Genomic DNA, 508,495 nt, shown 5'->3' with positions numbered 1-508,495 from the left:
CCAAAACTCAGCACTGTGCCTCTCATATTACACATGCTCAATAAATGTTGGGTATACTTACCTGTTTCCTTATCCCTTCAGTTTCCGTACCTATAAAGTAGGAATAATAGTTCTTATCTACTTACATGGAGGCTGTGAAAACACATGAGGTCACTTCTGTACAATATTTCATTTTATCCTTTGTACAGACCTGCAACCCTATGTTGGTTCCATCCTGGATCCTCTTTGGCAGCTTTAATGATGAAGTTAGCTAAGTAAATAATACCTGTGAATTGTTCTTGGCTCTGGCACAGAGAACATGGCAAGCTAAAGGTCAACACGAATCATTCAGAATTTGAAAACTAGGAACAAAGAAAATAGAAAAACAGTCAGCGACCTTCAATTATATTGAAATGTGGTCAATTTTCTTTGCCTTCCTGATGTTCCAATCCTTTACAAGAAGTCAATATTGACTAGTAACTGTCACTGAGAAACAATGTTCTCAAAAAGAATAAGTACTGGCTTTTAATGTGTAGCATTTTCTGGGATTTTTTTTTTCCCTTGGCTTATTTGTTTTTAAGCTAACACTGCACTTTAAAGGTGTATAATGATAACACAGAACATATTCTTTGTTGACTTGCTAAATAATAAGCATCTTTTTCTCTCTTACTGAAATTCAATTTCTAGCCAATGGTTGAGTCCATTTTTCACTAATCTCTGCAAAACCATAAGGATAAAAGCTGTGGCCTAAAAAGCATTGCAAGTTAACGTATCTAAAGTGGAGCCTGTGGAAGTGAAATAAAAATATATTCACCAAGTGCATTTCAAAAAAGAACCCATTTAAACCCCTTACTGGAAATAATAGAAATTCTTAGCTAACTGGCAATTTGTGAACACCAGTGGAGTTTGACATTCATTATTTCAAAAGCTACACACAGTATTTTAGAACTTATATACTTAGTGATAAAATGCACGTAGGAAACACAACCTTCCGAGACTGAACCAGGAAGAAATAGAAAATATAACCAGACCGATCACAAGCACTGAAATTGAAACTGTGCTTAAAAATGTTCCAACAAACAAAAGCCCAGGACCAGATGGCTTCCCAGGCAAATTCTATCAAACATTTAGAGAAGAGCTAACACCTATCCTTCTCAAACTCCTCCAAAATATAGCAGAGGGAGAGACACTCCCAAACTCATTCTACAAGGCCACCATCACCCTGATACCAAAATCAAAGATGTCACAAAAAAAGAAAACTATAGGCCAATGTCTCTGACAAACATAGATGCAAAAATCCTCAACAAAATACTAGCAAACAGAATCCAACAGCACATTAAAAGGATCATACACCATGATCAAGTGGGGTTTATTCCAGGAATGCAAGGATTCGTCAATATATGCAAATCAATCAATGTATGCAAATCAATCAATCAATATATGCAAATCAATCAATCAATATGCAAATCAATCAACACCATATTAACAAACTGAAGGAGAAAAACCATATGATCATCTCAATAGATGCAGAAAAAGCTTTTGACAAAATTCAACACCCGTTTATGATAAAAACTCTCCAGAAAGTAGGCATAGAGGGAACCTACCTCAACATAATAAAGGCCATATGTGACAAACCCATGGCCAACATCATTCTCAATGGTGAAAAACAAACCATTGCCACTAACATCAGGAACAAGACAAGGTTGCCCACTCTCACCACTATTATTCAACATAGCTTTGGAAGTTTTAGCCCCAGCAATCAGAGAAGAAAAAGAAATAAAAGGAGTCCAAATCGGAAAATAAGAAGTAAAACTGTCACTGTTTCCAGATGACATGATACTATACATAGAGAATCCTAAAGATGTTACCAGAAAACTAGTAGAGCTAATCAATGAATTAGGTAGAGTAGCAGGATACAAAATTAATGCACAGAAATCTCTTGCATTCCTATACACTAAAGATGAAAAATCTGAAAGAGAAATGAAGGAAACACTCCCATTTACCATTGCAACAAAAAGAATAAAATACCTAGGAATAAACCTACCTAAGGAGACAAAAGACCTGTATGCAGAAAAGTATAAGACACTGATGAAAGAAATTAAAGAAGATACAAACAGATGGAGAGATATACCATGTTCTTGGATTGGAAGAATCAACATTGTGAAAATGACTCTACTACCCAAAGCAATCTACAGATTCAGTGCAATCCCAATCAAGCTACCAATGGCATTTTTCACAGAAGTAGAACAAAAAATTTCACAAGTTGTATGGAAACACAAAAGACCCCGAATAGCCAAAACAATCTTGACAAAGAAAATGGAGCTGAAGGAATCAGGCTCCTGGGCTTCAGACTATACTACAAAGCTACAGTAATCAAGACAGTATGGTACTGGCACAAAAACAGAAATATAGATCAATGGAACAGGATAGAAAGGCCAGAGATAAACCCACACACATATGGTCACCTTATCTTTGATAAAGGAGGCAAGAGTATACAATGGAGAAAAGACAGCCTCTTCAATAAGTGGTGCTGGGAAAACTGGACAGCTACATGTAAAAGAATGAAATTAGAACACTCCTAACACCATACACAAAAATAAACTCCAGGGGTCTCCCTGGTGGCGCAGTGGTTGAGAGTCCGCCTGCCGATGCAGGGGACACAGGTTCGTGTCCCGGTCCAGGAAGATCCCACATGCTGCAGAGTGGCTGGGCACGTGAGCCGTGGCCGCTGAGCCTGTGTGTCTGGAGCCTGTGCTCCGCAATGGGAGAGGCCACAACAGTGAGAGGCCCGCGTACCGCAAAAAAACAAACAAACAAAAACTCCAAATGGATTAAAGACCTAAATGTAAGGCCAGACACTAAAATTCTAAGAGGAAAACATAGGCAGAACACCCTATGACATAAATCACAGCAAGATCCTTTTTGACCCACCTCCTAGAGAAATGGAAATAAAAATAAATAAATGGGACCTAATGAAACTTAAAAGCTTTTGCACAGCAAAGGAAACCATTAAAAAGACAAACCTCAGAATGAGAGAAAATATTTGCAAATGAAGCAACTGACAAAGGATTAACCTCCAAAATATACAAGCAGCTCATGCAGCTCAATATCAAAAAAACAACCCAATCCAAAAATGGGCAGAAGGCCTAAATAGACATTTCTCCAAAGAAGCTATACAGATTGCCAACAAACACATGAAAAGATGCTCAACATCACTAATCATTTGAGAAATGCAAATGAAAACTACAATGTATCACCTCACACTGGTCAGAATGGGCATCATCAGGAAATTTACAAACAATAAATGCTGGAGAGGGTGTGGAGAAAAGGGAACCCTCTTGCACTGTTGGTGGGAATATAATTGATGCAGCCACTATGGAGAACAGTATAGAGTTTCCTTAAAAAACTTAAAATAGAACTACCATATGACCCAGCAATCCCACTACTGGGCATATACCCTGAGAAAACCATAATTCAAAAAGAGTCACGTACCACAATGTTCATTGCAGCACTGTTTACAATAGCCAGGACATGGAAGCAAGCTAAGTGTCCATGGACAGATGAATGGATAAAGAAGGTGTGGCATATATATACAATGGGATATTACTCAGCCATAAAAAGAAAGGAAATTGAGTTATTTGTAGTGAGGTGGATGGAGCTAGAATCTGTCATACAGAGTGAAGTAAGTCAGAAAGAGAAAAATAAATACCATATGCTAACACAGATATATGGAATCTAAAAAAAATGATTCTTATGAACCTAGGGTCAGGACAGGAGTAAAGACACAGACATAGAGAATGGACTTGACATGGGGAGGGGGAACGGTAAACTGGGATGAAGTGAGAGAGTGGCATGGACATATATACACTACCAAATGTAAAATAGATAGCTAGTGGGAAGCAGCTGCATGGCACAGGGAGATCAGCTTGGTGCTTTGCAACCACTTAGAGGGGTGGGATAGGGAGGGTGGGAGGGAGACGCAAGAGGGAGGGGATATGGGGATATACGTATGCATATAGCTGATTCACTTTGTTGTACAGCAGAAACTAACACCACACTGTAAAGCAATTATACCCCAATAAAGATGTTTAAAAAAAATGCATATAGGAGTTAAACGTGAGACTTTGGTGTGTTATACAAGAAAAACACTGGTGGAAAGCATTAAGGAGAATAGGGATAAGGACTTTTAAAGACTATGGAAGAGATTTTAGATGCATTAAGCCCCTTAAAAATGGTAGGAAATAAGAGCCGTTTATAAAATGCCCTTTAATTGGATAAGCGTTTGTTTGCACAGCCTTGCAGCTTATGTAAATATGTATGCTCACCTGGTGTTCTCATTACTTGCTTGCGTGGATGAATCAGGAAATAGGGAGGGGTTGGAGCCCTGGTTAGAATCAGGAAGTAGGGAGGGGTTGGAGCCCTGGTTAGAATCATATGGATTCACACACCTAAAGGAGAGTCTCCACTTTAATATTATGGCTGAGAAATTGTCCCAGGAGGCTGCGACCAGCTGTGTGAGACTGACCGATAGCAGCAGGTCCTAAATGACTTGAATTCTTTAGTATGACAGATCTAATTACTCCTAAAACTCTAGTGTAGAATTTGGGAGTGGTGATTTTGTCATTCTTCAAATTGCTTTTCCTGTTATTTGAGAATGTATGGAATTTACAAGAACATTTTTCTTCCTGAGAACTCAGTCTTGCAAACGTTAAATAAATGAAGACAGTACTTATTCTACATTTACAACCAAAGAGTACTTCATGAAAAAGGTACTCGGTGAATGTTGTGGCCTGACTCCATTATTGGCTCTCTGACTGAGGTTTCTAAATTCCAAGAAAGAGAATGGGAAATTTGAATGATTCACTGCCCCCAGAGATGTCCCCGGGGCTTTTTCCGCCTCTCAGTCAGAGTTGAGATCTTCCACAATGCTTCAGCTTTAGATTATTATCTCGCTTCTGTCAGTGGCACCAGCACCAGCTCTCTCAGGCAAGAAGGTTTTTCTCCCACGGCATGTTTAAGGTTGATCTCACCCTTGTGCTTGTGTCTCTCATTCTGTAGCCATTTTTCATGTACTTCATGTATCAGAAACAACTCCAAGTCACATGGCTCTTCACAAGCAAGTGCATCTTGCCTCTGGCCCCTCTCCTAAGTCCACATTTTGTACTACCAATTTAGTTTCTACTTCACGTGTTAGTCTGGCCACAAGGTTTTAAGTCAGTACCATTCAACAACATTCTGCACAGCTTGCATTGGTAGCTTAATGGTGACTCTGAGCCAGCTCTGCTGCTTATTAGCCATGTTATCATATGCAAATTACACTTTTTGTGCCTTCATTTCCTTATTTGTAAAATGGGAATAATAGTACCTACCCCTGCATTTTTTAGGAGGATTTAACTGTTTAATTGTTGTAATACCTTCATTATCGGGGTGTGGTGAAGATGTTAAGATGATGTGTGTAAAATATTTAGCACAGTTTGAAAGAGCTCAATAAATAATAGCTATTGATATTCTCATTATTATGCAGTAGAAAATTTGCCATTTTCAGAGTAGGATTCAAGGGTGCAAATGAACTATTCTTAGTCCACGGCTGAAGATTAATGGACTTTGTAATTTTAAAAAAATTTTATTTTATATTGGAGTATAGTTGATTTACAATGTTGTGTTAGCTTCAGGTGTACAGCAAAGTGATTCAGTTATACATACACACGTATCTATTCTTTTTCAGATTCTTTTCCATTATAGGTTATTACAGAGTATTGAGTAGAGTTCCGTGTGCTATACTGTAGGTCCTTGTTGATTATGTATTTTATTTATAGTAGTGTGTATATGTTAATCTCAAACTCCTAATTTATCCCTCACCTCCATCTTTCCTCTTTGGTAACCATAAGTTTGTTTTCTAACGGACTCTATTATTATTTATAGAACTAGTTCTTGAACAAATATCTTCAGAGCTTTCCTATCCCATCTTTGGGGGCTTAAACTCAATTTTAGCACCCTCTTTGGGGTCCCAGGGCACTGCATTCTAATGTCTAATTTTTTTCTGGTTTTTCTCCATGTCCCCTCACGTCACTTCCCTTTCCTTCCTATTCCTTCTCTTCATCTGACATGGATGTGTGTGTGTCTCTCTCTCTCTCACACACACACACACACACACACACACACACACAAACACACATTTGTTTTGTGCCCACTGCTGAGCATTGAACTTCAAATCACATGACTTGAGTTCTCGACCTGGATCTGCCATTTACCATTCTATGCACGTCAGTTTCTCTAAGACTCAGTTTTTCATTTTGTTTTGTTTTTTCATTCCATATGGCCAACAGAGATAGGCTGAAGTTCTAGCTGTGGAATCACATTAGTGGTCAGTGGTTAAGAAGGAGCAAATAACTTGCAAATAATTTAATTATGCAAAACTGCCGGCTTATTGTTGGTAGATAGTGATAGCAACCAAAATACAGGAATCAGGATTTTGACAACCTGTTTGTTTGATCCGACAACCTCATAACCAGTTTATAATTAAACCAAGTCTTAGGCCAGTTTCTGTCATACAGACATTTGTTAAACATTTGTTTAGCAAGCAGAGACAAGTTAACATATACCACCTGTTCTGTGAGTCTGATGAAATGCCAGGTCTTGGTCCTTTTGGATTCTGTAATCATGACCTTGCATGAAAGATTCACTGGGGGCATATGAACAATATTCCAGAGCCAGGATTCTATCATCCTTTTAGTAAGCATCAAGGAATCCCTTCATCCCCCACACCATTTCTAATGGTCCAGCTTTTTACAACTTGTTCATGCCAGGGTGGGAGTACCTCTAAAATATTTTAGCTAGTCCGTATATCTTGGAAATCACAAATTCTATCAATGAGAGACTATTTCTAACATTCATTATGATGACTAACCATTAATTTCAACAATGAAAATTCATTTTTGACATTTGTTATATTAAATAAAATGATCTTTGATGTTAATAGAGATAAGATGGAGAAATACTTGTAGTACCCACCTCTACAGGGAGTCTCCCTGATGAGATCTCTGGCTGCCATCCAGGAGTGGGGATTCGTGATGGGGCAGCTGACTGCACCTCAAGTGCAATTTAACCTAATCCATTCATGATATCATACTGCCTATGGTAAAGAATTTTAGATATACAGGCAGACATCATTATGATAATATTTACAAAGGATATATATATAGTACGCCAGGTACATGCCCCTGCCCTGACCACATGAGAATTATTATCCTTGTTTTACTGATGTAGAACATGAAGTTCAGAGAGGTTATATCACTTTGCACAGGTCAAAAGCAGGGAAATGGTACAGTCAAGATTTGGATATAAGTCCAGACCATTTCTACCATATTAGGATGACCCTAAATTCTGGTTTGCCTGTGACAGTCTTGAGTTACAATATTATCCTATCCGATTAGTGCCCCCTTTCATTATCAAAACTGTCCCAGTTTAAATAATAACATATAATCATCCAAACTATATTACATGGCCTTCAAAATCTAGGGATCTCCATTCCCCAACTATATCAGATTCTCTCAGATGTATGAACACACCAAGCAAGTGCTCCTGGCCTGGCTTTTTCTTGCCCCATCAGGCTATTTTGAATAAAAGGGAGAAAAAACAGTATAATTAGGTGGCACAAATTCAGGAAAAGAAAATCCTGCTAACAGGAAATATAAGTCTCCTCCTTTATTAAGAAAGATGTAATAATGAGTCACCAAGAAATTGGACAGACTGAAGTAACTGATTAAAAATGCGATGAAAATTATGGGAAAAAGAATAAGACCATTATTGAAGTTAAGCTATATTTTCAACCGTGTTTGCCCAAGAACATTCATATTGATTAAATTCGGTGTCTGTTTTGTCTGTTTCCATTTATCCTTACTAAAAGAGAAAAAAATTGCACCCAATTTTTACCACCTTAGGTATAATATAAAAATCATACCTTTGGTTACAAACTTTCAATTATAAAATCAATGTCATGGGGATGTAATGTACAACATGACTGTAGTTAATAATACTGTAATCCATATTTGAAAGTTGCTAAGGGAGTGATCTTAAAAGTTCTCATCACAAGGAAAAATTTTGTAACTGTGGTGACAGATGTTAACTAGACTTATTGTGGTGGTCATTTTGCAATATATACAAATGTTGAAGCATTACATTGTCACTTGAAACTAATGCTATGTGTCAGTTATACCTCAAAACACACACGCACACACACACACGCGTGCGCACGCGCACGCGCATCTTCGGTATAGAATTAGATTTACCTCCGTTGTGGGAACTAGAAAGCACTTCTCTAGGATTCCTTGAAAATTGTCTCAGAGCATTCCTTCTCTAAGCAATACTAAAATTCCTTACCCTGCCATGACCTTTTCTTACAAGATAAATACAGCCATCTGTGGATGTATATGGGTTGAGAAATGCTGGCCTTTGCTCATCAGTGGGTTCCCCATGGCAGAGACACATCACCACGTGATCCCATAGTGAGCGGGCCTCCAGAACTGAGAAGCGCTCTTGTGTGAGGCAAAGGCAGCCCTCTGTCACTCATCATCCCATGACTGGGTTGACTATCAGAGGCTATTGTTTCAGTGTTTCTAATGGTCCCCTCTCTGAAGTGTACTATTCTTTGTAGCTTCTGCACTAAGGTTAAGCTGCAGCCACACCCTCTTCCCACCTCTGATATTGCCTGAAGTCTTGCCAACAGTGGGCTGGCAGCAATGGCAGATTGAGAACATTCTAGAAGGCCAACAAGACCAACTAGACAACTTGGGATTCACTGATTAATTCTTTGCATTGTGCCCTTGGTTAGATCCAGCCTCTTTCTTTAAATTCTAGGAAGCTTTTTGGGGTAAAGGGTGGGGAAGATGGGAGAAGGGAAGGGAACAACCACACAGTAAAATCTGTTACCTTGGTCTTGGAGGGGAAATGAGTCTTTTTTTTGAGTCTTTGAGTAGGGAATGCTAAAAAGGATAGAACATGGTTTGTGTGGAATTTACACCTATTTGATTGATAATAAAATGTGTTTCAACTCTTACCTACATCTTAAAAATACCCACTAGGCATTTGTGGTGTCATGGTCAAGGCGGAGGTCCTGGGAGTGTTTCGAGCTTGGAAGATAGGACAGATCTTGTCTATATCATATTTCCAAAGAAGAAAATCTCATTCTTTCCTAATCTAATAACGTGATCGTGATCCCCCCCTTTCTTCTTGTTGGGATTGTAAGAAAATGATGGCTAGTGTCGAATGAATTTGAACACCATTCTGTGTGCATTGTGTGTATACATTATTTTTTGTCCTTTTAACAATTCTGTGAAGTAAGTACTATTATGATTCTCATTTTCCAGATGAGGAAAGTGAGACACCAAGAGGCCCTCAGCCTCCCAGCCACTGAATGGCAAAGCCAGGTTTCAAAGGCACGCAGTCTGGCCCTGGAGGCGGCGTTCAACCAGCCAATTCCTTGCTTCATGACAAACTTTCTAAAATGGGTTAGCATGTTCCCCGCTGCCTTAAAGTACTAAAACAAACATCTGTTACTTGCTTAATTGTTCCACATGCAGCTGTCATATTGGAAAACATGACAAACTTTATAACACCAATTGTAACACAATTTCCTTGACTTATAGGACATTTGATATTATCTTTAAATGGGTTTTTGACATTGAAAAACATTCATTGACTCAATATTTTCTGTTCGCCTTCCAGATATAAGACACAAAATTGGGTAAGCACAGAGTCTTTGGGCAGAGCGGTGCCGGGGGGGCCTGTCTAAGAGAGATAAGAGATGCCCACAAAGCATTATAAAATGAAACAGAAAATAAGTGCTATCAGAGAAGGGCAAATAAAGAGCTAAGGGAGTTCAGGGAGGCAAAGCTGCCCAATCTAATGATCTTAAACTCCAAAGAGTGTCCCATTTCCTTGAGTATCCATTATCATAGCTGCTATGTGCAAACTATGATGAAATCTGTGAAAGTATCATAATAAGGACCTAAAGAAGCTGTTAGTAATTTAGCATTTCTTGGTCATGAGGTAAGATTAATTGGATTTAAGTAAATAATATTTATCTCATTTGAAATACTGAGATTACTGTTTTCTGACAAACCATACTCCTCATTTCCTTGAAAATATTGTTAAAGTCTAATCCTTAATGAAGTCAGTGCCTCGCCCTAATAGGTGCTTAATAAATACATATTCATTTGGTTGAAGACTTTGCTTAATTAAGCCAGCCTTTAACACTCATTTGTACAGCTGAACATAAGTCTCATTATATCATGCTCAATAGTTATCCTCTGTTGTCTTCATCATACTTGATCCATATTTCCATTCTTTTAGTCATTTGACAAACTCTTTTTCAGAGGTAGTAATCAGGGTTGATGCTTTTATTTCTTTACAACTTGAGCAATTTATTGGATGGTGGTGCCACTCACCAAAATGGAAACCATAGGATGGGGGCAATTGGGGAGAGAGTGACAGATGGTAAGTTCAAATGGGACATGCTGAGTTTGAGTTTAAGGTACCTATTTGACATCCAAGTGAAGGAATGCATTAAGAAGCTGGATGTCTGGGTCTGGAGGGAGCCCATCTAAATATAAAAGATTTGAGAGTCATCAAGCACCATTGGTAGTAGTTCAAGCCATGGAAAAGTAGTTCTTCACCTGAGGGGTAAGGACCCACAGGGAGTCACCAGGTGCTTCAGGATGTCCATGTAATCCTAAAATTATATGCAACAAGCCCTCCCCACAGGACGTATGTCATCACATTCTCCAAGGAATTTGTGACTCCAAAAAGACTAAGAATGAAGGGTGAAAAGAAAAGGTTCAGGAAGAAACAGCAGTGATCTCCAACATTTAAGAAGTGGAAGAACAGCAAAGAAAAGATCATAAAATTTGGAAAGAGTCACAGAAGTCAAAGGATGAGAAAGTTTCATGGAGGGAGTGGTCAATAGTGTCCCATGTGGCAGAAAGGTCAAATGAGATAAGGACAGAAAGGTCCTTATCTTTCTTGCCAATTCCCTCAGGAGTGTTCTGTACGCAGTGGATACTCAGTAAATGTTGACAGAAAAATTATATCCATTAAATCATTTGAGAGGGGTGAAAGAAAAATTAATAGAGTGATATGCCAATGGCAGGTTTAATTAGGTTTGCTGTCACATTAACACATGAAACATATAAGAACTTAGACAGTTAAGACCTTATGAGGCCACTTTATAAAGTCTCTTTTAAGTGGTGAACTGAATCAATCTCCCAAATAACTAGAGCCAGCTCCAGTTGGCTGTAAAGCTGTTTAGTAAACAGCCCCTTCTATGAAGTGAATGAAAAGACAATGTCTCTGTATACTTCATTGTCCCTCCTGCTATACTACAGTGCCTGAAAAACTGATTATTTTGGAAGCAAGTGCATGTCGACTGGATTATGTCACCTGGGAGGTGGGCTACAAACATTAGCTGGTTAAAATGTTTGCAGAAGTACCATAAACCCACTACTATTGTGGATTGTTAGCTTGAGATTAACATCCTGACTTTTTATTTGCAACCCTTTTAAGTTTATAAAGATTTCATAAACACTGTATAGTATCATTTAATACTAAGAGTCGCCCACCACTCCCCTAAGCAAGTAGTCATAGAAGCCTTTCTTATAAGAAAAAAAAAAAGTCCCTATGTCTTTTGAGGATGTAGTCTCATATAGTATAAAGATGGTTAAAAATAATAGACAAGGGGGCTTCCCTGGTGGCGCAGTGGTTGAGAGTCCGCCTGCCAATGCAGGGGACGCGGGTTCGTGCCCCGGTCCGGGAAGATCCCACATGCCGCGGAGCGGCTGCGCCTGTGAGCCATGGCCGCTGAGCCTGCGCGTCCGGAGCCTGTGCTCCGCGACGGGAGAGGCCACAGCGGTGAGAGGCCCGCGTACCGCAAAAAAAAAAAATAAAAAAATAATAATAATAGACAAGGGCTTCCCTGGTGGCACAGTGTTTAAGAATCTGCCTGCCAATGCAGGGAACACAGGTTCGAGCCCTGGTCCGGGAAGATCCCACATGCCGCGGAACAACCAAGCCTGTGCGCCACAACTACTGAGCCTGCGCTCTAGAGCCCACGAGCCACAACTACTGTAGCTCGCGCACCTAAAGCCCGTGCTCCACAACAAGAGAAGCCACCGCAGTGAGAAGCCCGCGCACCACAAAGAAGAGTAGCCCCCGCTCGCCGCAACTAGAGTAAACCCGTACGCAGGAACAAAGACCCAACAAAGCCAAAAATGAATAAATTAAATAAATTAATTTAAAAATAGACAAAAGTTTTGAACATAGTTCAAATGATAGTGGTACTGATGGTAAACCCTTTTATTAATTATGATATAAGCCAAGGGACTGCAAGAAAGAGATGCCAGATACAGTGATTTACACAAGATAGAAAGTTGTTTCTCTCCCAGGTAATATTCAGAAGCAGATGCGTGATTCAAGCCTGATAGACAATTCTACTCCACGAAGTCATTCAGGAACTCAGGATGCTATTCTGTCCCCTGGTAGGCATCTCAACAGTAGAAACTGGTTCACCAGCATCATATAAACCTTCCAGCTCCCCTGAAGGGAAAGAGAGAGAGGAGGGCAAGCAGTTTCCTTCATAAAGGAATGTGACCAGGAAGGTGCACACACCACCTAGGCTCACATCTCATCGGAAAGGAGTTATTCAATTGGTCACACAGAGCTGCAAGGAAGGCTGAGATTTTTAGCCTCTAACTGAGCAGCTATGTGCCAAGCTTAAACTCAGGCGATTCTGTTACTGGACAGGAGAAGAGGATAACAAATATTGGGAGACACTTGGCAGTCTGTGCCAAACTCTTGCTTTGGTGTTCTTACAGTCATGATTATACTTACAGATGCAGGTATGAGGTTTTTGTTTGTTTGTTTTTGCGGTACGCGGGCCTCTCACTGCTGTGTCCTCTCCTGTTGAGGAGCACAGGCTCCGGACGCGCAGGCTCAGCGGCCATGGCTCACGGGCCCAGCCGCTCCGCGGCATGTGGGATCTTCCCGGACCGGGGCACGAACCCGTGTCCCCTGCATCGGCAGGCGGACTCTCAACCACCAGGGAAGCCCCAAGTATGAGTTTTTTAGATTAAAAACTAAAATAGGATAACTCTGGAAAATCCTGTTTTACTTTTAATTTTGCTTATTATATATAGTTTATCTGTCAAATCCCCAAATACTGTAAATAAATAATAGAGTCTCCTGGGAGAGGTGTTAAAAAACATTATTTTGACTGAACCTTGGAGAAAGTTTGGTTACAGAGGTAGCCCAGCTTATCTTTATGACTTTCCTTATCCTGTCTCATGTGTATAAGATGCATAGAGACGGTGTGTTACTAGAAATACTGCGAGACAGCTTCCCTTGAGAGTACTTAAATCCCGTGGGGAGAAGAGACAGCTAGTAAACAGTAAAAGCTATATTATCAGTAATTGCAGTCGCTCCTGGAATAAAAGAATTAAATATAGTAGGATTAACATAAAAGTACTAGAGGGCTATTATTTACTGATTCACTTTTGGAGGGTGGATCCTGTTGGAAGTTGATAAGAAAACTTAGTGGTTTGCCAAGTTATTTACTTTACTTAATATTAGGTTTTCGTAAGAAAGCGGGGAAATTATGAGAATAGTCACCCAAGTAAGTGTGAATCAGAAGTGTTTTCCCAACACTTGCATTCTTCCAGTATTCCAGGAAACCTAGATTTTAGAACCATTTTTATGCATTTATGAAGTTTTTTCCAACTCCCAGAAATCTGATTTGTGATTTCATTAACAGCAAATTCAAGAACTGTGCTGTTCAACATGGTAGCCAGTAGCCACGTGTGGCTGTCGAGCACTTGAAATGTGGTTAGTCCATAAATGTAAATATCTACTGGATTTCAAAGACCTGTTGTGAAAGAATAATGTAGACTATCTATGATTTTTTAATATCAATTCCATGTTTAAGTAATACTATTTTAAATACATCAGGTTAAATCAAATATATTATGAACACTAATTTGATCTGTTTCTTTGCACTTTTTTAATGTGACTACTAGAAGAATCTTAATTATATTATGATTTCATACCATATTTCTATTGAACAGGGCTGATTTAGAAGCTACATCAGGGAGAGGATAGACAATCTCTTTTTCCAGGCTTGAACTGATCTAGTCTAGGGCACATTGTCTTCATTCAAAGGTTATAGAGTTTTAAACCAACAGCCTCTCCACCCTATACTCTCTCATTCCCCAAATCAACGGAAGGACACTGATAATGTACCCCAGAGTCATTGGCCTTGGGTTGAAAAATTTCTAATGGTGGCTGCTTTACTATTCTGCATGATGATCCTTTCCGTTGATGGACAATTCTATCAGAAACCCTTTCTTCACAGTGGGAAGAAGATTGGCTCTCTGTAATTTCAACTTCTTCTAAGACTTTCTCCTTTCGCATAATTAAAATAAATCTTATCCTTCTTGTCATATGAGTCTTACCATTTGATTTAGCTTAAAAAGTGTGAGGTACTGTATAAGTAACTGTAAACAGTATCATGCCCCCTTCATCTGCCCCAGCTCAAGTTGACTCCACCCCAGAGCAAACAGAGCAATTCCTGTTCCCTTTACTTGTTTGACACATTCTCATTTGTTAATGGAAGTTCTTTTATCAAGAATATTCAAGCTCTATAGATACAACTTTGTGGAGAAAAGCAAGAGTCGTTATAAGATAAAAATATTCACTAATGAACTGACCTCTAAAAATGTTAGCCTGCACTAACTTCAGTTTAACACTGGTGTCTCTAGGACCCAATAGTTTCTTCCAAAAGGAGTGATTTAAATACCAAAGGATTGAGAAGCACCAGAGGAAAACTGATGAAGCCCTTTCAAAGAATGATTTTTTATGCTGGTGTAGCAAAATTCATATGATGTGAATTGTCTCTCATACAATCAAACAGTTTTTTTGTCAGGAAAATTTTTTTACAAACAAAAAACAGTATCATAGTTGTGTGATAGGTTGAAAAACATGGCCCAAATGTTAGATTAATTAATGAATTAGTAAATATCTAGGAATGTAAATTTTATATCCTGGAAAATAGGATACTGTATTTTCTTGAAATTCTACTACATTTTCTTCCTCCATTCTGCATCCTTTATTTTTGAGAAGAAAAATACCACATCATTACCCTTTCATCCCTTCCCTTTTGCCACCCTCTTGATGTTTTTAAGTACCATATGGTACCTTATAAGGTCTTTGTAGTGGTATGAATGGTGGCCCCCAAGAGATATGTTCATATCCTCACCCCTGCAACCTGTGAATGTGAGCTTATTTGGATAAAAGGGTCTTTGCAGATGTAATTAAATTAAGGATCTGTGGATTATCTTTGGTGGGTCCTACAGCCAATGATAAGCATCCTTAAAAGAAACAGAGGAGAAGACACAGAGGAGAAGGCCAGGTAAAAACTGAAGCAGAGATTGGAGTTGGGTGGTCACAAGCCAAAGAACACCTGGAGCCACCAGAAGCTGGAAGAGGCAAGGGAGGCTCTGCCCCTAGAGCCTTCAGAGGGGGCACTGCCTTGCGGACACCTTGATTTCCAACTTCTGGCTTCCAGAACTGTGAGAAAATAAGTTTCTTTTGCTTTAAGCCACCAAGTTTGTGGAAACCGTGATGGCAGCCCTAGGACACTAGTATAGCCTTGCTTGTGATAAAAAGCCTTAACTTGTAAACTAGCTGAGGAGGGGGGAAGGAAATAGTCAACTTTCAACCTTCACTTTTGGCCCAGGTAGCCATTATACTTTTATTGGTATCAAGGTTGGATTGAAGGTATAACATGTCAAATTACTCAGCCCTAATCATACTAATTACTGAATAATAATCATTACTCATAATCCCTACTCTGCCATTATCTTGATAATTTAAGCAAGTTTTTTATTTTTTTATTTTTTGTGGTAGGCGGGCTTCTCACTGTTGTGGCCTCTCCCGTTGCAGAGCACAGGCTCCGGACACATAGGCTCCGGATGCGCAGGCTCATCGGCCATGGCTCACGGGCCCAGCCGCTCTGCGGCATGTGGGATCCTCCCAGACCGGGGCACGAACCCATGTCCCCTGCATCAGCAGGCGGACTCTCAACCACTGCGCCACCAGGGAAGCCCCTAAGCAAGTTATTTTATCTCTTTAGGTCTATGTTTGCCTCTCCCTAAAATTCAAGGAGTAAGTTAGATCAGAACATCCCAAACTGCTATCTTGAGGAATTCTCTTTTGAAGGATATAAACGGGTATACCCCACAATACCCTTACCCAGAGCCAGGGACTGGGGGTGGGTAGTGTTCTGTGTTCAAATAAATATAGGAAGCTCTGGGCCAGATGTCTGCTATGTCACCTTACCCCTTGGCTATCGCTGATTTCGATACTACGGCAACTAAGCAAACTGGGCCCAGAAATTATAGTCTTTGCTGGTTCCTAGAAATGTGGATAAATAAACTCAGGGGCCATTAGTTAGTCACAGTCCTACCTATGTACAGAAAAGTGGAGAAAGCTACTCTGCAGATAGATGATAATGGAACAGATGAGCAGAGAGGCAAAAATGGGAGATCAGGTAGCCTCAGATATGGGAAAAATGGAGAAATTATCTCCTGATGGATTTGGGATACTTTAGTTCCAGCGAGATACTTCTATAACCATAAAATCAACTCTCTTCATTTTTCCTACATAATTTGAGTAGGATTTTGTTACTTGCATCCAAAATAGCATTTACTGAGACAGGAAGGTTAGCATTTGGTAACTAACATCTTATTGGTGCATCTAAAATACTACAGAGAGAAAAAGTACTGCAAAACGAATCCTAGCTGAAGGCCTAGGGATGGGAATTAAAGTTCCAAATAAAGAGAAGAAAGGAAATTTTGCATACTTCACAATTAACTTTATCACTTACATTTTAGCACTAATTTAGTTAGCAAAAGTTCTAGCATAAAATTTAATGCATAATCCCTGTTCTCGGGGATTTTACTATAATGCTACTGATTCCAAACTAATATTAATCCCAATAGTCTCAGGTACAGCTGTGTGTAATTGATAAAGGGTCACCAGTTTTAATTAAGTGGAATAAGGTTACTGCTTCCATGATAGCCATTGTATAACTAGAAGTGAAAAAAATATTTCATTTAAAGGAGTGTCCCTACAAATTTTATAGGTTTACTAAATTTTAAAGAGATTATCTTTTTCATGTAGAAGTATTTAAAATGCTTTGTGTCCTGAAGTAACTGGGGGCAAGACGGGAATAAAGACACAGACCTGGGCTTCCCTGGTGGCACAGTGGTTGAGGGTCCGCCTGCCGGTGCAGGGGATATGGGTTTGTGCCCCGGTCCGGGAGGATCCCACATGCCACGGAGCGGCTGGGCCCGTGGGCCATGGCCGCTGGGCCTGTGCGTCCGGGCCCTGTGCGTCCGGAGCATGTGCTCCGCAACGGGAGAGGCCACAGCAGTGAGAGGCCTGCGTACCGCAAAAAAAAAAAAAAAAAGACACAGACCTACAAGAGCATGGACTTGAGGATATGGGGAGGGGGAAGGGTAAGCTGTGACAGTCAGAGAGTGGCATGGACATATATACACTACCAAACGTAAAATAGATAGCTAGTGAGAAGTAGCCGCATAGCACAGGGAGATCAGCTAGGTGCTTTGTGACCGCCTGGACGGGTGGGATAGGGAGGGTGGGAGGGAGGGAGACGCAAGAGGGAAGAGATATGGGAATATATGTATATGTATAACTGATTCACTTTGTTATAAAGCAGAAACTAACACACCATTGTAAAGCAATCATACTCCAATAAAGATGTTAAAAAAAATGCTTTGTGTCCATGTGTTTAATGTCATCCCTTTAATGGAGTCTAGCAACTTTATCTTCAGGCATTTTTTACCCACTGAGGGAGAGTTTCCATCTGTGGTTTTGATCTAGAAACCCTTATTTTTCAAAGAATCAGAAAGGACACGGTTATACACCAAAGGATATTCGGATGAAAAATTTAAAACTCAGCAATTTTTTCAGACTTCAAGTGACCATATGTTGTGTTTTTCATAGCATGTCACATTGTGCTTTAATGAGTGTGACCTCTTCCGTATTTGCAATTCCTTAAGGCATAACAAGCAAGCGGTAATGGGCTTAAATAAATTGTCTTTCATGTAAAACCTCTTGGGGGATCCCTCAGTAATACATGGCTAAAAATAGAACCTAGGAGGTCCTAACTTCCCACGGGACAGTCTGTCAGATCTTGCACGCCGAGGCGCCTGGCTCTTCATGGTGGGAAGAAAGTGCTGGCAAGGTGGTCTGGCAGATGCCGGGGCATCACCTTAGGGATCCTGATGAAGAAACTTTGCATCAAGATCAGAACTTCAGGGCTTCCCTGGTGGCGCATTGGTTGAGAGTCCGCCTGCCGATGCAGGGGACGCGGGTTCGTGCCCCGGTCCAGGAAGATCCCACATGCCACGGAGCGGCTGGGCCCGTGAGCCATGGCCGCTGAGCCTGCGCGTCCAGAGCCTGTGCTTTGCAACGGGAGAGGCCACAACAGTGAGAGGCCCGCGTACAGCAAAAAAAAAAAAAAAAAATGAGAACTTCAAAAGAAGCAGCGGAGCCCTTCAGAACAGTACTCATCAAATGGTTATTGTGAGGCCAATTTTAACTTGGCAAAGGTTTCCAGTGACTATCTCCCTTTTGCTGATATATCATTCCCAGTTATGGGAGTCAACGGGCTTAAGACTAGAAGTAAATGCACCCAAAGAATCCCTTAATTTATGGGATTCTAGGAAAACAGGACATTTTTGCTGAATTTAAATTCAAATTTCAGATATTTTGAAACATTCATGTTTTTCTGATTTTTGACAGTAAGACATCTTCATTTTGGAACATGGAAGGGGAGAAGGGAGGCGGCTGCAAAAGACAATAAGAACCATTTAAAATCTCGCCAGCCCAAGCCACTGTTTCCATTTCAGCAAATTTTCTTCCAGGCTCTTTTGACTATACATATATATTTAACTTCCTTGTGATTTTTTTATTTTAAACTCAAAACCATGGCTAAGCCTCTCCTACATTGTTGCAAACTCTTTATAAATGACTCTTTTCAAGGATGGTACACCTAGATATATTGAAAATAAAATAGCTCAGCAGAAAGATTTAAATGGTTCTTCTCGGTGTTCTGAAGTTCAATGCAGCTATGAGTTTGGAAACCTATAGGTGAAGACAGTTCTTTCTCCTCTCTCTTCTTCCTGCAGTTTAAATGGAGACTCGGAATCCATTTTATTAGAAGAGTGATGTAGGCTGTACCTTGTTGTAGAGCTTCTTGCCAAGGATGAGGACATTCACCTCCTACACGTGCTCATGGTGTGGAAGTCATTGCCAGGCACACGTCACGTTTCTCCATGATGGTCTAAGCCACCGTATCCATGATGTAGTCTGAGCTCATGTTAGTAAGGTTCTGGTTGTAAGCATAATTTTTAATGATTGTTCTAGCACTCGAGGTTCTTGGTTGCAAACCACACTCTAGCTAATTAAATTAATTAATTTAAAGTTTAAATCAATGTAAATATGTTAATCTCTTGGAGGGCCCAAGAACTGGCTTGAGGAATATACAGCTCAAATTAGAGCACCAGGATGCTTCAGGAATTTAACTGCACCACTGACTTTGGAGTTCGAACGCTGTTGCTAGCCCCTCTGTCACTGCCCCTCTGAGAGCTGGATATCTCTCTGCTAAAACCTACCACCCTCAGCAGAATGGATCGTTTTCATGGACACCTCTTTTTTCTTACCACTGTTTTGAATTGAAGTTTTGAAAGAGTGAATCTGACTAGAGGAACATACAACACATAACCATGCCCTAGCTGCGAGGAAAAGTGGAAAAACAAGTTGGTGACTTCAAAGTTAGGAACAGAGAAATTTTGCCCATATGTAAAGGCTCTTCATAAGCTACTGGGCAGAGAAAAAGTATAACAAAACTCAAAACAACTGTGTAACGCTTTATTGTATAAATGTTTCATAATATATTTAATAATTACTTTATTGTTGAAAACTTGGGCCACTTAAAACATATTTTTAGTCATGTTTATTGATGTATAATTTACATAATACTAAAATCTGCCCTTTTCAGTACACAGTTTTGTGAGTATTGATAAATGCATAAAGCCATGGAGCAACCACTGTAATCAAGATATAGAATAGTTCCATCACCCTCCAAAATCCCCTCACATGCCACTTCATAGTCAGTCCCTCCCACGACCCCACCTGCAGGTAACCGATAACCTATTTTTATCCCTATAGTTTTTCCTGTCCCAGATTGTAATACAAAAGGAATCATACAGAATGTATCCTTTTTTTACTCTGCCTAATTATTTTGAGACTCATCCATGTTATTGTAATATGTCAGCAGAGCATTCGTTTTCATTGCTGAGTAGTAGTCTTATATGCATGTACCAGTTTATTCATTCATTCACCAGCTGAAGAACATTTGGGTTTTCCAGTTTTTGACAATTATTAATACAGCAACTATAGACATCGGCATACAGGTTTTTGTGTGAACAAGAGTTTTTATTTCTCTTCAGTAAACACCTAGGAATGGAATTACTGGGTCATATTGTAAGGGTATGTTTAACTTTTTTTTTTTTTTTTTTTTGCGGTACGCGGGCCTCTCACTGTTGTGGCCTCTCCCGTTGCGGAGCACAGGCTCCGGACGCACAGGCTCCGGACGCACAGGCTCAGCGCCCATGGCTCACAGGCCCAGCCGCTCTGCAGCATGTGGGATCTTCCCGGACCGGGGCACGAACCCGCGTCCCCTGCATCGGCAGGCGGACTCTCAACCACTGTGCCACCAGGGAAGCCCCAGGGTATGTTTAACTTTGCAAGAACCTGCCGAACTGTTTTCTAAAGTGGACATCTCTCTCTTTTTTGCATTCCCTCCAGCAGTGTATGAGAGTTCTAGCTGCATCCTTCCCGGCACTCAGCCTTGTTTTCATTTTAGCTATGCTAATATGTGTTAAAAATAATACTGATGCTAATCTTTGATGAAATTCCAGGACAGAAAATAAATACAACATGGGAACCCCAGTGAAAAGTCATTCTCTTTTCCTTCCCTTGCTCCCCTTTGCTCCCCATTAACTTTTCTTATAAAATTTCGTCTCCTTGGGGACAGAAAGGGAAATATGAAGTAGACACCAGTAGAGTTAGGTGAATTAGTAGTAGCTGGTTACCTGGCCAACCCAAAAAATGTTTCACATGAGAGAAGCTACTTAGGAAAGAGCCAGAAGGCCTGTCTTGTACCATATTTTTATTTATCAAAAACCCTTAGAATTTTAAAGGACAGACACCCTTGCACGTGGAAGAGAAAAAATAAAAGCCACCTGGAAGTCCAAAAATCAGTGTCTATATATGAACTTTCCCCCTTGAGCCTGTTATAACTTTAGATATTCTTTTAATTTCTCTAGCTTCTAGATTTGTCCTTTGTATTGAATCTGCTCATCTAGGTTGTGATTTGGCTCAGTTCCTGGCTTCTGCCCCATTATTTATCCACTGCCCTTACCCCCTTGAACAACCCCTAGTACCACAATCACTAACTCCCCTGGCTTCAGACCTGCTAGTGTCAGCATTTAGACACTTGTTATTGGCTTCAGACCCAGCCATTATCTTTCAGTGTCCACCCAGCCCTTGCCTGAATGCTTGGGACTTGACATTATTGATAACTTGGATGGAAACACCAAAATAAATCAAAAGTTATGGATGCCATAATGCCAGGAGGATAGCTAATATGTTGGATGACAGAATTAGGACAAAGAATATTTCATTGTTTGGAATAAAGAACTGAAACTAATAAGGTGAATTGTAGCTGAATGAGGTTCTGAACTTAGTTTTAAAACTCAGCTGCACAAGCATGAGATGGGAAGTCATGAATTAGTTCTGCCACATATGGAAATAACATAAGGTTTAAGCAGACTACTTTCATGTGAGTCACTGGAGTGCTGAAGTAAGTGGGACTGCCAAAAATAACTGAGTGTGGGCTGAAGCTTCATTACCAGACACAGAGTGAATTGGTCAAAGTGGACATGATCTCACTTTATGCCACCAGTCAGACCATGCTTGGAATATCAGGTTCAGTTTTGGGTCACACACTCTAAGACAGTAAGACAGACAAAGACAAACTGAAATGCATCCACCTTCACCTCCCATCACAGTCTGGTTTCTGTCTTACCGAGGCACTGGTGAATTTTTCGTGAGCCAGTGGACACATTTCATGCCTTATCCTATTTGACCTCGCTGCAGTATTTGACACATGGACCACTCCTTCCTCCCTCAAGTTGTCTTCTCCTCTGGTTGCTTGTCATTATACCCTTTTACTTTTTTTTTTTTTTGCGGTACGCGGGCCTCTCACTGTTGTGGCCTCTCCTGCCGCGGAGCACAGGCTCCGGACGCGCAGGCTCAGCAGCCATGGCTCATGGGCCCAGCCGCTCCGCGGCATGTGGGATCTTCCCGGCCCGGGGCACGAACCTGTGTCCCCTGCATCGGCAGGCGGACTCTCAACCACTGCGCCACCACTGCACCACCAGGGAAGCCCCCTTTTACTTTTTTTTACCACTTATCTGACCGTTACATTTTCTCCTTCCGCTCTACAAATATGGAAGTTCCCTAAGTTTCCTAGCCCACTTTTCTTCTATAAATTCTCCAAGGGAGATCCTATCATTTCTGTAGCTTCAATTACCAAATATATGCCACTGACTAATTCTGGGGACTATTTCCCCAGATCCCTATTTCTAGCCCTGATTTTTTTTGAACTCTTGTTCTATATATCCTCTTTTTTTTTTTTTTGGTGAAAAATTTTGATCAGTAAATGCCCAGAAGTCAACAAAAGGTCTCTAAGGAGAAAGATAAAATGTTAAAAGGAGATAGACTTCCAAAAGTAGGACAAATCTAGTGGAGACTATTTGCAATCTGGGACCCCTTCTAGATATTTAACCACTGAGGTACTTGCTTCGCCTGATTCACGTTCTGGGCAGAGATGCTTCTTGCAGGAATGGGTTCATTACGGCCTTCTCTAAGCTGCGGTCAGAAGTGGAGTGGGAACGTGGACGAGCCCCACCTTTAGAAATAAGTAGTGGGCTGACAATTAACCAGTCTTCCTTTTACCTTCTCAAAAGGACTCAAAAATGGTGGACCTGGGAACTTAAATCTACGGACTTAACTTTTTTGTAATTTTTAGCGTTTTTATTTTTATTTCATGTATCTTCCCACAGTGCTTGAAAGCAAACACTTTACCATAAAAAAATGCTCTTTGCTTCCCTTTGAAGATAACAAGGAAGGGAGGAAGTGACAAAATTGTGCCTTACTGGACTGGGCTAGGGGAGAGAACATTTTCGAGAGAAGGCGTTTTGGCTATGAGGTGGAGGCTATTGAGGGAGAAGGGAGTTTTGAGAAGCCAGCTTCAAAGAAGAAAGGAAAACACAAAGAACTAGTTTGTAATTGAGCTGTAAAAAGACTCAACAAAGGAAGTCAAAGCCGTGATTACATAAAAAGAGACAAATTGGGGGATATTTAGTCTGCAAAAGGGATCTCAGTTGTTTGGAGATGTTTGAAATCTGTCAGGAGGAAAAGAGCTTAGATCGCTGTGTATTTCCCTGATGGACAAAATCGGACCCATGGGATGGAAATTATAGTTAAGGACGGTGGCAGAGGAGGAGCAGAGCATGACAGTAACATTTCTGCTCTCCAAACATCAGAGCTGTCTGAAAACAAAATGATCTCCTTTGGGAGATAGTGAGTTCCCCATCCCTAGAGGATGACCAACTAGCAGGAGGTTTTTTAAAGGGTAAATGCAAGCACTGTGGAAGCATTTGCCCTCGATGAACATTAGGGTATCTTCCAACCTTGAGAGTCTATGATTTTATGAATATATTGAATATCTAGGCATGCAGGGAAAACTCCCTCTCTTCTAAAAGTTATGAGTCAAAACATATTAGAAATCATTAAAAATTTCTTGGTGATACATGATGAAGTGCCAAAAGTTGTCAGCATAAAAGCTGAAGGAATTCTGAGAAAAAAGGCTTGAAATGATGCAGGGAGCAGAATGTGAGTCCTGATGCAGTCCTTGGTGCTGGACAGACAAGAAAAGACATTCTTGGTGAGATGGCATACTACAAGATGTAAAGGAAAATTATTGTAAGCCCCCAAACCTTTTATTCAGCTTTCATTACAATTTTAAAAGAAACCATGGGTCACTACGTACAATATTCTAGCAAGAAAGCTGGAAGTGCAAAATCTGATACAAGTGCTTTTAAAATGTTATATCCTGGGGATCATATTTAAACAGGAAAAGGAGAGGGATTAGGAATATTTACAAATCAGTTACCTTAGAGTTACAAAGAATATAGAATACTAACGAGGTAGGATAAACTTTTAAGTAAGATTTATCCTTACTTAACTGTTTTGTGGCAGGAAATAAGAGTTTCTAGCTTGTTTAAAATTTGGGTTTACTTTTGTTTTATTTTCCTTTTGAGAAGGGAAAAGAACTTTCCTTCAGAAGTGGGTGTGTGTTTATAATTATCCCCCAAGGACTGTAACCTTTCCTGAAGACTACCATTATTTGCTATAGAAAACTGCATCTATTATGGGCATGTTTGTTGTAGAGAATGGTGCTTGTTTATACGAAGTTATATACTGTTTGTCACCAGTCAAATTTTCTCACTCTCCTGAGATAATTAACATGTTGATCATGACCAGTGACCTTGTTATAATTAATCTAAGCAATATATAAAGTATATATTGCTAAGATGGGGGGATCTCTTTTAGACCTTTCTTCTTACAAGGTTTGTAAGTTTAAAAAATACTTTTAAATAGAAGACTCATTTTCCAAACCAATGCAAAAATCAAGATTCTTTGACAGATCAACGGATTAAGGTTGAGAATGATTGTGTTTTGTTCACCTAACGGAGAGTGGGGCTATAGCAGCACACAGACATTGGGGAAGGATGTGAGAGGGACCAACGTTCTGTGTGAGTGTTCATAGTTAGTATCCTACGGAGGCAAGAGTACCGTTTTAGAATCAAACAGAAGTCATCTGAATCCTGGTGAGGCAGGCTGACTGCACTGATGCCCCAGTTAATGGCTGCCCTGAACTCTTGCCCAAGGCAGTGTGTGACTTTGCAGCTCTTCCATCCCTGAATCTCGCCCAGCCTTGTGACTTCTTTTGGCCAATAGAATATGGCAGAAGTGATGTTGCACCAGTTCTGAGCCCAGGTCTCAAGCAGCTTTTTGCCTCTCTCTCTCTCTTTCCTTCTCTCCCTCTCTTTTCCTGGCTTCTGCAACAGGAATGCGCCTGAACCAGCCTGCTGAAAGATGAGAGACCACACGGAGTAGAGCCCAGTTGCCCAGCAATGGATAGGCTCCACCAACATACAGCCAGTCACCTCCCACACATGTTGAGAGAGCCAGCCAGGATGAGAAGAGCCGTCTACCTGGTGTTTGACCCATAGACTTCTGAGCAATAATGAATGCTCACTGCTTTAATCCACTGAGTTTTGGAGTGGTTTCACTTTGTAGAGATTGCTAAATTATACACCTGGTTCAACTAGTTACTAGCTGTGTAACCTTCAGAAGTTGCTTAACTTCTTTGAGGCTCCTTTTATTCATTGTGCTTAAATGCACATTATCTCTTTTAATCCTGACAATAACCTTGTGATTGGGTGCTATTATTCCCATTTCACAAACAAACTAATCCTTATAAAGGTTACGTGGGTAGCCCAAGTTCACACAATACGTTGACAGCCATACAATTTTCTCATAAAGGACTTCAAAGCAAGTAAACCAAGTTTATAAGCAAACTTCGTGAAGAATTCTAAATTGTGATCTGAAAGGCAGAAAGGCTCATGAATATTGAGTATTTCCTTACATGGAATAACTGAAAATCTCAGTGCAGAAAAGACAACCCTCAAACTGAAGGTAGTGCTGGCAGGGGCTGATTGTTTTGTTCCCAGGGCCTGGCAGAGTCCATGGCACATTAGCAGATATCGATAAATATTATTTGAAAAAAATTAATCCATGAATGAATCCTGACAGTACAGGGAAAACATCATTTACTCTAAAATCTGAATCAAAAATTTAAGGTTCAAAACTTGAAGCGTCCAGCAGACAGAAATGAAAATACCTTCATTTTCCCTCACATGATCCCTCTCAAACTGTGCAGAAAAAACTGTCCCCCACACGATTCAGGCAGGAGCACAAAGGAGGGTGAGGCAGGGAGTGGAGGTGTTGAAGTCTTACTAGGAGACGTCAGCTCTTAGCTTCAAAATCACCCCAATGCCTTGTAGAAATTCTCCAACACATAAACCCACTTTCCTACCCCAACAGTTACACTTGGAATTGCTAATACAAAGAGAGCTCTCACTACCACATATGCATACCCCTTGTGTAGAGACCAGAGGGGGAAAAACACAACTGGATCTGCAGAAGGTCTGGAAGAGCTTCCACAGAGGACTCAAGGTTCCTGGGAAAAGTGTGTAGAGACTAGTAGATAGCAATCTCGATAAAAATTTTCTTCAGGGTATCTGTAGGCAGCTGGATTTTGGATTTTAGCTCATGACAGAGAAGAAATAAAAGAGGCAAGAAACAAAGGGCAAACGTTAATAGGTTCAACAATCAAACCTGCAGTTTCTTGAGTAGAGTCCTCAGTTGCCACTTCTGCTGCCAGAACCCTTCTTCCTCTTCTTGCAGAACCACCATTTTCTTCCCAGATTTCCCAGCTGGACTGAATTCCCCCAAACCAGGGACCACATCTTCTTCCCTGCTCCTTGACCATCCTCAAGAAGAGGGCTTGCTAGAAGGAAGATGCTGTCCATTAATTCTCAGGCATTTGCTCATGCTTCACAGATTTGGGTGCCATTCAATGGTAAACTTCTTAAACTTTTTGCATTGTTGACCTCATAGGGACCTCAGGAAAACCCAGTGGAGGCTACTTTCCTGAAAACTAGGAGGTGGTTCATAGTAGCTAGCTTGATTTGGGGGCAACTTGGCTCTGATGCTCCCTCACAAGAGGGATGGGTGTGCAAAAACCCATGATCAAGTCCCATCACTAAAACAGAACTATCTAAGTAGACTGAGGGTGGGTAAACTTCCCAGCATCACAGATCCTTATTATGTGCTAAGGGATCACCAGCTATATCTCCACTTGTCTCTTACATCTGGGATTGGGGATATTTATTCATTTATTCAACACTTCTTGAGCACTTGCTATATGCAGGGACCTATGCTGTGCTAACGATTCAAAGGCTAAAGGCAGGGTCCCTGCCCCAAGGCACAGGACAGGTATATGGCTGCAGCAGTGAGAGGAGATGAGCAGAAGTGAGCAAGTACACTTGGCTGAGGGCTCAGCAAAGTGTTATTGGGGGTGGGAGTGGGATGGGGAAACTGGCCTGACTTGTACTGACTCTTCCAGGAGAAGTAGTGGGAATTGGCCGGGTGGGGAAGGGAGGGACAGATATTCTTGACAAAGGGGAGGCTGTGGCAGAGGTTGAGAGGTGTTCAACCAGGAGGGGCTCGAAGCTTGTGAGGAGAGAAAAGCTGTAGTCGACCTTTCCCGGGACCTCCGTCAGTTCCATCCTAGCCACACCAGATAAACATAAAAGAAAAAACATGCAGGGCTTCCCTGGTGGCGCAGTGGTTGAGAGTCCGCCTGCCGATGCAGGGGACGTGGGTTCGTGCCCCGGGCCGGGAGGATCCCACATGCCGCGGAGCGGCTGGGCCCCGTGAGCCATGGCCGCTGAGCCTGCGCGTCCGGAGCCTGTGCTCCGCAACGGGAGAGGCCACAACAGTGAGAGGCCCGCGTACCGCAAAAAACAAACAAACAAACAAAAAACATGCAAAAGTGCTTTCAAATTCCCCCCCCCCCCCCGCCCCAATTCCAATCTGATTATCGGCCCTAAATAGAAGTTCTGGAGGAGCCGCCCTGAGACTGATGCTTGCGCACCGGAATCTGGGTATGGACGGAGGAGTGGGAGTGGTGAAGCTTGTGCTACACAGTGTCCCCATCACCACCAGACATGATTTCTCCAGTTCTTCTTCCTCTCTTGCCTGAAGCTGTTGGTGTAGATAAAGTTAAAGCTGAGATCACAGACAACGCTTATGCCAGATAAGGAAGCAACCACCCACTCTGAGCTCTCCCTGGCCGTGTCCACCCTGAGAATTCGAGGTTACTGATACAGGGATCATGTCCACCGTGCTCACCTCTGTTTCTCCAGCACTCACTAGAGCGCCTGCAGACACAATCATTGTTTTTTGGATGAATGAATTTATGGATGAATGAGCAACTGTGGATATTGGTGAGTAAATATTGTTTTAATTATAAATATAGAAAGAATAAATATTTTGCTCAGTGTTGCCCATTGAAAACAAATTTGTTTGAACAGCAGTTCAATTACATCAAGAATAATTGCCCATTGCTGTATTATAGACGTAGTCCAATTCCTAGAGAAATTAGCACATGCATTTTAAAAGCATAATTACAACTGACATTAAGTGACTTCCCTGTGGCTTCTTTCCTGATGACAGAAAAGTAAAAAGTTCCATAATACAGCAACAGTGACTCACCTTTCTGTCTCTGAGGACTCTTCCTCCCAGCTCAAGTATGACATATGCTTAAAACACGAAACCAGCCCCATTCCAAATAAATATGACATTGGACACTTCTTCAAGGACAAACATTTTATTGCAATATAGGCACTTGGCAGGGTAAATATGTCGTTACAAAGTGTTTTAAGTTTATATGCTTTCTACAGTGACCAGAAAAATCAATCCACAGTGTAGATTTCTTTGCTGAGGTTGCAGACTTCAGAAGGCAAATCGTAAAACCCATTTGTTTATGGTAAAGTAAGAAGCCAACTCCATGTAGCCAACTTTTTTACCTGGTGAAATTGTATTATTTAGTCAGTGATGTTCTTCTCTTCCCCAAATTAAAATTGCTATGTAGCATATATCACTTATCGTTTTTTATAAAGAAATAAAATCACTTGTCTGAGAGAACTGTGGAACCCTTTGAAATCACTGGCTCCAATCTGAGGGTTACAAAACCAGACTTGAGAATCTCTGTAATAAAATGTAGAAGATCGAGCCTGAAGACCTGTAGTTCTTCACACTCAGCCTCTTTATAAAGCTTTTGGACAAACTGGAATCTTATCCTTGTGGTCTCTAAAATACATTTTTTTTTTTTGAAAAGAGAGTTTACTCTGCATAATGCAAAGCACTACTGTCTTTAAGCTGCGAAGGAAAAAAATGACAAGCTAATTATTTTTCAAGGAAAATCTTCTTTGTGAAAAGTCAATAGTAACATAACTAAAGTCATGGAATTTTTGCTGAAGACCATGTCTTGAGGTTTTATGCATTTCAAATGATTTGCCCATAAGAGAGATCCCCAGAGCAGCCTGCAGAGGCTTTTCGAGCTGCTCATTTAAATCACAATAACCTTGCTCCAACCTGGAAAGCACTGAAGCCATACAGATAAATCTGTATTAAAAGCAAGACAAACTCATGGTAATATGAAGCTATTCCACTCAACATGTTAAAACAGATAAGGAAATTTTAATGCACTTCAATTTCCTGTTCCATCTTCAAATGGAACAATCATCGGACTTAATCTAGTGGACTTGTCTTTTGCGAAATATGTACAGAAAAATTCCTTGTGTTCTCAGCTACATCCTTCCACTTGGTGTCTGGTCGCCTCTGGTCTACGGATGGGTAAAGGGAGGGCACTGATTGATGTTCATCCATCCAATGAAGTGACAGGTACTCTCATTTAGGGTTGGAAAAATCTCTTAGCTTTCCAAGGTGTTCCAAAAGCCCTGAAGCGAGCACAGGGAGGAAGCTGGGAAGCTCCGGTGTGGGCTCAGCCTGGGCCCTGACCTCCGCTTCCTTGTCACAATTCTCCCGGAGAGAAGGGCAGTCCTGGGCGAGGCTGGGTACTGCTCCTTTGGCTCCTGGCCTTAATGGGCAGCACATCGGACCATCTGGCCACCTGCCCCTTGGGCTTCGGACTTGATTTAAGAGAAGACTCCCCAAGGGCAGAAAGCCCAAGTAAAAACATCTCCTTGCCTGACAGCAAGCCCCAAATAGCCCCGGCACAGCGGTGTGGTGGGTGATCAGTCCTCACATTTCCTGAGCTCCGGGACACAAGCAGTTCCTTGTTAGGCACTAGGGATATTCAAGTGACTTGAGAAGGCAGGGAGCCATTATTCAAGGCTGTGTGTGCAGGAAGTACACAGGATGACTAAACCCTAGTGTCTGTCCTTGAAGGAAGGAGCCCCTGGAGAGACAGGAAGTAAACGTAATTGTAATATTCTAAGCCAAACGCAAGGACATGAGTGAGCACGGGCACTGCGGGGACCAGGGGAGGAGTGACCGCCACCTTCTTTACCTACAATGAGATCCTTCACAAACGTGGGGATCTAAACACTGTAAAAGGAGTTGAAACAATTCAATATGAGAGTATCCTGATTATTCTTCATCCCTTATGACCTAGAAATCCAAGCAATTCTTCGTGGAGAGGTGGAGAGGGAGACATTTTAATTCCTGGTTAAATGGTCAAACTATGGGACAAATTCTTTAAAAAACTGATATAAACTACTTGCTGATGATGACCAAAACAAGCTCTTAGGAGAGTATGTTGGGATCTAATATTAAAATTTGTGGAAGGAAACTTCAAGATGTGGAACGGGGACTAAAGCTTTCAGGAAGTAATCTGGTACTTTTCTGAAGGACAAGAGGACACATCTTTTTAATCTTTTACAAGTAAGTCCATTCCACCTTTAACATTAACAGGTAAAGGTCAAGATCCATTTAGAGGACGTATTTCCGTCTATTTCCATTAAAGTGTAAGCTCTGGGGGAAAGGAGCAGAGTCATTTTCACCACAGTATCCCAGCACCTGGGACATAACAACTTGCTGAACAACTGAACAAATAATTTCCATTTCTGGTAACATCTTTGGAACTTAATGATCTATAGCTTGGTTTTTCTCTCCCTCTCTCTCTTCCTTTCTCGTTCCCTTTTCTTTCCCTCTTTTCTTCTTTCTTTCTTTTTTAATTCACTGTATTCACTTCATTCCCTCCTGAGAATAAACCAGGACTGTTTCAATGGAAAGACAGAAAGTTGTCATATTTTTTCTTTTAGATTAAGTTCCTTTGGGCCTTTTAATTTATACTAGACAAGCACCTTATCTTTTCATCTTTTTCTTTCTTTCTTGCGTCCTTTTGTTGTTGTTGTTGTGACTGTGCCTAACACAGCATGTGGCCTAGAATAGCTGTTCAAATGATGTCTGTTTAATTGGTAGGCTTTATGCTCGATAATTCAGCTAAGCTCTTTCTCTGCACAGTCTAAGGCTAATTTGGAACGCTTTCAGGCGTAAACATGCCCAGGAAATTTCCTTGTCTCATCTGATTTTCTCCAAAAAGTGATTAATTTATAAGAATTAACAAGATTAATTAGTAAGAAATTGATAGCACAATTAGGAAGAGGCCCAGACAGCTGCACAGACCACAACCTTCCTCCGTTTCTGCTCCCCATCTCAGCTTCCCCTGAGATGTCTCAGGCTCTGTGGGGCTGCACACAGCAGGGGGGACTGACGGTCACCACCTCCCTTTCTTGCAGCCTGAATGTGTACTAATGCTGAGTCCTTAAGAGACCGTGAGGCTGGTATAGTAAGTAGACGGCGAAGCTGCGTTTACGGTATGCCTTTGCATTCTTACAAAACATTTAGAAGCCTTGAAGTGCATTAGAGGAGAATGTGCAGAGCGCTCCGACTGTCTTCTCCACAGCGACCTCCCTCCCGGGACACCCTCAGCTGCCTCTCACCCCACACACTCCGTTACCTTTGTTATTCCTGTCAAAATGCTAAAGCAGTAATTCATGGCAGAACAGTGCCACCGCACAAAGGGTTGCCTCAGCGCTCATGCTCTACGCGCATTCCCTCTAGCTTCGTTACACAAATTAAGGAAGTACTTCATAATTTTTTTTCTTTCTGTTCTGGTAACAACTTGCAGGCAACCCCGAAGTGTATCCTTGAGCTGTAGCCTTTCGGCTGAGTTTGTTCAAAGAAAGACTTTTGGCAAATTGTCCCTTTCACTCCTCCGAAGGCCGCTCTGGGGGATCTTCTCTCTGTGAATCTAGGCTATAGGTGTCTGCGTCACTCTCAACCACCCACTGACACTCGTGAACGCGGGTGGCCTTACTCTTCTTTGCCTCCACGCTGGCGGTAGCCTGGGCTGTGCTGTGACTCCCTCCCACCGCCTCTTCCTGCAGAGAAACCTGGCTCTCACTGGGGCTGACGGGGTCACAACTTAACTTGCAACCTTCTTGGGGCATAGCCTCAGCCTCCACAGCGCACCTGGGCCCTCCTCCCTCAAGGGCGTCCAGTCCGGAGGACCCGGCCGTGAGCTCCCTCTCCGTGGGCTCCCCGGCCTCCGCTGGCTCCTCTAAGGGGCCTGGGCCCCTGGCGCCCTCCCTGAGCCCCCCGCAGGCTGGCTGAGCCTCTGGAGACGCCCCCAACTCTACCCCACCGGCCTCAGCCTCGGGAGAGGGAGGATGGACCTCCCTCTCACTGACTTCACTTTCTTCGCTGTTGACCTGACTAGAGGCAGCTGCTTGATCGGTCTCTGTGTAGATTTGGGTCATTTCCTCTTCTTTTTCAATTTCTTGGGGAACAAGGGTCTCCTTACTTGTATCTTTTTCAATCTCAGGCGCGGCAGATTCCCCTGGTACTTCAGTGGTCACCATCAACAAATTTCTGAGCTCTTTCAAGGAGCCCAAGGCGGAGGCGGGCTCTGGCTTTTCCTGAGTGGGTTCTTGGCCCTCATGAGTCTCTCCAAACTCCAGCTCTGACGCGTGTTTGCCCAGGGCTCCTGTTGTGTCTTCTGCAGCTACCGGATTCACAACAGGGTCATCTGTGCTTGAAATGATGACCTGCCCGTCCCCATCTGGGGGCGGGCTGGGCATAGGGACCCCCGGCTGTTTTTCTTCCCCTGACTCCTGGAATACCTCGTTACTCAGGATCTCACTATCTGGAACTTCCGGCAGAATGGCCGAGGCTCTCCTGGCGGGGCTGGCCTGGTTTGACCCTGCAGGAGTTTTTAGATCAGTTAAGCTGGACACGCTTTCACTGGGCAAGTCCATGTTGTCTTCAAATAAATTGTGTTTCTTCAGGATAGCAGCTTCCTTTATCACTGAGGGATACCAGAAAACAAAACATAAGGTTAATACTCTGCCCTGGCCAACCTGGATTTTCTGATTTTTATCCAGAAGCCAAACTCCCCTCTCAGCTTTTCTGGCCATCAAAATTTCCCAATTTCAAGTTCCAGCTTACATCCACCCTCTTCCAGGTAGTCTCCCCTGATGACCAGAGCCTACAAACGCGTGCCAAACCCTGAACCTCTGTAATGTTCATTCATTCATTCCTTCACTCATTTACCTCTTCAGACAGCACACATTGACTGGACATCAACTATGGGACAGACTCTGAGAATCCAAGGATGAATAAAGTATGGCCTTGGCTTTCAAGGAGCTCAAGTCTATAACAGCATGATCTGTATCACCCATGGAGGCCCCCAGCACATTTCATTAGCTGCTAGTATGTGGGGCTCCAGTTTGCCTAGTTTGACTGAACTCCTTTAGGGCAGAACAGGCCTTAGCTTTCTCTGCTTTTACTCAAAGTCCAGTCCTGAAAGTGTAACGGGTCCTCAGTACTGAGCATGCAGAGAGAGCTCTGTTGACCTGCAGTGTCCAAACTGAAGGCCTATGTACCTCTAACTCAGCCCTAGAGGCCTTGAGAGGAGTAAAATCAACAGTAACAACCAGCAGCTGACATTTCTGACAACCAGCCTCCACCTCTGGCTGTGCAGTGATCTCACTCACACCCAAGGGGATGCCATTCACATCAGGGACAGCATAGATGTGGGTATTCAGCGTAGTAATTTTCCAGCGGGCAGCAGTAGCATGTCCTGCTTGAACCAAATCAGTATGTCATGACAATTTTTTGACAGAGAGCAGTCAGGTGTCTGGAGGAAGGGAGCCTTTTTCTAATTTGCCCAAAGGTGCTATGGTGGGCTACCCGTGGCCTTGACTGAGCCCTTCCTTTGTGCAGATACCGTGCTGACGTCTTTTTTTTTTTTTTTTTTGCGGCACGCGGGCCTCTCACTGTTGTGGCCCCTCCCGCTGCGGAGCACAGGCTCTGGACGTGCAGGCTCAGCGGCCATGGCTCACGGGCCCAGCCGCTCCGCGGCATGTGGGATCTTCCCGGCCCGGGGCACGAACCCGCGTCCCCTGCATCGGCAGGCGGACTCTCAACCACTGCGCCACCAGGGAAGCCCTGTGCTGACATCGTTATACTCCTGGATATCTCACTGGATGAGCTACTTGGACCTGGGGCTTGTGCTTGGTCAGCTTTCTTTGTGGAGGGGTTTTGGTGATGCTCTTTGTGGAGACCAGATATGCTTCAGGCCTATAGTTTTAGGGATGGCCCTCTCCAGCCTATTTATATCCAAGTTTTCCTATCTACACTCCTATCCCAAACAAGGACTGATTCCATGGGACACTGGGTGCGAGAGTCTTAACAAGACTCACAGAGGACGGAGTCATCGCCCAGTGTCTTTCTATCCAGCTGAGTGGAGGTGAGGAATGTGCTGAGAGAGCAGAGCAGCTGGGAAGCCCTGCTACTGAATCACCCCGTCCAGGCTCGGGAGGGGTTGTGAGCCTGTGGCTAAGAAGAGCCCCTTTTCCTCTGTTCTGTCTGCAACAGCTGGAGGAAGATAGCTGTTCAGGAGACACCCTGGGTTTAATGTCTCTAAGCCTTAGTTTTCTCATCTGAAAAATGAAGCTTAAAAATCTCCTCTCGGGCTTCCCTGGTGGCGCAGTGGTTGAGAGTCCACCTGCCAGTGCAGGGGACACGGGTTCGTGCCCCGGTCCGGGAAGATCCCACATGCCGCGGAGCGGCTGGGCCCGTGAGCCATGGCCGCTGAGCCTGCGCGTCCGGAGCCTGTGCTCCGCAATGGGAGAACGGAAGAGGCCACAACAGTGAGAGGCCCGCGTACTGCAAAAAAAAAAAAAAAAAAAATCTCCTCTCACAGAGTCCTTATCTGGATTGAAAGAGAAATAATATCTAATGGGCCAGTGGAGTATGAGTCGAATCATATGACTGCTCAGGGGACGTCCCTTCTGTCCCTGTTCTCTGTCTCCCCAGCTCCTCCTGTCCATTTCCTCTTCCCCTTTCATTCCTATTGATAAAACCTAGCTGGCCTCCCAGGGTCCACTCAGGGGTACCCCCCTCTATCTAGAGCTCTCTCCAGCACCAGGGAAACCTTCCTTACCTTTCAGAGTTTCATCAAGGAGGATCTGATGTAAAATCTCCTCGTAGACGTTTTCAACATGGATCATATTGGTGTGATCTGCGAAGATGAACTGCTCGTATTTCTGAAGCTCCTGTAGAGGAAGAGATAAGAAGGCAAAGGGGACAAAGCATGAGATGCCAGTTCTCAGAGGAGCCATGGAAAGGACGGCTGTCACTTGTGATGCCCCCTTGGAGTGTGATGCCTTGGTCATTCCCCTTCCCTTTCCGCAGGCACCATTCCCTGTACTGGGGACATGCTCTATGCCCTTCGAGGGGGCAGACACCAGAGATTCTGATCATCTCAAGGCCTTGTCAGTGGGTCTGGGGCCCTCCTTGTTTTCATCATAACCAAAACATTTCCTCCCTCTTCTGCTTCTGCTATTTTTTTAAATGCCAAAAGTACTTTACTAAGGTATAAGTTATACTCAGAAAAATGCACACATTTTAAAAGTACAGCTCAATGATTTTAAATGTATAAATATACTCATGTAACCATAACCCAGATCAAGACAGAAAACACTTCCATCACCCTCATACCCTTTTCTAGTCCACACTCCTCCCACCCCAAGAGATAAGCACTGATCTTGTGTCTATCACAATAGATTAGTTTTTCTTGTTCTTTAAAATTATATAAATGGAATCCTGTATTCTTTTTTTGTGTGTTTTTTTGAGATTCATCCATGTTTCCACATGTGGCAGTAGCTCATTCCTTTTTATTGATAAATGGCACTCATATGGGTAAACTAAAATTGTTTATCTATACTCCTATTGATGGATATTGACTGTTATGAACATAACTGCTGTGAATATTCTTGTGCATGATTTTGTGGATTTAGGACTTATTTATCTTGAGTGTACACCTAGAAGTGAGATTGCTGGGTCCTAGAGTAGAGGTATGTTTAGCTCTCTTAGGATGGGACCCCTTTTCAGGTGTGGAGAATCTCTAGTCAAAGACTCTTCAGAAATGTTCTCCTCTTTCCCTCCAACGGGCCCTGGAACTCACTGATTCCATCTAAGGCAATCCAGGCATCATGCAAAATCCTTTAACACTTCCTGCTTTCCAAGAGTTTCCACATGGCTTGCCTGTTATTGGTATGAGGTCAAGTCGTGGATCAAAATGAACTAAATCATATCCTAGTGATTAACTCAGTAATCCTTGCACCTGATGGTGCTGGAGGAGGGCTCCTGACATCTGGTTCTCAGAGAGCCAGGGACTTAGCAGTGGGATTCAATGCCTTTTGCCTGGAGGGAGAAGATTTACAGCAGGTGATCAGAAGCCACCACATTCAGACAACTCTCAGTGCTAGGACTTGGGGTTCTGTAGCCCAGGACCAGATCACAGTGGGTAATAATGGGACCCCTTTATACCCGCCCTAGGGAAAGCCACAGGACTGAAGAGACATGAGCTTCCATGATCTCAAGAGGGTCTGTGGGACAGGACAGACACACAGAAAAGTGCCACATGGGAAGAGCATTGCCCAGGAACTGGACACTGCCCTGGACTAGCTGTGGGACCCTAGGTAAGCCAGGTCACTGCTCTGCACCTCTCTCTACCTCTGCAAAATGAGGGGCACAGGCTCATGTCTGCAACACCTTTCATCTCCCCATGTGGTCTTCCGCTCCTTAGTCCCCTGACTGTTATTCATCCCTCAGGACTGGGCGAAAACACGACTCTGGGAAGTCCTCTCTGTCCCCATAGGCAGAGTTGGGCACCCTCCTCTGAACTCTGCGATCACTCTTCCCCACAAGGCTTCTGCTGTGCTCATCACAAAGTCCACCGTGTACCTGTCTCTGTCTCCGGCCTCTAGGCTGTGAACCCCAGGACAGCAGGGACACTGTCCTGGCACAGCGCCTGGATCGTATTGGATACATATTTTATATATGTTTGCTGAATAAATAAACAGTAGACCTTTAAACTTTCAACCAGCTAAATAATCCTGCAGAGAGGAATCATTTCTAGGGGAACTTATTGTGATGCGTACAACTTTACAAAACAGGTCTTCTATACTGAATTGATCAAACTGTGACATATATTGAATTCCCTGGATCCACTAAATTGGAATCCCTGAGGGTGGGTCTGGGAGAATCAGAATTTAAAAAAGAATCTCCCCAGGCAATTCTAAGGTGCAGCTTGGGTTGAGTACCGCAGATCTTGGAAGCTGTGACTTAAAGAACCGAGGGAAACACACTTCAGTTAAATAAAGAATCCTTCTCTGAAGCAGATGCTCCCCTAATTTATTTATTCTGTAAATCCAGATGTTTTTAAATGTCTTGACCCTGATACAATAGCCTTCATTACTGAAAACGCTGGGCCTTTCTCTTGAAACCAGTCTCTCTTGATTAAAAATCACAAGAGCCTCTTACAGATTGGGTACAACTCTGCAGATTCCTGGAAAAAGGGGAGCAGACTGGAAGGGGGACTTTCCTTGCTCTTCTGCCCTCATGGGAGGATGTGGCTCCAGGCCCCCAGATTGCCTTTGGAATTGGAAAAGAAAACTCAGCAGAACATCTGCGTGCAGACATGTCCAAGGTGCACTGAGTCATCCTTTGGATGGCTGGACTGTTCTATCCACATCAGGCAAGAGTCAATCATATAGACAGATTCTTTACTGCCCTGATTTGATCAGATCCTTTTCTATGAAAGAAATATACCCTCAGAAAGGAGTGCCAGGTACTAGAAATGCCCATGGTTTTCTGAAGAAAAACAGCATTTACAGAATATAAAAATGACCAACGAAATTTCCGCAGTAAAATAACTCACGCAAAGGATTTTAATGTTCCAATGCTTGGAGACTCTCTAAGTTGCCAAAAAGCCCTTTTTAAATTCTAAAAAGCTCTTTATCGTTTGTGCCAAGAGGGAGCCGGCCTTGCAAATGTCCCAGCTCATAGATCATGTAGCAGTAGTAGAGGCAGTAGTAAATACCATTTTCTGAGTACATACCATGTTATCAGTGAGTGGGATCTAGGTTCACACTCTGGCGGTTCCCAGCTCTGTGACTTTGGGCCCATTCCTTAGCCCCTCAGGCTTCCTCATTTGTGCAATGAGGATATAAATAGTACCTCCCCATAGGGTTGTCATGAGTGTCGTGGAGACAACCCATACAAAGTGCCAAGCACATGCAAGCACTTATCAAATGTTCACTGTATCACCCTAGCCTTCTCAGTCTTAAGAAGGACACTGCAAAGTATTATAATCTCCATTGTCTTGACGAAATCTAGGCCAAGAGAGAGGAAAAGTGATCTGCCCGAGGCCCCAGAGCTCATACACAGAGGAGCTGGGACTTGAACCCAGGTCTTGACCCAGCCTTCACAGTTGGCTCATCCACGACCCTGCTCTACAGACTAAGTCACATCTTCACAATCATGGCTGTCACTGGTTGCCTAGTGTCCGTGGCAGCTTTAAATGGTTTCAGTTTCATTGATTTCAGTAAGCATACGTTACTGGATTTAACAGAACAGATAGCCTTCTGTAATCGTGTTACTTAAGGTCTCTTCATGGATGTAGAGGTCAAGTTTCAGAGGACACGTGAGTCACACCATAATAGTGTGGAGTCACACCATAACGAGGAAGCCCTGGTATCCTCAGGCATTCTATGGCAACCCTTAACGTGGCTCAAACTCTGATCATTACCCTTTGAGATTCTGTCTTGTCCAAGGGTCAGCAAATTCAGCCAGCTGCTTGTTTTTGTAAATAAAGTATTATAGGAACACAGACTGCCCGTTTGTTTATGTATCACCTATGGCTGCTTCGGTGCTACAACAGCAGAACTGAGTGATTGCAACAGAAACAGTATGGCCGGGAAGCCTAAAATATTTACTATCTGACTATTTATTGGAAAAGTTTGTTGACCCCTCCCTGGTCAAATACTGTGTGTAAGCACATCATGACCAAAAAAAATTGCTTGAACTTCATAGGCAACGACAGCAGGCTCTGGAGTAACCCATCCCCTTACTGGTTTGCACACGGACGCCAGTGCCTTCTGCACGGTGGGAAGTGTGATTTGAACCAGCGCCTCTTGAAATATCCTCTTCCGGATGGTGCTGCTGTCATAATCATATTGCTGTCAATACAGAGATAGAAACATAGGCTAAATAGCAACATTACAATCTGTTCACTTTTGCTTCAACAAAAAACTCAGCTACTCACTTCGTCTCCCTTTCCCCCCCTAATTCCTGAGGACCCTAGTGGTGTTCCAAGGTTTCAGAGATCTTTCTGTGCAATTCTCTCACACTCTAAGGAAAGGTTATGACTGCTAATGACCCATCTTACCCTCCCCTCTCACACATGTGGAAACTGAAGTAAGATAAAAAAAAAAAAACAGAGTGACTTCTGTGTTAGAAAGTTGAAGACAGAACTGGGGGATGAGTTATTATTTCACCACCCCTGTCCTGAGTTGGTCCATGGGAGTCATGATCATCTCCTTCCTTCACTCTACATCCTGAAAGCAGGATTGGTAGGTTGTAACGATTTCCACAAGGAAAGAGAGCATCTAGCTCACAGCTACATTAACACCATGGCATGTTAACCAAAGAGTGCAGTATCTGGAACTGGCAAGAGGATGATTCACTCTGTTCTACATGGAACATCCATACCTAGAGACCAGGGTTTGGTTTTATGTGTTGCTTTAAAGTGGGGAAGGCACAGACAAACTGGAGCATAGTCACAGGCATGTAAGCAGAATGGTCAGGCCAAATAAAGAATGGTTAGGGCTTCCCTGGTGGTGCAGTGCTTGAGAGTCCGCCTGCCGATGCAGGGGACACGGGTTCGTGCCCCGGTCCGGGAGGATCCCACATGCCACGGAGCGGCTGGGCCCGTGAGCCATGGCCGCTGAGCCTGTGCGTCCGGAGCCTGTGCTCCGCAACGGGAGAGGCCACAACAGTGAGAGGCCCGCGTACCGCAAAAAAAAAACAAAACAAAGAAGGGTTAAAGAGATTTATACTGGAGATAATAACTTGGGGCAAAATCATAGCTCTATTCAAACAACCAAAGGCTACCATGTGGAAGAAGGACACGAGCAAAGAGGGTAGAACTAGAATTACCAGTGGTGAGAACTTTGGCTTAGCATTAGGAAGTATGTTCTTGTAGATAAAAGTGTCCAGGAAAGAGATGGACTGTCCTGAGAGGTAAAAATTGTGTTGATGTGGCAGGTGGCATTGACATTGGGACTATCTTTTCTTTCTCAATGGCAGGTTCATTATTTTGTGTGTTACCGTGACAAATATTGCTTTTAATCTCAATGATTTGGTTGCCAGAGTTTCCTACTGCCTGTGAGGCATTAAGATCAGGTCTGAAATTCAGGGACCACCTCCTAGGCTCTGTGAGACTTTGATCTTCTGTTCCAAAGCCCTGCTTAGGGAAAGCAGGTAATAAAAAATTAGTGGACTAGGCTTAGGGATAGTTTTAGCTCTAAGCTCACCACGGACTAGCCTGTTGAGCTTACGTAAGTCATGTGATATCTTAGGAGGTCAGTTTCCTTATCTCTACAATGGAGACATATTCCAGTGATCTCACAAGTTCTTGTGAGGATCAAATGAAACAGGTTTTTTAAAAAAATTATCTTGGCTGTGTTGGGTCTTTGTTGTTGCACGCGGGCTTTCTCTAGTTGCAGCGAACGGGGCTACTCTTCATTGTGGTGCGTGGGCTTCTCATTGCAGTGACTTCTCTTGTTACAGAGCACGGGCTCTAGGTGCACGGGCTTCAGCAGTTGTGGCACGTGGGCTCAGTAGTTATGGCTCATGGGCTCTAGAGCACAGGCTCAGTAGTTGCGGTGCAGGGGTTTAGTTGCTCCGCAGCACGTGGGATCTTCCTGCGCCAGGGATCAAACCTGTGTCCCCCGCGTTGGATTCTTAACCACTGTGCCACCCGGGAAGTCCGGGTTGTTTTTAAAAAAGCTTAAAGATATGACCTATATATGTAAGTTCCTATTATTACAGCCATTTTAATATACACTTATGCATGAAGCACATTTAAAACAATTTCATAAAGCAGGTATCGTGATGGTTAATTTAAATAGGTTTTACTATACTGTAAACTCCTCGAAGAAAGAGGGTGTGCCTTGCCTATTTTTATATTCCATGCAATACCTATCACAATCCTTTGCTTATAGTGGATAGCCAATAAATATCAAGTCCACTTGCTATGCAAGTAAGCCTGGACACGTCACTTCTGGCTGAGGAAGTGACAATGATGCTGAGGACCTGTGGTCCCTAAAGTAGCCACTAGATGGCAGAATAGGCATGAAAGTCGTGGGGGAACTGCTGCTAGGTGATAGTCACGGGTGTCTCAGGGAGGAAAGAGAAGGGGAAAGATTTTTAAAAGGCGAGGCAAGTGAAACAGAGAACTTGGTATTTTCCACTTAACAAAACAAATGGGTCACATTCTTGCTTCATGCTTCCCACAAACGAGAGAACAATTTTACCTTTAAGACTCGGAGCTTAACCTTCTCAATGGCGACTGTGGTTTTGGAGGCCTCTCCTTGGAGATGTGGGGAAAGCAACTGCTCAAAAGTGAATACCGCATTCTCCATTAGCTAGAAACCAAAACCAACACAGAAACAGACCGCAGTTACAGGCTGGGATCACTACCCTCTCCAAGTCTACATCAACTTGGAGAGAAGGAGACGATGGCCACCAAAGATGGTCACTACCCTGTGGACGACCCAGGGCAACAGGTCCTCATCCCACTACATGGATTGTGAAATGCATAGGCCCATGGCCACAGTGGCATCAGTAAGAGGCTGGGAAGCTCACACACACATACCTATGCATGTATGTACACATGTATGTATCTTTTCTTCTCATCTCTTCTCCTTCCCCCCTTAACTGGGAAACCCAAGACCGTGGGGTTGAGGATATCATCATTTTCTGTGGTCATCCCCCTCCTATGTTCTCTGGTGCCTGTGGTCAGGGCTTAATGAAATGAGGTGGCCCTTTAGTTCTGCACCTCCACTTTCAGATGGATGTAAACCATGCCAGCACACCTCTCGCTCCATTTTCCAGCCTCCCACCCTACTTCTCTTCCTTTCTCTGCCAGGCTGGGAAGGGAGGCAGGGTCAGAGCTCAGTGGAGACCGTGGCTGACATGCTCGTGGGTTAGGGAACGGAAGTAGTTCAGATTTCTTATTCTCTGCACTTGTGCCTGTACCTGTTTCACCAGGGTCCGGCACTATCAAAGGGACTTCAGTCAAACCATTGACCAATTTTGTTCCTTGTCTGTCTTTAATCCCTCACAACTCAGAGGTTAGATAATAAAGTGTGCCACTTAATCCTGCCTATAACTTTTAAGAAGAAAAATCTCCTTTCTTCCCCAAGCCTGTGATCCGAAAGCATCCAACACAATACCTTTCTCTCAGCACTTTCAACGCTGTAGTGAATTTACCTAAGAATCTGTCTCACTATCAGCTCCCCAGAGTGGAATCTGTCACAGTGTCCAACCCACAGGAAGCTCCCTTTGAACATTTGTGAAGTAGAATTGTGCTCTTAACGGCTTCAATGATCACACCCTTCCTTCATTTAGAAAGTATTAGAATATGGAACGAGTTTGAGCTATCCACTCCTGCCCTGGAGAAAAAGTTCCTTGTGGGAAAAAAAGGAACCTATCAAGGAGACCCAAGAAATCCAAATTTAAAGCTCTGATTGACTGATTGATTGATTTACTTTTAACTAGGTTAGGGAATTGATTCAAGCCACTGGTTCTCCACCCTGGTTGCATATTAAAAGCAGTAGGGATGGGAGTGGAAGAAATTTTTTTTTAATTACCAAAAAGATAATATCAAAATCACTAGGAGTGTGGCCTAGACATCAGTATTTCTTAAAAGCTCCCAGATGATTCTAATCTGCAGCCAACATTAATAGCACTGATTTGACAAATCAAGTAATTATCGATTAATGCTACTTTATTTCCCTGAGATATCTCTTCTTTCTGATGCTCATCAACATGGAAGAAAGATGAGCCAGCTGGAAGAGCACAAAATATGTCCTCAGTCAACATGGTGACTAAAGAAATGGGCCTCATTTCCCTGAGCTACACTAGTACACCTGTCTCATTTGCTGCACTTGTTTCTCTGCTCCCCCATCCTCATCCACGTGGATGACCTCACCGCCCCTACCTCTTGCATGTAGTTCTGCGTCCTCTGGACCACCAGATCGATGTGGGGGAATCTGAAGCGGCTCTTGAGATCCTGCAGGTGCTCCTGAAGCAGGTTGACTTTACTATAACAAGGTTCCATCTTCACGGAATCCAATGGAAGATTCATAAGCCGGTCTAGATGCTGCATTTCGGTGAAGGGAAAAATTACACACCTTCAGACTTAGGAACTATATTACACGACTATTACATATTACATAAGTTCTAAACAATCACACATGTTATTAGACTGAATCACTTCTCAGATCACTGTATCTGTGACATCTTCATTGTCTTATGTCCGTTCTTGGATGGGTTCCTAGGGCAGCTCTATTGCTACGATAGAGATTGGTAGAAGAACCAACTGGACGATGGAAGCTCCCAGGGCTGCGTTCAGTGGGGCTCAGTCTTGGCAAGCTCTTGATGGACTCCAAGTACCCACTACCAGAGCTCAAGAGTTCAGGAAGGCTCTTTGGCACATGGAACTGCTGTGGGCTCACAAGCCTCCACAGCCTTCTTTAATGAGTGACCTCCCTCTCAGAAAATCCCAGGGAGTTCAGGATGCCCCCTGGACTCTAAGAGTAAAGCCAGAGTCCTCACAGTTCTCTGAGGCTCTGTCAGTGCCCAAGGGCTTCCTTCTGCTAGTGGATGGGAAGGTGGGTGAGATAGGAAGAGGCCTAGGCTAGAAGAGGTATCCAGTTTTAAAACCTGAGGTCCCCCCTCCTCTAGTTTGTACACGTGATAACTTGATCGATGAGGCCATACGACTTCCAGCAAGAGGAGAGCAACTGACCTCATCCACTAAGGACCTCAAGTATTATCAACATAGTCTTACACTATGAGTGTTTTTGCCAACAGAATGCATCTTATTTTCCAAGCTTATTTAAAAGTAATTTAAAAAATTGAATGTTGGAGATCTAGAATAAACAGGAGAGTGGGTGGAGAAAGAGAAGACAGAAAGAAAGGTGCTGAAAATGGAGGCCTACGGAGAACTGGGGAGTAACACAGTAACAGGGTGATTGTGAATAATACAGGATGTGCTGTCTGAGTTTCAGGTCACAGAAAAGAGATAAATCTAGAGTTCTAGATTTCTCTAAACAAGAATTTAACAAGGGGACTTCCCTGGTGGCTCAGTGGTTAAAAATACGCCTGCCAATGCAGGGGACACGCCACGACTACTAAGCCTGCGTTCTACAGCCTGCGCTCCACAACTACTGAGCTTGCATGCCACAACTACTGAAGCCCATGCGCCTAAAGCCCGTGCTCTGCAACGAAGAGTAGCCCCTGCTCACCGCAACTAGAGAAAGCCCACGTGCAGCAACGAAGACCCAACACAGCCAAAATTAAATATCAATTAATTAATTAATTAAAAAAGATACAGAAACTTGGTTATTTATAAGAAAAAAAAAGAATTTAACAAGGGCCCACTTTCATTGTGCTTGTAAAAGGAAAATATTACTCCCTTTAAGAAGTGAGTTCTGGGGCTTCCCTGGTGGCGCAGTGGTTGGGAGTCTGCCTGCCGATGCAGGGGACACAGGTTTGTGGCCCGGTCCGGGAAGATCCCACATGCCGCGGAGCGGCTGAGCCCGTGAGCCATGGCCGCTGGGCCTGTGCGTCCGGAGCCTGTGCTCCGTGACAGGGGAGGCCACAACAGTGAGAGGCCCGCATACCGCAAAAAAAAAAAAAAAAAGTGAGTTCTGGAGAACCTCACTGAAGTAGAATTAATGACCAAAAGCATGCTGTCAAACTTGCCCCTTGACATATAATTTGTAATGTGTCTATTTTTTTAAATATCATTAAACAGACAGGAGAGGAAAAATCAATCGGTTACCACTTTGCTCCTGTAAGATTGGCAGAAGTTAAACAAGTGATTCCCTAATGCTGACGGGAATATAAAGGAGAAAGTCCTCTGCCATGTACAATTGGTAGAATTGTAAAATTTTAATTCTTTTTTTGGGAAGCAAATGGAAACATCAGTTAACATGAGAAATATTCCTACCTTTCAACCTAGCAATCCTGTCCTAGGCATCTATTCCATAGAAATAAAAGCATCAAAGTAAATGAATATATATACCAAGATTATTTATTGCAGCTTTGTTCATGGTGCTAGCAACATTTGGATGATTGACTAAATCATGGTGTATTCATACATGAAATATTATGCGGTTATTACAAAAAATGATTTAGAGCTAGAACAGTTAACTTAAAAATTGTTTCATGAGGTATTTTTAAATGAGAAAACTGAAAAGCAGAGCAGTACATATAATATAATCCCATTTTTCTAAGAGCAAACTACCTAAAAAAACATAGCCTACAAAATGTGTGTGTTTTATAGGCTATATGAGCATGGAGAAAAGCACAGAATAGCATATGCTAAGCTGTTAACACTAGTTGCTTGAGTGGAAGGAGGGGATATGGGGGGAGGTGGGAGAGTAAAGTTAAGTTCAAAAAAAGGTTACAATAAGAAACCTCAAAATATTTACAAATGATCTTGTTTATATACAATTTTGTGTATGTATGCATTAAAAAAGAAAAGAAAGGGAAAGAAACAGAGGTGTCTGGTTTTATCCACTGACTTGTAGGGATGTCTATCGTGATATGGCAAGTGTAAAACAAAGCTGCCCAGTTATGTCTGTCAGTGATTCTCAAATTTTAGGATACATCAGGTCCTCTGGAGGTCTTGTTAAAACAGACTGCTGGGCCCTACCCCAGAGTTTCTGATCTGGTAAATCATCAGTGGGGCAGCCATATGATGATGATGATGCTGGTCCAAGGACCATACTCTGAGAAACACTGGTTTTTATCATGAGTCCATACTTTTGGAAGCAGACAAACCAACAAACAGAATTTATATAAATGAGGATATACGTGTATATATTTGTATGAACAGGGGAGAAGCAGGTGAAAACACATACTAAGCTATTTATATTAGTTAATTCAGGGAGTTGGAAGTGGAGAGGGCTTAGGAGTTGGGGGTGGACTAAAATTAGGTGGGTATGGGTGATGGTGATTCATTTTGCCTTTATATAAGTATTTTTGTATACTGTTTACCTTATACAAGCATGTTATTATTTTTGCAACTTGAAAACCATTAATAAAGGAAAGCAGGTAGATAGATGGATGAATGAATAATGTGTTTGAATGAATCGCAGAAAGGCTAGATGAATAGATGGAAGGGGAGCTGAATGGAAGGAAGGAAAGAAGGAAGGAAGGGAGAGAGGGAGGGAGGGAGAGAGGGAGGAAAGAATGAATGAATGCAGATAAAGACCCACAAAAAGGCAGTCCCAGGCAGACAATTCACACTCCACTCCCTGGCTTCGTATCCTACCTCCTTTAGCTGGGCACTGTCTTTGGTGGTCTGAAAGTTCTGGTTAAGTTCATCCACTTCTTTTTCAAAGAGTGAGCGTACTTCACTGAATCCTGAGCTCACCGGTCCCATGAGCTCCTCCAGAATGGATGCCAGGAATGGTTGCACACTCTCTGCACAACTTCTCTCTGCTGGCTGAGCCACCATCGCTGAGGTAGGAAATAGTCAGAAAACTGTGAGTGATGGCAAAATTGGATTCAGAGGCACTGGAGCGGGGCCGGGCTGGACAGTGCCCCACAGAGCCCTTTAACAGCCAAGGCAAGCTCAAATGGGCAAGACAGACCAACACAGCGAGTCCTATGCCAGCACTCACTAGAATGGAAAACCATCAAAGAGAATCTCTCTTCGAGAATTGGAACAAGGAGAATCTCTCCCCTCCCCAAGATTACCTCTCCCCTGGGATGAAATGCATTTTTCTGCTTGGTCCCTATGAATATATAATGCCTATTACAAAAAAAAGAAGATGCCAATGACCCATGTATTTCCTATCAATCATCATCATTATAAATTCATAGTTTGTCTTCTAAAAACACAATTTATTAGGTTTTAATTCATTTTTCTAAGCGTTAACCAGTCGATATAATTCAATTCCCCTCCCTGCTTCTCCAGGGCCTTTTTAAAAGCTCAAGTACCATCTTTTTGTGGGGCAAATGGAAACAAATTCTAACTGGTTTGCCACCCCGCCTCCCATCCCCACCCCCAATTTTAAAACACACGCTATTTTTTCTGATAATCAAGGATGACATGCTTAGTGACAGAAACATAAAGAGTACAGAAAATCATAAAGAGGGATTAAAAAAAAAATGTAACCATACTCTTACTTCCCAGAGGAAATACTGCCGTTTGATTGATTGACTTATTTATTTATTTATTTTTTTCAACATCTTTATTGGAGTATAATTGCTTTACAATGGTGTTTCTGCTTTATAACAAAGTGAATCAGTTATGCATATACGTATGTTCCCATATCTCTTCCCTCCTGCGTCTCCCTCCCTCCCACCTTCCCTATCCCACCCCTCTAGGTGGTCACAAAGCACGGAACTGATCTCCCTGTGCTATGCACTGCTTCCTACTAGCTATCTACCTTACGTTTGGTAGTGTATATATGTCCATGCCACTCTCTCACTTTGTCACAGCTTACCCTTCCCCCTCCCCATATCCTCAAGTCCATTCTCTAGTAGGTCTGTGTCTTTATTCCCATCTTGTCTCTAGGTTCTTCAAGACATTTTTTTTTCTTAGATTCCATATATATGTGTTAGCATACGGTATTTGTCTTTCTCTTTCTGACTTACTTCATTCTGTATGACAGACTCTAGGTCCATCCACCTCACTGCAAATAACTCAATTTCCTTTCTTTTTATGGCTGAGTAATATTCCATTGTATATATGTGCCACATCTTCTTTATCCATTCATCTGTTGATGGACACTTAGCTTGCTTCCATGTCCTGGCTATTGTAAATAGAGCTGCAATGAACATTGTGGTACATGACTCTTTTTGAATTATGGTTTTCTCAGGGTATATGCCCAGTAGTGGGATTGCTGGGTGGTATGGTAGTTCTATTTTTAGTTTTTTAAGGAACCTCCATACTGTTCTCCATAGTGGCTGTACCAATTCACATTCCCAGCAGCAGTGCAAGAGTGTTCCCTTTTCTCCACACCCTCTCCAGCATTTATTCTTTGTAGATTTTTTGATGATGGCCATTCTGACTGGTGTGAGATGATATTTCATTGCAGTTTTGATTTGCATTTCTCTAATGATTAATGATGTTGAGCATCCTTTCATGTGTTTGTTGGCAGTCTGTATATCTTCTTTGGAGAAATGTCTATTTAGGTCTTCTGCCCATTTTTGGATTGGGTTGTTTGTTTTTTTTGTTATTGCACTGCATGAGCTGCTTGTAAATTTTGGAAATTAACCCTTTGTCAGTTGCTTCATTTGCAAATATTTTCTCCCATTCTGAGGGTTGTCTTTTGGTCTTGTTTATGGTTTCCTTTGCTGTGCAAAAGCTTTGAAGTTTCATTAGGTCCCATTTGTTTATTTTTGTTTTTATTTCCATTTCTCTAGAAGGTGGGTCAAAAAGAGAAGCGTAGTAAAGATCCCGATTCAGTAAGTCTGGATACGACATGGAAATCTGCATTTATTTTTAAGTGCTAAGGTGATTCTCACGATTAACCAGGTTTAGAAGCAGCAATGCAGTAAAGGAAGTTTGAGTTGGAAGAGGCTTGAGCTCACTCTGTGGATGGAAGTCTAGCTTTGCGGAACTCTTTAAGTCACCTAACCTCATACAGGATCAAAGAAGTACAAACTCATCTCAGTGTCCAGGCCCTCATTTTACAGATGTGAAAAAGGGGGCCTGGAGATGTTAGCTGATTCAACCAAGGTCACACCCTAATTTTCAGATCCAGAATTATAATTCAAATATATTTGTTTATTTTTATTGGCAAATAACTTGCTTATCGTGAGACAAATGGCCACATTCTTATTTCAATTTGCAGAAATATTTCACACAGTTACAGAGGGTCAGACTGCCTCTTACTCTGAGAATCTGAGATGACCAATACTATTGATACTATGAGTAACTCACAAATATTTGAGATATAAAATATTAACCAGGTCATACAATTACTAGGGAAAAACCCCTTTCTATTGTATGATTCAAATATGAAACAATCTATGACTCCTAAAAATAACTTACTTGATACCAAAATGCAAAATCGTTTGCCAGGAAGATAAATGAATTATTTATAAATTAACTCTGAGAGAAGAACTATTTGAAAAGTGTCTAATTGAAATTTCAGAATAATCACGAACATGGGTAATATACATAAAAGATTTAGCAACTGGCTGATGTCCGCTGCTGCATGGGGGCAGAGAGAGGCACAGGGAGGGGTCGTGGAAGGCCATGCTCCTCTCTGCTTGATCCCCCCTTGCCTATGTACCACCATGTGCTCCAGCCCCCTCTCTGTGCCTTTATTCAGTGTTCCTTTCACCTGTGCCTTCCTTCCTCCACCTCTGCTTGTAAACATCCTACTCACCTCTTCAAGGCCAAGTTTTTTTTGTTTTTTTTTTTGCCGGTACGCAGGCCTCTCACTGTTGTGGCCTCTCCCGTTGTGGAGCACAGGCTCCGGATGCGCAGGCCCAGCGGCCATGGCTCACGGGCCCAGCCGCTCTGCGGCATGTGGGATCCTCCTGGACCAGGGCACGAACCCGTGTCCCCTGCATCGGCAGGCGGACTCTCAACCACTGTGCCACCAGGGAAGCCCTCAAGGCCAAGTTTAAATTTCACCTACTCAGGACAGCCTAATGCCCGGAACCACCACCCAGCTTCCTGAACTATGGTCTGCTGGTGTTTCCTTAATGATCAAATAAATTTTACATCCCACACAGGTATGCTCTGCTATTTTTCAAGGATGCAGAGATGCTGCTGTAATGATTCATGTATGATTCATTCATGATTCTGTAATGATTCATGTATGATTCAAGAGCTATACATTAATTCAGTTGAGCAGAGTGATTAAGAGAGAAAATGCTGGGGCTGGGGGCTGGGTTTGTTCTGACTGTCACACTCTACCTTTGGAATCTCAGGCAAATTACTTAATCTCTACCTCAGTTTTCTCATCTGTAAAATGGGGATCATGAGAGTAATTACTCTGAGGGTTATGGTGAGGATTAAATGAGTTCACTGTGTTCAAAGTGCTCAGAACCCTATGTGACCCTCTGGAAGTACTCAGTAACTGTTAGCTTTTACTATACCTGTTAGCATTACCATTCTTTCCCATCAACTGACACTAAAACAGTACTCTCATTGTGAGGAGCCCACATGGTTTTTTGAAGTCAAAATGGTTCCTGCTTAGGAACCGCTGTGCTCTCTGTTCTTGTCTCTTTCATGGCATTTATAATATTTTTCCTTCTCTTTCAGTATCTGTGACATGCTTTTTATCCTCTTCTACTTGTAAAATCATGTCGTCTTCTTTGACTCTTCAAAGACCTTGTATTCAGCAGGAGCAGAATAAATGCTTATTAAATGAGTCGGTATTTGTGGGGCAGAACTTAAGCCAGTTGCTTCACTCTCAAGAGTCATACGGGAAGAAATGGAGAGATTGCTACTTTAATACTCCCAAAGTTTTTTTCTTGAAATCCAAAGTCCTTTATCAATGCAGGCTGATGTGCAGTTTCTTGTTTTAAAGGGAGAGAACCAGAGGCCTGGTTACAATGTGTTTCTGATATTCCGTTTTAAAAAGACCTGATCACGATTTCCTTTCAAGGCTTCCTTTAGGAAACAAACACTAGTCCAGGGCAGAATATTTTTCCATTTTATGTGAAATATACTGGAGCCATAGAGATTTAGGCAAGAGAGAAAGAGAGACCGGTTTAATTCAGGCCATGAGAATGGCCACTGTTAGGCTCAGCTCAGCTCCAGACAAACAGAATGTATCCGGGCACAGGAGTTGGGTGTTGGCAGTTTTAAGCTGTATAAAGCATTTCAATATACAGTCAACTTAATTTATATCTGGCTTTTGAAGGCATCACCTGAACGGATAAACAACAGATTCAGACACACACTCCTTTGCTCTAGTTATGCCTCCTCCAACCTCCTCTCAGGAGGACCTGTTAGAAGAGCCTGGAGCGAGCTGGGCTGCAGTATGAACAGGGCCTGAAGTGCAGAGGATAACCCACCAAGCAGAAAATCCCATTAGGTTCTAAGTCTCTTGAGCACAGGAACTGGGTCTTCCCTGTTCACTGCTAAAGCTCCATCGCCTTGCTCAGAAAGCACTTAGTGACTATATTTTGAATGAACGAGTGAGTGAATAATTTGAAAGCTGACTATCTAAGAAGATTGCTGATAAACCATCGCAGATGAGCCGGCGTGCTTCCCCTCTGAAATGATGTTCAGTGTGGTGTGCTTTTTGGGATGTAGGAATGCAGAACCATAGAATTTTATCCTGTAGGATTCCTCAGAGGTCATCTAAGCTCTCTTGTGTGGAAACACGCACACTTCTTTCTTTCAAGGGCCAGATACTGCACGTTTTCAGCTTTGCCGTCCCTAAGGTCTCAGTTCCAACGACTCAACGGTGCCTTTGTAGCATGAAAGCAGCCTCAGCCAATACACAAACGAGTGGGCACAGCTGTCTTCCAAGAAAATGCTATTTACAAAAATAGGCGGCAGGCCAGCTTTGGCCCAAGGGCCAGTTGGCTGACCCCAATCTCATAGGCCCTCCCATGTGATTTCAGAGGAGGATGCTGAGGCACATAGAAGTCGAGGGACCTCCCTGAGCACACAGGACCATCTACCATTAGAGCTGGGACTATAGACGGTTCCCTACTTAGGATGGTTTGACTTACCGATTTTTCAAGTTTACAGTGGTGTGAAAGCAATAGGCGTTCAGCAGGAACTGTACCTCACATTTTGAATTTTGATCTTTTCTGGGGCTAGTGATAAGCAGTAAGATTCTCTCTCATGATGCTGGGCCGTGTCAGCAGCCGCAATTCCCCATCAGCCACCGCATCACGAGGGTAAACAACCGATACACTGACAACCATTCTGTACCCAGACAACCTTCTGTTTTTCATCTTTGGTACAGTATTCAATAAATTAAGCGAGATATTCAATACTTAATTATAAAAGAGACTTTGTGTTAGATGATTTTTCCCAACTGTAGGCTAATATAAGTGTTCTGAGCATGTTTAAGGTAACTATGCTAAGCTATGGTATTTGGTAGGTTAGATGTACTAACGCATTTTCAACTTACGATAGGTTTATTGGCATGTAACCCCATCATAAGTGGAGGAAGATCTGTAGGATCCAGATTTATTGACTCTAACCCCAAGGTTTTTTTCTTGTTAAAGGAAAATCCATTATTCACTGATTCATATTCACTGTGAGTCTGCATATACCAGCCATGGTACTAGGCACTGGGAATACCTGAGTGAACCAGGGCAGCATGGCCCTGCTCTTCGAGAGCTTACAGCAGGGAGAGGGCAGGAGCAGAGCCATTACAATTTGGTATGAGAAGTGCTACAACGGGAGAGGTGCAGGATCAGGATACACAGGCACCACTACAAGGCAAGCAGCAACGTTTCCTCCACCCTGTGTCCTTGACGTTTCCATGCGGAGGCCCTTCAGAGCACCATCAGTACGCTCCTATTTCAAGTGTTATCATCTCCTTCCAAGTCCCTCCTGTAATTCTCCTCTAAAACTAGGAATTCTCACTATGTGATGGAGCCTTAGATACACAGTTTATCTAGTTTGTAGGAGCATGGATTATCTCCACTGACCTTTGATCTTTCCAATTAAAAAGTTCTTTGAGTTCACAATCTGATCCATGTCTGAACGGATGGTGCCTTCCAGGCCTTTTGTCAGAGCCCTGCATTCCTCCTTCAGTGCACTTAACCCTTCTGAAACTTGATGCCGAACCAGGTTGTAGGCCTCTTCGAGGAGCTGCAACAGAGAACAACACAGAAATTGGGGCTCTGTCGTGCGTCAGCACCTGAGGGAGTCAAGTAGAGGCGGGTGGGTTAATCGCAGACAATCGCAACATAAACAAAACTGCACACACATTCTAATTTGTCTTTCAAAGTTTGAGTCTGTTTGGGTTAGTCCTCGTGTAAGTGAGACTGAGCAGACTGGGCAGTTCTCCACCCAGGGAAGGAATTACGTATTTAAAAAAAAACTAAAAAGAGAAGGGAAAGGCATGTTCATTTTGAGTAGCACAGCTGCAGGGCAAAATCATCGCTTACACCGAACCAGGCCCTCTTTCTGTCGTTCTTCTTCCCCTTCATTTTAGGCAGGATGTCTGTCTGAAGGGTTGGCATGAGCTCCTCCATCACCAGGTTACTCAGGATCTGTCAAGAGGAGGAGAGCCTCAGAGCTGGTTTAGTCGGTGACGCCTAAATCTCAGCATCAGGCTAACTGAAGGTGTCATGACCGGCCAACCCCGTCCTGGCTACATAAGATTGTCCTGCGCTACGTGATATCTGTTAGGTTAATAGTTTAACTCTGGGTCTGAGGCCACAGAAATCTCTAGGAAGACAATCCTAGACGGTAAACGTTCTTAAATATCTGCAAGGAACAGTCACGCCTGTTGACATTTTCCCATTGGAAAGGACAAATTCCTCAATTCAAACTTCTACTAGTCAAACTAGAAGAATCTAGCCCGTTTAGGATAAGAGGGGGAACTTCCATTATAGATAAGGGTATCCTTAGCAAAATTGTGAAGGGGGTTAGGCTTGGTTTTGGTGGCTTGAGTTCTTGTCTGTATCCCCTGAGACCGTCGTTTCCCCTGGAGCTTTCTTGGGATCTAAGTGTCTTCATGCTCTTTGTCTCTACTGCACCCTGAATCCCACCTCCATCTTCTTTAAAGTTTAGAAAAAGAAGGGGATAACAAATACTTTGGAACAACTGGACATTGGTGGGATGAGTAGAATATGGGGGAGGCTTGTCTACAGTTTTCAGGGTGTTTTTAAAAAAATATTGCTCCCAAGTCTTTCCTAAAATGCTGAGGTGAAGCAGCATTTTTGAGGAGTTTAAGAGGAACTTGACATGTGCAAACTCCATAGAAATCAGCAAGTCCAAACATTAGGTTCAAGTACATCATCAATAATTCATGACCCTCATCTTGCCCAGTGGAGCAAATTCTTGTTTGGAACACATCTGCCCAAGAGTGATGGAAGTGTTGGCATGGGGAGAGTGAGCTGAGAGAGTAAGGACACTGAAGCCAGAACTTCAAATCAATGGGAAATATTGTCTTAGTTTAAAAGTATTAAATTCAATAATCATAATAATTGTCCAAATTTATCCTTTTGCAGAGATTGGCTTGAATCTGATCATGAGTGTGAAAGGGATTTGAAAGATGAAAATGTTATACCGTCCAAAGAAAAAGAACATTCCATCTGGGTGGGCTTATAGTTTTCTTTTAGTGTTTCCCATACAATGCTCCAAGAAATTTGGTTCTATTTTATAACTTAAGGGATTGGAAAGGAAATATGTCTGGAAAAAAAAGGAGGGGGATGGGAGTGCGTTGAAAGCAGGGGGAGGGGGTTGGTGATGAGGGAATAGCTCTGGGGCAGGCAGAGGCCAACTCTGTCTCATCCCAACAGCTCTTCTTCCTGTAAACGTCAGCCCCACCACATCCTGACCTTGTGAGGATCCTCACCTGCCCAGGATCTGCTCTGAGATTCCTTACCTTGGTCAGCCCTCCATGAGCAGGGTCCAAAACCCTGGGGCTATCAGAAAGAAAGTAGCTAATCTCATAAAACCAATCATACTAATGAAGGAGTTTCCCCAACCTTCCCTCTTCAGAATAGAATCCACTGAGTTTTACCATAAGGAACCTAAAGATATCTCTCGTGCTTTAAAAACGGGGGTGGGGGGTGGGGGGTGTAAATTTAATTGCTGGGATTTAACTGGGAGATTTTAAAATTCCACCACACATGTACGAAACCAAACCCGGCATTAGGTTGATCGAAACCAAGAAACGCAGGCCCGCTCCCTGAAGGCCATACCACCTGTTACCTTCCAGATGCTGCAGCTGCGAGGAAGGTGTGAGGCCCAGAGAGACTGCCCTCCTTCCTGAGGCTGGCCCCATGGTCTGATCAGGCTGTTGGCCTTGTGCCCTTTGTGTTACTCAGCAACCATGGGTGAAAGAATCCATTTAAATGGGTCACATTCAAGGTCATTAGACAAAAGACAACCTGTGGACAAGGCCTAAAAAAATGTGGATAGTCTTCTGGTCTTGAAACCACCCTGATCTGTGGGAATTTTGAACTGTTCTCTTGGCCCATCTGGTTAATTTAAAGGCAAATAATAAGTATACCACATAGCTTGTACTTACATTTTACAAAATGCTTTCCCTCATGACTTCATTTGATACATTTTTTATTAAGCAGAAAATATATTGATGCTTTTACTGGTGTACAAATATTTTCACCTTAATAGTCTGTCAGGCAAGTTATTCTAAGATATTTGCTTTGCCTAGACACTTGCCTAAAATAACCATCACCACGAGGGCATGCCATACTAGCTGTGTGAGTCATTACTATGAAGATAATACTGTAACAATGCTGAAAATCTTCTGAATACAGTCCCCTAGGATAGAAGGGGTTAGGACAATGTTATGATTAAGTTCTTAGCAGACATGAAAAAAATGCAAATAAATTCAGTGCTTTAAACAAAAGATGTCATATTCCCAAACTCAGTTATGCTATGCCCTTTTCTTTAACTACTTGGTAGCTTCCTTGGGGCGCTGACCTCTTTTTTCTGTGGGTCGTAGGACAGACACTGCTTCAGCTCCATGTGCAAGTGGTTACAGTGAAGCTTACCCTCACCAGGCCCCACACAGTAAAGTCTTGAAAGTTATTTCCTTTTACCAGCTTCTTAAAGGATCACCTGACATGGCTCTGTCAGGTGCGTATCTGTCACAGACTGGCTTTGTGACTTGGGCCAACTTCTCTGAATGTTCTTTCTCTCACCTGGAGGGTACTGAACAAATTATCCTGAAATGCCTTTCCAGTGCTCACACCTGATGAGTCTGTGATTTCACCAAAGAAACTTAGATTCCTGGGGAAGCAAAACTTCATATTGGGTCACTTGATAACCCCAGATTTTACTGATTTCTTCTCTGGTTTTTGTTTTGTTTTGTTTTCCCCTTTAAGGTATTTTTTTTATACAGCAAAATTAACACCTTCCTGTGACTGCTTTGTGCTAATGCTTTATGATGTCCATATATGAACAGACCCACATATGTACCCACACACACTGCTAAGGCTGCCTTGTTCTCTGGATGTTTCTAGGTATGTCTTGCCTCACCACGATGGCAAGGGATGAGTCATTTCATTGTTTTACACTTTAGAGCAATTCACACCTATCAGCCCAAACTAAAGAGCAGAAAGTCAACAAAAGAAAACAAACTCAATACCTAACTCCCAGAAAGGACTTAGTACCTGCTTTCAATGCAATCGTGAAGGAATGTGAGCTGATGTGAGATTTCAAATGAAAGAAAAAATCAAGTACCCTGGCTAAACTCAAGGAGCTAAATAACTGTTTAACTTGGTATAGTCCCATGGTTGATGTTGATCTTTCACTGGACCAGAAGTCGGAAGCCATCATTTGCTTTGCCATTTATCCACTTAGCATGTGACCAAAACAATCAGCTCCACAAGGCAAGGACCATGCTGCCTTGTCCATCTCTGGTTCACTAGCACCCAGCATAGTGCCTGGAATATAGCAGCTCAATAAATAATTGTTGAATGAATAAAACTGAGCAAGTCACTTAATCGCTCTATTCTTCCCTCAGTTTTCTCATTTACAAAATGGAAATAATAACTGCTGTACATATCTCATGAGATTGACAAAACGAACAGAGTTAGGATTTGAACATAAAAAGTACCATACAATGGCATTTTAATACTGGTATATCTATTAAATATGCATGTTTATATAACAGGCCAATCAATGGCAAGTGGTTCAGCCTCCCCTATGCTTTCGTTTTTCTTTTTGGCATAAGTATGGCTAGTCCTTAATCCTCTCAGATGTATAAATGGATGTGCTTCCTCCAAATATCAGAAACCAAGAATTGATTAAAGTTCTTGAGTAAGTCTCAGGATGGGAAATAAATGAGTTTAGAATCCACCAAAAAAAAAAAAGAAAGAAAAAGAAAATAAACAAACGGGACCTAATGAAACTTAAAAGCTTTTGCACAGCAAAGGAAACCATAAACAAGACCAAAAGACAACCCTCAGAATGGGAGAAAATATTTGCAAACAAAGCAACTGACAAAGGATTAATCTCCAAAATTTACAAGCAGCTCATGCAGTTCAGTATCAAAAAAACAAACAACCCAATCCAAAAATGGGCAGAAGACTTAAATAGACATTTCTCCAAAGAAGATATACAGATTGCCGACAAACATATGAAAGGATGCTCAACATCACTAATCATTAGAGAAATGCAAATCAAAACAATGAGGTATCATCTCACACCGATCAGAATGGCCATGATCAAAATATCTACAAATAAATGCTGGAGAGTGTGTGGAGAAAAGGGAATCCTCTTGCACTGCTGGTGGGAAATGTAAATTGATACAGCCGCTATGGAGAACAGTATGGAGGTTCCTTAAAAAACTAAAAATAGAACTACCATATAACCCAGCAATCCCACTACTGGGCATATACCCTGAGAAAACCATAATTCAAAAAGAGTCACGTACCACAATGTTCATTGCAGCTCTATTTACAATAGCCAGGACATGGAAGCAAGCTAAGTGTCCATCGACAGATGAATGGATAAAGAAGATGTGGCACATATATACAACGGAATATTACTCAGCCATAAAAAGAAATGGAATTGAGTTATTTGCAGTGAGGTGGATGGACCTAGAGTCTGTCATACAGAGTCAAGTAAGTCAGAAAGAGAAAAACAAATACCGTATGCTAACACATATATATGGAATCTAAAAAAAAAAAAAAAAAAAAAAGGTTCTGAAGAACCTAGAGGCAGGATGGGAATAAAGATGCAGACCTACTAGAGAATGGACTTGAGGACATGGGGAGGGGGAAGGGTAAGCTGGGACGAAGTGAGAGAGTGGTATGGACATATATACACTACCAAACGTAAAGTAGACAGCTAGTGGGAAGCAGCCGCATAGCACAGGGAGATCAGCTCAGTGCTTTGTGACCACCTAGAGGGGTGGGATAGGGAGGGTGGGAGGGAGATGCAAGAGGGAGGAGATATGGGGACATATGTATATGTATAACTGATTCACTTTGTTATAAAGTAGAAACTAACACACCATTGTAGAGCAGTTATACTCCAATAAAGATGTTAAAAAAAGAAAAAGAAAAAGGAAGAAGAAGGGGGAGAAGGAGGAGGAGAAGACTCTGAGTCATATGGTAAAACAGTAAAGAACAGCCCACTACCATGAGAAAATGATTTTGGCTTTAGATGTTTAATGACCATACAAAGGCAAGACACCATCTGGCATCTTCCAAATATTGTTCCCTAATAACAAATTTCACACTTGCTATTCTGGGATATGAGGGGAAATTAAAGAATAGCATTCTTGGACCCTGTATGCCTTTAATTAAATAATGCCCATACCCAGCCTCCTCTTCCTGGCTGAATCAGCTGTGTGATTGCTGTCCTTATGGAGGATGAGGTCACATCATGAAATACAGTCTCCTTGGAGATTGTAACAGTGTCTGGTACCAAACCAACCAAGACACTTAGCCTATAACTGACATTTAATCAGGGTCTTGGGAAATTATACTGGACCACAGGGAATAGAGTACCAGAAAAGGTAAATGAAACATATAGAAAACTACCTAATGCTTTCAAAATTTGTTTCCTTTAATTACTTCCTTTATAAATCATTCCATAGATAAAGACAGCTATTTGCCAAATACTTTTCCAACAACATCTCATTTAATTCTCACAACCCTGCAAAACAAACACTGTCATTCCTATTTTTTTCAGAGGAGTAACCTGAGACTAAAAGCGGTTAAATAAGGTTGGCAGGCTTTAACCCAAGTCTTCTGACCTAAAGCCCCACCACACACCTTGCACTATGCCACACTGCTCACATTTGCTTCTAGTCTGGAAGCATGAGGTCATTTGAGAGAATATGCATTTTCCAGAAAGAAACTGGAAGTAGCTCTTCCATTGCAGTTGCAGTATTTTGGGCTGCGCTATTTAGTGTCTGGTCTGGAGGTCTTTAGAGAAGGTGTCCAATAGTTTGCTGACCAAATGCTTCTAGACAATGAGAGAAATGGCCTTTGGAACCACATCCTCCATGCTTGCAACTTTTTAAATTTGCTTATTTATTATGACCCTGACCTCCTACCACTCAGATGGAGAATAGGATCCAAAAGTCTGAGCCCCATGTTACCTGGACTTCATCCCCAGTGATCATTTCCCACGAGCCATAGTGTCCCTTCTCCTGTCGGAAGAATTGCACAGCTTCTAAAAAGGCTTGGACTTCAAATGTCGTCTGCTTCATGTAATCTAAAAGAAAGAGGCAAGGGCATTTAGCAAACAAAACCACTTTATTTTACATTTTTCCATGGTTCAGAGACCCAGCATTACCTGAATATTAGAAGGGATAGAATTATGAGACACAAAAAAGTTAAGCAAGTACTGAATTCCAGATTCATTTGCAGGTGTATATCACATGACTTGCTCACTCTACCAGCTGATTAATTCTATCAGTTACTAGATATGCTGGTTATGACCAGAGCAAATCTATCCCCCTTTATCTCTCTTGTATTTCCCTCAGACACCCAGGCACTTAGTGGCTTTATGCCACCAACTATAACACCTCAGTAAGGCAGACTATTCCTCAAAGTGCCTCATGTACCCAAGGTATCCCCTCCCAGTTTCCCAAATAAAACTCCAATTTCTCTGTGACCTGATATCAACTTTCTGTCAAAAGGACATCAATATAATAGGCTGATTTATACAAATGAAGGATAATAATTGCTAACACATATAGCAAGATAGTGTTCTTCTAAGCATGTTACATACTTCATTGAAACCTCACAGAAACCTCTGAGGTGAGTATTATCATCTCCAGCTTGTAGATGAGGAGACTATAGCACAGGAAGCACAGAAAGGTGAATTAATTGCCAAAGGTCATATACCAATAAGGGTATGAACTCAGATAGTTTGACCCAAGAGCCTGCTTCTAAGCACTACACTATACTACCTCACATACTGGTTTTTCGATTTGCCTTTCCAAACATATTGGATTTTAAAAGGTGTTGTATCTGAGAGGTAATATCCTACCACAAAGGAATGGATACCTAATGGTATAGGATTTTTTTTTTTTTTTGCGGTACGCGGGCCTCTCACTGTCGTGGTCCCTCCCGTTGCGGAGCACAGGCTCCGGACGCGCAGGCTCAGCGGCCATGGCTCACGGGCCCAGCCGCTCCACGGCATGTGGGATCTTCCTGGACCGGGGAAAGAACCCACGTCCCCTGCATCGGCAGGCAGACTCTCAACCACTGCGCCACCAGGGAAGCCCGGTATAGGATTTTTAAGTGTGCTAAATGGCCTTCCTGGAATTCCACAAATCATACCGTGCATGCAAATATCTTCATTTCTGCAATGGACTGAATGCTTGTGTCTCCTAAAATTCATATGTTGAAACCCTAATCCCCAATGTAATGATATTTGGAGATGGAGGCTTTGGGAGGTAATTAGGTCATGAAGGTACAGCCCTCACGTTGGACTTAAGCCCTTATAAGAAAAGGCTCGCTCTCTTGCTCTCTCTCTCTCCTCTCTCTCTGTCTCTGTCCAGACACTGGATCTGCCACTGCCTTGATCTTGGACTTCCAAGACTATGGTATTTTTGTTAGAGCAGCCCAAACTGACCAAGAGAATTTTCATCACATAAAAGTCGCTCATGGAGGATACAGTGATAACCGAATTATAGAAATATTAGCAGGAAAGTGAATTTTAGAAATAATCTAATCTAACAATAAAGAAATCAAATCTTAGAAAATGGAAATAAAGTAGGCAAAGTGAAATGACTGAAAGGGTCAAGTCTCCTGCCTCCTGCTTCTCCCCCAGTAGGACACAAAGTTCTCTTGCTAATAGCATATGATCTGTATTAATAGGGCATATTAGATAGGTCAGTTGAAGGCAGCTGATTCACTGAGGGGGGGACCTTCAGAGCTTTAAGCCAGTGGGATTGCTCAGTCAAGGACTCAATGGTTGATTCGGGGACTGAGCAGAACTAAAAGAGGATCAATCTGCTCTAAAAGCGGACAATCAATTCATGGATTGTAGATGACTCTTTTGAGATTGGCTTACTAGGTCATAAACCTCAGGAACTTGCAAAACAGAAAATACAAGGAATAGCCTCTATATGAGTACAAGCAGGGCTTCCCTGGTGGCGCAGTGGTTGAGAGTCCGCCTGCTGATGCAGGGGACACGGGTTCGTGCCCTGGTCCGGGAATATCCCACATGCCGCGGAGCGGCTGGGCCCGTGAGCCGTGGCCGCTGGGCCTGCGCGTCCGGTGCCTGCGCGTCCGGAGCCTGTGCTCCGCAACGGGAGAGGTCGCGGCAGTGAGAGGCCCGCGTACCGCAAAAAAAAAAAATCTGAATCAGAAAAAGGGCATGTCCCAAGAATCAGGTTTTCAAATTGAAGTGTTTTCTTCCTTGCCATTTATTTATTTATTTATTTGGTTTGGCAATTGATTTAGTGTTTAATCTTAGAGGTTTGGAAAACACAAGTTAAGGTCTTGGTATAAAATTGACAACAAGGGGGCTGTGATACGGGGCTCAGTACACTGGGAGGAACTATACCAACTGAGATGGAAACTGTAATTACTACATTGAGATTCAAAACTGACTCATGTGCTCTTATTTTTAACAGCTGTTTTCATTTCCAGCCTAAGGAAACAAAGAGATGGAAGAAAATGTGGGACTTAGATGGAGTGAGTATTGCCAGACCCATGAGCCTGGGAATGAGGTTTAAGTTCTTCAAGTCCTTACAAGAAGCATCAATTTACTTCTTTCTCCCCTAGCTGACCTCAGTAACCGGAGGAGGTATCTGAAATCATGGCCATACCATCTATATCTATATACATATATATGTAAAGAAAACTATGACACTCCCCCTGATGGCTGCTTTTTCAAAGACCTTTGGAGAAAATAACTGAAGAAATGAGATTTGGAGGCAATGATGTGGGAGCCAGAGAGAAGTCAAGGAAGAAGTGGAAGAGCTAGAATGCAGCAGTGGTGCAGGATGAGGCATGTTAATATAGGCAGAGAAGAAAAGTATTAGCAATCAAATGGACCACAAAGGAAATTATAGTCATTGAACAGCAGTAATGAAGTTTAAAAAAATAAGGGCATGAATCTCCATTCTGGACTCTACCATTAAGCCAGACTTACACTGGATTTTAACTACTCTTTTTCCTTATGGTAAAAAGGACCTAATCACTGATTTCATCATTAGATTTTTAGATTATAAACGGATTAAAGTAATTTATATAAAACTTTTAGAACACTATCTGTCACGTAATAAGTTGCTTTATGGATATTGGTTTTCATAATTATAAACAAAGTCCAATAGAAACTGCCAGACCATTAAGGAAATAAAGATAAAGGTTTGCTTTGTAAAGGACAGAACTACAATGCAGTGCTCATATGATCTTCACTTCTTCTAAGTTGTTTGCCAAGGCATTGCTGAACTCAGCCAGAATGTACAGGTGTTTGAAAGAAACCAGATTTTCAGTTATTTAATCTACTTCCTGCCACAGATCCCATGGGAACAAATTCTGGGCTCATAATCACCCATGCTCCTGCCAACAAGAACTTGAGAGTTAGTTCCATGGCCCCCAGAATCAACAATGGGTTTTGGTCTTTCGGCCCTCTCCTGCAAGCTGACTTAGAAAAATTGCAGGCATCAGCTCAGACTCTACTTTTCCAACGTGCTGTAGTCATGAGGATGCTCAAGGAGACAGACGTGCTGGGGAGAACTCAGGCATCATTAAATCCAGCTCCTTCAATTTACGGATGAGGAAACTGGAAGAAGAAATGGTTAATTTCTTAGCTGAAGGTCACACAGCTGGTCAGAATCAGAGCCAAGAGTTGAAAAAGTGGCTCTGGCATGTCATAAGCAGCCTTGGCATTCATGCTTACTTAAATCATAGACTATGAGAGTTAGAACTGATCTCAAAGGTCACCCACCCCAAGCTCTTTTCAATGCTGGGAGACTTCAGAATCCCTGAGACACTCGTCCAGCCTTAGCTTGAATATTTCCAGTGACAGGAGGCTCACAATTTAATGAAATAGTCTTTTTTGTCACTGAACTGCTGTAATTATTTGAAAAATTTTCCTTCTGTTGAGCCAAAATCTGTTTCCATGAACTCTCATTAATCCTGCTTCTGCCTTTCAGAGCAAAATAGACAAGTTTACTCTTCTTCCATATGGTAACTAAAAGATAGCTGAGTCTCCTTATCTTCCTGCAATCATTCTTTAAACAATATAGTTTGGGGATTTTTAAAAACTTGGCCCTCCTCTTTCCTTCCTTCCCTTAGTGACCAATTTGAATCTGTCAATATCTTTCTTAAATTTGGACCTAGACTGAATACAACACAAAGAGTATTGTCTAACTAGTGCAAATAATGTAAAGTAGAAAGATGAGTTTCCTTTTTCTGGTCCCTAACCTCTTTTTTAATCAACCATAGCAACCTGTTGGCTCATACATTTCCTGTAGTCCAATAAAATCCCTACAACTTTTTCATAAAAAAACCCTTGTCAATCTAAGCCTTTTCTAACCTATACTTCTGCTTTTGATTTTGAAGTGCAGGCTTTAACATTACCCCTGTTAAAGTACAACTTACCGTGATCAGTTGAGTGCCCTAGAGCCTGCCAAAATCATTAAAAAATTGTAATTCTGTCCCCAGACTCCCTTTTTTACCCCGGTATCATACGAAAATTTGGTGGGCTTAACCTTCTGTGTTTCTATCCAACTCACTGACAAAAACATTCATCAGATCAAAGGTGAGGACAGAGCCCTGGGAAACTCTAAACATTTTAGGAGACATGTGGGAGACACATCTTGGCCATTCACTCAACAATCACATCCTCGGGACCAAGACATGTCTATTTTCCTTAGTCCCTCCCTAGTTCTCATCTGTGCAGCTGCATGGAAAACTCATATTTGGGAGACATGATTAAGGACTTTTGCAAGGGAAAGAAAGCTTCTCTAGGCCCCTTGGGGACAATTATTCAGGGGGCCAGCCAGAGAAAAATCGTTTTTGTTTTTTTCCCACTTATACGGATTTACTGCATGTCTGAGTCAACTGAAACGCCAAAGCTCCAAGGCCTATGTAGTCATCCTGGATTTTAACTCTGGCTGCTGTGTCGGGACTCCCTGACTCGGGCTGGGTTTGGAAGCTGCCTTGTTATTTTATTTTATTGGTAAACGGTGCCAAGCCATGTTAGCTGATCTGCCTGGTGATTTGTGAAAGTTATGTAACAGCATTACTCACTACACTGCTATGGGGTTCATCTCACTAATGTATGCTTCCAAACTGTCTTCAGCTTCAGGTCATATGTCGTCTTTTTTTTAGGAGACCTGCAGCAAGGCTGTTTGTCCTAGTTTCTCTTCCAGAGCACAGAAGCAGCCCTGGGGAAAGTAACCAACACTTACTGAATACTATCATGGAGTATGAACCATAAGAGATGTTTATACACACTATCTCATATAATCCTTCCAATAATCCCATTAGGTAGGAATTCATATTCCCACTTTAAGGCTGACAAAGAAACTGAGTTTCAGAAAGGTTAACTAATCCGTTTAAGCTAGTATATGGACAAGCAAGGCCTATTTGCTTCCAATGTCCTGTTATGACACTCTATGGTTTTATTTTTTTAACTTTATTTTGAGATAATCGTAGATTCACATTTTTATAAGAAATAATACAGAGATATCCAATATATCCTCACCCAGTTTTCCCTAATGGAAATATCTTGCAAAAGCTATAGTACAATATCACAAGCAGGAAATTGACACTGATTCAATCTAGCCACCTTATTCAGATTTCATCAGTTTTACATGCACAGGTGTGGTGTGTGTGTGTGTGTGTGTGTGTGTGTGTGTGTGTGTTGTGGTTTAACTTTAAAATTATTTTATTTTATTTTTTTATATCTTTATTGGAATATAACTGCTTTACAATGTGGTGTTAGTTTCTGCTGCACAACAAAGTGAATCAGCTATAGGTATACATATATCTCCATATCCCTCCCTCTTGAGCCTCCCTCCCACCCTCCCTATCCCACCCCTCTAGGTCGTCACAAAGCACCGAGCTGATCTCCCTGTGCTATGCAGCAGCTTCCCACTAGCCATCCATTTTATAAAGTTATTTTAAATTTTATTTCCTTCTCAAAGTTTAGAATCATATAATTCTCGAATTTGACTATATCACAGGGATCATTTAGTCCAAACCACTCATTTAATTAGTGAGCAGACTGAGGGCAAGATAGAATGTGATATGCATTATTAAAAACAAAACAAAAGAAAAAACCCTCTCATTGGAATTAAAAATGAATGATGTCTGTTCTAATGAAATGGTAATAAAAGTTTTTATTTTTATTAAAAACTTATTTATTCATGACCAACTTAAGCAAATATTTATTACCAAATTGTAAATAATAACTCTTATGAGAACTATCCCCAGGTTTACTTAGAAGTCCCTGAATAGTATTCTGTAAACTGCCAGACGAAAATATTCATCTACTGGCCAAACCATGTCTGTGTTAGTGAGCACAGACCTACCAGGAAGAGAAGAGGAATAAGCCAAGAAAGAATGTGCACCTCCTGAAGATCCAGGGACCCCAGAATGAATTATAATGGTGTTACTCTAGTTGAACATACAAAGATACGAGAACTCACTCTGAGGATATAAAAGACTTCTTAAATAAATGCAAAAAGTGTGTTTCTATTGTTTTGATAGAATGTTTTAACCACGCAGAAAAACTGTATGCCTCATATAGCTAAAAGTGGTATATCTCACGAATTTTTGACTTGTCAATAAATATGAAAAGGCTGTTTGTTAACACAGAAAATGAAGTGGGAATTACTAAAACAAGTGAAGACAAACTAACCTCATTTCCTTTAAATAAATTACATTGGTAGGGCTTCCCTGGTGGTGCAGTGGTTGGGAGTCCGCCTGCCGACGCAGGGGACACGGGTTCGTGCCCCGGTCCGGGAAGATCCCACATGCCGCGGAGCGGCTGGGCCCGTGAGCCATGGCCGCTGAGCCTGCGCGTCCGGAGCCTGTGCTCCGCAACGGGAGAGGCCACAGCAGTGAGAGGCCCGCATACCGCAAAACAAAACAAAACAAAACAAACAAAAAACGAATTACATTGGTAGAATAGCTACCATTGACTTTGGAGACATCCTGTATCTAGATTTTAGCAAGACAAATATTAGAGTTGTGCATAATTTTGACTGACACACTGAAGAAATTTAGATTAGTTGATAATGCAAACAAACATAATGAAGTAGGTAAACAGCCTAAATGATGGGTGCTGGTTAAAGGGCTAATGTTACTGACATCTTAGAGGAAAACATTTTCAATTACTTGGAAAAGGTAATACATAGACAGACAGACAGATAGAGATAGATAGGTAACCAGGGTTTCACTTAACTGTGAGCTCAGTACAAGTCAGCGGTGTGATACAGTCGTACATAAAGCAGGTGAGGTTGGACCACAGGAATGTGGAATATACCAAAGACAATGATGGTTATAGATAGATTCTGAGATACACCACTCTGAGCTTATCATTATATACTTCCAGCTCATGCTGAGCAACAGAATATTTTACAAAAAGTTTAAAAATAAAGAAAAAAAGGTGGAGTATTCTGAAGAAGACCAAGTAAATGAGGAATCTCACAGCCTTGGAAAGAAAAAACCTAGAGGGAAGAATTCTTTATCTGTGTGAAGATCTGCAATGTAAAAGAGGACTGGATTTGTTCCTTGTAGATTCCAGATACTAGAGTCAGGATAGCATGGTCCAAAGTAGAGTGTGGCAGATTTTGACTCAATATTTTCACTCAAAATTTCTAACATTTAGATTTATCTTAGAGTGAAATAGGCTCCAATAAGTTGTCAAAAGTTCCCCTGCAAGAGGAAGTGCTCCATCAGGGCTGAGTTACCTTGTAGAAGGTGTACGGACTTGCTTAAATCTCTCTATTATACACTATCATGACATTGTATACCTCCTCACCATAGTACTTAGAACAATTATAATTTCATAGTTGTTAGTATAATCATTTTAATACGCCTTTTCCCTAGACTGTAAGCTCTAGGAAGACAGGAGACTGCTGTTCGCACTCATCACTGCATCCTCAATCCCTGGTCTAGTGTCTGGCACATAAGATAGAAAGAGAAAGAGGGAAAAGACATGAGGGAAGGAAGGAGGAAAGAAAGAGAGGAAGGGAGAAAGGGAGGAAGGGAGGGATTCAAATACTAGAGAGAGGGCTGGATTAAATCTCCTTATAAATTTCCTTCTAAACTGAGATTAACAAAACCCAGGCATGGCGAATGAATCACATTCTCTTCATGAGTCTTCTCCCTACTGTTGTAAAGAATTTCTGAAGGAAATGGATGTCCTCCTCCCAATGCTTCTCAGACTTTGGCGAGCATCAGAATCCCCTGCAGGGCTTGCTGAAGCAGACTGTTGGGCCCCACCCCAGCGTCTCTGATTCAGCAGGTCTGAACTAGGGCCCAAGAATGTGCATTTCTAACAAGCTCTCCAAGTGATTCTGCTGCAGGTGGTTTACAGACCAGATTTTGAGAAAACAAATTACAGAGAAGAAAGAGATACAGTAGAAGACCGTGGCTCTTGAATGCTTAGGGCCTTAATGAGGGCTTTCCCTCATTATCAGGTTAAGAAATGTCCCCTCTGCCAACTGCTCACCTATTTAACACAAATGAACCCTTCTACTTACTCAAAGTGATGTATAAAAATAGTACTATGACGAAGATCTATCAGCGGTATGTGGATAAGGAGCCACTTTAGGCAGGTTCAAAAGGACATCATCTCATGCAACTAGAACTCTACCCATGGAAGGGAACTCCCACTCACTTCAGAGGCAATCATCATTGTCTGGACATAAATCCTCAGATGCAACCCTAGTTAAACCTCATTTTCCCTTTTTTGGTAGTCAATGGATATGTGGACTATATCTTCTGTGGCAGCCTTCTTTTCTTCAGCATATATTATCTCACTTTCTTTATCTTAATTTTTTTCAAAGTCTCAAAGAGATAGAAATGACCTATGTTCTCATCTCTTCCAAAGGTAAGGATGGTGTAATCGAACTCCTGGTAAGGAAGGAGGAAATAGTTTATTCTTTCCAAATATCGTGAAGATACTCTGTGCCCTGAAGCTAGGTTCATTGAATATGTCTTCCGTGGCCCTGAAAGAATTTGTCTATCACCCTATGTATCTAAGATACCTGGGCAGAGTCAGGCCAAGAGAACAATGACACAATCAGTCATTTCCTATCTGCCCAGGACAAACATATATGGCTTTACATGGGTGAGATTTATATTCTAAGACAGTGAGCGCAGAACTGTTTCCCAATCCTCTAATAACTATTTGTGGAGATGATGCTGAAATGCCTCAGGAGGAAAAAGTAATTACACCCAAAAACCTGAGCAAAACAAATGAAGACTATCTAATTTACTCTTTAAAATGTGAAGTTTTAAAGACTTCCCTATGTAATGTTTATAGGTCGTTGTGGCAGTGCCCACACTCGGGTAATCTTTCAGCTCAGACCATGGAAACTGGGTCAGGTGCCTCCCACTGAAATTGTGGGGAGTTGTGTGGCTTACTCCCTGCAGGCAAAAACTTAACCACACAACCTGGACACAATTTAAAGCAAGCCTGAGTGTTCAAATGCATAGGGAAGATGCTCCTCTAGCCACAGACTTGTCTTCCATTTTTGATGACACTGTCTCTTATTCCTGGAAATAACTTTACACATGGGTCTTGGTATAATTTGTCACTGCAGAACACAAAAATATTAGGGAAATTCTTCCTGGCTGATTCTCTGGATGACCTTAATATTGTGAGTTCAGAACACCTTGCCTAGTCTGTGGAAGCATGCTTCCACAAGTAAAGGAAGAGGTTTACATTAGGGAACAAGTCACTGGTGCTAACTGGCATCACTTCACCATATCCTAGCCTGACACACCCACAGAGTGTCCTGCTGTCTGATGATGGATCTGGGGATTTCTCACTCATCATCATCATTTATCATCACCAGTGATTAATAATAGCATTCGCCTTGCACTTGTCAGAAGATTTTACAGTTTACATCTCATTTGATTCTCACAGCAATCTCATGATACAGGTAAGCCAGATGTAATCATTCCCAGGTAGAAAATGGAAAGAAGTGAAAATCAAAGAAGTTTAAGTCATTGCCCAAGGTCAGATGAATACATAACTCCTTTTATCAGGTCATCAAATGAAAGTTAAAATAATCGGCAGAAAGAAAATTTCTACTCCCATACAGACTCAATATCAGAAAGGACCTAACCTTACTTAAAACTTCTAACTACAACAGAAGTTGTAACTACTTTTATCTAGGATAAAATATCTTAGTTCCCTATATTATTTATAACAGCTTTCCAAAGACCTAAAAAATTAAGTTGACCCATGCTCCATTCCCTTCCTAAGTAGGTACGGCAGCCACAGACTCCTGGAACCCATTATCCTGCCGTGATTAAGAAAGTGAGCCTAGTTAATCCACGGCCTCCTCCTTAGGTTTGGGGGGGTCACTATATAGTTTAGTCCTCAGATTCTTAGGGACCAGATCACTTTATAAAAAGTAGGAACTTCACGGGCTTCCCTGGTGGCGCAGTGGTTGAGAGTCCGCCTGCCGATGCAGGGGACACGGGTTTGTGCCCCGGTCCGGGAAGATCCCACAGGCCGCGGAGCGGCTGGGCCCGTGAGCCATGGCCGCTGAACCTGCGCGTCCCGAGCCTGTGCTCCTTAAAGGGAGAGGCCACAGCAGTGAGAGGCCCGCGTACCGCAAAAACCAAACAAACAAACTAGGAACTTCAGCAGTCAGTCATGTACCAATAAAAACAGTGTCCACATTCCTGACCTATTACAAGAAGGGGCAGTGCTGCCAACAGAGTTCTTTTAAATTTCTGGGTTAGCTGAGCCTATTATATGTACCAATTTTGCAAAGTTGTTTTAAGCCAAAAGACACTTTGAAAGCATCTTGCTATTGGGGAGGTTGAAGGCCTATGACTCTACAGCAGCATACACTGTGCCACTGAATGATCCATTGAATGTGCTTTATAGGGTAAGTATGTGTTTTATCATGAAAACTCTTAAGCATTCACAATGATTTTCAGTAAATTCCAAGGAGCATCTTGTTTAATAAGTTGGTTAACAACAAGTTTAAGCAAAACATGATCGGATTACTGAACAGAATATTATGCAGTCACTAAAATAACAATTATGATGACTTAGACAAACTGTGGAAAAGCAGTTTGGGGAAATTTTTCATTGCAAAATCCAGGTTATAAAAATTACACATACATCCTGATTAAACAATGTAAAATATGTACCCATAGGAGCCTTGACTGGGAGGGAATGCATAGGAAATGGGAAATGAGTTATGGGGACTTTGTATTTGTGACTCAAACTTTATGAAATGTATTATGATCCTTAGGAAGATTCGTGATGACCTAATGACTTGTTTTGTTTTGTTTTGTTTTCTTTTCTTTTACCAATCCTCTCATGACCATGAACAATATTTGCCCCTCCAGAGTCAAAACAGTCCCGTGGCGGTTTGTCTCTTAAATCCTCAGAGCACCAGCAGATGCCAAATCGTGGCACGTTCCATGATCCCAAACATTCAGGGTCCATAGTGAAGGGTTTGTCAATTAACTGATGTGAGTGGAACAGCCTTTCTCTCCCTCAGGACAGGTGGGACCCAAGCCTGGTTCCCCATGCAGTCCATCAAGCAGTTTCCAGTGTGATTTCAGCTGAAGAGGTCATGCGTTTTGTCCTCTCCTTAACCATATTGTTTAGTGTGGTTCACTCAGAATAGGTCTCTGCTGACTCCTTCAAGTGTTTCTCTTCACAAATGGAGGGCAAACCCTTACATCTTGGAGCCCTTTGAGCTTGTCACAAATATCCTTTGAAGTATTCCTATCCTCAGCTTACCATGAAAATTGAACAGGGTCACAGGATGACATAATATCCTTGAGGACGAGGATGGTCGTATTCATCACTGTATCCTAAGGCCATAGCACAGTGCCTGGCACCAAATGTTCTTCTGAATAGACCAATGAACAAAGAAATGAATGACTCAATAATTCAGAGGCAGCGTAGAATAGTGCGGACAACCGTCTACAGGGAATAAAAACTGGGTGCTATTTCTACTTCTGCCACTTTGGCTGTGGGACTTGAGGTGAGTTACTTTGCTACTTTGGGCCTAATTCATCTCACTTGAAATGAGAGGCTGTCAGGTCTCCGTTTTCGGCTATGAAATAGTGTAATCCTATGATAAACTGCAAGTACAGTTAGTTTATCAACACCTGGCTAGTACTTTCCATGACAGTGTTCCAACTTGGGGATATAAAGTTCCACCTGCAGGACCACTTCATCCTTTACTTCACACTAAACTTTCTCTCTCTCTCGCAAATAATGTGTCTTTCTCTGAGCTGCAGAAAGTAATCAGTGTGGCTATTAGAAAATATTAACTTACAGATGTGGCTTTCATTACATATTCTATTGGCTAGCGCTGATCTAAATTTCTTGGCCCTCCCCTTTCCCCTTTCATTAACCTAAAAAACAGTTCAGTTTGTGGTTATTATCACTGGGCTCCCCACCTGGGCTATTTAATTAATTATGCTAATAAAATGGTGAAAATACTTGTTTGCCATTTCATGGTCTATGACAAGATTATAGTAAAACTGATTTGTCTTATGTAGAATATTAAATCATTGACTTAAGTCATATGGGCTTGGTCTCTACAATACCCTTATTTTTTCTTGAAAAAGTAGAATCTGCCTGATATCTTAACTTTTAACAAAAGCATCTTGATTTACAAAATCTTCCAGTTCTCCAGGAACACCATCATATTAGTTTGGATGTTTATTTAAGCGTAAACTATAAGATCATTAAAAGACTCTAACTCAGCCAAAAACTTCTCTTTTATAAAATGCTGCAGAATAGAACATATTATATCCTTTATCCAAATCAGGACTATCAGGTGGGATATAGGTCGGTTCTTAATTATCTTTGTTGACTAAGGAAAGCGATGACAATGATAATTCTTTAAACTTTGTTTGCTTCTTTTTTTTTTTTTTTTTTTTTTGCGGTACACGGGCCCCTCTCACTGTTGTGGCCTCTCCCGTTGCGGAGCACAGGCTCCGGATGCGCAGGCTCAGCGGCCATGGCTCACGGGCCCAGCCGCTCCGCGGCATGTGCGATCTTCCCGGATCGGGGCACGAACCCGTGTCCCCTACACCGGCGGGCGGACTCTCAACCACTGCACCACCAGGGAAGCCCTGCTTCTGTATTTTGTGTCTACATTTTAATTCAGAAGAGTCTGATGTCCCAGTGATTCACCCTCTATTAAAACAAAGAACAAAGTTGCCTGATGGGGAACTAATTTGTGCTCGGCTCTTCCTCCTTCCTTACTTTTAAGTGATGGCGTCTGAGACCGATGCTGGTTGAAACTACTCCCTTCCTTTTCCTTCTCTTTTTTGCTCCTTCTCCAGCTCCACCACCCCTACATGTGTACTCACATGTATGCACACATGTGTACACACACCCAGAAACAAATCTTTCCCTGGGCTGCACGAAGTAATCAATACTGGCTCTAAAGGCTTCCCCCAGGATAACAGAAGGGAAAGTGGGAGGGCAGACTCTAGACCAGCGCTGCCCGGTAGAAATATAATGAAAGCCACATACGCGATTTTAAATTTTATAGTAGCCACATCATAATAGTAAAAAGAAAGTTAAGATTAATAATATATTTTATTTAAACCAATATATCCAAAATATGTAAGCAATATAAAAATTATTAATGAGATAGTTTACATTCTTTCTTTTTTTTTTTACTAAGTTTTCGAAATCTGGTGAGTGTTTTACACTTTCAGCACATTTCATCTCGGACTATCCACGTTTCAAGTGATCAGTAGCCACAGGCGGCCAGTGGCCACCATGTTAGACTGCACAGCTCTGAATGTTCATGGTTTAAGTTCTATTGTTTATCTGAGTGGGGGCAGAGGAAGGAGACAATAAAAGAGGGCACGCCACTGCACGCCTGAACGGTATTCAAGCAGCATGATTGCGAAGGAGATGTATTCAGATGTATTCCTACTCTAAATCAATAAACAAGGAAGAAACCTGACTTTATCTCTAATTCATTGTTACACACATAGCACAGTTCATCTACTAGAATAACCCTAGGAGTACAATAATGCACGAAAATAAGAAAGAAGATGACTTGCAACAAGTCCTTATATGGATTAAGGTTAGAGTTGAAGACCCTTGACAATTACATCTCACTCATAAGCCCTGCCCCATGGGCAGTGAGGAATCCTTACGGCTTCAACTTTGAGGGCTCTCTAACAACAATGCCGTATCATAATAGTTCTGCTTAGTGTGGCTAACCACCAACGGACATGTTAGATGAGATCATTTCCAAACAGGATACAGCCTTACAACAATCTGCTATATTTGTAGCAGCAAATTGTTCACCCCTCTCTTATGTTCCACCGAAAAGAAAAAAAACAGCTAAAATGCTTGATGGATTTAGGTGCCTCCTGTTCCTACTGTAGACAATCTCAGTAGTTGCTATAGACTTGAAATACATGATGTAATCAACTCATTCCATGGAACTGTTTGGAAGAATTGGCCTGATGATCTAATTCTCTTATGGTAAAACAGAGAAAGAGGAAATAAAAAGAAAACCTCAATTCCTGTGTTGGAAGTATCAAAGCTTCTGAATGCATGAGAGAAAGAGAGAGAGAGAACGTGCACGCACATCTCTTACCTTGATGTGTTAGTTATAAGCAAATACCTCTTGAGTATTCACAGCTCTTAATGGTATTTTTACCACTAAGGAAGACATGATGGAATCATAGAACTAGAATGGACTTTTAATGTCTAGTTCATTTCTCTACGAGTAGGGTAGCATTTATTTATTGAATAACTGAAATACCACATAAATTATTCCAGACCTATGATCATTATTCATAATAGTAAAAGCTAATACTTATTAAGTAGTACATTCCATGTGTGGGTTTACAAATCAAAATTAATCAAGTTTAAGTCATTCAGAAGACATTCTCTCAGTCTTTCCATACATCAAATTTTAGAACACAAGAGTTCTCGTTCTCAGGCAGTTCTCCCTTGTGGGGGACCTACATTTCTCATGTTACAATTGAGAACATTTCTGCAAGTAGCATCTTCAATGGAGTTAGAAACACCATTGGAAAATCATTATTGTGTCTTCCCAGACCTTTTCTTTCAAGCTGTGTAATACAAGTATCTCTAAGATTCCTTACAGTTTTTATTTTTCAACCCCGTACTTGCAGTTTTGAATCTCCTCTGATAGCACTCTACAACTCCACATTTCTTAAGTTTTAGGCTGGACGTAGTTCTTCCTATTTAACTTAATATTAACATAACCTTATTTAATATAACCTTATTATATTTAATATAACCTTATTTTATACTGCAGCCTGCCCTGACCCCTTCACTTCCAGCACCCTTAAACCCCCTTAATCTCCCCTACTATTTTTCCATAGTACTTATTACCTTTTATCATATTTCATAATTTGCTCATTTACTATATTTATGGTTTATTTGCTGTCTCCCCCATCGGCCCCTAACTAGAATATAAGTGCACAAGAACAGGGATCTTTGTTTTGCTCATTGCTGTACCCTGAGTTCCTAGAATAGTCCCTGGCATGTAGTATATGCTCAATAAATATAGACCTGATCAATGTAAATTCACACAGTTTCTAATTAAGTTAATGTATAAGTATTCATCTAGACATGTTTCTAGCTGAATCGTAAGTATATCGGGCAAGACAATTAAATGTCTAAATTTAAAATAAATGTTTATTTTATTTCAATAGAGAAGAAAACTGGGTTATACTAGAAGTATTCATTCTTTAAAAAGTTTGTTACTCTTCAGTAGCAAGGATTGGGAGCATTGATTATTTCTGTTTTATTCCCATATTTTTCTAATTATGAACACTAAGTCCACAAATCTAGAATATTCAGAGTTATGTTCACTCACTTCTCAATTTAAATATAGGTATCAAATATTAAATCTATTTTAGGCTCCTAACACCTTTACCTGTATTATAAGTTAGACCTCATAATTTTAGATTAAAAAATATTGTGCCTACATGCTATCTGGAGAAAACAGATCCAACTTCCATCTTTTTTTTTTTTTTTTTTTTTTTTCCGGTACGCAGGCCTCGCACCACTGTGGCCTCTCCCGTTGCGGAGCACAGGCTCCGGACGCGCAGGCTCAGCGGCCATGGCCCACGTGCCCAGCCGCTCCGCGGCATGTGGGATCTTCCCGGACGGGGGCACGAACCCGCGTCCCCTGCATCGGCAGGCGGACTCTCAACCACTGTGCCACCAGGGAAGCCCCCAACTTCCATCTTTTAAACAGCAATTTTATGGGTTTATTTTTGATCCCCATTTTATCCCCAATGCTTATTATGGTGCCTAAAATATAGTAGGGGGAAATCTTAAATTATTATTATTTTTTTTAAAAAATGAAAAATAATTCTGGCAAACTAGGAAAAATTTGACGAAAGACATTTGGGGGAAAAGCAACAAATACGGTGTATTCTAAAAAATTTTAAAGTAGGGAAAAAGTGATAACTGATTGATGTAGAACTGAGAAAAATCATATTTCAGCCAGAATCATTGCACCTATGGCCTAATCCCTATCGTATATTCACTCACTCACCAAACACCGGTTGAGCATGTTCTATGTATGAGTCACTGTGAAGAATTCTCTGAATAGAAGGGAAAAAGATTTGGTTCATAGGCATGAAGTTTAGTGTAGGAAATAACGATAAATCCACCATCTCTTCACCATTGTATCCCCAGCACCCCAAACAACCACAGGGCAGATGTTCAATTTGGTAAAAGTGGTACAAAGAATGGCTAATTATCCATAAGACAATAAAGGGTGTAATAAATGCTATCAGAGAGAGCAAAGGGCCACGGGAGTTAAGAAGGGAAAGGAGTCTCTGGTTTGGGATGGGAACGTTTTCCTGGAACAGGGAGCTAAGTGGACAAGGATAGGTTGAATTGCGGCAGGTTGTGGGTATTCAAGGCAAACGGAGGGGCATGATCCAAAGCAAAAAGGCAAACCACACAGAGCACACATGAGCTGTCCTCACCAAACAGCATTTCCTGTTTTCAAATATCTGAGCTACGAAATCTTCAAACCTACCTGCAGAAAGGGTTTTTAATTTATATTAAGTGCAGATATAAAATTATGTGTATGAGGCACCGTGCAAAGGACTGAGGACAGAGACTGGCACTTGTGGCTTCTCTACAGCTGCTAGTAGCTTTCCTTCCTCTCCTTCACTCAGTGTCCTAACTGCAGCCTTGAGCTTACTTGGCAGGAAAAGCGCACATTACAGGCATACCTTGGAGATACTGCAGTTCGGTTCCAGACCGCTACAATAAAGCAAATATCCCAATAAAGGGAGTCCCATGAATTTTTTGGTTTCCCAGTGCATATAAAAGTTATGTTTACATTATACTGTAGTCTATTAAGTGTGCAGTAACATTATGTCTAAAAAACAATGTATATACCTTGATTAAAAAATATCTTATTGCTAAGAAATCCTAACCATCATCTGAGCCTTCAGTGAGTCATAATCTTTTTGCAATAGTAACAACAAAGATCACTGATCACAGATCACCATAACAATAATAATAATTAAAAAGCTTGAAATATTGCAAGACTTGCCCAAATGTGACACAGAGACATGAAGTGAGCAAATGCTGCTGGAAAAATGGCGCCAACAGACTTGCTTGATGAGAAATAGCCACAAGCCTTCTATGTGTAAAAAATGCAGTATGTGCAAAGTGCAATAAAGCAAAAGCACAACCAAACAAGGTTTGGCTGTACAACACTCTAGTGTATCCCCATTAGTGTGAGTCTGGTCTTTAAAGAGTTTTTATAATCCTCCACTGAATATGACATGTAATAAGTTAATACTTTCTAAAGTAATTTATAAATTAATGCAATTGCAATTGGAATTCCAGCAGGCATTAGGGGATACTTAGCTACAATGAGTGTGAATTCATAAAAAAGACTATATGCCTAAAGTAGTCAAGAAAAGTATAACATGAATGAATTGTAAGGGGAAACTTCTCTTATCAGATATAAGAACATACAACAAAAATCTACTGTAATAGAATCAAAATCACATTAACATGGGAATAAATAGATCAACGAAAAATAAGAGAGAATATTTGGATAACCTAAAGATTATATATATAATGTTATATGGCAAAGATAGTAGCTTATTCAGTTATTCAGTGGGGAAGGTTAGATTTAATAAATGGTGCTGGCACAACTGGTTATCCACTAATATGCATATATACAAGTGATTTTCAGGAAGACTAGAGATTTAAATATTAAAAATAAAGCCATACAAAAACTTCAAGAAAAATCAAGGGGGCTTCCCTGGTGGCGCAGTGGTGGGGAGTCCGCCTGCCGACGCAGGGGACACGGGTTCGTGCCCCGGTCCGGGAGGATCCCACGTGCCGCGGAGCGGCTGGGCCCGTGAGCCATGGCCGCTGAGCCTGCGCGTCCGGAGCCTGTGCTCCGCAGCGGGAGAGGCCACAGCAGTGAGAGGCCCGCGTACCGCAAAAACAAAAACGAAAACAAAACAAAACAAAAAAAAAAGAAAAATCAAGGGAAATTACATAATAAGCTAGGGGTAGGGGAAAGATTAACAAAGGCAGAAAATCCAAAAGCCATAAAACAAAAGATAGACACATCTGACTGTATAAAAATGAGACATCTTTGCATGGCAAAATATATCATAATTAAAGGTTAATGACAATATGATTAAATTGCTCCCAAATTCCTATATAGGTCCTTGATGTATTACATCTAATCTGAAAATATCTTGTTTACATTTATTTCACAGTTTTTCCTTCTTTAAAACTTGTAACTCCTTTGAGAGAATGTGGGTGACAAAATATCAGTGCTAATAAATTAGATTTTTTCACTTTTCTCTGGATTATCTGGGGGTGGGGTGTTCCATTCCAGACACATGTGTGTCTCCTATTGTAATCATAGTTTGTAACTGTAAACTGACATGTTCTTTTTGGTGTCTGTAATCCTGGTTCATTTAAGAACGATTACTATTAAAAAAAAAAGAAAAGAAAGATTACTATTACAGAAAGTGTAAAATTTTCTCAAAAACTTTCCCTATGCCTCTGTAGAGAAAAATATCTTTAAATAAATGTGAAATATTCTCATTTTTGAAATATGGGTGGCAAAAACCCCAATATGATTGGCTAATGACAACAGATAAATCATGAATTTGAGAAAAATGTTTTTAATGAAGAGATAGAAAAGAGTTACTATCTGCAGATGAATGGATAAAGAAGATGTGGCACATATATACAATGGAATATTACTCGGCCATAAAAAGGAACGAAACTGAGTTATTTGTAGTGAGGTGGATGGACCTAGAGACTGTCATTCAGAGTGAAGTAAGTCAGAAAGAGAAAAACAAATACTGTATGCTAACACATATATATGGAATCTAAAAAAAATAATAATAAAACAAATGGTCATGAAGAACCTAGGGGCAGGACAGGAATAAATATGCAGATGTAGAGAATGGACTTGAGGATACGGGGAGGGGGAAGGGTTAGCTGGGATGAAGTGAGAGAGTGGCATGGACATATATACACAACCAAATGTAAAATAGGTAGCTAGTGGGAAGCAGCCGCATAGCACAGTGAGATCAGCTCGGTGCTTTGTGACCACCTAGAGGGGTGGGATAGGGAGGGTGGGAGGCAGGGAGACGCAAGAGGGAAGAGATATGGGAACATATGTATATGTATAACTGATTCACTTTGTTATAAAGCAGAAACTAACACACCATTGTAAAGCAATTATACTCCAATAAAGATGTTAAAAAAATGGTTATTATCTGAATTTTCACAGAGCTCTTAAAAGAAAATAACCAAAATAGGGAGTGGGGGTAGAGAACAAAAGAATGAATGAATGAATGAAAATGGTCAAAGAACATCGATGGACAATTCACATAAAAGTAAATTCACAAGGCCAATAAATACTGGATAAGATGCTTAGACTCACTGGTAGTCAAAGAAAGGGCACTCTAAGTATCAAGGAGATTCACTCCCCCCACCCTCATCAGCTTGTCACAGCAGAAAAAAGAGCAAAAAGGCCTATTAGTGACAGGAATGCAGAAACAAGAGTGCTCTCATATGCTGTAGAAATGTGAAATTTTACAATTCATCAGAAAATTAATCTGGCAACATCTACTAAATTAAAAATACATTTACCATTAAATTTAGTAATTCTACTTCCTTTTCACTGCTTCAGAGGAAAAAGAACATGAGGATACATGCACAAGGATATCTATTTCATCATGAATTGTAGTGGTAAAGCAGGAAGCAAAGTTAAGGCTGTCAATAAGAGAAATGGTTGAATAATGTAGGACACAAACCATGAAATATTATTATATGGCCACTAACTAATGAGTCATAACTATGCCAATTGACTTGGATAGATTTCCATGAGGCCCTATTGAGTAAGAAAAACAAAAATGCAGAAAAGTACGTATCACATACTTTTAATACAGTCTTATTAAAAAAAAAGTGACCACAAAAACCCCTATAATGTATGTATGTATATGGAGAAAAATATGGAAAGATACATATAGGGTTTTTAATATTGTTTACAGAGAAATGAAGAGAATAGGAAGAAGAGAGCAAACAAAAAAGCCTAGAATTTATGATATCCAATTTATGCATTCATATAAACTTATATATGTCTTTTATATATATATAGATGGATAGATAGACGAGAGAATTTTAAATAAAATAAAACAAAAAGGAGGAAACATTTGTCTCAAAAAAATCACGTAGTTCACTAAAGCCCTCTGCTGCCTGCAAATTGGTCCTCCTCCCACCCACGTTTATCAATGCTGCTTTTCCTCCATGTGATCCTGGGTAAGGCACCCAGCCTCCCTGTGTCCTTATCTATCAAATGATGGCGGTGGAGCACATGATTTCAAGGTTCTCTCCAGCTTTGGCATCATCATCTGATGCCTCTGGAAACACAAGTCTATGTTTGTATTTCCCAGGTAACCATGTAGCCTACAGAAAGGGTCAGAAAGCAGAAGCAGACTATACCCCACTACCTGGTTTCTGTTTTAACCGTTCTCTTTTTAAAAATTTGTCTTGACTAGGTAATCAGGCCAATGCTTATTTTCATGTTGCTGTGAAACCATCACCACGGTGTGCAAGCAGGCTCACTTGCTGTACACTGCTGATGTGCTTTGCCGTGTTCACTGAATTTCTGTTGGATGACTTCTGGCCACCAAATAGGCATTTTCAGGGAAGCGCTGGGTGCCAGTTTCATGAACAGCATGGTGAGAACTCCATCGCTCAGCAGGGAACTGAGGCCTGGAACTGGAGGAGGGACAGCTGAGCAGAGTGCGTGCGAGGCAGTCAGCTTTCACTGTTGTCACCCCAACACCTCACGGTTCTTCAGATGATAATCAATCAGCACCCATGTGCTCGGCACATCAGAGTCACAGGAAACTGGAACCAAAGCTGGAAATGTAGGGCAGAATGGGCTAGGGTGAGATGGCGGTGGGAGGAGTGGACATCAGAACAGGGACTATAGACAACAAATAGAGAGAGAGAGAGAGAGAGAGAGAGAGAGAGAGAGAGAGAGAGAGAGAGAGAGACAATAAGAAAAGTTTACAAGAATTGGCCCTCTCTTGAGTAGCTGAAAATAAACCCAAGAACTGTTGTGTTGGGAGGGGTTGGACTTAAAGCTACAGGGTTAATACAGGCTGGAGTTGTAGACTGAGGAAGCAGTAAGGAGGAAGACATGCCTCGATGGGCATTCACAGATACGCAAAGCTGCAGGCAGTTGGGAATACGCAGTGAAGTTCAGTAAGAAGCACACGCCCCCTAAACATAGCACTGGGAGAGGGAGATGTGGCAAAACCCTCAAATTTCCAGAGTTTAAAAAAAATTTAATTTTGTGAACATGCTAAAAGTTTCAAAATATTATAATGTCAATTTCAATCATTGCAAAATTGTGACTTAGATGTCACCTCTTTTATTTATCCTCAGACATCATGAAAAAAATGTGTTTATTAGAATAGAAAATAAAAGAAAAACTGTGAATACTGTTTATGGGATGACATTACAAACACTGACGTGTCATTTTATGAAAATGTTTTTGTATCTTAAAAATAATTATAATGTATGATATGTATTCAGCATTTACTGTATGTCAGTCATTGTACTAAGTACTCTTTTGCATTATTATCTCATGGAATTTTCACAGTAACTACATGAGGTCAGCACTATAAGTACTTCTCTCTTACTGATGAGAAAAGCAAAGAGTAATAAGGGTAAATAACACAGCACATAAGTGAAGCTCCTAAGTGGTAAAGCCAGTATTTGAATTCAAAATAATCTGATTCCATGTAAAGCTCACATCACCATGCCATAACACTCTCCACAAATAGAAAATCCACTTGAATTATGCAATGTCAAGTTTCAGAGAAAGCTTTTTTGCTTAAAGCCTACTTCATGAAGAGACATATGCCATCACGTCCAAAAAAAAAAATGGTGTCCACAAACATTTCAGTCATGCAAAGTCTATGGCCCACATTGTCTGAAAAGGCATGGGTCAAACTAAATATCATAGCTCTTATTTTCAAGTATTTTCTAGACCAGGGGTCAACAAACTTTTTCTGTAAAAGGCAAATTAGTAAATGTTTTAGGCTTTGAAGGCCGTATCGTCTCGGTCATAACTACTCCATAACTACTCCATATGCATAACTACTCCATATGCTAATGCTACCATAGTATTGCGAAAGCAGCCACAGGATACCTAGGTGAACAGTGTGGCTGTGTTTTACACAAAAACAGGTGGCGGCCAAATCTGTCCTATAGACCATAGTTTGCCAACTCTTGCTTTAGACCACACGTTCTTCAAGGCTAATTTGCCATGTTACTCCTTCAGAGAATCTTTCCCTTGAACCAACCTAAATCAAGCCCTCTATTAAAATGTCTGGGTGCATCTTTTACACACACATCTCGATTTGTAATTCTTTTCTTTATTATTACTAGTTTGTAACCTCTAAGAAGGCGGGGGTCATATCTGTTCTGTATACCATTGGATTCCCAGAACCTAGCAAGTGCTCAAAATAAAAAAGGTGCTCAGTGAGTATCTGTTGGCAGAAGGAAGGGAGGGAGAAAGAGGGAAGGAGGAAGGAAGGGAGGGAGGGAGGAAGGACGATGGCAGCTTCTCATACTTAACGTGCTTCTGCGTTCTGGAGTGGAATGAGTGTGCTTCAGAAAGCCACTTTCCCCTGCACCACTCTGACTAGCACTGTGCAGTCTTTTTTTTTTTTTTGCCGTACGCGGGCCTCTCACTGTTGTGGCCCCTCCCGTTGCCGAGCACAGGCTCCGGACGCGCATGCTCAGCGGCCATGGCTCACGGGCCTAGCCGCTCCGCGGCATGTGGGATCCCCCCAGACCGGGGCACGAACCCGTGCCCTCCACATCAGCAGGCGGACTCTCAACCTCTGCGCCACCAGGGAAGCCCCTGATCCTTCTTCTTTGTGACAGAAGATAGTTGAAGATTTTTTTCCTCTCCTCAATCATTGTGAGGCCACATACCCAGTTTTCTCATCACACAACCTGGTTTCCTGACCTCGTACTATTCATCACTTCTCTGAACACACTCCAATACGTTGCAGCAGCAAGAACACAGATCTATGCATGAATCAGGCTGAGCTATTTAATAATCTTGTGACCTTAAACAAATTTCTTTGTTTTCCATGAGTCTCAGTTTCTTCATCTGCAAAATGGGGCTAAAAATGAAGTCTCCTTAGTATTGTCATGGGGACTGAAAGACCATATATCAAGCACCCAGTACATTGTCTGGCCTGGCTGACATTATTCCACTAAAGCTTTATGGAGAGGATAGGGGTTCAGAAACCACTTCAATGTGAGAGAAAAGTCTGTGCAGGTGAAGAAATGTTCTTTGTGTTCTTCTTTTGTTAAGTTACTTATTCAAAAGTGACTCTACCAATTACAATTACCAATGTAACTGTAAAGGATTATATGTAAAATGACCACCAATGTACAAAAATAATTTTTTTAAACAAAAAGAAGGAATATTTAATGGGGCACAACCAGCAAAACAATTAATTTAATAGCACAGTGCAACAAATTTCACTTTGCTTGGCCAGTCTTAGTAGTCAAGTAAGATAGATTTTCATGAATTACCCAAATAATAAGCTAAAAGTACTATTCTATACCAAGAAAAAAGACTAAACAGGAATCACAGGAAGTGATAAGGAACATGAGGAAAAGTTGCAAAGCTGATGCACCTTTGGAGAAATGGAAAATAATCAGATGATTCATAGTCAAGTGGATAGTCAAGGAAGAAAGCTGAGTCTTCCAAGGAAATTGCCTTTGCTGTTAACACAAATAAAATGTACCTTCCTCCCAACACTCTGGATAGCTTTAATAGCTACTTATCATTTTCAGACACTTCTTCAAATAATGACCTCCTCCTTAAGGTCATTCATTCAGTTAAAAAAAAAAAAAGAAAATGTGTGCATGATTATTATACCCCAGGCCTGGGGCTAGCGCTGAAATGCAATAGTAGATGGGCACTGGCCCAGCCTCCAGGAGCTTCTAATTTTGGGTAAGTAAGGCAAGTAAGCAGTCAGTGATGATATAATGTAGTTAGTACTGGGAGGAAAGAAAGATGGACAGACTGGAAGAAGGGCTTTCATCTAGCCCTTATAAATTAAGGAAGGCTTTCCAGGGGAAATAGCACATAAGCTCAGGCCTTCAGAAAATGAAACTAAGGAATCCCAAGTGAGCTACTAGCCCAGGATTTATTCCTTAGGCAGAAAGAAGCAAAGGCAGTGAAAATAGTGTTGTAATTCTAGGATATATTCTTTGGAGGAAAATTAAGAAGACAAGAAATATAATTTCAAGATTATAATGTGTAACAGTCCATTTATTTCCAATTGCTAGCTCCCTATTATAATATTTCAATTTCAAATCTGCTCCTTTCTCTTCAGTTATGAAATTCACACTTCTAGGAACATCTTAATTAGACCATAAGTGACTTAGATTCCTAACCTGGTAAAAGGAAAATTGTTTGAATAGTGTAGTACCATGTTCAGTTAAAATCACCAAATATGGAATTAGAAATCAGAAGAGGAACCAGAAATGGAGAAACTTTAGACCACCTTCTCTATCCAATGGCAACTTACTCATCTATGCTGGGAATTTCCCTATACTTCATCATGACCAAAGCCAACTATAAATGTCAATCAACCTATCACAAAATTAATGATATTCAAGATATTTAGAACTTTCTGGCAGTCCTAAGAAGGTTTTGTTTGCAAGGTAGCTATAGAAGAAATAATGGAAGTTTTGCACTTGTTTCAGCCAACAAGAATTCAATTTCTTTTCCATCTTACTGTTGCTCATTGACCAGCACAAATGCAGGTAAACTGATTTATTTTAAAGTCAAACACTAAATATGATGACCTGCATCTGCACAAAAGATACACAGTGCAGCACCTGTACTAAGGCTGCGACATCAGTGAGGCCAACCAGAAAGCTGGGAGGTAGCCCCCATTACACACGGCACACACACACACACACACACACACACACACACACACACACACACACACACACACACACACACACACACACACACACACACACACACACACAGACTACACATATCAAAAGTGGCCCAGCTGTAATACTGAATGCGCTTAATGAATGGCCTTGTTGCAAAATGTTGTGGTTTCTGACTAGGGTACATAGTGCCAGGAAGTACGGCTCACTCTGTCTATGTTAAGCTTCTGCTGACAAGAAGTGCTAGACGGATGCAAACTACCTATGTTCTCGGCAAGAGTGACTCATTACAATTGCCAAAAGGAGTCTACAACTTTGTGGAAAGGCTTTTGGTGCTCAAAACTTGAAAATATCTAATTTGATGTCTTAATGAGTGGAGAAAAACAGAAGAGGGGAGACCTTCAGCTACCATCCTCCTCACAAGGAAGTGAAGAAGGAAAGGACAATGGCTTAGATGTCTTACAGAAGCGCATTTGGGCTGATTCGCCATGTTCTCGGGAACCGAACCACTTCAAGTTGGGCAGGAGTGGCCTTGAAATGAGATGGAATGAGGTAAAATGATGTTCCTGGTCGACTTTCCAATTCTGTTATTCCACCTGTCCTTGACAGTCAGAAGAAAATAATTCCAAAACTCTCCACTATTGATTGAATGGGCTAGCCTTACAATGGAGCCTTGCTTATAAGCAGCAGCTGTATGTTTTTGGTTTGTTTCCTCCCACCAGCATCTAAGACAATGTTCTGGATATGGTAGGCACTTAATAAGGTTTTTTGTTCCAATTTTTGCCTACCTCGTCACTTAAGGTGTCCTTTATCCCTGGCATATATGCACAAAACTAGAAGAAAATTGGTTACACCAGTCCAGGCATTTGGGCAGTCCTCTACCTTGTATGGAAAGCTAGGGAAGGAACTGAGAAGTACAAATGAAGAGAAGTCTCAGTTCTTTTCTTAGTTGGTACTTGCATAGCTCATGCCCTGATCTCCCACAGGAAAGGGAACTTGGTAGGGAGTGGCTTGGTCAAAACTGCTCCTCCCTGACTTCCTTCTCTTTCACTCCCTTTCTAAGCCCCTTAAAATAGGAATGTCCCACTAACAGGCAGATGGTGGTCACTTGAAGCATAATTTGTGGTCTCCAAAAGAAAACACTAAAAACATATCAGGTCAAGTCAGGACTTCCCTTCAGCAAAAGCCAATATAGGAATCCAGCCGGCACAAGAAAATGCTGAAAGGAAAAAAATATATAAAGGCTAAGTACTTAAAACATAAGGAGATGGTAACACAGAAGTACCATGAATTTTCATTTTCACCCCTGCACTATACCCCACAAAATTATTCTCAGCTGTATATTTGCATAAGCCAAGAAAATCCTGACTTTGGAAGAGCATTTTTATAGTACACAGTTTACCACGGGAACACCCATCTGGGTTAGGACACAACTTCACGCTTAAAAGCAGAGAAAAGACTGAACTTCTGTATCTCAGTTGCCACCTGAATTTCAACAGATGGACAGAAGCTCACTTCCCTCTTGGATAGATATTAGGAAATTAACCACGCTAGTATGGTGCAGTGAGAAGTGACTAACCTCAAATCATCTGGGCCTGAATAAGGAACTGGACTAGATCTTTAAAATAGCAGCTAGTCAAATAAAGAGCACACAGTAGGTGCTTAATAAGTACGTGCTCACTGAGAAGCCACAATGGTACAGAGAGATAGAGCGTGGACTTTGGAGTCAGACTGCCTGGGTTTAAAATCTTGTACTAATTACTAGCTGTCTTCCTGGCTGCCTCAGATCCTCATCTATAAAATAGAGATGCGATGATGATGGTGTCTACCTTACAGGACTCTTGTGAGGGTTAAATGAGTTAATACAGTGGTTTTCCAAGTCTGGTCACCACACCAGGAATATCAGCGATACCCGAGAACATGGTAGAAATGCAAATTCTTAGGACCTGAATTCTTAGGACCTAAGAATTTGCAAATTCTTAGGACCCAATTCTTAGACCTACTGATTCATGAACTTTGGAGGTGGGGCCCAGCAATCCGGGCTTTAACAGGCCTTCCAGGGGATTCTGATGCCACCAAAGTTGGAGAATCACTGAATTTATGCCTGTAAGCAAACAGCACAGTTCCCTTTGTTCCCAAGCTCACGGGAGCATTCAGGGAGCCCTCAAGACCATTAACATTTAAAGGCAACAACGAGGCTAACTCAAGTTTTCAAAACCCAAGGTTCCTCTCCTCTGGTGAGAGGTGCCTTCCCTCTACCCGGAGGAAGGAACTTCCTTATCCCCAAAACAGGGGGACACCAAGAAGAATCTGAACAAACAGACCATGCTAAGGTTCCCCCAGTTTACTGAACTTAGCTCATATCTTTTCATGACTTTCCACTCTTCATCACACTTAAAAACACTCAGGTTTAACCGTTTCTTCAGGTCTTCATTTCTTTATGAAGGTTCCCATGTCATCTAAAACTTATATTAAATAAATCTATAAGCTTTTCTCCTGTTAATCTGTCTTTGCCAGTCTAATATTCAGAGCAAGCCAGGGACCCTAAGAGGGTGGAGAAAAGCTTTTTCTCCCATACAGTAGTTAGAAGAAGAAGACACAGGCAGAAGGGGAAAGAGTCCATCTTTTAAAGGAGATCGTCCATACACACACACTCAAGGTACAACTTGGCAGAGGGAGCTTTCATGTAAAATTGGATAATTCAGTAGAAAAGAAAAAGGCTCACACTGGAAATGTAAAACTCAGTAAGTAAATAAAATACATCCCAGTTTTACTTGCTGTTAGATTTAAGATAATTCTCAAAAAGGAAATTCTATGAAGTTGTAGTACCCTAACTGAAATATTATAAATGGTTCAATTTTATCACATAATTGCTAAGCACATTGTGGCCCTTCTCTGCTTTTTAACTATTAATTGAATGTCACTTCAAACACTGATTTCATATTATAAAAATCCTAACTATCAGGAATGTAATTTAAGAAAAACAAAAATTAAGTTGCTTAAAGCAAAATATCTCACATTTTAGAGGAGACCCTAGGCAGTAACCATCCTCTAACTTTGAAGTGATGCTGGTTTAGAATACAGATTTCTGGGCTCCACTCCTCAGAGATTCTCATTTAGTAGGTGTGGGGTCAAGCCAGGGAATCTGAAATTTTAAGTATCTTCACCTCCACCCTGATCCCACACCAGGTCATTCAGGGACAAGTGGTTCACAGACCACATTTTGAAAAACATGGCTAAAAATCCTTGTCTACAGATAACCCTAAACAAATAAGAGCTTCAGATTAAGCAAAGTTTTCAGAGCTGAGACTTAACCCTTTATACACAGGAAAGGTTTGAATTATTTTTAATGGAAAGCTTTGTAAGATGTAGTCCACATTTTTCTATCATCTTACCCATAGCATATAGGGTATAATTTAATCTTGATGACAGAAGACTTTATGATTATTGTCATGGCTGACATATGCTACAGTTGCAGACAGCATTCAACAGAGTGGACCAAAACACTGATTCCTAAAGTGGCCCTAGAACTTGAAAATGTTCTATATGTCAGCTTTAGCTTTTAAGTCTTTTCCCCAAGGGCAAGGAGGCAAATGTACAGCTGCAGAACCTCAAGAGCAATACAACACGGTTGCAAAATGAATGGGGGCTTACAAGATGGAAGTGGCCTTTGTAAAACTGCTATTAGTGGCAATTAACTTTTGAACACTGTTCAAATTTTATCTGTTGGTATCCAACAATATGGTAGGCTCTCCACGTTAACCAATCCTCTAACTGAAAATAAAAATATGTTGGATAAATTACACTGTAAGTAATATTTTTAAATGCCTCAATGAGCTGGCAATAAAGTAAGTCATCTGTTATGGGTTGCATTGTGTTCCCCCAAAATTCATATGTTGAAGGTCTGACCTCCAATATTTTAAAAAGTGACCTTGTTTAGAAAGAAGGTCCTTGTAGAAGAAATTAGTTAAGACGAAGCCATTCTGGGGTTGGTTGAGCCCTAATACAATGACGTCCTTATAAAAAGGGGAAATGTGGACACAGACATGCACATAGGGAGAATGCTTTGTGACGATAAAGGCAGAGATAGAAGGGATGCTTCTATAAGCCAGGGAGAGAAGCCTGGAATGGATCCTTCCCTCACAACCCTCAGAAGGAACCAACCTTTCCAACATATTCTTGCCTCCAGAATGATGAGACAATAAATTTTTGGTGTTTTAAGCCACTTAGTCAGTGGTACTCTGTTACATCAGCCTTAGCAAACTGATACAAAACCCAAAAACAGTCCTAGGAAACTAATATAAAACACCAAAATGTAAGCCAAGCCTTGAAGCCACTTTTAGAAAAGTAAAGGCATTATTAGACCTAATGCCGTTACTATCTTTAAGCTAATAACCTTTAGCTACTCTTTTCATAGCCTCCCAGGATGCTGAGGACCACAAACAAAGTCCCAATCTGTCACCGGCAAAACCTACTGGGGTCCCCAGGAAACTAAGATGGAATCTAAGTGATACGGCCTAACCTCTTCCTTTGTGCTTAGTCTAGTTTCACTTGCCTATAGGGGGCCAGGTGCGGACGCCTCGTGCCTAACACATCGGGTTAGAGCTCCCGGTGAAGCCCTGCACGCCACACTGCAATTCAAGACGGTGGTGGCAGGCCGTGGGTAGAGGTGCTCTGCCTGGAACTTCAGTCTGGCACACCACGTGCAACACGCCTGTGCTGCCAACTGGCAAGAACTCTGCCCCCTCCCTCCACAGACAGGACCCTCTAAAGCAACCCCGCCAAGGGCCTGCCCAGGAAAGCGTGAGTTGTAGAGCACGAGTGTCTCCATTCTTTGATCAAAGAATAAAGCTTTCCTTTGCTTCTGAACCGAAATCAATCTCATTCTATTGGCACAAGCGACACCAAGCAGGAGGACCCTTGTCGGGGCCCAACTCAAGAGGGTTGGCAACAAATCCATATAAGGTACTAAATTAAACTGCAGAAACCACCTGCATACAAATGGTCTTAGACCATGACACGGAAAATTACCTGTCTCGAAACCTTGGCACTGAGTGAAGGAGATAAATATTTCTCATGAGAACGCATATTCATAAGCCTGTGCCCACAGGCTTTATGGCCTAAAATCACATGAGATGAGTGGTCCAAATATCTAGCAGTGCCCTCAAGCATCTGGTAAGAGGTAACACAAATCCTCTCTAGAGGAATTCACCTTCAATTGGCCTCAGTGTGATATGAGCTTATCATAAAAAATCACAAAGTACACAAGTTAATAAGGTGCCATGAGCAAGAATGAAGAGAAATAAGAGACAGCAGAATACAGCCCATAAAGATCTCAGACGTTGGAATTAGCAACCACAGGATACAAAATATATCAAGTTTAACATGTTTAAAAATAAAAGAAGGAATTGAAAATGTGAGTGAACAGAAAGAGACAATTTTAAGGGGATTCAGGTTAGAAAAAAAAATCAAACTAGAAATAAAAAATATAAAAATTAAAACTCAATAGATGTGTTTAAAAGCAGATTAAATACAGTTGAGAATAGAGATCTGTAGAAACTGTTTAGGAAAAAATAATATGGAAAATCTTAAATAAAAGGTTAAGGGAATAAGAACATATAATATATATCTAATCAGACTCCCCAAAGGAGAAGAGACAGAGAATGAGGGAGAAGAAGAGATAATGGCTAAGAGTTTTCCAAAATTGATTAAATAATAACCCACAGATAACCTCAAGCAGTATAAATAAATAGGAAATCACAGCTAAGACACATTCTTGTGAATTTGCAGAATACCAAAGACAAAGAGATGTTTAAAAAAAAATAAGAGAGAGGCTTCCCTGGTGACGCAGTGGTTGAGAATCTGCCTGCTAATGCAGGGGACACAGGTTCGAGCCCTGGTCTGGGAGGATCCCACATGCCGTGGAGCAACTAGGCCCGTGAGCCACAACTACTGAGCCTGCGCATCTGGAGCCTGTACTCCACAACAAGAGAGGCCGCGATAGTGAGAGGCCCACGCACCGCAATTAAGAGTGGCCCCCGCTTGCCACAACTAGAGAAAGCCCTCGCATAGAAACGAAGACCCACACAGCAAAAAATAAAAATAAAATAAATTAATAAACTCCTACCCCCAAAATCTTTTTTTTAACATCTTTATTGGATTATAATTGCTTTACAATGGTGTGTTAGTTTCTGCTTTATAACAAAGTGAATCAGTTATACATATACATATGTTCCCATATCTCTTCCCTCTTGCATCTCCCTCCCTCCCACCCTCCCTATCCCACCCTTCTACGTGGTCACAAAGCACCCAGCTGATCTCCCTGTGCTATGCGGCTGCTTCCCACTAGCTATCTACCTTACGTTTGGTAGTGTATATATGTCCATGCCACTCTCTCACTTTGTCACAGCTTACCCTTCCCTCTCCCCATATCCTCAAGTCCATTCTCTAGTAGGTCTGTGTCTTTATTCCTGTCTTACCCCTAGGTTCTTCATGACATTTTTTTTTCTTAAATTCCATATATATGTTAGCATACAGTATTTGTCTTTCTCTTTCTGACTCTGTATGACAGACTCTAGGTCCATCCACCTCATTACAAATAGCTCAATTTCATTTCTTTTTATGGCTGAGTAATATTCCATTGTATATATGTGCCACATCTTCTTTATCCATTCATCCAATGATGGACACTTAGGTTGTTTCCATCTCCGGGCTATTGTAAATAGTGCTGCAATGAACATTTTGGTACATGGCTCTTTTTGAATTTTGGTTTTCTCAGGGTATATGCCCAGTAGTGGGATTGCTGGGTCATATGGTAGTTCCATTTGTAGTTTTTTAAGGAACCTCCATACTGTTCTCCATAGTGGCTGTACCAATTCACATTCCCACCAGCAGTGCAAGAGCGTTCCCTTTTCTCCACACCCTCTCCAGCATTTATTGTTTCTAGATTTTTTGATGATGGCCATTCTGACTGGTGTGAGATGATATCTCATTGTAGTTTTGATTTGCATTTCTCTAATGATTAATGATGTTGAACATCCTGTCATGTGTTAGTTGGCAATCTGTATATCTTCTTTGGAGAAAAGTCTATTTAGGTCTTCTGCCCATTTTTGGATTGGGTTGTTTTTTTCTTATTGAGCTTCATGAGCTGCTTGTAAATTTTGGAGAGAAAGCCATTGCACAGAAACGAAGACCCAACACAGCAAAAAATAAAAATAAAATAAAATAAATTAATAAACTCCTACCCCCAACATCTTAAAAAATATAAAAATAAAAAATAAGAGAGAAAGGGATCAAATTACTCTCGAAAGAACAGCAATTAAGCTGATAGCAAATTTCTCGACTTAAGTGACAGAAGCCAGAAGACAGTGGAATGAAATATTCGATGTGGTGATAGAAACATAACTGCCACCCGAGAATTTCATATGTAGTGAAAATATCTTTTAAGAATAAGGATGAGATAAAGACATTTTCTGATAAACAAAATCTAAGAACGTGTGATCCTAAAGTAAAGAAAATTCTACAGGATATACTTGAGGAAGAAAGAAAATGCTCCCAGATGGAAGGTCTGAGATGTAAGAAGGAATCATGAACAAAGAGTGGTAAAGCTGTGGCAAACATTAAAAGTGTATAACGCAGTAACAGTAATACACTGCAAGGTTAAGATAAAAAGATACAATTAAAATTCAAGCCAACAATAGCCTGCCTATCAGTGGGGGGCAGGGAGGTTTAGTGTTAATGGAGTTAAAATGTTTTAAGTTCTCTGTATTTTTTGAGAGAAAATTAAGGATACTGGTTAATTTTTGACTTTGAGAAGTTAAGTTATGCAGGCTAACAAAATATAAGTGGAATATACACATATCTATTGTAGAGCGATAATAATCCAGAAGAAGGCAAGAATGTAGAGAAAAGGCAATGGGGGATGTATAGAAAATACAAAATAAGATGGTAGGTCTATGTGAATAATTATAGTAGATGTAAATGGACTGAATGCTCCATTTAAAAGATTGCTGTTTTTACTAACTAGATATTCCATGCGAGCCCTAAAGAAAAAGAAAGTTAGTGTAGCTGCATCAATATCAGACAAAATAAACTTGAAGGCAAAAAGCATGATGGTAAAATGGGTCATTTCATAATGATAAAAGGTTCAATTCACTAGGAAGATAAAACAATGTCAAATATGTATTCATCTAGTTATATATATATATGTTACAAAATATGTAACAAAATATAATTCAACTGTTAATAGAAATGAAAAGAATCTACCATCATAGTGGCAAATTTTAACATACCTCTCCTAGTACCTGATAAACTTAGCATAATAAAAGATAATTAGTAAAAATACAGAAGATTTGAATGACACAATTGACACACTTTAGCTAACGGGTGTATGCAACTGTTGAATATATATTCTTTTCAATTACCTATGGAGCTTTTATAAAAATCGACCACATACAGGGCCATAAAGTAAGGTGCAACAAATTTTAAAGGATTATATCATATAGACTATATTTTCTGTTCAAAATGCAGTTAAACTAGAAATCAATAACAAATATACAATATATATTTGGAAATTATGAAACATAATTCTAAGTAACTCATAAGTCAAAGAAGAAGAAATAATGGAAATCAGAAAATATTTAAATCTTAACGATAATGAAAAATACTGCCTATCCAAATTTGTGGGATTTAGTTAAAACAATATGTAGAGGGAAATTTATAGCATTTAAATGCTTATGTCAGGGTAGAAGGGCTGGTGATTAATGAATATACTATAATAGTTTCTACTGTTGCAAGACGAATTACACCAAAAGCTAATGGTGTAGAACAACAATAAATATCTATCCTCTCTCATAGTTTTTGTGGGTCAGGATTTCAAAAGCATGGCTATGTGGTTCTGGCTTGAGGTGTCTCGTGAGGTTGCAGTCACATCATCTGAGGGCTTGAATGAAACAGAAGCATCCACTTCCAAGGTTGTTAGCTGGCAAGCGGGTGCTGGTTGTTGGCAGGGAGGCCTCAGTTTCTCTCCACGTGGCCCTTCACAGAGGGCTGCTTGTGTGTTCTCACTAGATGGTGGCTAGGTTCTCCCAAGTGGGTGATCCAAAAGAGAAAAAGCCAGGCAGAAGCTGTTCTTTTTGTGACCTATTCTTAGAAGCCACATACCATCATTTTTGCCACATTCTATTTGTGAGAAGTGAGTCACTAAGTCTTGTTCACAAGAGGAGGAAAATCAGGTCCTTTTTTTGTTTTTTAAGGAAAGGGTGTCAAAGCATTTTAAAACAATCACAATGAGCTGAGCACCTATTCATTGTAGAGGTGAGAAAAAAACTCTAGCAAAATAAGCCCAAGGAAACAGAAAAAAGGCAATTTTAAATGACAACATTAGAAATTAACAAAATAGAAAACAGATACACAATAATCTGCAAAGTCCAAAATTGGTTTTTTGAAAAAGTTGACAAAACTGACAAACTTCTAGTGAGACTGAACAAGAAAAAAAGAGAGGAGGTACAAATAAACAACATGAGAAATAAGGAAGGAACAAGTACAGATGCTACAGAGAATAACGGGGGCACTGTGAGTATATTCTTTAAAAACAAGAGGATGTTATACATAACTTTATGCCACTAATTTTTTAAAATCATAAACAAAATGGATACATTTCTAGAAAACTGTAACCTACTACAACAGACTTAAGAAACAGAAAAACTGAATAATCCTATAACAATTTAAAAATCTGTCAGTAGTTTAAAATCTTCCCTCAAAAAGCATGCTAAATTAAGAAGGTCTTACAGGCAAGCTCTACCAAATGGAAAAATACACTAGTAATTCTAGTCTTAAACAAACTATTCCAGATTATATAAAAGGGAAAAGAAGAGGTAGGAACACTCTCTAACTCCTTTTCCGAAGCAAGAATAACCTTGATAGCAAAATCTAAAAATGTCATTGCAAAATAGGAAAATTACAGGTCAAACACACGATGTGAACATTCCTTAAGACGTTACAAATCAAATCAAAAGTAAATTTCTATAAACAAGCAGCAAACAGAAAGTGTTCACAGCAGCACCGCTAATAATAAATAATGGAAACAGCCCAAACGCCTATCAACAGTAAAATAGATACTAGGAATTATAGCATATTAACATGATGGAATGTATTCAGCAATGAAAATCAATGAAATACAGCTACAAGCAATAACACGGGTGAATCACTGGAATATAATATTGAAGAACAGAAGCCATGAAAGAAGATGTCATAAAATTCCATAGGATTAAGTCTAAGAACATGCAAAATGATTAAACACATGTGATAAAACTACAAAATCCAGGATGGTGCTCTCTCAAAGGGAAAAGAAGTTAATAGGATCAGGGAGAGGCACATAAGAAATAACAGAGGTAACAGTAATGTTCTTTATATCTTCTGTAAGCTTCATAAGCTTTCTTTTATAGCGACTCAATATTTAATTTAAAAACCTCAAAACAACTAACAGAATGAACAATAGCTCCTAGTATGGTCTCTTCCATCTCACATGCTCTAAATTTCTTTACAGCATAGGAAGGAGTACTGTAGCTCACCATTCTATAACAATAGGTGAGAATTTTCTCCAAGCTCTCCTGAATGTTGATTTTTAAAAGAAATTTAGAATACATGCCAAACAGAACTCTTTCATAATGTTGATTATCTAGCCACATATTAAAACAACCATACCATTTGCTCTGTCATCTTAATAAGTGTGTTTCAGTCTTAACCATATTCCAGCTACAAGTAAAAAAACTGGAAAGCTATTCAAGCTTTCAGTCATAATAATGTCAAAAACTGTCCTGTGGTTTTTGAATTCACCCAATCCAAATGGCACAGACAAAAAATTTTTGCTTGAATTCACTTTAACTCTCTGGCTGTTTAATCTTTTCTATTATTGTTCCAATTTGTCACCCTTAACTACCATAATAACACAATTTTTAGACCTTCATACCAAAATAACTACTTGATTCCTTGAAAGTGGAGGGGGAAGATGGGCAGGAATCCATGGTTTCACTGAAACTATAGTGTGTGTTTGACAGGCCAAAAGAAATATTCAAGAGTAGTTCGTTCCATGGCAACATAACTTTAGACAACAAATGAACCAAAGACTATATATGAACTGGTGGTGATAAATGCTAAATGGCTGAGAGGAGCAGTTCTATTTTTTCTGGTCTCTGATGGAGACCTGTTCTTTCAGGTCCAACTCTTAGACTGTTTTGAGAGCTTCAAGTAATTTAAGTAAATCCAAAAGTATAAACACTATGAATAAAACATGTTTAGATCTATTATTTCAGCTTTATTGAGGTATAATTGACATAAAATTACAAGACGTTTAAAATGTACATCGTGGTGATTTCATCTATGCGTACATTGTAAAAGGATTCCACCCATCTCGTTAATTAACACATCCATCACCTTACGTATTTATCCTTTTTGGGGGGAGGTAAGAACATTTAAGTTCCACTTTTTCAGCAAATTTCAATTATACAATACAGTGTTATCACTACAGTCGCCATGTTTTTCGTTAGATCCTCAGACCTTATTCATCTTATAGCTGAAACTCTGTACCCTGTTACCAACCTCTCCTTATTTCCCCCACCCCCCGCCCTGGCAACCACTTTTCTGCTCTGTTTCTAGCCTTCGAACTTTTTTTTTTTTTAAGATTTCACATATAAGTGATTCTATGCATTATTTGTCTTCCTCTGCCTGGCTTATTTTAGATTAATTACATTTAAATAGTATTCCAACCCATGTCCTCAAAAGCTGTATAATCTTCCTTTACAAATCAGAGTTTTTATTTAAATTGTATAAAAACCATATATGGTTGGCATTTTTTTTTCTTATTAGTCATCCATTTTATACACATCAGTGTATACATGTCAATCCCAATCTCCCAATTCATCACACTACAAGCCCCCCCACTGCTTACCCGTCTTGGTGTCCATACGTTTGTTCTCTACATCTGTGTTTCAATTTCTGCCTTGCAAACTGGTTCATCTGTACCATTTTTCTAGGTTCCACATATATGTGTTAATATACGATATTTGTTTTTCTCTTTCTGACTTACTTCACTCTGTATGACAGTCTCTAGATCCATCCAAGTCTCAACAAATGACCCAATTTTGTTCCTTTTTATGGATGACTAATATTCCATTGTATATATGTACCACATCTTCTTTAACCATTCGTCTGTTGATGGGCATTTAGGTTGCTTCCATGGCCTGGCTATTGTAAATAGTACTGCAATGAACACTGGGGTGCATGTGTCTTTTTGAATTATGGTTTTCTCTGGGTATATGCCCAGTAGTGGGATTGCTGGGTCATATGGTAATTCTATTTTTAGATTTTTAAGTAACCTCCATACTGTTCTCCATGGTGGCTGTATCAATTTACATTCCCACCAACAGTGGAAGAGGGTTCCCTTTTCGCCACACCCTCTTCAGCATCTGCTGTTTGTAGATTTTCTGATGATGCCCATTCTTACTGGTGTGAGGTGATACCTCACTGTAGTTTTGATTTGCATTTCTCTAATGATTAGTGATGTTGAGCATCCTTTCAAGCGTTTGTTGGCAATCTGTATATCTTCTTTGGAGAAATGTCTATTTAGGTCTTCTGCCCATTTTTGGACTGGGTTGTTTGTTTTTTTAATATTGAGCTGCATGAGCTGTTTATATATTTTGGAGATTAATCCTTTGTCTGCTGATTCGTTTACAAATATTTTCTCCCATTCTGAGGGTTGTCTTTTCATCTTGTTTATGGTTTCCTTTGCTGTGCAAAAGCTTTGAAGTGTCATTAAGTCCCATTTGTTTATTTTTGTTTTTATTTCCATTACTCTAGGAGGTGGGTCAAAAAATATCTTGCTGTGATTTATGTCATAGAATGTTTTTCCTACGTTTCCCTCTAAGAGTTTTATAGTGTTCAGTCTAACGTTTAGGTCTCTAATCCATTTTGAGTTTACTTCTGTGTATGGTGTTAGGGAATGTTCTAATTTCATTCTTTTACATGGAGCCATCCAGTTTTCCCAGCACCACTTATTGAAGAGACTGTCTTTTCTCCATTGTACATCCTTGCCTCCTTTGTCATAGATTAGTTGATGATAGCTGAGTGGGTTTATCTCTAGGCTTTCTATCTTGTTCCATTGATCTATATTTCTGCTTTTGTGCCCATACCATATTGTCTAGATTACTGTAGCTTTGTAGTATAGTCTGAAGTCAGGGAGTCTGATTACTCCAGCTCTGTTTTTTTCCCTCAAGACGGCTTTGGCTATTCAGGGTCTTCTGTGTCTCCATACAAATTTTAAGATTTTTCATTCTAGTTCTGTAAAAAATGCCATTGGTAATTTGATAGGGATTGCATTAAATCTGTAGATTGCTTTGGGTAGTAGAGTCATTTTCACAATGTTGATTCTTCCAATCCAAGAACATGGTATATCTCTCCATTTGTTGGTATCATCTTTAATTTCTTTCATCAGTGTCTTATAGTTTTCTGCATTCAGGTTTTTGTCTCCCTAGGTAGATTTATTCCGAGGTATTTTATTATTTTTGTTGCAGTGGTAAACGGGAGTGTTTCCTTAATTTCTGTTTCACATTTTTCATCATTAGCGTATAGGAATGCAAGAGATTTCTGTGCACTAATTTTGTATCCTGCAACTTTACCAAATTCATTGATTAGCTCTAGTAGTTTTCTGGTGGCATCTTTAGGATTCTCTATGTATAGTATCATGTCATCTGCAAACAGTGACAGTTTTACTTCTTCTTTTCCAGTTTGTATTCTTTTATTTCTTTTTCTTCTCTTATTGCTGTGGCTAGGACTTCCAAAACTATGTTGAATAATAGTGGTGAAAGTGGACATCCTTGTCTTGTTCCTGATCTTAGAGGAAATGCTTTCTGTTTTTCACCATTGAGAATGATGTTTGCTGTGGGTCTGTCATATATGGCCTTTATTATGTTGAGGTAGGTTCCATCTATGCCCACTCTCTGGAGAGTTTTTATCATAAATGGGTGTTGAATTTTGTCAAAAGCTTTTTCTGCATCTATTGATATGATCATATGATTTTTCTTCTTCAATTTGTTAATATGGTGTACCACATTGATTGATTTGCATATATTGAAGAATCCTTGAATACCTGGGATAAATCCCTCTTGATCATGGTGTATGATTCTTTTAATGTGTTGTTGGATTCTGTTTGCTAGTATTTTGTGGAGGATTTTTGCATCTATATTCATCAGTGATATTGGTCTGTAATTTTCTTTTTTTGTAGTATCTTTGTCTGGTTTTGGTATCAGGGTGATGGTGGCCTCATAGAATGAGTTTGGGAGTGTTCCTTCCTCTGCAATTTTTTGGAAGAGTTTGAGAAGTATGTGTGTTAGCTCTTCTTTAAATGTTTCACACAATACAGCTGTGAAGCCATATGGTCCTGGACTTTTGTTTGTTGGAACATTTTTAATCACAGTTTCAATTTCATTACTTGTGATTGGTCTGTTCATATTTTCTATTTCTTCCTGGTTCAGCCTTGGAAGGTTATACCTTTCTAAAAATTTGTCCATTTCTTCCAGGTTGTCCATTTTATTGGCCTAGAGTTGCTTGCAGTAATCTCTTAGGATGCTTTGTATTTCTGCAGTGTCTGTTGTAACTTCTCCTTTTTCATTTCTAATTTTATTGATTTGAGTCCTCTCCCTCTTTTTCTTCATGAGTCTGGCTAATGGTTTATCAATTTTGTTTACCTTCTCAAAGAATCAGCTTTTAGTTTTACTGATCTTTGCTATTGTTTTCTTTGTTTCTATTTCATTTATTTCTGCTCTGATCTTTATGATTTCTTTCCTTCTGCTAACTTTGGGTTTTGTTTGTTCTTCTTTCTCTAGTTCCTTTAGGTGTAAGGTTAATTTGTTTATTTGAGATTTTTCTTGTTTCTCGAGGTAGGCTTGTATAGCTATAAACTTCCCTCTTAGAACTGCTTTTGCTGCATCCCACAGGTTTTGGATCATCATGTTCTCATTGTCATTTGTCTCTAGGTAGTTTTTGATTTCCTCTTTGATTTCTTCAGTGATCTCTTGGTTATTTAGTAACATAGTGTTTAGCCTCCATTCGTTTGTGTTTTTTACGTTTTTTTCCCTGTAATTGATTTCTTATCTCATAGCGTTGTGGTCAGAAAAGATGCTGGATATGATGTCAATTTTCTTAAATTTACTGAGGCTTTATTTGTGACCCAAGATGTGATCTATCCTGGAGAATGTTCCATGCGCACTTGAGAAGAAAGTGTAATCTGCTGTTTTTGGATGGAATGTCCTATAAATATCAATTAAATCTATCTGGTCTATTGTGTCATTTAAAGCTTCTGTTTCCTTATTTATTTTCATTTTGGATTATCTGTCCATTGGTGTAAGTGAGGTGTTAAAGTCCCCCACTATTACTGTGTTACTGTCAATTTCCTCCTTTATAGCTGTTAGCAGTTGCCTTATGTATTGAGGTGCTCCTATGTTGGGTGCATATATATTTATAATTGTTATATCTTTTTCCTGGATTGATCCTTTGATCATTAGTGTCCTTCCTTGTCTCTTGTAACATTCTTTATTTTAAAGTCTATTTTATCTGATATGAGTATTGCTACTCCAGCTTTCTTTTGATTTCCAATTGCATGGAATATCTTTTTCCATCCCCTCACTTTCAGTCTGTATGTGTCCCTAGGTCTGAAGTGGGTGTCTTGTAGACAGCATACATATGGGTCTTGTTTTTGTATCCATTCAGCAAGCCTGTGTTTTTTGGTTGGAGCATTTAATCCATTCACGTTTAAGGTAATTATCGATATGTATGTTCCTATGGCCATTTTCTTAATTGTTTTGGGTTTGTTTTTGTAGGTCCTTTTCTTCTCTTCTGTTTCCCACTTAGAGAAGTTCCTTTAGCATTTGTTGTAGGGCTGATTTGGTGGTGCAGAATTCTCTTAGCTTTTGCTTGTCTGTAAAGCTTTTGATTTCTCCATGGAATCTGAATGAGATCTTTGCCGGATAGAGTAATCTTGGTTGTAGGTTCTTCCCTTTCATCACTTTAAGTATATCATGCCACTTCCTTCTGGCTTGTAGAGTTTCTGCTGAGAAATCAGCTGTTAACCTTATGGGAGTTCCCTTGTACATTATTTGTTGTTTTTCCCTTGTTGCTTTCAATAATTTATCTTTGTCTTTAATTTTTGCCAATTTGATTATTATGTGTCTCGGTGTGTTTCTCCGTGGGTTTATCCTGTATGGGACGCTCTGCGCTTCCTGGACTTGGGTGGCTATTTCCTTTCCCATGTTAAGGAAGTTTTCAACTATAACCTCTTCAAATATTTTCTCGGGTCCCTTCTCTCTCTCTTCTCCTTCTGGGACCCCTATAATGTGAATGTTGTTGCGTTTAATATTATCCCAGAGGTCCCTTAGGCTGTCTTCATTTCTTTTCATCCTTTTTTCTTCATTCTGTTCTGCAGCAGTGAATTCGACCATTCTGTCTTCCAGGTCACTTATCCGTTCTCCTGCCCCAGTTATTCTGCTATTGATTCCTTCTAGTGTAGTTTCATTTCAGTTATTGTATTGTTCATATCTTTTTGTTCTTTAATTCTTCTAGGTCTTTGTTAAACGTTTCTTGCATCTTCTTGATCTTTGCCTCCATTCTTTTTCTGAGGTCTTCGATCATCTTCACTATCATTATTCTGAATTCTTTTGCTGGAAGATTGCCTATCTCCACTTCATTTAGTTGCTTTTCTGGGGTTTTATCTTGTTCCTTCCTCTGGTACGTAGCCCTCTGCCTTTTCATCTTGTCTATCTTTCTGTGAATGTGGTTTTTGTTCCACAGGCTGCAGGACTGTAGTTCTTCTTGCTTCTGCTGTCTGTCCTCTGGTGGATGAGGCTATCTAAGAGGCTTGCCCAAGTTTCCTGATGGGAGGGACTGGTGGTGGGTACAGCTGGCTGTTGCTCTGGTTGGCAGAGCTCAGTAAAATTTTAATCCTCTTGACTGCTAATGGGTGGGGCTGGGTTCCCTCCCTGTTGGTTTTTTGGCCTGAGGCAACCCAACACTGGAGACTACCTGGGCTCTTTGGTGGGGCTAATGGTGGACTCTGGGAGGGCTCACGCCAAGGAGTACTTCCCAGAACTTCTGCTGCCAGTGTCCTTGTCCCCATGGTGAGCCACAGCCACCCCCACCTCTGCAGGAGACCCTCCAACACTAGCAGGTAGGTCTGGTTCAGTCTCCCCTGAGGTCACTGCTCCTTCCCTTGGGTCCTGATGCACACACTAGTTTGTGTGTGCCCTCCAAGAGTGGAGTCTCTTTTTTCCCCAGTCCTGTTGAAGTCCTGCAATCAAATCCCACTAGGCTTCAAAGTCTGATTCTCTAGGAATTCCTCCTCCCATTGCCAGACCCCCAGGTTGGGAAGCCTGACATGGGGCTCATAAACTTCACTCCAGTGGGTGGACTTCTGTGTTATAAGTGTTCTCCAGTCTGTGAGTCACCCACCCAGCAGTTATGGGATTTGATTTTACTGTGATTGTGCCCCTCCTACTGTCTCACTGTGGCTTCTCCTTTGTCTTTGGATGTGGGGTATGTTTTTTGGTGAGTTCCAGTGTCTTACTGTCGATGACTGTCCAGCAGCTAGCTGTTATTCTGGTGTTCTCACAAGAGGGAGTGAGAGCACGTCCTTCTACTCTGCCATCTTGGTTCAGGCCCTATATGATGGTTTGCATTTTATACTACACAAAATTAAACCATTAAACAGCTACATTACCAAATATTTTTTTCCCTGAACATATCTGAACTAAAAAATATAGTCATGTTTAGCCGGTGGACAAAATACCAAGTTATCAGATGTTGCTACTTATGAAAAAAGCAGACATATCCCAGGTCTCAGATGACCTCCAATGAATAGTACAGGTTTGCTTCACTTTAGATCATGCAAACATATCACAAGAGTAACTTGATTTAATAGTAATGTGCTTTAATTGACCAAAAGATGAAAAATTCTTTTAAGAAGTAATGTGGAAAAGACAACATGGTAATGTATAACTGAAACAGAAGTCAAGGACTAGGTGTCAGGACAACTGGTCCTCTACCACTGACTAGCTGGGACCTTGGGCAAGTAAGTTACTATCTGAGCCTTATCATAAATAAACTCTGAGGAGATAGAGTAGGCAATCACTAAGATCTCTTCCAAATTTAGAGTTTTATGAACAGTAGAAAAGGGTCAGAAAGGGGAAAATGATAACTTCCTAAGAAAAAACGGCATATTCATATACGTCACATATTTATAATGTGTCGAGTATTACCTATGTGAGGCAAAGAGTATACACTAAACTCAAAGAGAGACTAATCTCCAAGCAGAGAGAATCCTTTTAAAAATGTTTGTTTGGGACAGTTTATGAAAACTAGAAATTGGTATCTAGTTATTTATTAAACAGTAATTAGCAAACATTTTTGTTTACAATGCATAGAGGTTTTAATGCACTGAAACAAACGTACACTATGAAATACCTTTTATAAGTAAAAGCATTCAAATAGATATTTACAAAAATTGTATTTGTTTATCTATGTCCAGTCAAACATTATTCATTTGCAGTAAAGTGTACAAAAGAGCCCAAGTACTGTTAGCATTTTGTAATTCATAGATATGTGTGTGTATATAAATATAAGTATGTGCCATAAATTCAGAAATATGTTTTCATATATTACAAAAGAAAATTCATTGAATATTTTCAGTTAAAATTTATTGATGCCCATGTCAGACACTTAGTCCCTCAAGTAATAAACTTGTTTCATGAATGGTAATGGGTGTTCAAATAAACACACCAAAAAGGATTTGCTCTAGCTAATTTGAATCATACAACTCTTTTCTGTGTTTTTTTTTTTTTTTTTACTTCATTTATTTATTTATTTTTTGGCTGCGTTGGGTCTTTGTTGCTGAGTGTGGGCTTTCTCTAGTTGTGGCGAGTGGGGGCTACTCTTCGTTGTGGTGCGTGGGCTTCTCATTGCGGTGTTTCTCTTGTTGTGGAGCACGGGCTCTAGGCACGCAGGCTTCAGTAGTTGTGGCACGCGGGCTCAGTAGTTGTGGCACACAGGCTTCAGCAGTGGTGGCACATGGGCTTAGCTACTCTGCGGCATGTGGAATCTTCCCAGACCAGGGCTCGAACCCGTGTCCCCTGCATTGACAGGTAGATTCTTAACCACTGTGACACCAGGGAAGTCTGACACTTTTCTGTTTTAAAATTCAATTTAGGGGCTTCCCTGCTGGCGCAGTGGTTAAGAATCTGCCTGTCAGTTCAGGGGACACGGGTTCAAGCGCTGATCCGGGAAGATCCCACATGCCGCAGAGCAACTATGCCCGTGTGCCACAACTACTGAGCCTGAGCTCTAGAGCCCATGTGCCACAACTACTGAAGCCTGCACGCCTAGAGTCCGTGCTCCGCAACAAGAGAAGCCACCAAAATGAGAAGCCTGCGCATTGCAACGAAGAGTAGCCCCGCTCACCACAACCAGAGAAAAGCCCGTGTGCAGCAACGAAAACCCAACACAGCCAAAGATAAAATAAATTTATTTATTTAAAAATAAATAAAATTCTATTAAATTCAGCATCATTAATTGAACACCTAAAACATGTAAGTGTCAAAATCCAATCTAATAAAGGTATTTGATTTGACATGGGATTTCTGGGATAAGAGCTCAAGGCATACAACCCTGACAGCAACCAATTCCAAAGTTTAACCGTCTATTATAGCTCCACATTCAGCCTAACGCACTCCATCACATGCACCCTTGAATAACATAAATGTCATAGGTGACTGAACTAGTCCAAGTTAAAGCAGAAGTTTGCAAAGTGTCTTTACATGATTGTGTTCTCTTCATCAAGAAAGATGTGGTTTTTTTTAATAGTATCTTTTCCAGTGCACGTGCCCTTATGCTTCCCAGATGTTCTACTGTGCCCTATTTCTTAGTGTTCATGATGATGGGAACCACTGGCATTTGTTCAGTGGCAGTCCTGACTGTCCTTCAAGCTAGCACAGTACTGCTGAACAAAACATGCCATCATTCCACCTTCCTTCCAGAATCACCTTCTTCTGATGATGGCTGCCTGACATGTGATTCCCTTATTCCTCAAATACTTTATGCTTTGTATTGACAATTCTTTCACTTACTCATGCCAGTGTGTTTATGAATTAGGCCAAACCACATTTGTAACTGTCATCTCTAAAATCACACTTCAATTCTGAAATCAGCTTTACTTTGGTACTAAGTTAGTAATTCATTAGTGTCTTTGAACCATTTTATGAAACACAAGATATATATATGTCTGAGCACTACAAAGGGACACAAAAGATGATACAAGATTCTCCTTCAGGAATTTGCAATAGAGTTGGAGAAATAGGACGACTAGACATGAAAATGAATAATGTAAGGCAGATTGTGGTGAGCATCCAATCAGTGGAACAGATAATAGGCACTAGTGAAGTTAGCCCTGTGGCCTTCATGGCAGGGGTCAGACTGAAGCTTGTTCTTAAGGAAATAAGAGAGAATTCGAATAGGTGAGGAGTGGGTGTTTCAGGTGTATGAGAAGGCCAAAAATGTCTAGGTAAAACTTTCATTAAAAGCAGGTGGGTGGAGCTTCCCTGGTGGCGCAGTGGTTGAGAGTCCGCCTGCCGATGCAGGGGACGCGGGTTCGTGCCCTGGTCCGGGAAGATCCCACATGCCGCGGAGCGGCTGGGGCCATGAGCCATGGCCGCTGAGCCTGCGCATCCGGAGCCTGTGCTCCACAACGGGAGAGGCCACAACAGTGAGAGGCCCGCGTACCGCAAAAAAAAAAAAAAAAAAACAGGTGGGTGGGGTAGGGTAGCAAGGTTGGGGGAGAGGAGGCTTGTACTTGAGAATAGTAGGAAATCAGGCACACAATAGCCAGTCTCTTTGGAATTTTCATCTTTTTGAAAATGGCAGTGCCACTGAAGGATTTTAATCAAAAATTGTGTTTAAATATGATTTATCTGACTGTCACACATGGAAGAAGGTGGCAGTAACTGGGAAAAGTAAGATCAACTAAAAGCCTCTGGGAATGTTTTTTATGAGTCCCAAAACAGATTGGTAGCAATGAACTTGAAATAAAATACAGAAGAGACACTGGCATTTGAGTATTATCTCTATGAAGAGGGTGAGTCAGAGACCCTGATTTACTGAATTTCACAGACTTTGTATTCCTAAGCAACATGTTGTTTAGATACTCAACAGTAAAATCATAGGCCCATGTCGTGAGTGAAGTTAGTATTTAACACAAAGTCACCAACCTATTTTATATTAATGCTTACAGATTTTGGATACAAACATCTTTAATCTACTTCAACACACATGCCCCATGCTTCTCCCACGTGGGCATATTTGCAACTATACATGAGGATGGAGGGTGGACATGTTTACAGAGCCTGTACCAGATGCCAGACCCTCAGCCAACTCCATGAGCATAGACAGGCTGCTGACTTCCCATCTGTCTCTACTCTAGATTGTGCTCCAGCTCTCCAGCCTCGTCCAGGCATCTGTCTATGAGACGCGCTCGCCTGGATGTCCCTAGACTTCTCCAGCTCAACATCTGCAACACTGAACACGTCGTTTCCTTTCCCTGGAGGCTGCTCCTCTCCACACAAGGTTCCCATCTCAAAGAATGGCAGAAACCTGGGGCTCTTCCTTGGGTTCTCCCACTGCCTCACTCCACACATGATCTATCCTTAAGTTCTATTGATTCTACTTCCTGGATATCTCTCTTATTCAGCCACCTCTTGCCATTTCCATTGTCACCTCTTTGGTGCAAGCTACCACCATCTGTAGCCTGCCAAAGCTTCCTAAGTGGCCTCCTGGCATCCCAGCGGCTACCCTCCCATCCACTGCCCACACAGCAGCCAGTACGTGTGACCTTTCTAAAATGAAAATATGTTTGAGTTGCTTATCTGCTTAAAGCCCTTTAATGGTTTCTTATTGATGCTAGAGTAAAGTGCAAACTCCCTAATATGCTCCACAAAGCCCTTTACAGTCTGGCTCCTGCCCATCTCTCCATGCTTGCTTGGCACCTCTCTCCTCTCTAAGCACCGGCTACATGAAATTCGTTCAGTTCCTCTAATAGTCCATGCTCTGACTCTCTTCCTGGCCCCAACATATCCTATTTTCCCTGCCAGGAACACTTTTTCCCCTTCCTGAAAATTCTTATGCCAAGAAATGATTATCCTGAGCTGGAAGGACAGATTCACATTGATAATGATCATTATTCCACATTGCATGTATACAGTCTTCTATATGTGTTAATAGTTTTAGCTATATCCCTGTAACTACAAGAACCATATTTTGCAAACTACAGTTCTGAATAGGACTGGATTTTGGACAATAGGACTGTCTTAGAACATTTTGGCTTTATATAAGTCCCATTTTTTGTAGAAGTGGACATTCCAGAACCCTGGACTTCTCCCATCAGGGACAAGGGGCTGCAGTAAGATTCCAAAAGGACAGAAGACAGCAGCTGCTCTAGGTACATGTCACTTGATGGGGTTGAGGGCAGGCTGCCCCAAGTTGTGCTACTCTAGCATGAGGATTATTTTGAGCTGAAAACAATCAAAGCCCAAAAGACTCAGGAAGAGCCTCTGAACTTCCCCTTTACTGCCTAAAAGAATTTAAGGTAGGAGGACTGTCCCAGGAAGAAGCTATCACCATAGATAACCGTAGACAGGGAGGAGCCTAAGCAAAGCTGTTTGATCAGAGTCCCACTGTCTTTGGATGGCCCAGCAAACATTAACTCTTCCTATCTTCCTGTGAATTATCTTACTTTCCCTCAAGGAAAAAAAAGCCTCAGACCCCCAGCTCTTTCTCCTTAGTCCAGAATATATATAAACCTCATCTTGCCTTGCTGTCTTTGAAATTCTTCATACTTAAGTGAATTCCCCATCTGCATGTAAAAAATTTGATTTTTCTCCGTTAACCTGCCTTGTGTCATTTTAATTGCCAGCCCAAAGAACCAAGGTGGGGAAGGGGAAATTTCCCCTCTCCCTCACACAGTGGGCTTGATATTTAGTCCAGTATGTTGCTGAAGATTAATCTTGTGGAGTTTTCTTATGCCTGCTCAGTGAAGGGGTGCCCAAAACAACACACACACACATACACACACACACACACACACACACACGCACCCCTCTATGGCCCTTATGAGTGTAAATCATCTTTGAGGCACCCAGAGGAAGATCTGTCACTTGAAGGAAGGAGGAGCAGAGAGCCCTCTACTTGCCCTTACCTACCTCAGGATATAGCCTTATTGTCCAAGAGCAGGGTGTAATTAAGCCCTTTGTCAGGGTTAAATAGGAAAAAAACCATTTCATAAGGAGGAACAGGAGAAGTGGTTCCAGGTTCAGAATGAATGGACATGGGTACCTAGACCGATTTGAACCCAGAACTCCCGGGGCAAGTGGCCTGGGCTGTGTGGTGGGATTTGAGCACCTGGGAACCCCAAGTAACAGAAATCGTTGGCAGAACTTACCATGAAGGCAACGAGATGATCTTCCCTGAAAGATCCCTTCAGGGCATTATGCTAAGTGAACTAAGTCAGACAGAGAAAAACAAATACTGTATGATCTCACTTATATGTGGAATCGTAAAACAACAGGACTCACAGAAACAGAGAACAGATTGGTCGTTGCCAGAGGAGGTGGGGGGAGGATGGGTTAAAGGGGTCAAACTTCCAGTTATAGGATAAATTAAGTCACAGGTTGTAATGTACAGCATGGTGACTATCGTTAACAATACTGTACTGTATATGAAAAGTTGCTAAGAGAGTAGAGCTTAAAAGATCTCATCGCAAGAAAAACTTTTGTTAACTACGTGAGGTGATAGGTGTTAACTAAACTTATTGTGCTGTTCACTTTGCAATGATCATACATTAAATCATTATGTTGTACACCTTAAACTAATACAATGTCATATGTCAATGATATCTTAATAAAAGTGGGAAAAAAAGATCCTGAGGACTTGTGAATGGACAGATCAATAGCGGCCCAGCATCAGCTGCTAGAATATCTTGGACCTAGTTGTCCACGGCGGCGCATGCTGGCCTGAGAGCCAATGGGGCAATGACAAAGGCATACAGCCCTGGTTCTGGTCGCCTGGGGATGGAACTCAGCAGCCTCTCCAAAGCCCCCTCAGGGTTTCTGGCCCTTATCACAGCACTCATTTTATACCTATTTCTAAACTCTTTTGGTTATTATGGAAACAATAATGGTTAACTGGGAGTTTGTGAAATCTCTTACTGGTTTAGTCAAGATCCCACAATGAGTAACAGGCAGAGATTGAAACCAAAAAGAAAAAAAAAAAAAGTGACACAGTGAAGACGGGTGGTACATTGTGCCGTCAAAAACAAAGAAATAGAGGCGAGAAGGGAGAGACCCATGAGCTCATTGGCCCATGACAGTCAAAGACAGTTCCCTACAATGTTTTGATGGTCTCTGGTTCTGACTGGAGCCACTGGAAGCTATGCCAAATCACATTAAGTCTGTATAAAGTGAGGTTTCTGGACAGAGGAATGTGACACAGAACAAGGGCAATGTGACTAGACCCCATTATCTCAGTGCCTTTGATAACATACTGGAAGGCAGAGTGGGGTTGTGAATCGACTGAAATCTTCCATAAATGGACTCTAAATACAGGCTACATAACTTCCAAAAACTCCCCAGAGAAACTCCTATTATGGACACGGAAGGGGGAATGAAGCCAGTCCCATCTGGCTGGGTGGAGAACATTCTCTGCTTAGTGAAACTTCATGGTTCTTGTGCTTAGTGCCAAATGCATATTCATACTAGACCAAGGCCCTGCACACAGAGGTGTAAGTGTACTGGTTAGACGGTGCAGGCAGTGCTGGGGAATTCTTTGTCTCTAAAACATCAAAACCACAAGGTAAGATATTAATAAGGTTATCATTTTTGTAAAGTCCCTAATGAGTTATGAGCCAATATTATGATGAACGTTGGTCAGGGTTTTGCTAGAGCAAAATAGAGTGACATTATCTTTTTCCATTAGCCTTCTATCATTACACAAGCTAAAATCAAGAACAGACTGAGATGCATCACTAGTGACTTTTGCTCCGTGGCACTGACCCTCTCAGGGAAACCTCAGAACTTTAAAGTAAATGTACAATGAAATTCTTAGGAAATACAGTAAAGGCACAGATGGATGAGGTGACTCAACTCAAATGTCACCTGCCCAGAAAGCCCTCCCCTGACAAGCCTTCTCCCTTCTTCCCTACATAGTAACCTCTTGTTACTCTGTAACACATAACTTTGATAACTATCAAGTTATCTTGTGAATTTGTACGTCTGTTTGCCCCTCTTTCCTGTTTGAATGTAGACCCCAAAGAGGGGAACTTTGCATGGTTCATTACTCTGTTCCTAATACCTTTATAGGTTGGCACAGAGTAAATCCTCCATAACATTTGACTGGTTACCTTTCCAACTGCCAAGTAACAAAGAGCTCAATTATCTGTACCTGAAGGTTTTGCAGAGTCCAGAAAAACCTGCATTCATATCAATTTATCAAAAACATCACACACTGGAAAGAGAAATCTTTTTTATTATGGACCCAGTAGTAATGAAATCGATACGTAGAGGCAACAGGGTCTGAAGCAATGCAACTCCAAGTGTGGTCCACGGACTAACATCATCAGCATCCCTTGGCAGTTTGTTAGAAAACCAAAATCAGGGCCCCAGTATCAGTATATCCGAAGGTGGATTCAAAAAGAAAATCTGTTTAGCAAGTTTTCCAGGCGATTCTTATGTACCCTAAAGTTTTGAGTAACTTCTTCAGAAATAAAGGTGAAAACAATAAGAAATGTCAAAAGGACTAGGATTTTGCCAGGGACAATTGGTACATTCTTGCTGTCACTGAGATTTTTAAAAATCAGGAAGAAGGAAGGGGAGGAATTATGCTCAAACTTATATGCATGAATACGGTGCTCTGTCTACATGTGCCATCAGATACCTACTTCCACGTCCTGTTGCGCTGAGGCTTCCCTGCCCTGACTAAACAACCAGCAAGCTGGCCTCGCTCTTTGTGTACAAAACCCTCACTTCGTTCGATTTCCCTCTCCTTCCAGAGGCAGCACCGTCCGCGGCTCTTTCTTGGAATCATTCTAACAGATGACTGACCAGACCAACTGAGAAAAGGCAGCCTAACTGGGGACCAGAGGGCAGCCGTGCATACCGTGATTCAGATGTCTGATGCAGTCACTCAGGAGAGCACTGAACTTCCTCTGGTCAGCGGCATCCTGGAAGCAGAAGTAGCCATGTCTGAGGAATGGCTGCCACAGGTACACCGGGAATTCCTTGGGCAGGACCACAAAGGGCTGCGTGTTCTCCTTCTCACTGGACGCTGAGGAAACATGGAAAACACAAAGATGTTTTAAAACATGTATCTCTCACTTAAAATATTTATTTCAGGCTGTGAAGGTTTATTTCCGGCTGGGGGGCAGCCAATACGATGGAAAGGTGGTGTGAGATGTCTTCACAGGGTGGGGGAAAAGAAGAGTTCAGCTTCACCTGTCTCACTCTAGCAGGTGGCCTCACCTCCTATCCACAGGGACAACCAAGGTCATCAGACATAATCTATCTCAACTTCCTCACCAGGAATGAGTCACAAAAAGAGCTCACTCCTCCCTACCGGTCCTCGGCAGTTGATGTGTCTACCTGTCAGGCACTCACCCTACTCTCCCCCAGGCTCCCATCCCACCAGGTCTGCTCTCTGCCCTGCACTCTCTCCCGCCTCCTTGTCACTGCTACACTAGCATTTGCTGCTTTGATGCCATCAACCCCTATTCTCACCCTAGTCTTGTTCCTGCTCCACCAGTCCCAAAACCAAATTGCCTGTTACTAATGTCATCCTGACTGCCAGCCTATGGCTTCTTCATTACCCACCCTTTCAACCCGATTGGAAACATCTGTTGCTGTCAATTACCCCTTCTTTTGAAAACATTCTCTTGACTCCCAGGGGCACCTCTCTCCTCAGTGTCCTTCATGCTTTTTAAAAATTGTTTCCCCTTTTCAGCTTTATTGGTTCCTCTGCCCCTTCTCTCCATCTCCCTCTTTAAGTGTTGGTATTTACCCTGTTCTGTGCTGGTTTCTGCTCCATTCTCATCTCTACTCTCCTGAGGTGTCATCATTCTTCCCATGACTTTGCATATTGCTTCTGCAATTCATATTTCCTTTTCCTCCTTCCTTTCCACCATGCTTTTGCATAGAAAACTCTCATTCGTCCTTCAAAAGTCAGTTCAAAAGCCACCTCCTCTGGGGTGCCTTTGTTGGCACCAGAGACAGAGTTGGGTGCGCCCTACCTTGTTCTCCCAAAATAATGTAATGATCTGTTTTCGTGTCTGGTACCCACATTCAGAGTGAGAGACATAAAGTGAGATAAGCCTCCCCAGCCAAATAATTTTCCCTGGGAAGCAGAACCACTGCCCCGGAGCTCCTAGAGGATGGAGGCTTCATCTTACTTATCTTTGTATGCTCAGCCCATAGCAGAGCCATGGGACTTAGTAGATGTTCTACTACGGTTTGTTGAATGAATAAATGTGCTGTGTTGTCCTAGGAAATTTTAAAAGCCTTAAACAATGGGACTTTCACCTCTTCCCTCAAAATCAATTCCAAGAAACTGACGTTAACCCCTTATCATTCAGATCCCCTGTCTAAACTTTATTCCCCTCCGTGCATTCCAATTCTATGATAGTGCACTAGGATAAATGAGCCCCAGCTTATTTCCAGGGTCACGGAAAACAAGCAGAAGAAAAAATTAGTTCTGTGCTCTCAGCCTACATAATGGGCACAATCTCAAGGAAAGCAAGGGAAGAGGGACCCAGTAAGAGGCAACTGAAAGCACTGGGCATAGCAAGAAATGGATCATAACCCTAAGGAAGGCTCCGGAACTGAGTCTTGCTACTGGCAAATGAATAAATCAAGATTGGCTTAGATAAAGAATAGATTTCCTGGGGCATACATTGGAATTCTGTTTCTGAAGGTAACAGAGTCAAATGCACTGGGAGCACAAACTTCGGCCCACCAGTCCCTAGCAAAATGCCTGGCACATGATAACATAAGAACGAATCAACACATGAAAGACAACAAATGAATAAATGATTGAATGCTGTAGTGGAGACCTCTTAGTTGTAACACATCTCTATTCTCTCCTCTTTCTCAGTAATAAAACCCCTGATTTTTAGTTTAGCAAGTGCCTGCATACAATAAAGACTACATTTCCAGCCTCCATTGCAGTTTCGTGTGTCACAGCCACTAAGTTTTGGCCAATGAAATGTAAGTGGCAGTGAGACTTCCTAGAAGCATCCTTAAGGAGAGGGAATGTGCCGGCCTCCTCACCTTTTCTCCTTCCTCCTGTCTGGAATGAGAAAGCCATGGCTGGAGTTCCAGCAGCCACCTTGGACTATGTAAATCTGGGCCACAACCCAGAGATAAAGGGGCAGAAAGCTAATAAGAGTCCCTGACCTTTATGGAACTGCCACACCAGCCTGTACTGGTAATATCCAAATATTTTTAGCAAGAAAATAAAAACATATGTATTTAATTTGAGATTTTTGTTGTGTGTAACAAAAGTAGATTCTAGCTAATAAAATGCCAAACAAGTGAATCATTTTAGCAAAACATGGGACCATTTTTGAACATCATCTTAGCACACTACTGTGTAAAGAAGACCTATATTGATAAACCTCCAGTGTTTTACCTCTAGTGAGGTTAATTTCTCCCATCTTTATTGTGCCTTTATTTTTTCCAATAAAATTAGAATCATACTGCTGTTAACAGTGTGATTCCTGTTAACATAGTTTTGTGAAAATACTCTCCTTGCCCTTTCCAAGATGTCACAATTTTGTACAAACAATTAAAAGCAACATTCACCACTTACATTTAAAAAAGCCTTAGGAAGCCCCATAAAATTCATTCCTATTAGCCTCTTGTTATCATTCATTTAACATTTTACAACAATTTTCCAGATACCGTTAGTCTGCATTTTTTCTGAGTTGAGTATAAGGATAACACAAATGATCTACTGTAGAATATTCTATTTTTAAAACTGAGAAGGGCAAAACATACAATTTAAAAAGTCTTTGAAATGTCCAGTCTGAAGCCCTGGGCCAAATGGCACTAGTCACACAGGCCTTGTGTTTTTTATTCCTTTTCATTCCTTCTGATATATTTCATCAATAAATCAATAAACGTATTGTCAGTTCTGACTGATTTCATTGGAAAGTTCTTTTGAAGTGGTTCTAAAGAGTCAATGTATTGGCATCCCCATTTCTAAGTGGCAGCTCCAAAGCCAAGATAACATGTAAGTAGATGTTAAAATATAATAATATGTATAGTGTACATAAAGTGTTGTTTTAGCTTGAATTACTTAGTAAGAGTTTGTTAATCTAGGTTTATGGTTCATGTACTAATCCTATAACAGTGTCATTAAAAACACTAAGCATTCTGCACTGAAATAACAATTGATAAAATAATTTTATATTTTCCCCATAAATTCCAGTGAAATGATTACACCTATTAATAAGAACCAGGGCTCTCTTCAAGAAACTAAGTAATTACTGTGCAGTGTGATTTACACAAAGCCAGATGGTGTTATTACATTATCCACAGTTCATGAATCTCTATGAAACGCTCTATTTCGTCTGAATATTATCCATCACACTCTCTACATGGAAAAAGTGAAATGAATGAGAATCAAAGTATGTTAGAGCTGGTAATATCCTTCTAGATGTTCAATTTCAAGGCCCTAGAACTGGGAGAAACAGAAATCAGAGAGGTTCAGCAACAGCTAGGGAAAATGCTTGATAAGCGTCACAGATAGAACTAGATAAAAATCCAGCCTTCAAATTCTCAGTTCAATGCTCTTTCCACGGCAGCATTCAGCTATTATTAAAGATATGCTAATTAATGCAATGCTTTTTTACACAGTAGCTATGAGTTACTGTAATGCTTGTTAAAACCATTTTGTTGATTTAGGATATTTTATTGCATAGCATCCTAAAATTAGAAAAATAATATTCTCTGACAGGTCTTACTGAAAGATGGGATTATACGTTTCACAGACTGGGCCCTACATATTTATTTCTGCTGTCTTGTGTAAAGCTTGCAAGATATTCCAAAGCTTCAAGATGCCTGACCAATGGTATATTTTCCATGTGCTAGGAGCACAGTGACTGACTTGTGTATTACCAAATATGATTTAAAGTAACAGAATTGTTACAATGTTTACCTGAATTAGAGAAATTATATCTTCCATTTGCCTATGGAGAATGTGTGTCTAGCCCAGGGTTTCTCAACCTTGGCAACTACTGATATTTAATGCCAGATAATTCTTCATTGTCAGGGGTTGTTTAGCGAGCATCACTGGCCTCTACCCACTAAATGCCTGTAGCACGATCCTCCCAAGTTGTGACAACCAAAAATGTCTCCAGACACAGCCAACTGTCCCTGGAGAGTGAAATCATCACCCCTCCCCTTGAGAAGCACTGATCTAGCTAAACAAAACATGTTTAGGAATTTTGTCTTGGGAAGGAATGTTCAGCAACTCACCAATGGGGTCTGGGAAATGCCGATCAGATAATAAACCGTATTCATCTTCTGAGGTTAACACCTTGCCACCAGCTGGAAGAATTCGGCTTTTAGGGGGAGCTCCTCTCTGATAGGCCTGGGAAAGGAAAGGCATAAGTGAGTGGATTTTTTCCTCATTTGGATTTTTGGAAAATATCAGGAATATTAGAAATAGACAAATATACTCAGAGATAGAAATTCCCACACTATGTCAACGAGTAAGAGCCATTTATTCAAAAAATATGTTTTGCACTGGAAGCCTCTGTCAGAGACAGCATCAGGACTTGCTCCAGGACCAAAAGGAAGAAAGGCTATTACACTTTCCACTGGCTATGTTATAGCTGCAGTGATTGTGTCAGGGAAGGTCACATGACCTCATGTCCAATCAGAGTGAGAGTTAGGGTTTGTCCCAGGGCCAGCGAGAAAAGCTCTTATAGATTCCACTGGCTATACCCTGGCTGCAGTGATTGGGTCAGGGTCAGTCACATGACCTGATTCAATCCAATCAGAGTGAGCTTCAGGCCTTGCAAGAGGGGCTGACAGGAAAGCCTCAGCTCTGCAAGGAGGTGAGGACAGGACACCACCACCATCTTGGTACTGTGGAGGACTGTGAAGGAGCCTGACAGTGGAGATTGTGGCCTGTTAGGGAAGTCAAGCTGAGTGAAGGCAAAGATCTGAGATGGAAGAAAGAACAAACTGAGTTCTGATATCACTGGAGCTGTGGATCCAAATGTGCCTGAAACCGGACCTGTGCTGTGGAGATTTAAAGTCAGGAGCCACCAATCCGAGCCCCTTTTTCTTTTTTTTATCTTAAGAAAAATTTTTTTTTATTGAAGTATAGTTGATTTACAACGTTGTGCTAGTTTCAGATGTACAGCAAAGTGATTCAGTTACATATATATATATATTCTTTTTCAGATTCTTTTCCATCATAGGTTATTATAAGATACTGAATACAGTTCCCTGTACTATACAGTAGGTCCTCGTTGATTATCTATTTTATGTATAGTAGTGTGTATCTGTTAATCTCAAACTCCTAATTTATCCGTCCCTTCCCCTTTCCCCCTTTGGTAACCATAAGTTTGTTTTCTATGTCTGTGAGTCTATTTCTGTTTTGTAAATATGTTCATTTGTATCATTGTTTTTAGATTCCTCATAAGTGATACTGTATATTTATCTTTCTTTAACTTACTTCACTGAGTATGATAATCTCTAGGTCCATCCATGTTGCTGCAAATGGCATTACCTCATTCTTTTTTATGGCTGAGTAATATTCCATTGTATATATACACCACATCTTCTTTATCCATTCATGTCATGGACATTTAGGTTGCTTTCGTGTCCTGGCTATTTAAATAGTGCTGCTATGAACACTGGGGTGCATGTATCTTTTCAAATTAGAGATTCTCTGGATATGTGCCCAGGAGTGGGATTGCTGGATCATATGGTAACTTTATTTTTAGTTTTGTAAGGAACCTCCATACTGTTCTCCATAGTGGCTGCACCAATTTACATTCCCACCAACAGCACAAGAGGGTTCCCTTTTCTCCACACCCTCTGCAGCATTTATAATTTATAGACTTTTTGATGATGGCCATTCTGACTGGTGTGAGGTGATACCTCATTGTAGATTTGATTTGCATTTCTCTAATAATCAGCAATGCTGAGAATCTTTTCATGTGCCTTTTGGCCACCTGCATGTCTTCTTTGGAGAAATGTCTATTTAGATATTTTGCCCATATTTTGATTGGGTTTTTTTTTTTCTTTTTTTGATATTGAGCTATATGAGCTGTTTGTATATTTTGGAAATTAATCCCTTGTCAGTTGCATCATTTGCAAATATTTTCTCCCACTCTACAGGTTGGTTTTTCGTTTTGCTTATGGTTTCCTTTGCTGTGCAAAAGCTTATAAATTTGATTCAGTCCCACTTGTTTATTTTTGCTTTTGTTTCTATTGCCTTGAGAGACTGACCTAAGAAAACATTGGTATGATCTATGTCAGAGAATGTTTTGCCTATTTTCTCTTCTAGGAGTTTTACGGTGTTAAGTCTTATAATTAAGTCTTTAAGCCATTTTGAGTTTATTTTTATATGTGGTGTGAGGGTGTGTTCTAACTTCATTGATTTAAATGCAGCTATCCAATTTCCCCATTACCACTTGCTGAAGAGAATAACTTTTCTCCATTGTATATTCTTGCCTCCTTTGTCGAAGATTAATTGACTGTAGGTGTGTGGGTTTATTTCTGGGCTCTCTATTCTATTCCATTGATCCATATGTCTGTTTTTGTGCCAATATCACGCTGTTTTGATTAATGTAGCTTTTTTTTTTTCTGGCTGTGATCATGCGACCAGCTCTAGACTAGACCAATCACTTCAGTCAGGGTAGAGCTTTACTTGACCCTATGTGGGTCACAGCCCCTCCTGGCCCCAAGGGTGAAGAAAATGTTTTGCGTCCTTGCTACTTGTGGGTAGTACTTTAATACTTTTGTGTGACGGTCACAAGATGGTAAGTCAGAGTCCCTAATCTCAGGGAGATTCACTGTAGATATGTTTCTCAAAGGGGGTGAAACATAATCTCAGTAACTTCAGAAATTCTGCACCACACTTATCGTTTCAGATGCTAGCGCCTGAATCATTCTAATAACCAAAAGGCTGATGACGCATACAGACATTTACCACACAAAATGCTTGGAGACTAATGACAAATGAGACTGTGGGACATGTAACTTCAATTATGGTTGCCAAGGATTTTTACCAGAAACATAAAAATGTAACCATGATAAAATATACCACCACTTTGCCCTCAGGCGTGAGACTGTTTTGCAGTAAAATGATCTGGGATGGAAGTGTAATACCATGACATGACATCAGAACAAATTCCGGCCAGCACACAAAAAGCTCTGCTGTTTGAGAAATGTAAAAGGGGTACAGAGCATCGCTAAAGCAGTGAAGCAGTTGGTTAAACAGATATACTCACATGGACATGCAGATAAGATAAAATGTAAGTATGTGCATCTGATGGGAGGGCATAAGTCAAGGGAAAATTTTGAGACTAACAAGCTAAAAGCAAGTTGAGAACTGAAACCACGAAACTGTGGGACCCAAAATCTGTAGTGTACTCGCGAATAACTAAAATAATGTTGATCAGGGCCATAAAATCAGAGTAAATGCACATTCTGCAAGTAGCAAGCCTCATTCTGCATGAATAAGATAGTGACTGAAGAAACCCAAACAAAACAAACTCTTGTATACCTAAGAAGGTTGTTTTCATTCTTGTAAGAACTACTAATCAAGTGCCCAAGCACATCAGGACCCAGAGCAGAAGAGAGAAGAATCCAAAATGGTGTGATTTTGAGAAAGTCTAGGAACAGGTTGATTCAGATTGGCCTCAAATGTGAATTGTGTTATCTGTGAAAACAGGCCTAATCTAGGCTTTAATAAACATTATATATTATATTATTTAATCCTCAAAACAGCATTGTGGGGCTTCCCTGGTGGCGCAGTGGTTGAGAGTCCGCCTGCCGATGCAGGGGACATGGGTTCGTGCCCCGGTCCGGGAGGATCCCACGTGCCGTGGAGTGGCTGGGCCCGTGAGCCAGGGCCGCTGAGTCTGCGCGTCCGGAGCCTGTGCTCCGCAACGGGAGAGGCCACAGCAGTGAGAGGCCCGTGTACCGCAAAAAAAAAACCCCAAAAAACCCAGCATTGTGAATCAGACATTATCTCCATTTTATAAACGAGAAAAATGAAGCTCAGAGAGGTTAAATAACTTGCCAATGACCCAGTGGTGAGTAGGTGACAAATCCAGGATTCATACCTGGGTTTGTCCAGCCCCAGCGCAAGTGTATAGGAAGTAGGAAGTGAGAATGAGAATGCTCATTTTTTTCCTCCTCAATTACCAGCCAAAACTGGATTCTCAATAAAAGAATAGGCAGTTTATAGATAGAAACTTAATGTATAACTCTTAGGTATAATTTTTTTAAAAAACCTTCTGTAATTAAAAAGCAGGATATCATTAAAACTTTAAGGAATTATGGCACACTGCATGGGCATTTTTCTTCCAAGTTTAAAAAGAAAATTGGTTATTACCAAATTCAGTGACTATATCTTAACAATCGGAACAAGTTCACCTGAAAATGATGAGCAAAGTAAAGAAAGCAATATAGCCCATAAATTGCAAGTTGAGGGAGCAAGCGTAAAAAAATGAAAAGGGAAAAAAAACCACCAAAATTTGATTTAAAATGAAACTTCCGTTAGTGCCGAATGTGGTGAAAACCTTAATAAGTACAAGAGTGAGTTCTATGAGTGTTTCCTCCACATTAGTTAGTTGTCATGCTGACAACTGCTCTATATTGGGCTCTGCCAGCACTTGGCCATATGCGAATGGGTTCAATGCATTCATGTCTTTAATCCTCACAACAACATTGTGATGAAGGAATCATGCTCACCATTTTACAGATGAGAAAACTGAGGCTCAAGGAGATTTATAACTTATGCAAGGACACACATCTGGTAACTGGTAAAGGTGTGATTCAAAGTGCATCATATTAACCATTAGGCTATACTGCCTCTTCTCAAGCTTCCCTGAGAGGACAGTATAACGGGCCGTATGAAATCTAAAGTGATTTGTTATTATTATCATTATTTGTACTGTATTGATCATTTGCTTCAGAGAGCAAATCAAATGTTGACTAAAATCCTAAAATAGATAAAGCAGAGAAGATACTGACTTAACAAATGTTGAAAAGAATAAGAATACCCAAGAAAGCACTCGAGTACTGCCTGGTAGGTGGTATAATAAGTTTGTATTATATTTTATTTCTATTTTCCATCAAAAATTGGAAGGAGACACATTATCTGTCAGCCTGAAGCCTCTTCCTAAAGGTTTAGCATCAGGGGTAATTACTCAGAGTATCTGCAGAGGATGTCCTGACTAGTTTTGAACTTAGAGTGAAGAGTGCAGAGTTTTAAATATGTTACTAACTTTAACCCATAAATAGTAACTATTCATTTCAAAGGGAGCTTGAGAATCTATGTAGACTGAATATGTGTACAGTATGAGATCTGGAAGGAATCAGTGGGATCATTCAGCCTCACACTCTAGTTTAATGGAGGCCTGACCTCAACTTTAGTTTTCCAAATTCTCTGTCCAATGTTCTTTCATTTACACCACATTACCTCCCTTGATGGGGAAAGAAATGGGAACCAATAAAAACTAAGGTCCTCTCAGGTGCTAGGCACTGTACATATGCTATCTCATCGCTCCACATTTTACAGACAAGGGAAAAAATGAGATAACCAGGAAAAAGCTAGTGAAAAAAATTCATACGTAGAAGTGAAATAAAGTAAGTGAAAAGTTCTGAATTTTTAGGAACCCATGCAAATCCAGTCACAATCTTAATAAATAATTCCTCTGCCACAGAGGAGGCTTAAGAGTGGGAAGACATGGAGACACAGAGCAGAGAGGGAGAGATATCAGGGAGGTGACTAAGACAGGCCTCGAGGCCCAGTGATCATAGGAAAGGCTCCCGCACTGGCCACTCAGTATAACCTTCTATCTTTACACTCACTTGCAATTACTTGTTCAAAGTCTACGTTGCCCACTAGACTGCAAGCACCTGTCTAATCTACAGTGATATGCCTAGAACCTACTATAACCCACAATAAATATCTGTTGACTGAAATGAATACCTGAATCTGTTAGTGCTCACTGAATCAGTCAGTCTCAAAGGAGAGGGCTTGTCAGTCAACCCAGCCAACATTTAAGAAAATTGCAAGAATCAGTGGTAACAAGGAAATGTCTTACCTCTTTGTTCTCATAGCTTTCCACAGCAAAGTCATTTTTAACCACAACATATCTCTCCTTCCATTTCTTTATGTCCTCAGCAAACTGTGATAGCTCTGCTTCATACAAAACAGTTCCAGGCTCCAATGGTGGCTTAAAGAAGATGAATGCAATTAACTGTCACAACAAAAGATAGCATATCATGCTACCACTAAGTCTATTCACAGTATTTCAAGGAATATTTTCAGAAACTATCTTGTGCTGAGATCCTGGGGAAATTGTTGCTTCCCCCCACCTCCCTACACATTTCCCTTTCCTACTTCTCCTGACCAAATGTAAATATTTGTCTTATTGATATTTTTGTGATTTGCATTCCCTTCATTATCCTACAAGAACAGAAGCATATGCTAGAAGGGATTATAGTAGCAAGGTTATGCCTTGCATACCTGTGGCACTTAATAAATCCTTGGTAAACTCTGTGGAAGAGAGGGAGTGAGGCAGTTAACTGTAAGTTGTGGACATCTATCCCAACACCCTGAATATACCTCAGGGTTAATTAAAACAGGGGAGTTAACAGGCTGTTCCCCTCTTTGTCAACCTTCAGGGGCTGCCTCAAGAGTCAGTGTTCAGTGGTTTCCCCAGATCCAAAGGTCTGGGAACCAAGGCTAAAAACACTTAACCCACCTTTGTGCTCTTCAAGGAGACTCTGTTTACTCTCTAATTAAAGAACAAGCAGGCAAGCCAGCAAACCTTCATTCTACCTCTTCCACTTAAAGGTCTAGGGATTTCTCGTTCATAACCCCAGCTAAAAGCCAAGTCATCACTGATTTCTCTCTTCTATTATTTGTGCTGTAGGGACGTCTCTGTTAGATACCTAGTTAGGTCTTCTGTTGGGCTAACCGTGTAAGGGGTAATTCCCATCCTACCTCATGTATTATCTCAAAATATAGGAATGGGCCTCCTGTCTTTCACGTGTCACTGACTTTACACTGATGTTATTCAAACACTATAGTGCCTTTAAAACAATATTGTAAACCAACTATACTTCAATAAAAAAAAAAACATAGTCCCTTTAGAAACTCATGCCTCCCCTTTCAAGCAAAATTTACATGAACCATACAGAGAAGAGTGATATGCTAATCTTTTTAAGAATCTGCTAAGGGTTGAAATAAATAGCCTTATAAATTCCAGGGCTTAATATTGAGGCAGATAATGAGGCACTCTCCTATATGGACTCATTAACACGTAAAAGAGGACCTCACCCTCCTCTTAAAATGAGACTGCAACCATATATAAGCTGAACTTTATAGTTCTTAGGTACAGCATTTCTTAAACCTGGGCCACTTTTTTTCTTTTATTTATTTATTTATGTATTTTTATTTATTTATTTATTTATTTATGGCTACATTGGGTCTTCATTGCTGTGCACGGGCTTTCTCTAGTTGCGGCGAGCAGGGGGGGCAAGCGGGGACTACTCTTCGTTGCAGTGTGTGGGCTTCTCACTGCGGGGCACGGGCTCTAGGTGCACAGGCGTCAGTAGTTGTGGAATGCGGGCTTCCGTAGTTGTGGCTGACGGGCTCTAGAGCACAGGCTCAGTAGTTGTGGCGCACGGGCTTAGTTGCTCCGCGGCATGTGGGATGTTCCCGGACCAGGGCTCAAATCCATGTCCCCTGCATTGGCAGGCAGATTCTCAACCACTGCGCCACCAGGGAAGCCCAAACCTGGGCCACTTAGATCAACTGATACGCTTGTTAAAAATGCCGCCTCAATCGCTTCTCGGCCTTTTGGCTAAGATCAAGTGTAAAAATGCCGCCTCACCAACCATCCAGATAGTGGAGACTTGGTCAAACTGTGTCCCTGAGCAAGGACCCTGTGGAGCAGAGCAGCCCTCTGCAATCTACGCAGTGGACACGTAGGGCATGTAATATGAGGGAAAAACAAACTACTGTTTTTAAGCCAGTGAGATTTTGCTGTTGTCTTTTTACCATACCATTTATTACTGTATCCTGATCGGTTTAATCTTATTAATTTAAGTCCTTCATTATATTGAGTATTTTTTATTGTGGTAAAATACACATGAACACAGGATGCTTTTCCATTTATTTATGTGTTGCTTAATTTCTTTCAGCAACATTTTGTTTTCAGTGTACAGTTCTTTCATCTACATGGTTAAGTGTATCCCTAAGTATTGTATTCTTTTTTCCTTATGTTATTTTTTATTGTGGTAAAATAAATACACATGGCACAAAGTTTACCGTTTTAACCATTTTTAAGTGTACAGTTCAGTGGCATTAATTATATTCACATTGTTGTGCAACCATCACCACTATCTATCTCCAGACCTTTTTATCACCACAAACTGAAATTCTGTGCCAATTAAATAACAACCCTCTATTTCCCTCACCCCCACTCCCTTGTTACTACTATTCTACTTTTTGTCTATATGAATTTGACTACTCTGGGAAATTCATGTAAGGAGTCGTACAATATTTGTCAAAAAAAATGCAGCCTCACCCTAGACTTATATACTATATACTATACTATACTGATACTATATCAGAATCTCTGGGGGTACAGACCAGAGGTTGCATTTTTATCAAACTCCCCAAATTTTGTCAATCACTGTTTTATGGGGATGACAATTAGTTATCCCTACAAAGCCACGCTGCTGCACCTATTGGTCAACTTTCAGCAATACCTGACCTACTTATCACTCCCTCTTTCTTGAAACCCCTTCTTTACTTGACTCTGACACATTGCACTTTCCTGATTTTTTTTTTCCTACTCCACAGGCTATTTTTCTGTCAGTCCATCTTGCTGAATCTTTCTCCTTTTTCTGATCTCCAAATGTTGGAGGGGCCAGGACTTGGTCACGGAAGCTCTCCTTTTCTCTGTTTATACTTTCCCTTGATTATGTCCCATGACTTTAATACCAGTTATGAGCTAAGAACTCCCAAATTTCTATTCCCTAGCCTCAACCTCTCCACTGAGCTCCAAATCAGAGCATTCAACGACCTAGTCAGTATTTCCATGGGTGTATGTGAAATAAGTATCTTAAACATAATGTGGCCAAAAGTGAAATGATTCCCATCCACCTCTGACTCTTCTGAGTAAAAGACAAGTCCATCTGCTTATTTGCTCAAGCTAAAAGCCAAGTCATCACTGATTTCTCCCTTCTTCTATTATCTCATACCCAACCCATCAACAAGTTCTGTCAGCTCGGACTTGGACTCTTCTCACAACTGTTTCCATCACCACCCTAGTCCAATTGGCCATCATCCTTCTCTTGGACTGCTACAGTGTCTTCCTTGCCAGTTTCCAGTTTCTTCTCATGTCCCTCCCCATAGTCTATTCTCTATAGAAAGGCCAGAAAGATCACTTAAAATTATAAGTCACTCTGTATTCAATACCCTCCAATAACTTCCCATCACACTTAAAAACCTTTATTGTGGTCTATGGGCCTACATGATCTGGTCCCTATTTGTCACTCTGCATTCCTTTTTCAGCTCTCCTCCCTTGCTTATATGGCTCTCAGCACGCTAGCCTTCCTGCTATGCTTCTGACTGCTGCAAGGTCTTTGCACTTCTGTTCCATGTGCCTGGAACACTCTTCCCACAGATATTCACACAGCCTACCCTCTTATTTCACTCTAGTTTCTTCTCAGATGTCATCTCCACAGAAGGCTTCACTGACCACCTTCTCTGAAATGAGACTCCTGCTTTATTTTACTTTGTAGCATTTCTTATAACCTGATGTTCATTTGTTTATTGTCTGTCTTCTATTTGAATATTAACAGGAAAGCAGAGAATTTGTCGTGTTCTCAAGTTCTTAGACTAGGGCCTGGCACATAGTGTCAATAAATATTTTTTTAGGTTGTGGATAATTATTATAATGGAGCAAAGGAGAGAGAATAAGTTACAGGTTTAGAAGATAAAATCACATTTGATCAATGACCAAAATAAAAACACCCATAGTATGAGGCACTGAAATTATGACTTTTTTTTTACTGTACTTCACCACAGCAAGTCAGATTTCTGACGTCAAAGCATCAATGTGGGAAAAACATAGTAAAACTGAAATCATGTTCGTTTTCTTTTTATGTGGATTACACCATCAACAAGAAATCATATGTTCTAACTTCCAGGCAAATAGTTTTTTGAGCATGAAATGACTGGAGAACAGATTTTTTAAACTGTCATTCAAATTATTGCTTATTTCAGAAATATTATGGGTTATAAACCATTCTTCAGTGGGAGAAATATGGAAACCAAATTCCATGGGTTACCTTGGTCTTCAAAAATTGTGATGTTAAATCTCTTTGCTGTTCTACTTCACTGCGTACATAATTGCAGAAAGCCACAGAGTACTGGCGACTGTAGTAGGGACTGAAGTTTTTGATAGCAGCCTCAGTTTTCCCTGGAAAAATATGAAAATGAGAATTTACAAATGTAGCATCTGTCTCCATAATTCTATATATACCCCTCTAGGCTCCCCAACACCTCTGCTTCCTAGGGATTTGTTATTAGCCCACATGCCCTGAGGACTTTGATACCTGCTGCCGTGACTTCCTCCCCCTCTGGCATCGTCCTGAGAGACTTGGAGGTCCTTAAGGACCATCTATTCAGTAACCAACTTTCTTCATTTTACATTAACAACCCATTGCCATGACCATAAACTCAACCATCCTCCTAGTTCTTCTACAACCACCATTCTACCTCACCCTGTTCTCCACTTCAACTTGCTCTTCATTATCTTCTACCTCCAGTCATTCAACTTCTCCTACACAGCAATACAACAATAATCCCAGGGTTCACCATTTCAACTCTGCACACACATCATTCCATCTGTCTTCAGATCCTAAGGCTCCACTTCTAGTCCTGCTGATCCACAGCCCTGGATAAAATCAACAAACTGTTTCTTCTAGTTCTGCTCCTACGTTTCTGGTTTAAAAATTTTTTTGTTTTATTTTATTTATTTATATATTTTTTGGCTGGGTTGGGTCTTGTTGCTGCATGCGGGCTTTCTCTAGTTGTGGCAAGCTGGGGCTACTCTTCGGTACGGTGCGTGGGCTTCTCATTGCAGTGGCTTCCATTGTTGCAGAGCATGGGCTCTAGGTGCACAAGCTTCAGTAGTTGTGGCACGAGGGCTCAGTAGTTGTGGCTTGCGAGCTCTAGAGCACAGGCTAAGTAGTTGTGGCGCACAGGCTTAGTTGCTCCACAGCATGTGGGATCTTCCTGGACCAGGGCTCAAACCTGTGTCCCCTGCAATGGCAGGCGGATTCTTAACCACTGCACCACCAGGGAAGTCCCTAAAATTTTTTATGATACAGAGAATGACATAACTACTATGGGGTAGAGGTAAAAACTTTGGATTAAGAGTCTCAAGACCTAAATTCTGGTCCCAATTCTAGAAGACAGAGAAGTGAACCAGCTGTATGACCTCAGTTGTCACTCATCCTCTCTAGGCTCCAGCATCCTAACTGTAAAGGAAGATGCTCACTAGTCCACACTTTTCTTGGAATCTACGTGACAGTGAAATATAACCATGCAAGTACAGCTGCCTCACAACTGTGACCAGCAACTACAATATGACCTCTTAGCACCAGAAGAAAATAAATCTGAGGAATAATCATGTGGGAGGAGCTTGAGGACTCGAGATGGAGGGAGAGGGAGAGTCAGGCACTGGAATACTCTTGAGCTTTTCCAACCTATGCTTAACTTTAGAAAGTAGGGAAATTGCAAAGGCAGGAAAGGAGAAGGAGAAATAGGGGAGAAAGGGCAAACGGGCATTCTGAAGCAGATGAGAAATTCGCACAATATTTCAAGGACTTGCCACAGAGTATACAAATAAATACAGGTCACACTGACTGTGCTTACAAGCTGTTAGTCCTTGGAATAAGATATTAGTTTGAGAAAAAATAAACCTGATATAACATTCCAAAATATTTTAAAATACTCTCATGTGAACTTGGCATAATTTTTGTTTTCAAATTTGATATTATAGTCAACAGAGAAATATTAAAATATAAGGACATAGCTACTTATAGCTCTGTATGGTTTTTTTTTTTTTTTCGCGGTACGTGGGCCTCTCACTGTTGTGGCCTCTCCCATTGCGGAGCACAAGCTCCGGACGCGCAGGCTCAGCAGCCATGGCTCACGGGCCCAGCCGCTCCGCGGCATGTGGGATCTTCCCAGACTGGGGCACAAACCCGCGTCCCCTGCATCGGCAGGCAGACTCTCAACCAGTGCGCCACCAGGGAAGCCCTGTATGTTATATTTTATACTTATATTTATTTATAGCTGTTTAGAGCTATTACACATGTAAAATTTCAAAAATAAGTGAAGGGTTCTAACCACATAGATCAAGATACTCAATATGAGAAACTTGAATCCATAGCTGCCAACTTCTACGCCTATGGAATCATTGCCCCAAACACCCACAGTGTATAAATACTCTCTCTATAAGGAAAATCCTTCTCTAGTTTAGGCATTTAGATCTCATCATACATATGAGGTAAAGGGGAATTCTTGCTTATTCCCTCAATAAAATGACATTTTCTGGTTGCATTTATGAGCTTTAATAATTATTACTTGTAAGGTGCTTTGATACCCACTAATAATAGGTTCTGTAGAAATGCAAATAAAAGTTCCTATAATTTGAATCAGGTATACTTTTGCTAGCTTTGTGAGTTTATGGTATTACTATCAATCAGTATTTGCATAATACTTTAATATACTCAGGCTTTATGTGTCTAATTGGTTATTATTTTTTTAGCTTTTATACAGTGCATAAGGAATAAAATTCTATATACTTGTCTATAATTTTCTTGTATAGGCGTGGGACATCTTTGAGAATCCCCACAATGAGAATGGTCTCACCTCACTGAAACATATAAATGATTAACAAAATTTGCCCTTAAGATCCAAGTAACCACTATTTAGTCTAGCAGGAGAGCAGCCAGTTAATTTCTGATTAATTTTTGCACTCTTGCAAGCAATTGGATTTAAATAAAAGGAGGTGGGTGTCATTTTATGATGAGCTCTACAAAGCCTTGAAACCTGACATCCTGCCACATCACCAAGCCCCCTCAAGGATGCCCTGCTTATACTGAGATGCTACAATGCCACCACCCCCTCCCAATGTATGAGAAAAATGTTTCTGTGATTTGAATATCTGCATATACTATCAGCACAGCATCCACCAGGGAGCGTTTATAAAAAAGAGATTACAGCTTCCTAAGGGAATTAACCTAAAGACTGGTTCAAAATGTAAATAAAACAGCTAACAACATCACAAGTTCTAAGAGGAAAAGAACCTAAAGCAATTCCCAAAATGTATCTAGATTTTAGATCAAGCTGATCTAAACCCAAATAAAGGAATGCCCAGTGTAGGGATCTTGACAATTTGAGAAAACCCTGGTGTTGGGGCAAAATACCACTGTAGTTAGGAGGACGGACTCTGGAGTCAGACAGACATGGGCTGACTCTAAAGAGTCCCATCTCTGCTACTTACTAGTAGAGGGACTTCACACCAGTTACTTTCCCTCATATAAAATGAAGCCAACAAGAGTAGCAATCTCATGGATTAAGATGTTATATCATTCAATCGTAAAAAAGAAAGAAATACTGCCAATAGCAGCAACGTGGCTGGAACTGGAGAGTATTATTCTTAGTGAAATGTCAGGCTGGCAAATACTGTATGATATCACTTATATGTGGAATCTAAAAAGTAATACAAATGAATGTATATGCAAAACAGAAAGACTCACAGATATAGAAAACAAACTTGTGGTTACCAAAGGGGAGAGGGAAGGGGGAAGGACAAATTAGGGGTATGGTAATAACAGATACAAACTACTATATATACAATAGATAAGCAACAAGGATATACTGTACAGAAGAGGGAATTATACCCATTATCTTATAATAACCTATAATGGAATATAATCTGCAAAAATATTGAATCACTTTGCTGTACACCTAAAACTAACACAATATTGTAAATCAACTATACTTCAATTAGAAAAAAAGAGTAGCAATCTCATAGTGCTGTCTTTTTTTTTTTTTGCGGTACGCGGGCCTCTCACTGTTGTGGCCTCTCCTGTTGCGGAGCACAGGCTCCGTCCAGATGCGCAGGTTCAGCGGCCGTGGCTCACAGGCCCAGCCGTTCCGCGGCATGTGGGAAATTCCCGGACTGTGGCACGAACCCATGTCCCCTGCATCGGCAGGCGGACTCTCAACCACTGCGCCACCAGGGGAGCCCTCATAGTGCTGTCTTAATTACATGAAACAACACAGTAAAATAAAAGTGCTCAGCACTGCATTTGGCACATAGAAAGTTTTTGGTAATCCCTAGTAATTAAATTGATGATGAAACACCCAGGCCAACCACCCAGGGAAGGTCCTTAAACTAAACTGAGGAATCAAGGAGAAGCCAAAAGCAAGTTGTCTATTGTAACTCTTTAACTGGGGCCATCCTGCCCTGCTGCATACAGAACAGCCGTCCTACTCACTGCAAGCTCAAGACAAACATAACCTACATTTTCACAGATGTTTTAGGAACGCTTACCAGCACGTAAGAGGCCCTCAGTGCAACCTGACTTAAAACCGACTAAATCAAACATTAGCCTTAATGAGTCAAAGTGAAAAGCGAGTTAGTAGCTGTGTTACATTGAGCTCCTCTCTCCGAGCCTCAATTTTTTTATACTGAAGTATAGTTGATTTATAGTGTTGTGTTAATTACTGCTGTACAGCAAAGTGATTCAGTTATACATATATATACATTCTTTTTTTTATATTTTCCATTATGGTTTATCATAAGAGATTGAACATAGTTCTCTGTGCCATACAGTAAGAACTTGCTGCTTAATCATTCCACATATAAAAGCCTACATCTGCTAACCCCAACCTCCCACTCCATCCCTCCCCTAATCCCCTCCCCCTTGGTAACCATCAGCCTGTTCTCTATGTCTGTGATTCTCTTTCTGTTTCACAGATAAGTTCATTTGTGCCATATTTTAGATTCCACCTGTAAGTGATATCTGTGGTATTTGTCTTTCTCCGTCTGACTTATTTCACTTAGTATGATAATCTCTAGTTGCACCATGTTGCTGTTGCTGCAAATAGCATTATTTCATTCTTTTTTATGGCTGAGTAATATTCCACTGTCTATATGTACCACATCTTCTTTATCCATTCATCTGTCAATGGACATTTAGGTTGTTTCCATGTCTTGGCTATTGTGAATAGTGCTGCTATGAACATAAGGGTGCATGCATCTTTCTGAATTATAGTTTTGTCCAGATATATGCCCAGGAGTGGGATTGCTGGATCATATGGTAATTCCATTGTTAGTCTTCTGAGGAGCCTCCACACCGTTTTCCACAGCGGCTGCACCAACTTACATTCCCACCAACAGTGTAGAGGGTCCCCTTTTCTCCACACCCTCTCCAGCATTTGTTAATTGTAGACTTTTTGATGATGGCCATTCTGACTGGTGTGAAGTGATACCTCATTGTAGTTTTGATTGCATTTCTCTAATAATTAGTGGTGTTGAGCATCTTTTCATGTGCCTATTGGCCATCTGTATGTCTTCTTTGGAGAAATGTCTATTTAGATCTTCTGCCCATTTTTGGATAGGGTTGCTTCTTTTTTTGTTGTTGAGTTGTATGAGCTGTTTGTATATTTTGGAAATTAATCCCTTGTCAGTTGCATCATTTGCTAATATTTTCTCCCATTCTGTAGGTTGTCTTTTTGTTTTGTTTATGGTTTCCTTTGCTGTGCAAAAGCTTGTAAGTTTGATTAGGTCCCATTTGTTTATTTTTGGTTTTATTTCTATTGCCTTTGGAGACTGACCTAAGAAAACATTGGTACTATTTATGTCAGGGAATGTTTTGTCTATGTTCTCTTCTAGGAGTTTTATGGTGTCATGTCTTATGTTTAAGTCTCTAAGTCATTTTGAGTTTATATTTGTTTATAGTGAGGAGAGGGTGTGTTCTAACTTCACTGATTTAAATGTGGCTGCCCAATTTTCCCAACACCACTTGCTGAGGAGATGGTCTTTTCTCCATTGTATATTCTTGCCTCCTTTGTCGAAGAATAATTGACCATAGGTGTGTGGGTTTATTTCTGGGCTCTCTATACTGTCCCATTGATCTGTATGTCTGTTTTTGTGCCAGTACCATGCTGTTTTGATTACTGCAGCTTTGTAGTATTGTCTGAAGTTTGGGAGGGTTATGCCTCCTGCTTTGTTCTTTTTTTTTCAGGATTGCTTTGGCGATTACAGGTCTTTTATGGTTTCACATGGATTTTAGGATTATCTGTTCTAGCTCTGTGAAAAATGTCTGAGCCTTAATTTTGTCACCTGTAAAATGGGGATTATAAGACACCCATTTTCATAGCATTTTGCAAAGATTCAATAAGATATTCTACAGGTTAAAAAGTACCTATAGCAGTGTCAGACACTTTAGTTACTCAATAAATTTTGACTATTATTACTATTATTTAATATTCCACCATGACAGCATTCAAATAAGTGGACCATCCCACAGGCACCACACAAAATAACTTCAGCTTAAACCAGCTTGTTTCCACAGTTTCCAAGATGCTTGAGTATTGAATTGCCACTATTTAGTATAATATTCCCTTTCCTAAATTGTCTGTAAAACACAGTGCCAGGTCTTTCTCTAAAAGGAAGTTACTCAATAATATAAAGACTAGAGCCACAAAGAGCTTCTTCTGCATTTTCTTACCCAAGCATTTTTGGCACAGGCATATTTCTTCTAATCCTACTCAATTACTGCAGCATACTATGCTGGGTGTGGTGCTGCTACCATTTACTTGACCAGGCTGCACTCAACACCCTTCAGGGTGATCATCACTAATGTTAAAAGAAGCCTCCATGACAGGTCTGTCTGCAACACTTAGCTTCAGTTCAACTCTGTAAAAATAAGAAAAGTATCTTCTGGACCTCTTAAAACCATTTGAATTCATACAGACTCCAAAACTCAGCACTATTATTTGATTCCTTTTCCCTTGCTCCCATATTCAGTCATCAGGTATTGTCACTTCTACAATATTTCTTGAATCCATCTTCTTTTCCCCATTCCAACCCCCATGCCTTCAATCAAGTCTTTATTATCTTGAAACAACACTGTGAAAGTCTCTTAATCTGCCCTATCTCAGAAACACAGCTGAGCAACTATGCAAAACAAAACATAGCAAACAAACCAGAAAAACCTTTCTAGCTCTCAGTTCTAAAAGAGGAACAAAAAAGTCAAAGCCAGAGTGGGAGGGGGCAGTGCCACTGCTGATACATAAATCCTGGAGGATTATGGGAGAAAGACAAAGCTTGGTCTGTGTTGCAAAGGCAGATTCTAGGAAGTGGCCAGAGCGAGTCCAGAGTTGATGGAGCAGAACAGGAAAGGCTGAATCCACCATGGTTCCACTCAAGAGAAAGCTGACACGAATTATCAAGGCCCAGATGTTAGACTGGGGAACTGGCCTTCAGAACCAAGTCTTGCCATTAATGCTCCCAGGAAACTCTTTTGAAAGCCTTAAGAGACATACCTCATAGTCGTAGAACCATAATCCTCTGCATCCCGGCCTGACAAGTTTCATTTGACATGTTGTTGCAAGATCACATTAATTCCTTTGTAAAAACCTTCAACGTTCCCCACTGCCTAGAAAAGTAACCACTTAGCCTGACACCAAAGGCCCTGTGATCTGGCTCCCACTATCTTTTATTTCTCACCTCTCTACTCAGACTAACCCTCCTCGTCCCCTGTACATGGCCATGATTTCTCCCTCCTTTAAAGTCCAGGTGGCAATTCCAACCCAAGAAAAAGACTTTTGGGCTCTCCCCAGCTGGAAACACTCAGCTTCTTTCGTATTCTCCCAAAACTGCACCACTTTTGCTACAGCTGTTTAAATATAGCTTATCTCTCCTCCAGGGGTATAGTGTATTTAGGTACTCAGCAAATATTTGTTGAATGAATGAGAGAATGGCTAAGTAAATATTTAAGAGTAAAGCAAAGTACAGTGCATCACAATCATGAAACCCATGCTAGTACCCCAAGAAAGGAGAAAGGTCCAGTTCTCAGCCTGACTATTTATTAGTAAAACTATGCACTCTCACAGCACAATTCTTTTGTTTAAAAAAAATATCTGACTCTCACAGGTTAACTCCGTTTAAGCTTTTAGATGAATTTTGTCCCTGAAATGATAGGTGGGGAATTATTTACAAACAAAAGCTTTTCTTGGTTTGTTTGTTTTTCTTGACCAGTTTGTAGACATGGGAAATATATAAGGGCCTAGGTAAAACTTATATAAAGTCTGAAGAACCTGACAGATTTGTATATTTTCTCATTCTAGAAGGTTGTTTGTCAATATTCCAGTCCTTCAGTAAAGTATCTCAATTCTACACTTTATCAATAGTTTTCTTCCTTGAAAGATACTGTTTCTAGTGGATTATTCCTAGTTCCTTCATTATTCCCAGGGTCAAAACAATTATGGTATATTAAAAAATCTTCTCCAAAATATTCAGATTCTATGCTGTTTCAATCACTTTTAGAAATGTAGCTCATAAGTACAGCAAGATATAAAAAATCCAAGCACTATTTTTGCTATATATCCTTATCTTTTTTCAATTATTTTTTAAATAGTTGAGATTATTACATTTTGTATCCAGTTTTATTTACTTCACACTTCACCTTTGGTTTTTCCTATGATACTACAAAAAACAAAAAAATTACATTTTTCAGATGTTACATTTCTATTGTTACTATGAAGGAGAAAAATACAGAAATTAAAAAAAAAATAGGTTCCTTTTAACGAAGTGGCTGTTTCCTGAAAACTGAGGCAAATTCACACATGAGAAGAGGGTTAACTAGGCCTTTGGCACACTATCCTTTTTTTTTTTTTTAACATCTTAATTGGAGTATAATTGCTTTACGATGTTGTGTTAGTTTCTGCTTTATAACCAAGTGAATCAGCTATACATATACATATATCCCCATAACTCCTCCCTCTTGCATCTCCCTCCCACCCTCCCTATCCCACCCCTCTAGGCGGTCACAAAGCACCGAGCTGATCTCCCTGTGCTAGGTGACTGCTTCCCACTAGCTAGCTATTTTACGTTTGGTAGTGTATATATGTCCATGCCACTCTCTCACTTCGTCCCAGCTTACCCTTGCCCCTCCCCGTGTCCTCAAGTCCATTCTCTACATCTGCATCTTTATTCCTGTCCTGCCCCTAGGTTCATCAGAACCACTTTTTTTTAGATTCCATATATATGCATTAGCATACGGTACTTGTCTTTCTCTTTCTGACTTACTTCACTCTGTACGACAGACTCTAGGTCCATCCTGGCACAGTATCTTAAAACCTTTCTAGGTTTCAGGTGAAGATTAATTTGGGAGAATGACAGAAGTAGCTCTGAAAATAAAATATTTTTAATATTTATAAAAGTATAATAATATCCACTATTGTTTATTTTCCCCAGAGTTTCTCAGATTATAAAAGTTTAAAAGTCCTGATGAGTTATAACATCAGCTTTAGTTTCAGGTTTCTAAGCACCATCACTTTGCACCTTAGGGTGGAGATATCAGAAATCCCAATTCACAATACAAAGGTGCAAAAATCTAATTACACAAAATACTGCCCAAGGGCTCTCTCTTTCTTCTAGTAAATGCCTTAGAGAATGGGGATAAATTGGATTCTCCATAATTGAACTAAATGATGTTTTATTTTTTAAAGCGCATTTATTATTGGTGCTTGAGTGACAGGTTTTCTTAACAGACTTTACTACAAAAATTCTTCATGGGCAGCACTGATGCCAGCAGGTCCCTGTATCCTAGCTGGCAGAAACTCCACTTTGAGTTAAAAATGAGACATATAAACCAACTAAAGTTCTCTATGATTTACTTCAGATATTAATCCACAGAAGAGAAGCACACACTTATGCTCCCAAGAGCTTCTATTTAATATATCAGAGTCATGCCAGGACCCTCCCCGGACTCAGAAAGCATCTGCATAGAAAGCAGATATACTTAGGAACAAACAATAAAACAGTTTCCTTGTTTCCAAAACTTACACTCATAGAAATCCTAAACTCTGAGTGTACTTGCCCTTGGACTGTTAGAGACCCTCATTTTTTTCCAATCCCTATTCTAAAAGCAGGCGCATTATCTTTAATATAGCCACAAAGCTTAGCCCATTAAGGCATTCAGGGAGTCCACATGTACTTACAGGTGCTACGTAAGGGGCCAGGCACCAGCTCCAGTTGGTGAGGCAGAAGCAAAAATGGTGTTTTCTACAAATGATCACAGCCACTGAAATGAACGAAGGTTCCCATCTGCACTACATATTTAGTAGAACAATACTTTGACAGGTTAATATAAGAGAAATGGGAGGAGCTATCTATGGGGGGAAAAACACACTACCATATTATATTACAATCCTCACTACGTTGACTCTAAGGAAAAATAAAAATCCTACTGTGGTCAGCTATTCAAGAGAACAGATTTTTAGAACTTGTAGGACCTTAAGTCTGGTTTCCTCTTTTTTAGGGGAAGAAACCAACTGCAGTGTTAGAAAAATACATATGCCTGTACTTTTATGCACACATTTTTCTTTAGCCATAATTAGATGGAAGCTAACTTTAAATTTTCTTCCATTTCATTTGGGAAAAGTGCTTGGAAATTTTCAAGATTATTTTGCCATTACTTCACAGCATGCCTCCAATTTCCTCATGACACATTTGATGAGAATAAATCATGTTTATTTTGCTACTTCTCTAAATTGTCTAATTTCCCCTAAGGAAGTTGCTGATTGGCTGTCTTTTTTTATTTTTAAAAAAAGGAGAGGGAAGAGTGTGAAAAAGAAAATTAAACCAATCTGATACAGCTACTTTTTCAGAAAGCATCGCAAGAACTATGAATTTAGGAAGAATACTAATATTTTGCCCATTAAACAATCTTTTTTGGTTTTGAAGAAAATATAAAACTGAAATGCAGAAACTGAAAAAATGAAATCTGCTTTGCTCTTTTTGAGTCTAATTAGGGTTATTAAAGTTTTTGCACATATTTCATCAGAGGCTCTCAGGTTATTCCAAAATCCTGAAGATAATCTTTGCTTTGAGATTGCAGCCATGCAAATGAATACAACATGCACATTAATAGAAGTCAGGCCATACTTAAATGAAGCAACAAGCTTAGGAATGTTACTAAGTGATTCCGTTTCCAACATAATAGGTTCTCTGGTGTCTCCTTCAGATTCTCTTTTATTTTCCTAACTATGCCCTTTCTTTTTTCTTATTTTATTCCACTTTTCTTCTTTCTGCACAGAAGTATGTTTGTCTGAAATGCTTTCTGTTACAGTTTTTACTTCTTCTCTTCAAGAATTTATGCTATTGGGCTTCCCTGGTGGCGCAGTGGTTGAGAGTCCGCCTGCCGATGAAGGGGACACAGGTTCGTGCCCCGGTCCGGGAAGATCCCACATGCCGCGCAGCGGCTGGGCCCGTGAGCCATGGCCGCTGAGCTTACACTCCGCAACGGGAGAGGCCACAACAGTGAGAGGCCCACGTACGGCAAAAAAAAAAAAAAAAAAAAAAAAGAATTTATGCTATTAATGCAAAAAAAAAAAAGGAAAAATTCAAGAAAACTATGTTTGGGACCCAGATACGCTTGTGCTTTGTTAGTCTGGGGAGACAGGTAACAATAAGAAGGAGTGGACTTTCCTATAAAATGAAAGGTGGCATTGCTAGGTTTGGGAAAGTCCAGGAAAACTTCATGAACTAGTCAACATTTCTGCAGGCCAGCTAACTTTCTGAAACCATTTACAAGGTAGATAAAGTACTCATTAGGGAAAATTATTTTAGCATGATCTAACTTATCCTCACACAAATTTCAGAACTGCCAAAATGGTTCTGACCCCTGTCCACTTGATTCAGTCAGGCACTGAGTCCTCTGAATACAATTTTCTTGATGATAACTCAAACACCTTCAACTTTGCTTTTTTTGACAACCTAATGACAGCCAGCCAGTATATCAGTTAATCACTAAATTTAAAAATTCTTGAGTAATGTACGCTAGTGAAAAATTAACTAAAAGCTATTGTATGTGATGCTCTAAAAACAGAAACAGAAAAACCCCACCAAAAATCCCAACAGTACTATCTAAATAGTACCAGGTTATTTAAAGTCACACATTTTTACTGTGGGAATTGCTCTTCCATAAAGTGAATTCGCATGGCGCTTAATAAATGTGCTAGGACCTCGTACGATTAGCTCTGCTTGGAGTCCAAGCCTCACAGGTAATTCACTTACTCTAAACTAGCATTATATGCACCAAGGGGGTTAAATATGAAGTAGAACTGTAAATAACTGAGACTACCTTCCACAATAGCCGTACAAAAGCAACTTGAGTCCATCTGGACAGTAGCACAGACATGCCAATGTCAGTCACATTCCAACTTCCATATATTGATGAAAAGACCAAAGATTACAGACTTCTAGAGCTGGATGGGATCATAAGGGTCATTTCCAACCTTTTCCTATTTTCAGAACAAGAAATTAATTGGCCCATGGTCACAAAACTAGTTAGTAATAGAACATTTATGAAAAATTTTAAAGATCATTGTCAATGTTTTTAACAAAGTTTTTCTCTCTACTAAGACTAACTGATTTTTATGGAGGAATTCAAGCATTCCCTTTTTATTAATGGAGGAATGTAAGTACTCTTTTGCAATACAAACCACATTGTCAAGAAGCCTTGTGAAATTATCTTAAATTTAGGTAGAAAGATGTTGTTATGTTTAATCTTATGTGTCCACTTTAGTGGGCCATGAGATGCCCAGATATATGCTCAAACATTATTCAGGAGGGTGTCTTTGAGGGTGTTTCTGGATGAGGTTAGTATCTGAATAGGTAAACTGAGTAATGAATATTGTCCTCCCCAATGTGGGTGGACCTTATCCAATCAGTTAAAGGCCTAAATAGAACAAAAAGGCTGCGTAAGAGGGAATTTCCTCCTGCCTGACGTTTGAGCTGGGACATTTGTCTTTGCTGGCCCCTGGACTTAGACTGAAACAGCTCCTCCTGGATCTCTAGGCTGCCAGCTTTCAAACTGGAGCTACAACATCAGCTCTTCTGGGCGTCCACTTTGCTGCCCTCAGATCTTGGGACTCATTAGTCTCCAGAATTGTGTGAGTCGATTCCTTATTTAAAACATCTCTCCTGTCTCTCTCTCTCTCTCTCACCCTAATACAGATATAATCAATTGAAATACATTATTGAATCCTCACAAAAGTCTCAATTTATTTCATTAAATGTATATTAAATTGTTGGGTCAACAAGTTAAAAGTAATGAAAATGTCTAGGGCTTCAATGTAATGAGCTCTAAATTTTTCAGTAGCATCTGCAAGCCAGTGTGTTTCAGAATACTCTCTGAAACACATGGAATCTGTATTTAAAACATTCCACTAAGTGATTTATGAAGGACAGTAAAAGCATTTGGCTCAGCTTCATCCAATTGGCAGAGGTTGCCAGCAAGCAGGCAGAGACCCAGCAAAGCTCTGGGTACAGGGGGAACAAGCTGACCTTATCTGAGTACCCCTTAATCTCATTCAGGTGTTCCAATTAAGTGGTATCACTGTCTCAATTAAAGCTGCAGTCTCTATTGGCTAATGCCATAAAACTCCCTGGGAAATACACTAATTAGGTAGATTTTCTTATCTGCTGATTAAGAATCTGTTTTGCACCAAATCAAGGTTGAAACTTACTATGGACCAACCCCATCATCTGTAGGATATTCAAAATGTCTTTAACAAAGTTCCTCTCATCTCTTCTCTATATTCTACTTTATCTGAGACAAGAGATGAGGTATGTTGAATCACAGACCACTAATAACAAGGGTTTTGTATATGTGTATATTTCAATTATGAACCATTTCAACATAATGAACAATAAAGTGAGTAACATATATTCCCACTATCCATCTAAATAAATTTTACCATTACACCATATTTACCTCAAAAAATTTTTAAACAAAACACTACAGCTAGAGCAAAACAAATGCCGTATGCTAAGACATATATGTGCAATCTAAAGAAAAAAGTTCTGATGAACCTAGTGGCAGGGCAGGGACAAAGATGCAGACATAGAGGATGGACTTGAGGACATGGGGGTTGGGGGGGAGGGTAAACTGGGACGAAGTGAGAGAGTAGCACTGACATATATACGCTACCGAATGTAAAATAGCTAGTGGGAAGCAGCCACATAGCGCAGGGAGATCAGTTCGGTGCTTTGTGACCACCTAGAGGCGTGGGATAGGGAGGGTGGGAGGGAGGCTCAAGAGAGAGGGGATAAGGGGACATATGTATACATATAGCTGATTCACTTTGTTATACAGCAGAAACTAACACACCATTATAAAGCAATTATACTCCAATAAAGATGTAAAATAAAAAGAGCATCAAGGATTGCCAGCAGCCACCAGAAGCTACAAAAAGGCAAGGAAGGATTCTTCCCCAGAGCCTTCAAAGATCATAGCCCTATTGACACCTTGACTTTGGACTTCTAGCCTTCAAAACTGTAAGAGAATAAATTTCTGCTGTTGTATGACAAAAAAAAAAAAAAAAAGGAAGAAGAAAGAAAAGGCAGGAGAGTCATAAAGTGCTTCCAGTAAAAGTAGAACATATGTCCAAGTACCTTATTAATTAACTGGAGTAGAGAAATTGGGTATTATTGATAGAGGGATATAAAATGAAGTGAAGGCATTTCTTTCTAACTCTTAAGACAGGGCATATTTGACCATATTTCCATGTTGATGAGAAAGATCCACAATGAGGAATGCTTGCAAATACATCCTTGCAACAGTAGTACACATTTTTCACAGTCTATGAAACATATATTTCACTGTGTCTTCAATGAAATAAATGAAAAAAATTTAAGAGGTAAAAAGGGGTATGCTGGGCTTCCCTGGTGGGGCAGTGGTTGAGAGTCCGCCTGCCGATGCAGGGGACACGGGTTCGTGCCCCGGTCAGGGAAGATCCCACATGCCGCGAAGCCCATGGCCACTGAGCCTGCGCGTCCGGAGCCTGTGCTCCGCAACGGGAGAGGCCACAGCAGTGAGAAAGAGGCCCGCGTACCGCACAAAAAAAAAAAAAAAAAAAAAAAAAAAAAGGGGTATGCTAATGACCTTACTTTGTAATTACTTCATTTCCCATGCATCTGAAAATATATGTAGATCTTTTAGCCATTTACTTTATCTCAAATTATCTGAGTCCTTTGATTTACACAGTAGGATCAGAGAATTTTTACTCCTGATTTTGATTGCAGTCTTTCAAACAAAGAATTGGCGTTTTTTAACAAAGTGGCTCTTTGCCTTTTCGTCATTTTATGTATGTATAGATGTACTTGAGGAGAAATAAGAGTGTATATAATTTTGTGTGGTCAAATTTATAAATCAGTCATACTGTGTTCTCTCAAAAAAATACTAGGATCAGGGATTTATAAACTGAATTTTAATTGAATACCTAATACACAGTAAATGCTATAATGAATACACTTGATAATTTAAGCAACTTTACCTATGGTTTTTATTTATCTTTTTGAAATTTGGTACAGTTGTCAAAATATTACATCTTGAAATAAACCAGTAACCCTGAAAAACAAACAAACAAACAAAGACTACAGCTACATTTTTAGCCCCCTTTACCCTGCCTCACAACACTACTAGGCACCACTATACTCAAAGTGATGTTGATTCCTTTAAGGCATTTTAGACTCTTACAAACATGCGTAGGTATCCATATGAAACTAATAGCATTGTTATGCATATTTTCAAACTTGATTCTACCTGTCATTCTGCAGCTTGTTTTCTTCACCCATATTATGGCAGATAGGTAGACGTCATATGTCATATACATATACATAAGGTATTTAATTCTAGCTTATTCATTTTAACTGCTATCTATACTTCTAACGTATACTACAATGTATCTCCTTGTTGATGGACCTCTCACTTGTTTCCTCTTGCTTTGCTCTTATAATCAATGCTGGTGTGAATATTTACGGTGCAAATACACAAGAGTTTCTCTAGCGTTGAGTGTAGAATTCTGGAGCAAAATGTGAGCATTTTTACCTGACTTGGTATTGCCAAATTTCTCTCCAAAGTGACTGTGGAATTCATATCCCACCAGCTGAGTACAAGAGTTTCCTCCTCGCACGTCATTAGAAACTCTAGGTATTGTCCCACTACACATCTTTGTCTATTTTGATATGTGAAAAAATGGTGCTTTAATTTACATTTATCAGATTACTAGTGAGTTGAGCATCTTTTCATACATTTATTGGTCATTCAGGTTTCTTATTCTGTGAATTCACACCCTCTCTCCATATGTATTCTTACTGATGTGCAGGCATTGTTTATCAATTTTAGGTGTGAATCCTTCTCAGATATAAACGTTTCAGTTGTTTTTTCCCAGTCTGTGGCTTGCCTTTTCCCATTGATTATAGTGTTGAACAAAAGTTTTAAAGTTTAATGAAGTCAAATTTAACTATCCTATCCTCTCTGGTTTGTAATTTTAGGGTCTGGTTTAAGAAATCCTTCCTTACTATTTTCTTTGTAAGGATGTTTTCCTATATTTTCTTCTAAAAGTGCTTTAGCATTAAGCTTTTACAACCTGGAATTAATTTTTGTGTAGAATATGATTTAGGAATCCATACTTTTTCCTATAGATAACTAATTATTCCAGCACTATTTATTGAATAGTCCACATTTCTCCCAATATGTATAACCACAAATGATATGTATCAAGCTCCCATACATATCATGGGCTGTTTTTGCACCCTCTACTCTGATCCATTTGTCTATTGTCTATCCCTGTATCATTAGGCTAAAGAGTAATTGCATTTTACACTTGCAATTGCCTTTCCAATTCAATCCGATAAATAATTAGCTCCTTTTATGCTTAAGGTTCTTCCCAGGTACTACAACTGTTAAAGCCAAGTAAGAGTCCATGAGGTCAAGGAGCAGACAGCCTAGAAAAGAGAAATAAGTTGTATTCAAGTGACTATGACATAAGGAAGACTATGAGAAGCATTAAAAGAAAAGCATCAAAAACATGGTTTCTGCCTTCATAAAGGAGGGATGTTTGACTGGACCATTTAAGTTTTTAGGTTTTTGGTGAGTGGAGTGGAGATGATGAGATTATCAGCTATGAACTTTGCACTCCCTTTGACATTATATGGAGTTCTAGGGCTTCTACTGTTGTACAACTAGATATCTCCTGAAATGAGATCCTTGAGCCTGGAGTGCCCCATAGAAGGGATCCTTGTTCTACCCTCCTAAGTGCAGAATGTATGACAGCCAGGTGCTTATGAGAGTGTGTAGGAAGAGCTAAAATAATGTTCAAAGAAGTATACGAGCGCTAAGAAAATAATAATAGTTAGCATCCTAAACCCTTTATGTTATTAACTTATCTAATATACCTATTTTACAGATGAGAACATTAAAGCAGAGAAGAAATGCTTATAGTTTGGGCAAAAGTAGAAATTGAATTGTTTTGAATCTTGCACATCTCAGAAATAGCAGAATTCTGAGGATCAAAGGAACAATTCATGTGGAACCTGGCAAAGTGCCTGGTACATTATAAGCCCTCAATAATTAGTAGCAAATATTTGAAAAAGTGCCATTAAAAAAATTGTGAAATGGCCCTTCTAGTCCCTATTGAGAATCACTGACCTTGAATGATTTCTTTTTTATCTTTCATTCATTTTATTTTTAATTGTGTTTATTTTATTACATAGGTAATATTCATACAGTTCAAAAATAAAATATAAAAAGATATACTTTGAGATATCTTCCTCCCACCCCATCCTTGTCTATTCCATTTCCACCTGTCTCTTAAATGCAATCACTTTTATTAGTTTCTTATATATCTTTCCTGTGTGTGTGTGTGTGTGTGTGTGTATATTCTGATTTTTACCTATGCATTATGCAAAGGTTAGCATATTTATACACTGCTTTGAAACTTGCTTTTTCATTTAACAGCATATCCTGAAGACTTTTCAATATCAATACACAGAAAGTGTCCTCATTCCTTTTTTTAACTTTTGCATGGTATCCCATTATATGGATAAAGCAGTTATTTAATTTGATGATTTCTTGAAGTGTGGGCCCTACACCAGCCTCATCAACATCACTTAGAAACTTGTTAGACATGCAAATTCTCAGGCCCAGCCCCAGACCTACTGAATCAGAAACTCAAGGAGTGAGGCCCAGCAAACTGTGTTTTAGCAAGTCCTACAAGTGATTCTGATACACAGTGAAGTTTAGAACCATCGGTCTATTCAGTCCTCTACTGATGGATACTTGGACAGTTTCCTCTGTCTAGTGTAAGCAATGTGGTAATGAATCATCTTATATGTGTCTTTTGTACCTGTGCAAGAATGTACATTAAAATGTACACTGTACAGTCTCACAAAAGAAGAGTGGTAAATGGTAGGTATATGTAACTAACACTGTTTTTATACTTCCTTATAACAATTTAGGTGCATCCATTTCTTTTCTATACATTGCAGATTCTTGTAGGCCAGCCTGGAAACCAAACAGTTATAAGTTGTTTCTACAGGAAAAGGCCTTCTTAAATCCAAATCACTGACTTATAATTGAAACATTTGGAGTACATGAAGGACTATCTAGATATGAGAAGAGAAGCTGTTACTTCCACTTTGCAAAAGGGAAACACTTTAAAAGGAGGTTCTCTCTTGAACAAGATGAACTTCTGTGGTTGACTGAATGTAGATCAGAGGTGGACGCCTCCTGTGGATGCAAACTTGACTTACTGTGTAATCAGATCAGTGGCTGTCATCTGTCCGCAGTCCCCCAAATAGGTCACCATTTGAGGTTAACACCAAGCACTCAGAGGGCTCATTTGGTTTCAGAACTAAGGCCCTAAATGAGAGACTTCTGGGGTTTCAGATACAGCTGAAGAAAGCTGGCTCAGTCTCAGCACTGAGCAGATCCTCAAGCCTTTCCCTTGGGCGGATTCTCCTGAACAAGGCTGGACTTACAGTGGCCAAAAATTCTGTTTCAGAGAGGTGTGCATCCAAATACCCATTAAGATGGTTCCACCACTTATTCATTATATGACCATAGGCAAGTTACTTTATCTCTAGGGCAGTGTCATTTAATAGAAATTTCTGCTACGATGAAGATGTCCTACATCTGTTCTACGTAGTATGGTAGCTACTAGTCACATGAGACTACTGATTATTTGAAATGTGGCTAGTGTGACTGAGAAACTGAGTAATATTTCAGTTACCTATAGTTACCTTTAATTTGAATAACCATGGCTAGTGGCTACCAAGAGTACTGCAGCTCTAGAAAATCTTCATGTCTTCATTTCAAAATGGGGATTAAAAACCACCCATCTCAGTGTTTTCCTTCATCTTTCTGCTCATAAGATTCTCCTAGGCTGCCTGATTAAAACAACAACAAACAAACAGAAAATTCCATTTCCTACATCAGACCTACTGAATTGGAATGTACTCAAGAAAGGCTAGAGATCCTGTACCTTCAATATCTTCTTCCAGTTGATTCTTATGATCAGACGAGTTTGGTATTTAATAATAGCATTATAATGAAGAGTAGATATGGATGCCTGCACAGTACACATCCCAGAGAGAGAAGAATCTGGTTCTGGAGAAGTCAGTTTGTTGTATAAACACATGTGCTCACTAATATCTAAAGTACTGAAGGGGATCAGAATATGCAACAAAAAAATATGCTACTTTGACATAAGGATTATTTTGAGCTGAAAGCAGTTAAGAAGCAGCAAACACAGAAAGAGCTCTTTTCCCTTCCCCTATCCATCTAAAAGCAGGACATAAATTTCCCTTTGTGAATGTGTTCCCCTTCGCATCTCCCAAGAGGGAGAAAACAACCATTAACACTGGAGAAAGAAAGTTAGCACCAAAATGGGTCTGTACAAACAAACCTTACTAAGATAAACCTTGGGACTTCCCTGGTGGCGCAGTGGTTAAGAATCTGCCTGCCAATGCAGGGAACACGGGTTCAAGCCCTGGTCCGGGAAGATCCCACATGCCGTGGAGCAACCAAGCCCATGCACCACAACTACTGAGCCTGCGCTCTAGGGCCCACATGGCTCAACTATTGAAGCTGGCGCACCGCAACGAAGAGGGCAATGAGAAGCCCGCGCACTGCAACGAAGAGTAGCCCCTGCTCGCTGCAACTAGAGAAAACCTGTGTCCAGCAACAAAGATCCAACGTAGCCAAAGAGAAAAAAATTTATAAAAAATAAAATAAACCTTAACTTTCATTATTTTCCCCCATATATTTACCTTCCCACAATTTACTGCCCTAGAAGCCCAAATCCCTTTTCCTTTGTCTTGTCACTTCTCCACAAATTTATCACCCTTTGTTAAGGTGGTATAAAAGCCCCAAATTCTAACTACCCATCTGATACTCAATACTGAGTTGAATATATGTGAATTGCACACTTAAATAAACTATTTTTTCTCCTGTTATTGTCTCTTGTCAGTTTAAATCATAGGCCCCAGCCACTGAATTTAAGAGGGTAGAGGAAAGTTGCTGCTTTTTTCTTCCTCCCCTACGGCACCCAATTCAAAGCTCTCTGACATATGGTAAGACAGTGTAGTACTTCTGGGGGTGGGGGATATTCCAGAAGGCTGAGGGCACTTTATCAGTTTTCCTTTGTTTGTTGTAATGGAAAGGAATAGAATAATATAAGCAATGAATCTCTTAATGGTAGCTTTAAGGCTGGATGATCTTGACGCTATTGGATGGGGTAAATTATTTTGGAAATTTGGTGAAGGAAGTTGGAATGGGGAGGTAAGAGAAAACTAATATGTAATTATACCACCAAGATAATTTGAAAAACAGATGTAAAAGAGGGATGGGGATAGAGAAAAGTTGAAAGAAAAATCTTTTATAGCAAAAAGTCTCTTTAATGTCAAAGTTGTTAACTTTATGAAATAGAAAAAAGAAGGATCTCAGTAGGATTAAAGGATGGCTTTTTGTCAAATAGCCTGCATTCTAGTCCATTCCTAAATTTGTTGCTGTTTCAATGAATATATTACATAACCACCAAAGGGAATTCTGAAATTTCAATATAGTTCCAGAAATCTGTGAACATTCCCATTTTGCAGATGTGGAATTCATCTGCTCATTTACTTTCCTTAAGGGAACATAATGACATTCTTTCAGAGTACTTGAAGCTCTCCTAATAAAAGATACAAACAGTACCAGAAAGTTTGTTATTTGTAGAAGAAACATCATAAGCTAATAAATGTGTCTATTATTGCTCTGTGGGCTCTTCTCATCAAGGAGACTGATCTGGAATAGTATAAATAGATACCATTGGGTCTGCTTTATAGTAGATATACAGAAACAGGAATAAAAGATGGTAATTTGGGGAAGAAGAAAGCTGCAATGAGGTAAATAAATATATATGTGTAAAGCTAAAAGAAGCTCAGGTTGGGAACTTCACTTGAATTTCCATTTTAAATTTCACTTTAATTGTAACATGTAAATTATAATGTTAGGCTAAACTGCAAATTTTGACTTTTACTACTACAGTAGATGGGAGATAACCTAGCTATGAGCAAAAATGTAAAAGAATTCATTAATTCTTCTTTATCCCTTTTAAATAATGATTTATGTTAAAAAACCAAATAAATTATATATAATTTGGTCTAAAGCTTTAAAATGAGGCATTTTTAAAAGTAAAATATTTAATTTCCAAGATAAGACTGGAGGTTGTTTGTTCCATCTAATATAATAACAAAATATTAATATTTTATATTATAATAATATAACAAAAATAAATATTTTTAGTGAATGAATGAACTCGCTAAGTATGAAAACACTACTCTTTTGCCCACAACATCCTCTCTTCCTTCTTCCTCATTCATATTCTCTTTCTGTCTCTCTCTGTCTCTCTCTCTTTCTTCGTTTAAACCTAATATTCTACTATTCACCTCCCACCCCTTAGACACTTGCCTGTCCTGATTCTCCCAACCAACCCCTAGAATGCCTCCAAGCTTAACTTCCTGCACTACCTATCCGAGCACTCTGGGATACCATGATTTACCCTTTAATACCACAGTCAGGAACACCTTTTATTTTCTTACCCCTAACTATCTACAAAATCTGCCACATCAGTTTCTAGCCCTGGATCAACTCCTCTGCCCACTTTCTCCAGCTGCTTCTTGCAGCCTTCCCAGCAGTACGGAAGACATCACAAAGCCGTGCATTTGGCTCCACTACAAACAAATGAGCTTCAGTCTGGGCTGGACGCATCACTATTCAGCAAACCTCTTCTCATCCTTGGTGACTGCCTCTTCCACTCTCCACAGCAGCTATTGCATCTTCATCAGTATCCTCACTCCCTCCTCCAATTTCCCTTTACTCTCAGACTTCCTTTTCTTAAGAAAATAGAGATAACAAGTGTCACTTCTCTCATATCCACTTCCAAGTTCATCTCATTGTCAAATATACTTTCCTCCTTCCTGCCTGTCTCAAAGGAAGACATCCCAACTTCTTCCTCCAAACTCTTACCCCATCAACTATGTCCTTTTTCTTGCATTGTCATTATCTTCCTCTCCACTGGTTTTTACCTCTAAGCCCACAAATGTGCTCAACTCCTGAAACAAAAACAAACCAAAGCAAAAAATCCACTTCCAAATCCCTCACCTCCTATCTACTTCTTAATCAGCCACTTTCCCCCTTAGAAACACAACCCCAAACCACAGACTATACACCTTGATGACTCACCCATGTATGTCTATCATCCCACCCTCTCCTGAACACTGTCATATATTTCCAACCGTTTCCTCCTAACGACTCCACATGGATGTCCTTAGAGGCACTTCAAACTTGCTTCTTATGTCACTTAACAGATCCACCATTACCTGGGTGCCTGTAGTAGAAATCTCAGTCATCCTTTCCTCCTTTCGGTGCTACAGACACCAAATCCTTCCCATTTGACCTCAGGAATCGCTCCCAATTGCAGCCCTGCTACCAGTGATTGTTCAGACCCTCATCTCCTGCAAGAACAATTCCTGGGCTCCTATCTTGTCTCCTCCCTCTGACCTCTCCCTTTTCAAATCTGTTTTTCACACCACCAATAAAGGTAACGTCATGAAAAGTGCTGATCAGACCCCTCCCCTGGTAAGAACTATCTTGGGCTCTTCAGGCCTTTCTCAAGTTGTCCCCAGCCCTCCTCTCCAGGCTCTCCTCTATCCACAGAGCACAGTGTGCACTGGCTACGCCACGTTCCCCACTGCTGTTGAACATGTGCATCTCTGACCCTTTGGCTCTACCGTTTGCTCTTCTTTTTTTTTTTTTTTTACATCTTTATTGGAGTATAATTGCTTTACAATGGTGTGCTAGTTTCTGCTTTATAACAAAGTGAATCAGTTACACATATACATATGTTCCCATATCTCCTCCCTCCTGCATCTCCCTCCCTCCCACCCTCCCTATCCCACCCCTCCAGGTGGTCACAAAGCACCGAGCTGATCTCCCTGTGCTATGCGCTGCCTCCCACTAGCTATCTATCTTACACTTTGTAGTGTATATACGTTCGCTCTTCTTGGAACCCGTAGGTCCAAACTCCTATTCATCTTCAAAGTCAAATTGAAAACCTACCCTGAAGCTTCTCATGACTTTCCTTCACCCACCACCTCAGTCAGAATTAATTGCGCCCTTTTGTATATTTACAACCCAAATTGAACCCCCAGTTTTCCCCTTTCCACTGTAGTGTACTGTAGTGTAGTTAATTGTTTACATTCCCTCTTTCGCCAGTACAACAGCTCAGTGAAAACTCCTGAGAGCCTAGAGAGGTTAGTACCAGGCATGTAGTATGCCTCGATAAATATCTGAGGAATGGATATTGTAGATATCAGCTCTATTTTGAATGCATTTTCTGCCCATCCTCCCAACATCCATCACCACAGGACTAAGGAAAAAGCAAGTAGAAAATTAATTTGGCAAACAAATGGAACATTTACACCAACATTTAAATTTGTAAGTATCTCTAGAATTCTTTAGAAAGCTCCATTCCAAAACTGTTCTGTTTCTTGCATACTGTGGAGGAAGTCTTCATTTAAATAATAATTTGTCAGAAAGAGTCATTCTAAAGCAATATGCTTAGCTATGCAGGAATTTAGTACGAGACAAATTGCAAACAAACAAAATCAGTAATCTTAAGTATTTAGGTAGCTGGTACAAACTGGACTGTCGTGACCTCCTGACGAATCAGGCTGATCTGCTCCCCACAGCCTGGGGCTCCAGAAGAGGAGCTCACAGAGGCAGCATTTTATTCCTTTTCTCCAAATCTGATCTGAAGTTTACTGTTCTACTGGGAACAAATCATCAAAGCTACACATTTACAAAGAAAGTTGTGAGGTAGAAATTTAGATTAAGACCATGCTGAGGTGGCACAAAAATACTTAGTTGATTTAATCCCATTCAGCATGAAGTGCGGGGCAATCAAGTTTAAACAGTGTGAACATTTGAAATTCACTTCTTATTGGAAAATAACCCCAAATTTATGCTGGAAATAATTTTAAAAGAGAGACCTTTAGGAAGAAAAGAAGTGAGCTCCTCTGTCATCTGTTCTGCTGTTTTCCATGAAAGGTTTCTATGGTGCTTTGGACTTGTCTATATTTGGGTAATGGCAACAGGTGAGGCATAAAGAGCAGCTGCAAATTGACTCCCTGGGGGAGAGGGAAATTCTGCAAACATCCTAGGTAATGAGTATAAAACATATCTCTACACACAATGCCTTCTATGAGTCACAGGCTCTTTAAAAATCTCCAGATAAACAAACAAATAAAACAAACACTAAACAATAACCACAAAAAAAAAATTAACCAAACATACTCAAAAATAATTTTAAGATTGAAGGAATTTCCCTTAGGAGGGAAAGAGATGAAAGTCTTCTCTCAGTTACCCAGGGCTAGAAAAAAATATCTATATATATTTGTTATTAAGGCTTTAAATAAATAACACCTGCCAACCAAAGCCAGGGAAATGAATGCACAGGAAATGAGGCAAACTTTAAAGAGGAAGTGGTTTTGAGCTGTCAACTGGAGTGGATTAAGGAGTAGGAAACCCACAAGGTGTGTAAAAGTGGTAAATCGAGGACCTCATCTTAAAAGAGAAACTCAAAGCCCAAGGCTAGATTATCACAAAGATGAATAATACAACATATTAGACTTTTACGGCTATTTGAAGAGACTATAAGAAGAAAATCAAGAGACATCAAGAAGATAGAAGGTGTATTTTATATATAAAACCTTCTAAGTTTGCCATTAAAATGTATGCAAATCATCAAATCATTAAAAATCTAAAGGAAACATTTTAAAAGTAGAATAAGAACACCTCTTTTTTATTATATAATTCTCCAGGATTATTTAAAATTCAGTAGTCTGAACTTAGATATCTTAACGTTATAAAACTTGGTAGTTTATCTGCTGCTTTAAAGTTATAATATAAAAGTTGAAGCAAATAAAAATTTTCTTCCATTGAAAAGCAGTGTATTTCCCTATCTAATTATGCATAATAAAGTAAAAGAAAGTGGTACTGTCGGGGATATAAAGTATGGTATATTTTAAATTGAAAGCAACCACTGAAAATATATTTGTGAAAGGGTACTAACATTTAAAATGCATGTCATAAAAGTAAGCAACAATAACGAAATAGAGAGAGAGTTCACAGAGAAGTAAACAAATGAAACAAAAACAAACAAAGAAACCCAGCTGGACAGAGAGGAAAAAAAGACTGAAAGAAACTACTAAAATGATAACAGTGATTATTGAATAATAAACTCATGGATGAGTTTTTTTCCATCTATTTGTATAAAGCGCTATGCTTGGTAGGTATATTTTATTTTTAAATGGGTAAGAAAGAAAACTTTCTCCAGAGAAAAAGTACAAAGTAATAACCTGCTTAGTTAAGGTCTAAAAAACCAGATTAGAGAGCACACAATTGCCCCAATAAAACCATTACATATTATTAAATTAGTATTTGAAAATCAAAGTAAATGGGTGTCCCATTAACTGACAAAGCATGGCATAATCAATTCAATCACTTTAAGAGTTAATCAATAGTAATCTCTCAAACAGCATCGATTCTGCCATCATTTTCAAGAATATTTATACAGTTGAAATAAGGGATTGATTTAGCTAAGCTATGATTCTGTGCTGTGGTTATTTTAAGCATGTAGTCCCAATTTTAAAGAACAAGTAATTACATAATAATAGCGATTTTAACTGCTTCTTCTATATTACAGTTTTAACACATGATTCTTTCAAAATATATTAAATGTTCATTATATGCACATAATTATAGTAAGTGAATTGATAGGAGTAGAAGGAATGATTCTCCCCACTTTCTACCCTTTTTATCTTCCTAATTCTTTTTACATTTCTGTGAGGCACACCCACCACCCACTCCCTCATCCCCATCCCATTCCACCTCCAGACATACAAATGATTATAATGTCACTGGGGAGAGAACTCAAACATACTGGGAAGTATAAGCTTGTAAAATACAATGACACTAAATCATTTTGCTTAATAGTTTCATTACATTTGACTTCTAATTAAAATAATAATTTCTGTTGCCATCTATGACCTTGGTGTTATAATTTATCCATAGAAACTCCCTTCCTTGGAATTCCAGCCAGTCCTTTTCTAATTCCCAAAATACTTAATTTTTTTGGTCAGCATTTTTTAAGTATAATTTACATACCATAAAAGTTACCAATTTTATGCTTTGTGACCACCTAGAGGGGTGGGTTAGGGAGGGTGGGAGGGAGACACAAGAGGGAGAGGATATGGGGATATATGTATACATATAGCTGATTCACTTTGCTATACAGCAGAAATGAACACAACATTGTAAAGCAATTATACTCCAATAAAGATGTTTAGGTCTTCCCTGGTGGCGCAGTGGTTGAGAGTCCGCCTGCCGAACCCGGCCCGGGAAGATCCCACATGCCGCGGAGCGGCTCGGCCCGTGAACCATGGCCGCTGAGCCTGCGCGTCCGGAGCCTGTGCTCCGCAACGGGAGAGGCCACAACAGTGAGAGGCCCGCGTACAGCAAAAAAAAAAAAAAAAAAAAAGTTTTAAAAAAAAAGCTACCAATTTTAAGAGTACAATTCAATGAGTTTTGACAAATGTTTATAATCGTACAACTATCACATGATCACGATGTAAAATATTTTTATCGTCCTCAAAGACTCAAATAAAAAAAAATTCAGGCTATCCATCTAACAAATAACATTTAGTCCCATTTAAATGTTGTAGTACTCTAAAATCATAATTTTAAATGATTCCAAACAGTGTTGTCCTTTGACTTTCTGAGATTTAGTAAGTCTGGTTTCTAAAAGTTTGAAAAGAAGGTCTATGCCACTTATTTTTTCTAAATAACAACTTACTAGAAGATTCTTTTCAAAAAGAAGAAGAAATATTAAGTTTTAAAGCACTCATTTAGTTTTTAAGAAATCTCACTGATTTAAGAATTTCCTTCTGAAAGTATGTCTTTTTCTCCACCAAACAGATTTTACACTTAAATTTACATTTGGGGGTTTTTCTTAATACAAAAAAAGCCAATGCTGGCTAATTGTATCAGCTCCATTAATGCTTAGTCAAAAATGTTAAAGTGTACTGGATGGATTAGATTGTCATGAAATGTGAATAGGAATAAGATTTGTCTAACTTTTACTGAACATTGTGCTTGGTGCTTTAAACATTATCACGTCATCACTTAACCAGCCATAATACCACACCCAGCAGGTTACAGCACAAGCAACCCTCCAGAGATAGTAATAGGCATAAGATCAAAAACAGGAATCAAGAACCCCTCCACCCCAAGGGAACATCCAAAGGATCAGTATATCCAGCTCCAAGCTGCAGTTGTCCTCTTCATGCTTCAGTGACCTTGGCTGCCAGAAACCAAAGCCACTACTGTGTTTTCCTTACACATTGTCTCTCACAGACTTTACAGGACTATCCGGTTTATTGGGCTTTTCTTTATCCTCTTTCACAACTTCCTACTCAGCGACTATTTTATCAGTAAGAGACTGGAGAAAAATGGATAGGGTAAAACTCAAACCTATTCATCTTTCAAATAATCAGCAATGGAATAAAAGTCTTCGGAGATTAAACTCCAGGTAGACTACTGAGAGGAAAGTTTGAAATCTGCTCAATTCAAAGTGAAGGCTGCTAAAACACATGTATCTATCAACCTTCAGCCTGGAAGACAGAGAGACTGACAGTCTGATTTCTTTTGGCAGATTTCCCACATATCTACCTGTGGGGCACACTCCTTAGTACAGAGATGGCCTGAAATGAGCATGCTCAGAATAGTAAGAATAGTAAGAATAGTAAGAATGAAACTGACCCAAGAAGAGCAAATTATATGATTTCAACACACGCTTTCCTGTGTGTATATGAAAAGATATGCTTTCGTAAATAAGGAATCATCAAGAAGTAATTCAGACAAGAAGTAAGTCAGACAGAAGCACAAAATCATCCATTAAATAACTCCTAACAAGTGCATATTATGGGTGGAAGGGAGTAAGGGCAAATGTGCCTATGATGACTCTACGTGAACATACAACCACCAACTTGGGAAGGAGAGCTCAGGAGTACGGATGCTCAGTGCTTTGGCCTCCCTCCTGGAAGAGCCTTTGGTAAGATGACTGCAGTCACAGATTTACATTATGGTTTTAGGACACGTGTTAGTACATTTCAAGAAACCAGAACCACAAAGGGATGTGGCTCAACTAACTTAGTCTTTAGTGGTAGAGGCAATACTTCAGTAAGAGGTAGATTGGTCCCTGGCACGTTTTAAAGTAAGTGTATTTCATTGCTCCTAAAATGCACAGTTTCTTCATATTTTAACATCTCTAAATTGGGACTGTGTTTTATAATCAATGGGGCCTTATAATTGCCTTCCACGAAGTTGCTATCATGGCACGATTGCATGTACACAAACTTGGTCATAGCTGTTCACACTGCTGTCACTTTAACTGAGCTTTGTTTATAGTTAGCATTAAATTTAATTGGCATTTTTATATGTCTTTAAAAGATTATACTGATTTGACATCAAAACAAAAAATCATTGTACAAATAGGCATGGAAATGGAGTTGCAGGATAAATTTTAAGTTAATGGAACAAATATTTACCTTTGGAGAAATGACCATAATTCCTTATTTTGTTGTGAAGCAACAATCAATTTTTAAATGAGATTTAAACAGTCAGTAGAGGAATTTGCGTTGCATGTTGTTACAATGATACAGGCAAAGGACTGTCCACCTAATGCCAAGCAATACAACTGAGAGCAGGTGGAAATGCCAAATATCTCAGAAGAGATGCAAGAAATGTCCAAGCAATGATAATCCAATACGGCCAAATCATGTATAGTGCAGGATGATCGTTAAACATAATTGGCAGCACTTTTTTTTCATAAAATAGTTGTGCACTCACAATTGAGATCATACACAAAGCAGTGAGATACTATAGTTAGATTTGGCTTCAGTACCCTCTCCGTGGTTCTCCCCTTCTTCAGGTACCTCAATACACTCCCAGCTGTTCCTGCACATTAGTATTACCCCTCTGGGAGATACTAATATTTGACACATAATATCTAATTATGAAATAAGTTATGGACACAGATGGCTAAAGCTATAAACTGTATTGCATTATTCCTTGAAACAATCTAGAATACATGGAAAATCATAGGTTCAAATATATTTGATTCCCTTATTGGTGGTTCTAAGCAGAGTGCCAATTCAACCAAACATGATGAATTCTTCCCTTTTGCATGTTTGGCTTCTTTGACTTGAATTTATGATTTTCTAAAAGCTTGAAAGTTATTAATGTTTAGCACAGGATTTAAGAAAGACAAAGTCTGGGCATAATCAAAGAAAAACTTAACTGCCTCCCTATTCCTTTTTAGTACCAGTCTCTTTATATCTGTTTTCTTTGGCATATAGAAAAATTTTCCCTTTATCCCTACTAAGGACTACCTACAACCCTGCCAACAAAAAATAGAAACACAACAGATGATCATTATAATGGTAAACTTTCAATAACCCAGAAAGCATGACAAAAAAAAAAAATCCCTCCCCCCAAATTTGACTGAAGACATTGAAATTAAAAAGTAACCAGACTGAATTAAGTACAAACTTCCCTAACACTGGAAACCCTTTAAATACCCATATAAATTCCCAGCTTGCATTTTACTCTTACTTCTGCTACTTCCCTACACTCCCATCAAACTAGACCATTATTCTGCCAACAAGACTTGCACCTTCCCATGTCCATGCTGTGCCCTCTGTCTAGAATGCCCTTTCTTCAAGTCCAACTCAACCCTCCAGAAATCCTACCCATCCTTCAAAATCCATTCATTCAATATATATTAAGCACAGTCTAAGCGTAGCACACTAAGGATTAAAAAAAAAGTAATTTGGAAGGTTCCTGTCCTGAGGAGCCACCGGTCTGACTTATATTAAATGCTACCTCATCCACAGAGCCCTTTTTGATCCACTCAACCACTCTTCTTCCTTTAACTCCTCTTCTCTAGTATTATTTCAATTTAACAATCTCTTACTGATCTCCTATTCTATACCAGAGATAATACTGGGCACTTGCACATGCATTTACATCATTTAATCCATATAACAGCCTAACTAAATAGTGTTACCACAGACCCACTGGTCATATGAAAAAAACGGATGCTCATAAATTCACATTCATGGCAAGTGTCCTATTAGGGACCAGAAGCAGATTCTACTGACTTTTGTATCTGGCGCTATTTCCATCAATATTTCAGCAGCATTCACTTGATCTTATTATTTGCATAGTCATCTTACTTTCTCTATTACAATGACATCTTAAAACAAGAATTGAATCTTACTCATTCTAATGTGTAACTTGACCCTATATGAAATATCTGACTTATATTAGGTGCTCAAAATCTGTTTACAAGGAAAATTGTGTCCCAGGTATTCTGGTGAATGCCAATGATGGTTCATAATGATGCAAAGATGAGGGTCTTAGGCCAACTGATCTCCTTGACATTGTGAGAAGTGGGGACGTACCAAATCCTTATCAGAAGTTGGAATGAGAGGAAAGATGAGGGTTGTGAAGAATCTCAGAGTGTATGTGGGAAAATCACTGGTTCACAAAAGGGAAAATATGTTGACCTGATTAAGACTGGAAGGTCTAAAGTAAGTAACATACTAGAAAAAGTATTAAAAGAAAGAAATGTGAACAAGAGAAGAAAGTTTGTGAGAATTCAGACTGGCTTCATCAAGCTACATTTACTCAGATGCTGAGTAAAATGTAGATCCTGGGGATCAAAGAAAGGCTAGTTGAATAAATGTCAAAGTCTGAATCCAGGGACACCAAATTAGTCAAGAGCTAAGGGTTTTTTAAGCTTTGACTAGGATTTGAGACCCAGAAAGAAAAACAATCCTCCTTCTCTAGGAACTTAAGTAGCTGAGAGACATCTTAAGTTACTCCGAGAGCTCAACTTGAGTCAGGAGGTAGAAGCAGCTACACAGTGAGAAAGAGCTACAGGCTCATGGTTGAAAGCAAATGTAGACTAGGGAGAGGCTGACAGGATTTTAGAGCTGGAAGGGACCATAACTGCTATCTAATCAAAACTATTCTTATGATAGACACAAAAACGAGAAAGTTGAGTCTAAAGGTTTACACTTATGCTAAACTAAGTAACATGAGCTTGCCCACTTATAACTGACCTCATCTAAATATAGCTGTGCTCCCACATTCCATCACCAGGCAGTGAAAGCCATATGCACCCAGAAGGAATGCATATATGCCTTGCCTGAACTGTGATGGATACTGGGATCAGAGGATCACGAGACAGAAAAGAACTACTGGAGAGCTCACAAAATCCAGCAGTATAGTTCTGGAGGCAGACACTTTCCATTTTTGATCTCCTGGAAAGTGAAAGTATAACACTTTCCAAGGGAAGTGGGATGGAGAGCCATACAAAGGAGCTCTCTGTTGGGACTTCCCTGGTGGTCCAGTGGCTAAGACTCCGTGCTTCCATTGCAGGGAGTGTGGTTTCAATCCCTGATTAGTGAATTAAGATCCCACATGCCATGTGGTGTGACCAAAAAAAAAAAAGGAGCTCTCTATTTATGGAATTTCATGTTTATCACACTCCCAGATTGCTGCTTCCCAGTGTATACTAATTTCCTATGGCTGCTGTAAAAAATTACTACGAACTTAAAATAACAGAAACTTATTCTTTGCTTAAAATAACAGAAACTCATTCTCTCATAGTTCTAGAGGCCAGAAGTCTAAAATCGGTAGCATTGGGACAAAAATCAAGATGCAGCAGGCTCCCCTCCCTCTGGCAGAGTCATACTCCCTCCAGAGGCTCTAGGGGAGAATTTGTTCCTTGCCTCTACCAGCTTCTGGTAGCTGCCAGCATTCCTTGGTTTGTGGCTGCATCACTCAAAACTCTGCCTCAGTCTCCACATTGCCTTCGTGTGCATGTGTATGTGTGTGTGTGTGTCTAATCTCCCTCTGCCTTTCTCTTGTAAGGATACATGTGATTGCATTTAATCACCTCGTCTCAAGATAATTAATCACATCTGCAAAGACCCTTATTTTAAATAATTTAACATTACAGATTTCAGGAGTCAGGCCCTGATATCTTCTCTGAGGGACATTCTTCAGTCTACTACACCATGTTAACAAAAGTCACTCTCACTGTTAACATAAAAATATTTTCAAATAAAGAGACTGATGGTCTCATATGAAGCCACACTACAAGACTCCATCCTGTTTCTATTTCTCCTATGCCCCTTTGTTACTTGCACATTTCTTTGTAAGAATTAATTATAAGTTCATCTAAGGAAGCATGTTAGGCAGTATAAACATTCAAAAAATCTAACAAAATTATCTAGGTATTCATCCCTGACTTCTTTTAGCAGCTGATTTTTAAATCCGTCTTAAGATGGTTCTGGAGATTGCACAACCCTTCTGTTGTCCTCCAATAACACTTCTACTCTAGAAAATGCCCCTCATTAGTTTTCCCCTTCTTCTGCTTCCCCATACCACCAAACAGAAGAGATCAAGTTATATTTTCCTTCACAGATAGTTAAAATTTATATATGGTTTGCATGTTGTTTGTTTCATTCATTACCTCAGTAAATATTCTTAACTTCCTACCATGATCCAGACACTGTGCTAATCCTTGCAGATACAAAGATGAAAGGCGGGCTGGTGTCCCCAGTGAATGTAGCAGATATGGAGAATTGCCAACACAGTAAACGTGATGAATGCCAGAATGAAAGTAAATACAGGTACCAGGGGAAGCTACAGCAACGGAGCAACACATTGCAGAAAGAGCTCAGGTTCTTGAAACAGAAAGAACTGGATTCAAATCCCAGCTTACCACTGCCTTACTCTGCCTTACTCTGGGACCTTAGGCAAATTACTTAAGCTCTTTGAGCCTCACTTTTCTTACTTGTAAGATGGAAACAAAGACTACTCACTTTAAACAACTATCATGAGAACTAAATAGTATAATATATATAAGGCAAGGTGCAAGGAGCATCTAAGTGGCCTGAGGGAATTGGGGAAGCTTGACAGAGACGTAAGGCTTAAACTGAAACTCAACATGCACGTAAAGGTTTGTCGGGCCAGTTCAGGCAAAGACTAAAATCTCAAGGTAATTAGAAAGAAGGTTACAAGGTGAGGCTGGAGAGGCGGGCAGGAGTCAGTCATGAGGTTTACAAAGGGCCACTGGAGACCTTCTAAGGGGGAAGTGACACGCTCAGATTTATGCAGACGTGTCAAGGATGGTTTGGGGTACACACAAAAATGAGAGTTGGGAAGATCAGTTACAATTTGGTGTAATAATCCTGGCAAAAGTTCATAAAGGCTTGAAGTTGGGCAGTGACATGGAAGAGGATAAGAGAGGCGGAATATTAGAGACACTTTGGAGGTAGAATTTACTATTTAGTGGGGGATTGTCCGTGACAGGTAACAGAGAGTAAGGAGATCAGGATGGCTCCAAGATTCTCAAGTGACATCTGCATATCTGTGTTTTTCTATGTTTTCTTTCTAGTAAAATCAAACGAAATCTTTCTTTTTGAATCAAAGAAGAAATTCAAACTGAGATGTAAATACAAAAATATGTTGAACATACTTTCCAGCTTTCAAGTGGTTGTTGTGACAGCATGAAGCCACTATAAATGTATTTTTAAATCCCATTAAGCTTTCTTTTCAGAAATTAATTATTCTGATGGAATTCTTTTCCTTTCTTTTCTTTTTTCTTATTAGTCATCCAGTTTACACACATCAGTGTATACATGTCAATCCCAATCGCCCAATTCATCACACCACTACCACCACCCCTGCCGCTTTCCCTGCTTGGTGTCCATACGTTTGTTCTCTACATCTGTGTCTCAATTTCTGCCCTGCAAACCGGTTCATCTGATGGAATTCTTAAGTTAAAGCATTCTCTTCACTAATGGGAATTATAGAGTGCTGAGAGGCTGTAGATACCAAATGTAAATACAATATTAAAGGTAGAATTTTAGAGTTCACCCTAGTAATCATGACCAACATCCCATGGACGGCAGATAAACTGTAACTTTAAAAGTTAGCTTCAGCAGCTAAATCAAGTTACATTGTAGGTTACATTATCAAACATCCACTGGCTAATTTACTCCTGAACTAAACTGATTACCATTACATCTGGCAAGGATTATGGATTATTTTTGCTTTCCCAGTAATTTTACTTTTCTTGCCCTGATTAACATTCACTCAGTATTCAGTAAATGTGTATTGGGTTGCTATTACATGCAACCCCACAAGAAGCCACAGAATTATATAGAAGAACACAATTTGGTGCCAAGGTAGAGGTGAGATACAGCATGTTCTGTACAAGGCAGAATGCACCGGGCACCACGTAAGTGCCTTAAACAAGGCTCTGAGAGTTCAAGGGAGAGTTACACTTTCAGGGCAAATAACTGAAGGCAGAGACGAAGAGAGAAAAACTCTCAGGCAGAGAGAATCACAGAAACAAAAAGGCAGAAGGTAATAAGCCCAAGGTTTCTCCCCTATTCTTTCAGTTCCTCCAATAGAGCTTGTTCCTTCCCACTGAGGCTACTTTGGCTAAAATGCCTTCCTTCCTTCCTTTCTCCTTCTGCTGATCTCATTTCAAATGTTACTTCCTCTAGGAAGCCTTCTCTGACAATTTTAGGTAGAATTTAAAGTTTCCTTTTTAACTCACAAGGCCCCTCCAAACACAGTTTAAATGCAGGTATAAGGTATTATTTGAGAATGACTGCCTGATTTTAAGTCCCTCACTTTTGCCACTTGACATTCAAAGGACTTTGGGCAAATTACTCAATCTTTCTGTGCTTTGATTTCCTCATGTATGAAATGGAGATACCTATATTATCGGTTAGGATTACACGGGGTAAGTTATGTCAAGGGCTTAGCACCAAACCTACAAAGGTCAATGCTCAATAAGTGCTTTATCACATACTTAAAACTGTCTCTGACACTAGATTGTAAACCTCTGATGGGTAGGGATATATCCTCTTTGTCTTTGTAGTTCCAGACTCTTGCACAGCACTTGGAAAATGCTGAATAAATTAAAATTTTCAGTGACCAATACCTGATTCTGGGAGTGTCTCGAGAAGATCTTGAGGAGAAAATATCAAATAAGTAGATAGTGATTCAGAATTAGCACTCAAAAGAAAATCATCTACATTGATGTGTAGATTTGAGTTATATACACAGTAGTGATATCAAAAGGTGGAATACAAAGACAGAAAGAAAAAGAGAGAATAGAGCCTAGAATAATCTCACATTTTCCAGTTTGGAGAAGAAAGAAAAAACAGGGATGGTGCAAGAAGGGAACTGACTAGGGAAAGAGGAAAACCATAGGACAGCCTTGCTCATGGAAACCAAGTTGAAAAAGAGATTCAAATGAAAGCAATTATCTCAACAGTGGGGAACAGGAAAAGGAAGGCAAAAAAAAATGGATTTCATGAATAGAGGTCACTGATAATATGAAAGTAGTAGTTTTAGTAGACAAGGGAAGGTGGGAAGAGGAATATAGGGTGATAAGAAGTGAGAGTGAGAGAAAGCAATGAATACAAAATTCTACTCTTGAAAAAAGGTTGGTGGTGAAGGAACAGAGAGCTATGCGATGGCAGCTCAAGGGATAACAACGCAAAAGGTCAAAGGAAGGATTTCCTGGTGGTGAAGGTGTAGGTGGTGATTATGGTGTGTGTGAGATAGAAAAGACTTTAGCCGGTTTCCAAGATCAGAAGAAGAAACCAGGGAGGAGGGAAAGGCTCCGGACAGAGAGGAAGAGGGAATGGATGAGGAGGTCAGGTCCTAGGCTAACTTGAGATTAAAAGGAGACTCCTCTTGCCCTGAAAAAGGACAGTGTGGGTAAGTGGCCATTCAGAGACCATTATGACAAGACAGCCCAGAAGCCAAAGCCCCTGGATTTTACTAGAACAGCTCTTTCTGGTGCTGGCCCAACAGAACTGTAGCTGGACCTCAGAGACTAAACAAGAATTCCCACATTCACTGTAGGACACCTGGTTTTGAAGATATCAGCAATTGTGAATGGTAGCAAGGAAGCAAATTTACTTTTGCAGACCTGGGAGTGACTTGGAACTTTGAAAGTTCCTCAAATCGCATAATACCACAGACTACCCCCATACCACTTTTAAGCAGCAAGAAGCTTAAAAATATGGGAAAGAAAACAATTTATAATGTATTCCTTTAAAATACTTTTCTGATGAAAGCACAGTGATAGGTATACAGGATCCTAATTAGTATAAATTTGGTATACCCTAATTTATTTTAGCAGAGGGCAAGCAAGAGGACTACTATTGTCCTATTGTCCTAAGACCATGTGACAGTAATACGGTTCATATTAACTTACTATTACAGCAGGCATTTGGCAAGAAAGTTAAGCAAAATACTTGTACAATATTTTTTTACCTTGTCCTCATTAGTTCTGTGAGTAAAAATGCTCAGGCACATTCTGCATTCTAATAGACAAAATAGATAATCTTTGTAAAAATGTGAGAAGGCTCTTTCTATTTCTGACCAGAAAATAAGTGAAATCATCAACATTTTGTCACTTACTCTGCTTGAGATGCGTCCAATGGGTTACTTCCTACATCTCCTGGCTGCCTACATAGATACAACTGAAAAGGCACTGCACCCCCTTCAGTCTACCCTTTCTGTGTCCCAATTATTTCCTGGTTCACATTATGGAAAATGTGATAAACATTTTGTTGACTCTGGACATCACTTAGAACAATACCCAAACCACTCTGGGATTTGGCAAACAGAAGAAGGAAAAGGAAAAAGGAGAATTTAAAGGAGAGAAGATATTGAGGCAAGTAAACTAAAGCCCACTGAAGCTCTTCGGCATTCCTTTCCCTCTCAATGCCAACAAGTCTTGTTCTAGCTTATGAAAGTTAAACCTATAAAATGTCAACACTTTTATGTAAAGAATCTGGGAGAGATTCCATGGACCTCCTGAATTCAGATGGGGGTGGGGACATAATACAAATATCTTACAATACTAGTTACTTTACTGTGGTTACTTAAAACCAATTAGAAGTGCTTCCCTATGTCCCATGCTAAATGATATCATAGATTTGTGTCTGTTGCCATGTTCCTGCAACATTCTCAGAGATGCATCTATAATTTGGCTTAAGGTCTGCTGCTGGGAGATGAAGGAGACTATATTTGCCCTAATTTGTAGCAAATCTTCAGCCATTCATTTTGCAGCTCTCCGACCTCCTCACTCCTAATTCAGATCTTGTCTTCTCAATTCTATTTAAGAAAGAGGTTGTGTAAAGATATTAGTCTCACCATGAATTGTGTCTCTAGGACCTAAAAAGGTGTACGATAGTGTAAGTGATGATAGCCAAGTCTGTAATTAAAGTGTTTGAGGTTACAGCTAGGTTTATGGGGTCGGTTGCTCAAACAGGGAAGTGCAGAGGGCGTGTGAGTCTCTGATAAGAAGGATGTTCATAGTTCTCAGGAGAAGGGGGAACTTTTGAAGTTTTTAACTTAAATTTTTAATAGGGAAGGATACAAAGACAGCTGAAATACAAGGATGTTAAAATAGAGGACCAATCTTGACTCAACTTCCCACAGCTCGCAGCCCAATAACAGAAACTATATTAAGACAATGCATAGTACATACAAGGCCTGAAGTTTACAAAAACAAATTAACTGGTACAATTTAAAGTCTCCTGAGGTCCCTGAGTTATCATTGATTCAAATACACAAAAATTATTGATCTGTAGAATAATTTCTCAGGGAGCCTATAGAGTTCATAATGAAAGCTGGGTAGGCCAAGAAATGCAACAGTAAACTATCAGAAAGAGAACATAGTAACCACTGTATCTTTGCACTTCCTGTGTGCATTAAAGTTACGCTTTTTAAAGTCCATTTGGCTGTTTTCAGCTTTAAAAAGGAGATGCATTTTGCAGGTTATAAAATACAACAACACTCAGCTTTAGAGAAAATCTGTAGCACAGGAGGAAATAGACAGGAGCCTTGAATTTTATCACCTCTTGGAAGAAATCTTTACAAATAAATTTAATGGGTAAACTTTAATCTCAGACATATGTGCAGTAAAAATATGTTTAAAAGTGCCATTTTTAAAAGAATCACATTTCTCCTGGATGCTCTCCAGGGATATGCTTGACTAACTGTCCACATGTAGAACCAAGGTAATGACTGGTGGGAACAGTCTCTCATACTCAAGCTCTGTAACTCTGTGCACTAACAAAACAGCCAGCCCCCGTGATGTGTCACATCAAACACGAGAAGGCACCTCCATGTGACTTGAAAATCAGTGATGTTTTAGAAAAATCCTCAACCCAAAACAAGAAAAAGAAACGTGAAGAACATCAATGAGAATGTGAGTTGTTTTGTTTATTTTCGAGAGAAAGTGATACTTTTTGTTGTAATCTAACATGTCCAGAAAAATGGTTAAGCTTTTTGGGTCACAGGCCCATTTAACAGTATGCTGAAAGTTTTGGATACCAGAAAAAGGTATATAGACACAAAGTTATGCCACTTTAAATTCTCTGGCTCCAAGTCAAGACATTTTGATTTAGATGTCTGAGAAGAATCCTTCTGAAGCTAGCATCACTAATATTCTCAGTTACAAAATTAGACCAGAATGAGTTCTGTGGGAAGCCTGCATTGGCCAACAAATGGAAAAATAATGGGCTTGTCCTGAAAGAGAAAAGGAAAAGAGGAGATTACATCTAAATTTTATTAATATTTTAGCTCAGACTTAAATTCAATATTTAAAATGGTGACTCTCTGGAATTAATGTAGGCCCCAGACCACTGCAACTTGAATATAATATCAATGCATCAAAGCCATTTCTTAGAGAGAAAATTCTATTTTCTTAATGGAAACAGAAAGGTTGTAGCTGAAGTTTGTTAATGAAGCTAGCAAATGTTACTGCTGAATGACACAGAAAAAAACATCCATACTGTTTAGAAGTTGACCACATATCTTGAGGTTTGAATATTTGCAACCTGCTAAGAAAATGCAATGTAGCAAGTCAAAACCAATAACCCAGCAACTGCAAATTACTGTTCAAAATTGGATTCCAAAATCTTTGCTCATATAGTTAGTGGGCTCTTTATGAATTAATTAACTTAAAAAATCTTTATTAAGCGCTAAATTATCTAGCACACTATGTTAAACAATGCAGGTGATACAAAAGAGTACAGTTCACTGTGGAAGATTATGCTCCAAATGAAAGCTCAGCATTTGAAACTTATCACAAAAAGGAAGGTAGGGAGGGTAGGATGAAATTCCAAAACGAAATATGGAAAAAACATTTACTACATTTATCTCTATCACATTGTATAGCAACTTCTATATAGTTACCTCTACAGCGACTGCTGATTTCTGTCTTTGTGTATGTGCAGCACCGAGTCACATCCAGAAGGTACCCAAGCACCACTAGAATAAAGAACCCTGCTACCCGTCCTGGGAGCAAAAGGGTGGGTGATGATTATCACTCTTTGTTGGGGGTATTAAAGGCTCTGTGCAGACAAGATAAAGTCAATCTTGCTTGCCGTCCATCTTTCTGGTGACTAGTTCTGGAATATAATAGTCTACTGAAACATACTAAGCCCCATTAACCCAGGATTCAGTCCTTGGATCTTCATGGGAATGAATGCTTGAAGACAGAGGGAACATCATCGTCATCTAAGAAGTCCCAGGCTGGAGACTAAAAGACCCAAGAGTACAAGTGGGATTCTCACACATCTTCCTTTCAATGGTTAGGACTTTGGAAAAGTGAGAATATTAAGGAAGTGAGCTTACTAGGAAGAGGTGTTTAGCAAACAGGATGTCATTTTCTGTTTGATGACTTTATGTAGTACAATGATGGACTTTGGGTAGGGCTGGAGTACCTCTCATGAGGACGTGGAAGAAAGTCTTGGAGACTATTAGGTGGTCTTTAAATTGAATATGGAAGAAAAAAAGAAAGCAATATTCATGCAAAATCATGAAACCAGTTGCCAGAAATGTCTGCAGTCTTGCCATGGGAAAATGAAGACTAGTTCAGGAGGAGCCATGAGACTCCTATAAGAAAACAATAGGGAAAAGTTCCCAAAATGACACTCTCAAGGGTCTCATAGTTGTTGTATGGGACCAGAACAGAGCATGGGGATTGGAGAGTAAGATGGTAAATACAATCTCATAATAATTACTAGGAGTTGGTAGCATTCCAAAGAAATACCTGTAAGGAAGGGTGCTAAAGAAATATCACTTATCATCTGTGATGAAAAAGCATTTGAATGAGGATTAAGTGAGAGGAAAGGATATCATCTTGTTGATGAAATCCATATTAACAGACTATGTGGCCAAATGGAAGAAATGGATGATGTGTTCCTAACTTAGTTTACAGTGCTGGCACAGAGGTAAAAAAGAGTTGTGATGGGAAACTTCAACTACCCAAACATTTGATCGGAGACTCTAAACTGAAAACAGAATGTCTGACAAGTTACTGCCTGTACTGGATAGCAACTTTATTTTTCTATAAAGAGAAGCAGTAACCAGGGGAACTGCTACTTGAATCTTATTCTAAACAACAAAGATATCAGCTAGTGAAGTAAAATAAAGAAAGTTGGGTGAAGGCAATGATGCCATTGTATCACATGTAAAGCCCTCTTAACCATCCTTCACTCACCCAAGGCTTTTCACTCTCTTCATAAAACACACTTGCTGATTCACAGAATCCCAGGGCTCAGGTTTGACAGACTACCCTCTAGTACCTCCATTTCACCTGCCAAGCTGTGTGCTTATCAAACATCTGTTGTGTTTCCTTCCAAACCTATTCATGCCAGTTGTACTGGCTATTGTGGACAAGTAATTTAAATTAAATATTACACAAACTGACTAAATATTAGTACAAAAATAAAATAACTGTTGTTAACTAAGTTAAATGTTTGGGAAAGTTTTGATAGAGTTCTAATGAGAATTGTTGTTAAATTAGGTGTAAAGCAATTCAACAGTAAACATTGTTTGAAAACCTAAAAACCACAAAAAATGGACCTAGATGGATTTTGTGATCAGATTTCTTTACAAGATCTTACCCAACTCAAAGGAACTCAAAATTGAAGATTATAAAAATTACAAATGATACAGAAATTATAGATGATAAAAAATTACTGATGATACAAAAAAAAACTTTTGCCCTATGTCAAAGATTGGGGAATGAATATATTTGTTTCATTAATATATTTTAAGTTAAAATACAATATTCAAAGTACATGTATCTTGTTACAATTTTCTATTTTAACTGTTTTTGATAATAGTTCCACTCCATTCCAACAGCAACATATAAAAGGCATTCTTGATAGCCAGGTAGAGGGTGGTTGAAAATATGATGATAAAACCTGGACTTCTGTAAGGCAGACTTCAAAAGAAACAGAACCAAGACTTTGGGGCAAGAGACCCTGAAAGAGGGTTGAGTGGCACCTACGTGCCCACACAGTCTGTAATTCTGTCTATACAATCACAGATAGTGATTCCACCAAGGGAATGATGGGAGTTCCTACATAGTTCTATCATGACCTCTGATTTAGACAGCCTAGGATAAGAAAATAGACAGACTGAGACCTATAATTTATAAGAACAACAAAAAGGGTTCTTTTAGTTATGTTAGGAACAAAAGGAATATCAGGAAGAGATAAGCCCGACGTCTGGCACCAAGGCCGTGATGTTGCTGGAATAACAAAGAGAAACAACTGCTCCACTATTATTTTTGTCCTAGTCTTCTCTTCCAAGAAGAATGATTTTGGGACTTAAAATAGTAGACTAAATATGGTAAGAGAAAAAGAAAGCCCAAGATTGTTAAAGAGATTTAAAGTGAGCAGTGGAACACTATAAAATAACTACAATCCAGTGTACTGAGAAAATTCACAATTAAGATTGCTAAACTGTTGGAACTTCCCTGGCGGTCCAGTGGTTAAGATTCTGTCCTTCCACTGCAGGGGGCATGGGTTCGATGAAGATCCTGCATGCTAAGTGGTGCAGCCAAAAACAAAAAAAAAACAAAAACAAACAAACAAAAAAAGATTGTTAAACTGTTGCAGACCAGTAGAGGTGCTGGAAGAGTTGAATGGATAAATGTAGATCTGATTCTCAAAAAATGAAAAGAGGAAGCATGAATGCAGACTTTGCAATCTACAGGACTCTGAGCTTAATTTTAAAACAAAGCTAATAGAGTCAATATTAATGGGATAGTTTGAAATTTCAAAATTAAAAAATAGATCATAAATAGTATCTGTTGCAAACTAAAAGCAACTATCAAATTTATTAGGGAAATAATAGAAGCACTTCTTTTAAAAAGCAGGATCAAAACCAGAATGACTGCTATGGGGGAGGGGGGCTCATTCTTTCCGTTCTTCATATTTTTATAAAAGGGAATCTGGTACAACAGAAAGGAGAAATTGCCTAAAGATGAGTTTAGAGTCCAAGACAAAGAAATGCATTGTTTCTCCTGCCCTGCTTTCTATTGGAGCAACTGACATGCAGTCAAAACTTTTGAGATCTTTGTAAAAATGCGGCAGCTCTCAGAATTAAATGAGTTTAAGAAAATTTATACAGGCAAAATGCATTAGTAATAGCAAACGATGCTATGAAGTTAGGTGCTGTAGTAAAAAGAGGTCTGGCTTTAGATACAGAAGGACAAATACTGTATTATTCCACTTCAGTGAGGTACCTAGAATGGGCAATTCATAGACAGAAAGTAGAATAAAGGTTATTATTTAATGGGCACAGAGTTTGCATTGGGAATGATAAAAAAGTTTTGGGTATGTAGATAGGGGTGATAGTTACACAACATTGTGAATGTACTTAATGCCACTGAATTGTACACTTACAAATATTTACAATGATAAATACTGTATTATGTATACTTTACCAAAATAAAAAAATAAAAGATGTCTGGCTTTGACCACACAGACCTGGGTTTGAATCCTAGGTTCTTACAGATTGAGAGCTCCCTTCTTTTTGTTTTTTTTCTTATCAAAGTATAGTCGATTTACAATATTATATGTTTCAGGTGTACAACACAGTGATTCAATATTTTTATATATTATAGTCCATTTAAAGTTATTAATAAATAATGAATAGGGCTTCCCTGGTGGCGCAGTGGTTGAGAGTCCACCTGCCGATACAGGGGACGCAGGTTCGTGCCCCGGTCCAGGTAGATCCGACATGCCGCGGAGCGGCTGGGCCCGTGAGCCATGGCCGCTGAGCCTGCGCGTCCGGAGCCTGTGCTCCGCAACGGGAGAGGCCACAACAGTGAGAGGCCCGCGTACCGAAAATAATAATAATAATAATAATGAATAGGACTTCCCTGGTGGCGCAGTGGTTAAGAATCCGCCTGCCAATGCCGGGGACACGGGTTAGAGCCCTGGTCTGGGAAGATCCCACATGCTGTGGAGCAACTAGTGTGTGCCACAACTACTGATCCTGCACTCTACATCCCACGAGCCACAACTACTGAGCCCATGTGCCACAACTACTGAAGCCCGTGTGCCTAGAGCCTGTGCTCCGCAACGAGAAGCCACCACAACGAGAAGCCCATGCACCGCAACGAAGAGTAGCCCCCTCTCACCGCAACTAGAGAAAGCTCGCACGCAGCAACAAAGACCCAACACAGCCAAAAATAAATAAATAAACTTATTTAAAAAAAATAATGAATATATTTCTTTGTGCTATAATATATCCCTTCTTATATACACAGGAGCCTGACTGCTGACCAAAGGCCAAAGACCAGGGAGAACTGGCTGGGGCTGGGCAAAGGAGGTGGCAGAGGGCCTGATCCAGGAGCTAAGTGTGAGCCAAGAGGCAGAGGGTGGAAACTAGGAAGAATTCAGTTCCAGCACAATTCACTAACAAAATAATAATCCAAATACGCATAGATTGGCTTTAGGAGATAATGAGTTTCCTGTTACTGGAGGTATTGAAAGCTCCTCGCAGCCTTATAAGGGCATTCAAGCATAAGATGACCTTTAATAACTTTTAAATTCCCTTCCAAAGGGGTAAGCAGGTGATGTTTATTCCTTTACCATAATCTCCTTAAACTATGGGACATATACAGTGATGCCCCCAAATAATGGTGAAGTGGAAAAATAATGGGGATGGAAAAAGAGCTCTCCGATTATTTGGTTATTCAACCTACTCCTGGATAAGTACCATCAAGATATTCAAGAATATGCAGCAAGAAGAAAATATCCTTAAAAATAAGAATTGCCAAATACAATAATCACTATTAAATATGCCTATGGAATTTTTTTTCAAGAGATACTTAGGTATACACGGTGCTTAGAAAGGTGCTTAGATTCAGATACATTTCTGTCTGAAAAAGGTCTGGAGATTCAGTTAACTCCAGTTCAATGCAATTATTTATTCATTTCATTCAATAAATAAGTTTTGAGGACAGATACCATGGAATACAAAGGGGGTAGGAAAATGTATAAGTAAAATTTCTCCTCCCAAGAGCTCGGATTACTTACTGCCAGAAATTCAGTGTGGGTGATACATTGTGCATCTATTATGCCTTTTGTTTTAAAGCTATAATTTAACATTTTTTCACACTCTTTGACACCCAAGAAGTACTTCTAAGAGAATAATCAGAGATGCACACAAATATTAATGCATTAGGATGCTCACTAAAAATTTATTTTTAATAATAAAAATATGAAAATGACATGTCCCACAGAGGAGAATGGTTAACTAAATTATAGGATATAATTTACAGAAGCTGATATCATCCACAGCCAATAAAACATGCATTAGAAGAACATTTGGTGAGAAGAGAATTGTTTGTGGCATAATGTGGAGTAGCAGTAGACAGACTTGCATGCGAAATACGATCCACAGAGATGGCACACTGCACCTCTCTCTCAAAATGAAGCAGTTATTAATTTTGTGATAATGCTGTCCTTCAGAGTAACTGTGAAAACTGAACTAGGATGATGCTAAGGGGCATGAATTGCACCTATTCAAGTGTAAAATCACAAGTTAGAATTTAAGTCTCAGTTCGTAATCTGGAAATTGGGGATGATAATATTTGTAGGAAATTATGTATAACTGAGTTTGGGTCCCTGCTCTGACACAGACCAGCCACATATACGGCTCTAGCACCACCAGGCAGACAGCAACCATCACCATCACTACTGCCATCATCATTTTTGAGTGGAGGCCAAAAAAGAAGCAATAAAGAGATAATTCAATGGAGTGTTTATTTAAAACAACTCAATCAAGACAATGATTTCTTTTTGTAGTTTAGTTTTATTTTTGGCTGCATTGGGTCTTCGTTGCTGTGCGCAGGCTGTCTCTAGTTGCGGAGAGTGGGGGCTACTCTTTGTTGCGGTGCGTGGGCTTCTCATTGCGGTGGCTTCTCTTGTTGCAGAGCATGGGCTCTAGGCGCACGGGCTTCAGTTGTCGTGGCACACGGACTCAGTAGTTGTGGCTCGCAGGCTCTAGAGCGCAGGCTCAGTAGTTGTGGTGCACGGGCTTAGTTGCTCTGCGGCATGTGGGATTTTCCTGCACCAGGGCTCGAACCCGTGTCCCCTGCATTGGCAGGCAGATTCTTAACCACTGCGCCACTAGGTAAGTCCCCAAGAGAATGATTTTTATATCTGCTTTATCTCCAAAATAGTTTTTTAAAATCAAGGGTTATAGGGGAGTGATCAAGGTTACCAGTGAAGAGGAATCTTCATTAATTTAGAAGTTGATGGTCTCATGATTGACCACCTATTAGCTTGATGCTGAACAAGGAATCTGAGCCTGTTGGTGAAAAGGTGCACAATTTTTTTTTCAGGTCATCCAGCACTGTTTAGCCTCGTAAGACGAAATTTGCAAAAGATAACTGAATAATAAGAAAGAGTAATGTAATTTATTCCCCACTGTAATTTACTCCACATTCTTAAGAAGGCAGGCCATGGACACACTGCCTTTTCGCTCCATCATTCTCCTGATATATACTAGGGGCCATTAACCTAGGTAAGAAGATGAATTACTAGAGATGATTATGTATGCCTTCAGCAGCTCACGAAATGTACCCGAGAACAATAAAGATATCTGATGACCTGTCAGGGAGATGCTTATGGAAATGAGAACATCATGATTACACTTCTGCTTGTTCATCTAAAGGCTATCATGATATATAGATGGAAAAATTTCACTTGCTCAGTAGCATCACAAATAAGAAGCTGGTTTCAGATTAGGATATGCTAGAAAGGAAAATTCATGACCAAATTCCTAGTTCAGCAGTAAAAGAGGACAATAATGAACATAAATCAGCATCCAAGCTTAATAATTTCATTAGATGACAGTTCTTACTGCTCTTCTGAAATTATAGAATTTGGCACTAAAATTATTTGTAATCTCGGAAGTAAAATATATTATAAATATATGTGTCATCAGCATCTTTCTGCTCTTAAATAATAAATGATATTTCTGACTGGAATTCAACAACCTTCAAGGTATCCATGAGAATTAAGACAAAAAGAGGACGAGGCAACTGATATCAAGCCATACAGCAAACTCCTTTTGGGAGCGGGAACTCAATTAGGTTATTCTGAAGCCCAGCCTCTTCCTGTCATGGCAATACAGTGACACTGTTAAGAGCAGGGCCTTGGCTTCAGAGGGAATTCCATCCACTAAATAACACACATGTGACCTTAACCACAGACATAATCTCTCTGGGCCTCAGTCTTACCATCTGCAAAATAAGCATGATAATAGTACCTTCTCAGAAAGTTATTGTGAGGATTCAAATGAGATAATGTGTATAAGTTCTTAACATAGTGCCTGGCAGGTAATTAAAGGCTTACAAAACAGAAACAGAGTCACAGACGTAGAAAACAAACTTATGGTTACCAGGAGGTTAAGGCGGGGGAGGGATAAATTAGGAGATTGGGATTGACATATACACACTACTATATATAAAATAGGTAACTAATAAGGACCTACTGTAGAGCGCAGGGAACCCTACTCAGTACTCTGTAATGACCTATATGGGAAAAGAATCTAAAAAAGAGTGGATATATGCATATGTATAATTGATTCACTTTGCTGTACACCTGAAACTGACACAACATTGTAAATCAACTATACTCCAATAAAAATCTTAAAACAAACAAACAACACAACAGTTATTATTAGAGGAGACATTCATTGTCTATCTGATATCTCCACTTGGATCTCAAACGTAGCATGTCCAAAAATGAACTCTTCACTCTCAAATGTGTTTCCCTCAGTCTTCCCTGTTTCAGTAAGTTGCAACTTCATTCTTTATGTTGCTCAGGTCAGAAATCTTGGAGGTGTCCTTGAAGCCACTTTTTTTTTTCCTCCTATACCACAGACCTCATCAGCAAATCCTAGCAGGTCTACCTTCAAAATGTATTTATAACGCAACTACTACTCACTACCTCCAGCTACCCCCTAGTCCAAGCCTTCCCTAACCTGGATCACAGATCTAGCTTCCTAACTAACCTCCAGCTTTCTCCCTTTTCCCTCTTACAGTCTGTTCTCTACACAGGAGTCAGAGAAATCAGATTATTTCACCCTTCTGCTCAAAACTCCCCATGGTGTCTCTTCTCGTTCAGAGTAAAAGCCCAAGTCCTTACAGTAGCCTGCAAGTCCCTCTGTGATGTTGCCCCACCTAACCCCCGTCCTCCATCTTCCATTAGCACTCATTGCTCATTCCTCTCTAACCACACTGGCTTCCCTGCTGTTCCTAAGGCAGGATAAGCTCCCTTCCAAATTCAAAGCTTTCGAACTTGCTTTTCTCTCTGCCCAGGATGTATCTCCCCCAGATATTCCTGTATCCCACTCTAGCACTTCATTCAAATGTCAGAGAGGGCTTCCCTGGCCCCTTCTCTGAAGTAGCAGCCCTCATCACACCCTCCTCTTCTCTGTTCTTACGTTTCTTCAAAATACTCATTACCACATATCATCTTATTATTTGTTTATTTTTCCCCACCAATACCTCCATGATAAAGTCCCTCAAGAGCAGTTTAGTGTGTTTTGTTCATCTCAGTTCATGAAACAGGGCACATTCTCTTTGATGACTAAAAGGAAAGATACACAGTGAATGCCTCACCAGAAGAAATAGGTCTGTTCCATGCCATTTTATAAGTTCATCCTAAGTAAGATGCTTTAGTGAGACTTAATCAATAATATGACTTGTTTCACTAATAGGAAAACTGGGGCCTAAAGACAAGCCCAAAGTCACATGGTAAGTGTTAGAACCAGGACTCAAACAAGTTCTTCTGTACCACGTGTCATGCACTTGTCCCTAAAGTCCATGCTTTCTATTGAGTATGGCACATGCCGTAGTCTCAACTCCATGAATTATAGAAAATGGGCATCGGTTCAGTTCTGGTTCTAACTGGCTGACTAAGGATTTTAAGGGAAAAAATTTTATATGCTGTACAGTTTATTTAAAACCTTTTACTTTGGTTTTGGAATAAATAAGATAAACTATTATAAATGATAAAACAGCTAAGAGTTGAGAGTCTAAGTCCCTAAGAGTGTTAAGTATTTTGCAAGGATCAGAGCAGTGAATCCTTACAGCCTCCATCTGGGGCAGTACCATGATCCCCATTTTACCACTGAAGAAATGAAGGTCAGAGGAGGTTAGGTAACTTTAAAAGCTTGCACAGCTAGAAAGTGATGGGCCAGAACCTGAACTAGTAGTCTGCCTGCAGAGCCAATGTTCTGTTGAATCACAAAAGCTGCAGAGGTAACATGTCTGATGAAAGTTTTATAAGGATTTATCAGCTCTGTAAGTTCATTTTATTTTGTCCACTTTCCTGAAAAATGGAACAGATACATATTATAAATACCATTTTGAAAATTTTTATTAAACTTAAACGTCTTACACTCATTTGCAAAATATTTCTCCTTTTAATTCACAATGCAAAGTTGAAAAAATATCCCTAGAGAAACAATGAGTTTGGCTCTCAACACATCTCAAGACGTCAAATATTTTCATAGAAACCGTACAGAGACACTAAGAGTTTGTGCTCTCTTTCTCAGACATTCGTTGACGTCAATAAGTGTGACGATCTGAAATAAGCAAAGTAGTTATGGTATGCCTCAAGAGTTTCTCATGAAAGTGCCACAGAACAATACTGAAGAGAGGAAGTGCCAAGACATGAAACATGTTGGTAAGTGGGTCACCAGGTTGTCATGGGGCAAGAGGCATTCCTATGGCTCTTCCAGAACTTACAATTCTAGGGACCACTGAAAATGCCGAGAAATGCAAGTTTAGAGACATCCCAGAGTCTAGGTGACACATAATACTTTCCAAAGAGTGTTGAGTAAGGGAACTATTTATTTCAATTGCAACAGCAAATTATATCATTCAAGAAGCACTTACATTTTCTTAAATTCCTAAAAGGGGAAAAAATGATTTATTGGCAATGCATCATTTAAGGTAAGGGTTTTTTGGTCTAAACTCTTATCTTAAATATTATTTAAATACACAATGGCCCAAATGTGATCCTATGAAAATTGGTGCATCATAGAGGGAGAAGGAGCTGGAGGAAGGAAAAAACCCGGGGGAAGGAATATTCTGGAACAAAAAGGTCAGCAAAGACTTAAGACATCCTCTCAAATCTGGCTATAGAATCCACAGTGGGAGCCAAGAAGAGAAAATGGGAGAAAAGAAAATGAAGCCCACCATTTAGTTCTTTTAATTGCTCTCCACTGTGCTCCCTCCTGGCTGGAAGAAAGGGGTGATCATGTTAAGTACTAGGGTTCCAAATGTTTCCATTCCTTTAAGACAAAATCCAGAAGAGATGAGAATAGTGTAGCATTTCTTTATGAGCTTAAACATTCAACAGAGGGAAATACGGGGGGAAGAATGATCTCAGGGCTTCTTTTATATGGGATCATGAGGGAGGAAGTCAAGTACGAGCCAGTCTGTCTGCCCACCTGTGCCTGCAATTCTTCAGTAGCAAGAGGAAGCTGTACTTAAGTTTTAAACCTGGGGCTGAACAAGACATCAGATTGAAAGAAGAAACCTGCCATTTTCAGGATTTTATGTATAACTATGAATTAGAGTATATTCTGGTATGGACTGGAAACTTAAGAGATTTTTGGTTTGGTTTGGTTTGACTGAAATACCATGGACTACGAAAAGAGCTCTGTCCCAGAAGTGAGGGGACCTGAGTTCCAGTCCCACATCTGCCATTACTAGCTATGCAGATAGGAGCAACTCAGTCTCTCAGATCACAATAAAGTGATTGGGTTAGATGTTTATCTCTAAGGTCCCTTGCAGTTCTGTGAATCTTTATTCAAGAGTAGGAGCCTAAAAGAATTATGTGAGCCATAAACATGAGTCTCAAATGTAATCTGAAGTTTTCTAGTAGCAGGTTAAAATTTTTAAATGGATTGGATTAATTTTAACTTTATATTTAATGTATTTTATTTATATATGTATTTAACCCAGAAGGACCAAAATAGTATCACTTCAATATGTAATTGCTATTAAATAATATTACTAAGATATTTTACATTCTTTCCTTTGTACTAAGTCTTCAAAACCTGATGTGTATTTTGTACTTGCATCATATCTTTATTTGGACTAGCCATATTTCAAGTACTCAATAGTCAAGTTTAGAGGGCTTGAGCTTTTCTTACCTAAAGATAAAGATATAGCTTATCTTCAAAGTGAAATTACATTTAAAGTAGAAAAGCTATTCATTAAAATGTTAGGGTCAACATATTGAAGAGATGTAAGGGAAGATGTGATCAACAAAGGGATTGGACTTTTGATGGTAATTGCCAAATGGAAAGATACAGAAGGAAGCTGTGTCATGTGGAAATTCAAGGGTTAGACAGAAATGATGTATGCCACCTCCAGGCCTGATAAAATGTTTGCACCTAATTCACCACTGTCCCTCTTCTCTTATCTAGACATATGCAGGTGTTCCATTAAGATCTATGTGGCCATAAGAATAATGGAGCCACCAGATCAGGGGTTTCTAATCTGGGCTCTATGGATGTTTATGGAATCTTCAGATAGAATTCAGGGAGTCCAAAAATTGAATGAGGGTAAATAACAACTTTATTTTTATTAACTTTCAACTCAAATTCAGCATTTCCTTCAATTATGAATGTAAGCAAACCACAGTAGAATTTAACAGTACTTGTGACCTCATCCTCAACAGAGATCACAGATGTCTTCTTAGCACATTTCATTAACTGAATATCATACAATAGCACTTCATCAAAGTGAAAGCAGTTATTAGACCCACCACGAGACCTTGTCATTGACTGCATTAATAAAGAAGCACATATATTATTATGTCACAGATTTTTAATGTATTTCGATATCTGTATTTCAATAAAATTGGTTTCTTTTGTAAGTCTGTGTACTTTTTTAAATTTAAAAATATTATTCTGAGAAGGGGTCCCTAGGTTTCACCAGACTACCAAAGGCTCCATGGCACAATGCACTAGAGGGAAAGACTCTGTCTGGGTCCTTGAATGACCCCAACCCCCTTCTCTATCCCACACCAAATCACACTGGATTGTGTAATGAGTGAGAAATAAATCATTATCATGTCAAGCCACTGAGATTTGAGGAATGTTAGTTTCAGCAGTTAGCCCACTCTAATGTACAACTGAAATGTGGCTTCAGGCCAATGCCAACTGGTTACAACTGTGACCAGATTCCATACACTGAAGAGACAGGCACTGGCAGTTACAAGCTGGTAAACTGGGTCTCAAAAAAAAAAAGAAAAGGACCCCCCCCCTCCATGGATTATTTATTTATTTATTTTTGGCTGCTTGGGTGTTCATTGCTGCGCGCAGGCTTCCTCTAGTTGCGGCGAGCGGGGGCTATTCTTTGTTGCGGTACGCAGGCTTCTCATTGCAGGGGCTTCTCTTGTTGCAGAGCACGGGCTCTAGGCACACGGGCTTCAGTAGTTGTGGTGCATGGGCTTAGCTGCTCCACGGCATGTGGGCTCTTCCTGGACCAGGGCTCAAACCCGTGTCCCCTGCATTGGCAGGCAGATTCTTAACCACTGTGCCACCAGGAAAGCCCCCCCATGGCTGATTTTAAACTACCAATATGATGTCACTGAACTCTGAATTAGGAAGGATGCCCAGCCAGCGTGAGTTGACTCCTGGGACATCACTGGGACTACTCTCCCTATGACATTTCCTAGAAGGGTGTCTTGCTATTACCCTCCCCTGGTTGGAGGGGAGAGGTGTGTGCAGAATCTTGAGAATAGTTGTTTAAAGGCTCCTATTTAAATCATCGTATCTGACTTTTTCATGATGAATAAATAAAGCAGAATACCCTAGATGCAGTAATTTGTACATTCAACAAGCTGTTGAAAAGAATCTAATTAGTACTAATTACAATACTAGAGTGTCCCAACAAATTATAATGCCATTGCTTCTGTAGAGGCATTGTGTTTAAACACTCTGAAACATTAATTAGACTACAGAACAAATGTGGGAGATAGGTATTATTCAGCAGTGTCTGAAAGCCAATTATTTACTCTGGGAAAGCCTCATGCTGTTCCTGATAGTAAAAAAGAAATTGATTATCATAATAGTAGGATTGGGAAATTCCAGAATCATATGACCTTCATTTCTGACCTTCCTTTATTTCACTGGGCATTACTGCTGTCCCCATTTTACATATGAGAAACTGAACACTGCCAGTTGACAGATCCAAAATCTTCAGAGAATCCAGCTTCAGATTCAGCAGGTCCTCAGGAGATTATCATGCCTAGTTTTTAAATTTGAAAGCTCCATTTATGAGTCTTTTGTGCCTTACTTCCCAAATATATTTTCTTTTACAATGAAGAAGTTGTTTAAAGGCACAATTTTATTAGAGTTAATTTAAAGTGACCTACTATGCCTGCTTTCACCTATTTATAAATTCCCTACTATGTTTTGCTAACATTTAGACAAATTTTACTTTCTGGATTAAGCTATTTATAATCTCATCCACTAAAAATATTCACTTCAAAAAAATAGTCAAATCATTTGGGGTTAAGATACGGAATCAAGGGTTTAGTAAACGTTTCAAGGGATAAATTACTGGCTTATCTCATTTAAAGTTAATAAGTGACTGTTCAAATCTTATCACGCTGATGCTCCTTTCCATCAGAAAGGAGCTATGTGGACAAGAAAAAGCTATGTGGACAAGATTTGTAATTTCTGGAAGAACATTTGATACTCCATTGGTTATCCTCTGAGAAATTTGCTTGCCTGGAACATAGTAGGCACTCAATACATATTAGTGTTTAATGTTATTATTATTATCATTCCTCAGACCAGAAGTTATCATTTTTAGTTAAGAATTGACATCCCAGTTGATATGCACAGGTCTTAGTTATGCTCTAAAATTATCTGCTTTAAATTTAAATAGTACAATTTAAATTCCTCTACTTTAGGAAATGGAACATATTTATAAAAACTGTCTTAACATCCTTGTCTGCTAATTTCATCATGTCTGTAATTCCTAAATCCATTCTATTGATGGATTTTTTTCCTTTGAGTTATGAATATTTTCCTGCTTCTTCATTTGCCTAGTAATCTTAGATCAGATTCTGGGTATTGTGAATTTTACATTGTTGAACGTATATTTTATTGTATTCCTATAAAGAATGTTGGACTTTGTTCAGGCATGCAGTTAAGTTACTTAGGATCAGTCTGATCCTTTTGAGGTTTGCTTTTTACATTTTTTATTAGACAGGTCCAGACCAGTGTTAACGTCTAGTGCTAATTTCTGTTCACTACTACAATGCCCTATGTAATAGAAGGTCTTTCTGTTTCATTTTGTTGTTGGTGGTGGTGTTGTTTTAAGGTCTTTCTGTTTTGGATGATGGGAATGTAAACTATTCCCAGTCCTGGATGAGTGCCAGGAATTGACTCTATAAAACCAGATACACATGATCTTCTATTCTAGAAAATGGTCTTGTATTATTTTTTGCTAATTTTCTCCTCTTGATTTTCTTTTTTTTCTTTTTTTTTTTTTTTGCGGTACGCGGGCCTCTCTCTGTTGTGGCCTCTCCCGTTGCGGAGCATAGGCTCCAGACGCGCAGGCTCAGCAGCCATGGCTCACGGGCCCAGCCGCTCCGCGGCATGTGCGATCTTCCCGGACCGGGGCATGAACCCGTGTCCCCTGAATCGGCAGGCGGACTCCCAACCACTGCGCCACCAGGGAAGCAAGCCCTCCTCTTCATTTTCTTTGTTCTCTATTTCCTAGGACTTCTGTGAGTCAGATATTGAAATTTTTGGATTGACCCTTGGATTTTTTTTATTATTGCCTCTTCTATTTTCCATATTTAGATGTTTTTGTTCTATTTTCTCCAAGATTTTCTCAAGTTTGTTTTCCAGAGCAACGATTGGATTTTTAAATTTCTTGATCATTAGATTTTTAATTTCCAAGAGATATCTCTTATTCTATTATTGTCATTTCTTCATTGCATCCTGAACTTGTTTTCCAAACTCAATACTTCTCTCATTTTTTAGGATATTCACTATAGTTAAATTTTTTTTCTCCTTTCATTCATTTATTAAGCAAATATTTATTGGTAACAAACCATATACCAGACACTGATCTCTCAATACAAAGACCCTGCTTTCGTGGAGGTGAAAGTGCTGATAGGCAGGCAATAAAAAACTGACAAATAAATATATTTTATGTCTGTTAGTAATAAGTGCTATGAGGAATCCCCTCCATCAAAAACCTTTCCCTCGTGCTCACTACATTCCACCCATACCACCCTTTCTTCAATTCCTTCAGGTTCCTTCTCCTCTTCCCTTTCTATACACTGTTCTCTCTACTCCAAATATTCTTCCCCATCCTCCTGAGCACTATATCTTAAGTATATCTCATCTCCTTGCTCTATCATTACCATCAGTTTTCTGTCTCAATCCCTTTTTACTCCGTTCATAACATTTATCAAAACTCGTAATGTTGCTTACTTACCATTTAATAGCCATTCATGCTTCTTCCTTGCCAAGTGAGCCTTATTTTGTTCAGGTGTCCCTATAGCCATGTGCTTCAGTGAGGATAGGGCCCAGCCCCAGGCAGGGGTGAATCTGGATTAGTCTAACCAAATCATGATAATTCCATACTCCTGCCAGTAATAACTTAGGAAGGAATGTGTGACCCTGTTCTGATCAGTGGGATATAAAGGCAAGTCTGCTTGTAAGGCATCTGGAGAAGGTTTGTTCTTATAAAGAGACTCACAGAATAGACAGTCCTCTTCTCGACCTCTGGGACATTGCTTTACTGAAGAACGTGATATCTTTTGCTACTCTAGTCATCTTTCAACCATAGGAGAGCTAGCCCACAGAGAGTAGAAAGATAGAAATAAGCTGACCTTTGATGATATCGCTGAGCCACTAAATTAGTCCTACCTTCATGTTTCTTTACGTTCCCATGAGCTCTACTTGAGAAATCTACTAGATAATGAGCTTCAAACACCAATGAGACATCAACATAAGGACTGATGTCTTCAGTAATACTTACTTGGAAAACAAAGATTAAATGAGAAAAAAAGAATATAATATAATGGTTATATGCCCTGACATAATAAAATCATAAAATAAAATTGGGGGAGAATTGGGATAGCATATACAAAAATTTTGTTACTAATTCTTAAATCAGCTTGTTCAACATTTTTCTACAATCATAATTGATGGTGGTAGTATTCACATTATTCTCTGAAATAGTTGTATATATTAAGTGGGATAACATAGATAACAATTTGAGGATATTTAATTGTACCATCTATTGTGCCTTTGAGAACCAAGAAAAAGGAGATAAAAATACAATGTAGGAGATATACCTTTTTTTTCACAGTTCTGTCCACTAAAAAGGTCCAGAAACAATGGCCAACCCAGTCATAGCAATAAGCCTCTCTAGGCCCAAGCTGTCTTCTTGAATACTATTTTCCACTAGAAGAAACCAGGGATTCTTATAGATATTGCTTATTCCAAGTATGGAACAGGAAATAAATGTGATGAACCAAGAACATCTTGACTTACTGGAAGGCAAGGAAGCTATCAAATACTACTAGGGTAATTTCAAAAGGACTCAGGAGCCAACTTGAAGAGGCTTTCATTGCCAATGATGGGAAATTTGGGCTTCAACAAGGATAAGAATTACAATGGAATTAATAAGTTTACAATGATATTTTTTAAGTTAATTGATCACCTTCAGGGGATGACAGGAAACCAACAAATTATCTTGAAAACTGGTAAATAAAATGAAAGGGTAAAGTTTTTATCCTGCCTTTCCTATATGAACTATCGTATGAGGCAACCAAATAGTAAATAAGGAAAGTATCACTCTATAAAACTATTCCAGCTAATAAGTGAAAACAAAGTGACATAATTAGAATATCACCATTCTTCAATCCCAGTGAATTAATGTGTCCTGGCAATGAGCATCAGTAACCGCTAACATCACAAAAAGAGACAACCAAATGTTAGGCGCCTCCAAATGAAGAACACAGCACCACCTATAGCCTTGACAAAAGTATTAATCCTCAGTCTGATCACATCTCACTATCTCTGTCGATTTGTAGAAAGTACAGGAGAAATGCGTGGAACTGCACCATGAAAAAATTCAAGACTGTGGAAAACCCTACATGTCCAATAGCCCAGATCTGTCAACAGATCATTTGCAAGTAAAAGTCAGAGACGTAAGGGAAACCTGTAGATTAAAAGAAACTTAAAAAGATATCTTTATAATGGGCAAGACTAAACTATAGTGTTTAAAAATGCATTGTTGGGTGATAAAACTATAGGAAGTATAAGAAAGTCATTACTATAAAACCTAGGATGAGTAATGTGGTCATCTGTTACACCGGCAGCCCCTAACGAACCACAGGTCATGGTATTCATGACTTTGTGGAGTCCTCTCCTCTTGCATCTGAACTGGCCCTGAGACTTGCTTTAACCAATAGAATGTGGCAGAGTAATACTGTGCTGTCCTAAGGCTAAGCCATAAGAAGCTCTGGCAGCGTCTAGAAGCTTTTGCATTCTTGCAAACCCTGACCTAGCATTTTAAAAGTTCAGGACCCTACTGGAAAGACCATGTAGAAAGTCCACCTGGAGAGACAGCTTACCCAAGTTCAGACCAGCCACCAGCCAATCTGCCAGCTGAATGGACTCACAGGACTGACTACTAGGAAATAAGTAGAATCACCCAGTGGAATCCGAGGCAGATAGCAGAACTGCGAGGAAAAAAATAGTTCTTTTAGGAGCCAGTATCTTCAGGGGTAGTTTTTTTTGGAGAGACAAAGGGGTCTAAGATTGGGATGGGGTACATGGAGGCTTCTGGGATGGCTAGTAAAGTTCCTTCCATTTCTTGACCTGGGTGGTGGCTACAGGACATTTGCCTTGTAATGATGCACTAAGCTATGCATTTGTTTTGCATGGTTTTGAAGCCTATGTTTTATTTTTAAATAAAAGAAAAAAAAATCCACATGGTTTGGCATAGAAACTTTTACTCTTTTTCCAAAATTCCTTCAGACTATGGACTTTTTAAAAAGCACTTCAAGCCTCCTAGTAAAAAACTATTGATTTATTCTGATCCTATCTACAGCAATATCCAAACAACACCAAGCATTGAAGTATAAACTTCTTTGGGTCTTAGACCTTGCAATTTGCAAAACTGAATTAATTTCTTTCATGTATCTAAATCTTTTCTTCTCTCCTGTAAGTGAGAAAAAACATGTAGTACCAAAAAAAAAAAAAAAAAAAAAGAGGTACTTTTATAAGCTAGCCTGCAATTTCTTATTGGCAGCAACTTGCTAGTCTCTTTTTAAAATGAATTTTCCAGTTTCACAGGAGAAAATCTGTATTGCATTTGGGATTGTGTGTGTGTGTGTGTGTGTGTGTGTGTTTTAGTTTGGAACTGTTAGAATTTCAGCCCTCATGTCATATGTTTTACTAAAGTGCTTTTAACAGACTGTGGCAGATGAATTGTGCTCTTTTATTCTTTTGTCTTCCTTTTCATTATTATCCTCACCTCTGACTTCATTTTTCATTTCACAAGGCAAACTGCTGTATGTACCTTTTTTCTTAAAATGGTGTTAGTTAGCTTCACTGATCAAAAATACTAACATTTCTGATTAGGAGATTAAAATTCACTGTCATAATGCACGTTGCATATTTTGTAAAACTTTCACAGTACATTTATTTTAATTAAATTAGAAACTACTGTCACAAATTCTGCTCCTCCTGTTGCACTTTCTACCTGGGAACCCAGTTCAGATCTTTCCAGAGAACAACAGAGTAAAACCATAATCAGCTCAGTAGTCCACAGCAAAAATAAATAAAAATCACTATTGTCATTCTAGGAGTTACTATTACTAAAGCACCTGTGATGAAGTGATCCTCTTGTAGCCAATGTCCATAGGCAAAAAAAGAAGTGTTTCATCAAAACCAGATCTTGATTTAGCATCTGACTCTATGCGTTCATCAGAACATGAATTGGGACCAAAGAGGGAAGATCACTCTTTCTTCCAAAAGCACGGGAGAAAATATTGATTTGTCTCAGCCTAGGGTCTTTATTTTTGATGAATCTAAGAACCTCAATTCACATTAAATTCCCAAAGTCTTGATTTCCATTCGCAAAGACTAGAGGTAGTAGAAAGTAATAATTGCCACCAGAAATTCCTAATCTGCAATAGTTTTCCTAATGCAAAACTCCTGCCAGCTGCACTAGTAGACTGTCATTTCTTAAATTAAAACATAATGGGATCAATATATCTTTGTGCATTATTTACACAGGGCCCTCTCCTTCTTCTTTTCTCCCGTCCCTGCTCTTCCCACCTGAGGCACTGCAATTCCTCACTTCTTAGGAGAACCCATTTATTTCTACAAATTAGGAACTGAGACAAACACTAATGGGATAATTCTTACCCACTTCCTACTTTCTTTGGATTAATTTTTCTTGAGGGGGACCTAATAAGGCAGCACTTAGTGTACTGGCTAGAATGCTTTGGGCCATAAATAACAGAAGAAAATTATATTAGTTAGGATAAGTTTGACTGTGGATAACAGTAATAGCACAGATAACACTAGCTTAAGTAAGATAGAAGTTTATTTCTCCCTTATTATGGTCCAGAGGTAAGTAGTCCAAGGCTGGTATGTAAGTTCTACTACATGAAGTCCTCAGGAACCTAGGCTCCTTTGTCCACTTATTCCACTTTGCATGAATTCCTTCTTGAAGGACAAGCCATCGTCCAAGATGGCTGCTCCAGTCACTTTCGCAATCTAGCCAGCAGTATGGAGGACAGGACAAAGAAAGGCACACCCTTTCCCTTTAAGGTCACTTTCTGGGGACTGCATACAGCACTTCTACCTACATCCCATTAGCCAAAACTCAGTTACATGACCCTATCTAGTTGCAAAGGAGACTGGGAAATATCTTTATTCTAGGAGTTCGTGTGGCCAGCTAACATTTGGAAGTTCTATTATTTTAAAAAGCAAGAGAGAATTATATTAGGGGATAACTAGCAGTCTCTACCAGCCCAGCTCAAAGAGGACTTAGTATCTATCATAACAAGATGTACTCAAGAGTAGGGCAGGCAATCAGTGAGGTTTGCTGGGCTCCAGCTTCTCCTCTCTGAGACTGCCTCAGCCTGGCACTGCTCCAGGTGTTGCCTATGTCTTAAGCTAGTGCCCCTCCTGCTCATCAAGATAAAAACAGCAGTTCCAGGCATCACATTTCAGACGCAACAAAATCCAAAAGGAGAGAATACATCTCTTCCCTTTGTCTCCTTTTGAAAAGGGAAGAAAGTTTTCTTAGAAGCAGCCAGCAAAGTTCCCTTCAAGCTTCAATGGACAGGGACTTCCCTGTTGGCGCAGTGGTTAAGAATCCACCTGCCAATGCAGGGGACACTGGTTCGATCCCTGGTCTGGGAAGATACCACATGCCGCAGAGCAACTAAGCCCGCGTGCCACAACTACTGAAGCCCACGCGCCTAGAGCCCGTGCTCACAACAAGAGAAGCCACCACAATGAGAAGCCCACGCACCACAACGCAACTAGAAAAAAGCCCACACGCAGCAACGAAGACCCAACACAGCCAAAAAAAAAAAAAAAAGCTTCAGTGGCCAGATTTCATCACAATCCCATGCCTTGTATACAGTTGATCCTTGAACATCAGCGGGGAGATGGGTGTGAGAGGCGCCCCCCCTCTGCACAGTTGGCCCTCCATATATGTGTTCCTCAATAACTGCAGTTCCTCCATATCTGTGGCTCCACATGCCCAGATTCAACCAACTGTGGATCATATAGTACTGCAGAATTTACTATTGAAAAAAACCCTGCATATAAGTGGACCCATGCAGTTCAAATCCATGTTGTTCAAGGGTCAACTGCAATCACTGACAAGAACACACCACCATGATAGGCATGGACCAACTAGCACCCATCTCTCAGAAGCCATAAGTGGGGCTAGCCTCTCTGAAACAGAGGGCTGCCCTAACAAAACTGGGGCTCTGTTATGAAAGAGGAATGGGGAAACGATGCTGGGTTGGCATCTAATAGTGTCTACCACACTCTGTATCCTAAAGTTCCATTACAATATACAGTTGACCCTTGAACAACATATGGGTTTGAACTCCGTGGGTCCACTTACTTTTTGTCAATAGTAAATCCTACAGCACTACATGATCCACAGTTGGTTGAATCCGTGGATGTGGACCCATGGACAGCAAGGAACCGCAGTTACGGAGGGCCTACTATAAGTATACACAGATTTTCGACAGTACAGAGGGTCAGCACCCCTAAACCCCATATTGTTCAAGGGTCAACTGTACTTTTACTAGAGATAAATTGAACTCTGAGATTACATCAGACCAGTTCTTTTTCCCATCTCCTACCAACAAATTACAGCTGAAGAACAAGCAAATGTGTGGACTAATAACTATGCATCTAGGGTGAGGAGACTGCAAACTCCCTATCTTCCATTCACCTGGTCTAGGGAGACTTTACTCCAGACACTATCATCAGCATAAATTTCACATACAGCCACCTAAGTTAACCCTCATGGTATAAATATGAGAAAATTCCTCTGAGAGAAATACGTGTTGTTTTTAAGCTGAAACTCATTTCTTCCTTTATAAGCATCAGATCACTGATGAGTATTTCAGAGGAAGCCGCTTTACAGGTGAGGTGTGGCTGACAATGTGATAGTCAGTCTAGGAGAAGAACAGTTTTCTTGACTGCTATTTGCTGCTACCAGGCCTAGAGGTGTCCTCCAGCATCCCCCAGCCCACCCCAAGAACTCAAGTATCCCTCAGTTCTCAGCCGCAGCATTGATTTTCCAGTACTTTTCTGACCCTCCACAGGACATATGTGAGAGAGTTTTCAAGTTTGTTTTCCTTTGATTCATCAACAATTCAATGGTAATTTTTTAAAGGAAATAAAATTATTGCTTTAACAGGAAAACGCTGTGTTTTTTGACGCTGTAGTTCACTTTTAGGCATACCAAAAGTTTAAAAGGAAAAAAACACAGGGCAAGAAAAGAGAAAAGTGCCCTAAATTGACCACTGATGCCTGGATTTTATGAGCTTTCTTTCTCATTAAAGCAAGATCCTTTTAGGTCACTGCTAAAAGCATTCCTGACGGCTAACAGATGACACTACCCATGTGATTACAAGCTGGTCTTAGTATTGTTTATTAATAGCAACATCTCATCAAGGGAAGTTACTGAAAGACTTCTAGACACATCCCCAAAATGTATTCTGTTGTTAAGAAACATGAGCGCGGTACTAATTTTCAAAACTAACATCTTTAGAAATGAAGTAACTCCTTTAACACTTCTGGTGCCCCTTTACCTAGAGATTTACCAAATCTTAAGAAATAATGTACTTTCAAAATATCCATGGGACAAAGATCACTAATAATACAAAGTTTTGAGGCACACAAACCAAGTGGCAGCTATTAAATGATTTGGCCAAAAGTAAGTGCTGATACAGAATCATTAGCCTACTAGCAATACAGCTGCTCATAACACGTACAAGATTAAGTTAGCAAAATTCACTCCAAATGTATTGACTAGTTATTCTCCATGTTGGCAACGTTTATAAAGCTTGAAAGAGAGTTATTTTCTCAGCTACAGGAGATTTCAAATCTATAGTATTTCACTGGCGGCTACTTTATGAGAAAGGTTATAAAATCGTGCTTAAACTTTACTGTCATACTTTCAATTGTTCTGCTCACAATTAAATCAAAGCTTGAGAATATTTGTGGGCTAACGGATGGGCAAAGCAGTGAAGACAGGGTTATGGTTTTTTTCAGGGATCTGGGGCTTCAAAACCATCAGGAAATCACAGCCTCATGAACTTCTTTTGCTCATGCACTAACAATTCACAACACCATGCATTTTTCCAGTGCTCTTTTCTCTTTTTGGCAAGACTAGTATTCTCAAATGAGGCAACTTTTCATTTTCTCTGGAGGTATTCTAACTTTAACTCTTCTCTTCCCTCCACCCCTACATACCTTGAAAGTGCCCTCCCAAACAAATAATGAGGAGATATAACTGAACAAGACTAGAGGATATAATGACTGTCACACAATCCGCTTATAGTTTTATGCATTCAGAATACATTTATTACAAGTCCTTCCTGTGTACTAGCTAGCTCATATTTTTGTATGTCATAATTTAATTTCAGAATGAAAAAGGTAACACATTTTCTTATCACATGAGTACAATGCTTGCGTCTGCAGCAACATCCATGATAACCATGAAGTCTTCTTCAAGCAAGTTAACCCCCTCACCTTGCGGGACTTCCACTGATTACCGTAGAGGCCATGCTGCAACTTGATGTTTCTATGCTTTTCAGTGAAACCAAGTTTTATAAAATAAATGCCATAAACATATTTTGCTAATAATTAAATGCAAGCCCCTTCTCACAACGTTCTAGTACATTGTTCTTTCAGTCCCCTAACCATTGGTGTAAATAACAAGCATGTAGCCAAATTTGTAAGATTAAGGCAGACTTGGTTTAGCTCTTTTTCTCATATAAACAAATCATCCATCTTTTCCCCATTTTAAATAAACAACAGCAAAGGGATACCTGACCAAGTTTTATTCCCTGACAGTAGGGGTTGTTGATGATCTTCTACCTCTCAAAGCACCAGAGCAGAAGTCTGGAAAATCAGTTAAATTGCTCTCAAGTGCCTAATTTGATATCCTTTTTAAATGGTTTTAAATGTTGTGACTGAAAGCAAATTTGGAATAAAGACACTAAATAAATGCTTTCCTCTTAGGAAATGGTTCAGGGGCCAGAAAGAGGTACCAGAAAGAACTTTTTTTTGCAGAATTAGGGTAAAACCTAGAGTATAATACCTAGTTTAGCAGGTATTTCTAAAGCCAGAAAAACTAAATTCACAAGATAACCAACTGTTAGGTAGTGGTTGTCGGCAAGGTTTGCGGGGGAGGGAAGAGAAAGAGGCCCAGGAGATAAAGAATCATGATTTCCTGCAGTTGCAGCTCAGTTTGGGTTTTGTTTTCTTCTGCCTCACACTCTTTACTGTATCACTATATTCCAGAAAGGCTCTCGAATGAGTTTCTCCCCATAAACAATTTTAGCAACTGTTACCCAATATGCCAGTGTTCCTCTTTCGGTTTTCCCCAACCTCTCACCTCCGGGAAGAGAAGGGAACCGCACAACCTGGGGGCCTGATGACACTGTCCTTTCTGCCTCTGATGAAATCATCCCACAAGTGACACTATGAAGCTCAAGTAAAGCTGTGGCCGACGCTGCGTCTTACAAAACCAGGCCAGGGAAATTCTGCCTTATATGCCGGGAATCCCCAGGGGAATCTCTAGAAGCGAGGGGACATCCCCACTGTTCTCTCTGCGGCAAGTTCAGAAAGAGCTCAGAACTGAGTCCAATGCCAGGTACAGGACGGCGAGGTGTTGCTGGGCGGGGGGCGGGATGTGCAGAACAGACAACGAAGCGGCCCGAGTGGAGGCAGCTGGGTGGTCCTCCTCTCCACAACCTTCACCTGCGTCTCCCAACCGCCCGGCGGCGCTTCCCTAAGCACCCCCAGCCCCTTCCCCCTGGCTGCCCCGCACCCCACCCGGGCCAGGGCGCGCAGGCCGAGCTGCCGTCCGGTTGCGGGAACCCTGGCTGAGCGTCCCGTGCGCCCCTGTCATCCCCGCGCACGCCGGTGGAAAGCGGGTCGTGGCGGGCAGGGGCGCTGCGGACGCCGGTCGGGTCGCCCCCTCTGGGGCCAGTGCCCGGGGGCCCAGCCTGGCGCAAGGCTCCGGGCGGACGGGCGTCGCGCTCCCGGGAAGCCCCCGGCGGGCGTACCTCGGATGTAGGCGCACTTGCCCTCGTCCAACTGACTGGAGGCCGAGCCGCCCATGGCGACGGTGCGGGAGAACGCTGAACGCCGCGGCTGCCCGACCCAGTCCCTGGGCGGGAGGGACTGACACTCCCGTCGGCGCCCGCTGCCCGCTTCTGGAAGTTGATGAGACGGAGATCTGAGCTCTGCAATTAAAGGGCAAACTTCCTCCAAGAGGCGCGGCCTTCTCGGGCGCCTCCTACGGATCCGCGCCCTCTGAGGATCTGTGGGCTGGCCCGGGGCTGTCTTCCCGCCTTCGTTTCACTGGGAAGCTCCGAGGGGATGTCTGGTCTGGAAGGACTACTTCCCGCTTCTTCTCTTCTCTGGCTTCTTATTTTCACCTTGGGGTAAGAGGACAATTTCCCTAGTGACTGGAAACCTCTGTGAGCTGGAACCTTCCCCCTCACATTTCACGAGGTGGAGTTCCAGAGCTCCTTGCTTTGCACGCCCTCCTCTCCGGTACGGAAGCAACAGTTCTTCTCAAGCATAACCTAAGAACTTGTTAGAAACGCAAAATCTCGGCACCTTTCCTCTCTACCGCTCTACACACACGCACGCGCATACACACACACACACACACACACACACACACACACACACACACACACACACACACACACACACACACACACACACACACACACACGGCGCCCCAATTACTCTGGGAGTGGAGCCCAGCAATCTGTTTTCACAGGCACTCCAGGTAATTCTGATGCCTGTTGACGTTTGAGAACCAGTGGTAAACTGTCCCTTCCTGCAGCCAAGAAGTTGGACCAAGGAGGGAGTGGGGGATGAACGGAAAAAAAGAGGGAAATGGAAAAAGCTAGGGAGAACCGAAGGCTGGGCCTTGATCAGACTCTGCTCTTAACATCTTTAGGTTCGGTTCCTCCCCTCCGCAAACTAGAAATAGTTCATTAGAAAGTGCACTTGTTCTTTTCCCACAACTACTGTTTAGCTTGGCAGCTTCTCCCAAACAAGAACCAGCTTGGTAGAAGGGTCACCACTTATTTCTTCCTATTCTTAGCAGTCAGACTTTAGTGATTCCTGTTGACTTAACCTCCAAGGTCAAATGGTCTGTTCACACAAGAACCAGGCCTGTGGAGGACTTTGAAGGCTTTTCCCTCCAAGGTTAATTATCTAGCGTTTTAGCACAAAGATTTCTCATACCTCACACCCAGTCTCTCACACCTTACGTTCCAATCCATCAGTAAATCCTTTCAAATCTACTTTCAGAATACATCCAATATCCAACCATTTCTCATCCCCTCCACTGCTATCAACCCCATCATTTCTCACCTGGATGATTACAATAGCCTCCTAACTGGTCTCCCTCCTTCAGAGAAAAAAACACAAAGTCTGTCACAGACACTCGGTGGGACTTCCTCTCTGCCCTCATCTACCACACCCTCTCCCTCCCCCTTGCTCTCTCTATTCCAGCCCTACTGGCCTTTTTGCCTCTTCTAGGACACACCAAGCTCAGGGCCTTTTTTGCACATGCTCTTTCTTCACCTAGATTTCTCTTCCCTCAGGTAATTCACATGGCTTACTCTTCAACTCTTTCACTTCATTCATAGCTCTACTTAAATGCTAACACCTCCGAGAGGCTTTTCTTAACCCCCTATTTAAACACCAGCCTTCATCTCTCTGCCTCTTACCCTTTCTTATTTCTATTCATATCACCTAGCATCATCTGACATATATTTCATTGTCTGTCTCCCCACTGAGATGGAAACTCCATGAGGTCAGGGATTGTCTTTGTTGATACTGTTGTTTCTTGGGATTTTTAAAAAATTATTTGTTTTCTTTTTTATTATTTTTTTCTTTAAGGACAGGGATTTTATGTTCTCTGATATATCTTAAAAGCCTAGAACAACACCTAGCACATAGTAGGTGCTCAGTGGACGGCTACTGAATAAGTGAATGCGTGAAATATAAAATGTAAGAATCTGCAGTCAATGAAAGCTGTGATCTCAATGAATAAAGAGCATTTCCAGATAACTATTCAATGATTTAAACAATTCAATGTTCAACTCTTTTCTCAATATTCTAGTTGGCTCTATTAAGTATATTTTCTCAGAGTAGTAATTCCTTTCATTATATAAATTGCTATAATTATGCCTCAGAATACTGTTATTGTTATTAAATAAAACTAGTTTGGATCTCCTGCCAGAGTATAGTTTTAGCTTGTCTTAGCTCTTTAGCTCTTATTTGGGAATACACTGAGAAAAGGCTGATTATACTGATCTATCATTCTTTGCTCATTTGTAGCATTCACAGAATGAACAAAGTACAAGGAAGGACTTTGTGTGGTGTAGTTATTAACAAGCTTTGTAACCAGACAGTTCCAGCTTGGAATCCTAACCTAATAGATTACTTAATAGCCATGTGACCTGGTCAAGTTTCTTAACTTACCTGTCTTAGTCTCCTTATCTGTTAAATGGAGCTAATAACACTTACCTCATAGTATAGTCAAAATTAAATTTGATTGGGTCTGTGAAGCACTTAACATATTCCGAGGAACATAATAAGTGTTCAGTAAATGGAAACTAGGATTGTTATTATCAGTAAGGACAGAGTGGTCAAACAGGCAATTTTCTAGAGAAAGTGTATTTTAATTGGACCTTGAAAATCACTGATGTTACATTAAGCAAGAACTTCTGCTCCCTTTTTTCCCCGAATAAAGCTCTTTTTCCCCAATCGGTTTACAGGAAAAATTAAGGAATTCATTATTTTAGTCATAGTATTTAATATTTGCAAATCCTATGTGGGAATCATTTTATTAATCACACAATAAAATGAGTCTCCAAGCAGTTCAATAACTTTATGAACCAGATTCAACTTCATATGATTCAAATCAGCTAGTTTAGAAAATTTCCTTTACAATGTTAGTTTTTGTATCGCATCAGTGTTTTGGGTCTTAAAATACTCTTGAGACCATTTCTTTCAGGTAAGTTTCACATACTAAAATGATTACCTTTTTTTAACATCTTAATTGAAATATAATTCACCCATTTAAATTACCTTTCTTTGAAGGAACAAATTAGTTTAATAGACATTTAGCACATTGAAAATGTGACTGTGTTTTGGGATTCCCTTGCATGTCATAGAACTTTGAACCCCTTGTTTGCCACGTTCTCATTTGAGTTAGTGACATCTGTCTATTTGGGAATTTAACTGCCTGCAGAGCAGGGACAATCTCAAACTGTGCATTTCCCCAAGTACCTTGTACTGCCCTGTAATATCCGAGTATAAGCTCTGTAATTACTTGATTGACTGGTAAGCACAAACAGTAGGTCACATCAGCTGTCTAATTTAATCTTCACAAAAACCCACTGAGGTAGGCACTATTATTATCACCATTTTACAGGTAAGGAAACCAAGATTAAGAAGTTTAAGGAATTTATCAAGGTCACCCATCACCTGGGCTTACCTGACTCCAGAGTTCATCCTCTTAACCACGATACTGCTTCTTTCATTTTGAATCTTGCTTTTGTTTATTTACATAAGTAACCAGGTTTTACTATAGAAAAATTAGACACTACTGATAAACAAAAAGAAAAAACCTGGAATATTCACCCAAATCCCGACATCAATATCTTTAGATAACCCCAATTACCAGTTTGATGTAGATTCCTACAAATTTACATACAAATGTATATGCAATTATAATTTATAACTATATATACATTTATTTATAATTATTTATCAAAATGAAATGATGTTCTATATGTATTCTGTAATCTGTATCATAATTTTTCATCTGGAATATTTCCATCTAAATATTTAGATATAGGTCCATGATAGTTCATTGTATAAATGTAAATTAATTCACCTATCTACTAGCAATGGATGCATACCTATTTCCCTACTCCTCAATCACATTGGACTTTGGCATGTCTTTTATTATTTATTATTATTATTTTCATTATTCCTTTTAATATTTGGCAATTTGGGGAGTTGAAATTGGTATAATGTTCTATTGTTTAATTTTGAAATTCTTAACGAGAAGGTTAATTAGTTTTTCCATGGATTTTCTGGCCATATATGTTCCTTTCTGAATTGGCTATTGTTATACTTTTCCATTTTCCTATTGATTTCTTATTCTTATTGATTTGTAAGAGCTTTATATATATTAAAGACATTTACCTGTTTAACACACACGGCAAATTAAACACATTAGGCTTATTAAAACATATTTCCTTATGTTCTTTATTGAATAATCTTCTTTGAAGATTGTGCTAAACATAGGCAAATTGTAAAATCAATTTAATTTGTCTCTGACCCTCTCCGATCTTTACTTAACACTCTCTTCCCCTCTCCTCTTTGTACAACTTCTAAAGAAGGCCTAATCTTAATATCTGTTATAGGTTGTTGTACAAAATAGGGTTAACTATTGAAAGTCATTTTATGAACCGTTTTTGTTTTTTTTTTAAATGAAGCTCCTTCACTTACTAACAAGATTGTTGCAATACTCTAATATGTTCTGTCTTTTTCAGGGGTAGAAGCTTTAGAAATCCTCATTCTGACACTGACTTGCCACATGACTTGGGGAAATAAAGTTTGTAAGCTTTATATTTCTTTTCTTCAAACTGGGTATCTGAAAATTAAATGATATCATATATGTAATGAACTTATTACATATGAATATGTCTAGCACATATTTAGCACTCTCTAAATGACGCTAGCATGGTAGTAAGAGGTAATAAATGAAAAGGTGTTTTACTGTTTGGTTATTAATTGCTTTTATTAACATATCAATGTTAGTTCTTTTTATTCTTGTGCTTATTATAGTACCTTTAATTTGTGACCAGCAAATCACACTCTCCAGGAGGCAGGACATTAGGATCAATTTTGAAAGGGAAAAAAATGTGCCCATTATGTTTTAATTGTATATTTGAAAGACACAAAAACCTGTTTTTGTAATACAAACTGTAGAAAATTAACTGGATAAAATCTTTTCTAGAAAGAATATGTAGAAGATGGAATCCAACTTCTCATCAGTGATTCTTGAGGGGAAGTTTCAGAAGCTCCAAGAATGTGTGGAATTTTTATTAGAAAAATATTTTGTTTTAATTGAGAAACATTACTTTTGCTCAACCTGCTTTTCAAATACGAATCATCACAATTTTATGTAGACCTCCAGCATTGTGCAAGACCTTAGACATAGCGTAGAAACCGATAAAGGCTTAAAACTAAGGATGACAGGGGCTTCCCGGGTGGCGCAGTGGTTGAGAGTCCGCCTGCCGATGTAGGGGACACAGGTTTGTGCCCCAGTCCGGGAAGATCCCACATGCCGCAGAGCGGCTGGACCCGTGAGCCATGGCTGCTGGGCCTGCGCGTCTGGAGCCTGTGCTCTGCAATAGGAGAGGCCACAACAGTGAGAGGCCCGTGTACCGCAAAAAAAAAAAAAAAAAAAAAAAAAAACAAAAAACTAAGGATGACAAACTCTAGACCCAATGGGGTAGTTAGATGTGTATGGACCAATCTTCAAATCTGACAAAGACCAAAAGTGACCAAGGCCACAAGCGAGATGCTGGTGGCCTTGAGTCCCTACGCACAGTTCCAGCCAAGCTGCTTCCACCTCGTGAAGATGGGTTTTGTGATGGGTTGCACCGCGGGCATGGTGGCGGGGGCGCTCTTCAGCATCTTTTCCTGTCTCAGGATTGGAATACGGGGTCGGGGTCTGATGGGCGGTGTCAGGAAAACCATGATGCAGAGCGGCGGCACCTTTGGCACATTCATGGCCATCGGGATGGACATCTGATGCTAATCAGGGCAGTGGTTGTCCACTACATCCACCCCCTCACATCAGTCCCAGTCCGTGTACCATAATAAAACAAGTCTTTGATTTAAGAAAAAAATTTGACGAAGACCAGACCAGCATAGTTGCCCTTGTGAAATCTATAACCATATTATTGCCATAGATAAACAGATTATAGGGTTCTTCTGAAGGCAGGACTCTAAACTACCTTGTACTTGGACAAGTTAGTTGTTAGTTTAGTACTAGTGCACAAAGAAAAGAGTGCCACCTGCTGGACCAGCAATGATACTCCCTCCCGGGCCAGGGCTACATGGCAAGGAAGACAGACACTCTGATCCAAATCAAATTCATATGCTTGCCTTTAAATTAGTTTAACAGACATTTGGCATTATTCAGCTGTTCCTTATAAGCTTCTTTTGCTCAGCTGACAAATGAATTGTTCTTCCAGAATAGACTTTTCCTGTCGAATTTATTTGAGGGGCTAATTCAATTATTTTATATTTCAAGATTATACTTACTGCTTATAACACATGAATTATAATCCATTTTGTAAAGCACTGTCTCTTGAATTTTTCCTCTTGCAGTCTCAGTTCACTCTTTTCTATACAATGCAAGTCACCAATACATTAATTCCCCTAGTCATGTATCAATAGTTGTGAAAAGTAATATGCCAGGGCTCTGACTTCTATTCTGGCATGCTTGAATGGCGAGATGGGAGGAAGTATTGGCAAGGAACCCCAGGGGGATGCAGGAACAGTGGGACTGGTCCATCAAGGTGGGGATGGATATTATATCACTGATATTGTTTAGAATTTCTGTACATGATGATAAAAAAATACAAGCTGACTTAGTTTTATTATTTCTTTTCTGTTCTCTACCATGTATCTCTTATTGCCTGAACCAAGGACAGACCACTCTCACAGCATCTTCCCAATACACCGCCAAATATTTGCACTCACAAATAGTGTGAGGAGAAGGGCAGAGATGTCCAGATTTCTATGCCTTGTGTATGAAAGAATGTATCCTTCTATATTGGCATGATTTAGTGAACCTGATTAAAACTGTCTTTATCCACACTGCCTTAAGTCCTTTTCTTATTCTGACATTGTACCAATTACCAGTTCATTTATTGATAAGTTGCAAATGATAAAGCTATCATTTTAAATACCTTAAGGTGAATCAATTTAATCAGATTACATTCTCCTAAAATTTAGCTAAGATCAGCTCACTGCAAGAATAACCGTTTTGAAGGAGAAAAAGAGTAATCTAGGAGTGTGAGGACCTTTGAAACACATTTTGTTAGTTTGTTTCCAAACCGGGCCAGTCAGAATCTTGCCCAGGATTTCTCTATTGTAGCTATTGAAAAAGAACCGGTTCTTTCCCCTTGGGTTGATAAACTGGTAGGATATGAATCCTGAGCTGCTAGTGAACATTAGTTCACCAGGAGAGCCCCTGATTGAAAGAGAAGAATTCTCTGATGACATTACATTAGTTGAGTTCTGGCTTTCCCAGTTACATGAAACAATAAATATTCCCCTGAATTGGATTTCTGTCTTCCTTCCCAACCAAAAGCATTTTGACCAATATATAGTGCTTTAAATATAGTGCTTGTATGCAATATTAAAACATTATATAGCTATACTATACCTCTTTATATAATTGATTAAAGCAAATATAAGTAGACATTGCTTTCTATGAGTGATTTGTAGCCTGTGCTGACAAATGGCAGTTAGCACAATGTATAACAATTTGCTTTTCTTTTCTTAATCATTTTTCATTCTCTACAGTTTTGAAAGTGATTTATTTTCATTTTGGACATTTGATTAATGATTGGCTCTACATATACACTCATTCTAATTCAAATTTAAAACCAGCTGGCTCAAATTTTGGCAAGAGAATTAGCAGTCCTCTGCACATCTTGACCTGAATATATACAAATTTTGTTCCTTATTAATCTCTTTTTTAAAAAATTAGATTCATAAAATTCAAAATTTTAGTTTAAGTCAAGCTGCAATTAAATTTGGAAGCATGGCAGAGTTTGGATTAAAACTAAATCAAAAAAAAAAAAAACTAAATCAGATTGGCAGAAAATCTGCAGCCTTAATGCCTATGTTTTACATGGTGTTATTAAAGTTATAGCCACATAAATTATGTCACTTTATCCTAGAATTCTTGGAAATTAACTATGGTAATAGTGATAATAACTTTAACTTAAAGGGAGCCCACTGTAGATAAACTAAGCAAAATTGAGAAAACTGTTGTGAAAGTGAAGTATCAGTAGAAAATCAGCTGGAGAACAAGGATAGCATTAACCTTCTAGGTTTTCTGTTTGTTGAGACTGATGCACTATAATCTTGATGGCGATGACTTGGCCTCCAGTGCCTAGAACAGTACCAGGCTATGGTCAGCACTCAGAAGAAGCTTGTTGAATGAATGAATGAATGAATAAATGAATGCTCTTCATGGGACTTCCCTGGTAGTCCAGTGGGTAAGACTCTGCGTTCCCAATGCAGGGGGCCTGGGTTAGATCCCTGGTTGGGGAACTAGATCCCACATGCATGCTGTAACTAAAAGTTCGCATGCCACAACTAAGAAGTCCACATGCCACAACGAAGATCCCGCATGCCACAACTAAGACCAGGAGCAGCCAAAATAAATATATTTTTTTTAATTTTAAAAAAAGAATATTCTTCAGTAGATACAAATCTTTGATGCAACAAGATTTTTCCTGTAATTACTGTAGGTTTTAAGACATAGTCATTGCAGACTGAGCCAGAAGGAATTTCAGGTATCCTTTTCTTCAAGCTTCCTCATCTTAATATTGAAGGAACTGAGATCAGAAGAGGTAAAGTGACTGCCCAGAACAAAGATGGGGTAATAAATCAGTTAACAAACATTTACCGAGTACCCACTACTTGATAAACATTTGGAACTGTTTCAAATAACGGGAATATAGCAGAGCATAAGACAGCCCAAGTCTCTGCCTTCAAAATAATTTATATTCCAGTGGAGAATGATGATTAACATGTCAATAAATAAATAAGATTTCAGTTCCTGATAAATCATGCTTTGAAAATACTAAAATAGAATACTGTGGTGGAGAATGACAGAGGGTGGGGAAAGACACAAGTGATTTAGTAGATTACTCAGCACAGGACTCTAAGAACTCTCATGTGAGCTGAGCCCTGAATGATGAGGACACACCCACACAAATGTAAGAGGAAGAATATTCCAAGTGCAAGTGCAAATGTCCTGAAATGGGAACAAGTTTGGTGTGCTTGATGGAAAAAAAAATAGCCATAGTGCTTCAGCTGGAATGAAGAGGGGATAAAATGAGGTTAGGTGGGCAAATACCACACACTGTAGAACCCTGGGTATCAGGAAAAGGAGTTTTATCACAGAGGGTGATGAGACACCATTTAAAAAGTTTTGAGGAGGGAAGTCATATAACTTAATTTTCATTTTAGAAAAATCACTAAGGCTGCTGTATGGAGAATGGACCAAGGTGAAAAAGAGAGGAAGCTGGAGACTGATTAGACTATCCTAGTAATCCAGGCTACTAGGATGTAGCAGTGGAGAAGGGAGAGCAGTAGCCAGACTAAAGACATATTTTGTTAAGTACCTATAGGACTTGCTGATAATTGCATGTGGGCAGTTGGGCAAATGAAGATGCCATTTACTGTGATGGGGAAGACTCTGGGAAGAATAAATTGGGAGGAAGGGAAAAATAATTGGTTCTGCTTTAGACATGTTATGTTTGACATTTTTATTAAACACTTAAGTGGAAATGCCAAAAGGTAATTAGATAAACAAGTCTAGACCTCAGGATAGAGGAGAAGAGGTGTGGATTTGGAAGTCATCCATAAATAGATGATATTTAAAGTGTGGCTGTAGGAGAGAGTGCAGGTAGAGAGCCTGGAGCATTGCTAGAGGTCTGCAGCCAGAAAAGGTGCTGAGAAAGCTACCAGGCCAGTCATAAGAAAATCAGAAGAGTTCGACTGCATGGACATCTACACTGGCAGCCTTAATAGGAACTGTCTCTTATCAATGTGGGGATGGGAGAATGGAGTAATGAAAGCCTGACTGAAGTGTGTTGAGGTGGAATGGGAGGCAAGGACAAAAAGGTAGCAAGTTAAACTTGGCTTTCAGAAATTTTTCTGTGGAGTGGGGAAGAGAAATGGAGTGGTGATTGCAGGAGACTGGAGCACCAAGAGACATGTTAGACTGTAATGGAAACAGTGCAGTAGAGAGCAAGAATTTGATGATAAATGAGAGCAAGGGAAGAACTGAAGATACACAGCCATGTGGAAGCATTGGCCTTTGGCCTTGGCTGGAGCAGGGATGCTTCTTTCACTGTAACTCGAGGGAAAAACAGATGCCTAAGTTCAGAGGCACGTGAGCTGCAGGATTTGGTAAGGAGCTGAGGCAGTTCTTGGCCAATTCCATCAAAGTTGTATCCAATTTTGTCAAATCCCACTCCAGAGGGAAGTCACATACATAGCCATTAGAATGACAATGTCATATTTCTTGTATTGGACACAATAGCTGAAACTTTTGATAGATGTGATTCCTACTTCAATTAATTTGCAATGTGAAAGATATTCTGCAAATCTGATAATAATATGCTCAGTGCTACAAAAGCATCATTATCGACATAAATGGAATTCTTATAGAACTAACCTTGTTTTGAGGACAATGTAGAAGAGACAAAGCCCTCAATTTTTAGTTTGAATAAAGGAATGAAGTCAACGCACTGAAAATGTGGAAGGAATCTGGGTCCATGAAATCATTGTTGAACCACTGAATTCACCAACTCTGGAACAACCCTACCCCAGATTTCTTGTTGTGTGACTTGGTAAATGTACCAACTGCTTAAGCTGTTTTTCCGCTGGTTACAATCACAGCTGAAAGCATTTTAACTGATATAGTATTTTATTGGGACAACTGGTAGCCATCTGGAAAAAAATAAAATAAAGCTCAAACTTTATACAAAATCGATTCCAGATAAATTAAAATATAATTTTAAAGGTACTGGACAAAACTATGAGGGAATTCTTCTACAATCCTGGATTAGGAAAAGCCTTTCCAAGCATAACACAAAATCTAGAGGTTCCACATGGATGTAATAATGATTCAATAAGCCATGATACTTCAAGATGTTGCAATGTTTATGTGAACAAAAAAGAGAGTAAACAACATGTACAGAACATGTACACACTATATATACCTTATATAAGAATACGGCTCTAGGTTCATTGGGTTCTTTTTTATTTTACTATAAAGTTTCTTAGATTTCTGATTTGTTTTAAAGATGTTGATTTAATTATCAATATAATGCCGCCGCCCCCAAAAAATCTAGAGTCCATACAAGGAAAGATTAATGTCCACATAAATATTTTAAATTCTTCATTTAAAAAAATTACAAGTCAAATCTAAAAAAACAAAAAAAAATGGTTCTGATGAAACTAGGGACAGGAGAGGAATAAAGATGCAGACATACAGAATGTACACTTGTAAAATTACATTTGATAAGGTTATTCTTCGTAGTATTATTAGTAAAAACAAAAGATTTGAAGACCAGGTAAAGGTCCATCAAGGAGCCAGTTAAATAAATTTTGGAGCAATTGTAAAATTGAACACTATTGTAGCTGGGAATAAAAAAAGAATGAAATTTTCCTTTAAATTCTGATATGGAAAGATCTTCATGATTTAGTGTTAAATTAAAAAAAAACACAAGATACAGTATGTATAGTATGCTACCATTTGTATAAAAAGAGGGAGAAATATATGTACATACTTGCTTGCATATACCTATCTGGAAGAATATACAAGAAACTAATAACGTAGACTGCCTATGGCAGAAATGTTGGAGACAGACAGGAAGGGGAAAAAGACCTTTTACAATATTTTCTTATACATATTGGATTTTAAAGCATATAAATGTATTATATATTTAAAAATAAATTTAAAGACGCTGTGCAGATTAGACAAACTAAATCTCTGTTATTAAATACTCATGATTTGAGAAATACAAAATTATTTTTGTTAAAACAAATGTTTGGAAAAAACTTAAATGTCCATTAATAGCAGACAGATAAAATAAATTATGGGACATTCATTCCATAGAAAACTAGGCAAGCGTTAAAAGAGAAAGAGAAAGCACTTTATGTAAAAATATAGAAAGATATCTAGGATACATTTTTTTAATATAAATTTATTTATTTATTCATTTACTTATTTTTGGCTGCATTGGGTCTTCGTTGCTGTGCGCGGGCTTTCTCTAGCTGCAGTGAGGGGGGCTACTCTTTGTCGCAGCATGCGGGCTTCTCATTGCGGCAGCCTCTACCGTTGTGGAGCACGGGTTCCAGGCGCATGGGCTTCAGTAGTTGTGGCTCGAAGGCTCTAGAGCACAGGCTCAGCAGCCGTGGCGCACAGGCCCAGTTGCTCCGTGGCATGTGGGATCCTCCCGGACCAGGGCTCGAACCGGTGTTTCCTGCATCGGCAGGTGGATTCCCAACCATTGGGCCACCAGGGAAGGGAAGTCCCTCTAGGATACATTTTTAAGGGGGAAAATAAAGATATGAGGTACTTCCCTGGTGGTCCAGTGGCTAAGACTCCATGCTCCCAATGCAGGGGGCCCGGGTTCGATCCTTGGTCAGGGAACTACAGGGATGCCATAGAACTCACATGTTGCAACTAAGAGTTCACATGCTGCAACTAAAGATCCCTCATGCCGCAAGGAAGATCCTAAGTGCCGCAGCTAAGACCTGGCACAGCCAAATAAATATTTTTAAAAAAAGAAAGATATGAAATGGGTCACATAGTAGCCTACCATTTATGTAAAAAGAGGGGAAAATTAATTTATGCCTGGCTTATTGGTTGCATGTGAGAAGGGGGAGTAAGTAGTTGGCAGATGAGGTTTGGAGCAAGCTTTTTTACTGCATATCCTTTTATACCTTTAAAATTTTGAACCACATAAGAGCATTGCCTACGTTTTTAAATAAAATAAAATGTGACTACATGCATGCTCATAGTGATGTCTCAGTATTTTAGGACAGTTAAAAAAAAATTCCTATAAGATGGTAGTTCAAAGGGTTCTGGAGTCAGGCTTTCAGGGTTCAAACTCTGATCCTACCAACGACCTTAAGTAAGCTACTCAAACTCTCTGTGCCTTAGCTTTCCCGTTTCCCAAGATGGGGATCATAAAGTCATTTTGAGGACTGAAGGACAGAATGCTTGCACTGCTTAGCACAATGCTAAACCCATCATAAGGCCACACCAAAGGTTAGCTGGCACCATTCCTAATTTGCTGTGATTATCAAAGCAGCAGAAATTTTAAAGCAAAGGTTGTTCTCCTAAGTCTTAATTTTGTTATTCTAAGTGATACTTAAGTAATTTAAACCAGTCCATTTAACAAATAGAACATAATGGATGGATAATATAAATGCCAACACTAATAACTGACAAATATTTTGTTATTAAGATATTTTTTCATCATCTATTGTTTTCTTTTTCTCTTTTAGTATGTGGTATTTTTCTTAAGCTATAAAATATTATTTACTGGATGCTTACAGGCGACATCATTATCCTTTCCACAATTAAATATGAAACTATCAGTAGACCCTAAACCTACCTCTTTCTGTCCTCTCTGTTTTTTTGTGTCAGCAATCCTGGTCACCCCATCATCTTCTGTGAGCCCCTGAAGAACAAAGACCACAGTAAGTGATCAGTGTTGCATCCCCAGTAACTGTCATGATGCCTGGAGCATGAAGGCATTCAGTAAAGGTTTGCTGAATGAATGGACAAATGAATGAATGCATACATGCATGCATGAGAGAAAATGGAGGGAAAGTAACCTTCTTTCTACTTCTGCAGTCTTGCAGAGTCAAAAGAAAGAGAATGAGATGCTGAGGGTTCATGGAAAGTTCAGCAACAAAGAAAGAGGTTTCATCTTCTTAGCTAGTGCATGAGCTCAAGGAGCTGTTGCTCAGCGGTCCTCCCTGGTGGCAGTTATGAGAACTATTGTAGGACGAGTGAAGAAAACAATTATGGAGCACCGACTGTGTATGAGGCACTGTACTAGACACTTCAATACATTGTTTAAACTTCTCAACAATAATACGAGGTAAATGTTATTCCTATTTTGTAGATAAGGAAGGGGTTATCTAAAGGAAGTACACAAACTATTCAACCATGGAAATTAGCAAATCCTAATACATTCCATCTATAGCTCAATACCCTGAACTCTGCCTATCTAAGTTCAAAATCAACTATCTTTCTCAAGCAAATGTTCTAACTTGGAAGCCAAATTGTAGGGTAAGATAAAAATAATACAGCAATACCTTTTTAAATGAAAACATTATACAGCTCTAAGGTAGCTGCTCAAAGGGTAATCGTAACAAAGTAGTCCAAAGTTCCACTAGGACTACCTTGGTAGATTTCTCTTTGACTTTCTATCCAGCTGTTTTGTGGGTGAAATTAGAGACACAATGAATGATTATACTATAGCTTTTTGTCATCCTATGCTAATGAATATAACTACTAGGGTAGCTGTGATGGTTAAATTTTATGGATCAATTTGGCTAGGCTATGGTATCCAGTTGTTTGGTCAAACAGTCTAAATACTGCTGTGAAGTTATTCTGCAAATGTGATTAACATCAGTAGACTTAAGTAAAGGAGATTACCCTCAATGATGTGAGTGGGCCTCATTCAACTGAAAGCCTTAACAGCAAAAATTGAGGATTTCTGGAAAGGAAGGAATTCTGCCTCAAGACTGTGACATAGAAGTCTTTTCAGTGTTACCAGCCTGCTGGCCTGCCCTGTGAATTTTTTTTTAAATACATTTATTTATTTATTTATTTATTTATTTTTGGCTACATTGGGTCTCGTTGCTGCACGTGAGCTTTTCTCTTAGTTGCGGTGAGCAGGGGCTACTCTTTGTTGCGGTGCACGGGCTTCTCATTGTAGTGACTTCTCTTGTTGCGGAGCACGGGCTCTAGGCGCACGGGCTTCAGTAGTTGTGGCATGCGGTCTCAGTAGTTGTGGCTCGCGGGTTCTAGAGCGCAGGCTCAGTAGTTGTGGCGCGGCATGTGGGATCCTCCTGGCCCAGGGCTCGAACCCGTGTACCCTGCATTGGCAGGGAGATTCTTAACCACTGCGCAACCAGGGAAGCCCCTGCCCTGTGAATTTTAGACTTACCTGCCCCCACAATCAATTCCTTAAAATGAATCTCTTTATATTTATTTACATATTTATGTATATATATATTTATATATAAAATAATTTGGGAGAAGAGCATTCAAAATACTCAGCTGTAAGAATTAAAAGCATTCAAAAATTTTGTTTGTTTGTTTTTAGCCGCACCTGGAGGCTTGTGGGATCTTAGTTCCCCGACCAGGGATTGAGCCCGGCCCGGCAGTGACAGTGGCGAGTCCTAACCATTGGACCGCCAGGGAATTCCCTAAATACTTTCTCTTTTGATCAGAAGTTGCACTGATATTTTTTAAGCTTTGGGGGTAAAAATATTAATATGGGGGCTGTGACGTGACTTATAATAAGAAATATATTTTTGGTCTTCATCCCCATTTCTGGCACAGAGCTCCTAAAACCCTTGGAATTTCCTAAGAGTGAGAATGATAAAGGTGTCTTTTTTATGTTAATGAGTGACTTTTGGAAAGCCCTAGGTAACCAAAGGAGGGGGGAGGGGCGGGGGGCGGGGAACTGGTTGCCAGGGAAGCCAGCTCTGTGATTAGAGGGTTGAAACTTTGAATCCCACCCCTCTGACCTCTGGGAGGGGAGAGGGGCTGGAGGTTGAATCAATTGCCAATGGCCAACGATTTAATCAGTCATGCCTAGGTAATGAAGCCTCCATAAAAAAACAAATAGGGTTCAGAGAGCTTGGAGGTGCTGGGAGAATGGTGCTCAGAGGACATGGAAGCTTTGTGCCCTTACCACATGCCTTCCACCTGGCTGCTCCTGACTTACATCCTTTTATAATACACCAATGATCTAGTAAGTAACATGTTTCTGTGAGACCCTGGCAAACTAATTGAATCCAAAGAGGGAATAGAGGGAGCCTTTAATTTTTAACGAGTTATTCAGAAGTACAGGTAACAACCTGGGCTTGACATCTGCATCTGAAGTGGCGGATGGGGACAGTCTTGTCAGACTGAGCCCTTAACCTGTGGAATCCGATTCTATCTCCAGGTAGATAGTGTCAGAATTAAGTTGAATTGTAGGACACACTGCTGGTGTCCAAGATGTGTGGGGGAACCCCTGCCCACACTGAAACTGGGTCCCAGAGCACTCTTTAGGGGCAATCAGAAATAACAGTCAGGTGCCCCAACTATCTGGCACAAATATTGGGGGATCTTGGTCCTGTACATCCTGACTCCCTTTGCTTCAATTACTTATTTCTCTTGGATTCACTCTTGTTGTCTCTCCAGTCTCAGCAACTCTAAATGAAGCTGCCCTGCTCACACAAACATTATATAAATATACATATGTATTAGTTCTGAAATATATTAGTGGTGTTTCTCTGGAGAACCGTGACTGATACAGAAGCTATGCTATTTGCAACAGATCAAAAATAAACTAGTATTAAGAAGATTGAAGTAATTAGGAGTCTGTGTCTCTCTTTTGGTAGCATTTATTCAGAAACATTAACTCCAAATCTGCTTTGGAATCCTACAGTCTCTAATTATAGTACAAAAAGACCCAAGATTTAAAAAAATAAAATTAATTGCAGGTCATTTGAATTTTTAAAACACATGATTTATTGCTTTGATAAAGTGCTACGGTCATCATTAAATCAGACAATGAAAAAGTGATGCAACTTTAAACACCCTGAAGCACTAATTTTAGGGATCCCTTAGGATTTTTTTTTCAATCCTTAGGTTGTATCCAGGTTGTGTTGCAATACCCATATTTAGATGTGCCCCTAAACTTTTAAACTTTCCTAAGTTTAAAACCACTAAAATATGAAATAAGAACTATCAGGAAAGCATCTGGAGCAGGCACAGAAAAACTGGAGGGAAGTACAATTACAACAAGGCCCTGAGCGGTTAGGTGATAGTCACTTAGCAATATCTAACAACAAAGAGAGAATAAAACATAAAATGGATTGACTCTTCTGAAAAGTGTTTGAATCTCAAGTGTTGAAAAAATGTCTAGTTCTCTCAAGTTTATAGAGGCAGACACTGTAGCTCTTTAAGGAGCACCTACCATGGACCAGGGTGCTGGCTGGGAGGTGGACACAATCCCCACCTCTAAAAAGATTAGAGTCTAGTGGAGGAGACTGTCAGACAAGTAAACAAGCAATTGCGATGAATTGCAACATGCTTTAAAAATTATTTCATTTACACTGATTTCAGAGAACACTTTTCCCAGCAAGAAGGACAGAAAGATGATTGTGCTAGAGAGAAGGGGATTGCAAAGAGAAGATAACAGCCTTCGAGAGAAGGAGAACTTTCACTCAGGTCTTGAAGTAGAAGGGGCAGAGAATTTGAGGGTGAAGAGAAAAGAGATCAAAGCAAGGAAAGTCATTCTAAAATAGTCCAGGCAGGAGATTTCCAAAGCACAGAATTCAGTGTAGGGCCAGCCTAGCAGCCTAGCCTTGCTGTAGGGTACGTGGTGGGACATTGCACAAGGTAAAATGAGAAAAATAGGGCTTAGTGAGAGACTGGAGGTGGGAACAGGGGAGAAACGCCTGAATGTCTGGTTTGGGAAACCGTGGCTGTAGAAAACAGAAGGCTAAAAACAGACAGAAGGATAAACTGCTCCGGGAGGAAGAGGATGTGTTGAGTGGGGGAATGATGCGATTGAAGAGCTAGTGGAATACCCAAGTGGAGATTTCAAGTAATCGCAGTAACCTGGGTCTGCCACTTGGGAGAGAGTTTAGGCTAAAAATTTAAGTTCAGTCCTCATTAGCAAATTGAATGAGATTCCCCAGAGGAAGAGGGCAGGACAATAAAAGGAGAGAACCAAGGAACAAAACTGCTGAATCCTAATATTTAAGAGGCAGACCCAAAGAGGGCAGCCCTGGAGAACGCTGAAGAAGGTCAAGGAGATATTATTGTGCCTTTTTGTTTTATTGTGGCAAATTATACATGACATGAAACATATCGTTTTAACCAATGATAAGTGCACAATTCAGTGGCATTAATTACATCCACCATGTTATACAACCATTAGCACTATTTATTTCTGAAACTTTTTCATTACTCCAAACAGAAACCCGGTAACCATGAAGCAATAATTCTCCATTGCCCCTAACCCAAGCCCTGGTAACTTCTAATCTACTTTCTGTCTCTCTAAATTGGACTACTCTAGGTACTGCATGTAAGTGGAATCATTCTTTTGTGTCTGGCTTATTTCACTTAGCTTAGTGTCTTCAAGTTTCAGGCATGTTTTATCATTCCTTTTTATATATTGTGCCGTTCTAAACTCAGGAAATTGAAAAAGGGAGAATAGATATTATGGGTGTACTAGGACTGTTATTAAGGCTCACACGCTGGGGCTTGCCAGAGGGAGAAAGGAAGGAGATAATCAACTGGGAGGCCAGAACTGAAAGCTGAGTGCAGAAACTATGATCCGTTAGTTAAGAACTCTGTGGTAGAGCAGACAGGCATCTGGGAGTTGGAGGTTTCTGGGCAAATCTTCATCTGAGAACCAGATAGCAGAGTGTATTTGGACGGATGACTGAACCCAACACAATATTCCCCTCTTCTGATGGGAAGCCCTGGTGGAAACAGTTCTGCCTGAACAGTTCCACAGGCCCTGGGTGGAGGGGGTAAGGGGTGGAGAGGGGGCTGTGACCTACAGTTACTGTCTGAAGGAGGGTAAAGAGCATGAGCCAGAGAAGCACATCAAAAAACAGGTCACTGAGCAAAGTTAGACAGAGGAGCTGAAAGGCACGCTCAACCCAGGTGAAAGAGGAAGAGGAATATGCAGATGCAATGGTGAAATACTCAGAAGCTAACATCAGAGGCTAAGTTCTGTTAACATAAACGTTGTGTGACCAGGGCAGCTTCATTTAGAAGTGCTAAGACTGGAGAGACACAGTGAATTCAAAAGAAATAAGTAATTGGATGAAAAGGAATCAGAATGTACAGGACCATGTTCTCCAAATATTTATGCCAGATAGTTGGGGCACCTATGTATCATTCCTGATTGCCCCCGTGTTAACATTTTTGCCCCCAAGGCTTAAAAGATAACAGTACAACTTCTGACCCCCCGAAAAGGTATTCTGAATGCTTTTAATTCTTACAGATGAACATTATAAATATTCCCTCACTCAAATTATTAAATTATTGGTTGAGAAATTGAGTTTCTCATTATATAGCATCTATCTCAAATAATGTAATTTTTGTCATATAGTGAATATGCTCACTGGGCTTCTGAATCCATAAATCAATTTTGCTGAATAACGAAGCCAAAGAATTACAGAAGACTATAGAAGATGTAAATAACAGTAACAAACATAACAGACATATACAGAACACTGGCTCAAACAACTATAGACAACAAGTTATTTTCTAGGACACAAGAAACCTTTACAAAAATTCTCCATATACTGAGCCATAAAGCAAGTCATGACAAATTTCAAAGGACTGAAATCATATATGGCTGTGCTAGAAATCAATAATTTAAAAATGATAACTAGAAATTAAGAAATATACTTCTAAATAACCCATGGATCAAAAAAGAAATAAATGTGGAATTTTTTAAATGTCATGAATCAAAACTTAGAAGATGCTTCTAAGTATCCAAAAGAAAATTTACAGATTTAATTGCAAAAATTATAAAATTTAAATTGCTGAAAATGTATGAGCTAAGCAGACTTCTCAAGATGTTGGAAAAAATTATAGCAAAATAAACCCAAAGAAGGAGAAGGAAGAAAATAATAAAGTAACAAAAAAGGAACTCCAAAATAAAAATATAGTAGAAAATATCAACAAAACCAGATGTTTCCTTGAAAAAATTAAAAATTGATAAAATTCTATTGATATGGATTAAGAAAAGAAAGAACAAATAATCATATCAGGATGAAAAGGGGGACAAAATTATAGTTACTACAGACATTAGAAAGTTAATAAAGATTTGAATAGACATTTCTCAAGAAAAGTATGCAAATGACTAATGAACATCAAGGGATGCTCAACATCATTAGTCAGTAGGGAAATGGTTATCAAAACCACAGTGACATACAATTCACACCCTGTAAGATGGCTATAATAAAAAACAATAGACAATAACAAGTGTTGGCGAGGATTTGGAGAAATGGGAACCCTTGTTTATTGCTTGTGGGAATGTAAAATGGTACAGTCACTTTGGAAAACACTCTGACAGTTCCTCAGTATGTTAGACATAGAGTTACCATATGGTCCAGCAATTCTTCTCATAGGTATCCAAGATAAATGAAACCGTATGTCTACACGTGGTACATCCATACAATGGAATATTATTTTTCAATAAAAAGGAATGAAGTGTTGATTCTTTCTAAACCTGGATGAACCACTAAAATGTTACACTGGGTGACAGAAGCCTATCACAAAAGACAACACATTATACGATTCCATTTACATGAAAAATCCAGAATAGACAAATCTATAAGAAGGAAGTAGATTTGTGGTTGCCTAGAAGTGGGGTAGAGGGGTGGTGGTAGTCAATGAGGAGTGACTGCTAATGTTACAGAGAATCTTTGGGGTGTGATGAAAATGTTCTAAACTTAAGATTGTGGTATAATTGCACAATTCTGTGAATATACTAAAAATGTTGAATTACATGCTTTAAAGGGATAAATTTTATGGTATGGAAATTACATATGAGCTGTGTTATATCTCTCCAAAATTCATATATTGAAGCCCTAGCCCCCAGCACCTCAGAATGTGACTAGGTATGAAGACAGGGCCTTTAAATAAGTGATTAAGTTAAATGAGGTCATTAGGAGGGGCCCTAGTACAATCTGACTGCTATTCTTATAAGAAGAGGAAATTTGGATGCACTAGGGATGCATGTGCACAGAAAAAGACCATGTGAGAAAACAGTGAGCAGCTAGCCATCTGCAAAATAAGAAGAAAGGCTTCAGGAAACAAACAAACAAACAAACAAAAAACACCAAACCTGCTGACACCTTGGTCTTGGACTTCTAGCCTCCAGAACTGTAAGAAAATAAATTTCTGTTGTTTAAGCCACTCAGTCAGTGGTATTTTGTTATGGTATCCCTAGCAAACTGTACATATCTCAATCAAGATTTTTTTTTTAAGTATTTTGCCAAACATACTTGGGTTTTCCCCTAAAAGAAATTGTGTATTCAGCTCTCCAAACTATTAGAACTATTTAGGTCTCATGTAGAAATTTCCCTCTTTTTTACCTTATTTCCTAAAATTCTTGCTTGGATTCTTTATTTTTCCATCCTTCCCCATGATAATAGACCTCATTAATATCAGCTCTGGTTTTCAGGGAATGGCTTATTGATTTAGTAAAGGGCTGGGGAAAAGGCACACACAAAGACATGCAAAATCACTCTACCAGAGCAAGGCAACAGATAATTCAGAAGCTCCCCTTGGTGTAATATATACCCAATCTAATGTGAAAATCCAAGTTCAGGCAATATAAATTTACTGACCCAGGCTTGGGAACTAATACTTTCTTACATTTACATTTCCTCAAAGTAGAAGAAATAGCTTAAAGAACATAATTTGTGTATTTGTCTATTTTCCATTAAAATAGCATCATACAGCAAAAGTTGTATAAAAGCTATTTTAGAGGATATAAACTTTGTGAAATAAAGGCCACTTGTGAATTTGGAATATAAAAAATTAATAAGATAATATTATGAACAACTTATGCCAAAAATTTGAAAGTTTAGATGAAATGGACAAATTCATAAAATATTACAGAGAATTAAGACAAATAAAATTTAATTATGTAAGCATACTAATTTAAGAGGATTATTTCTCCCAATAACTCTTCAAATATGTTGCACTGTATTACCTATAAACGTAATCAAAACCAGGAATACTTTACATGCACAGGATATGTCAGTTGGGATCATCCTGTCCATTGAAATATGGATTGGATCAGCTCAAATATTCACTGCACTATTAGAAAATCCCATATCTGACTTCCCTGGTGGCGCAGTGGTTAAGAATCTGCCTGCCAATGCAGGAGATGCAGGTTCAATCCCTAGTCTGGGAGGATTCCACATGCCACAGAGCAACTAAGCCCGTGCGCCACAACTACTGAAGTCTACGTGCTCTAAGGCCCTCATGTTGCAACTACTGAGGCCGTGTGCTACAACTAGTGAAGCCTGCTCACCTAGAGCCCGTGCTCTGCAACAAGAAGAGAAGCCACCACAATGAGAAGCCCATGCACCGCAACAAAGAGTAGCCCCTGCTTGCAACAACTAGAGAAAGCCCAGGCGCAGCAATGAAGAAGACCCAATGCAGCCAAAAATAAATTAAAAAAAAGAAAAAGAAAAGAAAGAAAGTCCCATATCTTCCTCAAGATTCCTGAAAATTTCTAGGGAGATCATATTCATGTCGTTACCTGGCTCTGATAAAATTTGACCAAACTTTAGTTAAGCACCACTGAGTCCTCTTCTCAACAAGGCCTGTAAGAACTGCAACTTTTAGTACAATTTCATCCACCCCTGTCCCCTTCACCAAAAAACTTGAAGAAACGCTAGCATAGTTTCTGAGTTAGAGTTTATGTCCCTAGGACGATGGCCCCAGCCCCCTTAAGTTCCTGCCTAATAAAGTTCGACGCTGCCAAAAGAATTTACTATTTGTTCCAGCCAACACTTGACTATAGGGCCCTGGCCTCCTTTTTCTTAGAGCATTTACTTTAAAAAAAACTTGCAATCATAAATTCTTTCTCTGTCTCTTTGAGACCTATCTTCTACACTCAAGAATGTGTTTCTCATGTACCTGGGAGCCATCTCTTTGAAATGTAGTCATCAGGAAAGATACAACCCCTGTCTCCCAGTTTCTGGAGGGTAGGAGCCTAAGTTCAATAAGCATCACTTAGCAAACTGATGACCTCATCATATTGACTAAACCTTCCCCACTGATGTCATCCAGTACTTTTTCTTTCACACATTCCAGCATTTAAAAAGCCTCCCACCTTTTGCTTTGCTGGAGTTGAGCTCAGGATATACTGAGGTCTCTCCTCTACTGCAGTGGTACTAAATAAAATCGGTCTTGCTGTTTTTAACAAGTGTTCAGTACAAAGTTTTTCTTTCATTTTTGCTTCTGCTGGGTTAATTTAGGTAAAGGAAGGTCTCACTGTCCCACATGTGCCATTTCTTTTTCACATACCACATGGATCCTGTTGCAAAACCCAATACCTCTCCCTAATTTCCTTAAAAACAAAACAAAACTTCTACAAGTAATTAGTGTGAACAGCCAGTTTTACTGAAACATGAGGGAGAAAGAGGTAATTTACATCACAGAAAAGTAAATGCTTAAAATAGAATATCATAGATCCTTTTACAGAGCCCTTTACCTTCTTGCTATATTGTTCAGCCATCCTCTCTCCTTCCTCACCTCCTCTTCTCCTAGCTTCTTGGACACCATTCCTTTCTTGTACCAAGCAGTCTGCTACCTCTTTTGTTCCCGTGTCTCCCGCTGACTGCTGAGATTCTCACCTTCCACCCCAAGAAGTTGATTGAAGTATTTCCTAAAGTAAGACAATTCCCTCCCTAAGATAAATTCCAGTGCCACTTATAAAGAGAATTTTTTACCTTGATACAATTCATAAAAATCTTCATATTTACCTATTTGCATATCATTATTGAATCCCTTATCACCATGCTGATAAAAGATGATTGTAATACCTATAGGTACCAAGAAGCAAGTAAGTATTCTCTGCCTTATCAGAGAAGCAAAACCATCAACACACAGGGGAGAAATTTCACTAAATTAAAGACACTTACTAGTGGCAATTAAAAAGTCCATTACTTCACACATCAAAAAGCACTTAAATGCTATTTATTTTGCTGCATAAAATACATAAAAATAAAAATCATGTAGCTATTTAACACATTATGAGTCTATTAAATGTAATACATAAAAGGCTTTAGCACTAACATATGTCCGCCCAAAGTACAAAATTCCCTACACGTATCTAATGCTATTTCTCATTTTTAAATAAATGTCAGCCTTGAAAGAATCTATTTCCTCAAAATTCTCCAAGAGTTACTTTTTATTCTATTGCCCATGGACCTTTAGTCTCCATTTTCATTTTTCATCTCTGGAGACTGGCTTGGATAACTATTAGCTGAAAACCACAAACTACAGATTGTTTACTTCACACCTAGTAGAACCCTCAGTGAGAATGACAACTTGTTATAAGTAAGCAAATAATGATGATTCTGGAATGGCTACTCTATCTACCAAGAACATGCTGAATGATAAAGGTAACACTTATTAGCTATCTATTATGTCTAGTCATTTTAGATGCATATTCTCTTTAAGTTTTACAATCTGGTGGCAGGTGGGTATAAGCATACCGATTTTATAATTTAGGAAATGACAGTGAAGGAGGTTAAGCAACTGCCCCTTGCCCTCAAATTAAATAGCTAAGACATGACAGAACTTGATATAAATTCAATATTTTTTTGTGACTCAAAAGCCTATGCCCTTAATACAATAAAATTTTGTCATGTGCTACTTTTCACATTCTACACGCATTTGCACTATGGATATTTTTATCCAAAATTAGGAATTCAGTTAGCTCCACTGTAGATACTGTGCCTCAGTCTGTTGAACAGATACAATTAAGGTAGCATTGCACTATTTACAAAAAATGAGCCACTTGTTTTAAGTAATTTTAATACCTCCAAGAAACATTTAAATTGCTTTTCACATAATAAACTTATTTGTGTTTTAGCTGATGAGCTACACCTATTTTCTAGACATTACTTTAAAAAATCCTGGCAAGTTTTTATTTCTCCTAAAACATACAGAAATATACAAAATATTTTTAAAATTTTATTTCTTAACAATTATTATTAGGAAAAATGTCACTTTTTGGAAGTATAGTAAATTTGCAATGTTTCAGGTATACAGCAAAGTGATTCAGTTATATATATATGTAGGTAATATATATGTATTCTTTTTCAGATTCTTTTCCATTATAGGTTATTATAAGATATTGAGTATAGTTTCCTGTGCTGTACTGTAAGTCCTTGTTTATTTTGTATATAATAGTGTGTATCTATTAATCCCAAATTCCTAATTTATCCCTCCCTATTCCCTTTCCCCTTTGGTAACCATAAGTCTGGTTTCTATGTCTGTGAGTCTAGAAAAATGTCACTTTTCATCATCACTCCTTCCTTTTCCTAAATGTCATTCATATTTTACAATAGGTCACCTATCTTCTGCTCCTGCCCATACACACATAAGCACATATTCAGGACCACAAACACAAGAGTCCCCGATGACTTCATGTTTACAAAGAAGTTAAAGAATAGTGCTTTCTGGAGAGATAGGTATGCTTCCAAACTCATTCTATGAGGCCAGAATAACCCTGATACCAAAAGCAGACAAATGTATCACAAGAAAGAAAATAAAAGGCTCATATCATTGATGATCATAGATGCAAAAATCAACAATGAAATATTAGCAAACTGAATTCAACAATACACTAAAAGAAAAAAATACATTAAAAGTATCATACGAGGGCTTCCCTGGTGGCGCAGTGGTTGAGAGTCCGCCTGCCAATACAGGGGACATGGGGACCGGGAAGATCCCACATGCTGCAGAGTGGCTGGGCCCGTGAGCCATGGCCGCTGAGCCTGTGCGTCCGGAACCTGTGCTCCGCAATGGGAGAGGCCACAACAGTGAGAGGCCCGCGTACCGCAAAAAAAAAAAGAATTATACGAAATTGGTTCAAGATGGTGGAGTAGAAGGACGTGCGCTCAGTCTCTCTTGCGAGAGCGCCGGAATCACAAATAACTGCTGAACAATCATCGACAGGAAGACACCGGAACTTACCGGAAAAGATGCCCCACATCCAAGGACAAAGGAGAAGCCGCAGTGGGACAGTGGGAGGGGTGCAATCACAATGAAGGCAAGTCCCATCACGGGTGGGTGACTCACAACTGGAGAACACTTATACCACAGAAGTCCACCCACTGGAGTGAAGGTTCTGAGCCCCATGTCAGGCTTCCCAACCGGGGGGTCTGTCAATGGGAGGAGGAATTCCTAGAGAGTCAGACTTTGAAGGCTGGCAAGATTTGACTGCAGGAGTTTGACAGGACTGGGGACGTGGAGGCTCCACTCTGGAGGGTGCACACAGGGAGGTGTGCACATGAGGACTCAGGGAGCTGTGACCCCATGGGAGACTGAACCAGACCTGCCTGCTAGTGTTGGAGGGTTTCCTACTGAGGCGGGGGGTGGCTGTGGCTCACCAAGGGGCAGGGACACTGGCAGCAGAAGTTCTAGGAAGAACTCCTTGGCATAAGCCCTCCCAGAGTCTGCTGTTAGTCCCAACAAAGAGCCATTAGGCTGCACTGCTGGGTCACCTCAGGCCAAACAGCCAACAGGGAAGGAATCCAGCCCCACCCATCAGCACATAATTGGATTAAAGTTTTAGTGAGCTCTGCCCACCAGAGCAACACCCAGCTCTACCCACGACCAGTCCCTCCCATCAGGAAGCTTGCACAAACCTCTTAGATAGCCTCATCCACCAGAGGGCAGACAGCAGAAGCAAGAAGAACTACAATTCTGCAGCCTGTGGAATGAAAACCATATTCACAGAAAAATAGACAAAATGAAATGGCAGAGGACTATGTACCAGATGAAGGAACAAGATAAAACATCAGAAAAACAACTAAATGAAGTGGAGAGAGGCAACCTTCCAGAAAAAGAATACAGAATAATGATAGTGAAGATGATCAGGATCTCGGAAAAAGAATGGAGGCGAAGATCGAGAAGATGTAAGAAATGTTTAACGAAGACCTAGAAGAATTAAAGAACAAACAAACAGGGGTGAACAATACAATAACTGAAATGAAAAATACCCTAGAAGGAACAAATACCAGAATAATTGAGGAAGGAGAACAGATAAGTGACCTGGAAGACAGATTGGTGGAATTCACTGCTGTGGAACAGAATAAAGAAAAAAGAATGAAAAGATATGAAGACAGCCTAAGAGACTTCTGGGACAACATTAAATGCACCAACATTCGCATTATAGGGGTCCCAGAAGAAGAGAGAGAGAAAGGACCCAAGAAAATATTTGAAGAGATTATAGTTGAAAACTTCCCTAGCATGGGAAAGGAAATAGCCACCCAAGTTCAGGAAGTGCAGAGAGTCCCAGGCAGGATAAATCCAAGGAGAAACATGCCAAGACACATAGTAATCCAACTGACAAAAATTAAAGACAAAGAAAAATTATTAAAAGCAACAAGGGAAAAACAGTAAATAACATACAAGGGAACACCCATAAGGTTAACAGCTGATTTCTCAGCAGAAACTCTACAAGCCAGAAGGGAGTGGCACAATATATTTAAAGTGACGAAAGGGAAGAACCTACAATGAAGATTACTCTACCCAGCAAGGATCTCATTCAGATTCGATGGAGAAATCAAAAGCTTTACAGACAAGCAAAAGCCAAGAGAATTCAGAACCACGAAAGCAGCTATACAACTAATGCTAAAGGAAGTTCTGTAAGTGGGAAACACAAGGGAAGAAAAGGAGCTACAAAAACAAACCCAAAACAATTAAGAAAATGGTAATAGGAACATACATATCAATAACTACCTTAAATGTGAATGGATGAAATGCTCCAACCAAAAGACACAGGCTTGCTGAATGGATACAAAAACAAGACCCATATATATGCTATCTGCAAGAGACCCGCTTCAGACCTAGGGACACATACAGACTGAAAGTGAGGGGATGGAAAAAGATATTCCATGCAAATGGAAATCAAATGAAAGCTGGAATAGCAATACTCATATCAGATAAAATAGACTTTAAAATAAAAAATGTTACAAGAGACAAGGAAGGACATTACATAATGATCAAGGGATCAATCCAAGAAGAACATATAACAATTTTATATATATATATGCACCCAACATAGGAGCACCTCAATACAGAAGGCAACTGCTAACAGTTATAACACAGGAAATTGAGAGTAACACAATGATAGTGGGGACTTAACACCTCACTTACACCAATGGGCAGATCATCCAGACAGAAAATTAACAAAAAAACACAAGCTTTAAAGGACACAATAGACCAGACAGATTTTATTGATATTTATAGGACATTCCATCCAAAAACAACAGAAAACACTTACTTCTCAAGTGCTCATGGAACATTCTCCAGGATAGAGCCCATCTTGGGTCACAAATCAAGCCTCAGTAAATTTAAGAAAACTGAAATCATATCAAGCATCTTTTCTGACCACAATAGTATGAGATTAGAAATCAATTACAGGGAAAAAAACCATAAAAAGCACAAACACATAGAGGCTAAACACTATGTTACTAAATAACCAAGAGATCACTGAAGAAATTAAAGAGGAAATAAAAAAATGCCTAGAGAAAAAAGTCACTGAAAACATGATGATCCAAAACCTATGGGATGCAGCAAAAGCAGTTCTCAGAGGGAAGTTTATAGCTATACAAGCCTACCTCAAAAAACAAAAAAAAATCTCAAATAAACAATCTAACCTTACACCTAAAGGAACTAGAGAAAAAAGAACAAACAAAACCCAAAGTTAGTAAAAGGAAAGAAATCATGAAGATCAGAGCAGAAATAAATGAAATAGAAACAAAGAAAACAATAGCAAAGATCAATAAAACTAAAAGCTGATTCTTTGAGAAGGTAAACAAAATTGATAAACCTTTAGCCACACTCATCAAGAAAAAGAGGGAGAGGACTCAAATCAATAAAATTAGAAATGAAAAAGGAGAGGTTACAATGGACACCACAGAAATACAGAGCATCCTAAGAGACGACTACAAGCAACTCTATGCCAATAAAATGGACAACCTGGGAGAAATGGACAAATTCTTAGAAAGATATAACCTTCCAAGACTGAAACAGAAAGAAACAGAAAATATGAACAGACCAATCTCAAGTAATGAAATTGAAACTGTGATTAAAAATCTTTCAACGAACAAAAGTCTAGGACCAGATGGCTTCACAGGTGAATTCTATCAAACATTAAGAGAAGAGCTAAAAAAAAAAAAAAGAGAAGAGCTAACACCCATCCTTCTCAAGCTCTTCCAAAAAATTGCAGAGGAAGGAACACTCCCAAACTCATTCGATGAGGCCACCATCACCCTGATACCAAAACCAGACAAAGATACTACAAAACAAGAAAATTACAGACCAATATCACTGATGAATATAGATGCAACAATCCTCAGCAAAATACTAGCAAACAGAATCCAACAGCACATTAAAAGGATCATACACAATGATCAAGTGGGATTTATCCCAGGGATGCAAGGATTCTTCAATATACACAAATCAATCAATGTGATACACCATATTAACAAACTGAAGAATAAAAACCATATGATCAGGCTTCCCTGGTGGCACAGTGGTTGAGAGTCTGCCTGCTGATGCAGGAGACATGGGTTCATACCCCGGTCCTGGAAGATCCCACATGCTGTGGACCAGCTGGGCCTGTGAGCCGTGGCCACTAAGCCTGCGCGTCTGGAACCTGTGCTCCACAACGGGAGAGGCCACAACAGTGGGAGGCCCGCGTACCACAAAAAAAAACAAAAACAAAAACTTATGATCATCTCAATAGATGCAGAAAAAGATTTTGACAAAATTCAACCCCCATTTATGATATAACTCTCCAAAAAGTGGGCATAGAGGGAACCTACCTCAACATAAGAAAGGCCATATATGACAAACCCACAGCAAACATCATTCTCAATGGTGAAAAACTAAAAGGATTTCCTAAGATCAGGAACAAGACAAGGATGTCCACTGTCACCACTATTATTCAAGAGAGTTTTGGAAGTCCTAGCCATGTCAATCAGAGAAGAAAAAAAAAAATAAAAGGACTATAAATTGGAAAAGAAAAAGTAAAAATGTCACTGTTTGCAGATGACATGACACTATACATAGAGAATCCTAAAGATGCCACCAGAAAACTACCAGAGCTAATCAAATGTGGTAAAGTTGCAGGATACAAAATTAATGCACTGAAATCTCTCACATTCCTATACACTAATAATGAACGATCAGAAGGAGAAATTAAGGAAACAATCCCATTCACCACTGCAACAAAAAGAATAAAATACCTAGGAATAAACCTACCTAAGGAGGTAAAAGCCCTGTATTCAGAAAACTATAAGACACTGATGAAAGAAATCAAAGATGACACAAACAGATGGAGAGATATACCATGTTCTTGGATTGGAAGAATCAATATTGTGAAAATGACTATACTACCCAAAGCAATCTACAGATTCAATGCAATCCCTATCAAACTACCAATGGCATTTTGTACAGTACTAGAGCAAAAAATCTTAACATTTGTATGGAGACACAAAAGACCCCAAATAGACAAAGCAACCTTGAGGGAAAAAAAATGGAGCTGGAGGAACCAGACTCCCTGACTTCAGACTATACTACAAAGCTACAGTAGTCAGGACAATATGGTACTGGCACAGAAACAGAAATACAGGTTAATGGAAGAGGATAGAAAACCCAGAGATAAACCCACACAACTATGATCAACTAATCTATGACAAAAGAGGCAAGGACATACAATGGAGAAAAGACAGTGTCTTCAATAAGTGGTGTTGCAAAAACTGGACAGCTACATGTAAAAAATGAAATTAGAACACTTCCTAACACCATACACAAAAATAAACTCAAAATGGATTAAAAAGATAAATGTAAGACCAGACACTATAAAACTCTTAGACGAAAACATAGGAAGAACACTCTTTGACATAAATCATAGCAAGATCTCTTTTGATCCACCTCCTAGAGTAATGGAAATAAAAACAAAAATAAACAAATGGGACCTAATGAAACACCAAAGCTTTTGCACAGCAAAGGAAACTATAAACAAGACAAAAAGACAACCCACAGAATGGGAGAAAATATTTGCAAATGAATCAACAGACAAAGGATTAATCTCTAAAATATATAAACAGCTCATGCAGCTCAATATTAAAGAAACAAACAATCCAATCAAAAAATGGGCAGAAGCCCTAAATATACATCTCTCAAAGAAGACATACAGATGGCCAAGAGGCACATGAAAAGCTGCTCAGCATCACTATTTATTAGAGAAATGCAAATCAAGACTACAATGAGGTATCACCTCACACCGGTTAGAATGGGCATCATCAGAAAATCTACAAACAGCAAATGCTGGAGAGGGTGTGGAGAAAAGGGAACCCTCTTGTACTGTTGGTGGGAATTTAAATTGATACAGCCACTATGGAGGTTTCTTAAAAAACTAAGAATTACCATAGGACCCAGCAATCCCACTACTGGGCATATACCCAGAGAAAACTGTAATTCAAAAAGACACATGCACCCCAATGCTCATTGAAGCACTATTTACAATAGCCAGGTCATGGAAGCAACTTAAATGCCCGTCGACAGATGAATGGATAAAGAAGATGTGGTACATATATACAATGGAATATTACTCATCCATAAAAAGGAACAAAATTGGGTCATTTGTAGAGATGTGGGTGGACATAGAGACTGTCATACAGAGTGAAGCAAGCCAGAAAGGGAAAAACAAATATCGTATATTAACACATACATGAGGAATCTAGAAAAATGGTACAGATGAGCTGGTTTGCAAGGCAGAAATAGGTACACAGATGTACAGAACAAACATGGACACCAAAGGGGGAAAGTGTGTGTGTGTGTTGGGGGGGTGGGATGTACTGGGAGATTGGGATTAACATATATACCCTATTATGTATAAAATAGATAACTAATAAGAAACTTCTGTATAAAAAATAAATTAATTTAATTTAAATAAATCCTAATATCAACAGGAAATGACAGACACATGTAAGTGAAAACTAACTTTATTAGAAAAATAATTGCACTGAATTCCTATAATTGGATGGCTCTAAAAATCACTGAGTTTCAGTTACTCAAGGACTGTGATGGAATTTCACCTCATGAAAATTCAGGAACATAACCAAATTATTTATTTCTTTTAAATGGTGTATACCATGAATAAACGTATCATTACGTTACTTAAATCTAATTTTAAAACATTAAAAACAAAGAATCATACATCATGATCAAGTGGGATTTATCTCAGGGATGCAAGGATGGTTCAATATCCACAAATCAATGTGGTACAACACATCAACAAATTGAACAATAAAAAACATATGATCATCTCAATAGATGCAGAGAAAGCTTTTAACAAAATTCAGCATCCACTTATAATAAAAACTCTCAACAAAGTGAGTATGGAGGAAACATACCTCAATATAATAAAGGCCGTATATGACAAGCCCACAGCTAACATCATACTCAATAGTGAAAAGCTGGAAGCATTTCCTCCAAGATCAGGAACAAAACAAGGATGCCCACTCTCACCACACTTATGCAACATAGTATGGAAGTCCTAGTCAAAGCAATCAGAAAAGAAAAAGAAATAAAATAAATCCAAATTGAAAAAGAAAATGTAAAACTGTCACTGTTTGCAGATGACATGATACTCTCTGCAGAAACTCCTAAAGACACCACCAAAACCTACTAGATCTTATTAATGAATTCAGTAAAGTTGCAAGATACAAAGTTAATATATAGAAGTCGCTTGTATTTCTATACACTAACAATGAACTATCAGAAGGCGAAATTAAAACAATCCCATTTACACCTTGAGTGCCGTATGTTAAGTGAAATAACTCAGAGAAAGAAAAATACTATATGATGTCACTTATATGTGGAATTTAAAATAAGACACAAAAAAGCAAGCTCATAGAAAAAGAGATCAAACTTGTGGTTAACAGAGACAGAGTGTGGGGGGAGGGGAGATTGGAGGAAGGTGGTCAAAAGGTACAAACTCCCATTCATAAGGTAAATAAGGAGAGGACCTTCAAGATGGCAGAGGAGTAAGACGTGGAGATCACCTTCTTCCTCACAAATACATCAACAATACATCTATATGTGGAATAACTCCTACAGAACACCTACTGAACACTGGCAGAAGACCTCAGACTTCCCCAAAAGCAAGAAATTCCCCATGTACGTGGGAAGGCAAAAGAAAAAAGAAAAACAGAGACAAAAGAATAGGGATGGGACCTGCACCTCTGGGAAGGAGCTGTGAAGAAAGAAAACTTTCCATGCACTAGGAAGCCCCTTCACTGGCAGAGACGGTGGGGATCGGGGGGAAGCTTTGGTGCCACGGAGGACAGCACAGCAACAGAGGTGCAGAGGGCAAAGCGGAGAGATTCCCGCACAGAGGATCGGTGCCGACCTGCACTCACCAGCCTGAGAGGCTTGTCTGCTCACCAGCTGGGGCGGGTGGGGGCTGGGGGCTGAGGCTCGGGCTTCAGAGGTCAGATCCCAGGGAGAGGACTGGGGTTGGCTGCATGAACACAGCTTGAAGGGGGCTAGTGTGCCACAGCTAGCCGTGAGGGAGTCTGGGAAAAAGTCTGGAACTGCCGAAGAGGCAAGAGACCATTGTTTCTGGGTGCGCGAGGAGAGGGGATTCAGAGCACTGCTTAAACGAGTGCCAGAGACAGGCGTGAGCCACGGCTATCAGCGCGGACCCCAGACACGGGCATGAAACACTAAGTCTGTTGCTGCAGCCACCAAGAAGCCTGTGTGCGAGCACAGGTCACTATCCACACCTCCCCTCCCGGGAGCCTGTGCAGCCCGCCACTGCCAGGGTCCCGTGATCCAGGGACAACTTCCCTGGGAGAACACATGCTGCGGCTCAGGCTGTTGCAATGTCATGCTGGCCTCTGCTGCCGCAGGCTCACCCCACATTCTGTACCCCTCCCTCCTCCCGGCCTAAGTGAGCCAGAGTGCCCTAATCAGCTGCTACTTTAACCCCATCCTGTCTGGGTGGGGAACAGACACCCTCAGGTGACCTACGCGCAGAGGTGGGGCCAAATCCGAAGCTGAACCCCAGGCGCTGTGCAAACAGAGAAGAGAAAGGGAAATCTCTCCCAGCAGCCTCAGGAGCAGCGGATTAAATCTCCACAATTAACTTGATGTACCCTGCATCTCTGGAATACCTGAATAGACAAGAAATCATCCCAAAATTGAGGCAGTGGACTTTGTGAGCAACTGTACACTTGGGGTTTGCTTTCTGCATCTAACTAGTTTCTGGTTTTATGTTTATCTTAGTTTACTATTTAGAGCTTATAATCATTGGTAGATTTGTTTATTGATTTGATTGCTCTCTTCCTTTTATATATATATATATTTTTTTTCCTTTTTCTCTTTTTCTGAGTGTGTGTGTGTATGCTTCTTTGTGTGATTTTGTCTGTATACCCTTGCTTTTACTATTTGTCCTAGGGTTCTGTCTGTCCTTTTTTTTTTTTTTTTTTTTAAGGATAGTTTTTGGAACTTGTTATCATTCATGGATTTGTTTTTTGGTTATGTTGCTCTCTTCTTTCTTTCTTTTTTTATTACATTTTAATTTTTTATTTCTAATAATTTAACAATTTTTTTATTTTAACAACTTTATTTTATTTATTTATTTTTCTTCTTTCTTTCTTTCTTTCTTTTTTCTCCCTTTTCTTCTGAGCCATGTGGCTGACAGGGTCCTGGTGCTCTGGCCGGGTGTCAGGCCTGAGACTCTTAGGTGAGAGAGTGGAGTTCAGGACATTGGTCCACCAGAGAACTCCCAGCCCCAAGTAATATCAATCAGCAAGAGCTTTCCCAGAGATCTCTGTCTTAATGCTAAGACTCAGCTCCACTCAACGACCAGAAAGCTACAGTGATGGACACCCTATGTCAAACAACTAGCAAGACAGGAACACAACCACACCCATTAGAAGAGAGGCTGCCTAAAATCATAATAAGTTCACAAACACCCCAAAACACACCACCAGATGTGGTTCCGCCCACCAGAAAGACAGGATCCAGCCTCATCCACGAGAACACAGGCACCAGTCCCCTCCACCAGGAAGCCTACACAATCCACTGAACCAACCTTACCCACTGGGGGCAGACACCAAAAACAATGGGAACTACGAACCTGCAGCCTGCGAAAAGGAGACCCCAAACACAGTAGGCTAAGCAAAATCAGAAGATAGAGAAATACACAGCAGATGAAGGAGCAAAGTAAAAACCCACCAGACCAAACAAATGAAGAGGAAATAGGCAGTCTACCTGAAAAAGAATTCAGACTAATGATAGTAAAGATGGTCCAAAATCTTGGAAATAGAATGGAGAAAATACAAGAAACACTGACTAAGGACCTAGAGGAATTAGAGAGCAAACAAACAATGATGAACAACACAATATATGAAATTAAAAATTCTCAAGAAGGAATCAATAGCAGAATAACTGCAGCAGAAGAAAGGATAAGTGACCCTGAAGATAAAATATTGGAAAAAACTACTGCAGAACAGAAAAAAGAAAAAAGGATGAAAAGAACTGAGGACAGTCTCAGAGACCTCTGAGACAACATAAAACGCACCAACATTCGAATTACAGGGGTCCCAGAAGAAGAAGAGAAAACGAAAGGGACTGAGGAAATATGTGGAGAGATTATAGTTGAAAACTTCCCTAATATGGGAAAGGAAATAATCAAGTCCAGGAAGTGCAGAGAGTCCCATACAGGATAAATCCAAGGAGAAACACGCCAAGACACATATTAATCAAACTATCAAAAATTAAACACAGGGCTTCCCTGGTGGTGCAGTGGTTGAGAGTCCGCCTGCCAATGCAGGGGACACAGGTTCCTGCCCCGGTCCAGGAGGATCCCAAATGCCACGGAGCGGCTAGGCCCGTGAGCCATGGCCACTGAGCCTGCACATCCGGAGCCTGTGCTCCGCAACGGGAGAGGCCACAACAGTGAGAGGCCACGTACCACACACACACAAAAAATTAAACACAAAGAAAAAATATGAAAAGGAGCAAGGGCAAAACAACAAATAACATACAAGGGAATCCCCATAAGGTTAACAGCTGATATTTTAGCAGAAACTCTGCAAGTCAGAAGGGAGTGGCAGGACATATTTAAAGTGATGAAAGGGAAAAACCTACAATGAAGATTACTCTATCCAGCAAGGATCTCATTCAGATTCAATGGAGAAATTAAAACCATTATAGACAAGCAAAAGCTAAGAGAATTCAGCATCACCAAACCAGCTTTACAACAAATGCTAAAGGAACTTCTCTAGGTAGGAAACACAAGAGAAACAAAAGAACTACAGTAACAAACCCAAAACAATTAAGAAAATGGTAATAAGAACATACATATCAATGACTACCTTAAATGTAAATGGATTAAGTGCTCCAACCAAAAGACATAGACTGGCTGAATGGATACAAAAACAAGACCCGTATATATGTTGTCTACACGAGACCCACTTCAGAACTAGGGACACATACAGACTGAAAGTAAGGGAATGGAAAAGGTATTCCATGCAAATGGAAATCAAAAGAAAGCTGGAGTAGCAATTCTCATATCAGACAAAATAGATTTTAAAATAAAGACTATTACAAGAGACAAAGAAGGACTCTACATAATGATCAAGGGATCAATCCAAGAAGGAGATATAACAATTGTAAATATTTATGCACCCAACATAGGAGCACCTCAATACATAAGGCAAATGCTAACAGCCATAAAAGGGGAAATCAACAGTAACACAATCATAGTGGGGGACTTTAACACCTCACTTACACCAATGTACAGATCATCCCAAATGAAAATAAATAAGGAAACACAAGCTTTAAATGATACATTAAACAAGATGGACTTAATTGATATTTCTAGGACATTCCATCCAAAAACAGCAGAATACACTTTCTTCTCAAGTGTTCATTGAACATTCTCCAGGATAGATCACATCTTGGGTCACAAATCAAGCCTTGGTAAATTTAAGAAAATTTAAATCATATCAAGTATCTTTTCCGACAACAACGCTATTAGACTAGATAGCAATTACAGGAAAAAATCTGTAAAAAATACAAACACATGAAGGCTAAACAATACCCTAGTCAATAACCAAGAGATCACTGAAGAAATCAAAGAGGAAATCAAAAAATACCGAGAAACAAATGACAGTGAAAGCATAACGACCCAAAACCTATGGAATGCAGCAAAAGCAGTTTTAAGAGGTAATTTTATAGCAATACAATCCTACCTCAAGAAACAAGAAACATCTCAAATGAACAATCTAAACTTACACCTAAAGCAATTAGAGAAAGAAGAACAAAAATACCCCAAAGTTAGTAGAAGGAAAGAAATCATAAAGATAAGTTCAGAAATAAATGAAAAAGAAATGAAGGAAACAATAGCAAAGATCTATGAAACAAAAAGCTGGTTCTTTGAGAAGGTAAACAAAATTCATAAACCATTTGCCAGATTCATCAAGAAAAAAAGGGAGAAGATTCAAATCAATAGAATTAGAAATGAAAAAGGAGAAGTAACAACTGATGCTGCAGAAATACAAAGGATCATGAGAGATTACTACAAGCAACTATATGCCAATAAAATGGACAACTGGGGGCTTCCCTGGTGGCGCAGTGGTTGAGAGTCGGCCTGCTGATGCAGGGGACATGGGTTCGTGCCCTGGTCTGGGAAGATCCCACATGCCGCGGAGCGGCTGGGCCCGTGAGCCATGGCCGCTGAGCCTGCGCGTCCAGAGCCTGTGCTCCGCAACAGGAGAGGCCACAGCAGTGAGGGGTCCGCGTACCACAAAAAAAAAAAAAAAAAAAAAAAAAAAAGGACAACTGGAAGAACTGGACAAATTCTTAGAAAAGCACAACTTTCTGAGACTGAACCAGGAAGAAATAGAAAATATAAACAGACCAATGTGATTGGTCTGAATTGAACTGTGATTCAATTTAAACTGAAATTGAAACTGTGATTAAAAATCTTCCAACAAACAAAAGTCCAGGACCAGATGGCTTCACAGTTGAATTCTATCAAACATTTAGAGAAGAGGTAATACCTATCCTTCTCAAACTCTTCCAAAATATAGCACAGGGAAGAACACTCCCAAACTCATTCTACAAGGCCACCATCACCCTGATACCAAAACCAGACAAGGATGTCACAAAGAAAGAAAACTACAGGCCAATATCACTGATGAACACCGATGCAAAAATCCTCAACAAAATACTAGCAAACAGAATTCAACAGCACATTAAAAGGATCATACACCATGATCAAGTGGGGTTTATTCCAGGAATGCAAGGATTCTTCAGTATATGCAAATCAATCAATGTGATAAGCCATATTAACAAATTGAAGGAGAAAAACCATACGATCATCTCAATAGATGCAGAAAAATCTTCTGACAAAATTCAATACCCATTTATGATAAAAACCTTCCAGAAAGTAGGCATAGAGGGAACTTACCTCAACATAATAAAGGCCATATATGACAAACCCACAGGCAACACTGTTCTCAGTGGTTAAAAACTTAAACCATTTCCAGTAAGATCAGGAACAAGACAAGGTTGCCCACACTCAACACTATTATTCAACATAGTTTTGGAAGTTTTAACCACAACAATCACAGAAAAAAAAGAAATTAAAGGAATCCAAATCAGAAAAGAAGAAGTAAAGCTGTCACTACAACCCTCAGAATGGGAGAAAATATGTGCAAATGAATCAACAGACAAAGGATTAATCTCCAAAATATACAAGCAGCACATGGAGCTCAATATCAAAAAAACAAACAACTCAATCCAAAAATGGGCAGAAGACCTAAATAGACATTTCTCCCAAGAAGATATACAGATTGCCAACAAACACATGAAAGGATGCTCAATGTCACTAATCATTAGAGAAATGCAAATCAAAACTACAATGAGGTATCACCTCACACCAGTCAGAGTGGCCATCATCAAAAAGTCTACAAACAATAAATGCTGGAGAGGGTGTGGAGAAAAGGGAACCCTCTTGCACTGTTGGTGGGAATGTAAATTGATACAGCCACTGTGGAGAACAGTATGGAGGTTCCTTAAAAAACTACAAATAGAACTACCATATGACCCAGCAATCCCACTACTGGGCATATACCCTGAGAAAACCATAATTCAAAAAGAGTCGTGTAACACCATGTTCATCATGGCACTATTTACATTAGCCCAGGACATGGAAGCAGCCTAAGTGTCCACTGACAGATGAATAAAGAAGATGTGGCACTTTTATACAATGTAATATTACTCAGCCATAAAAAGAAACGAAATTGAGTTATTTGTAGTGAGGTGGTGTAGTGAGTCCTAGGTGGACTCTAGGTCACACATAGTAGTGACCTAGAGTCTGTCATAGAGAATGAATTAAGTCAGACAGAGAAAAACAAATACCATATGCTAACACATATATATGGAATCTAAAAAAAAAAAAAAAAAGGTTCTGAAGAACCTAGGGGCAGGACAGGAATAAAGACGCAAATGTAGAGAATGGACATGAGGACATGAGGTAGGGGAAGGGTAAGCTGGGACGAAGTGAGAGAGTGGCATGAACATATATACACTACCAAATGTAAAATAGATAGCTAGTGGGAAGCAGCTGCATAGCACAGGGAGATCAGCTCGGTGCTCTGTGACCACCTGGAGGGTGGGATAGGGAGGGTGGGAGGGAGACTCAAGAGGGAGGGGATATGGGGATATATGTATACGTATAGCTGATTCAGTTTGTTATACAGCAGCAGCTAACACAACAATGTAAAGCAATTATACTCCAACAAAGATGTTAAAAAAATAAAGATAAATAAGTACTAGGGATGTAATGTAAAACATGACGACTATAGGTAACACTGCTGTATGTTATGTAGGAAAGTTGTGAAGAGAGTAAATCCTATGAATTGTCGTCAAAAGGAGAAAGGTTTTTTCCTTTCTTCCCTGTTTATTGTATCTATATGAGAAGATGGGTGTTAGCTGAACCTATTGTGGTAATTATTTCATAATATATGTAAATAAAACCATCCTGCTATACACCGTAGACTTATACAGTGATATATGTCAATTATTTCTCAATGAAACTGGGGAAAAAAGAATTTTAAATAAGAGAGTTAGTTTACATTGAAAATAAAATCCCATTTTCAGTCTCATCGAAAAGAATAAAATACCTAGAAACAAATCTAACTAAGGAGGTAAAAGACCTGTACTCTAAAAACTATAAGGCACTGAATAAAGAAACGGAAGACAAAACAAATGGATGGAAAGATTTACCATGCTCATGGATTGGAAGAATATTGTTAAAAAGACCATATTACCAAAGCAATCTACAGATTCAATGCAAAACCTATCAAAATACAAATGACACTTTTCACAGGACTAGAACAAATAAATCTAAAATTTGTATGGAAACACAAAAGATCTGAATAGCCAAAACAATCTTGAGAAAGGAGTATAAAGCTGGAGGTATCACGCTCCCTTATTTCAAACTATAACACAAAGCTAGTCACCAAAACAGTATGGTATTGGCACTAAAACAGACACAGAGATAAGTGGAACAGAAGAGAGAGCCCGGAAATGTACCCACATCTATATGGGCAATCTACAACAAAGGAGGCAAGAATATACAATGGGAAAAGACAGCCTCTTCAATAAATGGTTTTGGGAAAACTGGACAGCTAAGTGCAAAAAAATTAAAGTGGACTACTCTCTCACACCATGCACAAAAATAAATTCAAATGAATTAAAGATTTAAATGTAAGACCGGAAACTATAAAACTCCTAGAATAAAAAATAGGCAGTACAATCTTTGACATGGGTCTTAGTAATATTTTGGGGGATATGTCTTCTCAGGCAAGGTAAACAAAAGCAAAAATAAACAAATGGGACTACAACAAACTAAAAAGCTTTTGCACAGCAAAGGAAACTATCAACAAAATGGAAAGGCTGTCTACAGAATGCAAGAAGATATTTGCAAATACTATATCCAATAAGGGATTAATATCCAAAATATAGAAAGAATCATACAACTCAAAAGCAGGAAAACAAACAACCCAATTAAAAAGTAGGCAGGGCTATATGGGAAAAGAATCTAAAAAAGAGTAGATATATGTATATGTATAACTGACTCACTTTGCTGTACACCTGAAACTAACACAACGTTGTAAATCAGCTGTACTTCAATAAAATTTTAAAAAAATAAAGTGGTATTTTATTGCTTTAAAAAAAGTAGGCAGAGGATATGAATATACATTTTTCCAAAAGAAGACACACAAATGGCCAACAAGCACATGAAAAGATGCTCAACATTACTACTCATCAGGGAAATGGAAATCAAACCACAGTGAGATACTCCCTGATACCTGTTAGAATGGCTATTATCAAATAGATAACAAATAACAAGTGTTGGCAAGGATGTGGAAAAAAAGGAACCTTTGTGCATCGTTGGTGGGAGTGTAAATTGGTGCAGCCACTATGGAAAACAGTATGGAAGTTCCTCAAAAAATTAAAAACAGAACTACCATACAATCTAGCAATTCCACTCCTAGGTTTTTATCCAAAGAAAATGAAAACACTAACTTGAAAAGATATATGCATCCTTATGTTCACCACAGCATTTTTTTACAACTGCCAAGATATGGAAGCAACCCACGTGCCCATCAATAGATGAATGGACAAAGAAGATGTGGTATACACATATGCAATGGAATATTACTCAGCCAGAAAAAAGAATGAAATTTTGCCATTTGAGACAACATGGATGGACCTAGAAGTCAGACAAAGACAAGTACCATATGATTTCAGTTATATGTGGAATCTAAAAAACAAAACAAATGAACAGACATAACAAAAGAGAAACAGAGTCGTAGATACAAATAGGTGGTTGCCAGATGGGAGAGGGCATTGGGGAGAGGAGAGAAATACATGAGGGAGGTTAAAAGGTACAAACTTCCAGTTGCGAAATAAATGACATGGTATGAAATGTACAGTGTTCGGAATACAGTCAATAATTACATAATATCTTTTTAGGACAGATGGTAACTAGATGTATCATGGTGATCATTTTGAAATGTATAGAACATTGAATCACTATGTTGTATAACATAGTAGTGGTTCAAGAGGAATTAACATAGTGTTGTAGGTCAATTATACTTTAATAACGAACAAAGAAACAAACAAACACAGGAAAAGAGATCAGATTTGTGGTAACCAAAGGTGGGGGGGGTGGAAGGAGGGGAAATTGGATGAAAGCAGTCAAATGGTACAAACTTCCAGCTATGACTAAGTACTAGGGATGTAACGTACAACCAGATCAATATAATGAACACTGCTGTATGTTCTATATGAAAGTTGAGAGTAAATCCTGAGTTCTCATCACAAGGAAAAAATTTTTTCTATTTCTTTAATTTTGTATTTATATGAGATGTTGGATATTCACTAAACTTATTGTGGTAATCATTTTATGATGTATGTAAGTCAGATTATTATGCTGTACACTTTAAACCTATATAGGTCCATTATATCTCAACAAAACTGGAAGAAAAAAAAGAATAGTGCTTTTTTTTTTTCCTCTCTCCTTTATAGAAGGAATTTCAGATATGGATTAGTCAAAAGTCTCCTGATGGATGAGTAATTGTCTTTGGCTGAGCAATGCTGCTGACCTGAATTAAATAAATTTCAGGAACTTAACATGAAATTCTTAATATAAATTTGTTTTTGTGGTTCAAGAGGGGCTAACGTTAAATATGCAAATGGGTTATAATTAATTACTGCATCATTTGTTATTACATTAAATACTAATACCAAATGAAGAACACCTAGGGCTTCTAGAAGACCACAGATCTAGCCAATTATTGGGGACTCCGAGTTCTTGAGGTTTTGCTGTTAGATCGACCAAAAATTCTAAAGATACAGTCCCCATTGTGTGAAGATTTCAGGGAAACAGTAACTTTTATACACTATAGGTGAAAGTATAGTTGATAAAACTTTTCAGTTGGAAAATTTTATTATGTTATCAAAAACTTTCAAATGTTTAAACTGTTTTGATGAAAAGTATTTCCTCTTTAAGGAGTTTGTCCTACAGAAATATTCACTGTTAAAGAGATTCAGGTGTAAGGATGTATGTAAATCTTATGTACACAAGATTATGTGTAAGTATATTCACCATAAATTATTGATATTAAAAAAATTTGAAGCAACTTAAATGCAACAATAAGGATTTTTTTTATTTTTATTTTTTTACGGTACGCGGGCTTCTCACTGTTGTGGCCTCTCCCGTTGCAGAGCACAGGCTCCGGACGCGCAGGCTCAGCGGCCATGGCTCACGGGTCTAGCCACTCCGCGGCATGTGGGATCTTCCCGGACCGGGGCACGAACCCGTGTCCCCTGCATTGGCAGGCGGACTCTCAACCACTGCGCCACCAGGGAAGCCCAGGATTTTATTTTATTCACTGATGGCACATCGACATGATAACATACAGTAGGAAAGGCAGTATAATATGCTAGTTAGAGGAGAGGTTTCCAAATCAGACAAACTAAGGTTTGATCCTTACTTGCTGTGTGACTTTAATATTTTCTAGCCTCATATTTTTCATCTACAAAGTGTTGATAATTATACCTACTTCATATAGATATAAAAATTAAATGAAGGAACATATGTGGGCTTCCCTGGTGGCTCAGTGGTTAAGAATCCGCCTGCCAATGCAGGGGACACGGGTTCGAGCCCTGGTCTGGGAAGATCCCATATGCCGTGGAGCAACTGAGCCCGGGCGCCACAACTACTGACCCTGCGCTCTAAAGCCTGCGAGCCACAACTACCTGAGCCCAAGTGCCACAACTACTGAAGCCTGCGCGCCTAGAGCCCGTGCTCTGCAACAAGAGAAGCCACTCAATGAGAAGCCCGTGCACCGCAAAGAAGAGTAGCCCCCGCTCGCCGCAACTAGAGAAAAGTGTGCACAGCAACAAAGATCCAACACAGCCAAAAATAAAAAAAAAATTTTTTAATTAAAAAAAAGAAAGAATGTATGCTTCTAAACATTTAGCACATTATCTAACACTTGAGAAATATTATTTTCTGTCCATTACAAGTGATATTTAGAGTAATATTTCAGAATATGGGAAAATGCTTATAATACAATAAAGTAATATTTCAGAATATGGGAAAATGCTTACCATACAATATTAAGATTTGAACTATATGCAGATAACAATTGCAATTGTAATATAATCCAAATATACCTGTAACCTATTGGTATTACTGTATTAATGTCCAACTTTTTTTTCTCATCAGCCCCTCTCTGGGTAACTGCAAGACCTCAGCTCTGTCTCTCCAGTATTCCTAGGGATTTCTGGGAAGCCCCAGGGTATATCTTGTGTATATTACATTCCCACAACATCCAGGCTATTCCTGGTGTAACCTAGTCCATAGCAACAGGGTTGAAATTTCTTCTGCCTCCGAGACCAGTCGTGTTATTAAATATGATCTGAAATTCTTTGCGCTTCTTGGCTTTGGTACCTGAAACTAAACTGAAATGTTCTTTAACTGTCCACAGAGACAGTTAAAGATGCTGCCTGACTTCTACTAACTTTCCTAGTAATTATTCTCTCCTTTCATTTACTTTTTTGTCATTTGTACCTCTAAATCAATCTTATATGCTGCACTACTTTTATTTTTATTTTTTTTAATTTTATTGAATGAAAGGTTCTTTAAATTCTACAGTGCTTTCCAATCTTCAAAAGTTTCACACACATGATTTCATATAATCTCATAATAACCCTTTTTCAAAATACCCTATTCCTATATGGCTCCTCTCCTCTTCCCTCTCCCCACTGGTAACCACTAGTTTGTTCTCTATATCTTTGAGTCTTATGTTGCCCTATTTTTAAATTGTCTTTCTTTCACAGTATATTTTTGCCCTTTATTGAGTTGACTTCTTTACTGTTAGTGACTTAATCTCCTAGATTAAAAATTCCTTATGAGAAAAGACTAGGATTTCTTTTTCTTTAACATCCCCCATAGCACCCAGTGTAATTCTACCACAGACATAAAGTAGGAACTCAGGAAATTCTAATTAATGCAGCCCCAAAGATGCAGTAAGGAATAAATTATGTAATAGGTAACTGACTCAGCAAGAAATCCCTTTATGCTAACAGAGTGGGTCTTTACATGTTGACTTCTCCCATCATTCATCATACTGCCATGATCCAGCGCAGCCTAAAATAGTGGAAAGGCAGCAACCCTCTGTTCTGGGCTCCTCTGACCTCACAAATTCCTCCCCTACATGGGCTGCTGAGACATGAGCTGAATGTGAGACATGCTTCCATAAGGAACAAGGCAGGTTCAACATGCACTACCCTGTATTCTTGATCAATTTCGCATGTATCCTTTCTTCTGCTTCTTTGCTGGTTACAGGTGAAAATGAAAATGATCTCAACCAACTCGTCATTCAAACCAAGCTTTAAACCTGAATCAGCCTTTGTGATCTGACCTGCCTCATCAGGTACAATTGTAAATATACATCATCTCATCTAATCCTCACAAAACAAGGGGTGATGTGGCGAAGACAGTGCTCAACAATGACTCTATAATCTCCTCTGCATTTCCCAGACTCCCTTGCAGATAGGTTAGGGCCATGTGACTAGTTCTGGGCAATGGACTGAGTAGAAATAACATATGTCTCTAAAGGCCAAGGAAGTTAAAAGCCGATATGGAGGCCCTCCATACCTCTCCTGCTATAACATTCCTGGATTGGAAGCTATTAGTCACAAGAGGGAGCACAGCTGTCACATCCACATAGGAATCTATGAAAGCAAAAAATATAATTTGTTTGTGTTAAACAGCTAAGATTTCACAATTTGTAACTTCAGCATAGCCTATCCTGTCCCGACTAACATAGATAATATTCAGAGTATTTAATAACTAGTACAGAATGGGCACTGACATATCAGAATGAATGTAATGAACAATCAGAACAGACATGGGCTGTACACAGCTGGTATGGCCATATGAGTCCATACCAGTTGAACAGCCCAGAAAATAACTCTACAAACTTATCCCAATTTCATAGTTGATGAAATTTATGAAGTTCAGAGAAGGTCAACTGGCCCGCCTAGAATCAGTGATTTCTAAGTGATATTCAATCCAGCTCTTCTTGCTATAAAGTCTGTTCTCTTCTAACTCTACATTCTATTTCCTACTTGTTGCATGCTTAAGTTATCTCAACAACTCATCACAAGTTGTTTTTGATGCTGCAGTAGAGCTGTCCAAATAGTTTGTTCATCTAAACCATGGTGGTATGGTCCAATAGTATCTGTTTATTATTGCTGAGTTTTCTTTAAATTGAGCCCCTTCTTGTTTCCTATAGAATGCCAGCATTATATTTTGCTTTTCTTTTAAATTTTCTTCTGTCATTATTCTTAATTAATCCTGAAACTGTAGTATTTAAGTTGATACATCCAACTTTATGATATATATTTAAAAGGCAAGAGAAAACTAAATTGGATGAAATCCTGGCTTTTGGCAGAGTTCTTTTGCTCCTGCTGCTCATTCTTCATTTAAATTCATAAGTCTCTTTTCTCCATGACAGGATAATCATCTCCACAGCAACTGACTATTACACCACAAAGGAAGATGCCTGTGAGTGAGAACTGACCAGCAGGAGCTGAGCAATACTCAGGCAACAGAGATTCTATTTTCACACAAATATCTCTAATTATAAAAAGCTAAGGAAGAACTATATCGTTCCCTCCATCCCACCCAAATACAAGCAGAGCTATTGCTACATAGTTTCTCACAAAAATATGGTACTTTCAACGAGAGCTTTAATAAGCATATTCCTATGTAGAGATGGTATCACCTATTATTGCAAGGCAAGCATGTATCTAGACTGAAAAGCAGGCACTAGTTAAATTAAAGTCACACAGATTATGGCATGGTTCAAGAGTAGAAATTAAAGCAGGATATGTTTTACAGATTGCTAATAATATTCAAACAAACAACAAGCCAAAAGTGAAAGGAAAGGTACAGAAATGGTTACTGGCCAAGCAATAATTATTAGCAGGGCTGGTCTTTCCAAAGAGGAAATTTGGAATGGGCATGGTGGTGGTCAGGACCTTGTATGGGTGCTAATCACAGCAATGATAACATGCATTACATTTGAAATGGGTCTGAACACTTTACAACACAATTTCAAGGCAGCACTTTCACTGGCAGGCAGAATTCTCTAGGGAATCTGAAACCATAGTATATACTGGTGATGGAGTCCAGGAGAACATTGGATGATTACTAGATGCTGTCTACTACCCACTGTTTTTACATTGGTTTCATAGAATTTTAAGTCGAATCATATTTATAATCTATAATACACAATCTTACAAGTGACATACGTTGTTTGAAGAATATCAATCTCTTCTCTCCCACTAGATGATAAACATCTTGAGGGCAGGCACCATATCATATGATTATGCTATTTCCTATAATGTTCAAGACAACCCACGATAAAGAGGTTCTGTCTCAATATAATATTGAAATGACAAGTTCCTCAGATCTGTTACAGCAGGAAAAAAAAATCGTTGAAGTAGACACTATCTCTCTGCCCTTTTAGCCCCAAAGCTCAGATTAGTTGGATGGCAGGGTGACCCCCCATTCTGGATTCTCTCAACACCAGAGCCCTCCCAAGTTGTCTAACCTGTTAGTCTCCTAAGAACATGTAACCCTTAAGCTGGATTCCGTTATCAACCATGCCAAAGAAGCTTCCTCCTAGCACCTTAAGTCTCTAGCCCCTGTACTCTTCTGACTGCATCTGACCTTCCTGGATTATCTCTGTTGCCACTTTCTGCATGCTGGTCCCCAAGCTGACAAATGTTGCTGGAAAAAGTCAGTGAACTTTGTTGATGTTGCTTTCTCTAACTTCACACTTGTCACCTCCACAGAGCCCATACTGCTGCCCAGGAGTCTTTTGGGTCATCTCTTACTGATTCCTTAGCACTGTCTATATTGGGGATAATATTCAGAAATTTTAACTACTATAGCAGAGGCACCATCCTTGAACTGATACAGCAAGGTCTGAGAGAGAATCCCAGCTGCACCCTGTATTTACCTCCTTTTAAAAATATTTATTTTTATTTTTTATTTTGGCTGCACTGTGTCTTCGATGCTGCGTGCAGTCTTTCTCTAGTTGCGGCGAGCGGGGGCTACTCTTCATTGCGGTGCGCAGGCTTCTCATTGTGGCAGCTTCTCTTGTTGCGGAGCAAGGGCTCTAGGCACGCAGGCTTCAGTAGTTGTGGCATGCAGCCTTCAGTAGTTATGGCACACGGGCCCAGTAGTTGTGGAGCACAGGTTTAGTTGCTCCGCCACATGTGGGATCTTCCCGGACCAGGGCTCGAACCCATGTTGCCTGCGTTGGCAGATGGATTTTTAACCACTGTGCCACCAGGGAAGTCCCTGTATTTACCTTTTAGTTGCTGATTGAGGCAACTTGGGAGAGAAGCGAGGTTGCAGGAGCAGCAGATATTTACCAGCTGATATGAAAGCATGTCAATATTTTAAACAACCAGTACAGCTGTATGGTTTGAAACAACTGAATATCAGTCCTGCTTTCAACTATGACTTTTCTAAAAACTGTCTCTCCTTTTTTTCCTGCCCCCATTCAACATCAACCTTTCTATTTATTCATTCAAAAAATATTTATTGGGCTTCCCTGGTGGCACAGTGGTTAAGAATCCGCCTGCCAATGCAGGGGACACGGGTTCAAGCCCTGGTCCGGGAAGATCCCACATGCTGTGGAGCAACTAAGCCTGTGCGCCACAACTACTGAGCCTGCTCTCTAGAGCCCGCGAGCCACAACTACTGAGCCCTCATGCCACAACTACTGAAGCCTGCGCACCTAGAGCCCGTGCTCCGCAACAAGAGAAGCCACCACAATGAGAAGCCTGCGCGGCACAGCGAAGAGTGGCCCCTGCTTGCTGCAACTAGAGAAGGCCCGTGTGCAGCAACGAAGACCCAACGCAGCCAAAAAAATAATAATAAATATATATTTTAAAAATAATAATATAAATAAATAAATATTTATTGAGCACCTTGCATCATTTTAAGTAAACAAGAGACCGAAAAAACCCCCGTCCAAATGGCCTTACATTCTAGTGGGAGTCATAGGTAAGAGAAAACAAATACAGTAAGTAAATACATAGAATGTTCAAAAGTGAGAAGAGCTATGGAAAAAAAGAAAAAGGAGAGGGTAATGGAGTTCGGGACTGCAGGGAGCAGGTGAAGATTTTAGACATGGTGTGAGGGTTGGGCTCACTGAGAAGATGAGGAATGAGCCATTTGATGGGGAAAAGCTTTCAGGACAGAGGAAACAGGCCATGCAAAGTCTTATATTCTAGCAACTCCTCATTATGCAGAGATAATTTAAACTCCAACCTCCTGCTGTATAGAGATCAAAGTTATTGGTAAATGATCTCTTTGGCTTTTCTTCCTTTGCATCTCTAACACATCCTTACACTTTTTCTTTTCCTTCACATCTTAGATGAATAAGTGCTCCTCCTTCCAATGTCCACTGCTTTCCTGTGTCCTCCCCATCCTCCTCACCTCATTTACCCTGATTTCCACCATCTACAATCTCTTCCCATTCTGTCTCTTCAGATAGGCAGCAGTCTTTTCTAAATTAAAACACCATTGTCACTTGACCTAAATGTTTCTTCTAAGTATAGGCTATTTCCTCCGTTTAAAATCAAATACTTTCAATTTCCTCACCACCGATATTCTCTTTGGCCTCCGATTTCTGCCTTCTGCCCGCTTCAGACAACTTAAACTAATCTCTTGACTCCTGAAGTCAAATTGCTCCTGGACCCTGTTCACAGTTCTGTCAATTGATAATTATCACTGTCCAGGGAAGATTGATTTGGAAAGGGATACCCATCTACAATTACTTGTATTAAAATCAGGATTCCATTTGTTAAAGTTGTAAATCTTAAAACCCTGGGGTTTTTAAAATGTAATTTTATCTTTTATTGTGGTAAAATACGTGCAACATAAAAGTTGCCATTCAATCATTTTCAAGTGGAGAATTCAGTGGCATTAGTACTTTCATGATATTGTATAACCACCACTGCCACTATGCACTTCCAGAACTTTTTCATCATCTCAAGCAGAATCTCTGTACCCATTAAACAAGTATGCCTGCTCCACTCTATCCCTACTGGTAAGCTCCATTCTACTTTCCGTCTCTATGAATTTAACTATTCTAGGTGCCTCATATAAGTATTTGTCCTTTTGTGCTTGGCTTATTTTACTTAGCATGATATTTTCAAGGTTCCTCCATGTTGTAGCATTTATCACAATTTAGTTCCTTTTTAGGGCTGAATAATATTCCATTGTGTATATATACCACATTTGTTTTTCCATTCATCTGTTGATGGACATTTAGGTTGTTTCTACCTTTTGGCTATTGTGAATAATACATCTGTGAACACTGTTGTATAAGTATCTGTTTGAGTCCCTGCTTTCAATTCTTTGAGGATATATACCTAGGTGTGGAATCCCTGGATCATAGTTAATTCTACGTTCAACCTTCTGAGGACCTGTTAAACTGTTTTCCACAGAGCTGCACCATTTTACATTTCCACCAGCAATGCATAAGGATTGCAAGTTCTCCACATTCCCAATGACAAATGGTATTTCTCACTTTTTGATAAACGATGTCATAATCGGTTAAAGTGGTATCTCATTGTGGTTTTAATTTGTATTTTCCTAATGAGCAGTGATGTTGAGTATCTTTTAATGTGCCTATTGGCCATGTGTATATCTTCTTTGGATAAATGTCTATTCAAGTCCTTTCCACTCCTAAAACATCTTTATACTTTCTAATTGGGTTTTTGTTGTCACTGTTGAGTTGTAGGAGTTCTTAACATAGTCTAGATATTAATCTCTTAACAGATACATGATTTGCAAATATTTTCTCTAATTCTATATATTATTTTCACTTTCTTTTTTGATTGAAGTATAGTTGCTGTACAATATTATATGTTACAGGTGTACAATATAGTGATTCACAATTTTTAAAGGTTATATTCCATTTATAGTTATTACAAAATACTGGCTATATTCCCTGTATTGTACCATATATCCTTGTAGCTTATTTTACCCCTAATAGTTTGTACCTCTTATTCCCCTACCCCTATGTTGCCCCCCCTCCTCTCCTCTCCCCACTGATATCCACTAGTTTGTTTTCTATACCTATGAGTCTGCTTCTTTTTTGTTATACTCACTAGTTTCTTGTATTTTTTAGTTTCCACATATAAGTGATATAATGCAGTAATTGTCTTTCTCTGTCTGACTTATTTCACTTAGCATAATGCCCTCCAAGTCCATCCATGTTGCTTCAAGTGGCAAAATTTCATTCTTTTCTATGGCTGAGTAGTATTCTGTTGTGTATATATATACCACATCTTCTTTATCCATTTATCTGTTGATGGACACTTAGATTGCTTCCATGTCTTGGCAATTGTAAATAATGCTGCCATGAACATTGGGGTGCATGTATCCTTTCGAATTAGTGGGATTTTTTTGTTTTTTTCGGATATATACCCAGAAGTGGAATTGCTGGGTCATATGGTAGTTCTGTTTTTAGTTTTTTGAGAAACCTCCTTATAGTTTTCCACAGTGATTGCACCAATTTACATTCCCACTAACAGTGTATGAGGGTTCCCTTTTCTCCACATCCTTGCCAACATTTGTTATTTGTGTTCTTTTTGATAATAGCCATTCTGACAGGTGTGAGGTGGTATCTCATGGTGATTTTCCTTTTCACTTTCTTGATAGTGTCCTTTGATGCACAAAAGTTTTAAACTTTTGATGAAGTTTAGTTTATCTATTTTTTCTTTTGTTGCCTGTGCTTCTGGTGTCCTATCTACAAAATCATTGCCAAATGCAATGTTATAAATATTTTACCCCATGTTTTTTAAGAGTTAAACCTCATTTTTAAGTTCAACATATTCTATTTATAAATCGAATAATTTAAAGTATAAAAGGTCACTTTTACTTGTTATTAGGCTAATATTCAGCTAATTATGTTTAAAAACGTTAAATTCCCCTAAAATATTTTAAACTATGTTTTCCAATTTTATATAATCTTCAAATACTTCAAATATCTGACAGAATAAACACCATGATTTATCTAAACATTTAAATAATCAACAAACACATATGGATTATCACAATATTATAAAACATAGCCCTAAACTACTACAAAAATGGGAATTCAATACTTCTGAGCTATATCATAATTTTCTATATATTCCCAGGGTTACAGAATCACTTATCCAACCAAAGGTAGCAGATTTTCCATCCTACTTGGCCTAAAATTTGGGGCACAAAAATGCCATAGATTGAGGTCTATCAGAGATTATGAAGTTAGGGCTCTTTCCTGAGCCCTTTCTTTCAGTGATGGTCATTCTCCTGCCTGCCCACTTTCTTCCAACCTAGTAAATAGATATCAAACACAGAATGAAATCAGAAAGGAAGTTAGAAAAAGAAATACAGATTGGAAAGTCCTAGTCAGAAACTGAGAGAGTTGCTGAAGATCCCAACAGACAGAGCATATGCCCTCAGACAGACCCTTTTTTCCTTTTAAACAACATATTTTACAACCTTAGATGTTACTGTAACTTGGTAAGAATCTCCTCTCTGCCTAATTGAATTCTATATTATTTTTTTGTCTTTCTTTTGGCCTCCCTGTTATTGGCAAACCTCTTAAACTTAAAAAACGTTAACCAATATGGACTGTGATCCTCTTTTTTTGGAAACTGTTTCCCTTGCTTTCATGAGGCTACAGTCTCCTGGATTTTCTCTCATCTGTCTTCACTGCCTCTTTTGTTCTTGGATCCTTTCACTCTTTTTTCCTCCCTACACTGCATAGAGGTGACCAAGCTCCAAGTTTCACAGCAGAGCCCTCTGGCTCTCTCTATAACCACTTTCCATTGGAATCTTCAGCAACTTTAACTCTCAGCTTTTGACCAGGACTTTGCAATCTGTACCTCTATTTCCAATTTCTTTTTTGAGCTCAGATCTGTGTTTTCTATCTACTGCTGGAAATTTGCACCTAGATTTCTTGCCTTTAGTTCACACTCAACTCATCTGAAATAAAATTCTTTATCCTTTTCACAAATGAACACCCTCTCTGACCTTCCCTTATGGGTACTAGTATTCTCCCAGGTGCAAGACATGAAAAGTGGTAGCCTTATAAAAAGAGAGGATTGGGAATTGTAAGGGCAAAGGGGGCAGTAGGAATGATAGAACAGAATTAACATATCTAGAATAGAATCTTCAGAGGGAACAAAGCAAAACACCAGGACTTAAGGGTTACATTCCGGATCCCATTCTAATTCATGGCTACGTCTCTTGCTAGGTTTAGTTGCTATGGAACAGAGTTGCCCCGGACCAAGTTCAAGCTTTGTAACTCCATCTGTTGGGGAAGGACAAGCTTCCTGGTGGGCTAAAGCTTTCTCCACTAGTTTTAAAAAACAAAGCTGTTTTAATACAATAGAGCTCAAGAGTTTTTCTTTTCAGAAGCATCCAAGCAAATCCATCGACTTCAGGGTCATAGCTCTTCCTGAACATTGACTCTGAGTATTCTGTTTTCAAGCACCCTGTGGAATTTTTGGACTCCTTTCTCTCACTTCTCACATTCAGTCTGACACTAACACAGGTTTTCTTTCTCAAATATGTCTCTCAAATGTGTGTATTCTTTTCCACGCCCTCTATTACCACCAGGTCCAGGTTCTCACTACCTTATTCCTGAAGTACTTTGGCCAGTATTTGCTATCTCTGCCAATTGTCTTTTTCTCTCCAATGATCAAGTCTTATGGTCAGAAAACACCTTGGAGTAAGCTAGTCCAAAGTCCATCTAACTCTTGTATCACTTCCCCAGCGTCTCTTACTGTTCCTCTAACCTAGGATAATTAATCCACCTCAAGCACAGTGATGAAGTTGAGTACCATATTACTTCTTGTTTTCAAAAACTTCCAATGGGCTTTCCAGAGTAAAATTTGAACTCCGGAGCTCATATTTAAGTAAGGCTCACACGACATAATAGTCATCAACCTCTTCAGCCTCACACCTCACCGCAGCCTCTCCACCACCCACAGTAGACCACTTACAGTTCCTCAAATACACCGTGCAATTGAACTCTGCTTATCTGCCCACTTGGTTCCCTTTATCCAGGAATATTTCATTCTCTGCTTACCAAAATCCTGCTTATTCTTCAAGATCTAAGACTCAAATTCTCCTTGTTTGAAATTGTATTCTTTTCTCTGCTCCCACAGCATTTCACTAATATTAAAGAGGAGAGTGGCTTTACTAGTAGTTGTGCATATGTTTCTCTCCTTCAGAAACTGTGAGCTCCTTGAGTATATATATTACGTGGTATTTTTGGTTTCTTGAGAATCCCCTATTCTCCTGACTTTCTGCTTTTCAGACATTTTGGTTGGTCTTATATGCGGCAAAGTGTTTTTACATAATTATTAATGAAACATTCAGTCTCTCACTCTGTGCTAGCAGTACAGGGGCTGCAAGATTGAATTCTTGGCACAAATAATACATTGGGGCTAATGACTATAGCAGTAAGAGTACAACTGCTTTCCTGGCACAAAATTGCAGTGGGGTAAATTGTAACTTCTAGTGCCTGGTGGTGGCAACATTTTCCTCATTAGACCTGCTCATGGAATGTGGTTTTGGGCATTCTTCCTAAAAGCTTAGCCTTGAGTTTAATGTTCCAAATATTCCAACCATTGTGTAAACTACTTCATACCTTTTAATAAAAATCCTTTCCTACTCCGTCAGCTAAAGTCAGCTTCTGTTGCTTATAACCAAGAACGTTGACTGATAAAGATATTTTCCTTAATTCCCCATAGACCAACTAAGTCAGGATCATAATATTTAAAAGACTTTACTGAAGGGTCAGGGATAACAAAATGAAAATACTGTATTAAAAGTAACCTATCACAGGTTACTAGATAATTGCTGCTCTCGGGGGCTACAAGCCCAGCCTGCGCTCACAGAGAAATTTCATAGGCCCCTGTGCCTAGTCTCTGACATGGCTACGGGTGCAGAAGCTAGCTTTATCCCTACCACAGCCAATTATCCTTAATCACAGTGTACAGTGCCTAGGGCCCACAACACTTTTAGGAAGCCATGAAAATGTTTTTGTTTTAGTTTTTTAAAATAGAATTTTAAAATGAATATAATTATAATAAATATAATATGTAAATTATAATAAAAATATAATAATGAATCCAGCCTGGATTATACAACACAGTCATAAAATAAAATGTGTGTGTGTGTGTGTAAAGCAGAACAGTGAAATAAAAAATAGACCCACACATATACGGTTAATTGAATATTTATCAATACAAAGGTGCCAAGTCAATTCAATGGGATAGGAAAGCCTTTTAAACAAATAGTGTTGGAACAACTGGAAAAAATGTGTGGAAAAAATAAATCTTGAGTACTCATTTCAGCGGCTTGTATACTAAAATTGGAATGATACAGAGAAGACTAGCATGGCTTTTGCACAAGGATGACATGCAAATTCGAGAAGCAGTCCATATTTTTAAGACAGTTGATTTTAAGTATTCTTACCACACACACAAAAAATAGAAACTATGTGCAGTGACAGATACGTTAATTAGCTTGATAGTGTCAATCTATTCACAATGTGTGTATATACCAAATTCTTTAATTAGAACAATCTAATTAAATAATGGGCAAAAACCTAAACAGACACCTCATTCAAGAAGATATACAGATGGCAAATAAGCATATGAAAAAGATGATCAATAGTATGTGTCATTAAGCAATTACAAATTAAAACAACAATGAGATACCACTATATACCTATTAGAATGGCCCAAATACAAAATACTAACAACCGAATGCTGGTGAGGATGTGGAGCAACAGGAACTCTCACTGTTGGTGGGAATACAAAATGATGCAGCCATTTTGGAAAAGAGTTTGGCAGTTTCTTACAAAACTAAACATACTCTTATCATATGATCCAACAATTGTGCTCCTTGGTATTCACCCAAATGAGTTGAAAAGTTATGTCCACACAAAAACCTGTATATGGATGTTTATAGCAGCTTTATTAATAATTGCCAAAACTTGGAAGCAAGCAAGATATCTTGCAGTAGGTGAATGGATAAATAAACTGGTACATCCAGACACTGAAATATTAATATGAGCTATCAAGCCATGAAAAGACATGGAGGAATCTTAAATGCATATTTCTAAGTGAAAGAAACCAATCTGAAAAGGCTACATACTGTATGATTCCAACTATTCTGGAAGAGGCAAAACTACAAAGACAGTAGTAGATAGATCAGTGGTTGTCAGGGGTTCAGGGAAGAGAGAGATGAATAGGCAGAGTATACAGGAATTTTAGGGCATTAAAACTACTCCGTATGCAACTACTCTTTATGATACTATAATGGTGGATGTATGTCCAAATCCAATGAATGTACAACATCAAGAGAAAATCCTAATGTAAACCATGGACTTTGGGTGCAGAATGTTGATAGTGAGGGAGGAGGTGTAGGGGCATGAGGTATATGGGAATTCTCTACACCTTCTGCTCAGTTTTGCTGTTAATCTAAAACTGTTCTAAAAAATAAAGTCTACTAAAAAACTGAGAGAGAATATTCTTATACATATACCTGATAAAGAACTTATATCATTATACCATTATAAAGGACTCCTACAAATAAAAAATAAAAGGATTTAAAAACCCAATTAAAAATAGGCAAAAGACTTGAACAGACATTTTACAGAAGTAGACATACAAGTGGTCAATAAGCTCGTGAAAAGATACTTAACATCATTAGTCATTGGGGAAATATTAATTCAAACTACATTGAAATTCTACTTCACACCCACTAAAATAGCTAAGATTAAAGATTGGCAACATCAGTTGTTGGCAAGTGTATGGTACAAGTGGAACTCTCATACACTGCTCATGGGAGTATAAAATGGTACAGCTTTTTTGGACAACTGTTTGGGAGCTTATAAAATTATACACCCACTTAATGACCCAGCAGTTCCAATCCTAGGTGTTTATCCAAGAGAAGGAAAATATAAATTCACAAAAATTTGACCAAGAATATTAATAGCAGCTTTACTCCAAAAACTGGAAACAAACACAAATGTCCATCAACAAGGTTATGGATTTTTGAAAAAATGTTGCATATTTATACACAGGAATATTACTCAGTAATAAAATGGAATGAACTACTAATACAACAATATGGATGAATCTCTAAAACATTGGACAGAGTAAAAGAATCAGACACAAAAGAATATGTATTGTATAATTCCATTTATGTGACTTCAAGAGCAGACACACTAATCCATAGTGATAGAAATCAGAACATGACTGCCTATTTGGGAAGGGAGATTGACTGAAGGAGGACATAAAGGAACTTTCTAGGGGTGATGAAAGTGTCTTATATCTTGATTGGGGTGTTGGTTACATGGTTACATTTGTTAAAGCTCACCCAGTTGTACACTTACCAGGTATTGCATTTCACTGCATGTCACTTTTACCTCCTTAAGAAACCTTAAGCTTGTTAAGCAAGACATATCATTTATACATCTTTTTCATTTTCTTTCCCCCTCATGCCTAGAAGAATGTCCAGAACACAATGAGTACTCAATACATGTTTGAGGAAAGTTAAACAAATGAACAAATCGTTTTGGCAGTTTATAGACATGCAATGAGAAATTCAGGTAGCTTCTTCCAGGCATGTGTCTAGTTTCCTTCAATAACTTCTTACAGGGAGAGGGACCTTCCTTCTCTGCTTTTCTTAGACTGTCAATGATCACTCTAGCTTTGAGCAAATTAACTCTCTTTGGTGTTCAATATACATGTATGTGTGCACATGTGGATGTCTCCACAGTATGATCAGTTGTCTTGAGTTTTTCTCCTGTGATAAAAACTGTCTAAATTGATGAATTATTTTTAAAATTTTATCTGATCATATAAATGGATAGTAAAAATAAACTGAAAGCTAAATCACAGGTACTTTTGAGAAAAGCATTTTTGCTTAACTAATGATTTTTAAGATAATTTTCCCTCAAAACTAGACGAATGACTACAAAGTTATTCTATATTGTGCATTTTTTGTCTCAAGACTGTTTCCAAACTAAAACACTTATTATGAGAAATCTCTACGAATAATTTCGAAGTATTGAAAAATAGAAAGTTTATATAACTGTAGGTAGATATGTTAGGCTAATGTAGAAAAGAATCTTTTTTTTCCTTAGATATAATCTTTAAAATGAAATTACTTTCGGTACTTAAATGTGATCTGAAAAGAATAGACTTCTTTATAGCTTCAGTTAAAAAAAAAGCAGATGTCAGACAAAGATGTGTTATTGAATTCTAGCTATTGAAATGTGATGTCTGAAATTACAGATGAGAACAGAGAAAATAGGGATGTGTAAATATTTACATATCAAAGCTGTATTTTCCGAGGATATTTTGCTTTAGATTAAGTAAAAGTTACTCAGAAAATCTTAGATCTTTGAAATATTTTTCAAATATAATTGCATTTCAATGAAAATAACTGCATTTCAAAAGCCAGAAGTTTCAACAAGTTCCAGATTAAGAAATGAAGTCCCAGTTAATTTGAAAAGATGATTGGAGAACTTTTATTTCATTATATGACTAGCATAAAAGGAAACTTCTGAACCATGTACGAGTTCTGATTCTTTACTTTCAAGTTGAGGTCACATTCCTCTCCCCTGTCATGGGATAGTCTCCTCCACAAAACACACATCTGTTTTAAATTCCCGCCACATGTGATAAATCAATGCATAACAGATAATAAATTTGGAAGACTGTATTCCTATAGACTTTGGCTTCTATTCTTTTAGCCTTTGCAAGTCTGATGATTTTTCCATTCTTAGCTCACACAGAATGTGCTTTAGAACTCAGAACTTGTCTCCAAAGGCAATCAGTGGGAAACTTGAAATGATCAATCCTTGCTGTGTCTCTATGAGCTTTGAAAAACTGAACCACCATTTCACAACTTCCTATGCTATAGTCCTTTTTATCCAGTTATGTTTAGTAATTGGGGATTATTACTAAAGTGTAATGGATATTCACTATTTCGATTATTCATACGTTTATTCTCTTATTTTAGTACAAATATCCAAAAAAATGTATCCCCATTTTTATTAATTAAAGCAGGACCACCAGTTGTGAGAGGGCAGTTTAAAATAATGGTTAAGGACATGAATTTGCACACCCTATTGCTTGAGGTGCCTTAGGCAAGTACTGAAATGCTTTAAACCTCTATTTTCTTTTCTTTTTTTTTCTTTGGCCACGCCGTGTGACTTGTGGTATCTCAGTTCCCTGACCAGGGATTGAACCTGGGCAATGGCGGTGAAAGCCCAGAATCCTAACCACTAGGCCATCAGGGAACTCCCTAAACTTCCATTTTCTAATCCATAAAATGGTAGTTATGATGGTAGTAACTTCCTCATAGGTTTGTTGTAAAGATTAAATGAGATGATGCTTATAAAATACTTAGCACGGTACCTAACACATACAAAGTTTATGAGGTTGTTGGATATTAGCACAGCTGTGACTCTGCCTACACGTCTTCCAACTTCTAGGATTACAGCCGATATTGCCAAGAGTGGAGTCTTATGAGAGAAAATGCTGTTCCATAGTGTGTAATTAATAATGGCGGTCGAGGGAGAATTATTTCTGTGGCCTTTCTCTTATTGGCCTCACCACATTTAGTATGTGTCTGTTTCCCCTACTAGATGCTGGGTTCTTTGAGGATAGGGTCTATCTATGTCTTATGTCTCTGAATTACTGACTCTGGTTATTTGTCGACTCTTGCTAAGGGAATGTATAAATGAACATGTATGTGAATATACATGAAACATTCATTTTAAATTTGAGTTATTTAAATGGTTTTAAGTAATTAGAAAGAAGAATTTCTTTTAACTGGGTCCAGTAGAGCAATATAGACATTACAGCTACAAATAAAAGGACAGTTATCAATCACATTTTTCTTTGTTCACATTTCAAAGATGAAGTCCAGTTTAGGCATTTTATGTTTGAGATGCCCATTGGACATCCAAGTGGACAGACTGAATAGGGAGTTGGACATAAGTTTGGAGAGGTCCTCAAGTTTCCAGAAACTTACAGAAGTTCATAGTTTGGAGAAAATGGGGAGTTGTCAATATGGGTAGTACTTAGAGCCATAGGATAGGCTGAATAGGATCACCAAGGGAAGGGATATAAATTAAGAGGACATAAGGTCCTAAGACTAAACCCTGGGACATTCCAAAACTTAGAGTTTGGGGTAATGATGAGAAGCCACAAAAGAGACTGAGCTAGAGCGGGTCAGAGAGATTAGAAGAACCAAGAGAAAACCAGTCATCACATGTTCAGCTCTCATTGTCCCTGGCTCTTTTCAACACGCACTCTGATTCTTCTCATCTATATCAGGAGCTTCTTCCAACTTCGGGGCATCATCACTAATTTTCCTATCTGCCCCTCTGCTTCTCATGACCCTCACTCAGTAATTCTCTGTTTTGCCTTTGTCTTCAGATTTGGCCCACCTGCAACTTGAGGACATAGGGTCGGGGTGTCCATTTGCAGCCTCAGCTCACATAAGCCATGCTGTACGTTTCCCTTATTCCTCACCTCACCTCTCGTCTTCTCAACTGAAAGAGACAGAGAGATAGCTACTCCTGATGTTCTTCGCCTCAGACCCTCTGATTCAGCTTTCAGGTTGGGTGCCTTGCACCCCCTTAAAATTATCCTAAGCCCTGCTTTCCTGGACTTTCTCCTTGCCTGTGTATTGTATTCTGGCTCCAGCTCTGGGCATTCGGCCACTTTGGAAAAACCACCTGTACTTTCCAGTCAGTCCCTGAGTCCCTCTATTTCTGCACAACCCCATCCCCACTCTTCCCCAACTTCAGTGGATAGCACTTTTTGCTGTGACCCCTCAGGGGTCATATTTGAGCCATAGTTGGAGGGAGGTCAAGTCTCCTGAACCCACCCTAATATACTGCCCAAGCTTTTTACTATATGGTGATCTCAAAGAATCTGGGGAAAAAGTTCCCTGGAATAGAGATGTATAAGATGGAAAATTCAAATATTTGATTCTCAGCCTACAATTTGTACTTGCTTCCTGCAATCACATGCTAAATCAGTAGGAATTTCTTGAGGGAGAACTAAGGAGTCTAAATAGCAAACGACACCTAACATTTGCCTTAGAGACTGTGGGATATAAATTAGTAGGAGGAGAAGGGAATCCCCAAATAATTATATCAGTCCTAGTACTCTTTTTGAGGGCTCTATAAGCATTGGTTGGTCCCTGTTTAGCTTAAATTCTTATCAAGTAGGGTTAGGAATGTTTAGGGGAATAGATACTGAGGTCTAGTGACAAGCCATTTGAATTCCTGAGTTTCAAGCCCACTACACTACCAGATCTCTTAGAAAGTCAAGAATTCCCAAGTTCTAGTTTTCTTATTTGTTTTGTTGATGATGCCTGATCTACAACAATTGTTTTCTTTACCTCAGTCCTTCAGTTAATAATAGGTAGATATGTGCTGAAATTTTCATTCATTTTTAACAGATAAGCATGTAACTGTACCTTTATTACTGTTGTGATAAAACACAATGTTTTATTCCATTGTGAAACATTCAAACAATACAGAAAGTAAACAATTTAGAAACTGAAAGTCCTCTAAAGTCCTCCTCTCCTTAAATATACTCAATCCCTCCTAATAGTTTGGTGTATATTTAAAAAATATTTCTGTATTACAAAAATGGGATATATGGAACATATTGCTGAGAACTATTTTATTTGATAATATACCTTTGATACCTCTCTACGTCAGTACTTGTAGCTGTCTCATTTTTAATGGGTATATGATATATTACTGTATGGATTTACCCAAATTTGTTTAGCCAAAAATGTAGGTTATATTAAGTTTTTTACAAACACAATCAATGCAAAAATTAACGTTCATGTATGTATTTCTTTGTACACTGTGTGAGTACTTCTGTAGGATATATTCCTGGAATTGGATTTCTTAGGCTAAAAATATACACATTTAAAATTTTGAGAGATAATGACCAAATTGCCTTTTTAAGAGGTTGTGTCATTTTTCATGAACATCAACAAAGTGTGCAATATCTGTGTTCATAAACATTGACCAACAGTGAGTATTATAATAGCCTGAACATGGTAGGTAGAAAATTATATCTATTCAAATTTGCATTTCTCTAAATGTTATGGTAATGATCAAGTTAGATACTTTTTGTAAAATATATAAAGTATTTTTATTGACTGCTTTTACAAAACTGTAGTTATCATTAATTAAAGGTATACCAAATGTATCTTAGGAGCAAGGCAGAAACATATATGTATATATATATATACACATATATATTCAATATCTACATCTATATCTACATAAAATATATAAAACCTTGTTTCAAGTGCTGAATAATGACTGGTGTTGAAAGATGAGTAATGACATTTTGCCCTCCTGCTACTTTCACTCTGGGAGGAGGGGGGACATACTTGCACACTGCTAATCTAAGCAAGTGAATTGGGGAGAAAAGACACTAAATGTGGTTTGAGAACTAGTCAAACTTTGAGTCCCAATTGGAATTTAGGATTAATATATAGAATTTTAAACTTCTACTCTTGGTATGAAATGTTACTGTGTTTTGACAAGACTTTAAAATCAACATCCAAATGCAGTTCTACCTGAAAGTCCCCCAATAACAAACTTTCCTGTTGGTCAGAATTTTTCTTCGGGTAGCTGCAATAACATCACATGACATTCCTAACATGGGCTCTCCTGACCCAAGATCATTCCTGGAGTATTCATTTCTAAAGATAGCAACCTCATTGCTTCTCTGTTCTTTTCCACTGAAGAGGTCTGTATTTTCTGTTTGTTGACAGAGATGGCTCTTTTTCTATACCATGAATGACATGGTGTCTACAGGTTATATTTGTGACATCTTCTTGTAATGTAATTTGCATTCACTATGTGTGAAGCCACAAGCTAACGGCTTAGATGAGAATATGGCCAAGCCTAATTAAAGAGCCAAGTCAGGAAATGAATAGGTTGGCAAATAGCTAAGAACTGGATCATGTAGAAGAAAGGACAGCTGTGTTGAGCTCAGGCCCAGAGAAGTCTTTTGAATTTTAGGAGAGGGACAGTCAAAACAGGGCAGCTAACGTGATGAAGTCCAAAAGTGAAACTGGAGCTAAGGATGTATGAGTCAAGAAGTCAAGGAATTGGAAATCCACTAACTCTGAACATCAATACTGTTCTAGGACAAAAGCTGATTAGATCAGAGGATGAGTGAGTATTGGAGAGGGACACAACCAGGTGAGTTAGGCCACCCGTATATACCTAACAGGATACTATGACAAGAAGATTTATTTGCAGCTACCTGTATCTTATCTTACTCCATCTGTGGCAGAACTCATAATTCTTAAGGAACCACAGTCAATTCTGATCTTATAAGCATGACTTATGAAATGTGTTTATTTAAAAATGATGAAACAATATATACAATGGAATATTAGCCATAAAAAAGAATGAAATCTTGCCATTTGGGACAACATGGATGGACCTGGAAGGTGTTATACTTAGTGAAATAACTCAGACAGAGAAAGACAAATACTGTACGTTTTCCTTTACGTGGAATCTAAAAAATGAAACAAATGAACAAATATAACAAAACAGAAACAGACTCACAGAACACACTAGTGGTTTCCAGAGGGGAGGGGGCAGGGGAGGGGCAAACCAGGTGAAAGGCTTAAGCGGTACAAACTAGCAGTTATAAAATAAATACGACACAGAGATGTAATGTACAGCACAGGGAAGATAGTCAATACTTTATAATATTGTATAATATTTGTGGTGTGTAGTCTATAAAAATATTGAAATACCATGTTGTACACCTGAAAATAATATACTATTGTAAGTCAACTATACTTCAATAAATTTTTAAAAAAATATAAAACAAAAAATTTTCTACAGACTAAAATCCTTAGGAAAAAATCTCTTCCTGGATGTAACACATAAAACCTTGGTATTCTAGGTTGACCAGAATGGTTTTCAGATTTACCTGAATTGTAACCTACTTCAGTATGTTATTCAATGTATATTTCAATGGTTTACTTTTGTGGAGTATTAAAGGCTAATGGATACTGCAGGGTTTTCTACATCTTGTAGTCTAAAATAAAACAAAATTTTCTTTGTATGGTTGGGATCTGGCAGTTCTTTTAAATTCTTTACTGAAAAACATTTCCAAGAAATGTGTTAGATAAGAGATGTCTTTACCCTCCACTCTCTCACCCACAAAAACTATTCTTCCATGCTTGTTTTAAGTGGGAAAAATTAAATTGTCCACAAGGGCAGTTTGAGCAAGCTGTAACTTGATTTAAATATTTCGCACTCTTCATCTGTACTTTCCCCTGGGATCTTCCAGCCTTCTTTTCCAGAGAAATTTCCATTTTAGTTCTAAGTTTTGATCTTAATTATCTATTCCTTGCTAGTTTCCAGGATTATTCTTGGTGTTCCTAGATCAATGCCAAGGCACAGTTCTCATCTCTTGCAGTAAACATTTTAAAAGGAAAAACCCTGCAAAGTTTCTTTGAATAGAATAAACTTACTTCACATTAGAAAACTAAAGCCAGTTAATTATTAAATCATACTTTATTCTATATATCAAGTTGGATATTACAATAATATCCTCCATTATTAACTACAAAGAAACAGTTGGCTATTTGTGCCGCATCAGAATGAAAACTTTTATTCTTTTGCCTTTTTTCAAACACATCCTAGTTCATTATTTTACTAAAAGGCACTAACAGATGTTAGGCAGAATGTGGCCACATCTGGGACATATAAAATACCATTCCAAGTCTCCATAGAAGGGAAATAGCAATATTGTTTAGTTCTCCCCAAAAGCTCTACCAGCCCATCTCATTTAATCTGTTTAAGCTGAAGAGTTAAGAGTAGCACCAATTATTTTGGTTGTCTTAGGAATATAAAAAGGAACAATGAACTAAAACACCAAAAGGGAAGTGTCACAAAAAGAAATGCACTATGTTGAAATACAAATTAAAAAAACTTCACTAAAGCTTGTGGCTAGAGCTATATTTTTTCAGCTGAAGAGGTAGTAAATCTTGAGTTGCCTGCTTCCTGAAGCCACCTTGAATTATAGGTCTCTTTAGGCCTTTCTACAATGTTTCTACTTAATTTGACCCTTTCAAAGAAAGCACAACACATCTAAAAGATGGCAAATAAAGATTCTGATAGAAGATATATTTTGACAGTATATATATATATATATATATATATATATATACATATATATAGTGATTAAATCCCAAGATATTCCAGTCTTTTAACCTTTTAGTTTTAATTTTGTTTTATTTTCTTAAAGTAACTTTTCTAAGAAAACAAAAACAAAACCTGATGGTTTTTTGTCAACAGATCAGGTTCATATACTATTATATTTAGCATTATCTCTGGCTTCTTGAAAGTAGACCACATTGAGGACTGGAATAAATACTAGTGTTGAGAGGAAGCTCTGGAGATGTTTGCCTCAGACTGCTTACCCATTAGAAAGACGAAAAATGCTGGAGTTGTGTATGCAGCACAGAGTGGGAAGGCACGTGTGGCATAATGGAATGTATCCTGGACTTGGAGTCAGATTACCTAGGTTTGAGCCTCAGCTCTGCCACTTATGAACTCAATGTTTGGGAGAGTTAGTTAACCACAGAACTCACATTTCCCTCCTCTGTGAAGTAGGAATAATACCTTGGAGAACTGTTCTGAAGAGTCAGTGAAATAATGGATATAAAAGTGTTCTGTAAACTGTGATATATACATAGCTTGTTATTAACAAACTATTGGTGGCCTGCAATTTTCATCTCAGATAAGCAGATAACAATTAGATATTTGGAGCACAGCTGAAAAGAAATCCATGGAGTGGATATAGAATAGGCAGGCGTGAATTTCCATTTGAGACACACTGCCTAAACAGAGAAAGCCTCTGGGGGACTAAATGCAATCTTGATAGGAATGTCTGCTTTTAAGTGGTAAAGTGAGGCAAACCAAGCTCATATGAACTATTCTATTTCATATACACACTGGGATCAAAGATTCCCAGTCTTTCATTCTCTTAACGCCTATTTAAGGAGCATCTATTACATGCCAAGCATTGTGCTAGGTATACGCTGGTGAACAAGATTTCTGCTCTTAAGGAACTTGTGCCCTAGTTACATTAATATCTTTATTCCAAGCACTCGGCAAAGTGTTAGCACATAGTAGATGCTCAGTAGAAGTCGACTGAGCTGAACTAATCTAATTTTGTAGCATTACCATAGCAGAAAGCCAGTAAAGAGATGATTTTTGTGATCAGAGATATCTACCCAATTCACCATGTGATTAACAGGGTACTACTTCTGAAGTTTTGAGGGAAAAGAAACTTTCTAACTAGAGTTCATCTAGTATTATACAGTATTAATTTAATGTCTTCCTGCTTAAAATATAGTTATCACTTCCAATTAGTACATTTAACAAAGGAGCAGGGTGTTAGTAGAAAATGTTTTTCAGGGTGGTATCCCTCATGCCAGGTCGAAAAATTAGCAAAAAGAATATAGCCTGGATATGTCAAATCACTATTGACAGGCTGACTATGGACTTGACATTGATTTAATACACAATTAAAACAAAGGGGAAGAAAAATGGAAAGACCATTCTATTTATATGCTAATCAACTCTTAACAAGTACAGAGAGTTTATGTTTTGAAAGCATACCTTTCTTGAAGCCACTCAAAAGAGCTAGTGTTATGAAATAAAACTTCTTAGAGTTTTTTCATAATATCTAGAAGCTGACTGGTGGGGTCAGGGTGATTGACGTCAGTATTGGCCACCAATATCACCACCTCTTCTGAACTCAGTTCAGCCTCAGCTCAAGGACTCAGTCCCCTTGCAGATGGAGGAGGCTATGTAACTAGTTTTAGCCAATGACATGTGATCAGCGATCTGTTTCCTTCCCAAGCTAAGGCTATGAAAAGTTCAAAGGGATTCTTTACTCACTTTCTTCCTCTGCCACAGAGAGTCAGTTGCTGTGTTCTGGGTGATACAGCTACAAGATGGTGAGCCCTCTGTCAATCTGGAGCCCTCTGTCAGTCCTGGAGTGACTGAAATAGAATGAGTCTGATTCACATGAAGCATGAGCAAGCAATAAACTTCTGTTGTGTTAAGGCACGGAGATTTCTTACTATACCATAACACAGCCTTTCCTGATTAAGGTAGTCAGGGAAGGCCCATAATACTCAGTCCAAGTTTCTGAGTAAGAGATAAAATAGATAATGAGTTCCATTAATTTGTCAGTAGTGTCTTTCATATTAAGGATGCTAGCCTGAGGTCTAGCTTTTTAATCACATTTAATCCAGATATCCCATAAGTTTTCCATCAATTGTCCTGTGAATTTTTTTAAAGTACCATATTTAACTTTTATCCATAAAGTTCCTATGCTTTTTACAGATGATCACTTTCCTCAACATCAATTGAATTTCTTAAACTAACCACACATTATTTTCATAAGCATTTTGACTAAAGCAAAACGTTCTGAATTATGAGCAGCATTAATTGAACATGTGCAGTTGTGAACAAAGAAGGGAGATGCTTCTGCAACTGTCCTGTCTCTAGAAAGTGGACCTTGTAGAAGCAGAAGCATTCCTAATTATTTGGATTTTTTTTTTCCACATTGGAAAAAGACCTTAACCTTGAAGGGCTGGTAGAATCTGAGAATTGTCATTTCTTATTTAAAGCTTTAGATAGTTAGTGACAGTTTTGAAGTCACTGTCTTTGCTCTTGTTTACCTTAATGGATTGTTAGGTAGGGCACACAGCGTGTTGTGTTTAATATTTTAATGCCTGTCTTCTTTCTTTCTACCTATCCAAAGCTAACACTCACAGTCCTACTCGACTCCGAGCTCCTCAGGAAATCTCCCCTGAACACACCAGCTGGAACGGTTCCTTTGCTTTTCCAAAATCTTATGTAAATTCATACCATTTATTTGGCATTGCTTGTAGAGAGTTTTACAGAATTCAAAAGCTGGAAAGGACCTAAGAATCATTCAACACAATCCTCTCATTTTGCAAATGAGGAAAGTAAAGTCCAGAGCTATTATATAATTTAGTTAAGTCACATAGTTAAGAGACACATTGGAAGCTATAAACCCAGTTCGCCCAATCCCCAGTGCAGTCCATTCCTTCGTGCCACAAGTGCCTTCACATTTACTATTTGGTAGCGTTGGTTACCTTTTCCAGAGAACAGGTCATCTCACCAATAGTATATCTTGAGTTCACGGAACTCTTTCGTTACTTCAGTTTGTAGCTTAATTTATACACATTTTATATACTCTTTGGTAGACTAACTGGTTGTGTTTTAGGGAGTCACAGGCGAGAGCAGGAGTCCGAACCCGATCCCCAGCAGCCGGCCAGGGAGGCTTAATGGGGGTCACAGGTAGGGTCAGGAGACCTCAAGGAGAGAGAACGCCGAGTACGAAGTTGCGCAGTCGTCATCCGGGCATTGGCCGGGGGCTCCGTTGCCCCGCGGAGGGCGCCGGGGGGCGGGGCCGGACGGCCCGGGGCGGGGCGGTGGCTCGGGTCCTCCTGGCAGCACGCGGCGGCGCCCCCTCCCCTTGCGCCACGGGCCTCCTGGCGCAGTGCACGTCCCCGTCCCGCGCCTCCGCCCCCTCGCCCACTAGCTCCTTCCCGCCCTCTCCGCTGCGCCGGCCGAGCCGGCTTCCCCTCGGTCTCTCATGAATATTGAGCGGCCCCTGTTGTATTTCCCGAGCTCCATTGCGGAAGCCGAGGCTCGCCATATTGTGCGGCGGCGCCGGCAGCCGCGGCACCCTGTACCTGAGTCTCGCTCCGGCCGCGGCTAGCGCAGCCCCGGACTGGAGCAGGAGCCGGTGAGCGGGGCGGGCGGGTAGGCGAGGGGCGCGGAAGCGGCGGGCTCGGCCGTGCGTTAGCTCGGCGTGGCTGCGGGAGGCTGACGGCCGCCCCGGGGCCGGGGGGGGGTGTGTTCGCGGGGGTGTGAGGAGAGATGGCGCCGCCACCCCCGGCCGCTCTCGGGGCGGGGATGGCGGGGGAGGCGGCTTCTCATTGTTCCCGTTTCTTCGAGGGTCTTGGCGGGGGTGGGGAGTCCGGCTTGGGGAGGACCCCGTGGGCGAATCTCGGGGATTCCTTCCTTCGTGCGAACCGCTCGCTCCTCGGCGCGGAGGCCGGGGCTGCGGTGCGGCCCCCTCGCCTCCCGGGGCGGGGACCCCAACCTCTCCACGTCCGCTCTCCGGGGGCGAACCGCGTGGAATGCAGGGTTTTCCTCCCCGGGCTTCCCCCTCGCAGCCGGGTGTGTGTGTCCGCACTGTGGAGGGTGAGGTAGGGGCGCTTTGTGCAAATAGCCCGCTTCCCCCCGGGGTGCTGGAGTCAGGGTTCGAGTGTAGAGGCGCTCCTCGGCGTCGGGGTTCTCTGTAGGCTGCGGGGAGACCCCTCCTGGTTAAAACATTCCTGGACTGCCGCTTGCTTGCTCGGGAGTATCTGTTGCTGCTTTCTGAAACCTCGAGGTTGCCCCGGAGGAGTCGTGGGGGGAGGGGGTGTCTTGGTTTGTTTCTGATGGAAGCTTCGCGTTTTGAACCCAGTCGTGTACGCTGAGGTCTTTGGTACCGACTGTCGCCGGGGAGCCCTCGTCCTGGTTGTCAGGATCATTTCCCTCCTATAGACGTTGCCTCCCTGCTCCCAGAGATACTGTTAGTAAAAATTGGTGTCTAAAACTTTGAGGTTCATTGCGATTATTTGGCTCCTAAGACCAATTATAGGCTTATCTCCTTGAATCTTTTTGGGGTATCTAGTGCCTGGCTGTTAGAAGTTTTAGAGAATGTGTACCTTTACGTGGTAAAATGGTTTGAAAATGTCAGGTTTCTCGAAGGTGTGTAAAGATACTTGTTTGCTGTGAAAAGGGTAGCTTTGCATTCGGTATTGTAGTAATATGGTTTACTTCTTTTAAAAAGTAAAAAAATTGAGACATGGTTTCATTGTTTTACACTGAGAATTATGTTTAAAACTAATGTGTGTGTGATTTGCATCACACAGTCTACTTTTGGTAGTTCCAAGATGATCAGCTGGAATACTTAGTGTAATTGGCAGATAATCTACTTTCCTCACTTGCATTAGAGTGTAGTTGTTGAGTATTTTAATAACTTAGATTGGTGTTAGAGCTTGGTTTTAAAGTGAGTGTTTCATCCTTTGACTTATAAAGCATTTAAATGGCAGCAATATGACTCTTGGTTATTCCTTTTTTCCCCTAAAATTTCTACTTGTCACAATCAACAGGTATCTTTTAAAATCTTGTTTGTACGTTTAATGTGATTTTTAGTAAAATAATGGGTAGTTATATAAGACTCCATTTTCCAAGGCTAACACAGCAAATATGGCCCCTTACTTTTTCTAAGGATTGGAGATAATTTCCTTCAGGTACCGTTGTGGAATACACATTTGAGGTAAACTATAGTAGTTGTGAGAGTGAAATGGAGAATTTATGGAGGAATACTGCCTGAGTAGGCTAGTCCGCTTGAGTATTAGAAAAATATGCTGATGGTCCTCAAATGTGCTGCATAGAAAGATTTTAAATTAGAACCATTAATATACTGTAGGCAATGCAGACATTCAACAGACTGCGAATTTTGAGTTTTTTCCTCTGCCTGTGTGGAACACTCAGACTGCTAGCTCCCAGGTTTGTGTGGATAGAAATATGGAGCAGATCAGCAAACATCTTTGGAATTTCATTTGTCTATTACTGACCTGCAGCATGTGGTGTCAGGTCTGTCTCTTTAATTTGATTTATTCGTGATTTGTGTTTATATTATGCAGTCTTTGGAGTAAAGGTGATATATGTCTAATGAATAATATATAACCAGATGTTTCAGTGACAGTTTCTTTTCTATACATTAGCACAGAAGCATAATTCCTTCTAGCAAGAAAAGTGAGTTAACATTAAAATACACTTTATTAAAATTACGGCAGCATTTCTGGTGTGACTTAAAGCACCTCACACCTTTGTATCGACTCATTTGTTAAATCTGGGGAAACTAGACAATGTATCACAGTTTGCAGTTTTTAAAAAGGGAAAAATACTGTGAGATTATGTACAGTCTGAGGGCATACAGATCTACACTTGATTTTTAATTAATGTTTGTTACGCATGGTGTGGAAGACAGACATTGTCGTCAGACATTAGTTATTTAATTTCCTGATGTTTTTCATTTCTTTGGAATCTTTCAAGATATCAGTAAGTTATTATAGTAACTTATTGAATGTTTATTTGCATTTAAGTGAGTAGATCCCCATATAATTTGGGTACAAAGGTACAGTAAAATTTACCCTGTCCATTCTCTGTAGATCCAGATATCCTGTCTATTCCCCACCGTCCCCGTCCCCCCATACTTTCACTTTGTCTACCTAATGTGTCAGACGGGTCCTCTGGTGTCTCTTGTAAGGTGTATAGCTTGGTTGATTTTACATGGATATACTGACTGTGGTAATGGGACTTTTGGCAGTTAAGTAGCAGCTGGTGTTAGTATGTCCATGGGCAGGAGCTAGGTGATGAGTCCCCGAATTATGCTAAGGGAGTAGGTGGCCCCCTCTCCACTTCTATGCTTTGTGGAGGAACCCCAGTGGAACTGGCATGGACTTTCAACTTTAAAATTTTTTTCACTTCTCTTTTGTCTTATGGATGTTAGGCAGTCGAAGTGGGCTAATAGTCTCGGGCTAGTGATACCTTTTCTTGGATGCTCAGGAACTATATACATACGTTACTAAGAATTCTGAGAAAGATTCTCATTGCTTGAATTTTCCTTCTCTCTACGTATCTGCCATTTTGTCATAATTTTAAAAAATCAATTTATTAAGTACAATAATGAAAAATTATTATTATTATTATTTTTGCGGTACGTGGGCCTCTCACTGTTGTGGCCTCTCCCGTTGCGGAGCACAGGCCCCGGACGCACAGGCTCAGCGGCCATGGCTCACGGGCCCAGCCACTCCGCGGCATGTGGGATCTTCCCGGACCGGGGCACGAACCCGTGTCCCCTGCATCGGCAGGCGGACTCCCAACCACTGTGCCACCAGGGAAGCCCGAAAAATTATTTTTGATATTAACCTCAGATTAAATTGTCTAATGAGGGCATTTTATTAAATGAAGTAACAAACCATAACATTTGAACAAAGCATTTTGGTCATTTGTTTTCAACAGTTGTGTTGATTTGGGGCTCTCCTGCAAGAGGGATTTCTTTTTGTTCCTATGCTGTAGCGTGTAGTTGTAGTTTATGAAGAAGTTGTATTCTAAACGTCAGTGCATAAAATGAAAAACACATGTAGTAAGAAATTATGCTTGAAAATCCCTTAGGATAGGAAAACATACCAATAAGTTCAGTTCAGCTTTAGTGTTGGAATAGATTGTTGTTTCTTTTGTTGAACACTAGATGAAGTAGTCAGCCTGCAGTATGGGCTGTGTTGAACACAGCAAAAAGGAAAAAAGTCTTTAAATATAAGAATCACATTCAGCGTGGCATCATGCTCATACCAGGAGAGGCTTGTGGGAACTGAGACCACTGAGGAACAGCAGACCAGCTCCACTATCTCACATTTTCTCTAGGATACATGTGCTCTAGTGAGAGGATGTGGGGGTGTGTGCTTGGAATAGCCTGAACTGTTTAAATGTTTCTCGTTTCCTCTCTTTTTTTTTCCTTTGCAAGCTGGATAGTTTAAATCACAAAAGTTAAATGATTTTCTTGTTGCAATTTAATAGACACTAATTTAAAGGGTTTGGTGGTTTTTTTTCCTAAAATATATTTTACCTATAACTCCAATGTTCCTTTGCTTTTCCCTTCAGTAAAGAAGCAAGGTATCTCAGAGGAGAGCAGCTAGAATCACTGTGATTAACAATGTATTAGTGTCCAAAAGAGAAAACAAACTTCAATAGGAATTTGAACAGAGGGGATTTAATATAGGGAGATGGTTAGATGAGTGTTAAGAGCAAAAAGAGAACGTTATAGTAATCAGTTAAAGAGCTCAGAGAAGAGGTTCTACTGGCCTGGTTCTGAACTTTTGAGGTCAGCCTTGTTGAGCTGCTGATTAGTTCTGGGGGATACTGAAAGAAGCTGGAGGCTGGAACCAATTGCTGCTGCCAGTAACTGGAAGGGAGTCCCCTCACCCATCTTCCTGCTTTCCCATCTCCATTCATTACCACCATTGGCAAAGCCTAACAGGGAGCCCCCTGGCAGAAGAGTTGGTGAAATACAGTTGCACAGTCTCAGCCTAAGCACCACAGAGCAGTCTAGAGTGGTGGTTTTGGAGTTGAGAAACAGGGAGTAAATTACCTGCACAAGTAGTATAGATTCAAATAATTTAAATAGGGAATCCTGTCCTTACCTTGTCTGTTCAGAAAACATATATTGATTATGTTCTGTGTGCCAGACCTTCTGCTAGGGATTAGGGATAGAAAAATGAAGCGAATAGGGTCTCTTATTCAATTGAATAAGCAGAGATGACAAACTACCATACAGTGTGTTAAATGCAGTAACAGATAAGTGATATGCTTTGGGAACCCAAAGGACATAGCAGCCTACTTGCCTCTTCTCTTCCCAGCTAAACCTAATGACTACTGTTTTTATTTGGTATCTTGATCAAATCCAATTTCATTCTGTTTGACTGCTGTCCTATGAAAGCTGTTTCTCTGAGATGCCTTAGATTTATCATGCAGTTATTGTCATTAGTTAAGCATTTCTCTGTGCTTTATTTTTCTAGATTATAAAGACCATCATTTTCTCTGTACTTATAGCCTAGCCTAGTATTTCACACATAGAAGATGTTTGAGGAATATTCATTTTTGCAGTGGATAATGGGAATTAAAGTATTGCTCATTACCTTTGTAGACATTGTTTCCTCCTTCCAAGGTCACTAGAAAATAGTTTGGCTAGAGTGTTATGATCTTATAGATATGTGAATTGAAAGATTTAAATAATTGGTTAATATAAACTATATAGTACAAGTAACTGATCTACAAATAGGACTTTGGATTTCTGATGTGTTGTATTCCAGATCCAGCAGTTTTGGCAGGGATTTTGTTTGATGGCTAAATACAATCCTCTTCTACTTCTCATTTTAGAGCCTAATGTTCTAAAATCTCAAATTATTTTGGGGTGGGGGGAGGAAGAAAAGAAGCCCCTCCTTTTATTTCTTAAAAATAAAAACATCATGCAGTTTCTATTTACATTGTTTTTTTTAGCTGTCTACTGTTTTCTTTTTTCTACTCACTGTGTTGATTACACTACCTCTGTTAGCTATTGTAAAATGTGCAAATCTGCATACTTCATTTCGACTTCTTTTTTAGAAGAGTATTCTGTGTGTTTCCCCCACCATACACAGACTATGTTGATTTAACTTAAAACCAACTGATTTTTCACTTATAAAAAGATGTATGCCTCCATGCCAGTAATTGCATTAAATCCTCACTATTTACACTATTTACTGTATAGAGTCTAATTCAGTCTGGGACGGCTGTCTGTATAGAGTCTAATTCAGTCTGGGACAGCTGTCTGTATAGAGTCTAATTCAGTCTGGGACGGCTGTCTTGGAATCCAGCCAAATGTTTTGTAGGCTTTCCTGTATTACAGAAGGGGTAGTGTTGTGTATAGTAGAAGGAGCTTCAGAATTGAAGGCAGGAGGCTTGGTTTCTAGGTCTGGTTCCACTACTAGCAAGATTCTTGGCCTTTCTGTTTTCTTTTCTATAAAAATAATAATAATAAAAAATAGCACTCTCGTTGACCTTCCATGTTATTTGTAAAGGTTTAAGAGGTAATGTAAAGAGCATTGTAAATGTAAGAGGGTGTATTTGAAGAAAGAGAGAGGGACAGATTGATCTGTGGCATGGATCTTGAAAGAGAGAAAGACAGAGATTGATCTGCGGCATAGTTGTGTGTCTACTTTCAAGTTTTTGAGTCTCCATATTTAAAAGAAGATTTTTAGGGTGAAATGGAGTGTGGGAGGAGTTGTAGATGTCCTATAACCCTACTTTTCCCAAGTCTGGTCAATAGTGTAGTATTCCCAATCTCCTTAAATAATTGTCTGTTAAGGTTGATGTGCTTCATTAATTTCCTTTCACCAGGGCTAAATATCTTATGTCATGAGACAATACCCCAAATTTATACACTTAGGCACAGAACTACCACTTTGCAGATTGTTTAAATGACAAGGGCCTAAGGGAGTAGAAGAAATAGATGCTGTTACTATTTTGACTGGAAATTACCTATTTTGGTTTTGTTTTATTTATGTTGTTTTGTAATATCAATTACAGAAAATCTCCGTGCTTTTATTTTTTTGGTTACGTCAGGTCTTAGTTGCGGCACGTGGGCGCTTTAGTTGTGGCATGTGAACCCTTAGTTGCTGCGTGCATGTGGGATCTAGTTCTCTGAACAGGGAGCAAACCTGGGCCCTCTGCATTGGGAGCTTGGAGTCTGAACCACTGCACCACCAGGGAAGTCCCTCTCTGTGCTTTTAAAAAGACACTTAGCAAGATTAGAAATTATACCTGTTGTTTAGTTTTTTTTTTATTAACACCTTTATTGGAGAATAATTGCTTTACAGTGGTGTGTTAGTTTCTGCTGTATAACAAAGTGAATCAGCTATACATACACTTATATCCCCATATCTCCTCCCTCTTGCGCTTCCCTCCCACCTTCCCTATCCCCCACCCCCACCCCCCCCACCCCCGCCAGGTGGACACAAAGCACGGAGCTGATCTCCCTGTGCTGTGCAGCTGCTTCCCACTAGCTATCTATTTTACATTTGGTAGTGTATATATGTCCACGCCACTCTCTCACTTCGTCCCAGCTTACTCTTCCCCTCCCCATGTCCTCAAGTCCATTCTCTAGGTCTGTGTCTTTATTGCTGTCTTGCCCCTACGTTCTTCAGACACATTTTTTTTTTTAAGATTCCATATGTATGTGTTAGCATATGGTATTTGTTTTTCTCTTTCTGACCTCACTCTGTACGACAGTCTCTAGGTCCATCCACCTCATTGCAAATAACTCAATTTAGTTTCTTTTTATGTTGTTTAGTTCTAATGAATTTAATTTCTTATCCTTGATCTTAAAAGGTTTTTTTTGTTTCTTTGTGGGTAAATATGAACAATTTTTTTTGAATTTTATTTTATTTTTTTATATAGCAGGTTCTTATTAGTTATCCTTTTATAGATATTAGTGTATATATGTCAATCCCAATCTCCCAGTTCCTCACACCACCACCACCACCATCATGCCCCGCCACTTTTCCCACTTGGTGTCCATACATTTGTTCTCTACATCTGTGTCTCCATTTCTGCCCTGCAAACCGGTTCATCTGTACCATTTTTCTAGGTTCCACATATATGCGTTAATATACAGTATTTGTTTTTCTCTTTCTGACTTACTTCACTGTATATGACAGTCTCTAGATCCATCCACATCTCCACAAATGACCCAATTTCATTCCTTTTTATGGCTGACTAATATTCCATTGTATATACGTACCACATCTTCTTTATCTGTTCGTCTGTCGACGGACATTTAGGTTGCTACCATGACCTGGCTATTGTAAATAGTGCTGCAGTGAACATTGGAGTGCATATGTCTTTTTGAATTATGGTTTTCTCTGGGTATATGCCCAGTAGTGGGATTGCTGGGTCCTATGGTAATTTTATTTTTAATTTTTTAAGGAAGCTCCATGCTGTTCTCCATAGTGGCTGTATCAATTTACATTCCCACCAACAGTGCAAGAGGGTTCCCTTTTCTCCATACCCTCTTCAGCATTTGTTGTTTGTAGATTTTCTGTTGATGCCCATTCTAACTGCTGTGAGGTGGTACTTCATTGTAGTTTTGATTTGCATTTCTCTAACAATTAGTGATTAGCAGCTTTTCATGTGCTTCTTGGCCATCTGTATGTCTTCTTTGGAGAAATGTCTACTTAGGTCTTCTGCCCATTTTTTGATCGGGTTGTTTGTTTTTTAATATTGAGCTGCATGAGCTGTTTATATATTTTGGAGATTAATCCTTTGTCTGTTTATTCGTTTGTGAATATTTTCTCCCATTTTGAGGGTTGTCTTTTCGTCTTGTTTGTAGTTTCCTTTGCTTTGCAAAAGCTTTGAAGTTTCATTAGGTCCCATTTGTTTATTTTTGTTTTTAATTGCGTTACCCTAGGAGGTGGATCAAAAGAGATCTTGCTGTGATTTATGTCTAAGAGTGTTCTTCCTATGTTTTCCTCTAAGAGTTTTATAGTGTTCAGTCTTACATTTAGGTCTCTAATCCATTTTGAGTTTTTTTGTGTGTGTATGGTGTTAGGGAGTGTTCTGATTTCATTCTTTTACATGTAGCTGTCCAGTTTTCCCAGCACCACTTATTGAAGAGGCTGTCTTTTCTCCATTGTATATCCTTGCCTCGTTTGTCATAGATTAGTTGACCATATGTGCGTGGGTTTATCTCCGGGCTTTCTATCCTGTTCCATTGATCTTTATTTCTGTTTTTGTGCCAGTACCATATTGTCTTGATTACTGTAGCTTTGTAATATAGTCTGAAGTCAGGGCGTCTGATTCCTCCAGCTCCATTTTTTCCCTCAAGACTGCTTTGACTATTCGGGGTCCTTTGTGTCTCCATACAAATTTTAAGATTTTTTGTTCTAGTTCCGTAAAAAAATGCCATTGGTAATTCGATAGGGATTGCATTGAGTCTGTAAATTGCTTTGGGTAGTATAGTCATTTTTGCAATATTGATTTTTCTAGTCCAAGAACATGGTATATCTCTCCATCTGTCTGTATCATCTTTAATTTCTTTCATCAGTGCCTTACAGTTTTCTGCATACAGGTCTTTTGTCTCCCTAGGTAGGTACTTTATTCTCCCTTATTCTCCCCTAAGTATTTTATTCTTTTTGTTGCAGTGGTAAATGGGAGTGTTTCCTTAATTTCTCTTTCAGATTTTTCATCATTAGTGTATAGGAATGCAAGAAATTTGTGTGCATTACTTTTGTATCCTGCAACTTTACCAAATTCATTGATTAGCTCTAGCAGTTTTCTGGTGGCATCTTTAGGATTCTCTGTGTATAGTATCATGCCATGTGCAAACAGTGACAGTTCTACCTTATCTTTTCCAATTTGTATTCCTTTTATTTCTTTTTCTTCTCTGATTGCAGTGGCTAGGACTTCCAAAACTCTGTTGAATAATAGTGACAAGAGTGGACATCCTTGTCTTTTTCCTGATCTTAGAGGAAATACTTTCAGTTTTTCACCATTGAGAATGATGTTTACTGTGGGTTTGTTGTATATGGCCTTTATTATGTTGAGGTAGGTTCCCTCTATGCCCACTTTCTGGAGAGTTATCATAGATGGGTGTTGAATTTTGACAAAAGCTTTTTCTGCATCTATTGAGATGATCATATGTTTTTTATTCTTCAGCTTGTTTACATGGTGTATTACATTGATTTGCGTATTTTGAAGAATCCTTGCATCTCTGGGATAAGTCCCATTTAATCATGGTGTATGATCCTTTTAATGTATTGTTGGATTCTGTTTGCTGGTATTTTGTTAAGGATTTTTGCATGTATATTCATGAGTGATATTGGTCTGTAATTTTCTTTTTTTGTTGTATCTTTGTCTGGTTTTGGTATCAGGGTGATGGTGGCCTCATAGAATGAGTTTGGGATTGTTTCTTCCTCTGCAGTTTTTTGGAAGAGTTTGAGAAGGATGGGTATTAGCTCTTCTCTAAATGTTTGATAGACTGTGAAGCCATCTGGTCCTGGACTTTTGTTTGTTGGAACATTTTTTTTTTTTTAGCGGTACGCGGGCCTCTCACTGTTGTGGCCTCTCCCGTTGTGGAGCACAGGCTCCGGACGCACAGGCTCAGCGGCCATGGCTCATGGGCCCAGCCGCTCCGCGGCATGTGGGATCTTCCTGGACCGGGGCACGAACCTGTGTCCCCTGCATCGGCAGGTGGACTCTCAACCACTGCACCACCAGGGAAGACCTGTTGGAACATTTTTTTTTTTTTTTTTTGCGGTACGTGGGCCTCTCACTGCTGTGGCCTCTCCCGTTGCGGAGCACAGGCTCTGGACGCGCAGGCTCAGCGGCCATGGCTTACGGGGCCAGCTGCTCTGCGGTATGTGGGATCCTCCCAGACCGGGGCACGAACCCATGTCCCCTGCATCGGCAGGCAGACACCCAACCACTGCGCCACCAGGGAAGCCCCTGTTGGAACATTTTAAATCACAGTTTCAATTTCATTACTTGTGATTGATCTGTTCATATTTTCTATTTCTTCCAGGTTGTCCATTTTATTGGCATAGAGTTGCTTGTAGTAGTCTCTTAGGATGCTTTGTATTTCTGCGGTGTCTGTTATAACTTCTCCTTTTTCATTTTTAATTTTATTGATTTGAGTTCTCTCCCTCTTTTTCTTGATGAGTCTGGCTAATGGTTTATCAATTTTGTTTATCTTCTCAATGAACCAGCTTTTAGTTTTACTGATCTTTGCTGTTCTTTTCTTTGTTTCTATTTCATTTATTTCTGCTCTGATCTTTATGATTTCTTTCCTTCTGCTAACTTTGGGTTTTGTTTGTTCTTCTTTCTCTAGTTCCGTTAGGTGTAAGGTTAGTTTGTTTATTTGAGATTTTTTTTGTTTCTTGAGGTAGGCTTGTATAGCTATAAACTTCCCTCTTGGAACTGCTTTTGCTGCATCCCATGGGTTTTGAATCGTCGTGTTTTCATTGTCATTTGTCTCTAGGTGTTTTTTGATTTCCTCTTTGATTTCTTCAGTCATCTCTTGGTTATTTAGTTATGTATTGCTTAGCCTCCGTGTGTTTGTGTTTTTTACGTTTTATTCCGTGTAGTTGATTTCTAATCTCATAGTGTTGTGGTCAGAAAAGATGCTTGATACAATTTCAGTTTTCTTAAATTTACTGAGGCTTGATTTGTGACCCAAGATGTGATCTATCCTGGAGAATGTTGCGTGCGCACCTGAGAAGCAAGTGTAATCTGCTGTTTTTGGATGGAATGTCCTATAAATATCAATTAAATCTATCTGGTCTGTTGTATCATTTAAAGCTTCTGTTTCCTTATTTATTTTCATTTTGGATGATCTGTCCATTGGTGTAAGTGAGGTGTTAAAGTCCTCCACTATTATTGTGTTACTGTCAATTTCCTCTTTCATAGCTGTTAGCAGTTGCCTTATGTATTGAGGTGCCCCTATGTTTGGTGCATATATATTTATAATTGTTATATCTTCTTCTTGGATTGATCCCTTGGTTATTATGTAGTGTCCTTCCTTGTCTCTTGTAACATTCTTTATTTTAAAGTCTATTTTATCTGATATGAGTATTGCTACTCCAGCTTTCTTTTGATTTCCATTTACGTGGAATATCTTTTTCCATCTGCTCACTTTCAGTCCTAGGTCTGAAGTGGGTCTCTTGTAGACAGCATATATATGGGTCTTGTTTTTGTATCCATTCAGCAAGCCTGTGTTTTTTGGTTGGAGCATTTAATCCATTCACATTTAAGGTAATTATCGATATGTATGTTCCTATGAACATTTTCTTAATTGTTTTGTGTTTGTTTTTGTAGGTCCTTTTTTTCTCTTGTTTCCTACTTAGAGAACTTCCAAATGCTCTACAAGCATTTGTAGTAGAGCTGGTTTAGTGGTGCTGAATTCTCTTAGCTTTTGCTTGTCTGTAAAGCTTTTGATTTCTCCATGGAATCTGAATGAAATCCTTGCCAGTTAGAGTAATCTTGGTTGTAGGTTCTTCCCTTTCATCACTTTAAATATGTCATGCCACTCCCTTCTGGCTTGTAGAGTTTCTGCTGAGAAATCAGCTGTTAACATTATGGGAGTTCTCTTGTATGTTATTTGTTGTTTTCCCTATTGCTTTCAGTAATTTATCTTTGTCTTTAATTTTTGCCAATTTGATTATTATGTGTCTCGGCATGTTTCTCTTTGGGTTTATCCTGCCTGGGACTCTTGTGCTTCTTGGACTTGGTGGCTGTTTCCTTTTCAATGTTAGGGAAATTTTCAACTATAATCTTTTCAAATATTTTCTCAGGTTCTTTCTCTCTCTCTTTTGCTTCTGGGACCCCTGTAATGAGAATGTTGTTGTGTTTAATGTTGTCCCAGAGATCTCTTAGGCTGTTTTCATTTCTTTGCATTGTTTTTTCTTCATTCTGTTCCGTGGCAGTGAATTCCACCAGTCTGTCATCCAGGTCACTTATCCGTTCTTCTTCCTCAGTTGTTCTGCTATTTATTCCTTCTAGTGTATATTTCATTTCCGTTATTGTATGTTTGTTCTTTAATTTTTCTCACTGTTTGTTCTTTAATTCTTCTAGGTCTTTGTTAAACATTTCTCGCGTCTTCTCGATCTTTGTCTCCATTCTTTTTCCGAAGTCTTCGATCATCTTCACTATCATTATTCTGAATTCTTTTCCTGGAAGGTTGCCTATTTCCACATCATTTAGTTGGTTTTCTGGCATTTTATCTTGTTTCTTTATCTTGTATATAGCCCTCTGCCTTTTCATCTTGCCTGTATTTCTGTAAATGTGGTTTTTGTTCCACAGGCTGCAGGATTGTAATTCTTGCTTCTGCTGTCTGCTCTCTGGTGGCTGAGGGTATCTAAGAGGCTTGTGCGAGCTTCCTGATGGGAGGGACTGATGTGTTTTGCTCTGGTGGGCAGAGCTCAGTAAAACTTTAATCCTCTTGTTTGCTTATGGGTGGGGCTGGGTTCCCTCCCTTTTGGTTGTTTGGCCTGAGGCGACCCGACACTGGAGCTTACCCAGCTCTTTGGTGGGTCTAATGCGGACTCTGGGAGGGCTCACACCTTGGAGTACTTCCCAGAACTTCAGCTGCCAGTGACCTTGTTCTCATGGTGAGACACAGCCACCCCCCACCTCTGCAGGAGACCCTCCAACGCTAGCAGGTAGGTCTGGTTCAGTCTCCTGTGGGGTCACTGCTCCTTCCCCTGGGTCCCGATACGCACACTACTTTGTGTGTGCCCTCCACGAGTGGAGTCTCTGTTTCCCCCAGTCCTGTCAATGTCCTGCTATCCAATCCCGCTAGCCTTCGAATCTGATTCTCTAGGAGTTCCTCCTCCCGTTGCCGGACCTCCAGGTTAGGGAGCCTGACGTGGAGCTCAGAACCTTCACTCTGGTGGGTGGACTTCTGTGGTATAAGTGTTCTCCAGTTTGTGAGTCACCCACCCACCAGTTATGGGATTTGATTTTATTGTGATTGCCCCCCTCCTACCATGTCATTGTGGCTTCTCCTTTGTCTTTGGATGTGGGGTATCTTTTTTGGTGAGTTCCAGTGTCTTCCTGTCAGTGATTGTTCAGTTAGTTGTGATTCTGGTGCTCTCGCAGTGAGAGCACGTCCTTCTACTCCGCTATCTTCAGTGTCGATCTTAAAATTTTTAACTGACATATTTGTGAAGAAAGCATGCCTCATAGAATTAGTGGAAAGATGCTTTTTTATTTTTGTGAGGTACTGTTCTCTAGGAATGTTTCCTCTTGTGATTGTAAAATAATGGAAGCATGTTAAAGGCTCTCAAATATTGATAGTTGAATTTTGTCTAAAATATTAAGACTAAATTTCTCCATTCTTAATGTTATTATGATCAGTTATGTTTGTATTCAGATGTGGGTCTCATTTACCAGTTTGAGTTAACTAGTCATAATTTATCAGTTTAGTGTCCTGAAATATTTTTTTTTTCTGAGAAGTCTCTATATCTTGAAAATTTAATGTTACAGTTTTGTATAATTTAAATAACATGATTGTCAGTTCAGTTTACTTCATTCTGAAGCCTTTGAGTCAAGGATACTGGAATAATTGATTTAGGAGAATTAAGACAATACGGTTGTGCCAGTGAGAAAAAAACAGTTTTTACAGAGTCAAGAAGCTGTCATTCACTTCTTAAATGGATTGTTTTTAGTTTTAATCCCTATGTGCAAAATAGTGCTTAGTCCTTTGAAAAGTAATTAAGAGCTAAGAATGGGAAAAAAATCCATGAATTAAGTTGTCTTTTTAATGAAATATAATAACTTTCAGTTGTCACTTTATTAATTAAAATTTTTTTACTGGAAAATTTAAGAAATGGAAAAAATCATGCTTTCAATACTCAGTTTTAATTGCTCTTAAATTTTGATGTATTTCCCTTTGGAAATAAATTTTAGCCTTTGGCTTTTGTTTTGTTTGAAACATAGTTTTAACTGTCTTTTGTATATAGACTTAAATTTATGTTTATTTTAAAATCTAACTTTAGATAACACTAACATTTTCTATGCCGTAACCAATTTGGTAACATTTTTGATGATTACATAATATTTCAGGTGGATGTACCATAGTGTATTTATACACTTCCTTGTGGTTGGATCCTAAGGTTCCTTTTAGCTTTATGTTGATGGTAGGGAAGTACAACATTCATTGTGGCAACCAGATGGAAGTAATTAACAAGTAGTACCTATTGTCTGCATAAGTTTATCTTTGCAAGAATAAACCTGTGTCTTTTTAATTGAAGTATAGTTGATATACAATGTTGTGTTAATTTTTGCTGTACGGCAAAGTGATTCAGTTATATGTATACATACATTCTTTTTTATATTCTTTTCCATTATGGTTTATCACAGGACATTGAATATAGTTAGTAGGACCTTGTTATTTATCCATTCTATATATACTAGTTTCCATCTGCTAACCCCAACTCCCTATCCTTCCCTCCCTCACTCCCCTCTCCCTTGGCAACCACAAGTCTGTTCTCTACGTCTGTGAGTCTGTTTCTGTTTGATAGCTAGGTTCAGTTGTGTCACATTTTAGATTCCACATTTAAGTGATATCATATGGTATTTGTCTTTCTGACTTTACTTTGTATGATAGTCTCTAGGTCTATCCATGTTGCTGCAAATGGCATTATTTCATTCTTTTTTTTATCTCTGAGTAGTACTCCACTGTATATATATATACCACATCTTCTTTACCCATTTATCTGTTATAGACACTTAGCTTGCTTCCATGTTTTGGCTATTGTAAATAATGCTGCTGTGAACATTGGGGTGCATGTATCTTTTCGAATTATAGTTTTGTCTGGATATGTGCCCAGGAGTGGGATTGCTGGATCATATGGCAACTCTATATTTTTAGTTTTTGACGAACCTCCATACTGTTCTCCATAGTAGCTGTACCAGCTTACATTCCCACCAACAGTGTGTAGGAGGGTTCCTTTTTCTCCATATCCTCTCCAGCATTTGTTATTTGTAGACTTTATGATGGCCATTCTGACTGGTGTGAGGTAGTGTCTCACTGTCGTTTTGATTTGCATTTCTCTAATAGTTAGCCATGTTGAGCATCTTTTCGTGTGCCTGTTGGCCATCTGTATGTCTTCTTTGGAGAAATGTGTCTTTAGGTCTTCTGCCAATTTTTCGATTGAGTTGTTTGTTTTTTTGTTGTTGAGTTGTATGAGCTGTTTATATATTTTTGAAATTAAGCCCTTGTCAGTTGCATCATTTGCAAATATTTTCTTCCATTCCATAGATTGTCTTTTAGTTTTGTTTATGGTTTCTTTAACTGTACAAGAATTTGTAAGTTTGATTGGGTCCCATTCATTTATTTTTGCTTAAAATAAACCTGTCTTTGATGGCAGTGGCTTGTTGTGCAGTACAGCTGAAGAAAACTGAGAAGCAGTTAGAGAAGGTAGCCTCCATTTCCCTGTTTAAGATTTGGAATTCTTTTTTAGACAGTGTGTAGCCAGTGTTTTTGACCTTCAGTCCAAGGATCTCTTAAGGATCCATGAGTAGTCTGGAATTTTGCTTGTGTGTTCTTTTGTATTTTTTTTTTTTTGGTATTCTGCACCCCACCCCCCAGAGATGAGAGTTTCCTAGCTTTCATCAGATTCTCAAGGGGCATATAGACTCAGAAAAGTTAAGGGCCATGGACTTACAGGATTTTGTTTAAAAAGTGGAGGTAGAGGGAAAAATATATTTAAAAAGTGCCTGAAAACAGTAAAACAGTGCTTGTTGTATCAAATTACTGTTAGTTTTCCTTTCCGTTTATTGTTCAATAATATTGAATCAGTTTTCCTTAGGAGAGAAAGGGTTTTGCTGCTTTCGCTACTTAAATTCTTCTTTACTGTAGTATTATTATGGTTTTCTTTTTTTAACATTGGTTGTTTGAAGAACTCACATTAAGATTTTCAAAGTCTAATTGCTAATAAGTAACTTTGCCCTAATAGACATATACCTATGTCTATATATTTTTAATGTATGCATATTTGAATATCTTTTTAAATTGCTAACCAGGAACTCTGCCGTAATGGACATTAAAAATATATGTATACACACACACATATATATCACCTAAAACATGCTCATTTTACAGATAAAGAGGATAAGAGGTATATATCGACTTGCTCAGTCATGTTGATTTCTAGTATATATGAGCTATGCCAGATTTTTGCTGCTTTTATGAATCTAGAGGTTATGCTAATCTTTATATTTATTAGAGCTATAAGACATCTTTCTATCCTTAAAGTTTCTGGTTTCTTTTTTCTTCATCTAAGACCCCGGCCTTTGAAACTGCAGGAGCTGCTTTTTGCCAGTTTTAAACTTTTTTTGATGCAAGTTGCAGAAACCAGGAGATAGGGGCAGAAGAGAAATCAGTTTACCTTTTGAAATTGTATCAAGAGCCCAAAATGAGAATTGAGGTCTCCTGAATCCCTGTCTGGCTGCTACTGTTTTCCATAACAGTTGCTTTTCTGCAAAAGAAAATCTACCCTAAGTAAAGGGACACCAGAAACACATTCTTTACTTCTCCAATCTTATCTATTGTTTTAAAACTGTTAAAATCTGTGCTTGTTGTATTTTGGTAATAATAGTAATGGGAGTTGAAAAATAGAGGGAAACCCCCTCTACAAACTCCAGCAACTCTGGAGTTATCTTCTAAAATAGAACTTTTACATAGCTATGATTGTAGCACAAATGCAAGTTAGTGGCCTCTCTCATCTCTTTACCTTACAAGTATTACTACTTATTGCATATGGTATTAATAATTGTTATTTTTAATGATTGAAGAAATTTCCCGATGTTGATGTTGCAGCAGATGTCTCCATGTTGATGGCATTATTATTGTAGTAGTAGTAATAATAATAATTGGCGTGGTAGTTAAAGGCATGGCTTTCTTAGATAGACCTGAGTTTGAGTCTTTCCTCTGACCCTGTGAGACCTTTAAACAAGTTGCTTGCTTGTTTGTTTATTCAGTTATTTATATTTTGGCTTGATTTCCTTATTTATTAAATGCGGGCAGTAATAGTACATATTTCATAGGGTTGTTAGAATTAAGCAAGATTTCATATAAAGTGGTAAATACTCTGTAGATGTTACCTATTATTATTAATAGCATTATTTTCTGGGACTGGTATTACTGGGTGCAAGAATATGAATGTTTTGTATCTCTGGAAATGGATTGCCTAGCTGTTTTCTGAAAGGGTTATTCCAGTTGCTGTTGGGAGAATGTGGAGGCATCAGCCTTCAGCTTTCTTATCTTTCTCAATCTTATTTTTTCTTTTCTGCCCTTGTCAGAAATTTAGACCCTGTTGGTATATTTTCTGTGACACAGGGAATGTTGCTGTTACTTTGTACATTGTTACTTGCTAAAGCTAATGTGTGTTCATCAGCAATTCTGCTGCTTCTGACAGGAATCTGCACTTGATAGGCATTTCTCTTCCCAAGAAAGGATGACAACCTTGGTATACCACTTTTCAAAAGTTGTTAACGTCAGACTTCCCTGGCGGTCCAGTGGTTAAGATGCTGAGCTTCCAAAGCAGGGGGCGTGGGTTGGATCCCTGGTCGGGGAACTAAGATCCCATATGCTGTGCAGTGCAGCCAAAAAAAAAGTTGTTAACATCTATTCTGACATGTTGGGTTTTGGACTAAAAGTCGTTAGTTACTAGAATTCTCTTTTTAGCTTTGCCATTAATGATAAGCATATGTAAATCTTTAAGCTTTGCTTTATGCTTTACTTGTGTTTCATATCTCTCTCTCAAAAATAGAAATACAAATCTGTTTCTGCCGTTAAATCTGCAGGTTTTTATTGGGAGCCAACCATGTATGCTGATGGCATAGAGCAACAGTCCACAGTCAGTAGTAAGCTGGTTACGCACATCAGTATGCTCCCCTGTTTACAGTTTCCTGTAATCTGGGTACGGATGTGAAGTGAAGTTGGTACTCCCTCTTGCTCTACTTAGGAACTCAGAATTTTTCTGCTCTGCTCAGCAAATTATCAATGTCCTTTGTGTCTCTTGGTCTTGTAGCATGGGGAGAATGAAAATTAATCTCTCTCTAAGAATGTGGTTAGTTTGTGGTATAGAGCTGGTGCATGTTCAGGGCTGAGGACCTAGATTATGCTAGAGTTTGAGGTCTAAACTATAGTACTAGTGAGTCAGTAGTTAGGCAGTAGGTCGCTAGATTCAAATAATTGATTGAAGCAGTTGACTGGGAACCCCTTAGGCAAGCAGAGGTTGACACATGTTAGAAGAGTTACAGAATCCAGACTGGCAGATGATAACCAGGAGGTAAAGCGCCACTGTTAAGGACTGTCTTGTCAGAGGGACAGACAACTAAGAATTCAGGAAATCAACAAAAATGGGAGGTTCTGACCAAATGGAGCAAAGAAGAAAAAAATAACAGGAGGAAAAAGCAAACAAAACCCGCCACGCGTACAGCCTCTAGCACAAAGATACCAGTTCAGAGGAAAATGTATAGCTAGCTCACTGTTTAAAGTATGTATGCAAGCATACCAGATGAATGTGGAGAGCTATGGTATCAGCTCTTTTCTTTAAGACAAGGAAAAAAGTGCAGAAAGCTTTGTATATGACTTGGAATGCTGGACTGTGAACTTTAATGCACAATACGCCTCTTTTTGACCTGCTTTGAAAAGAAAAGAGTGGAGGAAACGACTGGTCGAGGTTGGTTGAAGTGTTCAAGTTGCTAAAGGTAGAATACCTTCTTAGCTCAAGAGGACGCGACTGTGTTAGGCTTTGTACTATTAAGGATATTTAAGCAAGCTTTTTTGTTTTGTTTTGCGGTACCCGGGCCCCTCACTGTTGCAGTCTCTCCCGTTGCGGAGCACAGGCTCTGGACGCGCAGGCTCAGCGGTCATGGCTCATGGGCCCAGCCGCTCCGGAGCATGTGGGATCTTCCCGGACCGGGGCACGAACCTGTGTCCGCTGCACCGGTAGGCGGACTCTCAACCACTGCGCCACCAGGGAAGCCCTTAAGCAAGCTTTTTGATCCACAAAATATGAGAGCTAAGGGGGCTCTTGATATTACTTAATGTAAATTCTTAAACTTAACAAATAAGGAAACTAGATCCTCAGTTAAAGTGACTAGCTTTAGTTCACCCAAGAATTTGGAAGCAGACCTTCTTTACTATTTGAGTATATTTGTAGAAGATTTGTGGCTATTCCTGTTTCAGTAACCGATCTTCCTATTATCAAATTGTCTCCACCTAGTGGCAACAAATATTTTGCAAGGCTGAGTACAACCACTGGGGAAAAAACTGCAGGGGGCCTTTATTCCTCACTGCTTTTGAGGAAGTCAGCCTGGTGACAGTTGTGTTGTTTTGGGGAAGGGAAAGGAGACAGTGTGCCTAATGCTTAGTACATTTTCCGTAACCTTATAGGAATTTGTAAACTCTTTATACTTGAATTAGGCAGCACATTTATCGTTGACCATGTAAGAAGTTCGTGTGTTAAGCTTGTACTCTTTTCATGTACACACACACACACACACACACACACACACACACATACATATTATATAAACAAATATGTATATATACTCACATATATACTTTTTCCCCCTCTTTTCCCATCTTTATAATGAGTTAAAAAATAGCATGATAACTTCATCTGGAGAATAGATGAACTAAACAATAAATGATGTTGGGACAATTGCCAGTGATGTTGGCGGGGGGCTCTGTGGAGGGGAACAGGTCCCAGCCTTTGTAAAAAATGAAATTCTGAAAGTATTAGAATAAAGTATGAGTGGATGGTGGATATTGTGTACAATTTTAGAGTATGAATTAGCTTTCTAAAGAAGCCATAGAGGAAAAGATAAATACATTAAAAATATATAAAAAATAAAATCTATGGCCTAAAGAAGCCAAAGGCAAAAGACAGCAAACTGGGGGAAAATATTTAACAGTCATGACAAGCAAAAGGTCAATTTCCTTAACAGAAAAAGTTCTTACAAATTAATTTTTTAAAAAACTAATAGAAATGGATATGAATAAGTAATTGACAGACCCCCCCCCCCCCAAAATGGCCAACAAAGCTCTGAAAAGATACTCAGCTTCACTCATGGTTGAAGCCTTGCAAATTAAAACAACAATGAAATATCATTTCCCACCGATCAGATTTGGCAGGCTTTTTAACAGTGTTGCTAATTCTTAATTGGTAAAAGGGTACATTGGTCTAGCAATTTAGCAGTATTTGTCTGAATAAAAAAAGTTACCTGCTTTTTGATCCAGTAATTACACTTTTAGGAATTTGCCTAGGCAACATCTTATCTAATATAATTTTCTGTCAAATGTAAAGTCAGCAAAACATACATTAAACTAATAAATGAATGAATGAATGAATGGTAAACCACATCTTTATTGGGGAACAGTTTCAGGAACTTATAGTATCATTTGGAAATGCCAGGAGTTTCCTAAGGTCACTTAAAACTAATCTTTAGCTAGAACAGTTCTCAACCCTGGCTATACATAAAAACCATCCAGTTGGCTTTCTAACCATACCAAGAGCCCCAGAAATAATGATTCAGTTGCTCTGAAGTGGGACCTTGGTATCAGAATTGTATCAGAGCTCTCCAGGTGATTCCTGTATGCAGCCAAATTTGAGAACTACATCTCTAGATTAAGGTTGTTTTTCCTGTGAATACATTAATTTTCTTCTGGCAGAAGTTAAGACTTTATTGGGCAAGTAAGCTGAAGTTCATATTTTTTCCACCTTGTCCCACCCTGCCTTTGACTTTCGCTTACAATTTGGGTTCAGCTGGTACGTTAGTTTCCTATTGCTGCTATGACAAACTACCACAACATAGTGGCTTAAAAATAACACAAGTTTGTTATCTTACAGTTCTGACAGCCAGAAGTCTACAGTGGGTCTTGGGGAATTAAAATCAAGGTGTTGACGGGGCTGTGTTCCTTCTGGAGGCTCTAGGGGAGAATTCATATCCTTTTCTTTTTTAGCTTCTAGAGGCTGCCTACACTCTTTTGGCTCATGAATTCTTCCTGCATCGTCAAGCCAGCACTGTAGCATCTTCACATTTCTTTCTTTGACCTATACCTCTGCCTCCATCACATTGCCTTCTCTCTTTTAAGGACCCTTGTGATTACACTGGGCCAAATCCAGATAATCCATAAACTCCCCATATCAAGATTGTTGATTTAATCACATTGGCAGAGTCCTTTTTGCCATGTGTGGTAACATGTTCACAAATTCTGGCCATTATTCAGCCTGCCACAGTTGGAGACCTAATTCAGAAGCCGCTAAAAATTTACAAATGGAATATTTTATTGTATTTTAAATTGATATCATATTGCAGCCCAAAGGAAATTAGCCTTTTTATGGTAAGTTATGATTAATGTTTATTGCCCCTCAGAAACAATCTGCAGTTTTTCTTTTATTGTTAGAAATGTGGGTTGGATAGGCTAGGCATTCTTGTTTCTATTATAAAATCAATAATAGCTATCATATATTCTTCACAGAATGGTACAAAATAGGTACATACTTTATTTCAACCCTGGTAGGATTTTTTTTTTTTTTTTTTTTTTTTTTTTTTTTTTTTGCGGTACGCGGGCCTCTCACTGTTGTGGCCTCTCCCGCTGTGGAGCACAGGCTCCGGACGCGCAGGCTCAGCGGCCATGGCTCACGGGCCCAGCCGCTCCGCGGCATGTGGGATCTTCCCGGACCGGGGCACGAACCCGTGTCCCCTGCATCGGCAGGTGGACTCTCAACCACTGAGCCACCAGGGAAGCCCCCTGGTAGGATTTTATACTTTGATATTTGTAGTATCTCCAAAGAGTAGTTTATAGCAGGGTTGAGGTTCACCAGTAGGTTTCTTCCTATTGCTGAGGAGTTGTTTTCGAACCAGCTGCAGATAATCCATAAAGATTGATATATGGTGGGATAATTTTAACTACTTCTGTTCCTACACCTGTGAGTTCAGTTAACAAGCCCAGAATTTCCTTTGACCCTTACTCCACTTTTTCTTTTTACACTGCGCATTCCTTTCTCTTATAGTTTTGGCTAATAAAAGCTGAAATTTCCCACCAGAACCTTTCTTTCTTCAGATGGGTTTATTCTTCTGGATGACCTTGCATGTACCTTATGTGCAACAAGTCCAGAACTGAATTCACCTTCTCATCCCTTCCTAGAAGATGCGTACCATTTCCTGTTTAAAAAACATTTAAAATATTTTTTTCTTGCTGTAAAATATATACTATGTAAAATTTACCATTTTTAATCATTATTAAGCATAGTATGAAGTAGCATTAAGTACATTAACACTGTTAATGTAACTGTTACTACTATTTATTTCCAGAACTTTTTCATCATCCTACACTGTAACTACTCATTACCAATCCACCCCCGCCCCCAGCCCCTAGTAACCACTATTCTACTTTCTATGAATTTGACCATTCTAGGTACTTCATATAGTGGAATCGCAATCTTCATTCCTTTGTGTTTGGCTTATTTTACTTAGTATAATGTTTTATTTATTTATTTAATAGTTTAATGTATTTTAATAGCAAACTTAACAGGAAGAGCACAGAAGACAGACAACATTAAAAACATGTACTTGCATATAGGACAACTCAGAAAAGCATAGTGAATGAATGGAATCTACTATATGATAAAAATGCTACAAACACCATTTAGTTGCAGTCAGTAAGAAATTTACTCGTTTTAAAAGAATACAAATGCTGGCATTGTCCAGAAAAATTTAACAGGTTTATTTATAATTGTTATAAAGTTGAACTGCTGAGACATTTTGACTTGCATTAATGCTTTATGTCCTCTCATTTATATTAAAAATTCACACACAAATGAAAATGGAAAAACTGCCAGTACCTGATTTCTGTCCCCTATTTTTCCCGTCATGTACTTAGGTACTTTTTGACCTCATTGGGGGGTGGGGGGGATCTAACATTCAGAACCACCAGTAACAGGAGGATAGCGTTCTTTGATGTGCAAACGTTTTTAATTTTAATAGAGTCCTATTTATCAGTTTTTGCTTCTGTTGCCTATGCTTTTTGTGTCATATCCAAAAAATCATTGCCGAATTCAGTGTCATGAAGAATTTCCCCTGTGTTTTCTTCTAAGAGATTTATAGTTTTAGCTCTTACATTTAGATCTTTTATCCATTTTGAGTTAATTTTTTTATGTGGGATAAGGTAGGGGTCTAACTTCATTCTTTTGCGGGTAGATAGCCATTTTTTTCCAGTAACTTTTGTTGACAAGACTGATCTTTCCCCATTGAATGATCTTGGCACCCTTGTCAATGTAATTGACCATAATACATGAGGATTTACTTCTGGGCTTTCTGTTCGATTCCATTGGTTGGTCTGTATGTCTGCCTTTGTGCCAGCACCAAATTATTTTGAATATTGTAGCTTTGTAGCAAGTTTTGAGATTAGGAAGTATGAGTCCTCCAACTTGTTCTTTTTCAAGATTATTTTGGCTATTTGGGGTCCATTGAGATTCTATATGAACTTTAGAGGGAATTTATTTTTTCTGCAAAAAATATTGTTGAGTTTTTGTTAGGGATTGTACCAGATCTGTAGATTGCTTTGGGTAGTATTGTCATCTTAACAATATTAAGTCTTCTGATCTATGAACAAGGGATGGGATATCTTACCATTTATTTATGTCTTTAATTTCTTTTAGCAGTGTTTTGTAATTTTCAGTGTACAAATCTTTTTTCTCCTTGGTTAAATTTATTCCTAAGTATTATTCTTTCTGATGCTTTTGTAAATGGAATTGTTTTATTGATTTCTTTTTCAGACTGTTCATTGTTAGTATATGGAAGGTCAGCTGATTTTTGTGTTGATTTTTTTTTTCCCCCCTCTGCAACTGTTGAATTCATTGATCAGTTCAGTTTTGAACATTTTTTTGGTGGAATCTTTAGGGTTTTCTACATATAAGATCATGGCATCTGTTAACAGATACTTTTACTTCCTTTCTAATTTGGATGCCTTTATTTCTTTTTCTTGCCTAATTGATCTGGCTAGAACTTCCAAAAATACTTTGAGTAGAAGTGGTGAAAATACCATTTCCTGTTTTATCTCACTTTCTTAGCTTCAACATCTTAAAAAACCCACAAGCTTGTGGCTCTACTCTCCTCTTTTCTTATTTCCTATATCCCATGTATTTTAGCTTCTCAGTATTTTTCAGCTCTGTTCCTCCTAAGTCCTTATTATTACCAGCCCCATTCTAGGCATTTCTTATTTGGATACTAGCCTTTAACTAGTATGCCTCCCTCATCTTCCACTGTTGCCAGAGTTGGTCTTTTTGTCCTAAATGCAAATCTGATCTTGTCATTGCACTGTGAATTTCTCCTGACACCTTTGCATGTCATATTGGGCCTCCCTGGTCTCACCCGCAGTTTAATTCTTCAGCCTCACTCTGTGCCACTCCCTTTCTCCCTCTTATCACCAATTTAATGGTGAACTACTTGGAGTTTCACAGACACCATGCTGAGTTGTGCCTTTGCTTTATGTTGGTCCTTCAGGACTGCTTTCCTTTCCTCAGTTGGTTAACTTCCACTTAACTGTCAACTCTCCTCCAAGGAGGAATGTCTTTCTCCAGGTTTCTTTGTGCTCTTGTAGCATTTATCAAACTGTGTTGAAAATATGTTCAGGGCCCACTAGCCAGTAAACTCATGGAGGGTCTCATTTCCATCATGTGCTGTGGTAGCTCTCAAATGTTTCCTAAACTTTTGAACTCAACTGTTTTTCATTATGGATCGGTCTGTTAGTGTCTCATATGGGTAGGCAGAGGGACAGAAGGGAAACCAGGCTGCTGCTGATATAACTGGTGTTGGCTATTAATAGCCCTTGATAGGAGCTTTCTGAAGTCTTGGGGAGAGACTGAATTGGGCCATTAAAGTATCTGTGGGGGCTTCCCTGGTGGCGCAGTGGTTGAGAGTCTGCCTGCCGATGCAGGGGACGCGGGTTTGTGCCCCGGTCCGGGAGGATCCCACGTGCCGCGGAGCGGCTGGGCCCGTGAGCCATGGCCGCTGAGCCTGCGCGTCCGGAGCCTGTGCTCCGCAACGGGAGAGGCCACAGCAGTGAGAGGCCCGCGTACCGCAAAAAAAAAAAGAAAGAAAGAAAGAATCTGTGGGGGTGGGGAAAGTGAAGGAGTAGTGTTTGAGAAGATGAGATAGTGATGAGAAGTATTATAGGAGGGCACAGATCACACTAAATTATCTAGATCTGCATTTTAAATGCTTTAAAAAAATCTTAAAACATTTATTTTTCCTGTAACTATAACTTAATTTTATAGAGACCAGAAAACATTGTCTGTTACCAGTAGTACTCAGAAACTTAATTAAGACTGGATAATGAAGATATGGTAAATCACCTTTGAAAGGTTCCTGCTTTGTGTTCCACAGCGTGGAAAGATATAATCCAATTAGGAAGTGATTATATTACCTTTTAAAATAAAGCCATTGGGTTACCAAAAGTAATTTAGCTTTTTATTCCAGATGTTTAGTACAATGACAACTTTTCCAATAAAGAACACTTTCTTTGTGTTTTTAGAAACTTACAGAAATTAGTGTCTGTCTTACAGCTGTAGCTTTAGATTAAACTGCTGTGAGTGGCTTTTATGAGGTGATGCCTATTGCAGGCAATGTTATGATGGCAGTTGGATTGCTTACTCAGAATTATTGCACCCTGGTTTGCCTAGTCTTGAATAAATTTCTAACACCTGTATCCTGTGAGCAAGCAGTGTTTTAATTAAGGAACAAATCGTTTGCTCATTCACATGTTGTATAATGTAATGCAAGAGGAAAAGAAAAATGCTAAAGGTTGGGAGAGTTAATTTGATGTGACCTTTATTTACTTTATGTTCAGAGATGGCAATAACTATGGAAGAAAAAGATAAATTTCTTGTTACAAAAAAAGAGTTTCATAGTTTTTGTTTCATAGTAGAGAAATAAATCTCAAACAAATGAAGAAAAATGCTTTATAGGAAAATGGGATAATCTAAGAAATTTTAAAGTGATTGTATTTTCTGATACATGGTTCACAGTTTAAAAAACAAATTAAGGAAACAAATCATATACAGGATAAAGACAGAAGTATTGACTGTGAGGAGTTAGTTATATAGTTACTTTTACTTTTGGCAGTTGTGGTAGGCTGAAAAATGGACCCTCCAAAGATATCCACATCCGAATCCCGGGAATCTGTGTTGTTGCTTTATTTGGGGGTGGGGGTCTTTGCAGATGTCATTAAGTTAAAGATTTTGATATAAAGAGATTACCCTGGATTATCTGGGTGAGCTCTAAATGTTATTACATTTGTCCTTGTAAGTGAGAGGCAGAGAGAGTTTACATGCAGGAGAGGAGGAGGCAGTGTGACCACAGAGGCAAAGATTGGCGTGTTGTGGCCACAAGTCAAAGAATGCCAGCAGTTACTCCAATCTGGAAGAGACAAGGAACAGATTCTCCCATAAGATCTCTGGAGGATGCACAGCCCTGCCAGCACCTTGATTTTGGCCCAGTGATATTGATTTAGGATTTTTGGCCTCCAGGACTGAGCGAGAGAATTTTCTGTTGTTTTAAACCACAAAACTTGTGGTAATTTATTTCAGCAGTTGCAGGAAACTAATACATCAATCTTTCTTCCAAGTATGAATGGACATTTCTATAAGTAACTTCATATACCTTAACTCTTTGTTAACTCTTTGTTCTTTTGTGGGGGTATATTTATAGCTCAAGCACGTTAGACTGTAGTTCTATTTCAAATACTCTGAATAGACCAGGTAATTTTTATGATTAAAACAACTGGTAAACATTTTTAGGCGCAGAACTTTGAGGTTTTAGCTCAAAATAAGTTACATTTAAAGCTCTTTTTTGGGGAAGAGTGTTTTTATTCATTCTGGAATCTCCCTGGTGGCTACTTTGAATAGCTACACTCTGGTGAGAGTACAATTTAGAGTCCTAAAACTTTACAACACAGTGTCAGCCCTTTTGCCTGTGTATCTGCTGTTTGATAAGAATTCTTCTTTCACCTGTACTACAGAAAATGTACACTTGAGGCTTTTATTGAGAATGGAGTTATGAGTTTTTTATGACCCAGCATGTGTCAGGGAGTCTTTGAGACTTGACACATGGTATTAGGAGTCTGACCAAAGTGTAAAGACCGTATAGATTCTCTACACTTTAGCCCTGTATCCTTAATGATCAGACAGCAGTGTACCTGGCCTGTATTAATTTTCTCGATTATATTTGTGTTTGGGGAAAGAGAAGGATAATTGAAGAAACATCCATTTGAATGCCTCTAAATGTTCTTCAAAGCTGTGGTTCAAGATGCCCTTCTTTATGTCACCTAGTGCCCCTTTTATAAAGAATTCGTAAGTTTCTAATGGGATTTGAGCCCGAAATGTCTCTACCTAATTCTTCTTTTTTTCCCTTAAGCTTCCAGGAACTACTCTTAGTATTCAGTTACATACAGGTGACTAGCAGTAAACAACTGACAAAGATATCTGCCCTTTCTGGCAACTTCTGTTTGTTATAGAAAAGGCCTTAAATAAGTAGTCTTGGGAACAAATAAGCCTGTTGATTGATTTTTTTTTTTAATCACATGAGGCACATGATCAAGCATTCTTGAGTTCCTTTCTAAAATAATAAAATTATTATTTTTGAAAGGGGTTTTATGTAAAAATTTTTATTTTTAATAAGTTAGGGGGTAGCTAAGTCATTTTTTCCCCTAGTCTTTTACATATTGGGGGCCTGAGAAATAATAATTCCTATTTATTGAAATAAAGGAAATTATATCTTTTCAGTTTTATGGGCTATCATTTATAAAATGCCAGACATTTTATATGAACATCTCATTCAGCTTTACCAATGACACTGAAAAGTTTTGTCATTTTGCAGATTAAAAAAAAAAAGCATTGAGAGACTGAGATGCTTGTGGATCTATAGCCAGTAACAGCCAGCGTTAGCATGCAAACTCAGGTTGATCCAGTTCCAAAAACACTCTGCTTTCTAGTTGTCTCATTTGTTGTACTATAACAAGGATATCCCTAAAATATGAAGTTCTCTGACTCTATGCTTGAAGAATTTATGGTTTAGTGGATCTGTTTTTCCTTCTAGGGGGGCCAGAGAATGATCTTCGGAGCAAATGCATGGCCCAGTCAAGGAATCTGAGGGTCTTGGAGGTCTCAAAGAGTTTAATGGAATCTGTATTAGTATTGTCCTTAGTTTTTTCATGTGAAACCTGCTATTTGCCACATCTAACGTCTATAGACTAGACTACGGGTTTTTAATACTCCCCTCAGCCAATTTGAGGATTATAGATGAGAGGTGGGATAAAAATGGCACTTTGGGGATCCTTTACATTACTTTGCTGGGTACTATTAAGAGAATATTTATGTGAGACGATGTTATGATTAGTGTCTAAGTCCCTAGATGAGTCTTCAAAAGACTAATCCATAATGTAATTGAATTAGTATACAAATACAAATTTTCTAGTAGTTTAGACATGTAACTTAAGTATGATATATATATATATTTTTTAATTTATTTATTTATATATTTTTGGCTGCATTGGGTCTTCGTTGCTGCCCACGGGCTTTCTCTAGTTGCTGTAAGTGGGGGCTACTCTTCGTTGCGGTGCGCGGGCTTCTCATTGTGGTGGCTTCTCTTGTTGCAGAGCACAGGCTCTGGGCGCACAGGCTTCAGTAGTTGTGGCTTCACCGGCTCTAGAGCGCAGGCCCAGTAGTTGTGGCGCACGGGCTTAGTCGCTCTGCGGCATGTGGGATCTTCCCGGACCAGGGCTCGAACCCGTGTCCCCTGCATTGGCAGGCGGGTTCTTAATCACGGTGCCACCAGGGAAGTCCCTATGATATGTTTTTAATGGAAGAACTTAAAGTGGAAATTTTAGTTTCTAAGTTGGGGATTAATGACAAAATAATTTGTATATTCATTTAAAAAAAATTGTCACTCTTCCTAAAGCCTGAATTACAGGATATGTTTTACCAATCAAATTCTGTTAGAATGATGAAATTTTGATATCTATATTTGTTCATATTATCCTGAAAGTAGACAAAATTTCTGGGGCCAGGATAGATTTTACAGTAGTAACCACATCAGTTCCCTTTTGCCCCAGTTCTCCACCCCTAGAGTGATGCAGTGAGAACGGGATGTTCGTTTAGTAGGTGATGAATCCCCAAAATTTGATTCTAGGCGCTTGTATACAAGTTGCCCACCTCTCCTTCTGAGAGAGGGAGAGAGACCTTTGCTTCCAAATAAAAACAAATTTTCTTTGGTTATGGAAGGGGAAGATCCTAGATTCTTAATCTTTGGACTATTAAATGAATGCTTCTGGGGGGAAAATTAGACAAGTCTCAGAATTTACAACCCCTGGAATGTCTCTATAGTCTCACAGCTGTCCCACCCTGAAATATAAACACATATCCTAGAGAGGTGAATCTCTTATCTATACGTTTTCAAAACTTGTCCTTTGAAGGACAGATTTCTTTGCTCAGAAAGCCCTCACCATGCAGAAACATAGAACTATTTTCTCTGCACATAGAAAATAGACCAACTGATAAATCTTCCTTTTTGTTTTATCTTTTCTCATGTCAATTTGAATTGACTTTTTTTTTTAGTCATGAAAATATGAAATGTTAAGGTTGCCTAATTTGAGCTCCTTTCTTTATGTAGTCATCACCATTGTTGAGTTGTTCAGCAAATACTTATTAACTATTATACGCTAGGCACATTGCAAGGTACTGGGAATATTGTGGTGAATAAGATAGGTAACTACCCTGCTTTCAAGGAGCTTAGAGGCTATTAAACTGTAATGGTGAAAAACAAACAAGGGAAGACTTGAGAGAATGACAAAGTTAGAATTTTGTTAGAATGCATGAAGGAGCTAGCTGTGGGAATATAGTGGAAGAAGAGAGCATTCTGTTCCAGGTAGAAGGATGGGCTACTGAAAAGATTCTAAAATTAGAATGCGTTTGCCAAGATTGATAAAGATGGCAAATGTGGCTAAAACACGGAATTTGGATTTGGATTTCCTTTTTAATTGCTTAAAAGAGGTCGATCACATTATACATTTTGCTCTACAACTTGCTTTTGTTTTTAACTTAATGTATGAGGTATACATATGTTGAATTCCATGTCAGTGTGTATAGCTACATAGTATTTTGTACTATGGATATATTCTAATTGGCCATATTCCCACTGATAAACAAATATATATGTACATGATTTTTTGCTATTACAATGCTGTGATGACTCTTCATGTATATATATTTATTGCATACCTGTATGAGAATTTTTGTCAGGTAGATTTCCTAAGAGAACCATTATGAGGTCAAAACTTGGGTGCATTAAAAATTTTGACAGATACAGGCTGCTCTGAGTGGTGATGGTTCAACCAGTACCGTACAGTGAGTCTTATTTTTTGATTTGGCCAAAGAGCAGACAGTTCTTTTGGTGTATTCTTTCATTGGCATCTATTTTTCAGATACTGACTTTTGATTCACAAGTTAATTTTATTAAATTTTTTGAAGGATAAACGAATGGGATTATTTTGTAGTTTAAGGTTACCTTCGTGTGTTAAAATACATGCTGTACTAAAGTTCTAAAAGCTGATGTGTCTACTATTAGACTTATAAAGAATGTGGATAAAATGACATCAACCAGTAAGTTAATTGTATGTTGATGAAAGGTAATAAAGTGAAAAGTAGGGAATGCATTTCCAAAGGGATTTCTGTAACAGTCGTGTATAGCTTGATTCAACCAGTTTCCATTTCAAAGAGTACATTCTTAATGCCAAAAACTGCAGTTATGTCTTAAATGCCAAATTGCTCTGTCCCCAAAACCATGCCACTGTACACTTCCAGTGATTTGAGAATTCCTGTTTCTGCACACCCTTTTAACACCCAGTATTATCAGTCATCTTAATTTTTGTCAGTATTGCAGACAAAAAATAGAGCATATGTAGATAACATTGTCTTGATTTGCAATTTAGTGATTTGTAGTGAGGTTAAGCACAATGTAGTTCTGTTGGCCACTTGTATTCCTCTGTTAATTACCCATTTATCATTTTGCCTATATTGAGTTGTCTTTTAAATTGACCTGGGGGAAGATTTGTTGTGTATTATGGATTTTGGGCTTTGTTTATTATGTATGTTGCAAATATTTTCTCTGTGTCAATTGTTTATTTTTAAATGTGCTTATACCTTTTGTTGTTTTTTGTATATAAGTTTAAAACTTATGAGGTGAAATGTGATCTATTTTTAAAGCCTTCTGGGTATTGCATCTTGCTTAGGCTGCCTTCCTAATCCCAATCATATGAAGACATTCTGCCGTCTTCTAGCTCTTTCATATAGTTTTTAAAAAATGTTTAATCCTTCTAGAATTTTTTAATTTATCTGTGTAGGTACATCTGATTTAATTCAAAAAACTTAAAACTTTTTGTTATCCCTCTGATTTAAAGTATCCTAAATTACATAAATTCACATGCTTTTGAACCCTCTGTTTTGTGCATTATTTCATTCATCTTTGTGCATTAATTCATTCGTCTTTTCTTCGGACCATAGTGTTGCTTTTTATTAGGCTTTATTGTTAGACGTAAGGTAAGCCTCACTGATTATTTTTCTCTTTTAAAATATCCTGGGTGTTCTTGTGCATCTTCTAAGTGAACCTTAGAATCACTTTATCTATTGATATTTTGATTGGGATTGCCTTACATTGGATTTATATGTTTATCCAATTTAGGTCTTCTTTAATGGCCTTGAGTTAAGTTGTAGAGTTTTGTCTGGTCAATATTTTTTGAAATTTACTCCTAAATATTTCATAGTTTTTGTTGCCATTGTGAATGGTTGTGAATGGGAGCTATTAAAAAGTACATTTCTAAGTGGTTATTCCTTGTTTATAGGAAACCTGTGGCTTTTTGGCCTGGTTTTCTCTCCTCAAGCCAAACATGTTACTGCCTTTTTTTTTTTTTTTTTAGGTCTAGTAGTTTTTCATTTGATGCTACTGGACGTTCCAGGTAGCGATATTATCTGCAGCTGATAATTTTGTCATTTCTTCTTCCACTGTGTGTGTGTATCTCTCTTTTTTTTTTTTTTTTTTTTTTGTGGTGGCATAATTTAGGACTTCCAGCAGAATGTTGTAGGGCAGTCGTGTTTTGCTCCTGACTTTTTAATAGGAATCTTCAAAAGTTTTAACTTTGGGGCTTCTGGCGTATTTTCATCAAGTTAAGGATATTTCCATTTATTTCTAACTTTCTAAGACTTTTAATTAGGAATAGTTGAATTTCTTAAGTGTGTAAAGATGAATATAGCATTCCCTAATAATCTAATTTAAAAATGTTTTATATCTATGTATGTGCATTTTCTAACGTTTTTTCCCCTTTTGATTATGTCAGAAATTTAGCTATTGGATTAGCTGTATCAGGTTACTAAATTTTGCTTTCATGAACAAGTCCTTTTTTTTTTTTTTTTTTTTTTTTGCGGTACGCGGGCCTCTCACTGTTGTGGCCTCTCCCATTGCGGAGCACAGGCTCCGGACGTGCAGGCTCAGCGGCCATGGCTCACGGGCCCAGCCGCTCTGCGGCATGTGGGATCTTCCCGGACCGGGGCACGAACCTGTGTCCCCTTCATCGGCAGGCGGACTCTCAACCACTGCGCCACCAGGGAAGCCCTCCATTTTTTTTTTTTTTAAAGCAGTTGTTTCTGTTTGGTTTATGCTTTTATAATGATCATTTTTCCCTTTTACTTAATTAGGTTCATATTCTAATTTCTAATGCTTGGTTCGTATTTTTTTCCACTCTCCATGGTTTTATTACTTAAAAATTGAAGGTTATAAGTATTTCTGAAGGACTTTTTTCTCATTACACATCCCATACATTTTGATAAGGTTGTATTTTCACTTTATTAATTTATAAAGAACATATAGTGTCAATTTTGCTTTCCTTTTTAACCCATTCCAGTGTGGCTTTTGCCCCTCAGCTTAACCCCATTTGATTCTTGGGAAGATCACCATCATGGCCCCTTCTTTAGTTCTGTAAAACCTCTTCTTGTGTATTTTCCCATTTACTTACCTGTCACACTGACCTTTCTGCCTTTCCCGACATGTCTGTTCCTTTGAAGTCCTTCCTTGATCCTCTGTTTTTAATAGCTCCTTTTCTCTTCTTCATTATCTAAACCAATGCCCTTTTTTGTATCTTATTTAGAACTTAAGAATTTTTACTTTATTGTGTACATACTTGTGTTTACTGCTATCATTCTTAGCACCTTGTACAGTGCATGGGGTGCAATGGATAATCAGTATTTGAATGAGTGAGTAAATGATATGTAATCTTATGAAAGGATTGGGGTAGGGAGAGGGACCTACCCAGATATATAGGCCTTTTGTCAGGGCAGATCAATTTTGGTAAAAATACTTCAGGAAAATTGATAATCTGGAAATTAAATTCCTTTCAAAGTATCCAAGACTTATAGCCTTTTGTGTAGCTCAGGAGTACACATGCATACCCCGCTTTGAAGATTCCTAGTTAAATCATAAAAGATCAGCATTAGGAAATTCTTTCCATTTATGTATTATTTAAGGTTCATTTTTTTTTCCTTTCTAAATGTCTTCCCTCATTTATTTAACTTATATTGAAAAGCAGGCTCATTTCTAGGTGTAGGAGAAAATATTAAGATGTGTCAAATTATTTAAGTCAGTGGGATAGACATGTAAGCAGCTTTAATGCATACAGGTAAGTTCAAAGTACAGAAAATACTTTGTACTTTGCATCCCTTTTTTTCTACTCAAGTAAGTATAACCTTTTCCTCTGGCTTCTTCAGGATCTTTTCATTGTCTTTGAATATCTGTAATTTGAAAATGATACGCTGAGGTGTGGTTTTTTTGACATTTATTCTGCAGGGTATTCTTGGAGCTTCCCGGATTTGTGGTTTGATTATCTGACATTAATTTGGGGAAATTAATTCTCAGTCATTATTGTTTCAAATATTTCTTCTGTTCCTTTCTCTCTTCTCTTCCTAGTATCCCCATTACATGTATGTTACATCTTTTGTAGATATTCCACAGTCCTTGGATATTTTGTTCTGTTTTTCTCAGTCTTTGTTCTTTTTGCTTTTCAGTTTTTGAGGGTTCTACTGGTACATCCTCTGACTCAGAGATACTTTCTTTAGCGGTAGGCAGGCTACTAATAAGACCATCAAAGGCATTCTTTATGGCTGTTACAGAGTTTTTGAGCTCTCATTTCTTTTTAGTTCTTTCTTAGGATTTCCATCTCTCTGCATACATTGGCCATCTGTTCTTCTGTGGTCTTTATCCTTTAGAGCCCTTAGCATATTATTCATAGTTATTTTAAATTTCTGGTCTGATAATTCCAGTGTCCCTGCCATATCTGGTTCTGATGCTTGCTTTGTCTCTCAAATTGTGTTTTTGTCTTTTGGTATGCCTAGTAATTTTTTCTAGAGCCGGACATGATGTACTGGGTAAAAGGAACTGCTGCAAAAAGGCCTTTAGTAATGTGGTGGTGAGGTGTAGGGGGAGGGCAAGGGTTCTGTAGTCCTGTAATTAGTCTCAGAGCCTATGTCTCTGGGCTGTGAACTTCACTAGTGGTTCTTAGTTTTTTTCTAACCCCTTTTAGGTGGGACAGGAAGACTAGAATGGACTGGAGTTGGGTATTTCCCTTCTCCAGGTCACTTAGGTTCTGGTAATATCCCAGCAGGTTAGGTTCTGGTTAACTAATTTTCCCTGAGGGCAGGACTTGTTACGAAGAACTAGAATGCTCTGGCATATTTAGAAATGGTTCCTTTTCCCCTTCCTCTGCTGGAAGCATGAGGGGAGTTTTCTCTGATAATTAGTGTGGGAATCTGGTTGGGCTGCTGGAGGTAAATTTCACAGTATTGTGGGGGCCTCCCTGTGACTGGGACCTCCTGGAGTTTTTAACTCTCAGACTTGTCCACACTGAGCTTCCTCCAACCATTTTTCAGTTATAGTTCAAGAGTTTCCTATCTGACACTGCTTCCTACTGCGGTTTCAGTGCCTCAGTCTGCTCAGATATGTTGAGATTCCCTGTATTCTGTCTCTTCAATTTTGGGGCAGTGATTTGCCTTGTGTCCTCCTGTCGCTTATGGATCCCAGAAGAGTAGTTGATTTTTCAGTCTGTTCAGCTTTTTTACTTGTTAGGACTGAATGGTAACTTACATGCATAACTGGAAATGCAAGTCTAACCTTTTTCTTGTTTAAAAAAAGGTAAGCTTACTAAATCTTTTTGTGTAGAATGCATAGGAGTTTTCGTCTCTTTTGCCTGCTCTGCTCTTTGCTTTATGGGTAGTCACTTCTTGAGGGTGTTGTATTGAAAAAGCTTTTGAAACCACATTGAGCCTCCACAAAAGGACTTTGTGATCTACCATATGCGAAGGTGTGGAAAGTCAGCATGAGTGCCAGGTATTTGTGGTCCTTAAAAGAGCATTCTGAATATCCTATTGCTGTTTCCCCTTTGGTTATTGAAGCCGTGAGCTTTCAAAATTTAGCTGTGACTAGATCTTTCCTCAAGATCTATTTTCTGTTTCTGTCAGTGCTACTAAAGTTATCTTGTCCAAACTATAATGCTAACATTCTCTCCACAAATTTGAGTGCCTACTTTGTGCAAGAAACATTTCTGTTTTGTTGGGGGTATCTTTTATTCAGAAGTATAATTTAGGTGGGTATTGGGCCACAGGTAGACCTAGATCTTCCATTGTGCTGCAGGGATCTTCAGGCAGTAGTCAACTGGGAAGCACATTCCTGTTGCTGGAAAGAATCCCTAAGATTACTTTGTCTGACACCTAATTTCCCTTCTTTGCTGGCTTCAACTCTACTCTCCATCCTTTCAGATTATAATTATTACCTAGGCCATCCATTCTTCTTCCTTTCCTTTTTCGTTGCTCTGTCTATATACATAGATGACTCCCAAATACCAGTCATCAAAATCACAATTTATTCCCATCCGAAAAACAGAAGCTAAATGTCTTTTACATTCTTGGCTTGGGCAAGAGTGAGCTGCAGACAGAAATGCAGCTTCTCACTAAACCAAAGAAGAGGAAAGGTTATATATGATTTGGGGGAAGGGTAGAATTTAGGTTAAATTTAAATGAAAAAATATATTGACCTAAAGCAAAGAGGAACTAATTCTAGAGAGCTTATCTGTTCAGTAACTGCCAAAAGTAGAAACTTGAGCTTCCTAAATACATGTAGATAATGTGCTTTAGGCCGGAGTAGAATTTACAGCTTCCTCTGTATATGTGGATTGTGTCTTGAGGCAAAAAACCGGAATTTTTCATTCTCAGATCACCTTTTGACCCTCCTTGGCCAGGTCACAGTAGAGGTCACTATTGTTCAGATTTACACTGCTGACATGTTCTTAAAAATTGAGATAGCAGTTTTGATGATCAGCAACACTGTATCCTTTTTTTTGGTCTAGGATTACCTGCTGTATTATCTGATAAGATGGCATCCATGCAGTAGCATATAAGACTCTAACTACCGGGGAACATATGATTGATTGTTAATACAGATTCAACCAGAAAGACTGGAAAATTTTTAAAACTCGTGTAGATCCTAGTTTTCCAAATGATGATACCAGGAAGTTCTGGAACTACAACTAACTTGTGAATTACTTCCTGAATCTTAGTTGCCACAGGAATACAAATATCCAAATCGGGTATAATTTGGCTATGTTCAGGAGAACTGGCATCTCTAGAAAGAAGACTTTAAAAATACATATATATATATATATATTTAGGAGAATATTTCATTTGACAGTTCCTATTAATTTGCTGGGGAAGCTTTCTAGAGACAGATGAAAGGAGTGTTCTGTTTATAGTTGACCCCAGGGTAACAGTGTTGAGACATGGGTTAGGATTTAGAATTCTTAGAAATTCCTCCTATCTTAGTAGTTTTAGTTCTCCGATAAATTCATTATGCTATTGTAGGATTTATGGTAGATATAGTGGTACATGTATCTACAGGGGAGCTGTATTTAAAGGTAGTTCACTTTGAATTCAGTGAATTCTAGAGTCAACTTCAGAGCAGCATCATCGGTAGATTTGGGGCCATTGTTCTTTACACACACACACACACACACACACACACGTGCGTGCACGCACACACACACACACCACGCTTTATTTGCTAATATGGAGCAGTGCCTCTTCCAGATATTTTTCTGATAGCTGTATCTGTCAGTATCTTTATGAATAGGTTGTTAAAACTTAGAGGCTGAAGGATCTTTGATTTTTTTTTTTTTTTTTAATCTGAAGGATCATATGTTTGTTTTAGTTTGTAGTTTGTCAGTTTTCTAAAGGTCTTCTAACATTTTCTTTCAGCTCTGTGTTGGAAATCATCCAAATTTGCAATTTTCTGTTCCACTTTTTTTTTAAATCCTGTATTTTAGATTTTAGCCTATTAAGAAAAAGAGGGGGCAGGTTCTTTTTACATTGCCTCTTGGGTGTATCCCACAATACAGGTTGAACGCCTTGAAGCCAGTTTCTTATGTCTCCTATTTATCGGTCCATTCCTTGTTTGCAGCCTAGAATTTTAGTCTGAGTTTTAAAGGAAGGGCACCAGAAAAGGCTTTATTTATCACCCTGGTTTTCTTGCTTTCTCTAGTCCCTGTTGAACGTTTTGCAAGGTTTTTTTTTTTTCTTTTTTCCAGCCACTTTTCAACTATTTTTATCCATCTGAGGGGCTACAAGTAAATGGAATCATTAATATAAGCCTGGGATTCCTGGACAGTTTCTTAATAGAATGAAATTCAGTAGCAGCCATTAGTCTGTCTGCCTTTTGGTTTTGGAAAGTCTTTTATTGTGACTGTTAGCCCTAAACTGTACCTTAACTTAGTTTTCATTGGTTTACCTACCATTGTAGCAGTCTTAAGTGGGTATGGGTCATTGGTTGTTTTCTTGGGGGAAGACCTTGAGGAAAGGATATTTCACTTAGGATTCTAGGGGTGGCAGTAGAGGAGAACAGAGGGAATATAGGTAAAGGTGGTGATGCTAAAACATGATAATATTGGATGCATAAGGAGGGCAGTTTGAATGCTTATTTTCTTTGGTCTTTGCTAGAGAACTTTAAAGGGATGCTACTTTGAAGTTTGGGTTTAATTTTGAGGCCTCAGCATACCAGTCAAAAAGACTGCCCATTGTGTATTTGGTACTTTTTTCCCTTTCTTTTCTAGAGCTTCTTTTAGTTGTATTATCTTTGACATGTCCAAAATTACCAATAATAGCTAAGGTAATTATAAACATCCTTGGAGAAATTGTGCCGTCTAGCCTGGTAAGCAGAATAACTAGGATTATAATAAGAGTGTATATAGGGGCAGGAGTTCTGTCAGGAGAAGTTTGTATCGTAGATGTAGAGAAACCCACATCAATACACAAACTACATACAATAAGATCGAGTGATGCTTATAAAATGGTGGCTAGGGGGGCTTCCCTGGTGGAGCAGTGGTTAAGAATCCGCCTGTCAATGCAGGGGACATGGATTCGAGCCCTCGTCTGGGAAGATCCCACATGCTGTGGAGCAGTGAAGCCTGTGTGCCACAGCTACTGGGCCTGCACTCTAGAGCCCGTGAGCCACAACTACTGAATCCACGTGCCACAACTACTGAAGCCCGCATGCCTAGAGCCCGTGCTCCGCGACAAGAGAAGCCACCGCAGTGAGAAGCCTGTGCACTGCAATGAAGAGTAGCCCCTACTTGTCACAACTAGAGAAAGCCCGCACACAGTAACGAAGACCCAATGCAGCCATAAATGAATGAATGAATGAATGGTGGCTAGCGACCATGATTTAGCCCCTAGAGTACAGAAATGTTAACCTTTAACCCCAGAGTACAGAAATGAAGGAGAAAGTCCTCCTACATTAAACAAAGTGATGTCTCTTCTAGTTAATCTCTTCATGAAGGCTTTTTAGAGAGGCTTATGGCAAAGTTTTTTGCTCCAGAGGGCAGATACTGGTCTGTTGGGTCTCTTGTATCCATCAGTTTGACTAGATAGGAATTAGTAGAGTCTGTGCCAGCATTTGATCCTCTGAAGATTGAATGATAGAGAAAAGACAGTATTTCATGAAGGAGAAGTTTTCTGTCACAAAATTCTTTCAATTTGTGATTCCCGCACTCAGGCAGATACTCAAAGAACCACAGGCTACTAATCATAGGGTAACAAACTCAGCTAAATTAGTGACCAGAGCTCTGTGAAAAATTGCTCAGATTTCAGGCTACTGTTGGGACACTGATCAGGAATCATGATGGAGCTGAAAGATAATTGTATTTCAAGCACAGAAGATTCAAGGAATGTTTGCTTGTTTGGGAGTCCACTGGTTCTGATAAGCAAAATGAGTGAGTCTTCAAGGTAGACTCAGTGGACAGCCTCAAAATTATAAACAAAAGCCATGACTCACTCAAATTTGAAAAATTTGAACATATTTCAAATTTTTGCTTGCACAAGGGAGAAACTTCATGTGGAAATGTAGCTGTTTTGAAGAGACAATGTATATTGAATTTTAGAGGGGGCTAGAATTTAGGTTAAATTTCAGTGAAGTGCTTTTACTTATAAAAGCAAAGTAAGTTAATTGCTCATTGGGTGGGTTCTTGAGAGCAGGGTTTTTTTTAAAATTAATTATTTTTGGCTGCGTTGGGTCTTTGTTGCGGTGCACGGGCTTCTCATTGCGGTGGCTTCTCTTGTTGTGGAACACGGGCTCTACGCGCGTGGGCTTCAGTAGTTGTGGCGCATGGGCTCAGCAGTTGTGGCTCCCGGGCTCTAGAGCGCAGGCTCAGTAGTTGTGGCGCACGGGCTTAGTTGCTCGGCAGCATGTATGATCTTCCCGGACCAGGGCCCGAACCCGTGTCCCCTGCATTGGCAGGCAGATTCTTAACCACTGTGCCACCAGGGAAGTCTAAGAGCAGGTATTTTTAAATGATAGCTGCTAAAAGTGGGAAATGCAGCATCCTGGATACAAATAGATCATGTCCTTCCTTGTTTATGTGCCAGTGTAGAATATATGCCATACTGTGATTGTGCAAGTTGTGTCTTTAGGCAAGTGTGATATTTTTCTTTCTCACTATCTACTGGACGACTCTACCTCCCTCAGTGCTCCATTAAATAACTGGAACTCAGTGTGTGTAGCAGCTCCACTTCTCTTCTAACCCACACCTTCCTTCTGTGTTCTGTCTCAGTAAAGGATGGTTGCTTTCCTAAAATCTTATTTGACCCTTCCCTCTTAGACCAGTGTTGTATGTATCACGTAGTGATCTGTCTGATTCTCTCTGTCTGTGCTTTGCTGCTTTGGTTTAGATAGTTAATATCACTGAGGTTTTTTAACAGCCTCCTCATTGTTCTTTTTACTGCTAGTTGCTTTCTATTCTGTCTTCTACATACTGCTTGAATTTCTTTGAAACTATTTGATCATGTCATCTCTTGTTTAAAACTTCCAGTGGCTTCCAGACTCATACCTACATACATGTTGCTCGACTTTGCCTGGAACCCTGTTTCTTTTGTACTCCCATCCCAGTGTAGTATTTTTTTTTAAGGCTGTTTAATCTCCATTTAAGCCTTCCCTGACTCCTTAAATTTCCTGATCCTTCTCTGTAATTCCATATCATTTTTTCCATATGGTTGCTTAGACTCGATCTTGTCAGTTTGTAGTTTAGCTGTTTACACACATTTCTTTGTTTATAGGCTTTGAATTCTGAGGCAAGGACCTAGAGCAATTCTGCTTGGCCAATAATAGATGTTTACTGAATACTTGAATGATTGGAGCCTCTTCCTTTGCCCTAGAGGAGTTAGTTGTCTAAGACCATCTTCCTTACATGTATACTAGATCTCATCCCCCTATTCAAAGACAGGCAGAGAAGTTGGCTGTACGTTGTTCATTCATAACAAGAGGAAAGTCAGAGTGGTGAGGAGACCTTGAAATTGTGTCACATGGTGAGCAGTAGGAGGAACTAGGACATTTAGCCAGAAGTAAAGAAAAATCAGGTGGAATATGATAACAGTGTCCAAATATTTGAAAGACTTGTGTAGAAAAATTATTCGGCTTAGTCAGTTTGCCTCCAGAGGACAGCTGTAAGGTGAATAGGAAGCAGTTTTGGGCTCATCATTAGGAGGAGATAAGCTGACTTATTAGAAAGGGGATTTTTCATGAGTGGAGCTGTGAAAGTAGAGGCAGAATGACCTGTGGCTTAAAGTGCTTTAAAGTAGATTTTGTATCTTTGGCAAAAGTTGGACGAGATGGCCATGCTGAAGAGTCTGAGATTTTCCTGACAGTTCTAAGTTCCATGACTGCCAGTTTCAGAAAGATACTTCTTATTTTGGATGAAGAGAGTTTCCTATACATCAGTAATAATTAAGCATTCTCTGTGTGCGAGCTGTTAGGCATTCAGAGATCAGTGATAACTTCTTGCTCTCAAGTAGCTTGTATTTATAAATGGAAAGATTCTTGAACTTTTCTTCTTCGTTCTTGAGGAGCCAGTGTGTAATTTCTGTTGGTTTTACTCTCAGGATTTACAATGTCTAAAAATTAGTTTTGAGATTTACTTCCCTTTTCAGATACTAAAATTGGTTTTCTCTCTTCTTTATTCCTAGCAATGTCTCAGGCTGTGCAGACAAACGGAACTCAACCATTAAGCAAAACATGGGAACTCAGTTTATATGAATTACAACGAACACCTCAGGTAATATAGATTAAGATAACTTAGGGGAAATATGAGGCATATAAACTGGGATATAGTTTTAGAAAGTGAAAACTTGAAAGAACATAACAGTAATAATAAATTTATATACAGTTCTAATTTATGTATGTTTGGTTGACACTTCATTTCTTGAACAAATAATTTGAGTGCATATTCTGTACCAGGTCCTAAGCTAGGCAATAGGTAAAGTGGTGAATAAAACAGATGTGGCACCAGCCCAGGGAGTTTATGGACATCAAACAAGTAAATTACACACATGAGAAGTTACATAAAGGGAAGGTCCTTAATGCTGTAATAAATAATAACGGGAGAACCAGGGAAGACTATTTTGAGAAGGTGAAAATGGGGAAGACTGGGAGAGGAACAGGTCTGAAGGAGATAAACATGCTTAAAACTGAAGTCATTTTTAGTTTGAAATGCCTATAAGACAAGTAGAGATGCTACCTAGGGGTCTGGACTAAATATAAAGTTTTAGGACTTGTCAGTACATTTTAAGCATGAGAATGCCAGATCACCTAGAGAGAGATGAGCAGAAGGCCCAGAACTTCATCCAGAGGAGCTTCAAGATTTAGAAATTAAGTAATGGAAAAGGAGCCAGCAAAGGAGACTGAGAAGGAACGGCCAAAGAAAAGTAGGGAAAAATGGAAGATGAAGTGAGGGGATCAAAACATAGGACAAAGTGTTTCAAGGAGGATGCAGTTACTGTGTTCAGTACTACTGAGAGGATGAATAAGGTGAAGATTACAAAAGTGAGCACTAGAGTTGGCTGTATATACTTGGTGACCTTGACCAGAGTAGATTCACTTGAGTAGGTTTTGCTGTGTTAAATGGGAGGGGGAGGTGAAAATCAATAGGTTATGTTTCAGAGAAGTTTGGCTGTGCAGAGAAACAGAGAAATGGAGTGAAAACTTGAGGGCAACATAGAATCGGGAAGTTATTTAAATTTTGTTTTGTTAATAAGATGAGAGATGGAACCACTCTCACCCCACCCTCCTCTACACACAGCTCTAAGCTCATCATTCACATTTCACTATGCAGCAACCCTATATTAATCTAGGCTGATTTAGTGAAGAGGGAGAGATCGCTGAAGTCTAAGATCAGATAGAAATCCGAAGAGGGATATACTTGAGAAGGTAGGAAGGAATGGACATGTGATAGGAAGAGGTGTACTTTCTCCTTGTAAGAAGAAAGAGGAAGATGCTTTATAAAGATTTGGTAGAGAGAAAACGAGAGAGTTCTTTAAATGAAATTTGAGGTAAGGTAATTAATCTATTGAACATTTAGGTGGTAGGTCTGCAGGTAGAAGAAAAGTTGTAAAATAGTGCAGTGAAAAGAAAAATGAGTTTTTAGTGATATCAGTCTGGTTGTGTGATTCCTCCCTTTTTTTCCCCTGCAGTGCTATGCAGATGCACAGGTATAGGCATGGAAAATATGGATGGATGGTTTATCCAGGGTTCAGATTTTGCTAGGCAAATTCTAAAGAGGAAGAGGGGACCAGACTTGATTACTAGCTAAGTCATCATCATACTCTCTGTGTGATTTATAAAATCGAGGTTATAATCCCTAAATCAAAAGTTTGTGTGTATATTAAACTAAGTAAAATACAGAAAGTGCTTTATATAGGGGTTGAAACATAATGGATACTTGATAATAGACAATATCTATAGTTTCGATGGCTTTCCTTGTGGGGTCATCAATCTTTGACCCTATAGAGAAAACACAAGTATGACGGAGAGCCAGTGGAGACAGGAAGTGTAACATATGGAAGCCCCTTATTCTACCTGCATCTTCCTTTTCAGTGGCCACATACTAGACCTTTTTCCTCAATCCATAGGAGCCTGTATTGGTGCCTTTAGAGCTACATAATCTTTGTTCTCAGTGCCACCTTGTGGGAAGGGCGAGTAGTGGTAGTGGCAAAGAAAGTAGGAGTCACTAATCTGTGCATTTGGGAGGTTTGTCCTGAATTCTACATTGGAACTCCAAATGCATTTTCGCACTGAAAACATTTTTAGACATGACAGTTAGAAATACTAATACTTTTTATACTTTGGAGGTGCTATGGATTAAATCAGTTTGTAGGTTAGCTTGAGAACCTGACCACTTTGTATAAAACTGCTCTGTGGATCAAGACTTTTTAAGGTTCAAAAGGTGATTTTAAAATCAAATCCTGTTAAGCTGTGTATAAATAGGGAATACTTGTATTAGAATTTTAAAATCTTTTAATGGATGGCATGAAATGTATAGTTTATTATCAAAATGGTGCAGTTTTGCAGATGGAAGAAGTTTTAGGGTTCATTTAGCTTAACTTCCTCATTTTGCAGGTAAGAAGACAATGTTAAAACTAATTGTTTAGTGTCACAAAGCTAGTTGTAGAACTAATAGAACCTAAGCCATCTGATTCCGTATCCAATGCTTTTTTTTATTGCTATACCAGGGTGATTTAACGTTAGTTATCTTTTAAATATATAATATGTTATCTTTAGCATTAAAATAAGGGCATTTATATAATGCTTTGGTGCTGGGGCTGAGGGGAGTTGGAGGAGATTATAGGTAAAACAAGATTGGTTGTGAGTTGACAGTGATGGTGACTGGGTGATGGGTATATAGATGTTCATTTTTGTCATTTTCTATATTCTTACGTTTGAACTTGTCCATAATTTTTTTTTAATTAGGTAGCATTTAATTTTAAAGTGATGCTTTTTACAGGAGGCAATAACGGATGGCTTGGAAATTGTGGTTTCACCTCGAAGTCTACACAGTGAATTAATGTGCCCAATTTGCTTGGATATGTTGAAGAACACCATGACTACAAAAGAGTGTTTACATCGTTTTTGTGCAGACTGCATTATCACAGCCCTCAGAAGTGGGTATGTTAAAATGAATTATGCTAGGTACTTAAATTATACAAGGACAGTGTTCTAGTGCTCTGTGGGTTTTGAGAAATACATTTTCTATAAGTGTTCATTTGAGAATTGGAAATTTATCTAAAGTCTAGGTTTTAATTATTGGAGAATCTTTGTTTCGAAACAGTTGATTTTATATAGTTTTAGAAGGTTTTTAGGATGAGTTTTTGTTTTGAGGAAATTACAAAGCATGAAACCATGATTTTCTCACTTCTTAAGTATAATGTCCTGATGAATATTTTAATAAAATAATTCATAACATATAAATTAATATATATTAGTGGATAGTTTTTCCATGTATAGCATGGATATCAGAAACGGGAAATTTAGGAAGGAATAGATTTTTATTTCTAAAATGGTTATATATAATTTATCATGGGGAAGTATTTAGTTTTTTCTCTATTGGCAAGTAGTATGGAGAGTCTCATGTTTCAAAAATCTTGCTTAGTCACTAGTCAGATATTCAAGGAAAGTCAGGTTAATCAGTTTAAATTTCTGCAACTTAGTAAAGCTATTGGAATAAAGATGATAATTATCTGGAAGCTGGCTATTTTTGTCTTTAGCCCAAAGATCCTGGCATTATTTACATTTTCTTTTCTCTCTTTTTATTTAGCAATAAAGAATGCCCTACCTGTCGGAAAAAGCTAGTTTCCAAAAGATCACTAAGACCAGACCCAAACTTTGATGCACTCATCAGCAAAATTTATCCAAGTCGTGATGAGTATGAAGCTCATCAAGAAAGAGTATTAGCCAGGATCAACAAGCACAATAATCAGCAAGCACTCAGTCACAGCATTGAGGAAGGACTGAAGATACAGGCCATGAACAGGTATATGGGAGAGAAGGCCAGGCAGGGCGGCCATTTTTCCACTCTATTAAATACTGAACTAACACTCTCCATTTTGAGATAGATAAAATGCAGTAACAAATAGTAGTTCTGTGTGGTTACCTTTTCTTGAAGGTATAAAATATGTCTCTAGGCCTAATACGGTATTTCATTTAAAGTACTAGAGTCTTAAAAAAAACAAGACAAGACAAATACCCTCTTATATCCACTTCTCCCTCCACTTACCATTGTATTTCTTCTCTTTAAAAGAGTTGTCTCTGCTTACTATATCCAATACTTCTACTGTCCCATTTTGAACTCCCCCAGTCAGGCTTTATCCCAATGCCTCATATCACCCTTGTTGAAGTTACCATTGACCTCCACATTGCAAAACCCAATTGCTGATTCTCAGATCTCATCTTACTTAGCAGCATTTTATACAGTTAATTTCTCTTTTCTGTTTGACTGGTTTCCTTCCGCTGGCTTTCAAGAGACGATATTCTCCTGGTTCCCTTTGTATGTCGTTAGCTGTTCCTTATTTCAAACTTAACATGTTCAGTACTGAACTTGTAATTCTTATCCCCTACTTCTCTTCATTCTTACTCATTTTAGTTGATGGCAACTCCATCATCCTACTTGCTTTAGCCAAGAACTTTGGAGTTACCTTTCACCTCTTTTTTCCCAGTCCGTATTCCAGTTTGTGAATAAATATATTTTTAGCTTTTTCCATAATATATCCAAATTGGTCTAGGCAACCACCATCTTTCATTTGAAAGTGTTGAAATAGCCTCCCAATCGGTCTTTCAACTTTCCATGCTTACCTCCACATTGTCTGTGCTCAGCACAGCAGCCAGAGTGATAAATTGGAAGTCAGGTCATAGTTCTCCTTTGCTTTGAAGTCTCTAATAGCTTCTATTCGCATTCAGGTTAAAAGACTTTAATGATAGCTTCCAAGACCCTATATAATCTGAGCACTTTCCTCACCCCTATTCTCTTTTCTGCTCTGACATCTCCTGATATGTTTAGGCCTCAGGGAGAGTCAGCATCTTCCAAAGCCACATTGCAATAAAGTCAGCCACCAGCAAAGCCACATCCCAATCTAGTGGCTTTCACCTTGGCTGAATATCAGAATCACTTGGAAAGCTTTTAAATCCTAGGGCCTCAAAGGCATCACTCCAGACTAAGTAAATCAAAATCTTTGATTGGGGTACAGGCATTCGTATTTTAGAAGTTCCAGAAGTGGTTCTGAAGAGTAAACTTTTAGTCTTTTACCAGGAGAAAGAATCCCCTTCATAAAATCCTTTATAGATACACCTTTGATTTTGCTTGAACATTTCTAGTGGTGGGAGTATGTGATAGAAGCTTCTTTCATTTGTTAGTAACTTTATTAAAGCTTCTTGGCTGTTTTTGAGACTTAGCAAGCTTGTTTCTGCCTCAGGGCCTTTATACCTCCTGTTCTCTCTTTCAGGAACCCTCTTCTTCTAGATAGTCCACATGGCACACACACTCATTCTTCAGGTGTCTGCTAAGTTCCCGTCTTCCACCACAGGACTCCATACTTTCTTACCCTCTCTGCCTCATTTTTCTTCATAGCACTTATCATTCTCTGAACATGTGTGTGTTATTTGCTGTACTAGAATAATATAAGCCCTAAGAGGGTAGAGACTGTGTGAGTATTACTGATTCTTATAACACCAGTACATAGGACTACGTTTGGCTTAAAGTAAATAGTTTTGTATGAATATATATTTTTTTAAAGTTCTTCCCTTATATTGAATTAAAATTAGTCTTGTGTGTGTAGCAGTCTTGATATGTCTTTGTCAAAATACTTATGTTGGGTTCTATATTTATTTCAGATTCTGCTTCTATCTACTAGTCCTCAAATAATTTCATATAAATATACATTCTTATATGCTCCTCTAAAGGCTAAATATTTACATTCCTAATTTCTTTTATTCCTCATATGACATTCAAGTTTGTTGGTGTATAATTCTTGAAATGCTACCTCTAGAATAGTATGTAGTGTTACGGATATGATTTGATAAATGCAGGATATGATAGGCTATTGATCTACCTCCATTATCTGAACATTATTTTATGAATGCTGCCTGAAATTACATTAATCTAGCTCTGTTCTTTGGAAAGAAGTGTGAGGTAAAAATAAATACATTAGACAAGTAACCCTGTTGAGTTTTTTGTTTGTTTCATTATTTTGGTCTTTCCATATCACAGTAGAAAATTATGATAAAAAACATAAAATTTACCATATTCAGCATTTTTAAATATACAGTGCAGTATTGTAAGTGCATTCACACAGTTGTACAATCAATTTCCAGAACTCTTTTCATCTTATAAAACAAATTCTGTACCCATTAAGCGACAGTTTCTCATTTCTTCCTCCTCTCCTCAGCTCCTGGTAACCACCATTCTACTTTGTGTTTCTGTGATTTTGATTACTTTAAATACCTCATATATGTGGAATCATACAGTATTTGTCTTTCTGTGATTGGCTTAATGTCTTCAAAGTTTATCCATGTTGTAGCACCTGCAGAATTTCCTTCCTTTTTAAGACTAATCCATTGTATGTGTTCACTTTTTTTTTTTAATATAAATTTATTTATTTTTGGCTGCGTTGGGTGTTTGTTGCTGCACACAGGCTTTCTCTAGTTGTGGTGAGCGGGGGCTACTCTTCATTGCAGTGTGCGTGCTTCTCATTGTTGGTGGCTTCTCTTGTTGCGGTGGCTTCTATTGTTGCGGAGCAGGGGCTCTAGGCATGCAGGCTTCAGTAGTTGTGGTTTGCGGGCTCTAGAGCGCAGGCTCAGTAGTTGTGGCACATGGGCTTAGTTGCTCTGCAGCATGCGGGATCTTCTAGGACTAGGGATTGAACCTGTGTCCCCTGCATTGTCAGGCAGATTCTTAACCAGTGTGCCACTGGGGAAGTCCCAGAGTTCATATATTTTTGAATCATAGTTTTGTCAATTAACATATTAGTCACCCCCTCTTAATTTTGAAATGCTGTATAGATTTCATAAACAGTATTTTATTTTGGGGGGGAGAAAAAGTTCTTGAGCATCTTTCCTAAGCAAGGATGCTCACTCGCACCACTTCTATTCAACATGGTATTGGAAGTCCTAGCCACAGCAGTCAAAACAAAAAAGAAAGGGAGGGAGTGTATCCAAATAGGAGGGTAAGAGGTAAAATTGTCATTATATGCAAATGACATAATACTCTATAGAAAACTGTAAAGACTCCACACAGAAACTATTAGAACTAATAAATGAATTCAGCAGAGTAGCAGGATACAAGATTAATATACAGAAATCTGTTACATTTCTTTACACTAACAATGAAATATCAGAAAGAGAAAGTAACAAAACAGAACAATCCTGTTTAAAATTGCTTCAAAAAAAAAAAACCCTAGGAATAAATTTAACCAAGGAAGTAAAAGACCTATATGCTGAGAACTATAAAATTGATAAAGGAAATAGAAGATGATTCAAAGAAATGGAAAGACATCCCATGTTCTTGAACTGGAAGAATTAATATTGTTAAAATGGGCATACTACTCAAAGCAGTCTACACATTTAATGCTATCCCTGTCAAATTATCCCTGTCAAATCCCATGGCATTTTTCACAGAACTAGAATAAATAATCCTAAAATTTATACGAAACCACAAAAGACCTAGAATTGCCAAAGCAGTCCTGAGGAAAAAGAACAAAGCTGGAGGCATAACCCTCCCAGACTTCTGACAAGACTACAAAGCTACAGTTATGAAAACAGCATGGTACTGGTGCAAAAACAGACATGCAGATCAGTGGAACAGAATGAAGAGCCCAGAAATAAACCCACACAACCTGTGGTCAACTAATCTTTGCCAAAGAAGGCAAGAATATACAATGGAGAAAAGAGTTTCTTTAGCAAGTGGTGTTGGGAAAGCTGGACAGCCACATGTAAATCCATGAAGTTAGAACATGGCTTCATACCATACACAAAAATAAACTAAAAATGTCTTAAAGACTTAAATATAAGACGTGACACGATAAAACTCCTAGAAGAGAGTATAGGCAAAACATTCTCTGATGTAAATTGCAGCAGTATTTTTTTAGATCAGTCTCCCAAGGCAAAATAAATAAAAGCAAAAGTAAACAAATGAGACCTAATCAAGCTTATAAGCTTTTGCACAGCAAAGGAAACTATAAACAAAACAAAAAGACAGCATACAGACTGGGAGAAAATAGTTGCAAATGATGAGACTGACAAGGGCTTAATTTCAAAAATATGTAAACACCTCATACAACTAAGTATCAAAAATCAAACAACCCAATCAAAAAATGGACAGAAGACCTAAATAGGCATTTCTCCAAAGAAGACATACAGGTAGCCAGCAGGCACATGAAAAGATGCTCAACATCACTGATTATTAGAGAAATGCAAATAAAAACTACAAGGAGGTATCACCTTACTCTGATCTGAATGGCCATCATCAAAAGTCTACAAATAATAAATACTGGAGAAGGTGTGGAGAAAAGGGAGCCAGCCCTCCTACACTGTTGGTGGAAATGTAAATTGGTGCAGCACTGTGGAGAACAGTATGGAGGTTCCTTAAAAAACTAAAAATAGAGTTACTATATGATCCGGCAGTCCCACTCCGGGGCATATATCCAGAAAAGGTGAAAACTAATTCGAAAAGATACATGCATCCCAGTGTTAATTGTAGCACTGTTTACATTAGTCAAGACATGGAAGCAACCCAAGTGTCCATAACAGATGAATGGATAAAGAAGGTGTGGTGTACACACACACACACACACTCTCTCTCTCTCTCTCTCTCTCTCTCTCTCTCTCTCTGAAATATGAGCCATAAAAAATGAAATACTGTCATTCATAGCAAAAGTGGAGATTATCATACTGAGTGAAATAAGTCAGAGAAAGACAAATATATGATATCACTTATATGTGGAATCAAAAAAATAATACACATGAACTTATTTACAAAACAGACTCATGGACATGGAAAACAAACTTATATTTACCAAAGGGGAAAAGGGGAGGGGGAGGGATAAAGTAGAGGAGTATGGGTTTAACAGATACGCATCACTGTATATGAAATAGATAAACAACAAGGATTTACTGTATATAGCACAAGAAACTATATTCAATATCTTGTAATAACCTACAATGGAAAAGAATCTGAAAAAGAATTTTATATACATATGTATGTATGTGTGTATATAACTTACTTTACACCCAGAACTAACATAGAATTGTAAATCAACTGTAGTTCAATTTAAAAAAAAAGTTCTTGAGCATCTTTCCCAAGCAGTGGGCTATTATTTCCTTGTTCTGGCAATAAAAATGTAGTAATGACACTATTCTTAGAAGTGCATGTCGTTCTTTCATATTTCTTTTTCATCACATATTCCCTCCTTTTTCTTGTATATACAGCTGGAGAGGCAATACATATGGTAGAAAGAATGTGTATCGAGTTCTGCCTCTGGTTCTGGTGCTTACTAGCTTATAACCATGGACCTTGGACCTCAGTTTCATTGGTTTTTCTCAATTATAAAATGATAATGTTAACTGCCTTGATAGTTGTTTTGATGGGTAAATAAGATGTATACACAAAGTACCTTGCCCAGTTACTGGTTTTTAGTATTTGAGCTTGTTAGAGAGCTGCTTCTGTGTTTATGCCCCATATTTAGATACCATCGCATCTTCTGCATTGGAATAATTTTGCATTGCATTAGCAGACTTTGGGTGAGGTCAGCAGCGGGCAGGTAGTGCTTACCATTATTCTTAAATCCTGTTTCCTTAAGAAATTCTAATTAAAAAGGCATAAATATCTTCCCTCAGAACTGTAAATTTTTCATAACTGAATTATGCCTTTCTTTAGATTTAAAATCTCATAATAAAGGAAATCATCAAAATGTAAATATTTGCCAATAATACCTATAATCAATAAAAGTTTTAAGGGAATATAGACATTTGTTTAATTTATTCAGATGTTTGCCTGTGTATAAGTGACATTCCCTAGACCTTTCAGGGACATGTGGGAAATAAATGACATTATTCAACTTGGAGCAAATTCAGTTATCAAGATGTTTTTAGAATTTAGTTTTGGGGTTTTTTTTTTTTTTTTTTTTTTTGGCTAAGCTGCGTAGCTTGCGGGATCTCAGTTCCCCGACCAGGGATTGAACCCAGGCCATGGTAGTAAAAGCCCGGAATCCTAACCATTAGATATGGTTAGACCATATTAGACCACCAGGGAACTTAGAATTTAGTAAATTCAGTAAACATACTTCAAAATTGATGCATTGAAAAGGCCTAAATGAAGATTTCATGTTTTTTGTTTTGTTTTCCTTAACTAGATTACAGCGAGGCAAGAAACAACAGATTGAAAATGGTAGTGGAGCAGAAGACAATGGAGACAGTTCTCACTGTAGTAATGCATCCACACATAGCAATCAGGAAGCAGGACCTAGTAACAAACGGACCAAAACATCTGATGATTCTGGGCTTGAGCTTGATAATAACAATGCAACAGTGGCAATTGATCCAGTAATGGATGGTGCTAGTGAAATTGAATTAGTATTCAGGCCTCATCCCACACTTATGGAAAAAGATGACAGTGCACAGACAAGGTAAGCGTGTGGGTTAGTTTCAGATTATCTGAATTTAGAATGTTAGAATGTTAAGGAATTAAAAGGCAACTTTAGATAAGAATTAAGGGTGACATTTGTCATCCCATTGATTGCCAGGGTTTGGTTGGATATTTTGGCTGCCTGAATTGTTGTTTTCGTCTTTCCTCATGTGCTTCCCACCCACAGTTGCGTATCTGAAAGGAATGACCCTTCTAGGTAGAGGAGGAGAAAGGATCATTTAAATTTCTTAACAATGATGGTAGGGTGTCAGAAGGCTCTAAAATTCATGCTGGCCAGGATGGCTGCTTTACCACTATATAACTCTAGAGAACCTGTCCTTGAGTGCATATAAGCATCAAATATTTGTTGAGTGAGTGAGTAAATGGTATACGATGCTTTAAAAAACAATTAGCATTTCAGTGCTTTGTCTTAAAAACCTAAAATTTATTAATTCTTAGACAAGAAGAAATTTGCTCATATTCTTAGTATTCTTCTTGCTGCTGTAGACTCAAAACTTCTGATCATTGGGATTGAGGGGTATGTTCTTTTTTTTCCTCTCGGTACAGTGTTATTTCTATTTGATTTTTGTCATTCTGTGTCATATTTTATGGATGGTAAGGTAGGTAGAGCTTTCATGGCCTGGTAGATAGTGAGCTTGTACTTTTACCGTTTCTGTACCTTTTCAATAAGAAATTTTTAGATAATAGAGGAATAAATTTCTGGTATTTTGTCAATAATTGAGACATTTTACATTTTATATACCTTTTTAGAAATGTATTAGTTTTGTTTCGTTTTGTTTTTGCGGTACGCGGGCCTCTCACTGTTATGGCCTCTCCGGTTGCGGAGCACAGGCTCCGGATGCGCAGGCTCAGCGGCCATGGCTCACGGGCCTAGCCACTCTGTGGCATGTGGAATCTCCCCAGACCGGGGCACGAACCCATGTCCCCTGCATCAGCAGGTGGACTCTCAACCACTGTGCCACCAGGGAAGCCCTTAGAAATGTATTAGTTTTATAATTTATGTATGTTTTATCACTAATCTAGAAAGTAAGGTTTTAATGATTTATTTTTCCAGATACATAAAGACTTCAGGTAATGCCACTGTTGATCACTTATCCAAGTATCTGGCTGTGAGGTTAGCTTTAGAAGAACTTCGAAACAAAGGAGAATCAAACCAGATGAACCTTGATACAGCCAGTGAGAAGCAGTATACCATTTACATAGCAACAGCCAGTGGCCAGTTCACTGTAAGTATTTAAAATAATAGGCTGTTGAAATTGGGAGTACATTGATCATCTGAGAGTAGAAGGTTGTGGGGTGGGGCCTAATAAAATGGTACAGACTCCGGAAGGAGGAGAAATTGCAACAGGTAGTTAACTTGATATATCCTTTGTTCTTTTATGAATAGTGTAAGTGAGAAGTTTATCTTAGGATTTTTTTTAAAGATGGACTTTTTTTAAATTGGGGTATAGTTGTTTTACATTGTTGTGCTAAGATGGACTTCTCTGTTTGTTCCATCTGACAATTTTGTACTTTGAGCAGTTTTCATAATTCTTTCTTCTTTTTTTTTGTTTTTGTTTTTGTTTTTGTTTTAGGTGTTAAATGGCTCTTTTTCTTTGGAATTGGTCAGTGAGAAATACTGGAAGGTGAACAAACCCATGGAACTTTATTATGCACCCACAAAGGAGCACAAATGAGCTTTTACTAAAACCAATTCTGAGAATGAACTTTTTTATAGCCTATTTCTTTAATATTAAAGATGTACCGTCATTACTTTTATGGACAGAACATTGGATATGTTGTTCAGTTTTCTTTCTGAGCCAGATTCGTTTACACTATTAGAATCTTTTCCCCTTAATTTAAGATATCCTTTTTTGGAAGGGACTGCAGTTATTCAGTACTTTTTCTTTCCTTTTAAAACTATATCTAGGGTTGTATGTTTTCACAAAGTGTGGTTCCATTTGGAGCATCTTGGAGCTTTTGACCCAGGAATTTTTCATAGTTCTGTCTTCTTAAGTGAAGATTCAGTTGGCCGTCCTTTCCCCTCCCCTCAGAAGTTTTTTAGGCCTACAGAATGTTAAATAATATGTATTTTGACTTTTTTTCCTGGAGTCTTGTATATTTATAGTTTTCTATATAAGCTGTAGTATCTTCATGAAGACCAAGGCTCAAATTTACTGTGCGTAAAAAACAATTCTCATAGGATTATTATTTTCATGGTGTTTTCTTCCATAATATCTCATTTTTTTAAAAAGCGTTCTTTATGAACTTAGTGTCCATTGTCATGCAATGTTATTTTCTTCCATTTTTTTCTCTCTAATTTTGGAATTTCTGATCCTGGGAAAGAGAACCAAACAAGATCTCAAGTTCTGTGAGAACTTGGTTCATTCACAGATTTCATTGAAGAAAGAAAAATTAAATTGGTCTTATGTAGTCTTCAAGTGTATATTTAAAGAAGTCTTTTTTGCATTAGTTCTACTGTCACCTCAGTTCCTTTATTATGTGTTATGTTTTTTCCTATTAAAATACCAGAGACATGGAGATATTTTGCACTTTAGCCTTGATGAAAAGTACAAGATATGTTCAAAGCTTCCCTGATTCTTTTCTTATTGGTAGCCACATAAGTTTCAAAAATAACATGGTACATAGAAGTAACAATGGGGAAAAATTTGCTTCTGTTTGAAAAGTGTGTTTAGCATTTTGGGTTGCCATATCAGTTTATAAATTTTGGTGCTCTGCTAATTATACTCTTTCTAGAGAAGCAAGTTAATGGAGCTTGAGCCCTGCCTTGATGTGTAGTGAAAGATAATTCTGTAGAAGAATGTCAGCCAGCATGGTAAAGTTGTTCTACTCTTCTTAATTTAGTTTTATATTGAAGGACAGTGTTTGGTGTTTAGAGCCAAAAGGCTTTATGATTACAGGTCAGAAATAAGATTGGCTTGCATTTTATTTTTCGTCCCTGTCCTGATTCCAGGTACGTTTCCAAGTTTATATTATCACAGTATTTACAAAAACATGTTTGCATTGAGAATTAACCATAAAAGGTTTTTGCCAGGGGAGAGTCATCCTCTAATACCATTGTAACTAAAGCCTGTGTAGTCATTGTAAATATTTACCTGTCATTTTTGACAGATTGGGGCCAGCTTGATGTTTTAAATCTTCACCCCAATACGAAAATTAAAAGGCTTGTTAAATTTTTTACCATTTTATCGAAAATATTTAAAATCTGTTTTTACCTTGGGAATCTGTGCCATGAAATTTGAAAACCACCAAAAATCAAGGGAAATTTTGTATTCAGTTCCTTTTCTGGTATAATGTTAAATTGTATAGATTATTAATGCATGTCCACTGAATATAACCCTGGTTTTGTGATATAACTGCTTAGATTTTATTGGTGACATTAGGTTAATGGTTGCATTAAATAACAAATTCCCATTGTGATTATTAATTGAAATTTGTCTTTAGGCAAAAAGTTATTTGTGAATATAAGCTTTGTGCTTAGAGAATGTATGTGTTTTTATCTGTCAGTATGGGAGGATGTAAATTCTTTGCATCATTAGTGAATTTATTGGATGTGTAATCCTTTGAAAAATATAATTATAGGTATTTGATAAGAGCATTGAATGTGTAGTGTCGTGTGTGTGTATGTATGTGTATGTGTGTGTGTTTTGTTGGAGGGTGGGTACTATTTACTATTAACTACCAGCCATTTCATAAAGTATTTATTATTTAAGTAACTTCTATAACCACCATCTCACCTGAGGAACAACAGGCTCACTAAATAGGACCTTTGGATAATACATTATCATTTAAAAATTTATTATGGTAAAATATATATATAACCTAATTTATCATTTTAACCATACAATTAGTTCAGTGACATTAAGATACATTCACAATGTTGTATAACCATCACCACTGTCTATTTACCAGAACTATTATCCCAGTCAGAAACTCTGTACCTGTTAAATGATAATTCCACATCACCACTCCTACCCCCAGCTCCTGGTAAACTCTGTTCTACTTTCTCTCTTTGACTTTGACTATTTTAGGCACCTTATATATGTGGAATCATACAGTATTTGTCCTTTGTGTCTTATTTCTCATAGCATAATGGTTTTAAGATTCATCCATATTGTAGCATATATCAGAATTTTATTCCTTATTATGGCTGAATAATATTCCACTGTATGAATATACCACATTTTTTTTATCCATTCATCTGTTGATGGGCCCTTAGATTGCTGGACACTTTTTGCTGTTGTGAATAATGCTGCTATGACCATTTTTGTACAAGTATCTGTGTGAGTCCCTGCTTTAAATTCTTTTGGGTATATACCTGGGAGTGAAGTTGTTGAATCACGTGATAATTCTATATTTAATTTTTTGAGGAACTGCAAACTTTTCTACAGTGGCTGCACCATTTTGCAATTCCTCCAGCAATGTAGAAGGATTCCACTTTCTCCACATCCTAACTAACACTTGTTATTTTTGTTTTTAATAGCTGTCGTGATGGATGTGAAGTGTTATTTCATTGTGGTTTTGGTTGCACTTCCCTAATGGCTTGTGATGCTAAGCATCTTTTCATGTACTTATTAGCCATTTGTATATATCTTCTGTGGAGAAATGTCTATTTAAGTCTTTTGCCCATTTTTAATTGGGTTGTTTTTCTGTGTGTGTTGTAGGAGTTCTCGATATATTCTGGATATTAATCTGTCATCAGATACATGATTTACAGGTATTTTCTCCCATTCTGTGGGTTGCATTTTCACTCTTTCAGTAGTGTCCTTTGATGTACCAAAGTTTTTAATTTTGATGAAGTCTAGTTTTTCTTTCTGTTGCCTGTTCTTTTGGTGTCATATCCAAGAAGGCATTGCCAAATCCAGTATCACGAAGATTTTCCTCCAAGAGTTTAGATCTTTGATCCATTTTGAGTTTTGTATGTAGCGAAAGGTAAGGATTCACCTTTGTTTGCATTTGGATATCCAGTTTCCCCAGCAACATGTGTTGAAAAGACTGCCCTTTCTCCATTGCATGGTCCTGGCAGCCTTAATTAATTAATTTTCAATTGATGAAAATTAATTGACCTTATATGTCATGGTTTATTTCTGAGGTCATATTCCGTTGGTCTGTGTGACTGTTCTTTTGCCAGTACCAGTCAGTTTTGATTATTGTAGCTTTGTAATTAGTTTTACGTTATCATTTTAAATCTTAAGGCTGGGGAAGACAATATTTCACTTGTACGTTTAAGAAAATTGAGGCTTAGGATTCTGACTTGGACAACTAAACAAGAAATAATTAAAATGCCAGATGAGAAGAGGTGTCTCTTTTGAATTCCCATCACATTTCTAGTTAGAAATATTTGGTTTTCTAAGTTTTAGAAACATGATTATTAGAAAGGAATAGTAATTAGTGTTCCCTTGTTGTAATTATAAAACTGGCTTCTTTGAGAACTTAATGGAGTAAGGACCTCTGAAAATCTGATGTTCCATAAAAGCAATGAGAACACTAAAAGTTGTCAAAATCAACTTTGTCAGAACTCTAAAAATTAACTAAAGGCTGCCAGTAGTCTAAAAAGCACTTATTAAACAGAAACCGTAACAATATATTTTGTAACTTTTGTGTGTGTGTGTGTGTGTGTGTGTGTGTGTGTGTGTGTGTGTGTATGTATGTATGTGTTATACTGCTTAAGAACCCTGCTTCAGAGTCTGGATTTAAATTCCAAAATTCCAGTGCAATCTGCCTGGATTTAAATTCCATGCATCACTAGCCTTGGGCAGGTGATGCCAAGGTCATCATTTGACCTTGGGCAATTCTTTTTTCGTTTCTCCAGCACCCAGCCGCAATGGGCAAGTTGGTTTGTAACATTTTATATTGCCCTATCTTTCCCTAGTTCCAGGGTAGCCTTGAAAACAAGTAGCCTTGCAACTATGGTAGCTGTTAAAACCAGCAGCCTAGTTGACACTGGAGGGGACTTGAAGTTAACCAGAAAGCCCACCCCAGAGAACTGTCACTATTTGACCTGTCTGGTACCTCACTGAAAAGCTCTATTTTCAGAGCTTGTCTTTATTTAACCTGACTCGACTCACTGTGTGCAAACAGCTCTGTCTTCAGCCTGTTTGTGGAAAGCAGCTGCAGTTGTTTACCATAGAAGCTGCCTGAGGCAGTGATAACAATTGGGGCTAAAAAGACACTGACCAAAATAGAAAAGGAAAAGCTGAGGAATGACATATCTGTAGAGGACTTTGAAAAACTCCAGCATATTCCTGGGAATCTAGAAGGCCACATGCGCAAGGCTGTATGCATGCCCAAGAGAAAAATGAAGAAGGCACCATTCTCACCTGTGACAGAACTTGAGGCTCTGCAAGTAGGAAGTGAAGGCTAGGGCAGAGTTGTAAACTGCGTGTTGGAGTGTTGAAGGCCTATCCCAACACATTCACAGAGCACTTCTTCAATGCTAGGAGAGTTATTGTTTGAAGGCATTTAAGGAGATTTCTGTTCAATCATTAGCTGACTTCTAAGCTAATAAAACAGAATATAGTGGTCACACTCAGCAAAGAATGCAGACTTTACAGAATTAGTCTAAGAAGTTCACTAATAGCAAACACAACAAACCCTGGGGAGGGAAGGGATTCTGTTGTTCAGAGTTGCCACATCATATTAAATGTCTAGTCTCAACAAAAATTTACAAGACATGCAAAGAGACAAAGTGTCTGGGAGGAAGCCCAGATGTTTGACTTATTAAGCAAAAAACTTTGTTAGCTTTTAAAAGCATGTTCAAAGAACTAAAAGAAACTATATCTTAAAAGCTAAATTTGAGGATAATCTTTCACTAAATAGAGAATAAAAGTAAAGAGAAATTATGATAAAAGAACCAAATAGAAATCCTGTTTTGGAAAAATATAACAAGTGAAATAAATTCAGTAGAGAGCCTCAAAAGCAGATTTGAACTGGTAGAAATATTCAGCAAACTTGAACAGAGGTATCAAGAGGTATCAGTTGAGAGTGTCCTCTCAGAAAAAAAGGAAAGGAATAGAAACTAACACAACATTGTAAATCAACTATACCCCAATATAAAATAAAAATTAAATTTAAAAAAAAAGGAATGAAGGGGAATAAAAGCTGCAGAGATCTGTGGGACACTGTCAAGTGTATTAGCATAATTGGGGTCCTAGAAGGAGAGGAGAGAAAGGGGCACAAAGTGTATTTGAAGAAATAATTGTCCAAAACTTTAGAATTTTATGAAAAAGAATCCGCACATCTCAGAAGCTTAACTAATGCTAAGTAAGACAGACTTTCAGAAGCAGCAAGAGAAAAGTGATCGCATACAAGGTATCTTTAGTAAGAATAACAACTCACTTCTCATGGGAAATCATGGCGGCTGGGAGAGTAGTGAATGACATAAAAAGCACTGAAAGAAAAAGACAGTCCACCTAGAATTCTGTATGCCACAAAATTATTCCTCAAAATGAAAGAACTTAAGATGTTCACACATAAAAACAGAACAGATTTGTCACTAGCAGACCTGCCTGCCTTACAAGAAAAACTAAAGAATCCTTTAGGCAGAATTGAAAGGTCATTAGATAGTAAGTTGAATCCACACATATAAGTAGCACTGGTAAAGTTAACTACATAATTAAACATAAAGGACAGTATATTTGTATTAGCTTGGGCTGCTATAACAAAATACCATAGACTGGATGGCTTAAACAGCATACATTTGTTTCTCATAGCTTTGGAGGCTGGGAAGTCCAAGATCAAGGTGTGGGTAGCTTCAGTTCCTGGTGAGGGCCCTCCTCCTGGCTTGTAGACAGCTGCTTTATCACTGTTTCCCTGCATGGTAGAGAGAGCTCTGGTTTCTTTCTCTTCTTATAAGGACACTAGTCCCATAATGGGGGCCCCACTCTCATGACCTCATCTGAACCTAAGTACCTCCCGTAGGCTCAACCTCCAGCTACCATTACATAATGGGTTTGGGGAAGAGACATTCAGTCTGCAGTAGTACTTCTTATTTGTAAGTCTTCTGATTTAAAAGAAAATCACATACAGTAATAAATATGAGACTGTTGAATGGGTTATAATGTGTATAGATGTAATTTGTATGGCAATAGCAGAAAACATCACGGAGGGAAGAGCTATATTGGAGCAAAGGTTTTATAGACTATGGAAATTAAATTGGTGTTAATCTGCAGTCAGATTATTTTAAATTACGACGTTATCATCCCTAGCACAACCACTAAAACAATAACTCCAAAATTAGTAAAAGGAATTAAAATGGTATATAAGAAATTAACATTTAACACAAAAGAAGGCTGTAATAGAGGAATAGAGAAATAAGACATAACAGAGAAGACGATAAGCAAACTGGCAGATACAAATCCTGTTACTATGAATTACATTGGATGTGAATGGTCGAAACAGTCCAATAAAAGGCAGTTGGCAGAATGGATTAAAAACATGCAACTATATTGCTGTCCACAAGAGACATGTTTAGTTTCAAAGAAACAGATTGGTTGAAAGTAAAAGGGTGGAAAACCTCAACAGTAACCAAAAGAACCTAAATAGCTATACTAATTTTAGACAAAAGAGACTTTGGGCTTCCCTGGTGGCGCAGTGGTTAAGAATCTGCCTGCCAATGCAGGGGACATGGGTTCGAGCCCTGGTCTGGGAAGATCCTACATGCCGTGGAGCAGCAAAGCCTGTGCACCACAGCTACTGAGCCTGTGCTTTAGAGCCCATGAGACACAACTCCTAAGCCCGTGTGCCACAACTACTGAAGCCCGCACACCTAGAGCCCATGCTCTGCAGCAAGAGAAGCCACCCAATGAGAAGCCCACGCACCGCAACAAAGAGCAGCCCCCGCTCCCCAACTGGAGAAAGCGCAGCAACGAAGACCCAACACAGCCAAAAATAAAGAAAGAAATTTATTTAAGAAAAGAGACCTTAAGACAAAAATTGTTAGTAGAGACATAATCATTTATAATGATAAAAGAGCCAGTCTTCAGGAAAATGTAACAATTGTAAATATGTGTCCACCAAACAACAGGACCCTAAAATACATTCCCAGATGAGGCAGAAAGCAGCATAATTGAAGGGAGAAATAGACAATTCAACAATAATAGTTGAAGTCAACACGCTGTTTTCATAGTGGATAGTTTAACTTGGTAGAAGATCAACAAGGAAATAGACTTGAACAGCACAGTAAACCAACTAGACCTAACATAGCAAGAGAAAACTTTACCCAACAATAGTAGAATACATATTCTCAAGTGGACATAGAATGTTCTCCAGCGTCGGTGATAGGCTAGATCATAAAACAAGTCTCAGTAAATTAAAAGAAAAAATTATTCAGTTTATGTACTTTGGCTACAATGAAATGAAATTAGAATTCAATAGCAGAAGGAAATTTTGTTAATTCGTAAATATGTGGAAATTAACCAATACTTAAAAAAAGGTCAGAGGAAATATCAAAAAGCAAATTGGAAAATATTTTGAAGTGAATGAAAATGAAGACACAACATAGTAGAACTTATAGGATGCTGTGTTTAGAGGGAAAATTACAGGTGTAGATATTAACAAAGGAAATCTCAAACTAATAACCTAACCTTCCACCTTAAGACTGTAAAGAGCAAACTAACCACAAAACAAGCATAAGGGGGGGGGGAACACTGAAGCAGAAATAACTGAAATAGGTCATAGGAAAACAAAAAAATAAAAGATGGTTCTTTGAAAACATCAACAAAATTTACAAACCTGTTGAGAAGACTCAGATTACTAAAATCAGCAATGAAGGATATCAACTACTGACGTTATAGAAAGAAAAATGATTATAAGGGAATAATATGAACAGTTGTATGCCAACAAATTAGGTAACCTAGATCAAATGGACAAATTCCTATAAAGACACAAACTCTGAAACTGGCTCAAGAACAAATTGAAAACCTGAATAGATTTATAATAGATTGAATTAGTTACAAAAAAATAACAACTTCCCACAGAGAAAAATGGCCAGACCCAAATGACTACACTGGTGAATTCTACCAAATGTTTACAGAACTAAAACCAGTCCTTTGTAAATTCTCGCAAAATATAGCGTATACTTTTTAACTCATTCTGTGAGGCTAGTATTTACTCTGGTACCAAAACCAAAGGCATCACAAGAAAGGAAAACTACAGATCAGTGTTTCTTATGAATACAGACATGAATCTCAAACAACAACAACAAAAAGCCCTACTAGTCTGCCAAATCAAACAACATATAAAATGATTAATATAGGACATCTGATTCTAGGAAGATGGAGTAGTATTTTCCCAGAATAGGCAGACAGAAAATCGATTAGTCATTGCTAAGGGCTGGAGAAGGGTTGAAAATTATGGCTATGGGGTTTCTTCTTGGGGGAATGAAAATTAGTAATTCTAAAGTTGGTGATGCTTGTACAACTCTGAATATTTAAACCGCCCTGAAACAATTCCTTAAATAATATTTTAAAAGGGTGCATCTTATGGTAAGTGTCTTATATCTCAATAATGTTGTTATTTATTTATTTATTTTTGTGGTACGCGGGCCTCTCACTGTTGTGGCCTCTCCCGTTGCGGAGCAACAGGCTCCGGACGCGCAGGCTCAGCGGCCATGGCTCACGGGCCCAGCCGCTCCACGGCATGTGGGATCTTCCCGGACCAGGGCACGAACCCATGTCCCCTGCATCGGCAGGCAGACTCTCAACCACTGCGCCACCAGGGAAACCCAGGTTGTTATTTTTTTTAATGACTCCCTTTATAGAAGACAAATGGGTCTTCAGTTACAGATACAACTTTCAGTGCCATTCAGCATACTTTTAGTCTAACCCTACTTGCCTTTTGGGCCCAGTTAAAATTAGAGATGTATCTTAGATGGTGTCTAAGGTTGCTTCCAGCTTAAACATTTAATGATGCATTCTCATGCTTACAAACAGCATGTTTTCTTATCACAGATGATTTATTTGGTATAAAACTGTGACCTTTTTGAATATGGCTGTACATTTTATTACTGTTACAGAAATTCTCCTGTAGCTGCTATGCGTTTGAAAGTTTACAGCTAGAAACCACAAGCTTCCTTTTGTAATTTTATTTAATTAGGAATTGATTTAATAAATGAGTTGTGTAGCTAATCTGTGATTATTTTAGCAGAATGTAATTGAAGAGCTCTCTTCAGTGTTCTTAAGTTATACCAAATGAGCTCCTCAAAATCTTAAGAGATATTCTTTCATTGTGTATAGCCCTTAATACCAGTCTCCACTTCAGGTGGCTGTTTTAGTTTGCTAGGTCTGCCATAACGAACAGATAGATGGCTTAAACAACAGAAATTTATTTTCTCACAGTCCTGGAGGTTAGAATTCCAAGATCAAGGTGTTGGCAGAATTGTTTCTTCTGAGACCTTTCTCCTTGGTTTGTAGATGACATCTTCTCCTTTTGTCATCACGTGGTATTTCCTCTGTGCATGTGTGTCCTAATTTCTTATAAGGACACCAGTCATACCAGATTAGGGCCCACCCCCAGTGACCTCATTGAATCTAAATTATACCCCTTAAAAGACGCTATCTCTGGGCTTCCCTGGTGGCACAGTGGTTGAGAGTCCGCCTGCTGATGCAGGGGACACAGGTTCGTGCCCTGGTCTGGGAAGATCCCACATGCTGCGGAGCGGCTGGGCCCGTGAGCCATGGCCGCTGAGCCTGCGCTTCCAGAGCCTGTGCTCTGCAGCGGGAGGGGCCGCAACGGTGAGAGGCCCACGTACCGCAAAAAAAAAAAAAAAAAAAAAAGCTATCTCCAAATATAGTCATTCTGAAGTACTCAGGGTGTTAGGACTTCAATATGAATTGGGGAGGGTGGGGGGGGCACAGTTCAGCCCATAACAGTGGCTAATGCTTGTTATTGGCCTAGACACAATTTAGCAGGCAACTCCTAAGGTAAAGATGAAAGCATACTACTAAATTATGCTAAATTAATATTTTAGCAAAACATAAGAAGGCCGGAGAAGACTAAATTTTATTCATTTGGTGACCAGTAATAAAAATATATTGAAAGTACTGCTCAGTTGGCAAGTAAAAGTTATTTTCTAAAAGTGTACTTTTTCTGTTTAGTCAGTGGATTAAATTTTAAACTGCCTGGTTTAAACCAAACTCCATTAAGATGGTACCAAAGGAATACATTTTTTAAAAAATGAATAAACTCAACAGGTCAAAGATAAGGATTTTGGAGACAGATGTTAGCTGTCAGCACATTGGGAAGACGAATGTTTTCACATGGATGGTGAATGGTCAGTGGTAACTGATAGAGCAGCATAAAGAAAGATCAGGAATGTCCACAGAAACCTTAAAAATTGGAGCCCTTGGACTGCTGGAAAAGATAAGGGTACAAAATGAGCCTGAAAATTGGATTGGTTGAATGTGTGTATAAGGAGTATTTGGATTCACAGAAACCATCCTCACCACTAGAAGACTGCCTTTCCATTGTCCCATCAGGAGAAGGGTGATTGGTTCTCTATAAGATATGAGCCAGAGCTGTGTGAGACTTGGGACACTAGGCATAGCAGAGGGGGCCCCATCCTGAATGTTGAGATGACCCTGTTCCCTTCCCATACAAAGTCCCCAGAATGCTGGCATTCTGATGACCACTAGGTAGAAGACTGGAGGATTCCTCTTGGAGAAACCCACAATGACATTTGAGGGTAACCCAAACAAAAAAGTTGCACTTTCTCAGTCGCCTTGCAGTATGGTGCACCAGTAAATAGACTTGAATAGACCTTTGCACACTGAAATATAAGAAGCTAGCCCAAGTCATCAGGCATTTGAGGAAAGCCTCTGACGTGAAAGACAGGCTGAAACTATAACAGATCAAAACTGATGAAAGATGAAAAAATGAAAAAGATAATGCAGGAAGCAGAAAAAAACCCAACTTTAAAATCTTAGAAACTCGGGGCTTCCCTGGTGGCGCAGTGTTTAAGAATCCACCTGCCAATGCAGGGGACACGGTTTCGAGCCCTGGTCCAGGAAGATCCCACATGCCGCGGAGCAACAAAGCCCGTGCACCACAACCACTGAGCCTGCGCTCTAGAGCCCACGTGCCACAACTCCTGAAGATCGCGTGCCTGGAGTCCGTGCTCCACAACAAGAGAAGCCACCGCAGTGAGAAGCCCGCGCACCACAACGAAGACTAGCCCACACTCACTGCAACTAGAGAAAGCCTGCACACAGCAACGAAGACCCAACGCAGCCAAAAATAAATAAATAAATTTATTAAAAAAAAACCTTCAAACTCTTACATTCACAAATTAAAAGTAATATCTTTGAAAGGAAATATGCGAGAATAAAAGAACTTGGAGATTATAAAATACAATAGGAAAAATGTTTAAGACCAACAGAAGTATTGGAATGCAAGTCAGATGCTTCTCACAGAAAGTGGTAAACAAAAAGGTGGAAAATAGAGAAAAAAGTTAAAAAATCTATCTAGAAGGCCCAAAATTTAACTGTAAAAAGTTTTAGGAAGAGAGGAAAGGTTAAATGGAGAGGAAATTATTGAAGAAACAACGTAATAAAATGATTCAGAAGTGAAGGACCTGGGTTTCCAGATTGAAAGGACACCAAGAGTGCCTAGCACAAAGAATAGTAAGAAGCTGCATATCAAGGACAGGAGCATGTGATAAAAGGATTCTGAAAGATCCAGAAAGGAGAAAACACATGCACATGTTCAAAGAGGTAAAAAAACATAGTACCAGGCATCTCAAAAATAGTAGAAGAAAATTATATCCTTATCTTCTACAGTATTTAGTATATAGGAATTTAATAGGTGGTGCCTAAAATTGAATTGAAAATTCAAAATTGAAAATAAGAGGACTGTTAGTATATTATGTAGAAATAAGGAGTGGATCTTTGGCCCACTCCTTCCACCTCTAAGAATTTACTTAACTTGTGAAATAATGTATATGTACTACTTCGGTAAAAAAACAAAAACAAACAAAATTTGCCTTCTGTTCTAATTTCTGTATGTGAATCTGATGTAACTGTGGCCAAGTGTCTTAGTTCCTCTACCCCATTAGCAGTGTCTTCTGTAAGATGAAGGGGTTGATGTTGCCTATGGTCCTTTCTATCTCTGAAACATGAACTTTTATCTTTGAAAGTATGGAATAAAATCTTTACAGGGTTGAGCACACACTTAATAGATTCTTATCAAATGTATTGAGATTTTCAAGTTGTGACAGATTACTGAGAGAGCTCTGGAATTTAATGCAAGTTTACCTGTTATCTTCAAAATGTTGCTTGCAATGATTTTGCTGTCAATTGAGTCCAAAGTATAATGAATGGTTGACGGTTTCAGATATGGAAGATGCTCTGTAGGCCAGTGGTTAACCATAGTTTTGTAGTAATTCTGTTCCTGAAGTTTCTATGGAACTGCCTTTAGTCAAAAGTTGACAATTAAACTTTACGTATGTCTATATTTCCTTTAATAAGGGTTGATCACCAAGTGGCTAAAAGCATGAGTACTGAAGTCAGCCTGGGATTGGATCCTGGCTCTTTCATTTGCCAGTTTTAGAGTGGAATTGGATAAATCTCATTGAGCTTTGCTGTAAGCTTATATGATATAATCTGTGTAAAGACAACAATGTGTAGTGCTAAATCTCACATAAATATAAGCTATTAAAATTAACATGTCACTTCCTAGGAAATGTTTTTACTTGGCAAATTTATTCTCAGGTCTCTATCTGGGGTCCCCAACCCCTGGGCCATGGACCAGTTAGAAACCAGGCTGCACAGCAGGAGGTGAGCGGCGGGCAAGCAAGCGAAGCTTCATCTGTATTTACAGCCGCTCCCCATCGCTTGCATCGCTGCCTGAGCTACGCCTCCTGTCAGTTCAGCGGTGGCATTAGGTTCTCATAGGAACGTGAATCCTACTGTGAACTACACATGCGAGGGATCTAGGTTGCGCGCTCCTTATGAGAATCTAATGCCTGATGATCAGAGGTGGAGCTGAGGCGGTGATGCTAGCGCTGGGCAGTGGCTGCAAATACAGGTTATCATTAGCAGAGAGGTTTGACTGCACAGAGACCATAATAAATCAACTGCTTGGAGACTCATATCAAAACCCTATCAATGGGTGGCAAGTGAAAACAAGCTCAGGGCTCCCACTGAGTCTGCATTATGGTGAGTTATATAATTATTTCATTATATATTACAAAATAGAAATGAAGTGCACAATAAATGTAATTTGCATGAACCATCCTGAAACCATCCCCCCTCCCCCTGACCCTGGTCTGTGGAAAAATTGTTTCCCACGAAGCTGGTCCCTGGTGCCAAAAAGGTGGGGGACGGCTGGTCTATATGATCTAAAATTCTCTCTTCATAGGGGCTTCCCTGGTGGTCCAGTGGTTGAGAATCCGCCTTCCAACACAGGGGACATGGGTTTGATCCCTGGTCGGACAACTAAGATCCCACATGCCATGGGGCACACTAAGCCCGCACGCCTCAACTAGAGAGCGCGTGTGCTGCAAACTACAGAACCCACATGCTCTGGAACCCACACCACGACTACAGAGCCCATGTGCTCTGGAGCCCACATGCCACAGCTAGAGAGCACATGCGCTGCAACTAGAGAGAAGCCCGTGTGCCACAACAAAGAGCCTGTATGCTCTGGAGCCTGCACACCACAACTAGAGAGAAGCCCGCACGCCACGATGAAAAATCCTGTGTGCCGCAACAAAGATCCCGCATACTGCAACTAAGACCCAATGCAGGCCAAAATTAAAATAAATTTTAAAAAAAAGGGCTGGGGTGGAGGCAAGCCCCCTAGACCTCTTAAAAAAAAAAAGAGTGATTCACTGGGGGCCATTATATAGTAATCTACCCCAGCACATTAAAAAACAATAATAATAAAATTCTTTCTTCACAGTCAACTTCAATTGCATAAAATAGGTTGAAGAAGTTTACAGTTTTGGGATAACTCACACTTACAGTTTACTCACGTTTTAAAGTTAATAGTCTTATCATCCCCCCACCCCTACCCCCAAGAGCCAGAAAAGGATCCTTGAGCTAGAAGAGGATTTTCTTTGTAGAGTGGGGAAAGAGAGGCAACAGAGAAAGGGAACATGGCTATGATTGTAAAGCGGCATGGGCAAGTGTAGACAGTCTTTCTAGATGTTCAGCTTTTGTAAACTCTTCCTGGGCCTTGTGATTTCCCTTTCCTAAAGAGTGTGGGAGTCAATCTCCGTATGGAGTCTAACATTGTGAGATGCCCACTTTTCCAGCCTCCTTTGTAACTTTAAGGCTGAGATTGTTATAAAAGACAGTTTGATCCTACAAATTGTGTGAATTTGCTGTCTTGCTGGGTCTCTTCAGTGAGAGTAGAGACACTGGGCAGGAAAGATTGGCATTCTCAGAATTGGAATAAGTTTCAGAAAGATTTGGATGAATGAGTATCTTAAATCCTTAACTCCACTGAGCCTAACTTAAAATGAAAGAAACTCCTTAGATATTTGCTGCCTTGGTGTATGACTGCTTAATAACCTCACTTCAGGTGGTTAGTTACCTGGGAAAAAGCAGTGTATATGTTCTGTTATCCTTAAAATCCCCCATTGTCTCCAGGACATACAGAAACAAAGTGTGACCTGAAAGAATGTTTTGCTTTTTTTTTTTAATCATATATACTGATATGCGGAGAATACCAGGGAAATAGATTTTGAGTATGTTGGCTCCTGAAGGGAGGAATGTAATTTTAAATTGGGTCAGGTTATCAATATGGGTATACTTATACCCAAGGTTAAGGCTCAGTTTGTCAGCTTGAACAGCTGGGGATAGTTCTGTTCGCTTGTTATTTTGACTCAGCAATGGCTTATCTAAATTGGAAGTAGGATGCTAGAAATTCCTTGATATAATGTAGAGAAGGGAAATCAAAGACTTAGGAGGGGGAATGTTGGGGAGGATTTATAATATGATCTGCTCAACCAAATCTCACTATATCCCTCCTGAGGGCCTGATTCACTCTGTTTACCAAGGCATTGAGAAATATACTGCTGAGCAGAGAACTACACCCTTGAGAAGCTTTATAGTATGTCTGTAGGCCATGAACGCCAGTGGGACGTGCATACATTGAAATGGACTCCTTGATGCCGTGGCCGTTGCCAGAACTTCAGTGTGTCAGAAACCAAGTAGTTCCCTTAATGCTAGACTAGAAAGGTGGTGTAGTTACTATAATAGGCAGTAGGACTAACAGGGTGGTCAGTATAGTCTGTTTTTCTTGGGTTTGGCTAATTGATTGTGTGATCCAAAGGACAAAAGTGGTTCTATTTGATTTATATAACTGAAAACTATAGATCTGACTTGAGCCAATATTGTAGTCACCATCTCTTACCCAATTCCCAGGCCCGATATTTTTTTTGCGGTATGCGGGCCTCACTGTTGTGGCCTCTCCCGTTGCGGAGCACAGGCTCCGGACGCGCAGGCTCAGTGGCCATGGCTCACGGGCCCAGCTGTTCCGCGGCACGTGGGATCTTCCCACACCGGGGCACGAACCCGTGTCCCCTGCATCGGCAGTCGGACTCTCAACCACTGCGCCACCAGGGAAGCCCCACAGGCCCGATTTAATGCCTATTCCCAGAGCCTTAACATCGCAAGTATAATATGTATGTTCCTCTTAATCTTCTCCAAAGTAACCTGTGGCCGTTTACCAGAGCAATTATGCAACAAGGAAATAAATTCCTAGACATTTTGGGATTACTGAACTGGTCTTGAGTTAGTTCTAATTTGTGGGAACCAGAACATCATGCATTTATTCAGAGTGGAGGCTTATGAAAGTCAGGTGATAAAATGGAGTTTTAACCCATATCTGCTAGTGGCCCCTAAACCCATCTCTTGGTTACTTCCCATTCATTTCATGAGTGTATGGTTAAGAGTATTAACAATAGCAACTAGCAGAGTCAACACACTGGTTTCCTCATGGTGGAATAGGAACTGGTTTCTTGTGTTTACCAAATTTTAATGGAGGGATACGACTGATACTACTTTACAATGTGATCAACATTTACAGTGTCCTAAATGGCTACTACTGTTACAGTAACAAGGTGCTAATGTAGAATTAGATGGAATTTAAAAGGTATTTCCTCTTTAGGTTGGTAAAGTACCTTAACAGAGTTCCAAACTACTTCCTACCAAACTTTCTTTGGAAAATCTGCCTGTATATGTGATATTAATACATATAGATATGTAAGTGATTCAGTATTTTTACAGATTATACTCCATTTAAAGTTATTCCAAATGGGGCTTCCCTGGTGGCACAGAGGTTAAGAATCTGCCTGCCAGTGCAGGGGGCAAGGGTGCGATCCCTGGTCCGGGAAGATCCCACATCCTGCGGAGCAACTAAGCCCGTGCGCCACAACTACTGAGCCCACGCGCTGCAACTTCTGAAGCCCGCGTGCCTAGAGCCCGTGCTCTGCAACAAGCCACCGCGATGAGAAGCCTGCGCACTGCAACGAAGAGTAGCCTCTGCTCGCCACAACTAGAGAAAGCCCGTGCGCAGCAACAAAGACCCAATGCAGCCAAAAATAAATAAATCGAAAAAATAAAGTTATTCCAAATGCCTATATTTCCCTGTGCTGTACAATATATCCTTGTTGCTTATTTCTTTTTTTTTTCTTTTCCTTTTTTAAAAAAATTGGAGTATAATTGCTTTACAATGTTGTGTTTGTGCTGTACAATGAAGTGAGTCAGCTATATGTATACCTATATCCCCTCCCTCTTGGACCTCTCTTCCACCCCCCCTGCCCCATCCTACCCATCTAGGTCATCACAGAGCACCGAGCTGAGCTCCCTGTGCTATATATAGCAGGTTCCCACTAGCTATTTATTTTACACATGGTAGTGTATTTATGTCAAACCTAATCTTCTTCTGGGCTTCCCTGGTGGTGCAGTGGTTAAGAATCTGCCTGCCAATGCAGGGGACACAGGTTCGAGCCCTGGTTTGGGAAGATCCCATGTGCTGTGGAGCAACTAAGCCAGTGAGCCACAACTACTGAGCCCGCATGCCTCAAGTACTGGAGCCTGTGCACTGCAACTACTGAAGGCCATGTGCCTAGAGCCTGTGCTCCACAACAAGAGAAGCCACCACAATGAGAAACCTGCGCACTACAGCAAGGAGTAGCACCCGCTCACCACAATTAGAGAAAGCCCATGCACAGCAACGAAGACCCAACGCAGCCAAAAGTAAAATAATTTTTAAAAAAAACCCTAGTCTCGCGGTTTGTCCCATCCTCCCCTTCCCCCCTCAGATGTCCACATGTCTGTTCTCTATGTCTAAGTCTCTGTTCCTGCCCTGCAAATAGGTTCATCTGTACCATTTTTCTAGGTTCCGTATATATGTGTTAATATATGATATTTATTTATCTCTTTCTGGCTTACTTCCCTCTGTATGACAGACTCTAGGTCCATCCACATCTCTACAAATGACCCAATTTTGTTCGTTTTAATGGTTGAGTAATAGTCCATGATATATATGTACCACATCTTCTTTATCCATTCCTCTGTCGTTGGACATTTAGGTTGTTTCCGTGTCCTGGCTATTGTAAGTAGTGCTGCAGTGAACATTGGGGTACATGTGTCCTTTTGAATTACGGTTTTCTCAGTGTATATGCCCAGTAGTGGGATTGCTGGGTCATGTGGTAGTTCTATTTTTAGTTTTTTAAGGAACCTCTATACTGTTCTCCACAGTGGCTGTATCAATTTACATTCCCACCAATAGTGCAAAAAAGTTCCCTTTTCTCCAGTATTTATTGTTTGTAGATTTTTTGGTGATGGCCATTCTGACCAGTGTGAGGTGATACCTCATTGTAGTTTTGATTTGCATTTCTCTAATAATTAGTGATGTTGAGCATCTTTTCACGTGACTCTTGGCCATCTGTATGTCTTTGATGAAATGTCTATTTAGGTCTTCGGCCCATTTTTTGATTGGGTTGTTCGTTTTCTTGATACTGAGCTCCATGAGCCCTTTGTATATTTTGGAGATTAATCCTTTGTCAGTTGCTTCGTTTGCAAATATTTTCTCCCATTCTGAGGTTTGTCTTCTCATCTTGTTTATGGTTTCCTTTGCTGTGCAAAAGCTTTTAAGTTTAGTTAGGTCCCATTTGTTTATTTTTGTTTTTATTTTCATTACTCTAGGAGGTGGGTCAAAAAGGTCTTGCTGTGGTTTATGTCAAAGAATGTTTTTCCTCTGTTTTCCTCTAAGTTTTATAGTGTCTGGTCTTACATTTAGGTCTTTATAGTTAATAGATTGTATATCTTTTTTTTTTTTTTTTTTTTTTTGCGGTACGCGGGCCTCTCACTGTTGTGGCCTCTCCCGTTGCGGAGCACAGGCTCTGGATGCGCAGGCTTAGCGGCCATGGCTCACGGGCCCAGCCGCTCGGCGGCATGTGGGATCTTCTTGGAGCAGGGCACAAACCCGTGTCCTCTGCGTCGGCAGGCAGACTCTGAATCACTGCGCCACCAGGGAAGCCCTCCTTTTTATATATTATTGAATTCAGTTTGCTAATAGTTTATTGAGGATTTTTGCATCTGTATTCATCAAAGTTATGGCCTGTAATTTCCTTTTTTGGCAGTGTCCTTTTCTGGTTTGGGTTTCAGGGTCATGGTGTCCTTGTAGAATGAACTTGGGAATGTTCAATTTTTTGGAGTAGTTTGTGAAGGATAGGTATTAGTTCCTCTTTATATGTTTGGTAGATTATCCTGTGAAGCTGTCCAGTCCTGGACTTCTGTTCGCTGGGAGTATTTTTAAATTGAAAATTCAATTTCACTACTAGTGATTAGTGTGCTCAGATTGTCTATTTCTTCCTGATTCAGTCTTGGAATGTAGTATGTTTCTAGAAATTTGTCCATTTCTTCTAGATTGTCCAGTTTGTTGGCATATTGCTGTTTATAGTATTCTCTTATGATTTTTTGTATCTCTGTGGTATCAGCTGTTATTTTTTGTTTCATTTCTTATTTTGTTTATTTGGGTCCTCTCTTTTTCTTGATGAGCCTGGCTAAAGGTTTATCAGTTTTGTTTATCTTTTCAAAGAACCAGCTCTTGGCTTCACTTATCTTTTCTGTTGCTTTTGGTTTTTTTGGTCTCCATTTTATTTCCTTTCTGATCTTTATTTCCTTCCTTCTCTGCTGACTTTGGACTTTTTTTGTTCTTTTTCTAACTCCTTTAGGTGGAAGGTTATGCTCTTTGTGATTTTTCTTGTTTCCTGAGGTAGGTCTGTATTGCTATAAACTTCATATTAGAACCGCTTTTGCTGTATCCCATAGATTTTGTCTAAGGGATTTTCTGATTTCCTCTTTGATTTCTTCAATGAGCTCCCCCACCCCCAGTAGCATGTTGTTTAGTCTCCATATGTTTGTGTTTTTCCCATTTTTCTTCCTGCAATTGATTTCTAGTTCCATATGGTTGGGGAAAATGCTTGATATATACTTTCTGTCTTCTTAAAGTTGTTGGGACTTGTTTTGTGTCCTAGCATGTGACCTGTCCTGGAGAATGTTCCATTGCACATGAAAAGAATATATTCTACTCTTTTGGGATGGAATGTACTGTAGATATCTGTTAAGTCCAACTGGTCTGTTCGGTCATTTAAGACCACTGTTGCCTTATTGATTTTCTGTCTGGATGATCTGTCCATTGATGTAAGTGGGGTGTTGAAGTCCCCTACTATTATTGTATTATTGTCAGTTTCTCCCTTTGTGTCTGTTAGTATTTGCTTTATATATTTAGCTGCTCCTGTTTTGGGAGCGTATGTTAACCAGTGTAATATCCTCTTTTTGTATTGGTCCCTTTATCATTATATAATGCTCTTCTTTGTTTTTTGTTATAGTCTTTTAAATTCTGTTTTGTCTGGTATGAGTATTGCTACTGCCACTTTCTTGTCGTTTCCATTTGCATGAAATATTTTTTCATCCCCTCACTTTCAGTCTTTGTGTGTCTTTAGCTCTGAAGTGAGTCTCTTGTAGGCAGCATATCAGCCACCCTGTGTCTTTTGATTGGAGCATTTAGTCCATTGACATTAAAGTAATTATTGTTAGGTATACACTTATTGCCATTTTATTACTTGTTTTCTGGTTATTTTTGTTATTTTCTTCCCTGTTCTTTCTTTAGTTTCTTCTCTTGTGGTTTGATGATTTTCTTTAGTGGTATGTCTGTGTTCTTTTCTCTCTTGTTTTTGTGTATCTATTGTAGGTTTTTGATTTGTGGTTACCATGGGGTTCAAATATGTTGACCTATATCTGTTTGTTTTAAATAGTAGTCCTTTAAGTTGAAACACATTCTGAAAAGATCTATTTTTTTTTTTACTACCTTCCCCTACACTTTGTATTTCTTATATTTTACATCTTCATGTTTATCCCTTTACTGGGATATCAAGTATCCCAGTATCAAGTATCAAGTTATACTTGATTTTAATAATTTTTTTGTTTTTTAGTCTTTGTACTAGCTTATTTAAGTGGTTGATACTCAGCTTTTACTACATATTCGCCTTTACTAGTGGGATTTTCCTTTCCTATAGGTAATTCCTTCTTGTTATAGCCTTTTCTTTTCCACTTAGAGAAGACCCTTTAACATTTTATTTTAGGGTTGACTTAGTATTGATGAATTCTTTCAGCTTTTGCTTGTCTGAGAAATTCTTTATCTCGCCTTCAATTCTAAATGATAATCGTGCTGGGTAGAGTATCCTAGGTTGCAGGTTTTTCCCTTTCATCGCTTTAAATATATCATGCCGCTCCCTTCTGGCCTGTGGTTTCTGAAGGAAAATCAGCTGATAGCTTTATGGGGGTTCCCTGGTGTATGACTGTTTTTCTCTTGCTGCCTTTAGAATTCTTTTAACTTTTGCCATTTTTAATTTTGATATATCTTGTTGTGGGTCTCTTTGGATTCATCTTGTTTGGAACTCTTTGTCTTCCTGTATCTGGGTATCTGCTTCCTTCAGGCTTTGGAAGTTTTCAGCCATAATTTCATTAGTACATTTTTGACCCCTGTCTCTCTTCTCCTTCTGGGACCCCTATAATGTGAATGTTGGTACACATGATGTTACCCCAGAGATTCCTTAAACTGTTTTTTGTTTTTTTAGTTTTTCTTTTTGCTTTTCTCATTGGGTAATTTTCATTAATCTATCTTCCCAGATCACTTATGTGTTCTGTATCACCTAGTCTGCTGTTCATTCCTTTTAGTTTTTCATTTCAGTTATTGTGTTCTTCAATTCTGACTGGTTCTTTTTTATATTTTCTAGTTCCTTTTAAAAATTCTCACTGTATTCATCTGTTCCTTTCCCTAATTCAGTTAGCATGCTTATTACTAATGCTTTGAATTCTTTATCTGGTAAATTGTTTATTTCTGTTTCATTAGTCCGCCCCCCGCCCCCAGCCATTTTCTCTTGCTCTTTCAATTGAGACAGATTCCTCTCTCCTTATTTGGCTTATCTTTCTCTGTCCCTATGAAATTAGGTGTGACAGTTACCTATGGCATTCTTGAAGGGGTCCTTATGTGGGAGTGTCTCTATATAGTCTGCATGTTCTTTGGTGGGAGAGCTGTATCTGACATAAACACAGGTCACATCTTTCTTCATTGTGTGCTGGCAGTTATCACCTTGGTGGGAGGTGGGGCTGGAGATGGAGGGGCTAGGGCTGGAGTCAGGTGTGAGGCAGGGCTTCCCATGTTCTCAGTGGCCTATCAGGGGTGGGGTCAGGTCCCAAGTTGCTGGAGCAGAAGCCCTGAGGGTCAGGTCTAAGCTGGCTTGGTTACCTTTTTAAAGTGTGTGCTTTTGCCCCTCCCAGCACTGTCACCCTCACACCAGAGGGGAGCAGTGCTGGAGCAAGAGGTGCAGAAATGGGTATTCAGCGAGGGTCAAGGGATGAGGTGCTGGCTATGACAGTCTGGCCTGTCAGAGATCCTGAGTGCCTCTGCCACACTGCCTGTGCAATTGCCAGTAATGGCTGCCCCCCTCCCTGTTAAGACAGCCCTTAGGGTTTGAGCTGCCTTGGCATCTTATGGCCAGCTGAGCTTTTTCCTTGGTTGTGGCAACCCTTGTTCCAATGTGAAGATGTGATGCGAGGCAAGTAGTGCTGGAGTATCTGCTCAGCTCAGGTTGGGGGGTATACCAGGGCGTTCACAGGAAAGGAGTCGGCCACTCGAGAGGTTTCAATTTCAGTCTCCCTTTCCGCCCAGCTTTGCGAGCAGGTGAGTATCCATGTGCTCATGAGCGGACAGCAGCCTTCCCACAGCCCACCTGTTAGTCTCACTGGCCCTCCAACCAGCCAAGGGGGCTCATCTTCCCTTTGTTGGACCCCAGGGCTGAGGCATCCAATATGTGGCTTGAACCACTCACCCTGCAGGGAGGGCCTTTGCCCATGTAATCTCCCTTTTCCTCTAAGTCCCCTCCCAGGGTCACAGGTGCCAACCTGATTGCTTGTTTTCCCTTCTTACCCGTTTCTGTGTGAATCTTTCTTACAGCCTTGGTTGTACAGGAGTCTTTATGACAGTTTCCAGTTTTCAGTGAGAATTGTTCCACGTGTAGATGTATTTTTGAAGTGTTTGTAGGGGGAGGTGAGTTCCACATCCTCCTCCTCCTTCACCTCGATTCCTCTCCCCGTACACATATATTGAAAATAATCAGATGGTCCATGTGCTGGTTTGTCTTACGGATTTATAGTAATTTTTCTTAAGTATACAAAAAATAGTAATAACTTTTTATTTCTTTTTGTGTTCTTTTGTGAGTTATAATTTTAACTGGCAGGAATAATAAAGGTTTTTTTAATGGTCATTATAGAGACTAATTTGCATTTCACCTGTTCCTTTATTTTACTAAAATTCTATTAATTGGAGACAAGAAAAAGCAACCTTCTAGGACTATGCTGTAATAACACAAAGATATTTTCTTTTATTTCCTCTAAGTTAATATTCTATGTTGATGCAACCTAGACTACCTGAATTTCTATATATGTCATGGGAGTGCTTACATGGTGTATTTAAACCTTTCAGTTGTTACTCTCCCTTAGTTCTCAAGCTTACTGCTTGTAAAGTTACTTCCTCTAACAAGGTAAATATGTATTAAATCCTTGAGACAAAAATCTAAATTTTTGGTATATCTTTTTATCCAAATTACATTCAAATGAAGCAAGAACAATATTAATGGAAATGAGATTTTTTTCCAACTAATTTTCATAGTCATGTTAGCCTGAGCTACTTGTACAAAAAATTAGCACATACACACACCAAAAAACAAGCAAAACAACAAAAAAACCAAACCACCCCCCAAAAAACAAGAAAATCCTCACTTCAGAAAGTCATAAGGTGACAAGTTTTACTCCTGAGAGGTAGACAACCAAGCAAATGAATATTGTACGTGCATTAACTGAGGCACTTGAGATCACCCAGTTTATTTAATTCATAACAAAATCTCTCTTCAGAATTTAGTGCCTGTGAACAATCACTATATAAGAACAGTGGTCTCAATTTACTTTAACAAAATCTTACTCTGAAGTTTAGTCATGTAGACCTTAAACTTATAAGAAAATGTATTTCTATCTCAGGCAATTATTTAATTTCTCAAAAGCTAGTAATGAAAGATCAGTGTGGGTAGAGATATGATTTCTTGAAATTGGGAATATATTTTAGCTTGTATTTGTGAAAAAATATATTAGTGACCTGAAAGGACATTGTTCCTCCTATTCTATTTAGGGTCATTTTAATAAAAGGCTCTGGCTTCATCTTATACACTACAAACAGAAAAACATAAATATCATGAATCAATTTAAGTAGAGATGTGATTAAGTATAGTAAAGGATGGCTTCAATAACATAAATAAAATTCCAAACACTTTGCATGTGAAAAATTTCTGAGTATTAAACAGTAGGGTGATCTCAGTCACAAACTTGGCCTTCACATGAAATGTTTTCATTAAAATTTTAAGTTTTCTTTAAAATAAGAAAAACTTGGAAAGCATAGCTCCCAAACCAGCTAAGTTAGAAACTGCTAATTTTCTGAATGAAAACAGCACTGTTTTTTTTTATTTTTACACAACTGAATTGAAAGAATAGAAAAAGCACTACAGTTGATACAGAGAACTATTAGGCCATCAACACAGACATCTGGGAACAAACTTCTTTTACATTTACCATCTTCTGCAGCCACTTGCTTCTGCTTTGTCATTCACTGACATTTCAACCGTGTCAGCTACTGTATCTTCGGACGCTGGTTGGACGTGGCCCTCTGACTGTCCTCCAGTGTAGGTGGGGGTGCTGTACTTTAAAAGGATAGATTTAAACTGTATTAGAGGTGCATCTGTACGGACACCCATCGGGTCAAAATGAGTTCGGCTTACTCGAAAGCCTGCTTGAGAAAGACAGCACAAAAACTTTTTTAACCTGGAACAAGGAAAGGAAAAAAATGAGGTTCTTGTACTTTTATTTAAATCACAATGTCATTAAAATATTAAATATATACACTGTCATTCACTGACTGTCTTACTTTGGCATATTCATTCCTTTAATGCTGTGTCTATGGATGTTGTAATAAAAGGGAGGATGTTCAGTATTCACATCAGTCTTTTGCCTCTTGGCTAAATTTGTGGTGGTTTCGTTACTTCTTCTCTTCCCTGAAACATACATATATAAACACAGAAAGTTAGCATTCTCTTAAAAATTACAGCCAAATACTTTTATAACTACATACTGTCTTCGAGTATAAATCCTCTGACACACACCATTTCAACCTATCTATCTAATCTTAATTCTAGACAGCTTTTATTGTAAGAAGAAGATATATATTCTTGATACTTTCACTATCCTTCACCCATGTAATTTTAATATTTAACTGTTTGCTGAATCAGAACTTCTTTTCTACCTCCTTCAATTTTAAGCCTCAAGTCTATTTCCACCTTCTGTAGAAAGCCATTTATGAATTCTGGGCCAGCCATCCCACACTACACTACTCAGAGTTTAAGTTCTGTCATTTTTTTGTTTTCCCTGTTTCACGTATTTAGGTCTTTTATGTGTATAAATCCTTTCTTCCCAAATTATATTCTAAGTTCCTAGGAATAATGTCCTTTATTTCTATACTTGTATTCTCTACTGAATGCCAATACAGTTGATCCTTGAACAATGCAGGTTTGAACTGTGTGGGTCCACTTCAACATGGATATTTTTTAATAGTAAAAACCACAGTACTACATTGTCCATGGTTGGTTGAATCTGTGGATGAAGGGCTGACTCTAAGTTATACATGGATTAACCCTGGGGTTGTTCCAAGCGTCAACTGTATTTGATATACAGTAGGTCTTCAATGAACACAAAACAAAACCAACACAAAATCAGTCTCAAGGGCTTGGATACAGGAATTTAAAAAGGTATAATGTATGATCTCATTGCCTACTTCTTACCACAGTACTTAGCCTTTACATTTTAAGTGAAAGGCAGCTAGCAAGTTAAGTTTCTAGCAATGTATCCTTTCGAAAATCACAAAAGGAAGACAATTGAGATATCCAAGTTACTATGAGATTTTTTCTGAATGTTCAACTCAATTATTTCTACAAGGATGTTATTATGGCCAAATTTTAAATTTTTATGAAAACTAACATTCACTTAAGCAAAAGTATTCAGAAGCAAAATTTGATGCATGAAAATGATAAACTGCATTCAAAGATAAATATAAATTATTGTTGAACTGTTGCCTCATGACTCCCCCATTAAATCAAATAATTAAAACTTGATTATACTCTCACATTAAATCTAAGAAGATTTAGGAAAATCTGAGACTAAAAATCTGATACCAAACCTTAATAATTACTATCATCAGCAGTACATGGATGTTTTTTGCCTGATATTTTCTATCATGGAAGATTCTGTATGTTGATATACTAGTTTAGAATAATCATATAATTTCAGAGCTATAAAAGAACCTAAAGAGATTAGTCTAATTCCCTTAATTTATACATGAGAAAGGCTGAGAGATTTAAAATATTTTTAAAACTTATGTTTTACCTTATTCTAAAAAGGTTTTATGACAACTCTTTTGAAGGTGGGGGACCTGGCTGAGGTTATACAACAAATGACACAAAGAAGTAGAATGATGCTCTTAAATCTAATGTGCTTCAGAGTATACCATAATGCCTTTTTCTTCCTCCAACAGAGAAATTAAGGAGAATAAATCATTTAAGTGATTTGAATCTTCGCTAATTAGTTGAAGATGCCAAATGAACATGACTGTTGGCAAGAGTATGTAATTACTAAACTGTAAGCTATTAGCAGGAGTTGAAATTTTCTTGTCTTTGAAGATCAACACTAAAATGTTGAGCAACTAATACAAAATTATAGCTTGTAATTATAGTCCTCTGTTCTTTCAGTCTTAACACTGTGTTTTCTTTTTACCTGTATACAAAACACATTTAGAATCTAACATTGTCTTTTTAAAACTTTAGACATTAAGGCACTGACATTATAAATCTTAACACCCTTTTGATATGAATTTGCAGTGTCTAATATAAGTAAATTTTAAAGTATGCACACACCCCAAATTGTAAGAAAGGCCACGTAATAAATTCTTATGGCCAGAGTATAGGGTCTTCTGGTTAATCAATGGAATTCCTATAAATCTTATGTTGATGAGAAAGTTTATAAGAATTAGAATAAAATTTAATCTTAACTCTATAACCTTTATCCAATATAATTTGATCTTATTTTGGTTCATATGGTTCTTTAAGATCTTATAGCTCTTGCAAGGGGATCACCATATATTAGAGATGTGAACAAAGTACACATTAATAGAAACCTTGAACTGTGCAAATGCCAGATAAACAAGGTTGATTATAATTTTGTTGTTGGTGTAATATGAAAATGCATTTTGAAGTACGCTACCAAAGCAATCTCTTCCCTTCCAATTATCCTTCTGCTATGTGCCCTTTTGCACAGACACATACATACATATATACGCACACATATACATACATACCTTGTGCAATGTAATTATCTGTTGTGGTATCATCTGTAGTTTTAATAAATACACCATATTCTTCTTAAATAAAAACAAATGGAAATGATAAAATATTTTACAGAATAACAGTAAGCAACAATTCGAAGTTTAAATAAAAGCTTACTTAATTCTGTGCACACTGCTTTTATGAATATGAGATTCTGTGACCAAAACAGGCTACAAGAATTCATTTTTTAACCCTTTAATAAGAGCTGCTTCTTGTAATGACTCATGACAATGCTAGGATGTCTAACAAGCCCACCCTTATATCAATAGCCAGATAAAACAAAGGAGAAAAAACTTAGCTTTACTGAGTGATAAATGTAAAGCTAGCGTCCATGTCTTAATGGATATTACAAAATTTTTGGCCGCACTATTCTGAGTGATCTCAGAATTCTTTCTAGAAAGCGGATGTAGGGTAATAAAATCACAACAGACTTTTAGTTCTTTTCATCTACTAAAATTTAAAAAATACATCTGTCTTAACAAAATCATTATTTATTTCATGCCCCTAATATAAACCTGAAGAAAACTATGCAATTAAAAAAAAAAGTTAACCGGATTATGATTAAACTCATTAGGATTTACTTAAAGCACACAACTTATAATTATACTGCTTTTGATTATAACATCAAATAAAGATAAAAAGATGGAATATTTCTGATAACCAATTTGTAAGCTAGTAAATTAGTGTTCAATTAGTCACCTTGCTTGTTGAGATTTGAAGGTGCATGAACTGAAAACTGACTTTGAGGAGTACACTCTGACTCAAAGATTAATGTCTTTATTAGGGTCTGAATGTCATCTAAACCATGGTGAAGAGATTCAAATAGCATTCTTTTGAGGAATCCAGTATTGAAAAGGGAACTTGACCTGAAAAAAGAACATAGAATTGGGTTTGAGAAATGTTTTCTTTAAAAAAAAATGTCTTCATAATTTAACAAGTAAGATAATTTGCCCACACCTTTTATCATGTCAGTTCTCTAAGCTAGTGGGATTAGTCAAGGATATTTTCTTCACATTATGTCAACAAGAATTTATTGAGCCCTCATAAGGTGTTTAAGTCCTGTGGTACACAGAGGTGTAAGATATACCAAAGTATAAAATTCAGTGTTTACCTTATGAAAGCTTATAAATCTAGACAGAATCTAGACAGGGACACATGTAAGGCAGAGGTTTTCACAATGCATATTCCAGTAATAGTAAACCTTAATTCCAGTGTATATATGGTGGGACAGGGTGAGATACATGAGAATTACATATGCTGGTGGTGATGTAGTTAAGAAATGGCCCAGGGCTGAGTCCGATATGCTTCCCATTTAATTTGACAGTCACAGGTATAATGGACAGAATATCAGTTCCAAGTCAGATAAACTTGAATTCCTGTCCTCGCTCCACCACTCACTAGCTATGAAATCTTGAATAACTACTGCTTTTGAGTCTCACATTCCTCATCATAATATGGAAAATAAAACCTCTGACAGACTTGTTATGGGAGTTAAATGAGATAGTAGTACACTTACGATCCCTAGTACAAAGTATATCCTCAAGGAAGAGAAGCTATTAAGGTTAGCAAATTATGAAAGGATACGTGATTTTAAGTGTCAAATGAGTGATCAATATAAGATTTACTAAAAGACAATTTAAAGATTATTTTGGGTTTAAACACTTAAGGAGAAACTTCAAAGAGGATGTATAATTTAAACTGGAGGTGGGGAAGGGGTAAGAGCCTGGATGAGTGTAAAGACATGAACAATGGCTTTAAGTGAGAAAATCTTAAGTCACAGTTTAGACCTCAGTCTTGGAGGTCAGAAAACCTGAGTTCTGGCTCTGCCTGTGCTACTAACTAAATTTTGGGTCAGTTTTAGCCAGCACTTAAATACACTGTGCCATAATTTTCTCATCTGTAAAATGAGGGAGGAGTTGGGCTAGATCTTTCTGGATCCAGCAACCTGTTGTTCTTAATTTCCCTAGTTCCAAGATCAGTGAGTAGGATCAATGTGTGATATAAGTAAGAGAGTACTAGAAGGTAAGGCTGGCCAGGTCATTCTTAATCTACAAGTATTTACATGAAATGAAGATAAAATAATGGGTATGAGCACAGATATGTTTACTATTAGGTTAATTTTTAGGCTTAGTAGATGGCCAAACCTTGGCCTGGTAAAGTAATGAGGTTGAAGTTTGCAGTGATTCTTGTCACAATGCTGTCAGGAATCTCAAATTTCTACAAGAATATCTAGTAACAGACGCTTACGGGGAAGGTGTCTGAGTAAAAGCAATTCAACTTTAAGGCATTAAAAACACAATAACTAGTTACTAAGGATGCAAAAGCACACATACATTGAATATCTGCAGCTGTGTCCTGTCTAAACAGCTTTACCTAACACAAAAGCAGACGTTTACTTTCACATGCCCTTCTTACTTAAATTCCTCAAAGATCTTTTATTAATATATTAGTTGACTGGTCTATAAAAGTGACACTTTACAATCACACCCTAGTTCTATAGTTATTACCTGAAAAAAGCCTCATTCTTACTATGCAGAAATAAATTATTTGCAGATCAGCTAGGCTTCTCTTTGATCCTACTGCATCTTAGCCCTGTCACGAACTTGGAAGAATAATGGTAGAGAAAAATCTGAAAACAAAACACCTCAGGTTCATAGGGGGAAAAGAATCATAATTATTTTCCTATACTTAAAAAAAAATTGAACCTTAATTTGCTTGTCTTTTACCACACATAATCAAAAGTAAACAATCAATACATATATCAGTTTTGAATATATTATGCTTAGGCACATACCATAGAGGTCCAAGTTCTATTGCTGTCTTTCCAGGCATGCTTCCATGACAGTTACAGGGTAGCTGTCTATATGGGTTTTCTGTGAAAAGATAATAAAAAGAGAAGTCAAAGGGGAAGTGACAATGTAAACAGTAGTAAGTAAGTATTAAATTAACAATAATTTGCAGCTACAATATACTGAGGATCTACTATGTGCCAGGTATTGTGCTAAGTATTTTATATGCATTAAAAAAATTTAATCCTTACAACTCTCTGAAGTAGGTACTGTTAAGATCTCAGTTGTATAGATCAGAGGATTAAAGCTTAAGAAAGATGTAGAAATCCACATCAAACGACTTATTAGAGGCATAGCTTTTAGTCAGTATACTACCTGAAATAATTTAAGTAGGAGCAAGTCTTGTAAATTCCACAAGATATCCATATTTTAAAATCAACTGATTGGGATATAATTTACACGCAGTAAAATGTATACATTTTATGTGAAAAGGTTGATGAGCTTTAACAAATGTATATACCCTGGTAACTAACATCCCATCAAAATAAAGACATTTCTTATAAGTTAACTCTTCCGTAACTGGGAAGAAAATGAATTACTCTATTCCCTAGGCTCGATGCATATTCAGCCCCAAAAATCTAGGCTAGAAGAAACTAATCCAGTTTAAAGAGCAATTCTTAGTTTCCAAAAAAGGGTGATATTCTACCATGGACTTTTTCAGTTCACTTCAGACCCAGAATAGTCATTTTAAATCAGACTCTCTCTGAGTTCCCGCAGGCCATTCCTGGGTTGATCATTCACTTTCTTGGAATGGCCTGATCTGATCAGTGGGTCCTAGATATATCCAGAACCCAGGATTATGGTGGTAGGGACATGGGTCTATAACCTCTTGCTATCTGATATCACTCTGTCATTCAATGCAATTAAATGGCAAAATGCACAGTTGTAAAATCTTATATTTACTTAAAGGCTTCCTTCATTGTTCATTCCTAGGTCTACCTTTCAGCCTTAAAAGAAGGTGTGGTTATCACTGACCTTAGCTTTGTTGAGAATGATGTTCCTCAGTTATTATATTAATATATTCAATAAGTTCTCCCTGAAACCATTAAATAACTAAACTACAAATACTACAGGCAGGGTTACTGAAATTAGGGCGATTTACAGTTACGGTTCTGTCAGTCACACCAACTTACCGCCGACAGCACAGACATAAATTTGTATTAGTCAGTTTGTTTCCTGATGCATTTTGCAAAATGCTCCCATCATATAAACCTATATCTTTTTTCAAGCCCCTCACCTAAGATTTCTCAGTGCCTGGTCAGCATCAGTATCTTGAGGGATCAGGGCTATCATTTCAAGTTACCAGTAGCACAAAATGAAGGGGTAAAAAAAGAAAACTAGTATTTCTATGTCACTGGTAAAACGGGCTATGAAGGTAATTCCAGATAAGGAATTCAAACATATTTAGAGACTTTTATTTAAAAGCAATGGACTGAACACATACTTTATCTCTGCTGTTTCTTAAAGCATTATTAAAATGAGAACAAAGGAATAAAATTCAAACCCCAAAGATAAATAAAATGGTAAAGGAGATGACAAAAGATGATGAGAAATGTCAATAAAATTTTAGAAGTGGGAAGGACATACACAAGGGGATTTAGCAGGTCAGAGAAAGCTAAAGCCTAAGCCTGAAATGGGTAGAAGGGCTACCAATAAACAGCAAGCCCACTGGTGTGGGGGACCTGGAAAGGCTTGAGAATTGAAGGTATTGATGGTCTCTGAAGATGGGAATAGGGTGGTACCACACAAAAAAAGGCCTCGTTTAAAATTTTAAGACTTGTGGATCTTCTCTAATACCAACAGTTAGGCTTCTGCATCTTCCCCATCCCAAAAGAGGAAGTTAATCTTGGGTGAGGCTCAACCACAGAGAATCTGGGACCAGGGACATTAGTCACAGTTAAGAGTGAGCAGACATATGAAAAGGGACTAAGTAAAAGTCTGTACAAACGTTAAGACCTTTCAGTCTCCTTCTTCAACATGGTTCCTAGAAAGCTGATAGAAGACTGCAAGATTCCTCTGTAGAAATACTTACCAATCCAAGAGAAAAGAGATACACACACACACTTACTGACTGACTGACTGGCATTTGGGGGTTCTTGTAGTGAAAAGGCAGACTGCGTTCTCATTACAGTAAAGTCTATCTAAGCCCTGCCGCAAGTACTTCCACATAACTTTTCAGCATGGAAAACTAAAGACCACTGGACATTTGAGATATACTACAACAGAGAACAAAATTACAAGAGAGAAATAGGAAAGAGAACTAAAACAAAATAATGGCAACAATACAAAAATAAGCAAAACAAAAATCCTATCCTCCCCTATAATATAAAATATACCCAACTATAATCAATAGTCTTAGAGAGGTAAGATTAGATTTTACATCTCTGAAACAAGAATAGGATACTACTAAAAAGGGGGCAATGAAAAAATATGAAATAACTCTTGGAAATAAACCAAGTATGACAGAAATTTAAGCAGGAAAGTTGGAAAATAAAACTCAAGGAAATCTATAAAGTAGAACTAAATGCCAAATAAATTAATAGTAGAGATACAAAAAAATTAGAGAATTAATCTAGAAGATCCATCATATAACTAAAATGAGTTCCAGGAAGACAGAAGAGATATTTTGGGAGAAGAAAATTATCAAAGAAATAATAGAAAAAAATTTACCAGAACTGAAGAACTCAAGTTTAAGGGCTCACAGATTGTCCAGCACATTGAATTTAAAAAGATGAATTCACACACAAAATGAAGTTATTTTAGAATACTGGGTTAAGAAGAGATATTTTAGGAGCACTCAGAGACAAAAACACAAAGGACCATATATATAAGAACAATAGCAGACTTGTCAGTATTGGAGGCTAAGAGACTATGGAATAATATCTTAAACATTCTGAGGAAAAACGATTTCCAACCTAGGCTTCTATACTTGGCCATGCAATCCTTCTCAGGAAGCTATGGGAAAAAGTGTAGTTTCAAAAGGCGAAAGTAAAGAAGGAAAAGTGGAAAATACATAAGATTTAAGATATAGGAAATTCTTCAGAAGGAGAAAGCCAAAGAAAATTTCCAGTATGATGGTCTAAAAGAAAGCCCTAGGGCAACAGCTCTCAGAAGACCTAGAAAACAACCCAAACTAGAGCAGGAGGACTGTCTCCAGGGGAATGAAATGAAATCCAAAGATTACTTGATGTTCTTAACCAAAATCACAGGAACACTGAAATTGGATTATGGATTATGAAAAGTATATATACACAAAAGGTGACAAATACATAGTAATTATTAATTCCAGAGTAAGCAAAGAGTTGTATAAAAAAGAAATGTTATTACAGCATATTAACTGGTTCATCTGTGTTGTAGCAGCCTTCTAAGATAGATAGGCAGCAATGATTCCTGTCTCTGGCATTCATACCCTTCTATAATCCCTTCCTCTTGAATGTGAGATCACTGGATCTAGAGACTCATTTCTAGTGACTAGAATATGGCAATATTCTCTCTTTTTCTCTTTCCTTCTTTTCCTTTCTCTCTCTGGTTCTTGCTTAATCCTTCTGACGAAGTGAGCTGCTATGCTGTGAGTATGAAGAGGACTGCATGACAAGCAGTAACCATGTGAATGAGCTTGTAAGCAGATCCTTCCTCAGTCAGGCCTTGATGATTGCAGCCCTGGCCAACACCTTGACTGTGTCCTTGTGAGAGACCCTCAGCTACTGGACGCAACTGAACCATACCCAGATTCTTGACTCAGAGAAACTATGAGATAATAAAAAGTTGTTTCAAGCCACTAAGTTTTGGAGTAATTTGTTACACAGTAATACATAACCAATATGACTTGTGAACAATATTTTTATATTTATAAAAATATAAACACTGAATATTGATTAAGCCAACACTGGAGAGGAGAACTACATGCATGTGACTGGGCTGGCTTGAGATGCTGAATACTCGTCTTCCATGAAAGGAAGTTACAGGCAGTATAAGCATGCTACTTAGAAATAGGGAAGACACTAAACATTAAAGACTTTAAATATTAGAAGAAACAGCTATGAGGTTTTAGCTGTTGACTTTAGGGAGTGGGGCAGATATCATTATTTTATTAATAAGACTTATGGAACTATTTGACTTTTTAAATTATGTATTACAAATTGATAAACATAAAAAATTCTAAGTGACCTGACTTTTTTGAAAGACATAATCATTTACACTCTGCAAGTCCTGTATGATTACAAGCAAAATGCAGACAACAAATCATATTGCTTTATAGCAATTTATTAAGTAAAAAATCCTTTAAAATGTTTAATTAGGGGGAGGGGGAGGGATGGATTGGGAGTTTGGCGTTAGTAGTTGCAAACTATTACATTTAGAATGGATAAACAACAAGGTCCTACTGTATAGCACAGGGAACTATATCCAATCCCGTGGGATAAACCATAATGGAAAAGAATATAAAAAAGAATGTATATGTGTGTATAACTGAGTCACTTTGCTGTACAGCAAAAATAAACATAACACTGTAAATCAACTATATGTCAATTAAAAAATATTAAAAAAAAAAGAAAAACCACTGTAGTAACAGTCCAAAATTATACAGCAACATGAAGCACTTCTGATGGAGAGGGAAAGATGTTAGGTTTTTATGGATTCAGGATCAAATCTGAACAGAGTGTATTTGAGTTTAGTAGTTACTTGTCGATACTGTAAAACACACATGGTGAGATATGAAAGGATAATAAACTCCATGTAAGAAAGAATTGATTCATAATTTTAAGGGCAGGAACACTGTCAGTAACACCGGGGTATGAGGTAAAAAACACTGAGATTCTTTTTTATTGAGGGAAACTCACATTACTGATACCCTTTTAAACACTGAAGAGGTCTGTTATTTCTTACATAAAGGAAAACTGAATTAGGAAAAAACAGAAAAGAAACCATAGGGCACTAAACCAATTATCCAGGAGGACCAAAACTTTCCAAAGTTTCATCAAAGATATTTATGAAATCTATATTTTAAAAAGCCAGAGTGGATTCTGTAACTCCTCTGATTATGTTGCATTGAAACCAAGATTAGGATGGTGGACTGAGCATTTAAACCTGTCTTCTCTTCTTATTCCAAATCTCTAGCAATGATAGAAAATATATTTTTATGAAAAATTCCTAAATAGTGCTGGAAAATAAGATGAGCCATCACACATCCCAAATCATTCAGTGCTTTCTGAAAGCCTACAAGCTGTGAGATCATACTACTGGAAGAAAACCACACTGGGGAGAATAGCTATTAAAGGCAGAAATAGCCTAGGGGCTATATGAACCTAAAAAGCAAGGATGAATGGCACTAGAGTAGCTCTAGGACAACTGTTAAAGGGATTGGTTAGAAACTACTTGAAGCAGTTTCCTCTAATCCATGATTAGTAATTACAGAAGATATTTGTCTTCAGTTTGAAGTGATAAAGGTTTAGGTTGGAGAAGCAAGATAGTGCCCCAAACTTGATAAAAAACAATTATCTAGGGCCCTAAGAAGCTCTGAATTCCAAGTAGGATAAACACAGAGAGACTCACTCAGACACATCATAATCAAACTGCTGAAAGCTACACAGAAAATCTTGAAAGCAATAAGAGAAAAATAACTCATCAAGTATGAGGGAACAACAATACAATTAATGGGGACTTCCCTGGTGGTGCAGTGGTTAAGAATCCGCCTGCCAAAGCAGGGGACATGGGTTTGAGCCCTGGTCTGGGAAGATCCCACATGCCGCGGAACAACTAAGCCCGTGCGCCACAACTACTGAGCCTGCGCTCTAGAGCCCACGAGTCACAACTACTGAAGCCCACGTACCACAACTACTGAAGCCCACGTGTCTAGAGCCCGTGCTCCGCAACAAGAGAAGCCACCGCAATGAGAAGCCCGCGCACTACAACGAAGAGTAAACCCCGCTCGCTGCAACTAGAGAAAGCCCACGCACAGCAACGAAGACCCAGTGCAGCCATAGATAAATAAATAAATTAATTAAAACCAAAAAAACCCCAATTAATGGCTGACTTTTAATCAGAAATAATAGAGGCCAGAAGGCACTGGAATGACATAGTTGAAGTGCTCAGAGGAAAAAAAAGAACTATCAACCAATAATTCTACATCCAGCAAAACTATCCTTCAAAAAAGAAGGTGAAATAAAGACATTCTCAGGTAAACAAAAACTAGGAGAATTTGTTGTAGCAGACTCACCCTATAAGAAATACTAAAGGGGGTTCTTCAGGTTGAAAGGAAATTTTACAGAGTAATTTGAATCCAAAGGAAGGAATAAAAAGTACTGGAAAGGTAATTATGTGGGTAACAATGAAAGATATGTGTGTGTGTCTCTTTTCTTAATTTTCTTTTAAACTCATAGGATTTAAAAAATAATACTATATTATTGGATTGGGTCTGTAGATGTAATTAACATATGACAAAAATAGCACAGGAGGTGAGAGAAAAATAGAATTATATTAGAGCAAAGCTGCCACATTTTGCCAGTCTTAAGTCAGTATTAACCTGAGGTAGATCAAGATAAGTTAAAGGTATATATTATAATCCCTGGAGAAACCATTAAGAAGATAACTGGAAAAAACATAGCTAAGAAACCAACAGAGGAATTAATTTAAATGACACAGTAAAAAAATATTTAACACTATGAAGGCAGCAAAGGAGGAACACAGAAGACATGAGATACATATAAAACAAATAGTAAAAGTGCTGAAAAGCCAGACATTTTAATAACTACATTCAATATGAATGGTCTAAACACTCATCAAAAGGCAGAAACAATCAGATTGGATAAAAAAAGCAAGATCTAATAAGACACAGATTAAAACTAAAAGGATAAAAAATATATTATGCAAATAGTAACTATGAGAGTGGTATTTGTATTAATATCAGACTATAGGCTTTCAGATAAATATCAGGGATAAAGACAGACATTTCATAATGACAAAAGAGCCAAAGATGATACAACAATTATAAATATATATGAATATTTTTAGATAAAATGATAGTTAAAGAAGACAGGTTGAAGAGAGCACACGCATAATAGTACAACGTAAGACAAATTTTAGAATTAAAAAATATTTAAGAAAGCTTTCTTGAAAGGATATTTGAAGCTACATGATGAAAGGGGATGCCATGATTAGGAAAAATCCTAAAATTAAGGTTAGAACATAGTATTTCAAAAGTAAATATTCCTTTGGGAAGCCAGGCAAAATAATTATGTCATATAAAAAAGAAGGAAAAGTTACAATAATATTCAGTAATAGAAGACAATAAAAGAATTTTGACAAGGCACTCAAACTCTAAACTTTTTAAGTATAAAGCTATAAACAGGGAGCTTTAAACATGCAAGAAATCAAAGAGTATTTTCCCCATGAACCCTCTTGACTAAACTCAGAAAGTTAAATTTAGCCAACCAACACATAATTCAAGAAATTATGGCAAGAACACTGATGATGAGCACTGAATATATTTAATGTGTGGATTATACTGGCAAAATAGAATATAAATGTTACATATAACATAAAAATGGTATAATGGACAAAAATTAGGAAGGGAAAATGGAAAATGGCAGGCTATTACCTCATTTATGTTAGCAAAAAGCCAAAGTATATTACTTAAAACCGATAAATCCAAATTATAGAAACATACACATATTTGCTACTACAAAAGTAAACGTTAAGAAAATAAACAACAGACTAGATAAGTCAGTATCTCATATAGTTAAGAGAAAAGGGCAGAAAGGACAAATACTAAAACTTTAAAAAAATAAGGAGAATATAACCATAGAAACCAAAGAAATGAGAATCATTAGACAACACTTGGCTCAACTCTATGCAAATAAATTAGAAAAGCTGAGTGAATACTATTAACCCTTTAGTGAACAAATAATTCTGATGCTAGCTAAACTGTTCCCAAGCATTGAAAAAAATGTAAAAGTTCCAAATTCTTTTTGAAGGGAATTTAAACTAATTCTAAAGCCCAACCAAAATTATTCTAAAAAGGAAAACTATATACCATCTTATTTATGATATTGAAACAGAACTCCTTTAAAAAGTTAGTAAACAGAATCCATAATAAAAGAATACTTCCTGACAGAGTAGTTTATTCTAGAAAGTCAGAATGATTTGATATTGGAAAATTTTATTACAATCAATCAAATTAATAGATCTAAGGAGAAATACCATATAATCACCTCCACAGATGCTGAAAAAATATGTGACAAAATTCAACATCGTGATAAAACATAGTAAAATTGTAAATGAAGGTTACTTTCTCAACATGATAAATGATTGGTATCTCAGCTTCAAGTATGAATCGGAAAGCACCAGAGGGAACTAAAACAAGGAACATGACAGGATGCCCTCCATTCCTACTATCAATTAACACTGTAGCAAAAGTATTAACTCTTGGACAAAAGAAAAGCATACTGGGTTCTTAGGAAGCTTCAGAACTGTAACAATATCTCTATCCTCCTTAATGTGATCAAGATAAACCACCAACTGGTTTATTTATTTATTTTTTGTTAAGCCAAAACAAAGGATCCAATGTCAGAACACTGAAAATAGAGCTATGAGAAGGGATTGTCTTAACAGATATTAAACAACACTAAAAGTCTTCTGTAATCAAAACAGTGGGATAGAGGTGTATGAACATCCAACCACTGGAAAAGAATAGAAAATCCAGAAACAAACTCAAATACATGTGGGATTTTAGTATAAGATAAATATGGTAGTCTCAAATCAGTGAAGACGTGAACTATTCAATGAAACATAACCTTCCTTGAATAATATAGGATAGGAAAGCTCTTTCCAACTACAGACAAAATCCAGAGTACATTAAAAGTTTGATTAACTTAACAACAGCAACAATGAAAAATTTCTGCATGAAAACGTAAAAAAAAAAAAGATGCAAACACAAGTGACAAAATGAGAAAAAATATCTGCAACTATCGTATGATATCACAAGGGTTAAACTCTAGTATATAAAGGAGTTCTTAAAAATCCATATTTAAAAAATGCCAAGAACCTAACAGAAAACAATGGGCAACTCTATGTCCCAGAAAAGCAAAATAGAAACAGCTTGATGAGGGCACAAGCCACATCTTTTTCCTTGATTCCCCAGGCCTGGCATATAGTAGAGGCTCAATAAATGTTTACTGAATGAATTTTATAACTGATGGCTTTTATATTCAGTCAGAAACATGAAAATTATTTTTATAGAATTAATGATTTGAAACATCCTAGATAAAGAGGTAATCTGACTTAATGTTCCTAAAATTAGTGACACTGGAAACTAAGTTATTTCTAGATGTTTCAACAGAGGGCAGGGCTAAAGAGCATTAATTATGATGAGTAAATGATTTTAATGAACTCACACGAATGTCTTGTCTGTTGATGAAAGGAAATCCAGTATAGGAAATAAAGTTAGCACTGTAATCTTTAAAATCAAAGGACAACAATATGTATAATTAGGGATGTGATAAAGGCTTATTCATTGGAGGCTTATAGATAAATTAAACCGAATATACAGTCAAAAGAAACTTGAATTTACCTTCTACCATATTACCATCCTTCTGAAAAATTCTCTCTTCACACCACTGACAATGGATTAGGTACTGAATCTTCTTGGCTGTTTCATCTGCAGAAGTAGGCCCCCTCAAAACTCTCACAACAACCAATACAAAATGTTCCAGAGCCACTGCAAACAGTACTTCTATGCCTTTGTTACATCGGGCTGCAGCTCTGGAAAAATTTATTAAAGTTATTTTGGGAGCTTATCATTTTCCTTTGTTTGGCATTATACTGACAGTACTAACTTGGACACTAAACTATGGATGGGTTATGGGAAAATAAGGAAAATTCAATTCTTAGTAGCAGTGATTTTAAAAGATCATTACTATAACTTCTACACAAATTGAAACACAGGATATATAGGATGCTTGGCAGGATTTTAGTAACTACACATTTTCCCTTATGAAATCTTCTCAATATTCTCTGGTTTTCAGTGTCACTTTGTTTCTTGTCATCACAACCATCTTTCTTTCTTTTTATCTACTTTTTTCTATAAAAGCTTCCTCTAAACAGTATATGTTTATTGAGTACTAACTACATGCAGGAACTGAACAGTCAGTGAAAAATGAATAAGCAAAGTCCTTGCCATTATTACTTTTATATACTTTTGGATTAAATTCTACTTGATACACCATTTATGTACTTAGTTTTCCCTCTACAGTTCTAAACTAACTTAAACTTTGTATGTATTGATTTGAATCAAGTTTATAAGCCATCATTTTTTTAAACTACATAAATAAAAGATGAAATGGACAAAAAATGATTGTTTCTAAATCTAAAAACAGGCTTTGCTTTCCCTTTTCATGGTGCTGTCCCCTACATTGTTGAAATAAACTGATTTGAAATTAACTTTCAATATTTCCTTTCTTAGTACTTTAATTATTTTAATAACATTTTAAATTGAAGAGTAAACTATTTTAGGCACAAGCTTTCAAATCAAATTCTAACTTAAGATTACCAAACAAATCAAGATTACATATATGGAATACGGAATTTGTATTTCGTGCATATTTTGAAGAATGAAATAAACACTTCTTGTAATATTATTTCGTTTTATCATATACCCAGACAAGGTACACTGTTGGCCATTTGGTACCTTGCCACTGCAGCTACAACAATTCTGGCTGCTAGCTCCTTGTAATATTCAGTTCGGACAATGTTACAGCCGTAGTGACGCCGGGCAACATGTTGTGCCTTGGCATATAAAGAACTGATATCTGTAGAAGTCACTGACACTATGCCAAGGTTTCTTATATTTCTGAATGCAGAATCAAGATAGTTCACAGATGTTCCAAAAGGGTCTAGGTGTCTAAAATCACAAAGAATACAGACATATTTAAAATCATACTAGTATCCAAAATAATACCATTGTCATTATTTCTAATGACAAAATTCCATGGATTCAAAAGGACTTCATAAATCTATTTTAAATATATAATTATGTTTTTAAAGTAAGCAATAAAATGATATGATAGGTTACACATGTAAAAATAAATCAGGCTTAGAGGAAATTGTCATGCCCAGGCATTTTATTTCAAATGCTAGAAAATGTTCTTACTGCTTTCCTTAGGCCAATGCCAAAAAACTTTATTAATTTAAATAAACAAACAGTGACAAACTATGTTAATTTTTAACGGCCCCCTTCCTACCCCGTCTCCCACCAAATCCAAGTCAGTTTAGAAAGTGACACAATTTTTTTCACTTACATGAAATCAAAAGATCTCAAATGCATCAGTACATTGGCATCCATTTTGGTCACCTTAATATTACCAAAGTTTTCCTCTCCTTCTTCAGGAATATCATCACTCTCTTCCTTTTCCTTACAGTCCACTACCACTTTCAGTTTGTTTAAATGGCAGTTCTCCTGAATCAACGTCACAGAGTTTTCATTCAAATCATTAATTGTAACCTTGACTGCATTCCCAAGGTGTTTTGCCCATTGTAATCCCATTATCCCTTGGGAGAAATTGGAGGAAAAATGAGTTTTTAAATTGTAATAAAGAATAAAAGTAGTATAATAATAAAGAATATAATTTTATAAATAACAAAAACAATTTTCAAAATCTTAATACTTTCATAAGTAATTCTTATTCTACTTTCTCACTAAAATGCCTCTGAAGAAAATATACCACAAGAAAATGTGTCCAACAGATTTCCATTAATAGTTTGTAAAAAAACTTTTCTATAATCCATGTTCAAATAAAATATCCATGTATGTTCTTTATTTGGGCTTTGGTAGGATTTTTTTTTCTTTCTTTTTACAATGGAATACTTTTTTGAAACAAAATCTTACAGAGAAACCCAATATACAATATGAGTAAGAGTGCAGTTACTGTACGTGAAGGGAAGATGGGTAGTTGGAACTCCTCCTGCTGAAGTTTACCCTAATGCACCAAAATATGAAAACAACTTTCCTGGATCAGTGCTTTTCAAATACTGCACAACAGCATCATTGTGAATGAAAAAGAACAACTTTGTATGTGTAAGCAAATGACCAGGAGGAATTGAGACCAAGAGGGCCCTTCTCACAGGCTTTCTATTCCTATTGGACTTGAGTCATAAGGGACATTCACTACACAGTGGGAGATGGTGACACAAGCCTAGCCAATATGGAGTAGAAAAAGCCCTATTTACGGGAAGTATTAACCATCTTCTCCCTACATGTGCTTCATAAATGTAAAAAGTTAGCATTTACTATATGCCATGGTCTTTACATACATTTTCCTACTCTTATAACAAGCTTGTGAAGTAAGTTCCAATATTCACATTTTATATTTATTTATTTGGCTGCGTTGGGTCTTAGTTGTGGCAGGTGGGCTCCTTATTTGTGGCTCACCAGCTTCTTAGTTGTGGCACGTAGGCTCCTTAGTTGCAGCAGGCAGGCTCCTTAGTTGCAGCTCACTGGCTCCTTAGTTGTGGCATGTGAACTCTTAGTTGCATCATGCATGTGGGATCTAGTTCCTGGATGAGAGATCAAACCTGGGCCCCCTGCATTGAGAGCGCGGAGTCTTAACTACTGCACCACCAGGGAAGTCCCTATCCACGTTTCAGAGATGGGGAAACATGCAAAATGACTGCTATGAGCTTGATTTTAGTTTACCAAGGCACATTAAAAAGAAAAGGCTGAGAAGATCTTACTTAAATGATAGTTTTAGGGATTTCAGGTAAAAAAAAGAGTAGTTCATTGCATCATTATTTACAGTAGCCAAGACATGGACACAATCTAAGTGTCCACAGATGGATGAATGAATAAAGAATATGTGGTGTATATATATATACATATATATATATATACACCCAGTGGAATACCATTCAGCCATAAAACAGAAGGCAATCCTGCCATTTCAGACAACATGGATGGACCCTGAAGGCAGTATGCTAAGTGAAATAAATCAGAGAAAGAGAAATACTGTATGATCTAACTTACATGTGGAATCTAAAAAAACCAAACTCACAGAAATGGAGATCGGATTTGTGGCTGCCAGAGGTGGAGACTGGAAGGGTGGGAGAACTGGGTGGATATGGACGGGTACAGACTTGCAGTTATAAGATAAATATGTTCTGGGGATATAATGTATAGCAGGGTGATTATAGTTAATGAGACTGTACTGTTTATTGGAAAGTGACTAAGAAAGAAGAACACAGAAGTTCTCATAAAAACGGAAAGAAAAATCTGTAACTATGTGAGGTGATGGATGTTAATTTTTTTTGGTGATCATTTTACAATATATACATATCATTATGTTGTATATCTAAAACTTATACAATGTTATATGTTGATTATATCTCAATAAAACTGGAGAAAAAAAAGAAAAAAAATGACTCCACTATCAAGAAACATATACAGTACCCAGTCTAGGATAGACATTTAATAAATTTTATTGAATGTAAAAAGAGAGAGAGAGAGAAGTTGTGTCAGGGAAAATGCTGGGAAATAAATCTGGAAAAGTAGATTGGGTCAGATTATAGAGGATATTAAATTGCAATCTGAGAAGCTGAACTCTATTTAGACAATAAAGATGCATGATTTTTTTGACTGAGAAGTAACATTATCAATTCAGTGTTTCAGAGGAAGGGCTGTTTGCAATAACATACAAGACAGACTGGGTGGGAGAGATATCATTGCCAAAAATCATTACATTGGTGGATATGGAATGGAAAAGGAGTATGAGTCATAATAAAAAAGAATAATTAGAACAGATCGGTGGTTGAGTGTATGTGGGGACAGTGGCAGAAAAAGGAGTAAAAATTGATTCAAATTTAAAATACGACTGGTGGGACTTCCCTGGTGGTCCAGTGGTAAAGAATCTGCCTTCCAATGCAGGGGACGTGAGTTCGATCCCTGGTCGGGGAACTAAGATCCTACATGTCGCGGGGCAACTAAGCCTGCGCGCCACAACTACTGAGCTCACCCACCTCTACTAAAGAGCCTGCGTTCTGCAAACTACAGAGCCTATGTGCTCTGGAGCCCACGCCACAACTAGAGAAGAGAAAACCCGCATGTCACAACTATAGAGAAGCCTGCGTGCCACTACGAAGAGCCTGCGCACCACGAGTGCTGCAACAAAATATCCCACATGCCGCAATGAATATGCTGCATGCTGCAACAAAGACCCAACCCAGCCAAATAAACAAATATTAAAAAAAAAAATCCAACTGGCTCAGAGGATGTGATCAGCTTAAAATCACTACTTCATCACTTTTACCATATTTACAGAGACATTACTAATGATGATGATGATGGTAGTAGAAGTGGTAATAATACAATAATGATGATACTGAGTACTTTTATAGCATTTGCTATATACCAGACACTGTTCCAATTTCTTTACATGTATTAATTTACCTAATCTTCACATTATTTTATGGTGGGTACCCTCCTTTAGATAGATGAGGAAACTGAAGCATAAATTTCCTGTGGTTAGACAGCTAACACGTTATAAAGCTGGGATTTGAATGCAGCCAGTTTGATTCCACAGTCCATGTTTTTCACCACTAGTTCTCCCTGAGGAGAGGAACATGAGAGCTAAGTCATGCTTTCATCCCATTGGTACAAACTTCCCAAGAATACACTACTATAACCTTTAAGAAGTAAGATGTGGATTAGGTACAAGTGGCTTCTTAGAAATTTTCTACTTTTTCCATTATCTTTTCTCTACTGTTAAGTCCTTTTGGGAAAAATGTTCTCAATCTTTAAAATTTCACCTTACCCCACTGCCTAATGACTAAGCAATATTTACTGCATCACAAAAAAGAGACAACCAAATACCAACTGATAGCTGATTGCAGTAGATGTGTATTCTTGCAAAAAAAAAAAAAATCCTATCTGAATCTGCAAACCTGAAGATCCAACTACCAATTTACAGAAATACGAGAGACAGAGGAACCATGTGATGGTTCATCTTATATGAACCATGGTGATGCAATCAGCAAAAATCTAGACTGTGGGAAACTCTACAGGGCAAATGACCTGTTATATCAACAAATAATTATCACACATACACACAAAATGATGGAAGGTAATATAGATTAAGAAGAGACTTAAGAGACATACTAAACAACTGAAATATATAGTCTTTGTTTGGATTCAGATTTGAATTTAAAAAAAATTATGAAATAGGTATATCTAAACATTTGATGACATTAAAGAATTATTCTTAATTTTTTAGGTGTGATATGGTATATGGGTTTTAATTGTAAAAAGTCCTTGTCTTTTACATATCCCATTGAAATATTTACGGATGAAATGATCTGTGATTTGTTTCAAAATAATGGGGATATAGAATGGAGGAATGAGGTATGAGGGAAAGTGCATGGGAATACATATATAAGACTGAGTATGAATTGGCAATTTCTGAAGTGAGTGATGGATATAAAGGGATTCATTTATTATATGCTCTACTTTTGTATATATTTGAAAATTTTCCATAATAAAAAAATTTACCTTGGATCTTTTTTTTATATCAAAATATTTTGCTACATATGATATCCATATAAATTTCCTAAGAAAAGATACTGTACCAGAAGGTGGGCAAAAGGTACAAATTTCCAATTATAAGATAAATAAGTACTAGGGATGAAATGTACAACATGATGACTATGTATAGGTAACACTGTTATATAGGAACATCAAGAGGGTAAATGCTAAGAGTTCTCATCACAAGGAGAAATATTTTTTCTTCTTTCTTTTCTTCTTATGGTATTGTATCTACATGAGATGATGGATGTTAGCTGAACCTACTGTGGTAATCATTTCACAATATATGTAAAGCACATCATCATGCTGTACACCTCAAACGTGTACACCTGTACAGTGATGTATGCCAATTATTTCTCAATAAAACTGGGAAAAAAATCTCTTCAGGTTCACATGATATAAACAAACCCTTAGTTTTCAAAGTGGCTAAACAACAAGAAAAAAAAAGGGAAAGAAAAGATACTGTACAGATCTGATAAAGTGGGGTTCCAAAAAGGCTTCATTACTTACCAGTAGCTCCAAAGGCATCTAGACATTCCAAAGGTTTTCGTTCCTTAGCCAAAGCAGCCAGTGTACAGAATATTAGCTGCCTAGAAGAAAGTATAACAATCAAATAATTTTACGGCACCATGGTTTCATCATTGTAGATTTTATTTTAAGAATAGTGAGAAATGGGGCTCCTATTTACTATGCAAACTATTTTGGAAAGAGACCTAATATTATATTCCTTACTTAACAGTACAAGAACTAAAAATCTGTGAAATTAAACTACAAATCGAATTGGGTTTTATTAACAAGTATTCACGATGAATAATGATTTTATAAATAAAACTTGCCCAACATGTTCATTTAATTATATAAAGTTAGACCTGTTTTACTCTCTGAGAAAGAAATTGGTTTGGCAGAAAAATAAAAGAGAGAAAACAATCATTCTGAGAAAATGCTAAAATAAATGATTTTCAATCTATACCTAGTTTTGTTTCAATATATTTAAACAAAAAGATTAGGAAAAGGTACATCTGTAATTATTTGAAACATCCCATAACCCTGTTTTCAATTTACCTTACCGATTTAGTTTCATTTTGGGATTAAAATAGGAATCTGTTTTCTGAGGTACAGAATAGTTGGGACAAACTTGTACATCTGTGTCTGCCTCTTTCAAAATTTCATTAGGTGGTTTGGCAGCAGAAGCTAAAATTACAAAAAAAAAAAAAGATTTCCAGTGAAATACAAAATAATTCTAAATATCAAAAACAATATACATTAAAAAAAAACCTTCCTTTATAATATTTCATGTTAATGAAATCAGTTGAGTAGATGCCAAAAAAGTCCCCCCAAACTGACCTACCTAGCACTGTCTCTGGAAAAGAGTAGTACTCAGTTAAGTATTTGGTGAATTAAAGTTTGTCAGCTTAAAATCTTAACTGTCTAGCACATCAATATATCTGTATACCTAGTTAAGAATAATCAACCTAAGATAGTACAAAATCCTAAAATACCTTTATTACTCATCAAACACTACATTGTGTTTATATAGGTTGGTTGCTAAATATATTTTATTGTGGTTTAAACATTAGAAAATTAACCTTTCTGTGTAGTTACATTCCATTAGCCGGCATGGATAACTAAGAGTCACTATATTTCCTGAATGTGCTTGACTTCAGAACACTTTCTCATAATTATGATTTTAAATCACAAATTATATTCAAACAGCTATAAGCTAATGTAAAAAAATTATTCTATATTTAATATACATTAGAATCATTTAGCTATAAACCCAAATGAAACAGTGATGTGTTTGTGTGAATATATTTTAAATATTTAAGAAAGGAAACATATGTAATATGTGTGGGGGAAATATAATTGAGATTCTCTATGTTTGGATTTCTTGATAACATTACTATCAGAATGTTAACTAAATGGGAACCATATTTCCCTTTCTACAATGCCAAATAAAAGTAATCTTTCCTAGTGTTGTGTTATATATCTTTCTATACTCAACAGTGTCAAGTCACATATCTCACAAGATCAGCCTTTCTCAAACCAGGTTCTGTGAGCAAATTAAGCCCTTCAAATAATTATTTTAGTGACTTTTTTTTTTCAATTCTTAAAGGGAAGGTCCAGAGTACCATTCTAGACGTATAAGAGAGAAGTTAATTCATTACATATAATGGATGCCTTAGGGCAGGAGGGCTTAATTCTTAATTCTTGAGAAGGAACTGTCTCAGTATTAACAAGCTACTAATAACTCGATATCACTCAGGATAATAAAGAGTCTTTATATATCACTCTACCTCCTTTTTCCAGTGTTTTTCGATAATAAGTATAACACAGTTATTGGTACAGGAGCCGTCATTCGTAATAAAATTCTATAGTCTTTCATTAAGATACCTATATTTACTTGAACATCAGTTACTTTTTTCTACCCATATTTAATATCTATCCCAGATATTAAATATATCTGTTAAATTGAGAACAGTTGAATGTTGTTGGGAGTCTCACAGAAACAAAACAAAACCTGACAGATTAGTAGTTAACTAAATGATTTGGTTAAGTCACTGTATTTTGTCTGCTTGATATCTGAAAAGAATAATTAGACCATTGTTTAAGAATTTAATTATTAACATGTTAATGAGATTGCTCAACTTACCAGCAATATAGGTGGATTTAGTCTCTCCTTTATTCACATGGCGCCTAACATGTCCTAGCATATCCGTCCTTCTGGTGATTGTTGCTGAACAAATAATACAATGATAATGGGCTCCCATTTTACTGGATATCTATCAAACAGAGTATTTAATTTAAATATATAAATAAGTTACTAAGACAATGAAATAAAAGTTTATTTAATGTTGTAAATTTATGTATGTTAGTGTATTTAGAGTTTAACGTATAGAAGATAGTATTCATTTTGCCATGTGACTTTGAAAGGATTTTTACTTCCTTACCTATATTTACATATGCTTTTTAATCTTACTTTACAATAGGCCACAAGTTTAATTTCTTAGTTTTTTCCATTCATTCTAATCAGCAAATAACTGTACTCTATCTTCTTTAAGCAGCACTTAACAAACGGTATGACACTAGCAGCAATGTGCTGGTAGATGTATAGCAACTGGCTCTCCAGGAAAATAAAGCCCTGTTGTAGTGTCTGCAGCTGTCTGTGGTTTATGTACTCTACCATGGCCGATGTCAAGCTACAACCGTGACATCTGAAGCTACCAATGGGACATCACTGAACGTGAATTTGGGAAGAGATGTGCAATATCATACCAGAGAACACTGCCACCGTGCAGATACAGAATACATAAATAACGTTAAGAGCACAGGTAAAAGTAAAATGTAAAATAAATGGGAAGTAGTGAGTTGTGAGTATTCATTAACTTTGTTTTTAATATAATTTATTTACTTTTAAGTTTATATAATTTAATTTTTGATGATGGCCACATTTAGCAACGAGCTTTCAAGATTTCTGGAAAATTGAGCTAGTTCTAGCACACTACTAAATGTTAGAGACAGGATAAAAAGTCTATTTTTCCAAGTAAAAATTCTCACTTTATAGTTCCTCATTTAGCTAAGAACAAAACCACCACTCCAACAGCTCTTCCTGCTTTTGATGCCTTTTTACTCTTACGTCCTGTTTACTCGGGATTATAGAGCAAGGAGAGAATAGTCAAGAACATTGCGCAAGGTTCCTTATGGCATTGTGGTTATCATATTCAAAATAGATAGGGTTAATGGACTAAGCATTATTCTAACTACTTAAGAAATGTTTGTTCCCCCCCGCCGCCAGTTCTTTACTTTTTTTAGTGACTTGAAAGGAAAATTAATAATGAGGACCCATTAAACTAATATGCATTTAGGATAGTGTCACTATAAAATATTTTACAATTTGTATTCCCCAAAGGTCAAATCTATCCTAAAAGTAAACACATGTACTTTAAAAAAAAAGTTAGTGAGATTTCAGAAAGTTTCTTCCTTCTGTCCTTTGACAAAGTAAGAGGAAGAACATAGGGAGGATGAGTATGAATCGACACATATTAAGATATTTACTAACCCACAGAAATTAAAGGCTCTTATTCCATGATCAAAATTTATTTTGAAAGAAAAAAATTACTATTTAAAAATCTCCATTCCAAAATTAGTAAGTGGGTTAATTTTCCTTTTGAACACAAGAGAGCAGGTGATCTGACTGAAATTAAAAACTTTAAAATGAAAAGTTCAATACAGCAACTTCTTTCATACATTTCATATTTTTCCTACTATGGTAATCTGAAAGCCCTTGTAAACAAAATCTTAAACTCATTGCTGAATACGCACATTTTAGTCGTAAAGCAACTCAAAATTGCACTTTCTTTACGGACAGCTAAGTCTAAAAAAAACAAATCTACCATGTGATTACCTGTTCTCCAATAATGTTTGGTTTCACTGGTCGACAAGGTAAGTGACAGATGCACATCCTGTAACCTAGAATGAAGAATGAAGAATTGCTGCTTGTCTATCACTGTTCATTAAGTATTCAGTTATTATTAAAAATTACTAGCAAATTTTATTTTATAAGAATAATTGAGATTATTCTTATATTTGTAATGTCATAGTTTATTTGAATGAGATTGCCTTAGTTTTATGTACTTGCTGTATATGACATAATATAAAAACAAATACAGGAGGATCTAGGGTCAAAACCTGGTTCTGCCAAAAATATCTGTGTTACCTTTGTTTAGTCATTTAGCTTCTTTGGGACTCAGTTTTATCGTCTTTCTGCCATCTTGACTTTTTCTTAGGCTTCATCTTCTCTGCCTTATGCTGCATTTACCATTATACAGCCTCTTCTTCATTTATGATACAGCACTATCTTAGTTCTCTTCCCATCTTTCCTACTTAATCTTCTTTACAGATTCTTTTCCCTCTCTCATACTCAAAAATGTAGATTTTCTGTATGCTTGATGTGCTACAAAAATTTTTTCTCATTTCCTTGGTAACTGTAGTACCTTTCATGATTGCAACTATCTCCCCTGTGAGAAGGAATCCCAAATTATAGCTCTCTTACCAACTCATTCCTGAGGGCCAGATCTCTACTTTCAATTGCCTATTGAAGACATATGACTGGTTATTTCAAAACCTACTGTCGGGAATTCCCTGGTGGTCCAGTGGATAGGACTCCACGTTTCCACTGCAGGGCACATGGGTTTGATCCCTGGTCCCTGTTCGGGGAACTAAGATCCCACAAGCCGTGTGACGCAGCCAAGAAATACAAAAACAAAAACCCAACAACAACAGAACTCCAAAAAACCTACTGTCAAGGACTAAAATTTTCACTTCCTCTTGAACCAGGTCTCTTTTTCGCCTTTTTAATGAATGATAATGCCTTCCAGTTACTCCCAATTCAAAAACTAAGTTATCTTTAACTCCTTTCTTCTCATACTTTACATCCAATCATTTATTTGTATATGTTGAAGTGTCTCAGGACTCAGACCTTGGACAACAACTTTTTTCCACCTATATGTACTCTTAAGGTTATCCCACCCAGTCTTACAGCTTTAAATACCATCTATATTCTGACAACTCCCCAATATGTATCTCTAGCCCAAACCTTTTCCCCAAAGTCTAGATTCATGTAGCCTCCAGGCTACTTGATATCTCCACTAGATGCATCTCAACATTTGCATGCCTAAATCTGAGGACCTGTCCTTCTTTCTCATACCTAATGCAGTCTCCTCCATCCCAGTAAAGGACAACATTTTTCTAGTTGCTCAAGTCTCAAACACAAGCATTCTTGGCTTTTTCTACCTCATCTCCCTTCTATTCCTTCAGCAGATCTTATTCAACATATTTGCCAACTACTTTGAAGCCTGCTCACAAAGACAAAATCATGTTCACCATCTACCAGATGACCACCATGTGAAAGAACCCAACAACCTAATGTACATGACAGAGTAAAGCAATACTATGAGCCATCAAAGAGAAAAGAATAACTTGGAGGAGGGAGACCAAACCTAAAGATTAAACAATGGCTTAAATACAGCAAACGAAAGAGACCTTTGTAAATGAAATGAGATCTTTCTTTTTTGATAAGAAGTCAATATGGTTTACTATACATTCTTATAAATAATTAAACATAAGACATATAGCTTCTGAATTAGTCTCTAATTCCCTTTTCTCTAAGTAATTAGTGATAATCTAAGAAAATAATTCTGGTATAGTTCTGGCTTCTTTTTTGGGGTGTCTTATAATGGCTATTTCATTCAGTCTGGTTGAAACCCCAGATAAGCACATTTAACAATGACTATACTTATATAATCATATATAAATATAAGTATATACGTGTTTAAGATTGGTATTTAGGGCTTTTTTTGGGGGGGTACTTTTTGTTTTTATCCCATATATTGCTATTTTCATTAGTAGTTTACCATGGAAATCCTTCCAAGTAAACTGGTATAGATGTAATATACTCTTTTCAATGGCTGCATAATATTTCATGGTATGTATGTACCATGTACCATGAGCATAATTTATTCAATCTCTTATTTTAGTTCCATGTTTTTGTCACTAAGCACATGCTGCAACGAATATTCTTGTACACCTATCCTTGTGTATTGCTGCTTTTACTCCTAGGAAAGAGTGCCTGGTGGATGAATATTTTAAATTTTTTAAATGTTGCCAGGTCTCTTTCCAAAAATGCTGTAATATATAATTCACTAACTCAGAATCTAATAATTCACTGTCTCTAAGAAGTATTTTAACTTGGTAAGATGTTGTTTTTTGTTCTTCAACTTTATTCATTTCGTTATATGAGTCCTCTCGTTAAACTTACTCCCTCAAATTGTGTCATTTTTGTCACTATTACAATTGGTTTTTTCTAATTTCCATTTATCTAGAGTAGAGAGACTCTGATCAATCTTGTATCTCACCACTGTTCCAAATACTCTCGTCAACTGGCTTTTTTAAGCCATCAGCAGAAAAACAAAGATGTTTCTTCTTTTTTCCAATGTTCATACCAATTATTTTATTTTCTGTTTTACTACATTTATTATATCTTCAAAAATATGTGTAAAATTGTAGTTGTTCTAATATAAAAGGAAAAGTATAACTTATTAAAACATGGTTCAATAAGTAATGTGTACCTTCAGCACCAAGCAGGTACCCCGTACAGAAGAGATGCTTAATAAATGTTTGCCACACTAAACTATTGGTGTCACATCTATCTATTGCCTAGAGAGCTATATGGTCTTTTATTAATAAATACATTAAAAGAGGGGCATTAATCCTTCATAATTTTAAACTGAAAATATTTGATTATGTTTTCATTAAAATTCCAAAACTGGTACCAAATCTTTAATTTCGTTTACATCACTTTTAGCAAGCACAAAAATACTAACCTTCAAATTCAACTGAGACTTTCCAGTGTAAATTTTGAAGGTGACGATGAAGCTTATGACTATTACAAGCTCTGAATTTTTCCTTGGGGCACAATGGACAAGCCTGTTTGTTTCCTGTTAAAGGAAAAGGAACTAATAAAGCGGAGAATATACTAGTTGTTAATGCTTAAATTTAGCTACAAAAGAAGTAACGGGGAACCTCTCTTGCCTCTGCCCTTTACCCCCCAAAACACACACTCACACACCTTAGATAATATCTTTCTTAACATTAGGGAGAAGTCATTCCTGCCTCAGCAGGTACTTAACAATAGTTGTTTTAGCACATGGTCAGTGACTTATTTTTTTACCTAAAACTCTCCTCTCTGTGGCTAGCAGATATCCTTGTTGCCACTGGGAGCAGAGAGGATGAGGAAGTGATAAACTACATGATATCCCTCCAGCCAAAGTGCCTGCCAGAGAGAATGTCATTCTGTACTTTGGGCAGGAGAAAAGGCAGCAGTTGTCACACTCTCAGAGGGCTAGGAGCTGAGCAGAGAGCATAAGTATCTGCTCTGATACTCTTCTACTCTAGCAGCAACAAAAATAGTTAATGTGCAGAGTTAGAAAAATGGAAGAAGGAAGTGGAAGGAGTACCTTGGATCCTATATAATTGCTATTCTGAGACTGGGGTCATGGTTACAACCACTGTATCCTATTACTAAATTTGTAAGTTCTTCCTTCTTTATTAACATATTCTTGGAAAGATTATGTATTAAATAAGTTTTATTTAATTAGAAATGTAATGTACCTTAATAAAAACTTTGATAGTATACAAGAGACTTAAAATCTCAAGCCCAGGTTTAAAGCAATAAAATATACAGAAATAATAACTCAATTTTTAATCCAACAAATATCTTTCACACATAGCACATGGCAAGTATAAGCACAATTTTATTTCTTTTTATATATATATACTCTGCCTACTTCAAAAACCTGTGAGGAGATCTTGAGGATGGAATCCAAGCACTAAGGATGGCAAAGTAGAAAGAGAAGAGCTTGGGGCACTGACAACATTGTGAAACTCTGTACCAGCCCTAAACTGCCAGCCTTGGGACTTCTTTTACATGAGAGAATATAAGCCTCGATACTACTTTCTGGATTTCTGTTACTCATAGTAAAATGTAATTCCTAACTTTTAGCATACAAAGCCCTTATATATCCATGAGACTGTAATTTCCTTGAGAAGTTGTGAAATAACTTATCTCATAGCACCTTTGCATATAGAAGGCTATAATTTCCTAAGTAAAAAACCATTATTTTACTTCTGCTCTAGTTCAGTGAAAATAAACAAGTCTATGCTTAGAAAAATTTTCATGTGTTGAAAGATGACAAATCATTAGAAACTGAGAAAAAACACATTTTCAAATCATGGAAATACCTGCATCAAGATTATCTGAGTTCAGTGAACTGGCAGAGTCAAAATCCCCTTCAGTTACGAAAGCTAACTTCTCTAGATCAGCAAGCTGCCTTTGAATTGAGATGTGTCTCTCTGAAAGGAAATTTTAAGAGTTAGAAAATTATGCTTTAACAATCTGTATTCCAACTTCATTTTTATTTGATCATGTCACATGGAATTTTACACTTTTATTTCCTATAGCACAGTGCCCTAGTACCTAGATGGGAAACTCAGTTTATAAAATGACAAGTGTGCCTAAGAAGGCAGAGTTGGGGGAAAAAACTCTGCTGTGTAACCTCACAGCTTTCAAATTCTATCCTATTATTCAATATAATTCTACAAAAGAAAGGTTCTAGTCTGTACAAAACACTGAAGCCATGTTTCCTGTTTTCAAAGAACTTTCAACCACGTGAGAGAGATTAAAACGTTAACTACTAACTAGAACACAAGGCAGGATGAAATGAACACTAGGGGTAAAGGTAATATAATGGTGGCCTAAAGAGGAAGAAGTAATTCATTCCAACAAGTGCCCCTGGGAATGTCTTCACTGAAGAAGTGGCATTTGACTGAAATTTAGGGTATGAATAGAATTTCATAAGGTAGGAAGAGAATTTCAATAAGTAGAGATTTCGTGTCAGGCCTTATAAACTGAAGTAACCTAATAAACAAAGGCATGTGGTGTAAAAATACACAGCCACCTCTATACCACTCCTGGCTGCAAAGTAGTATGTTTGGGGGATAGAGTTGGTAGAAAGATATGCAGTCAAAAATGTATCATGGAAGACATAAATTTTATGCAAGTTAGTTTGGACTTTACTCTTCAGGCAATGTTAATTCAGGTTTCTGAGGAAATCAAAGACATGATTTGAATGCATTTCAGGAGGGTATCTCTGGCTGTAGTACCAAGGATCAATAACTGAGGTGAGAAATTAGTAACAGAAAAGTACTGGAGAAGAGAAGGTAAAAAAAGAAGCAAAGAACTTGGGATGTGAAAGTAAAGGTGAAGATTAAAGGACGATCCTGAGATTTAATAATACTGTTAACCAATAAAGGAAGCAGAAAACACTTTTGGCAGAAAGGAAGAGGAAAGAGGAGACAAGGGAATTTAGTTTTTTACACAGTGTGTTTGATTACTACTGGTATTAGGTACTCAAGTCCAGTAGGCAGTTGAATCGTTTTTGGAGCTCAGGAGGGATTCTGAATAGATATAACTCAAAAATACACGTTAGATGAAACTATGAGCATGAATAAGAAAGCGTAAGGGAAAAATTTTGTGAAACAGAGAAGAAAAAAGCCAAAACTCAGTCCCAGTAACACATTTTTGGGTTACTGAAATATTATACATTCTTCAAATTACATACCTGTAAATTTTGGAATATATGAATAAATCTTTCCAAAATATATTTAACATTCTTGAGTAAGTCGTGTGTGGGATGCATTCCCCAATGCTGCTGAACCCACTACTGATTAATATAAATGGATACAATTTGTAAGTGAGATATGGAGGTATGTAGATATTTGTTAAGAGACGTTGAGGAAAATCAAGAGGGTACATTCAAAAAGGAAAAATGGTATGGAGAATCAAGATAATGCAGAAGCCAAGAGAGAAGAGACTATAAAAGAGAAATGCTCAACAGTAAGCATCACAAATAGCTGCAGAGATCAAGAAAAGACCACTGGATTTAGTATTTAGCAAGTCTCTAGTGACCTTTAAGAAAGAAGGTTCAGTGAGGTGTCAGAGTACAAATGGGACTGGAAGGAGAAACCAAGTATAGAAAATCAGCATAGATTATTTTTTTCAAGAAGTTTGGTAGTATAAAAAAGGAGATGGATGGGATTGTAACTTGTTTTTTCTTTCTTTTTAAGGATAGAGAGACCTGAATATGTGTAGCCCCAAGGAAAGGAACATTTACAAAGTGGAATCCTGAATATGCAAGACTAGGAGATGTAACTGACAGGAAAGGATCCCAGTGAGATAGGAGTCAATGGGGGTAAACCACAAGGCTAATATTAATTATATAATTAGATTATACAATTTCTTGGCACTGCTGTCTTCCTGCCTATCCCTCTCCAAGCTTCATGCCCATCCCTCTCCAAGCTTCATGCCCAGTTGCTTTGTTTTCCTTCTGTATAATTTGTGTTCTTGTTTGTCTCCTCTACAAATAAGCAGTAAGTAGGCAAGGGCTATGTCTTATTCATCTTTGTAACAGTTAAGTGCCTAGTGCAGTAACTTGCACACCGCAGGCACTAAAGTTTTGAACTAATTTTTTTAAAAAAATCATTAGTCTTTTTGGATGCAGCAGCACACTGCGTCAATAATTTTGGAATTCAATTCAGCACTGTCAGACATTCCTGCTAAAATTTATTAAAAAACAATTTTTACTTAATTCTAAAACGAGAAAAACAAGGAGCAACAAATGCTATTGTTTAACTTCTTATACCAGGTATTGTTCAAATGACTTACAATGAGATATGATTTCTATAAACAGGTAAAATTTTTTCCCACATTACAAAAACCTTTAATTGCTAGGTGTCTGACCTTACTGTCTAGTAAGATTCAGGCAATGAATCCACATGTACAAACCAATCTATTTAATTTGAAATCATAAAAGCTTTTGGCTTCCATAGTTCAAAGATCTTTGTGCGTGAAACAAGATATATAGTGCTACATAACGATGTGCTTATTTAAATCATTCCAACTACTAAGTAGTACAAAGTAAGTGAAAGGGGCCTGGTAAGCTAGAAAACTGAAAATCCTGTGGTCCCCTATTGAAGTAAATTCTAAAAGATCTATCTAAAGAGTCCTGATATGCCTATGTACATCTCTGAAATCACTTTCTGGCTCAACACAGTAGTTATCAGTCAATCTGTACTTAAAATCACTCAATCTTTTTGTAACACACTAATCCAGAAGTCAATAGGCAAACCTCTTGTTAAATCAGATGAGTCCAAGATGCTAGGAGGTTCTTTTAAAACTTCTTTTTCCTCAATTTTCAATTCTATTTCAGATATGCCATCTTCATCTTGCCCAGTTAAGTCTGATTTCAGAGGGCTAACTAGACCATCTAAAAATAATTTTTAAAATGTGATTAATATGTTTCTAATGCATTTCAGATTCTCAGTCATTACCTACTTGTCCCAGCAATGCATTTTCAGTTTTCTCAAACATCATGCATTCTTCAAATTAACACACTTGTAAATTTTGGAATATAGGAAGAAATCTTTCCAAACTATATTCAACATATTCTTGATGGTGGGGAGGTGGAGAAAGCATGCATTCCCTAAAGCTGTTCAACCACCTCTAATAAACATAAAAATCCCCCATCTAGAGATGAGTTAGGGAGGATACCTTACTCAGGAGAGTGTTCCTCCTCCTCCCCCATTGTAGTTGTGGATGAAGAAACAACTGGCCTTATTTTGCACCTACTAGCTCTGATCTTCTGTGATAAGGAGGGGCCTACCAGAGGCCTGCTGACTTTGTCTTTTCTGTGATCTGCCCTACTCTTAAATCTACTATAACAATTTATATGTTGTTTTAAAATTGTAAAATAATTCTATTAGATTATAACTGTCCAAATGTTTTATAAACATTAATCTCACAAGTGGCTTAGAAGTAGGAAAGACAACGAATTAATTTAAGATATTTTGTTATGATTCAGAAAGAGCATAAAGGTCAATTTTGGGACTAAATTTTTAAAGAAAACTTTCTTAGACCTAACATTTCAAAATGTTCAGAAAATTCCTAAGAAAGTGTTACTTATCAATCTTTTAAATTCCTTTATGGTCCAATAAATCATCACTTAGAAAACATGCAAGCATATTCAGAAGCACAATAATACGGGCTATTAATTTTCAACAGCTGACTTCTGACGGAAAAACGTACAAAATTCAATTGGTATTTATGTCTGAGGGAAGACACCTGTAATTTAGCCGACTCTTTCTTAAAACTGTTCATCAGCCTCAAATTCTTTTTGGAAGCAAGCTGCTAAAGAAAATGAAATAATGAGAAAAACCCATCTCTTGTCTCTGTCGAGGCACAAAAGCTAATTGACAGCAACGGTTGCTAAATCTTGGCAGTTAGCATCTACTACAGTAAACAGGTTGCCTCAGTTACTCTATCATATTTTAAAGGACTTAGCGAACCATGGCAGACGGGGCTGAGAGGGAAACTACCAAATTAGGTGTAACTTCTAATTTTTGTACCAAAAAGACTCCCTTTAACGAAGAAGCCCACAACCTCATTATTTCCTTCTATCTGCAGCACACCTGGCCTCCACAGATCCTTCACTGTGAGGTCCCCAAGGTTTGTGGAGATGCCTTCCCCCATCCTACACCCGTTTTACCCGCTATACGGGTTCCTCCTTCCTCCCCCCATTTCTCTAAAACTGCCTTTCCCCATAAAAACCATCCCAGGGGAGAAGGGCCTCCCCTACTCCCCAGCAAGGCGCACTTTCTCGCTTCTCCTGCGGCAGACAGATCTGGGCCTCCTGCACTTACTGCTTTCAGCCTCATCAGGGGCAGAGGCTAGGGACGGGGACAGGGTCGGAGCCTGGGCCAGGGCAGGGGCTGGGACTGGAGCCGAGGCCGGAGTCGGGGCCGAGGCCGGAGCCGAATCCGGGGCCGGAGCTGGGACCCGAGCCGAGTCCGGGGCCGGGGTCGGGACCTGGACCTGGGCCACTTCCACCTCCTCCTTCTCCTGGGGCAGCAGCTCCTCCTCCGCCATATTCTCCATAGTTACCGCCTCCGTGCCAGGCCCGACCGGGGACCAGGAGGGGCTCACGGCGGGGTGAGACAACTGGCGTGAAAGCCCAGAGGGCCGGATCCGAGGAGTGGGGAAGCAAATGGGGAGGGCGGGATGCGTGCAACAGACAAAAGACGAAGAACCAGTGACCAAATCCAGTCAGCAGAAAAACAAAAAGCAACAGACAGCGATTCTCGGTCCCATCCGCTTCCTTTTCCCCGAGACGTTACGACGCCAGCCCAGACTGCGCAGGAGCGGGCTGGGGACGGCGTCCAATGAGGTCAGAGAGTTCCGTTTCCGCGGTGCGTCTCCGTCCCAGGCGTCAACCACGGAATCCAGCCAAAACTACAGTACCCAGGGTGCACCGCGCCGCACGGGGGGGACGGGGCCGGAGTTCCAAGTTCTCAGAGGAAGTGAACGCAAAGCTAAACGAACGCTCGGGAGCGATCGAGCGGTACCCTGCCTCTGGGCGCAGAACTACATTTCCCAGCGGGCATCGGGGCTCGAAGTCCCTTTCCCTTGGCCCGGGAGTCCAGAGTCGCCACCCGCGGGAGCGCTGGTGAATAAGGTAGGGAGCCGGGGCGGGGTGTGGGGGGAATCGTTGACGTTACGCTGGGCAGGTTCCGCGCCTCACTCAGGTACCGTAGCGAGCGGCCGGCGGGACGGACGGAGGATTCCGGGTCCCCTCGAGCCTGGGCTGGGCGACTCTGGGGGCGGACCCGGGGTTGAGCCTGCTCTGTGGAGGGTGGGGTTCTGGCCCGGCCCTTCTTCTGGGGCTGCCTCTCGCCCCGGCTAGGGTGAGGTCTGTTAGTACGCGAGCCCGTGGGCCTAGGCGGTTTACAGGACGCTGACAGGCTCGCCTGTCAGTCGGGTGTCTGCTCCTTATTTCGCACCTTCACGCACACCGTGACCCGAACACTCTTTTCCTTTTGTTTTTATTTTTGCCCTAACCCACGTATTCCCAGTATCAGCGCTGCGCCGTGGCTGTAAGATTCCTGCGGATAGGGAATTTGGCGGGGTGGGGGCGGGGGGAGTGCCCTGCGCTTATATTTAGGCTGTTAATACCCCAAACTCGTTAATATGTTGAGCTTCGGGGCACTTGACTGATGGGATTCACATTCCTCAAGGCGTATGCAAGTGAGTTCCCCGGCCCCCGTACTTCTCTTGCCTTTACTCTCTGAGACATCCTGAAGAAGATATCTTCAGAGTTTGGAAGAATCATATTAAGTGAGTATATTACTTATCTGTTGCTGCCTAAGTTACCTCAAAACTTAGTGGCATAAAACAACAAAAACATTTATTACCTCACGGTTTGTATGGGTCAGGAATTCAGAAATGGCTTTCTGGTTGTATCTGGTACTGGGTCTCATGAGACTGCAGTGAAGATACCGACCAGGGATGCTGCCACGTGAAGGCTTGCTTAGGGCTGCAGGATCAGCTTCAAAGGTAGCTCATTCACATGCCTGGCAGTCAATTCATTTTTGGCAAGAGGTCTCAGTTCTTCCTTGGTGGCCTTCTCTTTGGGTTACTTGAATGTCCTCATGATATGGTAGTGAACAATTCAAGATAGAGAGTAAGGCAGAAGCCACAATGTCATTAGACCTAGCCACATACTACCATATAGCAATATCCTGTTGGTTACGTGGGTTGTCTCTATTTATTGTGAGAGGGGGCTACATAAGACTGTAATTACCAGGTAGCAGAGATCATCAGGAGCCATTCTGGAGACTGGCCGGCACAGGAAGTCTCCCCTCATTTAGTTTGTATTCTGATTTCCATAGAATCAATATGAATTTCACACTAATATGAGTATAAAACATTTGTCAGGGCTTCCCTGGTGGCGCAGTGGTTGAGAGTCCGCCTGCCGATGCAGGGGACACGGGTTTGTGCCCCGGTCCGGGAAGATCCCACATGCCGCGGAGTAACTAGGCCCATGAGCCATGGCCGCTGAGCCTGCGCGTCCGGAGCCTGTGCTCCACAACGGGAGAGGCCACAACAGTGAGAGGCCCGCGTACCACAAAAAAAAAAAAAAAAAAAAAAAAAAAAAAAACATTTGTCATAGTACACATATGGGTGTTTTTCCTTTGATAGTCCACTATCTGCAGTGTTTTTTTTCAATTTGTCTTATGGGTAACAGGTTCAATTGTGTTCTTTTTGTATTCACAGCACAATGTGAATGGGTTTAAATTGTAAACGGTAACATAACCAGTCCATTGCCTCTAAGCAGTTTATCTCATGGAAGTTATTATTTTTCATTATGCCTTTTCCCGCTTCACCCCCCGCCAAGCCCCCCATGGAATGGGGTCCTAGGAACAAGAAAGAGAAATGAAGATTATTCTTCTAATCTGAAAGCTCAACTGTGAATTCAATTATTGCCATAAATTATCTTACAAAGCAAAATTTCTGGGTAATTTAGAATTTGTTCGTAGAAGTTTACGTTGGCTACTCTTTTATTAATTTTTATTATTATTAGATTTCTGTTAGCTATCAGCATTTTTATTCTTTCTTCCATAATCATCAAAACATTCTAAAAGTTTGATTTAGTGTAATTGATCATTCTTGTTTAGAACTTCACTTAGTGTCATCGTGATTGACCAGGAGTAGTTGCAATTGCTTGGTTTCTAGTCTTTGTTATGTTCATAGTGTCTATACATATCACTGCCAGCAATAAACTCTCCTTTGGACTTTGCTTCTGGACCCCTTTTACATCCTCTTGCCCCAGCAAACCTGGTGATATTCCCAGTCTCTGGCCTCTACGTTCCAATACAGGATGGTTGTATACACTATCTTGAGAGTGTTTATGACCATAAGGAATGACTATGTTTGTGTGTTTGTTTGTTTGTTTTCCTATCAGTAACTAACACTATAGACTTGATCCAGAACAGGGCTGGAAAAGTGAGACTGGGATGGGAAGTGGACAGAGGGACTGGATCAGCAAGAGTTGGAAGTGGCTCAGAATGAACAATGAATATTCTGGGGAAGAAAAATTCACTCATTCATTCACTCAGCAGACATTTGTGAACACCTCAGTTTTCAATACAGCATATTCTTCAAGAAGCTCAGGGTCTAGAAGAAAGACAACCACGTAAGCCAGTATTTGTTAAGACCCTGCTGTGTACTATCCTGTACAAGGTATCTTTACATCCATAGCTTCATCTGAGTTCTTCAAAAACCTTCTCGGATGAGTTATCTCTATATTACATATAATGAAACTAGGGCTCAAAAAACGTATGTATTTTGCCTGAAGTCGCACTCAGTGAGTGATGGAGGGTGTGTTGGGAAAATGAAGACTTTTGACTAGTTGGTTTTGAGGTATATATAGGTGGGGCAAAATACAGCAGTCTGGCAGGCAGTTGAAAATGGTGTTGTGATGCTTGAGAGAGAAATCAGGGCTAAAGGCATAGTTTTGAGAGTCATTCCTAAAAAGGTAATAGATGAAGCTGAAGGAGGGGAACAGATCATTATGAGGGAGAATATAAGTAAAATAAAGTGGAACAATGAGAGAATCCTGTCACCTTGAGAATGGGTAAAATATGGAAATTATTTTGTAAAACTCCAGTCTTTAAGGAACTGAAAAAAATAATTTCTAATGTTTTTGTTGTGGCAGTGGTAAAACATAATGTGCTTTTGATATTTATTTTAGCTTTTCAAAATGTCCAGCAAAGAATCTTACGGAAAAAAAGAGAAATCTCTGAGAAAAGGCACTGCCCCATCACCCAATGTTGATGAAGAAGTAAGAATTCTGGTTTGTTGCCCTAAAGATACCCTTTTTTACAGTTTATTTTTGTGTAATGAAAAAAATACACCTCAGTTTTAAAATGAGATATGTAAATATTTTGTTCTTCCCTTCTGACCCAGGAAAAGTCACTTGTTATTCTCATTCTTTACTTGCATTATTTTATTTATTCCTCACAGCTCTATGAGGTAGGTACTGTTTTTATCCCAATTATACAGAGGAAGAAACTGAGGCTTGGCGGTGTCCTTTGTGCTTCCTCCTCATCTTCTTAAACTATAATCTTTCAAGTGCCCAGCCTCAGTTCTCGCAGCGTAGTAAACTTCAATAACATTCTTTCAGTTGCTTGGGCCGGAACCCTGGTCATCATGCTCTACCTGCATCCCATCTATCAGCAAATTCTAACAGCAGAGTCTGACTCCCGCCTCTACTTCTATCACCATGATCCAGGCAATCAACTTGCTTTCCTAGGTTATTTCAGTAGTTTCTAAATTGATCTCCCTGCTTCCACCTTTGCCTTCTTGTGTTCTTGACATAACAGCAGAGTGATCCTATTAAACTGTAAGATCATGTCACTCTTCTGCTCAATATTTTCTGATGGTTTTCGCTTCAGAGAAAAAGCTGAAGTCCTTGCTGGGGCTGACAAAGTGAACTACTCTCCCCATCTCATCTCCATTACATTCTCTCTTTGCTTTCTCCACTTCTTGGCTTCCTTGTTGTTGTTCCAATAAGCCAGGCACATTCCTGCCTCAGGGACTTTGTGCTTGCTGTTACTCCCTTTAAATTGAAAAATTTTCCCTAGATATCCACAGGGTTTGTTCCTTCATTTCTTTAGGTCTCTATTCAGATGTCAGCTTACCAGTGGGGCCTTTTTTGACTACTCTGTTTAAAATTGCAACTGCCTCACCCTTGCCTGTCAGCCCTTCCTGACCCCTTTCTCTGCTTTATTTTTTTTTCCATAGCATCATCTGACACACTAAATATATTATTTGCTTATTTGTAAATACCTGCACTAGTTTTTAACCTCCATGAGAGCAGGGACTTTTATTGTTTTTTCATTAATCTGTCCTCACTGTCTAGAAGAATGTCTTTGACACATGGTAGGTACTCAAAATATGTTTGTCCTGGGTCTTTTGAATTCAGGATCCACTGAAAAATAACTGGATATATGGTTTTGCTTTGTAGAAAATGGAATTCCACCATGGCAGTGCCACTTCTCAATGTCCTTGTCTGAGTCGTCTGCAGCCTTCTGCTGTAGCACCTGTATCCCATCTCATCCCTAGTTCAAGAGCACCTACATCTTCTGATTTCTAGTTGGGTCTTTCTTCCTCTTACCAATGTTTGTATGCCCTTAAACATTGTTCTCCTCTGAAATTTATTATTAATGTAGAAAGAATCTTGATTTATAGTAAGTGATGAAATAATGCTCTCTTATGCTGTGCTTTATTTTGTGCTTTTCTTTCCTTTTTTCCAAATGGCATTCTTAGGATAAGAAAGAGAAAAAAACCTCAGCAAATTCTACTAGTTCACCTTGTTCTGTAATATCAGTTTCAACAGAGAAGAGAAAACTGGTGAGTGTTTAGCTACTGTAACTAACTCTAAAAATTATTTATATGTAAGTTTTAATGTGCAGTTAGAAGGTTTATGATATAAATTCCCCCACTACTTTTCCATTATTTTTTTTCTTTATATTATTCTTACTTTTTGATAGCTGATACAGAAAACGAGTTTTTTCTTTCTGCTGCTCACTAAAAAGCGTTTATCAAGTTCTTTGTTTCTTTGTGCTAATAGACCCTATTATGTGGGATTAGACAGCATGAATATAAATTTAGACAGTTTTTAGGTCTTTCCCCATATATGGTTATATTTCTCTTTACAATTTCATTTTGAGATAGCCAAGGCACATACAGTGTTTGCATTTTCAGATTCAGAAATAGAGATCCAGAAAGTTAAGTGATTTGTCAAAGGACACAAAATTATTTGCAGCAACAGAGCCAAGTCCAGATTTCTTTCCACTGTCTCACAAGTAATTTGAAACAGTGACAGCAGACCAAACACATTAACCTAGTACATGGGTGGTTGTGAAGTACTCAGCATATTCAAGTGGGAGTTAGGTGTATATCAGGATAGCTACACAGTTGTTGTAGGTAATAAGAGAAGGTAGTTGTGAAAGTTCCATGAATGCAGAATTGGGTTTTTAAGAATTTGTTTTCACATAATGAAACTGCTGTTGCAATTTATTCTTGCTTTATTAAACTTCTTAAAACACTGATTTCATCTTTTTACAACTTACTGTTTATTGTCCTGCTTTGATACTTATGTCCTTTATATTAGGTTATTTGTACATATCCTTCTACTTCTTTCTACTTTATCCTTTTACTGTACTCTGAACTCTTTAGGACAGGGACTATACCCTCTTTCTCTATTATTTTTTTTGTGCCTAGCTCTTGTACCCAGAATACATAGAGAGACAGGGTGGTAGAATAGAGAGGGTAGACAGATCTGGTTTCAGATCACGGCTCTGCTACTAACTTGCTCTGTGATGTTGAGGATATTTTTGCTCTGTTTGAGCCTTGGGTACTTTATCTGTAAAATGGAGATGATAATAATAACTGTCTCACAAGATTATTGGAAAGATTTATTAAATTATTGTGTCAACCTATTCACTAACACATAGGTATGGAAAAAATACCATCTCCCAATCTCCTTCCCCAGTGCACAATTTATATTTCCTAAATGATATCTTTTTTCTTTCAGAAATCAGATGATACAGATATTCTGTACTGTAATATAAAAAGAAGACAAGAACTGAAAAGGTAAGTTTTCTTGATATATTTTCACTTTTTTTTAGCTTTGAATTGTGAGACTAAATACTTAGATTCGCAAAATCCTTTATTTTGTTTAGTACTGTTTTGCATGCAAATATTTATAGCTAAATCACAGATTATGGTTAATTTTCTTAATATTTGTATAAATTTAAGAAAAAGTTGAGTGAAATGAAAAGTCTATCAGAATTCTATGCTATGTAAATACTACTTTCAAATAAAATGTAAATTTTTATCTCAAATAATTTGATTTTGACGCACCCTTATAAGATATATAACTTCATTATATATAGTAATGGAAGGGGTTATGAGGCTGATTTAATAATTTTGGATAAATTATCTTTGCATATTACCCACGAAGAGAATATGTAACTTATTGAATTGGTAAGGGTCTAAAACCACGTTAATTAAAAACAGGTTATGGCTACAACTAGAGAACTTGGGGAATAGTGTTAGAAATAATGGAGATTATTTCTCCTTAGTTTTCTGTGTTCTTTGGATAAAAAATTCAGAGAATTTTGTGGTGAAGGAATTCTTGCCACTAATGGGGGTAAATAAGTATAAAAAGTATAATGCATGATAAAAGTTGGTAAGATCAAAGTTTCTCTGAAAATAAGGAGTTACAGGAAAACAATTAAAGTGGCATTAAATCTATGAATAAAACTTTTGCTTCCCTGACAAGCTCAGTTAATGTTTGCTAAAATCAAAAAATCCAGCTTGCCTCTGACTCTTTTTCAGTTTTTCTTTTGAATCATCTTCTTTTTTTTTGTGAATCTTCGTCTCTATATTATTATCTGTTGAAGTATACTCTGTCACAAATTTCATGTTATATTGACTATCACTTTCTAAATTTTTCAGATTTTTAATGCCTTTGTACTAGTATCTGTTTTTTTAAAAAAATTTTAAGTTTGAAAACACTGCCTGATTTTTCACTAGTTACCTTTTGCTTAAGAACACATTTTCTAGCCTTGATTTTATATCCATGTATAAGAGTGTAAATGGAGTTCTGATCTATATACTCAACCCCCTTGGACTTATTCATATAGTCTCTGGGAAGAGGAAAAAATAATGTTGAGTTATTTTGAGAATAGGATCAAAATTATTCTAAGGATGCGATGAAGTTCAACTTGGCGTCAGTATTTACTCAAAATCTGCTACTTGGCTTCAGCCCTTGCATCACTGAATAGTTGAATGTCTTATTCAATGACATTTCTGTATCTCTGAACCCAAGTGTGATCAATGACCATGCTATTGTGTGAGTTATTACCATATCTAATCAGGGTAACAATATCAGTAACATGAACAGTGCAAAGCATCTAGATTTATTGTTAATCTCTGATTATTTACTTTCAGATGTTGGTGAGTAGTTTAGATGTAACTTGTAGTGAAATTTTCTTTTGTCAAAGACAAGTATACAGCATACAATATACTTCAGAATGACCTTGTCGTGCATTTAAACAATGTGATATATATTTGAAACGTTGATTGGACAAAAGAAAGCTGTAATACTGTGCTTAGTAGATATCAATATCAGTAATGCGGGATTTCTCATGACCATTGGTTGCTTGCAGAGAAAATGATTCATTTGAGATTGTGTTTACTTCCTGGAGTAGTAAACAAACTTATTTGCCTTAAGGTTATAAATATTTCTTTATGATACATGGCATCTTCCGAAAAGATCTCCCTATTCAACTACAGGAAATGTCCCGAAATTGATGTGCAAACATTGAAAGCTGAGATGTAGGTGGAAAATCAGAGAGAATTTTGTCATGCTGAAAGCCAGTTACATTGTATTGTTACCACAATTCCAGATCCTTGGTTGAATTTATTAGCAATAAAAATATAAGCAAAGGCAGCAGTCTCTTGAAAATATTCAGAAAGCATTTCGTCAGGTTGCACACAGTTTGTGGGATTTCTTCAATAAAAATTGCGTCATAACCATTGGCCAAATCTTTAAGTCTAGGAGTTGAAAAGGAGATAAGTTTTATCTCAGTTAGTATTAGAGAGATGGTACTGTTGCCATCAGCAGTACCCATTATTGGCAGAATTAACCAAAAAGTACTTTATTCTTCATTTGACCTAAGTTGAAAGTAAGTATGTGATTTAATATCCTAAATGTGCATTATGATGGCTAATGGAGTAATCTAGCCACTGGTAATGTTGAGCAATTATTTTTCTTGCTGTATATCATGTTTTAAAACATTGGTTACTAAATTTTGGGACTTCCCTGGTGGTCCAGTGGCTAAAACTCCGTGCTTCCACTGCAGGGGACATGGGTTCGATCCCTGGTCGGGGAACTAAGACCCCACATGCTGCATGGCATGGCCAAAAAAATTAAAATAAAACCTTGCTTACTAAATTTTAAAATAATCTAATTATAACAATTAAATTTTTGACAAGATTTCACATTTATTTTTGTATCACAAGAGTTCAATCTAGGATGGTGATATTTAGCTTCAGCTGATACTGAGTTTATGCTTAAGTCATTCATAAAAAATAAGTATTTGCTATATGTCTAACATGTCTAAAAAGATCTCAGAACTTTAGTATTTTGGGTTGCAAATATACAACTACATTATCACAATATAGCATTTTGCAAAACTAGTTGATAAGAGGTAACTTCTAAGATTTAATTTTGTTGGTCTTTTAAAAGGTATTATAATGCTGAGTTTTTATTAATTATGACCATATGGACCATGGTGCATAGATTGCTGTAATATATGCAGTACAGGGCCGTTGTGAAGAAAAAAATAAAATAGGAATTTTAAACTGCTCAGAAAACTACAGGGTCCTGTTAAAATTTTTCTTTTGTTTGTTGTTTTTCTGATTTTTCTTTAATGCAGTTGATGTCTTATATGATATACTATTAAGTGTCAAGCTAGGGTCCTATTAAAGTTTTGTTTTATTGCTACTTATTAACAGATAAATAATGTTAGGCAGTCTTTTTGTAGAAAGAGATAGTAAAGAATGTAAAACCAGATGAAGACTCAGGTGAAACTCCTATAGAAACTCTGAGATGTTTATAGTTTGCTCTTGCATAATTAATTATTTGAAAAGTCACTTATTTACCATCTCTTTCTCCCCTGCTGGACGGTAAATTAATTGCGGGTACGGACTGTATTTGTTATGTCCTCCGCTGCCTCCCAGTGCCCGGCAGAGTGACAGGTACTTAAAAGGCACTTAAGGATTTACTGATATAAATTAACGGATTGTGGTTCCTCGAATTTTTTTCCCCTTTCTTTCTGACTACAAAGTAGTATCTAGTTTTATTAAGCAGGAAAATGTTATCACTTCTAGCTATTGCTGCTTCTAAAACTTTTTAGCACATTTCTTTCTAGCTTTTTTACTATGCTAGAAAACTGTTGAGACCACATTATGTATAGAGATTTGTACCCTACTTGTTCTCTGCTTAATATTATATCAATATGTTTCATTATGTCATTGAAAACTTTTCATAAACATCATTTGAAATGACTGTGACACTCTATCATATTCGCTAGAATGACATGTTTTTTAGTCATTTCAAAAATTTTAGCATTTATCTCGTACCTGATTTTTTCCTCTTATAAATAGCCCTGAATTGAATATCTTGCTGTTATTATTTTTTAGTCCATTTCTGCTTTTTTTCCTCCTTTGTATAGAATTTCTAAAGTGCGAATTACTAAGAAGTCAAAGGATAAGAACATTTTTAGAATTCTTAATTATATTGTCAGATTCCTTTGTGTAACTGTTAAATCATTTTGCATTTCTACTAGCAACATATGAGAGGGTCCATTTTACAATTTCTTGCTGGTGTTTAATGTTATTTAAAAATCTTTGCTAATTTGATAGAAGAAAATGGTATGTTGTAATTAGCATGTCTGTGATTTCTAGGGAAGTCAGACTTCTTTCCCCAAAGTGTTTATTAGCTATTCCCTTTTTCTCTTTCATTAATTTTCTGTTTATGCCTTATTCTAGAGTCTTAGTACTTTATTTTTTGAATTTTATTTTATTTTTTTATACAGCAGGTTCTTATTAGTTATCCATTTTATACATACTAATGTATATATGTCAATCCCAATCTCCCAATTCATCCCACCACTACCCCTGCCCCACCACTTTCCCCCCTTGGTGTCCATATGTTTGTTTAGAGTCTTAGTACTTTTTTTTTTTTTTTTTGCGGTACACGGGCCTCTCACTGTTGTGGCCTCTCCCATTGCGGAGCACAGGTTCCAGACGCACAGGCTCAGTGGCCATGGCTCACGGTCCTAGCTGCTCCGCAGCATGTGGGATCTTCCCAGACTGGGGCACGAACCCGTGTCCCCTGCATCGGCAGGCAGACTCTCAACCACTGCGCCACCAGGGAAGCCCTTAGTGCTTTTTGATGAGCTTTTTATTTACTAAGGCTAATAAGCTGTCACATATGTAGTAAATACCATTTCCAAGTTATTTTAATTTTATTATTTTTTAATATGCTGAAGTTTTAAAGTAAATAGTCATTTATGTTTACTGTTTTCCTTTGTGATTTTTCCCACTGCTATTAAGTTTAGGAAGTTCTCTATTAAGAAATCAGATAAATATTCCCTTTTTCCCCTGTGGTTTTTAAGTATTTAATATGAAGTAGAGCAGTTATGGAAATAATAATTATTTTGCACTTAAGTGTTTAATCTGTTTGAAATTATACCATCTGGTATTATATAAAGCTGTACGTTTGTGGGGTTTTTTCCAAATAGCAAACCAGTTCTTCCAATAACCGTTTGTTGAGTAATCCTTTCCACTTCATTCTTTTTTTTTTTTTTTAACATCTTTATTGGGGTATAATTGCTTTACAATGGTGTATTAGTTTCTGCTTTATAACAAAGTGAATCAGTCATACATAAACATATGTTCCCATATGTCTTCCCTGTTGCGTCTCCCTCCCTCCCACCCTCCCTATCCCACCCCTCCAGGCTGTCACAAAGCACCGAGCCAATATCCCTGTGCCATGCGGCTGCTTCCCACTAGCTATCTACCTTACTGCGTTTGTTAGTGTGTATATGCCCATGACTCTCTCTCGCCCTGTCACAGCTCACCCTTCCCCCTCCCCATAACCTCAAGTCCGTTCTCTAGGAGGTCTGCGTCTTTATTCCTGCTTTACCCCTAGGTTCTTCATGACTCCACTTCATTCTTAATGTAGCCATTTCTTACTTTTTATGAAGTTCCTATCAGGCCAGTTCTTTCACTTCCTCACTAAAATGATACAGTGCAATATTACATATTATCAGGTACAATTGTAATGTAACCTAGTTTTCTGTGCTGCTTTACAGACTGAATGTAGAAACTGACACTCCAAGAAAGAGACCAAAAATTAGTTCTTCATCCCAAGGACTTGTTAAACTCCAAGAAACATCATACTCAAATGATAATCAAATTACTTCTCAGAGTCCTTCTTCAAATGGAACTAAAAATGGTATAAGTAAATGTGTAGATTTTAAAGTTAAAGATATTAAATTGACAAATGTTAAGAGTGAGCTGGACCATGGAATTAAAAACTTTAGCAGTCCTAAGATTGCCAAAGATGTGAGACCTAAAGCTGAAGGCCAGGCAAGTGAAAAAAAATGGCCTCATCTACTTGCTCAGAGGAAGAAGATGAAGGAACTCAAGAAAGAAAGGTACAATAAATTTAGAGACAGTTCTGAAAAATATGTTTTGGAGAAATGCAAGAGAATCCAATTTTCTCAGGATTATAAGTCCAACAAGATAATTAAGGAACCCCTCGAATCTAGAAGAAGAATGATCAATTTCAAAATCCTAGGAGACTCCTGTGAAACCCTTCAGAAGCTTGTAGAAGAAGATGTCTTCAGTTTAGATTCTAACACGTTAAAGACCAAGCAGGAGAAAAAAGAATGCCTGGAAGGCTCCCAGTTTTCGTTAAATTTGACAAGGCACAAAAGTGAACATTTATTTTCAGATTCCACGTATAAGCAGACTGTTCGTGAGTGGGAAGGAAAATATCATAAGCATCAAAGAAGTAATGATTCAAGTTCTAGTGAAAACCTAACCAAGGTAAGGTAGTGCAAAATGAATATAGGCTTTAGCAAAGAGTTTTAATGTACTTAGGTTTGTGTTGTTTCTATTATAGATAATGATCATAGAGAGCTGATTCTATTTAGTCAGGAAGATAATGTTGATTCTTTTATTTTACCACGATAATTCCAACTTCCTTAGGAGGCTATCCTGGCAAGTATCAAGGATCCAAAATAAGAGGGAATGTGTAAAAATATAGAAAGAAGCCATTATAGATCGTTCTATCAGAAAAGCACTGTGACAGTCTTAGGCTCTTCTCTAACTCCAGGAATTATAGAACATCCAGGGCTTATTATTCCAAATAGCTATTCGTTTAACAAATTTTTTTTTGAATGCCCTATATGCCAGGCACCACAATCACTGTCTTTCTTTTCAGAGACTTACTTAATATGAGGAGACACAGAAACAGCCACCTCAGGTCTGATCAGTACTTATCACCTAATATGGGAATACACAGCAGGGGATTAACATGGCCTTGGTGCACCGTGGAGGGATTAATTCAGGAAGGTTTACTGGAGGGGATAACAAGTAAACTGAGAACTGAGGATTGAATAGGAGTTATTCACGTGCAGACAAGATGGAGTGAGATGGGAGAAGCAGGGATGTTCCAGGCAAAGGGAACTGTGTGTACAGAGATCCAGGCTAGAAAGCTTGGCATATCTTGTTTTGCTTCTAAATTATGTAATAAGTCAGCATTTGTGGACTAATTTGAGAACCTAATTGCTACAGCCTTGTTTCTATGGCAAATAAAATTATTTATTGATACCTTTAAGACAACTTTTAGAACTTTGGAACTTCAGAAGTTCTGAAATTTAGAGACTGCTTAAAAACAGGTGGTGGTGGAGCCTACCTACTTTTAGGAATCAAGACTACAGAGTGTAGTATAAGATAACTTCCTTTGAAAAATGTAGGAATTGTAACTAGGGAGGCCAGAAGAGCTTGAGAGAGAGTACTCTTTGTTCACTGAACTTGAAGGAGTCCAAAGAAGGAAAGAATTGAGTTTGTTCTTTTTATTGCTTTCTTAAAGGAAAGCTAGAGTTTTCTTCTTGTGCTCTGTAACCAGTTCTGTAGAGTAGCATGCAATCAAGGAATCTGAATTTTCCAGTATCAACATCTGAATCTGAAATTTCCAGTACAACATCTTTGTATCATTGTTTGGTGTTCCCCTCGTGCTGTACATCTGAGGAACAGTATGAGAAATCCCTGCACTGCATCTTACAGGTTTTTTTGCTCTCTGTGTAGAATTGCTACACAAACCAAAAGAGGTACATAGCATGAATATTAAGTTGTAGGGGAAGCAATTTTTGCATGATTACTTTTCAGTTATTGGAATTAAAACTCTTTATATTCCCTTGATAGCAGTCTTATCTGACTCAAAGTCATGTAGACACAGGAGCAGCAAGTAAATATTGTTCTTATCTTGAATATATTATCTTTAGCATATTATTGACAGTAGCTAATCATCTTAATATTATATTTGTTGTTTTGTTTTCCTCATATATTCCTCAGTAGATAATTATCTTCCTAAAATAATGAGTGTACTTTACAAAGAAATAACTGTATTTTCTGGATTTAGTAATCCTGTTATGCTTTCCTAGGAGAAAGTGACTTATTTTGTTTCTTAGGTTTTATCGTCCTTTGATACAGACCCTTCTCAGTTTGCACCATCCCCTCACCATTGCTAACTAATGTTCTAGAGATTTGTGGTTTATAGGCCACTTTTATAAGTGGTATCCCACTTAATTCTTATGAGTCTGTGGGGTAGAGATTCATCAGTTTATCAAACATTAATTAAAGATACCTATTATGTGTTAGGTTCTAGGCATTTAGAGATGAATAAGATGCTTTTTACCCTCAAGAAGTTCCCAGGGAGGTAGATTAGTAAACAAATACAATTGCAAATACAGTGAAGTAAATATTAGAGCCCTAGGAATTTGGCTGGTATTAGTATAAATTTGGGAGTGAGTTAAGGAAGGGCTTATTAAGGTGGAGGTTCTTAAGCTTGGTATTGAAAAATGTGTAGAGCAAAGAATAGAAGTGTTGTCCTGTCAGGGCAGAGGGCCAGTTGTGTAATGGCCCAGAGTTACGAAATTGCATGGCAAGAGCCTACGTGGGCACTTAAGTTGTTCATTTTGACTTGAGTTGTGTAGAGAATCTATAGAAGAGGAAGTTGGGGAGGAAGCGAGGGTCCAGAAAATGGATTTCTTTATCTCTCATGGGAAAGGTGTTTTTTTATCTTGTAGATAGTACAGAGCCATTGAAATGTAGTCAGGGAAGCAGTATAATCAGGTTTTTAGTTTGGAATCACTCTAGCAGATAAAACCATTTATACCATCATTATTGTTATTCCCTTTTGTCATCTCTAGGGAAGGCTTTATCCAGGTCCATGTATTTAATAAAGCATGGTAGGGGAAGGCAAACATTTAACACCCACTAAGACTTTCTTTTATAATAAGGAGGAGGTTTTCCAGGAAAACTGACACGAACTTTTCTGGATTTGGAGGTAACAGAAAATTTATTGAAATCACTGAAAGTGACCTGTGATCAACGAGAGTGAAGGGTAATAGTAAAAGAATGAAAAGACTTCAAATGTCACGAGTTTCAGGAAGTTCTATAATAATCTCTAGCTTGGTTGGCACTCCTTAGCTGAAAAGAACCTAAAGCTCTAGTGAGATTTAAAGTCAGGTAGAAAAGGCATTATAAAACCCAGGGTCATGGAATAGTAAAGCTATAATGGGCCTACGTGTGTGATGTATGTGGTGGTGTTGTATCAGGTGAAGATTGATGTTAGGTAGTTTGGGTAGAAGCTGAATTCCCAATAAAGCAACATATGATACACTTGTTTAAAGAGGGTCTGTAATTTTTATACAGTGTCTTGTAAAATACCTGTGAGTTTGGTGCTTGGAGAATTCTTAGAAGATGATTTTGTTTAGTAGTGGCTTTTGCTGAGTTCCTTGTCACCTGTATGTAGGGTTGAATAAGTCTCATCCACTCACCAAAAGTGCCAGTGAAAAATTGAGATTTTCAATCTTTGCTAGGAGACAAAAAATAAAACACCCATAAATGATAACATTTTTCAGCTTTTCCTCCCTCAGCCATATAATAATCTTCAAGTTCCCTTTGTTTTGTCATGTCACTTTTATAAATGGCTTACTTACTCCTGGATAAAAATTTCCCACCACCGAAGGCCAGCTCTTTTTACCTTTGCCATGGTTGTTGTGTTTCTTAGGGTGACATGTTTTATCCTAGAATACGAGTATTTTTAGGAATGTATATATATAGATGAGTAAACCCTAAAGAATTTCTACTATGTTTCATAACTTAATAGAATGAGGCTTTTCTATTCTAGGGGCAATTTTTCATCTGGGGGCAGTTTTGCCTCTTAGGAGGGCATTTGGCAACTGACTTGATGGAGACATTTTTTTTTTTTTTCAGTTCATTGTTTTTCTTTTTATTGTGACTGTTTAAGTATGTACCCCCAAACAACATAGTTTACTTGTCTTTAAACTGAAGTATAAATCCTTTTCTCTTCAACTCTATTTACAATCAGATTTTATCTCTATTACTCCACTGAAATTGCTTGGGCAAAGGAATGGAGACATTTTTGATTGTCAAGGTTGGGAGTGGGTAGATATCTAGTGGGTAGAGGGAAGAGATACTTCTAAACATCCTACAACGCATAGGATAGCCCCCAAAACAAAGAATTGCCTGATCCCAAATGTCAGTAGTGCTAAGGTTGAAAAACCTTTCTCTAGGTATATGCTTCGTAACTAATAAAATTACTTTTCATTTCAGAGTTTTGAAGCACCGTGTTCTTCAGTGTCACTTGAAAGTATTCAAGATACAGATCAAGAGGTTACTGATATATTTATTTACTCTGAATATTTTTAATGAAATTAAGTCAAAGGTTCCTATTTCAATAAAATATAATGAGTATAAAAACCTTGATAGTATGAAAATAACAGTGATGTCACTGCCTAATTCAATACGTAAGTTTTTATGAAGCCATAAAAAACTGTTTGGAGAAGTATTTACATTTACTTTATCACCTTTTGGGCTTTTTTTCTAATAACCTCTAATCTGTTTTGACAGAGTATCTTTTTTTTTTAATTAATTAATTAATTTATTTATTTTTGGCTGTGTTGGGTCTTCGTTTCTGTGCGAAGGCTTTCTCTAGTTGCAGCGAGCGGGGGCCACTCTTCATTGCGGTGCGCGGGTCTCTTGCTGTCGTGGCCTCTCTTGTTGCGGAGCACAGGCTCCAGATGCGCAGGCTCAGTAGTTGTGGCTCATGGGCCCACTTGCTCCACGGCATGTGGGATCTTCCCAGACCAGGGCTTGAACCCGTGTCCCCTGCATTGGCAGGCAGATTCTCAACCACTGTGCCACCAGGGAAGCCCCTCTAATCTGTTTTGAATAAAGAGCATGGAGCCTGTGGCCCACAAGTTACATGAATTTTAAATTAATGTTATGTTTTTGCATGCTTATGCCTTGGCTTGCCAAAATGCAGTATGATATTAGCATGTTTTGCCTCATTTTTCTAATTAGCAACAAGATGGACATTTCTTCAAAGAAAATGAGGGCACATACATTTATTTTTTACCTGTTGCTTCATTTCTCAGCTAGAATCTCCTGGTTGAACCTCATAGAATTATTGCATACAATTTTATCTTCCCTGCTTCTAAATTAAAATTAGATTCATAGAACACTTTGTGTTTTTCTATTTAAAGGAGACTTTAAAACCATACTGATTGCTTTTTATTTGTGACAGTCAGTTACACTTTTATGTCTTTTGGGTCAATGCCCCTTGAGAGAAGAAAGATTTCTCACCTCTGCTCTAAAGTTAGATTATACTTTAATTTCTTTGCATCAGAATACATCAGGGAACTACTTCCCTGAAGTGAGAAGGGTATTAAGATCTGGATTTCAGTTTTTGATGGTTCATAAACAATCTTAGAAATCTTAGGAAAAGTGCTCATCATCCAGATAAAAACATATTTGGCTCCTAAAATACTTTGAAGTGAGAATGGGAATGAGAATTAACTTGTTTTGGAAGTCTGTTTTGTACTAGGCTCTGTGTGAGGTTCTTCACATTATTTCATTTAATCCTTACGAAAAATACTAAAAGGATACAGATATTTAATATTCCTATTGTGTAGATAAACTGAGACCCATGGTTGTTAAATAATATGCTTGCCTAAGGTTGTAGAAATAATAAAGTAAGAAGAGAAGAGCTGTATTAGAAACCTTGTGTATGTTTATAAATCTATATTCTTTTATCATGTGGCTTTCATATTTTTGTAAATATTTTTCTTTCCACAAACTATCTCATATTAAGTGAATTAAGAATTAATTGCTTTTTTCTCTTACTAATCTGCAGAGAAACTAATTCAAAATATTTTGCTGCGGGTCTTTTGCAATTTAGATGCAGATTGTAGAAGAGCTTCATGCTGCACGTGTGGGAAAAAGTGTGGATTTAACTGTGGTTCCACCTTCTGGAGAGTTAACAAGTATGGAGATTGACTTGGTGGAAGATGATGTACATTCCTCTTCTGGTATATCCTATATGCATATGACAGTTTTATGATCTATGTTTTCTTAAGAATTAATGTGCCGACATTCAATTTTTATAATATTTAGAGGAAAAATGTTAAAATGTGCTTATTTGAAATAATAAAGTATATTTCTTTTAGCTACAGGAATCAGGTCTAAGGTTTGTCTTACCATCATTTGCTTTATATATCTCACATTATTAGGCAGTTAGACATATTTTCTCTTTCACCTTTTGCCAAGGGGCAGTAATCAGAGTTATGAGCTGTCTTTTATTTTTGCTCTTAATCATAACTTTTAACAATTTCAGCTTTGTAAAGCACTGATCAGAAATAATGCAAATTGCTCAAAGGTATTATATTCATGGATTTCTTATTTATATAGTAAAATTGTGATTATTCTCACTCCTTGGAGAAGATAATGATAGATATTACCCAAAATATGTTAGTATACTGTTTTGAATTGTATTTGTAAAAATAGTAATGCTATGTTACATTCACATTGCATTTTTCAATTTATTAAGTGTTTTCCTATGCATCAACTTATCTGTTCCTCACATGACCCTATGAAATAACAGTGCTAGTATTATCTTTTTTCTTTCATTTACATATATTTGTTTTTTCAGTTATATTTCAGAGTACATTAAAATTAGCTTATGATTCCTAAGTACGTAACTACCAGTGATCGAGTACAGGGTTTGGCAACATAGTTACTGCTGGTGCAAGTTAATTTATGATTTAAAATCCACCCGTAAGCAATATACAATATTCTATTGGTGGATAATTAAACACTGATTACTGTTCTTTCTCTTAAGAATTGGAGTAAATGCATTTTTGTTTTTATTGTCTAAAGTACTGCCTTAAGAATGCTATCAAAGTTCTGTGATATCAAAATTGTAGTTATTATACAAGTCTGTTATCAAATGTCATGAAATCCTCACTTTGCTCTTTTTCTTTAGCAAATACTGCTTCAGACAAAAAGCTTTTAATTGTTGTTGACACAAATATACTGATGAATCATCTCAAATTTGTTAGAATTTTGAAGACAACAGAGATCTCAGGTATTTATAGAACATATTTACCGATTCTGATTTTCTTATTTGAGTTGGTACTTTATATGAACAGTGATGTGGGTTTCCCCCCCCCCACAAACTTATTTCCATTTGGATATGTTATTAAGTATGTGTGTGTATATATACATGAAGCATAATCAACTTAAGTTAAAAAAAAAAAATCCTTTACACGTTAACCTAGCTTCTAAACTTACTCTTTTGTGATTTCCAGTAGTATTTATTTTTGTAACATTCTCTTGACACTTATATTTGGTTTTAGTTCCTATTTTTATCTATTATCTCTTCATTCAGATTGTGAATTTCTTTAAAACTTTTAATTCTCCTATAGCAGTTTGATTTAGTAGCTCAATACATATTTGTTGACATCTAAGAAATCTTTTTATTTTTTAGGCTTTGACAGGCTTGTGTTAATAATTCCCTGGGTTGTTGTGCAAGAGCTGGATCGTATGAAGGCAGGAAAATTACTGAAACGTGCCCAGCACAAAGCTATACCTGCCGTTCATTTCATCAATGATAGTCTCAAAAATCAAGATAGAAAGCTATGGGGTCAGTCAATACAACTTGCATCTCAAAAACTTTGTAAGTATTGTTCTCTCAGGGTGCTTCTTGATTAAGATTTGTTTGGACGCTGACTCATTAATGAAGGGAAATGGTGCAGAACTTTAAAAAAAATTAACAGTATTACAGTGTGAAATGGCAGGGCATAGTGATGCTTTGGCATATTCTGTTAGGCTTGGTTTGGAGGCCTTTGATTTTTATTTTTCTGCTTCTCCTAGACCTTCTTAGGTTATGTCCATATTTCACAGAGACTGTATAGTTCTGTATGCATAGTTGTCTATATTACAGTACTTTGGATTCTTTTTTTAAAATACCATGTTGAGTGATGAGGCCACTAAGTGATCTATGTTTCTAATCATCACTGCATGCAGTTAATATAATGCAGAGGCAGGCATTGTTTTCCTCTGGTTTGTCACAACCTGTAATAAGGAGGTATTTTTATTATAGAGGTCTATAGATTTTCTCCTGATTTTTTTCCATATTAGTTTTTTTTTTAGTCATTTAAAAATCTTAGAACCTAAGTATGTTCTTCATGTTTTTATATTTTTTATACAATTTTTTAAAATTAATTAATTAATTAATTTATAGCTGTGTTGGGTCTTCGTTTCTGTGCAAGGGCTTTCTCTAGTTGTGGCAAGCGGGGGTCACTCTTCATCACACACGCAGGCTCAGTAATTCTGGCTCACAGGCCCAGTTGCTCCGCGGCATGTGGGATCCTCCCAGACCAGGGCCCGAACCCGCGTCCCCTGCATCGGCAGGCGGACTTTCAACCACTGCGCCACCAGGGAAGCCCCCATGTTTTTATTTTATTTTTTAATTTTTTTTTAACATCTTTATTCGAGTATAATTGCTTTACAGCGGTGTGCTAGTTTCTGCTTTCTAACAAAGTGAATCAACTATACATATACATATATCCCCATATCTCCTCCCACTTGTGTCTCCCTCCCACCCTCCCTATCCCACCCCTTGTTCTTCATGTTTTATATAACTATTTGGAAAAAGATCTGTGTGTAAAGCAACACTGTTGCCTCTGCAGAGTTTATACATACATTTAGAGGATATATTTCATTCTTTAAAAATTGGTTTCTTTCCAACTCAGAAATATTTGTATATGTAGATTTATCTTATTTTAAATATGAATTTATGTTGTCTACTGTATCCATATTTACTATAGGATATGAAATAATTCATCTTTAGATGAATCTAATCATGAAATTAACCCTGAGAAGACTTCTGGCACAGCTGTTTAGTCTTAAATCTTTGAAGAAAAAGGGCCTCTCCCATTAATTTCTTTATTTATTCTCTTTACAAATATTTATTAGCTCTTAGTATATTCCAAATACAATGCTTATGCATTTTGAGTAGGAACATCATATGCTGTTTAAGAGCTTTTAAAGGAAACCACTAAAAAAAATCACTTATTAGAGTTAAGAAAATATTAAAAATATTAAAATTAAAAACATATTAAATTGAACACCTTAGATGGTCTTTTTTTTTTTTTACTTTCCGTTATGAAAACTTTCAAATGCAGTATAATATAATATAATATAATATAATAATGAATCCCTATGTACCTCTCACTCATTTTCATTGATTCTCAACATTTTGTCATTCTTGTTTATTCTCTCATTTCCTTTTCCCCTTCTCCCCCAACTCCTGGAACTCCTGTAGTACTTTGGTATGTATTGCTAACAGATAGGACTTTTTAAAAAAACAGCCATGCAGTTAACAAAACCTCTGATCGAAACCATCATTTCAGTAAAACCCCGATCCTTAAGAAGAGGTGGGAATTTTTTTTTACTCTTAACCTTTTATTGTTTTTCTTTGTTAGTTGATACAAATTATGTTTTATTATATAATTATATAGATGATGATAATAATAGACAACATGGCCATTACTCTCCAGACCTTTTTCTAAGTGCTTTACAGCTAATATCTCATTCAAACCTTATAGTACTTGTGGAAGATAAATTCTTATTAGATCCATTTTATTGATGAGGAAATTGAGACATAGAGATGTTAAGAACTTGTCCTAAATGGAATATCTGTCCCTTCAATAGATTGACTTTGAGACTTATTTTAGAAGAGCTAATTTTAGAATAGATATTTTGGCCACATTTATTATTTATAGATGCTTATTATGTTTCTTTTGATTTTTCCATTTTTATGTGCTTTTTTGATACTTTGACTTCTTCAGTCTATGCTTTTTGGGTTATTAAGGAGGATAAATCATAGTAGTGGTCTCAAACTTCTGTGCTGCTTCCATTTCTGGGTCTTCCTTGATATCCATATTTCACTTTAAAGCTTAAATTGGTATTATTTGATCTTTGTTTTGTTAAATTGCACTTTTAGTTGTAAGGTTGTAGATAGATTATTTGTGTAATTGTCTGTGTCAGATAAATCCTTTATGTGTTTCACTGTATCATTGTTATCTGTCAAACTGATTATTTAAAACATTCTTTATATAAAATCTAATGTAACATTTATTCTGTTGATAGTGATTTTATGATATCCTTTAGAAATATCCTTAGTCACTTTTATCATAATAAAATTATATTTTATATTCTAATGGTAAATTGAAATTCTTATGTAAAAACTTAATTCAGGATTATTGAGTGAAATTAAAGTACCTGCTTGGAGAAAAGCAAGAACAAAACAGTCTTTACACTTTACATCTGTCGAGCACATTTGCCACTAACTCTAATAATTGCTTATCTTGCTGTATTATTATCTTTTATGTAATCACAGTATTATAACAATGTATTTTTTTAGACAACCATTTTCCATTAAAAAAAAGAAAAATGCCACAAATTGAATGCAGATAGTCCATGTTAAAATAGCCTTAGTTGACCATAATTTTAGTGTTGTCCTTACTCTTTTCAAAATTGTGTTTATTTGATGTAGTATGCATTATGGTGAGAAGAGAATAGGATTTGAAATGTGATTGACCTGGGTTTATAAGCTGACCTAGGGAAAGTTGAAGGTGAGGAAACTGAGTAAATGAAATGGGGGGAAATGACCTCCCCCTGAAAAAAATGGTTGTGAAGATTGGTTGAGCTAATATATTACTTAATGATTTATGGTCTGGAATAGGCGATAATTCTTTTGTGTCCTTTTACATGAGAAGGTTATACAGATTGATTAGAAAAACTAAAAATCCCTTTCCCCTAAATGGACATAAATTATTAATAGGTAATTCACAAAAGAAGTACAACTAGTCAGTCCTTTGTTCAGGGCAAATATTTTCCTGTTTGCTATTTTTAATATTGTTAATTTCTTATGTATAAAGTTTTAGTTTATATCTTTCACTTTTTCCTTTGTTGTTTTTTTTTTATTGCTTCTATGTTTAGAAAGCTGCTCCTTCCCAGCACTTGATAGGAACACAGTGCTCAGTGCATTGGGAATATAAATTAGTAACTTTTCAGGAGAGCAATTTATTAGTGTGTATTAAGAAGCCAAAAGAGATGGTTCTCTTTCTAGAAATTATTTTAAAGAAATAATCAGAGATGCTCACAGTGGTTTATATAAATAATGTTCATCACAGCATGATTTATGCAGCAAAAAAATTGGAAACAATCTAACAGTTGTAGAAGTTACGTATAATGATGTAGTCATATGAGAGAATATTGTATTTTGAAAAATGTTAATGATGTGTGATATTAAAATAAGATTTAAAAGAATATAAAGTGCAATCCCAAATTTCTTAGATTAAGTTAGAGAAAAACAAATATTATATGACATCACTTATATATGGAATCTATAAAAAATTAATACAAAAAAACACTTAGAAATTTGTCTCAGTTCTGAAGGCTAGGAGTCTAAAATCAGTGTGTCAGCAGGGTTGTTTCCTTCTGAGGGCTTTGAGAGAAAGATCTGTTCCAAACTGCTCTTCTTGTCTTATAGATGGCCATCTTCTCCCTATGTCTATTCACATCATCTTCTCTCTGTGCACGTCTGTCTCCAATTTTCCCCTTTTTAATGAGAATACTAAGTCCTATTGGATTAGGGCTGACACTAATAGACTCACTTTAACTTGCAAAAAGAATAAAAAACAAAAATAAGATTTAAAAGAATATGAAGTACAATCCCAAATTTCTCAGATTATGCATGTATACTTATAGATGGTGGATATTGGTAATATTGAGCTGATGGAATTATGAGTTATTTTAATTTTCTTAATATTTGCTGAATTTTCCAGATTTTCTATAATTATTTTATTTTTATAATTAGGTAAAAATAATTAAAAGCAAAAATAAAGTTATCTGACACCTCCCACATGAGACATTTATTCCATCATTTTTATATTTTCTTTTATTATATTTTTGTTGAATCATTTATCTGCCAAATATTTGTACCAGTCACTTCTAAGTGTTGAGGCTGCAGCAGTGAATGAGACATACAAGGCCTGCTGTTGAGAAGCTTTAATTCTATTAAATGTTAAAAATCATATTAACTATAATTTATACAGAATTTATTTTGGTGTTGAATGTGAGTAGAGGTTGTTGCTGTTGAAGTGCCATTTAAGCTGAGTCTTAAGTAATAAATATATGCTACTTAAGGAACACATGATATTAGCATATATTGGGCCAAGTGTTTCATAAATTTTCTCATTTAATCATCCTGTTAAGCAGTTTGTCCATTATTACATGTCCAGTATGTGGGAAAGCAGGGATTCAAACCCAGATCAGTCTGTTTTCAGAGTCTGTTTTGTTCACTTTTGAATAGTACCTGAGCAGGTGCTCAAAAATATTTGTTGATAAAATACTTCATGAATATTCTTGTAGTTTTAGGTATATCTTCCAGGCCCATGTGTCCTAGAAAAAATGACAGAACAGGTAATCTTGAACTTTGATACCTTTAGGGCATGTACTGTAGCCTTTAAACATCCTTCTTTTGGTCAAATTGAGTTACTAAAGTTAACCCGTGATTTTGAGCTGCCCATTTTGCAATATTGTGGTATTTACTCTGTGAGCTAAAAGAAGGAAAATTGACTGCTATAATACATGTCTGGCTGGCTGGCTGGTTGTCTGATTAAAGAACTGAATCACGTCTCCCTGAGGCTCATGCTGTGAGATTAGTTGAGTTCTGTCTAGATTTCACCACGAGATTGTGAGATCCCAAAGAGCTTGTCTTTTGAATGTCCAGTTACCTAGCATAGGCACCTGGTGCAAATTAGACCCTATATAAATATTTATTGAATGCATGAATGAATTTTCTAATTTGATAGTTTAGAGGACTAAGTGACTGTAGGCTAAAAGTTGAGGGGAAAAAAGGTTATAATCTGGGAACAAAGTTGAGTCTCACTGTCCAGTACATCTTGAATTTCAGTGTGTAAGAGAGTTGCCAAAGGCTTAAATCAATTTTTGGGTCCAGGCTCCAAAGATTCTTTTCCAGAAGTGGGTCTGGGTAAGTACCCCAGGGAGTTCTGAGGCAAGTAGTGTAAGGACTTATAAGAAATGCTGTCTTTGGTCCTATTCCTACACATTACATTATTTTCACAAAAAAACAAGCTTACTACATGCTTTAAGGCTTGGAGAATGCTAGAGGACACTCTGTCAGCCACATATTAGCATTTGTTAGAAATTACTTTTTGTATTCTCTGCCTAGCGCCTGTGTTGCCTTCTTCTGTACATCTCTCTCTAAATGTTATTGCTTAGAGTTTAAGAAAAAGCAGACACATGAAAGTGGTTCTGTTGTTGGCAGAACAGTTGCTTATAATTTTACAGACCTCTTTTAAGTTGTTAATTTTAAGCATGATGTAATCATATAATTTACTTATGTTAAGTCACTAAGTGACTGAACTGAGACTAGATTCGTAGCTTTTGGTTTCTAATATGGCATTTAACCTACTGATCAGATTTTTTCCGTTGGGTTTATTAATAGGCATATCCTATTCCATTTTACTGATAGTAGCAAACTAATCAGTTTATTAAACCCACAACTATATGCTGCCTGAATTCTAGATCCAGAATTTTCAAGGCATTGTTTTTGTTGTGTCTTATCTTCCTCTTCTTATTTAAAAAGTTTTCTTTGTTTTAGATGATTTGATTTGTATATATGGCCTAGATTATTCATACAGTTCCCAGATTTTTAGTGTGCTTATTGATTGTTGCTTTTACTAAATTTGCAGATGGATTGAGCGATGAGAACAATGATGACCGTGTATTAAAATGCTGTCTTCAGTACCAAGAATTATTCCCTTGTTCTCTTGTTATTTTGTGCACGTGAGTTTCATTATCATTTTACTCTTTTTTTAAAAATAGTGACTTATATTAAAGAATTTTTAAAAATCATACTGTGTCCCCCATACCAAGATGAAAAACATACATACTTTTCTAAATCTGCCAGTAAGTATATTCAGTTATATCTCACATTCTTATAATGTGCAAGGTATAGAAGAATGAGATTTGAATCTCATGGTTTCATTTCAACTTAAGTTATTTGATATTTAGAAAACTTTTGAAAAAGCAGGGAAAGTCAATTTAACATCCCCAAAAAATAGAAATAAAAATCGGACATTTTTGGTCATGAGGCAGGAGAGTTAATTAACTAATTAATTAATTTGTGGAGAAGGGCTAAGTTTTGTTGCAGTTATATCCTTGATGCCTGTGATAGAGTTAGAGTTGGAATTTTGGATCTACCACTTAATCAGCTTTGTGTCCTTGGAAAGTTGCTTAATGTTTCCTCGTGTAAAATATAGGGAGGATAATAATACCTGCCTTTATAAGGTTATTGTGAGTATTTAGTCAGAAAAAATATATATATGACTTAGAAGAGTGCCTAGCACATAAAATTATCTCGAGTTTTTTCCTCCTCCTCCCTTCCTGATTCCATTCCTCCATTCCCAACTAATGTATTCATAACTTAGTTCTAAGGTAAAAGTATCATAATGTTAAGCAAAATTGTATTCATCATGTATGAGAAAAGGCTTTAAAGGAACTGATAAGAGCAATTTTAATTTGCAGTTTTAGTCTGAATTGTATTCACTGAAAAATGGGCTTTTTACAGTTTCATGATCATGCCTAAGTTCTCTGAAATGGAGTGATTATAGAAATGAATAGCCATAAGATTTTTCTTGTAAGGGGGCTTGGTCAATTATCGTTTTAGCTGTGTTCAAAGATAATGTTATTTTTTTATATTAAAGGAAATATTAGAGATTTCTATCTCTAGTTTCAAATTATTTTTTAATCTAGGACATAATATATCATGTTGGAGTTTGTTGAAGGCTGAAATAGAATTAGTAATATGTTTATCATTTTGAATTTGTGATAAACTAAAATTGAGAGATAATTTTTATATATTTGTTATTTTTTTAGTTCAACTTAGAATGAAAACTAAATTGGTGAGATTTTGTCAGTCCTCCATTATTTCTGCAGTCACTGTTTTGGAATTAACAGATGTAACAGTTTTTAGTGAAATGAAAATTTGTAGTCAGACTTTACTTTTAACTGATATCATCAGGCAAGCCTGTTTTTTATTTTTTCCTATAAAGTGTGATAATCATACTGTGTTAAGTCACACATACTTAATGTGAGGATACATTTATATTACCTAAATGGATGATGATTATAATAATTAATATTAATAACAACAGTGATTAGGGGAACCCTTCTATAAACACTATATACTATACCTCATTCTAAGTGCTTTACTCATATTTACAATCCTAAATATGGGCCAGGAACCCCCAGTTAATATCTCCAGTCCACATCTCTCTTCTAAAGTCTCGACTAGTATATTCATCTACTTATTTGATATCTCTGTTTGGATGTCTCATAGACATCTGGGACCTACCATCTCCAAAAATAAACTCCTGATGTTTCCTTCTAAACTGTTCTCCATCTGAATAAAAAGTGCCATCTTCCACCCATGTGCTAAAGCCAGAAACCTAGGAGTCATTTTTGATTCCTGCCTTTCCTTCGTAATCTATATCCAGTTAAATAGCAGGTCTTGTATGGTCTTCTTTTCTTTGTCTACTCTGCCACCATCCGATGTCAAGTGATGTTATTTTTCCTGTTCCTTTTCTGCTCTAAGACCCATTATGCTCTCTACTTCAATACTTACTTTCCATTTATTTTTCAAAAAGTAATAATGGTATTTTTAATTTTTAAAAAGTTTCGTTATGAAGAATTTCAACAACTTTCAAAATGAAGAAGAGTTAATAAACTCCTAAATACTCAGTTACAACAATGATCAAGATTCTACCATTCTTCTATTATCTATATTTCTGTCCCCCTATATGATTATTTTTATATAGTTCTTTTTATTTTAAGGGAAAATGTATAATATTAAAATGCCCAAATCTTAACTATACAGTGTTGACAGTGGATACCCTGGTGTAGCCCACATCTCTCTTGATACATAGAATATTTCCATTACCCCAAAAAATACTCTCATGCCCCTTTTGTGCTCTTTTCCTAGTTTCTTAAGGTGGACGCTTAGATCAATTTTTGAGACTGCTGTAAATTTCTCTTTAAGCACTGCTTTAGCTGCATTCCACAAATTTTGATATGTTGTGTTTTTATTTTCATTCAGTTTTATATATTTTATAATTTTCAGGAATTCCCTGGCAGTCCAGTGGTTAGGACTCAATGCTTTCACTGCCGGGGCCCTGGTTTGGATTCGCTCTCTGGTCGGGGAACTAAGATCCTGGAGCCATACGGCGTGGCCACAAAAAAAAAAAAATTATAATTTTCCTTATAATTTTGTTTTGACCCATAAGTTTTTTAGATATTTGTTACAATTAATTCCAAATATTTTCTTTTTTTTTTTTTTTTTTTTTTTTTTTGCGGTACACGGGCCTCTCACTGTTGTGGCCTCTCCCGTTGCGGAACACAACGCGCAGGCTCAGCGGCCATGGCTCACGGGGCCAGCTGCTCCGCGGCATGTGGGGTCTTCCCGGACCGGGGCACGAACCCGCGTCCCCTGCATCGGCAGGCGGACTCTCAACCACTGCACCACCAGGGAAGCCCTCCAGTTATCTTTTGTTATTGATTTGCTCTTTCATTCTGTTATGACTTGAGAACATAATTTATATGATTTCTATTCTTTTAAATTTGTTAAACTTTGTTTTATGACCAAGAATAAGGTCTAACTTGGTGAATATTTTATGTGCACTTAAGAAGAATGTATTCAGCTCTTGTGGGTAGAGTATTCCATAAATTTTAAATAGGTCAATTTTATTGATAGTGTTGTTCATGTCTTCTATAACCTTACTAATTATCTGTCTACTTGTTCTATGATTACTGAGAGAGGAGTATTGAAATTCCCAACTGTAATTGTGGATTTGTTTACTTCTCCTTTCTGTTCTCTTTGTTTTATTTCATGTATTATGAAGCTCTTTAGTCAGAGGCATACACATTTAGGATTGTCTTCTTGGTGAATTGACACCTTTGTCATTATACAATGTCTCACTTTGTTACTGATAATATTCCTGGTTCTGAAGTTTCCTTTGTTTAGTATTAATATTACTACTCCAGTTTTGTTTGCTTAATATTTATATTGTATATCTTTTTCATCCTTTTACTTTTAACCTATCTGTATCTTTATATTAAAGTATTTTGTGGATAGCATGTAGTTGGTACTTTTCTTTTTTTCCATTCTGACAATTTCTGTCTTTTTAATTGATGAGTTTCTACTATTCACAGTTAATTGGTTGGATCAGAATCTACCAGTTTGCTAATTATTTTCTATTTGTTCAGCTATTCTTTTCTTCCTTTTCCTTTTTTTTTGCTTGGATTAATTGTGCCATTTTATCTCCGTTATTGACTATACCTTTTTGAAAAAACTTTAATGGTTACTTCAGTGTTTATAATATACAGCTTTACTTGATCAAAGTCTACCTTTAAATAATATTATATTGCTTCATGTATATTGTAAGGATTTTAATATGTTTCATATTTCTCCCCGTCTGTTTTTGCTATCATTGTCATGTATATAACCTTTACAGAAACAATAAACACAATACTTTGCTAATATTTTTGCTTCAGCCATTTACCATCTAAAGCAATTAAAAATAAAGTGAATATTTTAATCTTGCATTCCATTTTTAGCACTCTTCATTTCTTTTTTTGGATCCAAGTTTCTGTCTGGTGTCAGATTTCTGGTCATATTCATTTTGCCCAAACAACTTTCTTTGACATGTTAAATCTGTTGGCAGAGAATTTTCTGGTTTTATTTGTCTGATAGTGTATTTATTTATTTATTTTTGAAAGATATTTTTACTAGATGTACAATTCTGGGTTGATTTTTTTTTTTTTTCTTCTGGTATTTTAAAGGTGTCACTCCATTTTCTTCTAGCTTGTTTGGTTTCTGATGAGAAGTCTGCTGTAAATGTTGTCTTTTTCCTCTGTGTGTAATGTGTCTTTTTTTCCCCTCTCATTGCTTTCAAGACTTTGTTTCTTGTTTTTTTAGCAGTTTGTTTTAGCAGTCTTTAGCAGTTATGGCCAGTTGTTTGTGTGTATGTTTGTGGTAGAGGAGAGGAAATTATCCTGCTTGATATTCTCTGAGCTTCTTGGATCTATGGTTTGGTGTTCATTTTTAGTTTTGGAAAATTCTCAGCCAAATATTTCTTCAGATATTTCTTCTGCCCCATTCCTTCTTTTCTCCTTCTGGTATTACAGAATTACATTGTAGTAGTCAGCAATCCATGATGACTCCAGTGATCCCTGCCTCTTAGTATTTTTTGTTTGTTTTTGTTTTTTCTTTTTCTTTTTTGGCTGCACTGCATTGTGAGATCTTACTTAGTTCCCTGACCAGGGATGGAACCCAGGCCCCCTACAGTGGAAGTGCAGAGTCCTAACCACTGGACTTCCAGGGAATTCCCTGTGCCTCTTAGTATTAATGCCCTTGTGTAGTCCTTTTCTACATTGTACCAGGATTGGTTGTCTGTGTGACAGATAGCATGCATCAGAAGCAATGGTGTGTCACTTCTTAGATTAGGTTATAAAAGACTGGGAATTCCTTCTTGGGCACTCTTGTTTCTTCCATCTCTCTTGGATCACTTGTTGTGGGGAAGCAAGTTCCATGCTGTGAGGAGCCCTGTGGAGAGGCCCACATGCTGAGAAACTGAAGCCTCCAGACAAAAACCAGTGAAGGGCTACTCCCTGCCTATAGCCACATGAATGAGCAGCAATTAAATCTTGAGATGACTGCAACCCCAGGCAATAGCACGCTTCACCTTTGTGAGATACCGTGAGCCAGAACCATTCAGTCAAGCTACTCTCAGATCCCTGACTCTTAGAAGCTGTGTGAGATAATAAATATTTTTTCAAGCTGCTAAATTTTGGGGATTAATTGTTACACAGCAGTAGACAACTAATACATGCATGTATATTGGACCATTTGATATTGTCCAACAGCTCTTATGTATTTTTTTAACCTTTTATTCTCTTTTTGTTTCAGTTTGGATAATTTCTTTTGACCTGTCTTAATGTATGTTGTTTCTTTCCTCACTTGTGTTGAGTCTGTTGAGGAGCCTGCTGAAGGCATTCTTCATTTCCATCTGGTTTTACATGCTATTCACCTTTTTCATTAGAGCCTCTAACAGATTAATCAAAATTATTTAAAATTTCCTATCAGATAGCTTCAACATCTGTGTCATGTCTGAGTCTGGTTCTGTTGATTGCTTTGTCTTTTGGCAGTATGTTGCTTTTTTTTCTGGGCAGAATTTATATGCAGATTTTAGGACTCACCTTCTCTGTGGTTTCCTCCCTTCTTCAGGTTCCGCCTTAACTTTATATATGCTCTGGCCAGTCCTGAACAGTGCCCTCTGACATTTCAAGCCATAAATGCTGTGGCTTTCTGTTGTAAGGCAGTGATGAATTAGGGAATACCCTCAGGCAAAAAGATAGAACATTGTAGCTCTTACCAGTGCAGCATCTGCTTCTTGAATGTAGATTCCCCTCCACCTTCTGCCTACATTTGATTGCCTTCTAGTGCCTTCAAATAGGGTTTTTTGGGGTTGTCTTTTTTTGTTGCTTTTGGTCCAGATTTTCTAATTCTTGTTGTGGGAGGGTTGGTTAGTCTGACCAAACTACTCTGCCATTAACAAAAGCTGGAAGCCTACTAGTTGCAAGAACAACAGTTTGGTAAACACAGATCTGATCATGTCATTTCCCCATTGAAGCCCTTAAATCTCTTTCCATTTATTAATGTTCTTGCCTTTCTCTGTAGCCACGTAAACTGGTCTCATGCACTATGCTCTAATCATACTGGCTCTTTCAGCAAATAGCAAATTCACATCACTTGTCTTATGCTCACTCTAAGGAAATTTATAATTGCTTACCCTGTGTAAATTATTTATCTTACTATGGCTCTCTGTGTTTATCTTGGGATGATCATATTCTTGTGTTCAAGTCCATCTCCCACGTACCGGGTATAACTTTGGACAAGTTACTTAACCTTTTTATACTTCGGTTTCTTTCTTTCTTTTTTTTTTTTGGCCATGCCACATGGCTTATGGGATCTTGGTTCCCCGACCAGGGATTGAACCCAGGCCCTCAGCAGTGAAAGCGTGGAGTCCTAACCAGTGGACCCCCAGGGACTTCCCATACACCTCAGTTTCTTATGTGTGAAATGGGGATAAAAATTAGTATCACTCCTACCTAAGAGGTTTCTTGTGAGAATTAAATGGATTGATATATATATATATAAAGTGCTTAGAACAGTGCCTGGTACCTGGGAAACATTCAGTATATAATAATAATAATTATTCTCAAAAGCTCAGATGATTTGATTCTAGTGTATATTTATTTATATTCTATATTAAAAAATTGTTATCGTTTCTTAATATATATGCTGAGAATCACCAACCTCTGATTAGATTCCATGTGTTTTTAGTTGCCATGTGATTTATCTTATAAAAAATAAAATATTTTTTCCTCCTAACCCAACCTTAGGGATGATAGAAATTTAAGAAACAAAGGCCTAATAAGTGGTGTGAAGTCACTCAGTAAAGAAGAATTGAGTGCAGAATTATTAAACTTATCTCTGAACACAGTTGTATGTCATCAGCCTTGTATATCTAAACAACAATTGAAAGCAGGTAGTATTCTTACTACAAATAATTAGAAATATATCATATTTTATGTACTAAGAATATTGATAACAGTTGGAATTAATAGTAAATTTTTATTTTGTACATTGAAAGTAACATTGTTTGGAGTATTTTCTGGCACAATGGTAGAGGTGAATGAATATTATAATGGTAATCCAAGAGAAAATATAACATTATTGCCTTCTACATATACTTTTACAAATTAATTTGAATTTTTGTCTGTACACTCACATACATGTTTATATATTTATAATCACTGTGTGCATCCTATTTTTTACCTCAGAGTATACCTTTTAAATTAATAGTAGCCACAGGAAATAATTCATTTGAGGTAGAGAGAAATTTTTAGTTTATTTTAAAAATTAGTTACATATTTATAACTTTCTATTAATACAGTAAAAACTCAGTAATAGAGAAACTTGAAGGACTCTAGTAATAATTTTTTTTTAATTTGAACAAATATTTAAGAAAGCTAAAGGCAATACTGTTTTATCTCTTTTTTTCCACCAGAATAATCTGTTCTATCGCTTGATATTTGTTGAAATATATTAAATCTTACATAATTTAAAAATACATCCCTCCATTTCCCTCTGTGGGAAAAATAATTATTGAAGTCTCTAAAAGCATATGTATATGCTTCATGTATTCATATATCACATGCTACTTATTTGACCTTTTTGGTAATAAAATTTCTTTTGTCATAATATTCAAAATGGCATTTAGAGGGAGTAACAGAATATTCTAGTATATGGTTTTTCAAGGGAAACATGCGTTTGGTTTGCCCATTATATTACTCTCATTTTAAATCCTTGGTTTGTATTTGTAGAGATGTGCCCCTTAATACATTGAATTTTGCCATAAAGAAATTGCAGTTGTTTGCAGGTGTCAAAGTAGTAATTATATTGAAATAATATCAATTAAAATAATCAAAACTTATTTTAGAAGGGGAAGGAATAAAAGTGGTTCAGTCAGAGCTTTTAGTCTTTTCAAAGCAATTTATTAAATGTGAGTTGCGATTGGAAGAATATATTATCTTTGGAAGAAAACACATTTTGATCCATAGTTCTTGGTTTTCTATTATAAATAGATGCAAAGCATTATTTTAATTTTTACTTTTTTTGAAAATAATAAAATTTAAACTTTGGTTAAAATATCACACACATTTCTCAAATTTCTATTTTAGTAAAAACATTTTGTCTCCTTTTGTCAAAAGGTAAAGCTTTTGCTAATGTGATATATTTATGTTGAGTCTAAAACAACTATACTAGAAATAAATGTTTCTAAATACTGTTTTATTTTTATTTTAAAAATTATTTATTTATTTATTTTGGCTGTGCCGCATGGCTTGCGGGAGTTTCTCAACCACGGATTGAACCCCGGCCACGGCAAGTGAAAGCCTGGAATACTAACTGCTAGGCCACCAGGGAACTCCCATGAATACTGTTTCAAAAATAAAGTATTCATTTGTTTTTAGGATCAAACACTAATTATATCCATTAAATGTTTATTATTTATGGCCAAATACTAATTATATATGTAAAATATTTACTATTAGTGTCCTAAATAAAGCCTGTAACTATTTGTTTTAAAGAAGCAACACCTTTAGAGAAGAGCTGTGAGGAGGAATCTACAAACTCTGGACTGTGCATTCCACTTGAAAGCATTGTATCTGATCTTGAAAAATCTCTTGGAACAGCTTTATCTTCAATATTAGAAACAGAAATGAAAATTGCTTTTGGAAACCTTTGGATGGAGGTGATTATTTCAACTCTTAGTTGAAAATTTCCTTTTTATTGCTGAAGATTTATTACCTTATTTTAAGAAATATTACTTATATAAGATGTGTAAGCTTTATTGTAATAATCTACATCACATTATATTTTTTTCTTGAAGTTTTTGGAATAACTCTTTGAACGCTAAGTGTTGGGCATTTCCTAAAGATTAGGACTCTATTTTATCATTCATTTATTTTGAATTTTTATAGAGCAGGTTCTTATTAGTTACCTATTTTATACATATTAGTGTATACATGTCAATCCCAATCTCCCAATTCATACTACCACCATCACCCCCACCCCCCCTTCCCCCCTTGGTGTCCATATGTTTGTTCTCTACATCTTATCATTCATTTTTTTCAGTGAACAAATATTTATTGTGTGTCTACAGCGTATCAGACACATTGCCTCCATGGAGCTTAAATTGAATTCAGAAAACCTCTCATTTTAAGTTTATTTGAGTCAAAATGTCTAGTATAGGGAATTGCCTTAGCAATATGTTTTCAGAAAGAGAAGTTAAATGTTAGCTTATGTCATGTAAATATGAGAATCAGAGTATAAATTTGATATTAGTAAAATATTTTGAATTTTCTTTAGATTCACATCTTTTCTGCAATCAGTAAAACACTACATTTGGCAATAGTGGCCTTCTTAGTTTAATGTTTGTTTGCTATTCACATTTATCATTAGGAGAAACTTTGTTTCCCATCAGTTGTATCTCTTCCAGATATTCAGTGAGGTTCTAATATTTGCCAATGTGGCTTGATTATATTATCAAGTCTTGAACCAAGATGATGAAGAATGATCAGATTCTTCTAGGAAGGTTGACGTAAATTAGATTTCATAACAGAGTCTAGGAAAGTCATTGCATATGAACGGTTCAAAAAAGGATGTGCTGACATCTTGTAGTACTAAATGATCAATCTTCTTTGTAAACATGTCTTTACAAGAGTGTAGCAAGTGTCAATTATAGTTGGCAATTTTTTTCTATATAGATTATTTTCTCTAGTTTTATGAAATAGATTGATTTCCTCATAGAAGTGACCATGTTGAAAAGTAGATCGACAACTTTTGCTGATTAGAACTATGCTTCTTTTGATTAGAACAGTGTTTTTGCACACATAGTTTCTGAAGCTGTAAGGATTAATACTAATATGAATTTTACAAAAGCAATTTGCAGTGGAATTAGCATTTTAAGATTGTGATTGGCGTTTAATAAAACATCTTTTAGTTTTAAAAGAATTCAACTATGTTTTGCCTGGAAATATATGTAGGAATTCCTAAATAGGTACTTTTAAATAATAGGAATAATAAATAAATCAATGATGCTATTTTTTTCTAGGTGCTGTACTTGAAACCACCATGGACTCTAATACATTTATTACAGTGCTTTAGAAAACATTGGTTGGCTGTATTTGGATTAGTTGTGGAAAAGAACTTGCTTTTAACTGTTGAGAGCCTATATGAAAATCTCTCTAAAGGTTTGAATCTTTTATCTTGTCTTTGGAAGTGTTGTATTAAAGTCAGACTAATAGATATACTCCATGGAATGTGAAGATGAATTAATAAGAGATTTGTCAATTAGTTCTTAACCATTTATACTTCTAATTTCTTAAGGAAATTTATGGCAGCTGGATGCAGTTCCTAGAGCTTGTAACTGTTAATTGTATCATTGTTGATGTTCCTGGATATTGTGAATATATAATTTTTAATAATGTTTGAAAACTTTTAAAAGTTTATTTAGGTATGCAAATAGAATTATGTGGATTTTTTTTCATTTCTCATCGTGTTTAACACACAAACTTTTTTCTTTTTTTTTTTTTTTTTTTTTTGCAGTACGCGGGCCTGTCACTGCTGTGGCCTCTCCCATTGCAGTGCACAGGCTCCGGATGCGCAGGCTCAGCGGCCATGGCTCATGGGCCTAGCCGCTCCGTGGCATGTGGGATCTTCCCGGATCAGGGCACGAACCCGTGTCCCCTGCATCGGCAGGCGGACTCTCAACCACTGCGCCACCAGGGAAGCCCAACACACAAACTTTGACTACATTTCATGTACTAATTTAAAAAATAGTTTATCAAGGTTTCTATTTAAAATACATGGATAAGGAATAGGAAACGTTTGGCTTTGGTGCAGAGTGAATTTTAGAACCAAGACAAGACTAAAATCAACCACTTAGTTGGTAGTTTTAAAACTATGTTGCACAGAACCTTCTTGAAGTGCCTCTGGAGTTGCCACAGATTGGAGGTGGAAAGGTTGATGGGGAGCCTGATAATAGCGAGCCTTTGGCCCTCAACCTCAACTTTAGCCATTCATCTTTCTTTTGTTTGTTTATATATAGAGATTCCATGTATGATTAAAAAAGATTTTCTGCTAAGAAGCAAAAGATGCGAAAAGCCCTGGTCTAATGTTATTAAAGTCTGTGTTTTACTGATATGATTAAGGAAATAAGACTTGAGAGGGTAAGTGATTTGTCCAAAGTGAACAACTAGATTTGTCTTGCTATACCTTTAAAAAGCAAAGTATAACCATTGTTAGGATGTTCAGTTGGTTCTTGACTGTTCTTAAACTTCTAACATGAAGTGATCTATTTTGTTTATTATTATATGTATTAGTTATATCCTGTCTACTTTTAAAAAAATAACTGGGTATATGTGAGCCTTTACATGACCACCTGAGTACAGGAGGTTTTAAGTTAGGCTTTAAGGTACAAGAGCCAGGTAATGAAGAATAAGAAAGATAGTTTTACTATAAAGCATGTGAAAATAATTGAACACCCTTGAAGACAGATTTTGACACTAAGCTTCCTGGAAACTAAGATAAAACAAAAACATTCTATGGAGGGGTATGCCAGTTCTCTCTCTCTCCTCAAGTATAAACTCTTTGAAAACGTTTTACATCTTTAAAAACTTCCCCAGGGAATTTAAAGTGCCTAGTCAATACCTTATGACTTATATATGGAATAAGTCATAAGATGTAAGTCAATACCTTATGACTTATATATGAATATCTATTTTTAAAAGCTACTGATTTTTTTAAAAAAGACACACTTTCCAGGCATTGATCTTTAACTATGGAAAATATTTATTGGGATATTATTATATAAGGAATATATATATATGGAATGACATACTGGACATGTCTCCAAAGCAGTTTTACAAGATATATAGAGACATTGTCCATATCTTTTACTAGGGGCATAATTTAGTTGGTTCTATCAAAAGAGAAAGTCCATAGGGTTTCCCTGGTGGCGCAGTGGTTGAGAGTCCGCCTGCCGATGCAGGGGACACGGGTTCATGCCCCGGTCCGGGAAGATCCCACATGCCATGGAGCGGCTGGGCCCGTGATCCATGGCCGCTGGACCTGCGCGTCTGGATCCTGTGCTCTGCAACGGGAGAGGCCACAACAGTGAGAGGCCCGCATACTGAAAAAAAAAAAAAAAGTCCATAAATCATCTTGAACAAGATTTTCAAAAATGGGATCTTGAACAAGATTTTCAAAAATGGGATATCTAGTTGCCATGTTCCATTTGTCCGTTTTTCCAGGGCTGGGCACTGTTTTGCTCTTACACACAGCTTAGAGGTAGTAGTCAGCAGCTCTAACTATTTCTTTCTAGTAACAAGAAAACTGAAGAGACAATGACTGCTCCTTTTGCTAAAAACTCATTTTGAGGATTATTGTGTGCATAATTTATTGATCCTTGATCTGAAAGAATCTGATGCCTAATATTTACTGACTTGTGAAGAACACATAATAGAATTATAAAAATGCCTTCTGCTCTAAAATAATTTTGAATTAGAAAAACTCACAGTTCATGATTTTGTTTATAATCTTTTAATAGTATCCTCAGCTGTTGAATTATACATGTGTTTAACTACAGTATACCAAGCGTGTATCTTTAGATCAATTTGTAGAAATTTGTGTAGAAGATGAGTAGTAGCTTTTTCTGACTTTGTAGTCCCTATTAACTTTAACCTAAATAATTATTGATCTTATATAAGCATTATTTCAACTATATAGATTTTATGTTGTGTCTAGGTACTGAATTGATCATTGTTATTATACTTTTGCCCATAATCTTAGTAAAGAATTCTTGTAAGACAGAAATCAAATGATTAATTCAAGGATATAAGCCTTACCAAACATAGCCTACACTGGAGAAGCACCCTTAAGAGAAGTTGTGCCCAATTTCTTTTTCTGAGGAGATTTACCTACGTTCTGTCTTCTGTAGCATCTCTCATCTCTTCTTTTCCCACAGGAATTTAAACTAGTCATTGATTTAAAAAATAACTAGGGGCTTCCCTGGTGGCACAGTGGTTGAGAGTCCGCCTGCCAATGCAGGGGACACAAGTTCGTGCCCCGGTCCGGGAAGATCCCACATGCCGTGGAGCGGCTGGGCCCGTGAGCCATGGCCGCTGAGCCTGCGTGTCCGGAACCTGTGCTCCGCAGCGGGAGGGGCCACAACAGTGAGAGGCCTGCGTACCACAAAAAAAAAAATAAAATAAAATAACTAGAAGTGTTTTGTAAGGAGATAGACTGGTTGTTTGCTTGATAAAAGGGAAGCCAGAAGCTTGGCTATAACCATCACATTAGATTAGAATTTCTGAATTTGTGTAATTAATTATGAAAATCTATTTTTTATTTTCACTTAACCTTTCAATATTTCACAAGCAAATACTTGTTGTGTAAGTTATACAGAGAAACTCTTTATTTTTTTTAACTCACAGTGCCAGTGAAAAACCATGCCAGTGTTTCAGACTATAACAGAATTTCTGAAGCTGTGAGCATTAAAAGAAAACAAAACAAACACATTGTAGCATGGTTATTTTAAATGCCTTCAAAATCTATTATGTAGTATTCTGTCTTAATAATAGAAATAGTTTTTTTTCTGTTCTGAATTTTGGTGACATTAGAAAGTTATTCAACTTCATTGTTCATAACTTTTTGAATCTGAAATTATTGACACCACTTCTTCCAATTGGTTTGAGAACTTAATGCAGGCGATTTTAGTTCCTTGAGAAAAAATTGTTATATCTTTAAATTATTACTTGTAGATTAACTCACTTTGCTAATTTATGGGGGAAAAAAATTCTACTAGCATCTCTTGCCCACAGCTCACTGTTACCCAAATTGCTTACTTTTCGCTGAGGTTATATTGTGTCCAGAGAGAACACATTTTCAATAAATCTAGTATTACCTTTCAAAGTTTGAAGGTAAATCACTACATGATAACTGAGTTGATTATGAAAGGTTCTGCATATAATTTAAGTGCTTACCGCCAAAATGTGACTCTCTGATACCTCAACAGTAATATGTATACAAACAACCTCAATTTTGAAAATCTGTGGTTTAACTCGTTTGGTGGTTATCTCTTTTCTGAAGAGTTTAATGTTCTTTCATTTTCTTTTACTTTTTTTAAATTGAGGTATAGTTGATTTACAACGTTGTGTTAGTTTCTGGTGTATAGCGGAGTGATTCAGTTATATATATATATGCATATTCTTTTTCATATTCTTTTCCATTATGGTTTATTAAAGGGTATTGAATATAGTTCCCTGTGCTATACAGTAGGACCTGTTGTTTGTCTATTTTATATATAGTATGTTGCACATTTTACTTTTACTTTGAAGTTGACCTTGTTGAGGGACATTCTGGAATCTGAATATAGTCTCGGTATCCAGGACCCACAAGGATAGCAAAATTCTCAATGCTCAGGTCCCTTATATAAAATGGTATAGTATTTGTGTATAACCGACACACATTCTCCTGTATACTTTAAATCATCTCTAGATTATTTGTAATACCTAATACAATGTAAATGCTATGTAAATAGGTGTCAGTGCACAGCAAATTCAGGTTTCACTTTTTGGAACTTGATGGAACTTTGTTGCCAAATATTTTCGATCCATGGTTGATTGAATCTATAGATATGGAACTGGTGGATATGGAGGGAAGGCTGTACAGAATACCAGAATGAACCCCAAGAACTTTGTCTAAAACTAAGTCTAATTGTTGCTTTTTACACAAGAGAGATAAATTAGGAGTAGCCTATAGGTGTAAATGCATACGCTTCTTAAATTTCATAATTATTATTACATTGGTTTTCCAAAAACATTTTTGTGTTGTATACTCATTCTTACATATTTTTTCCTTCTTAATTTTCTGTTACCAGCTAACAATGCAGTGGATTTTACAACAGTGAAATTGCTGCTTCAGGATTCTAAAAGTTTGCTACATGCTTTCAGTACAAGGTCAAATTATGATGGTATTCTTCCACAGGCCTTTGCTCAAGTAAACAAACTACTCCAAACATTTATAGAGGTAAGATACCTTTGGAATGCCACTTAGAGTAGCTAATCACATGCGTTCTAAAAATGTATTGGGCAGACAGCAGTAGGTAAAAGATTTTAACTTATTCTAACATACTAAAAGTAAATATTAAGTGAATTGAATGGCGAGTAAGCAATCCTTATTACAAGTTATAAAACACATCCTCTTGTGGAAGCAGTGTCACAGCAGTTGTTGGGATTTTATGTTATTTCATTTATGAATAGAAGAAAGCTATGCATTGTTGCTGACTACTCATTTTTCAGTGCTCCTGACCAGTGGATCACAACATGCATCAAGATACTTTGGAAATTTTTTAAACATTCAGATGCCAAGGCCCTCTCAAATTTTACTGAATAAAACTTCTGGCAGTGGTACCCAGTAATGTTTTTGTTCTTGTTTCATGTTTTATTTTGAAATAGTTTCAAACTTACAAAAAAATTACGAGAGTAATATAAAGAATTCTCATATATATCCTTTACCCTGATTTCCCAATGTTAATATTTTATCACATTTGCTTTATTGTTTTCCCTATCTACCTGTCTACTTATCTAACCAAAATATTTTTTCTGAACTGTTTTAAGAGTATGATGCAGATATCATTCTCCTTTACCCCTAAATATTTCCATATATTTATATCCTAAAGAATAAGGGTATGTTATGTAACTAGTATAATTAATCAGAAAATTAATATTGACATAATTATCTAACCTGCAGACCCTATTCAAACTTGCCAATCGACCTACCAATTTTTTAACAAGTCTCCTCATGTGAGTCTTACGCAGTCCACCTAGCACTGATGGCCTTTTTGCCCCTTTAAAATAACTATGGGAGTTTTGTCCCTGGTAATACTGTATTTCTACAGTCTCGTAATTTCAAATCTAGAAAATTCTGGATAGCTTATATGCCTGAAATTGCTCAAAAAACTCAGCATCACAATTACTAGGTAAGCTATTAATGGTACTTTCATCTAGTATGTATATATCATATTCTTTTTTTCTTTGAGTTATTGGCCAGGTTTTTCTCAATGATTTTTTCTGGTAACATAGGTCCCACTACTTATGAAGTAATGAAAGGATTAGATGATATTATACTTAGTCATAGTTGGTGAGGAAAGAACTTACTTGCTTAAGAGAGTATCTTACAGAGTGAAAAAGCATCTTTTTGATAAACTCATAGGAGATATATGATAATTCTTGAGGAAATAGTTGATTTAAGGGGTGAATGATCTTTTGGTTTAAGATGACCAAAACATCGGTAATTATATTTTTCTATGGCAAGTGTGACTTTTAGAACCTTTAGTAGGGAAGAATGGACCTGGAAATGTAGGAGTTGCAGCTTGAGTACTGTACTTGAACTGTGTAGGGGAAAATACATTATCCTTTTCCCTCACAGAACTGAGCCCTGAACCCCATCTTTACTGAAACAGACATGGTGAACAAGATGAAAAGTTCACGATACTCACAGGCTTAGCAGTTTTTGAATTAAAATTATTGAGAATAAAAAAAATTAGGATTGACTGAGATAAAAATGTTAATGAATATCAAGATTCTTTCATCAATTGGAAACCTAGCAATGGGAGTTACTATGAAAATGTGATGTTAAAATTTAGTGTTGTTTATCACATAATGGTATGCCTAAGATATATTGCCTCCTTTTAAAAATATTGAATTATTACTTAGTAAGTTATTTCTTCTTGGATCCTGATTTTCCAGTTGTCACATTGGTAAGCTTCAAGAAGGCAAGTGGCAAAGAATCTAGTATCCTCATTAGTGCATTTCCCTCAACACTCGGCATTAGTCTGATTGCTTGAAACAACCTGTGTTGTTTCCACAGTTAGAGCTCTCAAGTGTTGCTTTATTTTCATGTTTGAAACAATTCATTGTCCCAAGTCAGCCAGGAACATTGTGATTTAGCTTGGGCTTTTAAAATACACTTTCAATAGGGTTTTGTTTTGTAGAATACATTAGATTTGATATATGACCTGAATACTTAGTCATGTGTCACTAACATGAGCAACAACAACAAGTAGATTACCTCCAGGAATAGAGTATCTAAATATAGTAACTATAAAAAAAAATTCCCCCTATCTGAATTTACCAAGTGTAGAAAATCTGGAAAAGAGAAATATTAATTATTTGTTTGCTTCTGAGAAACAAAAATGGGAAGTTAAGTAGCATCATTTTCCAGATTTTTGTATAGATGGGGTGGAGAAAAGGATATATATTTTTTTCTTTTATAAGCCTTTTAACCACCATAAAAAAAAAAGACTTGCTCTTCCAGGAGACAGAATAATTAAAATAAGTCTTGTTAATAAACTTTAGGCTTGTGTGCCTCAGACTTCCCATGCTGACTAGTTGTGTTTTTACCTTCTGGTTATTTAACCTCTCTGAGCCTTAATCCTTTCTTTTGTAAAAAGAGTATAATAATCTCTGCTTCAGACCTTTCATGACAAATAAATTAATATTTGTAGAGCACTTAGTGCCTAGCACATAGTCAGTGCTATATAAGTGTTTGAAAAAGCAATCCATTTGCATAGTTGTATACACTACTGTTTGACAGCTGAGGAAAAGCACTATGTGGTGAGTAAACACATTTATTTCAGAACAAAATACATCTTTCCATTCATGTGTATTTATTAGGTTCATAATTAATGTAAACAGGCAATTTTCTTCCTGTCTCAAAAGAAATAAAAGGGAAATATTCTCTTTATAGTTGGAGAGAGATTATAACCCCATTCATAGACTACTGAAGGTCAAATTCTGTTCATGCCTCTTAGCATCTGTGTGACCTTGCATGAGTTACTTATCCTTTCTGTGCCTCAGTTATAAAATATAGATAATCACAGATGTAATTGTGATGGTTAACTTTCTATCTATATATAAAGTTCTAAGAAAATTATAAGTAAAGTTCTTAGAAAATTCTTGTACATGAGAAATGCTAAATAAATATTAACTGTTACAGTTTTGGAAATTTCCTTTCTTTTTAACTTGATAAACATGAAACTAATAAACCATGAATAATCCATGAAGCTAACCTTTGAAATCATACTTTTATCAACAAAGGAAACCTAGAGATTTTATTTAAGTTCACAAAGAAGTTATAGTAGTGCCAAGTCAAAAAACCCAAGTTAAAATCATAGTTAAAACTTTTTTTCCATTCTATCAGATATATTTTTCACCTAAGTTAATATTTTCCCCCAAGGTGATATTTTTAAAAAATCACTTGAACCAGTAGTATCACTCTTTTACCCTGCTTAAAAATATGCTCAGATCTATTCTTAAATACTTTTAATTGGTCATGCTATTTACTGTACCATCTCCTTCCATCAACTACCAAACTTCTTAAAAGAGCAGTCTATAACAGTTGTTTCCATTTCTTTGCTCACTTATTTCTTCATCCCTTACAAGTAGAATTCTACTTCTATACTCTGTAATAAATAGATTGGAAATATTGTTTGATATAAATGGAAAAGGAAATTTTTTTTTAGCTCTGATGCTATTCTGGGAATATTCTATACATAATCAAGGACAAAGAATAATCAGCACTTCCCAGAAAGCTAGAACATTTGTAAGCAACAATTAGCATTCTTTTTCTCTCACTTACTAGTGAAGGATTAGCTGCATATTATGTAATTCTTATTTCCCCAGGTCAAGGCAAAACTTAAGCAAAATCCTTCAAAAAATACAGCGGGTAAAAGGCAAGAAGATAATTCTTTGATGAAATCTAATAACCAAGAAATCACCATTTCCTCAGGTTCTCATCTTCCCCAACCCAACAGGCATCAAGAGATCTGGTCTATCCTAGAGAATGTTTGGATTACAATATATCAAAACAGGTACTAAATTTCCAAGAATTTTTGAGTTTTAGGGTTTTCCATCATTACTCTTATTCATTAAATAGTTAGTGTTTGGGTTGTGAGTTTAACAATATAGTTTGTACTAGATTATCTTAAGGGGGCCTTTTGTCAAATTTGTACCCTTAGAAACAGTGATGCTTAACTAGGGGTGCGCATCACAATTATCTGGAGAGTTTAAAAAATATATATGCCTAGGTTCTAAGAAGTGCTGATTCAGTAGGACTTAAGTGAAGCCGAACTAGTGCTTCTCTCCAGGTGATTCAGATGTGAAACCTTGATGAGAATCATTGCCTATATATGTCAAAACCAATGAATAGTCACCAAGATTAGCTAAACGAATTAGCAGGATACAAAGCCTTAATCAGATTTAAAATAATGTAAAGAAAACATCAGTCTGGATAAGGGAAAATTCATGTAAAATTTTTTTAAAAGAAAGATAAATACTTTTACTTAAAACGGAGAAATACTTTTATTTCATACACATGAAGTATTATGGTCTTGGTAAAATGAAAAGATAGAGACCATTTGTGAGTAGTCTTTAAATAGGCTGCTGCTAGAGTAACTTAAAAAATTATTGAAAACAACTGGTTTTAAAGTAGGCCGACGCTCCCTTCCATACTTTTCCCCAAGCCTATAGTCTTTATATAATTAATATGTTAATCTTACTACGTGCTTTGTGGTATGATTTTGTCTCGAGGGCCCAGTTTGTTGTTTTGGATTAAGATCATTTATCTGTTCGAGTTGTCTACAAGAGCAGCAAAGTAACATTAGCACTCCACTTAAACATCTATTCTCAATCGGTCATAGATTTGGGACCCATTTTTAGTCCTTGACAACAATTAAAAATCTTTTTCAAACAAATATATAGTCTGTTATCCTAAAGAAATAACGATATCTGACATGTGAGGTAAAGAAAACATTTAAAATTTTGTATTTTCATATAAAGCAAAGGTTTTGATTTGTCCAGTCTTAATGTATTTTTAATGTTGTGGCTTATCAGATATTTTTGTTAGCCGAAAGTTGTATATGCCAGAAATGATCACTTTAAAAATAAAGTAGTTTAAAACAATATCTAAGATATTTTAATGTTCCTTTCATTTAGAAAACATTTGAGTACTTTATGTACCTTAGAACTGACCTATAATATACATACAATTTGTGTTGGATGTTACAGAGTTCTTGGTAATTTCTGGATAATAGACTTACATTATAGTACTTCAGTAAGTGGAAAATGCTTATATTATTTTATCAGTATATAGTTTTTAAAGCCTACTTTATTGTTTCCCATGCCTGGTTGTGTACCAGAGTCACTGTAGAACTTCTCAACATATTCATGTTTGAGCCTTTCACATAGAGATGGTCATGTGAAGATCTGGTAGGCCCTATGCACAATTTTTATAAAATAAAAAAAATAATTTTTATAAAGCTATTATTAGAGCACCTATGCACAACCTTAAAGAGGTTGGGGTTAGCAGATGTAAGCTTTTATATATAGAATGGATAAACAACAGAGTCCTGTGATATAGCACAGAGATCTATATTCAATATCCTATGATAAACCATAATGGAAAAGTGTATAAAAAAAGAATGTACATATATGTATAACTGAATCACTGCTGTACAGCAGAAATTAACACAACATTGTAAATCAACTATACTTCAATAAAAAATATTGAAAAATAAAATAAAATAACAGAAATCTATTCACTCAGTTCTGGAGGCTAGAAAGTCTGAAATCCAGGTGTCTGCAGAGTTGGTTCTTTTAGGAGGTTCTGAGGGAGAATCTATTCCATGACTGTCTCCTAGCTTCTAGTAGCTGCCAGCAGTATTTGTAGATATATCATCCCACTCTCTGCCTTTGTCTTCACATAGGGTAGTGCCCACCCTAATCCAGAATGACCTCATTTTAACTTAACTAATTATAAAGATCCTATTTTAAATAAGGCCACATTGAGGTTGTGGGTGAACATGAATTTTGGGGGGACACTGTTCAGCCCATACAGTATATGTTTTGATTTTTTATATGGTTGTTATTATTTGAGTACATTTTGTATACCTTAATTTTTCTGTTTCATAGATGGCATAAGCATCATTTTAATAGTTGTTTGGTCTTTCATCAGGTGGCTAATTTACTATTTATTAACACTTTTTTTATTGTTGAACATTTAGGTGATTACTAATTGTTACCCAGTTATGAATAATTATTAATATGTGATAGATTTCTAAAATTGGAATTACCAGAGTAAAGTGTATGAACACTTATAACATCCAGTTTCAGCAAACTCTAAATCTGATGTCTGATTTTTTTTCTTCATCCTTATGTACAGGAGTACTGTCAGTACTTACGTACTGACTTGAATATAAATTGATATTATTACTTCCCTTCCATCTCTTATGGTCTCTTAGAGTGAAACATTATTCACATAGCTTTTACAGTATTACTTTAGATTAGACCTGTATAGTTGTTGATCCATATCTTTTGCATGAATGGTAGCCTGGACATTCACAAGTTAGTCTTTTATTTCTAATTTAAATAGATTAGCATTATGAGAGAGGAGTTTTAAATATTACCTAATTTTATACACTAGAAATCGAAAAACTTGAATTACACTAAATACGCATGTGTACCTACGAGCATTTTTTTCTCTATTTTAGCATGGATGTGTTTCAAAGATTGGGCTCAAATTCAGCTCTGATGTCTTCAAAAATAGCATCATTTGAAGAAGCATTTGTATATCTTCAAAAGTTAATGGAAGCTGTTAAGGTTATTCTTGAAGGAATTCAGAGGTAAATACTAACTAATTTTAAAGTTTATTACTTTCATCTTTCTTTTAGGTTTATCAGCTTTTTCAGAGTTGCTGGGAGTCTTCCAGCAAGTTTTATAAACTAACGGCTTTTAGATTTAACTTCTTTCCCTCCCTTGCAAAGAATCCCTGTTTCTAATTTGGACCACACGAATGTTTCCACTTTTTTCCTTTCTAGGAAAAAATAGACCAGATTATAAGCTTCATAAGGAACTTTATTTTCTTTATTGCATAACTATAGCTACAAGAACAGTGCCTGACACATAATGGGCACTCAGTAATTACTTGTTGAATGAAAAATATGTGTTAAGGTAATTATCACTGCCCTTTAAAAACAAATATATGTTAATGTTTGTAAACATGATTGATTTCATCCAATCCAGTCTCACAGTACCACAAACTGAAAAAGTTTGAGAAGCAACCTAGTTTTATGATGCTTTGAGACTTAATACATACGTGATTATTTTAAATATTTGTGACGTATATAGAAAACATAGTTCCAGAAAGGTATAGAATGGACCATACATACCACCTGTGTCGTGTGAAGTCAGATGTTTTCTTTTGTGGCACTGAAGAAGAATACTAAACTTAATCTTGCAATTTTTTTCTTTATATTCCAAAGTTGCTTGACCTGAATTGGCATGCAGCTTGCTGACAGAAGAATACTGTTCTTTATAAATTAAAAAAACAAAATCAAAACTGATTTAATTTTAGCATGTCCAAGTTTTAAAAACTTGGATTTTTGAAACAATAGCAGCTTTTGGTTTTGTTTTCATTTCTCTTTACGGGTTTTTGGAAACTTCATCTCGTTAATGTACAAAGCATTTGTACCTCTTTTTGGATCACTTGGCTAATATGATTCTTAGAATAAAAAATTACCAAAGCTTTTTGCCACTCTTAAGTTACTAATGAATTGAAGATGTAACAGATCCCAAGACAAGTATCATCTCTAAGTGCATGTAGTCTTTTTTTATTTAAGGCAATATCAAACAAGAGTAGCTCTATGAAGAAGAAATAATTCAGTTCTGATGTTAGCTATGTAAAAGCTGTTGCACATGCTACATTGCATAAAAGCCATGCTTGACACATTACCTTTTCTACAGAAAGTAGGGATATTAGTCTGAATTCAATTACTCAACAAATGTTTATTGAGCACTGCCTGTGCTTGGCATCATGCTAGCTCTGGGGAATCAAAGATAAATGAGATGCAAACTCTGACTCCAATGAGCTTGTAGAAATAGTGCAGTCACATTGAAACAGATAATTGCAATAAAGAGTTATTGATATTTTAATAGGATTACAGGCAGTGGAGCCAGGGAGAGTCTGGGAAAAGATGAGACTGGATCGAGGTTGGAGGGGAATGACTTATAGGCTGCATAAAGCAGTTTCCACTTTATCCTGTAGGCTAGTATTTCACACATCCAGAGCTGTCAATTATGTGCCTTGACAGAAGTGTTTCTGGTCCAAAAACTTCAGAAATATTGCATATTATATTACCCACTCAGAAAATCACTTTACATCCATTAATAGCTTTTATAGACTTTGCTGTAGAGAAAGCTTCTTAATTTTAGAAGCTTTAAACATATTGTTCCCTGGACCCCACCCCAGAGATTCTGATGGAATTGGTCTGAGGGTGTGCCTAGCTGTCAGGATTTTTAAAATTTCTCCAGGTGATTCTAATGTGTAGGCAGTGTTGAGAACCACTAGCCATTATGCTTAACCAGGTGTTCTCAGAGTGTGGGCACAGAACGAGCATCATCATCACCACCTGGAACTTGTTAAAAATGCAAATTCTCAAATTCTACCAGACCTCCTGAATCAGAAACTCAGGGTAGGGCCTTGCAGTCTGTGTCCTCCAGGTGATTCTGTGCAGGCTAAAGGCTGAGCACCATGGGCCTAAGTGGTGCTCAGCCCTGGTGGCCAATTCTAATCATCTGGGAGCTTAAAAAAAAGAGAGAACAATGGCTGGGTGCTGCCTTAAACCTATTCAATCTGATTCTCTGGGGGTGGGACCTGGGTGTATGCATTTTTATAAACTCCCCTGGTGAGTCTCATGTGGAGTCATGGTTGAGAAAGTATAGCATGTACTGCTTTCATAAACTGTATCTAAGGAAGTAAATACTTGAATTTTAAGGCTGATTCAGTTTTGTTAATCTTTCCTGTAAGTGTACATACCTCCAGGAATAAGAAAATGTTAGTTGTTCTGCTACTTTTTATAATGTGACCTGGAGTAAATTGTCTTGAGCCTCAGTCTTCATCTATAAAAGAGGCATAATAATGCCTTCCCAGAGCTTTTCATAAAGTTATTGTGCTTTGAAAGTCGGGTGTTGGTATAACTAACCAAACCAGCGATTCTCTGCTTATTTGTTGGGGAAGATAAGAGTTCTAGATCTTATCCCAGATTTACTGAAATCACAGTATCTGTAGGTATTTTGTAGAGGAGGGAAGTTGTATTTTTAACAGGCTTTCTAAGAGATTTATATGCAGTTGGTGGGGGACCACAGTTAAAGAAATTAATCCAACCTCCTGTAATAAATATAGTAGAACCTCTTGAGTTACCGGCAGAGGGCATTATGATTAAAAAGTTTGCCCGTTTAAGCATTCATTAATCAATGGAAACTACTAAAATTGCAAGTTTTTTTAAACCTTCAAACAGTGGACATTTGAAAAAAAATAGTAAAAGTTAATATATATTGTTTTGTCAAGTGAATATGTGGTCTTAAAATCCTTTAAAAAACAGTCATGTTGGGGCCTCCCTGGTGGCGCAGTGGTTGAGAGTCTGCCTGCCGATGCAGGGGACACGGGTTCGTGCCCCGGTCCGGGAGGAACCCACATGCCGCGGAGTGGCTGGGCCCGTGAGCCATGGTCGCTGACCCTGCGCGTCCGGAGCCTGTGCTCCGCAACGGGAGAGGCCACAACAGTGAGAGGCCCGCGTACCGCAAAATAAAACCAGTCATGTTAAAGTAAGTTCAGTTAAAAAATTGGAGGTTGGCTAACTGAGTGGATTTTTAAACATTGAAAAATACACTCAAATTTGTAGTGACTACAAATTCATTAGTATTTTGGATGCTTACTAAAATGAAATAGTTTCATTTAGTTTTGAGATGCATGCTCAGTGAATATATGTCAACTCTATTTCTTTTTATTATAGCAGATGATTTATAGTGTTACATTAGGAATCAATAATAGATGACCTGTTAACTGGGTCCTTCATTTAAAGAAGTGAATGAAAATGTGTTTGTTGAACTAAGAGTTTGGGCTTCTAGTTCAGATCTTTCCCATTGTAGCTGACTTCAGGCATGTCATCTACCCTCTCTAAGCTACAGTTTCTTTCCTTAGTAAGTGAGAATACTCATCTCTTCTTCACATGATGTGTATGAAGATACTTTTTAAACTGTAACATATTTACAAGTGTTAGTCTTTATTTTCTCTTTAAAGCTGATATGTTAAATTTGAAATGTTTAAAAGTGTGTTATTTCAATTTTAATAGGGGTCTAAACATGATTGTCATAAGTTAAGATTGAAAATATTGATGTAACAGTTGTTCACACAGTTATACAATTAGGAACAGAATACCTAATTTGGTAAAAGTTGAAAATGGGATGGGAATATTGCTGATTTCTATACTTTCTGCACACTTTCTTCTTGGGTAGGAGAGTGAACTTATTTGCTATTGGTTTAGAGATTGCTTCTCTCTTATCTTTCCTTTTATACATATACAGGATTAATTTGAACACTTTTGTTAATGGTTTTCTTATCTAAACACTAGTGAACTAGTCAGTACTCTTTCCATGTAAACAAAAGTGCTTTAAGATTAATTTTTTAGGGCAGTACAATCTAGTCTCATATTATACTTCAGTGAACTTATGTCTAGATTGATCAAGTTACTCTCAAGATCACAAAAACCTTTTGTTTAGTATATAAAGATTATAAAGCTTCATTTGGAGTGAAAAATTAATCGGAGAGTCCTATGGCAAATTCTAAAACTAAGAAAACTTCTACTTGTACATTAATCAAAAAACATTAAATGTCTTGTGCTTAGATTGACATATCTACAAAGTTAACTAAACAGGTCATGTAATCCAAATCTGAGGCATACTATAAATGTGTGCAGCTTCAACCTGAAAGATAATACTCACAACAACCATGAATGTATGTTTTTGTGTCTGTGAAGTAGATGATGAGCTGCCTGGTTTAGAAGCAGAGGAGAGGAAAGGGGAAGAGTGAGGGTAGGAAATTGCAGTCTGCCTACGTTTTATAATCATGTTTGTGTGTTTCACCTTTATAAAATAAGATTGAAATTATTAAAAAGAAAAAAAACGCAAATTGTAGCATTTGAATCCAAAACTATAACTAGACCATGCTTAAGTGTGTATATTCATTTTATCACTTGGTTTAATATGTAAAACTGTATTTCTGTGTCAGTTTCATGAACTCTAGATTTCCAGCTCAAGTAGCCTTGGATGAAGTGGTTAAAATAATGTTTTCTCAATTTCATATTTTGAATCTTACGGGGGAGTTATCAGTAACTTGGCACATTTTTTGGGGGAGGGAGCTTTTTTAATATGAGGGGATATCTCAAGTTTAATTAATTAATTTTTATCTCTTAAGCTTAGATGATTTTTTTCTCTAGCTGTCATATTTGCTTTGATTATTTTTAAATATAGACTGAGTGCTAAATGGTGCCTTGGACACAGTCATATTCTGAGTGGACATTCATTTGTGATCATAGTACATGATTTTGGAAAATGAGACTTCTGCTTGAATTTAGGAACGGAAGATGATTAATTTTTGTCATCTTCAAATGCTTTTAGTAATCTTCAAAACCTTTGTAACCTCTTTTACATTTCTGTGGCTTTGGTTTGAAATACCTTATAGAGCTGGTTTTCTAAAACAAAACAATTATAATCACGAAACTGGGGATTTTTACATGTGTGTGTTATTTGCATATATAAATTCTTATTAAGTCTCACAAGAAAGAATTTCCCTATTACTCTCTTACCTCATTTTAACATAAGAACGAAACATATACTGGTATAACCATACATAATTCCTGGGAAAAGGAATCCTACAATCACAGCAGTTTTTTATATCTACTAATGAATTAGTAGCTTCAAAGAGTGTGGAGTTCACATTTGAGAGAATATTAACTTAATATTGTATGTTTTGATAGCTGACCTCTTGAGATTTTAGAAAGGTTATTTAGGGAAGGTCATCCTTTGGTTGACACAAAGATAACACTCTTTAGGCTGTATTATAGATGAAGTTAATTGTTGAAACAAAAGTTTTTATGAAAGATGTAGAAAATAAAGACGTTAAAATTAGTGGCTTTTTAGCATCTTGACTCATTGCAGTGTGCAAGATATTCCGCCGTTGATAAAAAATTTTCCTTGTCTAGGTTAGAGAGGTTTATCCATGTTTAGGTCTGACCTACTTTCTTTGAGGCTTGGCCTTTCTACCCTTAGATAATTAGACTTCACCTTCCCTCCCCCATTAGGGTTTCCACAGATATCACTGCATCTCTTTATCAGATTTTTCATATACCCCATGTCCTGTATATCAGTCACTATGTTGAGTAAGAGAAAATAATACAACCTTTTATTTTAAAATGAAAAGGTTTAGTTGCTTCACCCTCCATGCCATCATTTTAGACCTTTTTCATAATTTATTTCATAATCAACTCCCTAAGACTTTGACCACTTTTAGGGCAGGAACTTTGCTTACTTTTCTTCATTTTACTTTTCTATACCTAGATTTATACCTGTATGACGCATAGCAGATGGTTAAAAAAAAAAAAAGCAGGAGAGGTGTGTTGAATGGTTGAATGAGTCTTTTATAGTCTTATCTGGTGGAGGACAACTTCTTGTAGGGCTGAATGCTGCTAATAGTACTATATTATGACATTAGATCAATAGGTAATATAGAGGTTCCAAAAAAGATACAGAAGAGAGAAGCACAAGCTATGAAAGGGTAAAGAATAAGAAAATCAGGAGCGGGCTTCTCTGGTGGCGCAGTGGTTGAGAGTCCGCCTGCCGATGCAGGGGACACGGGTTCATGCCCCGGTCCGGGAAGCCCACATGCCGCTGAGCGGCTGGGCCCATGAGCCATGGCCGCTGAGCCTGCGCATCCGGAGCCTGTGCTCTGCAATGGGAGAGGAAGAAGAAAGACTGGAACAAAGAGATTGAGGAGATAAAAAAGGTATTTGTGTCTAGAACAGATGATGGAGCCTCCAGTAATTTGCCCAAATGGCTCTTGTGGTCCCATGTTATCCTTAATTGCTTAATCCTGATCTCTCTATATCAACTATCTAAATTAGAGTTAGTAGAAGGAAAGATGAGATGTAATGGAAGTGATTGAGACTTAAGGAATATAAGCAGGTGTTTCTTATATAAGACATATAATGTATATAAAATATAGACAATAAAAGCTTTTTATGGTATCTATATTACAGTTTGATAAACACAGCTTTAACGTAACATTTATATCAAATGTATGTAATACATAATAAAATTTATATTAAATTAGCTGACAAAATATTAGGCATCCACATATTAATCTGACTGAATTATCCAACACAGCTGATATTTTTTTAACATTCCTCTTTAATGCTACTGAAGGTAATAGATCACACATGACTTACGTTTTAGAATAACTAGATTTCATTTTATACATTTGAAGCTCTTATCTATGCTTCCTAGCATTTGTAATTCAAGAATAGGAAATAAGGACCTTTATTTTTATCCTAAATGTCAGCGTTGTGAGGACCTTTATTTTTATCCTAAATATCTGCGTTCTGATGCCAGTTATTCCTGCTACCCCTAAAGCATTTCTAAGTGTTGGTGTTCTTTTGTTTTAGTTGGTAAAATCCAGTTTTGGTGATGGAGTTAAATATTTCCCATCATAAACTTCTTGATCACACCAGAATCAAATAATCAAATATAAATGAAGATTACTTCTTGAAGATAACAAGTATTTTACTTTGTTTATAGAGTTGTTTTTATTTAAAATCAATACTTGAAAATTTTTCTTTTTTAGCTGATTATTTCTGCCTAATGATTTATTGATCTGATAATTTAACTAAAATTCCCTGCTATCCCTGCTATTAAGTCACCCTAAGAAATTCTAAAACTACAAAACACTACATTTTTCAGAGAAGCAGATGGGATGAATGACTGACTAAATCAGTGGGGTTAGACATCAGTAAAATAAATGAAATGGGGTGGGGGGATCAAAGGTGCTCAACAAGGGCTCTATCATAATAATTTTAACTTAAATAATAAGTATATACTAAATACATGGATAAAGCCAGATGATCAGTTCTAATTCCTTCTTACAGAGTAGTTGTACAAAAGGTTTAACATTAGAGTGTACCCTAGACTCTAGGATTAGTCTCATGTATTTTGAGAAATATCTTCTTGTGCCTCTAAAGAACTTTTAACACTGTAGTAGACCAACCATCTGCCCATAGTGAGAAGTGATGCAATCAATGTTCTCAAGGCTGTTTCTAGTAATATAAAAGGTTGAGTCCAACTCAGGACAATGTTTTCTCCCTAGAAGATAACTCAGTAAACATTTATTATACATCAGAAACCCCTGGAATTATGTTACATTTTGATGGTCCAATCCTTGTCAATAAGGCATAATTAACCTTCAAGAATCAACATATACTTAACCATTAGTAATAATGTAACTGGAACTATAAGTTGTAGATTTTCCAATTAATGTTTCTTTTTTGCTAACATTAAGATAGATTATGTTTTGACAGCACATAGCCATGTATTTTCCCCAACTTGATTGTTGAGCTAAGACAAATAAGTAAAATCATCAAAAGTATATTTTTATATTAAAGATAGTAATTTATGCAGATTTTAGTTAAACTTGAGAACGTAGATGAAAAAGTGTGAGTACTTTTGTACAGCATTGGAGTGTAAGGTAGTATAAAGAATGTATCAGTCTTCTTTAAAAGGATTTGTATCCACTTACTAGGGTGACTCTATCCTAGAAAAAGTGAAATACTCAGACCTTTTGGGGGGTTACTAGATATTGACTCTGAGTTAATACTAATCTCCGGGGACCTAAAATTTCACTGTAGTTGGAGAAATGATCAGGGAAACACATCTACCTTGATTAATAAGCAGTGACTACTGGTTTGTTTGGAAACTTGGAAAAAACAGAATTTGAGGATTGGTGACAGGAAGTCTAGAGGAGAGATGTGTGGATGGGCATCTTGTAATGGGCACATGTGTCCCATGTGAATACTCATCAAAGACTACCCACTGCAGTGGAGACTCTCAGTAGTCAAATGGACAAGATCAGCTGTCCTGTGGATGTCAGTCACCCTCTTCCCCTAGCCACCCCAGTGTTTGGTCAGTGATCTCATATGCAAAGGGACAATAAATAGCAGCCTGGATAACATGAGCTCAAACGTGGGACTTCCCCTTAGAAGGCTGCTCCGGATGCTACCACTGCTGAGAGCCCAAACTGCCAACAGCTGAGGCAAATGCTAAGCAGTCTATAAGGCACCATTCCCTAGGGTACCATCAAGCCACTAGTGGCAGTGATTCAGACCCCTTCCATCATGAAGGGGGCAGTGATTTGTCCTCACTGGAATAGACACCTCTTTTAAATATGGAATTAACTTCTCTTACTGCATTGCTTCTATCAGCAACTCCATCTGTCGATTTAAGGGATTTGTTGGTTACTGTCTTGATAACCCGTACAGCTAAAAAACTAATTTTATAGCAAAAGAAGTACAACTATGGTTACATGGAATTCGCTGGCTTTATCATATACTAATCTAAGGAACTGGCTTGGTAAAACACTGTAAAAGACTTATTTTCCATACCAGCTGTAACCTATGAAGTTAGGGTGCTGTCCTAGATAATGCTGTATATGATGCTGTTTCTCCCTTAGTCAGAATGTAGATCCAAGAATCAAGGGGAGTGGTAGTGGCTTCTCCACAATTAAACCAAATAACTTCTGTTAACAAGTACTGTTTCAGTCATTGCTGAGTCAGGAAAACAGAAGCCACTCCAGGTATTTCAAACAAAATTTAATATACAAACTTAATTTCAGTGCTATTGGAAGGACTGGAAGAGCAAAGGGGAGAAAGTGGTAATATCTGGAGGGGCAAAAAAGAGGAGGGTTTTTAATGAATTTTGAAATTTTCTGTATCTTGGTGCCCTCTGTACCATAGGAGCACAATATTACATGATTACTGTACTTATTTTTAAAAAGTCAACAGTTTCTCTAGATTGCTTGGAAATAGTTGTAAACAATTACAAGAAGTGGATGTGATCCTATAAAATATTTTGAGTATAGAAGTAGAAACATTCTCCAGTCTAGTGTTCCATTCAGTTAAGGTGTAATTGTTATGCTTCCTTTACATATATAGGCTTAGGACCTAATGTACAAGCAACCATCTGTTCTCAAACAAAACAAAGAAAATCCAACTTATTTTCAGAACCTTTAATCAGGAATTAATTTTCTTTCATAAATGTGTAAATTTTCAAAGAAGGTACAGAAATTTTATTATAACCTGAGCCAATGCATTTTTCATACCTATGTGTTTTCAACTTTCCATTGAAAAGTCGCTTAAAATAGAACTCCATGTTCAGAAATTTAACTGCCAGTTCTTCAACTTAGATACCTCTGTGACAGAATGACTGATGTAGGAAGGGGCCATTGTTTATACACCTACTCCTTATGGATTTCTACACTCCATCTCAGGTCTATGTCTTACCTGGGCTCAGGGGTTGGCTCCTGCTGCCATGATCATATCTGTCTACCACCAACAGAGGTACTAATTTCTCTTCTCATGCTGAGATATGGAAAATATTCTCTCTTAGTTCAACTAAGATACCATAGGACTTTATAGAAGGAACCTTCACTAAAAGGCTAATGAATATATGACTAAGCAAAAGGAAAAAAAATAGACAAAAGGAGTTCAACAATTCCTCGTGCTGAACCAATCAAAAGATTAGCTGCAAAAGAAATTTCATACTTTGCAGTTTATGTAGTTGATGGTTTTTTCCCTTACCTCAGTCCTCATGTTCTGGGTCACCTATTGCTAAATCCCAGAACTTACTAGCTTAAAACAATAGCGGTCAATTATTTATTTTCTCTAACGGTTCCAGGGCTTGACTGGACACATGTGGGTAGTTCTCACTTGAGAACTACTCTTGTGTGGTTGTGGTCAGATGGTGTCTGGAGTCATCTCAAAGGCTGACTGGTGCTGGCTGTCGGCTAGAACACAAACATGTAGCATCTCCATGTAGCCTGGGCTTCCTCATAGACTGAAGGCTGGTTTCCAAGATCGTCCCAAAATAACAGGTGGAAGCTCTATTGCCTGTAATGACATTGCCTTTCTGACTGAAAGTGTTATTTTGCTTTCATTCTTGATTGATACTTAACTGTGTAGATTGTAGGTTGACAGTTATTTTCCCTAGGCACTTTTAAAAAAATATTTATTTATTTATTTGGCTATGCCAGGTCTTAGTTGTGGCACGCGGGATCATTTTAGTTGCGGCATGCAGGGTCTAGTTCCCTGACCAGGGATCGAACCCGGGCCCCCTGCATTGGGAATGTGGAGTCTTAGCCATTGGACCACCAGGGAAGTCCCTCCCTAGACACTTTGAAGATGTAATTTCATTATCTTATATCTTCCTGGAAATGAGTAGTCAGCTGTCAGCATACTACTTTTTTCTTAGCTGGTAATCTCTCTCTCCTCCCACCCCCGTCCCACCCTGGAATGCTTTCAAGATTTTCTTCTGTAACGTTTATGTTTGGTAATTTTATCACAAGATGTCTAGTGTAGGTTTTGTTTTATTTATCTTTCTTGAGATGTGGTTTGTTTTCTTCAGTCTGAAGACTCATATCTTTAACTCTGGAAATTCTCAATTATTATCTCTTCAATTATTCTCCCCCTCATTCTCCGTAATTCTCTTGTTTTGGAATTCCTATTGCTGACTCTCCTCATTCTGTCAGCCGTATCTCTTGACTCCTTTTTTCCATCTCTTTTATCCCTCTGTGCTGTATTCTGAATAATTCTTCAAATTTATTTTCTGATTCATTAATTATTTTTACCAATTTTTAATAATTTTATTTAATCATTAAAAATATATAATGCCTTCACATTGCTTAAAAATAATTCATTAGGTGAAAAAGAATATACAGTGAGTGAAAATTCTTCTTTCCATGTCTTTTACTTCAGTTAGCTCATTATCTTCAAGGACAATCAAAATTAATTAGTGTAGACTCTTTCTTGTCTATACTTTTGCTTATGCTACCTGTTTTAAAGTGAGACTAGCCTGTAAGCTCTATAAGGACAAGAACTCTTTGTTTTGGTTTTTGATATAGCCCCACCTCACCCAGGAGTTAATGTATACTGAGTAATCAATTAGTACAGAAATAAAGAGAAAGAAACTGCCTGGTCACCTGGATCTTAACACCATGATTTCATAGTTTTGGAAGAGTTCATCCTCAAATTTGTAAGTTTAGGAATTTTATTTTACCAGTTTACTGAAAACTTACCAGACTCAACAGTAACCAAATTTAGAAGCAAGCTGATATATCAGAATGCCCATTTATTTATTTACATTGAAATCAGTAACTGCCAGCTGAACTGAAATATTTATAAATTAAGTGACTCCTAGAGGAAAGTTTACGCTGCAAACTAGATTACTACCAAGTTTTCTTGCTGACTGCTGGGGATGTTGACCTCAAGCTAAAGTAATCTCTTTTCTCCTCTGGAATTTTATTTGCCAAATAGTCAGCCTTTCCCCTACACAGGGATATTCTTTTTCTTTAATTCCCTTTTCTAAGCTCTGTGCAAACTACTACTTTTTGTCAATTGTGTCAACTAATAGTTATCTGAAAATGTCAAAACACAGCTGGTCAGATTTCAGTGTTATTTACATTGCTTAAATTACATTCCTATTTCCCTAAGGTGCTATCTTGATGACTGATTAGAATTGGCTGATTACTAAGGTCTATCAGCAGCATGTTTGCACACCATCTCTTAGGGTTGGTATTAATCTCATGTGTTACATATCTAGAGGCACTTTGTATACTGGGTAGGAAGGTGGTCCTAAAGCCATCTTCCCTGGGTTCGTATCACTGCTCTATTACTTCCTAGGATTTTGACCTGGAGCAAGTTACTTAAAACCTTTGTCCTCCATTTTCTCAAAAATGGAGAAGTAAAAGTATCCTCTCACAGGATTAATGAGGAAGTGAATTACTATATGTAAAGGAGTTAGGACAATTTAGAACGGTACCTGACAAATAGTATATAAATTATTACTATTGCTGTTGTTTTGTTATTATTCTTACTGATTTATATTTCAGAAAAAAATTTTTTTTTTGCCTTGGTTCTAAATTGTGGAGGTTTACTCTCTTTGGAAACCATACTCTCTGTGTGGACTAACTATAGGATCATTCTTATACTGTTGTTGTTCAGATCCAGCATTACCTTAGATTACTGTGTATTCCATAACTGATCCTGTTGATAATCCCTTTACTACTTTTCCATATTAGTGCCCTTTTTTCCTACTGTTAACAGAACTTCTGGTTCCAGCATTAACTCCTTAATGCCTGGACTATTGTGATAATCTTCTAATAGGTCTCCTTGCCTTTAGGCTCCTTTGACAGTTCCTTAAACTCCTTAAATCATATTTTATGGTTTCATTTCTTTCCTTTGTTCAAAAACATTTATTATCTCTTATTCCCCTCTGGTTCAAATACAGCCTTTCCAATTTGTCAGACAAGGCTTTTGACTGCTTGGTCCTAACATACCTTTTTAGTCTTATAGTCCTCTAGACTACTTTGTAGTTAAGCCAAATTAATTTTTTTGTGGTTTTCAAGGCAGGCCTTATGTTTTCTTAACTCTGAACCTTGATACAATATCTTCTTAGAGCTTGGAGTGACCTCTTAATCTACATGTATTTTTCAAAGTTTTATCCATTTGTCCAATCCCAGTTCAGAAGCCACCTACTACAAACAGACTTTACAGTTTGTTTGTATTGAACCCTTAAGGTTCTTAGCACATGTTGCCTCCCATTATAATTATTTGCAGACATTTTATCTCTGCTCCTAAATTGTGAACTCCATGAGGCAGGATCAATATCTTATATCCTTGGTATTCCCGAGATATCTTGCATGTTGCTTTGAACCCAGTACTATTTGATAATAGTAATAAATGAATAAATAAGTAACATTTATTAAGTAGTTAGTATGTCCTAGTCACTGTACATAGGTAAAGCTCTTTACCTATGTGATCTTATTTAATTCATACAATAACCCTCTCAAGAGATGCTGTTGTTACTGAACCAGGCTCATTTGCCTTTCTCATAACGAGCCAAATGCTGAGATGTCAAGGTTTGCAACAGAGAAAGAATTTATTTACGAGGCAGCCAAGTGAGGAGACGGGAGAACAGATTTCAGATCCACCTCCCTGAAGGCTGGGGGGCTTGGGATATTTATGGGCAAAGCGTATAGGGTGGTCAGAAGTGCAGGGGAAGGTGACTGGAGGTAGGAAGAAGGTGCGGTAACTGCTGCTTTGCTCAGCCGTATCTGAATTACGTGCTTCTTCATGGGATGCATGTTCAGAAAATGGCAGCGTTAGCATGCTCTGAAGATAGAGTTTTTGACCCTCTGACGTGGAAAGGTCATCCCCTAGACAAACAAGTCTCTTCTGCGCAGACTCTGATTGGCCCCATTGGTTCCACACAGTTTCAGCCAGTTTTGTTGTCTTATGAGCAGAGGGGTTTTTAACAAGCTGCTCCCTTATCTGCTCTTCTGTAAGACAAGCTCAAGAACTTCTGTTAGTCACCAGTTTCTATTAAACCTATGGGGCATGGTTTCAGGAAGGGTTTTTTTTTTTTTTTTTTTTTTTTTTTTTTCACAGGAAGGGTTTTTTAAGCCTGTGGGGGGCAGCCTTTCACTATCACACCCATTTTACACATGGGGAATTAGGATCACAGGCATTATATCATTCCCCAAGGTCACACAGTTTATACTTGGCAGAATGACTTATTGAAATTGGTCTGATTCTAGAGGGCTCACTTTTTAAATGCACTAAACTTTCTGACTGAAAAAATTACTTTAAAGTTAGTTATATTCCAGAGGTATTTTTTAGTTGGTTTCATAGAACTTTAGAAAACTTCTAAGTTTAATTTAAAAGAATATTAAATGACTAATCAAAAAAATACAAAATATCTTTGCCTTAGAAGGAAATTTTCCTTCTTTGTTTTTCCAAATTTGTCTTTTCTACCTTTCATTTTTCTGGGAGGAGAATGAGTCCAGTTACCTTGGTTGAAATGAATATCCCAAAAAAGGTTTCCATTGGTAGATGGTCTTGTCTCAAGAGACAGATGTTAACAAATGAAACAACTGGGGTAACAAAAGCATGAAAGAAAACTGTATCTGGGTGATACTGCTGACAGTCAGCCCCATGCAATTTGGAAGAGCGGTTAAGACCTGTCTTAAAGCTGGAATAAAAAGTTCCATCCTGTGGAATGGTCAGACTAGGTCAAGATTAAGTTAGCATCCATGTACCAACACAGTGGGTTATTCATAGAAAAAAAAAATAGGTAAATTTTTTGTTTTCATGCATTTTAAAATGTGTCATTTGCTTACATTTTTTACTTTGTAATGGATTAGATATGTATTTCAGAAATGCCTTAGAATTTACGATGCGTAGTTGGATTGGAAACAGTATTTCTACGATTGAGAAGAGAAAGGAAAACAATGGTTATTTATTTTAGAGGAAGAGTGCACATGGTATCTTAGGTAGTACCAGGGGGGTAATGAAGATATGTGAAACTATCCTTAAGCCCAAGGGGCAAATGTGATGCTAGAAATTGGAGGTAAAAACGCATAAGAAAGAAGCCTGGAACACATTGGAAATTAGTAGAGAACAAAGGACAAGGGAGGAAACAGGATGAAAAGATCCAAAACGTTCTTGTTTGAACAGTGCTGGAGTGCTCGTGCCTTTTTAAATTGGTCATGCCTATGTAGCAAGGGTGGATTAGCCCAATTTATTATTACAGATCTGTAAAAGCAGACTGAAGTTGATTTAGCAGAAAGCTAGACTGAAAAGTTCCAGAGACTGGCAACACAAATATCTGGAAATTCCCTGGCGGTCCAGTGGTTAGGACTTGGCACTTCCACTACTGGGGCCTGGGTTCCATCCCTGGTCGGGGAACTAAGATCCTGCCAGTCTCGTGGTTCGGCCAAGTTAAAAAAAAAATCAAGGAAGGAAGGAGTTCCAAAAAAGAAGGAATCTTTAACAGTGTCTTGTTACTACTGAGAGGCCAAAAAAAAAAAGGCTGTCTGTTAGATTGAGCAACATAGAAGTCGTTGGTGAATTTGTTGGTGGCAGTTTCATGAGAGTGTGGGGGCAGACGTTAAACATCAGTAGGCCGAGCGGGGGCGGCAGAAGGATGTTGTGAAACTGCGGGAGGTCATGAGGCCAGGGGAAGAGACTGTGTTCCAGATTTCCTTGAGAAAACAGTCAAGTCAGTGTAAATATTTCTTAGATAATATCAATATATGAAAAGATAAAACCATTTATAATAAACATCAGACTTACAGCAAAGACAGTGATTTTGTAATAACAGTACATGAAGTTATTCTTGACCCCTTCACTGCAATAATTCTAAAATCTTCTGGTTCCTCAAAAAGGCCTTTCTGCTAGGATTTGCCCTCTTATAAATGGAATCATACAGCATTTGTCCTTTTGTGACAGGCTTATTTCACTTAATACAATGTTTTCAAAGTTCATCCATGTTATAGCCTGTTGTAGCCAGAATTTCCTTTTTAAAGCTCAGTAATGTTCCACATATATGCCACATTTTGTTTATCCATTCATCTGTTGGTGGACACTTAAGTTGCTTCTACTCCTTGGCTATTATGAGTAACGCTGCTGGGAACAAAGATGTACCGATATCTCTTTGAGTCCTTGCTTTCAGTTCTTTTGGGTACATACCCAGAAGTTGAACTGCTGGATTATGTGGTAATTCTATTTTTTAATTTTTTTGAGGAACCACATACTGTTTTCCATAGCAGTTGTACCATCTTACATTCTCACCAACAGTGCACTAGGCTTCCATTTTCTCCACATCCTCATCAGTACCTGTTATTGTCTGTGTTTTTAAAAATAACCATCCTAATGGGTGTGAGGTGGTATCTCCTGATTTGGTTTGCCTTCTTTTTATAAAAAGTCTAATGCATTTTAAAAGCTCTTTCAGTGTTGATTAGTTAAATGTATTTGTATTACAAAAGAGGTATTTTATTTTCAAATTTTTTTCCTCAGATTTATTCTAAATAGAACATTTCTCTAATGTTTTTGATCTATTATCAATGTCTATATATAGTGAGGTGTGCTTATAATAAGGCAGTAATAAAATTGTGTCTCAGCCCCAGCTGGATATATTGAGATCTTACAGCACTAAATGGTGGGAGCACAAGATAACTCAGTCTTCTGTTTCTTTCACTATGAGCTCATATCTTGGCTCTGCCCCTTCCTTGTGATCTAGAGAGGTCTTATTTGCCATGTTACAATGGAAAGATAGTAGGTACCTGGTAGTGAGGTATGATTAATCATCTAGGAAATAACATTCATAAAATATTAGGAGGAACTGTGATTGAGTATTATGCAGATTTAGCTGGCATATAGTGGGCATAGGACTCACTGAAGACCTAGTTATGAAGATCTAAATTGTGAAAACATCGTTGAGCCCAATAGGGGCCTCAACACTAAGTAGAAGAGAAATGAGTTGGTTTTTCATACTTCTGGCCCCTTTGAGTACATTGTTAGTACTACGCCTGGAACTGGCCTCCAGCAGCACCACCTCGAGTAGTAAGGTTATCTTTTAGCAAGAAGCATAATGCTATGAAGCAAAGCAAAGTAGTTACTTGGCAGCTAACTACTCAATGAATTCTACAGCGGTTTCACGTTATGGGAAGTGGTCCATCTTGCTTCTAACCTTGAGGTCCATGGCTCCTCAAAGCTGAGCCCTCAGTATTTAGGAATGTCAGTTGTATTCATTTGCTAGGGCTGCCATAAGGAAATACCACAGACTTGGGTGGCATAAACAACTGAAATTTGCTTTCTCACAGTTCTGGAGGCTGAAGTCCAAGATCAATGTGCTGGCTGGGTTAGCTTCCTCTGAGGCCTCTCTCCTTGGCTTGCAGATGGCTGCCCTCTTGCTGCCTCTTCGTATAAACATCCTTTTGTGCACGTGCATCCCTGGTGTCTCTGTGTATCAGAGTTCCTCTTATAAGGACACCTCTTATAAGGACAGTCAGGTTGGATTAGGGCTCATCCTGATGGCCTCATTTTAACTTAATCACCTCTTTATAGGCATCTCCAAATATGGTCACATTCTGAGGTACTGGGGATTAGGGCTTTGACATATGAATTTTGGGGGAACACAATTCAGCCCATAACAGTAGCCAAGGCCCAATAATAAGTGCTGGATTTGAGGAAACTGCGAGTGTTGTGATAAAACTCTTGGGACGCATGATGGCTGGCATTTTTCAGAATTTCCTGAATAATGGTATAGGATCCTAGGGTCTTCTGACCTAGCCTCACTAGACCAATCCAGATCCCTTTGCTAAAAAATGTCTCTTTAGTTATGAATGAAGAGCCATCCATCCAGTACTTGACCAGTGTATCACAGAAGAAGATGTGACAGAGGCTTGGATTGTACCTTATTATAGACTCATTAGCTAAGGTAAGAATATGCTGCTTTGTGAACACAGTTAAGATTTTTCTGAAGATGGCTTTTAATTGAACACTAAACCTAGTGAGATGGATTTTTGATATCACCACAAGCTGTCTTTTCATCAGTCAGAGATTCTAAATATTTTAGAAGGTCATTTCCATGACCTTTCTGGGAATAAATTGTAGTACTGATGTCAGTTCCCATAATTCCTGTGAAGTCACATAAAGATAAAACTGAGGCTAGGAATATGCATGTTCTGTCTGGGTGTGGCCAACACAGCTAAGCAAAGTTCAGTAATACGGCTGCAGCTGATTACCATAGTAACAGCTTTTATTTCTAGGGATGCTCCTAGATCCTGGTGATGTGAAACAGTGTGCTCTCATCTGGTTGGCAGCCAATGGGTAGGGCATAGTTCCTGTGTTTCTCCATGTTCAGATCATGTTCTGTATTGATAATAATCATGTTTTTGTTAGAGTTTGGCTCCACCTTTACCTTAATTGCAATAATTAGGGATTGAAAATGTCATTGGTTACATATTGGCCATCTTCTCTGCCTTTCATTTTTCTGGAATTCCCTTATTGATGTTTACATCAACATCCAAGACTAAAGAGAGAAGATTGTCACCGTTCATATGGATCACATAAAAGTTCACTGCTGGACAGACTTTACAAGGAGATAACAGGTCCCCTAACGGTTTGAACTAAATATTTATTTAGTTCTCAGTTGATAAGCTACAGTGATAATTGGGGGTGTTTTTTAAGATAAGAGGTAGAAGAATAATAATAGCTAACATTTTGTTGAGCCAAGAACTGTTCCAAGTATGTTATACATATTAACTCATTTAATCCTCTTAACAGTCCTGGGAGATAAGTACTGTTATTATCCATGTTATACATGAGAAACATAGGTGCAGAGGAGTAAAGTAATATACCTGATGCCACTTAGCTGGAAAGTGGTAGAACTATGATTTGAACTCAGGCAGACTGAGTCCAGAGACCATGATCATAATCATTATATCGTTATGCTTAAATGCCAATGTAGAAGATACATTGGCGGAAGAGGTTGGTGACCCATATAAGAGAATTAGTGGAAAGTGTATGGATATATGGTGTTTTAACCTTTCTGCAAAATTAACAGAAAGCTGTAGTATTTGCCAGTATGTTCTAATTGTATGTATGTTTATGTGTAGCACACATGTAAGCCGTATAATCTTTTCCTTAATCTAAATGATATTTTCTTTCTGTAGAATTTGCTTTTATAATTAAATTTCAAACATAGTCATTAAAATTACCTATAAACTCTCCTTGTTCCTACCACGAACTTTATAAAAAAATCTCCAGTGTTCTGAATAGATCAAATTTTAATTATTAATTGTATCCAAACTAATCCAAAGTTCCTACATTTAATACCTATATCTACAAAATTCTTCGCTCTAAAGGGGAAAACAGGAACATAAAATAATTTATTTTGTTTAAGTTGTTTAACTTTATTTTTTGCTTTTTAATTGCATATGGTGTTCTTTTAAAATCTGGGGCTGATGGATATCTTCCACTTGCATAGCTGATTTCACCAAATTAACTGTAGAAAACATATGATTTTAATTTTACTTGTAATAAAGGACCCCCAAAAATGTACTCTAAGATCCAATAACATTTTCCTGATGAGCATATCCTATTGTTAATTTGATAAATTTTCACCCAGTTTATCAGTAATACAACTTAAATTCATCATCAGCAAAATTCAGTTTGCATGTCACTGTATTAAAATAAGAGGAACATGGATGGAGCTAGAGATTATCATACTAAGTGAAGTAAGTCAGACAGAGAAAGACAAATACCATATGATATCACTTATATGTGGAATCTAAAGTATGATACAAATGAACTTATTTACAAAACAGAAACAGACTCACAGACATAAAAAACAAACTTATGGTTATTAAAGGGGTGGGGGAGGGATAAGTTAGGAGTTTGGGGGTAGCAGATACAAACTACTATTTTTAAAAAAAGGAAGAAGAAAAAGAACAGAACTCTAGGGTCAGAATGATCTGAAGTTGAATCCTAGTTCCATCCACTTACTATCTCTGTCACCTAGATATGTTAATTAACCTTTTTTGTATTTGTTTCCTAATCTATAAAATGGAGTTTATAATAATTGCTTTATTAAATTGCAGAAATTAAAGGAGACAGCATTTGTTCCATCCCTGGCACTTGGTAGATGCTGAATAAATATTGTCCTCAATAAAGATGTAATAGTTGATTCATAGTAAAATTTAAGCTCTGAGTTCTTAGCTTTGGAGAATGTACAATGAGTTTTTAAAATAATGTTGTAAACAAACATTTTTACTTCATGTAATTATGTATTTTTTTAAATAAATTTATTTATTTCATTTATTTTATTTTTGGCTGCGTTGGGTCTTCGTTGCTGCGTGCGGGCTTTCTCTGGTTGCGGCGTGCGGGCTTCACATTGTGGTGGCTTCTCTTGTTGCGGAGCACAGGCTCTAGGCACACGGGCTTCAGTAGTTGTGGCTCGTGGGCTCCAGAGCACAGGCTCAGTAGTTGTGGCACACGGCCTTAGCTGCTGCACGGCATGTGGGATTTTCCCGGACCAGGGCTCGAACCTGTGTCCCCTGCCTTGGCAGGCGGATTCTTAACCACTGTGCCACCAGGGAAGCCCTAATTACATATTTTTAATCTAACTTCTTTATTGTAGTAAAATACACGTAAAATAAATTTACCGTTGTTACCATTTTTAAGTGTTCTTAAAAATGTATTAATGGGGTATTAAATACATTCATAATGTTGTGCAACTGTCACCGCCATCCATATCCATAACTCTTTTCATCTTGTATAACTGAAACTCTATTCCCATTAAATAGTAACTCCTCATTTCCGCTTCCTCCCCAGCCCCTGGTAGCCACCATTCTGCCTATCTATAATTTTGACTACTCCAGGTATATACACAAAAGAATTGAAAATAAAATCTTGTTTCTGTGCAAAGGGCTTGCTGCCCAATTCGCATACAAGCCAGTACTATGACACCAGCTTTTGAGAAGAGGAAAGACTTTATTGTAAGGTTGACTGGCAAGGAAACAAGGAGGCACGGCTCTCAAATCTGTCTCATCAATCTGGGGTTTGGTCAAACTTTCATGAGTTAGGGGAAGAGGGTTGGTTTGAGCCCTGGTGGGGCAGGTTTCCACTGGAGGGCTTTGGAACTTGGCCATTTATGGTAAGGTTAGGTAAAGGGGCTTCAGCACTGGATCTTCCTGAACAATGGACCCTTCACTTCTGAAAGGGTTCTGGTCACATCTGGTCCTTTGGTTCTGTGGAGGGGAGAAACTTTGGTTCCAGGTGTTATTTGAGGTCAAAATTTTCTCTTCTGCGTGTGCTTCGGCTGCATGACTTGTGGTTTTGTTTTGTTGTCTCTGAAAAACAACTCAGTATCTTGTTAGATACAGGACAGGGCCAGTTTGGGCTGGTTCTGCAATTATAGTGTCAAAGAGATATTTACATACCTATGTTCATAGCAGCATTATTCACAGTAAGTAAAACATGAAAGTAACTCGTGTCTGTCAGCAGATGAATAAATAAGCAAAATGCGGTATATGGATAACAGTGGAATATTATTCATCCTTAAAAAGGAAGGAAATTGTGACATATGCTACAACATGGATGAACCCTGAGGACAGTATGCTAAGTAAAATAAGTCATATAATTAGTTTTTAAACTTATTTTTAATTTTCTTCAAGCATGAAAAACTATTTAAAATATTATATTAATGTGAAACTGCCTTGCCAGCAGGGAACATAATTTATTCAGTTCTGTGGGTTGTAAGTTAAGATTTATAAATATCCAAGAATATGCTCTCTCTTCTTTTGAATTTCTAGAATTAGATATTAAACTTGAATATTCTAGACTTATTTCCCCACTCCTGAGTCTGATGCTTTATTTCTCCTATATAGGAGAAAAGTTTTATTTGAATTTTTAAAATCCTTATTTAAAAATTAGTCCATTTTAATGCATTATTTGATTTTTTAATTTTAGTCAGATTAACTTTGTTTCTTTTTAAAATTTTTGAGTAGCATAGTCTTTTTCTTGATGAGATACATTGATATTTGTCTAATATTGATAAGATGGAAATGAAATTTAACTCAGATTAACTTGTTGCTTACTTAATGTTAATTGCTCGTAAATAAATAGAAAACTCAAAGTGCTTATGTGGTTAAGAGTCAGGACTTGTTGGTTCTGCTACTGACTTCCTTTGTGGTTTTGAAAAAGATATAACAACTACAAAGATTTAGTGTTTGAACATACACAGACTAGTTTGCCAGAAGCATTTGATACAAGGCAAATTAACGAGGTTGTTTTTGCTTACATATGAAATTCTTAAAAGATTTTAAAGAACTTTATTTCATTTGATTTCATAAAATCATTTAAGGCAAGAAGATGTGCGGGTTATCCTTTTTTATTAGTGGAAAAAGCATGGACTCCAGAGTCAAACCAATAGAGATTTAGGTACCTACCACCACTCTGTAATCTTGGGCAAGTTTTTTACAACCTTGAGCCTTGGTTTCTACATCTGAAAACTGGTTTTCATAGCACCTAATATTTATTGACATGTGCCAGGCATTGTGCTAATAAACATTTTGGTATTTTAGATACATTGTTTTATTTACTTCATATAATAACCTTATTCAGTAAATACTACTTTCTCCTCATTTCACAGGTGAGGAGCTGGGGTACAGAAAAGTAGGTAACTTGATCAACTTGGTTTGTAAATAATCTGCGAGCAGCAGATTAAATCCTACTTCAGTCTGTTTCCTAATTCTGATTCCAAAATTCTAAAGTGAAATTTCAAGATTATAACAACTTGAAGATAGGCAACCATGTCTTTTTTCTTTTATATTCCATAGCTCTTAGTATCATATACATTTGAGAGAATAGTATGCATTTGATATATACTTATTGATTGTTATGAATTTCTCTTGAAAAACAGATGTGGATATATTTATAAATTTAAAAATGGCCATTTTCTCTAAGGGCTAATTCTTTCTATTATTCTTTTTAAAAGTTGCCATTGAAGGGTAATTTTAGGACTTTCATTCTAAGAGTCTTTTGTCTTTGTGCTGGTATTTTAAAAAGAAATGAGAAAGCTATAGAGAAGGCTGACCTCTCAAGAATTTTTGTGTGGGGAATTACTAAGGCATGAAAGTCCATAAACTATTTTTCTCCATTTCATTTTTTGTGTATTTTCAACAAGCTGTACTTCTAGTTAGTAAAAGTTGGCAGTTTTTGTTTATACCAGGCCAAATTCCATTCTCATAATCTCAAACTTCATTGGACATAATGAAGTCTAAATTCAACCCTAAATTGAGTGTATTTTAATAAATATTGTCTAGTCTCTTTGGGGCTCAATTTACCTCAAAACATTTTTTTAAATTGGGGTATAGTTGTTTTACAGTGCTGTGTTTCTACTGTACAGTGAATCAAAACATTTTTAAGAGTAGCAAATTTTATAACAAATCCTATAATGTGTATCCTTGTTTTAAAAAATAACATGTACAATTTTATTCTGAGTATAATAGTAATATACTTGTGAATGATGCTGACATCCCAATAAGCCTTTTTTCATTAGAATATAATTCTGTGGAAATTTTGTCAAATAATCAAGTATTTAAGTTTGTACAATGTACATCATTGTACATCTCAGTAAATTTATTTATAAAAATCATTGAATTGTTAAAATGAGTGAATAGTAAGACTTAAAAAATAAACAATAAGATTGTTAAAAAATAGTTTTACAGTCTTCAACAGTAAGACTGTTAAAAAAAATAAAACCATGCTGGGAGTTTAAAATTTTTTCAGTTTTTGCTAATTGGAAAACTAGGATGATGTAATTGTTTTCTTTATTTCGTACTATGGCTATGACTTGTTGCTATAGATAAATGACTGTTTTACCTAAAACTAGTTTTTCTGCAAAATATTTCAGTACAGAGAAATGTTAACTTTATTCTCTGGCAAAGAGCGTACTTTGCTTGAAATTTATAAGGCTCTCTTATAAAACATCTTGTTTTATCTATTTTTTTACCCTCTTTATGGACAGTTTGGATTATTTCCAAAGCTATAAAAAAGAATGGGTGTAAATTATTCTACATTGCTTATAGTTTGTTTACACTAGGTTACAAAGTTGGAACACACTATTTTTCCATTGCTTTTCTAGAAGATTAGTTTAGCTTATCTATATAGCTTTGTTCTCATATTTGAAAACAAATTATTTATGGACTCTCTCCAATGTATTTATCCTCTTGTTTTTTCTTTCTTTTTTTCGGTATTGAGATTGTGTCTTAAAATTACTTGTTGGGAGAATAATTTTTTCTATGAAACATTTTTAGGCAGATTTTTTTTGGGTGCACCGTGAGGCATGCAGGATCTCAGCTCCCCAACCAGGGATCAAACCCGTGCCCTTTGCATTGGGAGCACAGAGTCTTAACCACTGGACCTCCAGGGAAGACCCATAGGCAGATATTTGTTTGTTCTTAAAGATATTCTGTATGTGTCTCCTCCAAAAGAGTATGACCCATTTAAAAATTTGACTATATCCTGAGAAATTATTTATAAAAGCTCTCCCACAAGTCTCATGAGGGCCAACTTGTTTAAAGATCTAATTAAGTTTATTGAGATGAGTTAACTCTAATGTCTGACAGCATCAAGCATTGGCAAGGATGTGAGAACCTAGAGACACTGTTGTAATTAAAAGGCACTTGGAATTTAAGAATTAATTGGGGTGGATTGATTTCTCATAAGTTAAATCATCATGAACTTATTCTGTGGCTTGAAAGTATTAGGCATTAGATGGTAATAGTTGTTATTGTTACTATTTTATATATACATATATATAGTACTTGCTGTATATCAGACACTGTTATAAAGACTTTACAGTAACTTGTTTAATTGTCACTATAATCCTATGAAGTAAAGACTGTCACCATCCTCATTTAGCAGATAAGGAAAATAAGTCGCACAGAACTCACTCAAGAACACAGAACCCAGGCAGACATTGCTCTTAACCACTTTGCCATAATGAAAGGACTGCTTTCCTTTTCTTTCCCTTTTTTCAAAAGAAAAAAAATTCATCTTGAAAGAATTAAAAAAATACTTAGTATAAGAAAATGAGAATTAATACTTTACCGCTAGAGGGAGAAACATGGTCTTCCATTTCCTTCTTTTTATTTCTTGTTTCCATTTTATGTTTTTATGTTACTTTATTTATTTATTTTTTCGCGGTACTCGGGCCGGGCCTCTCACTGTTGTGGCCTCTCCCGGTGCGGAGCACAGGCTCTGGACGCGCAGGCTCAGCAGCCATGGCTCACGGGCCCAGCCGCTCTGCGGCATGTAGGATCTTACCGGACCGGGGCACGCACCCGTGTCCCCTGCATCGTCAGGCGGACTCTCAACTACTGCGCCACCAGGGAAGCCCTGTTTTTATGTTATTTTTATGAGTCAGTGTTACTTCTAACAACTGACATAGTCTGATTACTAATGCTTTTTCATCAACTGCTACGCTGTTAGTTCAAACAGTATTATTTGAATTTAGTCACAGAATCTTTATTAGGATTTTTTTTTATGTGTTTGATAGTTTATATCAGTTGTCCACTTGGATTGGTTGCACATTTTTGTGGAAAATCTTTAAGCTTTATCTGCAGCTTAAAAGATAAGGAGTGTAAAGGTACTTCACATTTCTACCTACCTTTTGAAAAATATATATCATTGTAACTCAAAATGTGAACTATAATTTCATGTTAGAATGCTAATGGTTGTTGATTAACTGATGATGTAAATATTAATATAAGTAAACAAAAATCTTTTAATAATTTGATATCAATTGATAATCGATATTTGTTGAAGTTATTTGTTGGTTTTATAACTGTAATTGATAAATAAAGCCCCCAAAAGATTGTAAACATTTTAATAAGCTTGTTATACAATAAGGTATCTCTCACAGTATGAATATGTGCTGGGAGAAAAGTTCAAGGTATTGTTTTTTCTTAAATCATTCATTCTTCCTCCTTTGTTTTTATTTTATTTTTTAGGATTTTGGCACCCAGTAGTAATTATCAAGATGTTGAGACCCTCTATAACTTCCTAATCAAGTATGAGGTAGGAGAAATATTTTTAAATGTTTATCATATTTCCATTATAATCAAGCTTTAATATAAACAAACATAGGTGTTCTAAAATGTAATCAAATGCTATTTAATTGATATTTGCTTTAAATTCTTGAATGCCACAGAAGTTTGCCAGTGCCAGTCAGTTTTTTTCTTTTTTTCATTCTCTAAGTAAAAACATACAGTAGAGACCTATAATAATACACTTTATCCAATACAGAATTGTTTCTCATCAGGGGTGCTGTTGGCATTTTGGACAGGTCATTTCTTCATTGTGTGGAACGTTGCAGGATGCTTTAACATCTCTGCTCCTCAGATACTAAATGCCAGTAGCTCCCCCAGTCAGTGTGACAAGCAAAAATATCTTCCCACCGCACCCCACTCACTCAGATGGCCCCTAGGGAGGAAGAACCACCTCCGGTTGAGAACTACTGATTGCTGAAAAAGAAAGCTATAATTTAGTTTCCTCCATAGCAGCAGTATAGACCTTGGAATTAAAGTTCTGGTGAGGCTCCAGTGTATTTTGTAAATTAATCTGCATGCTTTTCTTATCCTTGTTGATCCAAGGAAAGTATTCTGTTGATCTTCAGTTTTTGTTTGCCTAAAGTTCTTTACCCATGTGCCCATATATTCTTTCTTTTTAAGTGTGTGTGTGTTTAATTTTTAAAATACTCTAAATAAAGGAATATGACGTATTTTCAGGTGTCACTTTTCTTATGGAGTCAAACTTCTTTAAATATATTTCTTCACTTTTATTCCTGGTTAGCTCTTTATTTAACTTTTTTATGCCACATCTTACATTAAGAACCTAGTGACTAAGAACACAGACTCTGAAGTCAAACTACTCATGTTCAAATGTTGCCGCCTATTAACTGTATGATCTTAGACGAGTTATTTAATTCTCTTTGCCTCAGTTGCTTCATCTGTAAAATGGGAATAACATAAGTAGATAAATTACAGCTATTCTTTAAAGACTAAATAACTTAGTATATATAAAGTGCTCCAAACAGTACCAAGCACAGAGTAAGTGTTCAATAAGTGTTACTTATTTTATTTAAGGAAAGAGTGGTTGTTTACATGTACTTTTTTAAAGTTACATGTACTTTTTAAATCATCTCTTTTGAGATGATTCAGTGAAATAATTATTTCATTATACTTTCTGAATTTCAAATTCAATAAAAATATATTTGTAGAAACAATGGGGACAATTTTAAAATCACATATCCTTGAAAAATCTGATATATACGTCTTCTTTGGATTTAGTGCTTTCTGTTGCTGAGAGCATTAGGAGAAAATACCCAACTTGCTATTTATAAGAATATGTGGATCTGAGTCCCAGATTTTGAAAGTATTTCTCTTAGCAGAACTTCCTCCCCAGTACCAGTTACTACATTGGATATATTTGTCTCACATCATAAACAGTGATACAACGATTTAAATTTTTTAAGATGTTTGGCTATTTTTATACTTAACCTTTGCCTTCTGATCTTGATTTTTTAAGAATTAAAAATAATATAGTCATTTCTGATATTTGGCATTCACTGTAAATAGTACAGCTAAGAATTAACGACACCAATTCCATAATCCATTTACAATCACAACTCTAACGTTTACTGATGGGGAGGTATCTTTTAGTTCTTTGTTTTCTGGGAATTATTAAATGATATTTAATAGCGTAATTTAAAATGTCCCAATATGAGTAATTTAAAATGTCTTGTATCAGAATTAATGAATAGAATGAAATGGTATATTTCAGGCTAGAACCTGTGATGTATGCCATGAATTTGTGTTTCAGTTTTCCTTTATTAGTAGTAGATTAACTGCCTACTTTATAAGTCATCTGCTGTAACCTGGAGCCACATCACACTTACACTCCAGCCACGTTCTGGGATAAGTGTCTAAATGTACGTGGATGATTGTTTTTTAAAGTAAAGATAAATCTAAATACTTTTTGCTAAAAATCTACTAATGGCTTCAAAAACTATTTTGTATTCATATTATATCAGGTTCAAAATCAGTTCTTCAGCTGATTTTTCTTAGCAGTTGATAGAGAATAGATTATTCCATTCATCTTCTGATCAAAGATCTGCAGTGTTGATTGTTGAAATTTGCTGGCCTAAGTTTGGATACATTATAGGTCCTAGCATGTTGGGGCAGTAGTGAAAATATCAAAGGCCCTTGAGACCAGGGCAGAATATGTAAAGAAATAGGAATTGGACTGGTCGATAAGTTAACTCTAAATGTATATTTTAGAACATTTTTGGAAGATTATTTTAATAAAAATTATAAAGTACTTAATCATGATCAATTATACACCAATTTCATAAATCATTAAATATAATAGTAAATATTATGTATAATTAAATAACATTAAATTGTATATAAATATATAATCCTAATTTTAAGTGAAAAATTTAGGATTATATACATTTCAACTGTTATATTTAAAAACTATGTGTTTTTAACCTTCAGTGAATGGAACATTTTCTATACAAATATGGTGACCTTATGAAAATACTGAGGAAGCTCGTAGAACTTTTGCAAATAAGCAAAACCCTAAAATCCATAGAAAACTTTCATGATATAAATCTTTAAAGTAGTGTTAATTAAATCTGGGTAGGAGCATTTTTCCTCATCAAAAAACTGCATACGGGGCTTCCCTGGTGGTGCAGTGGTTGAGGGTCCGCCTGCCGATGCAGGGGACACGGGTTCGTGCCCCGATCCGGGAAGATCCCACATACCGCGGAGTGGCTAGGCCCGTGAGCCATGGCCGCTGAGCCTGTGCGTCCAGAACCTGTGCTCCGCAATGGGAGAGGCCACAACAGTGAGAGGCCTGCGTACAGCAAAAAAAAAAAAAAAACAAAAAAAAAAACCTGCATACGGCTAATAATAGCTTGAGTATTTTTAAAAGTAAATTGAATAGAAGATAGTCTCATTTAGTTTCCCTTCACTAATACAGAATCTCTAAAAACTTAGACACTGGGTTATATCTTGAGTAATCTGATAAAAAGAATTTCCTTCTACAAATTTCCAGATTGTTCCTTGCAACTTAAGTACAATACTGTCTAAATCAGTGGTAAGTCGCAAGAAATACAGGATTCCTTCAGTGTGTTCTCCACGTGTGCCACAACAAGTTTTTGTATGATGAAGGACTTTTATATTTTTATAGTGTTGTAAATTGTCTCTGAATTATAATATTTATAAACTTAAACATATTAGTTTAAATACTTAGACCTCAGTAGTCTGAAAAACACATTTCTTCAGAAAATGTCTATAAATCAGGCTTTTTCCTAAACAGGTAGATCTTTCCACACAGTTTATAACCTTAGTGTTTAAATGAAAGTTATTCAGTAATAACTTTCAGAAGTGTCAATCATAGTATTCAAATGTTGTTAGAGTTGAATATTTAACTTTTTCTTTCAGCTTGAATTATTTCTATTCATGAAATAAGAGCTGGCTGATTCTGCTTACAGTAGTCTACCTATGGAACCCCAGATCTACTCTAGTCTTTTAAGTACAGCTGTTAAAATTTTTTTTAACAATTTATTTACTTCTCCCAGAAAATAAATATTGAATAAATACATTAGGGCTAGGCTAATTGATGCATGAATCTGTTGATAAGAGCCAGTAGTGGTAGAATTTAGTGTTTCATGTACTACACATTTTTTTCTGTCCGTTTGATGTATAAAATGATCATCTGCTTTTTGAGATTCCCACTAACCTCAGGACCATCTCACTTCTTCTGGTTCTGTGAACAGATTAAGTTGTAACAATAGGACTAATATTTTTACACATAGTTCAGTGTTAGTATTATGGTCACTGATCTTCTAATTGTTATTATTTAGTCCTTTTTATGCAAAAACTAGAAACTTGACATTCTGCTTCCTCAGAATATGGGCCATTCTAATTGTGCTCTCACCACTCATTTGACTTAATATGCATTTTAAATAGCTATATCTTGGTTCTTTTCAGGTAAATAAAAATGTCAAATTTACTGCCCAGGAACTTTATGATTGTGTTTCACAGGCTGAGTATCGGTAAGTCATATCTGTGTGTAGATATATCAGTGTAACACTCTTTTACCATGTATAGCACCACTTGGTGGTGGTGCTGAAGGGTTCTTTTTATGTCTTCACTAAACTATGACATTTTTTTAACCTTTCTAAATATGAAATATACATATATAAGAGCTGTGTGTGTATGTATGTATGCATATAGCAAGTTTAAGTTTGAAAGTGGTTCTCAAGCTTTGGGGCATCAAGGTTCTTTTATATTTTTTAAAAATACTGAACACCCCTAAGAGCTTTTGTTTATGTGGGTCTTATCTATCTAAATTTACTGTATTAGAAATTAGAATTGAGAAATTTAAAAATATTCATTTAAAAATAACAGCTAATTACATGTTATGATAAGTAACATAATTATGAAAATAATTTTTCCCAAACACAAAATATTACTTACAAGCATGGCGTTGTAAGAGATTTTTGCAAATCTCTTAATGTCTGACTTAATAGAAGACAGGTAGATTCTCATTGCTTCTTTTGCATTTAGTCTCAGTAATCCCATGTTACATATCTATGGAAAACTGTTGTACACTCTCATAAGGACGAGAATTCAAAAGGCAAATCACGTCTTAGTCTTACGGAAATACCTTTGACCTCACAGACCCTTTGAAAGAGTCTACATTCCCCAGTCTATGTTTTGAAGAACAGCTCGTATAAAGAATACTCATATGCCTGCCATTCAGTTGATAAAATAGACCTTTACCCGCCTTTATTTGTATCCTCCCTCCCATGTTCTCCTTAGTGGGGATATATACGTAGTACGCACAGGGTATAGGTGTAAAGCCCTTCAATCCTGGGCCAAGGCAGACAAATTCATGAGGATTAGATACCCATTTAACCCTTCCAGGGTTGCCCTCCAGTCCCATAACCCCTGCCCCCAACCCCCAACCCATATTGGTTTTTTTTAATAATTTTATTGAAGTACAGTTGATTTACAGTGTTGTGTTAATTTCTGCTGTACAGCAAAGTGACTCAGTTATACATATATATTTATATTCTTTTTCATATTCTTTTCCATTATGGTTTATCACAGGATATCGAATATAGTTCTCTGTGTTATATGGTAGGACCTTGTTGTTTATCCATTCTAAATGTAATAGTTTGCATCTGCTAACCCCCAACTCACAATCCTTCCCTCCCCGACCCCGCCTCCCCCTTGGCAAACACAAGTGTGTTCTCTGTATGTGTGAGTCTGTTTTTGTTTCAAAGATATGTTCATTTGTGTCATATTTTAGATTCCACGTGTAAGTGATATCATATCTTTCTGACTTACTTCACTTAAAAGGTCCATCCCTGTTGCTGCAAATGGCATTATTTCATTCTTTTTTATGGCTGAGTAATATTCCATCGTGTGTGTGTGTATGTCTGTGTGTGTGTGTGTGTGTGTATACCACATCTTTCTCCATTCATCTGTCAGTGGACATTTAGGTTGTATCCATGTCTTGGCTATTGTAAATAGTACTGCTGTGAACACAGGGCTGCATGTATCTTTTCAAATTATAGCTTTGTCTGGGTGTATGCCCAGGAGTGGGATTGCTGGATCATATGGCAACTCTATTTTTAGTTTTTTGAAGAACCTCCATACTGTTTTCCATGGTGGCTGCACCAATTTACATTCCCACCAACAGTGTAAAAGGGTTCCCTTTTCTCCACACCCATTTCCATTCTGACTGGTGTGAGATGGTACCTCATTGTAATTTTGATTTGCATTTCTCTATTAATTGGGGATGATGAGCATCTTTTCATGTGCCTACTGGCCGTCTGTATGTCTTCTTTGGAGAAATGTCTATTTAGGTCTTCTGTTCATTTTTCGATTGGGTTGTTTGTTTTTGTTGTTGTTGAGTTGTGTGAGCTGTTTGTATACTTTGGAAAGTAAGCTGTTGCCAGTCGCATCATTTGCCAATATTTTCTCCCATTCTGTAGGTTGTCTTTTCATTTTGTTTATGGTTTCTTTTGCTGTGCAAAAGCTTATAAGTTTGATTAGGTCCCATTTGTTTATATTTGCTTTTATTTCTGTTGCCTTGAGAGACTGACCAAAGAAAACATTGCTACGATTTATGTCAGAGAATGTTTTGCCTATGTTTTCTTCTAGGAGTTTTATGGTGTCTTGTCTTCTATTTAAGTCTTTAAGCCATGTTAAGTTTATTTTTGTTTATGGTGTGAGGGTGTGTTCTAGCTTCATTGGTTTACATACAGCTGTCCAACTTTCCCAACCCCACTTGCTGAAGGGACTGTCTTTACCCCACTGTATATTCTTGCCTCCTTTGTAGAAGATTAATTGTCCATTGGTGTGTGGATTTATTTCTGGGCTCTCTATTCTGTTCCATTGATCCATATTGTTTTGTTTGTTTGTTTTTACTTAAAAATTTTATTTATTATGTAATCAATATAATACATGCTTATAAAAATGCAGAAATTGCAGATAAATTTCATTTTTTAATATACTTTTACATAGATTATACTGTATATATATGGTTCTGTATACTATTTATTTTCCAACTTAACAAACCTCAATAACCCACACCTCTGTAACCAGAATCTCAACAAGCATCATTTTTAATGTCTGTATATACTTACATTGTCTAAATGTACCATGATTCAGTTAAGTATTTCCTTAAATGTTGGACATTGACCATATTTCCATTTTTAAACCACTTTATGTAATACTGTGTTCAGTATCTGCAGAAATCTTTGACCATGTTTCTATTTCTTTAGACTATGAACATCTTAAAAGATCTTGATAATCTGTTGACAAATTCTTCTCCCCGAAGATTCTCGTAGTTTATTTTTGAAACTACTAATGTATAAAGAAGTATTTAGGGTTCTTGTCAAAATACTAGCTTTACCAAAATTTTTCTTTTCTTTTTCCCATCACACCATTCTGCCCTTTAGCTCATGTTAAAGGTGGGGAAGGGGGCTGGTGGATGGGGAGGAAAGACAGCCAAAAAACAAACAAAAATTACATACAATAATGGTGGTCATATATTCTACAAGTGATAGCCATTTTCAAATTTTCCATCAGCCTCCATCTTTAAAGGGACCCTCTCAGATGATATGAATGGGGAATCAAGGCTTGTTTTTATTTATTTTTTGAATTTTATTTTATTTATTTTTTTATACAGCAGGTTCTTATTAGTTTTCTATTTTATACATATTAGAGTATATATGTCAATCCCAATCTCCCAATTCATCCTACCACCACCACCACCCCCGCCACTTCCCCCCCTTCGTGTCCATACATTTGTTCTCTACATCTGTGTCTCCATTTCTGCCCTGCAAACCGTTTCATCTGTACCATTTTTCTAGGTTCCACATATATGCGTTAATATACAATATTTGTTTTTCTCTTTCTGATTTACTTCACTCTGTATGACAGTCTCTAGATCCATCCACATCTCTACAAATGACCCAATTTCGTTCCTTCTTATGGCTGAGTAATATTCTGTTGTATATATGTACCACATCTTCTTTATCCATTCGTCTGTCGATAGGCATTTAGGTTGCTTTCATGACCTGTCTATTGTAAATAGTGCTGCAATGAACATTGGGGTGCATGTGTATTTTTGAATTATAGTTTTCTCTGGGTATATGCCCAGTAGTGGGATTGCTGGGTCCTATGGTAATTCTATTTTTGGTTTTTTAAGGAACCTCCATACTGTTCTCCATAGTGGCTGTATCAATTTACATTCCCACCAACAGTGCAAGAGGGTTCCCTTTTCTCCACACCCTCTCCAGCATTTGTTGTTTGTATATTTTCTGATGATGCCCATTCTAACTGGTGTGAGGTGATACCTCATTGTAGTTTTGATTTGCATTTCTCTAATAATTAGTGATGTTGAGCAGCTTTTCATGTGCTTCTTGGCCATCTGTATGCCTTCTTTGGAGAAATGTCTATTTAGGTCTTCTGCCCATTTTTGGATTGGGTTGTTTGTTTTTTTAATATTGAGCTGCATGAGCTGTTTATATATTTGGGAGATTAATCCTTTGTTGATTCATTTGCAAATATTTTCTCCCATTCTGAGGGTTGTCTTTTTGTCTTGTTTGTAGTTTCCTTTGCTTTGCAAAAGCTTTTAAGTTTCATTAGGTCCCATTTGTTTATACTTCCATTACTCTAGGAGGTGGATCAAAAGAGATCTTGCTGTGATTTATGTCAAAGAGTGTTCTTCCTATATTTTCCTCTAAGTGTTTTATAGTGTCCGGTCTTACATTTAGGTCTTTAATCCATTTTGAGTTTATTTTTGTGTATGGTGTTAGGGAGTGTTCTGATTTCATTCTTTTACATGCATGTAGCTGTCCAGTTTTCCCAGCACCACTTATTGAAGAGACTGTCTTTTCTCCATGGTATATCCTTGCCTCCTTTGTCATAGATTAGTTGACCATAGGTGCATGGGTTCCTCTCTAGGCTTTCTCTCCTGTTCCATTTATCTATATTTCTATTTTTGTGCCAATACTATATTGTTTTGATTACTGTAGCTTTGTAGTATAGTCTGAAGTCAGGGAGTCTTGATTCCTCCACCTCCGTTTTCTTCCCACAAGACTGCTTCGTCTATTCGGGGTCTTTTGTGTCTCCATACAAATTTTAAGATTTTTTGTTACAGTTCTGTAAAAAAAATGCCATTGGTAATTTGATAGGGATTGCATTGAATCTGTAGATTGCTTTGGGTAGAATAGTCATTTTCACAATATTGATTCTTCCAATCCAAGAACATGGTATATCTCTCCATCTGTTTGTGTCATCTTGATTTCTTTCATCAGTGTCTTATAGTTTTCTGAATACTGGTCTTTTACCTCCTTAGGTAGGTTTATTCCTAGGTATTTAATTATTTTTGTTGCAGTGGTGAATGGGATTGTTTCCTTAATTTCTCCTTCTGATCTTTTGTTGTTAGTGTATAGGAATGTGAGAGATTTCTGTGCATTAATTTTGTATCCTGCAACTTTACCATATTCATTGATTAGCTTTAGTAGTTTTCTGGTGGCATCTTTAGGATTCTCTATGTATAGTATCATGTCGTCTACAAACAGTACCAGCTTTACTTCTTCTTTTCCATTGTATTCCTTTTATTTCTTTTACTTCTCTGATTGCCGTGGCTAGGACTTCCAAAACTGTGTTGAATAATAGTGGCTAGAATGGACATCCTTTTCTTGTTCCTGATGTTAGAGGAAATGCTTTCAGTTTTTCACCATTGAGAATGATGTTTGCTGTGGGTTTGTTGTATATGGCCTTTATTATGTTGAGGTAGGTTCCCTCTATGCCTGCTTTCTGGAGAGTTTTTATCATAAGTGGGTGTTGAATTTTGTCAGAAGCTTTTTCTGCATCTATTGAGATGATCATATGGTTTTTCTTCTTCAATTTGTTAATATGGTGTATCACATTGATTGATTTGCATATATTGAAGAATCCTTGCATCCCTTCATCATGGTGTATGATCCTTTCAGTGTGTTGTTGGATTCTGTTTGCTAGTATTTTGTTGAGGATTTTTGCATCTACATTCATCAGTGATATTGGTCTGTAATTCTCTTTTTTAGTAGTATCCTTATCTGGTTTTGGTATCAGAGTGATGGTGCCTTCATAGAATATGTTTGGGAATGTTGCTTCCTCTGCAATTTTTTAGAAGAGTTTGAGAAGGATAGGTGTTAGCTCTTCTCTAAATGTTTGATAGAATTCACCTGTGAAGCCATCTGGTCCTAGACTTTTGTTCGTTGAAAGATTTTTAATCACAGTTTCAATTTCATTACTTGAGATTGGTCTGTTCATATTTTCTGTTTCTTCCTGTTTCAGTCTTGGAAGGTTTTACCTTTCTAAGAATTTGTCCATTTCTTCCAGATTGTCCATTTTCTTGGCATAGAATTGTTTGTAGTAGTCTCATATGATACTTTGTATTTCTGTGGTGTCTGTTGTAACTTCTCCTTTTTCATTTCTAATTTTATTGATTTGAGTCCTCTCTTGTTGAGTCTGGCTAAAGGTTTATCAATTTTGTTTACCTTCTCAAAGAACCAGCTTTTAGTTTTCTTGATCTTTGCTATTGTTTTCTTTGTTTCTGTTTCATTTATTTCTGCTCTGATCTTTATGATTTCTTTCCTTCAACTAACTTTGGGTTTTGTTTGTTCTTCTTTCTCTAGCTCCTTTGGGTGTAAGGTTAGATTGTTTTTTTGAGATTTCTCTTGTTTCTTGAGGTAGGCTTGTATTGCTACAATCTTCCCTCTTAGAACTGCTTTTGCTGCATCCCATAGGTTTTGGATCGTCGTGTTTTCGTTGTCTTTTTTCTCTAGGTATTTTTTGTTTCCTCCTCGGTTTCTTCTTTGATCTCTTGGTTATTTAGTAACATATTGTTTAACCTCTATGTGTTTGTGTTTTTTACGTTTTTTTCCCTGTAATCGATTTCTAATCTTATAGCGTTGTGGTCGGAAAAGATGCTTGATATGATTTCTGTTTTCTTAAATTTACCAAGGCTTGATTTGTGACCCAAGATGTGATCTATCCTGGAGGATGTTCCATGTGCACTTGAGAAGAAAGTGTAATCAGCTGTGTTTGGATGGAATGTCCTATAAATATCAATTAAATCTATCTGGTCTATTATGTCATTTAAAGCTTGTGTTTCTTTATTAATTTTCTGTCTGGATGATCTGTCCATTGGAGTAAGGGAGGTGTTAACATCCCCCACTATTGTTGTGTTACTGTCAGTTTCCTCTTTTATAGCAGTTAGCAGTTGCCTTATGTATTGAGTTGCTTCTATGTTGGGTGCATATATATTTATAACTGTTATATCTTCTTCTTGGATTGATCTCTTGATCATTATGTAGTGTCCTTCCTTGTCTCTTGTAACATTCTTTATTTTTAAGTCTATTTTATCTGATATGAGTATTGCTACTCCAGCTTTCTTTTGATTTCCACTTGCATGTAATATCTTTTTCCATCCCCTCACTTTCAGTCTGTATGTGTCCTAGGTCTGATGTGGGTCTCTTGTAGACAGCGTATGTATGGGTCTTGTTTTTGTATCCATTCAGCGAGCCTGTGTCTTTTGATTGGAGCATTTAATCCATTCACATTTAAGGTAATTATCGATGTGTATGTTCCTGTTACCATTTTCTTAATTGTTATGGGTTTGTGTTTGTTGGTCCTTTTCTTCTTTTGTGTCTCCCCCTTAGAGAATTTCCTTTAGCATTTGTTATAGAGCTGATTTGGTGGTGCTGAATTCTCTTAACTTTTTTGTCTGTAAAGCTTTTGATTTCTCTGTCGAATCTGAATGAGATCCTTGCCAGGTAGAGTAATCTTGGTTGTAGGTTCTTCCCTTTCATCACTTTAAATATATCGCGCCGCTCCCTTCTGGCTTGTAGAGTTTCTGTTGAGAAATCAGCTGTTAACCTTATGGGAGTTCCCTTGTATGTTATTTGTCGTTTTCCCTTGTTGCTTTCAATAATTTTTCTTTGTCTTTAATGTTTGTCAATTTGATTACTATGTGTCTCGGCCTGTTTCTCCTTGGGTTTATCCTGCCTGGGACTCTCTGCGCTTCCTGGACTTGGGTGGCTATTTCCTAACCATGTTAGGGACGTTTTCGACTGTAATCTCTTCACATATTTTCTCAGGTCCTTTCTCTCTTTCTTCTCCTTCTGGGACCCCTATAAATGCGAATGTTGTTGCACTTAATGTTGTCCCAAAAGTCTCTTAGGCTGTCTTCATTTCTTTTCATTGTTTTTTCTTTATTCCTTTCTGCAGCAGTGAATTCCACCGTTCTGTCTTCCAGGTCACTTATCCGTTTTTTGCCTCAGTTATTCTGCTATTGATTCCTTCTAGTGTAGTTTTCATTTCCGTTATTGTATTGTTCATCTCTGTTTGTTTGTTCTTTAATTCTTCTAGGTCTTCGTTAAACATTTCTTGCATCTTCTCAATCTTTGCCTCCATTCTTTCTCCAAGGTCCTGGATCATCTTCACTATTATTATTCTGCATTCTTTTTCTGGAAGGTTGCTATCTCCACTTCATTTAGTTGTTTTTCTGGGGTTTTAGCTTGTTACTTCATCTGGTACAAAGTTCTCTGCCTTTTCATTTTGTCTGTCTTTCTGCGAATGTGGTTTTCCTTCCACAGGCTGCAGAATTGTTCTTCTTGCTTCTGCTGTCTGCCCTCTTCGTATTGTTCCTTATTTCAACATTGAGATTCATCCACATTGAGGCATGGAGCAATAGTCAGTTTACACTCAGTTCTATTATAACATGACATATGTGTTCCTAAGTATCACTGTTATGCAGATTGCATACTGCATACTGAACTATGCAAATTCATGCAATAAAAGCCACAGGTCTCATAGAAAAGGTGGAGTTGGGGTACATCACTCACAAACTTAATAAGTGGGCTTCCCTGGTGGCGCAGTGGTTGAGAGTCTGCCTGCTGATGCAAGGGACACGGGTTCGTGCCCCGGTCCGGGAAGATCCCACATGCCGCGGAGCAGCTGGGCCCGTGAGCCATGGCCACTGGGCCTGCGCGTCCAGAGCCTGTGTTCTGCAACAGGAGAGGCCACAACAGTGAGAGGCCCACGTACTGAAAAAAAAAAAAAAAACTTAATAAAGGACATTGAAAACAAGATAGGAACCTAATCTAAATAGTATCACAGTTTTACACATTTTAGGACACATTGGTCCTAAAATGGTTAAAAAATGGTTAAAAAATACATAAGTCCTAAAATAAATCTAACACTTTACCTTTAAAAGAAGGTGAAGTTTGCTATGGACGTGATCATAGGAAAGGTTGTAGCCTGTGGATTAGTGTGATGTGGTAGAATCTGAAATTGGATATAAGGGTGTAGCACCAGATATGAATAGTTGTGGCTCATAACAGGAGGAAAGCTGAGGTAGCTGGTACGTATTTGAAGTACATGCATGTGTGTATTGTGTGTATTCCTAAGCAGTTTGGTTCAGCTGCGGTGCAGTTTTCTCTGTTCATCTAGCATTTTTCACTGTTGAAATCCTGTTTAAGAAAATGCAAAATTTTTGTTGTGCTCAAATTCTTCCTTAATGTATTGATGGTGTTGCAACAAATTCTTGTGTTCTAAACAAGAGCTGTAACAGAACTGATGGTATTTTTACTGCTATGTAATGTGCCACTGTATCACTAAACCACAGTTTATTTGCCATTTGTAATTTGCAGATATATTTGTGTAGCTATAAAATTGTATGAGAAGACATGGTGACAGAGTTAATTATCAAGATGCTTCTACTGGTAAAACTCTAGATTGATAAATATATTTGATGATATCAAGACACTAGGATTGATAATCATACACAAATGTTACTAGGCAGCATAACTATGAAAATTCACTCACTCACTAGATTAAAGTAGGTTTTCTAAGAAAATCTGAAGCCAGTGGGGCATGCATTATCTGTTGTAGCTGGGGGTGAAAATGGTTTTTTACCCGGATATTCAGACTCTCAATTAATCAGTTGTACTCTTATTTATATATCTTTACAAATACTCCACATTTAAAGATTTGTGTACATGAGATTTGTGTCAAAAATACAATGTCTTCCAACCTTAGTGATACTTTTGAAGGTGTAGAAAGGTCACCATATATAACTTGGAGGGCAGAGTCCCTTGCAGGATGGTTTCAATCAAGTGTCTAAAATTATTTTGACTTCAGCTTACTGTTTAAATACTTTGGAGGTTTTGGTTTTTTGTTTGTTTGTTTTTTGCAGGGGGGAGGGTGCAAGGGTCAAGCTTGAATGTTCAAAGTTAAAGTGGTAGTACCCATTTTTCTCTTTGTTTTCCCTCCACTTACTATGCCAGGGATTTGAATTATGATATTAATTAATAAGCTCCCTCTTATATCCTAAAAGTGTGAGTTTTAAGAGAAATCAAATACATCTAATATCTTGAATGCATTAGAAAATGGGGATTGCTGTTCAACGGGCTTTTGGTATTAGCTTTTAGATTTGTTACTCTGTTGTTTGTTTTGAAATTATTTGCCATATTTTCAGTGAATGGTCCCTCCCATATTAGCCTCTGGTGTACTCCACAGCTCATGTAAGCTGCCAGAAGACAGAGGTTCTTTTCGTTTCAGTAGTCTATACTAGACACAGAGCCAAACACAATAGATAAGAGGTAGCAGAGTTTCCCTGTGACTCAGAGGTGAGAACAGAAGAATGATTTAACTTGGCAAAGACAGTTACTTAGATTGTCTGAATTTGCTAATCTTTGTTTTTGATTTGTAAAGTGTTCCTTGTGAAGGAAGAGGCTATGATGTGCCCAACACCATATTTATTGCAATAGGGAGGAAATTAAGTAGCTCAAGAACAGAAAACTATTTTGTAGGTTCTGATAAAGCAAGTAATTAAGGTTTCAGATTGAAAGTAGCTTTGATCAAAAGTTGAATTCCATGACACAGTAGAACCTTGATGTTTATATGTATAAATCAGTGTTTTCTGTCTTCTGCAGTTTGTAGGTTCTTTGTTATAGCTTTTGCTCTTGCCAGTGGGGTCTGAGCACTGCTTACCCTGAGCAGATGAGGAGTTTGCTCAGAAAATCCAGGATGGTAAATTATAACAAGATTATCAAACAAATATCTTGTGTGTGATATCTTCTACATATATGAGAAATAGGAACAGTATTTAATTCACTTTGTTTGACAGAATGTTCTGACATGTTGGCAAGACAAGTCTCTAAGGTCATTTTTTCTATGTGAAATGCACATTAGTTTGTGACATCAGCTCCATAAAGTACCTGGCGTATCCACGTAATATGCCGCCTGAGGCATGTGTATCAGGAGCAGCCTTGTTTTCCTTCTAGCAGGTGCTTTCAGGGATTACTGCTTTCTGACTCCAGGAATTGGCTCCATGGTAGTATCTTCTAGATTACATTAGAGCTGTGGTTCCTGGACCTGAGTGTCAGCACCACCTGGGAACTTGCAAGGAATGCAAACTCTAAGGCTCCAGCCCAGACCTTCTGAATCAGAAACTGTTTATGTACTGTTTTTATATGCACTACACTGTATTCCATTTTTCCTTTATTTGAGATGCACATTGCAAATGTATAGAAACATTGAGAGAGTTGTAAAACATATCCATTGTAGACTTTTTTCTTGTACCTAAAAAGGATTTTGGAAAAACTGCATCAAATATTGGAGTTAGGGCACTTAAATTCACTACTGCCATGCCACTTTGACAAAACTAGCTATGGAAATGAGTCAGATAACCACTGGAATTATTTTTTAATTGATCTGATCAAGTTTCCAGTTATTTTGACCCATCTGAGATTTGGTCAAATTAAGTTTGATACTCATAATAGGACAATTTAGAAAGACAGCGGCAGTTCTTTAGAAGTTTCATGAGCAATATAGAATTGCAGAACTAGAAGCAACCTCCAGTCTCGAGCTTTGTTCCAGAAAGGATTAGGAGTTGGGATTGTTTAGTTTGGAAAAGAGAAATAGGGTCACTATAAGGGACATAAAATATTTGTACTATTAGAAGAAATAAGAATAGCAACTTTTTGTTTTGTTTTAATTTAGGCAGACAGGTCAGATAGGTAATTTTTTAAGGCCCAATGTAAAGGAAGAACTTTCTAGCAATTAAGAGATATCAAAATATGTAATGGCCTTTCTCTCAGTTGTAAATATCTCATCACCTGGAGGTGAAAGCCAAGGTGAGATGATTCATTGGGGATGCTACAGAATGGTAGACAAAAGTGTTAATATTCTGCCATTCTGCATATAATCCACAGGGAAAAGGAACTCAAGAATTACTATCTTCATAGTCTAGTATAGACCCAACACATGTGATGAAAAACACCTGGTACTTTCCTCAGCCAGCAATGACAGCTTGATGCAGGAAACAAAATCTGTAGGTGATAATCCATTGTCAGAATGCTGACTCCCACAAGTAAAACCAAATGCCATTAGGATGAAAAGAGGGGATAGGGCTCTCCTCTTAGCTATGAGAGGAGGAAAAAAGAGGAGAAGAAAAAGAAAAGACATCAAAATAGATTAAAAGTCTAGTTACTAAGGAATCTTCTTCCACATGTGGAATAAGTAACCAAGAACAGGAATAGGGGCCTGCCCTTTTTATTTCATTTTCAAGTTTATAAGAAGACATTTTACATCTCTCCAATTTTGGACCTCTTAGGGTCTTCGGAAAATCATTTTCTGAGCAGTTATAAAGAACTGGCAACGACATAACACTGATTTTAAGCACTCCAAATGCAGGAAACAGGACTAGGGTAACACAAAGCCAAAAGTCAGGTTTCAGCCAGCCCCAGGGAAGCCACACGTCTTCAGGAAGTGAGGCTGCTCAAAATACAGTGTATTTACTTTGCTGCGGCTCCTAGCTCTCATCCTAGTCCTTGAGCTCTGATTGACTTCTTTTTTCTTCATACCCTGCATCAAGGGATCCGTGAGGGAGGAGGGGCAGTGTGCAAAGGCAGCTGGAAGTCCTCCCCGACACTCTGGACATGGTTCAGAGCAATCTTAGAAGCCAAAGAAGTCATAACAGTGTAATTTTCATAACTGCCATTTCTTGAACACCTTTATATACCAGATGCTGTACTGGGTACTGGGTATTCTTCGTGAACTTATGTAGACCATCTCTCAATAGATTTAAATAGGTTTCCATGAGATTTGAACTCTATAGACACCATGTATAATGGATTGGTGCTCTAACCGATAACTTAAAGACCTCACAGCTTGTAGGCCTCCTGTCAGCTTTTGAGAGTCCAGCCAGGCTTCATCTTAGATAAAATTGTGAGTAGTCATGGCAAATATCAGGCCTTTACTCCCTGCTTCCCCACCTCTGGTTTAGAGTAATTATCTAGTATTCATTTGTTAATGACTAGGTTACCTATCTTGACAATTCTTTTTAAGAGTTGAAGCTCTGTCAACTTCCTATCCCCTCACCAGTGTCTGTTCCTGTCTGGAGTTGCACCCTCTTAGTATCCTCCAGTTTACCTGTTCTCTAACTCCCAAGCCAAATAAAACAAAAATATGTGATCTACTCCACAGCGTTCTTGTTGACAGCAGGTCTGCCATGGGAAGCTTTATTCCTGAATGAAGGAATTGCACCAAAATCATCTCTATGTTGACTGTCTGCGAACCCGTGCTGCTAAGTGCTTATCCTCCCATGTTGTTTGGTTTGGGCTAAGGATCCATAACTTTGGCATTTTCGCTCTCAGATATCAAATAATGTATTTCAACTCCCAGTGTTCTCCTGTTGTATTAAGATTTTTTTAATTTATCTGACTAGCTCTCTTGTAGTGATAGAAAAATTTCTTTATCCCCTAGGGAAAAGTTAACCATCGGATGCCGCCAGCTGGTTGAGATGGAACACACCATGCAACAGTGCAATGCCTCCGTCTATATGGAGGCCAAAAACAGGGGATGGTGTGAAGACATGCTCAACTATAGAACCTAAGTGCTGATTTTGTAACTTAGAAGGAATGCATCTGTCTTCAGGAACAACAGAGTAGCTTTCAACCTTTTGTGCCAAACCCGGGAGACTTGCAAGAAATGTCTTAAGAAATGTCTCAAATGTCAATGTCTCATAAGTACAAAAAGATGATTGCCTATTACTGACAACCTCATTGAGGTTCTGATGTGTCCATTGTGGGATAAACTGTGAACTCAACTTGTCTGAAGTTGACTTTACCTCCCTACCTCTACTCCTAATACTGAGCCAGTGTGTCTAAGGAAAGGAGAGCCATCTTTTTGGTCATCTTAGGGCAAGAGCCACTGCGGCATCTGAGGAAGGCCCAGGACACAGTATTAGCATCTCTCTCAACAATAAATTTGGGTATGTGACCAGAGACGTTTCCAAACCTCAAGAAAGAATTAGGACATGACCATGCTCACCATATTCCACAAGAGAAATCTTACCCTGGGCTGTTCTATGATCAAACTGTCTTCCATGTAGACACAATACGTAATACGTATCCCTTCTACTTCCCCCAAGGTAAGGGAAGTAGAATTTTGACTTTGGCTCCAACTTGCTGCAGTAGCCTCTTTTCTTCCCTGGCCTTGTCACTTCTCAGTGCATTTCTCATGGGATAAACAGGGAGACCCCTCTGCTCAGTGTCCTCTTAAATGTGAAACAGCATGGATTTATCAGGTAGCAGTGGCTGATGTTTGCCCCTGGCTAAACCAAGTGTTTAACTGACTTCTTTAGTTATAAATACCATCTATGGAAATCCTTGTTTACTAAAGTATATTATGCTTTTGTTAATACATTAGATTAAATCTAATTTGGTATTCTATTATAAATGTTAATTTATTTTTTTTAAAAAGCAATGAATTATTTTTAGTGATTTTGCTTTTCATTTTACTTCCAAATTTTTTTTCTGAACTGCATACAGGTATGATTATAAAAGTGAACCTCCAATGAAAGAGAACTATGCAGGATGCCCACTAGCAGGAAGAAGGATCCGATGAGCTTTGTTTGCTTAGAAAGCCACACCTCCTCCTGGGGCTCAAAGTGCCCTCAGGGATATGAGCCTGGGTAGAAGGAGAAGCTTCCAGAGCACCTCTGCTGTCTGCCTCTTTCCTTTTCCATCCCCTCCCCCTACCAAATATGTCTTCAGACTTTTATCCCTCAGCTGCTTCTAGTTGTTATTGAGTTTTGCCCTGCTTTGTTTTTGTTGCTGTTGTTGTTGTTTTGGTCGCAGCTTGCAGGATCTTAGTTCCCTGACTAGGGATTGAACCGTGGGCCACTGCAGTGAAAGCGCAGAGTCCTAACCCCTGGACTGCCAGGGAACTCCTTGCTGTGCTTCATTACCTCCCTTTTTCTCTCTTATCTTTTTAATATGTTATACTTTTTAGGAAATTTCTTTTCACTCCTATCATCTGAATACTTCTACGTATTTCACCCTATGCATGTGGATTTTAATTTTATCCTAATCTATGTGTCTTTCACTTTGTGCGTTAATTTGTCAGTTTTCAACCTTTTTTAAATTTTTTTTTTTTTTTTTTTTTTTTTTTTTGCGGTACGCGGGCCTCTCACTGTTGTGGCCTCTCCTGTTGCGGAGCACAGGCTCCAGATGCGCAGGCTCAGCGGCCATGGCTCACGGGCCCAGCCGCTCCGCGGCATGTGGGATCTTCCCGGACCGGGGCATGAACCCATGTCCCCTGCATCGGCAGGCAGACTATCAACCACTGCGCCACCAGGGAAGCCCTAAATATTTATTTTGATATGTGAAAATGTTTTAACTTTCTAGTCTTATTTTTATCTTTAGAAGACATTCTTTAAAATTTTTTTAGTGTTTGTTTCTTTGAAATGTAAGGGTTTTGGGGTTTTTTCTTCTTCTTTTTGTTGCCTTCTTTTCTTATCTTAAACTTTAATTTATACTTTTTTTCTAACAGTACAGTGTGGGAGTTGAGGTATCCCTTTCCTCCCATCCCCTGCTCGCTCTTTTCTGGGTCTCCCCTCTGGATTGGAGTAACTCAGTTGACATAAGGATCCTAAGCCCCACCTGGTAAGTTTGTTTTCATGGGAAATTATCATATCTTTAGAACTCCAGGTTTTAAAATCTCCATTCAGTAAACATAGCTATTATATTTGGGGCAGAAGCTTCATAAGCATGCCATGAACCAGAAGGGACTGATGGGAAAAGTCACATGAGGGCAAGGGCTCTCTACATAAAGTCTTGCCTTAGTGAGAAGCTGGTGATAACTTCCTGAGAAGCATCCCTGGGGATTTTGACAGCAAAGTTCCTGGAACCATTTTACTGTAGCCTTTTCCAGCCTACCTCCACAAGATAGTCCATTTCCTTCTGGAAAGGACCAGGGAGGGTCCCCTGGCTTGGCCAGGCCACAGCTCTTCCAGCATTCTGAGCCAAAGAAAAGTTGGCTAAAGACTTAGAGTCTGTTGTACCCTACTGGGTCCTCCTGTTAGGACCTGCAGTGGGCACTTGGGACTGCACAGATTGGAACTTCATAGATGGGTTAATTTCACTCTCCTATCATTGTCTTTGCCTGTCATGAAAGACAGGGGACACAAGACAAACCTGAAACTTTATTTCCTTGATCTTTTGGCCATCATCTTAAAACACAAGTTCTTTCACCCTTTCAGGGTTGATCCACAATTATTTAGTGTCGTGGTCTCCCTTAAGAACCTAGCTTTTATTGTTCATACTCCTGATGTGACATCTCCCCACGCCCACCTATCTATTGGAGCCTTTTAGCTCCCTACCGTGTGAGATGGGATGAAGTTACCTTTATCTTCTCAGAGGGAATATACCTCACTACTGAATAATGAAATGCATCCTCCACTTAGGAAGTGCTGCCACCCATACTCCTTTTCCGATTTAGATTGGACTGACAGTCCAGTCTCCCTCCCAGTTGGTGGCTCTTTAAGCTATTTTGCCAACAAACAACAAAAAACCCCACTCCAGTGAAAAGAAGCAACTCCATGAGCTTAAGCAGAATTTACAGCTATGAACCTATAAGGTAAGGCAGTAAGACACTCAAATCTCAGTTACCAACATGGCTCGCTGCTCCTAACTACAAACCAAATTCAGTATCCTAGCCTTCGCAACTCTTATTGTAGACTAATGGTTATCGCTGAACTACATTAACTCAGTACATACCCTTGCATGGCCAGTGGGGATGAACAGTTCCCTGATGTGATTTCCAGTCAGGTAAAATATTGACATGTCCTAGACTTTTTTAAAAAGGCTTTTCCCTTTAAAGGTTTGGTTAAGCTAGAAAGACAAAACTTTTTCAAGTGTAAAACTGTAGTTTTGAGTTTTGTCAAACACAATCACATAATCACCAGCACACTCAAGTAATGAGTTCCATTGCTCCTCGAAATTCCCTTGTGCCCCTTTGTAGCCAACTCCCATCCCCACCTCAGGAAGCCACTGATGTGTCTGCTATCCATGTAGCTCTTTTCCAGAATGCTATGCAAATGGAGGCTTTTGAAGCTGGCTTTTCACTTAGCATGATGCTTCTGAGGATCCATCCATGTTGTTTTATCAATAAATACTTCAGTGTTTTTATTCCTGAGTAGTATTCCATTTTATTCATGTACCCTTCCATTCATTCACCAGTTGGAAGGATATTTGAATTTTCAGTTTTTGGTGATTATGAATAAAGCTGCTATATTCATACACAGGTTTCTGTAAGAACAGGTTTCCATCTCACTTGGATAAATACCTAGGAATGGGATTACTGTGCCATAGGATATTTAACTTTATAAAAAACTGTCAAACTTTTTCCAAACTGACCTTACAATTTTGTAATTTCTCCAGCAATTTGAGAGCTCCAGTTGTCATTTTGCTTTTTACATTTTCCTAATGATCTATGACAGTAAGCATGTTTTCATGTTATTATTAGACTCCATTTATCTTCTTTGGTGGAGTGTCTTGTTCTAAACCTTTTGCCCATTTGAAAACTGGATGGTTTTATTGAGCTTAGAGAGCTCTGGATGCAAATCCCTTATCAGATGTTTTCTTTCAAGCCTGTACCTTGTAAGGATTTGGCATCACTTTTGGTTAAGATAGAGACAGAACACTTGCATAATGCAGAAGGTAGATCTTACTATCATGATTTGAGAGTAGCCTTAATGGATAGCTGGCCCTGTTAATTATTGATTGGATGACCACCATTACATTTGATAGATGCCTTCAAACTTGGCAATTCTTATTCTTAACTTGCAGGACAGTTCAGTTCATCTCTTAAGAAGTTTCAGTCTCTCGCTCACTGAAGTTTGGTATTCTGTGTGCCTTTCTCCAGGCTAAAATTGTATTAGTCCTGTTGTTCTCTCTGAGCAAATATCTTGTATTTCCACAAGATGTCAACTCTGTATATACTCAGCTTAATAACCAAGCTTTTGCTTCTCACCCTTATTCAAACCCCCAATAGAGAATTGAGCTCCTAACAGTGAAGCCTAAGTACTTTATTGGCCATTGTGCTAGTAACGGTAAGTTAAAGAACCCATGATATGCACTTGAATACATCCCTCTCTTTATGTACTCTACTTATTGCTCAATGTATCATTATCATTTTTAAGACTCTTAAGAAACTTCTGGTCTTATTAAGAAAACTGATGCTTCACAGTAATTGCTTTTTAACCTTCAGATAATTGATTTAATAGATCTCCTGTTAACAGGACCAAATTTGTGGCTTGGCCTTACTATTTGAGATTGATATATTTGATTCATATGTTGGCATTTTCTCCTCTTTTTTCACTCAGTTTACCCTGTATCTTAAGTCTCAATGAGAGACTCTTCAAATCCTTTTTTGAAACAAAGTAGGGTACAAAAAATTGACTAATAAATCCAATAGAGACCGTGTTTTCTGTGACTCATAGTCTTCTAAAGGCAACTCTGGAATTACAGTAATGTCCTAGAGGGACTTTCTCCTTTGCCTACTTCAGTTTTAAGTTAAGAATTCTGAGATCTGGAGAGATTATAGGGCGTACACCTAATATATTAAGCACTAATGATATTCCCAAATCCAGGTCTTTTCCTAAAATATGATTATGTAAGGAATTCTAAAACATTGAAAATGGTAAAGTATTTAAGACATACTAGAAGCCAAAAATCAAAACCCTATCCTTGAAAATCACAGTAAAAGAATTTATTGTGATTTATGCTTGAGTATAATCAATTGTTTTGTTAACTCAAACAGGTATTTTATAGTTTTGCTACTTTTAGGGATTTAGTCTAGTATGTTTTGTGCACTATTACTATTGATTGCAAGAGTGGTTATTACCAATATCATTTCTAAACTATTCCAAAACCCATACTGGTTTAAAAAGAAAATAATTTATGCTAAGGCTATGCCATTTTGTCCTTCCCTCAAAAAAAAAAAAAATTACCTTTTAAATGTGGATAAACAGAACTGGTCACTGAGCATTATTTTTTTCTTTATGAAACCTTCTTATATTCAAAACATACTTAAAGAACATAATTTTGGCTACCAAACTACCTGTTTGGCATCAATGGTAATATAGGTAAACTTTGACCCAAAGTATTCCCACATATTATTGCATTAAGCATGTTACATAGGAATTGAGAAGTGATTTCAAGGATTTTACACTGACTCCCCCCACTAAAATTTTATTTCCTTGTGCTAAATAAATAGAACATATACAGATCTATTTTAAAAATATTTCATCATACTAGGCAAATTCAAATCTGCCAACCCAGTTTTAGCCCAGAACCAAACCAGTGATAGTCAGGAACTACACAGCCACCAGGCAAACTGATTTCCTTTCTCGTTGGTTCTCTGTGGGGATAGATGAGTGAAATAAGGTGTCAAAGTCCCAGCGGAACATTTGTAAAAAAAAATACCTAATTTTCTTCTCACCCAGGTTAGCCAGTGGATAGTCATGTTGTCCCAGTTGGCTCATTAGATTCCTGTGTGCCTCTTCGTCTTCCCAGAGAAAACAAAACTAAAAAACCCCCTTTACATCAGTCCTTATTTCAGATATAAGATGCCAGTTAACTATTTTCCCACAAATACCTTAAGCTCATTTTTACTTGAAAAAAAAAAAATTTCCCCCCAAAACTTTTAGTAATGAATGAGTACACAACAACATTTGGATAGTAATCCCATGGTGCAAGGATTTCCTGCAAAGTACCTTTAATATGTTTGCATCAGCAGCAAGCATTAGGATGTTCTAATTTTGGCACCGTAAGTTATATGTGTAGCATTACACATTAGATACCGAGTCACCACCCCAACCAGTATTTATCCATATGAATAGGAAAACTGAACAAAAACATAGTTCTGATAAAGGCTGCATTCATAAACCCAATACAGTTTAAGGTAATTTTTTTTTTTTTTTTTTACAATCAAGGGCTGCCATTTAGGATTGTTTTTTTTAATGATAAATAAAAAATAGGAATTATTTAGAAGATAAAATACTTCACTGTTCTTTACTGTTATTAATACAATATTGAGTGTTTTGCTATATAAAATATACTCCCAAGAAGTCAAAGTATTTAAAAACAGTGTATCAAATAAAAATCACAGCCATGTTACTGTTCAGCAACTCCATTCCAATAAACATTGGTATTGCATTCTCAAAAAAAAAAAAAAAAAATTGCAGCTGAGGCAAGAGCTCTCTGAAGCTTGCATTCTGGGCGTGTAAAACACCTCACTGCATACTTTTAAGACTGTCACTCTGCTTCAGTAATTTGAACCTGCCACATTTTACTTCAACAAGTAAAGCACTCTGCTGAGAATACAAAAATTTATAAAAAGGCCATCATAAAAGATTAAACCTCGGTAGGCATGTAAGCTTTCTTTTAATAAAAACAAAAATAGTCATTGTCATCTAGTTAAATAAGTCTCTTTGTTATAGAATGTTCCAGTTATTGAAAAAGGGACCCTAAAAAACCCAACTGCCTATATCTTAAAACCCTACCTCTCTTGCCCCATAATACACACATTTGAGGGAAGAGTCATTTAATGTGCAAATTGGCAAACAAATGTGGAGGAGAGGGGACTTCTTGAAATGACGTGCCCAATCAATTCTTGGTTTATTCTTTTACAATATCAACTTCCAGAAAACTAAAATAACCAAAGTAGCCCTAAAAATACACAAAACAGACCTTCATCTTTGCATTCCTTTCCCAATAAACACAAAAAGTATGTACAGCATGTTTAATAATATGCAATATGCAAAAGCTTTGTGTTGCTGTTAGCAACATCTATACCCACCCACCCTCCTTATTCACAAGTGTACCTCTACCTAACACAATTACATCACTAAGCCTGTTAGTTTGAAAGGGTCTTCAATTTGTTAAAACTGGAAAATCTTGGTATAGGGGCTCCACTCATTTGACTCAAGGTTATAGACTTCCACCGTATTCAGAAACTCATTGCCATCAAATCCTCCCACTGCATAAATAGTGTTCCCTACAGTTGCAATCCCAGCATTGCTCCTTGGTGAAGTCATGTTTCCCATCATCTTCCATTCATTTCTAGTTGGATCATACATCTCCACACAACTGATGGCATGAGAACCATCAAAGCCACCACCTACAAACAGTTTTCCTAAAAGAGAAAAGAGACAAGGTTAATCTAGAGAGGCTAAGAAAGAAACCCTTAAATTGATCTTTTGCTAAAACAGTGGTTCTTGGTAGAAAAGACTGTTCATTCTGTCAGAAAGTATTTATTGAATGCCTACTAATGTAGCAAGCACTCCCTAGAAGCTGGGGATACAAATGGAATAGAGTTGAAAAGAACCCGTTCGTATGTGTAAGTCAGGCAATTTAAAGGAAGGGGAGGCACCATCTAACTACAGTGCAATTCTCACAACAATTCTATGTGGTTGTTTCTATTACTGCCATTTCACAGATGAAGATATAATGAACAAAGAAGTTGGACAACTTGCCTAGAGATGCAACTAGTAAGTGGCAAACCAGAGTAGTTCTGTGCACTGGAAGTTTTGTTATTAGTCCAGTGCATAAGAACTAAGATTCAAAGTAAGTTATAGGAAAGCAGGTTTCAGATAACTGAACATTTTCTAGAGCTCTCCAACTATATAAAATGATTTTGGCATGGAAATTTCTTCTTGGAAACAGACTGAACTATGACTATTTTCAAATATACATGCAGGGCAGTTAATAATTTAATTTCAGACAAATAAAATGTTAGCATTAAATATTCTCTGGAGCTTAAGGAAAAACCTTATTAGTGATTCTCGAATTCATTATTTTCTCATCTGATTGTCACTTAGCCTACCTGCATCCATGTACTTACCCATAAAAGAACCGACAAGGCTCATAGTAGGCCAGGGGTTGCAGGCCAGTAGGCTACTTACTGGTGTGCCTACACACTTAGGCTCTTGCCAGTTGAGCCACAAGCTTTGTTCTAAAAACAATTCTAACTGAATTCATTATTGTAATTATGTAATTAAACATTATGTAAATCCATAAAATGGATGTGAAAACTGTGTCTACATATGATGATTTGCAAACACTTGTTAAAAATAATCTAAAAATATTGCTTCCAATTAGGCATGGAGTAGACAATTAGAAAAGACTAGATTTAGATGATTTCCATTTGTTTTGTTTTACAAATCAAATTTTTTAAAATTCTTGCTCTAAAGAAACAAACTCAAATTCCAAGATGATGCATTATGAGTATGATTTATGGAAGAAGATGAATTAATATGTTATATATCCAGTACTGAGTGATTAGAAAAGACATTTCTAAAAGACAAACCACCAGTCCCCACTGCATCAGAAAAGAAGGCTAGTTCTGAATTCTTAATTATACAAGTGGATAGTTATCACTGACATTCTCTTGGAATTTTAGAACAAACTCTTGCTACTACCTACTCCTCAGCTCTCCAAATCCCAACACTCACCGCCGAGAACAGCCACTCCAGCTCCTCGCCTAGCCACATTCATGGATGCAATTAAAGTCCAGGTGTTATTTTCAGGATTATAACGTTCTACTGTGTTCAGACAATTCCAAGACTCTGCGCCTCCAATTATGTACAAATAACCACCAAGCTCACAGACTGCAGACTGGTGTCTACCTATAAAATCAAGTCAAACCAAAATTATTATTCTATCTCCCCAAACTGTAAGTGTGCACTACACATACCATTGATTCAGAGGTCTTAAAAAAAAATCAACTTACGAATGTTAAGAGGAGCACAGCTTGTCCATGACTTTGTAATAGGATCAAATACATCACAATTTTTCAGTCCTTTTTGACCATATGGATCTGAGCCACCAACGATGTATAATTTCCCATTCAGAGCACACACTCCTATGTGAGTATAAAATAAGGTTATAAATTGATAACTTAATTATCATACTTAAATACTGATGATCTCAGCAGAAAAGTATTACCTGCATTACAACGATTAGTTCTCAATTCTGGAATAGGAGTCCAGTCATCTATGTTTGGATCATACATCTCTCCACATCTCAGGTCATCTGAGTGGCCATTTGATCCACCCACCACATAGAGCTGGCCCTATGCCAAAAGCGAGAGATTAATATTTCTGCCATTCTCAAGTTCTTAGAAAAAGCTAAATGTGGGCTGCTGCTTCCTGCAATATAGTGCACTTACCATGAGTACGGCCATTTGAAATCGGGCTCTTGGTGTCCTCATGGGAGCAAGAAAGGACCAATGATCTGTATGTGGATCATAGCATTCAACTGTTCGAAGACACTCCTCTCTGTTATAGCCACCTGGTACAAGAACCACAAAGAGTTATGCTTAAAGTATTAAACTGGACCAGCCTTTCTGGTCTAGAATGGTTTAAGTAATCTGTACAAATGAGAAAAAGAATCTTTGTCCACACACTTAATAAGGCCACATTAGTTAATGTTTTAATAAGTGCCTGTAACAGCTGAATGACAAAATTATGAGTGTAAGTAAATTGCTTAGTCTTGACTTGAAAATTAGGAGGGAACAATTACCCACTTCATAGTTTTTTAAGAATTAGAGACAGACATTAACTTGAAGGCTAGGCAATACTATAGTATTGACTTTTTATTTCTGTCGTCTTAGAATGTGGTAAAGTGGAATGTCACAGAAGAAGGCATATTAAATAAACCCTGTCTTCCAAAGTTTGCATGTCACAAGCAAGCATAAACGTCCACTTATAGAGGCTTAGCCAGTTGAAGGTTTCTGATAAGTCACTCATCCTTCTATTCTTACCTGCAGCTATGAGTTTGCCATTCATCTCTGCTGTCCCCAGACCAGATCGTGCGTACTGCATAGGAGACATGGGCTTTTCTATTAACTCATCTGGTTGCATCTCAAAGCTTAAACTTTTAATGAGTTTTGGAGTACTTGTTGGTGAGCTCTGTGGGCTGTTTCGCCCATGAAGGAAAATGACACAGAAAATACCATCCAGCACAGCCAGGCACAAGTAAGTGTTATCTGTAAGCACAAGAGTTCCATGTTTAAAGATGCAATTTTTATTACTTTTGGTTGCTGTGTGATCCTGAATTGGACTCCAGATTCCAGACAGGGGATGACCTGCTACTCTTTTCCAAATTCAGTTGCTTCTGAGTTTTTTCCTCAATCACTTTAGAAGTATTATATGGTTCCACTTAAAACTCCTTCTTAAAAAAAGAAATAAATTGAAGGCAATCTGACAAGTGTAATACACTTACTTGAAGTCTTTTCCGAAGCAACGATTTTCCACTCGTGCTTAGGGCTTTGTATTGTAGCATTTGGAGAAGACAGACATCCAATGGAACTGCTACTTATCTGCTTATGGCCATTCTCACGTGGTGGCTTTTTCTGCAAAATCAAAAGGCAGCTACAGAAACCTAGCCAAAGACCATACCTGGTGTACCTTTGCTCCTGAGCTATTCCACAACACTGAGAAAACCCTTAGTACCCTCCACTTATGCATGACATTTATAGCACACCTAGGTTTAACACAAAACAACACTTTCTGACTGACACACATCACTGGCATTCTTCCATCTCCACTTAATAAGGAAACAACTACACCTACCCTGGTCAAGAAAAAGTTCAAGTTCAACAATTAAAAAAACATGTTGTGGGTCAAGTATCAGAATAGTCAAGAGAGGAAAAAACGGAACCTCCTCCTTCATAATCCACATAGTCTTTATATTAAGTATAGAATTTTCCAAAATGTTATAAATCTAAAACAGCATGAATTAACTGAGAGAATACATTTAACCCACTATCTCCATGAAACTGCGAAACTTAACTAAATCATATGTACTGGTATCCTTCATATTAGCAGACATATATCCATCCAATCTCTCTGAAAGTTATTTTATAGGAAAAAAAAGTGGCAATTACAAGAAATATTTACAAGTATATTTCTTTAGGATTACCTTAAAGGTATTATAGAGTGGTTTTCTAGACAAGTAAAACTACATCAGAACACTGAAGTAAAAATGGTAATCAGAAATTAAGGAAGCAATAATACTAAAAGAACCAAATATTTTTAAAGGAATACATGAGAACATAAAAGAGGGAGAAATGGGCAAAGCTGCAAATTTTCAAATGACTGTAAGAAGATTACATTGTACCCTCGTGTATGAGTTCTCTTTGATGGTTTTCTTCCAGTTACTTTAGCTCTTGACACTTCCAAAGGATATGATCACATGTCATTAGAAGAGTCAAGATTACCCTGGTAGGAACTGCCTGCTGAATGAATAGGTACCACCTTCAGTACCTGGCCAAGTTTGCTCATCCACTTATTTTGATCCCCAGGGCCACAGCCTCATGGGTAGACAGAATCTCTTACAGAAATTTCTGTTTCGAGTGGAAGAAAAAGGCCATGAAACAATAGAGAAAAAGATTTTGATAGCTACTTGAAGCTGTGAAAAAACTATCAAGTTTGGTGTAAGCAATTCAGCAAATGTGGTTATAGCTTAAGTAGGCTATTTTGAGAAAAGGCGGAGAATGTACCATGCTAATGGTTATAATTACATTCCATTTAGACATTTATTATGTACCTAGGTGTTATTAGGTACTTTATTCACACTGTCTCTTTTAATCCATTAAGGGCAATGTATCTCCCCATTTTATAGGTAAAAATACTGAAAATAAGAGAGAAAATATGCATTGCCTAAGGCAATGCAAGAAAAATAAGGATTAGGAATTCTGAGTATAAAGCCACTCTTTTATACTACGATAGTCTGGTGTGTCCTGTGCTACTAGGAAGTACAAGGTACATAAAACCCTATCCCAATCTGTGGGAAGAAGGGATCCAAAGTAACACAAGTTGATGATGCTTGATTAAGAGCTTTCACTGTAGTAAGAAACCTGTTCTAATGTATGGCTTTAATTGAGAGAAAATCAAATGTGAAAAAAAAGCACAGTAACAATGAAGACTACTTGGTGGTATGTAACTAAGCCTTATATAGAAATGCTGGTTAACTCTTTTATGTTCCTTCCAGAACACTTTCAAACCTAATTCTTTACTCTCCTTTATTTTCAAACTTTACCCTATCAACTCCTCCCACTCAGCCCACCCACTGGCCCACACTTTCTTTGCCTCTGACCTCCCCAAGGGGTGGTCCCTGGTAGCTCTTTCTTTGTCAGCCACCATCACTTCTGAAGCTAAGCGTTTCTTAACCTTAATACTCTCTGGAAATTATACCCACTAAAGGTTACAAAGTGGCTTCCTAAAACCAATGTAGAAGAGATATCCCTAATCTTCTTTTACATGACCTCCCAGAGGATGATTTGACACAGTTAACAATCCAGTCCTCCTTCAAACTTTCTTTTCCTATGTTAGCTAGCTTGTACAACACAATTTGATTCCAATGGCGGCTTCTCAACTTTTTCTCTTCCTGAAGCTTAGTGTGTTTCCTCATCCTTTTTACTTCATCATCTCTATTCATGGCACTTCCCTGGAATAAGTCACACAGGTCAGAGTCCTACTCACCCTCAAATTCTTCGTTTCCTTAATTTTCCGAATCTAAACAATCATTAAAGACCTTTGTAACTATAAATGTCTAGAGTCCACACTTTCCCCTTCTCGTCCTTAGATCAAGCCCTCATCTTTTCACCTGAACTACTGCTTGTAATAGTCTACAAATTGTTCTCACAAGCTTTAATCTACCCTCTGTACCTGGTCATAAAAATAGAAGGGTTCGATGCATTAAGTAAAACAAACAAAAAAAACCCTCAAATGAGCTAGAATCCCACGACCCAGAGACTGCCACCTGATAGTTAACTATCTGTCTAAAATATGATAATGAACATATAGATCTCTGCTGTATGGAAATACCATAATTTAACCAATCCCCCTATTGCTAGACTCTTGTCCAGTTTTTCACTATTATTAAAGTTGTGAAATGTATCTGTTCAGATCACTCTACTCCCTTGTCTAAAATTCTTTGAAAGTCCCACACTACTTGTAGAATAAAGTATAATCCTCGATCAGATGTTATTTACCTACTCTCCCAGTCATGTGACCTGCAATTCCAACAGTATCGTCCTTTCACAGGTATCCTTTGCTATCTGACACACCTCTATCTGCTATGCAAACTCTTCCACATCCTCAGATGGCTCAAATGTCGCCTCCTTTGTGAAATTTCCCTAGTTTTTCTCCTTTTGGTTCCACCCTCCCCTTAATGTCTTCCGTAGGTAATGCGTATAAATCTGTTCTGTTTTACCTACTCCTGTAAGGTCCCGGAAGCAGAAACTGTCTCTTACACATTTCTGGGCCCTCTTACCTAACATCACGGCCTGCCACTTATCAGACACTCAACCACTGCTTGTTGAAAGGGTACTTTAAAAAACCATTAAATTTCAGTTTAGAGATGGTTAGAGATAAGAGGGAAAATATCCTCAATGTTCAAAATACACAAACATGAACAAAATTCTCAACTAACTCAGCCCCAAAAGCTTTTTGTGAAAATAAAAATATTCAGCCACTATTGACACAGAACACCTGATAGTATCACCATACACGTTATTTCTGAGTCTATCATTTACCTTCTAATTATTAAAGGAAAACACCCATTAACTTGGGTCGACTCAGCCTACTTTATAGTTATCCCTCACAAATACAATGTTGAGCTAAAGGCCAAACAAAAAGAATACATATTGTATAACCATTTACATAAATTTCAAACACAGGCAAACTAATCTAATGCTTCAGAAGTTGGGATATAATGGCTTCCTTTGGGGTAGTGTAGGGCAGTGACTGGGAAGGGGGCAAGAGGAAGGCTTCCAGAGTGCTAGAAGTCTCTTCTTGACCCAGGTAGTGTTTAAACCAGTGGGTTCACTATGTGACATTTATGATTTGTATTCTTTTCTCTATGTTATTTATCCATAAACTGAAAAAGTTTATACCTGAGATTTTTTTTTAAAAATTGTGTCTAACGGTCATTCCCAATACAAACAACTATTTTTTATAATCTGACCAAAATAACATTTAATTTCTATTTTGCTTCATCTTATTGGCCCTTTTTCTTACTGCTTATAAATCCTATTTGATTGAGAAAAAAATCTTAAGTGGGGTTCCCTACTTTGTTCTGTTAGTTTCTTTTTATGTGGCAAAAATGGTAGTAATGGTATGAAAGGTATGCTTGTTTTCTCCCACAAGTGTTTCTGTGCAGTCATACTAATGAAGGTCTTCCACTTTCCTTTATTAAAGGAAAATTTCAGTATACTATAAAATGCTCTAATCAAATTTTAACCTAAGGTTACCTCAGATGTGCAATGTGTACCTGCACAAACTGAATGTGGTCATCATCACTGCCAAACACCTCAGCCTGTCCAGCTAGTAGGTTCCCATCAAGCAGCTTGTGATCGGCTGAGTAGTACAAGGTTTGAACCTGCAAAACAGCAACAGAACACCCATGTGGCTACTGTCTCCATGGCTACTCCACTAGTATGCAGATCACACAAACGCCTCAAGGTAACCTCCAGTGTGCTTCTTGAGCTTCTTGACATCTTACTCTGGCAGGATCCCAAAGTAAAGAAAATACATGTCATGGTGGTAAAAATTTAAAAAACAAAAATAAGATACAGAATCTTCTAATACTGGCTGAAGAGTCCTTGGCTTGGTTGGCTTGAAAGAAATCTTCGTTTTTTCATAGCTTCTATGATACAGCATTAAGAAAAAAAGGCACTAGTACAATATATAGGCTCTTAAAGAATATACATATTTATAATAAAATACTGAATATGGTTTACACCTTTGAAGAGTAAGTGGTCTAATGTGCATAAACATATTTCCGTCCTGCGCAAGCAATGTCAAGAAAAACAGATAAAAAACAAGTGCAAAAATTCAAGCAAGCTACAGAGACACCTCCCTTAACAGATGCAAACATATGGCTAATGCATCTGATTTTCAAGTGGGAAACCATATAGAATTTAAAAATCACCTGTTAGCCTTTTTAGAGCATAATGATAACTGTATTTTTAAAGGCCTAACAGGTTTGGTAAGCCTTTAGTGAATCCGAAAGGCTTAAGTGGAGGGATAAACTCAAGGTCACTCCACTGTTCCATCTGCATGTTTAATTCCCACCATTTCTCCGTCAATTTTTTCTTGTGTATTTTTCAAAAAGTAGCCCAAGTTAAGTGAGTGACTATATGTATGAACAACACCATTGAAAAACACAAAGCTTTAAAGATAAGAATCCTGTAAAGGAGTAAACACCATTAAATCATCATCGTTCTCTGCCCACAGCGGATTTTTCTTAGGAGAACTGGGGCAGGACTGCTGCTTCTTTACGTGTCAATACACTTGAGGATTCTTCTTGTTTCTTCAGTCTTGGGTATCCTAGTTTTGTTAATAAACCTATGGGGAGATAAATCAATGGGGAGGAACAACCATTAGAAGCTTTTACCTACTTGTCAATTTAAAGCAAAAACCTGTGAAGAAAAATTAAGAATCTACAGAAAATTTCAGTACCACCTCCCATTTCTAAAGCAAATTACATGCTACTTTAAAGAAAGTTAACAGCACATAATAAGCAAAGAAATAAAAAAAGAAAAGCAGAAGACCAAACTGAACAGTTCATTCAGCTCACCTGGACACCCCCCCTGTTTCTCAGCTTAGGGGTACCTATAGCAAAATTTAAATTCTTTAGGGTCATGGTTATAAAATAAAAGTGAAAGGGAATCCTTCATGTTATAGCAAAATAATTTTTAATAATTGTTGAATCCCATTTACTTTAAAACTAACCTCTTCCATCAGCTCTTCCAGACTGTCTCCATTCTCCCAGATGCTACGCTGCACCCAGTTGATTACCTTTGTGTACAATTTGCCATTGCTGGGCAAGCAAACATTATCTTCAAGCATTACCTCCAACTAGAGTTGGGAAAAAACAAAGACACATGGATCAGTGTTGAGCCTCTAATTCTCAATTTCATAATAAAGAGGTCATAGATGCCCAACTGCACTCCATACGCTTACTCTAATTTTTAAGGAAACCAGTAGCCAAAAAAAAAAAAGAGAAGAAAAAGAAAAGAAAGTAAACAAACTGGTAGGCAGAAAACCATTACACTGCTAAAAATAACCGTATGGTTTCAATGTATTGTCTTTTTCATAACCATTACTCACTTGCTTGAAACATGGAGAAAGATTACATTCCTGGAACTAAGTAGTATGTATCTCTTTATTTAACCTTTACATCTTTCATCTTTATAGATTTTACCTTTAGCCGTGGAAGTTTAAGAAACTCTTCCTCTTCTGAAATTTGTAACAAATGCTCCTGAATATAAGCATCAACCTTATTCAACAAACGGGAGTCTCCCATACAACTTGCAAAATTTCGGTAAGAGATGCAGCTGGTAATATCCATTCTAGATAGTAAATAATCACCACAAACCTTGGAAAAGAAATACACGAGTGCCAACATTTACATACATTTTATTTAACAAATATTTAATACTCACTGTGTAAGTACTATGTGGATATATAAAGATTAACCAAAAATCACTGCCTTAGAACAAGTTTAACAGTAGGAAGAATACATGTATACAAACGATAAACATCAAAGAATGCCATTCAAATATATAAGAAAAAATGCAACAAACTGAAATGCTATGAAAATGCACATGAAATGTTCGGACAAGTATTTCCAACTAGAATAATAGATAAGACTTCATAAAGGCAGTAATCTGAATGGGGCTCTACAGGGGAGATGACGCTGAATGCACACAGAAACTAGGGAAGATGCTGCAACAATTTAGTTTGGCCAGAACAAAACATAAGACAATCAAAATAGTTTTGGAAGAATAGCAACTATATTAAGGAGAGCCTGGAATTCTAACCTGAGGGACGTGTGCTATGACCACAAAAGGATTTTTAAGCAGGGTGAGGGGCTTAGCAAACTTCTTCTCAAAGGGCCAGACAGTAAGTTTTTAGGCTTGTGGGCCGTACTTTCTCACAACTACTCAGCTCTGTCACAGCAGGTGGAAAGCAGCCATAGACCATATGTAAATGAAGGCTATGTTACAATAAGATGTTATAAAAGCAGGCAGCTGGCCTCAGGCCTGCAGTTTTCTGACTCCCACATTAGAGGATTAAATGCCTTTTTTCCTGTAAATTATTAAGCACTTCTCAGTGGCATTAAATTCTAGAAAGAATACTTCTAAAGAACAACCGAGAAGTGTGGAAGAACGGAGAATTAAGGATATGAGTTATATGATTAACTGAGAAAATCAAGACTTACCCTGCCAGAAGAGACTACTGAAAGAGCAAGATTGTAGCTTGAATTATCTGAGAGGAAGTGTGACCCTGCTGTGTTACATTGGCTAAACAGTTAAAATTACATACATATTCGGTTCTCTAGGGGAAAAAAAGGGACATTTTCAAGTTCTTGAGTCCAACAGATGTCTTATAACAAACTGTACACACTAATCATATAAAATAAGACCCCCTAGTAACAGTACTCCTTGTGTATTACTTCTGTTACTCTACCTGCTTTACTCGGTCCATCTTCAGCTTTTTTGCTGCAGAATAAACGTCTTTGACTAATTCCTTATCGGCTTTCAACCTATTAGAAAAAAGGTTCTTTATCATTTATCATACCAAGGCCTTGAAACACAGACACTTAATTTAAATAAATTTAGAGGGACTTGGAATTTCATTCCCTAGTTGTATGGTGTACTTCAGAGAACTTACTGAGCAGTGTAGGCATAATTCAACAAGACTTCAACAGCTTCCGGATTGAGATCATCAAACTTAACATGAGAAATTCGGTGAGGATCACTATCATTATTAAAGATTTCAAATAAATAGGGGCTGCAGCAAGCCAGGACTGCTCTGTGTGCTAACATCTCATGGCCACAGACCTGCAAAGTGAGGAATTAACATTAGAAGCATTGTGGACTATGTATTTCTCTAGCTAATTACTACATCGTACCCTTCAGCTTACATTTCTGGGTAAATCATTCTTTTTTAAACTTATTTCATTAAATGCCTCCTGTGAAAAACAAAACAAGCCAATCCAAGAACATATGGTTTTTAGTAATGAAAGATCAATTCTGTAAGTTTCCAATTACGTTTTAAATACCTGAAGTCGAACATCACAGAACTGGCCACTTTTCCTCAGGGCATTTAATTTGGCAACAGAAGACTCAATGAAATTTTCATCTTCAAACATTAAATATCCATTGGGAATCATTTTTCCTTATAATTTGGCTAAAGGGCAGAAAGAAAGAATGAATGGTGATTTTTATAACATTTTAAAGAGTAATGCAGTATTTTTAATTTTCGAATTTCATCCTATCAACAACACATAAAATGTTATCATACAAAAACATTGCTAAAACACCACTGACACTGAACGTCTAAGCCTTTGTACCCCTATACTTTGGTCCTAAGTCTTTTCAAGGATTCATACAGTAGTGTTACGGTGTCCCAGCAATTTTGGCCAGGTTTCTATTCCTATTAGTACATTCATTGTGAAGGAGAAAAAAAATGTAAACCCAGCCCTGCCCAAACCCATATAACAAGCAACTGAAAAGCCTGGAAGGATGTGAAGTGGTCATCACATATAGATTCCTTGGTTGGGGCTGCAGTCATTCCTTTACTCACTGATACATACGACTAACTTACATTCTGTTCCCTTTGCTCTACTCAATATTCTGTGATAACCTATGTGAGAAAAGAAGCTAAAAAAGAATCAATATATGTATAACTGTATATGTATATATATAACTGAATCACTTTGCTGTACACCTGAAACTAACACAACATTGTAAATCAACTATACGCCAATAAAATAAAAATATTTAAAAATTCTGTTCCCTTTGCAGGTTTCATATATTTTAAATCACTTATCTCATAAACATACAAGATAGAAATGTATGTTCTTTAAAAAATTTTCCATTTCACCGTTTCTTGTGAACAAGTGACTAATGGCTACACAAAATGCATCATTAAAAAGTGGTAATAGAAGATTTCAGTTTGAAGTAACTGATTTATTTAAATTCAAAATAGTTTATAGAAAGGAAAATATAGGAAAAAAATTTTTTCTATGAATATTACTGACTTCGCCTTTTAAAAAAATTATGAAAGGCTGTTAGTGTACTTGGCACAGTCTTCAGAAAAAAAAAAAATGTGTGCACTGGGCACTGACTATCCACTTACCTACTATACTGGTGAGAAATGTATTTCCGGGGTGTTTTAAATAATCAAGGACAAAGGAAACTCAGCGCTTTGTTGAGGTATGAAGACAGGTGGCTGAAGTGAAGGCAGAGGTGTCTGAAGCTCTAATGGTGATTCCAAAACTATCAGGCTTGAAAATGATGTAATCAAGTCCTTTAAAGCTATAGACACGAACTTCTTCTGTGATAATCATGCATCATAATCTGTAATAATGACAATTGTTGGATATTCAGAATGATCAAAGACTGCCAATGATCTAGGTAGATCAGATCATGCAAAGTCCTGATCTTGAAGACATTTTGAGGTAAATGGCACAATACAGAAAATAACACGAATGCAACTATACATAAGCATTTTCATTTAACCTGCAACCACTCAGGTGATTAAAAAAAATAAAATCCCTCCCCAGAAGGAGCTAGTAACTTTTACCATTTAAGTGAGATACACAAGCACAAAATTAGAGAAAAATATAAATATTGGTTAATTCTAATATTCTTTACTATTAGATTCCAACTAATATACAAACATGTGTTCTGTCTGTTACCAGCCAGCAAGCAACCATCATTATTCCCCGACATGTATACAATGTTACAGTCAAACCAGATATACTGTTTCCCAAAATGTGCTCTGTAGGTACCCACCTCTGTAACTTCAAGTTTCCTTTTCTTGGAATACCCTTAACCCAACCTCTGCCTGCTGAAATCTTACCTCCAGAGCCCCTGCCAAATCCCTTCAGCTGAGTAGTTCCTCCCCATCCTCCACATACTGAATCCTCTCTGAAAGTGTGTATGTGTGATCTTCCAGCTGGTCTGTACTGGCTTATCTTCCTTGATTCAAGGCCTCTTGAAGGCAGAGCCTCTGTTTTCTTTATCTTTGTATCCTTCCCATCTCCCCCCACCAAAACAACTAGCCTAGAAACCTGAATATAAAGATGAGTAATTTGTTGAAATGAACTAAATAAACAAAAAGGAAAATATTAATGTCTGTGCTTTGTATGATCATTTTTCTCATATACAGTAATAAACTACCAATGGAACAATTCTGGTTCAAATCAAATCTTCAGGGAAATCACATTCAGTCCTCCCCCCATTTTCACATGTCATTAACTAAAAGTGTCAAAGTCAGATGGTACTTATTTTTTAATCATCTGAACTGCTATTACACCACTAATTCAACAAACCAGAACTAAATAAGAAATTATGTGAAAGATGTGCATACTTTTTAAAATGGACATCTTCAAATTACCTGTAATTCCCTTATATATCAATCAAGCCCACAATTCTAAATCTAACAATTATGTTAATGTGAATGGTCCCTTACCCCAGAACCCACTTGAAGGCTAGTCCAGTTCCATTTCAACAAACTATTGTATTAAGTGCAACACATGCGCAATCTGTATCCCGTACGCCTTCACTGGTTTCTCCATAGCTTAGGTTTTATTTCAAGGAAACCTGAGTATTCTGACTCAGGTTGGGACTGTTGTCAATTCTTACTCCTGCAATGAAAGTATTTCATACCTTTATGTAATATTGATTTCCTCTGCTCTACACTTGCATCCAGATTAGTTAATTCAGCTTTTCTTAAGAAACCAGTTCTAACAAAACAAATGTTTTCCAAGTAACACACAATTCTATGTACAGAGAGAACACACTATCCAAAAGAAACCCTCAAACATTTTCAGCCAAGACCTAGCTCAAGTTGGGAAAATCTATGCAAGGGTGAAAGGGGGGGACCCCTCCATGCAAGTTATGTTGGATATTATTAAAATGTATGCCCTCTGAAAAACCAAAAACAAAGGGAGATTTATAAGTATTTTAAACTTTGACCAGTTTTATTCAGTATTTATTTGTAAACTAGCCTTGATCTTACCAAGAATAAAAATGGCATCTATAAATATATAGACACACCTCGTTTTACTGCACTTCACTTTTCCTGCTTCACAAATACTACCTTTTTTTTTTTTTGCAAATTGAAGGTCTGTGGCAACCCTGAGTTGCCAGCTGATGGTCAGCATTTTTTAACAATGAAGTATTTTGAAATTAAGGTATGTATGTTATTTTTAAAGACATAATGTTTTGGACACTTAATAGACTCCAGTAGAGTGTAAACATAACTTTTATGTGCACTGAGAAACCAAAAAATTGGCGTGACTCGCTTTACCACAGTGGCCCAGAACCAAACTCACAGTATCTCTGTGGGTGTATTTGATAAATTGAAAGTCCTACCTTAAATTTATTTTGGAAAACAACAAGAACAACAAAAACCTGGATGGTTAAAACCACTTCAGTCCTTTGGGAGAAAATACTGGAGAATTTTTGGAGCAACTCTTGCCATACAAATTTGTACAATATTATTAGTTCTGCAATAGAGTGAGTACTACTACATTAGTACTCGATGATTTTCTCGTATAGCAAGGTCTTAACATGAACCTCATCTCTTTAACATCTGCTGATCCGTATAACCCTACTTGATTTTAAAAGCTAGCCCAAGTCCACTCAACATTTAAGTTAATGCAACAAACTTTATCTAATTACGGTCCTTATATACTATATGCCCCTACTCTCACCCACCCCCAAGTTGGAGGAGGTCACCTCAGCTTCTGCCTGCAAAACCATGTCTTTCAAAGTTCACATTCACTTTCAGTAAAGTTAGTGTGGACAAATTGAGTTTTAAGCCATTCCACAGAGTCACAGATCTCAGTTTGGTCTATGAAACTCAAACTCAAAAACTGATGGAATAAAAATGTGTGGAGAATGTTTTATCTTTGAAAAGCCAAACCAAAAGCCCCAACATCCCAGGCTTACATACAATTATAAAATTTAGAATTTTATTTGATATTTAAAAAACACATTCGACTAATCCACTTTTAAAATTAAAACTGAGATCAAATGCAATATATTCTGGTAAACAGTCTTCAGTTTCTTCATATGGCCAGTGCAAGAAAAGGGATATAGATGACTTATAAATGACTAATTAAACTGCTTTAGTAAAACCCAGAAGTTCACATGTTACCACAGCCCCCCAAAAGATCAGCTGAACCCAAATACAATTCAGTAAGCCTTATCAAGGAGCTGTAAAAAATGTAGGTACAATATGACCTGCCCCCAAATTCTTCTTGGGCCTTCAGTAAGAGCAAGATAAAATGTTATCAAACTTTCAAAGAATCCTTAAAACCTCAAGGCAAATTACAAGTATTATTTAAGTTTCAAGGCAATCTTTTGAGGGTAGCCAACTCACAAAATAGTAACCTACTCCATTTTTAAAGGACAGATGTTATAATACAAAGTAAGTCAATGAATCTTTTAAAAACCAGAAGTTATAGATTCCCAATGTCTGAAACGATCCATCTATATCAAAACTCACCAAACGCACTCACTCACTCCATGCTTTTAACCTCATTGTTCTGTAATTCTTATATCCCACAAACATTTATGGCTCCAAACATACGGCAGGCACAGTCTGGAATGGGATGCTCATAACACAATGAAGTTAACTCCATTCCCCAGCCTTGAACACTCCACAGACCAATCAGAAAGACAAACCAAGCAGTGAAAACAGTTCAAACAAAAGGGGGAAAAGGTATGAAAGCACACATATTCCAGAAACTGCAGCGATCTCTGTTTAAATAGACTGTAGTTTGCAGGATGCATATGGTAAACAGTAGGAGAGGAAGTAAAAGAGATCAACATTAAGGTTTAAACAGAGCACAATTTTTAGCACAGAGGCATAGGACACTAGCAGAAATACAGGGGATGGTCTGGAGGAATGGGTAAAACATGGATGCAGGGAAATTATTTATAACCCTTGCTTATCCTAACTAAGGTAATAAGGATATTTTAGAGTAGATATGTGGCATCAATATCAAAATTAGAATTCCAAAAAGCATAATAGAGACATTTTCAGTTTGCTGCATGCTTAAAGTCAGGAAGGAAAAGAGGAGTTTGCTTTGGGGCATTATAAGGCTGAGGTACCTGTTGGGCATCCAGGTTGATACCAAAAGTGTAAGTAAGGATAGTGAGCAATGTATCGGTTTATAAATCATTTACAAGGCGGTAATTGAAGTTTACAAGTAAATATAATCATGTACTTTCTGTGGTTCTAACAAAAACTCAGAAATACTCCCTTATTCATTAATTCCTCCATTTACACTCTCTAGCACAAGGTAGGAGGCTCCCCAACCCTCTTGTAGATTTGACTATACAATCATACTGTTGAAAAGTCAATGAAATTATTTTTAGGGGTACTTCATCTTAATATCAATGATTAAGACAGTTCCCCAAGAGGAAAACATTTTGCATTGAACAACAACAACAACAACACTTATTTGCGAAACACATTCAATTGCCACCTAAAATATCCTTCAATCAAGAAAAAACAAAACCCCACTCCAAAGTATTGGGGCGGCCAAAAAGTTCGTTCGGATTTTTCTGTAACTTCTTACAGGAAAAACCCGTACGAACTTCTTGGCCAACCCAATAAGTAGCCAAAAAGACACTAATTTAAAACTAAAACCAAAACCTGGAACACTTTGTTTTGGGGGGAAAAGTCAGAAAAACAGACCTGCAAATTAAGACAATTAAGAAATTAATATTAACTAATGATAGAGATTTCATCTATTAGGAAAACAGAGGAAAAACCATTCTGGGTCTCCTTTAGGTCAGTGATGCTAGTCCAGTTTTACCTCTCACTACCAAATTATAGACATTAGACAAGTAGCCTGCCAGCTGGTATTAAATTATAGTATTCTCAATCCAATTCTAAACAGTGTACACCTCATCTCCAGATATACAAAGAATAACTGCTCCTTCAGCATCTTTCAGACAGAAGTTTTGGCATGATTATGCCTAAAGCTACTCATCGGTATACTGTTATCCTTAAACAACCACCAGTGCTAGAATTATTTAAAAAATGTCTCTGGTAGTCTAGTCCATGCTGTACTTGTTGAACTGTTTAGAGTAGTACTATGCTTACAGGGTTGTTATTTACTACTAGACAGAAGATCACCACACGCAAGTTCTCAAAGAACAGCTTGATGCCAGGGTGTTCTAATCCTCCATGACTGACAACAGACATTAAGGAAACAAAAATAAACCCTTTAGGCCTCTGATTTCTACTTATCTAGTTTTTGAAACGTCAGCGCCCTCAAACAATAGATCTGTCTACTTTGTATTGGGGGAAAAGTAAATCTATTTCTAAAGTATTTGTGGTTCAAGTTTCCCTACGGTCAATCCTCAATCTGATACTGCCTACTACCTTCCTACCATCATGAGCTTACAACCAGAGTCCCTTTGCAAGATGCGCAGAAGGACGGGAAAAGAGCAAACCTCTCTGCCGATTTTCTTTGGCAAAAACAAAGTGGCGAGCGCCCCAGAGTGACTGGAGAGTCCTGCAGTCCCAGGCCTTCATCCCCGCGCGGCGGGGCGGGAGCCCACTCCGAAGGCTGGGAGGCAGAGCGCCCAGCGTCTGCACACCCCCGCCCGGGATTGGCCAGCCCCGCAGTCATTCAGCGCGACACGTCAGGGCAGCCGCTCCCTTCCTCCCTCCTCCCGCCCCCTTCTCCCCGCGCTTGGCAAGAAAAGCGGGCAACGTGGAGCGGGAACAAAGGACCCCGCGGCCCACGGCGATCAGGGGCGCGGTGCCACCGTACCCCAGGCCCGGGGTACCGATGGGGCCCTGGACCAGCTCCCCGCCCACACTCGCCGGGTCCTGGGAAGGCTCACGGAAGAGAGTCCAGACCCCGGGCCGACCCCAACACTGGGCATCGATTCTTGACAGCAGGAACGGAGATTCCCGCGCCCTCCTTCTGGGAGGTCATCCCTGGCCCGCGCGCGGCGTCTTGACCCAGGCCCCCGAGGACCCCTTGTGCAAAAACTTCTCGTTCCTCACGCCCTGCTTCCTCGACTCCAGCGCTCTCCGAGGCGGCCCGAGCCCGCCCTTGGCCGCTAACGCGATCCGGCAACCACAGCAGCACCGGGAGTGCGAGGGCCGCTCGGCTGCGGCTCCTCGCCCCCAGAGAGCGACGGCGGCAGCGGCCGCGGCTTGGGGCGTCCTCCTCCCGGCACCCGGCACCGCTCCGCGCCATTCCCCAGTTCGCAGTCTGGCTGCGCCCTCTTCCTCCTCCACCGTCGACGGGACCAGCGCGTATTACCTGGTTCATCTCTGAAGAGATGGAAAAACTCATCTCTGGAGCTTCAAAGGGGAGCAGAAGGAAGCGGGCGGTAATCGGCCCAACGGAAAGCGTCTCGAGGCCACCAAGAAGAGAGCGACCGAGCGGGGAGACGAGCGAACAGCCTGCAGAGGCTGCGAGGAAGGGGAGCGCACCGGAAATTCGCAGGGACTCGCTCGCTGGCTCGCTGGCACAGCGGCGCTGAAGCCGCAGGCGGCGAAACTGTGGCCAGCAGTTCCGAGAGACCGACCTCCACGCGCGTCCCGGAGACACTGCCCCCGCCGCAGCCGCCCGCTAGCGCCTCACCCCCTCGCACGTCACCACGTGCGCCGCTGCCGTAGCCGCCGCCAACGCCTCCGCGACGCTTCCGGCTGGAAAGCGTCGGCAAATGACTGGCGAGCACAGCAATATAGCGCTCGAGGCCCCGCCCTCCGCTGGCCCCGCCCCCACCCTTTTCCCCCGCCCTGTTTGGTTCCGTCCTGCGCAGCTCAACTAGGTCAAAGCAAGGTGATCTTTGGAAGAGCGGGTGCTCGGGGCCCGACACTTGTCGCGCCGTCGGCCCTCGCCCTTTCAGGGCGGGAACTGGTTCCCTCCAGCCGCCCTCACCTGTTCTGCCATCCCCTGGAGGCACAATATAGCCAGACAGATTAGACGTGAGAGATTAGATTTTTCGGCGTCAGACGTACATCTAGGCAACAGCCCTAGGACTGGAGCTGGCCGCAGTGGACCTAAGAGTCTGTAGCTGCCCGTCCACCCTTACCTTTGTAGGAGGGTGGTGCGAGGAGGAAGCGTGGTGATTGTGAGGAAGAGCAGAGGCACGCCGACGAAAAGGGGTGAGAGGATTCAGTAACTTAGAGAAAACAATTGGAGAGGTCAGAGAAGGCCTAATATTATATCAGTGTTGCTCTGAAAAACTGTTTACTTCTACTTTTTGTCCCCGGGATTTGTTTTGTCTGAGTGCAGCTCTCCTCTCGGCGACACTGAGTCAGCTCTTTGCTGGACTTGCCCTCTTGGAAAAAGAAAATAACCTTGAGACCAGATAGCAACCTTAATTATCCCCCACGCACTCACCCACCTTGTCCCCAGAAGACAAACCTGTTCAGGGGGAGCGTCGGGTATAGCAGGCTGACAGCAACTTCATGGGACTCTGAAGGGCACACTGGAAAGCTTCCTAGATTGAAGGTGAGGGGATTTCGTGAGGTAAACTTGTTTAGAGTTTGGCAAAAGCTTCCAGGTTAATGTCCTGTTAAGCCTATCCTGATTTGGTGAGGGCGCTTAAGCCAGCTACACCTAACCTTGTTTGTATCTGATCCCTCTGCTTAATTAGTAGACATATTTCTAGGAGCTCTTTGTCATCACTCCCTACCATTCTTTATCATTAACTATTTCGTATATGCTTATGGGAGCAGGAAAAATGTTGGGGCCCTTCATCTGCAATAGAAGCTTTACAACTTTTTATTCTAAAATATTGAGGCAAGGAGATTTTTGTTTTGTTTCCAATTCAATTGTGGAAGGAAACAGGGTCTAAGATATCTATAATTCTTATACCTTTCTTAAGGAGAAAAAGACTGACATTTGCCACTGGCCTCTTGTTTTTGTCTTCTGATAATAATTGACAGCAGTGTTCACTTTTATTGCAAATGAAACTATTCGAGTACATACCTTTTACATTCCTTTAATACCATAGACTTCATCTTTCGAGAGAGAGAGTATGAACTTCCCACTTCAGGTAGGCACATGACTTTGTGGCCTGCTGGACACATGGTCCCACTCGCTGTACTCTAAATAGTGCCTCTGTGACCTGAAACAGTCACCACTTTCTTAAAGCTACAGTGTGATCAGTCAATGCATTTTTGCCTTGTATGGAATTTCACATTTGCATATTACCTTCTCTATGAATAATGACAATTTATGCATTCCATTTGTCTTCCAGGCAACTCCAGATTTAAGCCTATCTTTCCAATTACTATATAATCCAGATGAAAATTTAACAATGGAACATTGTGGACAATTTCAACCCAGTAAAGTAATAAATTATAAGATTTCACTCAATATTTTAATTACACAACGTATATTTGGACAGTGTTTAATAAAAATAAAAACTATCAACTTCTATTTTATGTCAGGCACTGAGAAAGATAAATTAGGGATTGATGCCAACCTGCAATCTGCCTGTTTTCCTCTCTGATCCTGCTTTAAATGTTGTCCCAGTCCTAAACTCTGGCTTGTGTGTTTTATTCTTTATGTATTAGTTTGCTAGGGCTGCTGTAATAAAGTACCACAAACTGAGTGGCTTAAACAACAGAAATTTATGGTCTCACAGTTTGTACTTCTAAAATCAAGACATCTGTAGGGTCCTGATTCCCCTGTAGGCACTTGAGAAGGATCTGTTCCAAGCCTTTCCCCTGGCTTCTGGTAGTTCCTTGGTTTGTGGCACCGTAGCTCCAGTTTTTGCATGGCATTTTCCCTATGTGCCTGTCTGTGTGTCCAAATGTTCCCTTTTTATAAGGACATCAGTCGTACTGGGTTTGAGGCCCACCCTAACCCAGTATGACCTCATCTTAACCAAATCTCCATTTCCAAATAAGGTCACATTTTGAGGTACTGAGGGTTACGACTTTAACATGAATTTTGGAGGGGACATAATTCAACTCATACCACTTTAGTTCGGTGTTTCTCCAAGTTTGGTCCACAGACCACATTTATCAAAATAACGTGGATGTTCTTATTAGAAATGAAGGTTCCCAGACTTCACCCTAAACAAGTGATTCTCAGATGAGGGGAGTGATTTTTTTTGCCCCCAGGGGACATTTGGCAATGTCTGGAAACAGGACTGGGGAGAGGTGCTACTGGTATTGCTACAATGCACAGGACAGTCCTCCACAACAAGAAAATGATCCCACCTCCAATGTCAACAGGGCCAAGATTAAGAAACTGTACCCTAGAACTGCTAAATCAGAATCTCTGGGGCCTTGAAATGTACATTTTGACAAGCATCTCAACTACTTTTACCCACACTAAAGTTTGAGAAACACTGCACATACAAAAACCTTTTCTAGGCGTATGTGCGTGCTCCATTTTGTTCCAGATATCAGTTACCTCTCTTATTTATTAGCCATGCTAATTATGATAAGATAATCTAAGTATTACAATTTAGCAATTCACACAATTTATATGTCTTCCTGTACTGGAAACTTGTTTCTATTTTAAAATTTCGATACCATATTACATTATTTTGGGTCAACTGTCTACATCCTCTGGATGCCCTTTGTCTGATGAAAATTGTTGCCAATCTCTGGCTTTGGCAAAGCAATGCTGCACCTCCTCCAGTCCACTAGTTTCTCCTGCACTCAGAGTGCCTGCCTTGTCTGTTTCATATATTTCTCTCATCCCTTGCAGTCATGCTGCTATTCTCTCAATTTCTTTCTCTTCTTTACTTCTGGCATTTGAAAATATTTTTAGGGTACATTAGTGGTGCCTTAAAAGCAGAAACAAGAAAATGGTAGAGTCATAAAAGACACAAGAAGCACAGGGAAAAAATCTTAAAACTTCCATTAAAATAGGTCATTGGACACTGTTATGTATTTCAATGTATGACAAATTGAGAACTTGATGCCTCTCTAAAAAATTGTTTTAAATATTCCCTTTTAGAGAGAATCTTCCATTTTCCTGATAAAACTTCCATAGAGAACAGGCAAGCTGTTCAGAAATATATATATATATATATTTAATCCAGAGATTATAAAATCAGATTATTTTGGTCCTGCATTATCCTTACTGACTATTACATTATCCAAGCTGACTATTTTACTAATGACTTTTTGCTAGTTTTCTAAAGTCATCACTGCTAAAATTTTGAGAACAACTCTAGCCTCCTGTTCCAACAACCAGAATCCCCTAATAGTTTCTTTCTCTTTCAACAATTTCTTAGGAATTAAAACTTCTCATGTCATTCAAACATACTTTCTGTGACATTATATGACCTTTAAGCCAGCTACCTCTTTGTGGCCAGCAATCATATATTCAGCTCTTGAATTCTAAAATGCAACCTAACCTTTCCAAAAGCTTTCATCCAAAAAGCCTTTTCTTTTTTTTTTTTTTAAATCGACTGCTGAGAATAAGCAAGGCATGGAATAAGCAGCCTTTATACTAAGCTGAGTTTTTAATATAAATATTAAAATCAAACGTATAAACAAAAGTGTGGTAACATATAGCACAGTCTGTACAGTTCGATCCAGAAAGAGATCTTTTGTGATATTTGCATCCAAAATTTGACACCTGATGGAGGAAAGTTACACAATACAGTTCCGCCGAACTAGCCAGCCAACTGTTGCTAGTGTAAACTGATCACTTAACATATGAAGTCAAGAGACTACTTCAAAAAAATCAGAAAGGATAAAGCAGTGGGGTTGCAACATCAGTTCTCCCTTCTTCTATAATGCTTTCTACTGTCTGAAGGAGACCAGAGTGAAGCACAATGAGAAAATGATGAAATTTTACGAGATTCTTGTGAACTGGGCTTTCGAAACTACTGAAGACGGAAAGTCATAAAATTGTCATCTAAGAATTCCTACCCTGAGAGTAATCCCTCCTGGCCACAATTCTCCAAAATTGGTACCCTAGGGAACAGAATTATCAAGTGAAATGTTATCTTTCCCAGTCATCTCTAATGTCTTACTAGAGAGAAAAATGTGAAAGAAAAACTTTGGTGGTGACATATTCTACCAGTGCCCTTAAAGGTGACTATGCGTAAGATACCCTCCCTCTCAGTACCCACCAATCCTTCAAGACCCAATCAGCACTTTGCCACTTCTAAGAAGTGGGCTCAGATAAATGGAAAGAGTGCTGCAATTGGAGGTCTAGGTCCAAATCTTGGCTTTGTTACTTAACTATTTAAGGAAAATCTCTTGTCTTCTTGGTGACTCTGTTTTCTAATGTTCAAGGTGGGAACAATAATACTTGCCTCACAGAATTCTATACTTGGCACATGGTGGGCAATGAGTAGATATTTCTTTACTTAAAAGCCTCCTCCAATTACTCCAGCATACATGACTTTTCTCCCATCTCCCTGAACCCTGGCACATCGCTTATAAAATTCATTTGTCTCTTAATCTACCTTGGGGTACCTTTATGCTCGCAGAGTTAAGAGATGAGTGGTTTGAAGCATAGCAGCAACCTAGGCTCTTAAGCATGTTGTTCCTCTGCCCTCAGACACCTTGAAGTGTTGGATGAATGAATGTCTAAACCACATGTGCCTCTCGTGCCTCTTTCTGTCAGACTGATGTTTCCAAATAGTGAAGATAAGCACTAGAGGAAGCTGGAATGATAGAGGACTAGGGAAATAAGGACGGAAGTGGTTATTGAGGCATATCACAAACCAGAGGGAATAAAGGCACCTCAAATGGCAGAACAAGGACGTTGGATCTCCTTGGCTGATTTCCTTTCTCTGTCTCAAAGTGGTCTCCAATGTGCTGAAGGGGATGTAGGATTCTCAACTCCATCTTCCCTTCACCTAGGGAAGTGTGTATACAAACATCCTAAATACTGCTTCCTGTGTCTCTTCCAAGTGGAAAAGTGTCATTATGTAGCTGTTTCTCAGATTTTTTACATAAAATTATTCTTTGCCATAACAAAATAAATCCTGATTTTTTTGCTCCGTATTTCCTAGAAAATTAGGAGAAGCCTATGATATGAAACACGGTGGGGGTCAAGGTTCTTCCCTGTGTGCATCTATGCCAGGACGCAAGATCTGGCCCTAGCAAATCTCAATGTTCAAGTTCCTTTTCAGCCACACTGAACCTCTCCCTTCCTTAATACACCATGCCTTTGGGTGTGCCATGGCACTAACTGAAGCACCCTTTACCTGGTTAATTTCTACTCATCCTCCAAACCTCAGTGTAGAACTGTAGAAAACTCAGTTCTTCCACGCAGCCTTCCTGGATGGGTCTAGGCTGGGCCACTGTCCCTCCTATGAACTCACACGATATCCTGGGACATCTCCCCTCTTTGTAGCGTTAATCACACAGTAATGAAAGTACCACTTGTAGGCACCCCATCTGTATACTATGCTTTGGGAGGACAGATGCCATCCTGTTCATCGTCACATCCTCAGTACCTACCCTGGACCAGGCATGTAGAGATCCTCAAAACACATCACTACAACAAACGAAGAAGGGAATGGTATGCGTTATTGTTATTGCCTTGAGCTTTGAAGACATGAAAATGTACAAGACAAGAAGTGACTTTTGCCTGAATTTTTGTAGTGTGATGATCAATTCGTTTTAGCTTTAAAATTCTAAACTAAAATAATACGCGATGTTCACAAAGCTTGTAGTCAAGAAAGTACCATGTAGGCAATTCTCTGTCACTTTTCGGAGAAATGCATCAGTGGGGCCATTGCAAGCCTTTGACGTGACTCTGTTTACCTACATGTTATGGCCCACATGTCAACATTAGTCACCAAACAGCTAGTCAAGCACACACATTCTTAACAGTTTGAGTCATTTCATTTTCTGGAAGGTAATGTATCCACAGTTTTGATATCAGTCGAGGAAGGTCTCATTATTCTAATGTTGCACATACGAGAAGCCTCTCCTACTCTGCAGAGCCTGTTTCTGGGTTTCTTAAGCTCCTCCATTATATCACAAGCTTCTTGCATGTCTTCTCCAGATTTTAACAGCCACAGTGCCAAGCATGATGCCGGGCACATAGCAGATGATTGAGGGAATTACAGAATAGCAATTTTGACTGTTATAGGGGCATATAGTCACTTCTGATGTTATTTTATTCACTTCTCACAACAGCCTCAAGAAGATATATTATCGGGCTTCCCTGGTGGCACAGTGGTTGAGAGTCCACCTGCCGATGCAGGGGACACGGATTCGTGCCCCGGTCCGGGAAGATCCCACATGCCGCGGAGCGGCTGGGCCCGTGAGCCATGGCCGCTGAGCCTGCGCATCCGGAGCCTGTGCTCCGCAACGGGAGAGGCCACAGCAGTGAGAGGCCCGTGTACAGCCAAAAAAAAAAAAAAAAAAGAAGATATATTATCATTCTTATCTTATAGGTAAGGAAATGGGAATTTAGAGATGTTGGGATGCTTGCCTGAAGTCATGTTACTTGAATGTTGGTGCCAGGAGTTCAATCCAGGAGAGTCTGATCTGAAGCTCACCCCTGTTCCACCACCACACCCTGCCTTTCAGTACATGTTTACTAAATTGCTTTATTACTAATTTCCGTAGGAGACAAATGAATCAGCTAGCACAACTAATTCATCTAGGGGAAGGGGCAACAGAGAGGATATTGATAGGTTATATAAATGAACTTTTGTCTTTGGTGCTAGTGGAATTAGCCACTAAGAATAATCAGAAGCATAATGTAACCAGTACCTAGAGCTGCAAACACACCAATTTGGCAGGCAGACCTAAGAAATTGAGTAACACTTCTTGACAAACAGCATTAACCTAACTGCGTGAACAGGTCTCTAAGAGAAACAAGGGGAGGCAGACATGGCTGGTTGCCCATGTTGTCCATCCATTCTCCTTTTCCTCCTTAGAAACGCGGTGCTAAAGGCCACAGTTCCTAGTCTCCCTTACAGCTAGTTACGGTAAACTGAAATGTGAGGACTTCATAAAAGTGCTCTTCAAAGGAAAAAGGAGTACCTTTCTGCCTTTCCTTTTCCTGCTGGCTGGGATGCAGATGTGATGGGTTGAAGTCAAGTAGCCATTTTGGATCAGTCGAGGATGACCAGAGCAGCGTGCCATAGGAAGAGTCTAGCTTCTGATGACCTCTGAGCTGCCATCCTGCTCTGGTCTGCCAAACTCTAGAATTACTCTGTGTGAAAGAATAACAAGCTTTCACCTTGTTTAAGCCAAAGGTGGAAGTGGAAATAGCCAGTTTAGTGATTTCCATCATTTGCAACAGTGTCCCTCCTGCGTGTTATTCTGTTTCTGTCCAATTTATTTCATTTTACAATACTGCAGATGTTTATATTTCCTGGAACCTACACTGCACATTTGAAACTAGCAAGCAGCAAACATCACTTCTGTGTCACAGACTGTTTGGTTATTGATCCTATCTAACAAGTTCACAGTAAGTCCTTTGGAGGTGACTCTGATTAAAGGTCAGGAGGCCACATGTAAACTCTACAAATAACCTCAAGTTTTGAATTATACAATTTAAAAGTTTAGGCCCTACCTCAGCTTTCTCTTATCTGACCATCGATCTAATGCCGCATCATTTTTATTCTCCCAAATGGCATATTAGCCTACTTGATGGTTAACTGCAAATGTTTACTGAGTTTACATATAATAAAGTGTAAAACATGTGCTGTATACAGTGAGTTCACAGCTGTATTGTAAGGGTTTTGATTCTTTAATAATCAGTTTACTGAATGGGGGTAAACTCTGTGGGGTTATAAATAGGGAACGGGTTTACTTTTCTCTAACCTTCAAATATAGATTCTCTCATTATAGGTAACGCTTCAGATAGATCCTATAGTTTTTTAGTCACTTTTTAGTATTTAAGGCTTACTTTCAGGTATTAAAGACAAATATATTTCAGTCTAAATCAAAACCTTACATTGAATTCTCTAATCCAATTACATCTAATCTCACATGTAGTTCAGAGTTTCCCCTGGCCTTCCCCACCCCCAGCCCAGGCCTGATCCAAGGCTTAGGCACCCACAGTGGGCATGAGGAGGGGGTGTGTTCTTTTTCTCACTCTGCCTTTACTCTCTACCCATTGCATAGAGAGTAATCCCTGCCCATTCTAATCTCTGCCCTTTTTTCCTGTCGTATGCCCCCCTTGCTCAATTCTCTCCAGTCCCATTGGCCTCCTTTGCATCCCAGAACATATTAAACATGCTTCTGCCAAGGGCCTTGAGTTTCCTGTTTCTCTTCTTCTCTCTTCCCCCAGCCATCTGCATGGCTGGCTCCCTCACTTTTAAGCCTCTGCTCAAATGTCCCCTTATCAGTGAGGCTTCCCCGACTACTCTATCTCAAGTGACACACACCCACACCCATCACTTCCTTACTCTGCTTTAAGTTTCTCATCTCACCATCTGATAAATTACACTTCTGCTGGCATCTCCCCTCCTGCTGTCTTTATGAGGCAGGTCAGGAAGTAGCGTAGCTTTCTCTCTTTGTGAGAAGAAAAGCCAAAACACTCTCTGCTCCTTTGAATTCCTGTTCTCCTTGACTTTCTTCAACCAACTTTCACAATTTGGTCTTGTCGTATAGAGAAGCTGGAAGTGAGAGTTTCGTAGATACTGGACTGATCTGTCTTCTTTTACTAAGTCTGCCATGGATGTGTCAGGCACTCTCTTTAGAACATGGGGGCAATTGTCTCTTATTATTCTCAGCTTTGGGACTTCAGCTCAGATATAGAGATGAAAAGTAAAACTTCATTCAACATGCTGTTAAATAAGAACATTCTCACAGTCTAGTGTGTTCTAATTGACACAGAGAGAACATTTGAATTTGAGGTAACCATTGTGATATGAGCAAGAGGCTCCATGGATTCAGGATGTCCAATTTTTAGGAAATAGGAACCTAGGCATTTACACAGTTCAAAAGCAATTAAAACTGGTTATGCAGTGATATTGCCACTAGATCCAGCCATGCTAAAGTCAATGCCTGGACTTTTTATATGAATCAATTAATTTCTCTTTTTTTCTTAAGCCAGGTGACTTGGCTTTTCATCACTTGCCACCCAACAGCCCTGGCTGTCCCCATGCCATTTCTTGACTTAAACTGCTGCCTGTGTATTGTCATCACAGTTGCTACATTCCTGGCATATTTTCTCAAGTTGGACTTTTCCCAGGGAGTGCTGATAATTGAAAGGATTTATTAATGTCCCACTCTCGAATTCTTCTGGCCACAGAGCACAATAGAAGAAATATTGTCAGTAATTGTTTTGACAAATTCAGTAATGCTATGTTTGGATGCATAGTTGTGTTTGCGGTTCTGAATTATATTGCTCTACATATGGCTGAAGAAAATATTTTCTTATTCATTTTCCATAATAATCCAACAAAGTAGGCTCATATTCTTGGTAATCATCATTTGCATTAGTCTTTAGATAAGCATACAAATATCTTTAGGTTATTAATCTTTTATATTCAAATATGAGTTATATACCTAACTCCAAAGGTACTATAATCCTTTAAGGAACTTAAAGTCCTCTAACATTCATTCATTCTCCCTAGTGCCTGAGACATATTCCTCTAATAAAGAGATTTATAAAGTAATATATAACCCAGTCAATGTGGTTTACATCTTTGAGAATTTTTAGCAATGTTACTGTTGGGAGAATTAATTTTCTGGAAGAAATTGGAAATTATTGCTAATTTCAGATTTTAGCCATAATTCAGAGTGTGATAAAAACCAGGGTGTGATATTATACACCCACCAAAGTTCTAACTTTAATTTCCTGTTTTTACTCTGAAAAGAAAATGTTTATGGGAAGAAGTACCAAAACTTGAGAGGAAATTTGAAATCAAATTTGAATCAAATAGATTCACCCCAAAAAAAGAACTTTGAGCTCCAGATAACATAAAATACTACACGGGGTCTAGTTTTGGATTCCCCCTTCTGATAGGGATGTGGAGATAATAGAGAGGTTCCTAAGAAAAACAGGAAAAGATTGTGGGGTAGGATTGGTAAAGTAAGATCCAGTGGTTCTTTACTGAAAAAGAAAAGCTGATCTCAAATTCTTATGTCTGCTTGTTTATAAATTAATTCATTAAACAAATGTTTATTACATGTTTACTGTATACCAGGCACTATGGTGAGTTTTCATCCTGTAGAGTAGGAGACAGACAATGAAATAAGTGACTATAATCATTGTAATAATGCTGAGGGAGCGAGGGAGGGTCCAGGCCCTATGGGAGTCTGGAAGAAGAGCAGGTGAGCCTGTGAAGGCAGCGACCAGAGAAACCTCATGAGGTGTGGTTTGACCTGAGACTTGAAGGATGGGTATGAGTTTTCCTGGTGGATAGGGAAGGGCATTTTAAAAAGCATATGCAAAATAAAAAGTGTGTCTGAGGATTCCCGGGTAGATTATGATAGGGAGGGAGTAAGACTGGAGAAGACTGGACAACGAAATGAAGGTGGGAAGAGAAGCAGTTACCTTACTCCTTATTCTTTAGAGTTTGGATTTGTCTTAAAGGCAACGGGGAGTGGCTGAAGGATATTAATCTAGGGAGGAACATTATCATATTTGCATTAAAAAAAGCTTTGTGGAGTGTTTTCATAAGGAGAAAGCTAATGAGTTCCCCATATCCACAAGAGAGAGAATAAGATGGAAAAAATGAGATAAAAGGATTGAATCATTGCAAGAGAGAGTTCGATAAGACAAAGAACTTGACCCTGTGGTCAAGACAGGTTGTGAAGACCTGACGATGTTTTATAAAGGATGGTCATCTTTCACATTTTAAAATATGTGTCTGGTTTGAGGCAAGAGGTTACATATGCTGAGATTTCCTAAAGTATGTTCTTTAGAAGAATTGTTAATTGTTCCTTGAATAAAAAACAAAATTTTACTGCTCTCCAAAAGTTTGGCTTGGGTGCACTGGAGAGGCCCCCAAAAGTGCTGTAGGACTTTTTACAGCCTTTAACATGCTAATGTGCCTTGTGAATCTTTGAGTGGGACATTGGATTCAGGGTTTCCAAACTTAATTTATCACAGGACCCCTATGGTCTTCTGTCCTATAGAGAACACTTGGTAAAATAATGAACCAGATATATTTGATTCCTTTACCAACTCTAAGATTTTTCCCTTAGGTTCTGAAATCCTAAGAAGTATTTAAGACTTGGAATTACTTTTCCAGAGTGCTTATCCATTACAAGTCCATGCTCTTACAGTTCTCAAGCAAGTCTGTCAAAATTTAATAAAAACTAGGCAATGACTACTTTTTAGATCCCTTATTTTTAGGATAGAATCAGATAAAATATGAACATATGTGCTGGCCTTAAACTCAAATCAAACTAGAATCCTAAGGGCCAACTTCTTTTTTTTTTTTTTGACTGCGCAGAATGCGGGATCTTAGTTCCCCGACCAGGAATAGAACCCGTGCCCCCTGCAGTGGAAGCACAGAGTCTTAACCACTGGACCGCCAGGGAAGTCCCCTCCTAAGGGCCAACTTAGTAGACAATTCAGGAAACCAAAGGTATACTCATTTCAAAAAATTAAAAGAAAACAGGGAATAGATAAGCTGTCCCTCATCCCTCCACATAAAGATATTTCCTGACAGCAATTCAAAACTCAGAGAGGGAATTAGAATTCTAATGCGTAGTTTTAACAGAGAGATGGAATTTTGGAGTCATCTAAAGAACGTCACCTTTGGGAATGTGACATTAGGTTGCCGGGCATAAGACTTGGGACATTCAAAAAAAACTCTCAAAAATAGATTTTCTAGTGATTTAATCTAACCCTCGAATTGCAAATAGACTTCAATTTAGATGTCAATTCCAATTAGTCGGCAGTGTTGCTTGAAGTATTAGGTTGTGAAGAGTTGAGAGTCTCCATCCACTTTTGAAGTCATACATGGAGGTACGTTAGGTCATAAAGTGTGCTGGTAAGCTGGATTGGATGAGAAAAAATGATTCAGTAGATCTTATCATTCACTCTTAAGATGATTCCTAATTATTTGTTTTTGTTTTGCTCTTTTGAGATATTGTTTAATTATTTTTTCTCTCAATATCACTTGTATGTAGGAAAACTATTCATTTTTATAAAAGATATTTTTTAACCCGCAAAAAAAAAAAAAAAAAAAAAAAGAAGATCTTGTCAGGTCATTCAATGTATGTAACCCCAGAGGTCTGGAAGAAGCTGGTGTCCAAGAGAACCATATTACATTGATGCAAGTTAAAAATGTGAACTTTGCAGAAATGTGGTACAACAATGCACCCCATAGAAAGGGGTCCTTGACAAGGAAGTTACAAATCTCTTTTACCACATGATGTGTAAGTCTTCAAATTTAATCTAGTGTGTATATGCAAATTTCTGTATGGTTGGTCTTTTCTGTGAGTACATCGAGTTTGTGTTCATTATTGTGTTTTGCCAAGCAGGACTGTAAATCCTTAATGAAATTCTCAATATAAGGAGTAAAGGATTTTCTTTCCTTTAGCAAATGGGGCCTCTGTTACCCACAGGTATCCCACAGTCCCTGCAATGGGTGACACTGTCAAAGGGAAGGATATTTCACTGGGAATAAAGAAGGAAAACAGTAGTATGTCCTTGTTGATTACACAGTCCAGACAAATCCTGGCCACCATCTCCTGCAGGAGCAGGGGGCTTGCTCTGTTGGTAGACAAGCTGCTACCCAAGTGGAGTGATGCACCTGGTGAGTCAGGACCCCTTACAACTTCACACCCAGCTTCCTGCCCAAATCGGAGTCAATTCTGTTTCTTAGCCAAATGACATAAAAAACAACTTGAGGAAAATATAAAGAAAGTTATGCCCTTTTGAGACAGTTTATTTCCAGTAGTGTCTAGCCTGTGGCTAAAATTCGGATTTGAAATTAGGAGAGCTGAGTACAGACTAGGCAAAGACAGAAATGGAAAGTTCTCTGGGCCTTTCCCACCTTTAACAGGCACTACTTCAGAAACTTTGACAATTCACCTTCCCTGGGTCTCAGTGTCCTCATATTTTTCTTTTTCTTTTTTTTTTTTAATTTTATTTATTTTTATTTTTGGCTGCGTTGGGTCTTCGTTTCTATGCGAGGGCTTTCTCTAGTTGCGGCAAGCGGGGGCCCCTCTTTTTTTTTTTTTTTTTTTTGCGGTATGCGGGCCTCTCACTGTCGTGGCCTCTCCTGCTGCGGAGCACAGGCTCCGAATGCGCAGGCTCAGCGGCCATGGCTCACGGGCCCAGCCGCTCCGCGGCACGTGGGATCCTCCCGGACCGGGGCACGAACGCGTGTCCCCTGCATCGGCAGGTGGACTCTCAACCACTGCACCACCAGGGAAGCCCAAGGCGGCCACTCTTCATCACGGTGAGCGGGCCTCTCACTATTGCGGCCTCTCTTGTTGCGGAGCACAGGCTCCAGACGCGCAGGCTCAGCGGCCATGGCTCACGGGCCTAGTTGCTCCGTGGCATGTGGGATCTTCCCAGACCAGGGCTCAAACCCGTGTCCCCTGCATTGGCAGGCAGATTCTCAACCACTGCACCACCAGGGAAGCCCAATGTCCTCATATTTTTAATTGGGATGAGAGGAAGGCTGGGGTTGGTGACAGTGAAGAAAGGGATTTCATATTTCATAAATTCTAGATAATTTATCTAAAGAATTCCCTGCCTTCCCCAGACAACACCCAATGGGCTCATGAGACCAGCAGTGAGATGATCATCCCACAAACTGGATGAAATAGAGAGACCCCCCCCCGAATCCCCTCACAACTGCTGCAGGAAGTCCCCAAGGTTTGTCAAACAAGTGATTTGGAATTTCTGTGGTCTCTCTGGCTGCCTTGTGGTTTCAGATATTGCCAGTGCCCTGAGACTCCTGAGATGCATACCATCATGAGCGTAGTACCTCACTCCTCACTGTGTCATAGTGTGCCTTACAACAGTGCCCACAGAGGTCTGGGTAATGTGGCCCCAGGTTATTGTTTATCGGTACTACTGCAGGTGTCCTTTCCCGAGGATGGACAAAAGCTTCTGAGGATCAGGCTGGAAACAATCCAACTGCATTCAAAATCACCTTTTCTGTCAGAAGAGCTGTTTCTAAGCATGGGTATAGACTGGCATAGAACTTATTTCCTTAAGTTCCTTGGACCACTGGCCTTCAAACTTTCTGCTCTCCAAAGCTTTAAAAGACTTTTTGTAAAACTCTGTATCTCTTTATGCATTATCAAGTCAACATCTGAACATGTTGTACAAAGAATCTATTTTATAACATCTTCATTCTTTAAATACTTTTCCTGAAAATCTTGGAGTTGCAGGTTTGCCTCATTCAGGTCAGATGTTATTCATTGTAAAATGAGAGAGCGAAATATCTGGCCAAAGTAGAATGATTCTTTTTTTGGTCAGGAGAAGGCTGACTTCATTTTTATCTTTTTTATTGCAAGTAAGTGTGGTTAAATGCATGTCTGTGCAATGTTACTCCTTAATTCAAGTTGAGATTAAGTTGAGAGAGAGAAGGTTTGGAGCTTTCTGGTGTCTTTCTTTGCTTTGCTCTTTCTCTCCAGAAATCTCCTCAGGAAATCTCCATTCCCTCATGGTCCCTCGTTTGTGGCCTGGAGTTGTTTACCCCTGGAGCAAAAACGCAAAGGTTATATGCCCAGTGGGGCTTTGCTTTCACTTTCTTTTGTAAAGTGGTTGCAGGGCCTCGGGTTGGGAAAGGGGATGTGGAAAAAGGAAACATGGGCCATGCCACCGCAGTGTTCTCTTCAGTAAACCAGTGTTATGAGAGGACACATGGGAGTTCAAGATTTGAACACTGATTCTGTTCAAACAATCCCTGCCTGAGAAACCCTCCAAAGTATGTGTGTGTGTGTGTGTGTGTGTGTGTGTGTGTGTGTGTGTGTCTATGTGTCCACACATACCCCAGTTAAGTTATGGGCACCCCAGTTTGAAGACCACTGCCTTACACCCCCTTATTCACCCCAGCTGGTAGGTTTGATTGCTCTCTTTAACTTAGGCCTCGAAATTTGAATATTTGCAATGTACCAGTCAATTTAGCTACCTAAGTTTATCTTCCTGAAGATCTTGTTACAGATAATTAACTGTGCCATCCAAAGTCAGGTAGCAAAAGACTCAGGAACCAGAGTGAAGTTCTCTTAGTGTTTTTTTTCCGCCCTACCACAAAGGCATTCTTAGTTGTACAAGACTTGGTCAGCTGAGTATGTGAATTAAGGGAAGGATTAAAAAGGAAACCTCAGCCTTTATAAACTATTTCTGATTATTTTCCTCGTTTTCCGTCAACCCCACATAATATCTCATCACTTTGGCCTGCCTTCAGCAAGAATCCTGAACCCTTCATGTTTCCTCTTAGGACCTTTCCATTCACCAATCCTCCCCTGCTCTCTACTCCCACCCCCTTCTCTGCTCCTTGGCTTTTCCTTGTGTTGGGAGCCCATGTCTCTTCCCTACTAAAAAAACCCCATTGTACTAGCCCACCTTGAATAAAGTCTTCCTTACTCTCTTTAACAAGTATCATGAATAATTTTTTAAGATTCCAGTAGGGCTTTAGATAATCTTGGGAAGCAGTTTGATTTACTTAGAGAAATCTTCATAATATTATGTTAATTAGATATAACTCATAAAACAGTGACTTGTTAATTCATAGGACAATTTTCTAATGTCTTTTTGAAATTTACTATGTAGTAGAATAAAAGATTCGACAGCTCTTAAATAGCTTTTATTGAAAAAAAGGTAAATTGTATCTGAATTACTCCTAAATATTATAAAAATCATTTCCCTTTAAAAATAACTGGCCAAGAATCCAGAAAAATTCTTCATTTTAGAGATTCTCCCTACCTTTTGCTTTTCTTTTCTCTTATATCAGTCATTTTATTTGTTTATCGTGGACAGTAAGAAATCAGTTTTTACTTTGAAATTAAAGACTCACTTTTGTCTTTAAATTTTTTAAACTATATTGCTTATTTTTTTGATAATGTCTTAGGCTAACTTGGCAATTTCTAGAGTTTTATTAATGAAAAATTATTAGATTTACTGCCTCTCTCCTGTTGGGTATAAAAGGAATGGTATCTAATTATACTCTAATTTCCCACTTTTTTTTTACTTTTAATTGTTTATTTTTTCCATTCAAAAATTGAGCTATAACTCACATAGGCTTAACCCTTTTGAAGCGTACAATTCAGTAGTTTTTAGTATACTAACTTTCTTTTTAGATAGCATCTAGGGTCACCTTTTTAAAGGGCAGATTTCTACACTGCAGTTCTTCCAGTTTACAAATGAATGGCTTTTCTGTTCTTGAAGCACAGAGCCCAGCACAGTGCCTGGCAATTTATTGGTCCTCAACAGACATTTACTGAGTGAATGAAAGAATTGAAATGTCTGCCTTTGGTTACTGAGCTGCCCTTGAACAAGCTTAGAAATGAAAAGCTTTGAAGGATTTCAACATCCCCTTGAACATCATGATTGGCTGCTGCGGATTCTTTATCTTGCCCCCTTTTTGCGAACCACACTGGCAAACAGAGCACAGACTAAGGTTACTACCCTCACTCAAGTTACATTCAAATCTGGGTGTTGAAAATGTCCTATCGTTAAATGGCACGGATGTCACTCATGTTTCTTTAGTCATATTTCTATTATACATCTCTTTACAGGCTTTAAAGAATTTATTTGCCATTAAAGATATATCTGATCATGGAACTTGAGCCTGAAGAAAAACCAAGCAACTTTCAGTGTAGGGTCTACCAATCCACCTTGAGAATGTGTATGTGCATATGCAGTTGCTCGCTTCTTCCTCTCCCGGGAACTCTCTTGAGACAGAGCCCTGGGACAATGGGGTCTTCAGTGTTTGCTGAAGATAGATCAAGGCCTATGGAATTCAGTTTATAGTGTATAATGCATGAGGAATACAGCTGCCCTGAAAGAAGAAAATATTTTGTATTTTGAAATAGTTTTGATACGTTGAATTTATTTATTTATTTATTTATTTATTTATGGCTGCATTGGGTCTTCGCTGCTGCACACGGGCTTTCTCTAGTTGCGGCGAGCTGGGGCTACTCTTCATTGTGGTGCGCAGGCTTCTCATTGCGGTGGCTTCTCTTGTTGCGGAGCACGGGCTCTAAGCTCGCGGGCTTCAGTAGTTTTGTGGAATGTGGGCTCAGTAGTTGTGGCTCGCGGGCTTAGTTGCTCCACGGCATGTGGGATCTTCCCAGATCAGGGCTCCAACCTGTGTCCCCGGTATTGGTAGGCAGATTCTTCTTCTTTTTTTTTTGTGGTATGCGGGCCTCTCACTGTTGTGGCCTCTCCCCTTGCGGAGCACAGGCTCTGGACGCGCAGGCTCAGCGGACATGGCTCACGGGCCCAGCCACTCCACGGCATGTGGGATCCTCCCGGACCGGGGCACGAACCTGTGTCCCCTACATCGGCAGGCGGACTCCCAACCACTGAGCCACCAGGGAAGCCCCGGCAGGCAGATTCTTAACCACTGTGTCACCATGGAAGTCCCCGTTGGATTTATTTTGTTTGTTTGTTTTCATCAGCTTACTTTTAAAGCCAAATCATGAGTCTATATTGAAAATTTGTGTGGTTTAAAAAGCGTTTCCTGAAGGAAAGCTGTATCAACTATCGATAGGGACTTTCCGTTTTCTTATTCATGTCAAGTTCAACACAGTAAACAAGTTCTACTGAAGCGAAGATGCACATAGAACTTTCCTCTTACAGATAAGTCCCTTTAGGACAGCCTAGCAGGGTGTTAGCTCTTCACTCCCTCTGCAGGGGTAAGTGTTCTGTGAGCTACTGCAGCCCCCAGCTGATCCACAGCAGATGTTGGGGCCCCTCATGAATCAGAGCACACAGGTATAATCCTGACCCTGAGGGAGCAGTACCTCTATAGGAAATCATTATGTTTCTAATCAATTCAAATTAATTGATTCAATTTTACAGTTTAAAATTTGCATTTATACTAGTCAAGCAAAGGATCCTTTATGAAACACTAATTTTAGGGCTTCCTCACCTCTTGCCTGGATTGTTGTCATTGTGTCCTAACTGGTGTATCTGCCTCTTTTCTCAGGGCAGTTGAATA

General features: G+C 38.3%; 6 protein-coding genes, 2 long non-coding RNA genes and 1 other non-coding gene across 23 annotated transcripts; 5 read left to right on the top strand and 4 right to left on the bottom strand.

Moving 5' to 3' along the window:
• Positions 1-28,680: 28,680 nt before the first annotated feature.
• Positions 28,681-190,850, bottom strand: NIBAN1 (niban apoptosis regulator 1). 3 transcript variants are annotated; one of them, XM_060131715.1, is made up of 14 exons: positions 190,677-190,850; positions 125,992-126,122; positions 121,728-121,859; positions 115,909-116,023; positions 111,536-111,703; positions 59,736-59,851; positions 53,593-53,697; positions 53,131-53,293; positions 46,817-47,004; positions 43,472-43,633; positions 41,784-41,894; positions 39,318-39,425; positions 35,345-35,456; positions 28,681-33,205 (listed from the first exon to the last, which is right to left on the bottom strand). In XM_060131715.1, exons 1-14 carry the CDS (start codon positions 190,729-190,731, stop codon positions 32,106-32,108), a joined length of 2,766 nt encoding a protein of 921 aa, XP_059987698.1. In that variant the 5' UTR covers positions 190,732-190,850; the 3' UTR covers positions 28,681-32,105. The 3 variants fall into 3 exon arrangements, with proteins under 3 accessions (XP_059987698.1, XP_059987708.1, XP_059987716.1); XM_060131725.1 differs by lacking the exon at positions 39,318-39,425; XM_060131733.1 differs by lacking the exon at positions 121,728-121,859.
• An 86-nt stretch (positions 190,851-190,936) lies between these two features.
• Positions 190,937-195,908, top strand: LOC132515790 (uncharacterized). The gene is made up of 3 exons (XR_009539186.1): positions 190,937-191,057; positions 195,207-195,272; positions 195,674-195,908. It is a non-coding gene; the product is annotated as an uncharacterized LOC132515790 (long non-coding RNA).
• Positions 195,909-196,143: 235 nt separating this feature from the next.
• LOC132515789 (reactive oxygen species modulator 1-like) lies at positions 196,144-197,545 on the top strand. The gene has a single exon (XM_060142146.1). It carries the CDS (start codon positions 196,241-196,243, stop codon positions 196,472-196,474), a length of 234 nt encoding a protein of 77 aa, XP_059998129.1. The 5' UTR covers positions 196,144-196,240; the 3' UTR covers positions 196,475-197,545.
• Positions 197,546-204,102: 6,557 nt separating this feature from the next.
• LOC132510028 (uncharacterized) lies at positions 204,103-259,111 on the bottom strand. Its single transcript, XR_009537216.1, has 3 exons — positions 258,930-259,111; positions 257,701-257,804; positions 204,103-204,170 (listed from the first exon to the last, which is right to left on the bottom strand). It is a non-coding gene; the product is annotated as an uncharacterized LOC132510028 (long non-coding RNA).
• On the top strand, positions 246,044-246,152 carry LOC132516522 (U6 spliceosomal RNA). Its single transcript, XR_009539355.1, has one exon. It is a non-coding gene; the product is annotated as a U6 spliceosomal RNA (small nuclear RNA).
• Positions 259,112-259,348: 237 nt separating the features above from the next.
• Positions 259,349-315,650, top strand: RNF2 (ring finger protein 2). 2 transcript variants are annotated; one of them, XM_060131682.1, is made up of 7 exons: positions 259,349-259,585; positions 301,605-301,693; positions 304,418-304,578; positions 305,228-305,443; positions 311,811-312,083; positions 313,158-313,329; positions 313,678-315,650. In XM_060131682.1, the coding sequence occupies exons 2-7, from the start codon at positions 301,607-301,609 to the stop codon at positions 313,777-313,779; spliced, it is 1,011 nt and encodes a 336-aa protein (XP_059987665.1). In that variant the 5' UTR covers positions 259,349-259,585; positions 301,605-301,606; the 3' UTR covers positions 313,780-315,650. The 2 variants fall into 2 exon arrangements, with proteins under 2 accessions (XP_059987665.1, XP_059987676.1); XM_060131693.1 differs by lacking the exon at positions 259,349-259,585 and adding an exon at positions 272,377-272,648.
• Positions 315,651-337,230: 21,580 nt separating this feature from the next.
• TRMT1L (tRNA methyltransferase 1 like) lies at positions 337,231-373,278 on the bottom strand. Of its 6 annotated transcripts, none has more exons than XM_060131641.1 (16): positions 372,816-373,278; positions 371,246-371,383; positions 368,301-368,411; positions 366,884-366,997; positions 363,907-363,971; positions 362,155-362,284; positions 360,572-360,695; positions 360,015-360,094; positions 355,234-355,483; positions 354,624-354,836; positions 353,508-353,698; positions 343,888-343,966; positions 341,793-341,959; positions 341,066-341,128; positions 338,588-338,714; positions 337,231-338,484 (listed from the first exon to the last, which is right to left on the bottom strand). In XM_060131641.1, the coding sequence occupies exons 1-16, from the start codon at positions 373,048-373,050 to the stop codon at positions 338,232-338,234; spliced, it is 2,340 nt and encodes a 779-aa protein (XP_059987624.1). In that variant the 5' UTR covers positions 373,051-373,278; the 3' UTR covers positions 337,231-338,231. The 6 variants fall into 6 exon arrangements, with proteins under 6 accessions (XP_059987624.1, XP_059987642.1, XP_059987633.1 ...); XM_060131659.1 differs by having other exon boundaries at positions 337,231-338,363; XM_060131650.1 differs by having other exon boundaries at positions 341,066-341,125.
• Positions 373,279-373,448: 170 nt separating this feature from the next.
• Positions 373,449-468,829, top strand: SWT1 (SWT1 RNA endoribonuclease homolog). 4 transcript variants are annotated; one of them, XM_060131620.1, is made up of 20 exons: positions 373,449-373,627; positions 374,187-374,286; positions 376,703-376,792; positions 378,280-378,363; positions 379,550-379,608; positions 384,903-385,641; positions 389,458-389,517; positions 391,085-391,214; positions 392,168-392,269; positions 392,672-392,860; positions 398,970-399,063; positions 405,739-405,884; positions 407,488-407,651; positions 409,014-409,152; positions 413,841-413,989; positions 417,646-417,833; positions 420,510-420,641; positions 446,474-446,540; positions 450,521-450,585; positions 463,868-468,829. In XM_060131620.1, exons 3-20 carry the CDS (start codon positions 376,712-376,714, stop codon positions 463,995-463,997), a joined length of 2,718 nt encoding a protein of 905 aa, XP_059987603.1. In that variant the 5' UTR covers positions 373,449-373,627; positions 374,187-374,286; positions 376,703-376,711; the 3' UTR covers positions 463,998-468,829. The 4 variants fall into 4 exon arrangements, with proteins under 4 accessions (XP_059987603.1, XP_059987613.1, XP_059987586.1 ...); XM_060131611.1 differs by lacking the exon at positions 373,449-373,627 and adding an exon at positions 373,850-374,045; XM_060131630.1 differs by lacking the exon at positions 374,187-374,286 and having other exon boundaries at positions 391,085-391,169.
• Positions 468,830-470,119: 1,290 nt separating this feature from the next.
• On the bottom strand, positions 470,120-490,076 carry IVNS1ABP (influenza virus NS1A binding protein). 4 transcript variants are annotated; one of them, XM_060131565.1, is made up of 15 exons: positions 489,769-490,076; positions 483,603-483,823; positions 482,524-482,651; positions 482,133-482,302; positions 481,929-482,004; positions 480,661-480,834; positions 480,189-480,314; positions 478,726-478,833; positions 474,673-474,802; positions 474,212-474,436; positions 473,618-473,739; positions 473,395-473,521; positions 473,180-473,311; positions 472,902-473,075; positions 470,120-471,583 (listed from the first exon to the last, which is right to left on the bottom strand). In XM_060131565.1, the coding sequence occupies exons 3-15, from the start codon at positions 482,632-482,634 to the stop codon at positions 471,330-471,332; spliced, it is 1,929 nt and encodes a 642-aa protein (XP_059987548.1). In that variant the 5' UTR covers positions 482,635-482,651; positions 483,603-483,823; positions 489,769-490,076; the 3' UTR covers positions 470,120-471,329. The 4 variants fall into 4 exon arrangements, with proteins under 4 accessions (XP_059987548.1, XP_059987564.1, XP_059987556.1 ...); XM_060131581.1 differs by having other exon boundaries at positions 480,661-480,717; positions 489,769-490,075; XM_060131573.1 differs by having other exon boundaries at positions 489,942-489,957.
• Between the last annotated feature and the right edge of the window lie 18,419 nt (positions 490,077-508,495).

Source organism: Lagenorhynchus albirostris, chromosome 2, assembly GCF_949774975.1.
Source record: "Lagenorhynchus albirostris chromosome 2, mLagAlb1.1, whole genome shotgun sequence".
NCBI classification, from domain to species: Eukaryota; Metazoa; Chordata; class Mammalia; order Artiodactyla; family Delphinidae; genus Lagenorhynchus; species Lagenorhynchus albirostris.
Note: the sequence above shows the minus strand (reverse complement) of the source record. Positions and strands in the feature narration are given on the sequence as shown.

What these genes read in the sequence shown, in the direction of transcription:
- LOC132515789 (XM_060142146.1), top strand. Translation starts at nt 196,241, where the DNA reads ATGCTGGTGGCCTTGAGTCCCTACGCACAGTTCCAGCCAAGCTGCTTC.
- IVNS1ABP (XM_060131565.1), bottom strand. Translation starts at nt 482,634, where the DNA reads ATGATTCCCAATGGATATTTAATGTTTGAAGATGAAAATTTCATTGAG. An exon ending in TGCTTCGGAAAAGACTTCAA is followed by an intron (nt 474,437 to 474,672) that starts GTAAGTGTATTA and finishes TTGTGCTTACAG; the next exon opens with ATAACACTTACTTGTGCCTG. An exon ending in TTCAAATGGCCGTACTCATG is followed by an intron (nt 473,522 to 473,617) that starts GTAAGTGCACTA and finishes CTTTTGGCATAG; the next exon opens with GGCCAGCTCTATGTGGTGGG.
- TRMT1L (XM_060131641.1), bottom strand. Translation starts at nt 373,050, where the DNA reads ATGGAGAATATGGCGGAGGAGGAGCTGCTGCCCCAGGAGAAGGAGGAG. An exon ending in CTCATCTGATTTAACAAGAG is followed by an intron (nt 368,412 to 371,245) that starts GTTTGCCTATTG and finishes ATTTCCTTTCAG; the next exon opens with AGAGACACATCTCAATTCAA. An exon ending in CTCAGATAATCTTGATGCAG is followed by an intron (nt 366,998 to 368,300) that starts GTATTTCCATGA and finishes TTCCTTTAACAG; the next exon opens with GAAACAAACAGGCTTGTCCA.
- NIBAN1 (XM_060131715.1), bottom strand. Translation starts at nt 190,731, where the DNA reads ATGGGCGGCTCGGCCTCCAGTCAGTTGGACGAGGGCAAGTGCGCCTAC. An exon ending in GCATTTCCCAGACCCCATTG is followed by an intron (nt 111,704 to 115,908) that starts GTGAGTTGCTGA and finishes ATGTTTCCTCAG; the next exon opens with CGTCCAGTGAGAAGGAGAAC. An exon ending in CCTTGATGAAACTCTGAAAG is followed by an intron (nt 33,206 to 35,344) that starts GTAAGGAAGGTT and finishes GGTATCCCTCAG; the next exon opens with TGATAAAGGAAGCTGCTATC.
- RNF2 (XM_060131682.1), top strand. Translation starts at nt 301,607, where the DNA reads ATGTCTCAGGCTGTGCAGACAAACGGAACTCAACCATTAAGCAAAACA. An exon ending in GATGACAGTGCACAGACAAG is followed by an intron (nt 312,084 to 313,157) that starts GTAAGCGTGTGG and finishes TTATTTTTCCAG; the next exon opens with ATACATAAAGACTTCAGGTA. An exon ending in CAGCCAGTGGCCAGTTCACT is followed by an intron (nt 313,330 to 313,677) that starts GTAAGTATTTAA and finishes TTTTTGTTTTAG; the next exon opens with GTGTTAAATGGCTCTTTTTC.
- SWT1 (XM_060131603.1), top strand. Translation starts at nt 376,712, where the DNA reads ATGTCCAGCAAAGAATCTTACGGAAAAAAAGAGAAATCTCTGAGAAAA. An exon ending in TGATGTACATTCCTCTTCTG is followed by an intron (nt 391,215 to 392,167) that starts GTATATCCTATA and finishes CTTTTTCTTTAG; the next exon opens with CAAATACTGCTTCAGACAAA. An exon ending in ATTCTTGAAGGAATTCAGAG is followed by an intron (nt 420,642 to 446,473) that starts GTAAATACTAAC and finishes TTTATTTTTTAG; the next exon opens with GATTTTGGCACCCAGTAGTA.